General features: G+C 37.4%; 2 protein-coding genes, 4 long non-coding RNA genes and 1 other non-coding gene across 21 annotated transcripts, besides 4 other annotated features; 3 read left to right on the forward strand and 4 right to left on the reverse strand.

Annotated features, from left to right (window-relative positions):
* Positions 1-22,568: 22,568 nt before the first annotated feature.
* On the forward strand, positions 22,569-65,409 carry LOC102724572 (uncharacterized). Of its 2 annotated transcripts, XR_001737665.2 has the most exons (5): positions 24,020-24,046; positions 40,410-40,552; positions 48,894-48,969; positions 49,058-49,165; positions 65,133-65,409. It is a non-coding gene; the product is annotated as an uncharacterized LOC102724572 (long non-coding RNA). The 2 variants fall into 2 exon arrangements; XR_426711.4 differs by lacking the exons at positions 24,020-24,046; positions 40,410-40,552 and adding an exon at positions 22,569-22,805.
* On the reverse strand, positions 62,453-257,911 carry PTGER3 (prostaglandin E receptor 3). 12 transcript variants are annotated; one of them, NR_028294.2, is made up of 6 exons: positions 256,776-257,911; positions 222,400-222,579; positions 163,858-163,884; positions 75,784-75,928; positions 72,400-72,492; positions 62,453-62,954 (listed from the first exon to the last, which is right to left on the reverse strand). NR_028294.2 is itself a non-coding variant. In NM_198714.2 (5 exons), the coding sequence occupies exons 1-4, from the start codon at positions 257,670-257,672 to the stop codon at positions 163,881-163,883; spliced, it is 1,173 nt and encodes a 390-aa protein (NP_942007.1). In that variant the 5' UTR covers positions 257,673-257,911; the 3' UTR covers positions 62,453-62,954; positions 163,858-163,880. The 12 variants fall into 12 exon arrangements, 8 of the variants coding, with proteins under 8 accessions (NP_942007.1, NP_942009.1, XP_011540112.1 ...); NR_028292.2 differs by lacking the exon at positions 75,784-75,928 and adding an exon at positions 79,339-79,414; NR_028293.2 differs by lacking the exons at positions 75,784-75,928; positions 163,858-163,884 and adding an exon at positions 79,339-79,414.
* Positions 173,661-174,160: an enhancer, noted in NCBI's record as "H3K4me1 hESC enhancer chr1:71429249-71429748 (GRCh37/hg19 assembly coordinates)". NCBI's record gives its function as "activates a minimal SCP1, AML or CMV promoter by ChIP-STARR-seq in primed H9 embryonic stem cells {active_cell/tissue: H9 hESC(primed)}" and the evidence as "EXISTENCE:reporter gene assay evidence [ECO:0000049][PMID:30033119]".
* ZRANB2-AS1 (ZRANB2 antisense RNA 1) lies at positions 256,601-277,279 on the forward strand. Its single transcript, NR_038420.1, has 3 exons — positions 256,601-257,684; positions 258,909-259,083; positions 276,861-277,279. It is a non-coding gene; the product is annotated as a ZRANB2 antisense RNA 1 (long non-coding RNA).
* Positions 257,325-257,908: an enhancer, noted in NCBI's record as "H3K27ac-H3K4me1 hESC enhancer chr1:71512913-71513496 (GRCh37/hg19 assembly coordinates)". NCBI's record gives its function as "activates a minimal SCP1, AML or CMV promoter by ChIP-STARR-seq in naive H9 embryonic stem cells {active_cell/tissue: H9 hESC(naive)}" and the evidence as "EXISTENCE:reporter gene assay evidence [ECO:0000049][PMID:30033119]".
* ZRANB2 (zinc finger RANBP2-type containing 2) lies at positions 273,386-291,130 on the reverse strand. 3 transcript variants are annotated; one of them, NM_005455.5, is made up of 11 exons: positions 291,035-291,130; positions 288,751-288,803; positions 288,552-288,660; positions 286,890-286,972; positions 282,567-282,643; positions 282,216-282,350; positions 280,922-281,091; positions 279,371-279,457; positions 276,871-277,029; positions 275,773-275,847; positions 273,386-275,232 (listed from the first exon to the last, which is right to left on the reverse strand). In NM_005455.5, exons 1-10 carry the CDS (start codon positions 291,088-291,090, stop codon positions 275,814-275,816), a joined length of 963 nt encoding a protein of 320 aa, NP_005446.2. In that variant the 5' UTR covers positions 291,091-291,130; the 3' UTR covers positions 273,386-275,232; positions 275,773-275,813. The 3 variants fall into 3 exon arrangements, with proteins under 3 accessions (NP_005446.2, NP_976225.1, XP_047290689.1); NM_203350.3 differs by lacking the exon at positions 275,773-275,847; XM_047434733.1 differs by having other exon boundaries at positions 273,386-275,847.
* Positions 277,726-277,811, reverse strand: MIR186 (microRNA 186). Its single transcript, NR_029707.1, has one exon. It is a non-coding gene; the product is annotated as a microRNA 186 (primary transcript).
* Positions 278,598-278,647: a silencer, noted in NCBI's record as "silent region_991". NCBI's record gives its function as "represses an Ori minimal core promoter by ATAC-STARR-seq in GM12878 lymphoblastoid cells {active_cell/tissue: GM12878}" and the evidence as "EXISTENCE:reporter gene assay evidence [ECO:0000049][PMID:35858748]".
* Positions 291,080-291,369: an enhancer, noted in NCBI's record as "active region_1198". NCBI's record gives its function as "activates an Ori minimal core promoter by ATAC-STARR-seq in GM12878 lymphoblastoid cells {active_cell/tissue: GM12878}" and the evidence as "EXISTENCE:reporter gene assay evidence [ECO:0000049][PMID:35858748]".
* On the forward strand, positions 291,419-447,818 carry ZRANB2-DT (ZRANB2 divergent transcript). Its single transcript, NR_046217.1, has 4 exons — positions 291,419-291,508; positions 301,759-301,799; positions 433,152-433,209; positions 447,225-447,818. It is a non-coding gene; the product is annotated as a ZRANB2 divergent transcript (long non-coding RNA).
* On the reverse strand, positions 296,419-299,051 carry LOC105378795 (uncharacterized). Its single transcript, XR_001737669.2, has 3 exons — positions 298,903-299,051; positions 297,039-297,179; positions 296,419-296,493 (listed from the first exon to the last, which is right to left on the reverse strand). It is a non-coding gene; the product is annotated as an uncharacterized LOC105378795 (long non-coding RNA).
* Positions 447,819-576,716: the final 128,898 nt, after the last annotated feature.

Consider the following 576,716-nt stretch of genomic DNA (forward strand, 5'->3'; position numbering starts at 1 on the left):
TTATATCATCTGAATCTATGTATGTTGGAAATAATAAGATCATAATATTTCCTTTTTGTAAATTATTTGTAGCTGCTTAGTAACTAAGTCTTTCATCACTTTCTTCATTTATTCACTCATCAACACATTTCTTCAATGCCTACAATATGTCACTGTTCTAGGCAGTAGAGATACATTCTTTAAATTCACGGCTTCTTGGTTCTTATATTCTTGTGGGAAGAAGAGAGAGAGAATTAATATGGGGAAAATATGATTTCAGATGTCAAAATTAGAGAACTTCTCCAGGTATAGTTAAAAATAGATACTAAGACTAAGAGGACAAGTGGCGTTTGAAATCAGTATTTTTGTGAGGGAAGTGGACAAAAGCAGGGAGGCTGCACATCTAACAGAATGATGCATCACCGTGCCTTATTTCCAGTCAGTATTCAGCACTCGGATGGGCATTGCAGCTCAGATGGGAGGTGAAAAGGGAGTGTTCCTTGTACCCTGTGGGCATTTTGTGGTATTTCTCAATTTCTTATCTACAGCATTCTCTTTTTAGGCTTTACACACAAGGCACTCTTAATTTTCCTGCCTTCAGATCTTGTTGCTCAACCTCTCTTGTACATTTTTTTCTGGCTGTTAAAAGTAACAAAAAATATTTGCCCAATTATCACCTAAGAAAGCCTCCCAGCAACATGACTTGCAGCTCCTGGGGCATTTTCTGTGTGACACATCTCTATTTTAGAAGCTTCTGTGGGACAACCTGCAGAGTGGCCTAGTTGTTCATCTGTGACTGGGTAATGTGGCCCAGTGATGTGGTAGAGGTTCTAACCCACTTCCCTTAAGGCAAAGGTTTTTCACCGTGTTCACTCTAGGTGTGTGGATAATGATAACTGCAGTCTGTATAGCGTGTGACAGTTTACAAGGGCTCTAGGTGTGTGGATAATAACTGCTGTTTGTATAGTGTGTGACAGTTTGCAAGGGTGTTCATCACACTGTCTAATATTGTTATTTATATATTACAGCTAAGAAAATGGGTATACAAAGACAGTAAGCATCCTTCCCCAAAATCTCTGTGCCCAGGAAGCAAGTGCCATGTCTTCTGATTTCCAACCCGTCTGTTCTTCCCACTCTTCCAATGCTGATACTCCATCATAGTGAGTCCCTCTTCCTCTCCTTCTGCTGGCTTTTTCCTCTCCTTGTTATAGTTTGGAATTTTTTAAGGCTAAAGGAAAAGAAAAGAAAAATCAAAGAAAAGATTAAAAGCCATCCTTAATTAACTGCTGACATTATCTTACCTTACCTTTCATTTTCAGTGCCTTGTTTATAGGCATGAAATGCTTAGCATTCTTCTATCACCATTTTAAAAAATAAAAGTAGCATTATTAGAACCTCCCTTCACAAATTGTAGACAACATTGCTAGTCCTATTGGCACTAAATAGGACTAGTTTTTGACTTTAGATCTCAAAATAAACTAGGTCTTGTTTTTTTTTTTAACTTGTCATTGTTGTTATATACTAGTGTTATTTGTTAAGGCCATAATTAGGAGATAATGTTTGGCTTTGAGAGGGAATCTAACCACACATATCTCTCTGAGCACAAAAGCTTCAGTAAAACTTACTTTAAATTTTATGCATTCTTACACTTAATTTTCCCGAATTCAGGTCCCTTTGCTCAACCCCTCTTGTAGATTTTTTTTTTCTTCTGGATGCTAACAACAACAAAAAAGCATGCCATCGATATCTGCGCAATTATCACCTAATAAAGCCTCCTAGAAACATGACTTGCTGCCCATGGGGCATTTTCTGTGTGACACAGCTCTCTATTTAAGAAGCTTTAGCTCCAGAGCTGTGGCTCACTCCTAGAATCTCAGCATTTTGGGAGGCTGAGGAGGGCAGATCACCTGAGGTTAAGTGTTCAAGGCCAGCCTGGCCAACATGGTGAAACCTCATCTCTACTAAAAATACAAAAATTAGCCAAAGCGTGGTGGCATGTACCTGTAATCCCAGCTACTTGGTGTCTGAGGCAAAAGAATTGCTTGAACCCAGAAAGCAGAGGTTGCAGTGAGCCAAGATTGCACCACTGCATTCCAGCCCAGGCAACAGAGTGAGACTGTCTAAAAAAAAAGAAAGAAAGAAAGAAAGAAAGAAAGAAAGAAAGAAAGAAAGAAAGAAAGAAAGAAAAAGAAGCTTCAAGCTTTAGTGAGACTTGACTTCCAGAGTGACCTGGTTCTTCATCTGTGATGGGTGCTCTCCTGAAAAAAAGGTCATTCAAGAAGAAATTTCTTCCTCCTCAGGAAAGTTTTCTTTGATAGCTAAAGTATTGATTGTTTAGCCAATTGCTGAAACTTGAGAAAAACTTCCATGAAATAAATCTAATAAAGTAGTCCACAAAAACAAACTGTGGTAAGGATGAATAAAATATGATTAGTAATCTTTTAGAGATGTTAAAGAAAACCTTTATAAGAGTGTCATTATTCTTCTTTTTAGTACCAGTGTATTATTAATGAGAGCAAATATTTGACTTCTCTGCAGTTGCTTCGACTTAATTTGAAAACACATTTAGTTTGGACGTTGAAAGTAAATTTAGTAATGTCTTAATACTGAATTTTTACACCGATGCTCAAGTATATTCAGTGTATAAATCATCTTTATCTGCCTCCTTAAAGTATTTAGAAAAAATTGAGGCAATAATATTGATACCTAAATGATAAGCACGTGGATCTGCTTATTTATGTTTTTTTTTCTTAACCATCTCATCAAGATGGAGTGCAAAGGCATGTAGCAAAGTTCTAGAAAAGAAGGTCTACATTCAAGAAAGGTTCCAGCAAATATCCTTAAAGCCATTTGAATGGAATATTTACCCTGAATAGATTACCTTCAAAAATTGTATCTTGTTTCTGTAACTGTAATAAATAGTACAACAGAGTGAAATTACCCACGAATGAAGGAAGAAACTCTGTTTTATTTATCCTTGTGTGTATAAACCTAAGTAGTGCCTGGCTTAGATGAGGTATTTAATATATATATATCAGACTGAATGGATATATACTGATATATTGAGCTTTATTCTTTCCAACATATCCAGGAACTACTAATTATGGAAAGAGGAGTTTTCCCTACATGTGTACACACACATCCCTGACAATCCCTTAATTTTCTAGTCCTACCCTTGCATTCTGTGGCCAAACACGAGCTTCACCAGCTACTGTGCTGCCAGAATCCAACGAAGATGAAGTCGAGATGGAGGTATTGCCAATATTTGAAAAGCAGATCCCCTTTGCTCTTGCTTCCTTCCACACCTTTCTCAGACCCTATAAAATCACCCCAAGATTAAACTCACATGTTCACTTATATCTTTCCTATCTGATCATTTTTTGCAATTTTTAAAAATTATGACAGAATACACAAAACATAAAATTTATATCAATTTTTAATATTTTTCCCATTACCTTTGATGTTTTGCCATGCTACTTTGATAGTACTGGGTGATTTTTTTTAAAATTCTGCCCCACATGTAGGGAGATTTTTCAATTTGATAGCTGCAATATTTCTTCTAGAAATTGTTAACATTTGCTTAAATAACAGCAATTTATTGTCTCAGAGTTCTGGGGTCTAGAAATCAGAGATCAAGGTGTCAGCACGGTCCATTCCTTCTACGGTCTATGAGGGAGAATCCATCCCATGACTCTCTTCTAGCTTCTAGTGGTTTGCTGGCAATCTTCGGCATTCCTTGGCTTCTCTTGTATTACCTTGACATCTGCCTTCATCTTCACATGGTACTTTCCTTGTATGTGTGTCTATACCCAAAATATCCCCTTATTTCTTTGCCAGAGCAATCAGGCAAGAGAAATAAATAAAAGGCATCCAAATAGAAAAAGAAATTGTCGAACTATCTCTCTTTACTAACAATATTACTCTATTACTCCACCAAGAGCCTCCTGGAACTCATAAATAACTTCAGTAAAGTTTCAGGATACAAAATCAATGTTATTGGCATACAAAAATCAATAGCATTTTTGTATGCCAATAACATTCAAGCTGAGAGCCAAATCAAGAATGCAGTTCCATTTACAATAGCCCTCCCCAAAATAATATACCTAGGAATACATTAAACCAAGGAGGAGAAAGACCTCTACAAGGAGAACTACAAAACACAGCTAAAAGAAATCAAGATGACACAAACAAATAAAAAACATTCCATGCTCGTGGATTAGAAGAATTAATATTATTAAAATGGCCATACTTACCAAAGCAATCTACAGATTCAACACTATTCCTATTAAGCTACCAATGTTATTGTTTACAGAGTAAAAAAAATTCCCACTATTCTAAAATTCATATAGAACTGAAAAAGAGACTGCATAACCAAAGCAATCTAAGCAAAAACAAACAAACAAACAACAACAACAACAACAAAAACAAAGCTGTAAGCATCACATTACATTCCTTGACTACAAACTATATTATAAGGCTAAGTAGTCCAAACAGCATGGTACTAGTATAAAAACAGACAAATAAACCAATGGAACAGAATAGAGAGCCTGGAAGTAAAGCTGCACACCTACAGCCATCTGATCTTTGACAAAGTTGATGAAAATATGCAATGGGGAAAGGACTCCCTATTCAATAATTGGTGCTGGGATTGCTGTCTAGACATATGCAAAAGAATGAAACTGGACCTCTCTTACCATATATAAAAATTAACTCAAGACAGATTAAATATTTAAATATAAGACCTCAAACTGTAAGAATCCTAGAAGAAGCTAGGCATGGTGGCTTACATCTGTAATCCCAGCACTTTGGGAGGCTGAGGTGGGTGGATCACCTGAGGTCAGGAGTTCGGCACCCACCTGGCCAACATGGTGAAACCCCATCTCTACTAGAAATAAAAAAATTAGCTGGGCATGGTGTCTTATGCCTGTAATCCCACTACTTGGGAGGATGAGGCAGGAGAATCACTTGAACCTGGGAGGTGGAGGTTGCAGTGAATCGAGATTGTGCCACTGCCCTCCAGCCTGGGTGACAGAGTAACACTCCATCTCAAAAATAAAAAAAAAATAAAAAGAAAGAAAGAAAATTCTAGAAGAAAACCTAGGAAACACCCTTGTGGACATTGGCCTTAAAACAATTTCAACAAAAACAAAAATTGACAAGTGGGATCTAAGTAAACCAAAGAGCTTCTGCACAGCAACAGAAACTAACAACAGAGTAAACAGACAACCTATAGAATGGGAGAAAATATTCACAAACTATGCATCTGACAAAGGTCTAATATCCAGAATCTATAAGGAACTTAAATCAACAAGCAAAAAACAACCCCATTAAAAAGTGGGCAAAAAGGATGAACAGACACTTCTCAAAACAAGGACATACAAGTGGCCATCAAACATATGAAAACGTGCTCAGCATCACTAATGGTCAGATAAATGCAAATCAAAACCACAATGAGATACCATCTCATACCAGTCATTATAGCTATTATTATTATCTTTTTTATTATACTTTAAGTTCTGGGATACATGTGCAGAATGTGCAAGTTTGTTACAGAGGTATACATGTGCCATAGTAGTTTGCTGCACCCATCAACCCTCATCTAGGTTTTAAGCCCAACACGCATTAGGTATTTGTCCTAGTGCTCTCCCTCCCCTTGCCCCCTACCCCCAACAAGACCCAGTGTGTGATGTTCCCCTCCCTGTGTCCATGTGTTATTATTGTTCAACTCCCACTTGTGAGTGAGAACATGCCGTGTTTGGTTTTCTGTTCTTTATTTTTTTTTTTCTTGAGATGGAGTCTCACTGTTTCACCCACGCCAGACTGCAGTGGTGCAATCTCTATCTCAGCTCACTGCAAGCTTCTCCTCCCAGGTTCACGCCATTCTCCTACCTCAGCCTCCCAAGTAGCTGGGACTACAGGTGCCTGCCACCGCGCCCGGCTAATTTTTTGTATTTTTAGAAGAGACAGGGTTTCACCATGTTAGCCAGGATGGTCTCGATCTCCTGACCTCGTGATCCGCCCGCCTCAGCCTCCCAAAGTGCTGGGATTACAGGCGTGAGCCACTGCCCCCGGCCCAGTTTTCTGTTCTTGTATTAGTTTGCTGAGACTGATGGTTTCCAGCTTCATTCATGTCCCTGTAAAGGACATGAACTCATTCTTTTTTATGGAGGCATAATATTCCATGGTATATATGTGCCACATTGTCTTTACACAGTTTATCATTGATGGACATTTGGGTTGCTTCCAAGTCTTTGCTATTGTGAACAGTGCCGCAATAAACATACACGTGCATGTGTCTTTATAGCAGAATGATGTATAATCCTTTGGGTATATACCCAGTAGTGGGATTGCTGGGTCAAACGCTGTTTCTGATGCTAGATCCTTGAGGAATCACCACTGTCTTACTCAATGGTTGAACTAATTTACACTCCCACCAACAGTGTAAAAGCATTCCTATTTCCCCACATCCTCCCTATCTATTGTTTCCTGACTTTTTAATGATCACCATTCTAACTGACGTGAGATGATACCTCATTGTGGTTTTGATTTGTATTTCTCTAATGACCAGCAATGATGAGCTTTTTTTCATATGTTTGTTGGCTGCATAAATGTCTTCTTTTGAGAACTGTCTGTTCATATCCTTTGCCCACTTTTTGATAGGGTTGTCTTTTTCTTGTAAATTTAACTTCCTTGTAGATTCTGGATATTAGCCCTTTGTCAGATGGATAGATTGCAAAAATTTTCTCCCATTCTGTAGGTTCCCTGTTCATTCTGATGATAGTTTCTTTTGCTGTGCAGAAGCTCTTTAGTTTAATTAGATCCCATTTGTCAATTCTGGCTTTTGTTAACATTGCTTTTGGTGTTTTAGTCATGAAGTTTTTGCCCATGGCTAGGTCCTGAATGGTATTGCCTAGTTTTCTTCTAGGGTTTTTATGTTTCAAGTTTTATGTTTAAATCTTTAATCCATCTTGAGTCAATTTTTGTATAAGGTATAAGGATGGGGTCCAGTTTCAGTTTTCTGCATATGGCTAGCCAGTTTTCCAAGCACCATTTATTAAATAGGTTGTCCTTTCCCCACTGCTTGTCTTTGTCAGGTTTGCTGAAGATCAGGTGGTTGTAGATGTGTGGTATTATTTCTGAGGCCTCTGTTCTGTTCCATTGGTCTATATATCTGTTTTGGTATCACTACCATGCTGTTTTGGTTACTCTAGCCTTGTAGTATAGTTTGAAGTCAGGTAGCATGATGCCTCCAGTTTTGTTCTTTTTGCCTAGGACTGTGTTTGTTATATGGGCTCTTTTTTGGTTCCATATGAAAAACCAAACACCGCATGTTCTCACTCATAGGTGGGAATTGAACAATGAGAACACATGGACACAGGAAGGGGAACATCACACACCAGGGCCTGTTGGGGGGTGGGGGAGGGGGGAGGGATAGCATTAGGAGATATACCTAATGTTAAATGATGAGTTAATGGGTGCAGCACACCAACATGGCACATGTACACATATGTAACAAACCTGCACGTTGTGCATATGTACCCTAAAACTTAAAGTATAATTAAAAAGAAAAAAAGAAATTTATAGTAGATTTTTCTAGCTCTGTGAAGAAAGTCAATGGTGGCTTGATGGGAATAGCATTGAATCTATAAATTGCTTTGGTCAGTATGGCCATTTTCATGATATTGATTCTTCCTATCCATGAACATGGAAAGTTTTTCATTTGTTTGTATTCTCTCTTATTTCCTTGAGCAGTGGTTTGTAATTCTCCTTGAAGAGGGCTTTCACGTCCCTTGTAAGTTGTATTTCTAGGTGTTTTATTCTCTTTGTAGCAATTGTGAATGGGAGTTCACTCATGATTTAGCTCTCTGTCTATTATTGGTGTATAGGAATGCTTGTGATTTTTGCACATTGATTTTGTATCCTGAGACTGCTGAAGTTGCTTATCAGCTTAGGGAGATTTTGGGATGAGACAATGGGGTTTTAGAAATATACAATCATGTCATCTGCAAACAGAGACAATTTGACTTCCTCTCTTCCTATTTGAATACCTTCATTTCTTTCTCTTGCCTGATTGCCCCGGCCAGAACTTCCAATGCTATGTTGAACAAGAATGGTGAGAGAGGGCATCCTTGTCTTGTGCTGGTTATCAAAACGAATGTTTCCAGCTTTTGCCCATTCAGTATGATATTGGCTGTGGGTTTCTCATAAATAGCTCTTATTTTGAGATATGTTCCATCAATACCTAGTTTATTGAGTGTTTTTAGCATAAAGAGGTGTTGAATTTTATCGAAGGCCTTTTCTGCATCTATTGAGATAATCATGTGGTTTTTGTCATTGGTTCTGTTTATGTGATGGATTACATTTATTGATTTGTGTAAGTTGAACTAGCCTTGCATCCCAGGGATGAAGTCAACTTGATTGTGGTGAATAAGTTTTTTGATGTGCTGTTGGATTCAGTTTGCTAGTATTTTACTGAAGATTTTTTCATCGATACTCATTAGAGATTTTGCCCTGAAATTTTCTTTGTTTCTGTGTCTCTGCCAGGTTTTGGTATCAGGATGAGGCTGGCTTCATAAAGTGAGTTAGGGAGGAGTCCCTCTTTTTCTATTGTTTGGAATAGTTTCAGAAGGAATAGTACCATCTCCTCTTTGTACCTCTGGTAAAATTTGGCTGTGAAGCTGTCTGGTCCTGGGCTTTTTTTTGGTTGATAGGCTATTAATTACTGCCTTAATTTCAGAACTTGTTATTGGTCTATTCAGGGATTTGACTTCTTCCTGGTTTAGTCTTGGAAGGATGTATGTGTCCCAGACTTTATCCATTTCTTCTATATTTTCTAGTTCATTTGCATAGAAGTGTTTATAGTATTCTCTGATGGTAGTTTGCATTTCTGTGGGATCAGTGGTGATATCCCCTTTATCATTTTTTATTGTGTCTATTTGATTCTTCTCTCTTTTCTTCTTTATTAGTCTGGCTAGTGGTCTATCTATTTTGTTAATCTTTTCAAAAAACCAGCTCCTGGATTCATTGATTTTTTTGAAGGGTTTTTCGTGTCTCTATCTTCCTCAATTCTGTTCTGATTTTAGTTATTTCTTGTCTTCTGCTTGCTTTTGAATTTGTTTGCTCTTGCTTCTCTAGTTCATTTAATTGTCATGTTAGCGTGTCGATTTTAGATCTTTCCAGTTTTCTGATGTGGGCATTTAGTGCTATAAATTTCCCTCTTAACACTGCTTTAGCTGTATGCTAGAGATTTTGGTACATTGTGTCATTGTTCTCATTGGTTTCAAAGATCTTATTTATTTCTGCCTTAATTTCATTGTTTACCCAGTAGTCATTCAGGAGCAGGTTGTTCAGTTTCCATGTAGTTGAGTGGTTTTGAGTGAATTTCTTAATCCTGAGTTCTAATTTGATTGCACTGTGGTCTGAGAGACTGTTCATTGTGATTTCCATTCTTTTGCATTTGCTGAGGGGTGTTTTACTTCATTATAGCTATAATTAAAAAGTCAAAAAATAACAGATACTAGAGAAGCTGCAGAGAAAAGGGAACACTTATCCATGTTGGTGGGAGTAAAAATTAGTTCAGCTACTGTGGAAAGCAGTTTGGAGATTTCCTCAACAACTTGAAACAGAGCCACCATTCAACCCAACAATCCCATTACTGGGTATATATCCAAAGAAAATAAATCATCCTACCAACACGACACATACTCAAATGTTTATCACAGTACTATTCACAATAGCAAAGACATGGAATCAACTTAGGTGCCCATCAGTGGTAGACTGGAAAAAGAAAATGAACATATACACCATGGAATACATATGCAGTCATAAAAAAGATTGAAAGTATGTCATTTGCAGCAAAATTGATGCAGCTGGAGGCCATTATCCTAAGCAAAATAACAGAGGAACAGAAATTCCAACACTGCACATTCCCACTTACAAGTGGGAGTTAAACATTGGGAACTTTGGTATTTATTTATTTTTTGTTATTATTATTCTTTTTTGATGGAGACTTGCTCTGTCACCAGGCTGGAGTGCAGTGGCATGATCTCAGCTCACCACAACCTCCGCCTCCTGGGTTCAAGCAATTCTCCTGCCTCTGCCTCCCCAGTACCTGGGACTACAGGTGTGTGCCACCATGCCCAGCTAATTTTTGTATTTTTAGTAGAGACGGGGTTTCACTATGTTGGCCAGGCTGGTCTCGAACTCCTGACCTCATGATCCACTCGCCTCGGCTTCCCAAAGTGCTGGGATTACAGGTGTGAGCCACCGTGCCTGGCCAACATTGGGAACTTACGGATATAAACAAGGCAATAATAGACACTGGAGACTAATGGGGGGACAGAGGTTAAAAAAACTAACTGCTGAGTACCATGCTCACTATCTGGGTGACAGGATTATTCATGTCCCAAACTTTAGCATAATGCAATATACCCATGTAACAAACCTGCACATGTACCCTCTGAATCTAAAATAAAAGTTGAGATTATAAAAATAGAAATAAACAAAAAAAAATGAAAAAAAAATCTCCTTCTTATAAGGACACCAGTCACATTGGATTAGGGGCCTGCTCAATCCAAATCACATCTGCAATGAACCTATTTCCAAATGAAGTCACATTCTGAGTTACTAGGGTTAAGATTTCAATATATGAACCTAAGGGGTGGGGACAGGGACACAATTCAACCCACATCAGAAACCAACAGTGTCTTCTGTCTGATCCATAGTCTGGTGCCTATGTTTCCAAGCTCTGGTCTGTCCAGTCTTCATATTACAAAACCTACATCATGTACCTGCACCCTCACTGTAATGAAGTCTGGAAATCTAGTTTCTGGAGTTCACCTTAGGAAAATGAGACTCACAGTGTGGGATCCTAGCAGAATGTAGAGAGGGTGTTCAAAAATATGAGGATCTACAGTTCATACATACACATTATAGCTAGATCTCAATTCCAGCCCTGCTCCTTCTGAATCTTCAGTTAGTTACTTAAACTCCCTGGTCTTCAATTTCCTCATTTTCAAAATGGGATTTTATGTGGCTTAAATGTTAAGGACTTAACATTATGTGTGTACATAAACAGATACTCCACGAATGCTGGATCCTTTTACTTCTGTTCAGTCCTCAGAACGCTTAGAACTCTTCATTTCTTAAATGGTCTTCATCACATTCTCCTTTGTGTTGTCTTGTGACAACATGTTTCTTTCTGCATTGGTATCAGAAAAGAATACATGTCAAGCTAAAAAGGCAAATGTAAGCATTCTTTATTAAGGATGCATCATAAGCTGTTTTCTTTCGGTGAATGGAGTGTTTGTTTGATGGAGAAACACACCTTTGTAAGCAAACCTTAAGATTATATTGTGGCTACATGTTTCTTTCTGCATTGGTACCTTTGATGCTTGTCATAGTTCTCCCATTGTATTGTAAGTTTCATGAGCCAGGGGCATTGTCCTAGACTCATGCTTCTTACATCATTTGTGGTGAAGGACTAGTTTTATATATATATGACTAATCCTTCAACACAAATGATTTCATTCTTTTTTATGACTGCATAGTATTCTATGGTATATATGTATTAACACATTTTTGAAGGACTACTATATACATATGGTACATATATATACATATAGGACTGCTATACACATATAGTAGTCCTTCACCACAAAGGTTACTAGTTTTATATATATTTTATAAAATGAGTTTTATATATGTTATATATAATATATATTAATTTATAAAAGTAGTTATGTATGTTATATATAAACTAGTTATATGTGTTCTATATAATATGTTAATTATATATAGCTAGCTATATTAAATGTATTATATATTTATGTTACATATTATATATAATTATATCTAAAACCAGCTGTATATAATTATATACATAGCAAGTTATATATATAACTAGCTATATAAAATTAATTGATTATATATAACTAATATATAATATATAGTAATATATTATATATGTAATAAATACTCATATTATAAATAATTAATTATATATAACTAGTTATATATATCATCTTCCACCTATCACAGACCAATATTTTTATAAAATATGATAAAAATAATTACTGGAAAGATGAAATTTTTAAAAAAGTCATATGAAATAGAAGCAAGCCCCAATTTTTTTATTTTATTAAGTTTAACAAACATAAAATTACTCCACAAAGTGCTAAAATTGTCTAAATGCTCACCCTCAGTCTCTACCATAAACTCATTGCAGATAAGGAACCAACAGTTTCCTGACTAGCACTGGTCTTTGGACCATAGTTTAATGCGTATATCCTGGACCCCTACTCCTCAGAGTGTGATGCCAGGACCAGCAGTTTTAGCCTCACCTGTGAGCTTGCTATAAATGCAGCATTTTAGGCCTTACCTCAGATCTACTGAGTAAGAACTTGCTCAATGAATTTTAGGCACTATTCTCAATCATTCTGAATCCTGAGTTCAGAGTCTCCTATAAAGCAAGTGCACAACCAAAATCTATTAAAGCTATTTGAAAGTGGAGATCCCCCAAAAGGAAACAATATGTGACTTTCAGTACATCAGACAAGGATTTTATTGGGATCCTATAAATATACATTTCTTAATAATTGAAGAGTTTTTACAGATCTACTCCTATTGCCCCAAAATTAATTTTTATATGAAAAGATGATTTTATATTTTCAAAGTATATTATTAAAAGTTATATTCTTAACATGTTGATATGGTTTGGTTCTGTCCCCACTCAAATCTCATCTTGAATTGTAACTCCCACAATTCCCAAATGTCATGGGAAGAAACTGGTGGAAGGTGATTAAAATATGGGGGCAGGTCTTTCCTGTGCTGTTCTCATGATAGTGAATGAGTCTTACGAGATCTGATAGTTTTAAAAATGGGAGTTTCCCTACAAAAGCTCTCTCTTTGCCTGCTGCCATCCATGTAAGATGTGACTTGCTTCTCCTTGCCTTCCACCATGATTGTGAGATCTCCCCAGCCATGTGGAAGTGTAAGTTCACTAAACCTCTTTCTTTTGTAAATTGCCCAGTCTTGGGTATGTCTTTATCAGCAGCATGAAAACAGACTAATACAGTAAATTGGTACCAATAAAGTGGGTGCTGCTGTAGATACCTGAAAATGTGGAAGCGACTTTGGAAGTGGGTAACAGGCAGAGGCTGGAACAGTTTGGAGGGCTCAGAAGAAGACAGGCAAATGTGAGAAAGTTTGGAACTCCCTAGAGACTTGTTGAATGGCTTTGACCAAAATACTGATAATGATATAGACAATAAGGTCCAGGCTGAGGTGGTCTCAGATGGAGATGAGGAACTTGTTGGGAACTGGAGCAAAGGTGGCTCTTGTTATGTTGTAGCAAAGAGATTGGTTGCATTTTGCCCCTGCTCTAGAGATCTGTGGAACTTTGAGCTTGAGAAAGATGATTTAGGGTATCTGTCAGAAGAAATTTCTAAACAGCAAAGCAGTCAAGAGGTGACTTGGGTGCTGTTAAAAGTATTCAGTTTTAAAAGGGAAACAACATAAAAATTTGGAAAATTTGCAGCCTTACAACACGATAGAAAAGACAATCTCATTTCTGAGGAGAAATTCTAGCAGGCTGCAGAAATTTGTGTAAGTAATGAGGAGCTGAATATTAATCCCCAAGACAATGGGGAAAATGTCTCCAGGGCATGCCAAAGGTCTTCATGGCAGCCCTTCCCATCACTGGCCTGGAAAATGTCTCCAGGGCATGCCAAAGGTCTTCATGGCAGCCCTTCCCATCACTGGCTATGAGGAAAAAATGGTTTCATGGGCCTGGCCCAGGTCCCCTCTGCTGTGTGCAGTCTAGTGATTTGGTGCCCTGCATCCCAGCCACTCCAGCTGTGACTAAAAGGGGCCAAGGTACAACTTGAGCCATAGCTTCAGAGGGTGCAAGCCCCAAGCCTTGGGAGCTTCTATGTGGTGTTGACCCTGCAGATGCACAAAAGTCAAGAATTGAGATTTGGGAACCTCTGCCTAGATTTCAGAGGATATATGGAAACACCTAGATGTCCAGGCAGAAGTTTGCTGCAGGGGCAGGGTGCTCATGGAGTACCTCTGCTAAGGCAGTGTGGAAGGGAAATGTGGGGTTGGAGCCCCCATACAGAGTCCCTACTGGGGCACTGCCTAGTGGAGCTGTGAGAAGAAGGCCACCTTCCTCCAGACCCCAGAATGGCAGATCCACTGACAGCTTGCACCATATGCCTGGAAAAGCTGCAGACACTCAATGCCAGCCCATGAAGGCAGCCAGGAGGGAGGCTGTACCCTGCAAAGCCACAGGGGCCAAGCTACCCAAGACCATGGGAACCTACTTCCATAAATGTGACCTGGATCCAGGACATGGAGTCAAAGGAGATAATTTTGGAGCTTTAAAATTTGACTGCCCTGCTGGATTTCAGACTTGCTTGGGGCCTGTAGCCCCTTTGTTTTGGCCAATTTCTCACATTTGGAACTGCTGTTATTTACCCAATGTCTATACCCCCATTGTGTCTAGAAAGTAACTAACTTGCTTTTGATTTTACAGGCTCATAGGTGCAAGGGACATGCCTTGTCTCAGATGAGACTTTGGACTATGGACTTTTGAAATGAGTTAAGACTTTTGGGGACTGTTGGGAAGGCATGATTGGTTTTGAAATGTGAGAACATGAAATTTGGGAGGGGCCAGGGTAGAATGATATGGTTTGGCTGTGTCTCCACCCAAATCTCATTTTGAATTGTAACTCCCACAATTCCTACATGTTGTGGAAGGAAGCCAGTGGGAGGTGATTGAATTATGGGGGTGGGTCTTTCTGGTGCTGTTCTTGTGATAGTGAATGGGTCTCATGACATCTGATGGTTTTAAAAATGGAAGTTTCCCTGAACAAGCTCTCTCTTTGCTTGCTGCCATCCATATAAAATGTGACTTGCTCCTCTTTGCCTTCCACCAGGATTGTGAAGCCTCTCCAGCCATGTGGAACTCTAAGTCCATTAAACCTCTTTCTTTTGTAAATTGCCCAGTCTCAGGTATGTCTTTATTAGCAGCATAAAAAGGCACTAATACACATATGTATAGGTATATGTATGTGATTATCAATCTGTCAGTCTGTGAAGTAAATAGAGGAAGAACATTAGTCTAACAGTGGATAATTTTCTATATTTGTTTTATTAACTCAATACAAAGATTAATGGAGATAGATTCCAAAACTGAAATATATGGCAGTGAAAAGGGATTGGCTTTTAAGTCAGGAATGCCTCCATTTTAATGCTGGGTTATTGTCTATTATTTACTTTTTTTCTTTGGCCAAAATGTTCTCATCTGTAAAATTGGGCGATTATTCCAGTTTTGTGGGGTTGATGTAAGTTTAAAATAGTTTATATAAAGCACAAGTGGAATACCCCTTATATTATTAGTACCCAATAAACTGTTTTCCTGGAAAGAGAGAAATAAATTTAGATTAAAGTGTTTATATATTATTTGATGAGGCAATTGGAAGAAGTAAAATGCATACCATGAAATTAATGGCTGTAAAGTATATAAAAATTGAGTGTGGAAAAGAAATTTAATTTGGCAGAGAAATATATAGTAGTCATTTCTTGAATACTTGTAAGCTCTGAGAAATTTAAAATGTCTGTCACTATGTGTCACAAGTTGTAGGTCAATGTTTTCCTTCTCCAAGGTAAAACTGAAAATTCTGTTTAATACAAATCTGCCTTATGTCCATAGTATCTATTACAGTGCCTTCCTCATACAAAATGCAGTCACAGGGTCCTTTGGGTGTCACTTCTCCAGCTGGAAACCTCTGTGGCCAGCAGCAACTCTGCTTGAGATTTGCTTGTGCCCGCTGGGCTTGTTCCACATGCTTGACCTGGGAGTCTGTGCTTGGCTCACACCACAGGCAGCAACCTGAGATGCTGCATTTCTACACCTCTCAAGGGCAAGCCAGGTATGGTGCAGCAAAGTGTGTGTGAGTGCGGGGTCTGGCCACTGTGGACAGCCAGGCATGCTGGCTGCTGCAGCAGGGCAGGCAGCTCCAGGCGCTGGCACAGGCACCAGCTTTGTATGAGGTTACAGCTGGGCCAGACGTATTGTAAGTGGTTTCCACTGAGGGTACCACTGACTGGTGAGGGGAACATGGTAGCGATCAAAAGCTTGGAGACACGAGGAACCGCAGAGCCCTCAAAAGGGTGTTACAGCATGTCACAGCCCTGGCTCAGGGAGCCTGAAGTCTGGACTCCCAGAAGGGCCACAGCTCTTCTCTCCTTCTCGTCACCCTCAGCGCGGCAAATGGAAGGGGGGGTATGTTTCAGCCTGTTTGTGTTACCACTCTTTCAGTCCCACTGCCCCTCTCCAGCCCATGGCTCCTAGCCCTGCTGCTGCTTCCCGTTGCATGGGATGGCTGCCTGGCTCTGGTGGAGGGCAGGATGACTATAGTGTTACAGCAGCTCTGGCTGGGGAAATCCTGAGGTCTGAGCCCCCAGAAGGGTCACCCCTCTTCACTACCACAGTCCGAGAGCATGTTATCCCTGCAGCTCAGCAAGCCAGCCAGGAATGTGTTACAGCTCCTTTAACTCCCTCTGTTCAGCAGGTCTTGAGTTCTTGTCCAGCATCCAGGAAGAATGAAATTACATGGACAACTGGAGGGTCAGCAAGTTGAAGAGCAGCTTTATTGAGTGACAGAACAGCTCTCAGCGGAGAGGAGACCTAAAGTGGTTAGCTCCTATCCACAGGCACATAGTCCCAACGAGTGTAGAGGAAACCTGAAGTGGTTACTCCTATCCACAGGCACGTAGTCCCAACGAGTGCAGAGGAGACCTAAAGTGGGAAGCTCCTATCCACAGGCAGGTAGTCCCAATAAGTGTGTGAGTCTGGCTGTGTGTGGGGTTTTTATGGGCTCAGAATGAAGGATGTGCATGCTGACTAGTTCTTTGGTGGAAGCGCATGCTGATTGATCCATGAGCGGCCATGGGCAGGCCTGGAAAAAGCACCATCTGATTGGCCGAAAGGCATCAAGGAAGTTCTCACTCAGGGTCTCGTACTTTACCTGGAACTGGAAGCCCAGCCCCCAGACTTTAGGCCATCCCTGGCTTGAAGGTGGGGTTTCAGTGGGGACCCACCCCTTGCTGCCTAGGAACCTTTCTGCCTTTTGCCACCATCAACATGCCATCCATGGTGCCCAGGCTGTCTGCATCAAGGGGCAACTGCAGGCCTGCCTTGAGCCACCCTCAGTCCCCCAACCTCCCTCCTGTGCTCATTGGCACCCAAAGTTTCAGCCTTAGAGGTTATTTTTTGGGGGGGTCGAGGAAGCAGGGGGCTGGCATGTCAGCACCATCCTGAGTGTGCACACACCCAGCCGGGTCACAACAGTGCCTGGGCTTGGCTGTTGAGACACATCCATAGTGGGTGCTGGCAGCAGGGAGAGGCCAGGGAGTGGGAGAAGCACTTCTGAGCCTGCAGGGGCAGGGAGCTTCCTGGGTCCCTGGGAGCTTCCTGGGTTCCCTGAGAGCACAGGGATGCCCAGGTCCAGAGCCACAGCTGAGTGACTGCAGCTTCACCCAGGAGTGTGGGCTTCCACTCTGCCAACTCTGTAGGGTGTGGGACTCCCACTGGGATCACCTGTGCCCTGCCCCTGCCAGCTCCATGGAGCATGCAGCCCTGGCTATGACTCCCCTGCTACAGCCGGTGTCCTCACAGTGGCTGCTCCAGACAGGCCACTGCCACTATCAATGCTTTGTACATTTTTTTCTGGAAGAAAGAATTAATTCTTTGTTGTCAGGGGCTATGTTTTTTTCTTCTTATTCCATGGTCCTCTCAGCAGTTTCCTACAGCAGAGCTTCCCACCAATGTGGTGCTGTAGCCTAGTGAGCTACAAGTGATCTGCAAGTTTCCAGAGATATTGATCCCCAGACTCTGGCAGCCACTCAGGAACTCTTAGCCTCTAAGGAAGTTCTTACAGCTACCGCAGCCTCTTTATGTTTATTCCAGTATTACAGTGTTCTCTCACAGAAGAGATTGGGAAACATGGGCTCATCCTATCTTTGTTCCTAACTGGAATCCTAACTTGATATACATGTTTCTCTCCTATAAAGAAGCTCTTTGAAATGAGACCTGAATCAGCTATATGTTGTCTCCACTTCCTTCCTCCTAGACAATTGCAGTGAATTTTTGGGTGAGTTTGGGTGACATTCTCAACAATCACTTCTATGATAAACTTGATGCTCTTCGCTAACTAAATGTGTTTTACTTCCGTTACTTTTTCAAATATGCCATGCCACAATTTATGCTGAAAGTCACATATTGATTTCCTTTTGGGGGGGTCTCCACTTTCAAACAGTTTTAAAAGATTTTGGTTGATCACCTGCTTTATGGGAGACTTGGAACTCATTGAGGCAAGGGATTCAGAATGATTGAAGACAGTGCTCAAAATTCAATGAGCAAGCATGGGTAGATATTAAAAGGATTATACGTAGTGTATTGTTAAAGTTATTCCTTATTCAATTTCCTTTCAGTTCTTAAAGAGGAAGCCACAGTTTGGTATTGGTATGACTTTAACAACTTCTCAACCTCATGCTATTTTCCCCCTAAGTTTTTGTTTTTGTTTTTTTAGTAGGCAACAGTTTCCAACTAGAATTAAATAGCTTTATTTGATACAGCAAATTCGAGCACATGGATATGGCAAATAATATGGAAATACCTTAAATACACAAAACACCAGTATAACAGAAAGGGGCTAAGTTGTTAATCTGAAGACCCATAATTGGAAAACAGCCTGTTGATTACTCAAACAAGTTAATTAACCTCCCATTGCCTCATTTCTTTTTCTCATTTGTAAAATAGGCATAAGAGGTAACTATCTGAAAGAGCATTTGTTGGGGATTAAATGAAATAATGTCTATGAAAGGACTTTTTAAACTGAAAATAGTTACAAATATGTTAGCTTATCACTTATTGATACATCATAACTGATATTTTATGTTATGATTTATATCACAGTAGTTCTAAGAAAGTCCTACAAATTGCAAGATGCATGATATGAATATGTTAAATTTTAAGAACTTGTGCATAGCAGCAATAATGATGATTTTATAAGATTTAAGAAAATTTATAAATATTGATAACATTGGTATCAGACTTATTTTCAAGGTTTATTATATGCCTAACTAACTGCAGAGTTAGCTGAATATTACTAATGGAGACTATTTGGAATGAGCTTCACAAATTAACAAGGTCACTAGGAACTGCAGGCTGTTAAAGATCTCCTTGGGCCAAGGATGAAAGAAAATCAAATGGGACGGAAGAAAGCAGGTGGGTACTCTGAGGAGAGGTAATCAAAGAACTGTGTTCTGCAGCCATCTGGACTACTTGGAGCTTCACCAATGTAACCATGGAAACTATAAGGAATATGCTCAGAAGCAGGAAAGCATAAGTGCCCAGAGATTCTGTGGGCCTGTTACAATGCAAGAGAACCAGGCTATGTGTGCTGAAGTGGTCCGCTAAAGGACACAGTGGAAAAAAGGGGGAGATGTGGACTCCCTCAGAACCTGTGGAAAAGAAAGCCAACTGGGCCACCACAGACTTGTTTACACACCAGATGCCTGCTGGATCCTTTGAAGATGGGTACCTCACTGTCCAGTAAATACTCTTGGAAGGAATATATATTTGAATCTCACAACCAGTCTTTTAAGTGACTTTTGACACCAGTCAGATCACACTCTAAGTGAACAAAGATCATAGGAAAGAAATACTATTATTTCTGACATCTGCAAAAGCTATAATGACAAAGGTCCCAGACCTTCCCACTACTTGTGTAAAAGTTTTGGAACTCACAAATTCAAACCTTGTGTTACTAAATAGTCTACTTTTTAAAGCTTGAATGATTTTAGTCATGAATATTATTGAACTATCAATCAAACCAACTGCATCAGTAGGACATTCCTTATGGCATCAAGTTTATTTCTAGCTATATCAAGTATACTTCTAGCTAGTGGTTCTCAAAATGTCGGGTAGAGACTCTTGTATGTCCCCAAGATCTTTCCAGGGATTCTGTAAGTTCAAAACTATCTTAATCATCATTCTAAAATGTTATATTTTCTTTCCTTCTTATTCCCTCATGAGTGAAGAATGACATTTTCCAGAATCTACAGGAAGTGTAATACTGTGACAGATTGAATGCAGAAGCAGATGTAAAAATCCAGTTATCTTTTATTAAGCCATAAAGGAGATTTGCAAAAATGTTTAACAACGCCATACTCCTCACTAATTTTTTTTGTTTTGAAAAATATATTTTTTATTTAAAGGTGTTTATGTTAACATTAATTTATACTAACATGTAATGGGTTTATTATTGTTATTTCAAATAAAAGTATCAGTTTTAATTTTTAATATGGAGCCCAGTAATACATAATTAACACACATAACTACTTTTGGATCTTCAATGCTTTTTACAAGCACTTTTTCTGAGACCACAAAGATTGAGATCCTCAGGGATAAGCTATTATTAAGCTGCCAGTACCTGCAGGACTAATTTTGTCTCTGGTTTGAATTTTCTGGTATTGGCTTGAAGAAAGGTAATCTGTTATAACTCTATTAGCAATTTCAAACAGGTAGCAGCTGGATTAACATTTGTGAATATAAGTGTAACCTGCAGGACACCTGGAGAAGAGCCCATTTTATACCAGCTGCTGAGTTGCTCTGCCTACCCTGAGCCCCAGAACCTTCACTGCAGCTAGCCTTTGGGAATTACCTGTTAGATATCAAATTAGAGCAATGCTTGAGGAGATTTTTAGATGTGTGATTTTAAAACAATAACCCACGATTGGATGTGAAATGGCTGTATCTGTAGTATGGTATGAAAACTGGAGACAGGTGATATGGTTTGGCTGTGCCCCACCCAAAATCTCATCTTGAATTATAATCCTTAAAAACCCCACAGGTCAAGGGCAGAAACAGGTGGAGGCAATTGGATCCTGGGGGTGGTTCCCCCCATGCTGTTCTCGTGATAGTGAGTCTCATGAGATCTGATGATTTTATAAGCACCTGACATTTTCCCTACTTGCTCTCATTCTCTCTTCTGCAGCCCTGTGAAGAGGTGCCTTCTGCTATGATTGTAAGTTTCCTGAGGCCTCCCCAGCCATAAGGAACTGTGAGTCAATTAGACCACTTTTCTTTATAAATTACCCAGTCTTGGGTACTTCTTCATAGCAGTGTGGGAATGGACTAATACAACAGGTTTCTATACAATAAGGCTAGACCAAATTACAAATATCACAAATACAAGAATTGATTATATAGCAGAGCTCTGACGGTGACTTAAATCCTTCCTTGTTAGAAACTAGTGAAGTACCTAGGGAGGAGTCTCATGAGTGATAAGGAGTTCAGGCCCTAGAGTCAGGCAGAGCTGGGTTTGAATACCATGTCCACTACTAGTTAACAGAGTGACCTTGGGAAATTTAATGAACAAATCTGTTGAATGAGAAATAATAATAGTTTCACTTCATGGAGTGGTTTGAGAATTAAAGAGGCAATGTACAATGTGCTTCATGTACATTATTTCATGTACAGAAACTTTGAGACCTCAATGCTATTATGTTTCCATGTTACAGAGAGGGAACTGGCATTTAGAACAGTCAAATAATTTTCCAAAGGTCCTGCTGTTATGTGGCGAAGCACAGATTTGCTTTTGACAACCCTAACTATAAAATACCATATTATTGTGTCTTCTCAACAACAAAAATTAGAAAGTAGCAAGTTTCTTCTTCTGTTTTCCACAAACACCTAGCAGTGTTTTAAATACACAAAAGGTAGAGTTTCCTATAAAGAAGGCAAGAAAATGGCAGTAAATTCAGCATAGGGGAGAAGAGAAAAGTGCTTCTACTATTCCCCCAAGGTATGGGAAATGGCAACTTGTCTTTTATAGAGGTTTTGTAGACAACCTCTTTTTGTATACACATAACACATAAATATTCCACAAGTTTCCCTTAATATGCTCTGGGATAGGGTTGAGCATTTGTGACAGATGTAAATATCAGTTTATACAACTAAATGATAAATGATCTTAAGAAAGAGGGGGAAATGATTTCCCCATAAAAACTCACTGAAGCATTCTAGATGAAAGGACTTGAAGCAGTGAAGGCTCATCCTTGATTTACTGCCAGGCATCATGCTGGGGACTAGACACCCTTTAGCTGACATGTTCTGCACCCTTACTATTGTAACAGAGATGCAGAGTAGTTATGAACGTTTCCCGGATCTTACTTTTAAAGAAACAATTCTACTTAGAGCAATGTTGTTCCATTTATATACCAGACACATCTAAACAACAGCAAAAATATAACTTGATGCTTTTGGAAAAAAATGTTTATTGTAAATTATTGTAGTTTATTGCAGTGAACTAGGTACTATGCAGTTAATAATCTATGCAGTAAATTACATTATGTGGATGTATGCAGCCAGGAATTGTCTCCATTTCTGGATTGACCTACAATTACAAATAACAAATAGCAATTACAAATTGTAACCTATAATTACAAATATGTGTCTTACATTTAATCTCTTTGGTTACCTATCACTTTTCTATTAACTAGATAACAGATAATCATCTGATAACTAGATAAGTAGATAATCATCTGATATTTCCTAGAGCTACTTCCCCCTCACCTCCCCTCCCCTCCACCTTCACCCCACCTTGAACCCCCACCCTTGCATTTCAGTTGTAAATGTGGCTGCTACATGAATTAGTAGTGAACCTGACTGGGTCATGCTTCAGCTTTGAAGGAAGAGCAATGGCTTAGGAATGAATCACAGCGATTAACCGTGAGTCGGTGTCTTCTTAAGCACGGTAAAGTATAAATTTGATTTTATTTTTCCACTAGGATGGAGATAACAAATCACATCTGTCCATGTAAAAGTTGGTAGTTTTATGTTCACCTGCATGGATTGATAGGTGGAGCTATCATGTGCCTCTTTCTTATTGAGGGTTATTTCTGCTATTTGAGTTGAATGGAAATTATTCATGAATCAGAGGAAGTCAGTTGCAATAGCCTCCAACTGCAATTTTCTGTTTTGTATTCTGAGGACAGCACAGTTCAAGGCTGTGTAAATGATAGGCCGATACTCTGCATTTCTATAATACCTTTTGCCAAAGAATAGAAAATGATCCTGCATCTCTCTTTGACTTCAATTTTAGAAGTCAGAGAAATGACACATCATGGTATTCCTAAGATTAGGTCCAAAATTATGACTTCACTCTTGCTAGTTCCTACACATATACTCCCTCTAGGGGGAAAATAACTGTCAATATATTTTCTTTATGAGTAGGTCAAATATTTTTCAAAGTCAAAACAACAACAAAGAAAGGCTCAATATGTTATAAGTAGAATTCATCCATAAGAAGCTTTTTGATGCACAAGATATTTGACAAAATACAAAATAAATACCCAGTCCTATAAAATTTCTTTGCATAATCACCTACACTGCATACCAAATGCCACATAAAAATTAGAGCATCAGCACTCTCTTCTTTCCAGAACTTTAGCTTGTCCTGACTTATTCCTGTAACATTCATTGTCTTACTCTTGATATTCCCAGAGCTTTTCATCCTCCTATTTTCATCCTCACCTCACTTTTCAGAATTGACCATCCACATCAACTTCCCAGGTTCATGGGAATGTGCCCTCTTAAACACTGCTTTGATTTTGATTCTACCTTTAGCAATGCTTTCCTTGTCATCTTGGTTAAAAAAGTCTTCCACTTCAACAGAGTCCCAGCAGTCTCTCTTTTAAGACTGGCTTCATGAAGGGTAGTCTTTTTCTATTTGATTCTGCCTCTGAAACTGGCAAAACTTACAGGAAGGAAGAGAGGAAAGAAAGAACAGAAGGGAAGTAAAGATCACATACAAATGTATCAAATAAGTGTTTTCTGAGCTAAAATTTCTTAGGAGTTACCAAGCAGCAAAAGAAAGAGAGAGAGAGAGAGAGGAGAAGAAAAGGAAGAAAAAGAAAAAAAAGAAGAGAAGAAGAGGAAGAAGAAGAAGGAGAAGAAGAAGAAGAAGGAGGAGGATATTAGCCCTTTGTCAGATGAGTAGGTTGCAAAAATTTTCTCCCATTTTGTAGGTTGCCTGTTCACTCTGTTGGTAGTTTCTTTTGCTGTGCAGAAGCTCTTTAGTTTAATTAGATCCCATTTGTCAATTTTGTCTTTTGTTGCCATTGCTTTTGGTGTTTTAGACATGAAGTCCTTGCCCATGCCTATGTCCTGAATGGTAATGCCTAGGTTTTCTTCTAGGGTTTTTATGGTTTTAGGTCTAACGTTTAAGTCTTTAATCCATCTTGAATTGATTTTTGTATAAGGTGTAAGGAATGAATCCAGTTTCAGCTTTCTACATATGGCTAGCCAGTTTTCCCAGCACCATTTATTAAATAGGGAATCCTTTCCCCATTGCTTGTTTTTCTCAGGTTTGTCAAAGATCAGATAGTTGTAGATATGCGGCATTATTTCTGAGGGCTCTGTTCTGTTCCATTGATCTATATCTCTGTTTTGGTAATAGTACCATGCTGTTTTGGTTACTGTAGCCTTGTAGTATAGTTTGAAGTCAGGTAGTGTGATGCCTCCAGCTTTGTTCTTTTGGCTTAGGATTGACTTGGCGATGCGGGCTCTTTTTTGGTTCCATATGAACTTTAAAGTAGTTTTTTCCAATTCTGTGAAGAAAGGCATTGGTAGCTTGATGGGGATGGCATTGAATCTATAAATTACCTTGGGCAGTATGGCCATTTTCACGATATTGATTCTTCCTACCCATGAGCATGGAATGTTCTTCCATTTGTTTGTATCCTCCTTTATTTCTTTGAGCAGTGGTTTGTAGTTCTCCTTGAAGAGGTCCTTCACATCCCTTGTAAGTTGGATTCCTAGGTATTTTATTCTCTTTGAAGCAATTGTGAATGGGAGTTCACTCATGATTTGGCTCTCTGTTTGTATGTTGTTGGTGTATAAGAATGCTTGTGATTTTTGTACATTGATTTTGTATCCTGAGACTTTGCTGAAGTTGCTTATCAGCTTAAGGAGATTTTGGGCTGAGACAATGGGGTTTTCTAGATATACAATGATGTCGTCTGCAAACAGGGACAATTTGACTTCCTCTTTTCCTAATTGAATACCCTTTATTTCCTTCTCCTGACTAATTGTCCTGGCCAGAACTTCCAACACTATGTTGAATAGGAGTGGTGAGAGAGGGCATCCCTGTCTTGTGCCAGTTTTCAAAGGGAATGCTTCCAGCTTTTGCCCATTCAGTATGATATTGGCTGTGGGTTTGTCATAGATAGCTCTTATTATTTTGAGATGCATCCCATTAATACCTAATTTATTGAGAGTTTTTAACATGAAGCGTTGTTGAATTTTGTCAAAGGCCTTTTCTGCATCTATTGAGATAACCATGTGGTTTTTGTCTTTGGTTCTGTTTATATGCTGGATTACATTTATTGATTTGTGTATATTGAACCATCCTTGCATCTCAGGGATGAAGCCCACTTGATCGTAGTGGATAAGCTTTTTGATGTGCTTCTGGATTCAGTTTGCCAGTATTTTATTGGGGATTTTTGCATCAATGTTCATCAAGGATATTGGTCTAAAATTCTCTTTTTTGGTTTTGTCTCTGCCCAGCTTTGGTATCAGAATGATGCTGGCCTCATAAAATGAGTTAGGGAGGATTCCTTCTTTTTCTATTGATTGGAATAGTTTCAGAAGGAATGGTACCAGTTCCTCCTTGTACCTCTGGTAGAATTCGGCTGTGAATCCATCTGGTCCTGGACTCTTTTTGGTTGGCAAGCTATTGATTATTGCCACAATTTCAGATGCTGTTATTAGTCTATTCAGAGATTCAACTTCTTCCTGGTTTAGTCTTGGGAGAGTGTATTTGTCAAGGAATTTCTCCATTTCTTCTAGATTTTCTAGTTTATTTGCATAGAGGTGTTTGTAGTATTCTCTGATGGTAGTTTGTATTTCTGTGGGATCGGTGGTGATATCCCCTTTATCATTTTTTATTGTGTCTATTTGATTCTTCTCTCTTTTTTTCTTTATTAGTCTTGCTAGTGGTCTATCTATTTTGTTGATCCTTTCAAAAAACCAGTTCCTGGATTCATTAATTTTTTGAAGGGTTTTTTGTGTCTCTATTTCCTTCAGTTCTGCTCTGATTTTAGTTATTTCTTGCCTTCTGCTAGCTTTTGAATGTGTTTGCTCTTGCTTTTCTGGTTCTTTTAATTGTGATGTTAGGGTGTCAATTTTGGATCTTTCCTGCTTTCTCTTGTGGGCATTTAGGGCTATAAATTTCCCTCTACACACTGCTTTGAATGTGTCCCAGAGATTCTGGTATGTTGTGTCTTTGTTCTTGTTGGTTTCAAAGAACATCTTTATTTCTGCCTTCATTTCGTTATGTACCCAGTAGTCATTCAGGAGCAGGTTGTTCAGTTTCCATGTAGTTGAGCGGTTTTGAAATCTACAATGAAATCAAAAAAATTTACAAGAAAAAAACAAAGAACCCCATCAAAAAGTGGGCAAAGGACATGAACAAACACTTCTCAAAATAAGACATTTATGCAGCCAAAAAACACATGAAAAAATGCTCATCATCACTGGCCATCAGAGAAATGCAAATCAAAACCACAATGAGATACCATCTCACACCAGTTAGAATAGTAATCATTAAAAAGTCAGGAAACAACGGGTGCTGGAGAGGATGTGGAGAAATAGGAACACTTTTACACTGTTGGTGGGACTGTAAACTAGTTCAACCATTGTGGAAGTCATTGTGGCGATTCCTCAGGGATCTAGAACTAGAAATACCATTTGTCCCAGCCATCCCATTACTGGGTATATACCCAAAGGACTATAAATCATGCTGCTATAAAGACACATGCACACATATGTTTATTGCGGCATTATTCACGATAGCAAAGACTTGGAACCAACCCAAATGTCCAACAATGATAGACTGCATTAAGAAAATGTGGCACATATACAACATGGAATACTATGCAGCCATAAAAAATGAAGAGTTCATGTCCTTTGTAGGGACATGGATGAAATTGGAAATCATCATTCTGAGTAAACTATCGCAAGAACAAGAAACCAAACACCGCATATTCTCACTCGTAGGTGGGAATTGAACAATGAGAACACATGGACACAGGAAGGGGAACATCACACTCTGGGGACTGTTGTGGGGTGGGGGGAGTGGGGAGGGATAGCATTGGGAGATATACCTAATGCTAGATGACGAGTTAGTGGGTGCAGCGCACCAGCATGGCACATGTATACATATGTAACTAACCTGCACAATGTGCACATGTACCCTAAAACTTAAAGTATAATTAAAAAAAAAAAAAAGGAGGAGGAAGGGAGGGAGGGAAGGAAGGAAGGGACTGAGGGAGGGAGGGAGGGAAATGGGTGGGTGGGAGGGACAGGGAGAGAGGGACGGAAAGAAAAAAATAATCAAGGACTTAATTTCAAAAATTCAGAGGTGTGAGGGTAACCTCCATCTGGTTTTGTTAATGAAATTCCAACTCCACCATCATCGCTAGTATTTAATTCTAACCCACATTCTGTCAGGTACTGTTTCCTGATATGTGTGGAAATGTGGGGTCAGCTGGGAATGTTTCTCAAGTCCTCTCACTTCCCACAGATCTAGGGAGATCACAGTAGTAACTCTAGGCTTTCCTCTGAGCCTCAGTGTTCTGCTGAGCCATGGCTCTTTTTACCTCAAACAAAGAGAATTCTTTCCCAGTGTTCACCGTAAGTGGCTGTTAGGGACCACACTCTCAAGCATCATGCTTTATCGCTGTTTGTTAATAGAAGATAGCTTAGAAAAGTACAGACCTGTATTCAAATTCTAGGCCTGATCCTTACTATGTGATATGAGGAACATTTCTTTATCTGTAAAAATAATAACGATAATACTTTCAAGTCTGTTATGAGGTTAAAATAAGAAAAGTGTGTGAATGTACCTTTCAAAGTGTTTGGCATTTATTATGTCCTAAATATGTACAACACACTTTTTCTCTCAGTAACTAAAGGACAGAGATGCCAAGTTTACCATCATTATACTATTGATGTCTTTGGCATTCAGCTTTTATTAAACCAGTGCATTATCTTTCCCTAGAAACAGAATAATCACTTCATTTTGGAGGAGGCTGAACACTTTCAAAGATGATAAGATACGGTGTATCACAGTTTCCATTCAAACATTATAAAGGGACCCCCTTAAGTCAAAATGCTTGCACCTTTCATCAGCAGATGTCTTATGCCTGTTACTCTTTTGTTAAATCAGAGAAGCATCATTTTTATCTGCTCTATGCCCAGGATGAAAAGTTTAGCAATCCCATCAGAATGACTCCAGGATGTGTTTCTTGCATTTCAAGCTCATTCTTTATGGGTTTAACTGATCTGAGTTCAAGAGCTTAATATAAATATATAACTTTTTCAATGCTAAGTAACCTAGAGAACATTTTTTTTCTAAATATATGATTAATCTGACCATAATGCTGCCTCCCTTGAATCAGGCTGAGGGTGAACTAGATTGCACAAAGGGAAGTAACATAAGTAAACCTTAATATATCTCTGTCTTCCCTTTTGGGAAACTGCCAATAAATGAGATAAATAAGTCAGAGTCTTAGCAGTACAGCTCTCATTTCCATCTGTAATGACTAAACTCTTTATATCTGACAATCTCTTATTCAATAAGATTTGTCAGGAAAAGAAAGCTATTTGTGCAAGATGCCTTATTTTATTCTTGCAAGTCATGAACTATAAATAGAATGATGACAACAAATGTTTCCGGAATTAGGTATTCATATGTGTTTGGGTTAAATAAGTAATTTCACTTCAAAGGACAAGTCATCCGCTTTCATTAATCATCTTTAAATTTTAGCCCTACATTTCACCATCCATGCTGTAAGCATTTGTTGCATCTGCTTGAAATGTCTCTGCTACCCTTAACATCTTTTTTTCTTACCATCATGATTTTTGCATAGAATACTACATATGACTTGCCTGTACTCTCTCCATCCTGCCATGTATCCTGTACAACATTTCCAGCTTCTTATTCCCAAAGCACAAGTTTGGCAAGCCTCTACCCTATAACCACACTTTTTAAAAAAGTCTTTCAATCTACAGCATTTTTCCCTCAATACCCCATTACACAAGCTCTTCAGTTCAACCTAACTGGTCTTCTACCCAGTCATTCATAAGCATGCATTATGATTCGTGCCACTGTCAATCCTCAGACTTGTAATACTTTTTCTCCTCATTCTATTCTTTTCTAATAAAAGTTTTTGAGGATTGGAAGAAAGTTTATTTTGATGTTTTTCCTCAGTTATGCTGATTTGGGATTAATACTCCTAAGAAATGATGACTGATATCCAGCAAAACAATCAAGGATACTGCACGGAGGAGGGCAGTACTAGTCGTAGCTTCCATTTCTGAGATTGGTTAGCCTATTGTTTGAGTACATAACATCCAGCATAGTGATCCTGGTCAGGGCAAACCTGACAGCTTAAAACAAATCAACTTGTTGAGAGAGTGTAAGTGTCTTACTTCACTAGATAAAAAAGAGCATACATAGATAGTGCCTTCTATTTATGTGGCTGTCTGTACCTTATGGTGAAGGTCATCATGTTATGTGTGTTTTCCATTTGTGTGTATGGTAACTTTCCTCTCAATAAATGCTGTTCTTCAATCTGATACACAGGTGCTGTCTAGTCTTTCTCCTGCTAAGAAACAATATATTACAATTTTCTTCATAGTTCACAAACTTCTGATTTCCATTCTTACACCTTGCTCCATAAATCAGTCTCCTTATTCCTTAATCTGTCTGGCTACTAGATGAGACAAGTTTAAAAATGAAATTGTTTTGAAGAGAAGTCTTTACAGCTAGCTGCCTCTGGACATTAATCCATAAATTAATATAACAATAAAGAGGTTAAGTGATCAACCTAAGTCTCTCAGCTGTGGGTACACTTAGTTGCTTTTTTTTTTTAAGAGAACTTGGGTATCTTATTCTGGGAGGGAAGCCAGGTATCATGGCTAAATGACTGTAGTTCCTGTTGTTAAATCACAGGAGTTATCTTGTTGCTGAGCACACATTTTATGGTTATTAACTTTAGCTCTCATAAAGAGATGATACCCAGGGAGACATATGCTGGGGAGGAATAGATGTAGTCATCTATTTCCCATCAGCACATTTCCTCTAAGAAGATGTTTCCTGCTTGGAATTTAATGACCAGCTATGCTGGTGTTCAAAAAGATATTATTTCTTCTCTTTCAACATCTCTCATTCATTCATTCATTCATTCATTCAATACTATTGTGACTCTGTGAGACAGACACTGTGCTAAACTCCAGAAATATAGCATTCGACAGACAGACAAAATCTTCTGTCAAAGGCCATATATTCTTAATTGGAACACTATTTATTCACAAAAAAAGGTGACATATACAATTATAGGAAAGTAAAGGGAATACTGGGAGCACCTAGGAGGAAACCTTAATCTGAATCTGGGGGAAGGCAGGACATCAAAGAGGGCTTCCTGGAAGAAGTAACACCTTAGTTAAGTTCTGAAACCTAAAATGTGATAATCTGAGTGAATTGAGAATCTGAGGGTGTGGGCATATGGAGAAAGAGGAAGGACAAAGGTTCAGGGCCAAGAAAGAGCATGTCATTCAAGGAGTGAAAAGTTTTCATTGTGAGTAGAATGTGGGGTGGATGGGAAGACTGTGGGCAGAGATTGCAACAGACCCCACATAATGAAGAATTTTGAGGCTATTTTAAGGAGTGTGAACCTTATCTTGAGGACAAGAATGAGGTATTGAAGGTCCTTAAACTTGGTCTGACATGATCATATTTGCATTTCAGAAAGATTTTGCTCTTTATTCTTTTTTTCTTTCCTAACATAGGCAAGATATGTGATATGGAATATATCAAGATAGACTGAATTTTTTAATTTGATTATGCTGTGGAAAAGTTTGGAAACAGCACAATAAGCTCTAATGAAAGGTACAAAAATCACAAATCATGAATTGGGCACATGGCATCTAAGGCACAGTAAATATGACAGTGGCCTCCTAATAACTTTGTTCAGAAAACATTGCTGATTTATTTCCCTTCACAATGATATCATGTACATCATATCTGTGAGATTTGTTGTTGGATTAAGCAAGGAAAGGGGTCACTCTGCATCACCCTGATGAATTATATCTTTTGATTGCAAGTGACAGAAATCAAAGTCAATTTAGCTTAGGTATAAAAGGGAATTTATCATTCCATCTGTTGGAAAGGCTGGAGTGATCGGAAGCAGATTCAATTTATCTCTCTGCTTGTTGGCTTTATTTTCTCAAGCATTGTTATCCACGGGGAAGTAGGGATAACTTCTGGCTTCTCTGGTATGTTAGATTAAATTATTTAGAAGCAGACCTTGAAAGGAATTTATTAGGAAGTGTTTCTGGGAAAATCTGGTGAGGGAGTAGAGATGGGGCCAGAGAAGGAAAGGCAGACAAACTAAGGTGCACAGGTGTGAAATCAAGTGAATCCCCTTGGCTCAATTCCCCAGGAGGACTCCAAAATGGAGATTTCCCCTCAGCCTTGTCCTGATAACCAAATATTAGTCATTAGTTAAGAGCTGCTTCCAGGGAATCATAAATTTCTAAGATCTTTCAGCTAAATATGTGCACGTACAAAGTGAATCTGACATCCTGAGGGCAATCCTCCAACCAAGACATGCAGGTGTATGAAAATGGTAAAGAGATTTATAAGGAAGTGGGTGAGGTATGAACACCATCTACTACATCTTCTCTTCCTTCCTACCACTCTTTCTTACCCTTACCTATCTCTCTCAACAAAGCAATTCTAGACTCAAGTCTGATTGTCAAGCCTTAGGTTACACTCGCCCTGTAAGTGTATATCATTTTATATCACTATGACACAAAGTAATGATAAAATATTTTGTCTGATCAAGTTTAGGTCATGTGTCTTTATGAAAACCAGAGTAAGAGTGTACCTTAGTAGAAACACAGGGAAAGAAATGCTAGGCAAACAGATACCATAGATATTTACTAAGCTTCCCATCCCACAAGTCTTATATGTTATTCTAAAACACTATAGAACTAGCTCCCTGAAGGCAAATTGCCAGGAAGACTAAGTCTGAAGTAGTGCTGTACTAGTTTGGGCCCTTTGTTGCACCAAAAAAAAAAGTCTATAATTAGATCTGGTTAACTTAGGTAGAGAAAGCATTCATAGCTCACAGAAATCTAGGAAGCATGGAGGATTAGGATTGGCAGGAATTGAGAGAGATCTTAACAGCCAATTTGCTGAAACAAGAATGATCAGATGGTGCAGTCACCACCACATACCTATGTACCTACCATCACCAATGACAGAACCTCCATTGCAGGGCACTTGCTAACATGCCAGGGCCCCCACAGCACCTGGACACTTGTCTTCATGCCACCAGATATTCTCCTTCTCTGTAGCTCTAACTGACCTATGTTCACAATAAATATATCTTGAATATATTTTATTTACATTCTCCTATGAGTTGGACAGAGGGACATGTGATCTAGAAGACAGCACTAAATCTGTCTACCAGTTCACAATCTGGCGTTCTCAAATTGAGAAAAACATTTTAGAACTCATGACAAATGCATTTTTTTAATTCTAGCTACCCTTTTTCCTGGCTTATAGAATTATGACTCTAGGGTCAGTGCAGTGTATGAAGAGGCAATGTATTATAATTGGTGCTTGATGTACCCAAATCATGTAGGAAACAATACATTATGTGTTTTCTTTCTTGGGCATTTGTTTTACAGACCAGTGAACCTATCTAGAGTTCTAAGCCAAAGAAAATGACAAGTGTATATTGCCTACCTTTAGTACACATCACAGAACTTTCTTGAAACACAAAACCCTTTGTCTTCCTGGCGGGAATGAGAAAAGCAGAGCTTGCTCAACTAGTCTGGCCCTTGGCACAATTGTGGAAGTGAAATTGGGTTCACGAGCCATAGTCTCCCCTTTGTGTATTATTCTCTCTCTTCTCTGGTGCCTTCATTGACTACTTTTCTTTTGACTGCCTCTTAAATGTAAGACTTCCTACGATTTTCTTCTTGGATCCCCTTAATTCTACTCTGCCCATGTCATCACATCCCCAGTGATGCTTTCACTAACATTTTCAGCCATTCAACTCACAAATCTCTATGCCCAGACCTGGGCTTCTATATTTCCACCTCATGTCACAGCACTGCTATTCACCTATTTTCCCAGGCCAGAGACCTGCATGTCATCTTTGATAGCATCAGCCCTCTTACCAAATTCTTGAACAGTCTGAAATTGAAGGGGCATACACCTAAAATGGTTTTAGGTTTTTTTCAGAATCTCTGCCTTCAGTGGTGCTAAATTAAATCTCCTTTTCTTCCCCTGAAGACCACCTTGGGAAGGTTCTGTACCTCTTGGTTGTTTGTAAACCATAGTACTGTACAATTTAAAACTCCACATCTGAAATACTGTCTGTTGGTTTTCACTCTTCCTCTGACACTGTTCTTAGAAGCACATGTGAATTCTTCAGAGTTCGGTTGCCTGATATGAGAGCTATGGCTTAGCTTAGTCTTTTGTTTGTTTCTTTCTTGAAATAATTAATTGACAAATAAAAATTGTACATATTCAAAGTGTGCAACATGACGATTTGATATATGTAAACCCTGTGTGAGTGTTAATTACCATAGTCAAATTAACACATCTATCACTAACCATAGTTACCATTGTTTGTGTTTTTTTTCGGAGGGAGGGTGAAGACACTTAAAATCTGCCTTCTTAACAAATTTCAAGTAAACAATAGAGTATTATTAACTATGGTCACCATGTTATATATTAGATCCTCAGAACTTACTGTATTTATAACTGCAAATTTGTAGCCTTTGACCAAAAACTCATTTTCTCTTCCCCTCAAATCCTTGTCAACCACTCTGCTTCTATAAGTCTGAGTTTTAAATTCCACATACAAGTGAGATCATACAGTTTTTGTCTTTCTGTGTCTGACTTATTTTGCCCAGTCTTTCTTTTGGCCCCTACCTCTTATGCTTCATCCCAGCCTTTAATTTCCTGTGCCTGCACAGTCTCTTGCTGCTTGTTCAGGTGACACTGGAGGTAAGAAGACTTGTTGGAAAGTTACTATAATAGTCCAGAAAAAGAGAGGACCTGAACTCATGAACAATAGGGGACATAATAATGGCAAAAGTAACAGTAATAGCTATTACTTTGGCCTCTCTACTGTATGCCAGGCACTTTATTACATCCCTTCTTCTTCCCATAGTAGTTCTGCAAAGTAGAGGTCATTTTCCACTTTTCAAAGGTGAAACTCAAGGAGGTTATGTGTTTTTCTAAGGATCTTATATTTAATAGGTGGCAAAATTAAAATTAAAATTTATTTCTAAAATTTTTCCTTCTTTCCGTTCCTACATTTCATTACAATACAGATTCCTGGGGGCAATACTTAATCCTATACTTAAGTCAGGATCTTTAGAGAAAGGTCCTGAAAATGTATATTTTTAACAAATGTTTTATGTGATTCTTTTGATCAGGTCAACTTGGGAAAATTAGCCTCAAATTAATATTGAAACTCAGCCTAAGCCTGCAGAACCTGGCCCCGACTATGTCTCCAGAACCTTTCCTTCCAGTTCCTAACACCAGTGGAATGTTCCAGCAATTCCAGTCCTCTGACTCTTCCCTGGAAACACTATGCATTTCAATGCCTCCAGCTCTTGGATGTACTGGTCCCTCTTTGGTGAATACTTTCTTTGGCACTCCACCTTTAAGGTCCTGTTCCATCATAGTAGTCCCCATGAAGCCTCTGGCCAATGTTGGGCTTCTTTTCCTAACTATTCTAGCAGAGTTGCTCACTCCCTCCTCTCTGCTTCTCCCATATCCATACCCACATCACCTATTACACTTGCACATTGTATTATAATGTATTCATTTAAATATTTGCTTCTCCCAATAGGTTGCAATAGAATCTTAGACTCCAAAGAGCCTACTACAGTTAGTGCAGTTTTTAAGAAATGTGCCAGACTTTTGCCTTCTCTACTGCTGTTGGTGGGGATAGTCTGCTGCTGTCATTTTGCTTTTGTTTATATTTATCTCTGCATTTATGCGTATATCTTTTCATATAACTTCTAAGCACGTAGGCAGGAAACAGAAATTTGAACAAAAAGAGGTAAAGGTGGAAAAGAATGTAAATAGGTATTTAGAAAGAAAATACCAAAGAAAATATCCTTGTTTTTCATGACTGGTTTCAGTTTTCTTCAGTTTTCTGAAATAGGTGAGGTTACCTGCTGAGATATAATAGAAGGAGATTGGAGGAGGGGATAAAGAAGAGTGGTAAAGAACTGACATAGATGTTTACGAAAATTAGAGAAAAAAGCTATCCCAAACTAGGTGGAGAACATAGATTTTTCCTGAGATGGTGACATTTTCTTCAGAAGTTCTTGGAATTCCAGGTGTAGGAATGGAGAAGACGGGTACAAGGACTGACCCCAGAGTTGGTGTCTGCTGAGTGGGTGTGAGGAGAGGGGGGTGATGCTTGGGAAATGATGATGTTGATGGGAGGCGTGTTCAGGTGAGCCTGCAGATAGAGATGGAATAAGGACAACAGCACATGGCTAGGGGAAAGTGAAAGCACCAGTGAGCATTTCTGAGTTACTGAAAGTATGGGGAGCTTTAAAAGAGAGGACATTTGTGTCATGTTCCTAGCGCCGCTTTAGCAAATTACTACAAACTTAGTGGGTTAAAACAACAGAAATTTATTCTCTTACAGTTTGGGAGACTAGAAGTTTGAAGAGTTTACGGGGCTAAAATCAAGGTGTCTCCATGGCTAGTTCCTTCTGGGGGATCCAGGGAGAATCTGTCTTTTATCTTCTAACTTCTGGTGTCTACATCGCTCCAATGTGCTTCCATCATCACATTGCTGTTTCCTCTTCTGCAGTAGTAGCTATCTTATAAGGATGCCTGTCATTATGTTACTGGTCCCACCTGGATAATCCACGATGACTTCCCTATCTCAACATCCTTAACTTAATTATATCTTCAACTTTTTTTTTTTTTTTTTTTTTTTGCTGTATAAGGTAATATAGGTTCCAGGGTTTAGGATGTGAACATTTTGGGGGACGGGGGTTCTTTATTCAACCTACCACAACATTGTATGCCGATTGTGGGTTATTTTTGTTAGACTTTCAATAGTGGAGCGGTTCCCAGTGAAAACAAGGTCCAAAGTGTAGTCATGAGTGGGAGTGAATGAAGGTCATTGAGTCAATCAAGAAAGCAAATAACTAGAGTATCAGATGAGCCATTTTTTAGGACACTGAAGCCACCAGGATATGGAGCATGCTTGGGATGCATTGAGACAGTGGCTAGTAACTTGCCCCAGGTCACACAGTTTGTGGGTGGGGGGAGGTAGAACTGATTACCTTTATTATTTTTATCAAATATTCTACTCTAATTTCTGGGATATCTGTAAAAGAAAAGAAGACAAAGAGAAGAAGGAAGTCTATTTGCTGTCTGTGCCAGAGCAAGCTTGATTATATTCTCCATTTGTATCCCTTCCACCCACTTTCCCACCTCCAGATCTATTCTCAGTCCTTCTCTGCCCTCTCAGTGCCCAGCAGGCCAATCTCTACCACTTAGATCTCCTAGAGTCTCCTGTCCTCTGGCTTCTAATTGGGCTTACTCATGGGAGGCCTCCTGCAGGAGTCAGAAGGGATAAGTATTGGTGTAGTTACGTACCTACCCCCTTCTCCAGCCCTGACTACTGTGGTCTGCCGGAGACTAAGTATTTCTACATACAAAACTCCCTTGTGGTAAAGCCGCTTTCACAAATCCAGGTGTTTCTGGCCTCTGGTAACTCTTTTCCCTTGTTAGCTTTATCAGGCCCAGCTTCCTGCTCATTGCTTGATTCTTGGTGTTTCACCATCCATTGTTAGTTTCCTTGACCCTGTCAATCCCTCTATAAATGATCTTATTTACACTGTCTTCCGTTAAGCCTTCTGAATGTTTGATCTATTCTCTGCTGAGATTCTGACTAGTATAGTGTGGTATAATTCTAGCCCTTCACAATATTTTCCTTTACAAATTATCATTATAATTTGGTATTGCTTCAGAAGTCCCTTAGGTCTCCATTCTTTTGGTTAGGAAGTTAATTTAAAAAAGAAATCTCAATTTGTTTATCACTCTTGATAATGTTTTTTGTTGCTTGTATAATTTCAGCTTGTCTTCAATTACAACTAACAGAAAACATTACCAAGAGTGAATAAGCAAACTGTAGTTTATTTTTAATGACGTAATAAGGACAAGTTATACCGTTAGGTGCTGACATTGGTTCATTGCCTCTATATTATCAAGGCTTCGGCTATGACTGCTATGATTCTTTGGTTTTCCTTCATGGATACAAAATGGCTACTAGAACTCCAGGCTTCATATCTGTATTCCAGACAGGAAACAAAGGAAAATATGGCACCACCCACATTTATCCTATTATGTTTTCAGAAAAGCAATTGCTTTCCCAGAAGTATTCTCTCTTCAAAAGACATCTACTTGTGCCATATGTATCAGAACTGGCATGAACAGCCACCACTAGATGCAAGAGACTGGGAAAGAATCAAATTTAACTTTTCCTATAAAGGATATGGGCAAGGGAAAAGAAGTTTGGAAACAGATGTTAATTAAGCAGGGATGTCATCGACACTATCTTTCCACATAACCTTAGCAAAGCATTTAAGAGCATGCATTCTTTTTTTTTTTTTTTTGAGACGGAGTCTCGCTCTGTCGCCCAGGCTGGAGTGCAGTGGCGCGATCTCGGCTCACTGCAAGCTCCGCGTCCCGGGTTCAAGCCATTCTCCTGCCTCAGCCTCCCAAGTAGCTAGGACTACAGGCGCCCTCCACCATGCCTGGCTAATATTTTGCATTTTTAGTAGAGACGGGGTTTCACGGTGTTAGCCAGGATGGTCTTAAAGGAGCATGCATTCTAAAGTCAGAGTGCTGAGTTCCAACCCTAGGTCTACAATATTCTATCTGTGTGAATTTGGGAAATTACTTACCCTCTCAACGCTTCAGTTTCCTCAACTGCAAATGGAGATAACAAAGTTATTTTTCTATAAGGGCTACTATTATGACCAAATGAGTTAATATGTGCAGCATTTAGAACAGTGCTTGGCACCTGGCGAGCACTACATAAGTTTTTATATAATTTTAGCATTGTTCCTACCAAAACACACAAAGAGGAGGCCGCAAGAAATAGAAAAAGTGGGGGCCAATAAGAAATAGCATGAACAAAGTTTAGGCAAATTGTGAAGTTGAAAATATTCTCTCCTTTTCTCTTCTCTTTCCCTTCCATTCCTAATCATGACCTTCCAAGGCTTACACAACCACCCAGATTTCTATCCCTGTCTTGCCATGCAGAACTTGCTGCCAAGCTTACTGCATGCATTTGCATTGCACCCAACAGTCAGTCCATAGATATTTTTAGGTTATTACTTTGTTTCAGGGGCTGGGAAAGAATCATGAGTAAAACAGCTGTGGCTCTGTCATGGTGTTTCTTACAGTGCAGTTGGAAAGATGATATTAAAACATAATTAGATAGAGAATTAATTGGTGTTTGATATAGGCAAAACCAGAGATTTTAAGTACCCTTTGAGAGCATCCTAATCTTAGGAGCCAGAGAACCCTTGCCTGAGGAAATGATAATTATACTAAGACCCAAAGGTGAGGGAATTAGCCAGGTAGAGAGGTGGGGTTGGGACAGAGGAGTAGAGAGTTTCAGTAGAGGAGAAGGTGTAAAAACCTAGAGGTTAGTGTGTGTGAGAAGCTATGGACCTATCTCTCCCTCTTCTACTTCATCAAGAATGTCTTTCCAGTCTGTCTCACTCCCTCTGAACTGCTACTAGTTAACAGTTGATTGTGAGTTATTTGGTGAAACTCTAACTGCTCAGGACACTTATGAACCTCAGAATTTTCTCTTCCCAGTTTCTTGGAAGAAAAAAAAGACACTGATGAGCTATCCACACTAAAGTGTTAAAGATTTCTAAGTCTTGATATACTCGGCTTTCAGTCTATTGATATTTGAACAAGAAACTTCTAGGTACATCAATGTTTGCTTCATAAAGAGAGACTTTGATAAGTGGGAATTTCAGCTTTTTAGGAATTTATTTTGTTGTAGGGAGTTGGTGGGGATGAGACCAGATTATTTATGTGATGCAATAAAAACCACATTGTCTGAAGGTAAACTTGTAATTATCTCAAGTATGTTGGCACTAATAATGACATGAAAAACTTGATGATTTAGTGTTAATTGGAATATAATCATTCATTATTCATTAATACAATTAAAGATTTATAATATTTCCTTTTTATGAGAATCAAAACTTTGAAATACTATTTAGAAAATAAGAATGGAAATGGGTTTTAATTTTCAGGACTAGACAACAGTGAATACAAAAACATAATTTTTATTCTTTTTCTCATTGCTGAGCTGTGCCTTAACCTATAGTCAGCTCTTTCAGCAAAGCAATTGCTTTCTGAGTTGTGTTGTCCCTTCTTTACTCCAGAGCTCCCATGTGGCTGGCAAGTGTAGGGAATGCTGATATCTGTGACTTCTATTTCTTTCTGAGGGAGAAAGATAAATTTTAAATTTGTAATGTTACATCTAATCGTAAATAAGCAGAGGATGCAAAAGCCACATTTATGAGGATCTAAGGATTAAGGGGAATCTTGAGTGTTGTAAATAGTGCAGATTCTTCAAGATGACTTTATTAAATTAACATAGAATGCAGAAGCACTTGTCAATATCACACAAGGTATCAGACTGGATTAATGAAAAAATAATTTGTTCTCCACTTCACATCAGCTTCGCAAATTTGAAACTCCTTCAAATGATTGTCTTCTTTGTGTTATTTACAGCTAAGCATTCATAGTTATTCTAGCTCCCCTCCAGGCTGATAACTCTGACTTCTCATTCATGAGTTATATCCAATTGTTTCTGCTGTACCACAGTTATCTGCCTTTCTCATGGTATATGTATACATTTATGTGTACCTTGACTTAGTCCAGAATAAATGACACACTTCAATATATTGGACACATTACATGCTAGATTTTATGATAACTTTTGTTTGCTCAGAGGCTGTTAAAAACTTTCAATATTTTCACTTGAAAAAGGTAAATATTCAGATTTTTAAAAAAGTTTTTGATTCTTCAAACTATATCACCTATTTAATAAGCTGGTATATCTGCTGCAGAGGTGTAAGTCTGGTTCAATTTCAAAAGTCTACAGCTATTACTAGGGAAACCACGGTCTCTTTTATCAATTAGCTGTTGGGGTAAAAGCTTCCTGAGAAACCTCTAATTGGTAACTCCTTGTCCTAGAAGGTCTGTCAGAGATGTGAATGTATATCCAATGGCCATTACCTCTCTTGTGGCAGTCGATGCTAGCTACATGCAACAGAAATTCATTTCTCCAAGTGCGAATAACAGAAAATGTTGAGACTTTCAAGCCCTTTTGGGAGTAACAGGTATTCCATAGATACGATTTAAATTGGTTTAATTTTAAAAGCAAATAGAGAAAAATTGCAAGGGGCATTTTAACTGCTAGTGACCGAAAGCTGCATAAAAACTTCAGCTTTCAAATATTAAATGATGATAGTCCAACATTTTATTAAAGCAGAATAAGAAAATTCAAAATTAAAACATTACTAAATCATAACTCAGTGTTTGTATTTAAAATCATTATAGTGTATGTGTCAATTAGTAGTAAGTACCACATAAATGGCAATACCCAAATTGTATACTATTATTTCCATCTCCTCATTATCCACATCAGAGAAAAGTGTTATTGATACTATTTGTTCATCTTTTACATAAAAAATGTATTGAGCTTCTAACATGGCCAGAAACTATCTGAGGCATTGTTGGTACAGAACATAGTCTCTGTCCTGAAGAATTTACTGAAGTCCAGTGGTATAATCAGCCAAAAAACTCAGAATTTACATAATCAGAAAAGAAAAGTTACTAAATAAACAAAGAGAAAAAACAGCAACCACAGCAATCATAACCAAAATAGCATTTAACCAAAACAACAAACACTGGAAAGAAGGTTAATATAATTTCAAAAGTTACTCAATAATATTTAAAATGTTGAGTTGACACCCAAAAAAAGAGACATGCAACAAAGAAAGTATGGCTCATATATAGAAAAAAAAATGTCAGTAGAAACTGTTCTTGAATAAGTCCAGATTTGGACTTACTAGAAAAAGACTTCAAATAATCTATTGTAAATATGCTCAAAGAACTAAAAGAAGCCATGTATTTTTAAAAAAGAAAAGTATGATATAAGAATATCTCACTAAATAGAGAATATCAATAAAGAGACAGAAATTATATATACAATACTACATATTATATATATATCTATAAAGTTTTAAACTACAGTAATTAAAAGAAAATACTCAGTAGAGAAGCTCAAAAACAGATTTAAGATAGCACCCTCCCCTCCAAAAAAAAGGAAACCGTAAAATTGAAGATAGATCAATTGAGATGGCCCAGTCTGGGGTACAGGGAAAAGATAATCAAGAATAATTAACAAAGACCTGTGCACACCATCAAGCTTACCAACATACATTCAAAGGGAGTTTCTGAAGAAGAAGGAGAGAGAAAGGGGTAGAAAGAATATTTGAAAAATTAATGGCTGAAATCTTCATCCAATTGGGTGAAAAACATTGATCCAGGAAGCTTAAAAATTCAAAGGTGAGAACCTTAATTAGATCTGTTTCTAGACATGTTATAATCAAACTATTGAAAGACAAAGAATCCTGAAAACAGCAGAGGGAAATATCACATACAAGGGATCCTCAATAAGATTAAAACTGATTTCCATCAGAAACCATAATGATCAGAGGACAGTGGGATGATATATTTAAACTGCTAAAGGAAAAAGACTATCACCCAAGAATTCTATATTCAAATATCCTTCAATAAATTAAAACATTATCAGAGAAATGAAAACTAAGATATGTTGTTGTTAGCAGACTTGTCCTACAAGAAATACTAAGGGAAGTCCTTTAGGCTGAAATAAAATGATAGTAGACATTAACTTGAATCCACATGAGGAAAGAAATAGTACTCATAAAGGAAACAATATGGTAGTGAAAAAGACAACTGTATAACACAATAATTATAAAACATGTTTAAAGGCATATTATATATAAAGATATAATTTGCATAACAATAACACAGAGAACAAAAACAAATGGATGCATATTGGACCAAAGTTTTCATATACTATTGCAATTAAGTTGGTACTAATCCAAATGATGTTGTTTTAAATTAAGATGCTAATTGCAGTCCCCAGGCAACCACTGAGAAAATAACACAAAAATATATAATAATTAAAGAAACAATGATAGAATTAAAATAGTACTGATATGGTTTGGCTGTGTCCTCAACCAAATCTCATCTTGAATTCCCACATGTTGTGTGAGGGACTTGGTGGGAGGTAGTTGAATCATGGAGGCAGGTCTTTCCCATGCTGTTCTCATAAAAGTGAGTAAGTCTCAAGAGATCTGATGGTTATTATAAGAGGGAGTTTTCCTGCACAAGTTCTCTTTGCTTGCTGCCATCCACGTAAGACATAACTTCCTCCTCCTTGCCTTCCACCATGATTCTGAGGCTTCCCCAGCCATGTGGAACATAAATCCAATTAAACCTCTTTCTTTTGTAAGTTGCCCAGTCTTGGGTATGTCTTTATCAGCAGCATAAAAACAGACTAATACAGAAAATTGCTACCAGTAGTGTGGGAAGCTGGTGAAAAGACACCTGAAAATGTGGAAGCAACTTTGGAACTGGGTAACAGGCAGAAGTTGGAACAGTTTGGAGGGTTCAGAAAAACGCAGGAAAATATGGGAAAGTTTGGAACTCCTTAGAAACTTATTGAATGGCTTTGACTAAAAGCCTGATAGCCATATGGACAATAAAGTCCAGGCTGAAGTGGTCTCAGATGAAGATGAGTGACTTGTTGGGAACTGGAGCAAAGGTGACCCTTGTTATGTTTTAGCAAAGAGACTGGCAGCATTTTGCCCCTGCCTTAGAGATTTGGGGAACTTTGAACTTGAGAGATGGTTTAGGGTATCTGATGGAAGAAATTTCTAAGCAGCAAAGCATTCTAAAGGTGACTTGGGTACTGTTAAAGGCATTCAGTTTTATAAGGGAAGCAGAGCATAAAAGTTCAGAAAATTTGCAGCCTGACAATGTAATAGAAAGGAAAATGCATTTTCTGAGGAGAAATTCAAGCTGCTTGCAGAAATTTGCATAAGTAATAAGGAGCCAAATGTTAATCACCAAGACAATGGGGAAATCCATTTTCTGAGGAGAAATTCAAGCTGCTTGCAGAAATTTGCATAAGTAATAAGGAGCCAAATGTTAATCCCCAAGACAATGGGAAAATGTATCCAGGGCATGTCAGAGGTTTTCACAGCAGCCCCTTCAAAGCACAGGCATGAGTGTGGTGACCTAAGAGAAAATGATTTCGTGCGCCCAAGGTCCCTGTGCTGTGTGCAGTCTAGGAACTTGGTGCCCTGGGTCCCAGCCACTCCAGCCATGATTAAAAGGGGGCAAGGTACAGCTTGGACTATTGCTTCAGAGGGTAGACACCCTTAGTTTTGGATGCTTACATGTGACATTGAGCCTGCAGGTGCACAGAAGTCAAGAATTGAGGTTTGGGAACCTAGATATCAGATGTATGGAAATGCCTTGATGCCCAGACAAAGTTTGCTGCTGGGGCACGGCCCTCATGGATCTCTGCTAGGACAGTGCAAAAGGGTAATGTGGGGTTGGAGCCCCCACACAGAGTCCCTACTGGGGCACTGCCTAATGGAGCTGTGAGAAGAGGACCACCATCCTCCAGACCCTAGAATGGTAGGTCCACTGACGGCTTGCACCATGCACCTAGAAAAGCCACAGACACTCAATGTCAGCCCATGAAAGCAGCCAGGAGTGGAGGTATACCCAGCAAAGCCACAGGGCAGAGCTGCCCAAGACCATGGGAACCCACCTCTTGCATCAGTGTGATCTGGATGTAAGGCATGGAGTCAAAGGAAATCATTTAGGAGCTTTAAGATTTGACTGCCCTGCTGGATTTTGGACTTGCATGGTACCTGTAGCCCCCTTTTTTTGGCCAATATCTCCCATTTGCAATAGCTGTATTTATCCAATGCCTGTACCCGCATTGTATCTAGGAAGTAACTAACTTGCTTTTGATTTTACAGGCTCATAGATGGAAGGGACTTGCCTTGTCTCAGATGAGACTTTGGACTGTGGACTTTTGAGTTAATTCTGAAATGAGTTAAGACTTTGGGGGACTGTTGGGAAGGCATGATTGGTTTTGAGAGGACATGAGATTTGAGAGGGGCCAGGGCCAAATGATATGGTTTGGCTCTGTGTCCCCACCCAAATCTCATCTTTAATTCCCATATGTTGTAGGAGGTACCTGGTGGGAGGTAATTGAATCATGGGGGCAGGTCTTTCTCATGCTGTTCTTGTGATAGTGAATAAGTCTCATGAGATCTGATGGTTATTAAAAGGGGGAGTTTTCCTGCACACCTCTCTTTGCTTGCTGCCATCCATGTAAGATGTGACTTGCTCCTCCTTGCCTTATGCCATGATTGTGAACCTTCCCCAGCCACGTATAACTGAAAGCCCAATTAAACCTCTTTCTTTTGTAAATTGCCCAGTCTTGAGTATGTCTTTATCAGCAGTGTGAAAACGGACTAATACAGGTAAAGTGGAAAATATCTATTTAACACAAAAGAAGGGCAGAACAGAAGATTAGAAGAACAAGAAAGGTATAAGATATATAGAAAAAAAGTAAAATGGCAGATATAAATCCTACCTTATCAGTAATTATATTAAATGTAAAGGAATTAAACACTCTAGTCAAAAGCAGAAGTTGGCAAAATGAATTAATAAAACATGGTCTTACTACATATTGTCTAGAAAAGACACATAATCAGACTCAACAAAAGCATAGAGCAATATCACTTTTGAAAGAGATGGAAATATATTAAAATATCAGCAAAACAAATTCTACAATATACAAAAATGTAATACCTTATCACTAGTAAAGATAGTTATATATTAGGGAAGTCACCAGTTCAAAACAATAGCAATTATTGGACAAAAACTCATACAATTATATCAGTATATAAAGAATAAATTACAAAATTCAACAGTAGTTCATGATTTTTAAAACACAACTGGCAAAAGAAGAAAACTTGATTACAAAGTTAAAAGATTTCTACCAAAAAAACCTGCATCATATCTTTATTTATTCAGATTATAAATATTTATTTTATATCCACATTTATCAGATACTTGTCTTAAGCATTGTGATATAGCAATAAAAAGAATCAAGACCTTGTTGTCATGGAGCTTGCAGTCTACTGGTTAAACATTTTTTAATATTTGTTACTATTTAGAAAAATTCTCATTGAAGTCAAAAACAAGGATGCCTACTCCTGCTCTTCGACCAATTAGAAAACATACGAGAAAAAATATCCTACTAAAAAGTGTCCAAAATTATGAATTTCATTGGAATTGATCAATATAACAATTGCATGAATTTTGTGGGGGCAATTAAAAAATATTATTAAAGGTCATATAAAAATATGAATAAATGGAGATTTATGCCATGTATATGGAAGACTCAATATCATAAAAAAGGCAATTATTTTTCATGGAACATGAGAAGAGAATTCTAAAATTAATATGGACGACTGAATGAGTAAGAAAAGTCAAGACTCATTTGAGTGAGGGCTGGGCTGCTAGATACCAAGATTTATTACAATGTTATAAAAGTTAAAATAGTTATATATTAGTATAGGAATAGAGATATGTAATGGAGTAGAGAATCCCATAATACGTACATAAATATATAAAGATTTGACAGAAATGATGTTATAAAACAGTAAAAAAAAATGGTGCTGGTGAAAAAAAAATAACTAGCTTGTCTCAGTTGAACAAAATAAGAAAGTAAGAAAATGGTGTTGGAATTAATGGATTTCCATTAAAACAGTGAAATTGGCCCTAATTTCACCCAAAACACAAAAATTAACATCAGAGAAATAAAAAACTTAACTACAAAAAAATTATTAGTAGAAAATGTGGGAGAATATATGCTACTATATGGTTGGAAAGGTATTTTTAAATAAGGCACAAAAGCACAGGCCATGTAAGAAAGATTGATAAATATGTCAAAATTAAAATGTAAAAATCTGTATTTCAAAAGATAAGATAAAGGTAAAAAAACAGTTACAGGTCTGGGAGTAGATATTTGCAATATATATATAACAAATAATTATTACCCAGAATGTGTAATAAACTGCAAATCAATTTTTTAAAAGAGACACTTATGTTTACCAAACAATATTACTTTTTTCCCCTTCACCCAGGGTTTCTCTAAACACCTGAATTAGAAGAAATCATTCTTAGACTCTTAAATTCAGGTTTTTAAACATGTTTCTTAAACATCAGTCATTGACTGTTTATCCTACTGCTTGGAATATGGAAACTGTGTATCTTTTTATTATGTGCAAATGCAAGAAAAATGCTTATTTTAATTAAGGTAGATCTAGATCCTTCCTGTCAGAAGATTTATCGGGTACATAAATATATCTTACATATGTTGTAGTTAACTTAATTGTCTGCATCTTGGTACTGTTATCCTCCTGCCACTGGGTTTAATTACATTGCATTATGACTTGTAATTAAACAGAACAAAAAATCATTACATGATTAGTTGGTTTTATAAGGCCTTGAAACCTTTTGCTAAGAGCTCTTGTTTGTATTACAGCTATTTCCACTATGATCAATGTTCATAAAATTATTTCTAATCTGTGAATTGTCAGGTATACAGTTGCAAATTGCTTGAAATTTGAGCTCAAAATCCACTAATGTGCTTTGATCTGGTTGGGCAAAAACCTTCTATTCATGCAAATGAACACCATTTTGTATCAATCTTATTTTAAAATTTGTTCTGTTCCAAATGGGAGTACTGAAAGTCTTAAAGTAACAACTGATAAACTCATTTTGACTAAATAGTCTTTATTATACAATTAACATAAAAAGAAGTTGCCATTTAGAGGCAGCTGAGTTGTGTCTTTCAATGACTCTTGATACTGCCAGGGCATGCATCTTGTACACCTTTCTATGATGCCATGAGCAGTGGCATGAGGGTGAAAATAGATTGAAAGGTGCTTAAGCTATACCTGTGACCATAATCCAACATTTATATAATTGTGAAGTACTGTACATATCTTTCGGTAAAACCACCACGCAGTTGTATGCCTAGACTTCTTGCACTGACATTTTCTTCCTCCCTCCAAATTTTTTTTTTTTTTTTTTTTGAGACAGAGTCTTGCTCTGTCGCCCAGGCTGGGGTGTAGTGGCCTGATCTCGGCTCACGGCAAGCTCCCGCCTCCCGGGTTCGTGCCATTCTCCTGCCTCAGCCTCCCGAGTAGCTGGGTCTACAGGCGCCCACCACCGCGCCCGGCTAATTTTTTGTATTTTTGGTAGAGACGGGGTTTCACCGTGTTAGCCAGGATGATCTCGATCTCCTGACCTCGTGATCCGCCCTCCTCGGCCTCCCAAAGTGCTGGGATTACAGGCGTGAGCCACCGCGCCCGGCCCCTCCCTCCAACTTGACGGTCACACTTTCAAGCTATCCTACAATCAAACGCTGCTTTTTTCAGAGAATGTAGAACCAATATATTGAGATACACTACTTAATCCCAGGAACTATTTTACATATGCTGTGTCATTTAAATCTCACAACAACCTTGTAGGTAGGCTATTACAGTCTTACAGACAAACAAACTGACTCAGAATCTGATAAATTTTTTGGCTTAATAGAAGCTGGCTAGAAAGTGACACATCTGCTATTTAAATCTAGTTGTTTCTAATTCCAAAGCTAGTAACCATTTTTTTCCCTTCTGTGTTGACTTTTACGAGGTTGTTTGCTGTTGAAATTAAGTGACAAACTCATATCTATTACATGAACACTGAGGTTAATTGCAGGGTGGCTTCATCCAGCCAGGGTAACTCCATATGTCTATAGAACCCCCTTCAAGGAATGGTGAGGAAGAAACTTTTAAGATCCCCCCTTCATCTAGGAGTTGAGAAGGGTAGATAAGATTCTTGGATACTAGGTATTTAAGAACTTTCTCAGATGAAAGGAAGCTGAGAACAAAGTAAGAAAGAATACCTTTTAGGATTCACAAAATTATGAGAAGTCAGCCGCATACGGTAGGTCAGCTTTTTAATGTATTTGCTCCTTTTCTTATTCATTGACCTGTGAAAGGAAAATATCTTGGACCTCCAAAATCACTAAGGAAAACTCGAGCTGGATATTGCTTAGGGCAAACCTGCCTCCCATTCTATTCAAAGTCACAGAGCATTACAAGAAGCGTATTATTATTATGCTTAAATTAGAATATTAAAAGAGGAGCCCCAAAATATCTCTTTAGGTTCATCCCACCTAATTCACTTTGCCTTTAGGCAGGCTTTGCCATGAATTTTCTACTCACAAGATAAATTTCTAATGATTGTGCTCCCCATCCTGTAAAACAAAATATTTTTCTTTTAAACTTTTGTTTTGAAATAATTTTAGATTTACAGAAGAGTTGCAAAAGTAGTACAGAGTTTTTACATACCCTTCATCCAGTGTCCCCAAATGTTAACATTTTATATAAGCATGGTATATTTATCAAAACTAAGAAATTAACATCAGTACATTCCTATCAACTAAGCTTCGGACTTTGTTAAAATTTTGTCTGTTTTTCTACTCGTGTTCTTTTTCTGTTTCAGTATCCAATTGAGAACACCACATACACCTAGTCATCATGTCTCTTCAGTCAGAGGACACAGCATTTAATGTTGAATGGTAATAATGGCAAAGATGTGGAAGACTCATACAAGGTTGTTGCGGGTGGAAGAGAAAGCATATTAATCAACTTCTTAAAATTTCATAGCTAAAAAAGAATTTCTGAGTCTTTCCAAGAGGAAACAATGTTGGAAGAACCCCAGGAGTCTGTCTTCCCAATTGCCCTGTTTTCTACTTCTCCTAAGGATGAGATGAGGTGAGTATCATTGTGGTGCAAGACAGCAGACTCTTGCTCCCTCTCCAACATGTCCTAAAGCAGTGCCTGCTTTCCTCTGCTTACTCCTCTGTGCAGTAAACTCACTAGAGAAGAGCATTTTTAGCTCTGCAAAGGGAAGCCCACAGTCCTCCAGCGGCTCTCCCTGTAAGTAGAAGGATGAGTCAGTTCATATTAGGTAGTACAGAGGTTTAGGGTGAAAAGCTAATATTTTGAGACTCACAATTCCACATATTTTTCGTATTTATTTTCATACTAGTTAAAATGTAAAAAGATCAAGGGGTATAATTAGCACCTGCAGAACCTTTAGCAGAGATTGCCATCTAGGCTATGGTTTGCTTGCGTTTTGGTATAATGTTATAAAAGGTAACCTAAATTGTTGAAAACTGTTTTCTTTTAAAGACATAATTAAGAAACGTTTCTGTAAAATAAAGCACTAATATATTATCAGAATTCTTTATGCAACAATTTAGTAACCATATTATATATACATGTGCATGTATGCACATGTATATACATGCATATTCTGACTAATAAACTTTTATATGTATTTATGTGTCTATGTACATACACATAGATAAACTTATGTGTGTATATATGTACTATGTATGCATATACACATGCATATACATATATGTACATATATACACATACACATAGATGCTTATATACAAATATACACACATATGCAAATATATACATATATATTTTTTATCCCATGAGTCATATATATTGTGTAGGGTAAGTTGTACTATGATAACCAACTGAAAATCTCAGCAGCTTAACACAATATAACCTTATTTTCTACTCAAATTGTGTAACTATTTTTGGTTGACATGGGACTCAACTCTAGAGTCACTCAGAAACCCAGGCCAACAGGGGCTTTACTATGTGGTAGCTGCAACATTTAGAACATGAAACTGTCTCGATCACCAAAAGAAAGCCTGGATAATTGAACACACGATATCCACAATCACAGCCACACATATTAAAAGTAATGGAAAAAAACCACAATTACTTTTGCACCAACCTAATAATTTTCATTTACAATTTATTGGCTAGATCTAGTCACAATACTTTATTCAGTTTCATGGAAGACAATAATCACATCCTCTAGGTATACAGAAGAGGAGAATAAAATATTGGTAAAAAATATGTATAGCTATTTGGGAAAAAACTACCTATTTGAAATGAAACTATTTTCCTTTGTGCATAAGTCAGGGTAAGTAACACCAGTAGCTATAACAAACAACTTTTAAATTCCAGTGACTTGAAAAATGCTTGCTATGTTAATTATGTTTATTATGTTTGCTCATTTGATGACATAATGCAGTTGGCAGGAGATCCCTGCTCTAAACAGTCAGATTGGGACTTCAAAGCCTAACATTTTATGACATAATAAACACTGGAAAATGACAACAATAAAGAAGTGACAGTATTTTTCCTGTAGATTCAGCAAGTAAGATGATTCAACTACTTTGTCCTTTAACAAATTAAGTGAGCAGCACTCTGAAGGAGATTGCTCAGCCACTAATCCCCTCAGTGCTGAAGTACTGTGATTTTTTTTTTTTTTTTTTTTTTTTGGGTAGAAAATAGCAGACTGATTCATAAACAGTTTTCTGGAAGAATAACGTAGTCATTCTGGCTTATCTAAGTTCTGGCAAGACCTGTTATAAAAAGAATACTTTAGAGGAGTTTTGTAAGAAAAATTTATTTCCTTAGCTTTCCTTCCTTATCTTCTATCTCTCTTGCCTTGTACTTAGTGCTAAACCTTTCAGCTTGTCGAACACATTTGCTGCCGACTGTAGCTGAGGAATTCTCATACCTCTTGTGTCCTTAATATATAATGTCCAATTCCTCAGCATGAACAGCTTGAAGTTTCGGGCTATTTGTCCTCCCTTTTCTTAAATAAACAAAGAAAAGAAAACCTAACTCAGTAGTTTTAAAACTTGTAAATAACTTGTAGATTGAAAAAAACCAAGATCCACGAAACTTCAACCAGAATTTATTTGAAATTATGTGGGACCATTTAAATATTCCACAGAACTAAGAAAAATATGTACAAATTTCTTTCGAAGTTACATTATCCTCAAGGTAAGAGTTGTTTGGAGAGATTCCTGGTCTCGTGTGAGAAATTCTTGGTATCCATTCTGGTCCAGCCATCAGTTATCTTTCTGACCTTGAGTGAGAATTGTCTACTAGATCATTCTCAGCACTTTCAGCTGTAATGGTTTGTAAGGCGTTGACTAAACTGGCTGCAGCAACCTCTATAGTGTCCTTAAGGCTCCTAAGTTTTCACTGTGTAACCAGAACCATGCATCTGAAATAGTTGACTAGCAATCTGGATCTGTATTTTTATTAACTCTACAGTTGGTTGAGTTTAATTGCTGTGCCAATGTTCAATGTTTAAAATCACCTGATGGCAGGCCCTTGGTTTGCCTCATTCTCAGTGCTATGTATTCACCTCTTTGTAGTTAATTGCAAGATAGAAAGTAGAATAACTGAATAGGAACAAAACCTGGGAACTCCATTTTATAGAGTATTTATACAAATAATCTATGTCTAGGCAGAAGAAAAGATATCCGGAAACATTAATCCTCTAGCTGAAGTAAATAGGGCATTATAATTACTATGATAACAAACAAAGGCAATGGCAGAATGGAATAACAACCATCTATCAATTCTGGGAACAAAAAGTGCAACACCTGACCAGTTCAAGCATTTGGTATCACATGACCTGATGTCTGACTATATTAGTTAAACCTAATAAGACAGATACACTTTAATGGCAAAGATGGTTTGTTCTGTTTTTCTGGTATATTCACCAGTATCAACTAATTATGGATTGAGAGCACATTATTCAACTTCTCCAAATCTATTTAAAGCCTCTGTAAAATTACTGGGTTTGCATTAGATGTCCTTAAAAGTTCCTTTTAGCACTAATCATCCAGTCCATTTCTCATTCTTTGATACTTATGTCATCAGAGTCTTGGGAGCCGACAGCTTTTCACGTCTTCCATTCAATACAGTATCTCTACATAGAACCAACAATCTTTGTTCATTCATGTTTTAACAGCATACTACTGGGATTATGATCTTATGTTTTGATTTCTTCTTCCTGACTTCTGCATGCATTTATGTAATTTTTTTAGCTGAATAATTTATAGTGGTAGATTCTGGATCAGCTTTCTTATTCCTTGACTATGGTTCCTAGTTCCAGTTTTATGTAAAAAGATTAGAATGAATCATGAGCAAGTTGGTGCTTTTGTTTGCCACTTGGGAGCTCTGACTGTAAAGTAAGATGTCTGGGTTTGGAGCACTTAAAGACAGTTGCACACATTAAAACATGTTTTTGATGGCATGAATTGTTTACCAGAATGCTTGATTTATTCTCCTCTCTTCACATGGTTTCAGAAAAGTGTTGCATATCTCCTTTACCCTGTGTGATCAAATAAGTGAATGACTGTGTTCTTGATGAGGTGGAATATAAACAGGTCCAGTGCTTTCCTGGGGTATCATTCTTAGGTGCAACTTGTGAAATCTTTAGCTGTCTTAATTCCAGGAGAAAAGACAAAGGCACATTTAAGTGATAAATGCGTTGTTATAAGGCAAGATCACATACTAGCATCACATAAAGCCTTTGTATGATGTCTGGTTGTTCAGGCATATATGACACATTGAGTACAGATGACTGAGCACAGCAATTGTGTGAAATCAGATTAATATGTCCCAAAGTATCCATTATAGAACTATCTCAGGAGAAAGACCATCATTTTAATGACTGGGAGTAGAGGTAAATAAAGGTCAAGTGAGAATGGAGCATATCTGAATTGCAGCTCTCTTGACAGAAATTTACTATGATTACCATAAACTTTCTATCTTGTTTTCATAACATTTACCCCTCCTTATTTTATGTCTTATTGCCACCACTCCTCCCAATAACACAACTATAAAGTAATTTTTCACTTTGGATTTGACTCTATACAAATCCTCTGAGCATTTTCATCTTGAGTGTTGAGAGGGTGTGTTTTCTTAAGGTTGTACTAGATAATGCCATCTTGCTACTATGTAGAGCAGAAACTTTCAAGAACAAAGAATAGCTTTTTAGGAAAGGCCTAATCAGTTGTGTTTCTTCAACTGGGTGATGTACATAGGATCACTCCATGAGATTAGAAGCCAGTCTCCTGCTCAGCAAAGCTCAAAATGACACGGGAGCAATGTAGTACTATCCACTGGTAAGGTACAACTGACCTTTCTATTGCTCTTGTGTTACAAAAATGAGGGACATTATTTTAATTTAAATGTCAACATTCAAACTTGAAATGACATAGTAAGCATAAATATTCACCACGATATACATCAGAGTCCTTGACTCAAGGGCAGTAGATAATATTTTCCACATTATCTTGACCTTCTGGGTATATAATATCAATCAAATATATTTAACAGAAAAAATTCCTAAGCCATTATGTTTGGTTGTCAGGTTCATAAAGAGGAGAATGATAGTAATGAATTTTGCCTGAGTCTGGGTAATTCCCTAGCCTCATAGGAAGCTGTGTTGTGCCTGAATCCATTATTTTTTATTCATTCTACTATACATGTCGTACTTACTACACTCCAGGATCTGGGGATGTGAGGTGAACAAAGCATATTAATTCAGGTCATAGTCAATTCCTAAACACTGTAGATTGATGTATTCTGAAGTGCCTCAGTGCATTCATTCATGAAAAAATATTTATTCTGCCCTATCTACAAGGAAACAGGTGCATGATATACATCAGTGAAGTGAATAAAGATTTTAAACCCTTATGGAGTATACAGTTGATACGGTTTGGCTCTGTGTCACCACCTAAATCTCATCTTGAATTGTACTCCCATAATTCCCATGTGTTGTGGGAAGGACCCAGTGGTAGATAATTTGAGTCATGGGGGTTGTTTCCCCCACACTGTTCTCATGTTAGTGAATAAATCTCGCGAGATCTGATGGTTTTATCAGAGGTTTCTGCTTTTGTATCCTCCTAATTTTTTTCTTGCTGCTGCCATGTAAGAAGTGCCTTTCACATCCTGCTATGATTCTGAGGCCTCCCCAGACATGTGGAACTACAAGTCCAATTGAACCTCTTTTTCTTCCTAGTCTTGCATATGTCTTCATCAGCAGCATGAAAACAGACTAATACAGTAAATTGGTACCAGTAGAATGGGGCATTGCTGAAAAGATACCCAAAAATGTGGAAGCAACTTTGGAACTGGGTATCAGGCAGAGGTTGAAACAATTTGGAGGGCTCAGAAGAAGACAGGAAAAAGTGGGAAAGTTTGGAACTTCCTAGAGACTTGTTGAATGACTTTGACAAAAATGCTGATAGTGATATGAATGATAAGGTCTAGGCTGAGGTGATCTCAGATGGAGATGAGGAACTTGTTGGGAACTGGAGCAAAGATGACTCTTGTTATGTTTTAGCAAAGAGACTGGCAGCATTTTGCCCCTGCCTTAGAGATCAGTGGAACTTTGAACTAGAGAGAGATGATTTAAGGTATCTGTTGGAAGAAATTTCTAAGCAGCAAAGAATTTAGGAAGTGACCTGGGTGCTGTTAAAAGCTTTCCACTTTAAAAGGAAACAGAGCATAAAACTTCAGAAAATTTGCAGTCTGATGATACAGTAGAAAAGAAAAACCCATTTCTTTGAGGAGAAATTAAACCTGTCTGCAGAAATTTACATAAGTAACAAGGAGCTGAATGTTAATCCCTATGACAATGTGGAAAATATCTCCAGGGCATGTCATAGGTCTTCACAGCAGCCCCTCCCATCACAGATCCAGAAGCCTGGGAGGTAAAAATGGTTTTGTGAGCCAAGCCCAGGGTCCCTGTGCTGTGTGCAGCCTAGGGACTTGGTGCCCTGCATCCAAGACACTCTAGCCATTGCTAAAAGGGGCCAGGGTATAGCTTGGCCCATGGTTTCAGAGGGTGCGAGCCCCCAAACCTTGGCAGCTTCCATCTGATGTTGAGCCTGCAGGTGCACAGAAGTCAAGAACTGAGGTTTGGGAACGTCCACCTAGATTTCAGAAGATATATGGAAATGCCTGGATGCCCAGGCAAAAGTTTGCTGCAGGGGTGGGGCCCTCATGGAGAACTTCTGCTAGGGCAGGGCAGAAGGGAAATGTGGTGTCAGAGCCCCCACACAGAGTCCCTACTGGGGCACTGCCTAGTGAGGCTGTGAGAAGAGGGCCACTGTCCTCCAGACCCCAGAATGGTAGATCCAATGACAGCTTGCACTGTGTGCCTGGAAAAACCACAGACACTCAACTCCAGCTGCCCGTGAAAAAAGCCAGAAGAGGGTCTATACCCTGCAAAGCCACTGAGGCAGAGCTGGCCAAGACTATAAGAATCTACTTCTTGCATCAGCATGACCTAGATGTGAGACATGGAGTCAAAGGAGATCATTTTGGAGCTTTAGAATTTGACTGCCCCACTGGATTTTGGACTTGCATGGGCCCTGTAACACCTTTGTTTTGGCCAATTTCTCCCATTTAGAATGACTGTATTTACCCAATACCTGTACCTCTATTGTATCTAGGAAGTAACTAGCTTGTTTTTGATTTTACAGGCTTGTAGGCGGAAGGGACTTGCCTTGTCTCAGATGAGACTTTGGACTGTGGACTTTTGGGTTAATGCTGAAATGAGTTAAGAGTTTGGCGGACTGTTGGGAAGGCATGATTGGTTTTGAAACTTGAGGACATAAGATTTGGAGGGGCCAGGGAGAGAATGATATTGTTTCGCTCTCTGTCCCCACCCAAATCTCATCTTGAATTTTACTTGCATAATTCCCATGTTTTGTGGTAGGTACCCGGTGAGAGATCATTTGAATTTTGGGGGTGTTTTCCCTCATACTGTTCTCATGGCAGTGAGTAGGTCTCACAGGATCTGACGGTTTTATCAGGGGTTTCTGCTTTTGCATCCTTCTCATCTTTTTCTCGCCACCTACATGTAATAAGTGCCTTTCACCTCCTGCCATGATTCTGAGGCCTCCCCAGCCATGTGGAACTGTATATCCAATTGAACCTCTTTTTCTTCCCAGCCTTGGGTATGTCTTTATCAGCAGCATGAAAATGGACTAATACAACAGTCTACTGGGGAAAAACAAAGAATAAACAGTAAATATAATTTTAAAATTTTACTAAGTGCTAGAAGGCAATAAATGTATTTAAAAAAAAAAAAACAAAGGAGCATGGTAAGGGGACTCAGGAGTATGGCACTGAGGGAGCAGTGAAGAGGGCCATGTACAGTTTACAGTATTAAGTGGGGTTGTCAGGGTAAACCTTGATGAGAAGAATACATTTAAGTGAAGAGTTGAAGGAAGTGAGTCAGTTTGTATGCATACTTGGGAGAAGGTCCAGAGGAGGGAATAGCCAGATCCATTGCCCTAAGGTAGAAGAATGCCTACCATGTTTAAGGAGCAACAAGGATGGCCAATGTGGATGGAGTGAATTGATTCCTAGCATAAACATGTGAATGTCTTCTAATACCCAACTCAGTCTCTGAGGGTTGAAAGATTGGGTTCAATTAGCCTACAACATGATGAAAAAGGAACCATAAATATTGAGCATCTAATATATGCCAGGCACCTTACATGTTTCCTCATTTCATCTTTATATTAATGTATTGAGGCAGTTATTATAATCACCATTTTACAAACTGGGATAATAACATGTAGGTAAGTTATATGATGAAACCAGTGTCACAAAGCTGTGAAGTAGTGAAGATGGATTCATAGGATTCCTTCAAATCCTAAGCTTTTTGGCTGCAACATCCAACCTCACTAGTGTTCATTGTGTTGAAGTTCAATTTCTAAACAAAGTAAACTGAAAATATCTAAGGATTACTAAAACTCAGCTCCAGGGATAGCAAACAGTGTCACATTGGCTACTAGGTCCAGAAGTGACTGGGGCTCCCTGTTGTTTTCCTCTCTTACCCATTTTTCAGCATTCCTTTTCCTGTTTACAGGAAGAGAAGTTATTGAAGGTGACCTCTGTACAGATCACAGACATCATTAGTTGCAGACAAGTCTTTAAAATCACCCTCCAAAGAAAGTCACATGACAAGTCTCCTGTATGCTAAATAGTGTTCCCTTTAGGGCACATTCCTGAGGAGTCATCTGATAGCACCTGCCTCCTTCTCCTCCCAGCATGTAACTGCTATGGGTATTCTGGGAGCAGTCAGCTGGGGCACCCAAATAACAGCTGTTGCCAGCAGCCCCCTCAGCCAGCTGCAACCAAAGGTTGAAATCTACCTATAATAATATCATATTTTAACCCTACATGCAGATTTTAGCATAAACTGCAGATGTTTATTCTATGAAATTTCAATTTTGACCAGCGTGAAATTTGTAATCCTTTCTTCCCTAAAGACATACGTTATCAGTTTTCTGTTAAACCCTTTTGTTACCTGTGCTTGACCATCTCTCTAATTGCACTAGATAATAATAATAAATTGAGATTACATTTTTCTGCACACACATGTGCATCATACACACACACTTATTTACTTACTCATGCTCTATCTTGTTTCACGTAAAACATGTAAAAATGTCTGTGTACATATAAGGTGACAAGATTAAAGCTGAATCCACTGACTAAATAGTTGAGGTTTGAAGAGGAAAGCAATGGCAAGTATATTGGTAGGAAAGGTAAAAAGAATTAAAATCAGTTTTTTGGAGATCATGGTATAGACAAGCTCTCATGCCCACACAGTTAACTTCCTAGCATGAATTTATGCTACTGTGGAAAAGAGGTGAAAAAGCTAGTGACATGGAAAAAATTGGACCTCCTTGTGTTCAGTCTTAGCAGAGTGTTACAAACAAAAGCAACACAAATCCAACTCTGATTAGACCTTTGTATTGTCCGCTTTCACGCTGCTGTTAAAGACATCCCCGAGACTGGGCAATTTACAAAATAAAGAGGTTTACTGGACTTACAGTTCCACGTGGCTGGGGAAGCCTTACAATCATGGCAGAAGGTAAGGAGGAACAAGTCACATTTTACATGGATGGCAGCAGGCAAAGAGAGCTTGTGCAGGGAACTCTTGTTTTTAAAACCATCAGATCTCATGAGACTTACTATCATGAGAACAGCATAGGAAAGACTTGCCCCCATGATTCAATTGCCTCCCACTGGGTTCCTCCTACAACATGTAGGAGTTGGAGAGGAGATTTGGGTGAGGACACAGTCAGACCATACAAACCTTCAAAAAGAATGAATTCAACTTCCATCCCCTATTGTGTGATGAACTAGACACTGAGCAGCTCTCCAGTGGTAGCACAATTAGACTGTGGCTAATGTATTACAAATATACCTTTTCAATGTATTTCTGGCTGTCATGAAAATAAGAAAATAAGCAGCTCTTGACAGACAATAGTCTTTGTTCTTGGAACTACTTTATGTCTGAGTATCTACTGTAGTGTCACAGATTATTATCCTTCAGGGATCTTGGAGGAGTTACTACTCTTTCTTATGGAGAGTCCATAAGATTTTTCCCCTGATAGGTAAGGTGTCATTTATTTCTTGGTGCTTTCACAATTTTTTATTTTGTCTTTAGTTATCTTCTTATTTTGATGTGTAAACTTTATAGTTTTAATAGTATGATCATGTAAGAGAAAAAATGGCATTTATGAATTTCAATCATTCCTTTAGTTCAGGCTTGTTTGTTTAAAAAACAAATAATTGAAATATTTGAAGATTAAAACAGAAACTCAAAATTTTATTAATTTAAGGAGGAAAGAATTCAAAATTTAAGTCCCAAATAAATCATTGTGTATACAAAGATTTAATACGAAGCTTTAATTATAAGGCTTTATTAACTAGCTAGTTAAATGATATTAGGGTTGTGGCTGGTAAATTAAAAGCAAATAAGAATCAATTTTACTTGAAAATAAAAGCTTTTGGAAAAAGGTATGAAGCAAGAAGTTTATCTACTCCCTCTTATATTGGACATGTGCAAGAATGGTTTTAATTATTTAGTAATCCAGACATCAAGAATTTGTAGTAAAGTGTACACACTGAAGCTGTGGGTATTCTGGGAGCAGTCAGCTGAGGCACCCAAATAACAGCTGTTGCCAGCTAATAGAAATATACTTAATATTAAAACAAGCAAACAAACAAAGAAACTTGGGAAAAATCAGGCACAAACCGCCAAAATGATTTATTTCTTTTAATTGTGATGTAGGCTGACAGAATGAAAATTAATAATCATAAAATTTTTAAGTAAAATTATTAGCCTTTTGCAATTTTTGTTGCACAGAACCCTAATCCAAGGGCATTTACTTTTCAAGCCAGATAGGATTTTGCCAGTTTCCCAAGCTAACTCCCTGATGATACAAAAATAAACTAATGAATGGCTCAGAGTTTATGAGCCATTCTCCAAGACAATTTGTCTTATTGAAATAATTGGGTGGCCCAGAACTCTGAAGAATGCTTGTCATTTTTCAAATAAAATTACTCATATTTTTGGACAGTTTTAAACTGTTCATTTGCACTATTTTTCTCTCTAATATGACATACCATTTGGAATCTAAATTTTGTTTTTATATTGTAATTCTGCTTTAGAGAAAAAATATATGTTGGATACAAATATGGACTGGGTATGTTTATCGCAAGCTATTTTTTCTTCCATATTTGTTATTATGAGTAAAAACTTCTATGATTCTTAATATAATGCATTTTCCTGTAAAAAATTTATTCTTCGACATGTAATACTTACAATTGGATGTTACCATCCTTCTTGGGCTATTATTATCAAATATTAAAGTATTACTTTCATTTCAAGAACTTCAGTAAGAAGAGAATGAATTCAGGGCTTTGCACATGAAGCCAAGCAGATGCCTGTGTTTACAAATAATAAACATAATGAAAAATTTCAATTGAAATCTAAATAAATAAATCTATGCATTTGCATGTGCCTTTATTTCTCTAGTCTATGTAAAGAGAAAAGCCAAATAGAAAGATAGGAAAACAAAACAAACAAAAAACCCTCTGACCTATATATTACAATTTGAAAAGGTGCATTCACTAGATCTCAATATTTAAGGAGGCATTGCTTCTTAAACGTCCAGAGGAATTTGTATGTTAACACCAATTTTGTGTGTGGCGGTGATGTATTAATATGATCTGGTATGTCTTAGAAATGTTTCTCTTTTTTTCAAACTGATTATGACACCCACCCATTTCAATAAATTAGCATTATCATCTCAACCAAATCGTCTTGCAGTGACATCAGATTCTCTTATTATTGCATGAGCTATGTTTGAAAAGTAATTAGAATTAATATTTCTGTTTCCTATCATCCAAATTAGCATTAATTGCACACATAACATTTTGTTTACAGCACTCACCAGACATGTAATAATCCTAGTAAAGACATGGATAGGAAAGGTCCAGAGGAAGGGAAGAGATAATATGCATGCTGAAAGGAGGGAAACCCCAGTTGAACTTAAAACTAATTTATGGAATGTGATCATATTTGACAAACAGGTTGTCCATAAAGGCAGGAAACCTTTACTATTTTTTTTTTTTTGAGTTGGACTCTTGCTCTGTCATCCAGGCTGGAGTGCAGTTGTGCGATCACGGCTCACTGCAACCTCTGCCTCCTGGGTTCAAGCGATTCTCCTGCCTCAGCCTCCCGAGCAGCTGGGACTATAGGTGCTTACCACCGCGCCTGGCTAATTTTTTGTATTTTTAGTAGAGAGAGGGTTTCACCGTGTTAGCCAGCATGGTCTTGATCTCCTGACCTTGTGATCCATATCCCAAAGTGCTTGGAATTACAGGCGTGAGCCACCGTGCCCTGCCAGACACTTACTTTTAATACCTTTTTGCATAAGTGTCAATGCTTCACAAACAAGGGATGTTCCACGAAGAAATCTGTGTGGTGGTAGCAGGGGTGAGGTGTGGTTAGAGATGGAGATTTGGGAAAATAGAAAGTATAGTAAACTGCCTGTTTCCCAGGCTGTTTCCAAGAACAAAATCTGAACTGTAGGGAGAGAAAGCGTTATGGAAATAGAGATAGAGATCGAGATAGATATAGAGATCGAGATAGAGATAGAAATAGGTAGAGATAGAGCTAGAGCTAGATGTAGAGGTAGAGCTAGAACTAGAGCTAGAGATAGAGATGAGGTGGAGATATAAGTATAGCTAGAGCTAGAGGTAGAACTAGAGGTAGAACTAGAGATAGAGATGAAGTAGAGGTAGAGACAGAAGTAGAGCTAGAGCTGGTATCAGTACTAGAGGTGGAGGTAGGGATAGAGCTAGACATAGAGGTAGAGGTAGAGGTGGAGCTAGAGGTAGAGATAGGGTTAGGGATAGGGACAGGGATAGAGCTAGAGCTATAACTAGAAATAGAGCTAGAGGTAGAGGTAGAGGTAGATGTAGAGATAGAGACGAAGGCAGAGGAAAGGGAATGGAGAGGAGGATAGGAGGAAGAATTCATAGATGATTTTATGAGAACACATTGTATTTAATAAATATCAAGAAGAATCATTATCTAGAATATTTTTTAAACCCTCACAAATCATTAAGAAATTGACATAAAACCCAAGAGATTATCAATGTTATAAACAGACCATACACAGAAAAAGAAAAAGAAGACAAAATGATTAATAGGGCTTGTAAAAGTTCTCAACCTCACATTTCATTCAATAAAATATATAATAGAGTAACAATAAAGTACTATTTCACATTGACAATGATATGGTTTGGCTCTGTGTCCCCACCCAAATCTCACCTTTAATTTTAGTTCCCATAATTCCTATTTATCATAGGAGGACTTGGTGGGAGGTAATTTAATCATGGGGGCAGTTACACTCATGATCTTCTCATGATGGTGAGTTCATTCTCACAAGATCTGATGGTTTTATAAGGGGCTTTTCCTCCTTTTGCTTGGCATTTCTCTCTCCTGCCACCATGTGCAGAAGGACGTGTTTCCTTCCCCTTCCACCATGATTGTAAGTTTTATGAAACCTTCCCAGCCATGCAGAACTGTGAGCCAATTAATCTTCTTGTCTTTATAAACTACCCAGTTTTGGGTATTTCTTCATAGCAGCATGAAAACAAATGAATACAGAGAAGGATGTAGAAAATTAAAACATCATAGACGTTGATGTAGATATACTTGGGGAAAACTCTCATATATGTGGGCATAAGAAGATGCACATGCTCTTTGACCTGGCACTTTCACTCCTAGATATTTATTTTAGAGAAAATCAGGCAGATGGGTGCAGGCAAACATGTATGAATGTAATTTTTATTTTTATTTTTGCAGTGCTCCTTGTCATGATGAGTGTGGAAATAATTTTCCCTTGGCGGGAGATTGTACAAACAAATTATGCTTTATTCAAATTATGGAATACTCTATAGCGGTTAAAATTAACGATTTAGAGCTCCATGTTTCAATGTGGATAAATCTCAAGAAACATAATTTTCAATAAAAAAATGCAAATTTTACATATGATAATGTATACGCAAATATAAATTCACAAAACAATAGGACATAAGTTTAATTGATGTATGTAGATATAGTAAAAGTACAAAAACATGTATGGAAACAGGACATAACAGCTTCTGGATAACAGTTATATTTGGGGGTGGGCTTGGGGGAAGAAGTAAAAGAGAATAGTTTGGGAGGTGGGTGTTTCTGTGATTTTTTTTTCTTTTACAAAAAGAGAGTCATGGAGCTTCCAGTGATGTGATCCTGGCAGAAAGGCAGGTTTTAATTTCCCCAAAATTCCTCCTGGAAAACAAACAAATCAATTAGGATAGCCAATAATAAATGCACTGTTAATATCTTAAATAAAAATCAAAGGCAATAAATTCTCATAAATTTCAGATTATGAACAGGAATGGTAAATCACTTACAGCAGTATAACAAGAACAAGAACAAGAACGAAGTTGTGTGACAGTAATAGTGAAAAATGAATAGGGACAACCTATGTATGCCACAAACTCGGGGTGTAAAAAATTTTTCTACAAACATCTACTAAAAGAAGAAGATCCTATATTCCTTGGGTGGAAACATGGTAAGACATGTGAGAATGCCCAGTGAAACTGGGAAAAGTCCTCAGAATCTTCCATTTGCAGATAAGATTAAAAAACTGCTTGCAGACATAAAAACATTATGGTTCTAGGCTAATTTCAATTTATAGTTAAATGACCACAGAGTTAAGCCACTAGCTAATTTCCATTTAGTGTTAAAAGACATAATAAAGAATTAGAGAAATCCAGAATGGGAGGCATTCTATAGAACAACTAAACTAATTTCTATAAGTGAATGGCTGAAGGAAAAGGGAGCAGAGGAAGAACTATTCTAAATTACGAGTGACCTAAAAAACAAACATATTAAAATGTGGACCTTGTTTAGATTTTAATTCAAGTAAGCCAGAAAACACATTTTTGAGAAAATCCATACATTTGATTAAGACCAGGTATGAGATTATGCCAAAGAAACATTATGAGTGATAATAATATTGTGGTTTTGTAGTGGGCCATAATTTTTAGAGTTATACTGAATTATGAAGGGGTAAAATAATACCATCTGATATTTGCTGAAAAATACTTCAAATAAGAAAAAGAAAAAACGTGTTTTAAATAGGTTAAGTGATCCCAAGTTACAGTAATCTAAACGGTGTGGTACTGACATAAGGACAGACATATGGATCAATAGAATAGAATAGAGGTCCCAGATAAACCCTTGTGCACGCACTCAATCAATCTTTGACAAGAGTGCCAAAACCATACAATGGGCTTAAAGGGTAGTCCTGTCAATAAATGGTGTTGAGAAAACTGGATATCCACATGCAAAAGAATGAAGTCGGATCCTTACTTTACACAATATACAAAAATAAACTCAAAATGAATTAAAGACCTAGGCATAAGACCTTAAAATATAAAACTATAAGAAGAACACAGGAGAAAAATTTTATAACAGTGGATTTGGCAATGTTTTCTTGGAGATGACACCAAAACCACAGGCAATAAAAGCAAAAATAGACAAATGAGAGTACATCAAACTTAAAGCCTTTTGCACATGAAAGGAAGCAATCCTTAGAGTGAAAAATTAACCTACGAGATGGGAGAAAATATTTCCAAATCATATATCTGGTAAGGAGTTAGATTCAGAATATATAAAGAATGCCTATAATTTAACAACAAGCAAATAGCCTAGTTAAAAAAATGGGTAAAATCCTCAAAGTGGTATTTCTCCGAAGAGTTATAAATGGCTAACAAGTGACAAGATATTCAATGTCACTAACCATTAGAGAAATGCAAATCAGAACTATAATGAGATATCACCCATTAAGATGGTGATATGGTTTGGCTCTGGGTCCCCACCCAAATCTCATGTCAAAATGTAATCTCCACATGTCAGAGGAGGGGCCTGGTGGGAGATGATTGCTCATGGGGACAGATTTCCCCCTTGCTGTTAGTGTGTTCTCATGAGATCTGATGGTTTAAAGTTGTGTGGCACACTTCCCCCTTCTCTCGGTCTCTATCCTGCTGCACCATGGTAAAATGTGCTTGCTTCCCCTTTGCATTCTGCCATAATTGTAAATTTCCTGAGGCCTCCAAAACATGCTTCTGTACAGCCTAGGGAACTGTGAGTCAAACCTCTTTTCTTCAATTACCCAGTCTCAGGTAGTTCTTTATAGCAGTGTGAGAATGGACTAATACACATGGCCACTGTCATAAAAACAGAAAATAGCAAGTGGTATTGGAATGTGGAGAAATTGCAATTCTTGTGCACTGTCAATGGGAATTGACAATGCAGCCAGTAAGAAAAACAGTATAGAGTTTCCTCAGGAAACTAAAAATGCGATTACCATATGATCCAGAAATCCCACTCTGGGTACATATCCAGAAGAATTGAAGACAGACTCTTGATGACGTATTTTCATATCCATGTTCATTACAGCATTATTCTCAATACCAAGAGGTGAAAGCAACCCAAATGTCCACTGACATATAAATGGATACAGAGAATGGAGTATATACATACAGTGGAATATTACTTAGCTTAAAAAGAGAAGGAAATTCTGTCATGTGCTATAACATTGATGAACCCTGAAGACATTATGGTAAGTAAAATAAGCCCAGTCGCAAAGAGACCAACACTGTATGATTCCACCTGTATAAGGCATCTAAATTGGTCCAACTCATAGAAAGCAGAATTGTGGATGTCAGGGGCTGTGAGGAAGGGGAAATAGAGAGTTGTTTTTCGATGGGTATAGAGTTTCAGTTTTGCAAAATGAAAAACTTTTAGAGATCTATTGCACAACAATGTGACTATTGTTAACACTATTGAACTATACACTTAGAAATGGTCAAGATGCTAATTTTTATGTTAAACATGTTATGTTAAAATGTGTTTTCTACCATAATTTTAAAAATAAATAAATAAATTAGTTCTGTGAACGCGACAAAATATCGATTATTGTTTTATCTTGGTGATTGGTATATCTAGTACTACTTTAATTTTGTGTCTATATCAAAATTTTTTTAATTTTTAGGGAAAAAGAAATTTGAAAGAATTATGACAGAGTATTAATATCTGTTCATTCAGGGAAGGGAGCAAATGGGTGTTTTCTGTGTGTTTGGAATATCTCATCATTGATAAAATCCAAAAGTAATAGCAGTAGCCAACTGGCAACATAGAACCTTAAGTTTACCCAGTTTGAATCTATGGGTCATAATTCTCAATTATCTGGAGAGACAATCATATTAACTAGTCCAGTGAGACCAGTGGAGATTATATAATCCAAATAGAGTTGTACTGGGGAAGTGGGGTCAGTTCTGAGAGGAGCGATATGGGCTTTTAGAGTTTCCAGAAAAATGTTTGCTACAGATTAAAAGGACAAGGATTTTCACGGTAGATTAAAAAGTTTGGTAATATGGCCTGGATGTTTCATAGCTTGATGCCACTATCTAGTTGTGCCACTAAGACATCCAGAGACTCTTATGCTAGTTTTTTCACTTCTCTGAAAGAGAAAAAAATGCTTGTAGACTTCCAAGGTGTCTATCACTATACTCTGATAGCTGAAGATTATAAATAATATTTTTATTTAGGAACTGTTAACAAAGTTGTCAGTTATCTTTATGACCTAGCCAAGATAACTCATTAGCTTTTATACAATGTGATTATTGAAGACATAAAAAAGCTACAAAAAATTAGCTGGGTGTGGTGGCAGGGGCCTGTAATCCCAGCTACTTGGGAGGCTGAGGCAAGAGAATCATTTGAGCCGCTGAGGTGGAAGTTGCAGTGAGTCGATATTGCACCATTGCACTCCAGCCTGGGCAGCAAAAGTGAAACTTCATCTCAAAAAAAAAAAAAAAAAAAGCAGACATTGATAGTAACATCAGCATCAAAACAGAGTTGCATTTCCCCAATTCAAGTAGGTCACAAATGATGATCAAAAACCTAACTAAAGCAAAACAATCAATTACTGAAGAAATTTGCTCTGTAATTTTATACCAACTCTTTATTATGGGCTTTTTCCCATTTTTTTAAGGTTAGAAGGTGTTTCAGAATGTGACTTAATAAGAATTTTTTAAAAGCTTACATTTTTTACTTTTTATTTTGAAATAGTTGTGGATTCATAATTTGGAAAATGGATAGTTCTTGGGTACCCTTCACTCACTTTCTCCCAATGGTTACATCTTGTATTAACAATAGTACAATGTCAAAACTGGGAAACTGACATTGGTACAATGTGGTGTATAGTTCTATGCCATCTTTTCATATGTATGCATTCCTGTAACAACCGCTAGAAGCAAGATACAGAATTCTTCCACCACCACAAAGATTTGTTGGTGTTAATATTTTACCAATTTATGTCAAACATAGAAAACTTGCCTTCTTTTAAGTCTCTGTACCTATCTTCCCAACCCATTTATAATATAGTTCTCTTAAATGTTTTTGCTACATACATTTAGATTCATATTGGAAAATATTGTACTTTTAGCTTTGACTACTAAACTAAATGTAGAACACACAAGAGGAGAAGGAACGTCTTTTGTAGTTACTTATATTTGTTGTTCTTGATGTTTTAAGATTCCTTCTCTAAGGGGTTTCTTTAGCCATTGTTTTAATGTATGTGGCTTGTGACAAATTCTCTTAATTTTCATTAATCTGAAAATGCATTTATTTTCTTTTCATTTCTGAAGGAAAATGTTGCCACATACAAAATTTGGGTTTGACAGTTCTTTTCTTTCAGGACTTGAATTTGTTGTACCATTTCCTTCTGATCATTATGATTTCTGATGAGAAATCCACTGTCATTCAAATTTTTTTTTCCCCTGATAGTTCAGGTGTCATTTATTTCTTGGTGCTTTCAAGATTTTTTTGTTCTTAGTTTTCTTTTTATTTTGATGTGGATTAGCATGGATTTCTTGTGTTTGGATTTCACTCTTATTTATTTATTTATTTATTTAGAGACAGAGTCTCACTCTGTCGCCCAGGCTGGAGTGCAGTGGCATGATCTCGGCTCCCTGCAAGCTCCGCCTCCCAGCTTCACGCCATTCTCCTGCCTCAGCCTCCCGGGTAGCTGGGACTACAGGCACCGCCACCACGCCCGGCTAATTTTTTGTATTTTTAGTAGAGACGGGGTTTCACTGTGTTAGCCAGGATGGTCTCGATTTCCCGAACTTGTGATCCACCCACCTCAGCCTCCCAGAGGAAAATATTTTCTTAACTGCAATTTTAATATAACCTAAACTATGTATTCTTGGCCCTTGTTCGCAAATAATTCATGACTACAGTTGCAATAGTAGTAGAAACATACTCATCACTCACAACACATAAATTCAGGCCAGTTTACTGGGAATAATTTCTGCTTATGTATTCTCTTCGTTGCTTTATTAAACAAAATTTTATATTTTTACTACAATATGCTTACAGAAAAGATAGTCATAAAATACAGTGAATGTCTCAAGAACCACTGATATATTTGCTCAGCCGATTTGGAACTCTGTGACCCTAGAAAGTTCACTTAATCTCTATAGTTCACATCTCAATTGGTAAAATGGGATGATAGAGGCAATGATCTACTGAGCTCAGGGATTAATACAAAACACAGATTCTTTTTTTTTTTTTTTTTGGTACAACATAGCTTTTGCTTATTTCATTGCTCTTTAGTATCACCTATAGGAAGTACACAGAAAAAGGAAACAACGTTGAAACAAATGCATCACTTTTAAACTTCAGTTCCTAAATGTACCAGTAATTATAATTGAGGTATGAACTGCAGTCACTTTTTCTAAGACAAACTTTCTAAATTTCTATTATTCTCTGAAAACCTCGTTTCTGTTGGTATAGTTTTCCTATTATTAATAAAGACATTTGATTCTGAGTTTTAGCAAACAACCTGACATAGTGAAAGGGGAGAGTGTCCTGGAGAAAGCAGGGATCATGGAATTAGGAAACTGATATTTACCACTGACTCTGGGCCAGTTTATTGAATCTCTTCAATCCTCAGATTTCTTATCTTTCAGAAAATTGGGACCAACAAAATATACCCTAAAAAGATTATAATGAGAATTTGAACTACATTACTGGTCAGATGAAAATGACATAAAACATTTTTATCAATATGCCCTGGGGTCCAGGACCTGTGTTCTTTCTCTGAGTACCTGAGTAAGCTCCTACCAACATTTGGTTTTTCAGTAGTAAAATAGAGGTAATATCTGTTTCAACTACCTCACAGAGTTATTCGTTGAACAAAAAGCAGTAAAATTACTTTTATTTATTGCAAAATGCTATAGAAATAATTAGTGTTCACTAAGGTTTTATGGAAGTTTAAACATTATTAGTTTTTTAATATTTGAATAGACTTGCTTAGGTTGAAACTTCAATAAGGTGTTAGGTATCAGACACACAGAGTTCAATGATCCGCCTTGTGTTTTTGTCCACTGCTTTCTCATTTTGCTGCTAAGGGTAAGCACCAGAGTTGGCCTGTGTCAGAATTGAGAATGAGGAGTGGGCTGCCTTTGCTGCTTCTCACTGTCCCCCACTTTCTCTGCAGTGCCCACTGTGAGATGCTCCTATTCTCATGCTGAATTTCATCCTCTTGCTCATTACTTCCATAAATTATTCCTTAGAAAGAGCAAAGAATGAATTAAATAATTAATTTTGAGCATTTGCATAACAATACAAAACTATCCTTTTTAAAGATTTGCCACATGATTTTAGTTTTGTGAAAAATGTTAGAGTCATGTATCTATTTAATCAGCATTTTCCATTTAGTGTCTTTATGGTGCCTAGTCTGTCATATTCTCATTAGTTTTCTTTTTTTCAATTTGTCAATGGCTTCACCTGTGTTCCTTACAATTATTTAGCTCTGTGTTTATCAACTTCATGAAGATTTGCATATATTGCAAGATTTACAATTTTAGTTGGCACTATATGTAGTTGGCACTGTAATTTTATTGTAATATTAGGTATTTACAGTATCTGGCAATCAGCAAGAAACAGATAAAAATGCTTTGACATAACGGGCGAAAACACAGGCTAGTGATTAATTCATCAGTGAACGTATCTGTGTTATTAAGACCTTGCATTCTTACACGACTGCCAATTGCAGGAACTCGTAAGAAATGCAGAAGGAGGCTAGCTATGACTCTATTTAAAAAGTACTACTATTATTATTCCCATTTTACACATGAGAAACTGAGCCTTATCCATGTTGAGGAAGTTGACAAGAAAGATGTTTCGTATGGCAGAATCAGGACTTAAATCTGTATCGGTTTGACTTTCTGAGTTCTTCAGACATCATAGAACTTACTATTTGGTTATGTGTTTTTGAGGAAGAGCAAAGAAAGAAGTAATGAGACAAGATAATAAAACTGTTAATTAAGTGTACTATTATGTGACCTAGACTATGCGTTTTTCATGAATTCAGAAAGAGTATGGGACCGTAATATTAGAGTGGGTGGGGGGGAGTGGGCGCTGGATTTGCAGATCATTTGGTAATGTCCTCGTTATTTGGATGAGGAAACTGAAGTCAAGACAAGTAAAGTGATTGTCCCAAACTGACAAAAATGGCTCTTAAACTAGAACTCCTACTTTTTTCTAAGATAAATTTGTAACTAATTAAAAATAATATATATTCTAATGGTCAAATTAGAACTTTTTAGTAATGTACAACAGGCACTCAAATAATATTTTATTCAATGCCATTTTATTCAACTTCATTTCATTATAACATTGATGAGAAAAAAATGTGATTCCCCATCGGGGCTACTGTCTGTGTGGAGTTTGCACATTGTTCTGTCCAGGATGGGTTTCTGCTTGGCTACCTGAGCTGTCAGGAAGGACTTTGGCCACCTGTGACCATGAACTGAAATAATAGGGTAAATAATTATCTTACTTGTTTGTATTAATCTTTCTTAAATGGATGTATAGCTTACATTTATCTCAAGGTTTAAGATTAGAAGGGTTTTGTTTTTTAGTTAGAAGTTTGGTGACATTTTTGTGAGCAGAAATACACTCTAAGAATTTATCTCTTTTTTATATTAGTTAGCCTATGGTAAAATTGACTTCAATAGTCATCATTTCACTTAAAGTTGCAGTTTTCAAGAACCTACCAATAATGTTATGTGAGACCTTATTGTACATCATAAAGTTTTTCAAACTGGAGAAGAAAAGACCATGAAAGAGAACAGAGACTTAGTACTATGGTGACACAGAAGAGGCAAAGAAAAAAGTAGAATGATTCACCCATTAAACCTGCCTTTATGGAAATTTATATAAGGCACTGTTGGGTCCTGTAGCTAAGGAATTATGGAATTATTAAGTAGCTTACACAGTCTGTTAGGGAACAGAGACAATTCTACAAAGAATACTATAATGGAGTAAGGACAATTTAAAAGGAAAGTCATAGAGTGGTATGGCCACTAGGAGTGGGAAGTTATTAATTCAGCCTAAGGGATTCCCACTGATCTTGTAAGGCTTCACAGAAGTGACAATTAAGTTTACTGGGCACCTGAGGGGCAGGGAGCTATTCCAACCAGAAAGAACTGCAAAGGGATAACGTATTATAAAGCAAATATGTTACAGGAATAGCAAGAAATTCAAAGAGGTCCTAAATACTTATGCAAAAGCCTCAGAGATGCATTTTGAATAATTTTTGGCTTGTGAAAATTGTAGAATCATTCTGACCAGAAAGGTTTTGCTCATTTCTAATTTTACTTAAGTCAAAAATCCTTCAGAATACATTTCTAACTTTCTAGTGTTAGCATTAGCAGCCTCCACATTAACATTCAAAGTTTAATAATCAGCACAACCTGTAAATGTTGACCACCCATCAACACCTGCAACACCTGCAACAACCTGCAACACCTGCTGCATCACCTTGGCTATATTTTGCTTTTATGCCTTTGAAGAAATTTGTAGACTTTGCTAGGCTACTTGCTTTTCAGTTATAAAGGGAAACATTCACATTTTACTCCATAAATTTGCACAATCATTGTGTGTCAATCAAACATAAATAAAACTTAAAGAGAAAAGAATCCATTAGAATTAACTAAAATAGCACTGACTAAATGTGAGTGGATGCAATGGGAATCTTCATGGTTCCATTAGCAAAAAAAAAAACAAAAACTTCTCTGTATGGTATCTGCAGCTTGCTGTGTGTTTCTCTCTCAGAATATTTATCATTCATAAAACTTACTTGGTGTTTTCTTTTTTTGTACGGAAAGCAAACTCTCATTTCTTAACATTTTTATGCTTCTGTGGAACTCTTTGGCTGTTAAAGTTTATGTAAGAACTTCTATTTCATAATAGCTTACTGTTTGGTCCCTTCCCTCCTTGGAGCTCAGGATAGACTAGGTCTTGAGGGGAGGGATGACATCTTAACCATCTAGTATTTCCAGTATCTAGCACTTAGTAGTTGTTTAATCAATGAAAAGTGGATGATTGAGAATAATTGAATAAAACTGTTGTGAAAGCCCCATTAATCTGAGGATCTATATATTGGCCAGGGTGGGCCTGGTAAGAAGTAAAATTTAGTGTCTAAGAGAGATTACCTGAAATATTGGAATTTCAGGGAACCAAAATTAGCACCTCTTTTTTTCACCCACTCCTGAATTTATGAAATGAGATACATAAAACAAATGGAGATTTAAACATACTAAGTAAAAAAAAATATTAATAGTAACTGGTAAGTTCTTTGGAGATCATGACTTACATCTGCTGTCAAAATAGTTCACAGATACTTCATCCCAGGGTTAGGCAGATTTATCTTCAAGTCATCAGCTTAGCTGGACACTGCAGGGTTCTCCTATTATGTGATAGGCAATAGAAATATTGTGCTGAAAAAGTCCTGCTTTCACACTGTTGAAGTGAAGTGAATGGATAATTTGGATATGGTGTAATGGTGAACTATAGGGAATTAAGGGAGGACAGGGGAGAGTCTCATGGCTTTGACTTAGAAAGCTCAAGGAATGAAATATCCAAGATGTGTTTTGAAGGAAGGATAAGAGCTGTCTAATAAAGAAGGGAATGCTCTAGACCAGAAAACCAAACCAAAGAAAACAAACATGAAGTGTTTGAGGAACAAAGCTTTTTGTTTTTAATGATCAGAGGGTAGAAGATGAATGGCGGAAGAGAAGACAAGGAGGAGGAAAAGAAGAAAGAAGGGAGTAAGAATGAGACAGGAAAGCTTACTGAGGATGGATCAGGAAGGGCTTTGCAAGCAATTTTATGTAGTATCCACTGGACCCTCTCCTAAGGGAACAAACAGCGGATAACTGAATGGTTCTTAGCAGGAGGATGGCACAATAGATCTTTCACTGTGTGAAACACTAAGAAAGATTGCAAAATAAACATTTAGGAGGCTTGAGCTCCAGGCAAGGCAGGAAAGTTGGAGAGAGGTCAACAGATCGGAGACACTTGTAGGATGTAAAGTCAAGAGGATTGGTGGTAGGTTATTTAAAGAAGGGGGCGGCCGATGCCCAGGTTCTCTGTCTTAGAGAAAGAGATGATGGGCCATAACATGAGCTACAGTTGCATCTAGTTGCTATGGATTTATTTGCTAAAAGAGGATTTTTTTTTTCTCAGTCTCAGCTGGAACAAATGCTCTCCCATGTTCGTCTTTGCCCAAGATGTGATCCGGAACAGTTCAATACAATTAGCAACTTCAGTTCAGATCATTGGCAGGATTGAAATAGCAAAGTGTGATATCACCTACAAATCAAGATGTATTACTAAGCATCCTTAGGGTGCTTTGGATCTGTATGATTAGCTTCCCCATTGATCATGTGTTCAGGCTGAATTTCACTGTCCTGTCTTCAGAGAATACAGATGACTAATAATCCAGATGTAGCTGGTTAGAGGATTCTACTGCAAGAAGAAAATTTTGACTCTAGTAAAGCCAACCCTCTTCAAAATCATAGATCATGAAAAAATCTTTAAAGCTATTTAGGACAATGTTTTCAACCCTGGGTCAAGATCCATTCATGAGTTACGAAATCACTTATGTGGCTTACATCTTGCTTGTTTGTCTTAAAAACTGAACTAGAATGTAATAGACTAGAATAGAAAATATCAAAGCACATCACATATATAGCAAATGGATTTTTTTTTTTTGTGAAACAAGCATGGATAGGAACAGAGAAGAAAGGCATTTTGGTAGCAATAACAACCTGAACGAAGGTAGAAAGGTAGGAAAACATAAAGAATGTGTGGAGAATATCAAGTAGTTCATGATGGCTATGGTGAGTATATGGTAGATGATTTGTGGAAGATAAAATTGGATAATCACTGAAACCCATATTATATTGGGACATGAAAAACAACTCAGGAATTAGCATGTCATTCAGTAGGCAATAGAGAATCATGGAAGGTTCTTGAGCAGGGAATCTACATGATGGAAAGTTTAATATGAGAGCAGTGGGGACGATCATTCTTTACAGAAATCGGGTAGCAGTTGTAGCAATAATCCAGACACAGGGAACTAAAAATCTACATGTTAAATTTCTTCCTACCTCAGAGCTTTACACATGCCATTCCCTTTGCCTGGGTCACTCTCCACCACAGCTTTTACCACCTTATTCTAGCTATTTACTTCTAGTTTTTTTTTATATTAGTCAAATTTTTTATCTAAGAGAAATTTTCTGACCTCCCCAAGACTCCTATTATATATATCACTCTTGATCAGGTAATTAATGTGCTGTTATTTCATGTCTGTGTCCTCTGCTAGAATGCAATGTCCATAAGCAGAAGGAATCTGTCTTGTTTACAGCAGTTATCTCTAGCAATTAGGGTGCCTTGCACACTGTTGACTAATAACTTTTTGCTGAATAAATGAAGGAGCTGTGATAGTTACCATAGAAAAAAATTAAACACGGAGGACATTGGAAAGGAAAATCAGCATGACTCAGGGATTTACTGGGTCTTACACCAAGGGAAAGGAAAAGCCAGAGATTCAGTCATTCCTCTGTAAACAAACATTTGTTCCACATACCCTGTGTGTAAGACACTGGTGCTGGGCCCTGGGAACATGGAGATGAACAAGACATAGTTCCCTCAAATCGAGATGCTCACAGTTGGCAATCATCAAATTCTTATATAATCCTTACTATAAGCCCAGTACTTTTTTGTTTAAAGCACTTTATATACATTAACTGGACAACAATTTTATGAGGCAGATACTATTATCAGTCCCATTTTATAGCTAAGTTTTGTAGAAATTAAGCCAAGGAGAAATTAAATAACTTGCCTAAGTTCACACTGGTAAGTGTCAGAGCTGGGATTTGGTTGCTTTTTCCTAACTCCTAAGCTATATTGCTTCTTTGATTTTCACAAAGTGGCATAATAATAGATAGTTCAGAATACCTGGTCCAGAAGTAGCCCAGAAAAGAAAGTGGCCATCTATCCAGAAGGCAGAGTCAAGGAAGGGGACGTGACAGTGTCATGTGGAAAGAGTGATAGGGAAAACATTACAGGTGATAGCATTTCAAGGCAAGAAAATATGAAAAAAAATGATATTTTGGGAGATCTACAATCCGTTTAGAATTTCTGGTGAATTCCTGAAGGGAGAGGACAACAGATAAAGCTACTGATGAGGTCAGCAGGAGAGGTTTGTCTACCACCCTAAGGCATTGAGACCTAATTCCAAAGGTTGTCAGGAACATGGGACTATCAAAAGCAGTAGGGGTGTGGTGAAGTGGGATATGATCCAAAATCAGACTTGCTGATTGGGAATACCACCCCAGCAGTAGTGAGGAAGGATAGGTTTAGAGTGTGAGCTGGAAATAGAGAGACAGATTAGGAAGTGACTGCAATCAGACAGGCAAGAGATTATGAGGGACCCCTTTAAGGAATTAACAGTGGACACAGAAAGGATTTAAGAGCACTGCAGAACTTGGAGAGTCACTGGATGTTGGGAATAGAAAGGAAGCAAGCTAAGGATCTCTTCAGGGTTCTTGACTTATAAAATCAGGCCACAAAAAGATAGGTGGGACAACAGAGATGAAAGATGGTAAGTTATTTTTGGAGCATGTTTCATTAGAGATAGGCTGACTTCCTGGGTAAAAAGTCCTGTACTTGGCAATGTGGAGTCTTTACTTACTAAGAAGTTTGAAGCTCGCAAGTGTTAGTGGAAGTTGTGGATGTGATGAAGACATGGCGGGAAAGGACAAATCCAAGAACCAACGGAAGGGCTGAGCACAGAACCTTGAAGGATCAATCACAGTAGAGGTGGGAAGAAGAGGAGCCTGAAGAGAAGAGCAGAGATGACATGACTAGAGAGGCAGGAAGACACTCATCTAGAGCCACATCACAGAAACAAAATTGCCACACCTTTCCTGGACTGTCATCCGGGAAATTCCTACTCATTTCTTCTTCAAAGTTCAACTCAAGCACTTCCTTCTCTGGGAAGCTTTCCTTGACTGCCCCCTTCCATGTAAAAGCCTGTTTCCCTTTGCTGCCAACTGCTACTTGTGTACAACTTGAACTTTAAAGAAAGTACCCCTTCATATCTTTCTGTCTGAACGCCCGTCTTAATGCTTCGCTGTAAGCACCTTGGGGGTCCCATATCACATTGCTCACCAGAGGGCTTGGCCTGTAGAAGATGCCTAATACATATTTGCTGAGTGAAGCCCTGTAGGAAACATTGAGTATCATTAAGACTTCCTCAGAAGAGCCACTGCAAAATCTGTGCCAACTGTTGATGCTTCTAGAACACAGACTTACTTTCAGTTTTCCAAATAACCCATGTTGGTCTCAATGAAAGCCTTCCTATTAATTACCTTCTGAAGTCCTAATCTTATTTCAGAGGCCAATTACATCTTCCATGGGTATATTTTCACTACCAACCCAGAGATCAAACCACCATCAAAGCCCCCGAGTCCTGAGTTAATCATCCTTCTATACAAACTTTCTTATGCATATTTTTTTATTGCATAGACCAATGATATGCTCATCTCTGTGTCTTACATCAGGATGACCAGACTATGAGCTTTTCGATTGAAAGACCAATGTCTTGAAGATCTGTGGCTCCAGCAGTTATCACAGCAGCCAAGCATTTGGTAAAACCTTGGGAAATGGAAGAGGAATTAGATGGTGCCTTGATTTCTGGCCATCAAACAGGCCACCATCAGAGGGCACTGGCGGCTCTATCAGGCTGAGATTGCTTGAGGTGTTCCCACAGCCTGAATCATAGGCCATTTGTGATGGAACTGTAACTCCAATCTGGACTTCTGCATTTTTTCCAGGCAGCGGGATAGGGGGTGCATGCTCTTACTTCTGGATCAGCTTCTCTGCTCCGAATGCCTTACTGGATTTTAAACTACTCTCTCTGTCTCCATGCTAAGTTACAGCCTGTTCTCCTTACCACATCAGAGGTGTGTCTAAGAAACAGCTCTGCTCAAAGCATGTTATACAAGGTTTTTCACAATTGCCTCAACCTGCCTTTACAGTTGTATATCTGCCACCAGTCCTGGTTTACCACCACACTGTCAATACAAAATTCTCTGCTGTTTCCTGAATAGACCACAGATGCCCCCACACTAGTGCTCTTAGCTTAGGCTGTTTCCTCTTCTGCAAATTCCCTTCTCCACCTCTAAGAGTTCTAACTTGTCATGCAAGGCTTTTGTATTATCTACTTGATAAAGAGTTCTCTAATCATCCAGGTAGAGTTTTTCTCTCTGCATTATGTTGCAGGCTTTTAAGAATGTACCTTTATTATGGCACTTATCACACTATTCATATTTATTTGTTTGCTTATTCCTCTTCCATAGTTTAATATTCTCACTTTGAGGGCAAATATTAAAACCTTCAAAGAAATCTACAGGCTGTTTACTTGCAATTAAAAATGTCTGGGCCAGTTGCGGTGGCTCACACCTGTAATCCCAGCATGTTGGGAGGCCGAGGCGGGCAGATCACTTGAGGTCAGGAATTCGAGACCAGCCTGGCCAACATGGTGAAGCCCCATCTCTACTAAAAATACAAAAACAAATTAGCCAGGTGTGGTGGCAGGCGCCTGTAGTCCCAGCTACTTGGGAGGGTGAGGTGGGAGAATTGCTTGAACCTGGGAGGCAGAGGTTGCAGTGAGCCAAGATGGTGCCATTGCACTCCAGCCTGGGTGACAGAGTAAGACTTCATCTAAAAAGAAAAAAAAAAGTCTGGAAAGATAAAAATCCTGACATGGTCAGTAAATACATCCACAAGGCCAGGCTAGATCTTAAGGAAGCTCTCCTACTTGGAGTCACAAGACAGAAACTTGCAGGTACATTATTTACAGATTAATAAAATCCTTCAGTGGCTCAAGTTTATCTATGCTTAGATTGCAAACAGACAGCATTTGATTCACAGTCCTGTCTTCCTCATCCACAATAGACATTACTAAATACCATGAGAGGCAGGAGTCTGTAGGCCCTCCAGATTAATTTTATTTGCTGTTTTGGCCTATAAGATAAAAGTCAAACTCCTAAGCAAAACATACAGGGTTATTATACCTTAGATATACCATGCTGTTGTATATCCCAGGCTTTTGCATACACTGTCCCCACTACCTCCAATCTGTGTACCTTCACCCAGTCCCGTTTTTCCTATCAACCATTTAGTTCATCTAGTATACTCCTATGTCACCTTTACAATTCCACTCAAACCTCACCTCCTCTGTGATGCCCACCTTCACTTTCATGAGAAGACTTGGGCTTTTCCTCTCTATGCCCATGGTGTTTCTGAATACTTCTGCTACTTATAGTTATAAATCACTTATAATTGTCTATTGCCTTATTGTTTTCCCTTTGAGACTGTAGTTGTTGATTGTAGGTTCTGTGTCTTATCTCCATAGCTTTAGAATATGACACAGTGTCTGTTTATTATTTACAAGCTCACACTGAGTTCTCCTGGAGGTGGGCACAAAGTAATGTACAAATAGAACATAGAAATCCAAACAGATGTCATTAGGGAAGCTTGTGTGCAGGTAGAAAGATCACAGCCACTAAGATTTTGCTCTGGATAATAAAGCCTTATCTCCAGAGAGGCAGGACTGTCTGAGTGAAACGAAACTCTTCGTAGGAAGGATCTAGAAAATCATGAAGACTTCTAGAACAAGAATGAAAATGGAAGCCAAAATAAAAATGGAAGCCCTTTTCTATAAAATGGAACATTAGTGGAAACTCATGCATGAGTTCCAATCATCATCAGAAGAATGAACCTCAAAAGTTCATAAATCTTGAATTATAGCTGCTCTGTAACTGTACAAGAAAGAAAAATACAATGCCATAGTGGGAGGTTGTGGGAGCCACAGGAAGTGGCTCAAGAGATTGGGTGGTAGACAAGAATGAATGGGCCCAGCTATAAGAAGCTGGGTGTATTAGGCCGTTCATGGTTCCCAGAAGCTGGTTCCCCAGAAGCCAAGCAGATGCCAGTGCCATGTTTTAAAGCCTGCCGAACCATGAGCCAATTAAACCTCTTTTTTTAAATAAATGAGCCAGTCTCACGTATTACAGCCTGCAGTACATTCCAGTGCCATGCTTGTACATGCTTTACTCATAACGGAAGGCAAAACAGAAGGCACTTCATATGGCAAAAGCAAGAGCAAGAGAGACTGTATGTGTGTCGGGGCAGGGGTGGTATCACACTTTACAACAACCAAATTTTGCAAGAACTCACTCACTATCATGAGAACTGCACCAAGTCCTGGGGACCTGCCTCCATGCATGACAAAAACACCTTCCATCAGGCCCCATCTCCTACATTGGGGAATACAATTCAACATGAGATTTGGGCATGGACAAATATCCAAACTATATCATTCCACCCCTCTTCTCCACCCCTAAATCTCACATCCTTCTCATGCTGCGAAATACAGTCATGACTTCTCAATAGTACCCCCAAATCTTAACTTGCTCTGGCATTAATTCAAAAGTTCCAAGTCTAAAGTCTAAGTCCAAAGTTTCATCTGGAGATAAGTTCCTTCCACCTATAAGCCTGTAAAGTCAAAATAATTTATTTACTTCCAAGATACAATGTGAGTACAAGCATTGGGTAAACATTCCCATTCCAAAGGGGGAAAATTGGCCAAAAGAAAAAGGCTACAGGCTCTATGCAAGTTTGAAACCCAGCAGGGCAGTCAATAAATCTTATAGCTCCAAAATAGTCTCATTTGACTCCATGCCCCATATGCTGGACACAGTGGTGCAAGGTGTGAGCTCCCAAGGCCTTTGGCAGCTCTGGCCTGTAGCTTCGCAGGGTTCGGTCCCTGTGGTTGCTGTCATGGGTTGGAGTTGCATGTCTGTGGCTCTTCTACACTGAGGGTGCAAAGTGCCAGTGGTTCTTCCATTCTTGGGTCTGGAGGATGGTGGCCCTCTTCCCACAGCTGCACTAGGCAATGCCCTGGTGGGGATTCTGTGTGGGGACTCCTATGCCACATTTCCTCTCTGCACTACTTGAATAGAGGTTCTCTGTGAGGGCTCACTCTGATAAGCAGCTTGGACATCCAGGCTTTTCTACATGTTCCCTGAAATTTAGGTGGAGGGTGCCAAGCCTCCACCACTCTTGCACTCTGTATACCTGCAGGCTTAACACCATGTGGAAGCCACCAACACTTATGGCTTGCACCCTCTGGAGCTGCTTCCTGAGCTACTCCTGGGCCCCTTTGAGCCATGGCTAGTGCTGGAGCAGCCAGGATGCAAGGAGCATTGTCCTGAGGTTGTGCAGGGCAGCAGAGCCCTGGGCCTGGCCCACAAAATCATTCTTCCTTCCTAGGTCTTTGATCCTGTGATGGGCTGTCTCAAAAGTCTCTGAAATGCTTTCAAAATTGTTTTCCTATTGTCTCGGCTATTAGCACTTGGCTCCCTTTTATTTATGCAAATTTCTCTAGCAAGTGGTTTCTCTGCAGGCTGCTTGGATTCCTCTCCAGAAAAATGCTTTTTCTTTCCCTGCCACATGGCTAGGCTGAGAAATCTTCTAAACATTTATGCTCTGCTTTCCTTTTAAATATAAATTCAATTTTAAGTCATTTCTTTGCTCTGGTATCTGAACATAGGCTGTTAGAAGAACTCAGACCACATCTTGAACAATTTGCTGCTTAGAAATGTCTTCCTTCAATCTAGATACCTTAGGTTGTCACTCTCAAGTTCAAACTTCCACAGATTCCTAAGGCATGGATACAATACAGCCAAATTCTTTGCTAAGGAATAACAAGGGTGACCTTTGCTCCAGGTCCCAATAATTCCTCATTTCAGTCTGAAATCTCCTCAGCCTGGATTTTATTGTCCATATCACTATCGGCATTTTGGTTACAACCATTTAATGGGTTTCTAAAAATTTGCGAAGTTTACCTCATCTTCCTGTCGTCTTCTTCTGAGATGTCGAAACTCTTCTAACATCTTCTTGTCACCTAGTTCCAAAGCTGCTTCCACATTTTTGGGTATCTATCTTTATAGCAATGCCTCACTTCTAAATATCAATTTTCTGTATTAGGCCATTGTTGCATTACTCTAAAGAAATACCTGAGACTGGGTAATTTATTTTAAAAAAAGGTTCAGTTGGTCCATGGTTCTGCAGGTCACACAAGCATGGTTCTGGCATCTGTTTGGCTTTTGGGGAGGCCTCAGGGAGCTTTTACTCATGGTGGAAGATGAAGTGGGAGAAGGCACTTCACATAACAAAAGCAAGAGCAAGAGAGACAGTAGGGGGTGGGTAGGTGCCACACTTCGCAGCAACCAGATCTCATGAGAACTTGCTCACCATCATGAGGACACCACCAAGCCATGATGGATCTGCCTGGATGAACCAAATACCTCACATCAGGCCCCATCTCCAACACTGGAGATTACAATTCAACATCAGATTTGAGCAGGGACAAATATCCAAACTATATAACTGGAGAAGCCTCTGCCAGAGTTTTGAGATAGGGCTGACAGCAGAGACTATGTCCATGTCGGTATTCCTGGTATTGAGTTCATAACAAATGCTCAAGAAATGCTTGTTGAATTGTTAAGTCATGATTTTTTCACCATGGGCCCCTTGGTGAGAGAACTGAAACCAATGATTAGTCCCAAATCATTTGAGAAGGGTAGAGGAAAGCAAAAATGAGGAGAGCCTGAAGTCACACTAAGAATTTTAATGTGAATGCAAACCTTATTACCTAATGAGCTAGAGGCATACATTAGATGCAGAAATATCAACCTTCCTCTATCCTGAGCTGGACTTGCAATTTTTTTTTAATCTTAGGGCTTTTATAACCTGAAATGGGTACAACTACTAAATCCATATCTAGGGTCATTCAATTTTCAAGGTGCTATTTTAGCTTACCAAAAGTTAAAGTATGCTCTCCCCTCCCACATTCCATTTGAGAAGTCTATCTGTCAGATTAAGATACTTTCATCAAGGTCACTAGACTGCTTGTCAAAAGTCTTTTAACGTCAGTCACTCCAAGAATTATAAATAGCTTTGGCCTCAAACACGATTGTGTTGAGGGAAGGGAGGGAAGAAAAGGAGAAGAAGTGTGACAGTTGACTTTTTAAAAGCCATTGACATATTAAAGCTTTGAATTGCTTTTAAAATTTTTCTTTCCCATGAGTTTGAGGTTTATTGGACACGTTGATCTGAATGGGCACGGGCCTCTGCTGAGAAAGTTGTGGGAGATGGTCGGTGTTTTTCTTGGTTTGTATGTTCATATTGTCCTTCCTGAAATGGTTAGGGGCATTTCTCTTGAAGAACTATTAATAGTCTACATTTTTAAATCTTGTAAACAGTTGTGCATAACTGATGGTGTTTCCCTCTGTAATAGTTACGTATAAGCTTTGTGTCAAAATTTTGCTTGACTTCTTACTAGAGTGAGACATTTTTCAAACTGAATAAAAATAATGACCATTACTGAACACTGACTATGTTCCAGGTACTGGACTAAGCACTGAGCATACAGCTATTGCTCGCAACTTATAATAACAAATGAATAAAATTCTACCTTTGGTCTCCATTTACAGATGACAGAAGTAAGACTTGGAGAAATTAAGTAAGATGACCAAAAGTTAAGTCAGACCTCATTCTATTTGACGCCAAGGTTTGTGTAGCATATATGACATCTAGACCACAAACTCCAATGTATATGAAATAGCTCATTTTTTATAAAATTAACAAAAATTGTTCTCATAGTCTATTTTGCTAGAGTGGTAGAGAATTCAGTTGAAGTCACTACTGGGACTTGCCACACCATAGAGTTGTGCTGAATTCCTAAAGTTAGTTATAGGGAGTGCCACATCATCTGAGATGTAGTCATTGGTCCTTTGTCCACTGGGTACCATTAAGAATCTCTCTGTTCCAGACTGTGTGATCCTTTCCACTAACACATAACACCTCCCTGGGGTGGTATTTTGCTACTGAGAAATGCCTGGGCCCTTGACTTTGACCCTCTTTTTGGTTCAGGAGGCATAGCTCCCTCTTTCCAAGCTTCTGAAAGTATTCTCTCTATCCTGCATCCTCAGGATAATAGTAGCATAGTCTTTTCAAGAAGTTCTAATATGACAAAAAAAAAATCTCTTTTAAGTGTCTTTTGGTTTTCCACCCTGTAAAAATCCTAGAGGCAGAGCAGTTCTAAAATTCCAGTTGTGAGGTAGGAAAATATAGGAAGAATAAATAAGCTAATATTCCACAAATTATTCTGCTATGTGCCTTCTTTCTTTAGGTTTACCAGGTATAGTTTGGTCTGAATAGGTATGGTCCATTGATGGAACATAATGAGCTTTGATTATTGTGTCTTTTCTTTGCAAATCTATTTTCTAGCACCCACTGCCAGAAATGGTTGTATTTCTTAGAAACCATGGTTTATTTTTATTTCATGGGCACGGTGAGTCATATAATAGACTACATTTCCCTTTCTGCAGGTTTTTTGGAGACATTTTGATCAGATATGTGTCTGTGTACTCTGACATTCTTACAACGTATTTTCTAGACTAAATTGTATAAAATTTAGAGAGATTTGTTTTGTTTATTTTATTTTAATTTTCATAGGTTTTTTGGGGGAACAGGTGGTGTTTGGTTACATGAGTAAGTTCTTTAGTGGCGATATGTGAGGTGCTTTTTTTTTTTTTTTGAGACAGAGTCTTGCCCTGTCACCCAGGCTGGAGTGCAATGGCACTATCTCGGCTCACTGCAACCTCTGCCTCCCGAGTTCAAGAGATTCTCCTGCTTCAGCCTCCTGAGTAGCTGGGATTACAGGCACGCACCAGCATGCCTGGCTAATTTTTTGTATCTTTAGCAGAGACAGGGTTTCACCATGTTGGCCAGGAGGGGGTTTTGGTGCTTTTAAAATACTATGTATTATTATATATGTCAGGACCTGGGAGGGAAGATACGTAATGAAAGTGGTCTCTTGTTTGGTCTCTTCTTAAAATTTTAACCTTTCTGTTTTGAAAACATCTAGCTTCCAGATTTTTATGTTTCATAAAGAAATATAGCATTATTACTAATAATAGTACTTGTTTTAGACCTGATGTTACAAATACCAAAAAACAAACATACAAACAAACAAACAAACAAAACTTTGTGTCTCTTTAAGTATTTGTTTTTCTTCAATGGAATTTGGGGAAGAAGGTTGCAGGTCAGACCAAGGAAGTGGAGCTGGGGCCAAACTGCAGCAAGCAGAGCTCAGTGCAGAACTGCATGTACTCACACTTCCTCAGCCCCTAGGCAGAATGGCAGACCTGAGCTTCCCCACCCTTCAGGACCGGAGAGAATTGAATTTATTTCTACTTAAGTTCCAGTAGGTTGCCATGCTGTCTGTGGGCACTCAATAAATATTGACTCAATTGCGTGTTGCCATGGGTTATCTTCCTTTCTCTCTTTTCCCTCCCCAGCTCCTCTGGCTGGTTCCTTGGGTTTTTAAAAGTTATATACATTTTTTCAGTGTTTCATTTGTTTTTATGTCATTGGTTTTCAGTGTTAGGCCTCTCTGTGTTCTAAATATTACTTCTTTGTGTTTGTTTTCTCTGTCTGGTTCTTGCCTCACAACTTGTCTCTGAATCTGCCCTTCTTTGTTTTCTTTCTTTGAGACTCTGTTTCTGTATTTCTCCTTTCTATCTCTTTATGTCTCTCCTTCTGTCTCTGTCTCTCTCTCTGAAACTTCCCCATACCCCTTTCTATACTTCTGTTTGTTCCCTTCCAGAACTGTCATCAAATCATTGCATTTTCCCAGGAGAAATTGAACACACTAACAGATTTGTATAAGTGTTCAGAATAATTCATTTTATGTTTTTTTTTTATTTGAAACAGCAGTTTCAGTCCCTAAATATAGGAACTTGGGAAAAGTAGATCAGTGTCTATGTTGACCATAATACATTCTAAATCATACAGAGTGATTGAATCAGCTCTCCTTTGGGTTTTCTATTTGCCTTCTGCCCAGACAGGATTGCATTCCTCTGCGCATTCTGACACAAATGCAGTGACATTTCACCAGGCAACTATTAGCCTAGGGGGAATATTCAGCTTCTCCCTTCCCCTAGTGTTTTAAACCTCATTCCAATAATTTGGCCTAAGATGTTGGCACAGAAATACTGGTTGCAAAAAGTCCTTGGAGACTGATGCTGACTTTCTGCCTTCTATGTCTCAATTTTAGGGACAAAAATGAGACATGGGTTTGCAATGGCTTTCCTTCAGCCACTTTCTGGTTAAGATCTGAAGGGTGTGATCAACCTCCCTGGGGTTTGACAGGTTACTGTCCTGCTGTTGACATTAAAATTAATTCTCTAAACATCATTTGTGCCTAGAAAGGTAACAAACTAATCAGTACTTAAGCAAGTATATGGAGGATTGAACTTTTAAAGTGGCATGGACAGACTGTAAAAAAGGCCTGTGTCCTTGTTTTAGGAGAAGAATACAATTTCTTTTTTCTTCTTTTTATTTTTTAAATTTATTTTAGGTTTAGAGGTACATGTGTAGGTTTGTTATACAGGTAAATTGCACATCACAGAGGTTTGGTGTACAGATTATTTCATCATCCAGATAATCAACAGAGTACCTGATAAGGAATTTTTCAAATCTCTCCTTCCTCCCACCCTCCAGCCTCAAGTAGGACACAGTGCCTGATATTCCTTTCTTTATGGTCATGTGTACCCAGTGTTTAGCTCCCACTTATAAGTTAGGATGTGGCATTTGGGTTTCTTTTTCTGCATTAGTTTGCTTAGGATTATGGCCTCCAGCTTTATCCATATTGCTGTAAAGGACATGATCTAGTTCTTTTTATGGCTGTGTAATATGTTGTATATCCATCCATGGGCATTTAGGTTGATTCCATGTCTTTGCTACTGAATATAGTGCTGCAATAGACATACGCACCCATGAGTCTTTATGGTAGAATGATTTATATTCCTTTGGGCACATACTCAATAATGGGATTGCTGGGTTGATTGATAATTCTGTTTTAAGTTCTTTGGGGAATCACTGCAGTGCTTTCCACAATGGCTGAACTAATTTACATTCCCGCCAGCAGTGTATAAACGTTTCCTTTTCTCCACAACCTTGCCAGCACCTGTTGTTTTTTGACATTTTAGTAAGAGCCATTCTGACTGGTATAGATGGTATTTCATTGTGGTCTTGATTTGCCTTTCTCTGCTGGTTAGTGATGTTGAACATTTTATAATATGCTTGTTGGCCATGTGTATGTCTTCTTTTGGACACAGTCTGTTCATGTCCATGCCTACTTTTTAATGGGTTTTTTTTTTTTTTGCTTATTAATGTGTTTAAGTTCCCTGTAGATTCTGGATATTAGACCTTTGTTAGATGTGTAGTTTGCAAACATTTTCTCCCATTCTCTAGGTTGTCTGTTTAGTCAATTGATAGTTTCTTTTGCTGTGAGAAACTATCAATTGAATAAACAGATAAACTAGAGAATGGGAGAAAATATTTGTCCAGTTTTGTTTTTGTTGCAATTGTTTTTGGTGTCTTCATAAACTATCTGCCAGAGCCTATGTCCAGAATGATGTTTCCTAGGTTATCTTCCAGGGTTTTCATGTTGTGGGTTTTACATTTAAGCCTTTAATCCATCTTGAGTTGATTTTTGTATATGGTATAAAGAAGGGGTCCACATTCAATCATCTGCGTATGGCCAGCAAGTTATCCCAGCACCATTTATTGAATAGGGAGTCCTTTCCCCATTACTTGTTTTTGTCAACTTTGTCAAAAACAAGATGCCTGTAGGTCTGTGGCTTTACTTCCGGGCTTTCTATTCTGTTCTATTGGTCTATGTGTCTGTTTTTGTATCAGCACCCTGCCCTTTTGATTACTGTAGCCTTGTAGTATAGTTTGAAGTTGGGTAACGTGATGCCTCCAGCTTTGTACTTTTTGCTTAGAATGGCCTTGGCCATTCAAGCTCTTTTTTGGCTCCATATGAATTTTGAAACAATTTTTTCCAATTCTGTGAAGAATTTCATTGGTAGTTTGATAGAAATTGCATTGAAACTGTAAATTGCTTTGGGAAGTGTGGTCATTTTAACAATATTGATTCTCCCTATCCACAAGCATGGAATGTTTTTACATTTGTTTGTGTCTTCTCTGATTTCTTTGAGCAGTGTTTTGTAATTCTCATTATGGAGATTTTTCACTCCCTGGTTAGCTGTATTCCTAGATATTTTATTCTTTTTGTGGTGTTGTGAATGGGATTGCATTCTTGATTTGGCTCTCAGCTTGGACATTGTTGGTGTATAGAAATGCTACTGATTTCTGTACATTGACTTTGTATCCTGAAACTTTGCTGAAGTTTTTTATCAGATCTAAGAGCTCTTGGGAAGAGACTATGGGTTTTTTCAGGTATAGAATCATATCGTCTACAAACTGATATAGTTTGACTTCTTCTCTTCCTATTTGGATGCCTTGTATTTCTTTATCTTGCCTGACTGCTCTGTCTAGGACTTCCAGTACTATCTTAAATAGGGGTGGTGAGAGTAGATATCTTTGTCTTGTTCCGGTTCTCAAGGGAAATGCTTCCAGCTTTTGCCCCTTGAATATGGTGTTGGCTATGCGTTTGTCATAGATGGCTTTTATTTTGAAATATGTTCCTCCAATGCCAAGTTTGTTGAGGGTTTTTAGCATGAAGGGATGCTGACTTTTATTGGAGAGCTTTTTTGTACCTATTAAGATGATCATGTTATTTTTGGTTTTAGCTCTGTTTATGTGGTAAATCACGTTTTAATTTGTGTATGTTTAACTAACCTTGCATCCCAGGGATAAAGCCTACTACATCATAGTGGATTAGGTTTTGTTGTGCTGCTGGATTTGGTTTGCTAGTATTTCATTGAAGATTTTTTATCTATGTTCATCAAGGACACTGGCCTGAAGTTTTCTTTTTTTGTTGTGTGTCTGCCAGGTTTTGGTATTAGGATCATGTTGGCCTCATAGAATGAGTTAGGGAGGAGTCCCTCCCCCTCAGTTTTTTGGAATAGTTCAATAGAATTGGTACCAGTTCTTCATTACAAACCTATGGATGTCATAGGTTTGTAAGTCTGGTAGAATTCGGCTGTGAATCCGTCTGGTTCTGGGCTTCTTCTGGTTGGTAGGCTTTTTATTACTGATTCAATTTCCAAACATGTTATTGGTCTGTTCAGGGATTCAGTTTCTTCCTAGTTCAATCTTGGGAGGTTATATATTTCCAGGAATTCATCCATTTCTTCTAGATTTTCTAGTTTGTATGCATAGAGGTGTTCATCATAATCTTTGAGGTGTTTTTGTGTTTCCGTGGGATCAGTGGTAAAGTACCCCTGGTCATTTCTGATTGTGTTTATTTGAATCTTCTTTCCTTTTTTCTTTATTAGTCTAGCTCATGGTCTGTCTTAATAATTTTTTCAAAAGACCAACTCCTGGAGTCATTGATCTTTTGTGTATTTTATTTTGCATCTCAATTTCCTTTCATTTTGCTCTAATTTTGGTTATTTCTTGTCCTTTGCTGGCTTTGGGGTTGGTTTGCTCTTGTTTCTCTAGTTTCTCTAATTGTGATGGTAGTTATTAATATGAGTTCTTTCTAACATTTTTATATGAGCGTTTAATGCCATAAACTTCCCCCTTAACACTTCCTTAGCTATGTCCCAGAGATTCTGGTATATTGTATCTTTTTTCTTATTACTTTAAAAGAATTTCTTCATCTCTGCCTTCCTTTCATTATTTACACAAAAGTCATTCAGAAGCAGGTTGTTTAATTTCCATACAATTGTATTGTTTTGAGTGATTTTCTTAGTATTGATTTATATTTTTATTGTGCTGTAGTCCGTGAATGTAGTTGGTATGATTTCTGTTTGTTTTTTGGTTTGCTGAGAATTGCTTTATGTCCTATTGAGTGGTTGATTTTAGAGTATGTGCTATGTGCAGATAGGAAAAATGTATATTCTGTTTTGGGGTATAGTGTTCTGTAGATGTCTGTTCAGTCCATTTGGTCAAATGTTGTGTCCACATCTTGAATATCTTTGTTAGTATTTTTGCCTCAATGATATGGTTAATATGGTCATGGAGTGTTAAAATCTCCTAGTATTGTTGTGTGGTTATCTAAATCTCTTCATAGGTCTGTAAGTATTTGCTTTATGAATTTGGGTGCACCTGTGTTGGGTGGATATATATGTAGGATAGTAAGGTCTTCTTGTTGGATTGAACTCTTTGTAATTATGTAATGCCCTTCTGTCCTTCTTTTTGTTTTTTGTTTGTTTTGTTTTGAGACAGAGTCTCACTCTGTCACCCAGGCTGGAGTGCAGTGGCATGGTCTCAGCTCACTGCAACCTCTGCCTCCCAGGTTCAAGCTATTCTTGTGCCTCAGCTTCCTGAGTAGCTGGGATTACAAGTGTGAGCCACAGCATCTGGCTAATTTTTGTATTTTTAGTAGAGATGGAGTTTTCCCATGTTGGCCAGGCTGATGGTCGAACTCCCAAACTCTAATGATCATCCCACCTTGGCCTCCTAAAGTGCTGGGATTATAGGGGTGAGCCACAACGTCTAGCCTCCCTCTTTCTTTTTTGATCATTATTGGTTTAGTGTCTATTTTGTCTGAAATTAAAATAGTTACCCCTGCTATTTTCTGTTTTCCATTTGCTTGGTAAATTTTTCTCTGTTCCTTTACTTTGAATCTATGGGTGTCATTGTCTGTGAGATGGATCTCTTGAAGACAGCATACAGTTGGATCTTGCTTTCTTCTTCACCTTGTCACTCTGTGCCTTTTAATTGAGGTATTTATTCTGTTTGCATTTAAGGTTGATATTGATATGTGTGGCCAGGTGCAGTAGCTCACACTTGCAATCCCAGCACTTTGGGAGGCCGAGTGGGTGGATCATGAGGTCAAGAGATTGAGACCATCCTGGCCAACATGGTGGAACCTTGTCTCTACTAAAAATATAAAAATTAGCTGGGCGTGGTGGTGCGTACCTGCAGTCCCAGCTACTTGGGAGGCTGAGGCAGGAGAATACTTGAACCTGGGAGGCAGAAGTTGAAGTGAGCCAAGATTGTACCACTGCACTTCAGCCTGGTGACAGTGAGATTCCCTCTCAAAAAAAAAAAATTGATATGTGTAGGTTTTATCCTGTAATCATATTGTTAGCTGGTTATTATGCAGACTTGATTGTGTGGTTGCTTTATAGTGTCAACGACCTATATGCTCAAGTGTGCTTTTGTGGTGGCTGGTAACAGTCTTTCCTTTCCATATTTAGCACTCCCTTAATGACTGTGCAAGGCAGTAACAAATTCCCTTAGCATTTGCTTGTCTGAAAATGATATTATTTCTCCTTTGCTTATGAAACTAGTTTGGCTGGATATGAAATTCTTGGTTGGAATTTCTTTTTTCTTTTTTTTTTTTTTAAGAATGCTGAGGCTGGGCGAGGCAGCTCAGGCCTGTAACCCTAGCACTTTAGGAGGCCGAGGTGGGTGAATCACCTGAGGTCAGGAGTTCGAGACCAGCCTGGCCAACATGGTGAAACCCCATCTCTACTAAAAATAAAAAAATTAGCCAGGCATGATGGCGGGCACCTGTAATCCCAGCTATTCAGGAGGCTGATGCAGGAGAATCTTTTGAACCCAGGAGGCGGAGGTTGCAGTGAGCTGAGATTGTGCCACTTCACTCCAGCCTGAGTGAAAGAGCAAGACTCTGTCAAAAAAAAAAGAAAAAAAAAAAAAAGAATGGTGAATATAGGCCCCTAAGTCTCTTCTGGCTTGTAGAGTTTCTGCTGAAAGTTCCACTGTTAGCTTGATAGGGTTCCCTTTGTAGGTGACCTTCCCCTTCTCTCTAGCTGCCTTTAACATTTTTTCCTGCATTTCAACGTTGGAGAATCTGACGACTATGTGTCTTGGGGATGGTTGTCTTATATAGTGTCTTGTAGGGGTTCTCTGCATTTCCTGGATTTAAATGTTGGCCTCTCTAGTGAGATTGGGAAAATTTTTATGGATCATAACCTCAAATATGTTTTCCAAGTTGCTTGCTTTCTCTCCCTTTCCTTGGGATGCCAATGAATTATAGATTTGGTCTCTTGGTCTCTTTACATAATCCCATATTTCTCAGAGGTTTTATCCATTCTTTATTGTTTTTGCTTTATTTTTGTCTGACGGAGTTATTTCAGAGAAGCAATCTCTCAAGCTCTGAGATTCTTTCCTCAGCTTGGTTGATGGAGCTGTTAATACTGGTTGTATTATGAAATTCTTAAAGTGAGTTTTTCACCTCTGTTAGTTCAGTTTGATTCTTTCTTAAAATGGCCATTTTATCTTTCATCTCCTGTATTGTTTTATTACATTCTTTAGATTCCATGGATTAGGATTCAACTTTATCCTGAATATCAATGATCTTCATTTCTATCCGTATTCTGAATGCTAGTTCTGACATTTTGGTCATTGCAGCCAGGTTAACAACCTTTGCTGGGGAACTAGTGTGGTCATTTGGAGGTAAGAAGACATTTTTGCCTTTTTTGTTGTTGTTGTTGTTGCCAGAGTTCCTGCACTGTTTTTGTCTCATCAATGTGGGCTCATGTTTCTTCAGCCTTTGAAGTTGCAGTCCTTTGGATGGGCTTTTTGCTTTTATCTTTTTTGGTGCCCTTGAGGGTTTGATTGTGATTCTCAGTGGGATTAGACAACTGGCTTCAATTATAGTCTGCTCCTGGGTCTTGGAGGAGACCCCTCCAATTACTGTCTCCATGACTGTGTTTCTTTTGTTGGGTGTTCTGGTCCACAGGACTTCCTTAGGCAGAGGTTGCAGTTAGCAGACAAGCCATTTCCTTGCTGGGTTGGCCCTAATATGTTGTTTGAGTGCTTCTCAGGGAAACATAAGGTTGCACCTGTCTACAGAGTTTAGGCAAAAGCAGAACCACTGAGCTGGAAGCTCTAGCAGATGTGGCCCATCTTGCTATGAGAGGCAGGGGTAGGTGGAATTGCCCACCCTGCCATCTGGGTGTTTCCAGGGCAACAGGAAGCTGCACCTCCAACAAATTTAGACAGAGGTGGAACCTGTGAATTGGAAACTCTGGCAAGCATTACCCACTTGGCTTCCAGTGGTAGGGGTTGGTAGGGTCACCCTTCTTGCCATCTCAGTGTTTCTCAGGAAAAAGGCAGGCTTTGCCTGCTAGCTGAGTTCAGGCAGAAGAGGGTTTTCTGGGCTTGAAGATCTAGCAGGCATTGTCCCCCTTGGCTACCATTGGCATGGGTGTGTGGTGTCACCCACCCTACCATCTGGGTATTTCTCAGGACAACAGAATGCTGCACTCTTGGCTGAGTTTATGTAGAAGTGGGACTGTTCGGCTGGAAGCTCTAACAGGCATTGTCCACCTGGTTATCAGTGGTGGGGATGGGTGAGATCACTTGTTCTGCCATCTGGGTGCTTCCTGGGACAGCAGGAGGCTATGGCTGCTGGCCAAGTTCAGGCAGAAGCAGCACCACTGGGCTGGAAGCTGGTAGTGAGCCCTGTCCAATGAAATGAGGATAGATCAATCTTATTTCTCCCAGACACTGCAAATGTGGCCTCTATTGGAGCTATGGTGACAGTGCTGGTCTGCTTTGGGGCCAAAGGCTTGCAGAGGCCCTCTTGGACTCAAAAGTTGCCTCCACAAAATGACCAGGTGGCTCTCTACCTCAGTTTATTATCACAGATGGGAGCGTGGGGGGCCAGAGGGATTTTTCCATTCCCAGTCTTGCATAGGTCCCTGTGGAGAGTGCGAATCTTCTAGGGGGCTCTCACTCGCTCACCCTTTACCATGTGGGAGAGGTTCTCCTGGTTTCACACTAAGCCAAGATAGGCTGGTGTCCAGCTTTGCTTCTCTCTGCTCTGTGTCCCCTGCTGCCTTGATGGATCCCAATGTGGTTTCTCAGATGTTTGGCCTGCAGGGTCAGTGTTCACTAGCCCTTTTGTTTCCTTTCTGAGAGCAGCACACGTGAGCTGCTTCTAGTCTATCATCTTGGACCCTCTAATCTCTTTTTCTTTGAGCTGACATTATTGAGGGCCTTACATGTTCCAACAACTTTATGCAAAATATCTCAATCCTTACAGCAACCCTAAAAGTTAATATGATGATACCCATTTTGTAGGTGAGGAAACTGAAGCTAAGAGAAGTTAAGTAACTTGACAGAGGTCATACAAAATAGCACAGTTGAAACTTGTTGAACATGAGTATTTTTATGTTCCTGAGGGCAGTTTTTATGCCTAGAAAAAAACCTATTTAACGTAATTTTGGTACAAAATTAGTATTCAATTTATTTAAACTCTTGTTCTTCTTAAGCTTTTAGGTTAGTTTATAAATCTTATTAACACATTCATAAACATAGCAAATTTTATAATTACTTTGAAGGAAGATTTCACAACTTAATTAAATTCCTTAAATATTTAAGCACATTTATTAATGTAACATATTTCTGTTTTCTTTTGAAGTATACCAATTAGGTGACTTAAGAAACTTCCCAAGAACTTAAGTCACTCTTATAAGCCTAATAAATTAAATTTATAGGTATGATGAACCTGAAGTTCTCTTAAATGTTACAAGTAAGATTTTAATCTGAAATTACAAGCCTAAAGCAATTACTCACCCATTTTAGCTTGGAATTACAATGTTGACCTGTTATTATAAAACGTCCAATTTTCTTAAATAATTCTAGTAACTAAAATTCTAATAGGCACATATTTCTAAATAAAAACATTTTAGAGTTGCGACTTTGACATTTTCATGCTCTATAATACTAAATGTTGCTATCATTAAACGATCAGAACATGGCCAGGCACGTTGGCTCATGCCTGTAATCCCAGCTCTTTGGGAGGCCAAGGTGGGTGGGTTACTTGAGGTCAGGTGTTCAAGACCAGCCTGGCAAACATGGTGAAACCTCATCTCTACTAAAAATGCAAAAATTAGCCAGGCTTGTGGCGCATGCCTGCAATTCCAGCTACTTGGGAGGCTGAGGCAGGAGAATCACTTGAACCCAGGAGGCGAAGATTGCAGTGAGTGGAGGAGGTGAAGGTTGCAGTGAGCGGAAATCACTCCACTGCACTCCAGTCTGGGTGAGAGAGCAAGACTCCATCTCAAAACAAACAAACAAACAAAAAAGGATCAGAACACAATTATATCATCCTCAGTAATTTTACCATCCTAAGTAATTCTGAGACACTTATGTGTAATGCTGTTGTGTGGGACACCCTGATTCTTATTTATCTGTCTCAGTGCCCTCTGAATTAGACAAAATTCTGATAGCCTCCAAGATATCCACCCCCTGGTATACACATGCTGTATAATCATCTCCCCTTGAGTGTGAGCAGAAGCTGGGAATATCATGGGTAATAACTCCCATGATTATGTTACATTATATTGCCAAAGGTATTTTCCAGATGCAATTAAGTTTCCTAGTCAACTGATTTTGAGTTAATTGAAAAGGAAAAGTTCCTGGGTGGGTTTGATTTAATCTGGCAAAACCTTAAAAGAGATAAGCAGGAGCAAGAGCAGCAGCAGCATCACCACTTTCCTGCTGACCTTAGAAGATGATCTCAAGCCTCAAATGAGACCACAGCCTAGGCTGACACTTTGATTTCAGCCTAGTGAGACCCTGAGCTGAAGACCAAGCTAATGCATACCCAGATTCATGCACAGAAATTGTGAGATAGTAAAACTGTGTTGCTTTAAATCACTAAATTTATGGTGATTTGTTAGGAAGCAATAGAAAATTAATACACTCTCTAACTGGGGTGGTCTTATCATGTGTGTCCCTTAAATTCAGTGTATACATGTGTAATTCTGTTCACTTACAGAGATTGGAAACCCTATACAGTCTGCTATAGAATTTTGCATCATTTTCTGGCTGAGATATTTAGGTGTCTTTCTATGTAAAGGAACTCCATCACGTTCCTAGATTATTGTAAATAGGAACATGAGGGGAATCCTCTATATTTGTTGTATGCTTCCTTTATTTGGGACACAACTCTTCTAGATGTTAAAATCACATCCCACTGAATTCTGTAAATTTTTGGCACTTTGTCTAACTATTCCAAGATCATTTTCCTGAAAATGCAAGAGCCAAAATTTGTCTGTTTCTAAAGAATTAGACTCTTTTTACTTCTTTTAGTGACCAGGAATAAGTTTTTGAGTTTTGAAATAATATTGAGATGTTTATTGTTCCACTTCATTCTGAGAGCATTCTAAAGCTTCTCTGAGTTGGACTTCTGAGGTTCTCTGTGGTTGCTCTGAAGCAATAGTAGTTATATTCTAACATCATTACTCACTCCATCCATAAAAAATGTGTTATACTCCATCAAATGGTTTTTAAGTCCATCTGTGCATTTATTCATTAAGCTTTTCTTTTAACAGTACAATGATAATTAACCCATGTATGTACATAACACTCTAAGAAAGATACAAAGAATATAATATACCATTTCTGTTCCATAAGACTTTATGATCTAGTTGGAAACAAGATATAGATGCAAAAAATTTTGCATACAAAACAATATGGGTTAAGTGGTACATATATTATGTAATATGACTGATACAAAATATAAGTGGAGATAGAGATGAGAATAAGTTTAAAAACTTCATGGAACAAGAAGTATTTAAGCTCATTCATTCATTCAGCAAGGATGAATTTAGAAACTTTAATGTGTCAGGCACTGTGCTAGGCTCTGAGGGCCCAAGAATAAGGTGCAGTCACTCCCTTCACCAAGCTCACAGTCTAGCTGAGGAAACAAAAAAAAGGGAAAATAAAAGAATAAAGATATACAATATGATAAATGCTATTACAGTTGTGTACAACATGCAATGCAAACCAAATGGAGAGAGGAATAATGCCGGCAATGAGGATGGGAGGAAGCATATGGCAAAGGAGCTTTCAAAGGGGATATTCTTGCTGAACCTGATAGAAAAAATAATACTGTCCTTTTGTGACCATTTCTTATGCTTCAGGAATGACCCTAAGTACTTTTATACTAATAAACCTCATATGATCCTCACAACAACTTCATGTGATCAGAGATTGCTAAAGACTGCATATTTGTCTCCCCCATACCTACCCACCAAATTCATATGTTGAAACCCTAATCCCCAGTGTGCTGACATTTGGAGATAGAGCTTTGGGAGATAACTGGGTCATGAAGGTGAGACCCACATAATGGGATTAATGCCCTTTTAAGAAGAGACAAGAGAGAGCTTGCTTCCCTTCTCTGTTTTCTCCACCATTTGAGGATACAATGAGAAGACTGACATGTGCAAACCAAAAAGAGGGCACTCACCAGACACCGAATCTGCTGGCACCCTGATCCTGAACTTGCCGGCCTCCAGAACTGTGAGAAACAAATTTCTGTTGTTTAAGCCACCTAGTCTGTGGTATCTTGTTATAGCTTCCCAAACTGACCAAAACAGGGATACAATACCAATGGAGAGTAGTTCCTAAAGAAGAGACTGAAATCATCAGACCACAAACTCATCATCCCTCTGCCTGGGACACTATCTCCCAGATACCACAAGGCTCACTTTCTCATTCATTCAGGTTTCCATCTAAATGTCATCTTATCAGAAAAGCCTTCCTTGATCAATCTGTCGAAAGCACAACCACTTTCCTCTCTCTCTTCTCTTCACTCCCACATCACTCTCTGCATCTTTACTCTGCTTTAGTTTTCATCATGGCAATTATTAGACATTTTCTGTCTCCCCTAACTAGAATAAGCGTCTCATGAGGACAGGAATTTTTGTACTGTTCTTTATCTCCAGGGCTAAGCACAGATCCTGGCACACACTGGATGCTCAATAAATATGGTTGAATTCATGAATGAATGAATGAAGTGACTTGCCAAGGTCATACTTTTGGTATATGGCAGAGCTGGTCCTTGGATCAAGGTTTGTTTGACCCCATTGACCCAGTTCTTAAATACTTCTCCTCACTGCTTAGAAGGAAGAATAAGTTAACACTAGAGACAGAATAAGTTGCAACATAGGGGATGTGAGAAGGAGGGTCCTGAAGATGAAACCAGGGAAATAGTTTGGGATCAATAATGAAACATCTAGAAGTCTTGGAAGAGAAGTCTATAATTTTTCCTTTGGGCATGAAGAAAAAGCTTACTGAGTGGGGTTACGAGCCCCTCAAAGTACTAATGGTGAGGGCTTGAGAACAGCTGAGAGGGGAAAGGACATTTATATGGACTCTAATAACACTTTGGATCTTGTTGCATTTCCATTGAAATTCTACAGAATACTGCTATCTCAAGGGGACTAAGTGGATAATTTAGTAAATACATTCCTTCCTGGCACTTTTCATGCATGACTTGGTATAGTCTGTTAAAGGCTTTAGCTTTAGGTTATGGTCTGCTTTGATCTCCAAGCTCTTCTGCTGATTTTCTGCATGTTGCTGGTTATGCTTATTACAGTTCTTTCTCTTCTTTCAACCCAAATGTGTGTAATTTGTCCTGTTGGTAACATTCCTGCCTCCCCCATTTTTGGTGGAATGAGGAAGGCTCAGGTTTCTAAATCTATAGTTTTTGATATTTTTTTTATGGCATGGGAAATAACTGAAATCTGCTTCCTTTTAGTGCAATTCTAGGTTCTAATATGATAGATTTGTTTATTGCTCCTATATATACTTATTTTTCAACAAAGTCTCTAAATAATTTTTCTCTGTATATAAATTTCAAATTCTTGCTATTTTCTCTGTGGTGCATTAGAGAATATAAAGCAGATTTTAAAAATCTGTTTTGCTTGTGAGCTGGCTGATTTATATTAGCTATTATGTTCTAGCTGGGTGGTTATGCTGTTTCATAATATTCCAAAACTCATATTAAGACCCAAACTGCAGACCACTATGTAAACAAGAGCAAAGAGTAGAAACATATTTTCTTTCTTCCATTATGTTTGGATATAAGATTCTATTTAGATCTTTCTGAGTAACTCAAAATAGGTATGGGTAAAGGCAGCTTCATATGTGTTTGTTCCTGACCAGAAAGCAATGAAGCAATAACACTGTTTCTGTCTTTCATTTTGGTGTTAAAGCATGCAAAGCTGTGGGAGTTGACTATTTGAAAATCAGCATAAGAGTACCATGTACACTAGCAAGCTTTCTCCTGGCTTTTCTCCAAGCTGAGTTTCCAGGAGCAGAGAACAGACTCAAAAAGCCCTCTTAGCAGACGTAGCAGTCATGGTTGTGTTGCAATAGGCACCTCACAATCGTGAAGGGGCATCAAAGTGATGGCCTTTTATGAATTCGGGCAGATCCAAAGACTCTGAAAAACCACCATTTAAAAGGATAAATAATAGGCTTCTGGAGACAATTAAAGAGAGGGTTAGGGAAGTTCAGGAACATCAAAATGTATCTATGTAGATCCTATTTTTTTCAGCCTCCCAGGTATTTTAAAAATTGCATATATTTAAGTTATACAACATGATGTTTTGATACACATTTGCATAGTAAAATAATTACTACATTCAAGCAAATTAATGTATCTATCATTTCACATAGTTACCTTTGTGTGTGTGTGTTTGTTAAGAGCCCATAAAATCTGTCTTAGCAAATTTCCAGTACACAATATCATTAACCATAGTCCCCATGCTATAATTTAGATCTCTAGACTTATTTATCCTACATAACAGCAACTATGTTTCCTTTAACCTGCTTTCTCCCTGTTCTGCCTCCCATCTCAGGCTTTTAAATTCATCCGAGATGTGAAAAAAAGCACAATCTGTGCTAAGAAACTAGGCTTTGGTTTGTGAATTTGGGGATTTTTTTTTTCTGATGGAAAAGACTGTGGGGCATAAGATGTAGTTGTGCTGTTGTTTAGCCATAGATTTGTGCAAATTAGAAAAAGATGCCTGTTTCTTTGGGATTCGCCTTCCCTCTCCTCTGCCTGGCACCCTCGTGGTATGAATAATGTGCATAACAATTTGCAGCAGCCCTGAGATAGGGTGGGCCATAGTGCACAGCAGGAGTGTAGTAGGTTTTTTAGAAAAGAAAGCACGTAAGAACAGCTGAATTTATGTGGTGTTAAATATTTCCTCCCTTTTCATGCCCCATTGGCTTAGATTTACCTACTATGCCTAGATATATGCTAACTTGCTCTTTAGCGACAGGCAAATTAACCCCTCAAATCTAAATCAGCACCAGTACCTCAATCGGATTTCCACTTAAGATTGTGCTCTGTTGGGAGGCCGAGGTGGGTGGATCACGAGTTCAGGAGATCAAGACCATCCTGGCTAACACGGTGAAACCCCGTCTCTACTAAAAATACAAAAAATTAGCCAGGCGTGGTGGCGGGTGCCTGTAGTCCCAGCTACTCGGGAGGCTGAGGCAGGAGAATGGCATGAACCCAGGAGGCAGAGCTTGCAGTGAGCCGAGATCACGCCACTGCACTCCAGCCTGGGCGACAGAGCGAGACTCCATCTCAAAAAAAAAAAAAAAAAAAAAGATTGTTCTCTGTTTTTGTTGGCTTATGTTTTATTTATTTTATGTTAATGATAAATATAATTTTGATTTCTCTGTTGGACAAATTTAGTATAAAATGCAAAGGCAACCTAAAATTACATATAAATATTACCATGGCTCACATTCAGAGAAAATTAAATGACCAAAAGAAAAATAAAATAAGAATCATGATGACAATTGGACAATACATCAATGTTCAGATTAGGTTTCTACACTAGGCTAGTGTTTAATTCTTTTCATATGGCTTATGATCTATAGTTTTCTTCTTGCAGTGGTCAATATGTTAGATAATTGCTGATATGACATCTAGGTAAAACCTTGAGCTGAGGAGAACCATCAGATCACTGACTTCTCTTGAAAGCCCCACATGTCTGTGAGGACTTGTTCTTAGGCTTCTTCCCTTGGGACAGTTTACTTTTTTTTTTTTTGCTGTTAGGAGCCACTTCCGATCTTGCTTAATTAATATCATTGCTCTTTTCCTGTCCTTCATCTCCAAATGTTACTCTTGACCCTTTCTGAGTGACTTATTTAACTGAAGTACATTAAACATGCATAAACACTTCATGTCTTTCAGAAACTTCATTTGGCATTTCCATGTTGTACCACTTCAATTCAGCTCAATTCAATGATTACGGCTTAGTCTTTTATACACAGACCACTAGACAAGGTCCTGCAGAAACACAGAGTGAAGGAAGCATAGACCCTCCACTCAGTGAGCATTCAACAGACAGCAACAAAAGTAATAATAACAACTGCCATTTATTTAACAACACTTATTTTGTTTCAGGACTCTATATCATTTTCTCTTTTAACCCTTATTTCTGACACCCCTGTACCATAAGTATTCTTATCATTTTACCACTGAAAACACTGAGGCTTATAGAATTAAGTGATCCTCTTAAGATCAGAAAGCCAATAAGTGATGTGAAATTTGAAATGACCCCCAAATCTATCTTCTAACCTCTGTAAACTGGTGGAGGATGATAGAAAAAAAAGTGGACATCAAAACAACTATAATACAAAATACTGGTCCATTAACTTATGCTACAATCTACTTTAAGTATCACCCCTTCCAAATTCTTTCTTGTGTATGTTATCTTGGTAAACGGCACAATCATCCACTCAGCTGCATGGTTCGTCTAACCTTATCCTAACCAGTTACTTTGTCTTATCAGTTTTAGCACTTAAATATTTATCTCCACAGACACCATGTTTTCTTACTGTAACAGCCTGTTCTCACACACAGCCCTCCCTGACCTATCCTTCATGGTGCTATAAGGGAAATTGGTTTTTATCATGTTTATATTAAAAATCTTTTAATCACTCTTCTTAGGACAAAGTCCAAACTCCTAAGGCTGGCATAAAAAGTCCTTCAAGATATGGCTATGGTTTTTCCCTCTGGTTTTATCTCTAGAGTTACCTGCAGGAGAACCCAGTTATATATTTATAGGAATTTTTGTTTGTTTTGTTCCTTAAGTACCTTAAACATAATAAGCCCTCTTACTTTCTTCATACCTATTGACATGCTGTCCTCTCTGGAACCTGATTCTTGAGTGCAGTTGCTTTTACTCAACGTGCAAAACTCAGCTTCAGCTTCTCCAGGCTGGGTTTTCCTAAATCACTCACTACCTGGCTGTATTAAGTGGCACTCCTTTGGATTTCAACTATAACCTTCAATTCCACTGTCATAAAACTCACCCCATTCTGTGTCAACCAGCAGTGCCTTTGTTGTCTCTGGCCTTAGACCATGAGCTTCCAGCAGCAGGGACTATCAGTCATCACACAGGCACTCAATTAAGGATTGTTTAATGAAAAAATAAAGACACAATAATTTCCAAGTTATTTCTATTTGATTTTGGAATGCATTTCCTGAATTCCCATTTGGTGTAAACACACCCACTCACAAACTACAGATGCCATCCTCAGACCTACAGTTGGATATTAATGAAGCAGCTAGAAACATTTCAATGAACTTTAAAGGCTCAACACTCCTAGCACTGCTCTGTTTCTCAGTTCTTGCTATTCTATTCTTCCCCTCTTTCACTATAATTGGTAAAAGTCTATCTTAAGAAAAAAAAAAAGAAAAATTTGTCCATTTTTAAAATAGGAGGACATCAAATGATCTTTACTGCTGCCCCAAGGGTATGGAAATGGTCAGTGTCATATAATACACCCATTTGTGGTTTTAGATCAGATACCCTCCAGGGCAGGAGCTGTGTTCTTGATACAGTCTGCTTGTTTTAGAGCTTGCAGGCTTGCATAGCATTCTTCTTCTCTAACAACAATTATAAAAATAGCATGGACTTTCTTGTAATCTTAGTCATAAGCTAAGGAAGGAAGGATTACAAAATTCTGCCAATTTAAGATCATTGATGGAGACCTTAAAAGGTCCTAATAAATGCTTTATATAATATGGAAAACCATGTATGAGAGACATGTGCCATGAGTCTTAGGAAAAGACCTTTGAAATTGCACTTAGAGGTAGTAATGTTATACGGAAACAAAATCTTTACTATGAAATCTCACTCAGCTGAAAGGGGAAATCCACAACAGGGCTGAGTTAATGTTGAAAGGGCTTCCTAGACCAGCTACTTACCTCTTTATAATTATCTAGGAATAAATACTTTGGAGCACCTACTATGTAACCTCTTGTGAAAAATACACAGAGGTGAGGTTGTAAAATATGGAGTTTCAGGGGGAAAGAAAGCTTTGGAGGAAGACAGACCTGCATTTCAAACCCAATTCTATCACTTATGAGCTGTTGCTTTGGGGCATATTCATTAACCTCTCTGAGCTTGAGTTTCCGCATGTAAAATGTTGACGATAACCCTACCTCACATGTTCCTTCTAAGGTTTAAACAAGATAAGGTGTTCAAAGTGCTCAGCACAGTGCTTGGCACAGAATGAATAGTAAATGGTGACTGCCATCTGTTGACATGTATTTAACACAGCTGGCACCAGGTATGACTAGTGTCAAATGAGAAGCATATACAGAAAAACTGTTAGGAATGAAAGTGTGCTTATAGTGTTCATAGATAGATTGTACTAGCTATTCAAGGAGTAACATATCCTCATCCCCTGTCTTCTTCCTCTACATATTGTAACCTCCTTAGGAGGTGGCTCACACCTGTAATCCCAGCACTTTGGGAGGCTGAGGTGGGTGGATCATTTGAGGTCAGGAGTTTGAGACCAGCCTGGCCAACATGGTGAAACCCCGTCTCTACTAAAAATACAAAAATTAGCTGGGTGTGGTGGGCCATGCCTGTAGTCCCAGCTACTCAGGAGGCTGAGGCAGGAGAATTGCTTGAACCCAGGAGGCAGAAGTTGCAGTGAGCCAAGATTGTGCCACTGCACTCCAGCCTGGGTGACAGAGCAAGACTCCTCAAAAAAAAAAAAAAAAAAGAAAGAAAAAAAAGAGTAGGAACATTTCTTACTTCACCTTCATATCTTCCTAGCACGTAAAATAATACTGCATCTACAGCAGATCCTGTAATACATATTAAATAATATCTGATCTATGTGCTTTCTGTGAGTAGGTGATTGCCTCTTGGAAAGCAGAAACAATGTCCAACTAAAAAAAAAACGTTTCCTTACTATTGAGTACAAACTAGAACTAAACAAGGAACAAATGGAATCTAGTTTACCAGCTTTTCTCAGATCCTCATTCTCCTCATGCAATATGCCATAACTGTGTGGTTTGAGGTTAGAAGCTGATAATTTACCCATTATGTGCCAGGCACCTTGTACCATCTAGCCTAATTTTCTAATAATCCATGTGGGGTAGATACTGGTATCTCCATGGTACAGATGAGAAGCTGATGCTTAAAGAGTCTGAGACACTTGCCTAAAGTCATGCAGCTAAGTGCCAATGCTTAGATTTAATTCTAGAACAGCCTGCTGCCTCCTCCCACAGGACACCGCCTCTTGTTTCAGCTATAGGACTGTGGCGTGGAGAAAGACATCAGGACAAGGCCAATGTCCTGGGAATGGTAGTAGGGTCTTTTTTCTGCATGTCTTTCCTTGTGATTCCTGAGGAGCTGAGGAGGCTACATCACCAGGACTTTCCCCAGCATCTGCCTTATCCAACTAGGTGACAAGAGCACAGACAAACCATTGTTTAAGTTAAATTCTAGCTTTTAAGTTCATATGTCAGTGTTCATGCAGAAATGTGAAATGCCTTTTACATGAGTAAGAACTCTTCCCTGAATAGTCAGGACTTTTCTGCGAATTTATAGGATTTTATTACACAAAGTGTTAAAATAAGTCAGGAAAAAATTCCTTTGAAAACTACTGCCAAGATGAACGTATGCAAATGTTCCAAAGTCTATTGCTGCTAGGAATAAGAGCAACAGAGAAAATTCATTTGTTTGTTGCTTCCTTGATATTTTAATTACATCTTCTATATCCTCCATACCCCATTCAACATTTTCTTAAATCCAACAATATTTATTAAAAATAAAATAAAAAATTTAATCTACACATAACAGCCTTATTACAAAATAATTATTAAATGTTAAGAACCACAATTTGGTTTTGGTCAGAATGAAAAATAATCTTTTAAAGTGCCTGATAGGTGGGACATGGTGGCTCACGCCAGTAATCCCAGCTCTTTGGGAGGCCAAGGTGGGTGGATCACCTAAATTCAGGATTTCTAGACCAGCCTGGCCAACGTGGTGAAACTACATCTCTACTAAAAATACAAAAAATTAGCCGGGCGTGGTGGTGGGCACCTGTAATCCCAGCTACTTGGGAGGCTGAGGCAGGAGAATCACTTGAACCTGGTGGGCGGAGGTTGCAGTGAGCCGAGATCATGCCATTGCACTCCAGTCTGGGAAACAAGAACAAAACTCCATCTCAAAAAAAAAAAAAAAAAAAAAAAAGAGTGCCTGATAAATTTGTTTTCTTATGAAGTTTTGTGACAATCATCATTTTAACTCTGTTTACCAAATAGCATTTTGAGCCTGCAAGTCTGCCAGAAAACTACATTGAATGCCTAGTTTTCTACATGACCTTGGATAGTTTATTATATTTCAGAACACTTTGGTTGTCTGGTATGAAGCGTATTTGGTTTTCTTCTACTCTTGCTGGAGGCAAACTCATTTTTTTTCCCAAAAAGTATGTTACATAATTATTGAACTCCTGGAAGAAAATTAGAATATTTTTAATGAAGTGCTATTATGGATAACAATTCCTGTGGAATTTGATCAAGCCTCACCTTTAGGCAAAAGTATATTTAGTTTACTGTTTGCTTCTTGAAAGTCCTCTCCCCACTCATCCCACCCTATCTCCAGTAGAGGTATGTGAATCCTTATAACAGTCTTAAGGAGTAGACGTTAATTCCATTGTATAGGAGATAAAACTAATACCCAGGGAGTTTAAGTATTGTGCCTGAAATCACACAAAGCTGAATGGCAAAGTTGGGGGGTTAAACCACCTATATCTGACACCAAAATCCAATCTCTTCACCTACAGCATGACTTTCTTAGCATTCCCTTAGTTTTCTCTCAAAGGTTTTCTCTTGACATCTCACTGAGTGGTGGGCTGTTTGATGATTCAAATATAATGGAGTTCTAAGGATATCAATCCCTGCTGTCACCAAATGACTCTCAATTGATTATTGATTTCAATTGATTATTGACATCTCAATACTGAGTTCCCCCCAGCACCAGGAGCAAGAGCATAGCATTTAACAAAAGAAATGACAAATAGGAGAAATTACAAATAATATTTAAGCCACAATTTTTACTCATTCTTTTCTTATTTTCTCAAAATATTTGACAAGTGATAGTCCACACTCTTTGTGTATCAGGATCTCTGGACATTTATAAGGCAAAGTCAGTTGCTGGTCATGAATAGCAACTCAAACAATCCAAGCTTCATGTGGTTAGTATTCTGCCAGCTTGAGGAAACTTGTCTTTGGCTACAAATAAAAGAAAAGTAGTCCCAAAATTTAAGTGGCTGCCTATGATTACTCATTGCCTTTGAATAGTGGTTACTTTTCATGGTATACAACTACAAAATCATTTACATAAAATCCAGTGTAAGAGCTGATTAAATCAGCATCACTTTGTAAACCAAGTGAACAGACACAGAGCTGAAATTCAGACTCCAGATGCTGCAAAAAATAAAAATAAATAAAGATGCTTTAGAATGCCTGGCTCAGTCCCTGATGTGAGATTTCACAAAAACAAGTTTCTGTTTCACAGAAACAACCCATAGCATACTTGCTGAAGAAATTTCAGAGAACAGGAAAGGAATTTGGTCTGACATAATTTTAGGTACAGAAGTGTGATGTTAAGGTAACAGCATAAGCTCTTGTTTTGATTGTGTCTGTTATCACATGTAAGAACTATAGTTTCAAAGCTCAGGCTAAGGTGGTTGCAAAAGAGGTTTAAGCAGTGGACAAACAGTTGTACTAGACCAGGAGAACCAAATAAAACTTTTTCACAGATCCCTAGTGGTTGGTGGCAATGTCTCTGACAACCTGGAGTAAGATTAGGAAGAAGAGTGCTGCAGTGCATATGTGCATGTTGTCTGGTGTAAGATTCCAGCTACTCTTTCTGGGAAAGACTGCCCTTTGCAGTGAAATGATAACATTCCTAAAATTTTAGGAGTTAAAATCTCTTTTCTTCAAAATGATGAAGATAGTAGGATGCATGTATTTTCTCTTTTTTTCAAATGTCCTTACTTAATTAAATTACTAGTTGGCTACTGTTAAGAGTTAACTTGTGTCCCCACAACAGATATTGAAGTCCTAATCCGTAGTATCTATGAATGTGGCCTTATTTGGAAATAGTGGTTTTGCAAATGATCAAGTTTCGAGGAGGACATTAGGGTGGGCCTTAATTCAAGACTGGTGTCCTTATCAAAGGGGGGAAATTTGGACACAGAGACAGATGTATACAAAGAGGAAGATGATGTGAACACACAGGGATAATGCCATCTACAGGTCAAGAAATGCCTAGGAATGCCAGAAAACTACCAGAAGCTAAGAGAAGCATTGGAACAGATTATCCCTCCCAGTCCTCAGTAGAGACCAGCCATGCTGACTCCTTGATCTCAAACTTACAGCCTCTGGAGCTGTGAGACAGTAAATTTCCATTCAGCCTCCCAGCTTGTGGTAAATTGTTACAGCAGCCCTAGGAAGCTAATACAGCCTTCTTAGGTCAAATTCTTATTTTTGTTTTTATTTGTTTTGCTTTTTGAAATTCTACTAGTTCTTAAAATCACAGAGTCTGAAAACCCTTATCAGGGGTGGCTGCAAGGTCCCATCCAACCCTAAGATTTTATGATATTTTACACTGCAACAGCTCTTTTCTAATTTTTTGACTAGGCGTTAGTGTTCCTCCAGGACTGGAGCTTTTCAGACTCTCCTTGACATAGCAGAGTACAAACAAGCACAACATTTAGGTGTTTCAGACCCAAACCTCAGAAAATATCCCACAATATGGCTTGATACTCTAAATGCGGACGCTGGATTTCTTTCCCTGTAGTTTGAGTAGGAGTAAAACTCTAGGCACTCCTTGTATAGGATGTAAAAGTAAGTTAGATGTGCCTCCACCCATGGATCCGATGAGGAACGGTGTTTCTCAGAAGCTTAGGGATAAGTGCCTGAGGTCTGTGGAATGCCTCTTCCTTTTTATATTTGTATTATCAAACAGCCCACCACTCAGCGATCTTGAGACCCCGTTCCCCTTTCCTTTGTCCTCCCAGGCAAGCTACATAAGAGGAGGTTAGGGACAGTGAGGTATGTTTTATCTGATTATGCTAGAATGCACTGGTGTCACATTTCCATTGCTTGAAGGGGTTGAAGTGTTCTTTAGCTTGAAGAAAATCTAACCGGCAATCCATTCACTCATTTATTCATTTGTGAATTCATTCAATGAATAGTAAAAAAGAGGAGTTCTAAGGATATCAATCCCTGCTGTCACCAAATGACTCTGTAACTACAATAACCACTAAGTGATGAGAACCTCTACCCTCGTTGAATAGAGGAGAACACATGGGATCAAATAATTGAACCACAGCTGATGGTCCTGTAGCTGATGAATGTCAGCAACTTGACCTCAGTTCTTTATGACTCCCACGTGTCTGCTGTTTCCATTCTATCAAGCTGCCTGCCGGTACAACCCACCAAACTGGCATATATCATAGTATCATAAGACATGTCTCCCCTTCAGGAGCTCATTTCTTCCAGTCCTCTTTGCCTCCAGCCAAGGTCCATCACTTCACAAAAACCTGGTTAAAAGCTCACCTGCTCCAGGAATGTTTCCTGGTTTCCACCTTTACTCAGTCAACCCTTCAGCACCTAGAACTTAAATTGTGAAATAAGTTTGTTTGTTTGTTTTGCATTTATTGAGATGCTGTGCTGTTATTGACTTCAACATGTTTTTGTTTGATTTGTATCTCCCTAAAATATCATCAGTTCTTCAAAGAAAAAGGCTGCATTTCCTTGTTTCTAGTCCCAACCTTTCTGCCAAGGAGCTATACTACTTAATCTATTTGAACATATCACTTAATGTATTTGAACATGTGGTCCTCACTGATTTAAAAAAAAAAGTGAGGGTTGGGGAGTGGGTAATTGGAAAGAAGGTCTCTATGGATATTTTTTACCTTAATAGTGTGTATTTAGTGTCTCCTATGCATCCCAGTCCTTTGCTGGCTCTGGGAATTGTCCATTTGAGCCTTGTTGCCCAGCATCCTCATGTGAGGGGAACTGTGGTCTTATCAAGAAGGACTTCTCCTACATCCCTGCTGGGCAACCCAGGCCAATTCTACTGAGTATGAACTTGAGCAACACACACTGATGTCCATCTTGGTCTTCCTGTTTTTCTCCTTTCCCCTTTTCTTTGGTATTCAGCCATAACTACAACTCCAGATCAAGGTGGTAGATTCTTCTCCACAGCCTGCTCATCTCTACAGACATCACTCCTTCTTCCTAAAATGCTCATATACTCCCTGCCCTTTGGTTAATTCCTGCTCCTCTAAGACTTCATTATTCCTCATCTCCTCTCGAATGCCTTCCTTGACCACCAGTCTTCCATCAGTGCTGCTGCTACAACTTGTTAAAATATTTACCCCTCTGCACTGTAACTGCATCATGCAGAAAGAACATAGTGTAGTGGTCATGAGCACAGTCTCTTGGTTTCAGACTGCTCAGGCTGATAATCATCACTGGGCCACTTACTAGCTATGTACCTTGGAAAAGTTAGTTCTTTCTCTGTTCCTCAGTTTTCTCCTCTGTGAAATGAGGGTAATAATAGTATTTATATTCTGGAGTTTTTTGAGGCTTAAGTAAGTTAATGCATAAAAGCATATAAAATAGTGAACATATTACCTAGTTAATAATATACAGTGATATAATCTCATGTTCCTTTTTCCCTCTAAAATCTCAAAAAAGGAGATACAATTTTCTTATAACATCAAAGTTGTAATGTCTTAAGATCTCTGTTTTATGTTCCTCTTTCTTAACTATTGCCTCTTTCATCACTCACCTCCCATCTGAGCATCCTCTCTTTCCTTCAATTGCCTGGTGTAATAATACTCACCTACCTTAGCCTGATGCTTGAAGAATGCTCCAAGAAATGGACTATTCTCATATAAAAGGAAAGGATTGGATTTGTTGCTGAAAGATTAAAAGGCATAATATATGCCAAAATGCTCCAGGTAGAATCTGTCTCAGGAACAGCTTGTGAATTCATTAGAGGAATGTTTATTAAACATCTGTTCTGTTCCTAGCATTATGTTACTGGGTGCTGGAGATTCAGTCCATGATTTCCTACTGTTTACTGTCTAGTGGGGAATAGAGACAATTACACATACAGTTGTGATACAATGTAAGGAGTAGTGTTGGAGGGAGAAAAAAACACTATGGTAACTTGTGGTGCATATATATAATTCACTCCAGGAAAAGGAGAAGGCTTCCCAAAGGAAATGGCACCCAGACTGAGTCTCAAAGCATGAATGAAAATTGATCAGCCTTAGAAGAGGAGAAGAGTATCCCAGGCTAACAGGAAATCTCATGAGAGAAGACATAGAAGCATGAATCACTAATGTGTTTTGAAGCAATTGCAAGGAGTTCTGAGAGAGTGAGGGGTTAGAGGAAATCGGCATGAGCCAGATTATATGGTGCTTTTATGCTTCTGCTTGGATTTTACTCTGCAGGATTTTACTCTTAAGGAGCTTTTCAAGAGTTTTAGGGAGGGAACAAACTATATTTGGGTTTTATGCTAGTAGTTGTGTGAAGGGTAAGTTGCAGGGGACTAGAGTAGAAACAGAAATCAGTTTGTAAGTTTGTTACAATAACCCCCATAAAAATCCTAAGTACTGGAACTAAGGGAGATAAGCAAATAAAAAGCCTGGTGAAGAGATTAGGAGAGAAAATAGATAAAAGTTCACACCAATTGTCATAGGGTGTAATTGTACTATATCCTTCAATGACTCAGTATTAGACTCTTCAATACTTCACTAGACTTTCTGGATGCAATGACTGTAATGGTAGGAATTTTGAATATGTCAGAAGCAACCTGTGAGTTATAAGGATTCTGAAAACACCTCAGCCACACTTCAGTGACACTAGCCTTTCCCACAGAGGTGCAAGCTTGAACTAAAAAACCTAAAGCTACCAATTTTCTTCCTTATTTTCTTCAGCATGTTGTTGTTGTTGTTTTGATACAAAGCTTGTTTCAGATTGCCTTTACTTTTATCTTTATTTTTGTCTTATTTTACTAAATGATTTAACTTTAATTTATTATCTTAAAGACGACTGCCCCTATTTCTTTGCTGGGTGACTGCAAAGCCCCCAGCTCCTATCATGACCGTGTTTCCTACTCTGTCAGTGGTCAGGTTGTTGGAGTTGGGGGGAAGGGGTGTTCTTACTATGTATACAATAGGGCTGGACCTTGAAGGACAGCTGCTTTGTATTCTCATTCTGAGTGTCAGCCTCTTTTACATGCAGGAACAAATGATTGAGTGCTTCTGGCTCTGAGTGATGGGAAATGTAGATTGAACTCCTAGAGACTATTTCAGTATGCTTTTATATCTCTTTTGTTGGCAATTTTATATCATAGTTATATTAATATACAAATGATGAATTTAGAGCGGAAAGAGGTTGTAAACACAGTGTGTTGAGCATTTCTTTAAAGATCCTATTTCTTTCTTGTCCAAGGTGAGATACAAAATGTAATGTATGCAGCTTGGCACGTCATTAAGACAGGTATGGCCTTTCAGCTCTATATTTCATTTTGAAGGCAGAAGAGGAATGAGAGAGGAAAGCACAGCCTTCTGTAGAGCACCCCCATTATACAGAACTTAGTGTACTCTATGAAGAATGTCACACATGCCCTGGGAGGTGATCATAATGCATGAACCAATTTATCTTGGATAAACCTCTCCAAGCCCAAGTTACAAAGCAGTGAGGGTCGGGACTTGATTGTCCTGCTATTTGATTATTTATTGCAAGTATGTATGATGGACCAGTAGGAGGAAACAGATAGGAGTGTCTTAGACATACTGCAAGGGTATGGCCCAGAAATTATTGTTTAGTGAGGTTCAAATGGACTTCTCCTGGGAGAAACCATGCCGTATGTGGTAAGACTGATGTCCAAGCCCATAGGAAAAACAGGAAGAGAAAACCCCTTAGTCTCCTGGCTGATCCCCAGAGATCTCATTCTGAGTTTAGAGGTTTAAGTGGTAGGCCTGAAACTTGGGACACTGTTGTATGTGGACTAAAGTTAACTGCTTTTGGAGTGGGGCAGGCTTCTGTCTTGTTCCGCAAATGCTCACAAATCTAAGCTGTCCCTAAATTCGCAGAGTGGGACTAAAGGAGCTGTAAGACAACATGTCATCATCAGCTGTTATGTGGAGGTTGGATATGAAGAACAGGAATTGTGAAATATGTTGGTTTCAACCAAGAGTTTATTTGGGCTTCCCTGGATATTGTGTTGGTAAAAAGAGAGATTATGTCCATTAACATACTACCACGAAATTAAGTTGTATTATAGTAGAAATAAGAAATCAGAGGAATCCATTGTCAATTGATGTTGTGCCAACTCCCAGAATAGTTATTTGTATTAACTGATTTATCCACCTTTTTGGAATACCAATTATGTGCCAGATGCTGCACTGGCACCATGATTATTGTGAAGAGCAAAGGCAGTACCTACCTTCAAAGAATTTACAGTTTAAGGAATATGTGAGTATAACTATTTAATCTAGGAGATTCTGAGACAGGTGTTCGCTTCAAAAGGAAAAGCTTTTGAAAAATCATGAAGGCAACTGTGTACCTACCACATACAGCATTGGTAATGTTTAGAAAATGAGACAAAATTCAATCTTCTGTTTACTTTATCCCAAACATAGTTTTGGATTTTAAACATAAGATGGAGTAAGGATTTCACTACAAAAAGGATACGGGAAAGTAAAGAGAAAAACCAGTTTATTAAACTTCAAAAATATCAGCCTAAATCAAAGCTCAGGGCAGAGATTTGAGGAGAGAATAGAGACTCAAACAGCTTCTCTGTACCTTCGCCTACCTCAACCAAGAGTTAAGCAAAGTAAGATGATATCCGAAATATCAGTTATTACTGACAGTGAAGGTATAGACTCTCCACCCGAAAAAAATATATTTTCACAGAAGAAAACCTTCCTTAAAAAAGGAAGAAAAGATACCTATAAGTCAATTTTTAAAAATAACAATAATTACTGCCACCACAATAATAATAATAAAGAAATGTCCAAATAGGGAGAATAAGACAAAGTTATCAGTAGAATTTACACCACTGAAAAGGCAATAAGACTCTACAGCTTTTATTTCAGCTGCCTCCACAGGGTAGTAGACCAGGTAAACCTGAGGGAGGAGGTTGTCAGGTGCCATGCAGTTCTACACGGTTCCATGAGGTTCACCAACCTCTGCTGAAAAGGTACCACATGTCTGGCAACTGGCCATAGGCAGTAGGTGGTATAAAGATGAATGAGTCACTATCTGTATCTTGAAGACATGAGAAAAACAACACTCAGTTTCATGGAGAAGCAGACAGGTGCTCAGCTACAACAGTAAAGGTCACACTGTGATAAGTGCTGGAATCAAGACAGAAAGCCCAAAAATCTAACAGATTTGGAGAGAAAAGAGAGAGCAGTCTTTCTTAATGATTAGAAATACTTCACAGAAGAGGGTGGAAAACAGTGTTGAGTTCCAGAAAGAGAGGAAAGGCATCAAAGGAATTGCACAGGGTAGGAAAGTACAACGGATATTCAGAAAACACCAGAAAGTTCTGTGTAGTTGGTTAGGGCAGGAGGCAGAGCTGACTTATGTACTGGACAACTTATTTACCAAATCAAAGATTTGGAACTGAAATCCACTAGCAAGTGGCAGTTAGTGAATCAGAGAGGGGGATATTGAGCCTAAGAAAAGAGAAACACTCATAATACCTGTAGCGGGTTGAATGCTGGCCCCCCAAAAGATATGCCTCATGTCCTAATTCCCAGAACCTGTAAAAGTTAGCTTATTTGGAAAAAGAAACTTTGCATATATAATAGTTAAGATCTTGAGATGAAAAGATCATCTAGGATTATTCAGCTGGGTCCAAAATCCAGTAACAAGTGCCCTCATAAAGAAAGCAGCAGGAGATTTGAGACAGACACAGAGGGGAAGGTGTTGGGAAGACGAAGGCAGAGATTGAAGTAATGTGACTACAAGCCAAGGAACACCAAGGAATGCCAACAGCCAACAGAAGCTGGAAGAGGCAAGGAATGAATTCTCTTCTAGAGCCTTCAGAAGGGATGTGACCCCCACTGTCACCTTAATTTTAGGCTTCTGGTCTCCAGAACTGGAAGAAAATAGTTTTGGGTAGTTTTAAGTCATCAAAGTTATGGTAATTTATTACAACAGCCCTGGAAAAGCAACATAACACCTCAAAACTAATCATTATAAGTGAGATAGTAATGACTAACATAGATATAATGCCTTTCGATTTACAAATCTTTGTACAGATAATTTTATTTTATTCTCATGACAAAACAATAGGTAGCTATTATGGTTTCTTTTTCCATTTATTGTTGAGGAAACTGGGCTTCAAAGAAATAAAATCACCTTCTTAAGTTAATTCAAACTTCTATCTCTATCTCCCTGTTTTCACTACGAACCCATGCTTCTTTGGTAATGAATCAGTCCTCAGAGCTACCACTTTTCCCACTCATACATGGTTGACAGCTTTAAATGGCATCCAAGAGTCTTTTGCAGGCCCAGACTGGGGAATAAACCAGAGGAGGAGGGAAAAAGAGAGAGGGAACCAAAAGGGATCACAATTACGGTATTCTAAATAAGGATAAAAACAGCCCTTTTCCAATTATCCTGGGTTTCAGCTACTTACTCTTGTAATACTGGGTAAGATTTCAAACTCCTTGAATCTCAGTTTTCTCTTCTGTAAAATGAGCATAAAAATTCTTCCCTCGGTTGGTTTAAAGATTAGATGAGTGATGTGGTTTTGCTGTGTTCCCAGCCAAAACTCATCTTGAATTGTAACTCCCACAATTCCCATGTGTTGTGGAAAGAACCCAGTGGGAGGTGATTGAATTATGAGGGTGGATCTTTCCTTCATTGTTCCTGTGATAGTGAATGAGTCTCATGAGATCTGATGGTTTTAAAACTGGAGTTTCCCTGAACACATGCTCTCTTTGCCTGCCCGCCATCAATGTAAGATGTGACTTGCTCCTCCTTGCCTTCTGCCATGATTCTGAGGCCTCCCCAGCCACATGGAACTGTGAGACCAATTAAATCTCTTTATTTTGTAAATTTCCCAGTCTCTATGTCTTTATCAGCAGTATGTCTTTATCAGTAGTGTGAAAACAGACTAATACAGTAATTGGTACCAGTAGAGTTGCTGAAAAGATACCTGAAAATGTGGAAGTGACTTTGCAACTGGGTAACAGGTGGAGAGGTTGGAACAGTTTGGAGGGCTCTGAAGAAGACAGAAAATGTGGAATAGTGTGGAACTTCCTAGAGACTTGTTAAATGGCTTTGAGAAAAACACTGATAGTGATATGAACGATAAAGTCCAGGCTGAGGTGGTCTCAGATGGAGATGAGGAACTTTTTGGGAACTGGAGCAAATGTGACTCTTGTTATGTTTTAGCAAAGAGACTGGCTACATTTTTCCCCTGCCCTAGAGATTTGTGGAACTTTGAACTTGAGGAGGATGATTTAGGGTATCTGGTGGAAGAAATTTCTAAGCAGCAAAGCATTCAAGATGTGACTTGGGTGCTGTTAAAGGCATTCAGTTTTGTAAGGGAAGCAGAGCATAAAAGTTCAGAAAAGTTGCAGCCTGACAATACAGTAGAAAAGAAAATCCCATTTTCTGAGGAGAAATTCAAGTTGGCTGCAGAAATTTGTATAAGTAGTGAGGAGTGAATGTTAATCCCCAACATGATGGGGAAAATGTCTCCAAAGCATCTCAGAGGTCTTCACAGCAGCCCCTCTCATCACAGGCCTGGAGGCCTAGGAGGAAAACATGGTTTCCTGGGTTGGGCCTAAGGTCCCTGTGCTGTGTGCAACCTAGGGACTTGGTGCCCTGTGTCTCAGCTGCTCCAGTTGTGGCTTAAAAGGGCTAACATGGAGCTCAGGCTGTGGTTTCAGAGGGTACAAGCTCCAAGCCTTAGCAGCTTCCACATGGTGTTGAGTCTGGGAGTGCACAGAGGTCAAGAATTGGGGTTTGTGAACCTCTGCCTAGATTTCAGAAGATGTATGGAAACACCTGGATGCCCAGGCAGAAGTTTGCTGCAGGGGTGGGGCATTCATGGACAACCTTCTGCAGTGCAGAAGGGAAACGTGGGGTCAGAGCACCCACACAGTGTCCCTACTGGGACACTGCCTAGTGGAGCTGTAAGAAGATGACCACCATCCTCCACACCCCAGAAAAATAACTCCACTGACAGCCTGCACCATGCACCTGGAAAAGCCTCAGACACTCAACACCAGCCCATGAAAGCAGCTGGGAGGGAGGCTGTACCCTGCAGATCCACAGGGGCAAAGCTGCCCAAGTCTATGGGAACCCACCCCTTGCATCACAGAGACCTGAATGTGAGACATGGAGTCAAAGGATATCACTTTGGAGCTTTAAGATTTGACTGCCCTGCTGGATTTCGGACTTGTATGGGGCCTGTAACCTCTTTGTTTGGCCAATTTGTTTCATTGGGAGTGGCTGTATCTACCCAACGCCTGTACCCTCATTGTATCTAGGAAGCAACTAACTTGCTTTTGATTTTACAGCCTCATAGGATCATTATCTCATTGTCTCAGATGAGACATTGGACTGTGGACTTTTCAGTTAATGCTGAAATGAGTTAAGACTTTGGGGGACTGTTGGGAAGGCATGATTGGTTTTGAAATGTGAGAACAAGAGATTTGGGAGGGGCCAGGAGTGGAATGACATGATTTGACTGTGTCCCCACTCAAATCTCATCTTGAACTGTAACTCTCACAATTGCCACATGTCATGGGAAGAACCTGGTGGGAGGTGATTGAATTATGGGGGTGGCTCTTTCCTGTGCTGTTCTCATGATAGTGGATGAATCTCATAGGATCTGATGGGTTTAAAAATAGAAGTTCCCTGTACAAGCTCTCTCTTTGCCTGCCACCATCGATGTAAGATGTCACTTGCTCCTCCTTGCCTTCCACCATGATTCTGAGGCCTCCGCAGCCATGTGGAACTGTGAGTTCCATTAAGCCTCTTTCTTTTGTAAATTTCCCAGTCTCAGTTAGGTGTTTATCAGCAGCGTGAAAGCAGACTAATACAATGAGCTATGTATTTTTTCAAAACTTTGAAAACTGTAAGGACAATGCAAAATGTGAATTATAATTATGAGAGTAAAGGGAAATGGTGCAGAAGAGTGGTACAGATGTAACAGTATATTAGTATCACCTGGGGAACTTGAAAAAGTCATGGATGCCTACATTCTACCACAGAATTATTAAATCAGAATCTCTAGGAGTAGGCCTCAAGCATCATTATTTTTAAAAAGCATCCCAAATCAGTCATATAACTGCAGCCAGTTTTTGAGAACTCCTGCAGGAGTGGAAAAAATGAGCTCTGGCATCAATTGATCTAGGCATAAATTCCATATAGTAATTTTATAATTTGTATGTTGTAAATTGTGTGATCTTGGGCAAATTACTTTAAAATAGGAATAATAATACTTGACTCATAATGCTGTTGTAAGGATTGAATTAAATATGTATAAAAGTGGGATAGTAAGTTCAAGTTAGTTTGGTTTTCCCCATTCTGTTCATATCTAGAAGCCATTGGAAAGACAAAAGGAAAGAAGGGAGAGGGAGAGAGTTAGCATTTGACATATACATGCATTTCCACAAATTGGCTCCAAATTGCATTTTCTTAATTTGAGGTAAGTTCATATACAAATGTAGCTTTTGCATTATGAATGCAGATGTTAACAAATGCAATCATCATATAAAGCTATCTTCTCATAAAATTAATAGGTTCCCAGGGGTTGCATAATTCAGATTAACTGTAAAACCAAGTGTTTCCTCATTAATCAGTGCCTCAGGGAAGTGCCAAGTGTTTCCTGTCTTAGCAAGTTGTATTAGATTAGAGTCACAAGACATCAGTTCACTAAATGTGAGGTGCCTATAATGACCAAATGTCACTCACCAAATGGTAGAAAAGTTCAAATATTGGTAACAATATGGTAACAGCTTTTGCTGTTGTTTCTGTTTTAGCTATGGAAAATCACCTCTACATTGCAAGGCATTTCAGGGTCCAAACTAGCATTTTCATCTTCATTCCTTAGTCTGAAATGGGTTGGGTTACAGGATGAAGGGCATACACTAGCTTATGCAATATCTTCAGAATATTAGAGATTAGGGGATAATGAGAATTACAAGGACAGTGGCATCAGCTGGTAGCTGTTAGTGTCATAGGTAACAGAGAAAAAGAATGGACAAGCTCTACTATCAATCAGGACATGATGCGAAAGCCAGAAGCCTTCAAAGAACCATTTGCCATTCAAAAAGCAGCTTTTGGTATGCTACTGGACTAGTGGAAATTGAGCCTGCTCATGGCACATCAAGTAATTGTGTGACTGGGTTGCTCATCATGAGCTCTTTACTGTCAGATCTTCCAAGTCAGTAGTTTGGGCAGGCACATCAGTAACACATCATGAAATGAATGGTACTTTTGCGATCAGGCATGAGCATGTCCGGGGGAGCAACTAAATTACACAAATTGGCAGCTAAGTCCCACATATTACTTAACTTGTTAAACCAATGTGTCTCCCTCAGTTCACACCTGAGACCTCACAGAGAGTTCCCATAACCAGCTGTCAGGGGATTAAAAACCCAGGTCTGTTTCAGAGATGGGTGGCTCAATATTTCATGTGAGCTGAAAGCGGACTGCTTGGGCAACACAGCTCCACCCAGGGTGGCCAGGAAAGAGAGTAGTGAGGGGAAATTCTCACTACTGCGGGCAGAGCTTCAAGAAGTACATCCATCAGGCCATCAGCTTGTGTAGACAGTGTGAGTGGAGCAGGTTCACTGTTGATTCTCTGACCATATTGTCTCTCCCTTCAGTTCATGCAAGACAGGCTTCCAATAGTCGGCACTTGCATTCCTTTCATCCTCTGATTAATTATACCCACTTTGTCTGCTTGTGCAATAGGCCGAAAGTGTTGGAAATGAGTACCTCCCAGGGTGTGGAATACATAGAGGCAAGGTGTCCCCGAGGAGACAATTATTTTATAACAAAGATTGTAGAGAATTCCCAGCGTATCATGACAATAAGCATCTGAATGATTTTTTGGTCAATTTTTCTGCTCTTTTAAAATCATCTACACAATCCCATTATTGCCAGAACCTGAGGCAGAGATTTCCCAGTGCTCTAATCTGGATGCCACTGCTCTTAGGAGCAGCTCTCAGCCAATGACTGACCCACCAGGACAGGAGGCGGTGTACTGATACCTCAGCTCCTTCTCCCCTGGAGCAGGATAACTCTGATGCTTGCATCTGTACTGGCTCCCAGAGTTTCCTCAGTAGGATTGAGCTCCAAGTACACTAAGTGATAACTGACTCAATAATGCACCCATTATTGGCTATTTTCCCTTCCTGTTTCACTTTCCCATTCCCCTGTTGGACTTTCCTCCACCATCTAAATAACCTATTTGTATTCAGATCCTTGTCTCAAGATCTGCTTCAATGTGAACCCAATTAAGCCAGGGGTCTATAAGAATAGTAAATGCACATGTCTTTTGCCCCAAGATTTCCACTTCCAGGAATTTATCCTGAAGTCATACTCACAAATGCCCCCAAAGGCATGATCTTTGTAACAATAGTAGTAAAACATCATTAAGTCCTTACTATATACTAGGCATTAAAGCTCTTTTTCATGTCATATCTCCCTTAATACTCAGAAAGCCCTATGCAATTACAATTACATATCCATTTTTACATAAGAGAAAAGTGAGGCATACAGAGGTTGACCAGCTTAAGAGTATAGGAGCTAGTAGTGCAGAGCTAGGATTCAAAACCTGGAAATCTGCTTTCAAGGCCCATCCACTCACTCTCTGTATAAGCATGCAAATGAGGATGCTTATTTCTGCATTGTTTATTACAGCTGGAAACAATCCAAATGTCAATAGGAGGATGGTTACATAAATTATGGGATGTCATATAATAAAATATTTAGAGCTACTATAAATAAAGCTTATGTACTAATATAGAAAGAAGTCCAAGATATTAAGTGAAAAATGCAAGGTGCAAAACACCAAATTACACAGGCTTCCAATCTTGCAAAGCCCAGAGAGCTATGTGTACGTGTTTATTTCTGTGCGTGTTAACCATCACAGGTAATAGTTGTTCCCTTAAGAGAAGCCTGTGCTTTAAGCATGAGAGGGAGACATACTTTACACTGAAAGCCATTTTTTATTGTGTTAATGTAAGTATATATTACTCTTTCAAAAAGCCATATGAAAAATATTGTGTAATCAAGCTATATATGAATTTACATGGAAGGAGTAATTCATTCTTCCTGGAAGAGTCTCAGAAGGCCCCATAAAAGGACATACTGTGTGAGTAAATGCAGAAGATCTCTCCCAGCAGCAGTATTTTTGAAGCTCCTCAAGTGTTAGAGTTCACAAGATGTTGGGTAACTGTACAGTTTGTTGTGTGGAGTGGGCAGGAAATGAGGCTAGGAAGGTTGAGATAAGATAATTTGTAGATACAGTGTCTCCCAACTGAAGTGAAATACCCAGGCCTGTCAATAGTTACTTGAAAAAATATTTTTCTGCAGAGTCTTTATAATATCTTTGAAGGCCACGTGTGCCACATGGGATATTACAAGAAAGGAAAAGAAAAATGTTTCAAGAAGGCTTCCTATAAAGAGTATTAGCTTTCTTCACTCTCGCTCACCTCAGAGGGTTAAGAATCAGAAAGAACTGATTTGAAATGCTTACTTAATCACTTACCCACTATGGGTTCAATGTATTCATCTGTAAAACACATAAGAATACAACCTTCATAAAATTAATGTAAGGATCAATTGAGATAATTCATGCAAAGCAGTTACTATAATACATTGCTTGGGATTAGCAGGCACTCAGTAATCATTGCATGTTACTATTGCTAATAAGTGCTGACAAATAGCAACTGCAACATGATCACAACCTTAATGATATCATAAGGAACTGAAAACAGTGAACGGAAAGTACTTCTCTAGGAAAATGAAGGTCTACAGTTTTACTCCAAAAGAAAACCCCACACTCAAAATGATCTCATTGGCTTTCTCTGAAGCAAAACCCCAAGTGACACCCAGTTTCTGCCTAAAGCCACAAGGCTGCCTGACAGTGGTGGAATCTGTCAACCTCAACATATGTGCCATAATCTCTGGTCCACCAATTACACCCAGGTTGGTGAACCATGGCTGATGGTGTTTGTGACTTTATTTTTTATTTTATTTTATTTTTCTAGAAATGGAGTCTCACTCTGTCAGTCATCCAGACTGGAGTGCAGTGGCATGATGATGGCTCACTGCAGCCTCAAATATCTGGTCTCAAGTGATTCTCTCACCTCAGTCTCCCAAGTGACTGGGATTACAGGTATGAGCCACTGACTGTAGCTTTGAATGAATACCTTAAAAAATTCAGAATATTAATTTTGCCTAGGGAAACACAATGATCTAAAAACTGTTCAACCTAACTTTATGTTAAAAAATTATCTCAACCATCCTTTCTGCTGAAGACGCTTGCAAAGAGGCAACATTTACAAAACAGAAGAAACAAATTAAGCGAGCATTGGTTAGAAAAAATGTCAATGAGCCACGTTCTGGTTGTAAAATTCTAATTAACCGGCCGGGGCCATGGCTCACGCCTGTAATCCCAGCACTTTGGGAGGCCGAGGCAGGCGGATCACGAGGTCAGGAATTTGAGACCAGCCTGACCAACATGGTGAAACCCCATCTCTACTAAAAAATACAAAAATTATCCAGGCATGGTGGTGTGCCTGTAATCCCAGCTACTCAGGAGGCTGAGGGAGGAGAATCGCTTGAACCCGGGAGGCAGAGGTTGCAGTAAGCTGAGATTGCGCCACTGCACTCCAGCCTGGGCGACAGAGCGAGACTCCATTTAAAAAAAAAAAAAAAATTCTAATTAACCATAACAAATACCACACATACACATGAATGATGTTATGGGTGTCAAATTTATCATTCTAGATTGAGAACCAAAAGTGCTTAATCTGAACAAAGTATCACACTGGTAGACCCGCAGAGAGACAAGCAAACATACTAGATTGGAGACCCTTTTCTTCATACCTCACTGTCAGACTTTTTTTTGTACTCAGTCATACTAATGCATGAAATGTCTCCCCCCACAGTTACAGTGACATTTTTGTTTTCCAATCCAAAAACTGGAGCACATGTTTTGATAAGATCAAATATTCTTACGGGAACAACAGAACACATTTTCTTAAAGAAATGTTTTCTCCCCAAGTTTTAGAAATCTGGTAGTACCCAGGTGACAGTTATAGATAGGTTTTTTGTCTGTTCATACTGATCTTGTCCCTCTAAAAATGGCAAGTATTAACCTTTAAATTAAAAGTACTCAGAAAGTGTGAGTTCTCTGAAGACAGGGAAAAAAGTGGGAGAAGACAAAAAATGTAGGATGGCAGAAAGTGACGACATTTTTTTAAGAGGAGGGGAACTAGGAAGATAGGAACTTATAAAATGAAGGTTTTTAGCCAATTCTATTAAAAGCTTAGACAAGGTTAGATTTCATGAGACTGAAAAACTCAGAGGAAATCGTGTTACAACGTAACTCGAAATAAAAATTTTATTTGTTTGTTTTGAACTCCACAATGAACAAAATGCCCCAGATGATAAATGTTTATAATCATTTTTCACTTTCAGCACATTGCCTTCATCTTTTATTAAAAATTTCAGGGAGAAAAAGAGATCCACATTTTGTTGCAGACCTGTAAAATTTTTTGTACTTTCGTGATCCCAAATATTCACCATTATGATCAAAGAAAAAAATCACTCCCCAGAAAATAGCTGATAATGACATCAAAAATTACTCTCATGTTTCATTGAGATCTAAGCATTTTGTGCTGACTCATAGAAATATTGGTGGACCTGCATGGCCATGGATCAAAGAACTCGAAGTTATGGTAACTCGGTGTTCTTAAGTAGATAACATCATTACAAAATGTTACAAAATTATGTGAAATTTTCCCATCTTCTCAAAGTCTACACAGCTTTGAACTCTGATTGCAGGATCTAGGATACCATTCATTTTCTCCTCAATCTAAAGCCTAACTCTTCCCATCTTACATATGAAAAGCAAAATAGAGAATGTTTCTGGTCTATGATCTTTGAAAAAAACTGTAACATAATCAACAGCTCATTTATTGAACTGGTTCAAGTGAAATTTCATATATGTTTATATTTGTTATGGCTCAGTTCAGTGGGATGATAACAGAAGTGATGTGTTCAATGTCCAGTTTATGTTAAATTAAAGAGTTTGTTTTTCATTGCTTTTCTTTCTTTCCTACTGACTATCATATACACATAACAGAAGGGGTTGGAACCACTATTTTAAATCTCAAAATGAAAGGTACATGTACAGAATTTCAGAGCTGCAAGATTGAAAAAGGCCACGTCCTCAACATCATGGAACCAACATATAAGCCCTGTACTACTTACACTCAGTCTGAAACATGCAAAAACCCTTCTATTTTGTCATGTTTTTGTTTTTATTTTCTAGCCTTTATAGATTTATGTTCCAGCATCTTTGTTAAAGAGATGATCTTTCACCATTGAATTGCTTTGGCACTTTTATTGAAAATCAGTTGACCATATAAATGTGAGACTATTTCTTAATTCCTATTCAGTTTCATTGATCTATATGTCTATCTTTATATCAGTATTACAATGCTTTTTATTTAACTTTAGCTTTATAATAAATTTTGGAGTCAAGTAGTATAAGTCCTTCAATTTGGCCTCTTTTTCGAAAAATTATCTTGGCTACTCTAGCTTTTTGACATTTTCTTATGAATTTTATAATCAGCTTATAGAAAATGCCTGCTGGGATTTTGTTTTAAATTGCCTTGAATTATAGATAAGTTTTGAGAGGATTTCCATCTTAGCAATATTTAATTTTTCATTTTGTGAACACAGTATATGTCTCCACTTATTTAGGCCTCCTTTAAATGTTTCTCAGCAATGTTTTGTAGCTTTCAGTGTACCATTTTTTTGTGAATCTTTTACGAAATTTATTCCTATTAATATTTCATATTTTTGATGCTATTATAAATGGTATTGTCCTCTAAATCTAAATTTTTAGTAGTTCATTGCTAGTATACAGAAATGAAATTGACTTGTAAATTTTAACCATGTATTCTACAGCCTTGCTACGTTGACTGGTTAGTTCTAGCAGGTTTTTAAAAATTCTTGAGGACTTTTTACATAGATGATGAAGTTGTCTGTGAATAGAAAGTTCGTTTTTAAATGCCTGATCTGTATTCCTTTTATTTCTTATTCTTGCCTCATTATCCTGACTGGAATCTCCAGTAAATGCAGACTGAAGGAGACAGCTTTGCCTCATTCTCAGTCTTGAGAAGAACACATTCAGCTTTTTACCATTGTGTATGATATTAAGCCACAGAATATTATTCAAGCCTTTTATTAGGAAAAAGAAGTTCCCTTTAATTCCCAGTTTGCCGAGAGATTTTATCAGGAATAAATATAGATTTTTTTTCGATGTTTTTTCTTCATGTATTCAAAAATTATGTGGTTTTTCTTCTTGAGTCTGTTAATATGATGAAGTACCTTGATTTTTGAATGTTAAACAACCTTATTTTTCTGGGATAACTCCACTCAGTCATGATTTGTTATGCTTTATATATATTATTGGATTTGGTTAACTAATTTAACAAAAATGTTTGTGTCTATCTTCATGAAAGATAATGTTATGTAGTTTGCACTCTTGTAACGTCTTTTTTGAGTTTTGGTATCAGAGTAATGCCAGCTTTATAGAAGCCAGCTTTATAGAATGAGTTGGAAAGTATTCTATGGTCTTCAATATTTTGTTTACTTGACTGCCAGTTTGGCCTTTCTTATAGCATATATAAGTATATATAGTATACATATATAGTACATATAATATACATAATATCTGTATTCTAATATTATGTGTGTGTGAGGGAAATGGATGAATGTGGCTATAAGGAAACAAGAACAGTACATCTGTTTGGGGATGAATCATGTGAAGGATGAGTTGTGTTTGTTGAATATTCGGAGTTAATGGAAGCCATTGTGCCTCTGTTACCTATAAACTGCAGTTGATATCTAGTCATGAAATTGCTAGGATTTGATTGAGATAACATGTGTAAATCATTTGGCACATTGCTGGAACAGAGTTGGATCTCAGTAAATGGTTGTCATATTTTCTTATAATTATCAACCTCATTCCTGCTATCAATGACATCATCATAACTATTTTCATAATTTCAACCATTTAATAATAAAAATATAAGCATTTCAAAAACAAATTTATAGCTGTTTGTCATTAAAAAATTCACATCTCAGACCCCTTACTCTTCTCATAAAACTTGTCACAGGACTCCCAAGGCTGGGATTCTACAAAAGAGCAATATGTGATTATATCTCTGATAGGATTTGATGGGCCTCCTGATCCAAATTATCTACTCAACTGAGGTGCAATACCTAGAGAATCAATCATCCTCTGCTTCAGCTGAGACTGTTTTTAAGTTTGTTAATATATTGAATAATAGCTTCCCAATCATTAGTTAACTGGGATGATTTATATCAAGTAGATGGGACTTGAAGAAAATGAGAGAGGTGGCTCTGAGGAGTAAAGTAAGGTAATGATCACAGGGGGCACAGAAAATGGATGCAATTGAATAAATACTGGAATCAAGATTAGGAGACCTGTGTTTAAGGCCTAGTTTAGACATTTATTAGCTGTGTTCAGTCATTCAGTCAAAAATTTATTAAGTGCCAAGTATATGCCGGGAACCTATGCTAGGTACAAGTCACAAGTGGTAAACAGGACACATACAGTTCCTGGGACTTACTGACCTTGCTTTAACCTCTTTGGGACTTCTTTTTATTCTATCATCTCATAAGCTTGGCATGAGGAGCATTTACATAAAAGTACATTGTAATCTGCTTTATTAGAAAAAAATCAAGAACTGCATAGATTATTGCCATTGGTATGTGAGCTTCAAACTTAGATTTTTTTAAATTGTCATTTTCTGTTACAATCAATGTCCCCCTCACTAGGCTATGAATTCTGAGGAGAGTTGTCTTATATATCTCTTTCATGGAATGTGTTAAATTATCTATGCCTATTGAATAAATGAATGAATGAACACATTAATGCATGGAGAGTTTGGAAAGGAAAGATACTGGCTAAGAATCACAAAGACCTTAAAAAAGATCATGAAAATGAAAATGATGATGATGAAACAACTGAGAAAGAAGAGACGAGGTTGCAAACAGAGCATACTGGTTAAGGTCACTGAATTTGAAGTCAGATTGTTGTCTGTTTAGATAGTTTGGAGAGCCTGACTGTCTTCTGCCAATTGGATAACAATCTTAAAGTCACAATAAACTTTACTTGACTGTTGAGGAATTCCCAAATGTGTTAGCAGTCATTAAGTGTCTCAAATATAATTGTCCATTTGGCCAATTTCAACCAAAATTTAAAGCTATCTCAAAACCATTTTCTGAATAGGGTGTCCTTTCCCCACTGCTTGTTTTTCTTGTCAGAGATTAGATGATTGTAGATGTGCAGCTTTTTTTCTGAGTTTTCTGTTTCATTGGTCTATGTGTCTGTTTCTCAGAATTGGCCTTGGCAAAAAATTTTTGGCTAAATCCCCAGAAGCAATTGCAACGAAAACAAAAACTGACAAGTGAGACCTAATTAAACTAAAGTTTCTATGCAGCAAAACAAACTATCAACTGAGTAAACAGACAACTAGAAAATGGGAGAAAATATTTGCAAACTGTACATCTAACTAAGGTCTAATATTCAGAATCTATAAGGAACTTAACTCAACAAGCAAAAAACAGATAACCCAATTTAAAAAAATGAGTAAAGACCATGAACAGAACTTCTCAAAAGAAGACATACAAGCAACGAACAAACATATGAAAAAATGCTTACCACCACTAATCATCAGATAAATGCAAATCAAAACCACAATGAGATACAATCTCACACCAGTCAGAATGGCTATTAAAAAGTCAAAAAACAACAGTTGCTCCTGAGACTGCAGAGAAAAGGGGAACAATTATACACTGTGAGTGGGAATGTAAGTTAGTTCAACCACCATGGAAATCAGTTGGGAGATTTCTCAAAGAACTTTAAACAGCTACAATTCGACCCAGCAATCCCATTACTGGGTACATACTCAAAGGAAAATAAATCATTCTACCAAAAAGACATATGCACTCATATGTTCATCCCCATGCTATTCACAACAGCAAAGACATAGAATCAACCTAGGTGCCCATCAGTGGTGGACTGGATTAAGAAAATGTGATACATATATACCATAAGATACGACACAGCCATAAAAAAGAACAAAAATCATTTCCTTTGCAGCAACTGTTTGCAGCTTGAGGTCACAATCCTAAGAGAATTAACACAGGAACAGAAAACCAAATACTATATGTTCTCACTTGTAAGTGGGGCATTGAGTACACACGGACATAAATGTGGGAACAATAGATACTGCAGACAACTGGGCGTGGGGGAGGAGGAGAATGTGGGTTGGAAAACTACCTATTGGGCACTATGCTTACTACCTGGTTGCAATATACCCATATAAAAAATCTGCATATATAATCTAAAGTAAAAGTTGAAAATTTTTTTTAAAAAGCTAACTTAATTTGTTTGGATATTAATATGACTTTTAAATTCACAATTGACACGTAATTGTATATATTTATGGGATACAATATGATGTTTCAACACATGTATACATGATATAACGGTCAAATTGTGGTAATTACCTTACCCATCACTATAAACATTTATCATTTCTTTGTGACAACATTTAAAATCTTCTCTCTTCTAGTTATCTTGAAATATACACTACATTGTTATTTGCTAGAGTCACTCTACTGTGTAATAGAACACCAAAACTTATTCTTCCTGTCTAATTGTAACTTTGTACACATTGACCAATCTTTCCTGGTCCCCCTGCAACCCCCGCTTTCCCCCTCTCTCCTCAGTCTCTGGTTACTAGTATTTCAGATTCTGCTTTCAGAGTCAGCTTTTTTAGATTCCACATACAAGAGATCATGTGCTGTTTGTCTTTTTGTGCCTGTTTAATTTCACTTAATATAATGTCCTTCAGGTTCATCTGTGTTGCTTCAAATGACAGGATTTCATTCTGTTTTATGGCTAAATAGTATTTTATTTTGTGTGTGTGTGTGTGTGTGTGTGTGTGTGTGTGTGTGTATACAATCAATTCCATAGAATGGCATTTATGCTGATTCCATATCTTGGCTATTGTGAATAGCACTGCAATAAACATGAGTGTACATGTCTCTCTGACATACTGATTTCACTTTCTTTGGATATATACCCAGTAAAGAGATTGCTGGATTATATGATAGATCTATTTTTATTTTTTTTGAGGAACCCCCAAATTGTTTTCCATAATGGCTGTACTAATTTACATTTCCACCAACCACGTATAAGAGTTCTTTTTTCTCTGCCAGCATTTGTTATTTTTTGCCTTTTTGATAATAGCCATTCTAACTGGAGTGTGGTGACATCTCATTGTAGTTTAATTTGCAATTTCCTGATAATTAGTAAAGTTGAATATTTTTACATACATCTGTCAGCCATTTGGATTTTCTTCCAATAACTATCTACTTCGTTCTTTTGCCAATTTTAAAAATGGAATTATTTGAGTTCTTTTGCTATTGAGTTATTTGAGTTCCTTATATAATCTGGATATTAATGCCTTGTCAGGTGTATAGTTTGCAAGTCAGGTGTATAGTTTGCAAATGCTTCTCCCATAGTAACTAAACAGCTTGGTACTGGCATAAAACCACACATAGACCAATGGAACAGAATAGAGAATCCCAAAATAAATCCATGCATTTACAGCCAACTGATTTTCAACAAAGGTACCAACAACACAAGACATACTGGGGAAAGGATAGTCTGTTCAATAAATTGTTCCGGAAAAACTGAATATCCACATGTGGAACAATGAAACTAGACCTCTATCTCTCCACCATATACAAAAATCAATTCTAGATAGATTAAATACTTAAATGTAAAATCTGAAGATATGAAACTACTAGAAGAAAACAGGAGAAATGCTTCATGAAATTGGGCAGGGCAATAATTTTTTTGAATAAGATCTAAAAAAGCACAGGCGAGCAACAAAATAAAAAATACACAAATGAGATTACATCAAACCAAAAAGCTTCTTCACAGTCAAGGAAACAATCAATAAAGTGGAGACTACCTACAAAGTCAATCTAATTTGGAAGCTGTTCACTTTTTTCCCAAACAAGAATCTACCTTTTCTCTAGAGCATCTTAATCAAGGCAATGATCATTCCGGACTTGAGTCACAGAAAATAGGGTTCAGAATTCTCACATCCAGACCTGGTTATCCTTCTAACTTGCTGTATGATCTTGAGCAAGCCTCTTCACAATCTGGGCCTTACTCTCCTCACCAAAACCCAGAAAACATTAGAATAGGTGATCCTCTAGCTCCTGACAGCACCAATGTGTTGATTCTACAGTTGAATTTTGAACATGAACAAATAGCTTTCCAATTTGTGATGTACTTCTATTGAAGTTCTTGAAGCAAATGATGATTGCTAATATATAGGTAGCTCTCCCTATATACTAGATACATGGTATATAAATACCTAAGAAAAATGAAGCAGAGAATTAGGACAATTTGCTATTACATTAAGCCTGCAATATCCATTTCAATGAAATAGTTATAGTTTCTTGGACACGTATTCAGAGATACAAATAGAGGTTCCAGTTTGTAGTAAGAAGTAGAGCCATGAATGACAGAGCCTGGGACTCCTGCCTGGGCTTATTTGAAATGACACTACATTCTGTTCAAGTAGGCCATTTGTAAAGCATGGGCTCTATATTTCTTTTATCCCTCTGCCCCTGCCAGGCCCATTGCAATTTATTTCTCTAAAAATGTAAACCACCACCCAACTTTGTCCAGCAATTTAGTCTGTTGGGATCTAACCCAATCCAAATAGACCCTGAGTTTTGAAATGATGAAAAAGTAATAATTTTGCCAGTTCTTTCCTTTCTTAAAAGGAAATTTCTCTCTGTATATTTAGATGGAGGTGTTTTGGATTATGCCACAAAGAGTCTGTTCCCTGATATTTTCTAGTTCTCAGAACCCATCATGAAATATCTTTCCTTTCCAGTGAGCTGAGAGGAGCTGAGAAATCTGGGAACACAGCTGGTCAGAAAATACAGAATAGAAAGCATATCTTACAAAGCATATTTACCTAAAGAAAACTCCATTTAGATTTTAATCACCAATCTAATACATCTACTTGTATGTATTTAAATGTATTGAATGTTATTTCAATTCAGGTAGCAAACATTGTGATGATAACCCACAGTGACTAAAATTCAGTCTGTTAAGTGGGCATTTGTAATCTCTGCTTCTCCCGAAGAAAAATCTCTTTTTCACTTTGAGTTTTACTACAACTGGGGGATAAAAGAGGATTAATATAAGATATGGCCATTGCTTACTGAATCTGTATTTAATGGAATTACTATTCTATACTCTGTGTAGTAGAGAGGAAAATCATTAGAAGCCAGAATAGTTTCAGGGAGAGTTCCATTTGTATTGCCCTAGGCTTTCATAAGAAAAATAATTACAGAGAATTGAGGTGAGCACCCAGTTATTACAGTTGTAAAGAAATCATTAAACATCTTACCAAAAGTATTGAGTTCCGCTAGCCTAAGGTAAGATATCTTGCCAATTATAAATGAGCTCTGGGTTTTACTGGGGCAAGCCTGGCTCACAGTCATTTTCTTGTCTTTTGCAAATACTCTGTTGATTCTGATATTTCATGGGGCTGAGTTTGAGGCCCAATTAATGCTGACAGTTGTCTCAATTTGTCTGATATATGTAGAAACTGTCACAAACTTTTCAGAAGAATATGGGTGACAAGGTGAAATGAAGAATATGAGTGACAAGGTGAAATGAATGTTCAAGAAACAAATTAAGTGTCTCTAAAGAAACTTGAGGTTGGAGATTCATTCTCTACTCCAGACTAAGCTCATCTTTCATGCCCTTCCAGACTTGTGGTTACTTTCTTGTTAAAATGGCACCCTTTCAATAGGCTGGAGAAATGAAGAACTGGAGAGATTTCTAGCCCTTGTGTAACTCAGCTGTTCAGGACTTCACTTCAAGGTCCTACTGCGATTGAGCAGGGTTCCAATATAATTTTGACAAGGTTTCACTTTTTTAGGGTTCTGCTTACTAAAAGAAATCTCAGAAACCAATTTGAATAAAGTTATTAATGATTAATTAAGGTTTTTACTTTGTTTCCTCTCTAGATTATGTTTGCATGTTGACACATGGTATCAGTGTCTATAGCCCAAAGTATAGGTAATATGGGAACTTTAGATATAGCTACAAAGCTGGAGATTGAGATTATTTGATTAAGAAAGCCATTTCAACAACACTAGTCAAGATGGGCAGACACTTGTGAAAGAGCATAGCATGTCCTAAGAACAAGGTAAATGTTTCTGTTTTCCCTTCTGAAACAGGATCCTGAATTTGACATCAGTTGTTCATATTTTATTAGTGACTGTGAAATGTGGTTAAATGAAGAAGGGCAAGAAGCACTAAAGAGGAAATCAAGAATCCTGACAATTTTTGTATGTTGTTGTATGTTGTTGTCTCTATGCATATTCTATACAAGACTAACTCTTACTCTTACAAATAAACTAATTACAGACAAGACTGCTCAAGAAGCTGGTAATGTTTAGATACATGCAGTGCTATCACTGTTAAAATCCTTCATGTCCTTTATACTTGTTCACACATATCATCATTTACATTATAAATAAGCATAATAGGTGCTCAATATGATTTTCGAAAAATGAGTAAAAAAGAGCAACTTTGCTAAGAATCTATTATGTTGTACATACTATTCTGAGTACCAGCAATTAAAAAAATTAGGAAAGTCTTCCCCCTCAAGGAGCTTACAATCTAGTAGCAGAGGTAGATATGTACTCAGAGAAACACAAGTGTATATCACTTAATGTAAAAGGAGAAAACCGACAAGTGGCCGCCCGAACTTTTCAGTGTCACTGCAAAGGGTGGGTCTTCCTGGCCTCCCTGAGTGCCTCGCTTTCCCCATCTTGCCTCAGGCAATGCTTTTCTTTCTCTCTCTCTGCAAACCTGTCGAATGAATGGTAAAAATCACTGTTTATCTTCTCTGTAAAGTTTTAATTAATGGAAAAAAGGATTTGTGAGGCTAGTCATAGGCTGTAGCAAATCTGCTGTGCTTTGTGGGTCTTTCTGTATTGTTCTGTCATAATAAGGCATACCTCAGAACAGAACATGGGCTTAGGACACCCCTAAACCTGCTTTTCAAGATGGCCCAGCAAACTGGTCAGTTATAAACTTTGCTGCAGGTCCCTAAAAAAAAATAAATAAATAAAAATAAAAATAACTGGATGAAGTTTCCCTCTTGTCTCTTGTATGTCCTTGGGAGCTTGACCTTGTAACCAGGTGGCAGTACTTTCTCTTGGTCTCTGCCATCACAATGGCAGCCCGGATTCAAGGTTTAATTCCTGGCTTGGAAAATTGGTCCTTTATCTTCTGTCTATGTATTTATATGTATTATTTGTGTGATATTTATATATGAAAGAGCTTTGATTGATTGGCTTAAAAATAAGTTCTAAATCAAATATTTTGTCAGAAAAGTAAAATGTGTAATGCCTTTTAGTTCATGTGACTTAAGTAATCTTTGGGAAATAAAGACAGTTTTAAAATAAGGACAATTTTGTTGGTAAAATTAAAATGTTTTCAAAAATGTAAACATTAGGTCTAAATTATACAGGTCAGATATTAAGTTTGCTAAATGCTTTAAGGTCATAAACTGCTTCTTTGGCTTTTAAAAACTGTTCATTTTAATCTTCCTTGGAGATATCAGATTCTAGATAATGCCTGGGGACATGTGAAATAAGCATAGCTTCTAGCTATGCAAAGAAGGTTATAAAGAAAGAGATTTTATATAAGAAACGATCTTCTATGGTAAATTCTTGTCCTAAAGCAAAATGACTGGTTGTTTAACAAGAGGAAGGTTTATGACAAGTCAGAAAGTCCAAGCATGTTGTAGATGGTCTGTGTGAGTCATGAAAAAATTTATGAAAACGAATTTATGCAAGAAACATTGTACAATTTAAAGGTGATGGGCCTCCTAAATGCTTCATAAAATGCCACTATGGCTCTTACTATACAATTTCCTTGCTTTACAGCTAGGTAAGGCCTGGGACATGTGGAGTTAGCCATGCCCACTAGCTGTGCTGGAAAAAGCCAGCCCTTATCTGCACTTCTGTCTGGGTCCTAGGCTCCACACTAGTACATAATTAAAAAATCCCTTACTTACCAAGGCTTTCACCAAAAAAAAAAGTTGCTAAGAGTTAACACCATAACATGTATCTGAGACTACTAAAAAAAAACCAGTTCTATACACAAGGGATGTAAAGAAAGTAAAATGTGTTTTTTGTAAAAAAATTATAAGAAGTCTTGGGAATATGAATTTTTCTGCCTAGATTAAAGGGTTAAAAGATTGTTTTAAGTTAGAATAAAGCTGAAGTGTTATGCAAGTTGTGGAAGGTTTGTGAAAAATTAATTGTAAAAGAAATTCTGTGTGTGAACACACTGGCTAAAGTTAAAGGGGTATTATTCCATTTTTTCTGTAAATTGAGCATTAGAATAAAAGCATAACAAGATTTTCTTAGAGCAAAAACCTGCTTATGATCTGACCTGTAAGAAAAATTGTAAAGGCTTATAAAAGGTTTATTAAAATCTTACCTATGGTCAAACTGATTAAGATTGAATATATTTGTCTATAAGGTTTTATTGAATATATTTGTCTATTGGGTGTAACATCAATAATGCACTAACACAACAGTGACATTTGGCTTACTTGGTATAAAAATCATACAAGAAGCATTGCCAAATACAAAATGGTGCTTGGTTTTTTTTTTTGGCTCTATTTGTATAAATGTGTTATTGGTATATGTTCCAAAATTATGGGAAACTCCTCTAATTCTGATATGGCTTAATGTATGTTATTAATAGTTATAATTGTTATGTGAAATTGCTATATGCCACAGAAGTGACCAAATTTCCATATCAATTGTGGCCTTAATAGTGGCTGTCCTAAGACTTTTTATCATCCACAGACAATTTTTGTCCTGTTTTAATCCTCTTTGGAAGATGATTTTATAGTCAACTGTACAATTCTAACAGGTGTTCTTAAATGGAGGTTTCTGATAACTTTGGAGATTATTACGTTAGAATAGAGAAAAATCTTTGAGAACACTCTTGGAAAGCTGAAATGTTCATGAATATTAAACAGAAGTTAACTGCATGGACTAAACTAATAGAAGTCTAAAGTAATCTTTTAAATTTTTCTTAAAACATTACTGATCCTTTGTTTTGTTTTTCAGAGTTAGGAAAACTTTTCCTTTAAGCTATTTGTAGCTTGTAGCAATAGAGTAAAGTATACTCCTATGAACAAAATTTGGAGCATATTTGTTTCTCTCTACCAGTTTTATCCAGAATTTGGAAACTATCTGTGAATATTCTTAATTTATGGCAACATAGTTATTTGCATGACTGCAATAAGAATCTGTTTTCTTTTGCAACGGGACACAATTGGAGAAACTGGTTATTTTACCAAGGCTTTTACCTGAATGGCATGCTTTTCTTTAAGAAATCAAATTTGACTTGTAGAGCCAATAAAAGTCCCTTGGGGAACTGGCCTCACACCTTGACTACACCATCCCTGTATGAGCTTCCTGACCTGTGGTAAGTAAAGAACATCACAGGCCCAGGAGCCCCAAGTTATCTTGGGACCTCAAAAAGAGAGGAATTTACCCAACTTGTAGGTATCTGAGTGTGGATACACATGGTAGGGCTTGGCTTAAAAAAAAAGTCTTATTTATCTAAGATTTTTTCTATGGAACAGAGTTCCATTGAAGCCATTTTTTAAAAAGCTTATGGCAAATATTTATTCTTGCTATACTTTATACAAATAATCAGGCCAAATATAATAAAGCAAATCAATCTTACCATGATTTGTCTTTAGTAAAAATGGGAGACTGGAAAGAGAAATTATGTTCCAAGAACTATGGTATACTTGTTATTAAATTTTAGTCTCATCAGTTGTTTTTAAATGTGTTTCTGTAATTTAGGCTAACCCTGCTTATTCTTGTGAGCCAACCAGTGATCTCTGACTGCTGGTCAGAACAACCAAGAGGGATGGGTAATGTAAAAATCTGTATGAGTATTCTAATTGTGGGCACATTAGAATCAGCTAACAGTCCCATATTAGCTTAGTTCCAACAGTTGCCCCATTCATGGAAAGCCTTCTAATTTTGTTTACTTGAGAAAATTCTACTTCTTTTGCTTTATTCTTGTGGAATATATTGCTATTGTACTCTTTTTGTAGGAATTCAGGAGAAACTTACTAAACATTCTCTTAAATTAAACTGCTCTAAATTAAATGGCTGCTCTGTCTATGGAGTAGCCATTCTTTTTTTCCTTTACTTTCCTAATAAACTTGCTTTCACTTTAATCCATGAACTCACCCTGAATTATTTCTTGCGTGAGATCCAAGAACCCTCTCTTGGGGTCTGAATCCTGTCCTCTTTCCTGTAACAATATGGCTAGCCAAAGATGAACTGAGACAAATCTGGTATAATTCCTAGTTCAGTTATCTGTCTGTTTTAACCTAACCTTATTGTGATGGTTAATATTGAGTGTTAACATGATTGGATTGAAGGATGCAAAGTATTGTTTCTGTCACCCAGTCTGGAGTGCAGTGGCATGATTTCCACTCACTGCAACCTCCACCTCTTAGATTCAAGCGATTCTCCTTCCTCAGCCTCCCGAGTAACTGGGATTACATGTGACTGCCACCATGCTTGGCTAATTTTTGTATTTTTAGTAGAGATGGAGTTTCGCCATTCTGGCCAGTCTGGTCTTGAACTCCTGACCTCAGTTGATCCACCTGCCTCAGCCTACCAAGGTGCTGGAATTAAAGGCATGAGCCACCATGCTCAGCTACGCACTCACTCTTAATATAACTTTAATACATTTTAAAATAAGCTATGTATATGTGTCACTACTAATATCTTATACTTTGAACATTTGTCTATCCTGTAATACAATAAATGCACTGCTGGATATATTCTTGAAAATCATACAAGTGTAACAAGATGATATACAATATTATCCATTGTAGCATTGTACATAATAGCTAAACTTATAAAGAAGCTAATGTCCATCAAAAAGAGAGTAGACAAATCATTTTTGATGTAGTCACTTAATGGAATAAAATTTAATTCTGCAAAAAAATTAATGAACCACAGCTTCATGCAAAAATAAGAGTAAATCTTCAAATGTTCAAGAACAAACTAAACAACATAATATTTATAAATAAATACATATGTTGTAAATACATGAAAAATAAGGAAAGTATAACAAATGAAATTTATCTTAAGTGGGGTTTTGTTAGTGGAAGCAAGAGGAAGAGAGAGGTAAAAGTGAAGGTAGATGAAACAGTTCTGGCAATGTTCTAGGATGTAAGTCGGTAGTGGCTTCATAGGCATTCATTTCATTATTGAACTTTATAAAATATATGTTACATTCTTTAGTGAATATTAAATATTGCACTAAAAAAGAGTGAATGTAAGTAGAAATCTCAATATTGCATTTTTGAACCACAATGTATCCCCTGGGGCTACACAGAGACTACCAAATTAGGCAAAGGATGTCACTGATACTTTTCTAGTAGTGAAATAAAATGCTCATATTTCTGTTTTAAAAAGAAAATATTGTTATCAACATTGTAGAGGAGAGACAATCCATGTGAGAGATGTTGAGCTTCTGACCCAACATAGTGGTTGTAGGGACAAATTATATGAGGTGGAGTATTTAAGAACTATTTAAGAGTAGTTTTTTCCAATTCTGTGAAGCAAGTCATTGGTAGCTTGATGGGGATGCCATTGAATCTATAAATTACCTTGGGCAGTATGGCCATTTTCACGATATTGATTCTTGCTACCCATGAGCATGGAATGTTCTTTCATTTGTTTGTATCCTCTTTTATTTCATTGAGCAGTGGTTTATAGTTCTCCTTGAAGAGGTCCTTCACGTCCCTTGTAAGTTGGATTCCTAAGTATTTTATTCTCTTTGAAGCAATTGTGAATGGGAGTTCACTCATGATTTGGCTCTCTGTTTGTCTGTTATTGGTGTATAAGAATGCTTGTGATTTTTGTACATTGATTTTGTATCCTGAGACTTTGCTGAAGTTGCTTATCAGCTTAAGGAGATTTTGGGCTGAGGCAATGGGGTTTTCTAGATATACAATGATGTCGTCTGCAAACAGGGACAATTTGACTTCCTCTTTTCCTAATTGAATACGCTTTATTTCCTTCTCCTGACTAATTGTCCTGGCCAGAACTTCCAACACTATGTTGAATAGGAGTGGTGAGAGAGGGCATCCCTGTCTTGTGCCAGTTTTCAAAGGGAATGCTTCCAGCTTTTGCCCATTCAGTATGATATTGGCTGTGGGTTTGTCATAGATAGCTCTTATTATTTTGAGATGCATCCCATTAATACCTAATTTATTGAGAGTTTTTAACATGAAGCGTTGTTGAATTTTGTCAAAGGCCTTTTCTGCATCTATTGAGATAACCATGTGGTTTTTGTCTTTGGTTCTGTTTATATGCTGGATTACATTTATTGATTTGTGTATATTGAACCATCCTTGCATCTCAGGGATGAAGCCCACTTGATCGTGGTGGATAAGCTTTTTGATGTGCTTCTGGATTCAGTTTGCCAGTATTTTATTGGGGATTTTTGCATCAATGTTCATCAAGGATATTGGTCTAAAATTCTCTTTTTTGGTTTTGTCTCTGCCCAGCTTTGGTATCAGGATGATGCTGGCCTCATAAAATGAGTTAAGGAGGATTCCCTCTTTTTCTATTGATTGGAATAGTTTTAGAAGGAATGGTACCAGTTCTTCCTTGTACCTCTGGTAGAATTCGGCTGTGAATCCATCTGGTCCTGGACTCTTTTTGGTTGGAACCTACAGATAGAACCTACAGGAGTTGATGATATGTAAGAGAAGTGACAATTGTTTAAGATGACTTTTAATTTTCTAGCTTGAACAACCAATGCCATTATCCAAGATAGAGAAGACAGTAAAAAAGAAAGCATAGCTATGGAATACCGTGATAGAGAGGATAGCATTATATATTGGAGAGTTTGAAGCAACTACATAACATAAAAATGAGCTTGTTCAGCCACATTTAGAAATATTTCCTGGATCTCAGGAGAATGGCAGGCTCTGGAAATATAGATCTAAATATCATCAACACATCAGTAACTAAGGCCACAGAAGTAGATGACATCATTCAAAAAAGAGCATATCAAGTAAAAAAGGAGAAGAGAGCTATGCTGGATTCCCAGAGGTCATTTACCATAAAGGAGACTCTGGAGAAACTCTCAGGGGGATAGAAGAGAACAGGAAAATATGAAACAGCCAAGTGGCCAATGATGTTATCTGTCTCCAGATACATCAAGTAAAATAGAAATTGTAACTGACACACAGAGGGGCTATGCAAAACCCAAACCTCTAAACCAAGTGCCTTAGCTTCTTGTATTTACCCTATACACTGATCTAATGATTTTTAAGTTGTGCCTTGGAGTGTGCTAGAGCTAATTCTAATGGTTAGATGGATATCATTTTTCATTCCACAAATACTGAGCAACGTTTATCTACTAGGTACTATGTAAATAAAGTACTGTTTAAAGATTATGGCTTTAAAAATAAATTATGAAACATTTCTGTTAACAATGAAGAAATCCATTCATCATATATATATATTTATATATATATATTTATAGACATATATATTTTTATAGACATATATATTTATAGACATATATTTATATATATGTCTACATAAATGTGTGTAAGAGATATCAGTAGGGCTGAAAACTACTGCCTTGTATAGAAATTCCAAATTATAAATCATGTTAATGAGGTTAAAATACCTTTGATTACAAAAAAAAAAAGTGGGTTAGGGGGAAGAAATGAAGAGGAAGCTGGGCAAAGTGGCTCATGCTTACAATCCCAACTCTTTGGGAGCCAAGGGGGAAAGATCACTTCAGCCCAGGAGTTTGAGACCAGCATGGGCAATATAGTGAGACCCCCATCTATACAAAAAATAAAAAATTAGCCAGGCATGGTGGCATGTGCTTATAGTCACAGCTACTCAGGGGACTAAGGTTGGAGGATCACTTGAGCCTGAGAGATTGAGGCTGCATTGAGCCATGACAGTGCCACTACACTTTAGCCTGGGTGACAGAATGAAACCCCGTCTGAAAACAAAACAAAACAAAAAACGAAGGATATGCGCAAGAGACTTTCTATTCTTGGGAAAAGGAATTGGAAACCGGAGAAACTTAAATATTTTTCTTCAAATGCTCTGTATTGTTTGACTTGCTACAATTAGCATTCATTACTGATAATTATAATTTAAAAACAAGTACACAATAGAAAATTTCAGAAATTCACATTGCTTCATTAGCCTGTTTTTCCACCCTAGGAATTTACAGATACACACACACACACACACACACACACACTATATATATACACACATACATATATATAAACACATATATTCACAACCCAGGAACTAGGGAACCCAAATCTAACACTTGACTTAAACAAAATTTCTGCTTGTTATTTTGAACTAAGTCCTCCAGATCAGAGATTTTTCAGAACTCCGTTTCTCAGGACAGCTGCAAACTAGAGTTTTGTAAATTGACCTTGTGTGTATTATTATCTTCTGTCATAGAAAACATATGACTTCTGTGGCATTTTTAAATGACTAATCCAAAGTTATGAAATAAAATAGCTCTAAAGACGAATAAATACAGCTGTGTTTTGATTCCGCACTTTTCCTATGACATTAACCTTCAAAAGGGTTTTCCCCATTTACCTTCAAACTGTAAAAACTGTGGAGTTCTTGTCTATCATTCAGCAGTAACATCTTGGTTACTGGGCTAATCTTAAAATCTTGTGGCTAGCTTTTGCAGTTGATTTCATAATTTAAATACATTCATGTAAAACATCAGATGTGTAGATGGAGAGAATAGAAAAATAAAGTACTTAAAAATTAAATGGGTAATGACTGAAACACTTAGTAAAATATTGACTAAATAATTAACTTTGTTACTGGTCAACCTGGTTAATCAAATACTTTGTAATACACAGCACTCTGTGTACAAAATAACATTGCTTTTACCCTAAAACAGGTCTCTCTGAGCAGTGTTTATATTCATGAACTGGAAAACAGGTGAAAAGATAATCCCCTACCAAATTCCCAGAAGTTCCCAAGGAATAGCTCTTATCTCTGTTACCCTTTAAGTTACTGACGAACGATGGAGAAATAAACAATAGTTTTAACTTGCAAATTTATCTCCAATGTTTTATTTATTCCCAAAGCCTCCAGTGGAGAAAAAGTATTTGTAGGGAAACCTCTGCAGTGAGAGAGATAAATGAGTTAAACGGAAATGAAATATGGACAAATATTCTGTTTCAAGAAAAAAGGAAATTAACTATTCTGAGTAACTCAAGGTAGAAGAAACCATTCTGAACTATATTACTCAAAAAATATAAGATCTCTTATCAGCTTAGAAATGCTTCCTCTTATATTGCTCTGTTTTATGTCTCTTGATTTTCAGACCTAAATTACATTTATATCAAAAGATGAAGCTAACAGGCAAATTACATTCATATCAAAAGGTGAAGCTTACTTAGTTCCAAACTAAGTAAAGTGTTATTTCATGTTCCCAAAGTATTTCAAACAATAACAATAGATTTTGGCTTCATGGCTCCTAAAATTGAGGTCATATATTTGCAACACAGCTGTGTGGGACTGGGAACAAGAGGTGACTGAAGTTGGGGCATGGGTAAAGCAGACTCCGTCCTACTGACCCAGACTCCCCAGTGGCAGGGCTGTCACCCTGTGGCTAACCACAACCACCTCAAAAATTCCCTGCTGTTTTGTACAAAGCCTCTTATTATCTTGTCCTTACCTGAGTTTTAGTTTCTTCTCCCTCATATCTAAATCATAATTGACATTATAATTCCCACTCCCAGGTCTCACTCTCCATCTCCTTACACTGTACTCATACACTCACATTCTTTCCAGTTTCCTGAGAAAATTTGTTTTCCTCTTGTATTAGTCCACTTATGTGCTGCTGATAAAGACATACCTGAGTCTGGGAAGAAAAAGAGGTTTAATTGGACTTACAGTTTCACATGGCTAGGGGGGCCTCAGAATCACAATGGGAGGCAAAAGGCACTTCTTACATGGCAGTGGCAAGAGAAAATGAGGAAGGTACAAAAGCAGAAACCACTGATAAACCCATCAGATCTCATGATACTTATTCACTACCATGAGAACAGCATGAGGGAAACCGCCCCATGGTTCAAATTTTCTCACCTGGTCCCTCCCACAGAACACGGGAATTATGGGAGTACAATTAAAGATGAGATTTGGGTGGGGACAGAGCCAAACCATATCATTCCTCCCCTGGCCCCTCCAAATCTCATGTTCTCACATTTCAAAACCAATCATGCCTTCCCAACAGTTCCCCTAAGTCTTAACCCATTTCAGCATTAACCCAAAAGTCCACAGTCCAAAGTCTCATCTAAGACAAGGCAAGCACCTTCAGCCTACAAGCCTGTAAAATCAAAGGCAAGCTAGTTACTTCCTAGATACAATGGGGATATAGGTATTGGGTAAATACAGCCATTCCAAATGGGAGAAATTAGCAAAAACAAAGGGGTTTCAGGGCCCATGCAAGTCTGAAATCAGCAGGGCAGTCAAATTTTAAAGCTCCAAAATGATCTCCTTTGACTCTATGTCTCGCATCCAGGTCACCCTGATGCAAGAGGTGGGTTCCCATGGTCTTGGGCAGCTCTGCCCCTGTGGCTTTGCAGGGTACAGCCCCCCTTCTGGCTGCTGTCACAGGCTGGCATTGAATGTCTGCAGCTTTTCCAGGTGCACAGTCCAAGCTGTCAGTGGCTTTACCATTCTGGGGTCTGGAGGACGTCTGCCCTCTTCTCACAACTCCACTCGGCAGTGCCCCAGTAGGGACTCTGTGTGGGGGCTCAGACTCCACATTTCACTTCTGCACTGCCCTAACAAAGGCTCTCCATGAGGGTCCTGCCCCTGCAGCAAACTTTCTCCTGGGCATCCAGGCATTTCTATGTATCCTCTGAAATCTAGGTGGAGGTTCTCAAACCTCAATTCCTGACTTCTGTGCACCTGCAGGCTCAGCACCACGTGGAAGCTGCCAAGGTTTGGGGCTTGCACCAACTGAAACCATGGGCCAAGCTGTATGTTGGCCCCTTTTAGCAATGGCTGGAACAGCTTGGATGCAGAGCACCAAGTTCCTGGGCTGCCCACAGCATGGGAACCCTGACCCTGGTCCACAAAACTGTTTTTTCCTCCTAGGCTTCCTGGTCTGTGATGGGAGGGGCTGCCACAAAGACCTATGACATGCCCTGGGTACATTTTCCCCATTGTCTTGGGGATTAACATTCAGCTCCTTGCTACTTATACAAATTTCTGCAGCCAGCTTGAGTTTCTCCTCAAAAACTGGGTTTTTCTTTTCTACTGCATTGTCAGGCTACAACTTTTCTGAACTTTTATGCTCTGTTTCCCTTTTAAAACAGAATGCTTTAAACAGCACCCAAGTCATGTCTTGAATGCTTTGCTGCTTAGAAATTTCTTCCACCAGATACCTTTAATCATCTCTCTCAAGTTCAAAGTTCCACAAATCTCTAGGGCAGGGGAAAAATCCCACCAGTTTCTTTGCTAAAACATAACAAGGATCACCTTTACTGCGGTTCCCAACAAGTTCCTCATCTCCATCTGAGACCACATCAGCCAGGACCTTATCATTCATATCACTATCAGCATTTTTGTCAAAGCCATTCATCAAGTCTCTAGGTGGTTCCAAACTTTCCCACATTTTCCTGTCTTCTGAGCCCCCCAAACTGTTCCAACCTTTGCCTGTTACCCAGTTCCAAAGTCGCTTCCACATTTTTGGGTATCTTTTCAGCAATACCACACTCTACTGGTACCAATTTACTGTATTAGTCCATTTTCATGCTGCTGATAAAGACATATCTGAGACTGGGAAGAAAAAGAGGCTTAATTGGATTTACAGTGCTACATGGCTGAGGAGGCCTCAGAATCATGACAGGAGGTGAAATGTGCTTCTTACATGGTGGCGGCAAGAGAAAATGAGGAAGATGAGAAAGCAAAAACCCCTGATAAAACCATCAGATCTTATGAGACTTATTCACTGCCAGGAGAGCAGTATGGGGGAAATTGCACCCATGATTTATATTATCTCCCACCTGGTCCCTCCCACAACACGTGGGAATTATGGGAGTACAAGTCAAGATGAGATTTGGGTGGGGACACAGAGCCAAACTATATCACCTCCCTCTTTCAACTATGCCCCCAATTCTCAGGGAAGCTTGCTGAATTCTACCCTTCCTCAAGACTTAGTTCAAATGTCTCCTCTGGAAAGACTTTCTAAATTTCCCTTCTGTACACATATACACATAGAGATACAAAAACATACACACGAACACACACATACACACAACTGTAGACTGAAGGCAGAGTCAGGGGTTCTCTCAGTAACTATACTAAATTATATCAGTATCATATGTTATATTTTAATATTATATCTATTGTGTTATAATTATTTAATTATATACCTGTCTCTTCTATAACTAGACCATGAGCTCCTAAAGGACAAAGCTGTGTCTTCTCTGTATCTTACTTATTTGTGTAAAGTAATACCTGGTATTTAGTAATGGCTTAATAATTGCTTGATTGAAGAGTGAATGATGTTACTATTCTTTAAGACTTATAGCAGTTTCCCTTGCCTCTCTGAAGTCTTGCAGATTCATCTAAGACAGGAATAAACTCTGTCCTCTCTGAGTTCTCATAACACTTTATTTCTTGCTTGTGACTGACTGCTATCACTGAGTTTCCTAGATTTAATTCCATTTCCTCCACCCTATCATAAAAAGATCATAAAAAAGATCATACCTTCTTTTATTATCTTTTCCCTCAAAGTCACTGTGCTTTGTAAAAAGTAAGTTCTCCTTAATATTTGCCGATATCATTTAATATATTTCCCAAATATTTTCCCCAAATAAACATCATTAAACAATGCAAAGTTTTTATGCAGCACAGAGATGATCTCAGATTCATTTTTATTTGCCTAGGCTCAGCGCATAGGAGGTACCAAATAAACAGTTGCTGGGAACATGAAGGGAGAAAGTGACTACTTCAGAAGCAGAAGACCCTTTTCTTTGTTCATCTGTTGGCAACAATTTGTCCTCTGGCAAACACTGGGAGTGAAAGCGGTTATAATCACCTAGTTTTAATAGCTAGAGTCACTCTATACTTTTTCTTCCAATGCCTAGCTATCCTTAGAAATAATGACTTTGGAAGGGGTAATGGAAGTTTTTTTTAACTCAGAAATTGGAGAAACATTAACTTTTTAATTTACTACCCTGTCCCCCAAATGGTGACAGTACTGCCAGGCATTGGAAATAGGTGAGGCAGACTCTTTCATGGAAATTAATTGAAAAGTTGAAGTATGCTCTAAGTGCTGAAGTAAGTATGCACATGGAAGAATAGGATGGCTCCTGTCCCTGAGAATAAAATCTTCAAATATCTCATTTTTCTCACAATTATAATAACAGCTCCATTTACTGGCAATGTATATATGCCAGCCTTGTGCTAATCTCTTCACAATATATTCTTATTTAATTATCTTGACAATATTGTAAACCAAAAATTAGAAAACTAAACTCGTAATTACCTGGAAAAGGGAACAAATTAGAGCACACACTAAACTACCCACAAAGCAAAATAATCTCAACCAACAACTCCAACCAAGACTTTGACAAGTCACCCAACAACATTAGGCTACCGCATATTGTTCCTTTTTTTTCTTCACAGTCATGTGTCTCTGAGTATACACAGGAGTAATATGCATCATCACGAAGATGCCTCAGCGTAAATAAAACACATGTCTCAAAGTGACTGGCTCCCTTTCAGGAATTCAGCTACTTCTGCTAAGGAAATTTAGTTTGGCAACACTAGCTTATTTTAATCTTCTATATCCTCTGACTCTGTAGTTTCTCATTAACTCTGTGCTTGGGAAACTCAGTTTCTCACTGCATAGTTTCCATATCAGTGAAAGTGGCCTGTCCATCACTAACATAGATTTAAAAATACTAAACTATAAATATGCTCATGGATCAACTGTGGGGAAAATTAGGATGTCTCCATTGATACATAAATACAGGCCACACACACAACATTACTTTCCAGAGATTTGCCTACCTCAATGTGAAGATATAAGTGAGTGTGATAGTTACATAAGATGATTTATCATTTCAATTATGAAAAGCATGCTTTCTAAAACACTGTCCAGATCACCTTCCCTGACAGAAGCAGCCATAACAACAGAAACAATAAAATTTCCACAAAAAACAGTTGGCCAAGTTTATTACAAGACATAATGTCAGCCGTCGAAATGATTGCTTCCTCAAATTGACCTTGTTTAACCTAGCAGTTCTAAACTTTCCCTTTTGGCCCTTCAAGGTAAATGTTGATCACCAGCTCTAAACAGATCCATCTTGTACAAAGCATTGTTGAAGTTACATGTGGTTTATATTCTGGAGATAGAAAAAGAGAAATAAGTCCATAGTGAGCCCACCAAGATGCCTCGATCCTAAAGTCAAGTGCAAGAAAGTATCTACAGGATTTGAGGCAAAGAATCAAATCTGTGTTTGGGAAGAAGCACATTAAATTCAGAAATAATTCATAAGAGGTCATAGGAGCTATTTTCAGAAAGTTCTCATTGTCAATGACATCAGCAATGCTTTTTTCCTACACATTTATAATATACAAGAATCTAAATATTCTTTAACCTCCTCTAATTATCATCTAGTCAGTATTATTTAGACTAAGCAGAGGTATTTCTTCCTTCCTTCTGCCTACTCTTTCTTCTCAGTTTTTATTTATATACATAAATAGCAATAAATATATCAATATACTATCTGGCATGTTTTAGCCATGAATAGAAGCTGAGGTTGTGCCTTATTGGGAGAGTCTACCTAAATTGCTCTGATTTTCAATATTCTGCATGACAACTCAGTATGTAAGTTCACATTCCTTTTTGCAATATTTTGGTTTGCTTTTATTGTTTATTTTTGCTTTTACTTAACAAATATTTTACAAATAATTGGGATACTTTGAAAATACTTCTATTGAGACATTGTGTTGGTACTAAGGATACAAATATAAATATATATATATATATATATATGTTCTGCTTTCTGCCTTTTAAGCATTCAGAATGTGCATGCAAAGATATTCTCAGTGGTCTTGACAAGTACAGAGATCCATGGGATCAAAGATATTGGGATGGGTGGAGATTTCCAAGAAATTTGAAGGAGTCTTGGTAAAAGAGAGGACAGTAGAACTAGGTCTTAGATTTTACCAAGATGAAACGAATGGGAAGTAAGCTGGGAAAAGGGAATAGCAGGAAATTACAAAAATGCATGGTCTTTTCACAGGGAGTTAAAAAGTTCAGCATGGTTAGGACTAACGCTGTGAGAGCACCAAGTTTTTGGAGAATGCACCAATACGTAACAAGTTTCTAGAAGTATGAAAAACATCTAGTATGAGAAAAGGACATCACAAAAATTCATGTGAAATAATACAAAGTGGATCTCAGAACTCTAGATAATATGAGCTCTAAACTGTGTTTTCAAAGTGTGGTCCTTGGATCAGCATCATTAACATCTGTTGGGAACTTGCTTGAGTGCAAACCCTTGGGCTCTGGGCTAGGATGAGACCAAGCACTGTGTGCTTTGCCAAGCCCTCTAGGTGATTTTAGTGCACACTACAGCCATAGCTGCAGAGGTAGAAAGTGCACTTTCCAGGTATGAGTAATAGCACACACAAAAGTGTAGAGGCTGGTGTGAGAGTAGTAGTGGCATGCAGAGAGCAGGCACAGCAATGTTTTATTCATTAATTATTTCAGTTATTAATTCATCATTTAATGAAACAATTTTACTAACAAGTATAGAATGGGGATTTTAATCCTGTAGTACAATTCCAAAAAGTGTAAAGTCTGGATACTTTACATAGTGAAGAAAAAAAATGACTGTAAAGGGAAGATCAGACTGAGGATCTGACAGACATTTTAAATTGCAATGGCCTACAAAATGGAAGAGGCTTTGTATGTTCTTCAATTGGACAGCAACATAAATAAAATAGGATTTTAGGAAGTTTGTGGTAAGACTATGTAACACAAGAGAACAAAGGTGGCTTAGACAAATTTTAGGTGTTCTTCACTGTAAATTCATACTTCTCTGTAGTGGAATCTGTATTATTTGGAAGGTATCAGGAAAGACCTCACTCCCCAAGTATATCTACTTTATCCTTAGCATAATGCTTAAAATTTCATTATTGCAGAGTCATTCTTTTGAGTTTTTTTCATCAGTTTCCTAGGAAAGTAAATACTGTATCAATTAAAATCCAGTAAAGAAGGAAATTGACAACTGGCTGAAAGCAATATTTCAGTAGGAGGGGAAGAGAATGAAGGGACAAGAGCAGAAAAACACAGCATCTAAAAGGGGAAGAAGTTCCTGCCCAAAATATATTTTTCCCAACTTGTACACTTGAATAGGGCTCCTTTGGCCCAAAACAAGGTTGGCGCCATTTAAAGACACGAGGAAATTAGGATCAGATCTAGAAATTTGTCTCAGAGTAAGATAGAGGGGAATGTTATGATTATAAGCATAGTGAATTTTGGGTGAGGGAGGGATAACAGGTGGAAATTACTTATGGCAGTTGAAAATTTGGGATGAAAATTGCTGTAAGCTGATGTGGTTTTTATTTTGTGTTGCCAAACATGTTTATAATCCAGTGTTTTTGTAAAGCATTTAACATTCCCAATAAACCATTTAATGGACATCATTTATTTGGCGGGCACTAGGTGTGGGGTTAAATTGAATATGATGTCCAGCCAGCTGTTGGATGTGCAGGTGGGAGGTCTGAACAGGACAGAGACTTGGGAATCATCAGCATATGGACATAAATTTAAGCCACATAATCCATAAAGTACACTATGCAAAGTGGACCAAGATGAATCCCTGAGAAAATCAAAAGGAATAGTTAGGTGAAGAAGATCCTGAGAATTTGGAATTTGGATGTACTTGAAACTGCCTTTTAGGTATCATTAGTCCCAAGGAAACTTGTGAGTTAGTCATTTGAAGTGGTCACTCTCACATAGAAAATCTATTTACATAGTGCTGTGACTCTCTATATCCCTTTTAAAAACATACTGTTTCTTTATCATCTTACAACCATTTATTTAATGGTTAATTAAATATAAAACATGAAAATAGAATACCCTTTTAAAGAAATAAAAGTTAATCATTGTTTATTATGTTTATGCATCATCTGAAGCAATTGTCTCATTTTGCTTTTAAGCATATTTCACTTTTATTAAAAAAAAATAGAAAGGTGGTTTTATAGTTTGATTCCCACCAAATGGGTAAGAGTTAGTTCTTATTTAGAGTATTGGCCTTTATTTTGAGATGAAATATGACATTTTGGAGTCAAACTCAAATTGTATAACTGAAAGACTTTACAGTCCAAATTAAAAGATGTCTATTTTGAAATACTGTTTACACTCTCCTCTTTAAAGAACAGAGTGTGTGTTTTGGTGGGGGGTGGGAGGTGTCAATGTCAATTTTAGCAAAAGTCTTATTTTAAAAGCTTCATGCTATAGAAATAAAAATAGAAAATCAGAACTTAGAAGAGCATCAGAAGCTAATACATCAAATTCAGTGCCCAAGGGTCAATACCAAAACATCATACTTGAGCCTGAGTACCAGACTAGACAGGGAAAGTCAAATCACCATGGAGTTGTTCAGTACAATGAACTCAAATATAATTTGTAAGTTACCTTTACTAAAATTACAATGATTTATAAAATGTACTATAATGGTTCTCACTGAAAAAGAATTTAAATATTTTGGAAAATACTCAATGATAATGCTGTGTCTTAAAAAAAAACATTTTCCATTTTCATTTCCTGAATTCATTAATATTATCTAAGAAATTTCAAATATTTTCAAACATCTGGTCTATTAGTCTGTTTTCAGGCTGCCGATAAAGACATACCTGAGACTGGGAAGAAAAGGTGGTCTAATTGGACTACGGTGGCACATGGCTGGGGAGGCTTCAGAATCATGGCAGGAGGTGAAAGGCACTTCTTACATGGTGGCGGCAAGAGAAAAATGAGGAAGAAACAAAAGTGGAAACCCCTGATAAACCCATCAGATCTCATGAGATTTATTCACTGTCACCAGAATAGCTCAGGAAAGACCAGCCCCCATGATTCAATTATCTCACATTAGGCTCCTTCCACAACAGGTGGGAATTCTGGGAGATACAAGTCTAGATTTGGGTAGGGACATGGCCAAACCATATGGAAAATTCCACGCCGGCCCCTCCAAATCTCATGTCCTCACGTTTCAAAACCAGTCATGCCTTCCCAACTGTCCCCCAAAGTCTTAACTCATTTCAGCATTAACCCAAAAGTCCACAATTGAAAGTCTCATCTGAGACAAGACAAATCCCTTCCCCCTGTGAGCCTGTAAAACCAAAGGCAACTAGTTACTTCCTAGATACAATAGGGGTACAAGTATTAGATAAATACAGCCATTCCAAATGGGAGACATTGGCCAAAACAAAGGAGTTTCGGGAACCGTGCAAGTCCAAAATCCAGTGGGGCAGTCACATTTAAAAGCTCCAAAATGATCTCCTTTGTCTCCATGTCCCACATCCAGGTCAGGCTGACGCAAGAGGTAAGTTCCCATGGTCTTGGGCAGCTCCACTTCTGTGGCTTTACAGGGTACAGCCTCCCTCCCAGCTGCTTTCATGAGCTAGTGTTGAGTGTCTGCAGCTTTTCCAGGACCATGGTGCAAGCTGTCAGTGGATCTACAGTTCTGGGGTCTGGAGGAAGGTGGCCCTCTTCTTACAGCTCCACTAGGCAGTGCCCCAGTAGGGCCCCTGTGTGGGGGCTCTGACCCCACATTTCCCTTCTGCACTTCCCTAGTAGAGGTTCTCCATCAGGGCTCCGCCCCTGCAGCAAACTTTTGCCTGGGCATCCGGGATTTCTGTACATCCTCTGAAATCTAGGTGGAGGTTCCCAAACCTCAATTCTTGCCTTCTGTGCACCCACAGGCTCAACACCACATGGAAGCTGCCAAGGCTTAGGGCTTCCACCCTCTGAAGCCACAGACTGAGCTGTACATTGGCCCCTTTTATCCATAGCTGGAGTGGCTGGGACACAGGACACCAAGTCCCTAGGCTGCACACAACACAGGGACTGTGGGCCCAGCTGATGAAATCAGTTTCCTCCTGGGCCTCTGGGCCTGTGATAGGAGGGGCTGCCATGAAGATCTCTCACATAGCCTGGAGACATTTTCTCCATTGTCTCGGGGATTAACATTCGGCTCCTTGCTACTTATGCAAATTTCTCTAGCTGGCTTGAATTTCTATCCAGAAGATGGATTTTTCTTTTCTATCACATAGTCAGGCTGCAAATTTTCCAAACTTTTAAGCTCTGCTTCTCTTATATAACTGAATGGCTTTTAACAGTATCCAAGTCACCTCTTGAATGCTTTGATGCTTAGAAATTTCTTCTGCCAGATACCCTAAGTCAACTTTCTCAAGTTCAAAGTTTCACAAATCCCTAGGGCAGGGGCAAAATGCCACCAGTTTCTTTGCTAAAACATAACAAGAGTCACCTTTACTCCATTTCCCAACAACTTCCTCACCTCCACCTGAGACCACCTCAGCCTCGACCTTATTTTCCATATTGCTATCAGCATTTGGGGCAAAGCCATCCAACAAGTCTCTAGGAAGTTCCAAACTTTCCCACATTTTTCTGACTTCTTCTGAGTCCTCCAAACTGTTCCAATCTCCGCCTATTACCTAGTTCCAAAGTTGCTTCCACATTTTCAAGTATCTTTTCATAAATGCCCCACTCTACTGGTACCACTTTACTGTATTAGTCTGTTTTTATGCTGCTGATAAAGACATACCCGAGACTGGGAAGAAAAAGAGGTTTAATTTGACTTACAGTTCCACATGGCTGGGGAGGCCTTGGAATCATGGCAGGAGGTGGAAGACACTTCTTACATGGTGGCAGGAAGAGAAAAATGAGGAAGAAGCAAAAGCAGAAGCCACTGATAAACCCATCAGATCTTGTGAGACTTTTTTACCATCATGAGAATAGCATGGGAAAAACTTGCCCCATGATTCAATTACCTCCCCCTGGGCCCCTCCCACAACACGTGGGAATTCTGGGAGATACAATTCAAGTTGATATTTGAGTGGGGACACAGACAAACCATATCACCTGGGTATTCCTTAGTTGTTTGTCATTTTCTTAACAGTCATGTTATAGGATCTTGCATTTGGGTCTTAGATTCATGTTTCTAACTCATGGTCACATGATCATCTTTAATTTAGTAGTAACTATCTTGAGCCTATCCTACAAAATGAGCAGGTTAACAAAAATGTAAAGATAAATGATTCAGCATTTCCAGAAGGGAGCGAGTTATTTGCCAGCAAGATAGTTGGAAGAATAAAATTGGTTGCTTCTTGTTTTTTCAATATACTTGATAGATACTTGCAACAGCATAGGGTTATTAATTAAATGTCTACTTCAATGACAGTGCATATCTAATGCAATACTCATATATAAAGAGTTGTCAAGTCTAAAAACTCCTCTAACTTGTAATGATTTTCTGTTTTATGAATATCTTTCTATAGAATTTGAAACTCTGAATTTTAAGGGGAAATTTTTGTGTTTTTTACCATTGAATACTTATAAAATGGCTAAACCACTGCTTTCATAATTTGGTAGTATCTAAACTCTTCTGTTTTGCCTAAGACCTTTTTTGTTTGGGCATAAAATGAAAATTGGAAATCACCATTCTTATGTCATTATATAAATCTATGATTACTATAGTTGACCTCATCTCCATGTGATTCCAATTACATTTTGTCACTATTATAATAACCATGAAATGTATTTTTTCAGCCCCTGAAAATATGTCTTATGTGTATGACTTACTGGCACCTCTGCTTTGATATTCCACAGATATCTCAAACCTCAGTATGTTTTTAACTGAGCCTTTCCCAAGCCCTCTCCTCCTCATTTAATGTTACCAAAATCTCATCATTCATCCAAGCCAGGAATTAAGAGTTACTAGAATTTTCCTCTTCTTCCCCTCTCAAAAGAAATCAGTCAGGAGTCATGATGAGTCTATTTCTAAAATATCACTGGAATCTGTTTTGTCTTCTCCACTCCTACTAGCACTGCCTTAATTCAGAATCACTTGCCAGAATTACTGAAATAGCTTCCTCAATATTATATCTGTGCTTCTGACATTGCCTCACAAATTCTTTCTTTATAATGCTACTAGCATTACATTTTAAAATTAAAATTTAATCACGACCGTCCTCCTTAAAAATCCTCAAATTTATAAGAACCCAAACTCCTTACTATGACTTACAAGACTGTGATGACGACAGCTCCTATGTACAAAATGCCTGTCTTTTCATAATAATAGAATTACAGCTGGGAAGGGGTTATCCAGCCAACCCCCTTATGTTACAATCCCCATAACCCAGCAACCAGGAGAGGTCATGTGAATAGTTCTCAGCAATGGCAGGACAGCAGGAGTGAAGTGTGCCACTTACTGGTTCAGACCTTAAAGTGAAAGTCTTGAGCACAGCCACCCAGGCATGATCACACAGATGAGAGCCTTGAGATGAATGGAGTCTGATCCAGGAATCACTTTGTGGAAGAGAGTTGCTGGTGGACCTGTAGCACCAACCCTGAACTATTCCTTGAAGGAGAAATAAACTTGTGTTGTGTTTGTGCTATTATATCTTGAGGCATTTTTTAACCATAATTTAGCCCATCTCAGTACAAAACCTTTTATAATTCAATCCTTAATTACCTTTCCAACTTCATGTTTTACCAATTTTCAATTCCTCATTTGCATCCTAAGCTCCAGCATTACCAGACTATTTAAAATTCCATAGATAAGCAATGCTCACTCTTGCATTTATACCTTTGTTCCTGCTGTTCTATCCACAGGGTTATACCCTCTTCTTTAAGACTGGGTCAAGCAACACTACTCTCGAAAATTTCTCTTGTTTTGGGTGGATTGTGCACAGCGCCCTCACCCCACCATTTGTGTGTTGAAGGCCTAACTCTCAGTGTCATAGAATGTGACTGTACTTGCAGACAGGGCCTTTAAATAAGTAATTAGGTTAAATTAGGTCTTCAGGGTGGGCCTTAATCCAATTTGACTGGTATCCTTATAAGAAAAGGAAAGTTGAACATGCAGAGAGAGACAAGGGATGTGCAGGCACAGGACACAAAGAGAAGGTGTTCACCTGCAAGCCAAAAAGAAAAGCCACAAACAAAACTAAACCTGCCAACATGTTGATTTTAGACTTTTCACCTCCAAGACTGTGGGAATATACATTTCGATTAAGTCACCCAGTCTGTGGGTATTTTGTTACGGCAGCCCTAGTAAACTAATATACCCCTTGAAGCAGGATATTTTCTTCTCTGAAATGTCATAGCATCCTGAGCATACCCCATTTATCAAATATCTTTGCTATTTTTCAATCAGTGATTTACTTGTCTGTCTCCTCAACTAGTCTGTCAGTCTTTCAGGGAAAGTGACTCTGTCTACAAATCTGCTGCCTTAACTCCTGACAATATGTTTGGAAATTCATAAGAAATGGATAAATGTTCATTAGAATGGATTAATTTCTTCTCCACAACTTGCAACTTACCAGCAAGCAAATAATCAAGTAGTTTGAGTTTTTATTTGTTGTCTACTTTCTTTACATATATGGCCAGGGTGACAATCATGTAGCCTGATTTTGATACACGATTTCATCATTGGAGATTGACTTGCCATTTTTCATATTGTTTTGTGGACATTTTTAAAGGTATAGTTTCTATACCTTTGCAGATTTACTAAAGTCCAGAAGATAAAGATGAATTTTATAGCAGGAACAAGATCTTCTGTCAGTAAAGTTGGTTGTGATGTTGCAGTGGACTGCTGTTGCTATTTTGTCAACATTACAATAGCCTTCTTTTTCCAAGAATTACCCTCAAACCAAGCAGTTGGTTTAACCCAGTCTCTATGTCATACTTGGTTGGACAAGAGTGGTCACTAGATACAAGTTTAACTAATAATATTTTTTTCCACAAATTTTGAATTGAGAGTGAGGGAAACTAGTTTTGATCTCTTCTGAGTGGCTGAAACTGAGAATTGTTGGGTAATCATGCGCATTGAGATGGAGAGATATTTGAATGAAGACAAAGACATATCCTAAATACAGATGTGAAAAGGGAGAGAGAGGGAGAGAGAGAGAGAGAGAGAGAGAGAGAGAGCAGTAATACCAGTTAATTTTCATTTTCTCATTTCGGTTCCTTATGAGGCCTATGGCACTCCTTGCTCTTGGGTTCCATGACATTTTTATATCAAATTTCATTTGGTTTAATCTGGAATGAATTTCTGTCATTTGCAATAAAAAAGAGTACTTACTTAAATCAATTAGATAGTATAGTTGACATATGTAATTTTTAAATTAGTATAGTTGACATATGTAATTTTTAATCACTCAAGTCATTCTTCCTTGATGCTAGTAATAATTATTCAATCATCTTTTTTGGAGCCACTTTCCTCTATTCTAGTCTATAAAGCTCATTAGGGTCAAGCCTAGTACAAGGTAATTAGCTCAAGAAGGGACATAGAGATATATGACCTAAACTAGGTCAATAACTCTATCAGCAATATTTGCTAGAACTTCTGAGAAATTGTGAGAAGTCAAAGCAATTTTTTTACCACTGAAATTTCTCAAATAGTAAAGACAACAGCTTGAAGCTCCTGGTTGCCCTGTTACCACCATGAAAAGAGTACCTTTGAGAATGAAACCAGTATAGAAGAAGTCAGGGCAAAAGACAGAAAAACCCAGATTCTTCACACATCATTTGAGCACCAAGGTCCATGCATTTCTGAGGTCCTAGACTTTTCAGTTATTTCATCAATAAATGTCATTTTTTAAATCTGAATTTTGGTGTTGTTTGAAACAAAAAAGTCCAGATAAACATGGATAGCATATCTTTATATGTCTTTGAGCTGGTGAAGTTTTATTATGTATACCTAACACCAAATTGAATGCCTAACCCTGTATCTGAAATAAGTGGATGCTCAAGAACTTTCTGCTGAGACTGAATGAAGATGAAAAATGCTACCTATTGTGCCATTTGTGGATATGTCTTTTTATAGCCTTACCTCTTCATCAGAAGTACTAAATCTGTGCTCTATAATCAGTGGATTTTCATCAGAGAAATTAGGTAAAAAGGGTTTTGGGTCCTTGTCACCAGAGCCAATCAGAATATTTGCCTCCCAAAGGCCAAATCATAAGTAGATTTTCCCTCTTCATTGTAGTATCTCCATTCTAAAGAGAACTTCTCATCCGTACCAGTGCAGTAGCCTCCTGAGAGGTCTCCAAGTCTCCAGATTGTTTCTACTGTAATCTGTTGGGGAGCTTAAATAACTTGATTAAAGTCCTATAGTTAGCTAGTGGCTGAGGAACTATTCGAACCCACAGGGGCTTGATTGACTTCAAAATCTTTGCTTAATTTCCCTACTGTTATACATATTGCATCACTTCATGATATAATTCTTATATTTTCTGGGTTGAAAAACAAACTAAACATGGCCTCTTCAAACTTGGAGAGACTAGTAACAGTGAGACAAAAGCTGATCCAAGAAAATGCAACAAAACACACCCGTGTTGTTCTTACAGCTTTGCAGTTTTGTGAAAAGGAACACAGGAGATTTTGCTCTCATTTAGAACTGTCATTCATGGCTTTTGCTTGAAAATACCTGCTTTCAAATTCACACTGTGTCTCTGTCTACCAAGCGTATGTCTATGCATATGAAGTCCAGAGAAAGTAACTCTGCTAGACTGAACTGGGATGCATTCCAAGGACTCGGAGTCATGGGATAACAGATCTTATACAACCTAATAGGACTTGATTTGGCACAGGTAAAGTTTTTTTTATGAAAATTTACTTTCTCATATATTGGTGAGACTGAACAGATCTAGCTATATATTGCTTAAATTTGCTTCATGTCAAGTTAAGAAGAAAACACTCATAAAACAGCCATTCCTTCTTAACAGAGAAAAGCTGTTTTTATCTTTTGAAATACTAGTTTAAGGAAGTGCATCAATAAAACCTTTAACTTTTTAAAAAATCTCATTTTATGATGTAAATTGAAAGCATATTTCTTATTTTGGAGAAGGCATTACTGATGTGCATAAACTCAATAGGGTTCTTCATACTCTAACCTAAAATTTTTGCCTAGGGCTCATTTTTGTGATTTCCTCAGAAACCAGAGAATGCAAAATAGTATTGAAGTAAGATGGAGGTGGATTTGGTATTGCAAAGTTAAATATTTTAAGTGCACAGCTAACATTGGAAAGGGCCTTATGCAAAGGAGATTCTGAAATTACTTTTAGTAATTTCATGACTTCCATCGAAACGGTAGCCAATATAGGATGAGAGAGAAAATAAGAGGACTCTTGGGATTGTGTTGATATCTGCTTTCCCTAGTCCCCTCAGAGGTGAAGTCCCTGAGGTCCCTCACTTGCAGAGTCAGATATCTCTGGATTTAAGTCCCAGCCCCACCACATATCACTTTTATGAATTTACCCAAGTTACTTAGTTTTCTCCTTTATTTATCATACACTTGCCTAGCAATTTCCTGAGCCAGGCCCCATTTGAAGCCTTTATACTCTTGGAAAGCTGAAAACTTGAGCACTATCTCACTCCCAGTTTACAAATGAAGTGGGTCACAGACAGAGTTAAGCAAATTTCCCCAAATAGATGATAACAGAATTGGTAAGAACCAGAAGACAGACCCAGGAAACTTGGTTCTACAGTGCGTGCTCTTTACCACTACTTAACCTGCCATGTTAAACTATGGCAAGTAATAAAACAATCTTGCTTCTTCCTGCTGTGGTGAGGTTTCATTGAGATAATCTGCATAAAACATCTTACACAATTTAACAGGCAGGCATATAGTAAGCCAGTCTGCAGAGTCTGGAATTAGTTAGTCCGTTGCTGTAAAGCTGGTGTATCTGGTAGGTCCTGGGTGTTCATGGACCCACCACACCAAAATGATCTCCAATAGTCCACTCAACTGGCACAGTTTGCCTACCGGAACTTCTGCTATAGGTTTTCTATTTGACACTTCTATTTCCAATTGGACTGTGGCCCAGAACTAACCTTCAGTTCATTTGGCTGGGGTCCTGACCATTTGCATTCCAGGAATCAGATATGCATGCTCACAGGTCTTATGTTCCCGGTTCTGCTATACTTTATTTTCACTGGTTGATTTGCCCCTGCTTGTCCTTGAGCAGACTTATATAATTCCAGGTGCAGTAACTCCATAAGTAGGTTTTCAGTGACCTGGGATAGCACGGTACATTAGAAAAGGAATAAACTCAAGAGTTCCAGGACTAGGTTTGTATCTCAGCCTCAGCACTGTGTTCTTGGGGAAGTCAATGATCTGCTCTATGCCTTAGTTTTCCTCATCAGTAAAAATAGGGATAAAAATTCTTACTCTCAGGGTCATTGTTAAAATTAAACATGGTAACTTCTGTGGATATATCTAACACCATGCTTAAGCTAAAGTAGGTGATACAGTTTGGCTGTGTCCCCACCCAAATTTCAACTTGAATTGTATCTCCCAGAATTCCCACATGTTGTGGGAGGGACCCAGTGGGAGGTAAATGAATCATGGGGGCCGGTCTTTCCCATGCTAGTCTCATGATAGTGAATAAGCCTCACAAGATAAGATGGGTTTATCAGGGGTTTCTGCTTTTGCTTCCTCCTCATCTTCTCTTGCTACCACCATGTAAGAAGTGCCTTTCAGCTCCCACCATAATTCTGACATCTCCTCAGCCATGTGGAACTGTAAGTCCAATTAAACCTCTTTTTCTTCTCAGTCTTGATTGGGTATGTCTTTTTCAGCAGTGTAAAAATGGACTAATACAGTAGGTGTGCAACAACTTTTTCTTTCTTTCTTTTTCTGAAAGTAAAGGAGAACTCCATATGTCTGGAAAAATAATTCGAATTAACCTTCACATCGGACAATGCACAAACCCAGGCTTTCCCACTACTGTAGATTTGGGTTGCTGAGTTTCAGGTTACATTGCTGAGACATTAATGCTGTTGGGGTCTGAATTTCTTGAATCATTGTTGAGTACTGGTGACTAAAATAAACAATGTGATATGGTTTAGAAACTTTGTTACGTTCTATACACTTGTTTATCTACGTGTACATGTTCTAAAAATGTTTACATATATGTGCTATGGTTTGTTCTGTTTTGATAGGATGAATGGGTGTTTGTGGCTGGGAATTCTAAGAAGCAAAATGTAAAAAAATAAATTATTTGTAGTAATCAAAACATAATTAAGTGCTAGAGAGCACAGTCATGGATTTCATCATGGCTTTTAGCATAGTGAGTGTGATGAAATGGTAGAGGTTTCCTGTAATGCCTTAGAAAAAGCCTGTATCACACTTCACTGCATAGGGACAGTAACTGCTATCATATAAAACCAATGCTCTGCAAAACTAGACATGAGCCTTTGAGATTTATACGTTGCCACTGATATGCTTTGGCTGTATCCCCACCCAAATCTCTGCTTGAATTATACATGGTAGGGACCCAGTGGGAGGTAATTGAATCATGGGGGTGGTTACCTCCATGCTGGTCTTGTGATAGTGAGTGAGGTCTCATGAGATCTGATGGTTTTATAACGGACTTTTCCCCACCCTGCTTTGCTCTACAATTCTCCTTCCTGCTGCCATGTGAATAAGGATGTGTTTGCTTCCCCTTCCACCATTAACTGTAAGTTTCCTGAGGTTTCCCCAGCTCTGTGGAACTGTGAGTCAATTAAACCTCTTTCCTTTATAATTTACCCAGTCTCAAGAAGACCTTTACAGCAGGCTGTGAACTAACTAATACAGTCGCTAATTTGAAAATGGCTGCATACCAATTTGCAGTCATAATGGAAGGGGAGAGGCATAATCTAATCACTGAGACTTGAGTCTCACGTGCATAATAACTCCATATGCCATTAGTTTAGCAAGTGTGTTTGATTTCATGTACTTCGTTACTTGTACAAGATTTTTTTTAATTATACAGAAACAGATAAGCATGTTTCACTGAAGCAGATTTTGCAATAACTGAAAAGAAAAATGACAAGAGTCATTTCATCTGAATTGTGAAATGCTGCCTTACAGGAAGGACCACAGCCTATCTGCAGAAGCCTATCTGCATTGCTTCTGCCAACCCTACTCTCTCTGTGGATGAGTCTCTTCCACAAATGTTCCCTTTAGACAGATGTCATAAAGAAAAAGAAAGGACGAATTAGAGCACGCTTCTCAAAAGTTCTGGCTAGTATTAAAATTTTTTCTTTGAGTTAAATATTGGACTGGATTCAAATAGAGTTTGCATTTTATTCACAGAGCTCCTCCATTCTCTCCTCCATTGTCTCTTCAGGCGTGGGGTAAAGGAGTGTTGGGAAAAGTTTATGCGGCGGAAGGGAGTTACATACACAAACACACATCTACGGATAAATATACGAAAGATTTGTTTCTTATAAAACAATAGGAACAATCTAAGTTTCTGAGGTTAATGGCTCCTCCCTTAAGAAGTTTAGTATTTCATAATTTTCTGTGTACAAAATGCAGTTTCACATTGCCTGTGCCCTAAATTGCTTTCTGATGTTGAATGATAGAAATCATCAAGCGACATTAAATTAATTCCACATCTCTAAGTTGTCCAAAGGGATTAAGCTCCTCCTCTTAAAGTGTCCCATAGCACCAGAGAATACTTGAGACACTGAACAGGAAAGGAAGAATATTCCAGACAGAAGGAGTAGCAAGTTTAGCCTTGGAGTCAAGGAATGTAAAATAGTTCAAAAGAGTACAGTTCAAGGGAAAGAGAAATAATGAAGTTAGACAAATGGTAAAGGTCATGATGGATTTTGTAAGCCTTGTGAAAGAGTTTGGAAAGCAATGAAATGCATCATTAACTACAAAGAAAAAAACATCAAGGACATTTTTACTGAGACTTAACTTGCCAAATGATTTTATGGACACTTGAGACATTCTAGTTTTCTAGATACTGACGCTGGCACAGGTAGGTGAAGGTCTAGATATTCTAGGGTAGCACTGTTCAATACAACTTTCTATCCTGTCCAATATGATTACCAGTAGTTACATGTGGCTACCAAGAACTTGAAATGTAGCTAGCATAATGGTAATTTAATGTAAGGCAGTGGATAGTGGAGGAAAATAGAGAGAGGCTTGCTGGGGATTAGACACTGGGAATATGGGCAGAACTCCAAAACCACCTCTGCAAATCCAGATCAACATTAAGAATATGGCAAAGTTCAGTTAATGTGGGACATAACAAATCTAAAAGAGTAAATGTGTCAAAGTCCAGAGGCAAATTCCCAGCACGTACTGGCAGGAGTTAAGGAGTGAAGGAAGACACGAAGAAGGGTCAGGAAAATTTTAACTTGATTTGTTAGAGTTATTTCAGAAGGTACAGAGTGTGAGCTCCATGGATTAACTTTCAGTGGTCTTAAATGAGAAACAGATTGAAGTAAACAACCTATTGCATATGGAGGGATTAACCAACCAAGAGGAAAACAAAGTTAAGGACATCCTGAGTGCCTTACTTCTTGCACATCTAGAACAATCAGCTGTCTAATAGTTAATATTTTCTACCTCAAACTCAAAGCCATTTATAAATAAATTTTTGCCAGAACTATGAAAGATTCCTTTAAAATAAACAGACTCTAAAATAATTCAGGCAACTGATTACAAAGAATGGAGGCATTCCAGTAGGACTAATTCCTTCACCTCACTGGGTCACAAGTTCCTCATAAGTAAATGACAGGGTGGGTTTGCTCACCTTTCACGGGAAAAAGGAGCAAGCGTATTGGCAATCCACTACTTTCAAACAAAATCAGACTAAAAACATATAAGAAAGTCAAATATGCAAGAGATAATGTATTTTAGAGTGGGGATTCTGTTCTACAGAGAGCTAAAACTGATTTAAATTTCATAAATATGCCTCTCCTTTTAGATATAATACCCAATAAATTCCAGCATTTCATGCTATTCTTCTTCTTCTTCTTTTTATTTTATTTTTTTTAGATGAAGTCTTGCTCTGTCGCCCAGGACGATCTTGGCTCACTGCAACCTCCACCTTCCAGGTTCAAGCGATTCTCTCACCTCAGCCTCCTGAGTAGCTGGGACTACAGGAGCCTACCACCACGCCTGGCTAATTTTCATTTTTTTTGTTGTTGTTTTTATTTTGTAGAGATGGGGTTTCACCATGTTGACCAGGCTGGCCTAAAACCCCTGATCTCAAGTAATCTGCCTGCCTCGGCCTCCAAAGTGCTGGAATTACAGGCGTAAGCCACTGTGCCAGGCCCATTTCATGCTATTCTTTAAATTTGCTTCCTTTGTAAATGAAGACACTATTAATCAGTTTAATTTTAATGTGTCCAATAGAAACTAAATGCTAACTATCGATTGCATGCTTAATTACTTTTACCTTTGTCTTAACTCTACTGTTCCTTACCTAACTTTTTATAACTACTTTCTGCATTTTTGCATCTTCATTTTCCACCCATTTTTGAATAATAAAAGAAAATAACAATAAAGCATTAAAATTATTTTTAACACCATTGTTCAAGAAAACTTAGAGATACTGTATAACCTATAGAAAGAAATCATAAGAAACAAACACTTGTTTGCTGATTACAAACCTCTAAATTTGGTGTAGGAAAGGTCATGTAAGAGTTTCAGTGCATAATTCACAAAAACACAGATGTATTAAAAGAGCAATGTATCAAAGTCAGGAGCAATTTCTTCTGTTCCCTGTATTTCAATATCTTTGCCTTTTACTTTGGATTTGTAGGATATTTGCATATGATGGGGAAACATGCTAGTATACCTTCAGCAGGGAAATATACGGAGTAGAAGAAGGAGATTGATTGGGCAGCACTGGTAAAGAAAAGGAAAAGAATAACAATATTAACTGAGCACTACCCAGGTACCTAAAGATGCACTTAATTAACTCACATATTCCTCACAGCAATTCCTTCACTCTTTACACTAATATTTCCTTAGCACCTCCAATGTGCCAGGCACTGTGCTTGGTAGATTCAAGGACAGACAAGACAAAGCCTGTCTCTGCCCTTGGGAAACTCATATTCTAATATAGAAAACAAAAAGGTAGACAGACAAACAGAAACAAATTACTAAATAGGACAGGCACCATGAAGGAAACAAATGAGCTGAGATAGTAAATAATAGAGAAACCTACTGTAGATAGGAATATCAAGAAAAAATGCTTCGAGAAAGTACTTAAGCTGTTAACCAAAGGAAGAAACAGAGCTGTAGCATGCAGGAGGTAGGGAAAAAAGTGGGATAGCATGTGCAAAGAACCTGGGGCAGGAAAGATCCTTATGTCTGCTGAGTAATGAGTGGGCTGGTGGGGGCAAGTGGAGAAGTATTAGGAGCAGGTGTGGTGGTCTAGCTGAGAAATTAGTTTTGCCTGAATTAGGAGTTTTAGAGATGGAGAGAAATGAATAGTAGAAGATATATTTTGAAGGTAGAGTCAACAGTACTTGCCACATTTACTTATTAATATTCTCACATAACAGATGAGAAATGGCCTGAAAGATTCAGAATTAAAGTTCTTGTAGTAAGTAACTTCGTGATGGGGTTATGAACCCTGCCTTCCTTAAAGCCCCTTCTACTACATCACACTTCCTAGTTTTGTTAATTCAAGGTTAATGTAGGTTTTATAGAGTCCTAAAAGTGGAAGTTTTTTGCCAGTCTAATGATGTTGAATTAGAATGTGTTTTAATAACCTGAACAAATAACAGATTTTCCATTCACAAACCCATAACCTTATGTCACTGAAGAGGGCATCAAATTCTACAAACACCCTTTACATATTTCTTCTGGACCAAATGTTAAAATACTCTTGCATTTCTTCCAGAGATGCACTGCATTACCAGCATGCATATGAAAAAATTTCTGTTGACTAAAGCAGCAGTCTTGGCAATTCTGAACCATGTGCTATTCTTACTATAAGTCTAAATTGGGTAGTTCGAGTGACCAACCAGTTTGTTCAGCTTTGCTAAAAATATGCCCATGTTTGCCCAAATGACCTGGCTTGCTGGTAATCTCCCACCTTTCCGAGTCAATCAACACATGGAAAGTGCTCAAAATAAGCAGGGATTAGAGTCACAAACTCAGCTGGAGGAGCTTGCTTTTTTAAAACACAGCACTCCTGTAGTTATTTTCTTCATGTTATTCTGTCTTTACTGTTGAGATTCTGGTGTACACATTAATGCTGCTCACGAGTACCTCCATTTCTTCTCTGTTCAGCACACGATAGGTTTGTACTTGCCCACAATGTGCAGTTGCCCTCTGTATCTGAGAGTTCTGCAAACTGCAGATTAACTAACCACAGATCAAAATATTGAGAAAAGAAAATAATAAAAAATAACAATATGAAAATAAAAATAATACAAATAAAAAGGTGATACAGTATAATCACTATTTATACAACATTTACATTGTATTAGGCATTATAAATAATCCAGAGATTATTTAAAATGTTCAGGAGGATGTGCATAGGTTATATGCAAATACTACTCTAATTTATATAAGGGATTTGAGCATCCTGGGATTTTGGTAGGGGGAAGGTGGTCATGTAACTAATCCCCAGTGGATACCGAGGAACAACCATACTTCTTTAGGTTGGCATCACATACTTGGTCTGGCAGTATTTAAGAGCTGCCATACAGTTCTTCCCTTCTGTGTGCAGTGGAGTCTAGTGATGCTTGAAGCCTCCAATAGCCTGAGTCTCTGATGAGGACAATGTGCTGCCAAGTCCCCACAGCTGATCCCCAACAGACATGTTATATGGGGGCAAAGACCTTTTGTCATTTTTAAATGCTAAGACTTGGGGATTTGTTGTTGTTGTTGCTGCTGCTACTATATATCCTAATCTTTGTGACTGGGATAGGTTCCTTCACATTCTTGATAGGAAGGAAAACACGAACTTTCAATTTAAGGAAATATGACAAACAGTACAGTTGGCAGAAAGTGAAGAGGTTTGGATTCAAATGCAACTAGTTTTAATACTATCTTTGCAACTTACTTGCTCTCTGAGTCTTCTTTTTCTCATCTGAAAAAGAGTAATAACAGTATAAGCTTGCTATAATTTAATATGCAAAGTTCCTAGAAGGATGCTAAACCACAGATGATGTTCAATGAAAATAGCTATTTCTGTGAGGGGTAATGGTAAATAGACTAAAAGTATAGCAAAAGATAAACAACATGGGCATGGCTGAATCTGAAGAGACTACAGAAATGGGGAACACTGTCATTCATCCCCTCGGTTCTGCCTACCAAGCATCTCCTAGTCATAGGCATGCTTTTCTGTCTCTTCTGTGTTCAACTCATGCTTTCCCTGTCCCGTCCCCACTCCTCTGTCACACGCTGCTCCCAGGAAAGTATATAGAAATCACTCACTAAGATAGCTGCATTTTAACAGGAATTAAGTTAAAGGGCTAAAGCTCCAACTTAGTATTTTAGGCCTTAGGTGGAAAAGGGCAGTGGATATCTCTCACCTGAACCCAGGCTGGCCAAGAGGATCCATCTAGCTTAATTATGTCCACTTTTTGGGTCCACTAACCTAGGAAGGTCTATTGGACCAGTCTTTATAAAAGACTTTTATGAGGCTTCATTTTGTGAAGCTGTCCAGATCTGCTGGAAAGACTACCATTATAGTTTGGCAGGATCTTCTGTGGGGTCAGGAGTGGGGACTGGCAGTACTAGTGCTGTATGTCGACATTACTCTTAAAAATGTTCAGACAGTCTTAACATAGTCTCCTCATATTAATCCTCACAGCAATCCTGCAAATGGGCATTAAGATCTTTGTCATAGATGATGGAACTGAAGCTTAAAGCTTTTAAATCATTTACCCAAATTCACGTATATGATAGGTGGAAGAGTCTATATTCCAAAACCAGTACCTCTGATTTCAAGTTTAATATCCTTTTTTCCCCTTTCACTATTACAGTTTTCTCTGTGTGAGAAAGTAAATTCAATAGGGTCTCTTGATGGCATTTTGCTATCATGTAATACAAATATTTCTTTTTTGTTGTTACATAGTTGGGAATTTGAAATTCTGTTTTCTACATTCAACACTAAAAGGAAGAAAAAACACATGACCGTTAAAAAAAAGAAACTACAAATATACTACTGAAAATGAAATTAAAGTAAGGTATTCTATATTGTCATGTTTTCTGGCTAAAATAATACCCACAGTTTCAGAGAATTTTAATCTCTACCTATATGAAAAAAGAGAGAAGCGAATAGGGAAGGAAGCTAAGATTTTAGTCTCATCATTTCTTTAAGAAACTATAATTATTTTCTTATGGCTAACATAATTTCTAACATCAATCTATTTGCAGTCAGTTGTAAACATTGAAAATGTTTTGAAACTTACAGTGGAAATACAGAATTTGTAGCCAGACAAACTTGAGTTTGAATTCTAATAACACCACATAAATCTATAGGCCTTGAGGAAGTAAGTTAATTAAGCCATAAATTAGAGATGAGCCTCAAGCTTCTTATCTCTGAAATGAAAGTTTATAATAATAATCTCATAGAAAGGTGGTGGCTATCACATGACATAGTAGATATAAAGCACTTATAGATTATAAACTTTTTTAAAGTTTACTTCCCTTTTCTCTTTGCATCAGATAGATTCTCATCATTCTAGAAATAACCTGATTCTTATTCCCAAGTAGTGCACAATCAAGTGGATTTTATTCACTTAGTAAGTATTCAAAGAGAGAAAGCGAGAAACAGAGAAGAAAGATGGAGGAAAGGAAGAAGGGAAGGAAGATAAGGAGGAAGGGAGAGAGGGGAAAAGTCCTACTAAGAAAAACAATACTAAAATCAGATGGAGACATGTTCCTTCTCTGCATGATCTAATATTGTTCTGTTAGTAGAGATTGGAAGTACTTGGAGTTATCCATCCTGCCCTTGTCCTCTTTCCCCAGTAGAAATACAGGAAATAAAAAAAGTTTTATAACACTTCTGATAATATCACTAGAAATTGGTCATTAGTTCTCAAAGCAGAACTTCTTGCTTGATATATATTTGGCCCTATTTGATTTTATCATTCATTCAAGGGTGGAATTGTTACAGAAATATATTCTAGGGTCACTAATCCCATCACTATGCACAATTATACATTTATTTTTTGGACAACTGTCCAGATTCCAAATGTAAACCTGAAAGACCTAAAGAAATTTTTCAACACCCAGTCTAGGATTGATCTTAACTGGACTTTGGCTGTCTATGGCATCTCAAGTAGCTATTTCCAACTTCACTGTAGAGGACAGCCATTACAGGTTTGGGCAGCTATCTCCACCATGAGAAAGAGTTAATTTTTTGTATAATTTTGAAGTCTGAGTGAAGTTGAAGTGTGAATTCATTACAGGATATCGTGAATGTTGTTAAGTGGATCATACGAATGCAGTTCCCTCTATATTTCCTATAATGATTTGTATATACTCTAAGTAATTACAGGCATTTATATTTATAATTAGCCTTTTGGGGGAACCATTTTAAGAAAATGATTTGTCCAGCTGTGTACCAGATTAGTATCAGCCAGGTGTTTGTCAAATACCACCGTAACTGGGAAAACACAGCAAGAAGTGTTGATACAAAAAGAACTTTGGAAATATGCTTAAAGTTTCATTTTTTTTTTTTCCAAAAATAGTTGCATCACTTCTTAGAACACAAGTACATGTCTTTCAAACATGACTTTTTTCTTTAAAAAGTGGGGCATGAGTACACAAATACAGTGATGAAATGAAAAAATATAATCAATGGAATTTTACTGGCACAACGTAAAGGTCAGGATAAGACTAACAATACAAGCATTAGAAACAACACTGAGCAATGTTCTGAATGATCATGAACTGCCTTTAGAGGCTTCTAAAGCACCAAGATGAATTGGTGCCAACAACTGGACTATGGAGTCAAGATACCAGCAGAGGCAGTTGACCCAAACTCAAGATGAAACTTTTATAAATAAATATAGGCTGTGTGGTGGCTCACAGCTGTAATCCTGACACTTTGGGAAGCGGAAGTGGGCAGATCACTTGAGGCCAGGGGTTCGAGAACAGCCTGGCCAACATGGTGAAACCCCATCTCGACAAAAATTAGCCAGGTGAGGTGGCCCATGCCTGTAATCCCAGCTACTTGGGAGGTTGAGGCAGGAGAATCGCTTGAGCCAGGGAGTCGGAGGTTCCTGTGAGGCGAGATTTTGTCACTGCACTCCAGCCTAGGTGACAGAACAAGACTCTGTCTTAATAATAGTAACAATAGAAGTAAAGCTGTTTGTTATATTCTTGTGAAGATTTGTCTGTGTACAGGACAGAATCGTAAATTAAAATCCCCAAATAAGAAAGTCTGAGTCAAGAAGGCAACAGTGAGACAACTATTAACCTCTGTTTTCGGTAATAACATCATACATCTATTCGAATGTCCCCTTGTCCAAAGAATTATGTAAACCTTAATCATCTTTTAAATGGGCATCATCTGATTTCCTTTCAAACTTCAACCCCTAAATGAGTATATTGTTCTGATTTGGAAACTACCAGGGAGAAATCTGACTATTCAAAGCAGTGAAGTCAACCTGAGTTGATAACGTAACTGCAGGCATTCCTACAACATTTCATCCTCTCCAATATAAATAGAGCAATTTGACCTTCATTTAACTTGATCATTTAAAATCCATTATGAACAACATAAATATCTTTCCCACCATGTGCTTTAAAAACTTTGTACTATTTATTTTTTTGCAGGGAAAACTTCCAGATAATACAGGGTCAGAAATCTGACCACTTTTGAATTTTCTTCCTTTTTAAAATTTATTTTTAAATTTATAATTGACACAATAATATTACATATTTCTGGGGTACAATGTGATGTTTTGAGGCACATGTACATAGTGTAATGATCAAATTGGAGTAGTTATCATATCCATCATTTTAGACATTTCTTTGTGGTGACAACCTTCAAAATCTTCTCTTCTAGCTATCTTGAATATGTAGTACAATGTTATTTTTCTATAGTCACTGTATTGTGTAATACAACACCAAAACTTATTCTTCCTGTATAATTTAACGTTGCAGCAATTGACCAACCTTTTGTTGTCCCCCCTTCCAGCCTTTGGTAGCCACTATTTTACTCTCTATTTCTATGAAATCAATGTTTTTAGATTTCACATGAGTGAGATTATGCAGTTTGTCTTTCTGTGTCTAGCTTATTTCACATAATATAATGTCCTCCAGGTTCATCTACGTTGCTTCAACTGACATGATTTCATTCTGTGTTATGGTTAAATGGTATTCTATTGTGTGTCTGCATGTGTGTGTGTTTGTGTGTATAACAATTTTTAATCCATTCATCTGTAGATGGTCATCTAGGTTCATTCCATATCTTGACTACTGTGAATAGCACTATAATAAACATGGGTGTGCAGATGTATCATCAACATACCGATTTCATTTTCTTTGATATATGCCCAGTAATGAGCTTGCTAGATCAAATGGTAGTCTATTTCTAGTTTTTAAAGGAAACTTTATACTGTTTTCCATAATGGCTGTATTACCTTATATTTCCACCAATCGTGTGTAAGAGTTCCCTTTCCTTTGCCAGCATGTTTGTCTTTTTGAAAAAAGCTGTTTTAACTGCAGTGAGGTGATACCATTGTGGTTTTGATGAGCATTCCTCAGGTGATTAGTGAAGTTTTGCATTTTTAATCTATCTGTTGGTTATTTGTATGTACTCTTGTGAAAAAATGTCTATTCAGGTCTTTTGCCATTTTTTATCTGATTTTTTGGGTTTTGGCCATTGAGTTGTTGAGTTTTTTATATAATCAGGGTATTAACTTATTATCAGATGCATAGTTTGCAAATATTTCTCTCATTCTGTAGATTTTCTTTTCACTTCATTGATCATTTCCTTTGCTGTACAGAAGCTTTTTAGTTTTATGTAATCTCATTTGTCTATTTTAGCTTTTGTTGCCAGGGCTTTTGAAGTTTTATTCAAAAAACCTTTTCCCAGTTCAATTTCATGAAGCATTTCCTCTATCTTTTGCTGTAGTAGTTTCATAGTTTGGATCTTATGTTTGAGTCTTTAATCCAGTTAGAGTTGATTTTTGTATACTGTGAGAGATGGGGGTCTAGTTTCATGCTTCTGCATGTGGCTATCCATTTTTTTCAGCACCATTTATTGAAGAGATTGTCCTTTCTCCAATGTGTGTTCTTGGCATCTTCGTCAAAAATCAGTTGGCTGTAAATGCATGAATTTATTTCTTGGTTCTCTATTCCATTGATCTATGTGTCTATTTTTATGCCAGTATTATTCTGTGTTGGTTACTAGAGCTTTGTAGTATATTTCGAAGTCAGATAGTGTGATGCATCTAGCTTTGTCTTTTTTGCTCAGAATTGCTGTGGCTATCTGGGTCTTCCGTGGTTCCACATAAATTTTAAAATTGTTTTTTCTATTTCTGTGAGGAATGTCACTAGTATTTTGATAAGAATTGCATTGAATCTGTAGATTGCATTGAATCTGTAGATTGGGGTAATATGGAAATTTTAATGATTGTTTTCTCCAATCCATGAACATAGGATATCTTTCAATTTATTTGTGTCCTCTTCAATTTTTTTTTTTTTTTTGAGATGGAGTCTCACTCTGTTGCCCAGGCTGCTGGAGTGCAGTGGCAAGATCTCAGCTCACTGCAACCTCCACCTCCCTGCTCAAATGATTCTATGATTCTCCTGCCTCAGCTTTCCGAGTAGCTAGGATTACAGGCAACTGCCACCATGCTTGACTAATTTTTGTACTTTTAGTAGATATGGGGTTTCACCATATTGGCGAGGCTGGTTTTGAACTCCTGACCTCGAATGATCCGTCTGCCACAGCTTCCCAAACTGCTGAGATTACAGGCATGAGCCACTGTGCCCGGCCCCTCTTCAATTTTTTTCATCTATGTTTTATAGATTTCTTAATTGTAGCCAGGGCTGACGTGTCATTGAGATTTTTATTCAATTTTTTAAACACTTTAAGTCCCACAGACAACATCATGTCAGGTCTTTATGATTTTGGAGTTTAGATTTGGTTTCCTCCCTCTATGAACCCTCCTTGTTATAAATTGATTTTGTCACCCCCTTTCAAATTCATATATTGAAGTCCTAATTCCTGGTACCTAATGCGACCTTATTTGAAAATAAGGTCATTGTAGATAGAATTAGTTAAGATGAGGTAGGATGGGCCCCTAAATCAATATAACTGGTGTTCTTTAAAAAGTGGGAACACACACATTCAGGGAGAACACTATGTGAACCTAAAGGCATAGATTGGTATGCATCTACAAACCAAGAAACTCCAAAGCTTGCTGGCAGAAGCTATAAGAAAGGGGTGGAGCAGGTTTTTCCCTCACAGCTCATGGAAGAAACCAACAGTGCCAACAACTTGATCCTGGACTTCCAGCCTCCAGAACTGTGAGGTAATAAATTTCTGTTGCTTAAACCACTCAGCATGTGGTATTTCATGATGTCAACCCTAAGAAACTAACACTAATACACTTTCTTCACAGTTGTGCCAGAAAATTGTCTCATTAGCTGATTAGTGACTCCCTTATTATTTCTGCTTTTGTACATTGAGTGGGAATATTTGCATATCATTGATGCCAGAATCTATCCTTCAAAATGATGGCCATTTTAAAAATGGATAATATCTTTAAGCATTGCCTTGCCCTTCCAAAAGGTGAAAAAAAAGTGAGGCTTGGTAAGGAGGACAAGATCTGCTAAAACTTGCCATTAAAAAATATTATAGCAGATCTCTGGATACGTTCCAGTATTAAAACACATTTGACAGAAATATGAGAAATGAGAGACCATACTACCAATGTCATTCTATCAATGTCTTTAAGATGAGAGCAAAGAAGCAAGAGGATCAAGGAGGAAAATAATAAAGAATCCTTGCTATCAAGCAGAAAGGGGATTGGCCTTGATCAGTGGGAAAGTTAAAAAGGGCCACAAAATTAAACTGCTCCTTAAAAAATAGAAAAGGAGATAATGAAGTCAAGGGAAAAGCAACATTAGTATCTGGATTTAATTCATGACCTTCTTAGTCCTAGGAGAATTTGGGCCAGGAGAATTTCCTAATCAGCAGCTGCACTCCCCACTTCTAGTTCTCTGGGCCACATTTGACAAATGTAGATCTGAAACTTTAATATGGATGAGAATCACCAGAGGTCTTCTAAAACAGATTGCTGTCTCTCTTCCCACTGCACCCCATAGTTGCCATTTCATAGGTCTGGAGTGGGGTCCCAATAACTTGCATTTTTAATGAGTTCCCAGGTAATGCTGATGCTGCTGATCTGGGGGCAATACTTTAAGAACCACTGGACTGTAACAATGTCAAACCTGCCTGATGAGAAGAATCACCTGGAAGGTTTAAAAAAATGCAAAATCCTCGGCCCCATGCCAGACTTTCTGACTCAACCTCCAGGGAAGAGCCTAAAATTTTCTATTTCAACAATCCTGCCTGATTAATATGATTAGGTGAGTTTGGAAAATGCTACACCAAATCTCTATAAATTCCCTTTTTTAGCATCTGTTGTTTTTCCACTTGGTTTCAGTGAATTTTGCAATATGGCAGTAGCTATGTGATGAGCTAAGAGTAGCACAAGTACTAGGTTCTGTACCTTGAATTTCCTGATCCCATTGGCTGACCACAGTACCCTGCTTTTTCTTTTTATGAACATGTGCCTTGGGAGAGAGTCTTCCTTAATCCCAACTGGCCCTGGTATCATGATGTCATCCAGAGGCCACTCTGAAACCAACTCAGATGATGTAGCCTTCACTGGTAATTCTCTGCTTATCTTTCACTCTTTCTTATCATACAACATGCATATTTTGCTCTGAATATTAATGGTGGCTCTAGCCTCAGGCTGTTTCCTCTTAACTTTGAAAGTATTTACGTGTGAGTTATGCTCTACAAGTTTTATTTCAAAAGCACTTTCTCTTTATTTGGCAGGAATATTCTTGCTGGCACTTGCAGAGGAAATCCCATTGGTTCAGCAGATGGCTAATGATAATTGAAGTTAACTCTTTAGAGAACAATTAGAGATTTCCAAAAGGATTGTAGTAAAATTGCTTAGGGCCCTATCATGCCCATCTGCTGCTTTTGAGAACATATAATTCCTATCTCTTAGATCCAAATTCCAGCCACAAACTCAAAGTTGAGGCACCCTGTAAATGGCTTTCTTTGGACCTTCTTTGCCTTTTGGGGATTTGTAATGATTCTAAATATAGTGACCTGATATAGTTTAGCTCTAATTTTTGCAGCAGCACTGCAAGTAGATGTTACTCTATTTTACAAATAAGAAAACTGAGGCTAAACAAGATCAGATATAGAGTCTTGAAGATTATACAACTGCCTAGTATCAGTCAGGATTCAAACCCACAGCTATCCAACTTACAAGCCTAAGCTGCTCCTCTAAGACGACTCTATTCTACTTTTGAAGAAATGTGGGGTCAGGTTTGAGAGCAACATTTTAATTTGTTATTTTTCCTGGAGTTTCCAAGATTGTGTTTAAATTCTACCAAGTGAGAAAAGGTTACAACAATCATCCTTAGTTTTGTTTGCTATCTCAACAGGACTCTGCGTGCTTTGATTCTAAATGTAAAATTAGCTCTGTCTGTTACAGGAAAGCCATCAACTGGGCAGTGTATTAGTCTGTTCCCTCACTGCCAACAAAGACATACCTGAGACTGGGCAATCTATAAAAAAAAAAGACGTTCAATTGACTCACAGTTCCATATGTCTGGGGAAGCCTCACACTTCATGGTGGAAGGTGAATGAGGAGCAAAGTCATGTCTTACATGGCGGCAGGCCAAGAGAGTGTGTGCAAGGGAACTCGTCTTTATAAAACCATCAGATCCCATGAGACTTATTCACCATGATGAGAACAGAACAGGAAAGACCTGACCCCATGATTCAATTACCTCCCCTCAGGTCCCTCCCACAACATGTGGGAATTCTGGGAGCTACACTTCAAGATGAGATTTGGGTGGGGACACAGCCAGATCATATCATTCCACTCTTGACCCCTCCCAAATCTATGTCCTCACATTTCAAAACCAATCATGCCTTCCCAACACTCCCCCAAAGTCTTAACTCATTTCAGCATTAACTCAAAAGTCTGCAGTCCAAAGTCTCATCTGAGACAAGGCAAGTCCCTTGCCTGTAAAATCAAAACCAAGTTAGTTACTGCCTAGATACAATGGGGGTACAGGCATTTGGTAAATACAGCTATTCCACATGGTAGCAATTGGCCAAAATGAAGGGGATGCAGGCCCCACCCAATTATGAATTTCAGTGAGGCAGTCAAAGCTTAAAGCTCCAAAATGATCTCCTTTGACTCCATGTCTCACATCCAGGTCACGCCAATGCAAAAGGTGGGTTCTCATAATCTGAGACAGCTCTGTCCCTCTGGCTTTGCAGGGTACATCCCCTCTCCTGACTGATTTCATGGGCTGGCATTGAGTATCTAAGGCTTTTCCAGGCACACCGCACAAGCCTTTGGGAGATCCACATTCTGGGGTCTGCAGGATGGGAGCCCTCCTCTGATGGCTCTACTAGGCAGTGTCTCAGTGGGGACTCTGCATGGGGGTTCCAACCTCACATCTCCCCTCCGTACTGCCCTAGCAGAGGCTCTCCATGAGGGCCCTGACCCTGTAGCCAATCTCTGGATATCCAGGCATCTGCACACATCCTCTGAAATCCAGGAAGAGGGGCCCAAACTTCAATTCCTGGCCTTTGTGTACCTGCAGGCCCAACACCGTGTGGAAGCTGCCAAGGCCCAGGGCCTGCGCCCTCCGAAGCCACTGCCTGAACGGTACCTTGGCTCCCTCTAGCCATGGCTGGAGCAGCTGCAGGGTGCCAAGCCCCTGGCCTGCACACAGCAGGGGGACCCAGGAATCCACTTTTTCTCTCCTAAGCCTCCAAGCCTGCGATGGAGGGGCTACCAGGAAGGTCTCCAACATGCCCTGGAGACATTTTTTCCATTTTCTTGGTGATTCACATTGGGCTCCTGGTTACTTATGCAAATTTCTGATGCAGGCTTGAATTTCTCCCCAGAAAATGGGTTTTTCTTTTCTATTGCATGGTCAGGCTGCAAATTTTCCAAACTTTAATGTTTCACTTCCTCTTGAACATTTTGCTACCTAGAAATTTCTTCCACCAGATATCCCAAAGCATCTCTCTCAAGTTCAAAGTTCCACATATATCTAGGGCAGAGGCTAAAAGCCGTCAGTCTCTTTGCTAAAGCACAGCAAAAGTCACCTTTGTTCCAGTTCCCAACAAGTTCCTTATCTCCATCTGAGACCATGTCAGCCTGGATTTCATTGTCCACATCACTATCAGCATTTTGCTCCAAGCCATTCAACAAGTCTCTAGGAAGTTCCATACTTTCCCGCATCTTTCTGTCCTCTGAGCCCTCCAATTCTCTAGGAAGTTCCAAACTTTCCCACATTTTCCTATCTTCTGAGCCCTGCACACTATTTCAACCTCTACCTATCACCCAGTTCCAAACTTGTTTCCACATTCTCAGGTGCCCTTTATAGCAACACTCAATTTACTGTATCAGTCTGTTTCCATGCTGCCAACAAAAACATAGCTAAAACGGGCAATCTATAAAGGAAAGAGGTTCAATTGACTCACAGCTCCACATAGCTGAGGAGGCCTCACAATCATGGCAGGAGGTGAATGAGGAGCAAAGTCATGTCTTACATGGCAGCAGGAAAGACAGCATGTGCAGGGGAACTCCCCTTTATAAAACCATCATCTCTTGTGAGATGTATTCACTATCATGAGAACAGACAGGAAAGACCCGCCCCATGATTCAATTACTTCCCAGTGGGTCCCTCCCATGACAGGTGGGAATTATGGGAGCTACAATTCAAGATGAGATTTGGGCAGGGACAGAGCCAAACCATATCAAGCGGTTATTCAGAAAATGTGACTAACTATTGGTTTTAAGTAACAAAAGGATGGTTTCAGTCTTGAATTATCTTGAATTATTATGTTTGCTCAAACTTTCATAGTTGATTGTTGCATATCTTCTTTCCGTTCTTTCTTTCTCCAGCAAGAATTTGTTTGTACCAGCTCTATGCCATACACCGTGATAGACACACCAGACGTGGAAGTGAGAAATATGGTTCCCATCTTGGATAGCAAAGAAGATGGACAAATAAACCAACAAATTAAACACAGAAAAACGTTTTCTAAAGGAAGGAGGTTTCTTGAAGGAAGTGGTACTTCTGTTGAAATATGAAAGATGAGTGAGGGTTAGTCACATACAGAAAGGGAGAAGGGAGTATCCAATGTAGATAGAACAGCATATGAAAAGCACAGAGATGTGAGAGAGCAGGTAGGCATTGCTGTAAATCCAGGTGGATGTAAAAAAAATCAGAGCCTTGCAGGAACTAGGTTGTAGAAAGCTCTGTGGACTAAGTTTAGTTGGTTTAACTTTATCCTAAAAGTCACAGGAAAATATTAAAGATGTTTAAAAAAGAAAAAAAAGCAGATTTTCATTTTATTAACAAAACATAACTCTGGCAGCAGGTGTGGAAAATGGATGGAGGGGCCAGGACCAGAAGAAAGACACCTGTTACTGAAGCAATGCAGATGGGAAATGATGGAGACCTAGATGTAGACCATGCCAGCAAAGACGGAGGGGCAGAATTGAGTAATACTTGTAGAACTAATGTAACTTACAGGATGATTAGATACATAGAAAGGAGACTAACTCAATCCTTTATTTTTCTTCCTTTTTCAAAAGTTTTTTTAAGACTATATTACTATCTTTTCCCCATTCCCTCCATACTTAATATGACAGTTAGCTAATTTTACTTGAATACCTATGTCTTATTCTTTACCAACACCATCAAGCAGCAGCATCTCCCTACCACCACCACAACAAGCAGCAAGTGTTTATGGAGCACCTCTTAATAAATTATCCTTTGTCTTGTTTTGTGACAAATTTACATTCCTCTCTGCTTTACTTTTGCTTTATCCTGTATTTTTCATTGTTCTGTGGTTTAGCGTGTATTTTCTTCTGCTCTTCCAGGACCATAGGATTTCAGAGCTTGTTACTTAAGTTCTCAGGTTTTTGATATGTACTTGGAATTTTATTTTTTACTACTTTCTCAAAGTAATGCTCCACAAATATTTCTTATGTAATTCCAATGCATCTAAAGAGATTTAGCATTTGAGTTTTATGTTAAACCAATAAACTGATTAAAGCCATAATTAGCAATCACCAACTTTTATCTGGAAATAAACTGAAAACTATTATTCACTTACTAAGGCTCTGGTGTACTTATTTCTGTAAAGAGAACACTATACTTTGCTCAAAGAAGTAATACAATTTATATTTTCTCCTGTTCTCATGTGTGCAAATTATGTTCATTTTATTGTACAGGCTATATATCTTCTGCAATACCTTCATCTGCCTGTAGGTGTAAAGTTAAAATTCAGCTCTTCTGTCAAGGTAAGAAATTAGATAGCTGGCTAAAACAAGTTATTTCAGTGTATACTGCTCAGGTGATGGGTTCACCAAAATCTCACAAATCACCACTAAAGAACTTACTCATGTAACCAAATAACACTTGTTCCCCCAAAACCTATAGAAATAAAAAATTTTAAAAAATGAATATAAAAAAAGAAGTTATTTAATATGCAGGCTTATATTTATCTAGTTTTTCATTGTTTACATTTTTTCTTTATTCTAAAAAAAACAGGATGCATGCACAAAACGTGCAGGTTTGTTACATAAGTGTACATGTGCTATGGTGGTTTGCTGCACCTATTGACCCATCCTCTAAGTTCCCTCCCCTCACCCCCGACCCCCCAACAGGCCCTGGTGTGTGTTGTTTCCTTCTCTGTGTCCATGTGTTCTCAATGTTCAGCTCCCACTTATGAATGAGAACATGTGGTGTTTGGTTTTCTGTTCCTGTGTTAGTTTGCTGAGGATGGTGGCTTCCAGCTTCATTCATGTCCCTGCAAAGGACATGATCTCATTCCCTTTTATGACTGCATAGTATTCCATGGTGTATATGAACCACATTTTCTTTATCCAGTCTATCACTGATGGGCATTTGTGTTGGTTCCATGTCTTTGCTATTTTAAATAGTGCTGCAATAAACATACATGTTCATGTGTCTTTATAGTAGAATGATTTCTATTTTGGGGGTATATACCCAGTAATAGGATTACTGGGTCAAATGGTATTTCTGGTTCTAGATCCTTGAGGAATCTCTATACTGTCTTCCACAATGATTGAACTAATTTACATTTTTTCTTAACAGCAGTCATGTCATGCCATGTTAAAAAAAATACAGATGTTTTCTTCAAGAAGTCTAAGGAAAGACTTCCTTGTACTACTTAAATAAGACTGCCAAAATGGCATAATATCAAAAAAGAAATGTAAATAGAGAATCAACTGCCAACTAAATGCCACCATTACTCACAGTGTGATATCACCTACTTGTCTTAGGCATCATTCATTTATATTATAGTCTGGTCCACCGAGACTATTCATCACATTTTTATTGAGCAATTTCTATGTGCTTAGTACTGACTCTGCTAGGCTCTATAGGTTCTCTGTAGGTGCTTTAAGTCCTGCCCACAATAGCTTACAATGTGGTTGAGATTTAAATAAAAATACAGAAGTTTTTAAAAATATATCTTGTACAAATTACCTTAAAGTAAAAAAAATTCAGATAATGAAAATAAAGCTGTCGAAAATCTAGGATGAGCCTAGAAATATTTTGTATTAATAAAATAGTCAGTAAAAGCCTGGATTAATGAAAAATATGAGGACAGATATTTTTAGTATGGCAATTAAACACTTCTGTAGTCATAACTAAAAATATAATGATAAGCGTATATTTTATACAGATCCTTAAGATACCTGCATAATGACAATTATCTTAAGAACAGTTTTCTTTGAAATGTGCTTCCAATTACAAAGGATGTTGAAAAACTTTTTCTCTTAGTTTATCTGATTTCCTTATAGCTTTTATTTCATTATTTATTTAATTTTTGAAAATTGTTCTTTTAGATACTAAAAACACAGACCCAAGTCAACTCTGTCTGAATTTTCATATATTCTGTGGATATATTTTATTATGTAAAAGATAATGACTCTACTTTTCTCTTCCCTCCTTGGGAGAACTTAGATAAATATACCTTCTGACGGAAGCCAAAGCTTCTAAACACAATATTCTCTGTTCTCTTACGTATCCCTGGCTAACAGATCTCGGCATGGCTTGGCATGCTTGTTCACATTACCCTGGTCCAACCTCTCTTGGGAACAGCACAGCTGAGTTTTTTGTTTATTTGTTTGTTTATTTTCTTTTACATTGGGTTGCACTGATGCTGAATGAAAGCACTAATGCTGCAATACAATGGGGGCTGGAGTAGGCAGCAGTTCATTTCTTCCAATGCAAAAGCTGTAAGTTTAAAAGTACGTGGAATATATTATATGTATAGTCAGGACTCATGTCCATACAGCCCACTTAAAGCATATTAATGTTATATGTTTGTTTCACATATGTATCCCACAGAACTTTACAGTAGTTACTATAATTAAAATAAAACTGTAGATCAAACATCAGTTCTTCACAAGTAACTTTTTTTTGGCAAAGTTCTTAAGGATCTTACTTTATTTTGAGGGTTAGTTCTATCTTTATTATAACCTTGTTGCATAATGACAAGAATTTGTGTTTATTGAAAATAACAAAAATGAAGATGAAGCTACTTGTTAAAAACCAGTGTTTTGCTGAATTACAACCCAGAGTATTTGAGTACACATATAACATAATATAACATTATTTTCAATGAATTTGTACACAATGGATACATTTGTCTAGATTGTAAACAAAAATGTTCTCTGTACCTGCTCAATTTTTCTGTGAAACTAAAACTACTCTAAAAACTAAAGTAGTTTTTTAAGTATCATATATATATATACTGATATGTATATATAGATATACAGTTTCTCTACATCAGATTTTAAACTAATTGGACAAAGATATTTCTCATTGTATGAGAAGTATCTTTGCCAAATAGTCATTATTTTTCTAACTTTTCTAATTATTTTGTTACTTATTACTTTAACAAAAAAACCTTTAATAAACATGCTATGTAAAACTTCATGTGGGCTGAGCATGGTGGCTCACACCTGTAATCCCAGCACTTTGGGGGGTTGAGGCGAGTGGATCACTTAAGGTTAGGAGTTCAAGACCAGCCTGGCCAACATGGTGAAACTCCGTCTCTACTAAAAGTACAAAAATTAGCTGGGAGTGGTGGTGGGTGCCTGTAATCCCAGCTACTCAGGACGCTGAAGCAGGAGAATTGCTTGAACTGGGGAGGCCAAAGTTGCAGTGACCCGAGATCGCACCATTGCACTCCAGCCTGGGCAACAGAGTGAGACTCTGTCTTAAAAACAAACAAATAAACAAACAAAAAGCACTTCTTGTGATTATTCTCCCTGGATGTAGACATTTTTAAACAAGGAAAGTTTAACGTGAAATGACAACAACCACTAACATGAACAACAACATAAAAACAAAAAGCTATCATGTTCACTTATGTTAATCTTGTACATAAATGTTACCTTCGCTGATAATTTACTTAATTAGTAACATCTTTCTAGGTGTCAAACACTACACTAGTGCCAAGAGACCTGTGGAAAAAAATTAAGAAACGAGTCCTCTCCACCATGAATTACAGTTTTGTCACATGGGAAGAGACATATACAATGAAAATATTCAAGGAATAGTACAATACAATAGTCAAAATGAGTACTATGTAACTTCAAAGTTGCAGACAGAGGTAAGGAAAAAACAAAAATACTTAAAGTATTCAAGGCCTAAGGACAAGGTGAGATCTGAACATGTGGGAGGTGGGTAGGTTTTGCATGGACAAAAATTATCGTGAGGTCTTAAAAACAAGAATAGCATCCAAAGGATGGTTGGGGTTGATTCCGTTCATGACATTTAAACCCACAGAGTCAAGAAGCCGGTTTATAGTTGAAATTGAGATTCACATTAAATAGGTAGAAATAAGTCTGGGTAAAGAATCAATCATAGTAAATACTTTCTGAGGATCTATCGTGTAACACTCATTTTATGTACGTTATTACAATTACCCTACAGGTAAGTACTATTATCTTCAATTTATAGATTAATTTATTGAGATGCAATTAACTTTCTCAGAGTCACAGAGCTTGTGAGTGGCACAGCCAGATTTAAATCCAAGTTTGATTCCAAACTCATGCTTCTGTTACCACATCACTTTGTCTTGTAAACAGAATATCACTGCAGCAAATCTTTCATCCCATTGTGCTGTAAGAAGGAACAGTACACCTGGAATTTTAAAAACTTGAACCTGAATTTGAATTCTTACTTATGTTAGGTATGAAAAATCGGTTAAGCCCTTTATAAACTGTACCATCTTTTGTAAAAATAAAATAGTGAATAGATGACAGCTAGTCACACAGGTGAATGAGGAACAGATAGAAGTAACAGAAGAATGGACATTCTTCTGATGTTGGCAAATACTATGTACTCAATAAAATTCACTGAATTTAAACCTAAGTAAAGGGATTGTGTACAGCATCAGCTTTGTGCTAGTTAAGACCATTTTAAATATAGATTTGGAAGAAAATAGTTATAGTTTATAGCTAATTCACAACTGCTTCTGCTATTTAAGAAGGACTCTACTATTGAGTCATTATAGTTGGCAGAAACGATATGTAGTCACAGCATATGATCCTACAGCAAAACTTCTGATACCATATTTTCATCGCTTCCCAAGATGTCCTATAGGTGACAGCATGGCCTTTAGCATGGTACCTAAAGAGGAGACACTCAGTAAATATGTGGTGAATTAAGCAAATGAGGGGACAGAAGAAAGGGAGGAAGAGAAAAAAAAGGACAAGAAGAAGAAAAGCTGATTGAATTTAAAAGCAGGTAACGGCATATCCGTTGAAAACTATTAGATGACTCAAGTATATCTTTTAGAAGTCCACAAAGTTTTTTATTTTAATACAGACAAAATAGATTCTTTTATTTTATAAAAACGTAATAAAGTTTGTTATTCAACAACTGTTATTTATTAATTTTGCCTTTGTATATGCTGCCAGAAAAGAAATATTAAGAAATCCTGACTTGGTCATGGTGAATCAGAAGGCCTACCTGGATTTTTTTATCACTCTAACTGCGCAGCTAATCATTCAACCTCAAATTTGTTTTTTATGACACTCCAAGGATGCCCTTAGCTGCATCACTCCTTTGTCATCAAAAGCTTAGAAATAACAATTAAGCAGATTCCTGAGTTACTAAATGACACATAACTAGAATTGAGACTTAGGAACTTTTAGTTCCATGCTAAGCCCACAGGGACACAACATCTCTAAAACATTAATCATAATTGGGCACAAATATTTTTTGTCACGATTCCCTCCTGCCCTCATTTGCTTTTATATGTCGTTAAGTTCATATCCTATTAATTGAATTATCACTCTCAATATGTTGACTTTTCACCATCATAAGCTTATACTGATTTTTCAAACTCATATTGCAAAAGCAAGCTATCATGAAATGTAAAGATGTCCACTTTGGTTAAGATTCACGTAAAGGTTTGAAGTTGGAGAAAACTCCTGGAACACAGGTCTTTCTTTTCATCACTTTTCCTCCAATCATCATCTGTGAAATTCTTCCCAACTTCTTAAATGCATATTCAAAATCCCATCCAAGAAACCAATCTAATATTCAGAGGCATGGATTATAATAATAAAGTTGATCTCCATGGGTATTACTGACAAAACAATCATTAAAATAAAAAGATAAAAATGAAGAAATAATCCAAATTAAAATATATAATTATCCTTCTCAGGTGGGAAGAAATATGCAAATTCAGGGAAGCAGGAATTGCAATAAAATGTCCAACTCCGTTCTTTCATTATCTGTTAGAATAGAGAGAGAAAGATGCAATAAGCATGGATGGGGATTATTTTTTTTAAATTTTGTGTATGGTGTGAGGAGTAAAATATAAGTAATAAATTTGTTTGCTTTAAACGTTTAAAACATTCTCTTTTGAAGTAATTACATGTGTTTTAGATTTAAAAAAGCAATTGTAGGCACAATAAATGGTCAAATAATCTTGTTGTAAAAACAAGTTTCAATTAGTATATAACTCTAGTCTAAAAAGAAATAAGGAAGAATAGAAGCTGAAATAGCCAGGAAATAGAATATTTTCCTATCAAAACATCAAAGTAGGCCAGACGCGGTGGTTCATGCCTGTAATCCCAGCATTTTGGGAGGCCGAGGCGAGTGGATCATGAGGTCAAGAGATCAAGACCATCCTGGTCAACATGGTGAAACCCCATCTCTACTAATACAAAAATTAGCTGGGTGTGGTGGTGTGCACCTGTAGTCCCAGCTACTTGGGAGGCTGAGGCAGGAGAATCGCTTGAATCTGGGAGGTGGAGGTTGCAGTGAGCCGAGATCATGCCACTGCACTCCAGCCTGTTGACAGAGCGAGACTCCATCTCAAAAAAACATAATTAATTCATTAATTAAAGTATTCTGTTTATTTTTTTAAGATAGTACACAGTGCCAATTAGTATAAAGCAAATTTTTTCACACACGGTTGATGAAATTTTAAATCTAATTATTTTCGCAAACAGTCTGTCTACATGTATCTTTAAAGAACATTAAATATTACACATTACTTATTCCATAAATTCTCCTTATGGTAAAATATATATATATATAAACAGTTTTTTCAAACCTCTGCCTTTCAGTACTTGGGTAATGATACAGTAATATTTTCATCAATGTGGCAAATTTGACCACAAAATTGACCATATGGTTAAGTAAGCTACAGTGTATTATTTAGATAACCTATTACATAAATATTAAAATGGCTTCACAAAGAATTTGCAAATGGTCTGAGAAATGCTTATTTTATGCTAAATAAAATGAGAACAAGATTAAAAAATGTATATCATAATATTAACATAAGTATGTAAAACAAAATTAAAAAACTGCAGGAAAAAAAGAATAGAAAAACATACACTAACATGATACTGAATTTTTACTGACTGGTGAGACTAAAGTTTAGTAAGCTATTTTTCTTTCTAATTTTCATCATTTTCCAAAGTTTCCATAGAGAACAGGGCTTATTTTTGTAACTGAGCAAAAGTATAATAAGATTTACTTTAAAAAATTAAAAATGGAGTTAGAGTGAACCTACCAAAAAAGAGATGGAAACAAGTTATCTCTCTTCGTTTCCCTTCATTGGTTTTCTAGGGAAATCTGTATTAACAGCAAAACAGTACCCAGTGTGCACGTGTGTGTGTGTGTGTGTGTGTGTGTGTGTGTGTTATAGACATAGATAGATAGACAGATAGATACATAGATATAGATAGATGATAGATAGATAGATAGATGATAGATAGATAGATAGATAGATAGATAGATAGATAGATAGATAGATGATAGATACGTAGACAGATAGATGTGGGGAAGGATATAGGATTATAAATGTGAGTTGAGTAAAAATTGTATTGGCCTCATGATTTTTAAGCTGTTTTCCAGAATCAACCAGCTTGTTCTTATCCTGTAAGTGGCACACTATATATCTCTATTGAAAAAACACATTCATCTCTTCCTCTGAAAAACAGGAAAAATTCTCTCAGTTCCCTCAACCATGAGGATAAATGTCTAAAGAAATTGAGCTGCTTGAATGTTCATATCAGTTATAACAACTTGTACCGAGCAGAGGGGTTACTGTACCTGACATTACCCAGAGAATAAAATAAAATGAGCATGCTTTTTCGCTAAAATGAAGAGTTCAACTCATTTGATAAGTCAACTGTGTTATCTCTGAAAAAATAAACCTTTTCACAGTCCTTCTTAAAAAGAAAAAAATCACACAATGCTATAATTCCCAGCAGACTTTCCATTCAATTAGCCATTAATAGAAATACTAAAAAGAGGTGCTTGAGGGAAGAAACTAAAGCTCAAAATTTGATATGGCCAATCATACATGACATTTGGGATTAAGTTCTGCCTTTTAGAGTACTCATTCATTGAAGTACATGTTTTATTCAAAATAGATCTAATCAAAAATGCGACTGAGAGTGTGCTAGCCATATGAGCCATATGGCGAACACGCTGGATTCTGATACCTAATTAAAATAGGAGTGGCCTAGCCTTAACATACTACTGGAAACTGTCCTTACTATGAAAAAATCAGTGACTTACAGATTCTTTCATGGCAAGAGACTTGATCAGTCACAAGATCAGACTCAAGCCAGTTTCAAAAAACTCTTGGTTGGAGGAAACTTAAGTAAAGTTAAAAACAACAACTCCTCTAAGGAATCTAGCACTCTTAATCAGATGTATATGTTTAATTTGCATTTTAATTCTCAGAGATGGTCTGCCTTTGTAGCATCAACTCCGATTAGAACAGAGAGACGGGGGAAGGCTATGCTATAAATCCCGGCAGTTTCTAAATCTCACCTTTCCAAATGGTCGCTCCACATCAAGGTTGAGGAACACTGGCAGGGTAAGGAGGTGGAGCTGGATGCATAGTTGTTTGTGTGGTACCTGATCTGTGAACAGACAGAGGATTTCACAGGACACTTCCTTGAGTATTTTTAAAGAAAAGCAAAACCAAAACCTGCATATCAAAGTCACATTGGCTATGATCAATATGGATGTTTTAGATATTACCTTCCTAGGACCATCTCATTTCTACTTCCATGCTTTGACTCACACTTATTTCCTCCTACACTTACGCATCAAATACGACTTGCAGGCAGAGACCATGTCTGATATGACTGGGGAAGTTATCACAGCACTTGTTAAAGGCTGAATAAGAACTCATTGACCTCAAGTGATTGGTGAAGGGAAATCTAATTCAACCACCCTCCAGCTGATTATTTTTCGTGATTTCCCATTGCTCTGGGATAAAGAATAGAATTCCTAACATGACATCAAAGGCTGTTTTATCTGGCCTCGGGATGCAATTTCAAACTCTTTTCAAACTTTTTGCCTTTTTGATCTTAAATGCTCAGGCTACACTAGCCATCTTCGAACATTATGAACAGTGTCATCCTTCTTCATACCTCAGGGCCTTTGTACTTGCACTTTCTTCTGCCTGCAGTATGCTTCCATTTCTTCATCACCTGGCTAACTTCTACTCATCTGATAGATCTCAACTTGGAGAATCACTTTCTTGGAGAACATCCTGTTCACTAGGACTGGTGCCTCACTATATGACATCTACTATTTTTTCTTTCAGGAACTCATGGCATATGAAACGTATAGTTATGTGTGTGATTATTTATTGATGTGTCATTGTACCTAAGCTATAAGCTTCACAAGAGCAGGAACTGTGCCTGGTTTTGCTTACCACTGAGTCTCCAGCAGCTACCACGGTGCCTGGCACAGAAATCATAGTGGATAAGCATTTGTGGCCTGAGTGGACAATGCTGCACAGCCAGTCCTGAGGCCCATCCCTCAACAGTATTCTCCATATTACACATCTCCTAAATTCATTGGATGTCACAGCAGAAAAACGATTCCTTTTTTTTATAAATTTCTCAGTAATTGTCTTATAAGAAAAAGACACAATAAAATGAATTCCTCATAAAAATTTGTTACAAGAGAAAGGAGAAAGAAATAAAATCCAGTGTTTCTTCAGTCTTTTTTAATTGGCTTTCTAAAGTTTTTTTTTCCTTAAAAATTTAATTAAGATTATCTTAAACAGCACGGCCATTTTAAGTGGCATGGCATTATACAAGCAGTCCAGACAGACATATAGTTTTCCAATCTTTAACTGTGTTAAGCAAATGGATGATTTCTGTTTTAGGTAGGCAGTGCTGTGTGAAGAATCATAAAATGCCATGTTTTCTTTGCAGCAAAAATTACACTTTGACCAATACCTATTCCACAGCAAACAGAAAAAGTTTAGTGGCAATTTGCACAGAAATTTTATGGTTCTGGAAGAGTGGTCAGACTTGGAGGAGAAAGGAGAACAGGTTTTTGGGGTCTTTTTAAATTTTTTGTCTGCAAGACTTTCAAAGCCCCCTTTGTACTCCTATGTGAGAAGATTCTCCATCTGCTAAAGAACGATCTGGTTAGGATAAGTTCTTACCTTAGCTGACAACTAGGTTCCTCTTCCTGCTATTATGCTGCTTGGTTCTTATTTAGAGGCCTGCTTTAACTAAGGAAATGCCCTTGGGCTTGCATTATTTGTTGGCTAAACTTTAGAAGCAGACTACAGCTGTAGGAATTTCGATATCACATACCTGTACAATGTCAAATAGCAGGAGATTAAAAAAAAAAAACCTAAAGTAAGAGGCACTGCAAGGTAGTTTGTCAAGAGCCAAGAGTTCTGCAGCATATGTTTCCCTAGTGGCACTGTCTGTGGAGCACAGAGGATTTTTAGGGCTGTGAAACTAATCTATGATTCCATAATAGTGGACGCGTCATTATACATTTTTCCAAACCCATGGAATGTACAACAGCAAGAGTGAACCCTAATGTAAACTATGGACTTTGGGTAATAATGCGGTGTCCTTGTAGATTCATCAATTGCAATAAACATACCACTCTGGTAGGGGACATTGATAATGGAGGAGGCTATGCATATGTGGGGCCAGGGGAGTCTGTGAAAAATCTCTGCACTTCTCAATTCTGCTATGGACTGCTCCAAAAAATAAATTCCATTTTAAAAAATTGCTGTATATTGGGGATTATATATGATTTGATCTACTAATAGCCTTGTTACTACTGTTTCTGACCAAAGTTTTCCTTCTCTTTAACATATCCTGCATATTGTTTCCAAGGCAAATCTTGGCAAATCATAAATATCTTTGAAAGTTTCCCATTTCTAAAAGATAAAGACTACCATATGTCAGGTGATGCCAAGCTCCTTTGCCTTTAATTTCATTTCATGCTTAAACCCTTTAATACACTGATCTTCATTCACATCAAATATGACCTGTCCTGAAAGTATAAGGATAAGCAGGTACTAACGAGCCTCTCTTAGACATATCAGCTCTTGCAGCCATAAAGATTTTCCTTTATGCTGCCTAGGATCTTCCCGTCTGAAATAAATCTTGTTCTTGTTTCAACTAAACTTGCAGCTCTGCTGTGTTCTTCCCAAATTGCCAAGTATATAAGATATCCAATCTGCCAGCAAACTTTATCCTCCCTTTGGATGTGAGACCCCAAAGATTTCAATTTAGACAGCTTTATTTACTAAGCTGTGTTACAGGATATTTTAAAATAATTCAGTTAAGGTGGTTCAGGCTATTTAACTGCGTATTTGGAGGGAGGGTCGGTGTTGATCTTCCAATTTGAATTTAACTCTTGGGCCAAATTATTTTCCTATGGCAATTCTGAAAGAAGATTGATGTGTAAATGGGCACGTCACAGACACCAAATGGAGACTCCAGAAACATAGCTCATTTGTTTGGCCTTCTGCTATGGCTCATTTGTGGATCCTGTGCCATTTATGGTTTAGCTGAGGATGCCTGATGCCTGTATTCACAGAGCCATGCTGCCTCTGTGGGCTGAACACTATGCTAGTTTGTCTACGAGATTCCTTCCAGAATGACCCAGCTGTACCACAGGGTTATAGCTACTTTCCATCATGTCATTAATAGTTCTTTCTGCTCACCTACACTAGCTCACTAATTTATCCCCATCCACTGCTTGATCCTGAATAACTGAGGACTATGATGGTCTGTGCTGTCACCTTCAGAATTTCAAGGCCAGAAGTGTAACTTGGCATAAATCTAGCTAGATTTTGAAGGAAAAAGAGAAAACCATCCTAGAATTCCCTCTCTTCACCTCTGATTACTTGAGTCCTTGTTACAGGTCATCCCGCTCCCATAGCTATCCCCTCCCTCTTCCAACTTCCTGACCACCGGCTCCTTTCCATCCACTTTCAGATATGTGGAAGTTTCCCTTGTCTTGGGAAACCAATACACACAAACACCTGTGCTTGACTGTTTGTCTCTACTCCTTCCTCCAAGTGCAGTCGAATGTTTTGCCTCCCTTTAACACCAGCTTCTTTAAGTGACATGCAGTCTCAGGTGCTCCTAATTCCTCTCCTTTTAGCTCCCTCCTAAACAACTGACCAGAATTAGAAGGTCCTCTCCCTTTGTCAGAAACTGTTCAAACACTTTACAAATAATAATTCATTTAATTATTTGTAATCGGTACTCTTATCATCTTCACTTGAGATATGCAGAAACTGAAGCATAGATAGGTAAAGTAACTTGCCTAAGGTCACCTCCAGATGAGTGGCAGAGTTTGAATTCAAATGCCAGCAGTCTAGTTCCAAAACACATGTCCTAACCACACTCTACTGCCTCGCTCCCTCCAAATTCTATAATTGGTTTTCATTCCTGTGCTAATAAAACTAGTCTCTTAGAAACTTTTGGTATATGCTCTCATCTTTGATTGTAGTACTCAGGCTAGATATACCTGTATTGCATATTAAGTTCTAGTATTTACAAACCTCCCCCCACTTTTTATGCAAGTATAATGAAACTTCATTAAGCTGGAATGAACACATTATTCTAATAAGGGTAGAACTAAATTTTATATTGTTCGTGACATAAAATAGTCTTAATTGGTCAAATTAATAAGCAAAACAAAAAATTAATAAGGTAATAGGAGCAGCATTTGACCTACTCAAGGGGGAAAATATAGATAATTTTAGAAACACAAATCCAGGCTTCTGATATCAGAGGAGTCTTTCCTGATCCGGATAATAATATGTATAATGCACTTATTGATTCCTGCCTTGCAGGAGTGTGTGCTCTAGTTGGGAAGCAATTGAAATAACAAGAAATAGTAGAAAATGGCACATAGTCACTCTCCAGAGCATAGGATGGTGATATTCACCATCATCTACTTTGTTAGAATTTGCAGGGTATATTCTGAGCACTGGCAAGTTCTTCTTAGGCACCATGCCAGCTGCCACCAAGAGGGTAGTGATCCCTGTGGGCATAAAGAAAACTGCACATTTTAAAGCTAAAAGGAGCCTTGGAGATGATGTAATCCAACTCTTTTATTTACAGATGAGGATATGAAGCCACTTTCTTTTACAGTCACAAAGCTAGCTTGCAGCAAAGTCCTATCTGGAATCTAGCTTTCTCTTTCTGCTCTATCACTAGGCCCAATAATAGATTTGTAGATTTAATCCACGCATAAATACCCTAGAACATACCTTATTCATCAAATGCTTGTTTCTTAAAGAAATGAAAGTATAGATAACTGAGCAGGGTTAAAAGACTAAAACATGTGAGCTAGCCAATTATACTACTCAGTGAGCCCCACAAGAGCAGAGATTTTCACGTTTCTGTTTGTTGATGGACCCTCAGTGAGTAAACCAGAGTCAGCCACAACGTGGTTTAATTACTATGTGGTGTTTGAATGAATGATTTCTTCTACATTTTTTATATGCAATGTCTATAAGTGAGTAGATATTATTTCTATTTTATAGGTGAAAAAAAAAAAAGCTGAGTGAAGTTGACTTGCTCAAATCTAGACCTAGAACCAGAACTAGAAACCAGGCTTCTGGTGCCTAATTCATTATTTAGCTGTAAAAAGATTGCTTTCATAAAAAAATTAATTGTTATTCTGTACAGAGAATACAGACAGATTTGTCACTTCAGCAAAATTCTGAGGAAATGGGTACAGCTGCACGTTATCTACTGTCATTATTTACTTGCTGGTCTTTTGGGTGTGAGCCATCATTTCTAGTCCGGGGCCTGCTATATCACACTAACAACAAAAATAAACGGTTTCCCCTTCTTACTTTCCAAAGTTTCCTTCCTTTCTTATCTTTCCTCTCAGAATTCAAACTGCCTGGAGAAACAAAGTGGGCAGGCTGGGGACCGTCCTTCCATTGAGCGTTCTCACACCACTTCGTGAGACTCTGATCAACTCAAACTATATTAAAGACTCCAATGCCTTACAACTGTCTCCTCAATTTAATTTCATCTTTTGGAGTTTTTACAGCCTCACTATCTAAAGAGATTATACAGTTACTAGGCTTTGTAACTTCTAGCACTGCTTCTTGAATCTTCATCTTTTAAGGGGGTTCTGTGTTTTTCTCTTTCTACAACATCAAAATATATTCTTAAGATAATAGACCTTAAATGCAGTTATACTGGTCTCTTCACAATAGCACAGATTGTAGAAGCCTTAAGAATTCACAGAAAGGGGAAATATTAAAGTAATTGAGGGGAGTTGAGGTTTCATAAGGAAGTGCAGAGCATGAAAAGAAGAACTGGAAGGGAGGCGGGGAAGTCTTGAACAAAGACAGGACTGAATGAGCAAGAGTGGAAGGCAGAGAGCAAATACAGCTAGTTATTGTGGATGTTTCACTTTTGGACTAAGATTGGATAGGGGTGGATGGGAATTGGAGAAATAGAACTGTTACCACTTTCAAATAAGTGGGGACTTCGACATAGTTTGGGGGGATTGATAGCCAAAAACCTTAGGCAGGAAGAAGGGTAAACTCTAGAAATATTGCCCAGCTGGAATCCTGGTTCCACCAGTTATTAGCTGCGTGACCTTGGGCAAGTTACTGCAACTTGCTGGCCCTCAGTTTCCTTCTTGGTGGAATGGGAATAAAGGTTGTAACTACCCCTATAAGATTGTTGGTGGAATTAAAGGATTAATGCAGGCTGCCCATTATGTCTGTAATCCCAGTGCTTTGGGAGACCTAGGCAGGAGGATTCCTGGAGCCTAGGAATTTGAGGGATCCCAGGAATCTGAGCCATGATGGCACCAATGCACTCCAGCCTGGGTGACAGATCAAGACCCTGACTCTTAAATTTTTAAAAAAGGGGTTAATGTATATAAAACACTTAGAACAGAATCTGATGCAATGACACAAAGTAAGCACTCAGAAAATATTAGCTATTCCTATTTCAGCCATAACAAACAGGCCATTTATTATGCTAGCCTCACCTAGAGGTTCTTGTAAGGGAAATTCCCTGGCCCACAACTTCTGAAGGGGCAACTACAGGTCGCCTATTTTGTGCAAAGATTCTGTACATTTTAGGCATACCTGATTGGACAAGGTGTGCAAGCTCAAGCAATAGGTTAGCCACTGATCTATGACTTTGCCAGTCAAGGAACAGTGACCTTATAAGAGACTTCCTTTTTTGAGAATGTCAAGAAAATAAGGAAGATTAGTATCAGGAACAGAGCCATGAGGAAGAAGATGATTAAGCTAAGGAATTATATTGACAATACAGAGAAAGAATAGGCAACTGTTAATAGAAACAAAATTATGACAAGTAGAAAATAACTGGGTCCAATAATGGTGGACAATAGGCAAGAGATTCCATTTACTCCAGTTGTTGATTTTCAGGATCTTAATCTACTCTCCAACTCCAGCCTACACACTCCAAGCCATACTATTGTTTCTTTTTCTTTCTCCTTTTTTTTCTTTTCTTTTTCCTTTTCTTTTCTCTCTCTCTCTTCCTTCCTTCCTTCCTTCCTTCCTTTCTTCTTTCTTTCTTTCTTTCTTTCTTTCTTTCTTTCTTTCTTTCTTTCTTTCTTTCTTTCTTTCTTTCTTTCTTTCCTTCCTTCCTTCCTTCCTTCCTTCTTTCTTTTCTTTCAGACAGAGTCTGTCTCTGTCACCTAGGCTGGAGCGCAGTGGCACAATCACAGCTCATTACAACCTGACATCCTGGGCTCAAGCCTCCCACCTCAGCCTTCCAAGTAGCTGGGACTACAGGCATGCATCACCACACCCTGCTAATGTTTTTATTTTTTGTAGAGATAGGATCTCACTATGTTGTTTAGGCTGGTCTCTAACTCCTGAGCTCAAGTGATCCTCCCACCTCAACCTCCCAAAGTGTTGGGATTACAGGCATGAGCCACTGTGCATGGCCCATAATGCTGTTTCTATTACAATAAACCTCCTCTTGCTTAAGCTAACATAAGTTTTGATCTATTTCCTATGGTCCAAGGAACGTAAATAACCAACCAATGCAAACACCTTAGATGATGAGTTTGGGTATCCAACACTTGCTTTAGTGATCCCTGGTACCCATCAATCAATTGACTCATGGCCCTCCAGTGCACCCTCCATGCTGCCCCCACAGTTATCCTCACTCAGAATGGGCTCCCATTCTTTTTGACATATGCACAGACTAATTTTCTTTCAAGGGCAAGTTCAAATTCCACTTTCTCCATGAATACCTGGGGACTATACTGGACAGAGGTGGATCCAGGTTTTGTGGCATCTGAAGAGTACAAAACTTTCTTTAATAAAATGAATATAAAGCTAGGTGCCTAGGAAAAGGCCTGTGAAATTGAGAGACTTTGAAACTTCAACTTCATTCACTTCCCTGTACATCTACTTCTGATACCAGGTTAAGAGGGACTTTTTCTCCATGAAATTATTCTACCAGGTATATTTTACAATACTGTGTGTAATCACACAGACCTGCTATATAAATAAGCTCAGTCTTACACCTGCTGCCTCTCACTTTGGGAATATCATTTGTGATTGGACTGCAGTATTCCACCCCCCAGGCTGTTGGGAAGAAATTCCTGATGTCTGACAGATCTACTGTCAGATTTGGGAGGGAAAACATCGATCAGTATATGACACTGCTCCTGCTCATCCAGCATCTAGTGTATGCCACCTAATATTGGTAGCTAAGCCATTCTCCACACAATTGTTTCTAAAGAGAGCCTGCTCATTACACACATACATACTCAGACATCCCAACATACATGTTTTGTAAAATTGCTTCTTATTTTTCTATTAGCCTTAAAATAAAGACAAACATTTATTTCATGGGCCACAAGTCTCCTGTCATGTTTCCACCATCATTCCTCTCTGTCTCCCACTCCATATTTGCAGAGCTAAAAAATTTACTGTCCATTTGTGGACATCTATGCAAGGGAGCAGTCAATAAACATTAGGAGTAGTTATCTCTGCTTTTTAAATTTCACTGTTTTTTCATTTTCTCCTTCCTCATTCACCCTTGGCTCAGTTGAAGTTCTCGGTAAAGACTCATAAATAGGTGATAGAGTTGTTAATTGGCTTAATTTAATCATTGCACAGTGTAAACATATATCAACACATCACAACATACCCCATAAATACAGAACATATACAGTGATTATTTGTCAATTAAAAATAAGGTAAATCACAAATTTCTAAAAAGAGGCTAAACAACTAAGTGAATAAGGAGCTTTATGAGGGTGAAGCTTTGAAGAATAAAAAAAGGAGGCTCCCCAGACTGATTAGAAGCACAGTAGAGAGAGGACAGCCACCTAGAGAAACAGATCAGAGAGAGCCTGAAGGGAACTGTGGAAATGCAAAACCATAGCCCAGAGAGAGACCTGTCAGGTGACAGCCAGAACCTAATGACTCCCTGGAATCATCAGAGTGCTCGAGAGGGACTGCATTTCATGAAGTCACCCAGGATGTGCTTGAGTTTTTTAATTAATCTGAAAAAAAAAACAACGGAACTTTCTATGGCTAGAATTGGGGATATTTGGAAACATCCAGAGTCAGTTATTGAATATCAGTACCACTTGATTATCAGTTCCATTGAGGCAGGGTTCAAATCTACCTTGTTTCTGCTCTATGCCCACATATCACAGTGCCTCTCCTATAGTATGAACTCATTAAATATTTAGCGAATGAATGGATAATATTTTCAACAAGACTCAAGCTCTTTGAAATCACAGACTGTATCATAAATGTTCTGTAACTCTAAAGAACCCAGCACAATGCCTGACACTGAGTGACACTAGTTATGATTTGCTGTCTGATTTAGAAGCTCTTTATATGTCAAAGGGAGATATTTTTTTCTTTAAGCCTGGTGATAACCACGCACACCTGGTCAAATTCACATCCTGCCTTATCTTTTATGTGCTCCCAGCTCTATAAAGGTAAAATAAGCAAAAGGAAGAACAATTATTGGTATCAAAAATACAGTAATCTAGAGACTAATCCTTCCCTGAACTATCTTTGTCACTTCCTGATTCATTGAATTTGGTCAGTTTGTTCCACACGTAGAGCCTCCTGGCTCTCAGAACCATGAGGAAACAGCCATATCCCTGGAAGTAGACTTTAACCAGAGGCTGCTTCCTGAAAGGTCCTAGTCCCCAGGGATTTATTGCCATGGAAAGCCTGAACTGGCCGGAAGACGAACGGTACACACAACCTTTGGGTTGAGTATAGAAAATGTTCTGTATGGTTTAGCTGTTGTGACTATCTGCTATGTTGCTAATCGACACAAATAGTAACATTATTAAAGTTCATTAAGGCTGGGTGTGGTGGCTCATGCCTGTAATCCCAGCACCTTTGGAGGCCAATATGTGTGGATTACCTGAGGTCAGGGGTTTGAGACCAGCCTGACCAACGTGGTGAAACCCTGTCTCTACTAAAAATACAAAAATTACCCAAGTGTGGTGGCACACACCTGTAATCCCAGCTACTTGGAAGGCTGAGGCACAAGAATCGCTTGAACCAGAGAGATGGAGATTGCAGTGAGCCAAGATCATACCACTGCACTCCAGCCTGGGCAGTAGACTGAGACTCTGCCTCAAAAAAAAAAAAAAAATTCATTAAATTAACAAAATTATTCTAACTATTCAAAATTGCTCTACTAATAAAACAATAAGGGTAACTCTGCAAGGCCAAGGTGGGAGGATCACTTGAGGCCAGGAATTTGAGACCAGCCTGGGCAACACAGCAAGATCTGTCCCTACCAAAAAAGAAAGTTTTAAATTAGTCAGGTGTGCTGGTGTGAGCCTATAGTCCCAGCTACTCAGGAGGCTGAGGTGGGAGGATGAGAGGATCCCTTGTGCCCAGGAGTTAGAAGATGCAGTGAACTATGATTGTACCACTGCACTCCAGCCTGAACAACACAGTGAGACCCTGTCTCTAGAAATAAAATTAAAAAAAAATTTTAAGTCAATAAGCAAAGCCCAAGAACTCACATCTTAGTTGATAATTTAAAGGAAAAAAATAAGAAAAAGATGTATTTTCCAAAAACAGTTAAGAATAAAGTTACACAATTTAGAAAAATTAAAGAGATATTTTAGTGAAACAACAAAAATGTACTCTAAATCTTCAAAAACTTCCAAATACATTTTCTTGAATTGGTGATAATATTGTCTTCCATCCCCTCCCCACTCTCATGGAAACCCTTCCATCACGACAGCCCTAGGGAAATGGGAGAGCTAATGCCAACTTCAGCAGCAGGAGGAAACCTTTGCAAGGAAGGGCCTTTGCCGACAAAATCCTTCTAGTGCTAGAAGAGGAGACAGCATAGAAAGAGGAGTAGGAGATAACATCCTTACTTCTCCATTACGATGGCCTCAGAGTCAAAATCCAGAAGCGGGAGAAAGAACAGAAACACACAGAGAATGAAGAAATGGTCACAAGCTCTTTAGTACACAGGCTCATGAGGTGTCACCGCATGCGTGTGTGGACATGAAGGAGAAAGCCAATTATGATTCCCTGACTCTCCTCCAGCCTCCCTGAAGTCTCCCTGGGGCTTATGGAAGGCAGTGGAAAGCTGAACACCATAGAGACTGCCATGGAGTTGCTATTGTTGGAGGCCAAAAGAGTAAGAGTCATGATCAACTCAGTGTACCACTGGAGGCTATATGAGTAAACAGCAAACTGTTTCTCATAAATGCAGAATGTTGGCGAACTGACAAACTGTGTATGCCACCCAGAAGGACTACAGGAGGGCAGTCACAATCCAGGCACAAGTGTTTCTTGTGATTAGGCAAATCTGAAGCCTGTTAGTAATAATGTGAACCTGTGATCAATTAAGCAGCTGACCAGTCGTTACCTCCTCCTCCCTGCTCTTTCTACCCAATAAATACAAAGGGCTGCCTTTGCTCGCTAGAAGCAGGGAGCTCTCTTCTTCCCCTGGACCCTTCCTTAAAATAGTTACTTTTGTCTTAAGTTTTCATTTCTATGTTCGTCACTTTGTTCAGTCTTTTAATGACGGTCTCAGGCAGTAACAGTAGTGACGGTCTCAAGTAGTAGCAGTGGCAGTCTGTCACAGCTATGATTAGGGCTAAGATGACATTGTCAGAGGCATTTGAACCAGAGCAACTCTGAAATCTACTGGGCTGCATTCCCAGATGGTTAGGCATTCTAAGTCACAGGATGAGATAGGAGATCAGTGCAGGACACAGGTCATAAAGATCTTGCTGTTAAAACAGCTTACAGTAAAGAAGCTGGCCAAAACCCACCAAAACCAAGATGGCGACAAGAGTGATCTCAGGTCATCCTCACTGCTACACTCCCACCAGCACCATGACAGTTTACAAATGCCACGGCAACAACAGGAAGTTACCCTATATGGTCTAAAAAGGGGAGGCATGAATACTCAGCCCTTTGTTTAGCATATCATCAAGAGATAACCATAAAAATGGGCCACAATCGACTCTCGGGGCTGCTTTTTCTATGGATTAGCCATTTTTTATTCCTTTACTTTCTTAATAAACTTGCTTTCACTTTACTCTGTAGACTCACCCTGAAGTCTTTCTTGCCTGAGATCCAAGAACTGTCTTTTGGGATCTGGATTGGGACCCCTTTCCTGTAACGCCATGGCAGAGACAGCAGTTCCTATGAGGGGACGAGCCTAAGGCAATGGACTGGAGGAAGGAAGTGGCTGTGCCTCAAGGGTCTTCTGTGTCACTGAGATGACAGTGGGGTCAAGGAAGCAGGACCACAAGGCTAGAACATGTTGAGGAAACTGTTCCCAGATTTCACCAGCACTGAAATCAATGGTGGATGCCAGTGGCTGTCTAGCAACCAGGCAAGACAACAATTGATTCTGGGGATTTCAGGGAGGACCCAAAGGGCAGGATCAGGACCTGCTTTTGACAAGCTGCCTCCCTTCAATTACCTGCATTATCACAAGGGTATGTGAGCTTTCTCCTTCACACAGATGCCATCTTGGCTAAGGAAAGGGCGTGCTGGGAGAAACCATGAAAGACAACATTTGCCTCAAAGAGACTGAATTAACCCAAAATGAGAAAATAATGGATTGATAAAATATCTTCAACCGCAAGATCAAGAACCCATCTCCTACTCTTCTACCTCCTAGCTCCTGCTCCAGCCAGCAGAGACCAAACATCTGTAAGAGTTTTGTTCTTTCTAGAAAAATTTTAAGCAGATATCTTTAAGCACCTAAAATTGTATTAATTTTACAATTAGTATTTACTATAATTGTATTACAGCCTAGTTGTACACTGTATAATTTTCACCCTGGCCATTAGCAAAAACAGAGACTCTAAGAGCCAAACAGATATCAATGGCCCTAAACAAATATGGTTATGGTTCTCCCCTTTATAAATCTGTGAATGTGAGCCTTTTCTTTTCCAGTTTGATGTATTATAAAGGTGACCAGGAAGGAAATGGAAACAATGTCAAATAAGAACAGCCATTCTAATTCCAAACAAGTTAAGAATATATGTCTAAAGACAAATTAAGTCTGACAAAACGTATAAGTTATGTTTTGTTGTATAATCAGTAATAGGAGTCAATCAAGGGTCTCATTGCAATTTTATCTACAGTTTTTTACAAGGTAAATTACAAGAAATATAGCTCAGATAAAAAGAAAATATTAAATGCACTCTTCTAGTATATTACCACATCAGTAATTGAGAAGGATTAAATAAAAGACTATAATAAATATGGTAATTGCACTAAGTAGTTCCATGATAAATCGATTCTTATTCTCCAAGTAAGAGCTGATTTGATTGATCTCTATGCACTTCAGTGTTCTGGAGGATTTCCTAGTCCCTGAAGCTGCAGGTGTGGTCACTGTCAGGGGCAAAACACTTAACACAGCTGAGAAGTGATTTGTTCCCTGTGGTCCCAGCTATGCATAGGCATAACCACAACCACCCAATATAATCAAATTAAATCCCAGCTAGTGTGACACTGCCATAAGAATAATGATTGGATACTAGCAGAAGCTGTCAAGGGTCTTTTATACATCCGATAAATAAATCCAACTGACTAGTGAAGGTCAATTCAATTTAGCACTCATTGATTACATATCTTTCATGTGTAAGACACTGTGCTAGGCATTAAAAGAAAACTTTGACTCCTCACCAATAAAAATGTTTTATTGTTAAACAGCTCTCATTACGTAGTGTAAATTGTATGTAGTTTGTGGTTATGAAGCGTCTAAATTCACAATGCATTCTCATTTCTCTCAGTGACAGGAGTATCAAAATAAAAATGACTAAAGCCCCATTAGTCACAATATGACCATTTGGAATCTGGATCTTACATAAAAGTGTTTAAAAACTCAGTTGTTTAATTTTAAATATGAAGTAATACAGCAAATTACTTATCATTCAGCTTCTCTTATTCTTAATAACATAGTAACTGTGATCTTCAGGCAAAACCTTGATAAATTCTTTCCCATAAAATAACCCATAGGAAGTTTTAAAAGTCATGCAATATGGGTACATAAAATAAGGAACCATTCTCAGACTATGGCAGAGCCTTCCAATTGCTTCCTAGCATCCACTCTCCTCTCTTTCTACCAGAGCCCTGATTATGAGGTGGATACCGACTAAAACACTGCATTTCCAGACTCTCTCCCAGTTAGCTGTGGCAACGTGACCAAATTCCAGCCGATTATTTGTGAGCAGAAGTGATGAGACTTCTAAAATTCTCCTTAAAGGAAAGAGGCACACCCTTCTTTATTCCTTCCTCCTTCCTACTGACCAGAAGGCAAAATAATGGCTGGAGCTCGAGCAGCTATATTGGATTATGAGGATGTAAACTAAGAATGACAGCTAGAAATAGCTCCAATCTCTGATAACCAGGAAGTAGCCAGATCAGCCCTGGACTATCTACATCCAGAATTTACATAAATAGGAAAGAGATACCCATCTGTGTTCTTTTAATCATTGTTTTATTTATTTTTTGTTTTTTTCTGAAGCTGACCAAAACCTAACATAGTGATAAAGTCATCCCATCAGCCAGAATAAATTCTGAGCAGTTATCAAGAGAAAACTTAAAGTAATGTGAAGAGAAGCCACACTTATAAAGGAAACCAAGAGCTTTCATTATAGCTAGCCTAAAATGAAGTTAATTACCTAAATTGTTCAGTCACCAAGGCTTTGGGAGTTAACATGAGGAGGCTGGTTTTATTGTGTATCATGCCCAGAAGTTCCATGATAATTTCAAATTGTTTGCATGTAATTCCCCCCCCAAAACTTGTACAATATTTTGACATTCTTAAAGAGGAGAGGTGACACAGTATCATACTACTGTGTAATAAAAATCTGCTCTGCCCTCCTACCGGGTTTACAATACAGATAGTGGCACAGGAAAGCGCTCAGAACAGAAATCAGAATGCTTGAAGCTTACTTAACTCACTACAGACCTGGAAAGTTGCTTAAATTTTATAAAGCTTGGTTATAAGGATAATGATAACAGCAGCTCCATTTTCTACGCAGGGAAGTTGGGATAATCAAATAAAATAAATGTATGTCAAAGTGTTATTGTTGTTACTAAAATCATTTTGGTGCTCACTTATGTTTCACTGGGAGAAGCACTCTGTTTTCAGTTTTCTGGAATAATTACCTTTTAAAAGGGACTCTTTTTTGCCTGCATTAACTTATTTTCTCTACCTTCTCACTTTCATGGTTCTGCAGGATAATTTTATTTTTATGATGTCTGAGTTTTCATGAGCTACATGTATGCAAATATTTTTAGCTAAAACAATATTATTGAGAATGTGTATTTGGCTAACTCATAACTGCTTATTTTGAAACTAGCTGAGAAGCACTTGGACTGAGACTGAAAATAAAAATAAATTTATTAACAAATTATAGAAGGCTGTGCAGTTAGAATATGTCACTTGCTGATTGAAATCCAAGTGCTATATGCAGTAAAATTTCTTCAACCCAGAATCAAGCATCCAGACATTTCACATAGCAGCATTTACTTTGATAGTATTGGCCAGTTATCAATGGTAGTAAAAATGCCCCTGGACTTACAAAATATTGAAGTGCCTTCTGAATTATCAAAAACATATTACCAGTCAATGGAACCTACACACACACACGCACACACACACATGCATATATATTTTCACATATATACATGTATTTGTAAAAATATATATGTGAAAATATATACATACATGTATGGATGTGTGTATATACACATCAAGCTTCTGGGCATGATATACAATACATGTATGTATGTGTACATATGTGAAAATATATATACACATACAGCTGGGTGTGGTGGCTCACGGCTGTAATGCCAGCACTTTGGGAGGCCGAGTTGGGCGGATCACGAGGTCAGGAGATCGAGACCAACCTGGCTAACACGGTGAAACCCCCTCTCTACTAAAAAATACAAAAAAAAATTAGCCAGGCGTGGTGGCGGGCACCTGTAGTCCCAGCTACTCGGGAGGCTGAGGCAGGAGAATCACTTGAACCCGGGAGACGGAGCTTGCAGTGAGCTGAGATTGCGCCACTGCACTCCAGCCTGGGCGACAGAACGAGACTGTCTCACACACACACACACACACACACACACACACACATATATATATATATAAAATACATATTATATCTATTATACATATGTATCAATGTATAATATATATATACATATATTATACATATATATACACATATATGCATTTTATATACATGTATGTATGTACACATATAAATACATGTATGTACATGTATATATATTTGAGACAGGGTCTTGTTCTGTTTCCCAGGCTGGAGGGCAGTGGCATAACCACAGCCTCCCAAGTACCTGGTACTACAAGTACACACTACTACACCTGGCTAATTTTTATGTTTGTAGAGATCGGGTTTCACAGTGTTGCTCAGGCTGTGCTTGAATTTCTGGGCTCAAGCAATTCTCCCACCTCAGCTTCCCAAAGTGCTGAGATTATACAGGTATGAGCAACTGCACCTGGCTGGAACTAAAATATTTAACTAACTGATATGTACCACTCCACAATCATATAATATGGAGATTAATATTAATGGCAATAAAAACACTAGATTATCTGTGTTTACCTGGAGCAGAATGAAAAATGCTACAATTCCGTTTCACAAATAGTGAAGGTAACATTTAATTTCTTGCTCAAAAGAAAGCAGGTTATTTGAATTTATTGTTGAGAACTGCCTTCTGAACGTCATTCACTTCATAGGCTTCCTTCCAATGTGCTTCTCATTGACCTTGGGCTTCCATTTGATTAATAATAAAAGTCACCTAACCTTAAACTTCACTCAATTCTTCTCTCTCAGACACTCACACACATACCATTAGAACTCCCACTCTCCAATACAATCTAGAAAAACAAGACACTCTGCAAGGATATATACTCAGGGCTTGGCCCTACCCTCACACTTTTGACAGTCCAAGGAAACATGGAGAAAGAGGAGCTGGCCTGTGCACATTACACTTTGGTTTTACTGCTCCTTTCTTGGAAACCCTACTCACTCTCTGCCCACTATCCCCGAGGCTGACTGGTGAGACATTTCCTCTCTTATCCTCTCCTCTCCAAACCCTCAGTCTTCCCTTATGAGCCTGCTTTCTTTCTTTAATTTTCCACTGCTACTTTCATTACACTCTCTGAGCCAGAATACTAGGGTATAGAGAATATATGTGGAGTGAGACAGGGAGGGAAGGTTTCTAGGGAGTGAGCACAAGGAGACCCTGACACCAGTCCTTTCTGGGAACTGCAGGGAGATGCATTCCGTGCCTCAGTCTCTGAGGTGGGCCCAGAAGAGAATTTTGAAATGGGCTACAATAGCTTCAGGTGTCTGTCTTCTCTTGAGATTCGTTCCCTCCCAGCCCTTCGTGTCTTTCCCAGGTTTTTCCAAAGAAATCCTAACTCTAACTCATCATTAAGGCTTAACTGTTCTATGTCCCATTCCTCTATGGCCTTACTAAGTGGCTAGAGGTAATGGAAATAATTATTTATGAGATATGAGAGAGTGACAGTGATTTACTGTGTTATTACTCAGATAATGCATTTACTTTCTAAGAAGGGCCTTTTGTGTCCTTGCTCAAAGAAATGAAAATTCTTAGATTATAGGTCTTATGGTGGATCCTATAAGGTTAGGAAAGCTTTTGGAAACCCTTTAAACAATAATAATAGGCTATATTTAATTGGTTATACTAAATATCAAGCACTTTTCTAAAAGCTTTACACATTTTAGCTCATTTGATGTTCATAGTAATCCCAGAGGAAAGTACTAATACCTTTACAAATGAAAATACTGAGCCCTGAGGAGGGTGAGTAATTTACCCTCAGTCACACAGCTAGTAAGTAAATGAACTGGGGTTTGAACCCAAGTAGTCTGGCTCCAGAATCCCTGCTCTTTATTCATCCAGATAGCTGTCAAACACAGCATCAAGGCTGAAGTTAGTCTGGGAGTCAGAAGGCCCGAGTTCTAGAGCTGGCTCTGCCTCTAAGGAGCTATGCAACTTTGAACAAGCCACTTAAACTCTCTCAGTTGAACTGAATTTGTGGTTGATATCCTTGTTTTTTTGGAAGCAGAGCGATTTCTTTAAATGAAATCCTAATTAAAAGCCTGATATACACAACAGATAAAAGGGAGATATTGAGCCTAGGCTGCTGTTATAGCGACCCACATGTTGTTCAAAATTGAACCCTTCACCCCTTACTAAAGATAGCGCTCTGTTGAACCAGTTGAACTCCTTTTGACTCAATGATCTCTACTGTTTCTTTCAGCTACAGGACCCTATGTAACCAATTGTGTAGACACACCTAGCAGCTTCATGTCTCAAAATGTGCTCTTTTCTCTACCATGCACTCAGGTGGAAACAGCCTAGTGTTACAGAGAGAAAAGAGGCAACACTTGAGCAACCAAGGACATCGATTTCATCATTTTACTTGATTTCCTTTAGGGCTCAACCAAATAAAAGATACTAATTAAAGCCTCACCCTACACTATATATTTCCCTCTGAGAAGCAGAGATGAGAAATGCAGCTTCTAAGCACTTAGCACAGTGACTACCATCTTCGAAGCATTTGATTAATGATCATCCATGCTAATTTGAATACTATAGCAACAGTATAACTAAGACCCAAAACATTTATAACAACATTGCCCTGGGTAGAACTTTTTGAGATTAATTTCATTAGATACTTGAAAATAAATTCAATTAACCTTGTTTTTCTTCTTCAATAAAATTAGATATGAGGTCCCTCAATGTTAAATTCCCCCCTCTTCTAACAAGTATATCTAGATATAGATCTGGATATACTTACTTTCTTCCCACTTCCAGATATTCTCTTATGAACCTCACTTCTCTTTTTCTGCATAGTGGAACACATTCATCTTTAAACCATTTGTTTTTCAGTATTACTGTCCTACGTTTGTTACATATCCCCCACTAAGAAAGCAGATGTATCACAGATGGTGTCCTTGTTAAAGGGAAAACTTCTAGAGAGACAGCGCAAGACTCCTGGGTCTTTGGTTTGCTTTATAAAGCGCATGTGTATACATGGGACATGGGTGAATATGTCTGTGCGATAGAGCTTATGACACCCTAAAAGCTAGAGGAATCATGCTATACTCATTTTCTGAGAAATTCACCAAGTATTGAAAAGTGAACTGGTCTTGGGCAGAAGTCTACATTTTGTACAGTTAGGCTAAAATGTCTAACCATGTTAGGCTCTCCTTTTGCAGCAGCCCATTAACAAAACTGAGGTGTAGGTGAAGAGGGTTAATAACAAAAAGCTCTGTAGTCTCTGGAGAGCTCAGAAGAAAGATTTTCAGGAATGACTGGGAGGCTGCTCAGGTGTGCTTTGGAGTTTTCCAGTCTTTGAGATGTGTTACTTGCATTCTTTGCTCCTCGAGGGCATTTGCATCCCCACTGTGGTTAAGTATAGTAATAAGCAGAAATTAGAAGCTGAATGCAAACCGAGTGAGTGAAAGAATAAGGGATGCAGTGAACAATAAGAAGAATTGATGGAGAAACTGCAGTCTAGTGATATGAACACATGGCAGGAAGCAAAAAGAATTTCTAAATGTGAACAGATCAAAACCCTGTTCAACTTCCTTGTGCCCCAAAAGGAGGTGGTCAGAAGTTTTCTTCAAAGGCTCTTCGTTCTTGGAAGGAAAGTGTTTTTTCACTCTTTATCAGCCTCTGACTTCATAGCTGTGTTACCAAAAGGGCTGGGAGCAAGGATGTGGGTTTAGACCCTGCGGCCAAAGGCTGCTCTGCTCTTTGCCAGTTGCTCTGTTCCTGCCAACCACAGCTACCCTTCTCTCTTCTAGCCTGGCCGCTCACCTCTCAGCCTGGCCATTCTCCAGCTAGGGCCATTGCAGACATCTGAATTAATCAAAAACTGTCTTCCCTTCATATCACCTCAGAAACTTAATATAAGAACGTAAGAAGTGTTGCACCCACTAAGACTAGTAGTTCATTCAATTTAATATTCTCTCCAATGGTGACACCAAGGGACCTTTACCGGGATGGAAAAAGAGGCATTGTGAATAGCAAGCATGCCAAAAGTTTGGATGCCATTATCTCTAATTTCAGTCCCTAATTATAGTTAACTATTTACGGAAACATGTAGTGTATGCTGTATCTATCAATGTGGTAAGTCTGTAAACCTTAATTTTTTTTTTTTTGAGACAGAGTTTCACTCTTGTCGCCCAGGCTGCAGTGCAGTAGTGCGATCTTGGCCCGCTGCAACCTCCGCCTCCTGGGTTCAAGTGATTCTCCTGCCTCAGCCTCCGGAGTAGCTGGGAGTACAAGTGTGCACCACCACGCCCGGCTAATTTTTGTATTTTTAGTAGAGACAGGGTTTCCCCATGTTGGCCAACATATTCTTGATCTCCTGACCTTGCGATCCACCCCCCTCAGCCTCCTAAAGTGCTGGGATTACAGGCGTGAGCCATTGCGACCAGCCAAAACTTAATTTTTATAAACTAAAACCTCTTCTGGGACATCATTGCCTTTTTTTTATTTGTACTATTTTTTTTGGTCATTTAAATCAATTTAATAAGTATTTCTATGTCTACTGTGTATCTATAATTCAAAGCCTTCACATTCTTGGAAGCTGAAGGTCTGGGGAGGAGAGGAAGTGGGAGGGACTGGGACACTAAGATTAAAATGATGTGTCTTTCATTCAAGAAGGTAACCATCCAGTGGGGGAGCTAGAATCACCCACAGCTCACTGTAATATAAGTAGAGCAGTGAGAAGTAATCACCGAGGCATAAATGAGGTGTTTATGGATGTACAAAAGAGGGAATCAGTAATTCTGAATCAGGCATAAGGAAACAACTCTTAGGGTAGGTGTCATTTGAGCTGGGCTTTAATGAATGAGCAGAATTTTCTTCATTGAAATTAACATTTAAGCAAAGTAAACACTAGAAACAGAATTGTGAATGTGCATAATGTGTTTGGGGAGAGGATTCAAAAAAGGCTGGTATCAGTGTTGCCAGAAAAAAATTGGAATGGTAGATTGGGATTGGTTTACTGAGAGCTTTGAACAAGTTAAAGCTTTTGGGCTTTGTACAGTGGGCAGTGGGGAAGTAGTAAAGGACACTCTAAGTCTCTGCTCTTGAAATAGATAGTCTAGGACACTCTACTATCTCCACTATTCAAATGAGAAAAATGAGATTAGAAGGAGTAAGAAACTCACTCTAAAGAAAGTATGAAAGTGATATTTGAGCTGAAGTTTCACTCTAGCGTCCAAATACTACACCTAGTCTTAGTCTTTCTTTAAAAAAATTTTAGAATTATTTTAATTGACAAGTAAAAATTATAGTAATAACATGATGTTTTGATATATGTCTTAATCTCAATTTAATTATTTATAAAATAGGAATAATAACAACACTCCCTAGCTAACTAAAAATTTGATCAAATAAAACTACAGATGGTAAAATGCCTTAGAAAGTACAAAATACTTTTATAAGTGTTCACTATTAATATTATTTTACATTTATCACTATTCAACTAATATAACTCCTAAATATAGTTCTGGAAAGGAAATTAGTGTTATTTGATGTTAATATTGTCTATAAATGATTGCATTCCTACTGGGCTTTATATATACGTATTATCTCATTTCCTTGCTATCTTGTGAAATAGGTGTTGTTATCTCCAATTTATAGATGAGTAAACAGAGGCTGAAAGAGATTAAAACCTACTCAGTCACACAGCTGGTAAGTCAAGAACCATACTTCAAATTTATGTCTTTAAATCCCCAAATCCCTTCCATAAGGCTACTCATTGCCTTCCTTATTGATGATGCTATAAACCTTGGAGTTTACAGTGGCACACTGAAATGACGTCTTCAGGGAACAATTAATGATGCCAGAAATTTCAGCATTTCCAACAAAGATGTGAGTGTCTGGTTTTTTGTGCTTTAAAAGAGATGTAACTCTTTCTAATCCTGTTAAGAATTAGGTTGAATAGTTAAGTAGTAATTAGGCTTGACTTACCTAAAAAAAAAATACCCATTCTATCCTACTCTCTGAGACAAAATAATGTCTTTAAGAATAATTTTACTGTTGATTTAAAAAAACTTCCCTGTTTAAGTAATGGTATTGGTTCCTTATAATTATTTTAAACTTTAAAATCTTCCCTAAACATTTACTGAATCATTTGTATCTATTTTGTTTTTGTTTTTGAGAAGGAGTCTCCCTCTGTCACCCAGGCTGAAGTGCAGTGGCGCGGCTCACTGCAAGCTCCGCCTCGTGGGTTCATGCCATTCTCCTGCCTCAGCCTCCCGAGTAGCTGGGACTACAGGCGCCCGCCACCATGCCCGGCTAATTTTTTTGTATTTTTATTTATTTATTTATTTATTTATTTATTTATTTATTTATTGAGACGGAGTCTCGCTCTGTCGCGCAGGCTGGAGTGCAGTGGCGAGATCTCGGCTCACTGCAAGCTCCGCCTCCCAGGTTCACGCCATTCTCCTGCCTCAGCCTCCGGAGTAGGTGGGACTACAGGCGCCCGCCACCGCGCCCAGCCTTTTTTTGTGTTTTTAGTAGAGACGGGGTTTCACCATGTTAGCCAGGATGGTCTCGATCTCCTGACCTCGTGATCCGCCCGCCTTGGCCTCCAAAAGTGCTGGGATTGCAGGCATGAGCCACTGCGCCTGGCCTGTTTCTATGTTTTGAAGTATATTTCTTGGCTGGGCGTGGTAGCTCATGCGTGTAATCCCAGCACTTTGGGAAGCCGAGGAGGACAGATCAATTGAGGTTGGGAGTTCGAGTCCAGACTGGCAAACATGATAAAACCCTGTCTCTACTAAAAATACAAAAATTAGCTGAGCTTGGTGGTGCATGCCTGTAATCCCAGCTACTTGGGAGGCTGAGGCAGGAGAATAGCTTGAACCTGGGAGGTGAAAGATGCAGTGAGCAGAGATTGCACTACTGCACTCCAGCCTGGGTGACAGAGGGAGACTGTCTCCCAAAAAATAAAAATAAAATAAGTAAATAAATAAAGTATACGTCTCTTCTCTTGGTTATGAAACTTAAAAATATATACATAACAGGTTAGATAATATTGTACAAAAATTTGGTGATTGTTATTCATGATAGATTTATTCTTCTGAAATATGTGTATATTTTACACATAGCAAAAAATGATCAGAATAGATAATAAGCAGAGTTTGATCAAATTCATATTGTTGGCAGACTTTCATATTCGATGAAGTCAATCCAATAATCCAATTATAATTGTTATTAATGACCACCAGATATTCTGATTTAATTATTGGAAAGTAATTGCTGTAGCTCTTTTTAAAAAAACATTTTTGCTGTTTTATGAGTAGTTTTCCAAAAATGTTGTAAACTGATAAAGTGAACATAGAAATCATGAAATTCTAGCTTTGAGATTAGGGTCAACAACAATGCATTTAGTGACACATAAAGCAGAATATAAGCCACATCTGAAGAGGTTGAAAGCAGAACACTAAGCTCAGCAGCTATATTCAGACAAATCTTTGTCTTTTACACCAATTCCAATATTGTAGCCATAGTATGACTGTTTTGAGACATAGAATCATAAAATCCTGAGTTGGAAGAAGACTTAAAGAAGATATTTGTATTCCATCCATCTACAGCAAACTCCCTAGTGGTTTTCTGGTATGTGCTTGAATATTTGAAGTGACAGGGAACTCATTATTGCTTAAGGTCAGCCCTGCCACCTTAGGGCACATTGGTTTAGCACCTTTCTAGATTAAGTCAGACTCTTTCTCTCTGTAGCTTCTTAGTCCGCCCTTCAGGGCATATGAAATAAATCTCTATTTAATGTGACACTCCTTCATGCATTTGAGAGAATCTCACCATGGTTCTTAGATGCAGTCAGGTTTGAAGGGAAATTTACAAAGACAAATATTTGAAAGAATATTAATCAAAACCATAACAATGATTAAGTTTGAGTGGTGAAGTATAGGGAATTTTTCTTTGGTCCTCGTGCTTTCCTGTATTGCTTAAATTTTATACATGAATATATATTCTAATTACAATGAAAGAAAATGTAGAGCGATTTACACTTTGGGAAAGCTATTTAAGTCCTAAATGCAATCAGTGAAAACTGAGACTTCGCTCTGAAGAATGAGAGAATCTGAAATCTGAAATCTGCAAGTGATAAACCTCAATGTCCCCACAACCTAGACCCACATGATAGAAGCTCATTAAAAATGTGAATATGACTAAATAAATCAACAAATCATTCATTTAATTGGTGGTCAAAATCTACTTGGAGACACAGTCATCACTTGGGAAGTAACAGCTCCACTAAGAACCAAGTTGTTACTGCTGTGAATCCAAGTACTAAGAGGAAAAGAATCACTTCCATCCTAATTCAAATTGATTTAATGCCCCTTTTAATTGTGTATTTCTCAAATACATCACAGTCCGGAAATTCTCTGGTAGTTCTGTTTGTGACTTTACAGCTAGAGATGAACTGAGGTACTCAGAAATAAATTACTGTTTTGCTTGAATCTCGATACATCTATGAAAATTTTGCACAGGGAACGACGATGGTGCTTATTATGATGACGGTGGATAAGTACCATATTTAAAATCTGGCGTGTGGCTGGGCACGGTGGCTCACGCCTGTAATCCCAGCACTTCAGGAGGCCGAGGAGGGCGGATCACGAGGTCAGGAGATCGAGACCATCGTGGCTAACACGGTGAAACCCCTTCTCTACCAAAAAACAAAAAATTAGCCGGGCGTGGTGGCGGGCGCCTGTAGTCCCAGCTACTCGGGTTGAATTCATTCAAATAAATGTCAATTGACCCCAGAGATGCCTGAGAACTGTTGACTATTGTCACACTTACATTGAAATATTCAAAAGACAATGTACAAAATAAGACTAAAGATAAACATCAAGATGTACAAATTTTTCCACTTTATATATCTATGGATAAGTTGCATTCTGAATTCATTTAGTGATAATAATAGAATTAGAGTTTGGAGACGCTGAGATTTTGTTTCCTTGAACAAAATGTTTTGCACAGTTCTAATCAGTCTGATCAGTTCTGTGGAAATCAGAGAGCAGTCAGTTGAAGAGAAAACTGGTGAATGAATAAAATATCAAATGCATCAAATAGATTTCACCTGTTAGCAGAAAGGGATGGAAAACTCAGAAACAGGGGGCAAGAATTTTTCTTTCTGAAAGACAAAATGTGCTCCACTCAAACTGCATTGTATTTTACCAGAAGAAGCTAAAGCAAATTTCAAAATTAAGCAGGGAGAGATGATAATCAGAATAGTTTCACTGATGACAAATGGTCTGCCCTAGGTCCTGAATTTTCTACAGTCTCTTAGGAGTTCCTCTGTAACTAGGAAGCACAAGTATCTTCTGCTTTTCAGTAAGCATTCTCCCAAATTACAAGTCCGAGAGGACGGGTAAAAGGAAAAATAAAAAAAGAGACAAAAGCCAATAGGGCCAAAAGAGATGTATTCTTAGTAACCCAAATTGTGATAAACTCTTGGCTTTAGCAAAAACCACAGGCCTGTGTGGAAGTAGAAGTGCAGTTTTTCTGTACAACCATCTGCTGCCAGGAAACCAATAGTTTCTCCACTGCAGAAGTGGTCCTGGATCAAACAAGGAAGGATCTAAATGTTTGCAGTCATGTGCACACACCTAGATTGGACATATGGACCTTCACATTTTTTGCTGAGAATCTTGTTTGCTTAATCTAATCAGCACTCTTAGAAAAGCTGCCTCACCACTGCTCCCCAAAATTATTTCTGGTGGTTTGAAAATGTCCAGACATTGATAATAGAGTCAAAGCCTTTCTTCCATGGGGTTTTAAACAAACCCTCGAAGATAAACTTGAAGCTTCTGAAACTAATCACAGTAGTAATTATTTGCTCATGGATAACACATGATTATATTCTAAACCCAAGTCAGGTGTGAACCCCAGCTTTATTTCTCATTAACTGTTGTGTATTTGGTCAAGTGACTTTTCTTCCACAAACCCCAGTTTCCTTATCTGGAAAGTGCTGATAACACCTACCTGCTGTCATTGACATGAGAATTTGATAACATACGAAAAGTGTAGGTGCTCATAAAATGGTATCTGCCACTATGGTCATTATCACCAGTTCAAATTTCTTTAAAACGTTGTTAGTGTTCATGTGTCCCTGAAAGCATTCTCTTTCCATTTCTGGGAGTTTGGTTACTTAACATCCTTTACTATTAAGAAGCTCATTTTAAAGCAGATGTGGTCAAAATGAGTGAATAATTCAAGAAGGATGAAGACATGGGATCTAGACAAAGGACTATCAATATAAATAAAAGAGGCAAAAGGATGAATAGCAGAGAAAACCAGAAAAATGTTAGACTCCCAAAGTGGGTAAAGATTATCAGATAGGTTTGGGCACTTGGAAGACTATTAAGATTTAGCCACTGTTCCAAAGCAAACTTAAGCAAATTCAAAACTTGATGAGTTCGTAACTCTAGAAAAAAAGAGAAATGTATTCAAGAAAAGAAACATAATTACAGTACTACTGATTCCTCAGTGAAGGATATTTTCATTATCATGAAAATGCAAACATTGAATGTTGATTTAATGAAAGTCAGTTATAACTATAATGGGAGAATGGGTGAGGAGAGAGCTAAATCCAGCAAAATAGAAAATCAGCATATAATGTCTATAAAGTTGATTGAGTGTGAGATAACAATATATTATTTAAAATTATGGTGTCATATGCTAGAAAAAACATTGAAAAAATAAGCTGAAAGGAGTAGCCACTGGAAAGCAGGTGGTCTAGGGGTAGGGTTAGAATGGGGACTGTGGGTTTCATGCATGATAAGCCTTTCAGCACTATTTGACTTTTTAAAGAGATGCACATAGTATTTTAATAAAAATTTATGAAAAAACTTAAGAAAAGAAATACACATTTGAGGTATAACAGATATCTCTCTTGCTCCTTCACACACACACAAATAAGCACAAGTGTATAAAAATCTATGTAACTTACTCTTTGTTACAAGAGTTCCTTAGCCACAAATAAATGAATATCCATCATTTAACAATTAAAGGCATAGGATTTAGCAGTTAGGATGAAGAGTAAAGCAAAAGGAGGCAGAAAATCTTAACAAATGGAAGACATGGTACCTGTATTCAAGGATTTTGCAATTTGGTTGAGAAAAGAAATCCATCTCATTCAGGAGAAAGAGTGGGAACCTGAAATTTCTTTTTGGAGAAAAAAAGAATCTATACTTTTGAGTCTTGCTATTTTTGTCTCCTAGAGTTTTCCTGTGAGCTGTTTTCCAGGACTCAGAAGAGAAAAGCTTATCTGTGTTTAGCTGACAAGACCACCTTCATGACATTTCCAGAGAGAAAGGAGAATCATGGCTTTTCAGTGAGAAGATACCACATAGAAATATCATCCCCTTATTTTACAGATGAGGTACTAAGCCTAAAAGAAGCTGTGTATTTTTCCCAAGTTCACACATCCTGTCTGTGACAAGAACCAGCTTTCTAACGTCACTTGTGTGTTCTGGTGAATGTGCGATTGCCCAATACTAAACTGGGAAGTCTGTAGTAAACATGAGATGAGAACAATCATAATTAATTTTCTAATATTGTTCAATTAATGAAATGAATATAACAAAGTAACACTAACCACTTGTATAGCACTTTCAAGTGTCTTTACTGGGTGCAAAGCCTCATACCTGTAATCCCAGCACTTTGGGAGGCTAAGACAGGAGGAATGCTTGAGGCCAGGAGTTTAAGACCAGCCTGGGCAACACAGTGAGACCTGTTTCTAAAAACAATAAAAAATAAAAAAAATAAGCCTAGTGAGGTGTCGCATGCCTGTAGTCCCAGCCACTGGGGAGGCTGAGGTGGGAGGATCACTTAAGCCAGGAGGCTGAGGCTGCAACGAGTTATGATCACACCATGGCACTCTAGCCTTCGGGACAGAGTAAGACCCTATCTCTTAAAAAAAAAGTCTGTATTTTCATTATCTCATTTAATTGTAACAATCTTATGCTGATAAGAAAATTCAAGTTGATTCAGAGACATTTAATGGATTGTCAAGGGCAAATAACCAGTAAATAACAAATCAAATAATTCGACCAAGGTGTTCTGGCTCCTTGTCCAATGTAGAACATTTTCTCTTTCATTATGACACACAAAACTTTAGAGAGCATTTTTGTAAAATGACTGTATTTAAAATATACTTTAAAATATTTTAAATTACATATGGCCAAAATAAATGAATTAGTTCAGCTTTGGATTATTAATAGTCTGAATGAATAGTCACAGGGATATTCAAAACGGTCATGGTGTGAGAAAATCTCGGACAGGGATAAGAGTCATGCATATCTAATTAGAGCTGCCCAACATTTAAGGCAGTGATTACACTTCATGATATGCCAATATTATTTCTCCAAAATATTTCAAGTAAAAACCCGTTTTGTCCCGTTAATTCTTAAAATAAAAGGGTTGGGCAAAAAATTTAAATGGTCAAGAAATGTTGAAACTAACAAAGGACAATTGCTTTTCCTCTAAAAACAGCTCCTCCTGGATCTCCTAAGAAGAAGACTCCAACTCACAGACCACTGCTGACTCATTAAAATCAACTTGTAATGTCATGCACATACTGTGTATCTGTCCAATTCATGCACATACATCCAGAATGTAGGATGCTTTGGTATCAAAGAGCTGTTTATGATTGACAAATACTTCAATGCTCTAAGATTCCATTTTCATCTTCTTTAATAAGGAAAGACAAATGCAAAAATACATGTCATTAATTGCTCTGCATTTTTCCCTCCAGAGAAATGCAAACCATAAACATCAGTAAGATTCTACTAATAGCTTTAAAAGTTGGCTTAAACCATTATTAATTATACATTTGTAAGACGGTCTGTGACTGCATGCCTTGCTTTCTTATTCAAAGGTTCAATCAATAAGGTCATCCCTGCCACTTGCACTCTGAATGGCAATGCACAAATTTAGTGCCTATAGAAGTATAAATAGATATGTGTCTACATATATATCCTAGTATCATGAAGTTACATTTTAACCATGTAGCTTGCTTGTGTATAGGAGATTACATTTTTCCAGGGAGGTGGGTAGATGACATTTTTATTGATTTTTTAAATAGCTACATTATAAATCTCTCTTGTTGGGCCAGCACAAGGCAAAACTAAAACAACATCTTTATTGTAAGGCAAATGCATCTTTGGATAACTTGTAATATTTTTTTTAAATGGGTCTTTCACTTTTCAACCTGTTTTGGGGTGAGTAACCTATATTGCTCCTCTCAGATCAAATTGTGTTATTTCTTATCATCACATGATTGCAACTTTTAGAGAAAAATGATTGCAGTTCCTTATAATAATTCTACCTCCAGTTACATTGATTTACTGTTATGGACATATCGTTAGATAGATGTCAAGGAATTTTGGCATTCACTGGGAAGTAATTACATTGACTTAGTTCCAGTTTTAGGTTTGAGTTTCCTAACCAAACGTGGAAAGCTTTGCAGTTCCTTAAATCATAGAGGCTCTCACAGAAGGATTTCTTAACCTATGGGCATAAATGCCGAAGAGGTCTATAGATAGACTTCGGCAGGTCTGTACAATTTCTGACACTGTGCAAAAATCCTCTGCACCTTTTGTGGGAGTACCACATACCTATCATCAATTTCTCAGAAGGGTCGTTGATCCTAAAATAATTAAGAACCAATGTTCTTTCTAATTAAATATCACTTAAAACAGCCTCAATTGTGGATTTCAGAATTATTTTCTCTCAATGTTCTTTGCAAAATCAGATTCAAACAACCTTGTATGTTATATTCAAAGCCTTCTTTTTAAAAATTGCATAAGAATATTATGCATAAACACTGATTATCCATAGTCTTTTGTAACTTGGCCTCAGAAACTTATGGTTAACAGATTAGGTCCCTCATTCTAATTGTATTTTTTTATCAGACTTTGATTTTCAGTGTGGTAGGTAAACCCATCTTCCCATTTTATACAAACAATAGGTTTCAGTAGTGTCAGTTATAGAGATCATGACTTGAACTCTGTTATCAAAATGTATGATAATAACTCTAGACCTGAGGAATTGAAGACTGGCATGAACTCAGAAAGTCACAGGCTCATCAAGAGACATTGCCCAATATTTGTTCTTTGATAAAAATCATCTTTCAGATAAAATGAAGCTTCTGCAGCTTTGTTATACAGACTAAATATGCAAACATCTAATTTAAGGAAATAGTTTGATAAATTAGTTTTCTCCTTCGGAGAGAATTGTCTGGAAATGTGTACTTAAAGATGTAGAATTATAACAGATTTTTTAAAGGTCTTTGGAGACAAAGACTCACTTTAGGTATCACTTTGAGAGACATACAAACCCTAATTCCTTTTATCAAAAAGAGAATAGAGATTGGAGGCATCAATAGAAAGATGATACTTTCTAAGAAATTGTGCCTAATCATCTGTGAATAGGTTTATGTGATTATGGAAGCTGATCAGGGCCTGTGGTGATCCAGGCATTGTTGTAGTGGCAGCACCACATTTTTGTGCAGTCAGACACAAACTGGCATTCTAGTACCTGCTGCTTCAGGAAATGCCAGAACAGTGCCTATGTGGACCAAGGCCCCACAGATGGCCTCACCCCTCAAACCCTTGGGTACATAGCACCTGTTTAGTGGCCCTGGCCCTTGCTTTTAAGGAGTGGTTCCAACTGAGGGCAATTATGTCCCCCATAGTACATTTGGCAATGTCTGTGAATATTTTTGATTGTCACATCAGAGAGGTATTGCTGGCATCTCATGAGTAGAAGTCAGGGACATTGGGAAATAACCTACAATGCATAGGACAGCCCTCACAACAAAGAATTACCTGTCCCATGTGTCAATAGTGCCAAGGTTGAGAAACCCTGCCCTAAAGCCATGCCACTTTGATGACCCTGAGAGGTTATATAGAAAGGATCTATGTAGAGCCACACTACCCACAGGACCACTAAAGTTTAGTCCATTTGACAGATTTGGAAACTGTAATGCTTTGGACAGAGTGAAGTGAAAAAATATCCTACAATGTCCTTCCTTTACAGGTTAACACCTATTCCTTTCCCCAAAATGAGGATTAAATGCCACCTTCTACAGGAATACCTCCCATGTTAGCATCACGTTTCCATGTATTCTCATGATACCATGTGCTTACTCTAATTGCAGCTCTGATTATTTCCTGTTCCCCTACCAGGTTATAAATTCACTGAGAGCTTGCTGTTTTTATTAATTCTTGGGTCTTAGTACCTACCAGAGCTTGGCACTTAATAGGTATGCAATAAATATATGTTGAAGGAAAGAGCAAGCCTGCAGAAGTGACTTAAATTCTCCATGACAAACATCCATCCAGAATGGATTTACTCAAGGCTAGTACTAGCAAGCACACTGGCCCCAAGGACATTTGGCCCCATGCCCTCTGAGGACATGAAACTGGGGAATGTCTCACCCCATGGCCTGTAGGTTTACCAGCATGATGGTGGAAATTTCGGGTGAGCCATAGCCATAGTAGTCATAATGACTTTTAAATTTTATTTATGTATTTATTTTAATAATCACAATTGTACATATTCGCAGGGCACAGAGCGATGTTTCGATACATATAATGTATACTGGTCAGATGAGGGTAATTAGCACATCATCATCTCAAACATTTATCATTTCTTTGTGTTGGGAACATTCAATAGCCTCCTTCTAGCTATTTGTAACTGTATATTAGCATTAACTGTAGTCATCCTACAGGAGTATAGAACACTGGAACTTATTTCTGTTATCTCTCTTATCTAGCTATGATTTTTGTATACTTTAACAAAACTCTGCCTATCCTGAAATACTAAAGAATCAAGATTGTAGAGACAATAAGATCTGGTCCTAGGCCTAGAACCCCCACATGGGAGGAACCAGGGACAGAATTCTCCTTGGATATCTTTTCTCACGAAGAAAGAGGGATACTTTTAATGAGCTTGACTTTGCAGTCTACATTTGACAGAGCTTCTCCCTTCATTGAAGAAGGAAGACCAATAGTGACCTCAATAAGTACATGAACAAATAGCTGGGGATCCCAGTATTCATAACCACCAATACTCAGCTCACACCAAAACTCAGGCACAAGTCAATTAAAGGGTTGTACTATGAGCAAGGACAATTCTTATTTTGGCTGCCTGTAAATTACACCAAAATCCACAAGAAAGGGAAATAACTAAGCTTACAATAATTTATAAATGCACTCTGTGTTAAGAACAATAATCTTGAGATAATAAAACAAAGAAACATCATGTTGAAAATCGGAAAAGAGCAACTCTCATATTTATATTAAATCAACAATAATTTGTTATGCACATGATTATGGAATATAAAACAAAATGATCTAATTTTTCCAGATAGCATGGGGCTGTTGCATTACATTGTGCTATTATTTGACAAAGCACATCAAATGGGATTTCAGCAAAATACTTAACATAGTTATAGGTAAAGTATTCCTGACGTGAGTTGACATCAGGAAGAAAACACAGCGACATTTCAGAATATTCAACTTTATTTTCCATTGACAAACACGACATAAATAACACACATTTATTAAATACACAGACTAGCCATGACTTGAATGCCAGCAAAAGTCTAACGTACTTTTCATACGCTCTTTTATTTTTTGTCTCCACAGTATTGAAGACCAGCCTTTAAAACATACTAGAAGATATATTTAAATACACTGACGATAACTACCCATAAAACTTTACATAGAGGTGATAAAAGAGACTTTTCCATTTAATCAAGTATATAGAGATGGATGCTGAGGAGGAGAGGTGAAGAACACTATGCTTTTGATACTGATCTTTACAATATGGATTAAAGTGCCAATGATTTCAGCTCCTCCTAGGCACACCATGTAAATAGTACTTACATTCATTTGTTACAAACAGATCAAAATAATCAGTGCCTATTTTAATTGGTTTGCTTAAACAGGCTTACACTATTTGTACAAAAACATTTGATAAGGAGAGCAAGAAGGCAAAGTATTTTTTTCTCTTTCAAGGAAGAGTTGGGAAGGAAGAGAGTTCAGCAGTCAATAATGGCCTGAGTGAACTTATCATTTGCTTTGACAGACAAGACCCCTGGCCACTCAGTAGTACTACTGATGCTCAAGTGTTCAAAGATAAATGCAGTCGGTCCCTTCCTCTCTTTGCTTCCAGGGCCTGGCACAAAATGATGAAGGTTAACAGGTAGAAAATGGACAGGTTTTCCATCATATCTTTTTCTATGTTCTCTGCCCCACCCACATGAGTATCCTTTCAAAAGTAGAACGTTGAAGTGTATTAGTAAATCACACGCATTTCCCTCTGCTTAACATTACAACTTTGATTTCTACAGACATGGAAAACTGTATGAGAAATCTATATTTGAATTACTATTAAAGTTTAATGATTGGCTGTTTTTGCCTAGACGTTTGGCTTACTTTAATTAAAGGATCAAAATATTCTAATTCTAAAGCATTTAACAATAGCATTGAAGAGATGCACAAATGATAATAACTTGAGAAGTGGAATCATCTCCAAAAATGCTCAAAAAAGCATGAAAAGGCTGACTTGTTTCTGATGGTGATCTCTTTCCTTCTTATCTTTACTCCCATAATAAATTCTTCAACAAAGCAGACTTACTACACAACAGATTCTGATCTGTTTCACATATTAGGCTACTGGCACTTTAAAAATATGAAGTTATTATCTCTCCTCTTAAAAACAATCCCAGCCTCATCAACAGGAATTATGTCTGTTACTTTCTTTCTGTGAAAGAATGGATAAGCACAGTAGAGTCAAGGGGACTAGGAGAAAACAGTGTAGTTTCAAATGAAGAAATACATAATCTAGTAGATATCTGGGTTGCTTATTACATGAAACTGATTGATACAAAGCTTCTGAAAATAAGATAATTTTTATTCTCAGTAAAGAAAATGTGTGACATAAATAAATATAATACATATCTGATTGAATTATATTTCTAGAGAATCATAATGCACTCTGCTTATGGTATCATAATGTAATGGTATATGACTAAACTTATATAAATTATAACCCTTAAATAGAATCTTCATTTTAGGAATTATAAAAGGGAATATATCAAATAAAATATTTTCCCTAATTCTTTTATCATCATCACCACCTAGTTAGTTTCCTTACAATACTGAACTGATGTCAGCTTCTTAACAAATATGTATGTGAGTTTAGGTTGGTTATTAAATTTTGTAAATTGGCTCGATCATAACCTATGTCATGAAACATCACAGACATCTGTCACTTTGTCAGCACTTTGTTGCAACTCAGAAAAGTCTTATGGACTAGGCCACAGTTGCACAATTCTGCACATTTTTTAGACCTCAGTTTTAACAGATTTTGAGATATGTAAACATATAAAACAAGCAATAAACAAGCAGCTGTGAAAATTTGTCATTGTTGATGGTTTGTACTTGTTATACAGATAAAAAATAGAAATTTTAATTCTTCAAGTTAGGCTTTTTATGTGTTTGTAATAATAAATACTCTGTAGTCTCCCTGTGTCATTCAGCTCCTAGAATCCTGTGTATTGCAGGAGAAGCTTTTGGGGTTAAATTATGAAAATAAATAGATATTATGCATGTCTAAAATTTCAAAGAACAAAAGTTTTCTATTTTCTTTTTCTGAGTTGATCTCAACCAAAAGAACTATTAGTGATTGCTGATGTGGAGAAGGTTGAAAGCTGACCAATAATTTGGAGTCAAAAAGAACAAAATTATAAAAAGCGTTGAATAAATAAAAAGCCTAATCTACTTGAAAATCCAATATTAGAATACTGCCACAGAGTGACCCCCTTATTAAAATACTGTTTGCCAGTTTTTAGTTTGTCTGTCACTCAATGCCAATGTGCTCACAGGATCTTTCATAGTTAACTTACATGAGGTTTTGCATTATTTTCTGCAACATGGTCGGATATTTCATAAAATAAAGAAATGTAAGTAGAAATATATGTATACCCTATATTTCAGACTAGTTTAAATCTGGCATGATTAAACACTTACATTTACCTAAAATATCTTGGGATATATACAGCACTAGGTTAACTTGGTAAATATTGAGATAACTCATTTTTGTTTCTTCAACTTCAAGATATTTTTAAGACATTCATCATACCTATTTTATTTGAAAAGTAAACTGCTCTCATTAAGTAACATGTGATCATTCTTCTCTGTGACTCAGCATAGTATATAAATTCATTGTTTGGAAAATCAACACTACTTGGTAAAATTGACACTTGCTAATTTTACATATATTTCTACATTTCATTCGCTTACTTCTTCCACCATGGTTTTCTTGGCCTTTAATTGTCTTTTAACCAATACTTCAAAATTCAGGAATTGTCATAATCTATACATGCATTTTTCCTGATTAGACATATGTATGGACAAACTAAGTATACATGAGTGAACTTGAAAGCCAATAAAATTAAACTTAGACACGTCTTTCTGCTGTGACTACATATATCCTCTTTCTAACCACCGCTCTAGTCTCTGTACATCTCTGAAATCTAACCTCAACCATCATGAAAAGGCTGAAATCATTTGGGATTTTCATTTCTTATCAGGTTTCCCCATACTAACGAATGCCTAGATAATAAAACTCATATGCCATTTACATAATTTCTTTGTTTTCCACCTCCCTTTCAAGCTTGTTAAAAAAAACACAAAAGCTGCCATTCATCCCCTCCTAAAATATATCCCCTGGGCAGGAATTTAATTTGCAGTTAAGAATAAGTGTCAGGTTTTTTGCCTTTCTGTATTTTTGCAGTTTGATGAAAAGTGATATTCTTGTGATAGTAATGTCCACTATCATTTGGAAGTATCAGTCTCCTAAATTATTAGTATAAATAAAGCACTGTGTTGTACAGCAGTATGACACTACACCCTTGAAGATAAATTCATATTTCTGTAATTAAATAATCAGAAATAATTCACTTTATCAGCCTGATGGACTGTAATGGCATGAAGCACTTCAATCATATGGTATGTGCCTTGCCAATGTGTACTGTCCTGGCAAACTTCTGCTCATTGATTCACTGAATAAATATGTATTAGACAGTTTCTATATTCCAGGTGCTATACTAGATGCTGGAAGGAATAACCTAATCATGCTCATGCCACTCAAATTCACATTGCCTCTGTGTCTATCTGACTAGAACTTAGGGTCACAGGACCAACCAAGAGGTAAAGCCTCTTTATTATGTGATTTCAGTGCACTTTTGAAAAAAAGTAGGTAGTTTTGTCTTATACCCAATGAGATGACCTACAGGATAATCCAATTCTATGGCATAGAGAGATTTTAGTATAGTCTATTTATCACCTTTTCCAAAATTTAGATTAGTAGAACCATCATTAATTACATAAGCACTCTCAACAGATTTTGTCTCCAAATTCAATTTGACATGGTCATTTAAAATAATTAGCCCCAATTGACATAGGCTGGTGTATATATCAATCTGATAGACATATTGTACCTATCAAAATTAATTCTTTACCACTAAACACACACAGAAATATGCAGTTACTACAAGAAGTATAAATAAATCTCAAGCTTTTAAAAAACTAGAAAAGCAGTGCAAGAAACTGCAAATGAAAATCTTCACAATAAAAAGTTAATGGGTTTACAAAATGAATGCACCAAAGAATATGGCAAGCTTTGTGTAGGCATAACTACAGGATTACTATGTTTGGTGGGGAGACATTTTTAAGAAGTGCAATTCCCAAAACTTAATGTAGTGATCTACTTGTGCACAAATACGTCAAGCTTAGCTATTGAGGTTTGTATTCATGTAGACTGTAGGAAAAACATTTTAGTAATAAATATTTAGATAGAGCCACTTTGAGGAGCAGGCAGAAGAGCTGTGAAGGGTCAATGTTATTAACTTTCTTATATAAATAGGCCAAAATATGGAAAGTATTCATTGAGTCTTCAAAATATTTATTTGTTTTGGAATCAGTATTGGAATTTAAAGAGTCAAAGACTGGGGAACACTTTTGGTGAATAATCAAGGGAAATATATATTCAGAGTACCTATAGTTAGTGCTCAAATCGGTCCTTACATAGCATTCTGAAAAACCACTTCACGACTCTCATAGGTCAGTTTCATGAATCTTCCTTAGGCTCATAGAAATGTAAAATATATTCAAAAGAAAGAATAATTAGCAATTTGGGTAGTCACAAACTCCATATTTCAAACAAATGGAATTGGTTCTTATTCAGATAAAGAGTAAACCTAATTATCAATCCAAGTAAACTTAAACTTTGTTAGGTTAGGAGCTAATTTGCTGTATTGAGCAATATTTGAATAATGGTATCGATGAATATTATAAATACATTATACATTTTTAACTGTAATTAAACTTTTCTTTAATGTAAGGAGGAAAAAAGTGACAGAAAGCGAGAGAGGCAATGAAAGAGAACACAGCAATGTCTTTGAATAAAAACAAACTGCTATCCCTTGTCTTCAATGATGTATGTGGTTAAATTCCTCATGTATTCAGTGTACTGGAATATTAACTATCCCCGCTCCCCAATAGACCAAGATCATTTATAAAAAATGTTTTCATCACATAATTAATCACATATTCAGCTACGAATGGCAGACTCAACAAAAACACTAGACTGTTATTAATATATTTTCCTTTGTTTGTGTTTCACTACTTTTGGCACATAGGGATTTTCTATGCTTCTAAGACCATTTAGCTTTATACCAAAAATTCCACTTCAATGCATAAACAGTGGCATGCCAGAGATGCCTAAATTCACAGTAAGGTTTAGCGATATTTGTTACCAAAAGCTGTGCACATGCAAGTTAAGTGTTTTCTTTCATGCTTCTGTCTGTATTATTTCATTAGATAATGAGATAGGCTGCCCTTTCTGTCCATCATTAGAGCAGCTGGAGACAGCATTTGCTACCTGGCAAAACTTTCGAAGAAGGATCTTTCTTAACAGCAGGTAAACCCAAGGATCCAAGATCTGGTTCAGTGAAGCCAGGCGAACAGCTATTAAGAAGAAGTTGCATTCTTTCTGCTTCTCCGTGTGTGTCTTGCAGTGCTCAACTGATGTCTGATTGAAGATCATTTTCAACATCATTATCTAAGAAAAGGGGACAAATAATTGTTTCAAAGATTAGTAAGGTCATATGCATCTCCTCTACACTGTACTTTGCACATAGTTGGTTTTCAATAAATTGGTTGTTGGATTGAAATGATTAATTCAAGCAACATTTATACTTGGATAACACAGTCCTGAATTATACAAGACATTCCTAGGTATTTTCCCACATTTGTGGCTATTTATCATGATGTAGCTTTTAAAACATGCATGTCTTCAGGCTCTTGATTCTTGGAATTTAAGAAGCTTGAAAATAACACATCTCAAAATGAGCCAAAGTCATGTTTGTTGCAGAAAACACCACAAGTTCACCCAAATGAGAGCCAACACTTCAACAATAACAAAAACATCTTAATCTTAAATTTCCAGTAGTTCTAATTTTAAAAATTACTGCAGAAAAAGTAGACGCAAGAAAGGAGGAAATATTATTATTATTATTATTATTATTGCCACTAGCATTTTCAGAATCCTTACTATTTAGCAGACATGGTGCCGAGTTCTTCATATGCATTTAATAAACAGCATAACACAGGTAGTATTACCACTTCCTTCTGGATGAGCCAGACTAATACCATATGATGTACAATATTATACTTTTCTTTGCCCCCACCCAATATACACTGCAATGTAAACTCCATGATAGCAGGAATTTGGGACTATTTTTTCCCCAAGTGCCTAGATCAATAGGTAGCAGATAGCAGATGTTCAGTAAGTATTTGTGAGAGAACAAATTTTTATATTTGAAGGAATATATTATACAACATAAAAATGACAGTATATGAGTTATATGTATTTGTGCGAGAACAAATTTTTATATTTGAAGGAATATATTATACAACACACAAATGACAGTATGTTATATAATATGTATTTATATTTGAATTAAAAAGATGTTCTTATGCATATTAAAAATGTTCAGGCCAGGTGTGGTGGCTCACGCCTGTAATCCCGGCACTTTGGGAGGCCGAGGCAGGCGGATCACTTGAGGTCAGGAGTTCGAGACCAGCCTGACCAACATAGAGAAACCCTGTCTCTACTAAAAATACAAAATTGGCTGGGTGTGATGGTGCATGCCTGTAATCCCAGCTACTCAGGAGGCTGAGGCAGGAGAATCCCTTGAACCCGGGAGGTGGAGGTTGCAGTGAGCCAGGATCATGCCATTGCACTCCAGCCTGGGCAACAAGAGCAAAACTCTGTCTCAAAAAAAAAAAAAAAAGAAAACAAATTGGAACTATTTCACCTGCTGTTTCCCAGCTATGCAACTCCTAGGAATATACTGTCCAGAATTCCTGCACCAAGAGTACTGTATATGACTGTTTCATAACAGCATTGTTCATAATAGCAAAAAAAGCAGGAACAACTCAAACATGGGTTCACAATCCCAAGCAAAGAAATGAGCTGAGTTTGTAACTGGCTCCTAAGTTTCCCATTCTAGACCTATACAGCTATTGAGTACTTGACATGTAGCCAAAGCACACTGAAATGTTAGAATATGTTGATTCCATAATGGAATAATAATATTTCTATATATTGTGTTAAATAAACATATATTATTCAAATTAATGTCACTTGTTTCTTTTGACTTTTTAAAAATGCAGCTACTAGAAAACTTTAAATTATATGTGGCTTGTGGTTTTTTTTTGCTCACAGTACATTTCTATTGAACCTAATCTCTCTCTCTTGAGGCTTACACTTATCTGTATGTTCTGCCCTCAGGTCACATAACTTAAATTGAATTCAACATCCCTGAGCATCCAAAACATCCCTAACCACTTAACCACAATTCCAGTGATGGCACTTTGATACACTCACCCTGGATCAACATTTCAGAGTCTGTGAACTCTTCTTTTCCTCATCCTCTGCAATGCCTTTTGCTCTTGCTTCACTCTCATTCTTGTTCAGATCTTCCTCTCATTTGAATTATGGTAATAACAGACACCCAGATGGTACATGTACGGACTGAATGTTTGTGCCTCCCTTCAATTTATATGTGGGAGCCCCAACCCTTTATGTGATGGTATTAGGAAGTGAGGCCTTTGGGAGGTAATTAGGTTTAGATGAGGTCATGAGGGTGGAGCTCCTATAATGGGATTATTATCCTTATAAGAAGAGGGAGAAGAACCCACAGGTCTCTCCTTCAGCCATGTGGGGCACAGCAAGAAGACAGCAGTCTACAAGCCAGGAAAAGGGCCTTCACCAGAAACTGAATCTGGGGGCACCTTGATCTTAGAATCTTCAGCTTCCTGAATGGTGAGAAATAAATGTCTGCTGTTTAAGCCATCAAGTTTACACCTTTGTTATGGCAGCCCAAGCAGACTAAGACAGTGTTTACAGATATCTGCCCATCACAGGTGCAGCTTCCAATCCCAGCTGTGATCAAATCCTCTCCAACTAGAAAATCATCAATGTCTTCCCATTGTCCATCGAACAGAAATTTAACTCTGGTATTCAAAGCCCTCTACAGTACTGTCCAAACTATTCTTTCCAGTTTTGTCTCCCACTAATTGCCTATACAGACTCCAAACTCTAGCTATAGTCCATTGGTTTTATTCTTTCCTCCCTCTTGGCCTTTATTCTTTCTTTTTTCTACCCCTGCAACACTTTTAATCCTCATCATTTCTACTTCTGAGACTTCCAAGTCTTTCAGGACTATCTCAGTTGTTCCTGATTATTCCAAACCACTGGCCTCTGAAGGCCTACAATTGTGTGTGTGTGTGTGTGATATAACCACATATTTGTAGTAGATAGACAGATAGACAATACTAGCAGGCATCCACATGTCCCTCAAAAACTTGGACGTATGGGGGAAGAAAATGTGGGTCTCTAAGATTTAAAGTGGACATAACATCAACACGTAGGAACCCAGCTCCAAGGTTACTGAACTTGACTGCAAGCAATTGAACAAAGTATCGACATATCTGAAATCGATTTGCTTTGGGAAAAAGGATACTTAACCATCAGGTTTGAGTATTTTCTATTCTTGTTGGCAAAATTGACTACTATTGTGAGATAAAAGATGTAATTGTCTATATTAGTTTGAAGTAAGTAAATATTTGATTCTTTTAATTCCCCATCTTCTGTGTCTTTTTCCACTAAGCTGATAATGACTGGTCCCAGTGTTGATAAGTCAACAGGAAAAGAGAGCTGAGTCATAGGATTTCTGGTATTGCCAATTCTGCTCATGTATACTCAATTTTATTTCAAAAATACAATTATATAACAAAAAAGCAGGTAGAGCAGGTTAAGCAGACAGACAAGAGAGAGAGGAAATAATACACGAAAATTCTTACAAGACTGTGTGACACTGGTATCCAGCCATTTTCCCTTTTGTCTTATTTAGTCACAGTTTTTATTCTTAAACGAATCCCTGGCAAAGGGGATGGGAATTTCCAGTTTTGGCTTATAAGGCAAACTCATGCTCTGGGGCTTGACTCATATTTTGTTTTTTGAGACAGTGTCTCACTCCGTCACCAAGGCTTGGGTGCAGTGGCACAATCATAGCTCACTGTAGTCCTGAACTCCTGGGCTCAAATGATCCTCCTGCCTCAGCCTCCCGAGATGCTGGGATTACAGGTATATGCCACCACACTCAATTAATATTTTTATTTTTTGTAGTGACGGGGTCTCACTATGTTAACTAGGCTGATCTCAAACTTCTGGCTTCAAGCAATCCTCTTGTGTAATTTCTTTCACAGGAATTTTTCCAAATGATTTATCCAATAAAAGCAAATAGTAGCTATACAATAAATAAATGTTCAGAGGAGCATTATATATGCCAGCAAGAAATTGCAGACACATACATCTCTAACATCAGGTGTAAAGCTTAATAAAACAATAATTCACAAATAGTATATATAAGTATTAAGTGAAAAAACAGAATATAAGATACTTTATATATAAAGTTTTGTTGTTATATTATTTAAAATAGGCAGACTTGTGGAAGGCAATGGAATTACTGCTATTTAACAATAATTTACTTTTAAACAATATAATTTAATTTTAAAATTGTATGTACACAGGCCAGGTGTGGTGGCTCATGCCTGTAATCCCAGCACTTTGGGAGGTCGAGGCAGATGGATCCCCTGAACCCAGCAGTTCGAGACCAGCCTGGGCAACATGGTGAAACCCTGTCTCTATTAAAAACACAAAAATTAGCCGGGCATGATGGTGTGTGCCTGTAATCCTAGCTACTTGGGAGGCTGAAGCAGGAGAATCACTTGAACCTAGGAGGCAGATGTTGCAGTGAGCCAAGATAGCACCACTGCACTCCAGCCTGGATGACAGAGTGAGACTTGGGCTCAAAAAAAAAAAAATTGTATGTATATAAAAACATTTCAAATGATGTTAATGAAAGTCTTTTATTTAAAGAAAGCAGATGGTTATTATTCCCTTCTTTGGTAAATATGGACAATTATACACCGAATTTACTTAAAATAAATATATTTACATCAATATATTCTGATGCTGGCTGGCTTATCATCCTATGAGCTGAATGCTACCCCCCATCATAGAAGGCAGAATAATGCCCCTCCTGCCACACACAAAGATATCCATTTCTCGGTCCCTGGAATCTGTGAATACGTTACCACACAAGACAAAAAGGACTCTGCAGATGTGATTAAGGTAAAGGACCCAGACGTGAGGAGATAATCCTAGATTACCTGCGTGGACCCAATGTAAAAACAAGTGTCCTAAAAAATCAGAGAACTTTTCCCAGCTGTGGCCAGAGGGAGAGATGACTATAGAAGAATGGTCAGAGATACACAGTATCTCTGGCTTTGAAGGTGGAGGAAGGGATCCAGGAGGTAAGGAATGAGGATGACCTCCTCTAAAAACTGAAAAAGGCAAAGAAACACTTTTCTCTCAGAGACTTAAAAAGTAATGCAGCCCTGTAGCACCTTTACTTTAGCCCAGTGAGATCCATCAGACTTCTAACCTACAGAACAGAGAAATGTGTGTTGCTCTTAAGCCACTGATATGGTCTAGCTCTGTGTCCCCGCCCAAATCTCATGTCAAATTCTAATCCTCAGTGTTGGAGAAGGGGCTTGGTGGGAGGTGACTGGATCATGGGGGCAGACTTCCCCCTTGCTGTTCTTATAATAGTGAGTGACTTCTCATGAGATATGCTTGTTTAAAAGTGTGTAACACTTTCCTCTCTGCTCTCTTTCCTGCTCCACCATGTGAAGATGTGTCTGCTTCCCCTTCACCTTCCACCATGATCACAAGTTTCTTGAGGCCTCCCCAGCCATGCTTCCTGTACAGCCAGCAGAACCTGTGCTTTTGAGACAGTCTTGCTCTGTTCCCCAGGCTGGAATGCAGTGGTGCAATCTTGGCTCACTGCAACCTTCACTTCCTGTGTTCAAGCCATTCTTGTGCCTCAGACTCCCAAGTAGCTGGGATCACAGGCACGTGCCACCAGGCCTGGCTAATTTATGTATTTTTAGTAGAGATGGGGTTTCACCATATTGGCCAGGCTGGTCTCAAACTCCTGGGCTCAGGGAATCCACCCGTCTCGACCTTCCAAAGTGCTGGGATTACAGGCGTGAGTCACCACCACCTGGCCCCAGGTAGTTCTTTACAGCAAGTCTCAGGTGGACTAATACAGCCACCAAGATTACAATAATTTGCTACAGCAGCAGTAGAAAACAAATATGCCCACACACTGAGCTCTCAACCAATGTTAAGAGGAATAGAAGGAATGAGCTTGAAAACGATTTTTTCATTCTCATAGATAAAATAGCCTAGGAAGCTTCTTTAAATTTTTTTACTTTCCTAGGAAACTTAAAAATAAATGAATAAAGTAAAAGTAAACTTCATTCTAACTCCTGTCCCAATTATCTCAATTTCTAAATTTACAACATGCAAAACCGAATGCCTGTTATTCTAGTGGCATCAGTCAATGTGTTTGACTAAAAGTTATAAAATTAATATTTTCAACTCAGTTGGCTTTATGAAAAAAAGCTTATTAATCCCTTTCCCCTCTTTTTATAAACTATTAGAAAAGTTTTGCTTATCTTTTTCAGTCCTTTACCCCACCCAATAGTTAAATATATTTGACCACTTACTATCCTCCAGAAAGTGTTCTGGGCCTCGTCTAGAATTATCTAAAAACTCACTTAAATTATGTTTTTATTTTCTCTATAAAATAAAGAATTGGATTTCTCTAACTTTTTGTGATCAGGAAAATTCACAAAATTACTTATTAAAATGATACGTCAGTCATTTTACACAGTCCTCCTTGATTATTTGAAAATTAATTTTTGTGAGGCTAATAATTTAAAATTATTGTTATGAGGCAAATATAGGTTTCATATGCCTTACATTGTTTAGTACACTGTAATTTCCTATTGAGAATGCAATGATTCTGAAATTATAAAATCAGCCAGTAGCTGGCACATGAGGAGAGACATTAGCTTTCCCCAGAAATCATGAGATGTGCAATATAGAGATAATTGGAATTAGAAGCAGTGAGCATGCTACTGCCATTTCCAAATGGCAGCAGAGATGAAACTGGGGCTCCAAATTCTTCATCCAATTTTGAACATAAATTCAAATTAGCATCCATCTGTTGAGTCTTTATATTTAAGCCATAATTATAATTTCTGTGTATGTGTTTGCAAATATCTTTCAGACTGTTTAGACTTTGAGAGAAAACCTTAGGCATGAATATGGTAGAATTAATTATTCCTATTAGTCCAATTCTGTGTCATACAAGGGAGAGGGACCAAAGAAAAAGCAGGATGCTCAGCTAACAGAGAGGCTGTTTACTGGTTTTAGCAAACACACATATACCCTGCACTATTTCTCCTTTCAAACAGCCTCATATAACAAATGATCTGGTCAAGGGAGTCGTGAGACCAATTCTAGCTGAACGGAGCTGCAGCTGTTCTGTCAGCCCCTTCCCTGGGTTCCACGTGACTCTCCCAGGCCCTCTAGCAGAGCTCTCCCTTGGTTATCAGCAGTAATAGAGAGCTTCTTTATGCACTTGAGATAACTGGGAACACAACTACATCAGTGACCTCTAAATTCGCCATCCCTGTCTACTGTCAAGTACAATTACCTTGTTCCATCCTAAAGGAAAAAAATGATTTACCCTTTCCCCAGTGATAACGTTCTTTTAAGTGTTCAAAGCATTAATCAGGGAGGCTGTCTTTAATATTCTATCCTTGGATTTTATTCTATTGCAGCAGGATTTATAATCACACACTTAAAAATCTTTAGTACTTCACTTCTTAATTTAAAAATGCCTTGGGTTGTAGGCCACACATATCTATTAAAGATGATAAATGAGGAAACCCAGAAAAATTAATTTATGGGGGAGGAAATAAATTGGTTAGCTGCCCTTAGGCTCAATTCTGGGGTGTTTCTGCATTTCCAGTTTATTCCTAATGCAAGTGTTTAAGAGAAGTTTCCTCACAAGCCAATTTTTATCTGCGATGTTTTGTTTTCCGTAATTCTCTGTTGTTAGGTTATGGGAGAATAACCTGCTCTACTGGAAATTCCCCCCTATAATTTGATAAGTGTATTTCATCATAATACACTAAAACCAGTCTGGGCCCTTTAAACTAGTTAATTATGTAATTTGAAGGATTTGCATGGGAAGAAGCTTCACTGTGGATTAAGAAACAATTGTAGTCTCTCCAATCTGGTTACAACAGTTCTCCAGTTGTCAAATCATCTCTGGATCCTAGACTACTGTTTCAAAAGCTTTCCCTGCCTTATTTAAACTGAAAACATTACAAATAAACAGCTCATAAACATTAAAAAAATTAGTAGAATTTGTGCCATTTCGTCATTACTACTACGTAATTTTATAAGATTTTTTAAAACAACAATGGATTAAGAATCAAGTAAATTATATTGCTAGTTTTGCCATCATTTACAACTTTAGAAAAGTCATTTATCTCTGAACTTTATTAAATTTATTAGTAAGCAGTGGGGCTGGACTGGATGGCCTCTGCATACACCTCTACAGTTTTTTTTTGATGATTTTTGGGGCAAAGCTGGAAAATGAAAGGATTTCATTTGGCAAATAATTAAAACCTACAGGAAATAGGTGTGAAACAAAAGTCAAAATTCCTCTTCAAAAAAAAACTCCAAGGGGCAAATGGAGGAAAGAGAAAAATTACAAAGTTAGAAGACAGTGTATGAGAACAAGGGACTAGATTCATGAAGCTTTGGTGTATGTTAGCAGAGTGTGTGTGTGTGTGTGTGTGTGTGTGTGTGTGTGTAGTGGGGTGGGGGTATTTTTATTAAAAGAAATAGCAGATTCTGGCAAACATACTGACCAAGAGTTAAAGAACTTCCATAAGTCTGACTCAATTCTGCTTCTAGTTTGGAGACTAGTTACCTAATTTTGGTTCTTAACTTCTTCCTTCTCTAAAACATGATTCACACACACTTACTGTGTATCGTCTCCAACTAGCAGAGCAGTTGCAAAAATTAAAATGTGATAAGAATAATTAATACCTTCAATTTATATAGCATACCTCTTCCCATGCCTCAGGCACTCACACTATTGCAGATGCTTCCAAAAAAAAATGTCTTGACATTCACAAACAGAACAAAAAAATGCTTAGGGGAATACGACAAAGAAATAAATGAATTGTGTCTATATTGCTTGAATTTCTTGCTAATAAAGTAGTTTTAGAAAACTCACCTCAAATTTGCACTTTAAAAATGTTTAGTAATGCAGAATCATTATTCAGTTACTGGATATGGAAAATCAAAATTATAAAGAAGCCAGCAGCCCGCTACCACATTATTTGCTACATAAAAATTTCCCTTTCAAGTAGTATAAATTGTAAATTCTGTATGACTTGGCTCAGAATAGCTCAAGACGTATGTCTAGATAAATGTTTATCTTTCTATTAGAACAGTCACACAATGTCAATATCTAAGTAAGTATTCAAATTCTGGCTGAAAGGGGGAAGGCAAAATCTATTCTATCAAAGGATTCATTTCTTGGATTATGGATGATGGATTAGCTGGGTGACACACAAGTTAGAAGAGTTATCTTTACTATATTTCAAACACCTATATTTCAGATGTCAAAAGAAAGTCTAGATAATATGTCATTGTCAAGGCTTAAAGTACATTAATCCTTAAAAATGCTTAGATTTCAGAGTTTTTTCCTCCCAAAATATAGTTTCATTTAAACCCCAAATGTTCAATTTTACTCTCATCCATTCAGAAAATCGGAGTGTTCGTGACAATTAAAAACAACTAAACACTTAAAGGAAAAAAATCAGAGATGTGAATTAATTGTGTGTGCAGAGATAGTCACCTCAATATAAAAATAGAAAGTTAGAAAAACCTAGATGACTGACAATAGAGCACTGCTTAAACTATGGACCATCCTTCATATGCATAATTTATATCTATTCTAATGCTGACATTTAAAATCATGCTGTTGAATATTAGTAACATGAAGAATATTTAGTAACATGAAGAAATGTTCAGAATGTGAAAAGTGAAAATAAATGTTGCACAGTATAATCCAAATTTTAAAAAATAACTGTGCTTATTTATAGTAAAATATGCTAGAAGTAGTTTTCTCTGGGTGAGAATTATGGCAATATCTATTTTCTTCTCTGTATGTTTTCCCCAAATTCTTTACAATACACATGCTATTTTTTACACTTTAAAAAGCATTACATTTAGAGTAGCTGGTGACTTAGCTATAAACAATCATCTATCCATGTATTGGTAAAGTGTTAGTGTTGCAATCCTAGAACTATAATGTGGTCATTTTAGGATGAATTCTTAAGAGGTCAATGTGTGCATAATTTAACAAGAGGTAAGCAGTCTGACACTCTGTATGTTCAAAACATTTAGCTTGATCAACAAATTAATTATGGCTTACTAAATTTAGTGATAAATTAAGTGGCCTCAGTGATGGACTTGATGGACAATACAGACATGACATACAAAAGAATCCCTTCCTGTGACATAGTGGGTACACAATGCAGGGTGATGAATATGGTTCTAATCTGATATGATACATTCTTATTAAACTTTGCAGTATGTCAAAATGACACTGCCTTTTAAATCTATTAAGACTTCATCTCACAGGAGAATCCAAAATAGATGCATCTTATATTCAGGATGGACACTGGGTGAATATGAGCAGATTGAGGTGTCCTTAAATGTATGCTCACCAATCCTAATTCATTCTCTAGTCAGTGCTCTCTCTCTCTCTTACACACACACACAAACACACATATACACAGGCACACACACACACATACACACACAAATGAACAGAATCTGTTTAGGGGGCTTCCCACCTTCTTGCCACCAACTTCAGCATCTGCAGCCATCCATTCTTTCCTTCCTCTTATTTGACTGGAAGAGGTGTCCTGTCTATCTAAGGCACACCCTCTGTCTAGCCCCTGGATCTTATCCATCCTGAATTTCAGAGACCATATACTCTCAATTGTTCCTGTCCTCTTTTATAGTTAACTTCTCCCACTTTTGGCAGTTTCCCAGTCACATTTTAACATGTCCAAATTTTTGCCACCTTGAGAAAATAAAACCTGTGTGGAATTCTCACCTACCTACATATAGACTGCTCCAGAAGTTACAGCCAAATTTCCCAAAAGAGGTGTCTACCCTCCTTACCTTTAAACTTATTCCAAAACCTGCTGCAGCCTGACCTCTGTGTTCACAAATCCTCAGACAAGGCTGTTCCCAAGGCCACCAACAAGGTTGCAGAATCAACGCCACAGTCTTACTTGTCTGTAACATCAGACCTAATTGAATGTAGCTGTCTCTTGAAACATTCTCTTCCCTAATATTCGAGTCACCATTTGTTCTGATTTTATTACTAATTTTCCTGCTACCTTTCTGGGTATTCCTCTGCAGTCCCCTTTATATGCTCCTGTTTCTCGCTGTCTCAAAATATGTTAGCATTTCTGAATTGTATCTTAGAGAGCCTCCTCTTCTTACTGTGAATAAACTGACTATGTGTGGTCTTTCATCTCAATGGCTTCAAACCCCATTTATGTGCTATAGGCCATACCTTTTCTCTGAGCTCCAAATGGATTAGTTTAGCTGCTATTGCACGGCTTTGTTTGAATGTCTTACATCAAATTCAACATTTTCAAAATGAAAATTCTTATCTTTTTCCTCAAAGGTGTTTCTACATTAATCTTCCCTATCACAGTAAATCCCCATCTCTAAAACAGAAACCTGGGAGTTACCCTTGATTCATTTCTCTGTGTGTCTTTCTCTACGTCTCTCTGTCTCTCTCCACATTCCACCACATTCACCATATTCCTCACATCCAATCAATCACGGAGTCTCCAACTAACCTCTTATGGTTTTTTTTTTAATCTATCACTTCTCTCATTTACACCCCCAATTGACCATAAACTGAGGTCTCCATCGTCTCTTGTCTGAACTATCACAATCATCAATGACATGATTTGTTGGCCTCCATCTGGCCTGGCCCATGCTGCTGCTTAAAAAAGATGCTTGTAAAATGAAATTTTAATCTTGTTATTCCACTTTGCAAAGTCCTTCATTTATACACATTGCCCTGAGTATAAAGTCCAAACACTTAAATTCAAAGCTCCTCTTTACTTGGTGAGTACCTGTTGTGTTCTCTAGCCTAAGTTCTCACCATTTTTTACCCTCATGCATCAGTATTCCAATTATCTTGAACTTCTTGCAGGTCTTTAAAAGTGACAGTTCTTTCTTGCTTTTGAGGCATTACAAATGTGGATCTTTAAGTCTTAAAACTCTCATCCTCTTTTTCTTTACTTGAAAAATTCTGACTTATTTCGTGCGTGGTCTTGAAACATCAATTTATTTGATATTTCTCTTGACAAAAGCAAGCCTTAATACAATCTTCATATGGATTCCCATAATTCTCTACTTCTCTACATTTTATCTTGCTGCTTGTTTTTAATTGTTGGTCTCTCTCAATAATCGAAAATTGTTACAAGAGTAGGGATCAATTCTATCCTATATTCTAGGTATATCACAGCAAGGGCCAAGCCCAGTAGATTAATAAAGTTTTTGAATTAACAAATAAGTGAATGAGAGCAAGGGTATAGTGCATCCTGCCCATTTGGGGGTACAGATTCTAGAGTTTTCATGTAATGGACAAATCTACCGACATTCTATCCTTTTCTTTCTTTTTTTTTTTTTTTTTTTTTGCCTCAGCCTCTCGAGTAGCTGGGATTACAGGTGCCCGCCACCGTGCATAGCTAATTTTTGTATTTTTAGTAGAGATGGGGTTTCACCGTGTTGACCAGGCTGGTCTTGAACTACTGATCTCAGGTGATCCACCTGCCTCAACCTCCCAGTGTGCTGGGATTCCAGTCATGAGCCACCGTGCCCGGCTGAAAAAAATACTTGATTCTTTTATTTATTTATTTATTTATTTATTTATTTATTTATTTATTTATTTTTATTATACTTTAAGTTTTAGGGTGCATATGCACAACGTGCAGGTTTGTTACGTGTATACATGTGCCATGTTGGTGTGCTGCACCCATTAACTCGTCATTTAACATTAGGCATATCTCCTAATGCTATCCCTCCCCCCTCCCCCACCCCACAATGAGAACACATGGCCACAGGAAGGGGAACATCATTCAATCCTTTTCAAGATTCCAGGCCCTTCCTTCCTTCCTTCCTTCCTTCCTTCCTTCTTTCCTTCCTTTTTTTCCTTCCTTCCTTCCTTCTTATTATAATTAGCCAGGATAACAGCTTCAAACTAGGTGCTAATGGACTATAAGCACATCTTCTTATCATTCATGATTTTAAGTGGAACGTTCTGGTGTTCAGATGACAGCCAGTAGTAACCCTGAGGCTGGTAAGTTGGGGTTATAGAATGAAAGGAGAACCAAGTATTTAAAATAAAATATATTGAATCTATAAGAGGATATTCTATTAACTGTATATCTAATAACATTTATTTAAAATATAGCCCAAGGAAAAAAAGAAGATATTATGCATATCAACACAGTCTTTAATGAGGATATCATCAAATTTCTAATACTTAGTGTCAAAAGTCCTTTTATTACTGTAAGTGTTATATATGATTCTAGCACTCCTTGCTTATAGAAGTTTTGCCCAAAAATATAACACCATATCTTATGCTTAACAACTGAAGACGAATAATAACAAAACAGCAACTAATGCTTATATAATACTTACTATAAGAGACTATGCTTGCCTGTGAGGTGAGTGAGTTGCAGGAATGTCTTCAATGCTGCTACTGGGTAGCCCCAAGAGGAGAGAAAGTCACCAGAAATATTTGGTTGCAACTTTTTCCCTTCACAAGAGCCAAGCAGTAAAATTGTGGGTTAAACCCAGTTAACATGGCTCTCTTTGGAAAGGTTGAGGCATTGAAGGCCAAACTTCCTGTCATGATTAGGAAATCACAGACTGTTCTTAATGTTAAAGCGAAAGCAATGCTATTGTGTGATACTTTCAGCTCCTCAAGTTGTGAATCTGGCATTGTGTGATTACTCCCCCCTTGCTTATACTGTAATAAATATTTAAAATACCCCCCAGAATCTGAGATAACACATCAGTAACAGTTTAATTTAGCACTTGCAAAATTCCCTCCCCAGGTTAGGCTTGTACTCAGTATTGGCATCAGGAACTTCCTAACATTATATTCATTCATTTTCCTTTTCCCAACACAAAACACACCCCTGGCTAAATTTACCAGCTTTCTTTACAGCTAACTCTTGTCCTGTTGACTGTAAATAGGAACTGAGTAATACTCACAGTCCCTGACCTATATAAGTGCTATGTAAGTACTACTTGCTGTTTTGTTATTATTTGAATGTTATGTATTACAAACGGAAGCAACACATAGGTGGCAGCTGAAAACCAGCAAGTGCCATGCGATATTTATATTACTCATTGTAAACTTTAGTTTCCGAAACTTCTGAAAAAAATGTTTCTTTTGTTTTTCAGGAAATCGGACTTTAAAAACTCACTTAAATAATGGTTAGTACTTACAATTTTATACCAGGTTTGAAGGAAGTTTGAATAAGACACAACTTGTATGCAATGCAGGAAAATGGAAAATTATAATGTGTTCATCTTCCGTGTTTACCCCCTTAGGCTGCTTTTGTCTCTTCTATTGATTTATTTGGATTAATACTATATTATTACTAATATTATATTATTTAGATTAATACTATATTATTATTTACTTTGCTGTGGGACTTTGGTCATGGACATGGCTGTTGGACATGGCTTCAAAAATATGTTACTATTATAATGTTTCTAAGAATAAATTAGATAGACGGTAAAAATGGACCCCCATCTTTTATTATTAATATCCCAATTTTGGATAACTTTTTCTCTGTATTCTGGGTTGGTCCAACAGCAAAGTAAATAATAAGAACAAGAAGGAAGCAAACATGAGGAAGAAACCTGTTCCTACCATGACTCAAATGCCTAACTCCTATGAGGATCACAGGCTCCCAGGCTCCTGTAAAAAGATAAACAGATCCCAACACCATTGACTCCCTCTCTCCTTAACGTGTGAACCCAGTGAGAGCAATTCTTACTGTACTACTTACCTTCTAGGGAGGACCTTAAACAAGTAATAATAAAACAGTTCCTACAACTATCATAGGGAAAATGCTTTTGGTGAATTCATCTAAAATCCTATATTTGATGTAAGTTTCTTTTGTTATTTTTTTTAAGAGACGGGGTTTCTCTGTCACCGAGGCTGGAGTGCAGTAATGCCATCATAATTTACTCACTGTAGCCTCAAATTCCTGGGTTCAAGGGTTCCTCCCTAGTAGCTAGTACTACAGGCATGTGCCACCATGCCGGGTTAATTTTTTTCTTTTTAAATTTTTGTAGAGACAGGCATCTCCCTACATTGCTCAGGCTAGTCTTGAACTCCTAGCCTCAAGTGATTCTCCTGCTTTGGCCTCTCAAAGCACTGAAATTAAAAACAAAAGATTTTATGCAACCTCACCAAGGCGAAGTAGATATTTTCAGGAATGGTTTTGCAGGAATTGGCAAATAGATCTATTGAGACTTGGAACTATCCGGTTCCCCAACCCATTTAACCAGAACAGGTCTGTTTTCATCTATTTCTCTAAAGAGATGTATTGACATAGTCCCCCCGGTTAAAACAATTGGAAAATCATCAGTCTAATGCAGTACTATCCAAGAGAAATGTAATTCAAGCCACAAATCTGCAGCACATGTATGCTTTTGCATTTTCTAGTAGCCAGATTTTTTTTAAAAAAGTAAAAAGAAACATTTTGAATTTTAATTCACCCAATATATCTGAAATGTTACATCAGCATGTAGTGAACATAAAAATTATTAATGCAATATTTTACTTTTTACCTTTTTGTATTTAATCTTAAAACTCTGCTGTGTAGTTTACATTTAAAGTATCTCAATTTGGATTAATCACATTTCAAGAGGCAAATAACCATATGTGGCTAGTGGCTACTATGCTACTATGCTGTATAGATGAAAGTTTAGTGCTTTATTCTTTTTGAGGGTTTTCCACCTTTATTCTGTCAATTAAACTGTGTAGGTATCATCACTGCAGTGTCCACTATTGGTCACCTACCCAGGGTCCATTCATCCATCTCCCCTGCTCATGGACATAGTTATTTTCACTGGATCCTATGTGCTTCAGGGCTGACCCCATCCCTAGCTACAGGAATGTGCCGGGGTTAGGGATGATCATGTGACCCCATACTAGCTAATGAGATCCAACAGTTTCCTCGTTTTTAAGAGAAAGTCATAGAAAAACACAGCTTCTCTCTCCTGCTAGAAGTTAACCAGGAAGCACGTACTACAGCTACCACTTGCGGGGAACAAGCCGTAGGATGAAGCCAAGACTGTACTGCGAAAGAGAGATGCGGCAAACTTTGGTCCTAGATGACGATGCTGAGCTTTCGGATTAACCAACTCTGAAGGCTGCCCTAATTTTGGATTTCAGTTATGTTTTTTATTCCCAAACCACTACATTACATCATCTCTAATAATGACTGAGGGCAACATAAATATAGTGACACTCTGGAGCAACTTTTGAAGCATTATGTTTTTTCCTTTGTTTTTTATTTTTTACTATGTTTCCCTATTGTCGCCGAAATTCCTCATGTTTAATTGTTATCCCCAGGGCACCTTTCCAAACATCCCTTTCATTTTTTCCGTCTTTAAACACCAGGCATTAGAGCAACTGTTTTCTTGTGCTCCTTCCCATTGCTTCCAATTAACTTCTCTCTTCCATTATAAAAACAATGTTGTCTCTCTTACAGTTGTCTACCCTAAAGGTATGTTTAAATCTTCTCTAGAATTTTTATTACTAACAACAAAGTGGAGACAATAAAAGTAAAGAATAAAGAAAAATATGCACTATTATCTTAAATACTAACAACTTTTACTGTATTAATAATACCCATGATTCATTAGATTCAAGTTGGATTAGTGGCTTTAGAATGAAAAAGATTTGAGTTTGATTCACTCAACACTATTTATCATCTGTGGCCTTAAAGCAAGTTGCTTACTCAACAAGTGAAAAAGTAAAATAAAATAAAACAAAAAACAGGAACTGATGTCACCTACATTTCAAGATTTATGTGAAGATTAAAAAACCATCTAATGTATGCAAAACTCTTAAAGCTAGGATTTATACCTTGATCTTCTTATTCCTATTCTAGTGTCCTTTTCACTTAATTACACTTCCCTTCTTCATTCATTTCACAATCATTTATTGCGTGATTTCTTTGGGCCAGGAAGATTTATTGAAAAACAAGGCAAGATCTCTGCTTTTAAGCAGTTTATAATTTAAACTGAATCAGACAAATAGAGGGAGACCATAAAGCTTAGTGGTTAATTACATAGGCAATAAAATCAGACAAATCTGGATTTGACCCCAAGAAAGTTACTTTACATCTCAAAACCAGTTTCCTCTTCTGAAAACGAAGATGACAGTATCCCCTCAAGTTGTCATCAATAGAACAAAATGAAATTATATCTGTGAAATGCAATGTGCATAAATTATAAAATAAGCATTTGTCTATTGTGGCCAATCATCCTCATTGCCATAATTATAACTGTGCATAATTAAGTATAAAGGTATGCACAGGCACTATGGAGTAAAGAGGAGGGGCACTTAAATCAGTTTCTATGGCCGGGCGTGATGGCTCACACCTGTAATCCCAGTACTTTGGCAGGCCTAGGCAGGAGGATCACTTGAGGTCAGGAATTCGAGACTAGCCTGGCCAACATGGTGAAACCCCATCTGTACTAAACATACAAAAATTAGCTGGGTGTGTTGGTGCACACCTGTAATCCCAGTTGCTCCGGAGGCTGAGGCAGGAGAATCACTTGAACCTGGGAGGTGGAGGTTGCACTGAGCCGAGATCACGCTACTGCACTCCAGCCTGGGTGACAGAGTGAGACTCCATCTCAAATAATAATAATAATAATAATAATAATAATAATAACAAAATAAGTAAATAAATAAATAAGTTTCTAGGTTCAGAGAAACCCCTGTCTGCCAAAACAGCAGATGCTTTGTAGGTATTTGAGACAAAGTCCACATTTCTGAGTGTGAAATTGTGTGAATCATTATAAGAGCTGCAAACTGATTTTTATCACTGAAGGTAAGGATGCTGGGGTAGGGATGGAAAAAAATGGTACAGTGGTAAATGTGGCCAAATCCAAGATCTTGAGGATTAAACTAAGGAATCTGAAGCCTTTTAATCTGGGTGAGAGGCTACTATAGTAACATGCCTGAATTCCATGTTAGAGAGTCACCGTGGTCACACTGAGGTTCTCTAAGGCTCTTTCTCTTTTCCCTAATTATAAGAAAAAAGATGAAAGCAGGTTTGCAAGAATCCCAATTGCACTGTATCATACTGGAGGCTTTAGAACTGTCAAAACAAAGTTTCTAATTTTGACTGTAGTCAAACACTTTCCCACCAAGCAAAAAGAATTCAATATACAGTTTTATTTGTTTTATAAATAGTTTAGTGAAAAGAATAATATATGTGACTTGTACTAGCTGAAAAATGTTTGCCTAGTAAAACTTTATCACTGGATGTGAATGTTCTAAGCCTAAAAGACACACAGAAGTAAATAAAATTGATGCCACACCTTTACAAAAAACACTTCCTAAATTGCCGGTATCGTGGTGAATGGAATCATTTAACAAGTTACTGTCAGACAAGTGAAAACTCCTGTCACCTTCTACGGGATTTTTCAGAATATGCTCCCTAGATACTCAAGCTCCTACAAAGGTCAATCAGTTGATGAATCAATAGCTATTCTACAGGAAATCTCCATCACCATAATTATCTGACCCAGACAATTTCAGTGATTTTTTTTTTACTATTCTCAATCAATTTGTTCTTTTTTGTACAATATTTTCAACGAAGTGATTTGAAAATATTTTTATAAACTAATAAGAGAGAAAAACGTGACACATAGCATTATAGTGTACAAAAGCCTAAGATCTACTAATTACTAGGAATATGATTAGAGAAAGTTATAAAATCTTTTCTGTCTTATTATTTGCAACTGAAACATGGGAATGAAAGGTAACAAACTCAAAAATTGTTGTGAAGATTAAATTAGGTAATATATGGAAAGGGTAATTGTCAAGTATGTACCTGCACATAACAGGCATTCAGTAAATAGAAGTCCTTTTATTTTTTGTGGCTCTCTTCAGTTTGCGCTCCACCAGTCTCACTGCTACCCCAATTTCCCAACAGATAGGTGGCAGGAAAACACACACACACACACACACACACACACACACACACACAAACGTGCACACACGCACATGTGCACAAGGCTTCAAAAGTATGTTACTATTATAATGTTTCTACGAATAAATTGGATAGATGGTAAAAATGAACCCCCACCTTTTATTATTAATATCCCAATTCTGGATAACCGTTTCTCTGTATTCTGGGTGGGAGAGAAATCCCAGCACATATGTCATAAACCAAGTGCTGGAGGTGCCTGAGCCTTCATCCTTTGTTATAGCATAGGGGTAAATAACCCAAGCTACAGCAGTCAGGCTGGCAACAGAAGTTTGAATTTTACAAGCATAACACAAAGAAGAAGGGGGTTTTTAGACATTGGATTCATCACAGAGGCATGCAGCAAACATTTTTCCAGCAGGACTTTGGCTGTGCAGCCTGAAGTTCATCATCAAGAACATCCTGGGTCTTGCCTGTTTTCCAAACCTGACCTGCCAGATTTCTCTGGACTCTGTGAGCTCCTGAAATCCTTCTACATATGCTCTTTGCACTTGGAGTCACAGTTGGTTGTTTGCAACCCAGAACCATGTCTAAGGAGGAGGGTAGAATTCTGAAGTCAGAAGATATTCCATGCTTCCTGATATTGATCTGTAGCAAAATTTAATTAGAAATAGATGCTAGAGAAAAGAATTTTAAAATGTTCCCTAATGTCTTTTATAGAGCAAAAGCTAATATTAAGAAATTTGCTTTTGGATCCAGGCAAATCCCTAGTCTATTCTTGGAGAAAATTACTACCATTAAATAAATTCAAAAGTCTGCCACCCAGCATGTTGGCCGTTAGCACAGCTACTGATTTATAAAGAAAAAGCTGGTTGCCAGAATAACATAAAACCCAGACTACAACTCATCCTTTATGGAAAAATCAAGAAAGAACTTCTTTTTTCTTCTCTAGTCATCTCACTATGGTGTTAATGGAGTATTCGTGAGATTTTCGTCTTATAAGGCCACCTCTCATTATACTCTTACTTCTGGAAAATTCTCTGAGCCTGAATCTGGAAAATTCTCTGAGCCTGAATCTTTCCTCATAGCCTAGAAAACTCATACTAGTCTTTGAAAATGCAACTTTGTCATCTATGACTGTTTCTTGTGTTTATAAAACAAAACAATAGAAAAAATCTATGATGTCTAAACAGTGCTTCAAGATGATGTATTCAGTAAAATATTGTATTATTATAAAAGCAAAATTAAAACCTCACATGTAGACCACAAATATAAACTTATTAACTTGAAGCTTTGAAAAAAGAACACAAGACCTAGCCAAAGAGCTGCAAAGCTATGGCTTAGGCTGGTTCCTTAGGAGCAGAGCCTGAAGTGGGGATTCTGATACATAGCAAGAAGCTGAAGTTAGAGTCTCAGAAAGAGACAGTGCTGGCTTCCATCTTCTATAAGGCCACCTCCACTCTTCACACTCCTGCAATTTATGTGAATCAAGCAACTCCCCCTACCTTTTTATATTTATTTATTTGCTTAAGCTAGTTTGCATTAGTTTTCGATCATTTGCAGCCAAACAATCCTGATTTTAAAAGTAGGGAGTATTAATTTGAGAACTGCTCTCCTTTTAGGAGAAAAAGAGGCCAACAGTAACCAGAACCCGTTTAGAAAGAACAATGACAACAAAAAGTTTCTTCTGAGACCTAGCCTGGAAATCAGCATGCTCCAGATCTTCTGGGGATCACGAATCTTATGACATTCTATTATTTTATAAGCAAATTTTGGTAACTTCTGTGTCTCTGTGTGACTGTTCTGATTCATGTCTCAGAAAAAAGGAAATAACATCTATTAGATCAAATTTACCTCCTAATTCTCTCTTCCTAGTTGTGTAAGCTTAGAGCAGTCACTTCCTTCTTGGGGAGCCAAATGGAAAGCCATATGTAGATAGCTGGCCACCTCAAAACCAAAGGCCTGGAGAGGAAGAGAGAGGTCCTATTTCTTGTCAGAGTCATAGGACAGGGATTAGAGAAATTTCAAAATGTCTGGCAAACTGTCTCCAAAACACTATGTCAATATGGGTACTTCACTCCAATCCCAGTTGTCACCGCCTCTTACCTGGATGACTTCAACAGCCTTCTACCTGGTGTCCCTGTTCCCACACATACCTTTCTGCAATCCAGCTCCACATAGCTGCCAGAAGGATGCTTCAGGCTTTATTCTGGCACACTGCTTCATTTTCTTAATGGTATTTATCACAATCACTAGACTTCTAGTTTATTTATTGCCTCTCTCCTTCCACTAGAATGCTAATTCCCTGAGAGCATGAAACTAGCCTAATTCACTGCCATATTTCCAGCACCTAGAACTGTGCCTGACACATTGTATGGACTCAATAAACAAATACTGATTGCATGCATGGATAAATGAATTCTGAATGGTTCTCAGCTTTGTTTCTTTTTTTGAAAATTAAAGATGGAAAATGCTGCTGCTTTTTTTTTTGAGTCAATTTCAAGTTTCTCCAGGAAATCGTCTTAAAGACAACACATTCCTTGAGGACAAGGGTCACGTCATTGTAGCACTACCTTACACACAATCAGTATTCAATAAGTGTCTGCTAAATAAATTATAAATCATGGCTCCTCCTTCTGCCGTGGTCAAGGTAATTTTTTGTTATTTTTCTGCTTAAAAACTTAGTAGAACTCCTCATTACCTAATAATATAATGCTGCATTAGTAATACTACTCTGTATAGTTATTGGTATAGTATTTTTATCTTTAAAAATTAAAAAAACCTTTAAAAATAAAAGATGTCTTTAAGTAAATTTAGTATTGTTATGATGTGTCTGTATCTGGATTCTTTATCTGGCCAGCATTTTGATAGGATTTCTTTGTAATTTGGTGGAGGTAATATTAGTTTTATCTTATTTTATTTTGAGTGAGAAGAATCTTATTTTAAAACTCATTTATGTGAGTTATATTAATAACTACAAAACAATGATTTATACTAGCAGGGAAAAACTGTTAAAGTTTTTAAACCTAATATTTTAATCTAACATTTTTATCGCTAAATTTTCTTTTAATGTGTTCCTTTTGTCATTTATTGATTTTCCTGGATTTGACATAACAGGTATTTTATAAGATGATATATATGCTACCTTTTGTTCACATAAATTGAAATAGCTAAGTCCCTTTATGTTTGCCATATTTACCAAAGTACCTGGCACAAAATGCACCAGAATCTAGGGCAGTCATTTTATGTAAATGCACATGAGTTTACATTGCTAATATAATTGTTGATCCACTTATAACTTGTGCAATAAAGTATGTATGCAGTGACTGAGTTGTCAGTAAAAAATGTAACCTCTTTGTGATAAAACATAATAGTAAAATAAAAATAAATGTAGTATTGCTCTAACTAATCCAAGAGCTAGTATTAGCACCGAAGGGTGGAAGCAAAAGGGAGGACAGATTCTGACTCAGTCAATATAAGGGAAATGAATTTTTCTAATACAAAGAACAGCTCAAGATGAATTGGGGTATTCTAAGGCATCATGGCATGGAGGAAACATGGACAAATGAATTCTAAATGGTTCTCAGCTTTGTTTCTTTATTGAAAATTTATTGGCCTTTCAATCCCAGCCTGTCTACTTAATAGCTTTGCTACCTTGAACAAATCACTCAACTCCTCTCAGCTTTAGTTTTCTCATCATAATAACTTTGGCGACAAAAATGCCTATCTCATAGGGTTATTGCAAGAAATTTTAAAAAAAGTATGTGTGAGAAAGAGCCTGGCACAATCTTGGCTCTAAGAAAATTCCTAGAGTTCTTGAAAGGTAAAAAATTTCCTATTATTAAGGGTGTTCAACAAAGTGTAAACAAAGCTGGAACAATTTCACTAAGAATATTCTAGAAAGATATCAAATATTAGATGAGTTGTTTTCCTAAACGAGGTTTGTGAATTCAGGTTTTATAATGCACACTCTCTTATTTTACAAATATAGAACAGTATAGAAAATCAATACAAATTGCCCAAAATGAAATACAAATTCTCATTCCTAATCTTAAGCAATCTACTTATGTGTTTCTCCCTTTCCCTTCAGTCTCTATTTGACTATATCTATAGTTTTTGACATTCTCAAATGTACTTCTACAAAAACAGATCTGCTTACCATTCCCAGCACATCTGGTTCAATATTTTCCGTGGTGCATCTGCACAGATCCACTGCTGCTTCCCCTCTCTCACCGATTCTAGGCCAAGCTACTTCCCACTCCTCTTTTAAAGCAACATTTAAGGAAGAAGGCTTTTCTTTATATTAATGTCTCTACATCTCCATCTGTCCTCAGTACTCGAGGGCTCTGATGCTCTACCCATCTAATCCATTAGGCAACCTTAAGTGGTCTTAAAACATGAAGCAGATCAAATCATTCCCCTACAGCTTTCAGTTGTTTTTCATTGTACTTGTGGTAGAAATCTAAACTCCCAAACAAAAATGACAAGGTTGTGAATTATCTGGCCCTGCCTCCCTCCCTAGCTGGCCTTGCAGGCAATCTCTTTTTTACTCACTCTAATCCATCCATCTGGCCTTCTTTCAGTTCCTCCAATGCTTCCAGTGTATTCCTGCACTGACACCTTCACATACTGCTCTTTCTTCCTTGAGGTCTTATCTTGTAAGACTCGTCATAAATGACCTTTTTCCCAGAGATGCCCTCCCTAATCCCAATGCATCAGTAGGAGATCTTCCTTGACACTCTCTCAAATTACCTTTCTCTTGCCTTCATAAAGTGCTCGTTTTTGATGTATAAAAAGGTATGCCAGCATCCATCTGCACTTCTCTGGTCAAGTGGGCAGAACAAATTACATTGGAGCAGAAGTTTCAGAAGAATTACTTATTCTGGTAAATTTGGAATCATTAGCTTTACACAGGGGAAATTGTGTGGTATACCAAAGGAAAACCCACACAACACTCTGTGGTCACTTGGGAAGAGGTAGATGGTGCTTAAGGGGCCCAGGGACTTCTGGTCAAAGAGGAGATCAAGAAACTGAACCTCTTCTCTCAAGATTTGAAGCCAAAAAACTTGGAGCAGAGTGGATTTGGCCACATTCACTACAGGGAAAAGACATACAAGCCTTAAAAGAAAACTTAGAGAAAGGGAAAAACTGGGTATGGTGGTGCACAACTAATAGTACAACTATGCAGAGGCTGAGGCTGGAGGATCACTTGAGCCCAATAGTTCAAGGCTGCAGTGAGCTATGATCACACCACTGTACTATAGCCTGGGTGACAGAGCAAGACCCTATCTCAAAATAAAATAAATTAATTAAAAATAAAAAATAAAAGAAAGGGGCCCGGCACAGTGGCTCACACCTGTAATCCCAGCCCTTTGGGAGGCCGAGGTGGGCGGATCACAAGGTCAGGAGATCGAGACCATCCTGGCTAACACGGTGAAACCCCGTCTCTACCAAAAATACAAAAACTAGCCGGGTGTGGTGGTGGGCTCCTGTAGTCCCAGCTATTGGGGAGGCTGAGGCAGGAGAATGGCATGAACCCAGGAGGCGGAGCTTGCAGTGAGCCGAGATCGTGCTACTGTACTCCAGCCTGGGTGACAGAACGAGACTTTGTCTCAAAAAAAAAAAAGAAAGGGAAAGACACATTTCTCAGGAGATAATCTGAGTACCACCCAGAGCCTAATGATCCCAGAAGTAAGGCTGATTCTAGAGCAGCATGTGGCCTGAGGTCAGCAGCCCTTTGAGTCCATGTACTCACTCTGGCAGTGTTTGTGCTCGGAGAATTGCAGCTGAGCATTACAGCTGGAGTCACAGGTGTGAATTAATGTGCTCCCTAATTATGGAGTCCAAGCACAGACCCAGTACAGTTGGGGCCAAGCGTGTTCCATTAGGGCCATCATGCTGCACTGGACCAGCCGTGTCCTGCCCACATGAGGCCAATCTCATGTGTGATAGTAAGGGCAACCACAGTAAGACCTATCCGACTAGTTACATTGGCTTATTGGAACGACTGATTATCTACTGTCTGTCTACCTTAGTAGACTGAAAGCTATGTGAAGGAAGATAGCATTCCATTTGGCTTACCATCGAGGCTACCACGTAGAGCTGCACAGATTGCATACTGCTCAACTCCAAAGATTGTCATTGTCTTACAATATAATGTGAATAGCACTCTCTCGAGCAACGTAACTGCTCAACCTTTATAGCTAAATGAATCCGTGCTGACCACCACTGTATTACCAGAGTGATGAGAGTGGCAGGCACATAACAAGCTCTCAATAAATATTTATAGAATCGCTGGATAAAAGAATGTGTGATCTATTTTGTCCATTTGCATACATTTCTATGCTTTTTCCTAATAAGTTTTTACGTATTTTCCCCCATATATCTGAAATAGTATGTCCAATAGGGACGATTTAATCTATTTAGAGCTACAGGAAGTGAGAACTGAAAGGAGGATTAGAGTCGTTAATCGTTTTATCTTACCGGTTAGAAAAGGAAAGTCCGGCAAGATAAAGTGACTTAGATCACATGGCAAGGCCGTGACCAGATCCAGGTCTCTTGCCATCCAGTGCCTTGTTCTCTCTGTGGCACTCACTTGCTTCTTTAATAACTTTCTTCTGTTCTTCTTATGAAGCAGAGAGGAGTCCTCACAAGTCGGGGGTCACTTAATCACTGATGCTACTCTGTGGCTGAGGAGCTGGCTGTTGAGGCATTCTTCTATTTGGGGAAATATGAAAGTGTGTGATCTGCCAGGAGCTCTGACCCAAATAAGGTTGTTGGTAGCAAGATGTTACCAGTGAAATTTCATACATCAAACAGCAATTAGTGCTCCACTTTACTGTCTTGTGAATTTCTCAGAATGAATCTTATCTTTTACAATCACTCTTTCATCATTTTCAACATTAATCACACACTTCTTTTTTCCAAATTTTTATGAATCACAACAGCAGCATATTCTCAACCATAGAAAATGACATTTATTATGTGTTCAGAAAGAGAGACAAAAAGATATACAAATCAAATTTACTCTCAGGATATAACAAAAAATTAGTGGAAAGTATATGTTTTAAATTACACTTAATATTTGGGGACCAATTATTGCTTGAAATAAACAGGCTTCCAGTTCCAACATGGCCTTTTGTTTTTGTATTACCAAGAGTTTTTAAACAGTAATGGTATCTGGTGGAGAATTTATCTTGTATCTATATTGCACAACTTTTGCCTAAATTAGTAGGCATTTTCTTTTTTCTAAAAATAAAGTGTGAATACTCAAGCCTCCTCTTCCATTTCTGCTACCATTTTTCATTTTAGATCGATGATCCTTCAAATATCTATCATAAAATTAGTTCACTAAAATAATATTTGGATTTTAAGTAAGCACCCACATAAGTCACTGAAATGTCCTCCCTATAAATGTGGTCCCAGAGAATATCTGGAAAGGCCACTGGATAGAAAAATAACACATTGTGCTATTTGCAGGCCACAAATAATATTAATGTGTTGTCAGGACCTGGTCAAACTGTATGAAGCAGTTTACAACTCTATGATTCACACACTTTGGTCTGACTTAAGGCTTGTGTAAATTCAATTCTGGGCTGTCAGTCAGCAGCACAGGTTCTGTTCAGTCCCAACATTTCTAATTGCCTGTGAAAAGATGAAGACAACTGAGGGAGAGACTCTCTCAAGAAGTTTGCAGAATGACTTGATCCTAGACAACAGTTAGATGCACAATTAGTTCAACTCAAGATTCCATTGAGAATAGGTTTGTGCACATATAGGATAACAGGAAGACGACCCTGACTGGAAAGAGCTCACATGAGAGGCTGTGGGTGCTAGCAAGACCCACATTTAACTCCAACACAGAGGAATGACTGTTCAGGTGGGGAGGGGAACTGTTCACTGCAGATAAGTCCTCCCCTTCTCAGGGCCATCGAGCAGAAAAGAGCATTCCAGACCTGTGACAGAGGTCTTCAGGACACAAGGTACTAGCTCTTCCCTCAGGTGTAAGGGAAAGGGGAAATGGGATCAGTGTGTTTTGGAGTTAGAGAGCTAACTAGAAGCTGTAAAAGGGAACAGATTACAGGGCTGAGAGAATGCAGAGGAGGGATGGTGGCAGGGGGAGGGAAGGAGGGATGAATTACAATACCTTATAAAAATTTAGGCACCCTGTAATCCCAGCACTTTGGGAGGCTGAGGTGGATGGATCATGAGGTCAGGAGATAGAGACCATACTGGCTAATGCAGTGAAACCCTGTCTCTACTAAAAATAGAAAAAATTAGCCGGGTGTGGTGGTGGGCGCCTGTAGTCCCAGCTACTCGGGAGGCTGAGGCAGGAGAATGGCATGAACCCGGGAGGCAGAGCTTGCAGTGAGCGGAGATTGCGCCACTGCACTCCAGCCTGGGTGACAGAGCGAGACTCTGTCTCAAAAAAAAAAAAAAAAAAAAAGAAAAAAAGAAAGAAAAATTAGGCACAGTTGGTTTACCATTTTTCTTTCTGTTTCTGAAAGTTGCATTCTCCACCACATTTTTTCCCCAATGAACTATAACTAATCAAGCTGTGAAACACTACTTGCCTCCTTTCTCCAGTTTGCTAGGAGAAAGGTCTATCTCAACACAAGAGTCAACACTACTATCCAGTAAAACATCACAGTGGTATTCCTCATATGGAAGGAATGTTCCCAGCTTGCTAAAAGGACTCAGTAATAAAGTATTTTCATAGTACTGTATACTACCCCATTATTTTCACATATGTTAATCTTGTTGGTTTTCATTATAACACTGTGAAATGAGCTGGGTAGGCATTTTTGTTTCAGAAAGAAAGAGAGAGAGAGAAAGAAAGAAAGAGAGGGAGGGAGGGAAGAAAGAAAGAAAGAAGGAAAGAAAGAAAGAAAGAAAAAAAAGAAAGAGAAAGAGAGAAAGAAAAAAAGAAAGAAAAGAGAGAGGAGGAGAGGGAAGGGAAGGGAAGGGAAAGGAAAGGAAAGGAAGGGAAGGGTTCATAAAGTTATCAAGTGAATTGTCTAAGGCCAAAAGTAATTGCTTATTTACATGGGGCCAGACCCTGTCTTCTGATTTGGTTGCTCAAGTATTCAGTCAAGGCCAGCGCGGTGGCTCGTGCCTGTAATGCCACAGCACTTTGGGAGGCAGAGGCGAGAGGATCACAGGAGGACAGGAGTTTGAGACCAAACTGCCCAACATGGTGAAATCCCGTCTCTAGTAAAAAAAAAATACAAAAATTAGCAGGGCATGTGGTGGTGCATGCCTGTAACCCCAGCTACTCGGGAGGCTGAGGCACGAGAATCACTTGAACCCAGGAGGCAGAAGTTGCAGTGAGCCCGAGATCATGCCAATGCACTCCAGCCTAGGCAACAGCGAGACTTTGTCTCAAAAGAAAAAAAAAAGTATTCAGTCAATAAACACGTATTGGGCAGACCTTATGTGGCAAGCAATTATGATAGTTCCTAGGAAAAAATAATGTGCAAGACACACACTGTACTTGACCTTAGCAGAACTAAAAGAACAGAAAGACAATAAACCAATGTCTCCAATGAAGTGTGACTCAGACTGTGAAAGGGAAATGCGGGGTATCATGAGATCAGGGCACCCAATCACGGCCTAGAGAGGATGAAGGAAGGCTTCGCTAGAAAATGGCTTCTAACTTGAGATCTTAGCCAATCCAAGAGAGGTGGGTGCTTGGCAGATATTGCTGAATGGCTGAGGGGTAAAGTGGCAATGAAAAATGGAGAAAGAAGTGCTCTGTGTAAAGAGAGCAGGGTGCAGGAATTCACAGAGAGTTCCCATGTTGTATGTATCTCAGTCATATGCTGCCCAACTGTCATTTCTGTATAAGAATCAATTACAGATGTTCCTCAACTTAAAACAGGGTTACGTCTGGGTAAACTCACTGTCAGTTGAAAATATTGTTAAGTTGAATATATTGTAAGATCAAAGATGCGTTTAATACGTTTAATACACCTAACATACTGAACATCATAGCTTAGCCTTGCCTATCTTAAACATGCTCAGAACACTTACATTAGCCTACAGGTGGGCAAAATCATCTGGCAACACAGTCCACTGTGGAGTATTGGTTGCTTACCTTGTGTTTGCGTGGCTGACTGGGAGCTGTGCATGCATCACCAAAGAGTATCATACTGCATATCACTAGCCCAATAGAAGATCGCCATTCCAAATTCCAAGTACAGTTTCTACTGAATGTGCATTCCTTTCACACCATCATGAAGTTGAAAAAGCATAGGTCAGAGACTGTCTTTACTATGTTTACAGTAAAATGTTGCCATATACTTAGGGGACAAGATATAAGAGGAACCCCCCCAAAATGAGGCTCCTTCATTGGTTACCATCTTTATGAAAGTTGGAAGTTTCTAGGGAAAAGGAGGACTAGAGAGATTGTCTAATGATTCTCAAGAAGCACAGCTGGCAGGAGTTGAAATACAAACTTCCTTCCTGTCTTTTTGTAAAGCAATTGGAAAAAATGGGAGAGTAAGAATTTGACATGTTACAGTTGTAGATCTTAGTGTTGTGAGGCATGAATGAGATAAATGTGGAACACTGGCAGGTTGCAAAAATGTTACGCAGATGTACAGCGTTTTAGGGGGGACTTCCCTGCATTTCTGTCCTGCAATGCAAGGGCAGAACCAAAAACTGAAACTTAGCACCCAGTATCCCTCACCTACCACCCCTCTGCACCCTCAGATGAATCATAGTCTGTTACAGATGCCTGTGGTGCATATTCCTGAGTGTTAGTCCCAGAAAACTAAACCTATGGAAACTTTTATAATTTAGTTGTTGACCTTCACAGCTTGTTCAAAAGAGAAGGGCCAGTGACTCACAATTATATTACAACTTCAGACCATGTGAATTTCTTCAAAGATGATGGCTTAAGAAGTGTTTAATTCTTGGCTCTTTCTGATAAACTCAAAAGAGTGAAGTCCTCATCTTGTCATTCAGGGACTAACCATCTAAATTTGTTTTCTTGAACATTTTTAAAACATCATTCCCATTGATCTAGTGTGCACCCTTTGTTCTCATTGGGCTGGGTTTTGGGACACACTTGCTCTCAGTCATGAAGTCATGAAATGAGGTTATGCCAATTCATCTTCCTGGAAATCTCCTCTGGCAAATTCAGACTGACTTTTTTCTGAGAGCCAAAGGCATTAATTACATCCTATCTTGTATTATAATTCTTTAAATATTTCACTCATAAATGTGGAAATTCTGCTTTTCTGAACAGATTATAACATTAATCAGTTTTATAATCATAGAATATTTTGTTGACCTTCACACCTTTTTCAAAAGAGAAAAATTATAGAATATTTTTCCTACAATGTGGATTCATATGTTTAATCACTTTCTCTGAAGCAACATCCTGAATATGGCAGAAAGTTGAGGCAGAAGAGATTAGCAATTGAATAATACTTTTATATGCTATAAAACAACATTATTTCTGAAAATAATTCATCATACATATCTACCACATGTGGCATATTAAAGGCAAATTTCGCTTGTCAAAATACATCAGTGACTCCTTAACTAAAATGAAAAAAAATCACAACTACATTGTGAAATATCTTCTTGAACTGAAACATCTCTGTATTTGTGGATACTGAGCAGGGAATTCAGTGGTTCAAGATTAAAGGCAAAAGTTTCTAAGGCTGCTTTTATCCAGTTCCAAGATTGATGATGAGAAACTGTTTGTTGCTCATACCTCACTTTTCATGATGTTCATAGCTGGCTTTGTATTTACTGTTTTTGAGATAGCTTACAGTATTAGCCACATTCTACCTGTTTGGGAGTGCCAAGTTATAAAAGTACAAAATGTACTCATAGCTTCCTTTGAACAAAATCCTAAGGTTATTCCCATTTCTGGAAATTTAGCTATCAGGTCAAACAACTGAGCTATGGTGAGCATCATTCATAAAATATAAAACATAAAATAATGATAAAAATCAAATAGATTGCATTGCTGGATGAACTGGCTGATTGCAACAGAATGACAATGTGATGCCTTACATAAGCAGTAACTAAAAACTGTAGGTCATCTATCATGGTGACATAATTTCCCACTGTACTCTCTTAATTTCACATTTTATATTGTATTTTGCAAAATTTCTGAGAAAAAGAAAAAGGAAACAAAGCTTTTGTTTAAGGATACATAAACCTCTATTTAAGTATTTATGTAGTGTGAACTTGTAGCTGTTGGGACATTTTCTTATTATGGTGTTTCTGTACTACCAAGTTTTCCTGCAGTAACAACTGAATATTTATTATAGTCATGATAGTCTTCCAGGATATACTCAGGGTCCTTTCAAGTAAGAAGTTTGGACAATTAGAATAGTATCCTACACCCAACTTAACGAATGCTAGCAGGAAACCTATATTACACTCATAGTTAGAAAAAACAGCGTTAATCTCTCATTTTAACACTAATATGCTGAAAATTCAATTCACTAAATTCTAGTGTTTTTATTCTTATAATTCTCTATTAAGAAAGCAGCTTTGCCAGTTTCTTTTCTTTGTAGTAATTCCAACTTTGTACAGTAAATCTTTTTGAAGATATTTGGAGTTTTTTTTTTGTTTTTTGTTTTTTTTTTAGAGGGAGTCCTGCTCTGTCACCCGTGCTGGAGTGCAGTGGCGTGATCTCGGCTCACAGCAACCTCTGTCTCCCTAGCCTAAGTAATTCTCCTGCATCAGCCTCCCGAGTAACTGAGATTACAGGCGCATGCCACCATGCCCCGCTAATTTTTGTATTTTTAGTAGAGGCGGGGTTTGGCCATGTTGGAATGCTGGTCTCGAACTGCTGACCTCAAATGATCCACTCACCTCGGCCTCCCAAAGTGCTGGGATTACAGGCGTGAGCCACTGCGCCCAGCCGATGGAACCATTTTCTTTAAAAAGTTCTCATTTCTCCTAGGCCGGGCACGGTGGCTCATGCCTGTAATCCCAGCACTTTGGGTGGCCGAGGTGGGCGGATCACCTCAGGTCAGGAGTTCGAGACCAGCCTGGCCAACATGGTGAAACCCCATCTCTACTAAAAATACAAAAATTAGCCAGGTGTGGTGGCGGGCGCCTGTAATCCTAGTGACTCCAAAGGCTGAGGCAGTAGAATCACTTGCACCTGGGAGGTGGAGGCTGCAGAGAGCTGAGATCTCACCACTGCACTCCAGCCTGGAGTTTTTTTTTTTGAGACAGAGTCTCAAAAAAAAAAAAAATTCTCCTTTTTGATATGATCACATGTTTAATTTATTTTGTTTAATGTTTTTATAATTGAATTAATAAAGTACCCAGTAAAATGCTATAAATCAATAAGTATTATCCAAATGAAAATAAATTGAAATTAAGTAAGACTAGTTTCAAATGCAGTCTTTCTTGAAAGAGTGAGTTTGGCCATCCTAAATTACAGTTTTCAAGATTGATCTACTTTCTTTCTGAGGCCACCATACTTTTGGTACTAGAATTAAAGTGTCTAAATCAAAAACACACTACATGGCTTCGCTTTGACTTAAAAACAAAATGCACAAACAATAAATTATAAGTCTGATTAACTGTATGGGTATTTTGTTCAATTGATTTAACTGCATTTTTTTTCCCTAGGATATAAATCATGTGATACAGCAAACTCAAAGATGTGGGACTCAAATGACACTTGTGAAAAACTGATACCCTGTTTGCCTTTAAAGTTATATTAATTACCACACTTTAGTAAAGTGTTTACTATTTAGAACTCTTTCTTCCTTCCTAGTTGGCCACCTGTACACTCCATTCCTCAGCCATAAAAGTAAATACTGTATATCTAAAACTGGTGCTGGTTTTGATAAGCCATAGTGATGACATCAGCCTGAGTTCCAACTCCTGGAATAAAGAACTGTGACCATACAGCGACTTGTGGGCAGTTAGGTCTCAGCATAACACTCCTTGTCCCCTCATGTCACTGATTTGGAGCCAAGGTTTGTGCTCCAATCTACCAAACCAGGTTAAAGAAATTACATTTCTATTTTCAAATGCAAGGGATTTAAAAGTATACATGGCGCACAAAAAACTCAACGTACTTAATGCCTAATGCCACTGAACTGTACACATAATAATGGTTAAAATACTGAATTGTATGTAATATATTTTACCATAATTAGGAAAGAAAAAAAACTGCGTTCACGTGTTTCAAAGGTTTTCCACAACTGTATAATACATATAGTTGGTTATACCTTTGTAACAGTGACCATATCGCTCTTTCTGCAACATCTATTAACCCAGACACCCCAGGGCCTAAGTAAGCATCCATTCTTCAGGAATTAGTAAACAGCACTTACACACGGACATTTCTAGCTAAAAGTAACACAGACAAAAAAACCTCAAAAATATCACGTAAGGGCAGGTGTTAGGCAAAGAGCCTCTGCAAACATCCCTTGCTCCTCTGCATTGCTCTGGTGTGAGGAGCTAGGACATGGAGAAACCTCTACCTCCTATCTCAGGATTAGCGAACCCTGCTTGAGTGCTACAAGGGTAAGTAAATGCTGGCCTGAAGAAGCTGCTGAGCTTCCGGATCCCACTGACTGTCGTTCGGGCACTTCCTAGAGGGTCAAGCACCATGGCGAAAGGCTGAGGAGGCAACTCGTATCTTTCATTCTCCTGCCTCATCAAGAATGAACCTTGAAGGCACCCATAGGTCGCGCAGTCTTTCAGAAGCTGCAGGAGGGCTGTGACTGTATGGGGTTGCAGACTGAAAATCTTATTAACGTGAAAGAGGAATTTGAAATTAAAAAAAAAAAACCCGGCCGGGCGCGGTGGCTCACGCTTGTAATCCCAGCACTTTGGGAGGCCGAGGCGGGTGGATCACGAGGTCAGGAGATCGAGACCACGGTGAAACCCCGTCTCTACTAAAAATAAAAAAAAAAAATTAGCCGGGCGTGGTGGCGGGCGCCTGTAGTCCCAGCTACTCGGAGAGGCTGAGGCAGGAGAATGGCGTGAACCCGGGAGGCGGAGCTTGCAGTGAGCCGAGGCTGCGCCACTGTACTCCAGCCTGGGTGACAGAGCGAGACTCCGTCTCAAAAAAAAAAAAAAAAAAAAACCCCACAATATCAGGCTACAGTTATCATAGCAATTCTGCTTTTAATGCACTCAGGACAAACTTCTAGCTCTGCATATATGTCATTTCAATGACACATCCTGTCTCCTACCCGACTAGAATGTGAGCAGCCCTGTGATCTCTATGTGCTCATAAACAGTGCCTAATGCGAATCCTGGCTCTTGGAAGGCGCTCAGCTAGTAAGTGAGGAGCTCAGCTCTGAAGCTGTAACCAAGACCGCGCGGGCAGGAGGAAAGGACACTTCAGCGCTCTGCGGTTGCAAACACACCCCTGCGGGTGCTGCCACTTAGCAAAGTCTTAGGTTCCCGCTTACTCGCACACGCATCCTGACTTCCCCCAACCCTGGAACTACCTACCAGGAGCGGAGACCAGCAGACCGACAGCACGCACATGATCCCCATAAGCTGAATGGCCGTCTCGGTCGTGATGCGGCCCCACTGGGCACTGGACTGAGATGCCGTGGCCTTGGCCCGGCAGCGGGACACCAGGGCCTTAATGGTGGCCAGGTTGCAGGAAAAGGTGACTGTCAGCGCCAAGAGCCCCAGGAAGGCAAAGGCAGAGGCGAAGAAAAGGTTGCCCCAGTTATGCGAAGAGCTAGTCCCGTTGCCCCCTCGCCCGGTGCTGATGAAGCACCACGTCCCGGGCCACTGGACGGTGTACTGGCCCACGCCCAGCACCGGCAGCAGGGCGAAGGCGAGCACGGCCAGCCACACGCCGAGCAGCACAGCGCGGGTGGCACGCGTCTTCATGTGGCTCGCATACCAGTGCGGCGCCCTGATGGCCAGCGCCCGCTCGACGGCCATGGCGCTGGCGATGAACAACGAGGAGAGCCCGAAAACAGTCATGGTCAGCCCGAAAAAGGTGCAGAGCCGCCCCGACGGGTCGATGTGCTCCCAACGCTGCTTGGACAGGTACACGACGATGACGACCGGGGTGGTGAGAAGCTGCCCGACCAGGTCGGTGAGCGCCAGCCAGCCGATGCACAGCAGGAAGGACTTCTTGCGCTTGCTCTCCCGGCGCCGGTAGCTGCGCGACACGAGCAGCATGGCCAGTGCGTTGCCCACGAAACCAGTGAGCAGCATGGTGATCGGGAAGGCCACGGACACCGATCCGCAATCCTCGCCAGACCCTGGAGGGCGCGTGAGGTTGCCCCGCGCCTCGGCGGAACGCTCGGGCGCCCACATGCCTGTGTAGGAGTGGTTGAGGCGGGTGCAGAAGGGGGCATCCCCTCCGTAGCCCCGGGTCTCCTTCATGTTGGCTTCGAGGTGAGGAGGGGATGGCGTCCAGAGAGCCGCAGCGGGAGGGGGCAGACGCGGCGCGGGCGGCGGCGGAGGTCGGCGTTTACCGCGGCTGGGGCTGGGCTGCCCCCCATGGTGCGGGGCGCAGCCGCCGCCCTACTCCGCTGCTGGGACCGCGGCCGCGGCGGCGCCAGGGCTCACTGGCCCGGGAGGGAGCCACGCCTTCCTCTCTGGGAAACCTCTGGTGGCGAGGCGCGCGGAGGTGCCGAGTCCCCTTTATAAGGCCGAGGGGGCGGGGCGCCCGTGGGTGTGGACAGAACCGAGGTGGGAGGAGGGTGCAAAGCAACTGAGCGCCTCTCTTGGCTGTTGCCTATCCTGATCGCCTGGGTTGGGAAGCCCCAGACGGTCTCCTCTGAAACGCCCTGCTCCTGGCCGGACCGGGAGCCCACTGGGGTCTCCTCCAGTTCTCCGCTAAAGTGTCGGTGGACGGCAAGCAGCTAATAAGTAGCACTGGACTTGCGGACCCCAGGCAAACTGCCGAGGCGCACCTGAGCGCTCGTCCTCCTGCTTCTTCAACCACAAACGCTCCTACAGGGACGGGATCCTTCTCCTGAAGTCCTTTAGTAACTCTGGTAAAGTGAAAATCGCCTGTCCTTAAGCAATCCACACAAGCCTTTGCATAGCTGATCGTTAACTTTTTTCCTTTCTGCTTTGTGACTCTAGAGTGATTATAAAAAGGCCAAGGTGTCCTGTCCCCTGGGGTGCCGCTGAAAACTATAAAATTACTAGACAGTGCCTGTAGACTTAAGGGAATAGACACAGGGAAACAAATACATCGGATGGTTGAATTCCAAGACCAAGAAATCCCAACTACTACCCCTCGCCTAATCCTGCCCGCTCCCCTCCCCACCACCCAACAAAAAGGTCAGCTATGGCAAAAGTGGCTACAGGAAGGTGGCATCAATTTGCATATCTGAGGTAGTGAAATCAACTGCTCCCAGCCTATGGGAGTGAGAGGGGAGCAGAAGAGAAAGGTATTCCTTACAAAGCCTCCAACCATCCTTCTTATCTTCATACAATAAGAACTAGAAAAGGTATTCAGATGTTATGAAGGCCTTAATCTATATGGAAACTTTGCCTTTGAAATAATAAACATTGAATGAAAATAGGCATACTTGCTTGCCTCGTAACATCTTTCAGTAAGCCAATATTTTATGTACTTCTCACAAGCATTTTCTCATTTTATCACAGAAATCCTCCAAGGTACTATTGCTATTATTATTTCCCTTAAAGGTGGGGTAACTGAGGCCCCATGAAGTTAAAGAATGTTCCTGAAGTCTCTCAGCAATTCTCAAGTCCCATCTTATTTGAAGCATGTATTCCTGACATGGGTCCCATAACTGCTCTCAGCAGATGAATATTAACGGTGAGATCATCTTCCCCTAATCTTGGGAAAGTCTTGTGTTTTTTGCTTTTTGCCTTTTTACACTGTCTAAGAGATGAAAAGATTTTTAAAAATAATTGCAAAGTTCATTTTTCCTCATATTTAAGAAATTAGACTTAATCATATAGCACTCTAAAGACCATTATTTTGATTGACACAGATCAACTTTCAGAACAAGCCCAATCAGTTTTGCCTTTCCTAGCTTAGCTGATGTTCTGTATGGGTGTTCTTAACTTTTAAATTACTGTTAAGAGGTAAGAATGGGATATGTCCCTCTGCATACTTTATGTGCTGTTGTCTTGATTCTGTATGAGAGTTTGAAAAAATATCACTATAACATTATATGTTTTTTAAAGAAGGAAAAGCAAGAATGCAACTTAAACTCCATTTTAATAAGATGCATTAATCACAACATGAATTTCATTTTGTGTTTTGCTGTCATTTAAAAATGTTTTGCACTTTTGCGTTTTACTGACTAAAATGTCACGTTTACAATGGGAACAACAGCTAGGAAGGGTGAAATGGTTTGATTCTAAAATCTTCCGTAAACTTTTGTCTTATTATTTTGAATTAATCTCAAACCTGTATTTGGGATAGTATTTTTCTAGCCTAATATCATTTGAAAATAAAATAATATTTGAGGTTATTCTTAGACAAAGCTTTATCCAAAGCATTTGGATGAAAGTGGCTATCAAGTTTATACCATCTATAGTTAGTAAAATTCTAGTGTAATTCAATATTTAAAATTTAAGACCATATCACCATTCACACAGCAAAGGAAGCAAGGCTTATCTTTTTCCAGTTACATCAAAAACTATTCTCATTTTTATTCACAAATATTTGACTTCTTTGAAACTTTTACTTCTCCCACTGAAGTGCTTGCTGTAGCCAATTGGACTTGATAAGCATGGTAAGCGTCGGGGCATGTATTAGTAAAGAATTGTTAGCCTCTCACTAACCTCTATGCCAATGAACAAAATGTGTTGCATTTCAGATAATTTGGGTATTTCTCTTCTTTCAGCACTTTGCTTCATCCTATATTGTCTGCCTTTAGCTATTCACCTTGTAAACAAGTGACTGTGAGGTTTTGTGGAGTAACAGTGTGAAGCTGGCAGTTGGATTCTGGTTGGTACTTTCTGGTCAGTTACTACGGATATAGTGTGAATTGTGTTGGTCTGAAACAACACCACCCTCTAGTGACCAAAAGGCTAATAACATGCTTTATGCTGTTTTAAAGAGAATTTCCATAGGGCCAATGGATGCTTTGCTTAGGGAATCTCTGATTTCTTTCCTAGAGATCTACTTATCAGTACATAATTGTGGTCACTTTGTTTTCCTTTGAGGTTACAAATTGGCAACTTTGTTTAACAGTCAATAAACCAGTAGAGGATTAAACTGAAAGACCAGATATTCATTTTTTTTTAATTTAAAGTATATATTCACCTATTATGTTTTCAATGAAATTCTAACCTGGACATGTTTTAAATTCACAGATTACTTAATTGTACCCTACAGCTTAAAATGTATAATGTATGTCAATATTTAGCTAGTGATGATGAATTTATTTTGCTATTTACTTCTATTAAACATCTATTTAAAAATCTTAAATATGGATACAAAATAAGATTAATAATGAGTCACATGATCAGCCTTTGATTGCCTCACTATGGATGGAAAATATCTGAAAGTCTTTCTTCATGGAGCCAACCAGTAATTTTAGTTTATATTTTAGTCATTCATTCATTCAATAACCATTCATTGAGCACCCAATCTATGTCAGACACTGTTTCAGTCATTAGGGATACAAAAGCAATACATAACAGTGCCTATATTCATGGGGTTTATATTTTAGTGCAAAATTACTGATTCTAAGTGCCAAATAACAGGAGAAACACTGATCCCATGGCTTTTGTCTTCTCAGAATGATTGTCATGGAAGTACAGTGCAATGTAGACTTAACATTTAAACATCAATCAATGTAATTACTGTATCAAAATAAAAGCAATGCCTAGAAGTCTTTGCTAGATCAAAGAGTCCCTTTCTATGAATGCCTTTTCTGCTGTCTTTTCTTCCTATTCTTTACATGCCTGTTTTTTTTAATTGAAAACTGGACATTGTAATATATTGTAATGACTCTGGAGTCTACCGGGTTTTTTTCCCTGAGTATTATCTATTTTATGTTTGTTTGCTCTGTTTGACAGTTAACTTGTCCGGATTCAAACTGCCAATATTGCCTCCCATGGGGCATGCTGCTCTTGGTATCTCTGCTTCATTCTCATGGTTTTCCATGCTCTTTTAGCTTGGCTTCCTAGAGATTGATTTCCCTATGCCTGTGTAATTTGCTGGTCAGTTAGCAATGGAGATCACCTTCTGTGTGGGTTCCTTGATTCTAGGGATTCTCCTCTTATTTGCAGCTACTCTGCCAGCTTAGGGCTATTCCCTGACATTTAAAGTTTCTGAAGCTTCAGCTTTCTCCCACCCAAAGTACACACAGCACAGGGAGGAATACATCCCCTTAAGTAAAGCATCAAAGTAATCAAAGTAGATGTATTCTTGAATAATGGTTTTTGTGTGTGTTTTGTTTTTTTTTTTTTTTTTTTTTTTTTTTAGACGGAGTCTCACTCTGTCATCCAGGTTGGATGCAGTGGTGCAATCTTGGCTCACTGCAAGCGCCGCTTCCCAGATTCTCGCCATTCTCCTGCCTCAGCCTCCCAAGTAGCTGGGACTACAGGCGCCCACCACCACGCCTGGCTAATTTTTTGTATTTTTAGTAGAGACAGGGTTTCACCATGTTAGCCAGGATGGTCTCGATTTCCTAACATCATGATCCTCCCACTTTGACCTCCCAAAGTGCTGGGACTAGATTTCTATCTGGTCTTTGCTTGCTTTTTCCTCAGGCTTCATGTGGTCTCCTTCACTCATGCAGAGTTTGCTGTGAGACATGAATTTGGGTAGTTCTATCTCATTTCTTCTCTGGTTCTCATTACCAAGATTTCCTACTTAAATTTGCAGTGGCTTTTCAAGCCTTAACTCCAGTCTCTGGAACTTTTTGCCAGTAAGGCTATGATTTTTTTTTTTCTACCAGTATTTCCCATAGCCATAGTCATGAAGAATGGGCAGGATCCTCGATCCCAAAAACCAGTAAGTCATAATTTTTACTCCTTTCATTTGCAGGTCTTTTTTTCTCTTCTATGATTTCTGTATGCTTTTGAATGCCTTCCAATGCAATAGTTTAATAAAATTCAAATACTTGTTTTTACAAATTTAACTATATTTTACTATTGTTATATGCAGGGCAGCGTGATACTGGCATAAAGATAGGCATGCTATGGTTTGAATGTGTCTTCTCCAAAATTCGTGTTGAAACTTAATGGCTACTATGATGGTATTAAGAGGTGACGCCTTTAAGAGGTGGTTGGGCTATGAGGACATCTCTTGAGGGAATGGGATTAGCTGCTCTTACAAAAGGGCTTGACAGAGGGAGTTTGGTCCCTTTCTTGTCATCCTGACATGTGAGGACAGGGCAAGAAGGCCTTCACCAGAGACCAGATGATGGCGCCTTGCTTTTGAACATCCCCAACATCCAAAACATTGAGAAATAAATTTATATTCTTTATAAATTACCCAGATGTAGTACTGTTATAGTAGCACAAAACAAACTAAGACACTGATCTATAGATCAATGAAAGAGAGTATTATAGAGAGCATCATATATACACATATAGAGATATAGATATGTGTACACATATGCAGACATTCAACAGATTTTTGTCAAAAGTGTTAAGGTGATTCAGGAGAACAGTCTTTTTAACAAGTGGTGCTGGAAAAACTAGATAGCTGTATGGATATAAAAATGAACATAGACCTTACACCACAAAACAAAATAGATAATAGACTTAAATGTACCTGTTAAAACTATAAACCTCTGAGATTAAAAGAGGATTTTTCCTTGTGACATCTTTTCTCCTCTATCATTACTGCAAGTACTCCTACAGCTTTGTTGTTGCTGTTGTTGTATTGAACAACGTGTGATTATCTCTTTTAGTTAGTAGGCACAGAAATTCTATTGTTTTATTTGTTTTAAAGAGACAGTCTCACTCTGTCACCCACGCTAACGTGGCCTAACAGTGATGGACGGAGTGGGGAAACCCAACAAGGTTGCTTTGTACAATTCCCCTTCCCCTGGGTATGGGGCAGGACCCCTCGGGAATGAGGGGTTTTCCAGGGAGAAGGGACAGAGTGACCTTGCTAGGTTTTATGGCTATGTTTGGGAGAGAGGAGTTCTAGTTTCTATGACCTGCCTTGGGGAAAACAAATTCTGGTTTCTGTGACTCACTTTGTGGGAGAAAAGGGCACAGGAACCAGGAGGGAAGGACAAAGGCTAGGCTTCTGAGATCTTCCAGTCTCCTCTGGGTCAGAGTAGTCCACATGCCAAAGGGGCCATACTTTGGGGTTTAATGAGCCCTGACAGCAGGTCCTTGCAGATTTCACAGGCAACCTGTGATCTAAGTAATTGGCTTTCAGTCCCCCAATTTCAGAGGACTTTAGCAAAGCCTGGTTGAAATGGCCAAGTGTTAGAAGAATCTCTTCAAAGTTGAAATTCATCAAGTTCTTCAGCTGAGGGTGGAAGAATCCCAGATGTAAGGTTAGCAAGAGTTAGGACTTCTGGAGTCTTCCCCGCATGCCCTGGCTCTTGAGTATCAACAGGCCAGAAGCTCACAGTATCTGATCCTCCTGTGGCTCAGCAGGGATGCTTTAGAGCAGCATGTTTGGAATGAAACTGGCACACTTAATCAAGCCTCAAGGGCCGTTTGAAGTCATGTGTGGCCCACACTGGCCTCATGGGAACACAGGTGCTCCATGACCCAATAGGTTCAGGACTAGGTGGGGGGAAACTCCAACCCTGAAAACATCCCCCTGCTGTCTAGACCAGCCTGCCCCATGGCCAAGGGCAGTGAGAACCCCGGCCACCCCTTGGGTTGCACCCCTGCCAGTGCTAGAATTTTGCCCATCCTGGGCAGAAAAGCTCCGCATTTGGCTAAGGACATAACTGGAAAGAAATGCCCACGTTTTTCACTGTGGGGCATGAAAATACAGGGAGGCCGGAGCCTGATGTGTCTGCGGCCACCCAGCTGGAGGCGGATGGGCTGCGCTTCTCAAATTGCTTTGAGGAACGTTCTTTTAGTGGGGAGGGAGTGCCTTTCCTGAAGAAGTCCTTGGGATGGACATGCTGATCCTGAATGAGTCTTAAGAAGTACAGGTTTCCCAAGACCCGGAGAAGACAGCAAGCCTGTGTTCCCAGCCAGCGCTAGTGGCAGCTGGGTTCCGGGCAGGTGGAGCCGACGTGGTCTGGAGCCCGCAGCCACACTCTGGCACCTCCTCAGGCGGTTTTCAAGGGTGGGTTCCAGCCAGGCAAGTCCTACGCACTCCTGCCTAGGTGGCATGGCCACGGGAAGGACAGCCTCAGGAGGTAGATGGACAAGGACCCTCCTTGCCTGCTCCCTACAGGCTGTGTGCTGCAGGCCACTTTCAATGACCTACGTTCCCAAAACCATCAGGTCCCAACTTTGCTGGCACACGGTGTCAACTGGGGTGTCCCGCGGGGTGGGTGAGGGGTGCCAGGGACTCCTCCGGCCTTGTCACCCAGACCCCCACCCCTGTCCTTAGGGTCCCTGCACTCAGCGGCTGTTCTGGGGCCAGGCACTCTGGACCCCACGTGGTGCACATGCCGGAGCCCAATTCACTCGAGTCTGCGGGAACTGATGCTGCTGAAGACACCACTGTTCTCACAAACATCTCTGCTTGTGGATTCTTCTCAGTGCAAATGTAGCACCTGCTATGATTTTTTTTTTTTCTTTTCTGCTTTAGAGATGGGGGTCTTGCTCTGTTACAGCCCAGGCTGGAGTGCAGTGGCACAATAACGGCTCACTTGACTGCTCGGGTTTGAGCCATCCTCCCATTTCAGCCTCCTGAGTAGCTGGGTCCACAGGCACGGCGCCACCACGGCTGGCCTGAATTTTCTTTAATGGTTTGGAGTTCCCATCAAACTAAACGCTAATCAAAGGATAGCATTATAGAGTATGTGAAATTATAACATTAATACATGTGAGATAGGGCTGGCTGCTGTGAGAAAATCTGGCCAGTCTGGGAAGCATTAATAGGACTCACCTTGTTTTCCTTTCTCAGGTACTTCTCCACAGCCTTACATTCAATGTACTGAAAAATGCTGCTTGATACATTTTGTCTAGTTTGTTACAGGTTGAAGGGTAAATCTTGGCCTGAAGCAGAAGTCCTCTGCTCTTTTTTTCTCTGAATTACGTTTGATCTGCCAGTATTTTCCTGTATTCTTGAAAGTTTAATTGACTTAATTTTCTCTAATGTAGGCTTTCAAAGTTACACAACTCCAAGCACTGCTTTAGCTCAATCTCACAGGTGTTGACAAATTGTATTTTCTTTTTTCTTTCTTTTTTTATTTTTTGAGGCAGAGTCTCGCTCTGTCACAGAGGCTGGAGTGCAATGGTGCGACCTCGGCTCACTGAAATCTCCGCCTCCCGGGTTCAAGGGATTCTCTTGCCTCAGCCTCCCGAGCAGCTGGGACTACAGCGCGTGCCACCACGCCTGGCTTTTTTGTGTTTTTAGTAGAGACGGGGTTTCACCGTGTTAGCCACGATGGTCTTCATCTCCTGACCTCGTGATCCATCCGCCTCGCCTCTCAAAGTGCTGGGATTACAGGCGTGAGCCACAGCACCCGGCCTGATAAATTGTATTTTCATTCAAAAAAAAATCCCACTATTTGCTGACCCATGGGGATGTTTAATTCCAAACTTTTACTTTCCCCATTCTCTTATTTCCAAACTGAAAATACATATTACAAATACACAATTGGCTTTGTCAATTTATCTTAACCCTGTCTGATACTCTGGATTAATTGGTGTATAATCCACCTCTAGGTACGAGAGTTTAACTGGCTTGCTGTTTTGTCATTCTTTACCTCTTAAAAAACTAATTTGTATTAATCATTTTCATTACTCCCTTTTTCCCCACTACTTGTTATACCTTTATTATTCTTAGTGGTTATGGAGATTAAAATATGGTTCCATGATTTATTAGAGTCTACTTAAATAGTACTTTTACCATTTACTGAGGAATGAATCTCACAACAGCTCAAATTACCTACTTCCACTTTTGAATTTCCACATTTTAAACTTCTTAAAACACTATTGGTCTGTCATGTAGTTACCCTAAAATTTAGTGTTTTGATCATATAAATTTGTAATAACTTTAATTTGCTTAAGTAAGACTTCTTACTATTCCCTTCCCATCCAGTAGGGTTCTTTCTGATCTATTCTCCAAGCAGTGGCCAATTTGTATTAAAACTAGGTCACTTCAAACTGTTTACTATTTTCCAACTGTTCTTCGCATACCATGTAAATTCCCTTCTATGGCTTACAAGGTTTGTATGACAGGTCCTCTAACTCTACAACTCTGTCTTAGACCATTTTTTTCCCAAGCCATTTACTGGCTTCTCATCATATCCAGGAGCAGACTTAGCCCCGCGGCACTGAACTCTTAAAAATTCAGTTACCAAGTACAATTTGCCTGACCCCAAGGTCTTATACTTACTGTCCTAAGAGTAGTTTTATACACCAACCCCTTTTATATCCTTCACAGTAGCAATCGGAATTGTTCTCCTTGCTTCAATCAAGGTATCTCACGTTAGTTCACTACCTAGCATGCAGTAACGTAATTCATTAGTATGTTTAAATGTTCATACTGTGAATACTCTAATTTTTCAGATACTCTCAAATTACCCTCTAAAAGGCCCGTGCTAACTTATCCTCTAATTAAAAAAATTAAGGATTTTACAAAAATAGATCATACTGATTCAAATAGCCCCAGCAAATATAATCAAAAGGGCACTAAGCAATGATACCAGAATGCAGTGGTGCTTAAAATGCAGGTTCAATGTTTAATATTGTGTTAAATATGTCTTTGGAGTCCTTGAATAAGACTTTCTTTTGCATCTACATTAACAGATGAATAGTCTCCAAATGTAGAGAAAACATAGTGTAGGTTTGCTAATTTCCAATGGCTTCACCAAAATTACAGGTTAAACATTTTGTGTCTCTCTTATCAGTCATCAGTGCTTCAAAATGTAGTTTTTCACGGTCAGGTACCTGCCTTAGACTTTATGATACGCAATACTTTATGGGAGGCCTGAATTTAAACACATTTTCATTATCACTAATATGAGGAAAAAACACAAAACATTATTTTTATTATTCTTTCTTCCTTCTTAGCACTCTTCTATCCTAAGATTTTAGTGCCACAGGTACTATGGGTGCAGCCTGAGAATACTGAGGTAGTTTCTTCTGGTAGAATTAACTACATTCTCCTTAACCTTTCCCTTTTTGTGATTCTAAGGAATCAATAATAAGGAACAGGAGACATAATTGTGAGTGTGATATAGGGCAACACAATCTTGTGTCACAGTTGCTGATACCACATTAAAATTCTTAGGCTCTAATACATTATTCAAATTATAAGAATACAGATAACTTGTTTTCCCTGATCAGAATTTTGATACATGGAAATAATTGCTGAAAAAGCAACATTTTTGACAGGTTCACAGTCAACAGCTAGATTAGAGGTAACAGTGTCACTAAGAGTTAATACGAGGATAGACCATAATTAACTGGATTTGCTTCATCCAAACTGAACACTTCCATTTTAGTTTTGACTTTTAGGTGTTTTCACAGAAATAGCTCATTTACAGTTAGTGTTATGTATATAAGCCAAAATAAATGTCCAAACAATTTATCAGTAAAAATCTACTGGTCTAGTTATCAAGCAATAATGTATTTTATATTTTCTTGTTTGAAAGCTTTTTAACTATACTTATAAAATTCGGTTCTACCTAGTACATGATATGCCTGTTCGTAGTATTTTAACCTAACAAAGCATTTTGAACTCTATCATCTGCTCCTCCAAGTTAGGTAAATTACTTTTTGATTTGTTGCTTATTTTGCCAATGATGCACCCCAATGCACTTACTTCAGGATCATACATTTATAGGGAACTCAATTTACCAATCCATAGTGAAGTCCCTTAGGTTAATATTTTTGCAGAGGATCACACAGCATGTTAGGAAGAAAGCCAATAGTTGACCCCAAGTCTTACTTCCAGCATAGTAATTTTTTGTGCTTCTGTCCTTGGTGATATACAAATAATCTAATTTCAAAATGTATGCCAGTGAGGCTGCTCTTTCTCAACCTATCTTAGTTGTGTGTAATAAAATATAAGTTGGCATACTTTAAGTAGAAAATTGAGGACAATAAGGTTTATTTACATGTTCTACCCTCTCCTGAAGGATGGCTGGACAGATAACTTCAAAGTTTTTTCAGCTTATGAAGAAATGGCCTCCTTGGACTTAAGAAACAGAAAAAAGCTGGGCATGGTGGTTCATGCCTATAATCCCCGCACTTTGGGAGGCTGGAGGAGGATCACTTAAGGTTAGGAGTTTAAGACCAGCCTGGCCAACATAGTGAGACCTGTCTCTAAAATAAATATTTAAAAAGAAAAAAGAAAAGTTTCTCCTACAATGGTCTTACAAAGCTTTAATTTCAGAATAAAAACTCCTTTCACAATCAAAGAATGCTTTCCAGCGAAGAACATTTATTCTATCAGTAATGAGGAAAAAATACAACTGATCAAAACCTCTTTGAGAAAGGTAACAGATATTGACCCTCATCAAACATTTGAGTGCTTGCTATAATGACAAACACTATGCTAAGGGAGAGGGATACTGGGGAAGGAGAAACTTTTAGGAGTTTCACCCAATTCCCATTGAAAGGGAAGAGGCATCAGGGATGGCATCCTAGTGTTCTGAATTGAGTCATGAAAGCTAAATGAAAAAAGAAATGGTAGTGGGGTATGTGTAGGGTATCCCAGGTATAAGAAACTTGTACTAAGATGAAAGCCTATTAGTAGTTCAGCATAGTTAACGTAGCTAGTGTATAGGTTCTGTGCACCTAAGTAGGTTAGAATTGGGAGGTGGGGGTAGTGTGAGTCCTGGAAAAAACCCCTGAACTTTTTACTATATGCATAAGGATTGTAGTTGAATTCTGAAAGCCATGAAAAGGCACTGAAAGGGTTTAAACAAAGAAATAACATGAAATGAAATGCTCGTTAGTTAAGAGCATTCTAGCATCAGTGATGAAGTGATCAATGCTTGGTGAAAAAAATTCATTTAGCAAATATTACTGAAATCCTACTAAATGCCAAATGACCATTTAGGAAGAAACTACAATATCCTAGCCCACAAATCAAAGCAGTGGTAGTGTTCACAAAAAGGAAATCTAAGAGGATTATCAAGTACTGATAATGATGTTTATCAATATGAAATACAACATGAGATACAGGTTTGGTGAATAGAGGATTTAGGAAGAATTTAAATACAGTAAAATTGGCTGTCTGACATGTGAAGGGAGATACAGGCCAGGCGTAGTGGCTCACACCTATAATCCTAGCACTTTGGGAGGCCAAGACAGGAAGACTGCTTGAGTCCAGGAATTCGAGACCAGCCTGTGCAACACCGCAAGACTCATCGTGACAAAAAGAAAAAAAATAAAGGGAGATACACAGGAGGCAGCTAGATACATGGATCTGGTGCTCTAGAAAGAGTAAGTGGGAAATAGGCATCTGAGAATATATACACACACATGCATATATATATACATATATATTATTATATATATAATGTATATATAAACATATATATGTATAAACAAATATATGTATATATAAACATATATATGTATAAACAAATATATGTATATATAAACATATATACACATATATATGTGCATGTGTGTGTATATATGAGAAATATCTGTAAACATGGAGAAGGGATAAAAACTGCCAATATTTGCTGCATACATATATGCTACATTATTTATAATAATTCCCACAAGGTAGAAACGGTCATTTTCATTTTATAGGTGTTAACAACTTAGGCATAAAGAATGTCTCGAGTCACTCAGTTACCATTAACTAAATTGAAGTCAGTGGAAGAACCAGATAGTAACCAAATATCAGTCACAACTCTACCACTGCATCACACCCATTAAAGTAAACTTTAGTTCCTATTACTTTTAGGTTGGAGGTACTTAGCCTTTGTGATAACCTCACCAATAACAGGTCACAGATGTTTCATTTTAGGGTAGGTGCAAAATCCCACTGTTCTGTGTTCAACACTTAGCTATTCAAATTATCAATATTCTGTAGTCAGTATTCACTGTGGTCCAGTTTAATTCCAACAGCATTATTACGAAGTTCCCTGTCCTTCTCCGAGGTTTCCCACAGCCATGGTATTTTTAGTTCCCTAAAAACGTCAAATCTTCAGTGTTGCAAAGAGAATAACCTTAGCTTGCCTTATTCATCTATAAATTTGTCCTTCAAGACTGCAAGTCAACTCATTAAGAGTTTGCCTCTTTATTCGGGCAAAACTGTTCCTATTTTATTGGAGGCTTTATCTCTAACCTGAAGAACAGGCCCTCTATATTCATGAGTTCTGTATCCAGCATCCATGGATTCAACAACTGCAAATTAAAAATATTCAGGGGAAAAGAAAACCCTATAAAGTCCCAAAGACAATACTTGAATTTGCCACATGGTGTTATGCTGAATCTACGTGAAGTAATGTATGGCACTGTATTAGGGTTACTCTAGAGATGATTTAAAGTATATGAGAGGATATACATAGGTTACATGCAAATACCATGCTGTTTTACATAAGGAACGCGAGCACCCTTGAAATTTTGTTATCTGTGGGTGATCCTGGAACCAATTCCCCACAGACACTTAAGTACAACTGTATTTTATAAGAGCTTTTCTCGCACTAAATTGAGGTTAAGGGGAGGAGTTGTCCTATGCATTTTTAGCTTCAAATTTAGGTATTTTTCTTTGAAAAAAATTGTGTAGCTTTCCTCAAAATCTTTTTAGATACCTTTTAATCTGCATTGAAGTATTTCAAATTTACCAAGTTAATGTTAACATTTTTCTTATCCCAGCACCTTTTATTTTGCTAAACAAATATTTAAGAACTATTACTACATGTTTATTATTTATATCTGTGTGTAATATTACAACACCCTTATTCAAGCAGCCAGGTAGTTCGATGTGGCTGAGGGGAAAAAAAAAAACCATTAAATGTTTACTGCTCACTCTCAATGACTACAAATTTGGCTGTAATGCAATCTGGACCCATCCCTCCTCATACTGTAATTAACTGTGGAGGCTCTCATTTAATATTGAAGGCACCCCCCACCGCCTTGTCATGGCTCTAGACCCCATGTTTTCTCCTATTTGATACCTCTCCAAAAATTCTTCCCTCCCTCTCTCCATCTACTTTCCCCTCTAACAGAGAATAAAGGCTTGTCAAAGGTCACAAAAGCCAATATGAAAAATAAGTAACAAGTATAAAATAAATATAACTGAGTATATATATAAAAGAAATGGAGACAAATCTTTCTTATAGAAAAATTCCAAATACTGTGTAGATACCTAACCCCAAAAGGATATGGAACTTAATTCCCCCGTCTTATCATGATGATGGACTACACTTAGTATAACCTGATTTGAAAGAGTAACAGTAGGTAAAAGGAGAAACAGTAACTGCAATGGTGAATCAGGGCAAACCCTACCTTAACCAAATGACGAATGTTAACATTCCCAGTGAAGTCACAGGGTTATGATGTACCCTGCACAGGAAGTGACAAGAAAGACACTTTTCCTCTGTGTAGGAAGTGACAAGAAAGACACTTTTCCTCTGTGGTATTCTCTGCAAAACCCCATAATCCCAGTCTAATCGTGAGAAAAACCAGTCAAATACAGAATGCAGTGGTGGATATTCTAGAGGATACCTGGCTAGTACTCTCTTAAGATTGTCAAAATCATCAAAAATGAGGAAAGAATGAAAAACTGTCATAGAGGAGAAGAGAGCAGGAAGGTATTAGTAGTACAAGATGGTACTCTAGATTATGGAATATCTTAAGGGGAAAAATGATAACATTCTAGTAAAATCTGTAATGTAATTAATAGTAACATACCAACGCTGGTTTTGGTTTTGAGAAATATACACACATGGCAATTTAAGATGCTAATGACTGTAGAAAATTAGTGGGGATATATGAGAACTGTCTGCACAATCTTTGCAACTTTTCTTTAAATCTAAAGTTATCCAAAATAGTGTTTGTCTAACCTCCCTGACTATAATTGGCTGAAATTATATATTCTCTACCAAATTACCAGACTAAAAAATATCTGACTATCGGGCTTAACAATTTCACATTTATTTTCTCAAAAGAGTTTTGGCTTTTATTACACATAATACTGAAATTTCCCATCATGTTTGGGGGTGAATCCCTACTTTGCTATTCCTGTGGCTTCCTTGGGCAAGTTTTTAATTTCCCCGTGCTTTAACCCTCCTTTTCGCAAAACACAAGATATGCAAGAGTATATACTCTCACAAGATCATAGGGAGAATTAGATAATGCCTGCAAATCTCTCTCTCTCTCTCACACACACACACACACACACACACACACACGAAACTGTCTTTTAGTTAAACCTGTCTACTCAATTTCCCCAGAAATAGAAATACCATTTCCAGGTCAGGAAAGCCATGAGGGTATTTCTATTTAAAAAACATTTAAACCTTATGTCAAAAACAGGGGGCAAAGTGGAGAAATTCCCTACCTTCTTACCAACATCCACAACACTGGCTATGTACACAAGATAGCAAGAAGGGGAGATGACATGGTTTCAGAGATCTAATTTAGCTTGGTAATTGTGCCTAGAGATGATCTTCTATTTAGATCTAGTTCTGAACTTGGACATTTATTACCAGATATCATTCAATATTGTTTAGATGAAAGGACTCCAAATAGAAACTTAAGAAAACTTAGCTGTTAAGCTGACAGTTGAGTGCTTTATATAAGGTGACAGTTTAAGAGTAATTCAGGAAGCACACTACGATATGGTATTTTACCACATGGAATGAGGGATGTAATGTTCTGGCAAGAAGTGTGCAACTAATTTAGGAGCTCTCTATTTAAAACGAAAAAAAGGTTAAATTAAAAATTCTGAGGTTGCAGTGATAATGGCTTTGGAATTTAAAATACCAAGCACTCATATATAAAAGGTAGGTGAATATAAAGAGTGTAAAAAATTAACAAATCAAAGGTAACAGAAAACTGTAATTAGTTTAAAAATGAACATTAGATCAGAGTTTAAAAATCTCTAGTTTATTTCTAACAAACACCACTTGATGCTTGACTCACAGGCTTTATTTACATTTGTCTACAGTATCATTTCCTTATGAAATGAACTAGTACAGCTTAGTTAAACCAAATGAAATCATAATCATCAGAATTGTCTGTAAACTACTATTAGCTAAATTATAACCTTGCATTTGCTTAGTACAGCCAAAGTTTTAAATACAGAAAGCACAAGAATAAACCAATGGTAACATGTAGAATCTAGATCGTCGGGGCAATTTAGAAGGTAGACTTTCAAAAAGTCTGAGGCACAATTACAAGTGAGTAAAAGTTCTTGTGCAACCTACATAAACGCAGCAAAGAAACTTAAGACATAAAAACATGGGAAAGCTCACTGTAAAAATATTATCAAAATATTTCTACATAAGATATCTTGCTTTCATTTTTAGATCAGCTGAAGAGAAAAACATTCACTTTAAAGTAAAAACATATATTTTTGTTTGGTTTGTCTATGAAATATCTTAAAATGTCGTAATTTTTATTTAAATTGCAGCAGACAATGTTACGGAAAAAAAACAAGAAATCAATATCCCATAACAAAAAGCCCCCAAGCACAACTGTTGATTTCCTTTGATATACTTACCTTGCATTGTCACTGGAAATACTGTTAAGAGAAACCTTTTTATTTTTTAAACCAGAAAACAAACTAAAGCTCATGTGACCAGATTTTAATTTTGAGAAATAAACTCCAAAAGCATTTTAAGCCATAACTTATTTCAAATGAATAGGAAAAATAATGACTTTTGCTTACATCATGCAGCAATAAGCATTCATTTGTTATTCAGAAGAAAATTGTATGCAGTGTGTTTATAGTTAACATCTTGAGGCAAATGTTCACTTAAATTCACAATGTCTCCATTGGCCTTTCACCAAAAGAGAAATATACTTTAAAAGCTTACTTCAATTTGCTCATTAAGTATGATTTAGCCTTTTCTACCATATTATATTTGGTAACTACATTTGGAAGAATATCACACAAAGCTTCTTAAAACATTGGTAAACATTTTGAGATGTCTTTATCAAGCAACCGTATCAGCAGAGAAAAGATAAACTCTTAAGACTTTCTTTTTTGCCCCAAATTATGTGTCAGAAAGGAAAATATATCCCACTTCTCTCCTTGTAGACATCACAAGATTCTTTTGCATTAAATGTGGAGCAAAAAAGTAAAGCTGGATAAAAGAGACACAATGATTCTAAGGCACCCTTAGCATAGGGAATTTCAAAATAGACATTTACAGTTGGCTGCTTACAACATAGTTTAACTTTTTTTGGTGAGAATCACTCTGACATCTGTTAACAGCATAAAAAGGCTGACTTTCTTTTCCATAAGTATGTTGTTTCCAACTAGTTTCCAGTCTTTCTTCCATGCCCAAAGTTCAGGCAAGCCTAGGTAATCCTGTCTTAGCCAATGGACAGGATGTATTTGGAAATGACAAAAATGGGTTTAAATTAGGAAGCAAAGTACTTTGTTATAGCTGAAATGGTTTTAAATGAAGCAAATGGTTGTAAATAATGAATGACAGAACATCTATTTTGGGACATTATGGCTTAAAATGCTATTTACTTTTAACTTCACAAATAAACACAGCTGTATTGTTTTGAAAAGCAATGAAAGGCATGCACCTCTACTAGCAGATTTAGCACTTCTGACCAAGTAAGACACCAACTTCTTTAAAAATATGCTTCATGCACTGTACTGGATTTTTTTAAGATGTAAATTTTAATACATTATTTCTTTTTTGAACTTGAACGGGAACCAGAATGGGATGATCCAGATGATGACCTGTGGCGTCTGTAAGACATAATGGAGAGAGTAGGCATTCTAGTAAGCTAGAGCTAAATCTCAGCATTCATTCTTAAGACTGTGAAAGTATACAAAATTCAGTACCATGATGCTAGCAAAAAAATTAAAAATTGAGATAGGAACTTACACACATAAAATTATCTGATGTTTAGACTTTGGATATGAGCCCAGTTATCATATAAATACAATAAAAAATTCTCTACAATTTCAAAAGAATCTCATTTCAAAATATAGCCACCTCTCAATTATTTAAGATATCAAAGAAAAGCCTTGCAAAAATGTGTAAAATTACAGAAAATGTACAACAAAAGCATATAAACTTGGTAATGGAAGTGTGACTAAACCAATCCCTGTGACACGGTGTAGAAAGTGTAAGAAGTCTATTATGTAAAAAAGATACAGCAAGGCTTCTGTGTATGAGAAAATATACTCATAAATAAGTTTTGGAAATCTAGGTCACACAAGATGATTGTACAATTTGCTATAGGGTTATATTCATGCAGCTAGTATGAATAAGTCAATATCAACCTGGGTAAAGTAGTGGTGTTCCGTAGGGGTTGGCCCTGGGCTCAGGGTTGTTTAGTGTTTTCACCAATCACCTGGCTTATGGAATAGAGAACATGTTCATTAAGTTTAGATGACAACAAACTAGGGGGATTATATGTGGCTAAGATAAAAATTTGCAGAAGTGGTAAGAAAGCAACAGAATGAATTCCACTCAAAAACAGAGTAATTTTTTTTACAAAGAAACAAATGCAGAGAAACAAGACTGTGTGAAATCTTAACATCTAAACTCCAAAATGTGAAGAAGCAAAACTAATCATTCTGTACAAGTAGGAATCATGAGATAATCCTACCACTGAACCCAGCAATTAATAGACTTTACATAATCTTTATTTTCACAAGCTAATAAAATATGAAAAATTTGCAAAGACTACAAATAAAGCCATTAAAATGACTATATAATTGGGAACAAAGAGAAAATTAATGAAACTGAGTAATTAGCCTGTTGCAGAAAAGGCTGACAGATGACAGTTGCATTCTTCCAATATTAAAAGTGTCAGTACAGATAAAGTAACCTAATATAGGCCTTTCTCAAAAAAGATTTGGACTGCAAAATGAAAAATGTATTAGCTACAAGGAATAATTTCCTTATAGACAAAGGGCATGAAGCAATTTGCTGTGGAAATGCATTTACACATATTTAAATGAGGACAGATTCCCAATGATCTGAAAGTTAATTTTTTATTAGATGCTCTAGAATTCTTGACTATTAGTATTTAAAGAAGCCTAAGTATAAAAGTCAACTCATAAATTACTTCGACATACAGCTTCTGAATTGCAATCTCAAAAGACAGAAATAACCGAGAGTTGGCTATAAAAATTATAAATGGAACTAAAAATTTAAACAATAAAATGATCAAAGAATGGTTTGATCTACAATTCTAAACAACCTGATCAAAGTACAAAGGATAAGCAAAGTAATGTTTTTTTGAAGTTCAAAGTTGAAAAGTAGAAAGTCGGAACACAAGAGATAATAAAAATCTAACCCTTGACTAGGAAAGTTTACTTTATCTATTAAACACACTTAAGAACACCCATTCTTATTTCTACAGAAACCCAAACCTTTCGGGTGACCGTGATCTTGTTCGTCTTTTTTTGCGATCACCAGATGAAGAAGATCTAGAACGACTTCTCTTTCTGTTCCTCTCAGGAGAAGATGATGAACTTGAATAAGATCTTTTTCGTGGGGAAGAAGAGCCCCTGTGGGACCTGGAGCTGGATCTTCATTGATTGAGAAACAAATCAAACATTTCATTAAAAGAAGAAATAAGGAAGATTATTTAGTTATCAGATAGCTCCAAAAATAAACAGGATTTATAACAACTATGAAAATTTTATAAGGAAGAATACTTACTGCTTATTCAACAGAAGACTTCTGGATCAACCATGAAAACATTCTACTTAAACATTTTAATTTTGTCTCTTTAAAATTCTATCATGTGTAATTAAAACCCTGCTTACTATATCAAAATAGAATTTAAACTTTTTTTAAGGCTTTTCAAAGTATACACAAATATTATAGTATTATAAAATCAGCAGATAACTGCATTAACAGGACTTTACGTTTAGGAACTACATCCTTCCATTTGAGGATTAAAATATGTATCTTATATACCACTTCCTGAGGAAAATAAACATAATTCCATGTGGAATTATTCAACTCATTAAACTGTTATGGAAAAACCAGGTATATGGCACAGCAACAAAAGACTAGTAACTGTACTTAACTGCTAAATATTCAAGAAGAAATAAAAACTAACTTTAAGATGATTTATATTTACAATACTATTTTTATGAAAACCCACTACTTATGAAATATGAAGTGTTGACATTCACATGCTTCAGGTAGAAGTAAATGTGCAAATGTTTAAATACAAATTTTTTTTCTTCACTTGTATATTTTGGTTGAAGGAATTTAGCTCAAACTTCCCAAAAAATTCACCTTTGGGCTTAAAATAAAACCAGAAAGCCCAAAAGGAGAATTCTTTGGAAAGTTACAAGCAATGAAAAAATGTTTGGGAAGAATATGATGGGTGTTCTGTAAACCTTAATTATAATGGTTCCCAAAGGGAATACCAGAACTTAAGGATTTTTACCTATAAAGCGCTTAAATATTGTTACTAAATAATGGTAACAATAAAAAATAATTTGCTCTCTACTTCTATTTTTTTTTTTTTTTTTGAGACAGGATCTTGCTCTGTTCCCCAGGCTGTGGTGCAGTAGCATAAGCATGGCTCACTGCACCCTTAATCTCCAGGGCTCCAGTGATCCTTCCACCTCAGCCTATAAGAACACACCACCATGCCTGGCTGGTTGTTTTAATTTTTATTTTTAGTAGACGAGGTCTCACTATATTGCCCAGGCTGGTCTTGAACTCCTGGGCTCAAGCAGCCCGCCCACCTTGGCCTCCCAAGGTATTGGGATTACAGGCGTGAGCCACTGAGCCTGGCCTTGTTATCTATTTCTTATTGGCTTATAATGCAAGTGTGCACAACATTCTTTTCTCCTTAACATGATTATACTGTGGCAGCCCTTTAATGCTAAATTTGATTCAAAGCAGCAAATACTTTTACCAAAACAGCCACAGTTAGACTTCAATATGAATTTCCACAAATATGGAATTTCATTTTCTTATTTATTTTTTAGATGCCTTTAGGTCATAATAAATTAACTTAAAAACAAAGAGAGCATATTTTGACTAAACAAAGAAAAATTTCCTGCAAGAGCATCTTTCAAATTATGTTTCCCTCTACAGATGTGACTACATGCAACCTGAAACTTTAGAACACTGTTTACTACTTAAGACCACATCCTATCTCAACTAACCGACTATACTTCCTGATTTAGTTTTGAGTGTTTTGTGCTCTATAAATAATAGCGTGTGTAAAATTAGAAAGGAAAATGTATATACAGTACTCTAGTAACTTTATCTGATATAAATGGCAAATTTGTTTCTGAAAATATTGAAACAACTGCCGTGCAAAACAGGACCTGTTTTGAGGCAGGGTTATTTTTCTTCCTTTTAATAATGAAGAAAATTTTTCTTTTTATTTACATATGTAATTTTATTTGAACTACTATTAATTTTTTTTTTTTTTGAGACACTCCTCTGTCACCCAGGCTGGATTACAGTGCTGTGATCAAGGTTCACTACAACCTTGAACTCCTGGCCTCAAGTGATCCTCCCACCTCAGCTTCCCAAAGTGCTGGGATTATAGGCATGAATCACTGTGCCTGGCCATATATAATCTTAATATACTAGAGATGTGGCGATAAGACTTGGCTTCATCTTCCTACTTCATAACATCTTAGTGCCAAAATAATAAACGCTGCATATTGCAAAATAGCCACCTGATTTCAATCATGGGAATGTCTTGGCACACTGCTGGCAATGGAAACATTTCATGGTGAGAAAATTAAGCTGAGGCAAGTGCATTAGTTTTCTAATGCTAAAATAAAATCGACAAGTAGAAGCAAAATAAGGGGAAAAAAAGCAGCAACACCTTCTGCAGCCTTTAAATATTTTTCTCTCTGCTTTACAGAGAGATGCTACCTCATTCACCTTGATTTCGACCCACGAGATCTCGAACGTTCTCTGGAACTGGAACGAGATCTTGACTGCGAACTGGAAGAACTTCTTGAACGGGACCTGGAACAACATGGAACGATTTTTTTTTTCCAGGACCATTTAATTGAGCTTTGTGATATGAACACTGAAAGAAAGATATGTATTAGAGTTCATTTTCATATAAAAAGATAACTATACAAGATATATACTTTCAAAACATAGTATTTTAAATTAGATAAGATTTAGTAACAAAAGGTAATTAAAAAAATATCACTTTCCAGGTGATTAAATTACCCTAAAGCCACTCAACTATAAAACAAAACATTATCACTTTATTACAAAAACAATGAATACTTTGTTTACAAGTAACTAGAAGCTACCCAGAATACATCCAAGAAAACAGAATGTTGCGATTTATACTTAATTTCTCTAAAATGTCTCCATCATTTTCCTTTATAAATCCCCTTCTATTTTTGTTTCTAGTTAGTACAAAGTTTTGAATGTTGGCATGTGTGTATTTCATCCCTATATTTTTCTGTTTACTCAATGCTTAGAGAATTAAAGGGAAAATGTATAATTCTGTCATTGTTAGGTAATTATATTATTGGAAAATATGACACAAGGGAGACATGGTTCGTACAAATTTTAAAACTCACAAAATTCATTAATCTAATTTACAACTATAATTTGTCCCTTATAATAATACCCTGTAGAAAAAGATCACTATATTTTTACCAAAAAATTACTAGTTATAGCCCCACTTTGTTAAGCTTTCAGGCTTTGTAGTGCTCAATTAACATATATCTAATTGTTATACACTAATATCTAGTATTTTATTCCTAAATATGATTAAAATTCATTGCCCATGCCATCACTTAACTGTGATTAAGGTTTTTCAAGAGGACACTGTTAAATTTAAATCACTGCTTTCACTCACCTAAAATTTTATTTTTATTGTTAACTATAAAATCAGAGATTACATATTTTACATCAACAAACAATATTCAAGTACACCAAAAGAGTTTTAGTTTACGCCTGGACTTCTCAAAATTATGAGCATGAAGTCAACAGAACTAATATGGCTGAATTTGCTCCGTTATTCACAATACTGATATCAAAGCAAACTATTAAAAACATTATGTAATAAGCAATGATTTAATGCCTAGAAAATTTCTGTGCTAGCCTTTAACATCTTGAATGAAAATACAGATCTCCCCTTTACTTAATTTCTATATGTAAGCTATCTCTTTAGATTAATTAAATATAAGTGTATATAAAAATTTAATTCAGTTTTTAAGTCTATTTTAGTCAAAAGCATGAGGCTAAAATAGGTTAAGGAAGTTTCATGCTAAGACTTTACTTTTCTAAAAATACTGGACAACAACTGTATGGTACTAAGCTGAAAAATTATTTTAAAAGTTGATTTGAATTAAATTTTTAAAATAAAAAGGAAAGTTTATTTCGTCAAGAAAAACAAAATTTATAAATAAAAAAGTTAGATACTGACATTTTGACTGGTGTTACCCTTGACCTGTACCCGTTTACCTGGACCTAGACCTTGAACTTGAGGGGGAGGATGAGCGTGATGAAGATCGTGAATGTGAAGATCGAGACTTTGAGCGACTTCGTCTATTAGATTTCTTTTTATTACTATCTTCTTCTTCACTGGCATCAAGATTATATTTTGAGAGATCAGCGTCATCTTCATCCTCATCCTAACAAAAATTCAATTATAATTAGACATTTAGATATTAGTGTTACCTACCAGGAAAGATAAAACAGTTAGGTGTACTGAGCACCTCCATATGCATATATCACAGGTATCTCAGCAAATTAATTCTGAATTCTAAAATTCACCTACTAAACTCATCTCAAATAGAGACTTGACAACTTTGTCTCAGGTATTGCACAGACATAAACCTGGAGGCCATACACACTTTTTCTGTCACACTTATGCATCACCCAAGAATTTTCAAGTCCACCTCCTTAAAAGTCCTTGAAATCACCATTTTTAGTCTTAGACACTCTGTTCCTTATTCTCTAGCATATTATAGTAACCTCTTAGCTGGTCTCCTCAAATCTGAAGATCCATTCTGCCTCTCTAGTATCTCAATATACTGACAGTCATCACTCTGAAACACAGGACAGATAAACACATCTCACTTTTTTCTTAAAAACTTCAAAACTGGCTTATTATTTCTTTAGTTGCATTCCAAGACCTCTTATGATCAGGCTCTAAGGTACCCTTAACATGGCATAAAACTTACACTCTGGCCTGACAGAACAAGTATCACCAGACCTGAAATGTGTGCTGTCCCCCTCATCTCATTCTCCCCTCTGCTCTAACTATACTGGCCTATGTATGGTATTTTTGAAGGCTGCTGGCTTATCTCCTATTTAGGGAACCCGTATTTGCTGTTCTCTGCCTAAATGTGCTCTCACCTCGGCTCTTATTGCTGGCTCCTTCCTATCATTCAAGTTTCAGCTCAAACTTCACCTCCTTAGACATTATCCATCGGCAAAACCAAAGTTGCTTTTAAACTGTTATCACATCATGTGTCTTCATAACGTTACTGCTATCAAAATTACCTATTTATATATTTCCTCCTCTAGAACTGTGTAAGAGAAAACTGGTTCTGTTTCGGTCACCACTGTATCTCCAGAACAGTAGTGTTCCAAGTACAAATAGTACTTGGCAGAGTGGAAATCCAAAACCTTTGTGAGAACAAATGAAAACACAGAATATATTTTCACCAAGTGTCTGAGGCTGTCAAAAGCATTCATGTTATGGTATAACTCCAATAAGACAAAAGGGAAATAGGACAAGAAAATTGTTCACCTCATCTAACTTATATTTAGAAAGATCTTCATCCTCATCCTCTTCTTCTCCCTCTGATTCTTTATCTTCAACTTCCTTTAATATAGATGCAGGACCAACTGCTTTCCCTCTGTATTTTTTCTTTTTACGTCCAAACTAGAGAAAAACAATTTCAAAATGCTTGTCAGCTGATAATGCATTAAACTTAATACATTTTCTAAAAAATTATTTTAGATATTTATGATTTCCTGAAAATGATCAGTTGCTGAAGACTCAAATTGCACTTAAAAAAAAGTTTGTTTTCCTTTGCATTTAAGAATTTTTTCTGTTTTTCTAATTTATATTCAACCTGAACACCAAAATATAGCTTACCTCATCATATTCACCATCAGATTCTTCTCTTTCTATATATTCAACATTTTCTCTTTCATTAAAACCACCACCATATCCTTAAAAAAGAGGGCACAAATTGTTACCCTATGACAATTGATTTAAATAATAAACACATCATGCCCAAATCTCCAGACAACAAAAAACATCTAATCAACAATGGCTGCCTACCCATCTAATAAATTACTAGTCTTTAGAAAGCATATTAGAAATCACCACAGAAAATACAGAGAACTTAGTTGTAACGTCATATGGCTGTACTTCTAGCTCTTTTCAATTCCAAATTGCCCTACATGACTTATTTAATTCATAGAAAGTATTGGTGGAAAACATCTCAAACTTCTGCTATAACCAAGTTTTAAAGGACTTTCCTCTACAGTTAATCGTAATTCTTCTGGGAAGGGTGGGCTCAGTAACAACCAAGCATTAAATTCCACTGTTTACCAACTGCAAATAGTCTGAAATCTTCTGATATTCTGAAATTTTGCTACTTTAAAATGTAGCAGGCCTTATTAGAGCTTGGAAAATTCCTAATTACACAGACAAACACAATAACACAATAAAGGCCATCCTTTGGCCCTGGTTTAATTGGTTTTAACACATAGGTAAAAGTCACACAGGTTCTCTGAAGTAGCCAGTAAATTTTGAAATTAAATGATTCTATTAAAAAGTAGTTGAGATTAGCAAACCACTATTCTCTCATGTCACAACCAATGTATACAATTCAATTGGCAGGTCTCTGACATAAGCTTAAAGGAGAGACTGGAATTAAAGAAAATGAGCTAGTTTTAGGAAAAGTGAGTTGACATATTTTGAAAAAGTCTCCCATTGAAAATTAAAGAGGTATGTGTTGATCAAGAGTAATACAATCTAACTGGTCACATACTCCAGAGCAGTATCAGTACAATAAGGCCGGTGATTTCCAGACTTAGGGACTTCATTCATCAGCAAAATATTAAATAGATTTATAATAAAAATATTTTATAAAAATTAGGACTTGTAACTTAAAATTTGCCTATCATATTTAAAAAAATATTTTTAAAATTTCACTTTCTGAAAAAAACCCACACTAATATAGCATCTTTTCTTCATTATACTTTGTACTAGTGAAAACTTCAAAATACTTGGAAGTTAATAAAAATATTTTTAAACATACGTGGGATCTAAATTGGAAATAATTTACATAGGAAAAAACTGAAAAGTAATATGACAAATATGGAAAGCTCAAAAATATAGTAAAATTAGAAAGTGAACTATAACTCTAGTAGTTAATTTTTCAAAAGTATGTAAATAAAATTATTTTAAGAGGCAGCAAAATAGTCTGCTGACAACAAAGACATTGGTATGTTCTATGAACCCATACAATATAAATCTAGCTCATTAACTCTGTATAAATGGAAAATACACTAGCTCCCTATCGTGAAAAAACTGAAGCATACCATTTTCACTGAATACCTGAGATAGTGGAATCAATGGAATGATATGTATGTTTCCGTCATTCTACTAATTTCAAGCACTTCAGATAATGCTGTATAAATTGGTTTTATTTCCACTCTTGCCGCCACCTCTCCTAATTACTTCTCCACAAACAGAAAGAAGAGTGTTTAATCCATTACTCAGGTAACTCATCTTTCACTTCTTAGCTTAAGCATAGCTTTCCTAAAGAGGACTTCATTAATCTTTGGTGCTGTAAGACTCTTTTGCTCACCTAGGTATCCCCAGCACCTTGCACAGTGGCCTATAAATGTCTTCAAGGAATGAATACAGAAAACACAATTCTGGAATCATCTAATGAATTTGAATTTCTATGGAAAGCTTTAGAAAGCAACCAAGAATTTCCGTAGATTTTAGTAAGTCTTACAATGAATATATTTTCAAATTTGTCTCACAGTATAATGTAAAAAGCTGAGCAAGGGCCAAGAAAGAATCAAACACAGGTTTAAAATGAATGTTTGGATCAAGATTGTGACAATGGAAAAAAAGCGGGAAAGGGGGATGAATATAACATGTACTTCAAAGGAAGAACTAAGGCACTAACAGGAAAACTCTGTGATTCTACACCCTGAACAATTAATTCAACTCCTGAGAACATATTCTAAGGAAAGAATCCAAAAGAATAAAAATCACAATGTACTAAGTTTGTTTTTATGCCATTATCTTTAATGGTTTTTTTTTTAAAAAAAAGCTGACAAAAACAAAAATAATCCTAAATCCTGAAACAGAGAAGTAAATTACTGAACAATTTGATGGAATTATGCAGGATAAGCCAGCAGCAATCTTTCAGAGGTAGTGAATCACATTCTCTTTTATTCATATCCTGTCTCATGCTTAGGAAATGCTCCCCAAACCCTGCACTGCTTTATTACAAATAGCCAAAAGAAAGCGGAAAGCAACAGAGTAAGTTATTTCACACCTTCAACTGTTACCAGCAAAGACAAATACTTGTAGCAAGGGAAGTGAGAAAGGTTCAAGACACCAGAATGACTGAAAAATGACAATAAGAAAAGTGAGAAGTTATCAAATAAAATTTGCTTACTTCTCTGTTAAACTATAGTTCTTGTGATAATGAAACTATAAAGGAGTCAGGAAATAGGTCAAAGTTTTTTTAAGTTTTGAAACTGTTAAAAAGATTTTAGACTTTATCCTAAAAGCAATCAAAATGGGTTTTTTAAAAAAGGATTTTAAATTTGGAAATAAAAACATGTAGAAACCAGCTAGGTGGCTATTTTTCCACAAAACATAGTAATTCTTTGCCTAGGGTGGTAATGGAAAAGAATTTTTGGGGTATGGGAGATATCAAGAAAGGGCTATTTAGGCTAAGAAGGACATCTAGATTTCCAGCTTATGTAATAAATGTATGGTGAGTGGTACTAATCATGAGAAAGAGATCATTGGAAGAGGGTCAGGTCCCAGGGGTAAAATCACAAATTCAGTTTGAATATAATGAGTTTGACATTTGCATGGCAATGTTGAATAGGCAGCTGGATATATGGGTCAAAGAAGTCTGAGCTGGAGACATAAACTTGGGTTATCATGGCAAAGTTACTTAAACTTTGGGCTTAGAAGAAAACACCATGAAAATAGAGGAAAGAAAGAGGGCCAGGGATGGCTGCGAAGAATCCCAACATCAGTGGCCAAAAGAAGAGAAACCTGCAAAGGAGACAGAATAAACAATCAATCAAACGGGGGTTGGTGGGGGCGGTGAAGGAGGTACGGTGCATACCTTAGGTGAGGGAAGAAAAAAACGAGATCCTTGTCAGAAGGCCTTAACTTACCCAATCGGTGGAAAGGCAAAATCACTTCCTAAGAATAAGGCAGGATTTGAGGGTTGAAAGTGGCGGTTGGGCTGGGGAAGGGGGGATCAAGGACATTATGTTATAATGTTCTCACATATGAGAATGTAAGTTTTAAAAAAGGGGTGGGGGGGGATAAAAGTAGAATTTCTGTTGAAGTCTGGAAGAGCTAGGTCGAAAAGATTGAACAGTGGCCCTCTGATCCCTAGAAACTAAACAGACAATGAAAACGGCCTAAAGTTAGAGAGGCAAAGAAAACAGGGAAGCAGTTCACCAAGCCTAAGTCTGACAGGGTGACTAGATATAGAAGGAATCCTTTGATCATGTGACATATAAGCAGTTGAAAGACAAAATCAGATTTTAAGTAAACAGATAATGTGGTTGGGCTAATTGGTGATAATGGAAAAACTATATGCTATTAGGTAAACATTTTCATTTCACCAGTAACATACAAAGCCAATGATCAACTATTATTTAGGCCAATGATTATCAAACACCATCCAAAAAACCTGCAGATGTTGGAAACCCACCGCCAAATAACTTTAACAGTTCTGCATTTTGCAATCGATATTTGAAAAAGTTTTTCAGATAATCTAGCACATAGCTTAAGTTTCAGAATTACTGCCAAAGCTTTAGAAGAACACTTTAAATGGTGTGGCTTTGCCCTTTAAGTCACAGCAGGCTATCAAAAGAATTTAAAAATGGTATCATTATATCATTACTAATAACAAACATGCAAACCAGTGAAAGGGAGAGGAGGAGAATATTTCTGAAAGTATTCTTATGTCCCTCCTTGTTAGGATAAAGGTCCCTAACACTGTTATTTTATAAATTGTGAAACAAAAGATTTGTATGTGTGTATGGGGGGAAAAAAATCCCAGTAACAAACATTCAGGGCAGAATAAACAGAATCCTCACTTACTGTGGCTCTTACTCGAAGGTGATACAATTATCGTTTCAATATTTAGTGCTTTAAAAAAAATCATTTAGTTACAATGTGGTTTTATCATACCTGTTCTTTCTTCTAATTTAGCATACTTTGGAGTATTACACATATTACACTCTGATCTTCTGGCCCAATTCACATTGCTGCAACTTTAGAAGTGAAAAATACTAAATTAGTAGGCTATAATATAGATGAATATCAAATTTTTAGATATTTTACAATTTTAAAATAAAAACTAGGATGAAACCACTGTCAAAGAAATGTTTATTAAGTGGTAATGTAAACAAAGAAAATGTACAGTGGCCTGAAGAGTAAATGTGGGTTCCAACAACGGACTGAACCATTTAAGCAGAGAAGCAAAATTTATATAGTATGAAAAGTGCCTCTGTCATTTTGAGAAGTAAATGACAAATTATAACCACAGGTCGAGTATCACTAATCCACAAATCCAAAATCCAAAAACGTTCCAAAATCTAAAACTTTTTGAGAGAGGACATGACACTCAACAGAAACGCTCACAGGAGCATTTCAGATTTTCAGATTAGGGATGCTGAACCCACAAACATTTCAGGTAAGTGATACTGAACCTGTATAGAAATTCTGATGTCTTATGAAAAAATATAACTTTAAATTAACAGCTCCACTAATTTCTCAGTCTCTGAATATACCTTAAAGAGTATGGTTATACCCTATAAATAATATTAATTTATTTTTTTGAGGTCTCAGTTCAAGCACTGAATTCCAAAGCATACCAAATCCAGTGACCAAATCTGTAGCTGGAAACTTTTCCAATACAAATTTATAATCCTGAGGATCAGAAATTTATTTAAGACTCTAGGGTCAGGAATAGTGGCCCATGCCTCGCCTGTAATCCCAGCACTTTGGGAGGCCAAGGCAGGCAGAATGCTTGAGCTCAGGTGTTCGAGGCCATCCTGGGCAACATGGTAAAACCCTGTCTCTACCAAAAATATAAAAAAATGAGCCAGGCATGGTGGCATGGGCCTGTGGTCCCAGTTACTAAGGAGGCTGAAGTGAGAGGATTGCTTGAGCCTGGGAGGTAGAGGTTACAGTGAACTGAGATCGCCCCACTGCACTCCAGCCTGGGTGACTGAGTGGGACCTCATCTCAAAAACAAAAAATACAAACAAACAAAAAGAGAAATTTATTTAATACTTTTTTGATTTAGACCTCTTTCATACACATAGGATTCATCTGCATAGAGAAAAGATGGAAGTTGGAAAAATCAATGAAGAATTAAATCTAAGCCTGAAAATAAAAATCATTAAGAAACCTACCTATAATTAGACTTAATTACTTACGGCACACAACTTATGAATCTAACATTATTTTGTAAACAGGCAAAATGAGTTTTGTGGTGTATTTCACACTAACTATACAGTCTAAAAATTGGGATTTTTCAATAAAGGAAGTAATAGGCCTTAGTACTTTTAAGTACCACCACCCCCCGATTGGTTTTGAGCTTACCATAAGCATTTGTTTACTGGTATACATAATCCATCATAGTGACAACTATTACCATTAAAAAATGCAAAGAATAATTTAAAACTTCTTTATACTATACTTAAAGATGAGACTGAATAACAATACCTTGGATTTAAAAGGTTACCCTGGCTTGTCAATGTCACTAATAAGAGCTGTAATATAAACAAGTAGTGGCCAGATCTATTATTTTGGAAGAAAGAGCAGACAATAATTTAAAAAACATACGTTTTACATTGCCAGTCATTAGCACTAAATAGGCCTCGGCTCTTTTCTGCAAGTGTCTTTCCTATTTCAGTGCCCCCAGCTTTCATCATCTTGGCCTCAGTTGTTTTCTCTGAAAACAGAAAAATCATGCAATATGAACCTGGAGAAATAAATAAATGATACATATACAGTATAAATAGAATCTTCTTTAAATACTTACCCCGACCACATCGATTACAGCTGGTTCTTCTAGCAAAGTTTACATTTCCACATCTAAAAACAGATTAAAAAGCATTTATAAAAATTTAAATTTGTAAAATTTTACATTTTAACTTGTCCTCACTACATATCTGGAATTCATAACTTCTAATCCATCTTAGTCATGTTAATGTCAATGTTACCAACAAAAAACTCCACACAATTTACTGGGGGAAAAATACTTGATTGGAGCCACAAATTCAGAATAAGATATCCCAATCCTCCATTTACCAGTCATGTGATCTTGATTAAGTTACTTAGGATCTCTGCCTCAAGTCCTCACATTAGCACATATCATTAGTTATAATCCCTTTACAAAGTTGAAAGTGAGAGTTAACTCCACTTCACTAATTACTTACAAGCTACCAGGGAGTTTTAAACCCTAGCGGTGGACCAATGAGGAAAAAAACTTATAAATCAAGGAGGGCTTCATGGATCTTAATGAAATTATCTTTTTACATGCAGTAGGTAGGATGCTAAGGAACCAAATATGATAGGTTGTACTGACTAAAAATACAAAAAGATTCAATAATTGTAAGAAAACTGAGTTTTACAGGGCATTTCTCAAACCTCTGAGACTTCGCTGAAAAAAATGACACAACCACCAAAACCAATAATCTCAACACATGTAGTACAGTAAGACTTTATGCTTATACTCAACAAACTCAAACCTAAAGAATTACTGGTTCACTCACATGACCTTAGAAGTGTACGTGTATATTGGTAAAAGTATGTTAAATGCTCTGGATAACATGGAATGCTTAAACTTTAAAAAGCTGATTTTTAAGGCATTATACTAGAATACAATACAGATGTGAAGTATGGGATGACACTAAAGTGAAACACTCTAAATAATATTTAGGTTAAGTTTTTCCCCTAAAAATATTCCTTTTAACTCCATTAAGCATGGAAAATATACTCTGAAAATTTATCCTGCATTTAAACATATTGTACAAACAACATTCTATTCATATATTTGTAAATGAGTTGAAATGAACTCTCATTGAGAGTCCTACCTCTGGGTGTGCTGTCATTAAAGACACTGACAAAAGCACATTATTTTACAGGTAACAACAAAGTCAGAAGTTGTTGTTCTAAATCTTTTGAACGTTTTCAATAATGTCTTACCACTCAGAGCAATACTATCCATAACATATAACTTTGGTTCTATTCAGTATCATTTGTTAGGCTTGAACTACTCCTTCAGGTCATCTTAATATCAAATTACTATCAATAGCCACCAATTAGAATTTGCTACACGTCACTGTTTACACACCCTATCCATGTTATTTCATGTTTTCATTAAAAAAAAAATTCTATTCCTTTTTTAGCAGTTAAATAAGTAATAGAATTTTAACTAAACCCAGGTTTATTTCAAAGTTTTTGCTTTTTACAATCAAAACCTATTTGTGGCTAACTTAGGTACAACAAATAAAAGGCTTTTATGTGAACATGAGTTGTACATTAAATTATTTTCCATGTTATTTCCGAATAGATACACCTATTTGTGCACCCTTCAAAAAAAATCTGATTAACTATCTAGTCGAGTACTGGCTTTGGCAACAATGTCAAAAAGCAGAGCCACTAACACACGTGCTTCTCTGCTGCAGGCATCTTAAGGGCTGAGTAGGCAAAAACACAGGCCTCTTCCCTCCTTTTCGGCTCTAAGGAGGCGAAAAGCCCAATTCTTGTGGAGAAATGATCCACAAAGAAAATGTCAGAATTTCCCAAACCGAAGAGGGTAGAGCTTCCGGAAAAGGGGAAAATAGTATGGAGGAAAAGTTTGAGTAAAAATACAAAACAAGGTGAACTATAAGAGGCAAAAGGACGAGTGCGAGAAAGCAATATTTTCCGTGAACAAGAGTAAAGTTCTGCAGAGAAAAGTCACGTGGGGGAGATCCAACACCAAGCTGGCCTGACTGGAGAGGTTTCCTATCGCTAAAACCTGGCCGGGGCGGGGGAGGGGGGTGGGGGCAAAAAGGTAGGCCATCTCGCACTCTAAAAAGAGAGGCTACCTTGCGGAGGTAATGTCGAGGAAACGCTGAAGACATATCTAGAACAAAGGCTCCCGGAAAGACCTCTCTCGTGAGGAGATTGGGAGCCTTCTTCCCGCCAGGGAACTGGCGGTTCGCCGCCTCAACCCGTCTTAAGGCACAGAAAATCATAAAAAAGGAAAATGCCGGACGGACCTCGGAAAGCTTCCACTAACAAACTCCGTCCCAATTCAGGACCCTTCTTGAACTCACTTTTTGTCAGGGCAAATCCAGTCCCCGTCACTGACTCGGAAATTCTTGGTCGACATCTTGAACGCCACCAGCACAGCCACCCGCAGCTATGTCTTCACAGGAGGAAAACGGGCCGGGGACTTTCGGCAACTCGGGGCTGTCCCCACACTGCCTGACTCGCGCCTACTACTGTGTCAGGGTTTGATAATGAGGGAACTAGCCAGGAATTCAGCTTGTACGTTGTTGTCCAGACTAAGATGCCTGTGCTACTGTTTGTTAGATGGAAAAGTTAAAATACAAATATCTTTTCTAGAACTAAACTCACAGGCGCCATAAGGACAACCCAGGCAGGAGGCCTTCGTGGCACTAGAAGCCTCGGAGAGCCCCCTACAGGTGGGAGGACCCAAGAGTAAAGTACTTCCGCTTCCTTAGGTGGAGCTGGAAAGGTGGAGGCGGAAGTGACTGATCAATTCAGGGGCGTGGGGTTCGTTTAGGGTAAGAGGCGGCTCGGGCTCTTCAAGTGTTTAGAGAAATTATTTTAATAAGGCATAAAAATTCTGTTATTTCATACACATGGGATGTCGTTTGGAAACCTATTTTTATATATACATAAATAGGTGTAACAGATAAGTAAGCAACTTATACATGGGAACCAGCTGGTAATTTTAAAACTGAGACATTGTCAACACTGTTTAAATTACCAGTGTCTTTTCTGATACCATCCCATTACTTTCTTCCACAGATAACACTTTCCCATATTTGGGATTTATTCTTTTGCTTTTTAAAAATTTATGTACGTTGTTAGTCCAAACTGCACCATTTTTGTAAGCCCCCCTGCCATTTTGCAGACCTTAGTCAAAGTGAAACATTCCACGGGGTTCGGGCGTGAGAAACAGGCTGCCTCTTATACTCTGCTGGGAGAAAGTACCACATTCCACTGGAACAAGGGCCAGAGCCGCCTCGTCCTGGGAACACCTTATCAACATGTTCCCAGGAAGCAGGCCATGGCCCCCCAGACCACTCCCACCCAGGCCTATAAATCACCCCAGCCTGTAAGAAGCAACGGGCACTGGCATTAAGCTGGTCTCCCACCTCTGTAGGTCTTATGCTGGACATAAATCCTGTATTTGTTGTTAAGCCACCCTCTCTTTCTTTAATCCTTGCCTTCCCTTCAAAACCTAACATACATGTATGTTTAATTTTATGAGCTGTGTAAGCATAGTTGATTCTGTACTCTTTTTTTGTTCATTATGCTTCTAAATTAATCCTAGGTAGTTGCATGTAGAAGTGTATAGGTGTAATTCTTTTATTTGCACTGATGTATACTGATACTATTCCGTTTTGTGGTTTTGTGACAGTTTATTCCTTCTGTTTCTCAGGCTTGGTATTACAAACAACACCAGTATGAGCATTCTTATGCATAGATTCTGGTATATAAATGCATTAATTTTTTTTAGAATACAGCATATACAGTCATGCCTCACTTAATGATAGGGATATGTTCTGAGAAATGCCACTTTCGGCAATTGTGCTGTTGTGTGAACATCATAGAATGTGCTTACACAGGCCTAGCAGGTATAGCCTACTACACACCTAGGCTATATGGTATAGCCTATTGCTCCTAGACTACAAACCTGCATTTAGTACATCTTATTGTACTAAATACTGTAGGCAGTTGTAACGCAGTGGTATTTGTGTATCTAAATATAAAGGTACAGTAAAAATATGGTATTGTAATCTTATGGGACCACCTTTGTATATGTGGTTCATCATTGACTGAAATGTCTTTATGCAAGTATGATTATGTTTAGGAGAGAAATTGTTCAACTACTCTCTAGTTATGATTGTTGCTTTAAAATCTGTATTATAACATTTTGGTCATCTAGGAGTTAGCAGGTGTTGATTATATTTTCCCTTGCAAGTTGGTCACATTTTTCCAGTTCTTTTATACTGTGTAATTGTGGATTTTATCTAGGACATTTTGAACATTATGTTGCATAGACTGAGTCCTGTTAAAAGCCTTTAGGGAATGTTGATTTTTTTTTGTTTTAGAAGGCAATCGATCCAATTTGGTTCAGGTCAAAAGTTCGGTCTCATCTTCTATGAGTACTGGTTCCATGTCAGCTGGGTTTTCAAAGGCTTTGCTGTGTCCTATACCTACAATACTCAGGGATTATTTGGGGATGTTAGCAGTAGTTTAAATTGAAATTCAGTTTTGCTATGCTATTTTGTGTTTGTTCTGCACGTGTTCAGTTTAGGTGTGAACACAGAACTTGTATAGGTTCATACATAGAATTAGGGGATCCTCTTCTCTAGCTCTCTCCTCTTACATTCTTCTCCTTTTGTCTCGCAAGGTCCTCTCACCAGAAATATGAGGTTCCTCTTGGAGTTTTAGCAGCCTGGCATAGCAGCTGACTAGGGCAGATTCTGAGACAAAGCAGTGACAGAAAAGAGAGAGAAAAAATGTGGATTCCCTCTACACTCTTCAGACCACAAAGGCCTCCTTTTCTACTTCCTTTGTCCATAAAAACAGAGCTTCTGTTAGTATTGTAGATACCCAAGCCTAGGGCCTCACTCTTGGGCCAATGCCCAGAGAGAGAGAGAGAGAGAGAGAGAGAGAGAGAAATTAAAAAAAAGAAAGAAAAACCAGAAGAGGGGGAGCTAAGTATTCCCCCGACTAACTTTTGGCTCACAAAAGCCCCCTATCCCCATTCTGGCAAGACATACAGGTTTCTGTCGGTTTTTCCTGTCACCACAGTTTCACTAGGTGTTGGGCCTTAGGTCAAAAGCTGTGAGAAAAGAGGAAAAGCAAACATACAGAACATTTCTCCAGGTTTTCATTCTCCACTCCAATTTACCTGTTTTTGTTTTTGTTTTTCCAGAGTCTTCAGGCAGTTGCTTTTGGTATTTTGTCTTGAGTTTCTCACTGTAATCATTAGGAAAGATAGGTTATTGTGGGCTTTCTATGTCTTGGTTGGTACTGCAAGTCAGGGGAATGCAAATTAAAACCATATGATACCATTATGCATTCATCAAACTGACTAAAATGAAAAATCAGAGAATACTAAGTGTTGGAAAGCATGTAGAGCAACTGTAATTCTCATACATTGCAAAAAGTAATTGATACATCTACTTTGGAAAATGTCGGAATATATTAAATCTGAACATTTTCGTACACTATGACCCTGAAATTCCATTTTTAGGTATATTACCAACAGGAATGCACATAATGTTCACTGAAGATGTATATAGTAATGTTCAGAGCTGTACTATTCAAAATAGCCCAAACTGGAAGCTTCCCAATTGCTTATCAGTGGTAGCCTAGATAAATAAATTGTCATATGTTTACACAGTTGGAATGTGTAATACAGTAGCAAGAATAACAAATTACACTCAGATTATTGAACAGTATTTCACTCACAAATACAGTCTTGAATTGAAAAAAGCAAGACACAAAATGGCATATGCTATATGACTCCATTTACATGAAGTTCAAAAGCAGCCAAACTAATCTTGGATAGTGATCACCCTTGGGAGTAGAGAGGAGATAGTGACTTCATGGGGTCAATAGGAATAATAGATGCCAAAGCTGGTAGATGACATGCAGTTAATGCAACAACAGTTAATCAACTGTACTAACTGTAATTAGCAAAATTTTTCTGGGAGAATTATGTGTCAAGAGAAAAATCCTCTATAGTAAGTCTAGGATAATGAACAAAATGCGTGAATACATCTGATAATGACCAGAAGAGGTTATTTGAGTTCAAGGACTTTAGCTGATTTTTCAAAGAGAAATATTCCTACAAAAGAAATTCATTTCAGCTATCCTAATTTGAAAGAAAAATTCTACCCATTCTCTTTATTCTTATTATATGCTCACCAAACAGCCCTCTGATAATTTGTCTTCTCTCCTGAGCACACTTAACCTACTGTGGTGAAATTCCCAGAGTGAATTTATCCACACAAGTTGTTCATCTGGATTAAGCTCTCTTTATAGATTGAGAAATTGGCACTCTGAAATGCATATCAGTTGTTTATGGGTCCTCTTAATATGTTGGTCCCCAGGAGATTAGCTCTGGTGGAAATGGTAAAGTTGAGTTTCTGAACCTACAAAGCTAAGAATCTGGCTCTAAATATTGCATTAGGGCTCACTCTGCTTGCAAGTAACAAAAATAAAAATAAAATGACTTAAACAACAAAAAGGGGGAGCATATTATAAAGAGAAGGTGGTGTTTGATGGAATGCCAGAGCAGGAATGCAGTTTCAGAAATATCCTAAAAGAAACTATCCTCTATTCAAGCAGCACCCTTTCTCTGTCTCTTTGCTGAATTTGTTCTGCATATGCGTTATTCTTTCCTCAGACTAGCTTTTCTGTTACCTAGTTCAGAAGACTGAAAAAAAAAAAAAAAGCAATACTGCCCTTAGACCTGGGCAACCAGGGCTCCTAGCCTGGTCCTGCACCTGGCCTTCCTTGAGGTGCCCTAATTCCCCTCGAGTGTCTTGGACCATTCAGCAGGATGGAGCCAAAATGTAGTACTATGTGGGTCCTGGACAGTGGAAGTCCTGAGATGTTCTATTGCTTTTGGTGGTGGGGACCAGCCAGGTCAGCAGGACCTGTTGGGTGGGACAGTCCTAAGCCTAAAGAAAATGTTATTGGCTTCTTTGTTTCTTCCCTTCAGGCCCTCCTGACCATATTGCCCTCTTAACATGCTCAGGGTCCACCAGTGCAGCAGGATCTCTGGTACTAGCACCTGTAGGGTGGCTTAGGGCCAGATGGCCCTGCCAGTTCCTGGAGAGCAACTTGGAGGGCCAAAGCTCCCACTGGCTGGGGCATTATTTCTTTCATGGCATTATTTCTTTCATCGCACAAGTTTGGGCCACCAGAATGATGCTTTTTCAGTGGTTTGAGGGTGATTTTCACTAATATCAGACACAGGATGAGTTCAGTGCTCTGGGCTACCACTGTCCCCCCATGCATCCTTGGTCTGGAGCTGACTGTGTGAGCCAGTATGTGGGCTCTTCCCTGACTGGTCAGACCAAGGAACCACCTCTAGTGGAGAGCACTTGAAAAAGGTATGTGTGTCTGCAGACATCCTTTATCCTGGGGTCTCCTGCCGTCACCCTGCTGCTGGCATTAGGGCAGTCACACCACCCCTCTGCAAGCTCCGTGTCACATATCAGACACTACTTATCATGGCAATGCTTGCCTCCTTTCAGGGCTTTTGAGACTGTAGCAACACAAAGCCAATGGGCCATTTCAATCAATGTCTTTTTTACCTCTAATAAACATGGTGACATTCTCTTCTGGGTTGGTTGTAAGCCTTGATGAACAAGTGATGGACACTGGTTGCCCAAATGGGATGGCTCTTTTCATCTATCCAGGGCCTCTCATCTATCTTCACCACTGATAACTATATATGGAAAGCAGGGCTGCAGCCAACCTTAAAAGAGTCACATTCTAGGGATGCAGTGATTAAGGTCTAGACAATTCAAGAGAGGACATGGTTGAGAGATATGCCATTCTATGTTAATGCAGTAAGTTCTATAAATAAATGCTATTAATACATTCCAAACAATAAATTTAACATGACCACAGTATGAATAATTGTTTGCATTTTCCTGCATTCTCTGTGTGAGACCTGTGTTTGTGGTCATCATGAACAAATACACTAACACCATTTGAGTCATTAGTATCCAGTGTTCACAGGCAGTACAATGGATGTTGAAGCAATATGAGTAATGCTGTAATCAGCATTAAATAAATGGCATTATGGAACTGCAGAGGCAAAAAGATCTATACGGTTCCAATTATAATAGGACCTGAAGAGCCATTGCATTGTGAATGATAATAGTGTTACTACCTTTTCCTTGCAGTGGTAGATATGAAATTGAACAGGAATGGTTTCTTTAGTAATAATTAATACAAATAGGTGACTCCAAGAAACTAGAAAAAATTTTTATGTTCACCGATTGGACAATAAGTAGCTATGTTTCCTTACCTTGACTCTCTTCAGCTTTTCCTTACCTTGACTCTTTAACAGCAAATCACTCCATCTCACATGGGTCCATGACTTTTATAATTATTTTTGTAATCAGATGATTGCTATAGATAGATTCTCTCTCTCCTCGAACATTTCCTCAGGGCTTTTAATATCTACAGGCAACCCTGGACAGAAGATAGTGTTGCTAAAGTGTTCAAGTTTCTATCTCTCTTCCATTCAAGAAATTCCCACCTGGAGCCTCTTAGCCCTGTCTTCAAATTTCCAGACTCTAGTTGCTCTGGCTTGAGTCAGGTGTGCACCTCTATCCAATCAGCTATGTCAGTTTTTCAGGATCATGGTGTAATGTATAGACCTGACTGCTAGGAGGCACTCCTGTGGGACAAGGGGAGTAAAGGGTAGTGCCCACAGAAAAGAAAAAGCAGTTGGTTCTTGTATTGGTTTTCTAGTGCCAAGTAACAAATTACCACAACCTTAGAAGCTTAAAGTAACATGTATTTGTTATCTCTCAGTTTCTGTGGATGAGAAGTCTGGGCATAGCTTAATTGGATTATCTGCTTAGGGTTTCACTAGGCAGCAATCAAGGTGCCAAGTGGAGCTGCAATTTCATCTGAAGCTTTTAGGCATATTCAGGTTGTTAGTGGAATTTAGTTCCCTGAAACTTTACATCAGAGGTCCCTATTTTCTTGGGAGATGTTGGCCAGGGGGTTCTCTCAGCTTCTAGAGACTGCCCTCAGGTCCTAATTACATGGCCATCTCAAAACGGAGTTTACTTCTCCAAAGCCAGCAGGAGAATTTCTCTCCAGTTGGCTGCTGCTGCTGCCACTACCATTACTACTATATACTACTACTATAACTATTACTGCTATAAAGTCTTATATAATATAATGTAATCAGAGGAGAAATGGTTCCGTCCCCTTTGCCATATAACATAAACTAATCAAAGGAGTGCCATCTCATTGTATTCACAGGTCCTGCCCACACTCACAGAGAGGGTATAATACAGGGCATGTACACCAGGACACAGAAATCTTGGGAGCCATCTTGAAATTCTGCCAACCATGGCTTCTGAATAGGCAAATACTCCAAAGGCCACTACAGTTGTTGCTTTCTCAAATCATTGAGACATCCTTCTTAAACTGATGGTCTATATTTTTCTCTTTAACTTTATTTTAAGAATGGCATAGTTTATGGGATGTGTGTGAGTATTCATGGACACTCAAGTCTCACATACCCCAAATATACATCTCTAAGAATATTTTGTCACACAGATTTCTTTCAAATTTAAAATAAATGTGCTGAAAGAAATGACAAGACGTTATTAAACATTGTTTACTTAGTACGTGTTATGATTTGACATTCTTAGAAATTCACTACATTAAAAAATGTGAATACATGTGCGCACACACACACACACACACACACAACAACAACTCTCCTACAACTTAAATGCTCTTTTCATTCTGTAGAAACCATTAATAGGGAATTTTTGCCAGTTGGTGTTTCAGAGTCCTTTATAAATTAATTATAGTATTTACCAGCCATGTGGGAGTGAGAAGTCTAATTAGGTCAAGGAGGCTGGCCCTGCTGGAGACTGAGGGCAAAAGCATATATACGGTGTCAGTCACAAATCTACTGCAGTTCTTTCTTGAGCACGTATGTTTAAATAAAAAACTGGAACAATTCAAATGCTACATACAAAGTTATGAGAAAAATCATATCACAATTAGAATAAAAGCAGGTTGAAGTTTGCCATCTATCTATAGCAAAAATAAAATGTTTTTACTGACGAAGGATTTCACACACCTGTGCCATGCCACAGCAGGTATGGCATGTTCAATTCTGACAACACACTCATTTATTTATTTGTCCATTCATTCATTGACTTACCCACTCAACAGGTACAGGACTAGATATTGCAGCTATAAAGAAGATTATGTCACAGTCTCTTTGTTTAAGGAGCGCACAGAGTGCCGATGCATATGGATGTGTAAATAGTGAGAAAACTGTGTTGTAAGTATAGTATAGGTATAATCAGAGGATATTATGGGTGTTCCCAGGAAGAATGACTCCCTCAGTTCATGGGTGGGGAAGGGAAATGCATTAAGGATACTTCATCACAAGTAACAGAAACCAAAGCTGGTTAAACTTTATCCTTAAAGGACTGGGATAAGAGCGAGGCAAATAACACAAACAGGGCATGACATTTAAGGAGGCAGTCTCAGGTGCTGAGCCTGGAGTTATCACTTGAGAATGAGCGCCTCCTTAAATGTTGAACCCTAGGCATCTGGCTCACCCTAGTCCCCATCCTGTTATTCCTTCAGTCTTACCTTCTTCAAAAACTCTCATCCCCCACAGTGAAAAACAGTTGAAAAACTGTTTACATCCTAGTGTAAATAACTAAAAACAGTTTAAAGTGTCCTTTTTTTTTTTTTTTTTTGAGACGGAGTCTGGCTGGAGTGCAATGGCACGATCTCGGCTCACTGCAACCTCCACCTCTCCACCTCCTGGGGTCAAGCGATTCTTCTGCTTCAGCCTCCCGAGTAACTGGGGTTATAGGCATGCACCGCTACTCCCAGCTAATTTTTGTATTTTTAGTAGAGATGGGGTTTCACCACGTTGGCCAAGCTTGTCTGGAACTCCTGATCTCAAGCGATGCACTCATCTTGGCCTCCCAAAGTGCTAGGATTACAGGCGTGAGCCACCGCACCCTGCCTAAAGTTTACATTCTTATAAAGGGATTTTCAGTTAAATCAAGTATTAAACCATGAAAGAAAAACTCAAATGTTTACAGGGTTCAGGCAGTAACATAAATCAATGATGCAGGCCTGTGTAAAACACTAGGGAATGAGGGAAAATGTGATGAGCTGTTCAAAGCCTTTCAAATTCAACCTAAACATAAATGTTGTCTTGGCCAAATAAAAAGTTCTTTTGGATTATCAGGTCAGTAGGATAGTTGTTTGTGTACCCTGCCTGTTAAAGAAATTCATTTGCTATGTTAGAACTTTAGATTTCTGTAAGAAAATGGTTATGAGGACATAAGCCTAGATGGAAAACCCTTGGGATATTCTTTCTCCTCTTAAGGGTTCATTGTGAGGCCCTACTCAGCATTCTTTTGCATTTCTTTCCTGCGGGCTCCAAGATTTGGCATAGTTGTTTCCATTCTTTGCTGTCACTATTTGTTCTTTTGCTGTGATCTGTGAGTCACAGAACATAGCTGAAGAGTTTTTCACAGTTAGAAACCAGAGAGAAATAGACAAAGTTTAGGAACAGGAAAGTTATAGCATCATTAGAACTCTTAAAAGTCTCTTGTCTGGACGGGAACAGTATGATAAACAAGAGCACTCGCAGTTTATATCTACTCAACGTGCTTTTCTATCGCCATCTCACAGTCCAGGTGCTTCTGGGGGCCTGTCAATCATGGTTCTTCCTTTACCCCCGAGCACAGTTTGAGATTCTTGTCTCAAGATGTTCAGTCAGAATGTCCAGTCTCCTGATGGGGGGAAGGAGTAAAGCAGCTAGCCCTGTGGACCATTAACTTCCTTTCCTATGGGGGCACCACTAGGAAAAAGAAAGGAAGGCAGGTAATCTATTCTAATCTCCTTTCTGACTAGACACCCTAATAAATAGAATAATGATTTTAGACAGAAGGAGATCTTTCTACAGAAAGCCCTTAGCAGGATCTCCCTGGATAAGGATTACTTCTAGTAAATAAATCTGGAATCTATTGATTTATGGGGACATGGATGGCTTCTCTGAAGAATGTCTTGTAATGGCATGCCATTTTATAACATTCTGAGGTATAAAATGGAGATGTATTATAAATTACACGCCTCTACTCTGTAAGGTAATAATCAGCAAAACTACGTACAGAGACCTAGTCAATCACTGGGGGTCAGTGGATAGGAAGCATCTGGCAAAGCCACACAGAATGTCCCAGACTTTCTCTGCTCTGTCTTTGCCTCTTGATTGCCTGTACTCCTGAAATTATTAGGAAAGCTTGATGCTATTTCTGATTTTTGTGAGTCCTTTTCGAGCATCAAATTCTGTGTGTTAGCTCACCTAATCATGGTGATTGTCTGAAAACTGAATATATGAACCAGGCAAGGCCAATCAGAATATTCCCGAGGATTCATTTAGGATTATTGGGAAAGAGAAGTTTTTTCTTCATTAGAGTTGCTGATCTGGTATATGTGAATGTGAGACCCACCTATATAGAGAAAGTTTACCCACAAAAGGAAGTCAAGTAGATACAATAAGAGCTGATAGATGGAGAGAATTAAAGAGAAAGAAGTGGGACGAGGGAAAAAAGTGAACTCTGAATATAGCATTTGTATCCCTGAATATAGCTCTATCTGAGGCATGCTTATCTCTTGGACTTCCCAGTCACCTAAGTCATGTCAGCACACTTTCTTTTGGCTTAAGCTACATTGCACTGGGGTTCTGTCACCTGCAACTAAAAATTCTGATTAATATGATAGCTTGAATTTGGCATGAGCCAGACTGGGAGGACCTGGGAACTCAGGACCAGGCAAACCCACTAGGAAGGAGTAGTACTCAAAGAAAAATATCAGATGTGAAACAAGGAATACATATATCATAAAGCTATTTTGAACTTCCACTTGTGATTCAGACATAAACGTTAACAGAATTTAAAATAAAATTGCAACTATTATAACAATTTTAAGCACCTTATTTTATGTATTTATGAAAGAATGTTCTTCTGTCTTTTTATTCTTTTCCTAGTTTTGCCCTGTGTATGACCTCGTTTGGAGCCATGAAACCAGGTAACATAAAGTGTTTTGTAGCTTTGGCTTTGATTTAGGAAGCAAAACTTCTTCTTAGCAATTATCCTTTTATGTTGCAATTACCTATTTGTTTTTATGTATCTCCAATTCTTCGCAGAATAAAATAAACATTATTCTCACTACCCAAGCACCTGGAACAAGGTTAATGCTCGATGTTTGTAGGATAAATGAAGAGAGGAATTTTATTTTTACCATTATTGAAACTATGCATAAGCCTGACCAATGTGAAACTGTACAGGCTTGATTCCTTCTTACTCTTTACCAAATGTGCATAATTATTTTACTTGGTATGCAACAAAATGTTTGATTGTGATGAATGCTATTATAGTTAAGGCGTGTTGCAAACATTTGCTGCAATAAACAAGGAATGACTATTCTAAATTGTTTCAAAGTCTAGAGTAGTGGATAAAATCATGAGTCTGGAACTAGATTTCTTGCACTGCTTTCTGCTAGCCTTGCGACTTTGGTCAAGGTGCTACCTTTCTTTTTCCTCACCTGTATAATAGTGATAACAGTGCATTATATTGTTGTTGTCAGTATTAAATATGTACTATGTTTAAAACTCTTCTCATGAAGAGTATCTAGCATGTGATATGTGTAATGTGTTTACTGTGATTATTCTTATTATTGTTATTCTCCAAAATTCAGTTTTATCAAAGTAAGATGGGGAAAATATTACATATATGTGTGTATTTCTAATGGATAATACATGTAAAATGCCTGACAATAAATACACAATTACCAATTTTCAGAAACAAAACAATAATATAGCCCATCTAATACTGAAGTATACACACACACACACACACACACACACACACACACACTCATAAACAGCATAATGTTGAAGTTGACAGGTACAGGCATTGAAACCAGTTTGCTCGGGTCAAATCCAGACTCCATTGCATATTATTTGTGTAATGTTGGGCAGGTTACTTAGCTTCTTGGAGTCACCTCTAATAAAATGAGGACAGTGGTAACATGTATTCCATAATGTGGTCTTGAGAATTAATTGTGTCAATTTTTCTAAAGTAATAAAGGCAATGCCAGGAAAATATTAAGTAGTCAATAAGTGTTAGCTCTTATTATCACTTTGAGCTTCAGTCACATTCAGTGATGACAATGAGGACAACGGTATTTACCTTACCAGGCTGCTGTGTAGATAAAGTGTGATAGCGCCCATGAAAATGTCTAGTAAATATGGGCAGCTGAAGCAGGAGAATCGCTTGAACCTGGGAGACGGAGGTTGCAGTGAGTCGAGATCTTGTCACTGCCCTCCAGCCTGGGTGACAGAGTAAGACTCTGTCTCAAAAAAAAAAAAAAAAAAAGTCTAGTAAATAGTACTCAATAAATGCCAATTTTCTCCATTTTTTATTTTATTATTATTATTTTTATTTTTTGAGACAGAGTTTCGCTCTTTTTGACCAAGCTGGAGTGCAATGGCGTGATCTCGGCTCGCTGCAATCTCTGCCTTCCAGGTTCAAGTGATTCTCCTGCCTCAGCCTTCTGAGTAGTTGGGATTACAGGTGCGCACCACCACGCCCGTCTAATTTTTTGTATTTTTAGTAGAAATGGTTTCACCATGTTAGCCAGGCTGGTCTCGAACTCCTGACCTCAGGTAATCTGCCCGCCTTGGTCTCCCAAAGTGCTGGGATTACAGGTGTGAGCCACTGCACCCAGCCAAATATCAATTGCATTTCCATGTGTGAATATAGGACAGAGAAGATAGATTAGGTGGAATTTTATCAGTGACACATATTATACATTGTTATCAAGTAAATATTATCAGTCGGCGTATTAGCTGTTCTTTTCTTATAAAAGTAGATTGTGCCACAGATACCTTATTTTGTTAATTCTTTTGATTCTGGTCATAGATAAATGGTGATTTACTCTATTCAAAGAAGGATAGAAAAGTGGGCTTGCATTTTAGGTTTCTTGTGGCATACACTGGTGTGCAATCTGCTAGAACTGAAGGAGGATGTTATTAATCAAAAGGTGCACAAGGAGGGAAAGGACTTCATTATGCTGTTTTGCTTCCACAACTTGCACCTGGAGCTTCTTAATGAATGTGCCCTTTGGAGACAGGTGGCACTCTGAAAAGTGTAAGCCTCTTTAAACCTCTTCTTGTCTCAAATTGACACGTCCTCGTCTCAAATTGACACGTCCTCATGACACTATGAATAATCAATCTAATTCTTAAATGATGTGAATGACTTTGGTTGGACTATAATTAGTTGAAGCAATTTTTTCTCCTGGTCATTAGAAGCACACATTGCTAGAATTAGGGAAAGAAAGAAAGTCAGGAAATGGCTGGGAAAAAAAGTCATGTATTCCTTGAAAAATACAAATTTATAGATGATATTGTGTACTGGGTGAACAAATCCAGTAGATGGCAGTTTAGTAACATACAATATCCTTCTATCATGGGGAATTCATGTTTAGCAGTCATCTTTTCTTAGAATATATATGAAAATATATATCTTAAATGTTATCTGTTTATTGCGATATTTTGTGGAAAAGTTATCATCTACCACCTCTATGGGTGCTCTCTGCTGGCTAAGAGAAGCAAAGTTGTTATAAACTTGTCAAATAACAAACAATATAAGGTGTGTTGGAATTTTCCAGGATTTTTCCATCATATTTTATTACCTCCCATTCATTTGAAGCACATATAGATATCTATGATATTTGAAGAAATAAAGGATTTGGCAATGTTTTTTAAGAAAAATAGCACTATAACCAACAATTGATTCCTCTGAAAAGCTGGCTATAATTTTTAGCATTTCATGCATAATTTCTTTAATTGTTAGCTAAGATATTTAGTAAGCTAAGAGAATTATGGAAAGGGAGCAGAGTATATATAGATTATCAGAATGAGAAGGTAATATATCTGAGAATTTTTGAATGTTAAAAGGAGAAAAAAAGAGCCCAACCTTCCCTGAGATATAAACTCAAAGACTGCATCACTTCTTACATGGGATTCAACAAAAAGTCCAGGCATTAGGAAAATTCTGATTCCAGAACAGAAAGCTAGCAGTACGTTCTAAGATAGAAGTAAACCATTACACACATTGCATTGGTTTAATTGAGCATACATTATATCCTTCAGTAAGAAATTTCTGCCATGGTGCACTATTTTCTTGGGCACCAGGGCCTGACAGCTTTCTCACACAAGTCAGCAGTTGAAAGTGATACAATTTTGATGTGAAATGTGCTTATACTTTGAAAGCAATTAAACAAGCCTTGTTTGCTTATAATTTTCTAATAAAATAAAAGACCTTATGTGGAAAGCAATTTTAAAAACACATCATAACATTTTAAGTATGTAGGTCTTGCGACGTTTGTTCCCATTTTCTAGTGACAGACACAGAGTAATAAGATTTCCCTAACAGATGCTTAGTGCTGGGTACTCACATGTCACTCAAGCTGACAAGGTTTCAGAAAAAAACACTTTCTTCACCATGTTACCATTTTGAAAGATCAGCTATTGCATATAATTTAATTTTGTTTAATTGAAAGGTATAAAATTCACAAAATACAGTTTATAAAAGTTAATGTAATGAATAAATTGGGAATATACCTTAAACAACCCACTAGATCCTATCTACAAATTTAGTCTGTCTCAGACAAGACTTTAATCCTATATGCCTGGAGAAGAGTTTTAGCTCAGTTCACGATAAGATTATAGAATTTTAAAGCTGGGAAAAATACGTGTAGATAATCTACTTCTTTCAATGCCCAGTTTTAATGATTTACTTTTTATATATACCTGAAAAATTGGACTTATACCTGAAAAATTTGAACTTAATTAATATACAGCAGGCACCATTAAAGTTACATAGATTATTTATTCAATCTTTCAACCAACATTTATCAAGCATCTTACATATACTGACTAGTATTTCCGAGGAACTGTATTATGGACTTTTAATGCAAGAATAAATAGTTCACTATCCTTGCCTCTGAGGAAGTGCTCAGAGTCTAGCTGGGAAGATAGACAAGTAAATTAATAACTATACTATAGTGTGATAAAGCCTAGACAGGTTTGTATACAGCCCTGTGGGAAAACAGATGAGGGTGCAACCTATGTCACCTGGGGGTTTTGGGAAGATAACAGAAAGGAAATCACATTCGAGCTGGGTCTTGGAGTTTGAGCAGGAATTCTCGGGGAAAAGTAGGGGTGAGGATTTAGTAAAGGAAATAGACATGAAGGCAGAAGAATATGTTCACAGAATGACATTTTTAAATACAAGGAATGGTGGGAAATGATGTAGAGTGGCCCTGGAAACGTAGTTCAGAGAAAGACTGCAAAAATCAGATGCTAGAGAGTTTGGCTAGAGAGTTAGGAAACAGGGAGCTACTAAAAAAAATTGAAAATGAAGAAAAAGGATATGATCAGATTTATATTTTTAAAAACATTATCTCTGGCAATGGTGTGAAAGATGGGTTAGACAAAGTCAAGAATAGTCTGATTGAAATATGTTCAGGTCTATACTAGCACAGTGGAAGTGACAATGGACAAACGCACGTATTAAGGTACACTTTAGAAATGGAAGTAACAATTTGGCGATCAGTTGCTTGGAAGAGGTGCGTGCTAAGGTAAAGGGAGAAGGTAAGAATGGCTTCAAGAGATCTAGTTGGTATGATTAGTTTTGAGGGTTTGGATAAGCATTTATTTAATCCTCTTCACAAGCTTTTGAAGATTCTAACAGGTGAGAAAAATGAATCTCTGAAAAGTTAAGTAATTTGCCAAGGTTACTGCTTTGGACTGAATTGTGTGCCCCCAAAATTCATATGTTGAAACCCTAACTCTCAATGTAATGACATTTGGAGATGGGGCTTTTAAGAGGTAAATAGGTTTAGATAAGTTCATAAAGGTACTCATGATGGCACTAGTACCCTTATAAGAAGAGACCAGAGAAGTAGCTCTGTGTGAGAACACAGCAAGAAGGCAGCTTCTGCAAGCCACAAAGAAGGCCCTCACCAGAAACTGAATGTGGTGGAACTCTGATCTTGGACTTCTTAGCCTCCAGAACTGAGAGAAATCAATGTCTGTTGTTTAAGTGACCCAACTTCTGGTATTTTGTTACAGTAGCCTGAACAGTCTAGAATTACCATACAGTTAGTAATTTATGAAGGCCAGATTTGAGCACATTCTGTTTCATTAATTCCAGAATCCAAGCTCTTAACCAGTGTGCTGGCTGTTTCTTTCTATACTCATGGAGTGGCCAGTATGCCATTTACTGGACTAGGAAATATGGGAGGAAAAAAACATGTTTTGAATATCAGATAATCAGTTCGTTTCTTAACATCTTGAGTTTTACATAAGTGGTAGGCAAAACACTGGAGACATTCAGAAGAGAATTGTAAATAATAGTTCTGACGCTCATAAAAGAAATGGAGTCAGAAAGTTCAGCAGTAGGAGATACCAGTAATGATCGAAGCCGTGGGAGTGGCTCACATGGCCCAGAGAAGAGATGTAGAGTGAGAATGGCAGAGGACTGTGTAGAAAGCTTTCAGTGGCAGTGGAACGAAAGGGGTCGCTGGAGGAGACTGAAAAGGTGCACTCAGATGACTTAAAGGAAAACTTCCTTTAGTTAAAGTACAACTTCCACGTAAGTCTGTGAAATGGAGACTGACTTTTTCTCCCTTGAACATGCATTGGGGAGAAGGTTGAAACTGCATATTCTTAATGGTTTACTATTACTTTAAGAGCCTTTTCTTCACTGGAAAGCTGTCATTCACAGCTTCTCTTTTTCTGAAGTTCACAATCTCTTCCCATTGGATATCACCATATTCCATTCCACACAAATTTTGTAATTGTAGTAGGCCACAAGTCCACCTCCTTGATGATTCTACCACCCCACCTGAATTCCTAGACTATCCTTAAGCCAACTTCACTTCCAACATGTTTCCGTGTGAATCAGGGAACTGCTCCTTTTATGAAATAAGCCATAAAATTCTTATGACTGAACCTCATAGCTCTCTCTTTCTACCTTCCTCTAACTCAATCCATATTTAATGTAGTTCAAGTCAATTATTAAATACTTATTGTATGTTGTGTGCTAGGACTTAGAATACAGACTCACACAACAGACACATATATGCGCACACATAGTGTAAACATACCCTAGCACTGAAACATTGTTTCATCTCACAGAATAGGAAGGGAGCAGGTATGTAAAAACAATTTTGCAATCCTAGTGTGATAAGTAAAATAATACAGGTATATTATAGATGCAGTAGTATGATACAGTGGAAAGTTTGAACAGTTACACTTAAGTTGAAAATGGGAGAGATATCATTTATCTAGAAATGAATAACTAAACCCTAAAACATAGTGGCTTAAAATGGAAATGATTCCTTATTTCCCATAATTCTGTGGGTTGACTGGGCTCCACCTCCATTCATCTGGTGGTTGGGATGAACAGGAATGGCCAAGAAGATCTCACTCATATGTCTGAGGTATAGTTGCTATATGCAATCTCTCCTCTCTATGATTTTCTGTCTGCATGGTATCTCATACTCCAGGCAAGATAGCCTGAACTTCTTCGCAATATGGCAGTTGGGTTAGGCTGGAACTGGAATAGTGTCAGTTCTACAGCATTCTGTTTGTTTGCCCAGAATCAAGGGGTTTTTTGGTGGGAGTAATGGCATGACTGTATAAGGGTGGAAGGAAATTTTGGCGGCCATTTTTTTTCATACTAAGTACTACACGTGACTTTAATAAGAAAGATGCTTGAAGTGGGTCTTGAAAACTGAGAAGTTCATTAGTGAATAGAGGACAGGAAGTTTAGGAGAAGAAGAGGAGCCCTTTGAAAGAACAGCAGTAACATGAAGACAGAAAGCATCATATTTGGTCTGCCTGACAGGACATACAGAATGCCTGGAGGCATTTGGGAAAAGGAATTAGAAATGAGCTTGAGAGGCAGGCAAGATTATAAACAGTCTTGTATGTTTTAAGAAGTAATGGCACTTTATCATCCAGGCTGCAGAATACCCAGAGGGGTTTCATTCAGGGGAATGACTGCTCTTCACTCTCATTGATTCTTCTGTACTTTGTCAGTTTCGTATGTTCTTGATCAATAAGACTTCTCTGGCTTCATTTCCTTATTCACTCCAGCTGACAATCCATGGTCATTCAGTTAAACCTCTCTCTCACTGACGCTCTTATTTCCCAACACTCTCACGACCTTCTTCTCATTCCATTATTCCTAATCCTCGATTCTAGAATAACCCAACCATCTGTTTGTTCTGATCCTGAAACCAGGCACTGAATAATCCTGGAGCAAATCACATAACCATATTGATTGTCTGTCTGCCTTACACATTTATGATTTCTGACATCTGTTGGACTCTTAATCTTTTTCTAGGAAATCTTTACAGATACTTACCTATTTCCTATGACGCTTTCTTTTTAAAATTTTTACAGCTTTTTATACTTTGTACTTAATGCTGCACTCTTTATTCTTTGCAGATTACCTTCCCTACTTCACAGAGGAAATAGTTGTTACAGTCAGGAAAATTTTCCTTTATAACTTCTTCCTGGAGTTCATCTATTCTTTTCATTCTGGATGATCCTCTATCTTTCCTTCCAGATTCCTATCATTCTGGACTTATTCTACTTCTCCTGCAACTCTAAATTGATTTACAGTTCTTATCCATCCTTATTTTCTTTCCTCCTTCAACATAGTCATTCTTCCTTTTTTACCCCTTTCCTCTTGCCTTTGACCTCAAACCTTCTCCCTCTTGCAAGTTCTTGCTTTAATAATGATCTCCTTTTTTACTTGCTTTTCCATTCTCTTTCTACAACTTCCTCCTCAGCCATGCTTCTACCACAATCAGTATTCTCTCATTGTACCCCCTGCTTATTGTTTATTTTATATTTATTCCTTGGTAACCTGAAGCTAGGCTTGTCTCGATTGAACACCAGGCAAAGTTTTTGACATATAGTATGAAAGTAATAAATATGTATTAATGATCAATTTCTAATTTCCAATATTATAACCTCTTTTAAGTTCTCATATTATAGTGAGAAGATGGGGAAAAGGTCCCAGTTTAAGGTCCTGTCTTTGGATCAGTGGGAGCTTGCTAAACCATAGTTGCAACTGGACATAATGGCTGAGATTCTGTATTCTATAGATCTTTTCCAAAATCAATCTTATTCCATTTGCATTTAGGTTTGTTGGAACCTGTACTGTAGCAGTTGGTAAATATATTGAATATTACCATTATCTCTCTCTCTTTCCATACATATATGTATGCGTGTGTGCACTCTGGAAATTGTATCATTATATAAAAATGATTATTATTCCTGGTTGAAGTGTGGTGCCCATTTAACACATGATAATCACAGATTTTTAGAGCAAAAACTCTTTCTCATATGCTAGACAGATTTACAAAGGCAGAAATCATGGTTTCCTGGCATATAGAAGGTAACAAATATGTTTTTGTGGAATGAATGGATGAATGTTCTTTATGTGTAACACAGGAAAAAATTTCTAGATGAGCATAGAACATATTTATGAAATTTTAAATCAAATATAATATCTATAGTTAGGGCTTAGAATGTTCAGACATTGTAAGTGACTATTGTACTACTGTTATTGAAAGAAAAAAACACTCATCAGTATAGCAATTCACAGAGCTTGTTTTTTCTTGTAAATTTCATTTGTTAAGAGCGTTGTTTTAGATGCAGTCTCTCTATAGAAACATGTATAAACTCATGAGGAGTTTGAACATAAAGTACTGCTATAAAACTAGGTACTTATTTTCCTTCAATGTATCTAACTTTTATCTTACAGACTGTGAGCTCATTTAATAGCATCAAGTGAAGGAGACTGGTATAGCATCCCCTCTGCTGCATACCTTTGGGACTTTCCTGTATAATGTTGATGCTCAGTCTCAGCCAACCTGACAATAAAATGATCCACTTATCCAACACAAGCAGGCAGAGGAGGAGATACTACATCTTTTCACGCTGCGTCCCACTCCCAGAGCCAGTCCAATGCTTCCTTTGGGCTGAGCACACACACACAGAAACCCCTTCATCAACAATTTTTCATGTTTTCTGTTAAATTGGGTTTACTCTTCTTACGTGAATTTTCCCCTAGATACTTTTACCAAATAACACAGAAAGTATTTGAGGTGAACTAAAACTTTTTAATAATAAACTTTGTGGTTATAAAACCCAAGGAAGACAAGACTACTGAGGCAGTTAGAAGAAATTGCTGAAGTCAAGAATAAAAAAAGATATATGTTAGTCTAAATCTTAAAATGAAACTTTTCAAAGAACCAATATTGTCTAATTGGAAACTTTTATACATTCCTTGGGAGTCTACTTCATAAAGTAATTTTTTTAGCCACTAACACATTTTTTACCATTGTGTAAAGTTTTTACTTTCTTAATTCCTCTACTCTTTGGCACTTCTGTTTTTAAAAATAACACAGAAAGCAATTGTCTTTTGCATTAGATATCTTACTTTTAACTGAAACTCATGTAAACCCTATTAAAGTTGCTTACTTAGGTATTTTTATTTTTTACTGAAAATAAATGCTTTCTTTTGGGACCATGTTTTGTTGTCAAGGTGCAATCCTAGAATTACCAGGCAGATTTGAGAGCAATCCTAATTGAATTAAAAATTCTAACTATGTTTTGTTATTATAGATTATAGCTTAATTATTTGAAGGAAACCAAAGTGCCTGTTGTCCTAAGATATTCTATTAACTTTTAAAAATACCTAACTCTATCAATCTTCTGTTTTAAAGCCTTCATTTTCTATAATTCTATTATTAAAATAAAAATATGTTGTTGACAGGCTTTTAACGTATATATCAAAGACAATATGTAGAATTCTAACTAAAAAAAACAGGACCAGGGCAGAAAGATTTTGAGGGAAAATAGTGGCAGAAAGACTCAGAAAAGAATATTCAACGAAAAACTCTGCTTTGCTCTAGGTGGTATGAGGACTGGGCCTTTTGTCAGTTAACAGTCTTTCTGTACAATATTCAGAAAATCCAGCTGAAAAGATCTAAAACCAAAAGGGAATTTATTGGCTCTCATAACTGATACTCATAGCCTATATGCCAGTTATCAAGTTATTGCCTCTTGGCTCCAAATTCACCCTTCAATATATATTCTATGATAATAGACAATTCCTTTTAGTATTTCTCCTTTAAAGTGAGACCTATGTTAACCTTTCTCAGCAGAGGATGCTGATTTCAGGAAAAAGGTGTCAGGCTGCCTGCCATCCCTTAAGGCAGTAGTGTGGGTATAAGGACATCTGGTGAAGCTTTGCCTCAGTCATGTGCCAAGAACATAGGCCTTTGGCAACCTTGCAGAGTAGATCCTGCAATAACCTTCTTGCTTTGCCCTTGACATGGAAATTTGCATACGCATATCCTCTTGGCTCTGTTTCTTTAGAGAACTTGAATACAGCAATCAACAGATGTCACTATTGACCTCTGAAAATAAAGGAGGAAGAGGAGAAAGACAGTGTGGAGGTGGGATTGGACAAAGGCATGATCCTTGGAGGAAAGGTAGAGAAGGATCAACTTCTCATTTCACAATTTTGTCTTGGGCAGGTAGTATATTTACTGATTCTAGACTTTCAGTCTATTTCTCTCTCACTTTTGGGGTGTAGTAAGGTACAACATATTGTATAACTTTCCACCACTCATCTACTGATTTGTTGGCCAGAACCAAGAGGACACTGGAGGACTTACCAACACTTATTCATGGGCTGGGATGAAACTTGATCCAAGGGCCCCTCAGAGGTGTATAATAATTATAGATGTTTATAAATAATTGACTCAGTGGCTTATTTGCTTATTTATTCACAGACTCATTCAATTATCCACTTAGCACCAGGTACAGCTAATCTGTGAAGTAAGGAAAAGAATTTCAAGATATGTAGTATATAGTTCCCAGCTCTCCAATAATTTATATACCTGTTACATAATAAAACAAATGAACTTATTTTTAATTCAGGGGTAATTAAAATCAAATTGATGAGAGAGGTTCAAATGATCGTTGCAACTCAGAAAATGGAGAAAGAACATTTGCTGAAATGAGGGAAGGCTACATAAAAGACGTATAGTTGAGCTCTGAAAAATGGTTGGGATTTTGATATGAAGAGACAGAAGATGACTTCTAGTTAGAAACAGCAAAAGCAAAAGAACAGGGTTAAAAAATAATACAACCTTGTTTGAGATGCATGAATAAAGCAACATAGTTGGAATAAAATATTTAGGGAGGCAACTTGAGGGTGAGGTTGGAGTAACACATTGGGAAATAATCATGGTCAACCTTAAAGGCCAAACTAAGAACTTACATAATTTTTTAAAGTGCAGAAAAGTGCATAAAAGATAAGTGTCCATTTCATAGATTATTACAAAGTTAATGCTCCTATGAAATCACTACCCAGATCACAAAATAAAACATTTCCAACATATCAGAAAGCCCATTCAGCCCTTTCAAAGAACATACCTTTTTTTCTCTCTCAAGGAAACTCCACTGACCTCTAACACCGTAGACCAGGAGTGACTATTTTTTAATTCTATATACCTGTCATTACATAAAATATATTATTTTATGTCTAACTTCTTTCACCTAACAATGTTGATGAGACTCATACATGCTGTTGAATGTATCTGTGGCTCACTTATTTTCATTGTTTGATGATATTCTAGTATATAAATATACCACAATTTATCCAAGTGACTGTTATTTTGTAGAATTTAAAGATTATAATAAGGGTGATCAAATATACTTGAGCTTAAGTAACTGCCAAGAATGGTAGAGTCTTAACCAACTAAAGGAGGCTTAGAAGAAAATTCTGGTTTGGAGTATATGGTTTTCAATTCTAAAATTATATCGCTTACCTTATTAAACTATTTTACCAATCCTTTAGTTTGAATTTGTGACAATCTTTTTCTTCAACTCTCATTTTTCATCATTGCTATGGAAGGTCATTCTCGGAAGACATTGCAGCTGTCAGGGAAGAAAAAACCGGGACTATGGAGGGATAGTTAAATTGCCTCCCTCTCAGTGAGCTCGGTATCCAGAGCTTTTCTATTATTCAAACCTGACGGCTTTGGTGTAAGGAGTGATAGTAGCTAGGAGAATGACAGGTCTGGGACTTCTGGGAAGCCTAAGTCCACATAGCTTTTAAAGTGGTAGCTATTCCATGTGCTCAACTTATCACTAATTCTTTCCTTATTTCTAGACATTTTTTTTTCTATCACTGACATAAGCAATGGCTTTTTCCATTTTTGCAGCCTATTATTTATTTAACTGGATATTAACAGGTATCTAGCAGACATGTAGATACCCCAGGAACAGCATGCCACTACCTTCACCTGTGTTGGTGTTGTGATAGTAATTCCAATTGATTAATTTTTTTATCAATTGATTAATTTTTGAGACAGTTTGCTTGGATAACAGTTCAGACATTGCTAGGCTTGACTGTATGAATTCCTATGGAATGGATCTCTTAGGCTCTGTGTGCATTTTAGCACAGCCTTTTTAATAGAAGCTTTTATTTAATATCTGTGGTAATATTTTACTTACCATTGTATCCGGAAACATAGGAAAGACTGTTCATTAAACTTGTTTATATTGCTTCTTCCAATCAGGTTTCTTTGACAAATGTTTTGCCTTAAATTTGTGCTTTCCAGGATTATTACTATGCCTTGATAGCTTACGGGATGGCACTAACAAGAAACAGAAGAGATAGTATCTTATATTTCTAGACCACTTTAGAATTTACAAAGCATTTCTACATCTATTATTTCCCATTACTGTCTCCACCACCCTGTAAAAGAGGTGTTTTTGCTTTCATTTTAAAGATCAAGAAATGTGGGCTCAAAGACATATGTAGTATCACAGTCACTGGTTTGTGTAAGATCAAATCTGATCTTCTAATCCTAGGTTCAGCGCTATTAGCTAGTGCCTCCATCCTGCTTATCTGTATCTGGTGTAGATTTTCCTGTTATCCCTTTGGTATCTGGTGTAGAATTTCCTGTTATCCCTCAAATGTTAATTAGGAGCTATATTCTTGCCACGTAAGAATTATATGTCTATCGAGTTCATATACCTTAGCATTAGACAACAACTGAAATTCTCAAAATTATCAGGTTAATGTATCACCTAGAACTAGTCAATTTTCTGGAATTAATTTTATGTCATAAGGCTTACTTTTTATCTTTTCATGTGCTTTAATAATACTTGAACCAATATTACCTCCTATGTGAACAGAGTTCAGGTGAATAGCCAGTGAGCTTCTATTACAGATCTATTTTAGAATTGACTTCTTTGTGGCACCAATAAAATCTTCAACTACAGCATGATTATGTTGTCAAAAAGTTGATTTTCATCATAGTCTGAATATTGATTCATTGAATATGTAACTTTTTTCTTGAGAGAAATAAAATTATTTCCCTGGATACGTTACATAGATCATCAGTATGTATGAAGTTTTGAAGAGGTTGGTCATTGGTAAATATACTAAAGAAAATAATCCGAAACAAACCATACAGATAAAAGACAATTCTTACATTAGTTTAACATTAAATGTCCCTTAGTACATAGATGAAAGACTAAAATGCAGGACAATATAAGCATAATATGTGTTGATTTATGAGCAGCATGCAGCTCAATAATCCATTGGTGTCTACTGACTAAGATCAGTGTAAGGGCAAACACGGCTCTCTTTTGAGTGCTGTTCTAGGCTCTTCTGGTGAAAAGATATTTTTAGGCAACACTGTGCAATTCAGAGAACGTGAAAGGTAATGAGGTATTCCTCTCAGCGCAATGTACCATGTCCATTCTATCATTGAAAGAGTAATGACATGAATCAGAAAAGCCAAACACATATACATTTAAATCCCTGAAAAATGATGTGACTATGAAGTTACTGAATTACTTGGATGTTTTGTCAAAGTTTACTTCCTGGCTAAATAGTGGGCCTCTCCATATTCAACCATGTCACATACTTATTTAAATATGTCACATATTTAATTAAACTTTCTTGCTTAAATGGGAGTTGGAGAATGATCTGGCCAACATGAACCAAGTTGAGAAGGGGTTATTAATTAGGTTCCAGGATGGTGAAGAGTATGCAGTTCTTACCCAGGACCATGGGAATGCAGTGAGCCAAAGGGATTGGCAAATCTGTCAGAAGAAAGAAAGAAGAAATCTGTCAGAGGAAAGAAAGAACATTAGATTTTCTGGGCCAAAAATTAAGCCAAAAAACTTTTAGCAAAGAAATAAGATATGAAAAGAGCAAAAGCCTTTCGGGAGTGAATAGGTGGTTCTTTGACAATGTCCTAATTTGACAATGGTAGAGGATCAGATAACTGAGGTTTTTCTTTAGGGAACAGTGGGCATATGAGTGAAAGGAGTTGGTTGGCTAGAAGGGCCAAGAGCTGAGCAGATTACGATTCATTATTCTTTCCTACGATAAACATTACCTAGTATTCTATCATTAGACACAATTAAAATGTGTAAAAGCAAAAAAGTCACCATCATAATCAATTATTTAGTTTTTCTAAAGGATTTCAAACAATGTTTGATTGATTTTTAAATGCTGAATTGGATGATTTTGGGATTCAATTAGTAATACAGAGGAACAGACTCTCAATGGGAGACAAATTTCAAGGTTATCCAATGGCACTTGAGGCAGGAATTCTTTCTATATTGTTCAAGTTGAGCGAAAGTCTGGTATTAAGTTCTGTGTTGACAGTACACATGCTGCTTTATGAGGCACTCCATTTCATTGTGTATAGCCTTATGTCTGTAATTTTTATTTTTGGCTTCCTAGAAAACATTCCTAATTTCTACCAGCATTTTGGTTTATGTTTGTAGAAAAATGTCTTCTTAATCTGATACAGTCTAGTGAAACTATTAATGATGGCCCTTACCTCACCCTAAACAAAGGTACCAACCTGACCCCGGGTAGTCCTGTAGTCAGTCCTTTTCTCAAATTTGAATCTTGAACACGGTGAAACAAACGTTCAGCATTGTTTCATTTCCAGCAGTGGTTGGTGCCCTGACCAGACTATTTTCCCCCTGAGCCTCTGACCGTCTTTCCTGTTTTCTCATTCTCTGAATGAATCTGCCCTAGTTTTTGTTGTTTCCAAACTGATTCTCCAGCTTCCTGTCAATACTGTGCATGCCAGTCAACTGGGGAGACTGTTAGAAATGAAGATTCTTAGACCTCATGTTGCTTAAAGTATTTAGCAGTAGTAGTATGAGGTGGGGTACAGGAAGTTAAATTTACAACACACTCCGAGTAACACTGATGCAGTCAAAAATATGAGCTGACTTTTGGGAACACTGTACAATGTACATTTGTACTTTAATAGAACATTTCTGAAAGTGGAAAAGTCTTCCTGACTGACTCACTAACTGGATAAATTCCAGTTCTTTCATTCATTCAATAATTCAACAAACAGACATTGAGCATCTACCCTGTGACAGGCATCAACGATGAGCCTTGGAGTAAATAATATCATTAAGATTATTTGAGGCTGGGCGTACCAGCTTGCTTTTGGCGGGGCACTGAGTCATTCAAAAGAGCAAGGAATACATATCTAGATATCGATGTCTTATATTCAGTAAATATCACTAATAATCTTTAAAAGAAATGGACAAGCATTTATCTCTATATTTCCATATCCCTCATATTCCTCAAAAGTGTCATAATAAAGAGATTTCTAATTACACTCTAGGCATGTTCCTTTGTGTATGTAAAAATAGTTCTAGGCAATACCAGAAATCTCAGTTCTAATTAATTAGTCTTAGGCATGATAATAAAATTCAGCCATACCAATTTTCTGCCAGGTTTAATGAAACAAGGTTTTCTTCTTTCATTTTGCTACTCAATTGCCTCACAATTACATGTACAATGTACAATAAAAATAACTGTATAGGTGAACAGGATATGAAAATGTTCAGAAATTCTTCCTTTCAACTAACAAAAATAACTTTTTATTTTTTTTTTTGAGACGGGCTCTCGCTCTGTCGCCCAGGCTGGAGTGCAGTGGCGCGATCTCGGCTCACTGCAAGCTCCGCCTCCCAGGTTCACACCATTCTCCTGCCTCAGCCTCCCAAGTAGCTGGGGCTACAGGCGCCCGCCACCACACCTGGCTAATTTTTTGTATTTTTAGTTGAGATGAGGTTTCACCGTGTTAGCCAGGATGGTCTCGATCTCCTGACTTCGTGATCTGCCTGCCTTGGCCTGTAAATGCTGGGATTACAGGCGTGAGCCACTGCTCCTGGCCTCAACTAACAAAAATAACTCTGAAGTAAAATACTGTTAAATAAGGTTCAAATTTTATGTTGTTTCGTTGATTATTTTAAGATTATAAATCAGTGATCTTAAGTACATCTTAAAAACTTATATCCCTCTAAAATTGACTCTAAGTAAATTGACCTCTAAAATTTCTCAATTTAAGCTTAGATCATTGTAAAATATATAGTTTACTGTAAATTGTAAATATTGACATAAAAGTTGTATCTTCTTGAGATATAGCCATTTCGATTCTCATGAAAAATCGATATTAAAGTACTTAAACTAATTCATCTGTAACAGTCACAAGTTACCCTGAACTTCTATTTCTATACCACTTTTTCAATAGGATTTAGCCTAGTTTAATGCATTCTTTCTGCCTCAAAGTCTTTTAGTAATTACCCTTTTCCTACCACAACAATATGGATGTACATTGAAAAAGTAATTAAAAATTTGGTGATGTAGACTCCAGGTGTTAAGAATTCTTCTGAATTCAATTTTCATTATTCATATTAATATATAATTAACCTAAACATCATGAATAATTTTTAGATAATATACATAAAAACTAAAATATATTAGAATTATATTCATTATTCTCATGATTGAGCAATTTCTTGTTTAATAAATGTATGTATCTGTGGCTGAATATTACTTATTGCTAGAATGAGTCAAAGCTTAGCATCAATCTATTCTATTTGATTGAGTTTCTTAATCCTGAGTTCTAGTTTGATTGCACTGTGGTCTGAGAGACAGTTTGTTATAATTTCTGTTCTTTTACATTTGCTGAGGAGAGCTTTACTTCCAACTATGTGGTCAATTTTGGAATAGGTGTGGTGTGGTGCTGAAAAAAATGTATATTCTGTTGATTTGGGGTGGAGAGTTCTGTAGATGTCTATTAGGTCCACTTGGTGCAGAGGTGAGTTCAATTCCTGGGTATCCTTGTTAACTTTCTGTCTTGTTGATCTGTCTAATGTTGACAGTGGGGTGTTAAAGTCTCCCATTATTATTGTCTGGGAGTCTAAGAAACTCACTCAAAACCACTCAACTACATGGAAACTGAACAACCTGCTCCTGAATGACTACTGGGTACATAACGAAATGAAGGCAGAAATAAAGATGTTCTTTGAAACCAATGAGAACAAAGACACAACATACCAGAATCTCTGGGACACATTCAAAGCAGTGTGTAGAGGGAAATTTATAGCACTAAATGCCCACAGGAGAAAGCAGGAAAGATCCAAAATTGACACCCGAACATCACAATTAAAAGAACTAGAAAAGCAAGAGCAAACACATTCAAAAGCTAGCAGAAGGCAAGAAATAACTAAAATCAGAGCAGAACTGAAGGAAATAGAGACCAAAAAAACCCTTCAAAAAATTAATGAATCCAGGAGCTGGTTTTTTGAAAGGATCAACAAAATTGATAGACTGCTAGCAAGACTAATAAAGAAGAAAATGGAGAAGAATCAAATAGATGCAATAAAAAATGATAAAGGGGATATCACCACCGATCCCACACGAATACAAACTACCATCAGAGAATACTACAAACACCTCTATGCAAATAAACTAGAAAATCTAGAAGAAATGGATAAATTCCTCGACACATACACTCTCCCAAGACTAAACCAGGAAGAAGTTGAATCTCTGAATAGACCAATAACAGGATCTGAAATTGTGGCAATAATCAATAGCTTACCAACCAAAAAGAGCCCAGGACCAGATGGATTCACAGCCGAATTCTACCAGAGGTACAAGGAGGAACTGGTACCATTCCTTCTGAAACTATTCCAATCAATAGAAAAAGAGGGAATCATCCCTAACTCATTTTATGAGGCCAGCATCATCCTGATACCAAAGCCGGGCAGAGACACAACAAAAAAAGAGAATTTAGACCAATATCCTTGATGAACATTGATGCAAAAATCCTCAATAAAGTACTGGCAAACCGAATCCAGCAGCACATCAAAAAGCTTATCCACCATGATCAAGTGGGCTTCATCCCTGGGATGCAAGGCTGGTTCAATATACGCAAATCAATAAATGTAATCCAGCATATAAACAGAACCAAAGACAAAAACCACATGGTTATCTCAATAGATGTAGAAAAGGCCTTTGACAAAATTCAACAACCTTCATGCTAAAAACTCTCAATAAATTAGGTATTGATGGGACATATCTCAAAATAATAAGAGCTATCTATGACAAACCCACAACCAATATCATACTGAATGGGCAAAAACTGGAAGCATTCCCTTTGAAAATTGGCACAAGGCAGGGATGCCCTCTCTCACTACTCCTATTCAACATAGTGTTGGAAGTTCTGGCCAGGGCAATTAGGCAAGAGAAAGAAATAAAGGGTATTCAATTAGGAAAAGAGGAAGTCAAATTGTCCCTGTTTGCAGACGACATGATTGTATATCTAGAAAACCCCATTGTCTCAGCCCAAAATCTCCTTAAGCTGATAAGCAACTTCAGCAAAGTCTCAGGATACAAAATCAACATACAAAAATCACAAGCATTCTTACACACCAATAACAGACAGAGAGCCAAATCATGAGTGAACTCCCATTCACAATTGCTTCAAAGAGAATAAAATACCTAGGAATCCAGCTTACAAGGGACGTGAAGGACCTCTTCAAGGAGAACTACAAACCACTGCTGAAGGAAATAAAAGAGGATACAAACAAATGGAAGAACATTCCATGCTCATGGGTAGGAAGAATCAATATCGTGAAAGTGGCCATACTGCCCAAGGTAATTTATAGATTCAATGCCATCCCCATCAAGCTACCAATGACTTTGTTCACAGAATTGGAAAAAACTACTTTAAAGTTCATACGGAACCAAAAAAGAGCCTGCATCGCCAAGTCAATCCTAAGCCAAAAGAACAAAGCTGGAGGCATCACCCTACCTGTCTTCAAATTATACTACAAGGCTACAGTAACCAAAACAGCATGATACTGGTACCAAAACAGAGATATAGATCAATGGAACAGAACAGAGCCCTCAGAAATAATGCCGCATATCTACAACTATCTGATCTTTGGCAAACCTGACAAAAACAAGACATGGGGAAAGGATTCCCTATTTAATAAATGGTGCTGGGAAAACTGGCTAGCCATATGTAGAAAGCTGAAACTGGATCCCTTCCTTACACCTTATACAAAAATTAATTCAAGATGGATTAAAGACTTAAACGTTAGACCTAAAACCATAAAAACCCTAGAAGAAAACCTAAGCATTACCATTCAGGACATAGGCATGGGCAAGGACTTAATGTCTAAACCACCAAAAGCAATGGCAACAAAAGCCAAAATTGACAAATGAGATCTAATTAAACTAAAGAGCCTCTGCACAGCAAAAGAAACTACCATCAGAGTGAACAGGCAACCTACAAAATGGGAGAAAATTTTCGCAACCTACTCATCTGACAAAGGGCTAATATCCAGAATCTACAATGAACTCAAACAAATTTACAAGAAAAAAACAACCCCATCAAAAAGTGGGCAAAGGATATGAACAGACACTTCTCAAAAGAAGACATTTATGCAGCCAACAGACACATGAAAAAATGCTCATCATCACTGGCCATCAGAGAAATGCAAATCAAAACCACAATGACATACCATCTCACACCAGTTAGAATGGCAATCATTAAAAAGTCAGGAAACAACAGGTGCTGGAGAGGATATGGAGAAATAGGAACACTTTTACACTGTTCTTGGGACTGTAAACTAGTTCAACCATTGTGGAAGTCAGTGTGGCGATTCCTCAGGGATCTAGAACTAGAAATACCATTTGACCCAGCCATCCCATTACTGGGTATATACCCAAAGGATTATAAATCATGCTGCTATAAAGACACATGCACACGTATGTTTATTGCGGCACTATTCACAATAGCAAAGACTTGGAACCAAGCCAAATGTCCAACAATGATAGACGGGATTAAGAAAATGTGGCACATATACACCATGGAATACTATGCAGCCATAAAAAATGATGAGTTCATGTCCTTTTTAGGGACATGGATGAAACTGGAAATCATCATTTTCAGTAAACTATCACAAGGACAAAAAACCAAACCCTGCATGTTCTCACTCATAGATGGGAATTGAACAATGAGAACACATGGACACAGGAAGGGGAACATCACACTCTGGGGACTGTTGTGGGGTGGGGCGAGGGGGGGAGTGGGGAGGGATAGCATTAGGAGATATACCTAATGCTAAATGACGAGTTAATGGGTGCAGCGCACCAGCATGGCACATGTATACATATGCAACTAACCTGCACATTGTGCACATGTACCTTAAAACTTAAAGTATAATAATAAAAAAAACTATTCTATTTTTGTTTTTATAGATACGAGATCTGAGAAAATGTATTCTCATAAATAAGTAGGTGGGAATGGAAAGAGTTGTGTTTTAGCAGTGTCATTCAAATATTTGAACTCCTTCCAAGTTATATGCCAAAAATCACATAGTTATCTATCATCAAAAATTATTTTTAATGATGTACCAGCTGTCATCTCAATTAGGTCTTCTTTCAATTTTGTTAAAGGCAAAGAATTGAAACTAATTCTAGGTTTTATTATTCAGTTATTAGGGTCATTTACTTTCTGAACACTAATAGCAATATTTTGAATCGTCCTAGAACTCTGGAGATTTTTGCACTCAGGGTCAATGTGCCATGGTAAAATGGATGACAAGCATCCCTCTTTTTGAAAGTGTAACAAGGATAACAAGGATAAGAAAAACCAGAATAAGTATTCTGACAGTCAAATTTTAGGAAAGAGTACATGTTAAGTTCAGGATGTAGCAATTATTTCCTTGAAATTATTCATGCCACCAAAGTATACATATCCCAGTTTGAACTCGGCTGGTCTGATCATGTGAGGAAGCCTTTGGGATTACGCCACGACAGTCATCTGAATACAACTGCATGAAAGACCTCGAACCAGAACCTCAAAATTAAGAGAGATAATAATAAAATGATTTAAGCCACTGTGTTTTGGAATGATTCATTATGTAGCAATAATAATCAAAAAGGGACCTAAGAGAATACCTTAGTAATCAAAATAATTTGATGTTCATACAATCCAGAATTTATAGAAGTTTTAACTGATTTGATCTAAAATTAATCTTTTCATATTATGAAAATTGCAGTGTGCATTAGTACATAAAGACTGCAAGAAATATATTAAACAGCTAATGTTTAATTTCATTAAAGAAAATATGACTAGACTTATGCTACAATTTGTTATTGGTTAGGGTTCTATAAGTATATGAAATTTTCCAAAGTTCTTATCTTTTATTTACTTTTAAAAATGTTAATTTTTATTCTCAAAGTAATATTTGTGCTTAATTTTAAAAGTACTACAACAGTACATAAAGAAATAAATAGAAGCAAACCCCTCTCCTCTTCCCTTTCTCTGGAAACATTTATTTTCAATCTGTTTTAGCTGTTTGTTCTGATATTTACCTTTCAATTTCTCTTACCATACTTTATTACTAGTTCTATGGCTTTTTGCTTTTTTCAATTTTAGGCTTTATTAGCTCCCTTCTAAAGAAGATTATCTCTTTCACACTCCTTCTTCAACCCATTTTAATGCATACGCTTATTTTTTCTCCTCCTGTTCTCCTAATATAGTTATATCATGCTTTTATAAGGTATTAGTACTCACAGTTTAAATTTGCATTGTACTGTGATTATATATCTCCTCTCCCTTTTTACTACAGTTTTTATTATATCAATTGGTTTTTTTAATCCAGGTCCCTAAGACTATTTTAGCCCTGAACTTTCTCACGGAACTGTAAAACAGGTTTCACTACAGTCCATGTTATTGAACACATAATTCTAGGTTTTTATTCTTTCTTTCTGTTTTTTTTTTTTCCATTTTTAATTTTCTTTAGGTCTGTCCTTCTGGAGTCCATTGTCCTCCTGTGAAAATCTGGACTCATGGATCTCTAGACTAAGTATACTAACTGACACTATAGGTTGTCATTACCAGGAATTATTCTTTGTTTTTCATTTATCTTTTTTCTCTCTGTATTGAATTCCCTGATTTTTTTGGATTTTATGTCATCCTCTTTCTTGGTCTCTTTCTTTGTTTTGATGAAGCACATCATCTAGTATTTCTGACAAAGGCTGCATACAAGATAAAATTTTTTGGAGATGCTGAAAAGGTTTTTTATTCTACCTTTACATTTGATTAAATTATAGCTGATGATAAAGTTTTAGATTAGAAATAACTTTCTCTTAGAATTAGGAAGCATTACTTTGTTGATTTCTGTTGATTTGTTCCTGCAATTGTTAAGTCTAATACTACTCAGATACCAGGTTTTTTTTTTTTTTTTTTGTATAAGACTGGCTTTTTTATCTCTGAAGTTGTTTAGAATATTTTATTATCCTTGATATTTTGAAATTTCACTATGAATTTTTATATAGGTCTTTTTAAAATTCACTATGCTAGACTCCAATTGCAAACTTTCAATATGGAAAATTGAATTCTTTATTTTTGTAAACTTTCTTTTGTTGTTAAGTTCTTCAACTCATTTTTTTGTCTTTTTTTTCCTGCTCTCTCTGAAACTTCTATTTGGATTTTGGACTTCCAGGAATGATTACCTAATTTGAATAAATGTTATTCTTCTGTTTTCCATCCTTTTGTCTTTTATATTTTTGAGAAACATTCTCAGCTTTATTTCCAATTCTTCTACTGAATTTCTGCAATTATATTTTTAATTTCCCATAGCTCTTTTCGTAAATGTTTCTTTCTTTCATTTTTTTAAGCATTATTTTTTAAAGTATTCCGGTCTTATTTCATGGGTATAATATCTTCTCCCTGGGAATATTCATACTATATTTAGACTTTTGTTTCAATATTGCCTTTGTTTTACTCAGTTTTTCTTCTCTGTTCTTTTATTTTGGTTTCTGTTTTTAATGTTAGAGAGTTCCTTCCCGTATCTAGTCATTCTTGACCATTTTCTCCTATTTAAATTGAGTCAGAAAAATTTGAATTGGAAGTTCTAAGCACATGGATAGAACTTCTTACATGTAAGAAGTTGTAAGGCAATTTCCTTGGGGGATGCCAAAATATTAGTCTCTGTAGATCTTTTCTTTTATTCCGGCAAATTTCCCTAGAGGGTAGTCCTCCAATTTTCTTCTTGGAGGGAAAAACCCAGCTGACCTACTGTGCAGAAAATGGTTGGCCAGTGGGGGTGGTGATGTCAATGTTCAGTATAAAAACTTTCATTTTATAACCACATTTAGACTAAGGCCTCATTCGTAATGTCAGTTATGCTATTTTCCTTGAGTCTAGACACTTTGGTCCATCTTTTCTAAAGAATGAAAAGATAAGTGGGGTGGGACAGTAGCATAATTGCAAGGGCTGGGGTGGGGGCTCTAAGGAGAAAACTATGCCTGACATAAATTTTCAATCTGTCTTCCTGTTTCAGCCCTACTCTATCCCATACTCCTGCCTTCAGAACTACCTGGTTCCTATACAGAGCTTTTTTTGAGGGTTTGCTACTTGAATCTTCAGCTTCAGTTTTCTGAGTTCTGCTAATCAATTTCAATTAATCCCTGTTTTGGCAGGCCACAGGACAGTGGCTCATGCTTGTCAGTGTCTCATGCTTGTCAGTGGCTCATGCTTGTCAGTGGCTCATGCCTGTAATCCCAACACTTTGGGAGGCTGAAGTGGGAGGATCACTTGAGGCCAGGAATTTGAAACCAGCCTGAGAGACAGAGTGAGACCCCATCTCTACAAAAATTACAAAAATCAGCTGCTCTTGGTGGTGTGTTCCTGTAGTCCCAGCTAGTCAGGAGGCTGAGGTGGGAAGATTGCTTGAACTCAGGAGTTTGAAGTTACAGTGAGCTATGGTCACGTCACTGCATTCTATCCTAGGCCCAGAATAAGACCTTGTCTAAAAAAGAAAAAAAAAAAAAAGAAACAACAACAAAAAACGAATCCATGCCCTTTTCATCTTACAAAATTGTGTTGATTTCTCTTGTCTACCATCCCTGATGTCTCCTTCTCTCTTCCATTTTCTTTGTCTTTGTGGTTTTACACATTCTTACTTCCTTTACTGTAATTTTAGTGCCATTTCAAGATTAAATGTATGTGTTTAATCCATTATGTTTAACCTGCATTCTGTAACTTTTTAATGTTTTGCACTTAAGGGATTTACTAATTCTGCCTCTGTAGGTTATTTTTACATTAGAAGATTTCACAGCTTTCAGCAAGTATGTACATGCCTATATGAAAAATTAACAAAATTATCTATCTTTATTATTTTCTCTTGATTTTTTATAATTAAGAAAGATAGGGTGGCATATTAGTAAGTGTTCATTCAGGAAAACTGCTAAAGCATTTAAGGAATTGGTTAGGAAATTGTTGGAAGACTGAGGAAGTGAAGAGGGGAAGGTGAGGTTACTCCTACCTACCACCTGTCTGGCAATAGAAGCAGCAAAGGAAATGGAGTTACCCAGAGACCAGGATTGTTGTGATGAAGAGGCTGTTGAGGTTCTACTTCTGCTGCTGCTGCAACTATCACCATTTTTTGCAGGCAGCTGAAAGCCCATGCCCCTGCTGGGCTGCACAACCGAGGTCTACAGTCTCTTTTTATAGAGGCTGCAGTTGCTGCTGCTAGAGCCAGAGCTCATAAGCACCATGCAGGAGCACCAGGTCTGCCACTGCTGTGGAATTGCACTTCTTGAGCAGGACCTAGAGCATGCACTTGCCCTGCCCCTTCTCTAACGCTTTCATGCATCTCCAGAAACAAAACACACACACACACATACACACACACACACACGCACACACAAACAAACAGATTTCTCCCTTCCTTTGCCTTTCAGTCCCCCAACAGTGCCTCCCATTGGCAGAACCTTACTGGAAAGCAGCTGGTGAGAAAGTCTGTGAGATATAGTTTGCAGGCTCCCAGCCATCTTGTGATACAGAGGAGATTCCAGAAGGCTGGGAAGGTTGTTGTGAGCCAAATGACATATAGCCAGCCCAGAGAGTTTGAAGGGAAATTCAGCAACTGACTTGTGAATATTATCATTTTTCCTAGTAGGCATATCTATCTGGCACATCCTTTGAGTATGATACACATCTATAAATATATTGCATATACATATATTTAACAGTTAGGGAGACTTTGAGAATAAAATTAGAACTGCTCGTGGCAAAGAGGTTTGATAATTTCTCCAACTGTGAAGAAAACTTTAATAATTATGATATTTCATTGATTATTTTGACATTTCCAGAGTTTATATTATACATTGCTGTTTTTGCTGACATTTTACCAAATTTGGAGCAAGAATATAAATTTAATAGGTTAAGTAGGACTTTCTCATTGTTTCAGATTTTTAGTTAAGGCCAAAAACTGAGCAGAAGAGGGGCTAAATTCCTCAGATTCTAAAGATTGCTGCTAAGGAAGCCAAAATTAGGTTCAGAAACTTACCCCAGGGCCAACCAAGAGAGAGCAGGTCTGGGCCCACTGCCATCAATCTGCTGGGCCATTGTTTTTCTTTTTAAAACTTGTTTATTAAAGTGAATGTGATCTTTCAGGTGAATCTGGCTATTTTTGTTGCTAAAATTGAAGATGAAGAAAATCCTGTTTGGCCAATATGTAATCATAGAAAATAAAAGGGAATATCTTTCAGGTTCTTGGGCTCCTTCTGTCAGAGAAATTAGGAGTCAACTCTGATCCTCAACTAGTTGCTCATGTTTTGAAAAGGCAAAGGGAGGACACATTCATGACAGACTAGATTGTTCCTATTTACTTGTTCTTATGCCTTCTATACAGAGTTATTCAAAATAAAGAAACAGTAGCTGTTGAGTTGATATCAATATGATACTTGGATGGCATTTGGCCAGAGGACTCATGAATATCCAAATACTGCCCTGCCTTGGCTATCCTCTGAGAAATACCCAAAATAAGGATCCATGCAGGGTACACTGACCAACAGAGGACAGTGACATCATGTTAAACAGCTGCTTGGACTTGACTCTCAAACTCCAAAGCAGAATAAAAGGGAACTAATCAAGACTTCATGAAACATTCTAAACTATATTGAAGTATATATTGAAGTATATACTGAACTATACAGTATATACAGGCTTGAATATCCTGGAAGCAAAGAAGACCAAAAGGCCCTTCAGACCATTTTTACCTCAATATTCAATCCACATTTAGGTCTTAGCATTCCCATGTGGTGACTACTCCACTCACAGGTCCCAGTGTGTGAGACATAAGGACAGATGGAGAGGGAGAGAGCCCTCCATGGACTCTCTTGGGCTGCGTTGGTAAGCCAACTGATTCAGCTTCCTTGTGGACGAGTAAGAGACCAGCTGAAGAGAAAAAAGAAAGAGAAGGGAGAGAAGAGAAAGAAAAAGGGAGAGGAGAGAAAGAAACAGGAGCAGGCTTTCTCCCAAGGAGAACAGATCCCAAGCTTAGCCTTTCTTCACTACACTCCTGGAAGTCAGAGTCCAGAAAAGCAAAGATAAAGGAGAGATTTAGGCTTTTTCTTCTCTTATTGCTATTAAAATATCTTAGAAGGGGAGACATCACACAAATATGTGGCCTTGACCTCTTTGAACACTCCGCTGTGATACAGTTAAGATGCTAGAGTATAACATCCAGGTCAGCAGTGGGATGAGGGAAGCTTGGAGTAGACAGCAGAAGTGAATGAAATCTGGAACTCCTCTCTGGGAGGCCAGAAAAAACCACTGTGCTGATGTCAGCCTTTGAAAAAGTCTGATGTTTTATGACTTCATGTTTTAGTGAACAACAAACCTTAATTGTAACTTCTGTGTAAAACGTTTACTGATGGTCCTGGAATTGATTGATCTTTTCATTTGCTGAGGTACTGTGGCACTTTTTTTTTGTCAGTCTTGTAGCATCTTTTTTCTTTTTTTTTTTTTGAGACAGTCTTGCTTTGTCGCCCAGGCTGGAGTGCAGTGGCATGAGCTTGGCTCCTCTGCCTCCCAGGTTCAACCGATTCTCCTGCCTCAGCCTCCCAAGTAGCTGGGATACAGGTGCATGCCACTACACCTGTTAAATTTTTTTTTCTTTTTTTGTATTTTTGGTAGAGATGGGCTTTCACCATGCTGGCCAGGCTGAGCTTGAACTCCTGACTTCAAGTGATCTCCCTGCCTCAGCCTCCCAAAGACCTGGAATTACAGGCAGGAACCACCATGCCTGGCCAGTCTTGTAGTGTCTTTTCATGTTTCGCTCTATGTTTGTAACTGCACAGTGCACTTTTCTGAGGCAGATAACTTGTCATTTACCTCTTTGTATTTCTAGGATCCAACATAGTATTTGGCATTAAGTAGGCACTTAATAAAGTTTGAGGATAAAATTGCGTAGTTTACAGATGATACTATTGAGGTAGGACTTTTTTTCTTAATGAAAACTGTCTCCAAAACTTTGTTTTGAAAATGTTTCTCAATAGTTACCTCTCCTAAAAATTGACTTAGTATTTTCATTCAGTGTTATTATTGAGACGAAGGACTTACTGCTGCCATTTTGTTGCTTATTTTCTGGTTGTTTTGTAACTCCTCTCTTCCTTTCTCACTGTCTTCCTTTGTGGTTTAGTGATTTTCTCTCATAGTATGTTTTAATTAGTTGCTTTTATTTTTAATGAATCTATTACAGGCTTTTGCCTTGTGGTTATCATGAGGCTTACTAAAAATCTTATAGATATAACAAGTTATTTTAAAGACACAGCAACTTATCTTACACCACAAGGAAAAGAATAGAAACAAGCCTCGATTTCAGAGCCTATTATTGGTCTATTCAGGGACTCATCTTCTTCCTGGTTTAGTTTTGGCAGGGTGTATGTGTCCAGGAATTTATCCATTTCTTCTAGATTTTCTAGTTTATTTGCATAGAGGTGTTTATAGTATTCTCTGATGGTAGTTTGTATTTCTGTGGGATCAGTGGTGATATCCCCTTTATCATTTTTTATTGCATCTATTTGATTCTTCTCTCTTTTTTTCATTAGTCCTGCTAGCAGTCTATCAATTTTGTTGATCTTTTCAAAAAAAAACCAGCACCTGGATTCATTGATTTTTTGAAGGGTTTTTTGTGTCTCTATCTCCTTCAGTTCTGCTCTGATCTTAGTTATTTCTTGCCTTCTGCTAGCTTTTGAATGTGTTTGCTCTTGCTTCTCTAGTTCTATTAATTGTGATGTTAGGGTGTCAATTTTAGATCTTTCCTGCTTTCTCTTGTGGGTATTTAGTGCTATAAATTTCCCTCTACACACTGCTTTAAATGTGTTGCAGAGATTCTGGTATGTTGTGTGTTTGTTCTCATTAGTTTCAAAGAACATCTTTATTTCTGCCTTCATTTCGTTATGTACCCAGTAGTCATTCAGGAGCAGGTTGTTCAGTTTCCATGTAGTTGAGCGGTTTTGAGTGAGTTTCTTAATCCTGAGCTCTAGTTTGATTGCACTGTGGTCTGAGAGATAGTTTGTTATAATTTCTGCTGTTTTACATTTGCTGAGGAATGCTTTACTTCCAACTATGTGGTCAATTTTGGAATAAGTGCGATGTGGTGCTGAGAAGAATGTATATTCTGTTGATTTGGGGTAGAAAGTTCTGTAGATGTCTATTAGGTCTGCTTGGTGCAGAGCTGAGTTCAATTCCTGGATATCCTTGTTAACTTTCTGTCTCGTTGATCTGTCTAATGTTGACAGTGGGGTGTTAAAGTCTCCCATTATTATTGTGTGGGAATCTAAGTCTCTTTCTATGTCTCTAAGGACTTGCTTTATGAATCTGGGTGCTCCTGTATTGGGTGCATATATATTTAGGATAGTTATCTCTTCTTGTCAAATTAATCCCTTTACCATTATGTAATGGCCTTCTTTTGATCTTTATTGGTTTAAAATCTGTTTTATCAGAGACTAGGATTGCAACCCCTGCTTTTTTTTTTGTTTTCCATTTGCTTGGTAGATCTTCCTCCATCTCTTTATTTTGGGGCTGTATTTGTCTCTGCATGTGAGATGGGTCTCCTGAATACAGCACACTGATGGGTCTTGACTCTTTATCCAGTTTGCCAGTCTGTGTCTTTTGGTTGGAGCATTTAACCCATTTACATTTAAGGTTAATATTATTATGTGTTAATTTGATCCTGTCATTATGATGTTAGCTGGTTATTTTGCTGGTTAGTTGCTGCAGTTTATTCCTAGCATCAATGGTCTTTACAATTTGGCATGTTTTTGCAGTGGCTGGTACCGGTTGTTCCCTTCCATGTTTAGTGCTTCCTTCAGGAGCTCTTCTATGGCAGGCCAGTGGTGACAAAATCTCTCAGCATTTGCTTGTCTGTAAAGTATTTTGTTTCTCCTTCACTTATGAAGCTTAGTTTGGCTGGATATGAAATTCTGGGTTGAAAATTCTTCTCTTTAAGAATGTTGAATATTGGCCCCACTCTCTTCTGGCTTGTAGAGTTTCTGCCGAGAGATTCACTGTTAGTCTGATGGGCTTCCCTTTGTGGGTAACCCAACCTTTCTCTCTGGCTGCCCTTAACATTTTTTCCTTCATTTCAACTTTGGTGAATCTGACATGTGTCTTGGAGTTGCTGTTCTCGAGGAGTATCTTTGTGGTGCTCTCCGTATTTCCTGAATTGAATGTTGGCCTGCCTTGCTAGGTTGGGGAAGTTCTCCTGGATAATATCCTGCAGAGTGTTTTCCAACTTGGTTTCATTCTCCCCATCACTTTCAGGTACACCAATCAGATGTAGCTTTGGTCTTTTCACATAGTCCCATATTTCTTGGAGGCTTTGTTCATTTCTTTTTACTCTTTTTCCTCTAAACTTCTCTTCTCGCTTCATTTCATTCATTTGATCTTCAGTCACTAATACCCCTTCTTCCACTTGATTGAATTGGCTACTGAAGCTTGTGCATGCATCACGTAGTTCTTGTGCCATGGTTTTCAGCTCCATCAGGTCATTTAACGTCTTCTCTACACTGTTCCTTCTAGTTAGCCATTTGCTAATCTTTTTCCAAGGTTTCTATCTTCTTTGCAATGGGTTCGAACATCCTCCTTCAGCTTGGAGAAGTTTGTTATTACTGATCATCTGAAGCCTTCCCTCAACTCATCAAAGTCATTCTCCGTCCAGCTTTGTTCTGTTGCAGGCAGGGAACTGGGTTCTTTTGGAGGAGAAGAGGTGCGTAATTTTTAGAATTTTCAACTCTTCTGCTCTGGTTTCTCCCCATCTTTGTGGTTTTATCTACCTTTGGTCTTTGATGATGGTGAAGTATAGATGGAGTTTTGGTTTGGATGTCCTTTCTGTTTGTTAGTTTTCCTTCTCTGAAATTGAGGCAATAATTAATAGCTTACCAACGAAAAAAAGTCAAGGACCAGATGGATTCACAGCCAAATTCTACCAGAGGTACAAGGAGGAGCTGGTACCATTCCTTCTGAAACTATTCCAATCAATAGAAAAAGAGGGAATCCTCCCTAACTCATTGTATGAGGCCAGCATTATCCAGATACCAAATCCTGGCAGAGACACAACAAAAAAAGAGAATTTTAGACCAATATTCCTGATGAACATCAGTGCAGAAATCCTCAATAAAATACTGGCAAACGGAATCCAGCAGCACATCAAAAAGCTTATACACCACGATCAAGTTGGCTTCATCCCTAGGATGCAAGACTGGTTCAACATATGCAAATCAATAAATGTAATCCATCATATAAACAGAACCAAGGACAAAAACCACAGGATTATCTCAATAGATGCGGAAAAGGCCTTTGACAAAATTCAACAGCCCTTCATGCTAAAAACTCTCAATAAATTAGGTATTCATGGGACGTATCTCAAAATAATAAGAGCTATTTATGACAAACCCACAGGCAATATCATACTGAATGGGCAAAAACTGGAAGCATTCTCTTTGAAAACTGGCAGAAGACAGGGATGCCCTCTCTCACCACTCCTATCCAACATAGTGTTGGAAGTTCTGGCCAGGGCAATCAGGCAGGAGAAAGAAATAAAGGGTGTTCAATTAGGAAAAGAGGAAGTCAAATTGTCCCTATTTGCAGATGACATGATTGTATATTTAGAAAACCCCATCGTCTCAGCCCCAAATCTCCTTAAGCTGATAAGCAACTTCAGCAAATTCTCAGGATACAAAACCAATGTGCAAAAATCACAAGCATCCCTATACACCAATAACAGACAAACAGAGAGCCAAATCATGTGTGAACTCCCATTCACAATTGCATCAAAGAGAATAAAATACCTAGGAATCCAACTTACAATGGATGTGAAGGACCTCTTCAAGGAGAACTACAAACCACTGCTGAACGAAATAAAAGAGGACACAAATAAGTGGAAGAATATTCCATGCTCATGAATAGGAAGAATCAATATCGTGAAAATGGCCATACTGCCCAACGTAATTTATGGATTCAATGCCATCCCCATCAAGCTACCAATGACTTTCTTTGCAGAATTGGAAAAAACTACTTTAAAGTTCATATGGAACCAAAAAAGAGCCCGCATTGCCAAGTCAATCCTAGGCCAAAAGAACAAAGCTGGAGGCATCACGCTACCTGACTTCAAACTATATTACAAGGCTACAGTAATCAAAACAGTATGGTACTGGTACCAAAACAGAGATATAGATCAATGGAACAGAACAGAGCCATCAGAAATAATGCCGCATATCTACAACTATCTGATCTTTGACAAACCTGACAAAAACAAGACATGGGGAAAGGATTCCTTATTTAATAAATGGTGCTGGGAAAACTGGCTAGCCTTATGTAGAAAGCTGAAACTGGATCCCTTCCTTACACCTTATACAAAAATTAATTCAAGATGGATTAAAGACTTAAATGTTAGACCTAAAACCATAAAAACCCTAGAAGAAAACCTAGGCAATACCGTTCAGAACATAGGCATGGGCAAGGACTTCATGTCTAAAACACCAAAAGCTATGGCAACAAAAGCCAAAATTGACAAATGAGATCTAATTAAACTAAAGAGCTTCTGCATAGCAAAAGAAACTACCATGAGAGTGAACAGGCAACCTACAGAATGGGAAAAAATTTTTACAATCTACCCATCTGACAAAGGGCTAATATCCGGAATCTACAAAGAACTTAAACAAATTTACAAGAAAAAAACAAACAACCCCATCAAAAAGTGGGCAAAGGATATGAACAGACACTTCTCAAAAGAAGACATTTATGCAGCCAACAGACACATGAAAAAATGCTCATCATCACTGGCCATCAGAGAAATGCAAATTAAAACGACAATGAGATACCATCTCATGCTAGTTAGAATGGTGATCACTAAAAAGTCAGGAAACAACAGGTGCTGGAGAGGATGTGGAGAAATAGGAACGCTTTTACATTGTTGGTGAGACTATAAACTCTTTCAACCATTTTGGAAAACAGTGTGGCAATTCTTCAAGGATCTAGAACTAGAAATACCATTTGACCCAGCCATCCCATTACTGGGTATATACCCAAAGGATTACAAATCATGCTGGTATAAAGACACATGCACATGTATGTTTATTGCAACACTATTCACAGTAGCAAAGACTTGGAACCAACCCAAATGTCCATCAATGACAGACTGGATTAAGAAAATGTGGTGCATATACACTGTAAAATACTATGCAGCCATAAAAAAAGATGAGTTCATGTCCTTTGTAGAGGCATGGATAAAGCTGGAAACCATCATTCTGAGCAAACTATCACAAGTACAGAAAACCAAACACTGCATGTTCTTACTGATAAGTGGGAAATGAACAATGAGAACACTTGGACACAGGGTCGGGAACATCATACACCGGGGTCTGTTGTGGGATGGAGGGAGAGGGGAGGGATAGCATTAAGAGATATACCTAATGTAAAAGATGAGCTAATGGGTGCAGCACACCAACATGGCACATGTATACATATGTAACAAACTTGCACGTTGTGCACATGTACCCTAGAACTTAAAGTATAAAAAAAAGAATAGAAACAAGCAAAGAAAAAAATGAAAAAAAAAAGACTTCTACACTTTAACTTTATCCCTCCCGCATTTTGCAATTTTGTTGTCTCAGTTTACATATTTTTCTATTGCATATGTCTTAACAGGTTGCTGTAGCTGTTACTGTTTTTGATTGATTTGCTTTGGGCTTCATACTAGACTTACGAGTGGCTTGCACAGCAGTTACACCAATAGAGTATTCTGGGTTTGTCAATGTGCTTACTTTTACCCATGGGTTTTATACCTTCAAATGTTTCTTCTTCTTCTTCTTCTTCTTTTTTTTATGTAAGTGTGTGTGTGTGTGTGTGTGTGTGTGTGTAGGGGGCGGTTTCTCTTCAGATTGAAGAACTCCCTTTAGCATTTCTTGTAAGATGGATCTGGTGGTGGTGAATTATCTTTGTCTGGATAAGACCCTCTCTCTCTCTTTTATATCGAAGGACAGCTTTTCTGGATACATTATTCTTGGATGAACTTTTTTTTTCTTTCAATACTTTGAACATGTCATAATATTCCCTCCTGGTCCATATGGTTTCTTTTGAGAAGTCTGTTGCCAGACAAATTGAGCTTCTTTATATGTTATTTGTTTGTTTTCTCTATTGCTTTTAAGATCCTCTTGTTGTCCTTGACCTTTAAGAGATTGATTATTATATGTTTTGTGGTGGTCTTATTTGGGTAAGATCTGTTTGGTGTTCTCTAACCTTCCTGTACCTAGATATTTAGATCTCAGGTTTTTGAAAGTTTTCTGTTATTATTTTTTTGAATGGGCTTTTTAGCCTTTTCTCTTGCTCAGCTCCCTCTTGAACACCAGTTATTCTTAAATTTGGTCTTTTGAGGTAATTTTTTATATCTTGTAGGTGCTCTTCATTCATTCCTTTTCATTCATTCCTTCTCTTCTAACTGTGTACATTCAAATAGGCTGTCTTCCAATTCACTGATTCTTGTCTCTGCTTGATTCAGTCTGCTGTTGAGAGTATCTAATAAATTTTTCATTTTGGCAAATGTATTTTTCAGTTCTAAAATTTCTATTTAAAATATTTAAATCTCTTTGTTAAATTTCTCTGACAAATTTCTGCATTGCTTTTCTGTGCTATCTTGGGGATAACCGAGTTTCCTTAAAACTGATATCTCGATTTCTTGGCCAGAGAGCTCACATATTGGCATCTCATTAGAGTCACTCACTGGTTCCTTACTTTGTCTGTTTGAAGTCATGGTTCCCTGTTTGCTGTTGTTTCTTATGGCTAAATATTTATGTCTTTGCATTGAAGCATTATTTGTTTATTTCTTCTCTGTTCATCTTGTTTTGATTTTTGTTGGATAAATTTGTTTAGAGATACTTTGTAATTTACCTGTTGAATTTCTTTCTTTTTTCCCCACTACATCACTGTCTCCTTTTTGACATTGCTTGTTGCCTTAAGCCTCAGTTTGCCTCAGGTCTAGTAAATGATCAGAGCACTACCCATCCTGAATAGGGAAGGTCCAAAAAAGGTTATCCTAGCTGTGTGAGAAGGCTGGCTAGGGGTTTATGCCAAGAGGACCTGTGGAATGAACCTTCTACAATGTGGTGCTTCTGAACAGTCACTCTGATTTGACATCTCCATTGGCCAATCTGTGAAGATATAGAGCAGATTTTCCAGGGCTGGGGATGGTAGTCTTGCCCCCCTTGCTCAGTCTGTCCTCAGGGATGTTTCTCCCATCATGCATTCTTGGTGTTTCTCATGTGTTAAGGCAAGGACAGATCTTCTGCCAGGTAACCTAAGATGGTGAAGAAGCTGGTTGTCCATCTCAATCTCGCCTTTTCCATTGTAGGCACTGTGAGTCGGGGAAATTTTCCACACACTTAGTGCTGGGCAGATTGTGGGGAGGGGATATAGATACGTAAGCTTGATTCTTTTGTCATCTGCTTGGAGTTTTTTCACTTCTCTATGGCCCCGGGAACTGTTTTCCCTCATATTTGAGTTCTTAGTTATTGCTGGTGAGACTCTTGGCACTGTATACTTGGTTTTGGTTTTCTGTGAGGGAAGGAGTGAGGCTAGCTTGCTTCTATGCTGCCCTTTTGGAACTGGAAGTTTGGTTTAGCATTTTTAACGCAACTTGATGAGCTAAATTTATTTTTCACCTTTGTACTTGTTCTTTTGGAAAAACGTGTATGAAGAAAAGATATATTTGGAATAAGATATACATAAAAAACTGCAGAGACAAAGTGTGTCTCATAAAATGTCTTTTTAAAAACTAAAGTAGTGTGCAAGGTAAGAATGATAGAAAGCTCTTGCTTTGGAGTGCCTCAGCCCAGGTGGTTAGGATAGAAAACTAGGGTCAATTCTATAAGAACAGGTTGATTTGCTTTTCCATTTTTATTAGGTCATTTTGTAAGCTCTTTCACAGAATAAAATGACAATTTTAATGTGAAAATATAAGCAGGAAAGCATAATTCAAAGTGATTATACTTTTTTGCCAGTCAAGGTGCTAAATTATGTATATCAGCTAACTTAATCTGTTCAACTACTTTACAAAGAACATCATAATTTATAAAATAACTTATAAATTTAAAAACTAAAAAATTGAGGGTCACAGAGTTTGATCAATTTTCCTAGTTACCACCAGTCATGGCAGAGCTGTAATATAAACACACTTGCATGTGACTTTCTAGTTCAGCTCATGACTTGTACCACCACAATCCACTGAATCCTGAAGGCTAAGAAGTGTCTTTGGGAACAAAAGAGGAGAGTGCATTGGGATACAGGGCAGTCTATTTTTTAGACAACTTTTGAGAATTTACCCGAACCATCAGAAGTCTCAGCTTCACATTTTACAAAAACAGCAGTCAGGCCATTTGAGAGTTCACATAAATTTTGGACTGACACCTTTACCATAATTTAGAAATAATGAGGAGACATTTTAGGTTGAGCTTTGAGACTGACATGTTTTGCTTACTGTTTTGCACAATAGTCATCTTCTCCTGAAAATAATAATTCACTTATAGAAAAGAAGAACCTGTGATTGACTTGTTGTTGCAAGCAAATGAAAAAAGTTGTAATAATCAAGACAGGTTACTTTGAAAACGGTGAAAACCTGGGATCATGTGGGTATCAGCTTTTTTATATTTGTGTATAAATTCATTTACCTTGTCTAGAGCATCAAACATTTTTTTGGAATAATAAATGGAGATGTTTTACCTGAATACTAATGTGCTGAGTGCCAGGTGAAAAATTAAATTGATATACTGTCACAATACTTTTTTTCGTTTTACTGACAAGAGATGTCATGTTTTCTTGATTCCTGATATATGGAGTGTGAACTGATAAATAGTATGGAGATGAAATTGTCAGCTACCATTATCACACTCAAGCAATTATCTTTTCTGGTGGCTTGCAATGCCATGAAATTCAGATTCTGAAGTGTGGAAGCAGAGAGAAGGGGAAAAAAATGAATGTGACCGCAAATTGGAAAAGTGCTTGGGTTAGAAAAATAAGATTCCAAAGGGGCTCAGATAATTTATTGCTTCTTCTGAGATTGAAAAGGGAAGAAAACCAGGAAGAGGGGGCAGATTGAAGGTGGATCTACCTTGAAGCTAATACAGCTTGAACTTTAGGGCCCATTACATATAAGAATGCCTCAAGAGGGACCCTAGCAATATGTTAACATGACCGTACCAATTTTAAATTTTTTTGCAAGATATTTAACGGCAAAAAATTGGGTCTGTCTTGTTCTCTCTGACTTTTCTTCCAGTACATTTCTGTGGTTTTGGAGTGACCCCATACATTGTGTCTCTAAGGAAATTTGGGTGGAACATATATTTTACTTTGGTTTAGTGGAATATATTTAAATGTTTCAGACAATTACTTCACATATATTCAAGTTACTACTTCCTCATTCTAGCATACAGATATTTTCCAGATGTACTTCTGTTGACTACTCTGCCAACTTGATTAATGTCGTGACACACTAGTATGTAACCAAAGTAATATGAATATGTGATATGAATATATCTTAAGTTGGTCAGCATTTAAACTATGTGTCTAGTGGAACAAAAACAATGTTTGAACTGTATGGAGCCAGAAATTAGTCTGTGGAGAATTTTTCTAATAATCACATGTATAAACTATAATTGGAGAATTTGGTTTCTATCAATATTCTCAGAAATAGTCTTAATAATGCAGTATGTAATAATGCAGTATGTAATTTTATAACATGTTTTGAAATTTTTTTCTGGTGGAAATTGTGTGAAATAGAATTTGTCAGGGTATATGTAGCATTCAGGTGGCTGTATACCATCTTGCTACTGGCCTGAGGTTGAAGTTTTCAGTTAGATCAGAAGTGACAGAGCTTTGGAGATGCATTACTGGGAACTGAATGTACCTTTATAGAAACCTGTATACACTATGAACTTATGATGAGCCAACCACCATGTGACAGCAGCAAGATGGCAAAATAGGAATTTTAGTGCTTATCCTCTTGGAGAAACATCAATTTGAATAAGTATTTATAAATAAAAATAACTTCACAATGAATTCAGTTAATTAATACCACCTGAGTGGAACACAGAAATAAGAAAAAACACACTAAAGAGGGTAGAAAGGACAGTTTCCCATTATCTGTGTCACTCCTCAAATCCTGCACAGAGCAGCACAAGGAGAGGTACCCTCACCATAGGGGAAGGAGAGTGAAATGAGCACCCCCAGCACTGGACCCATCTCAGTGCCAGGCTGGTCCTCACGGTCCCAGGTTACAAGTTCGTCCCTACAAATCCAGGATCCAGACCTGCCACAGCATCAGCCTGGCCCTTGAAGCCCCAAGCTCCAGGTACACCTCTGCAAACTCAAGCTCCAGGCATACCTCAGAGCCAGGCTGGCCTTCACAGCCTTCACAGGCTGGCTTCAAGCCTGCCCTAATGTCAGGCAAGTCCCTGTGGACCCAGGCTCCACACTGGCTCCTGTGATACTAGGCTCCAGTGGACCCAGGGTTGAAGCCCGCTTCAGTAGGCTTAGGGGCCATGCGTACCCTATGAGATCTGAGTGCTGGCCTGTCCCTGTGGACTTAGGCTCCAGGCCCACCATGAACTGACTCACACACCAGGCAAGCCTGCTTGCTAGCTCACCTAGCTGGTTTGCTCAGACTCTCTTGATGGGATGAGTGATGAAGAGCTTTCCCTGCCAGGCCAGTCTGCAAAGACTGGAAAAGATGCCTACTTCTTCAAATATTCAGACACTAATTGTAGAACACAGAGATCATGCCACAACCAAAGGGACAAAATAAAATGCCAGTAACCAACCTTAAGAAATGGAGATATATGAATTGCCTGACAAAGATTTCAATATAATCTCTTTAAGAAGTTCAGTGAACTACAAGGGAACACAGATAGACAACTAAATGAAATCGGGAAAACAATACATGAATAAAATAAGAAATTAAACAAAGATATAGAAACCATCATAAGTAACCAGATATTCTGGAGATAAACAAAATGACTAAACTGAAATATGACACAGAGAGCTTCAGCAGCATATTTGAATAAGCAGAAGAAAGGAACAGTGAGCTCAAAGACAGGTGGTTTAAAATTGTCCAGTCAGAGAAACAAGAAGAAAAAATAATGAAAAAGTGTGAAGAAAGCCTATGAGACTTATGGGAAACCATCAAGTGAGTCAATTTACACATTGTGTCTTCTCAGAATCCCAGAAGAAGTAGAGAAAAAGAAAGACAGAAGAAAGCTTATTTTAAAAAATAGTGACAAAAAACTCCCCAAATCCAGAGAGAGAGATAAACAGCGAGATCTATGATTTCCAAAGAACCCTAAATAGATTAAATGTAAAGAGATCTCTATTGAGATACATTATAATCAAATTCTGAAGATTCAATGACAGATAAATAATTTTGAAAGCATCAAAAGAATATTGAACCATCACATACAAGGAAGCCTCATAAGACTTTCTCAGCAGAAACCCTGCTGGTCAGGAAAGGGTGGGATAATATAGTCAAACTGTGGAAAGAATAAAAAATGCCAACCAAGAATACTATGCCAGGAAAATCAGTTCTTAAGAAATGAAGAGTTGCTCAGATAAAAGCTGAGGGCATTTATTACTACTTGTGAGAAATGCTTTACCTGAAATGCTAAAGGGATTTCTTCATATAAGATGAAAGGATGCTAATTAACAAAATGAAAATATATGAGGGTATAAAAATCACTATAAAGGTAAGAAATAGTCAAATTCAGAGTATTCTAATACTGTAAAGGCAGTGTATATATCACTTTTAATTCTAGTATATAAGTTAAAAGACAAGAGTATTAAAATAACTAAAACTACAATAATTTGTCAATGGAGACATAATATATAAAAGATGTAAATTGTGACAGTCATAAAATCTTGAAGGAAGAGAAATTAAAAAGTAGTTTCTTTATGCCATTGAAGTTAAGTGGTTATCAGCTTAAAATAGACTGCTATAACTATTAAGATGTTTTATGTAAGCCTCATGGTAATTATAGAGAAAAAACTTGTAGAAGATACACAAAAGATAAAGGAATTAATGCATTCTACTACATGAAACCATCAATTCACAGTCAAGAAGAAAGGAAAAAGGAACAAAGGAGGTACAAAACAGGAAACAATGAACAAATTACTTTAAATGTAAATGAATTAAATTCACCAATTAATAGACATAGAGTTGTTGAACTGATTTTTAAAAACTACACAATATTCCCTATCTACAGCCTATAAGTGACTAATTTTAGCTTTGAGGACACATAGGTTAAAAGTGAAGGGATGGAAAAAGATATTTCATGCAAATGGTAACAAGAGAGCAGGAATGCTTATAATTATATCAGACAAAATACACTTTAATGACAAAAATAAACAAAAATGTCATTTTATAGTGATAAAAGGATCAGTCCATCAGGAAGACATAATGCTTATAAATATATATGCTACCAATATCAGAACACCTAAAGATCTAAAGCAAATATTACCAAAATTGAAGGGAGAGACAGACAGAAATACAATCATGTTACAGGACTTCAGTAAACAACTTTAAACAATGGATAGCTCACCCAGACTGAAAATAAGAAAACAGTGTATTTGAATGACACTATAAAGGAAATGACCTATCAGGCATACAGAGAACATTCTATCCAACAGCAATCGAATACACATTCTTCTCAAGTGCAGACAAAACATTCTCCAGGATGGATCATGTGTTAGGCCATAAAACAAATCCTAACAAGTTTTAAATGATTAAAATTATATGAAGTATTCTTTCAATCACAATATTATGAAGCTAGAAATAAATAACTGGAAAATTCACAAATACATGAAAATTAACATGTAGCTGAACATTGACGGAATCAAAGAAGGAATCAAAAGAGAAATAAAAAAACTTCAGACTAATGAAAATGGAAACACAATATGCCAAATCTTATGAAATGCAGCAAAAGCAGTTTTAAGAAGGAAGTTTATTGCAATAAATGCCTACATTAAGAAAAATTAAGGATCTCAATAAATAGCCTAACTTTATACCTCAGGAAACTTGAAAAAGAAGAACAAACTAAGTTCAAACTTAGCTGAAAAAGAAAACAATAAAGACCATAGCAGGAATAAATGAAATAGTGACTAGAAAAATAGTAGAAAAGATCAATAGAGCTGAGTTGATTTGAAAAAATAAACAAAATTGGCATACCTTTAGATAGACTAAAAATAGGAGATGGTTTAAATAAAATTAAAAATGAAAGAGGAGACATTATAGCTGATGTCACAGAAACACAAAGGATCATAAGAGATTACTACAAATAATTTTATACTAAAAAACTGGATAACCCAAAAGACGTGGATAAATCCCTGCGTCATAAAGAAATAGAATATCTGAACTAATCAAAAATGGATAAGAAGATAGTATCAATAATAAAAAAGTCTTTCATCAAAGAAAAGCCTTGCACCTGATGGTTTCACTGCTAAATTCTACCAATTATTTAAAGAATTAACACCAATTATTCTCAAACTCTTCCAAAAAATTTAAGAGAGAATTACTTCCAAACTCCTTTTACAAACCCAGCATTATCCTGATACCAAAGCCAGGCAAGGATACTGTAAGAAAGAAAATTACAGGCCAAAATCCCTGGTGAACATAGAAGCAAAAATCTTCAACACAATAATAGGAAACTGAATTGAAAAGTATAAAAAGGATCATATACCATCATCAAGTGGGATTTATCCCTGGGATGTAAAGATGGTTCAATATATGCAAGCTCATAAATGTGATACATTACATTAATAGAATAAAGGATAAAAAATTGTATGATTATGTCAGTAGATGCAGAAAAAGCATTTGACAAAATTCATCATCTTTTCATGATAAAAACTCAACAAATTGGATATAGAGATAATGTAACTAAACATAATAAAGGCCATATATGACAAGATCATATATGGTAATATCACATGGAATGATGAAAAGCTGAAAGCCTTTCCTCTAAGATCAGGAACAAGACAAAAGTGTTTATTATTTACTCTTCTCTTCAACATAGTACTGGAAATCCTAGCCAGAGTAATTAGGCAGGAAAAAGAAAAACAACCAAATGAGACAGGAAGAAGTAAAATTGTCTTTTGGAGACAACATGATCTTACATATACAAAACTAAAGATACCACCAATAGGTGGTTAGAACTAATAAAATAATTCAGTAAAGTTCAGGATACTTAAGTCAACATATAAATTACATTTCTATACACTAACAGCGAGTTATTGGAAAAAGAAATTAAGAAAACAATCCCATTTATGTTAGCATAAAATAATAAAATTAACCAAAGTGGAAAAAGATCTGTAGACTAAAAACTATAAAACACTGGTAAAAAAAAATTGAAGAAAACAAAATACCTGGAAAGTTATTCCATGTTCTTGAATTGGAAGAATATTGTTAAAATGCCTTTTCTACCCAAAATGATCTACAGATTCCATGCAATCCCTATCAAGATTCCAATGGCATTTTTCACAGAAATAGAAACAAATCATAAAGTTCATATGGAACCACAAATGACCCTGAAAGCAATCTTAAGCAAAAAGAACAAAGCTGGAGGCATCGCACTTCCTGATTTCAAAATATACTGCAAAGCTGTAATCAAAACTGTATGGTACTGGTATTGGGGGAACCCGCACCCAATATTTCAACGTAGGTTCTTTCTATTTTCCCTAAGTGTTGGCTCGTCTGAGAAATAAAGAGAAAGAGTACAAAGAGAGGAATTTTACAGCTGGGCTGCTGGGGGTGACATCACATACCGGTAGGTCCGTGATACCCACCTGAGCCGCAAAACCAGCAGGTTTTTATTAAGGACTTCAAAAGGGGAGGGGGTGTAGGAACAGGGAGTAGGTCACAAAGATCACATGCTTCTGAGGCCAATAAAGATCACAAGGCAAAGGGCAAAGGAAAGATCACAAGGCAAAGGGCAAAATTAGAATTACCGATGAGGGTCTATGTTCAGCTGTGCACATATTGGCTTGATAAACATTTTAAACAACAGAAAACAGGGTTCGAGAGCAGAGAACTGGTCTGACCTCAAATTCACTAGGGTGGGGTTTTCCCCACCCTAGTGAGCCTGAGGGTGCTGCAGGAGACCAGGGTGTATTTCAGTCCTTATCTCAATCACATAAGACAGACACTCCCAGAGCGGCCATTTATAGACCTCCCCCAAGGAAGGCAATTATTTTCCTAGGGTCTTAATATTATATTCCTTGCTAGGAAAAGAATTTAGCGATATCTCTCCTACTTGCACATCCGTTTATAGGCTCTCTGCAAGACGAAAAATATGGCTCTATTCTGCCTGACCCCGCAGGCAGTCAGACCTTATGGTTTTCTTCCCTTGTTCCCTAAAATCACTGTTATTCTGTTCTTTTTCAAGGTGCACTGATTTCATATTGTTCAAACACACATGTTTTACAATCAATTTGTACAATAGTGGTCCTGTGGTGACATACATCCTCAGTTTATGAAGATAACAGGATTAAGAGATTAAAGTAAGACAGGCATAAGAAATTATAAGAGTATTATTAGGGAAGTGATAAAGGTCCATGAAATCTTCACAATTTATGTTCCTCTGCCATGGCTCTAGCTGGTCCCTCCGTTCGGGGTCCCTGACTTCCTGCAACATACTGGCATAAAAACAGACATATAAAACAGAATAGAGATTCCAGAAATAAATCCACACATATGGCCAATTGATCTTTGACATAGGTGCCAAGAACATATAATGGGATGAGGACAATCTCTTCAATAAATAGTGTTAGGAAAACTATATCCACATGCAGAAGAGTCAAACTGGCCCCTTATTTTACACCATGTACAAAAGTCAACTCAAAATGGATTGAAGACTTAAATGTAATATCTGAAACTATAAAACTACTAGAAGAAAACATAGAGAAAAAGCTTCTTGACGTTGGACTTGGCAGTGATTTTTGAACCCAAAAGCACTGGCAACAAAAGTAAAAATAGACAAGTGGGATTGTATCAAACTAAAAAGCTTCTGCACACTAAAGGAAACTATCAGTAGAGTGAAGAGCCAACCCTGGGAATGAGAGAAAATATTTGCCAACCATACATCTGATACAGGGTTAATCTCCAAAATATATAAGGAAATCAAACAACTCAATGGCAAGAAAATGACCCAATTAAAAAATGTACAAGGAACATGACTAGACATTTCTCAAATGAAAACGTCCAAATAGCCAACAGGAATCTAAAGAAATGTTCAACATCACTAATCATCAGGGAAATCCAAATCCAAACCACAGTGATTCACCTCACATCTGTTAGGATGGCTTTTACAAAAAATACAAGGGAAAAAATGTGTTGGCAAGGATGTAAAGTAAAGGGAGCTCTTGTACACTGTAAATGAGAATGTAAATTGGTACAAAAATTATAGAAAATAGTTTGGCGTTTCCTCAAAACTTAAAACTAGCACTACCATATGATTCACCAATCCTATCACTGGGTGTACATCAAAAGAAAATGATTTTGGTATCTTGAAGAAATATCTACACCCCATGTTCATTGCAGTACTATTCACAATAGGCAAGATATGAAATCAACTTAAGTGTCCACTAACGAATGAATGGATAAAAAATGTGGGGAGTATATATGTGATATATGACACACATATATATGACATATGTTATATATATATATATATATATATATCACAATAGAATACTGGCCTTAAAAAAGAAGAAAATTCTGTCATTTGTGACAACATGGATGAACATGAAGAACATTATGCCAAGTGAAATAAGCTAGACAGAAAGACAAATACTGCTTTGCTTTTACTTCTATACAAATTCTAATAAGGCCAAATGTAAGGAAGCAGAGGGTACAATAATGGTTTCCAAGAGTTGGAGTTAGAGGAAATGAGGGAATGCAAATCAAAGGGTAAGGAGTTTCAGTGATGCAAGATGCATAAATTCTGGAGACCTAATGTACAGTGTGGTGACCATAATTGATAATATGGAATTGCATACTTGAAATTTGCTATGAGAGTAATTTTAAATGTTCTTACTACAAATACACAAATTGTAACTATGTGAGATATTGGATATGGTGATTAGCTTCATTGTGGTAATGATTTCACAACATATACAAATACATCAAATATCACATTATATATCGTAAACATATACAATTTTTATTTGTGAATTATGACTCAATAAAGCTGGGGAAAAAGAATTTTTCACAATTCCTGAGTAAATATGTAGTATTTTTCAAATATTATACTTATAGTAGCTATATATGAAAGAAACTTTAGAGAGAATGTGTAAGTTATTTACTGTTGCAAAACAAATCTGCCTAAAACCTGTTGGCTTAAAACAAAAATCATTATTCCATTGTCAGTAGTTTGGCCTAGGCTCTTCTAAGATGGCTCATCTTGCTTCACATGGTGCTTGCTGAGGCTCGCACATTAAGTCTAGGGTCTCGGCTGGGGTGGCTGGTGCTTTTTCTTCTCCCTCCATGGTCTTGAGTCCTTCATGATGCTGCACAGAGTGGTTTATATTTACAGGATGAAAGCATAAGCAAGGTCTCTTGAAGAGTAGGCTCATAGCTCACACAATGTCACTTCTGCATTTTACTGCTCAAAGAAAGTCACAAGGCCAATACAGATTCAAGGAGCAAAGAACTACAGACACCTCTGCTTGATGGGAGTTACTTCAAAGAATTTGTGGTCTTTTTTTGCACTCTTATCATATGGAATTTCCCAATTTGACCAAAACTTAAACATATATGAAAAAATACTAAGTTGTCAATATCAAAGAAATCAATTATCAATAATAAAAAATTTAAGTCAATGGTACTAGAGATAAGCCTAAAGTACCATTATATTCTCTCTTTATAAAATGATATTAGAATATTGTTGTCATTGGAAAAGGAATCAGAGTATGAAGCCATAAATATGTAGGAAAACAATTCCTACCTGGTGTGTTTGGAAAGAAGGATCAACGAAATCTGTCTTTGAGATACAGTTGAGATGAGTTCTTGTTATATTGCCCAGACTGGAGTGCAGTGGCTGTTCATAGACACAAACATAGCAAACTGCAGCTCTTGAACTTCTGGTCTCAATTGATCCTCCCACATCTGCCTCCTGAGTAGCCGGGACCACAGGTGAGTGCCATGTTTGTTTGTTTATATAACCCAGATGTCAGGACCATGTTTGGGAGTTCATAAAGCCTGGATTTGGATAAATCAACATTACTTAACAGATGAGAGATTTGGGGAAAGTACCTTTTTCTTTGAGAATCAGTTTTTCATCTGAAAAAAGGAATATCTATTTTCATGTTTTTATAGATATTAGTTTATTAATAATGCATTAAAGTTACTAATACACTGCTGGTATATACCAAGCAGAGAGGATACATTTTTGTTGAATATGTCTACTGTGTTCCATATTTTTTTCTAGATACTGGAGTTATAGGGGTAAACAAGAAAAAATTTACAAAGTTGCTACCCTCAAGAAGCTTACATTCCATAATAGTAAGGAGCTTATGTATAGTGGGAAGCTGACACACTGTTGAGGAGCTTATATGATAGTGGGGAGCTTACATTTTAGGCCTCAACAAATTGTAGTTCACTTTTTTAGTATAAAGACATGAATAAAATGATGAAGAAAAATAACCAGTATAATAGTCTGTAGAGATTTTGTACATTTCTTACTTAGAAGTGTGTATTAATTGATCAAAACGAGTTTAAGGTAAGAAGATGCTAGAAGTGTACATATAATGAACTTGCCCAAACTGTAAATGGAGGCTAAATTATTTAGGATTACTCTAATCCAGTTAGCTAGGAAAATTGGAGCTCTGTCTCATTTAAAAGATAGATTCTTATCAAAGGCAAGCTGTTCCCTTGTTTCTTTAGTATCCTGAAGAATTAAAAGAAATCCTAATTTAGGAATGCATTTCTATCTTAAAAAAAAAACAACTCTCAGTATGTTGAAAAAGTGTCTTTAAAAATGCATTCCCTATCTGTATCACAATTATATTGAAAGTATCAAATAATTATTTTGTATAACATTTTCTTTTACCATCTACTCTTTCTATAGAAATAATATTACAATATGCATTAAACCTATTGATTTTTTTCCTAGAGATGAATAAATTATTCTTATGCAGTTGCCTAGCTAAGGGGGAACAATAACACATTTTTTAATTGAAGTTTCAATTTTGAGGCAGAGCGCATTTTAAATGTTGTCTATCTTTAAACTTTGGCAATTGGTTTTGTGCTTGTGATTGAATAGGGTGTTTCTGCAAATGCAAGGAATACTAGGAAAACAGATAAGCTTCTCGTTTTATTTTTAATTCAGCTGTAAAGCCTACTAATGTTTTAAGGTTTTAAAAATTATATTTTCTTGGGTTTTACAACATGAATTAAAAGCGATGAAAGGCATAGTTGCCTTGTCTACACGTATTTTGAGAGGATAAGAAATATTACCTCATTGACTGATATGGGATATTAAAAATACAACTCATAATTAGAAAAGTCCATTCTCAAAAGGCTCCTTCCTCTAACAGTACTTAGGTGATTTGGTTGTTTCACATGAAGTCCTAACTAGGTGGTGTTCTAGAATTGAATTTATGTTTTGATGTTAATATTATATCCTTTTCTGTCTTTCCTGACTAGAATATGGCTTAATATTTTGGCTAAGTCATTTTCCATAGTCTTCTTTCTATTATTTTTCCTACTATTTTCTTTATAAAAAAGAACTTTTCTCTCTTGACTCTTCTTAATTTATTAGAGCTGATTCCCTCTAATAGAGTCTTTATTTTGAAGGAGGATTTGAGCAAAGGTAGGCATTGTTTGGCTTTACTTTTCAGTGTAGTCTTAAGACAGTAACTTCTATATAGAATTGATGTTTTTATTTTCTCTTCTACCTTAAACCAAATACTTTATTATTCATGCATTGTAATCAAGGTTGTGCAACCTACTTCATCTTCATACTGCTATACCTCCGAACAGCCCACTATAGTCTTGCAAATAGTTTAAATCTCTGGATTTAGATCACCTCAGAGTGATAAAAATTCTGCCTCTTTACCCTTTTAGTCATTATCAGCTCCTTTTTATACAACATGTTTTTTTCTATCAGGGTAACATTTTATGAAAAGCACAGACCAAAAGGGAAAAAAAATCAAAATGAAAAGCTTTTGCTTCTTGAAAGACATCATTAAGGAGATGAAAACACAAGTCACATGTCTGATAAATATACATATATCTTGATACGAGTATATAAAGAGCTCTTACAACTGAACTATAGGAAACTAAACAACCCAATAAAAATGTAGCCAAAATATGTTATCAGATGCTTCACTAAAAAGGTACACAAATGACACCAATAGCCACGAGGATGATGCAAATTAAATCACGATGAGATACTACTATATAAAATGAAAATGACCAATAATACTAAGTGTTGACAAGAAGGTGGAGTAACTGGAGCTCTCATACATTGCTGGTAGAAATACAAAATGTTATAGCCATTTTGGAAGACAGCTTGACAATTTCTTATAACATTAAATATATAATTACCGCAAAGCTGAGAAATTCTACTGCTAGTTATCTGTCCAAAAGAAAGAGAAATGTATTCAAATGCTCCTAGAAGCTTTATTCACCATATCAAAGGAAGGAAAAGAAAAAAGAGAACAACCCAAATGTCCATTAGCTACTGAATAGATAAATTACGCTACATTTTTACAATGGAATCCTACTTAGCAATAGAAAGGAAAGAACTACTGATACAAGCAACAACATGATGTTAAAAACATCATACTAAGTGAAAGAAGCCAGACACAAAAACTTCCTACTGTATGATTTCATTTATACAGAATTTTATTTATTTATTTATTTATTTTCTGACATTCTTTTATTAGAGATACATTAATTCATTAGAAGATTTGAGGATATTTTCTCCCTCAAAAGGCATTTGATAAGATGTGAACATGTCTAAAGTAGCAGTGACATAAGCTTTTAATTTTGGCTGTTCCCTTAGGGCCACACACCCAAAGGGTAAACTGGATACGTATCTTAGAGCTCAGAAAATCATAGCATTTCAGATTCTGAAGCACTGAACCCATTGTTTTCAACATACAGATGAGGAGGCTGAGTCCTGGAGTGGTAAAATTGTAGCAACAGAAAGCAGATCAGAGATCAGACTGGAGTGGGCCAGGGGAATGCATGCAAAAGGGCACTAGGGAATTTTCAAGAGATGGACGTGCTCTATACCTTGAGTGCGGTGGTAGTTACACAGTTTTATACATTTGCAAGACTTCATTAAACTGTACCCTTAAAATGAGTTGATTTTTTTCTATGTAAGTTATGTTTCAATAAAGCTCCTAAAAACAGAATACTTATCATAAATAATTAGAAAGTACAGGAAAATACAATGAATCAAAGGAAAATTTATTTCTCATCATCTAACTACTATTAATATTTTTGGTAAACTCTTAATTGAAGAATAGAGTACTATAGAAAGTTAAAAATCATAGTTCTGAAACTCATTGATTTTTAAAGTGAACACCCATATCATGAAACAGAACACTGCTGTCACTCCAGAAGGTTATTTCATGCCTCCTTCTAGGCAGTAAGCCTTGTAACCAGTAACACCAGAGCTTAGTTTTGTCTATTTTGAACTCTCTCTATATATAATATATAAATAAATATAAATGTATTTATATATGTATGTGAAATCACATGGAATGGTTTATCTTATGTATGGTTTCTTTAGCTCAAAAATACTTTTTCAAGATTTATTCATATTGCATGTAGTTGTAGTTCACTCATTATCATTTTGTAGTTTTTCATTGCATGTACATGGCACAATTTATTTATCCATTCTATGCTGAATGATCATTGAGTTATTTACATCCCTTACAGGGATATTAAGCATAAGATTTCTGTAAACATTACTGTGTATATCTTTTGCTGAACAGAATGTATGCCTGTTAGGTATATACCTAGGATTGGTGTTGCTACATTTTGTGGTATGCATATATGTAAACTTTATAGATATTTTCAAACAGTTTATCAATGTGGCTATACCAATTACACTCTCACCAGCAACATATGAGCATTCCAGTTGATTCACATACTGATGTTTTAATATATTTTTCACAGAATATCTCCAAGTTGATGTTTACAATTTTTGTAACTCAATAAAATTGGGTTCATATGGTATACAGAGATTTGAATATTGCTCTTTAAATTTTTTATTTAACATTATAACATCCCTATATTATTGTTATTCAGAAAGATGATTGATTGTTAATTGGGCTGGATAATATTTTATCATAAGGTTATTTCCATCACTTGCAGCTCTTTTCTGAGCTTTACTTTCCTCAACTATACAATAGAGATAGTTATATTGCTTTTTAGAATTTTTGCAATTTTGTAAAGATATCTAGGTGGGGTTTTCATAATATATGGAATACAATAGATGCTCAACTATTAGGTTGATACAAAAGTAATTGCAGGTTTTACCATTACTTTTAATGAAAAAGCCACATTTATTTTTGTACCAACGTAATAATTTGTTTCTTTCACATTCTGGCACTATATTCATTTCCTTAATGGAGAATAGTTTAAATACAGTAATTCGATCTTCCTTAATTTCTTTCATTAGAGTTTTATGGTTTTCTGCAAATAGATCCCCACATATTTTGTTAGATTTATACTTAAATATATAATTTTGGGGGGTGCTATAAATGATATTGTGGTTTTAATTTCAAATTTCAATTTTTCATTGTTGATATGTAGGAAATAGTTGACTTTTGTATATTAATCTTATACTCTTCAACCTTGCTTATTAGTTCCTGGAGGTTTTTGTTGTGATTGTTGTAGATCATGTGTAATTTTATAAATAGACAATCATGCCATTTATGAACAATTTTACTTTTTCCTTCCCAATCTGTATACCTTTTATTCTCCTGTCTTGTTTGCACTACCTGGGTCTTCCAGTATGATGTTGAATAAAAATGGTGAGAAGGAACATGCTTACATTTTCCCCAATCTTAGGGGTGGAAGCATCCAGGTTCTCATCATTAAGTGTGATATGTTTGCTGAAGATTATTTGTAGATATTCTTTATCGAGTTAAGGAGATTCCCCACTATTCCTACTGTGCTGAGACCTTTTATGTGGTGTTGGATTGAATGAATGTTGGATTTTGTCAAATGCTTTTTCTGCATCAATTGATATGATTACATGTTTTTTCCTCCATAGACTGTTGATGTAGACTAACTTAACTGATTTTTGAATGTTGAACCAGCCTTTGCACAAATGTAATAAATCTCATTTAGTCTTGGTTTATCATTCTTCTTATTTATCATTGGATTATATATAAAATATTGTATCTAATATTTTAAAATATAATCTGTAATTTCCCCTTCCTGTAATATATTTATCTGATTTTGTTCTTAAGGAAATGGTGGCCTCATAGAATGATTTAGAAAGTGTTCCTTCTGCTTTTGTTTTTTGAAGAGATTATAGAGAATTACTTCGTTAAATGTTTGGTAGAATTCACCAGTGAAACCATTTGGCACTAGTGCTTTCCTTCTTTTTCTGCCTTCTCTGGTTTTAAGTAAACATTTTATATAATTCTATTTTGTCTCTTCTCTTAGCATATCAATCATATATCTTTTAACAATTTTTCAGTGCTTGCTCTAGAGTTTTCAATACACATATATAATTTATATAAGTCAACTTTCAAATAACACTACGTTGCTTCATGGGCGGTGAAGATACCTCCCCCTAGAGTATTCTCAATTCCCCTTCCCTGTCTTATAACATATCTGTCATGCATTCTACTTATCCATATATTATAACAGCTCAATACATTCTTAGTATTATTACTTGCACAGATATGCATTTGATGATTTCCTTTCTTCTAGGTGTATAACTAGCTGTGGAATTGCTGGATCATATGGTAGTTCTAGTTTTAGTTTTTTGAGGAATCTTCAAACCGTTCTTTATAGTGGTTGTACTAATTTACGTTGTCAAATGAGGTTTCCTTTTCTCCACATTCTCACTAGCATTTGTTATTGCCTGTCTTTTGGATAAAAGTCATTTTAACTGGAGCGAGATGACATCTCATTGTAGTTTTATTTGCTATCATATAGATAATATCTCATTTGTAGTTCTGATAATCAGTGATGTTGAGCACCTTTTCATGTACATATTTGCCAATTGTATTTCTTCTTTTGAGGAATGTCACTCAGATCTTTTGCCTATTTTAAAATTGGATTATTAGGTTTTTTCCTGTAGAGTTGCTTGAGCTCCTTATATATGGCAAATATTTTCTCCCATTCAGTTGGTTATCTCTTCACTTTGTTGATTGCTTCCTTTGCTGTGCAGAAGCTTTTTAACTTGATGTGATCCCATTTGTCTGTTTTTGCTTTGGTTGCCTGTGCTTGTTGGGTATTACTCAAGAAATCTTTGCCCACTCCAATGTCCTGGAGAGTTTCTTAAATGTTTTCTTGTAGTAGTTTCATAGTTTGAGGTCTTTGGTTTAATTCTTTAATCCATTTTGATTTCATCTTTGTATATGGCAAGAGATACAGGTCTATTCTTCTGCATATGAATATCCAGTTTCTCCAGCACCATTTATTAAAGAGACTGTCTTTTACCCAACATATGTTCCTGGCACTTTTGAGGTCACTGTAGATGTATGGATTTATCTCTGGGTTCTCTATTCTGTTCCATCAGTCTATGTGTCTGTTTTTATGCCAGTACTATGCTGTTGTGGTTGCTATAGCACTGAAGTATAATTTGAAGTCAAGTAATGTAATTCCTCCAGCTTGTTCTTTTTGTTCAGAATAGCTTTGTCTATTCTGGGTCTTTTGTGGTTCCATATTCCATATAAACTTTAGGATTGTTTTCTCTATTTCTGTGAGTAACATCATTGGCATTTTGATAAAGACTGCATTGAATCTGTAGATTGCTTTGGGCAGTATGGACATTTTAACAATATTGATTCTTCCAATCCACTGACATGGAATATCTTTCCAGTTTTTGCTGTCCTCTTCAATTTCTTGAATCAACGTTTTATAGTTTTCATTGCACATATCTTTCACTCCTTTGGTTAAGTTAATATCTAGGTATTTTATTTTATTTGTAGCTATTGTAAATAGGATTACTTTCTTGACTTCTGTATCATATTGTTTGCTCTTGGCATATAGAAATGCTGCTGATTTTTGTATGTTGATTTTGTGTCCTGCAGCTTTGCTAAATTTGTTGATCAGTTGTAATAGTTTTTTGATGGAGTCTTCAGGTTTTTCCAAATATAGGATTATATCATCTGCAGACAAAGACAATTTTACTTCTTTTCCTTTTGGATGTCCTTTTCCTGGTCTGATTGATCTAGCTGGCATTTCCAGTACTATGTTGAATGAGAATAGTAAAGGTGGGCTTCCTTGTCATCTTCCAGATATTGCAGAAAGGCTTTCAGTTTTTCCCCACTCAGTATGATTATAGCTGTGAGTCTATCATATATGAGTTTTATTGTGTTGAATATTTTTTGTGCCTGGTTTTTTGAGGGTTTTATCAGGAAGGGATGCTGAGTTTTATCAAATGCTTTTTCAGCATCAGTTGAAATGATCATATGGTTTTTGTCCTTTGTTCTGTTGATATATCACATTGATTGATTTGTGTATGTTGAACCACCCTTGCATACCTGGGATAAATCTCACTTGGTCATGAAGGATGACTTTTTAATGTGTTGTTGCTTTAGTTTGCTAGTATTTTGGTAGGAATTGTTGCATCAATCTTCATCAGGGATACTGGCCTGTAGTTTTCTTTTAATCTGTGTCTTTGTCTGGTTTTGGTATCAGGATAATACTGGCCCTGTAAAATGAATTTGGAAGTATTTTATCCTCCTTTATTTTTCAGAATAGATTGAAAAGTATTGGTACTAGCTCTCCTTTAAATGTTTGGTAAAATTCTTTAGTGAAGCCATCAGGTCCTGGGCTTTTCTTTGCTGAGAGACTTTATTATGGCTTTCATCTCATTACTTGTTATTGGTCTGTTTGGGCTTCAGATTTATTCATGATACAATCTTGGTAAGTTGTATGTGTCTAGGAATTTATTCATTTCTTCTAAGTTTTCCAAATTTTGGCATATAGTTGCTCCTACTAGCCTCTAGTGATCCTTTGAATTTCTGTGGTATCAGTTGTAATATGGTCTGCCTCTCTATTCCACCCAAATGTCATCTTGAATTGTAATCCAAATTGTAATCCACGTGTGTTTGGAGAGGGACTTTGTAGGAGGTGATTAGATCATGGGGGCAGTTCCCCATGCTGTTCGCATGATATTGAGTGAGTTCTCACAAGATCTAGTGGTTTTATAAGCGTCTGGCATTTCACCTGCTTTCGCTAATTCTCTCTCCTGTTGCCCTGTGAAGAGGTGCCTTCCACCATGATTGTAAGTTTCCTGAGGCCTCCCAAACCATGCGCAACTGTGAGTCAATTAAACCTCTTTTCCTTACAAATTACCCAGTCTTAGGTATTTCTTCATAACAGCATGAGAATGGACTAATACAGTAAATTGGTACCACAGAGAATGAGGTACTGCTATAAAGATACCCAAAAATGTGGAAGCAACTTTACAACTGGATAATAGGCAGAGGCTGGAACAGTATAGAGGGTTCAGAAGAAGACAGAAAAATGTGGTCAAGTTTGGAACTTCCTAGAAACTTGGAGGGCTCAGAAGACAGAAAGACGTGGGAAAGTTTGGAACTTCCTAGAGATTTGCTGAACAGTTTTGACCAAAATGCTGATAGTGATATGGACAATGAAGTACAGGCTGAAGTGGTCTCAGATAGAGATTAGAAACTTGTTGGGAACTGGAGTAAAGGTCGCTCTTGCTATGCTTTAGCAAAGAGACTGGAGGTTGTTTGCCCCTGACCTAGAGATCTGTGGAACTTTGAACTTGAGAGAGATGATTTAGGGTATCTGGTGGAAGAAATTTCTAAGCAGCAAAGCATTCAAGTGGTGACAGAGCATAAAAGTTTGGAAAATTTTCAGCCTAATGATACAGTCGGAAAGAAAAACCCATTTTCTGGGGCAAAATTCAAGCTGGCTGCAGAAATTTGTATGAGTAATGAGGAGCCAAATGTTAATCACTAAGACAATGGGGAAAATATCTCCAGGTCATGTCAGAGACCTTCATGGCAGCCCTTCCCATTACATGCCTGTAGAATTAGGAGGCAAAAATTGTTTTGTGGGCCTGACCTGGGACCCACTGCTCCATGCAGCCTCAGGACATGGTGCCCTGCAACCTAGCTGCTTCAGCTACAGCTGTGGCTAAAATGGGCCAGTGTACAGGTTGGCCTGTTTCTTCAGAGGGTGCAAGCCCCACGCCTTGGTGGCTTACACATGGTTTTGGGCCTGCAGGTGCACAGAAGTCAAGAATTGAGTTTTGGGAACCTCCACCTAGATTTCAGAGGATGTACGGAAATGCCTGGATGTTCAGTTAGAAGTCTGCTGCAGGGGTGAGCCCCCATGGAGGACCTCTGCTAGGGCAATGTGGAAGGGAAATGTGGCATTGGCACCCTCACACAGAGTCCCCACTGGGGCACTACCTGGTGGAACTGTGAGAAGAGAGCCACTGTCCTCCAGACCCCAGAATGACAGATCCACTGACAGCTTTTACTGTGTGCGTGGAAAAACTGCAGGCACTCAATGCCACCAATGAAAGCAGCCAAAGAGTGGTGCTTTACCCTGCAAAGCCACAAGGGCAGAGCTTCCCAAGGCTGTGGGAGCCCACCTCTTGCATCAGTATGTCCTGGATGTGAGACATGGAGTCAAAGGATCATTTGGGAACTTTAAGGTTTAATGACTATCCTGTTGGATTTCAGACTTGCATGGGGCCTGTAGCCCCTTTGTTTTGGCCAATTTCTCCCATTTGGAATGGGTGCATTTATCCAATGCCTGTACCCCCATTATATCTTGGAAGTAACTAACTTGCTTTTGATTTTACAGGCTCATAAGTGGAAGGGAATTGTCTTGTCTTAGATAAAACTATAGACTTAGTCTTTTGGGTTAATGCTGAAATGAATTAAGACTTTGAAGAACTGTTGAAAAGGCATAATTATGTTTTAAAATGTGAGAAAGATGAGATTTGGGAGAGGCCAGAGGCAGAATAATATGGCCTGGCTCTATGTCCCCACCCAAATCTCATCTTAAATTGTAATCTGAATTATAATCCCCATGTGTTGGGGAAGGAAACTTGTAGGAGGTGATTAGATCATGTGGGCGGTTCCCTCATGCTGTTCTCATTATAGTGAGTGAGTTCTCATGATATCTGGTGGTTTTATAAGCATCTGACCTTTCCCCCGGCTTGCACTGATTCTCTCTCCTGCCACCCTGTAAAGAGATGCCTTCTGACATGATTATAAGTTTCCTGAGGCCTCCCTAGTCACGTAGAACTGTGAGTCAATTAAACCTCTTTTCTTTATAAATTATCCAGTTTTGGGTATTTCTTCATAGCAGCATAAGAATGGACTAATACAAGTTGTAATGTCTCCATTTTCATCTCTGATTTTATTTATTTTAATTTTTACTCTTTCTTAGTCTAGCTAAAATTTTGCCAATTTTGTTTATCTGTTCAAAAATAGCAACATTTTGCTGATCTTTCATATTTTTTGTTTCAATTTCATTTATTTCTGTTTCAATCTTTATTATTTCTTTTCTTCTACTAACGTTGGGTTTTGTTTGCTCTTGCTTTTCTAGTTCTTTAAGATTCATCATTAGGTTGCTTATTTGAATGAAGTTTTTTTACTTTTTTGATGTAGGTGCTTTTTGCTGTAAACTTTCCTCTTAGTATTGCTTTTGCTGTATCTCATAGGTTTTGCTATGTTGTATCCCCATTTTCATTTGTTTCAAGAAATATTTAATTTCCTTCTGAATCTCTTCATTGACCTACTGGTCATTTAGGAGCATATTATTTAATTTTAATGTTTTTATAGTTTCCAAATTCCTCTTTTTATTAATTTCTAGTTTTATTCCTTTGTGTTCAGAGAAGATAATTGACATAATTTCAAGTTTTTGGAATTTTTTAAAGACCTTTTTTTTTTGGCCTAACAGATGGTCTATCCTTGAGAATGATCCATGTGCTGAGGAGAAGAGTGTGTATTCTGATGCTATTGGTTGAAATGTACTGTGAACACTTATGGGATCCATTTGGATATACTGCAGATTAAATCAGTGTTTCTTTGCTCATATTCTGTCTGGATGATCTGTCCAATGCTTCATGTGGGGTATTGAAGTCTCCAACTATTATTGTATTGGGGTCTGTATCTCTCTTTAGCTCTAAATAATGTTTGCTTTATATCTGTGTGCACCAGTGTTGGGTACATGTGTATTTACAATTATGATATTCTTTTGCTGAATTGACCCCTTTATTATTGTATAATGACTTTGTCAACTTTTATAGTTTTTGTCTTGAAATCCATTTTGTTTGATATGAGTATAGCTACTCCTGCTCTTTTTTGTTCTTTATTTACATGGAATATCTTTTTCCATTATTTTATTTTCAGTTCATGTCTCTTAATGGTGAAGTGTGTTTCCTTTAGGCACTAGATCATTGGGCCTAATTTTCAAAATTCATTCAGCCACTCTATGTCTTTTTATTGGAGAATTTAGTTCACTATTTACTTTCGATGTTACTATTGATAAACAAGTATATCTCTGACATTTTGTTATTTGTTTTCTGTTGTTTTGTGGCATTCTCTTCCTTCTTTCCTGCCTTCCTTTTAGTGAAGGTGATTTCCTTGGGTGGTATGTTTTAATTTCTTGCTTTTTAAATTTCTTGCTTTTGTATATGTGTATCCATTGTATTTTTTGATTTGAGGTTATTATGACACTTGCAAATAATATTTTTAAACCATTATTTTAAACTGATGACAAATTAACAACTGATTACACAAACAAACAAACAAAAAGAAAAAACTAATTAAAGCTCTATGGTTTAACTTCATCCTACCACTTTTTAACTTTTTGTTCTTTCTACTTATATTTTATTGTACTGTGTCTTGAAAAGCTGTAATTATTATTTTGATTGGTTCATACATGAGTAGTTTGATGACACATTTACACTGATTCCATAAACAAGTAAAAAGAAAAAACTAATAAAAACTTTATGATTTAACTTCATCCTCCCACTCTTTAACTTTTCGTTCTACACCCTCCCAAGACTAAACCAGGAAGAAGTTGAATCTCTGAATAGACCAATAACAGGCTCTGAAATTGAGGCAATAATTAATAGCTTACCAACCAAAAAAAGTCCAGGACCAGACGGATTCACAGCCAAATTCTGCCAGAGGTACAAGGAGGAGCTGGTACCATTCCTTCTGAAACTATTCCAATCAATAGGAAAAGAGGGAATCCTCCCTAACTCATTTTATGAGGCCAGCATCATCCTGATACCAAAGCCTGGCAGAGACACAACAAAAAAAGAGAATTTTAGATCAATATTCCTGATGAACATCAGTGCAGAAATCCTCAATAAAATACTGGCAAACCAAATCCAGCAGCACATCAAAAAGCTTATCCATCATGATCAAGTGGGCTTCATCCCTGGGATGCAAGGCTGGTTCAACATATGCAAATCAATAAATGTAATCCAGCATGTAAATAGAACCAAAGACGAAAACCATATGATTATCTCAATAGAAGCGGAAAAGGCCTTTGACAAAATTCAACAGCCCTTCATGCTAAAGACTCTCAATAAATTAGGTATTCATGGGACGTATCTCAAAATAATAAGAGCTATTTATGACAAACCCACAGCCAATATCATACTAAATGGGTAAAAACTGGAAGCATTCCCTTTGAAAACTGGCACAAGACAGGGATGCCCTCTCTCACCACTCCTATCCAATGTAGTGCTGGAGGTTCTGGCCAGGGCAATCAGGCAGGAGAAGGAAATAAAGGGTATTCAATTAGGAAAAGAGGAAGTCAAATTGTCCCTGTTTGCAGATGACATGACTGTATATTTAGAAAACCCCATCGTCTCAGCCCCAAATCTCCTTAAGCTGATAAGCAACTTCAGCAAAGTCTCAGGATACAAAATCAATGTGCAGAAATCACAAGCATTCTTATACACCAATAACGGACAAACAGGGAGCTAAATCATGAGTGAACTCCCATTCACAATTGCTTCAAAGAGAATAAAATACCTAGGAATCCAACTTACAAGGGATGTGAAGGACATCTTCAAGGAGAACTACAAACCACTGCTCAGTGAAATAAAAGAGGACACAAACAAATGGAAGAACATTCCATGCTCACGGATAGGAAGAATCAATAACGTGAAAATGGCCATACTGCCCAAGGTAATTTATAGATTCAGTGCCATCCCCATCAAGCTACCAATGACTTTCTTCACAGAATTGGAGAAAACTACTTTAAACTTCATATGGAACCAAAAAAGAGCCCGCATTGCCAAGTCAATCCTAAGTCAAAAGAACAAAGCTGGAGGCATCACGCTACCTGACTTCAAACTATGCTACAAGGCTGTAGTAACCAAAACAGTATGGTACTGGTACCAAAACAGAGATATAGAGCAATGGAACAGAACAGAGGCCTCAGAAATAATACCACACATCTACAACCATCTGGTCTTTGACAAATCTGACAAAAACAAGAAATGGGGAAAGGATTCCTTATTTAATAAATGGTGCTGGGAAAACTGGCTAGCCATATGTAGAAAGCTGAAACTGGATCCCTTCCTTACACCTTATACAAAAATTAATTCAAGATGGATTAAAGACTTAAGTGTTAGACCTAAAACCATAAAAACCCTAGAAGAAAACCTAGGCATTACCATTCAGGACATAGGCATGGGCAAGGACTTCATGTCTAAAACACCAAAAGCAATGGTAACAGAAGCCAAAATTGACAAATGAGATCTAATTAAACTAAAGAGCTTCTGCACAGCAAAAGAAACTACCATGAGAGTGAACAGGCAACCTACAGAATGGGAGAACATCTTTGCAATCTACTCATCTGACAAAGGGCTAATATCAAGAATCTACAAAGAACTCAAACAAATTTACAAGAAAAAAACAACCCCATCAAAAAGTGGGCAAAGGATATGAACAGACACTTCTCAAAAGAAGACATTTATGCAGCCAACAGACACATGAAAAAATGCTCATCATCACTGGCCATCAGAGCAATGCAAATCAAAACCACAATGAAATACCATCTCACACCAGTTAGAATAGCGATCATTAAAAAGTCAGGAAACAACAGGTGCTGGAGAGGATGTGGAGAGATAGGAACACTTTTACACTGTTCTTGGGACTGTAAACTAGTTCAACCATTGTGGAAGTCAGTGTGGCGATTCCTCAGGGATCTAGAACTAGAAATACCATTTGACCCAGCCATCCCGTTACTGGGTATATACCCAAAGGATTATAAATCATGCTGCTATAAAGACACATGCACACGTATGTTCGTTGCGGCAGTATTCACAATAGCAAAGACTTGGAACCAACCCAAATGTCCATCAATGATAGACTGGATTAAGAAAATGTGGCACCATGGACATATACACCATGGAATACTATGCAGCCATAAAAAAGGATGAGTTCATGTCCTTTGTAGGGACATGGATGAAGCTGGGAACCATCATTCTCAGTAAACTATCGCAAGGACAAAAAAACCAAACCCTGCATGTTCTCACTCATAGGTGGGAATTGAACAATGAGAGCACTTGGACACAGGAAGGGGAATATTACACACCGGGGCCTGTCGTGGGGTTGGGGGAGAGGGGAGGGATAGCCTTAGGAGATATACCTAATGTAAATGACGAGTTAATGGGTGCAACAACTGACATGACACATGTATACATATGTAGCAAACCTGCACACGTTGTGCACATGTACCCTAGAACTTAAAGTATAATAAAAAAAAAAACCTTTTTGTTCTTGTTACTTATATTTTATTGTACTGTGTCTTGAAAAGTTGTAATTATTATTTTTGATTGGTTCATACATGAATAGTTTACATACCACAATTACATGTTATAGTATTCTGTGTTTTTCTGTGTACTTACTACTGTTAGTTAGTTTTGTACTTCTTGTCTGATAGGTCTGGTGTTGATGACATCCCTCAGCTTTTGTTTGTCTTGGAAAGTCTTTATTTCTCAGTCTGTTAAGGATATTTCCACTGAATATACAACTATAGGATAAAAGTATTTTTTTTCCTTCAGCACTTTATGTCAAATATGTCATGCTACTCTCTCCTGGCCTATAAGGTTTCCACTGAGAAGTCTGCTGCTAGGTGTATTGGAGCTCCATTGAGTGTTATTTGTTTTTTTCTGTTGCTGCCTTCAGGATCCTTTCTTTATTCTTGACTTTTGGGAGTTTAATTATTAAATATCTTGAGGTAGTCTTCTTTGCATTAAGTCTGCTTGTTGTTTTAAAACCTTCCTGTACTTGAAAATTGATATCTTTCCCTAGGTTTGGGTAGTTCTCTGTTACTATCCCTTTGAATAAACTTTCCATCCCTATCTCTCTTCCTACTTCCTCTTTAAGGCCAATAACTCTTAGTTTTCTCACTTTTGAGGCTATTTCTAGATCTTGTAGGTGTGCTTCATTGTTTTCTATTCTTTTTCCTCCTCTGACTATTTTCAAGTAGCCTGGCTTTAAGCTCACTAATTCTTCCTTCTGCTTTATCAGTTCTACTGTTTTGACACTAATGCATTTTTCAATATGTCAATTGCATTTTTCAGCTCCAGAATTTCTGCTTGATTTTTTAAATTATTTCAATCTCTTTCTTAAGTTGATTTGATAAGATTCTGAATTCCTTCTCTGTTATCTTGAATTTTGCTGAGTTTCCTCAAAACAGCTAGTTTTAATTCTCTGTCGGAAACATCACATATCTCTATCTCTCCAGGATTGGTCCCTGGGGACTTACTTAGTTTGTTTATTGAGGTAGTGTTTTCCTGGATAGTCTAGATGCTATCCAATTCATTGTTGCCTGGGCATTGAAGAGTTAGGTATTTATTGTGGTCCTTTGAGTCTGGGCTTCTTTGTACCCATCCTTCTTGTAAGGTTTCCCAGGTATTCAAAAGGACTTGGGTGTTGTGATAGAAGTTTTTTGTCACTGCACTTGTATCTGCATCAGGGTGTTACAGTAGGTAGCTAGTCAGACATGAGCAGAGCAGAAGAGGGCTCCCCCAACCACCCCATACACACACACACCCGGAATGTCAGGCAACCATCAGGTGATGGTCAGGTGGTTGTTAACTGTCTCTCTAAAATAATAATTGGTAACAACCAGCACCAGAGAAAGGCAGTCTTCTAATAATCTGAAACACCTGAAACTGGTGATCAGCAGCTTCCCAATAAGATCCCAGGAGTTGGCCAAGTAGGCTCAAGCACGTACATTAAGAGGCAAAATGGCAGAGTTTAACTGGTATATGACCTTCTAGGAATATTCAGCTGGTAAGGGAAGGATGACTCAAGTGAGAATGCATATAACTCCAGTAAACACATTGTGCATGCATACCTAACAAGTGCTAGCAGACCACTGCATATGCAGACAGCTCATCCCAAGAGAAGAATCAAGGGAGAAGAGATGCAGACCCCGTAAGTATGCCAACATATAAAACCCCAAGTCAAAAGGTCAAATGGTGCACTTGTCCTCAAGTTGCCCTCTTGGCCCTCTTCCAAGTGTACTTTACTTTCTTTTCATTCCTGTTCTAAAGCTTTTTAATAAACCTTCACTCCTGCTCTAAAACTTGCCTCAGTCTATTCTTCTGCCTTATGCTCCTCAGTCAAATTCTTTCTTCTGAGGAGGCAAGAATTGAGGTTGCTGCAGATCCATACAAATGTGCCACTAGTAACAAAGTGGTACCCCAAGCTTAGTAATGCTGTGGGTCTTGCAGACTCACAGAGGTTCCACATTGGTAGTCTTTTATATGATTCACAAGAATTCTCTGGATTACTAAGCAGAGACTCTTATTCTTTTCCCTTTCTTTCTCCCAAACATATGGAGTCTCTCTCTGTGCTAAGCTGCCTTAAGCTGGGGGAGTGTGCCGCATGCGGTGTGGCCTGTGTTGGGTCATATCTGAAGCTAGCACAGCACTGGGTCTCACCCATAGCCATGGCAACCATTGCCTGGCTATTGCCTATGTTTACTCAAGGTCACAGGGCTCTACAATCAGCAGGTGGTGAAGCTAGCTAGGTTTGTGTCCTTCCCCTCAGCAAGTTCCCATGAATGCCTGTCAGGTTCAGAAATGCTGTCTGGGAGGTAGGGCCTGTCATTGGACACCCTAGGAATCTAACCGGTGCCCTATTCTACTGTGGCTGAGCTGGCACCCATACTGTCTTGTGGCACCCAAGCAACAAGGCAAAGTCCTTCCCACATTTTTCTCCCCTTTCCGCAAGCACAGCAATCTCTATCCATGGCCACCACCACACCAGACTGGTGTTGTGTACTACCTGGCTACTGCTCAAGGCCCAAAGGCTCTTCAGTGAGCTTGTGGTGAATGTTGCCAGGCCTGGGACTCTTCCTTTAGGGCAGCGGTAATCCCTCTGGCCCAGGGCAGGTCCAGAAATACCATCCAAGAGCCAAGGTCTGGAATCAGAGACCCCAAGAGCCCACTTTGTGCTCTACCCCACTGTGTACAAGCTGGTGCCTAAGCTGCAAGACAGGGTCTCATTTACTCTTCCTTCTCCTTTTCTCAAGCATAAAGAGTCCCTTCCAATAGGTACCATAGTTGGGAATGTGCTGGGTCACACCTGAAGCTAGCATGTTTCTAAGTCTCCCCCAAGGCTCACAGCAAGAACTGCCTATGTATCACTGCTGATTATCCAGGGCCAAGGGCTCTTTAGTCAGCAGTCGTACAATCAACTGCCAGACTGTATTCTTCTCAAGACAGCATGTTCCCTTCTGGTCCAGGGTATGTCTAGAAATGTTGTCCAAGAAGAAGAGCCTGGAATGAGGGCCTTAGGACTCTGCCTGGTACCCTATCCTACTGTGGGTGAGCTGGTATCCAAGTTGCCAGACAAAATCCTCTTTACTCTTGCCTCTCCTCTCCTGACGTGGAGGGATGGAGACTCTCCTGGAACTGCAAGCTACATTGTCTGGAGTTGGGGGAAGGGCAGTGCAAGCACTCCCTCGGCTGCCTGCACTGGTGTCTCACTAGATATTGTGCCCCCCAAGTTTACTGGCTCCAAGCCCAGCACAGCACCAAGATTTGCCCAGGAATGGCAGTCCTTGTGGCCTAGGCTGCCTTCACGTTTATTTAGGACCTCATATCTGTTTAGCCTGTGGAGGTGAGGCTTGCAAGAACTCAGGTTCCAACCACTGGGATGGGTAATTCTCCTTTTACTAGGGTTGGTCTAAATATTGTCTCCATGGGTGCCAACTAACTTCTACCTGATATTGCTTTCTGCTGTGATAAGGCAGCACTGAGTTTCAATGCAAAGTTCCACCGCCACTGTGCTCTCACTCTCCCAAGTGCACAGATCCTCTCTGTGTGCCATGCAGTCACTGGTGGGGATGGAGGAGGGGTGACATTGGCAATTCAAGACTGTCTTTTAGCTGGGCACAGTGGCTGGTGCCTGTAATCCCAGCACTTTGGGAGGCCAAGGTGGGAGGATTGTTTGAGCCCAGGAGTTTGAGACTAGCCTGGGCAACACAGTGAGACCCCTATCTCTACAAAAAATTAAAAAAAAAAAATGAGCCAGCCATTATAGCACGCACCTATGGTCCCAGCTACTCAGGAAGCTGAGGCGGGAGGGTCACTTGAGCCTGGGAAGTTGAGGCTACAGTGTGATTGTGCCACTGCACTCCAGCCTGGGTAACAAAGTGAGCTTCTATCCCCAAAAAAAGACCATTTTTTCTACCCACTTTAATGCCTCTTTCAGGGATATGAAGTTAAAATAAAGTACTATGATTGCTCATCTGATTTTTGGTTCTTATGACGGTGATTTTTAGGGTAGATAGTTGTTCAATTTGGTGTTTCTGCAGGGAGGATGATTGGCAGAGGCTCCTATTTGGCCATCTTGCTCTGCTTCCACTTCAGATATTTTGCTTTACAGTCTTTTTGCATTTCACTTTGGGAAGTTTCTATGAACATATCTACAAGCTTGCTGATTCTTTCTCAAGCCTGTCTAATCTACTGATGAGCCCATTGAAGGCATTTTTTGTTTCTATTTTTGAATTTCAGCATTTCTTTTGGATACTTTCTTAGTTTCCATCTCTTTGTTTATGTTACCCATCTGGTTCTGTGTGCTGTTTACTTTTGCCACAAGAGCCCTTAACATATTAACAATAGTTATTTTAAATTCCCTGCCTGATAATTGCAAAATCTGTGCTGCCTCTGAGTCTTATTCTGATACTTACTTTATCTCTTCAGACTGTTTTTTTTCTTACTTCATAGCATGCTTCGTAATTTTGTTGAAAGTTAGATATAACGTATCAGGTAATAGAAACTGAAGTAAACATCTCTTCATTGTGAGGGTTTATGTTAATCTTACTAGGAGTTAGGTCATGTTTAATGTTTGCTATAGCTATAGGTATGAAAGCCTTTAATTTCCTCTAATGTACTTATGTTTGTCTTCCTTATTGTCTTTAGGTTTTCTTAACAACTCTGTCTTAAACTGAGTCTGCATCTCACAGTCCTTTCAGCTATTTTTCACGGTTATTATGCTACAGTCCTGTTGAGGAGTGGTAAAATGTAGGTGAGGGGACACATTCAGTAATCCTATGATTCAGTGTTAGTCTTTTAGTGGGCCTGTGTCCCTGGTCTATAAGCATTGTAAGTGTTTATTAGCTTCTCCTCTTGCCCGCCCTGTCCCACTGAGTCATTAATTAGGTGAGCCAGAGAAGGCTGGAGTTATGTAATTGCCCTAAGTGCTCTTCTCTCAGTTCAGATAAGGCTCTATTCAAGTCTTTTTCCTATACTTTTGCTTATTTTGAAGTATGCCCAGAACGTTCTCCACAGCAACTGAGAGCCTATACTGAATAGGCTTCAGTCGTGGAGGACGTTCTGGGCATATTTCAAAATATGAGAAGAGTTATCTCCTCTTCTTGACATTGCCATGTGTAGATTTGTTGTTGTTAGCATCTTACCATGAGAACCTGATGTAGTTCCTGGAGTTAATACCAATGATGTGGGGCCCCTAGGACTGTGAACCCCTGGAATTTCTCACTTTCACGCTAGACAAAACTTAGCCTCCAGCAATTCATCCAAGTTACTGGTTAACCGTTTCTACTAGCCTGCTCCTCCAGGTAAGGTGAGGCCAGCTGTGATTTTCTTTATTCCCCTGCTTCTGCAGATTTTACTATGGTAGTTTGCCCTGAGATCTCAATTCTCTGATGAGTTCAAGAAAAGTTGTTGAGTTTTCATTTGTTCAGCTTTTTCCTTATTGCAAGGATGGGAGTGGTAACTTCCAAGCTCCTTACATGTCAGAGCTGAAACTAGAGTCCACACAGTAATTACATTTATTGTTTCTTTTAAATTTTATAGTAGAGCTTGCTATTTTAGGCTTTAACTTGGATTACCGCAGGTTTGCCTGGGTCCTGGTTGTACCAGTTGTAAATATGTTAAAGCCTATAACTTATTTTAACACCTGCTTTCAATCTCGAAGTTTCTCAATTTTAGTGGAAATCATATGGTTACCTTTGCAATTGAAACGGAGAGTTCCCTGATTCCCCTCTCAACTCCTCTTTTCTCTTTCTCTGCCATGCGTTCTGCTGTCCATCTGTTTGCCTCTTCATCTCCTCACCTGCTGGTCTGTGGGTCTGCCAGTCTGCCTGGTCTGCTCTGGAGCTTGGGGTTTGGGGTTTATATGGGGCAGGATAGGGGGTGTGGTGGACAAGAAGACAACTTTTTGGGTTTGGAAAAAGAAATGCCTGTTCTCATTTAGGGCTGCAGGTATCCAGGCTTGAGGGTGGGGCCTTTGTGGGGAACTGCCCTCTTTTACCCAATATTTCCCTGTCTTCTGTCCATATCACAATGATACCCTTGGGAATAATTAAAGACTTACGTGACAAAGGCGGTTGCTTTTGACTCTTGCACTTGACTGGTTTTGTTACTGGAAAATCATATACCACTTTTTCCTTTCTTTCTTTAGTATCTCTCCCTACTCACCATTTGTTTTCATTTTCACTTGTTCTTTTCACAGATACCCCCAATGTGGTAACTGGAATATGTTCTCTATGACAGTTAAGGCCCTTTGTGGTCATATAATTTAACCATCAGGACTGAGATTTGAGAATGACTGTTTTAACATGACTTAACTGTTTGTTCCAGGAATATTTTTATCTAGAAATATATGACTTGTAAACTAGTAAGTAATTTCACTGTTTGCTTCAGGAAATTCCTAATTTGTTTAGGAAAATTATTATCTCACTTGGTCACAGTGCTTGCTTATCCAAAAGAGCTTACTTATGAAGACTCAAGACTGTTTTCTTGATATGTCTGTTACATATTATCATTAATTAATTTGCTTAATCCTAACAAGTTGTCCTCCTTGAAAAGATTTGAAAGGTGTCCTCCTTGAAAGATTTGCTTGTTTGAGCACAGACCTCAAAACCCTATGTGTATATATCCTTTTATGCAGATATGCATATATATATATACATATATTCTTTTATGCCCTATGTCTTCTGAGAACTATGAAGATTCACTTTAGATTATTTTTTATCTTGTTGCAGTAGGTTTAATCAACTTAGTTTTGCATGATCACAGGTCATTTGCATGGTCTTGAACTCTTAATAGTATTAGAATTTCTGGAGGAAGTACATTGATTATACTCCATTATAATCCTGAAAACACTGGATTGTCCTGAAAAAAATAAATTGGATAGAAAAGACAGGCAAATTTTTTCTTTGCTTTTCATTACCTGCGTGTACATGGCCCAGATTCTTATTCCACCAAGTCCCATAACAAGCCATTAATTCTAACACTATTCCTATGGATTAAGAATATTCTTATCTCAACTCCACAGGTGGAGAACTAGGAACAGAGGCTAATAGACTTGTTTAAGGTCACTGAGTGAACCAGTATCCTGGCTGGCTGGGATACAGACCAGGTCGCTTGACTGTCAGCCCCATGCTCTGTGTACCAGATGTGACACCATTCTGCTCTGCCATCAGTGAGCTATTGACCTTGTCTCCTTCTTAGCTGGCAGAGGTCTACTCTGTGTGCTAATGTCAGTTCTGCAGTTTATACCTTGAATTTCTTTTCTGCATGGCCAACTTTGTAGTGTTGCAATATTTTCAGGGTATGGCAAAACATGGTGTAAAATAATCTTTTAAAAATTGACATAAGATAGGGAGGTAGGAGAATTCTTAAAACATGCTGAAACTTACAATGTAATAGAAGAAAAAATCAAATGGATTTCAAAACTGAGCTTTTTTAAATGGCTAAGATCTACATAGCCAAGCACACATTGCATATTTTAAAAGAAAAATAGCTAAACTAAGTTTTCTTCATATCCTGGGGTAGCTAATAAGTCTTAAGTTATACTGTAAATACAATGTCCTTCATGTAAACTCATTTCATTTAGGCAGGATATCCTTGAATTACAACTTCTATCCATCTCCATTTTGGCAATGTGTCTCCAAAAATGTTGTGAATTGAAATAGTTTTCCTTTCAGTGGGTTCTACTTTCTTTTGCTTTATATCTCCTTTCTTCATTCATTACAATAGTATTTACTACAAAACTGCCATCATGATTTATTTCTCTGTAGGCCAAATCTGATTAAATAGAGTGTTATTAAAGTCTACTGATGACTTAATCATTCCTATTTACCTCAAAAAGTATAAAGAGGTTATAAATGTCACTTTCCAAAAGTTTCTGAAAATTTTGTGAGGGGTCATTAGAAAAAGATCTCAGAGATCCATAAGTGAGTTACTCACTGAAAAAGAGAAGATCCAACGAATCCTGGGTAACTGCTTGCCACCTGAAAAAAGCATATGGTAACCCCTTTACACAGAACTCAATTAGGACATAATCATATAACTTGTTACAGAATTCCTGGACCCTGAAATGGTTGACACTTAGTATTTTAAAGGGAATCACCAATTTTTCCTCAGTCTCTTTGCTTAACACTTCATGAAGAACTTTTAAAAAATGTTTTACTGCTTACTTACGGAAGACATGAAATTCTTGGACAGTATATATGTGAATCAGAGATAATCTCTGGATAAAGGGATTTGGAAAGTGGCTATCGGAATGGGAGATAGAAAAGAATTTGTCTTGAATAAATCCACAGGAAGGATAGCAATATTAGGCACCAAGTTAAAAAAGTAAACAAAGTGTCTGGGTTGAGCCAGGCACCTGTATTAGTTAGGGTTCTTCAGAGAAATAGAACCAATAAAATACACACACACACACACACACACACACACACACACACACACATAGATATGTATGTATGTATGTATCTATGTTTATATATAGGCAAAATTTTTCTTTAGTTTTTATTGCCTGCTTGTACCTGGCCCTCTATATACATAGAGAGAGAGAGAGATGTATGAGATGTATTATGAAGACCTGGTTCATGCAATTGTGGATGACAAGTACCACAGTCTGCTATCTGCAAGGTGGATATCCAGGAAATCCAGTGATGTAATTCAGTCTGGGTCTGAAAGCCTTAGAACCAGAGAAGCCAGTGATGTAAATCCTAGTCCAAGGGAAGGAGAACATAAAATGAGATGTCCCAGCTTAAGTGATGAGACAGGAAAAAAAGGAATAAATCTCTCCTTCCTTTGCCTTTTGTTCTATTCAGGACTTCAGTGGATTAGATGGTGCCATTCGCGTTGGGGAGGGCAATCACTTTACTGAATCCCCTGATTCAACTGCTAATCTTATCCAGAAACACCCTCATAGACACACTCAGAAACGTGTTTACTCTGGGGACCTTGTGGCCCACTCAAGTTGACACCTAAAATTAACCACAAGTCTCCTCCTTGTCAACTGAGCACCCACACACATCTTCTTAAACCATATTCAATCTCCAAATGAAGACAATAATAAGGTCATAATTCCACCTAACATAATACAACTATCCTGTGTACAACTAAAAACACACTAACCCTTTCCCCAGAAGAGGAGGTAAATGTCTTTTCTTTTCTTTTCTTTTTTTTGTGAGACTGAGTTTTGCTCTTGTCACCCAGGCTGGAGTGCAATGGTATGATCATGGCTCACTGCAACCTCCACCTCCCAGGTTCAAGCAATTTTCCTGCCTCAGCCTCTTGAGTAGCTGGGATTACAGGCGCCCACAACCACACCTGGCTAATTTTTGTATTTTTAGTAGAGATGGGGTTTCACCATGTTGACCAGGCTGGTCTCGAACTCCTGACCTCAAATGATTTGCCACCTCAGCCTCCCAAAGTGCTGGGATTACAGGCATGAGCAACCGTGCCTGGCTGCAGGTAAATTTCTTGAGTGATGTTTTATATTCCTTTTAATATCCTGTAATGTAAATACTGTAATATAAAATCAACAATTTTAAATTATGTGATATAAAATAAATACATGTTATGTGAAAAGAGAATTAGAAAGAAAACAAACATACTGATTTGATTGGCTCTGTGTCCGCGCCCAAATCTCATCTCCAGTTGTAATCCCCACATGTCAGGGGAGGGACCTGGTGGGAGGTGATTGGATCATGGGGGCAGATTTTCCCTGTGGTGTTCTCATGACAGTGAGGGAGTTTTCCTGAGAGCTGATGGTTTTAAGTGGCAATTCCTCACTCTTTCTCTCTCTCTCCTGCTGCCATGTTAGACGTGCCTTGCTTCCTCTTCACCTTCTGCCATGATTGTAAGTTTCCTGAGGCCTCCTCAGCCATGTGGAACTGTGAGTCAATTAAACTTCTTTCCTTTATAAATTACTCAGTCTCAAGTATTTCTTTATAGTAGTGTGAAAACAAATTGGTACAGATACAGACATACACACACACACACACACACACACACACACACACACAAATGGAAATGTATTATGAGGAATAGGCTCACATGATTCTTAGTCAGTTTGGGCTGCTATAACAAAGAATTATAAACTATTTATTAGAAATTTGTTTTCATAGAAATTTATTTCTCACAGCTCTGGAGGCTAGAAATCCAAGATCAGGTTGTCAGCAGGTTTGGTGCCCACCAAGGCCTCTCTCCTTGGCTTGCAGCCCTTGGCTGATTTTTTTTTTGCTGTGTCCTCACATGGTCTTTTCTCTGTATGTGCATCCCTGGTGTCTCTCTGTGCGTCCAAATTTTCTGTTCTTATAAGGACCCCAGTCAGATTGCATTAGGGCTCACCCATGTGATATCATTTAAACTTAATTACCTCTTTAAAAGTCCTGTCTCCAAAAACTGCCTCATTCTGAGGTAGCGGGGGATAGAGCTTCAACATATGAATTTGCAGGGAACACAATTTACTACATAACAAAATATGACAGATCTCTGAAAGGTAACATGGACTCTTACTTTTTATCTTATGTATTTTTATTTCCTCCTTATTCTAGAGGCAGTGTAGCACAACTAAATGCATGGCTCTGGAGCCAGCCTACCTGCATTCATTCTTTGCCATGCTACTTACTAGATTTGCAACCAAAGGCAAATTGCTTGACTTCTCTGTATCTCAGTTTCCTTGCATGTGAAATGGAAATGGAATTGTCAGTAATAACTACCTCATTGGATTGGTGTGAAGTTTAAATGGATGAATACATATAACATACTTAGTAGTTGCTGGCACACAATAAACATTCAATAAGTGTTAAGTATGAAGAATAACAATAATTTCTGGCCATAAAATATATAATAAGATACTTATACATATTAGTGCTATAGATAAATATTTGTATTCTGTAGAGATGTATCAATTTTTCCATTAAATGGCATAATCAGAAAGAAAGATGTATAAATTTAAGGTGACTATCCCAGCTATAATTTGCATCACTTACTTTTCACATATTCACATACAGCATATATCTGTCTGACCATCTGTGTTTCTAAAATAACTCCAGTGAGATTTCAGACACCTAATATTGTTAATAACAAAAACGCCATGTGTCTTTTACATTTGTGTGGGTGATAATTCTGTACTTTAGTTTACCGTATTAAATTCACCCTTAATCTAGTTTTTGGTATATTTTGAAACATGGGTTAGCCCTTTTATTTTTTCTTTATAAATACATTACCATCGTTTTCTCTCTCATCTTCACAAATTCTAAATAATAAGCAAAAAGGAAAAAAATTTTAAATGATAAATATTTTATGCGTGTGCTTTTATATACAGTACCTTTCACCCATAACAATGACCTGCTAATAGTCAAATCCAATGAACTGTGTTCGGGCATTAACTAATTTATTGAAAGCAATGTCTCTGCATCACTTTTTTTTCTTTTTACTAACACACATAGCATTTGCTCTTTGCCTAGCCCTGCTATAAGCAATTTCCATTTATTAAATTATTTAGTTTTCAGAACAGCCCTATAGAGTAGGTGTTATTATTCCCATTTTACAAATGAGGAAATTTAGGCACAAAGAGATTAAGCTACTTGCCCTTCAGTGAGTACATAGTCGGGCCATCATTAGGCCTAGGCAGTCATGTTGCATTTTCATTCTGGACACTTTTTCTTTTATTGGCTTACAGAATACCACTCATTTCTAACCTTTCTGGCCACTCAAATAAAATCCTTTATTAAATCTCTCTCTTTCCATGAAATGCAGCTTAAATATTGTAGCTTCTCACAGTTCTATTCTTAGAATGTTTGTTTTCTCTCTTTAAACTCCTACTCATTCTAGGACTGAGGTACAATCTAAACAGTGATAATCTTACATTTATACTCTAGAGCCATCTTTTCCCTGAAGTGAACATGTATTTCCAACCACCTACTCAGCACCTCCAACTTGAATGCTGAGCATGCGCAAAAGTGAACTCTCCATTTGCCTCACTCTTCCCATATTGCTCCTCCTCCTTCAGTTCCAATTCCTAAGCCTCCTAGTGGACTCTTCCATCTCCCTCATTTCATGTGTGCAATCTGCAACCAAGTTCTATTGATTCTGGCCCCAAGTAGCTCCTTAATCTTGCCCCTTATCTCAAATCTAGTAGGTGGGTGCTGATAGATTTTCTGTTATCTTTTCATCCATTAATGACTTTTACTTACTAAAAATTATCATTTGACCATTGTATAGTCAACATATGTTAGTATTCTCTGCAGTTTGAAACATTTCAATCATTCCTTTACCTTAATTTTCCCAATATCCCAAACCTGAGCCAGGATTTTATTTCATTACGTAGTTTTCTGTTTTTTATTTGCTAGAAAGGAATTGAGTTTCTTTTTCATCACAAGTAAGTATCTTGATCTTCCTCAAGATCAAGATACTTTGAAGATCAAGACTTTTGCAGAGTTTTAAAAAATAGATGAGATTTTTGTTTCCTCCCTCAGCAGTAACCACTACACAAATAGAATGCAAAGAGATAAGGAACTTTTAAGAATGGCCTAGTATATTTTCCTTTGGGCTAGTTCCTTGATCTACAAATTCTTTGGGAAGAATGTTAATTTCATTGTCTATTATCTCTCACCTCAACTTTTGCAACAATCTTCAAACCTGTTTCTCTCTTTCTCCACTCTATATAATCTTCCTAAAAATTAAAAACAAACAAACAAACAAACAAAAAACGCTCTATTGGCCACTGGATTAGGTGAAAATCTTTCAGAATGGCTTGCAGGGTCTTGGACAAGTCAGCTGAAAAATGACCTCTTCAGCTTCCTCTTCCTCTGCCTCTCTTCACCTTCCTCTTCCTCTCCCTCTCTTCATCATATCCCTTAAATTCAAGCCACAATAAATTCTAGCTCCATGCACAGCTTTTCTTTCTCTAATGCCATATACTCCAGTTGTATCTGAAAACACATACATTTCATTAAGGCTTGACCCTGACCTGACATCTGGATGCTCCTCCTTGATGTCTGTCACCACCCACCCATCATGTTTCCCAGGACAACCCTGCCCTGCCTTGCTCTGCCCCTGATGAACGGGCAGGTCTCATGCGTAATTTCATCATCTGGCTCCTTGTCTCTGACACTTTTCTTATAATTGCTGAACTCCCAACCTCTTGTTTCTAAAAATGGATTTAGATTTTTTGACTTGAACTTCACTGCTAATTTTTAGATAGGGTTTGACTTCTGACTTTGTCCCCAGGCATGTGAGATAATCACCCCACAGGATGGAGCCTTGAACCCAGACTCAGTCACCTTTCCAGACCCTCCTGTAAATCCAAAGGCCCCTTACGGGAGGGATCATACAGTCTGTTAAACATCTTCTTGTTTCCCTCAGAAAGAACTGGTCACTGCCTCCTTGGCGCTTCCATGATTGTCCTCTGTTTATATATCTGATATTTCTATCTTGTGGTTATATTGCAATAATAATACTTGAGAGCACATTCTCAGGTGTGAGGAGTGTAACTTGGCACTTCTGTGCCTCCAGTTCAATGCTCCTCCTGTAGCCCCTTGTATCGCTTTTACTACTTTGTGCCCTCTTCCCCTGACTTGAGTATGCCTCTGCTTTCCTCAACTTGCACCTGTGATTCTTCTTCAGAGTATGCCCTTGGACTACTATCCCTTTGCCCAGAAGCCCAGAGAACTGGTGGTGCCTGGGAAGTACATTCATCCCAGGTGGCTGTTAACCAATGACTGAATGGTGAGAGAGTCTCAATCAAGGGACAGGACCACTCTGAGGCATAGGCTAAAGCTATTCTGTATAGGACTTTGCCTAAAGCCTTACTTGGCTTCTTTCTCCTCCATGCCATGCTTCCCCCTCTCCCTATTGATTTTTCTCAGGAGTACTTCCCTAATGATTCATTTGCATGGAGCTTGGTGCATGGTCTACTTCTAGAGAGCTTGATCTAAGAATACCACTTAATCTCCCTTTCATGTCCATTTTGTTTGGTTACAGAAAAAGTATTCCAAGTAGATTCTAAGTAAATGTAGTCACTTCAGATTAAATTTCAATCAATTCAGAATTTTCACAGAATCTCTTCTCCTTTCTCCATAAATTATGGTAGGGCCGTCGTGGTGGTGATGTTTTTATAGTTTCATGAGGAATTATGTCCATCTGGCCCCAGTTGTCAGAATCTATCCTGTGGCATATCATATTACACCCAATTATCTATTTCTATGTTTGTTCTCATTACTATGGTTAAAGCTTTAAAGTGCCCAGATCTTTTTCTCCTTCTCCTGCTCCTCCTCCTTCTTTGTTCTAAGCACTTAGAATAGGGACACTAAGGGTTCAGTGAAAGCACTGAATACCTTTGTAAGCTAGTCATTATCATCCTAGTTTTACAGATGTAAATGAGGCTCAGAGAGATGAAATAATTGAGGCAAAGGAAGATAATTGATTAATAGCAGAACTTGAATGCGATCTTCTGACTTGGTATGAATTTTTCCACACCACCCTTCCTCACCTTCCTCTATACCATCCTCCGAATCCTATGACTGTGTCATTATGCCTTATTTTCAAGGGAAAGTCCTGTGTATAGTGACCTCAGCCACAGAAAGTTAGTCACAAACATCTTCTTGTAGGCTTTTTGGAGAAGGGAAGAATCATTGCAAAGCCTTTGTCACTACTGGAAATAAAAACAGAATCTTCCTGATCAGGCTTCCTCCTCAAATATGAACATTAATTAACAGTTTTCTTTCCTTCTTGGAGAAACTGTGCACAACTTTAAGCTTTCATTGAAAACATACCTATAATAAGATCAAGCATCAGTTTTTATATCATTTTTATCTGTTTGGTAAGCAATCTACAATCTACTGGGAGGGAGGGGTCCAGCCATGCTAGAAGGAAAGTATTGTGTCTTTAGGGAAGGTGTGTGTTTGAATCAGAAAGAAGACCAATTAATAATGGAAATATCCCATGATGCAATGGAAGAAATGTACTCTAGGGAGGTTTGATGTAAGGACAATGCTTTTAAATTATTGATATTACAATGAGCAAGAAAGTCTGAGCACAATACTCTTTTTTATTCCCACCAATTCTCACTCTTGGGAATTCAAGACCTTAGATCAGGTGGTATGTTACAGGGATCAAAAGGCATCTCTCATATCTCAGAGGACCAGAGGTGGCATGACCCCTTATTCCTATGCATGTGTGCAGGCGTCTGGACTGTCCTATTGTAATATGTATCTGTGCTGAGCTGTGTGAGCATAGAAGCTGCACAGATCCTGCTTGGATATGCTACCTAGCAGGAGGGAAGAACAGTGAAGTTTGAAAGGCGTGATTTAGTTAATATGCTACACTCTGCCTCTCAGGCACTTGGGGGCACATCTTTTGTTACTCTGGCTTATTTCTTCTGACAAGGGCATGATTTAGCAGTTTGTTAGGGAACAACATTACCATTTAGTGGAAGAGCACTTTCCGTTTTAAAACTTTTAACTTAAATTAATGTCATCTAGAGTATATTTGTTTTAACCTATTGACTCTTAGCACTTAAACACCTTAGGCAAGATCCATCTGTATGTACAGAACCTGAAATCATTTGCAATTTGGTAATGTGTCTCATTGTAGCATGCTTGAATGCCATTATGAATTAAATACAGGAGTACCATCTTATATTCCATTTTGAGATCTTAAAGTTGACATTTACTTGTTGCAAGCAAATTCCAAGCAAAAATTGGCATAGTATACTCTCTAGCTTACACATTTATGATATTTTAATTTTTTCATTTAGAACTCTGTATAGTAACTTGAGGGCTTGTTTTTTCTAAATATATATTGGGGATGAAGAAATGTCTATAATGGGAGGTACATGACAAGGTAAATAATAATTGGTACCTTCAGAACTGCTTCTAAATAAAATTTCAAGCTTAATGAAATTTGACCTCAGCTAAAGCTTTCTCTGTGTTTTTTTTTCCCTCTAGTATCCACTGTCCTCAGAATGGCCCTTTTTCTTGCCTCTCTTGTATGTGTCTTCTATGCTCCCAGGAGTATGGTTCTCTTCTGTGCCACCAAAAGCTATAATGATTCCTTCTTCTGAAAGGGCCAAAGAGGCCTTTCTACTGAAGTCCAAGAGGGGCTGAAAGCAGTTATAACCCTGGGTCCTCTAATTCTAGCTCAGCCTTCTCACTCATGAAAACTTCAGGCTGTTGGTGGGCTTGCCAAAAAAAAAAGAAAAATAAAAGAATCCCATTACTTTTACTTTGATACAATGTACTTTAAACTCATTGTGGAGGAAAATTTATTGCCTTATTAACATGTCTCTGGTTTTCTTTTTGGAAATAATGGATTTTTTTTCTGGCTTGTTGGATTGACAGTGAAGTTTAGTTTTTATAGGCTATTCTCTGTGTTGCTTAGGAAATGGATTTGGGGACCAGATTCAGAGTTCCAGGTTCAGAGACCAATCTTGAGTTATTAATCTAATAAATTTAGTTGAGTGCCTACTATGTGATAAGAATTGTTTGAGGTACTGAGAAAACAATAATGAGCAAGGCAGACAAAGTCTAAACTCTCATAAAGCTTATGTTGTGATGAAGTAGGGAAATGTATTAGTCTGTTCTCACACTGCTGTAAAGAACTACCTGAGACTGGGTAATTTATAAAGAAAAGAGGTTTAATTGACTCACAGTTCCACATGGCTAGGGAGGCCTCAGGAAAATTACAATCATGGTGGAAGGCAAAGGAGAAGCACACAGTGGCAGGAATGAGAGCGAGGGGGAATATGCCAAACTTTTAGAACCATCATATGTCGCGAGAACTCACTCACTGTCACGAGAACAGCCTGGGGGAAATCCACCCCCATGATTCAATCACCTCCCACCAGATCCCTCCCCTGACACATGGGGATTACAATTCAAAATGAGATTTGGGTGGAGACACAGAGCCCAACCATATCAGGAAACAAACAAAACTTTGTAAGTAAAGAAGAAAACTATCAAGCCAAGTGTTACATGCAGTGAAGTGGAGTGGTATGATAGAGAGTGGTTGGAGCTGTTTAAATGAACAGGGAAGGCTTCTTTGAGGAGGTGTTTTTTAGGCTACCAGTTAAATAGCAAATCATGTTATTCATTTGATGAGCCCTGTGTATTTTTATTTTAGGAGGATGAGATTCCTGGTAGGGCAAAGGCCCTAAGGCTAGACTAAATACAGGTTGTCAGACCAGAGGACATAAGATAGCCAGTATTGCTGAAGCGTTCTAGGCAGGAGGAAGATTGGTAAGAGATGAGATGAGAGAGGCAGACAGGGGACACATCTTCTAAGGCTTTGTAGGGCATATTAAAGAGTTTAGATTTTATTGTAAATCTGTGGGAAGTCATTGGAGGTTTTAAGCAGGGTACTACTATTTTAAAATGATCACAGTTGCTGCTACATGGAAAGTCAAAAAATGCTAAAAATTCACAAGAAGAAGACAGAGGAAGAGTGATGGTTATTTAGCAGATGCTTTCCTTTGGACGTCTCCCTTCTCCTCTGTTTTAATCTTGTGAGTTCTTAGCATCTTTTGACTTTTTATATCCTCTTCTGATTGCTAATGCTTCCCTTGAAATCTTCGGACAAAAGTATTGCTGGTGCCTAGCATCAATAGATTAGGCAAATATCAGCCTAGCACGATGGCTCATGCCTGTATTCCCAGCATAATGGAAGGCCAAGAAGGGAGGATTGTTTAAGCCCAGGAATTTGAGACCAGCCTTGGCAAGATAGCAAGACCTCTGTCTCTACAAAAATAAAAAAATTTAGCTGTGCACGGGTCCTAGTTCCTTGAGAGACTGATGTGGGAGGATCCCTTAAGCCCTGGAAATTGAGGCTGCAGTGAGCTGTGATAGTGCCACTGCACTCCCACCTGGGTGACAGATCAAGACCCTGTCTCAAAAAAATAAATAAATAAATAAAAATAAAAATTTGTATCAATTCAGATAGCCATGATGACAAACCATTTTAAGATACAGGAATTACTGGGCATGACCAGGTATATGTGTTTGATACATAGAAGAAATTGGAGCCAATAGAGGTTTGTGACATTGCTTAGTCCTGGAAGAAAATGGGTTATAAAAAATTTTAACTGCAGCCACTTGGATGCTAAAACCTTGTTGCTTAAGTAAGAAGTTCTAACTATATTTTTCATTGACCATTTTAATTTAAGTCACTCTTAAAGCTGTTTATGAGGATCATTAAATCATTATATGTAATGCTTTGATTTCATGTTTCAATTTCAATTCTCTTCTTTCTACTGTATGTTACTGTGCTAGAATGAGATACTGCTGAGAACAAGAAAATCAGGGTCCCAGGCCTCATGAGACTTATAGTCTAGAAAGAAAGAAAGCAATTAGGCATTTAATTGACTTTGAGCATAGTGAGTTCTTGTTCCATGTTAGTTTTCTAATCCTTTATCTACATTTGAAAAAGGATGGATGCCTAGACTCTAAAGCCAACTAGACTTTCTGGGTAAGACCACAGGTACAATATTTCTAAAAGCTCTCTAGGTGACTTATTGTGCATACAGGATTGAAAGTCAGTGTCCTCTATCAGGGTTTCTCAATCTAAGCACTACTGACATTTTCAGTGGGATAATTCTTTGCTATGGGTTGGCTGTTCTGTGCCTTGTAGGATGTTTAGCAGCATCTCTGGCCTCTGCCCACTAGATGTCAACAGAACTCCCTGCAAGTTGTAACAACAAAAAATGTCTCTACCCACTGCCAAACACCGTTTGGAGGGGTGAACTGCTTCCTTCCCACTTGTTGAGTACCACTACTTATAGGAAGTAGGCTCTGGCTATCTTTGTGACCTACTCTCCTCCTACTGTCTCCCTTACTGATTCAGTGTCAGTCATGACAGCTCCTGAATGTTCCTCAAACCTGATACCACCACTTTAGCCTTTCATTATCTCTGCCCATGATGGCTTCCAAATAGCCGCTTGTCTAACTCCCCAACTTCTTTCAAGTCTGCTTACATGTTACCTCAGGGAAACATTCCATAATTATCCAGTCCGTAACAAATATTCCACCACCTTTATTTATATCCTTACCCTGTGTATTAGTCCATTCTCACACTGCTAATAAAGACATACCTGAGATTGGGCAATTTATAAAGGAAAGAGATTTAATTGACTCACAGTTCTACAGGCCTGGGAGGCCTAAGGAACCTTACAATCATGACAGAAGGGGAAGCAAACATGTCCTTCTTCACATGGTGGTGGGAAGGAGAAGTGCCCAGCAAAAGGGGAAAAGTCCCTTATAAAACCATCTTGTGATAACTCATTTATTTTCATGAGAACAGCATGGAGGTAACTGTCCCCATGATTTAATTACTTCCCCTGGGTCCCTGCCATAACACGTGGGGATTATGGGTACTACAGTTCAAGATGAGATTGAGTGGGGACACAGCCAAACCATATCATTCTGTCCCTGGCCCCTCCAAATATCATGTTTTCATATTTTAAAACACAATCTTACTTTCCAACAGTCCCCCAAAGCCTTAGCTTATTCCTGCTTTAACCCAAAAGTCCAAGTCCAAAATCTCATTTGATACAGGGCAAGTCCCTTCCACCTACGAGCCTGTAAAATTGAAAGCAGGTTAATTGCTTCCTAGATACAATGGGGGTAGAGGCGCTGGATAAATATAACCATTGCAAATGGGAGAAATTGGCCAAAACGAAAGGGCTACAGGCCCCATGCAAGTCTGAAATCCAGCAGAGCAGTCAAACCTTATAGCTTTGAAATGATCTCCTTTGACTTCATGTCTGGCATCCAGGTCACACTGATGCAAGAGGTGGCCTCCCATGGCCTTGGGAAGCTCCACCCCTGTGGCTTTGCAGGGTACAGCCTGCCTCCCAGCTGATTTCACAGGCTGGTGTTGAGTGTCTGCAGTTTTTCCAGGTGCACAGTGTAAGCTGTCAGTGGATCTTCCATTTTAGGGTGTGGAGGATGGTGGCCCTCTAGTCACAACTACACTAGGCAGTGCCCCAGAGGGGACTCTGTATGGGGGCTCCAACCCCACATTTCCCTTCTGCACTGACCTAGTCGAGGTTCTCCATGAGGGCTTTGCTTCTGTAGCAGACACCTCCCTGGACGTCCAGGAGTTTCCATACGTCCTCTGAAATCTAGGTAGAGGTTCCCAAACCTCAGTTATTTACTTCTGTAAATCTGCAGGCTCAACTCCAAGTGGAAATTGCCAAGGCTTGGGGCTTGCACCCTCTGAAGCAATGGCTTGAGCTGTACCTTGGCCACCTATTTTGGTCATGGCTGGAGCAGCTGGGACACAGGGCACCAAGCCACCAAGTCCTGAGGTTGCACAAAGCAGGGAGGCCCTGAACCTGGCTTAGGAAACCATTTTCCCCTCCTAGGACTCCAGGCCTGTGATGGGAGGGACTGCCATTACATGCCTTGGAAGCATTTTCCCCATTGTATTGTATTGGTGAGTAGCATTTGGCTCCTCGTTACTGCAGCAGGCTTGAATTTCTCCCCAGGAAATGGGTTTTTCTTTTCTACTGCATCATCAGGCTGCAAATTTTCCAAACTTTTATGCTCTGTCACCTCTTGAATGCTTTGCTGATTAGAAATTTCTTTCACCAGATACCCTAAATCATCTCTCTCAAGTTCGAAGTTCCACAGATCTCTAGGGCAGGGGCAAAAAGCCTCCAAGTCTCCTTGCTAAAGCATAGCAAGAGTGACCTTTACTCCAGCTCCCAAGAAGTTCCTCATCTCCATCTGAGACCACCTCAGCCTGTACTTCATTGTCCATATCACTATCAGCATTTGGTCAAAAATCATTCAACAAGTCTCAAGGAAGTTCTAAACTTTCCCACATTTTCCTGTCTTCTTCTGAATCCTCCAAACTGTTCCAGTCTCTGCCTGTTACCCAGTTCCAATGTTGCTTCTACATTTTTGGGTATCTTTATAGCAGCACTCCACTGTCTGTGGTACCAATTTACCGTATTAGTCTGTTCTCATGCTGCTAATAAAGACATACCTGAGACTGGGTAATTTATAAAGTAAAGAGATTTAATTGATTCATAACTCTGCATGGCTGGGAGGCCTCAAAAAACTTATAATCGTGTTAGAAGGAGAAGCAAACACATCCTTCTTCACATGGCACCAGGAAGAAGTGCCAAGCAAAAGAAGAAAAGCCCCTTATAAACCACCAAATCTCATGAGAACTTACTCACTATTATGAAAACAGCATGGAGGTAACCACTCCCATGATTCAATTACCTCCCACCAGGTTCCTGCCATGACATGTGGGGATTATGAGAACTACAATTCAAGATGAGATTTGGGTGGGGACACAGCCAAACCATATCACCCTGCTTTATTTTTCTTCACAGAACATATTACTATTTGACATTATATCATGTCTTTCCTTTAAATCTCCCATCCCCATAAACCACTGTGAAGTCTATTTAAGTGTCTGATACATAATAGTGAGATAAGAGAGTTCCCTGATCCACCTTGCAGGATGTGTGACAGGGGTGTGGCTCTCTGTTTGGCCACCATGAGCTCAAACCCGTTACAGGAAGGGGAGCATGCAGATGGGCAGCTGCAGGAACTGGGTTGAGTGTTTTTTGGCTCTTGCCCCATGGCAGTGTCTAGGGTTGGGTGCCTGCGACGTTTGAAGCCCCAGTGTTACAATGCTCTTTTAGCTCTGCTGTCCTCAGATGGCTTAAGTGTTAACCAGCTCAGTGCCCACTTGGTACCCAGGCCTTTGTCTAGCATCCTGGAAGAATCAGGTAACCCATGGACTTGAAGGGTGGTGAATGTGGGGGCTTTACTGAGTGGTGGACGTGGCTTTCAGTTGGCAGGGTGGGGAGCTGGAAGGAGGATGGAGTGGGAAGATAATCTTCCCTTGGAGTTCAGCTGTCCCGTGACCAAACTCCTCTCTGTCCCCAGCTGGACTCCTCTAGATGCTCAGATGCTCCTTCTCTTCTTTCCTTCTCTGTCACACCATTCTTCTGTTCCTTGGCTCTTCTGCTCATCTCCTTGTGGAGCCATAGGTTTGGGGTTTATATGAGTACAGGATAGGTGACATGGTGGATCAAAAGGCAACATTTTGTGTGCAAAAACAGGAATGCCTGTTCCCATTTAGGGTCATGGGTTTCCAGGGTTGAGGGTGGGGCCTTTGCTAGGGAACCACCCTCTTCTACCCAGTATTTTCCTGTCTCCTGTCTGTATCAATAGGTACACAATATTTATTAAATTAATGAATGACTATACATTATGAAATGGGAAATGCAAGGTATAAAGGAGAATTGCTGTCCTTGAAAAGAAATTTAGTTTGTTTTTTTTGTTGAGATGGAGTCTTGCTCTAGGCTAGAGTGCAGTAGTGTAATCATGACTCACTGCAGCCTCGAGCTCCTGGGCTAAAAAGTGATCCTCCTATATCAACCTCCCAAGCAGCTGGGACTGCAGGCAAGTACCACCATGCCTAGCTAATTTTTGTATTTTTTTTTTTTTAGAGACGGGGTCTTGCTATGTTGCCCAGGCTAGTCTCGAACTTCTGGGCTCAAGCAATCAGCCTGCCTCGGCCTCTCAAAGTGCTGAGATTATAGGCATGAGCCATCATGCCCAGCCAATCTAAAATTAAGTTTCATCATCCTCCACAATGTTTAATTTTGTTTTTGAACTCTACCTGGATTAAAAGCAGCTTTTAATTAAAGATCATATGTGTGTGTACACACACATATGCAGATGTTTAATCACTGATGAGCAAATGAGTATATTAAACTTTTACCCAGTTGGTAGGAAAAATCATGCTTTTTTCCACTTTTTTTTTTTTAACCAGTGCAAAATGTTCATTTATCTCCAAAGGGCTACAACTGCAACCAAGTTAGCTATATGCTGAACATTTTAGCTTTGGCCAAAATGTTTAACTATATACATAGTGTCAATATACAACAAAATTTGGCCAAAGTTTGTGAATAAAAGTCTATATTTTTAAAATATGACAAACATTTTTCATAGGATAAAGGAAAGTTTTGCCCTGTAAACTTTCAGAAAGACCCCATCTGAGTTCCGGTGGAATTTGAAGTTGGAACAATTTTCCATTCATTTTGCCAGCATATTTACATTAATTTTCAGGCCATCTTTCTTAAATAGTCCAAAACACTTTTTCTGTGAGATTTCATATAAATGACCATAGGTTTGAGAGATTTCTTATGAGGTGTTATCAAGTACAGCTTCCTCTAGGGAGGACTAAACTTTTTTTTGTTTTGTTTTTTGAGAAGGAGTTTTGCTCTTGTTGCCCAGGCTGGAGTGCAATGGCACAATCTCGGCTCACCGCAACCTCTGCCTCCTGGGTTCAATCAATTCTCCTGCCTCAGCCTCCTGAGTACCTGGGATTACAGACATGTGCCACCACACCCAGCTAATTTTGTAGTTTTAATAGAGACGGGGTTTCACCATGTTGGTCAGGCTGGTCTCGAACTCCCGACCTCAGGTGATCCACCCGCCTTGGCCTCCCAAAGTGCTGGGATTACAGGTGTGAGCCACCATGCCCGGCCTGGGAGGACTAAACTTTAATCACTAGACATGCACATTTTATTTATTCTGGAAGCAGTCCATGTAAAGCAATATGATAATGTCCATTGGTATATGTTTCTTTTCTCTGGCCAATCTAAGTGTAGGGTACCAAATTGCCAATATAAAAATTGCTGTGGTCTCTACAAATTTTTTTAAAGGTAAGTTTTACTGCTCATGTTAATCAAATAAATAATTAACTCCTCCCATCCCTAACAAAAGTTGTCCCTTCTTTCCCTGACTCCACACCTCATCATTAATGTACAAGTTTATCATTTTCTTTCATATTCTGTATAAAACTGTTAATTGAATGCTCACCTTTCTTTTTATAACTATGTTTTTGTTTCCTCCTTCTCTATTTTGTCTTTCATTCTTTATTCCTTTCCTCCCCATCATTTTTATTCTTCTTCCTTCTTTCTTTTCTCCTTTTTTTGATATTTATTCCTTTTTTCTTTGCCTCCACAAACATTTATTGGGCACTATTCTAGATATTAGTTATATGGAACTGAAGATTCTAGACCTTGAGAAATTTATTATTTAAATATCTAATAGTAGACGTTTACTTATGGAGTTAATATACCAAGTCACAGAAAGGATAAGACACTTATTTAAACTAATTCAGCTTATTCAACAAATGGAGGAGCTGATTTATTCATTTATTCTTTTATTCATATATTAACATATTTGTGGAGTAGCTACTATGTGCCAAGAACTGATCTAGTTGCTACAGATACAGAAGACAAAAGCAATTAGAGCAAATCAGTTTTATTAAAAAAACACATTTATTTGGTTTGTTATTTTCCCATCTCCTATCAATGGAAGTAGAGTTATTTGAGTTATTTTTAAAAATCTGATTTTTTTTTTTTTAAATCGGGTCACCCTCTGTCACCCAGGCTGAAGTGGAATGGTGATCATAGCTCACTGAAGCCTCAAACTCTTGGGCTCAAGTCATCCTCCCTACTCAGCCTCCCAAGTAGCTGGGATGAAAATTGTGCACCACCACATGATTAATTTTTGTATGTTTTGTAGAGACAGGGTCTCACTATATTGCACAGGCTGGTCTCAAACTCCTGGCCTCAAGTGATCCTCCCCCTTCAGCCTCCCAAAGTGCCAAGATTACAGGCGTGAACCACCATGCCCAGCCAAAACTTTCAGTTCTATAACTCACTCATATACTGTATCTTTAAGTAGCTCACCAAAATTTACCATGAACTAACCCATAGAATTATTAATAATATTTATGCCATTGCCCTACACTTGGAATTTGAAGCAGTTTAGATTTGATTGGTTAAAATATATATAAATGCAGAAGCAATTTTCCATTGGCTAGGAATATTCTCATCTTCAGAAAAAAATTACAGTTTTCTGGGCTTAAATTTTCAAATTTGTTATTCAAAACAAGAAATCTATTTCAGAAAATAGTTCGTTAAATATCGGATGTAAGGCTAAAATTAACATCTATGCTGCTGGAGCAATTAGGCTTATATAGATTAAGAAGAAAATGCAATATTCATCTCTGTTTGTTAATGTGCTCACGAAGGACTATAAGGCCAATGGAAAGTTGGATACCAACAAGAATGTGATCCATTCCGCTGACCATGGGGTGAGATATAGTGGAACCCACAGTAACATTGTCTCCCATCCTTATTAGAAGAAAAGTGTCAAATAAATGCCAAAGCTAAGATGGGAGGAAAGAATAGAGTGAAAGTGAAGCTAAAATCGTTTACCAAGTATCAAGTTTCTAAGAGTCAAATGAAACAAAATGTGAAGTAGAGAAATAAATGAGAGCTAAGATTAAGCATTTGATAAAGAGATTTAAATAGCAAAACCCACTTCTCATTGACTGGGTCTGGCAGAAACTCCTTTAAAGCACCCAGAGTATAACTTAAGGAATGTAGGCTACTGTTTTCCTGGGGGTGGGAGGGAAATATAGTATTGGAACCAAAACAGGAAATGCCATTCTATCTTGCTTTGCATTTTAATTACTTCAGGTAATCTTAGTCAACACCTCACGCCAGTTATAAGAGAACTACGTAAGTTTTGGACATGGACACTTAAAATCAAGGAATAAAGACCTGCATTATGATAGAGCAAAAATTTAGAAAATTAAGTGGAGTGATAAAGTATAACTAGAAATTTCAATGGCAGAATAAAAGATATCATAAAAATTCAGAAAATCATAAACAATATGAATAAAAGGAAGACTGACCTCTGTAACACTGTAAGAGTTAAATAACACGTAAAATTTTAAGGAAGCTGAGGAAAAAAATAAAACATAAAGGTAACTACCTTTTAGGTTAAATATTTTTTACCTAAGGTAGTTGCTGAGGTTTAAACCTCCCGATCTCAGTGGCATAAAACAATAACAGTTTTGCTCATCAAGGACTAAACAGGAATTCTGTTTTATGTCATTATCTTAGTTACTCTGGGACCCACGCTGATGACACAATCACTATCTGGAACATTGTTGGGAGACAGAAAAGGCACATGGTAAAGCATGAACTTCCTATTAAATCTTCTTCCAGGTAGTGACACACTTGACTTTACTTGCATTTTGTTGGCCAAAGCAAGCCACAGGACTATGCCTGAGTTCAAAGGGTGGGGAAATGCAATTCTGTCATATGTAGGAAAGAAAAAGGGATCCAAATGTTTGGAACAGATGCAATGATTGGTACAGTAGTAAACTTTAAATACTCATTGTTTTTAAGAGTGGAATAGGCTAAATATATAACTGATTTTGAAAGAGATTCAGCTGCATTAAAGGATACATTTATAAATGGAATTTTTTAAGAAGCTCAAGGATGTTTTATAGAATACCCTAATGGCTTCTTCTCTGATGTCAAAGAGAAAAGTCATGAACTTTAAAAATCTTCTTGCATGTAAAATAGAATAAGAGACTTGTTTATGAATCAAACCTCCTGCTCAAGATGATCTGTTCTCATATAATTCTTCTTTCTTACAGGCTAGAGATGCTAATTGATTTTCCAATTTGAATGTCTATATCTCCCCATGGTTATGTACTCCAAATGATAGGGTGTCTGAATTGGCAACTGAGTTTTATATGGAATAATAGTTTAAAAAATACTAGAAGGGCTGGGATCTGAGTTAGATCCAGATATAAAGCAGGGATAGCATTATCTCCAGATATAATCATCAGTCTCCAACAATGGTTCTCAACATTTGCTATATATCAGAACCACCTATGAATTGAAAAAACATAGCAATGCCCAAGCTCTACCCAAGATGGATTAATTCAGAATCTCAGTGGGTGGGAAGCGTGCACGTGCATTTCGAGAAGGTGGTGCGGCAACTGTGATAAAGAGTATAGTTTGAGAAACGTTGGTCTGCAAAACAATGTTTGACTCAAGGAAGACTAAAGGACCAGAATAGTCCCAAGTAGTTACTCTCTACAAGTTTTCCGTCCCCAAACTCAAGGGAATGGATACTGGCACATTGGCTGCAGCAAGTTCACTTTAACGTGATTGGGTTGGGAAAAGGAACTAGGAGTACTTGGGATCCCAGATAGTCCATTGGGTGAAAGGTCAATGCCAAATATTCATTATTTGTTGCTACGGCTTTTGACAAAAAGATCCAGACCATGTTATTCTGAATTGCAAGATTTACCTGGTTAACCCAGGTAATCACTAATCAGTGGTGAAACCAGACCTTGCTCCTAGCTTAGGTCGAAACCTGGCTAACCTCTAAACTAACCTTTTATTCCTGCCATTGTCATGAACAACACAGAATTCCCAAGAGAATCAAATGCTATAAATTGCTTTGGAAGAATGGAATATATAGCTAGAAATGTGAGTATGGACTTGTCTGAAGCCAAGATAGCACATCAATGGGCACTGGGTAGCCAGGAGGACTCTGCTTGGACATGGAAGGCCAGAGGCCATTGGCAGAGTAAAGTAGGAAGAATATTAACTCATATGCACTGCTTGCCTCTTATTTGCCAAGGACTTTTCATGAACTATGCAGTCTTCACAATTACCATTATAGGAAGATGTTATTAACTCTATTTTACAGAAAAAAATGAAGCTGCAGGAGTTAATGATGATCACCCACAAATATGTGGATTTGGTATATCAATTATTTTAAGCTGAAAGCACTTGAGAAGCTGTGTTTGCAGAAAGGGCTATCAGACCTGTCCTTTCCTACATGTAGTAAGCCATAAAAATTCCTTTGAGAATAGTGCCTTCCTTGTACCAGTGTTACAAAATAACCCATATCACCAGAGACTGGGAATTACTGCTGCAATGGACCCATACAAATGAACTTACTGAAGAAACCATTATCTTCCACTAGCTTTACACACCCCCACCATAGGCCTCCTAATGATTTCCCTAGAATTTACTGCCTCTAGCCAGATCCTTTTGTCCTGTCATTTCTTCACAAATCTCTCATTCTTTGTCTAAAATGTATAAAAGGTCTCTGCTTTGACCATTTCTTCAGGTTTTTACTCTCTTAATGATCCCCGTGCACATGTAAAAATAATGACACTTACATGCTGTTCTCTTCTTAACTTGTCTTGTGTCCATTTGATTCCTAGACCCAGCTGAAGATCCCATTTAAGAATTAGGATGGGTAGGCCAGGCGCAGTGGCTCACGCCTGTAATCCCAGCACTCTGGGAGGCTGAAGCGGGTGGATCACGAGGACAGGAGATGGAGACCATCCTGGCTAACACGGTGAAACCCCATCTATACTACAAATACAAAAAATTAGCCAGCCATGGTGGTGGGCGCCTGTAGTCCCAGCTACTCAGGAGGCTGAGGCAGGAGAATGAGGCAGGAGAATGGCGGAACCCGGGAGGCAGAGCTTGCAGTGAGCCGAGATCGCACCACTACACTCCAGACTGGGCGACAGAGCGAGACTCTGTCTCAAAAAAAAAAAAAAAAAAAAAAAAAGAATTAGGATGGGTAGAGGTGATCTTTAAACTCCCCAGCAAATCTAGGAGATTAAGTAACTTGTTAGTGTTTCACAGTTAATAAATCATGAAGGCAAAATTTGAATCCTTTTCTTAGAGACTCAAAAGCCCTGCTTTTACTAGATATTATATGGCCTAGAAGGGAAAAAGAGGTGATACAAACAAACTTTGACACCATCACAATTTTATGTCACAAATACTTGCCCACCATTACACAATTTTATTAGACTGGAAATCAGGAGCAATGCTGGAATATAATGTAAAATAAGACGTATTTTTGATTTGACAAGCCCCAGAGGAATAGGGTGGGAGTGTACAAATTTTCATAAAAGCCAAAAGTGCTTTTTGGGAGAGAAAATATTGCAAATTTCCAAGCCAGGTTTCAGCACCAGACACATGTGGATGTGTAAGTGTTATTTACTACACTGGCAAAACAAGAGGGATGGAGGCTGAAAATCATGAGTAAACCCTGGGGAGGTGACTCGGGGGAGTTTTAGAACATTCTCACAGTGGGAAGCTGGAGGTTCACAGTTACATTTATTTGATTATTATAAAAATACCTAAGATATACCCACAATGGTGGTAAGTGGGACATAGCTACAAACATGTCATCACCTGGAATGTCCCGTAAATTTCCCTTTCTCCTCTAAGATGTTATAGTTTCCCTTAAGGATATTGTTTCCTCTCTAGTCTACTCTTGAAAGCATTTCAAAGCCCCTTGTCTCTGAATTCAATATGTTGTAGCCAGTGCCACCCAAATCCCTCAGGGACTCCTTAACACTTTGGGGGCCTCCTTTGAAACTTTTAATTCTTCCTCCCAATACTGGGACTGGCCAGCGTTGCAGTGCCATTAGGGAGGAGTGCCCTGTTACTGAATCAGTACCTGCCTCTGACCTGGTCCCATTTTATCCCATTTGCAGTGCCCTCCTATTCTCTTCTCTGACCTGATGACATGGCCACCCAGATTCCCAGAGGAGTTCTGGGATGTATGCCTCTGAGATCATCTTAGAATCCTGGACTGGGACTCAGAGCCAAAAAAGTGGCATGGCCTGCTGGCCAGCATGGTATTTCTTTTGCAGGATCAAGTGAGATTTTGGATGATTCTCATTCACAAATGAGATAGGATGAGCTCAGGGCTCTGGCTATGGAAAGAGTTGGGGTTCAACTCCAGTCCTTGGCCTTGTGCTGCATGAATGGGCCCATGCATCCACTCAGGCCCAACTGTGTTCTAATTGTGGTGCCACCTGTGGTCCATGGCACTAAAGGGCTGTGATGATGGCAGCAGATATCTTTAAACCAGTAAGCATAGTCTACCACTGACAACCAGGGCACCATCCCAACTTTTCTGCAGGTTCTATGCCAGATATCAGGCACTTCTCATGGGATGGCCTCACCTAACTCCCTAGCCATCTTATCTGAGAACTTTGGAAATCATTGTTCTGCAACACTAAGGGGCCGTCCTAATCAAGGGCTTTTCCCGCTTCAGACAAATATGGCAATGGCTTGCTCTTCCTGGATGATCTTAAATTGTGCCTTTTGAGTGGCCATTCCTTCAATGAATGGGACCATTTTTTTTTTTTACCATGCCATTGGGCCCTTCATGTGTTCTCCTTGCTGGTGGTGGTGGTATGCAGAAAGCAGGGATGGTCAACATAAAAAGAGATCACACTTCAGGAATGCAGTGAAAATGGCTTCATGAGTTCAAGAGAAGACATAGTTGGAAGAAGTATTTTCCTGTGTTCAGGCTGTTAAAATTCTAAACAGTAAATTCAATAATCAGAAAATGAATTGTGATTCACATTTTCCTCAATAATCTGGATAAGACCTTCATTTCTGATCATCATTAATGAAACAGCAACAACCTTTGAAAGAATCATTGGAAGCCAGTATTCATGGATGGCACAATGAATGATTACATTATTACATGAGTAATAATGTAACAAGCATTAAATAAATGGTATTAGAGAACTGCAGAGGCAAGAAAATTTATCGTGTTTCAACACAAAAGTTACCAAAGAGCTATGGCATTGTGAGTAATAACAGCATTGCTGCATTTTTCTTTTAGTAGGAGATATGAAATCAGCCAGGAATGGAACATTTGACAATAAAGAACACAAAGAGATTGTTCTTGGACCTGAACAGGAAGAGGTTTGGGGTGTACACTATGAATTATCTTTACATGCAGTGATTGGACCATAAACAAATAAATAAATATTTCTTCTCTATCCACTATTTTGAAACTTTATTCAGATAACTAATTATACCTAACACAGGCTTGTGAATTTCTAAATACGTTTAAGGTTAAATTGCTTATATTATAATGTATGTAAAAGGTACTTTCTCAGGGTCCTGCATGTCCCAGAGGTGCCCTGATATTAGCAGACAGTCCCAGAGGAAACAGAAGGTATTATAGGATGTCTCTATTATAAAGGGACCTGAATGTATCCATCACGTTATGGAAACACAAACGCTTTCAGAGAAAATCAATATGTATTCCTAATTGGTAGGCTGAGGGCATAGTCTGAAGGAGAAGAAACTCCAAAACATTAATCAGGGAAAAAACGAATAGACAACTTTTTGTGCCAGTAAGAAAAGGGTAGCGTCAACATGAGCATTAGATACCTCTGAGTGCTAAGCTTTAATAACAGGGAGGGACATAGTTTAACAGTAGGCCCAGATCTTGATTACTTTTCCTAATGAGAGTGAAGCACAGCATGGAAAAGTGACAACTTGAGATAATTCAAAATGTCACCTTAGCTTTGAGTTTCAATCTCTTCCACAACCAGTCTTCATAAAAACTGCTAATGAGTAGTAAATTGGACTGATTTGAGTTTTACTTTGATTTGCTTCTTGTGCTAATCTTTAGAGAAAGGGTTTAAGGCAGTAGGATGTCATGGATAGCAAATGAGAGCAGAAGTCAAGCGACCTGAGTTAGAGCCTGTGCTCTGCAGTGAACAATCTGTGTGGCCCAGGGCAAGAAAACAAAGAAATTAGCTGTTTATGAACATCTGTCAGGTTCCATGCACTGTGCTAGGTCCAGAGGAGATAGGTGAACAAGACTGGGATCCTGCCCCCGACAACTGCTTACGGACTAGTAGTGTAGAATGAGATGTAAAACGATAATTAGAATATATTGTGATAAGTATCTTACAGAGTTACGAGCAAAGGACTATGGGACTCCAGAATATAGTGTGATTAAACAAACAACGAGAAGATCAATAAGTATACATGTTAGTCAGCGCTGTAAATAATGAAAGCTGCATATGTAATTTTAACATTTCTAGGAAATATATTGAAAAGAGTAAAAAGGCACAGGTGAAATTAACCCTAATAATATATTTAACCCAATAGATTCAAAATATAATTTCAACATAAATAGATATAAAAAGTATTAATTAATGAGATATTTTACATTTCTTCACTAGGTCTGTGAAATTTAGTGTCTATTTTCTACCATAACACATGTTAATTTGGACTAACCACATTTCGAGTGCTCAGTAGCCACATGTGGCTAGCGACTACTATCTTGAGCAATGCAACGATAAGTCTGCACTTACGTTCAAAAAGACTTAAAGCAGGGATCGACAACCCCCAGGCCACAGACTGGTATGGATCCATGGCCTGTTAAGAACTGTGCCACACAGCAGGAGGTGAGTGGTGGGCCAGAGAACAAAGTTTCATCTGTATTTACAGCCACTCCCCATTGCTCGCATTACCACCTGAGCCCCGCCTCCTGTCAGATCAATGAAGGCATTAGATTCTCATAGGAGTGCAAACTCAGTTGTCAACCTCACATGTGAGAGATCTAGGTTGTGCACTCCTTATGATAATCTGATGCCTGATGACCTGTCACTGTCTCCCATCACCTCCATGTGGGACTCTCTAGTTGCAGGTAAACAAGTTCAGGAATCCCTCTAATTCTATATTATGGTGAGTGGTATAATTATTTTGTTATATGTTACAATGTAATAATAACAGAAATAAAGTGCACAATAAATGTAATATGTTTGAATCATCCCCAAACCATCCCCTGCTCCCCCAACAGTTGGTGGAAAAATTGTCTTCCACGAAACCAGTCCTTGGTGCCAAAAAGGTTGGGGGCTGCAACTTAAAGTATTTGTGCACCATTTAATGAGGAATTCCTAGCTTAACCCAAGAACATTGGAAAAACACTTAGAGATTTTTAATGTTCTGCAATGTTTCCAATACAAGATTTCACAAACTGATAATGATATTGATAAGAATCCCTTGGAAAATGTGAAAAGACATACTCTCAGATTCCTGAGACTCTGAATCATTGAGTCTTGAGCAGATCTTAGGAATCTATATTTCTATATAAAAAACATTGATTAGTCCTAAATTTGTCCAGGTTGGGGACTACTGGCCAATAAGCTTCATAGAAGTCACCTGTGGAAATCAAAAGGGCAATTTGATTTCAGGTAGCATTAGCAGAATGATCTTCCTCTGTGTGAATGGCCGTAAGTGAAGTGTTTCTGGAGAAACAACATCACTTCTCTTCCTAGAGAGGTGTGGTATCTGGAGCCAGCCCTGCCTTTCCTTCAGCTCTTATCATCTTATCACTTCCTCAGCCTGGAGTGGATGGCATCTCTTCACTAGGCTTCAGGAAGGTGTGAGGTTTTATTTTTCCCTTTGGGTCACATTATTTTTTGTCTGATGTTTTTCAGATAAGTTGTCCCAAAGTTGGCTATGCATTACAATCATCTAGATGACATTAAAAATATCTTTCATGGATTCCTTTTCAAGTGTAGGAAGTGGTGCCTAGAACTCTGTATTTTTACAAACTCCTCAGCAAGCACTTGGTGTGTGGAAAAATGTCTGGGGAGGCAGTGACCTAGAGAATCATTTGGAAATGTGTTGCTAGGGTTGCTGCTTCCATTGATAGATTTCAGCTTTGTTTACCACCATACACAGTGTGATTTAATGGCCTAAGGCAGTCTTTGTTTGACATTTGGCTCTGCAGTTTACTAACTGTATGATCTTGTTAAGATATTTACCATGTCTGAGATTCTGTTTCCTCATCAGTACAATGGAGATAATAATATTCAATTTGAGGGCTGTTGTTTGTGTCCTAGGGCTCAGGTCTTGGTTCTTCTCCACGTTTAATCTGTGATCTCATCTAGTCTTGTGGCTTTAAATAGCACCTACAGCTGATGACTCCCAAATTAACATCTCTAATCTGTCCTCTTTAATCCAGACCAATTTATATGAATAGCTGACAGGCAGCTCAAATCTAACATGCCTAAAGCATAACTCTATAATCAATTTCCAAAATCAGTTTTTTTTCTTTTTTATTATACTTTAAGCTCTAGGGTACATGTGCACAAAATGTGTAGGTTTGTTACATATGTATACATGTGCCATGTTGGTGTGCTGCACCCATTAACTCGTCATTTACATTAGGTATTCCCTTCCCCCTCCCCCCACCCCATGACAGGCCCCGGTGTGTGATGTTCCCCACCCTGTGTCCAAGTGTTCTCATTGTTCAATTCCCACCTATGAGCGAGAACATGCAGTGTTTGGTTTTCTGTCCTTGCAATAGTTTGCTCAGAATGATCGTTTACAGCTTCATCCATATCCCTACAAAGGACATGAACTCATCCTTTTTTATGGCTGCATAGTATTCCATGGTGTGTATGTCCATGGTGCCACATTTTCTTAATCCAGTCTATCATTGGTGGACATTTGGGTTGGTTCCAAGTCTTCACTATTGAGAAAAGTGCCACAGTAAACATACATGTGCATGTGTCTTTATAGCAGCATGATTTATAATCCTTTGGGTATATACCAAGTAACGGGATGGCTGGGTCAAATGGTATTTCTAGTTCTAGATCCTTGAGGAATCACCACACTGTCTTGCACAATGGTTGAACTAGTTTACAGTCCCATCAACAGTGTAAAAGTGTTCCTATTTCTCCACATCCTCTCCAGCACCTGTTGTTTCCTGACTTTTTAATGATCGCCATTCTAACTGGTGTGAGATGGTATCTCATTGTGGTTTTGATGTGCATTTCTCTGATGGCCAGTGATGATGAGCATTTTTTCATGTGTCTTTTGGCTGCATAAATGTCTTCTTTTGAGAAGTGTCTGTTCATATCCTTTGTCCACTTTTTGATGGGGTTGTTTTATTTTTTTCTTGTAAATTTGTTTAAGTTCTTTGTAGATTCTGGATATTAGCCCTTTGTCAGATGGGTAGATTGCAATAATTTTCTCCCATTCTGTAGGTTGCCTGTTCACTCTGATGGTAGTTTCTTTTGCTGTGCAGAAGCTCTTTAGTTTAGTTAGATCCATTTATCTATTTTGGCTTTTGTTGCCATTGCTTTTGGTGTTTTAGTCATGAAGTCCTTGCCCATGCCTATGTCCTGAATGGCATTGCCTAGGTTTTCTTCTAGGGTTTTTATGGTTTTAGGTCTAACATTTAAGTCTTTAATCCATCTTGAATTAATTTTTATGTAAGGTGTAAGGAAGGGATCCATTTTTGGCTTTCTACATATGGCTAGCCAGTTTTCCCAGCACCATTTATTAAATAGGGAAAATCAGTTTTTAACTCATCTCAGTAAATGGCAACTCTGAAGTTCCAGTTGTATAGGTTAAAAACCATAGTATCATCCCTGACTCCTTTCTTTCTCCTATACTTCACATTGGTAAATCTTACCAGCTCTGCTTTTAAAATATCCAGAATTTCATAATATGTCACGAACTCTACCATTGCCACCATGGTTATTTCTAGCCTAGATTATTTCAATGGCTTTTCTTTTTCTTTTTTTTTTTTTGAGACGGAGTCTTGCTCTGTCATCCAGGCTGGAGTGCAGTGGCACGATCCCGGCTCACTGCAAGCTCCGCCTCCCGGGTTCATGCCATTCTCCTGCCTCAGCCTCCCGAGTAGCTGGGACTACAGGCGCCCGCCACCACGCCCGGCTATTTTTTGTTTTTTTTTAGTAGACACGGGGTTTCACCGTGTTAGCCAGGATGGTCTCGATCTCCTGACCTCGTGATCCGCCCACCTTGGCCTCCCAAAGTGCTGGAATTACAGGTGTGAGCCACCGCGCCCGGCCGGCTTTTCAACCATTTCCTTGCTTTTGTCCCTCTGTTCCTCCACTGTCTGTCCTCAATAGAGTAGCCAGGGTGACACTTTAGAAACATAAGTCGAAATTACATTACTGCTCTGCTCTACTTGATATGGTTTCTCTTCTTAGAGTAAAACTCTTAAGTCTTTAAAACCACCTACAAAGCAACTTTTGAACCTGGAATTCTGTTTCTTCTCCAATCTCAATTTCTCCTTATTTTCTCCTAGCTTATTCTTCAGCTACATTCTTGCAAATATTTTAAAACAACAAACATAGCCTTGTTTCTGAGTCTTTGCACATGTTTTTTCTTTCCCGTCATATTCTTCTTCCCCCAATGTTTTACTTCCTCACTTCCTTCAGATTTCTGCTTAAATGTCACCTCCTCTGTAAAGCCTACTCTGACATTCATATTCAAGCAATCTATCTCCCTTCCTTGCTGATATTCCTTTTATGCCTTTTCCCTTTTGCTTATTGTCTACTTCTCTTTACTAGAATGTAATCTACCCAGTGGCCAGGATAACAGTCTGTTTTGCTGATGCATATACTCATTGCCTAACACAGTAAATGGCACATATGAGGCACTCAACAAATATTTGTTGAATAAATAAATATATGTCAATACCAGGCATATAGTAGACGCTCATGCAAAGAGCCTTCTCTCCTTTGACTGAGAGGTAGGCTTTAATTAGCCAGAAATTTAGCACTTTAAAATTTTTGGTCGAGAATATCAGAGATTTAAAAAAATAACTAGGAAGCTGATTAGGTTGGTGAGACTTTCATGAGAATTAGAGTATTAGTTCAGCAAACATTATGAGACAGACTCTTTGGCTGAGACATTGGGTCTCTATTTTCATAGGACTTGTGCTAACTCACAAATTTATGCTAAAATTCCCATTTCTTTCTCTTCCTTCTAGTGGACATCTATAGCTTTTCTGCCTGTTTCTCCATTTCTAGGAATTTTCCCACTGACTGTTCACATGGTTGTAGCAAGAGTTACTATGTTAGAAAAGTGTGAATGTATCTCCTTTAAATTTTATTGAATAATGGGTGAGCATTTACACTATAACCAATGAGTTCCTCCCTAAGCAATTTGGACATCAAACTAGAGTTGAGCCAGTACCTTTAAAGATGCATATGGTGGATTCGATTGTGTTCCTCAAAAAAATATGTTTTAAGTCCTAACCTCTGGTTCCAGGGAATGTGATATTATTTGGAAATAGGGCCTTTGCAAATATAATCAAGTTGTGGTGAGGTCCAAGGAAAAGAGGAAACTGCAAGAGAAAAGAATGATACTGGTATGCGAAGAAGAGTGGGGAGCAAACCTTGATGACATTTGAGATTTGAGTTTTTGTCTAGTTTTCCTTGAGTCACAACTGAGTTCCTTGTCCTAACTTTACATAAAATTCTCAAGTTGTCTTACACTAAATTTCCAAATTAATTTGAGCTGGTTTCTGCCACTTGCAACCCAAAGAATCCTAATCCGTACATGTCTCCTTCAGAGGGATTTATTTTGTGTATCTTCTTTTCCTTCAATATTTCCCATATTTAAAAACGCAACTAACCCTTCCCTACTGTTTTAATTAACCGCATTTAAACCAAGCATTCCTGTTTATCTCTTAGGACTCAAAGAGACCATTTGCGTGAAACTTTAATGCCTTTGGATTTGAAAATGACTCCCTCATAAAGACAGTTAGATTCTCTACCATCTGTAAAAATGAAAAAAACTATTATCACTAGAAAATCTTTCTAGCTCTATGACTTCTTAAGAGACCATTACACTGGAGTGATTTCTGAACTCTATTTCTGTGAACTTGCTATGTGTAAAGTACTGTTCTCCGCACAGAAGGAATGCAGAGATAAATGAAACAATGTTGCTTTCCTCAGAGAGTTTAGAGATTAGCGAGAGATGAGACCCAGAAACAATACATTAAAAACTAGGATGACATGAACCAAGTGTTGCAATAGAAGTACCATCAGTGGGTTCAAAGGAGAGCACAACTATTTCCAGCTGGGGTTGTTATTGCAGACTTGATGGATGAGTAGTATTTTGATAGATGGAGCTAGATGGTCTCTCCTCCCCTAAGAAAAGCTACATTAGATGTCCCTGTTAAATACTCTCATATGTTTCCGTATATCCCCCTATTCATGGTGTGTTTTAACTACTGTACTGCAAGCTCCCTAAGAACAGTAATCACATTTGTTATGGCCAGCGTTGTAGCTTCAGAGCTTACCATGATGTGTAGTACATAGCAGTTTTCAATAAATGCTTTTTGCATGAATGCATAAACTTAGCTATAGGTCCATGCCACATAGAGAATGGAGCAGCAGGGTGACTCTCTGTTTGAGTGATTTTAAGGACGCCAGTAGGAAGAGCTCATATAGTTTTATTCTAGTGCCTTTACATTAATGTGACTAGCTATGCCTCTGATGTTTCCTCCTTTCTGTTTCAACTAGCAAATTCTCTCTATTGCTCTGTTCAGGTTCCTGAGAGGGGAAAAAGTTCGACTGATTTTTCCATCTTTTCCAGTTAGGCCATACATGTCATTGGCCAGATAATATAGTGACTACCTTTGGGTCATGTGTCTACCTCTAGACCAATCATCCATAGCTATAAGGTGGTTCTGTAGTTTAAAACTTGAATGTCTAGACAGTGTGATCTAGTTGTGGAATTGATTTGTTTAGATGGGGATTTGGACTGGGAAGACAATAACTTATCTATGTAGAATATTCTTTTTCATAATAGCCTAATACATACGTGAGCAATGTATAACAAAAATGTATAATAAAAAGAAGTCTTATCCACATTAATGATAGCTACATTAGAGTTTAGTGGAGAATACAAGTAAGTCATCAGATGAGCTGGTTAAAATAGAAATACTGGAAACTGAGACAAGGTAGATCTTTTCATAAGTTAAAGTGAAGATGAACGGTGGGGGCGAGAGCACAACCAAAAGCCACTATTAATAAACAGGAATTCTTTAATGGTATCCAATTTTACTGGGTATGTATACACAACGCTGTTGGAGATACTTCTTGGCAGCTGAGATGTGATGAAAGAGGGAGGAAGTTGAAATTACTGCCTGGCATGAATGTTTGAGATGTACTTGAGATTCATTTAAGTATATTTTTCTGCCTCCTAGTTCTTAACCTGAGTAATTTTTATAAATCGCTTTACAGGACCACCGTCAATAAGAAAAGCCCATTTCCTTAACCCTGCTCTGAGGCAGGATACACACATTTGGTAGAGCTGTATTTGGCTGATTTTTCCTCATTCTGTCTGACTGCACTGGAAGATGGTTCCTTGCTATTTCTTACTGTGTGTGGACTCAGGTTGAGAGACGTGACCAGCAATCTTCATTGTATCTATTTTCATTGACCAGGAATATAAAGGCAAAACTGACAAATAAGTGAAGCCTGAGTATAGCAGTAGGTAACAGTAGCAGTAACCATTCAGCAGGCTGAAGTTGAGAATTTCTTCAAGATAATTTGAATTTCTTCAAGATAACTTGTACTCTGTTTGCTATGGTCTACCACTATAGGCAGCCCACAAGAACAATATTACTAATAATTTCAGCTATCAAAAGGACTCTATTTGAATCACAGCTCTCCCCCTTGCCCTCAGCATGTATAATCCTGTAGCTGAGACTATTGGTTTCTACCTCATAATCATATTTCCCCCTACTTCCTTGCTGGAAGAGCCCTTGGACAGCACCATGCCTGGTTCCAGTGTCTGGAACCATGACAGCTCTCTTGTAACCATAAGAGGAACTGGCTTGAGGACAAAGTGTACGCATTGAGAGTTGCATACTAAAAAGATATAAAGGACTCTGGTTGGTCCTTAAAGAAGTCACTAGGCTGCTGAATTAACAGAGGAATATTTGGAGTCTTAGTCTATAATTTATTATTATTTTGAGTTGTTTTCTTCTAGTTGCTGTTGAAAGCTTCCTGAATGACCCTATGAATACTTTTTCCTCTCTTCTGCCACTCTGTTTCCTTATTTACATCTCCCTCTCTCCTGCACCAGACTTAAGCTGAGCAATACTTACTATTGTCAAGAGACAATAATGAATATTCATGGTCCCCAAATTAAAATGATTCAGTTTAGGATTTTTTGACCTTATGATGGTGAAAAAGCCATACATATTTAATAGAAACTGTGGAAGTCTTCTCTTGGCTCAGTATTGACTGTGTTGCCCCCATGTATGGCCATGTCTTGAGGAGGAAACAAAAAAAGATTGACAGTCATGAAAAGACTTCTCACTTCTCCTCTGGCTCATCCACTGGGGAGCTTTTTACAGAACTGTAAGCCCTACCTTCCCCACCTAATGTCATTCACTTGTCTGTTCTTCACTTGTATATCAGACCACTCAATTTTCCGTCTAATTATAACTGGATAGTCAAATATTAAAAGCCCCAATCTTACTGAGGGGTAGAATCTAAAATTAATCATTGTGTTGGTCCACTGGCCATTTGAGAGGGTACAGGGGTTTGAACTCTAGGGCCTCTAACAATTTCAGTTCAGAGTATTAGAAAAGTCTGAATATGGGTATGGTTAATTTAAACTTTTGACAAAGATGGAATCTTATTCAGGGATATCTTCCTAGAATAATTAACTAGGTATACTTTTCTGCCATTTCCTTCTGAATGGGGGTACAGGCTGGGTTGAATTTTCAAGGAATTTAGTCTTAATCCTTGTGTCCTGTCTGTTTTTAAGTTATATCATTTTTTTTTTCCTGGACTGTGTAGATAAAAGTTTCATTTAATGACTAAAATCAAAGTAACCATCTCAATTCCCTCTAAGAGAAAAAGTTTTCCTTAGGCATGGGCATATCATATGAAAAAATCCTTCCTTTTGTGTTCTTCCTCCTCAGGACAATGGCTTCTTCTAGTATAGACTTTCAGTCTTTCTTTGGAAGAGGACTAGGAAAGGATGTATGATGTAGAGGAATTCTCTGTGACAGGAATGGGAAGAAAACACAGGTCTTTCAGTTCCAGAGGAAGAGAGCAGTAGATGGAATATAATAGGGACAAGGTCATATGTTAGTGATTTCTCTCCATGTGCCACACCTGCCCCATCAAGGTCATCCTTGAAAAGTGGGAGCAGAGTACATAAACACAACAGATAGAATTTTTACAGAAAGCTGAAATAAAAAGAGCTTGTGCTCTACTTTTCCATTTGGGTTTCTGGGAGGATACTAAATGAAATCACTCACATTAGCACTGGTGTGTGTATGGGTGCTGAGAACAGGAATGGTGGTGTAGAGAGCAGGCTGGACACCAGGCATCTCCCTTGGCTTCATATGGTATTAAAAAAGATGCAAAATGTCCTTGAATAATCAGAAGAGATGACGCAGAGGGAGCTAAGAGTAGAGAGCCAGAAGGCTGCTTTGGACAGTGGCCATATGGAGAATGTAGCTGAGATTTTAGATACTCTGTAATATGAGTGGGAGCCAGGATGGGCCAAGTCATTAGAGTAGGCATGGAGGTTTTCAAGCATTCTGAGAAAAATAGCCCAAGTTTTACCAGTCATGAATTTTAGCAACAGATTCCAAGGGCTTTAAATAATCATAAGGGGCCAGGAACATTTTTATGGATGCTGCCAAGGTTCTAGAAGAAAGAACAAAAGACAATTTTCTAATTTTGGGTTTCTTCTTTCCTCTATCATTAGGGCACTGAAGATATTATTTATATTCAGAGGCTATGTTGGTTTGGAGAAGGAAAGGTGAGAGAAACCTTAACCAGTACCAGAAGAGATTATGTTAATCTGACCATTTAAAGTAAACATGTCTGAGCTAGGGGCATGTCTCGTTTTATTATACTTGGCCTTGTTGTGCTTCACAGATACTATGTTGTTTACAAATTGAAGTTTGCTGCAATGCTGTTTGATAGTATTTTACCAGCAGTAGAACTTCTTTCATAATTAAAGTCTATTTTCTCAAACTTTGCTGCTGCATTATCAACTATGTTTATATAATACTTTAAATTCTTTGTTGTTATTTCAACAATGTTCACAGCATCTTCACCAGAAGTAGTTTCCATTTAAAGAAACTACTTTCTTTACTCATCCAAAAGAAGCAACTCTACATCCATTTAAGCTTTATCATGAGATTGTAGCAATTCAGTCATACCTTCAGGCTCCACTTCTTTTTTTTTTTTTTAAGACGGAGTCTCACTCTGTCGCCCAGGCTGGAGTGCAGTGGCACAGTCTCGGCTCACTGCAACCTCCACCTCCTGAGCTCAAGTGATTATCCTGCCTCAGCTTCCCAAGTAGCTGGGATTACAGGCACGCACCACCACGCCTGGCTAATTTTTGTATTTTTAGTAGAGACAGGGTTTCACCATGTTGGCCAGGCTGGTCTGAAACTCCTGACTTCAGGTGATCCGCTCACCTTGGTCTCCCAAAGTGCTGGAATTACAGACATAAGTCACCGTGCCCGGTAGGCTCCAATTCTAATTCTGTGTCTTTGATTATTTCTACCCCATCCGCAATTACTTCCTGTAGTGAAGTCTTGAACCCCTTAAAGTTATCTATGAGGGTTGGAATCAACTCCTTCCAAATTCCTTTCCAAAAGGTTACAATTTACTTTGCCCAGATCCATCTGAAAAATTTCTATCTAGGGCAACTATGGCCTTCCTTATAGTGTATTTTTTAAATAATAAGATTTGAAATTCAAAATTACTCATTGATCCATGGGCTGCCAAATGGATACTGTGTTAGCAGACATAAAAACAACATTCATCTCCTTTTATATCTCCATCAGAGCTCTTGGGTAACTAGGTGCATTGTCAATGAACAATAATGTTTTGAAAGGAATCTTTTTTTTCCCCAAGCAGTCATCTCAACAGTGGGCTTAAAATATTCAATAAACTATGCTGTAAGCAGATGTTCTGTCATCCAGGTCTTGTGGTTCCATTTCTAGGACACAGGCAGAATAGACTTAGCATAATTCTTAGGGGCCCTGGAATTTTTGGAATGATAAGTGAGCACTGGCTTTAACTTAAAGTCACTAGCTACATTAACCCCTAACAAGAGAGTTCAGTTTCTTTGGAGCGTTGGAGCCAGGCATTGACTTCTCCTCTGTAGCTATGAAAGTCCTAGATGGCATCTTCTTCCAATAGAAAGCTGTTTTTTCTACCGTAAAAATCCCTTGTTTGGTGTAGCTGCCTTCATCCATTATCTTAGCTAGATCTCCTGGATAACTTGCTGCAACTTCTACATCAGCACTTGCTGCTTCACCTTGCACTTTTATGTTATGGAGATGGCTTCTTTTCTTTAACCTTGTGAAACAACTTCTCCTGTTTTAAAATTTTCTTTTGCAGCTTCTTCAGCTCTCTCAGGCTTTATAGAATTGAAGAGAGTTGGAGTTTTGTTCTGGATTAGGGTTTCATTTAAGGGAATGTTGTGGTTGGATTGATCTTCTATCCAAACCACTAAAATTTTCTCTATATCAGCAATAAGACTGTTTTGCTTTCTTATCATTTGTGTGTTCACTGGAGTAGCACTTTTAATCTCCTTCAAGAACTTTTCCTTTGCATTAATGGCTGGGCTAACCAGCACAAAAGGCCTAGCTTTCAGCCTGTCTTGGCTTTCAAAATGCCTTCTTCACTAAGCTTAATCATTTCTAGCTTTTGATCATCTAAAATGAGTGAGTACAGCTCTTCCTTTCACTGGAACACTTAGAGATCATTGTAGAGTTATTAATTGGCCAAATTTCAATATTGTAGTGTCTCAGGGAATAAAGAGGCCCATTGCGAGGGAGAACGATGGGCGAATGGCCAGTTGGTGGAGCAGTCAGAACATACACAACACTTATCAATAAAGTCCGCAATCTTAAATGGGTGAGAATCATGATGCCCCAATTGAATTACAATAGTAACATCAAAGATCACTGACCACAAATCCCCATAACAGATAGAATAGTAATGCAAACATTTGAAATATTGTGAGAATTACCAAAATAGGACACAGAGAGATGAAGTGAGAACGTGCTGTTGGAGAAACGAATGGCACCAATAGACTTGCTCAACACAGGGTTGGCACAAATTTTCCATTTTTAAAAGCTCAATATCTGTGAAGTGGAATTGGTGAAGCACAAGAAGCAGAGTGTGCCTATATAAAGTTTCAGTTATGCAAGATGACTAAATTTTACAAGTCTGTACAACATTGTGTTTATAGTTAATAATACTGTAATGTGTACTTAAAAATGTTTGAGGGTATATCCTAAGTGTACTTGCCATAAAATTTTGTAGTTAGTTAGCTAATTCAATAACTTCCCTAATTCACTCAGACATATATGTAAGAGGCTGAGCCAGAATTTGAACCCAAGTCTGTCTGACTTTCCTATTATAGCAACTTATATAGTAATTGAATATACCTTGACAAAATAAATGTGTAATTCCTAATAGGGCCAAAGAAGCCAAGAAAAATCTGCCAAAGAAACCATAGTGGTGTAAAAAAGATCAGTTAGAATAGGACTTGCATAATTTCCCAAGACCAGATGAGGAGGGGGGTGGGAGCTACATTTTCTATTTATGCAGAAAAGGACCATTTACTGCAGAGGTGGATTAGCAGCTCAAGGATGTTACCAGTGGCTAAGGTGCATTATTCCTGAGCTCCTCCCCATCCAGAGCATAATAGCTTATTTCCCCTTCCTCTTAGATTCTGAGTCCAGTACTGTCTAACCTCCCAACATTAGCCATTTTGAAATACAGTGGCATCTTTGGTTTAGATATAAAATATGAATTTATACATAACCAGTAGAAATGTTTATTAAGTATTACATAGTAACTTTTGCTTTGTTTCTTACACCTTTACAGTGTAAAGTAGAATATAGGCATTCTTTTGATAGTAAATTTGTCCAGTTGTATATCCAGTAGATGTCAGCATTGGGCTGTTTCTGACCATTTAGTGTCTCTCCATATTATTTTGAAAGGACCATAAATATTCAGTATAAAATATACTGAGATGTAAAATAGCAGGTGCAGCAAATCTGTGGTGAGGATACATTTAATGGGTGAAGGATTCAATATTCCATCTATGTAGCAAACAACTGTATATAAAACCCCATCTGCAGCTTTTTTATCCATGTCCATTTTAAAAAATCAATTTATTTCAAAATATCAGAGTACTATTTTGTAGAAGATAGCTTTATACAATTAAGTGACAAAACGGATTAAAGCCATTGAAAGAAATATAAATATTTAAGTAATTTTAGGTTGCATCTGCTTAAATTCAGAAAGGGACACTAAAGAATTTTTTACAATCTCATTAAGAGATAATTTCAACATTAAAGATTTGGCAGAATGGTCCTTGAGTTACTCTCTTTTCTCTCTTTCCTCCTCAATATTAAGATTTTAGCTCCTTTACAACACATTAAAACCGTTTCTGGTAATGTGCACCTCAGTGAAGCCAAATGGATGATTGATCAACATTAGGTGGAAGATAATATGTGTAATTCATGCCTCCAGTAGATTCTAGAGTTGACCCAAATATTTTAGACTCTTGGCACGTAGAACAAAAGTTTCCTATGATATTGCTCAGTTCTGTGGTTGGACTAAGCAGATCCGGCCTGTGTCAAACAAAAATTGATTAAGAAGAAGTGAAAACATCCTTATTTCCTTAAGAGTAGAATCCAAGCTTAGTCAATTCATTACAATTCCCACAGCAGCAGAGTGATGGAAGCCAGAAAAAGCTAGAGAAATCATTTAGTACAGCATCTTCATATGGAAATTGAAGACCAAAGAGACAAAAAGACCTGCTTGAGGTGTCAGAGCTAGTGTGTAAAAAAGAGTCTTCTCAGCATTCTAGTTCATTTCAGAACAAAAAAGATATGCTGAGAACATGCGCATATTCTATAGTAGACTTTAAGAGGAATTAAAAATTGTCCTTTTCTCAAGGTTCTTGGAAGATAGGAGAATTCAGGAAATAGAAGCATTGATAGAACATCAAAATATATTTAGCAATTTTAATGACAGATGTATGCTCAGGGTACACATAAGGAACACTTAGCCTAGTCAGGAAGGTTCTTCATAATTTCTAGAAAAATAGCTATGTGTTGCTTGAAAACTCTTTCAGGAGCTTTGTTACCAAACTAGGAAAAAGAGAGCATCACTCTTTGATGGGGAAGCAAATGAGGGCTGAAGCTGTCTTGACTGATCCACTACATTTTGTCCTTTTGGGGATTTTCCCCCAGCTTGAAGATCAGTGCAGTCCAATATTTTCCAAGTGCTGGTAATGTCTGTATCAGAATCATCTCAGAGATTAGGATTTAGAAGATTGAGTGGCCTAAAGAAAAGAAAAGCAAAAATGGAAATAACAAGAATTTTGAGGCACAGACAAATAAAGGAACCACGGATCTAGCCTACACTGAGCCACCCACACGAGTTCATCTTGAGATCAATAGCATGAAATTTGTTACTTTAAGAAATGTAGTCTTTGGGCCGGGCGCGGTGGCTCACGCCTGTAATCCCAGCACTTTGGGAGGCTGAAGAGGGCAGATCACCTGAGGTCAGGAGTTCGAGACCAGTCTGGCCAACATGGTGAAACCCCATCTCTTCTTAAAATACAAAAGATTATCTGGGTGTGGTGGTATGCACTTGTAATCGCAGCTACTCAGGAGGCTGAGGCAAGAGAATCACTTGAACCCGGGAGGCGGAGGTTTCAGTGAACTGAGATCACGCCATTGCACTCCAGCCTGGGCAACAAGAGCGAAACTCTATCTCAAAAAAAAAAAAAAAGAAATGTAGTCTTTGGTTCTGTAAGAGAACCAAGTTAGATAGTTCAGTTAGATAGTTCATACAGAAATCAATACCATAACTGTGACCTCATTAATACTTTATTCTCACCCATAAAATTCTTAGGTCACCATGTGTGATGACTACATCCAAAGAGAGTGAGTGGCTTGAGACATTGGTAGTATGTGTATCTGATCATATCAATATGTTAAAATGACGTTCAAAGTATGATCTACCTCAGAATAATCTAGGTGAGTTTCAATGATCTTGCAATAGACTGCTATCTGGAAATGATGGTTTAGCAAATCTTTTCCTTGCTTTTTTCTGAATGATGGGAAAGAACACCTCTTTTATGGGCACTATATAGTATTTCCAACCATATTCTTTCATCTTTTTGGGACACTTCAGGGAAACACATTAGGTCATAACTCAGCACTAGAGGAAAATTCTGATGATGAACCTAGCTTTTTCAAGCCTCTTTGACATTAATCTGCCATATGCAATTACTGTGTGTAAGATTGAAGATCATATTTCAGTTCTGTATACCAGAACACAAAACCCTATCATATAATTCATCCAAATCATTGGAGAGATATTCCTTTGCAGATAACCAGCATAGTACTAGGAATAGGGACAGATTCTAGGGAATATAATTACTCAGTTTCTCGGTTAGTGGTGTCAGGATCAGTGACAAAAATTATTGTGCATTTTCTGTGGACTAAAATTATTCACTCAGTGGCAAAAAGAAAATGTACTTTAATACCCAAGCTGCTTTTCATTTGAATTAACTAACAAACATTCTAGATAATATTTTGGTGTACTTTCAACACTCTCTGTTTCTCCCCATTTTATTAAAATATAAATGAGTTCACAGTTATGGTTTGATTTGTGTATGAACTATCTAACTTGGTTGTCTTACAGGTCCAAAGAATACATTTCTTAAAGTGACAAATTTCATTCTATTGATCTCTGTTTCTGTGTGTTTTAGGTGGTTTTATTTGAAATTTATTCATCATGCAGATGAGAATTGTGAGAGAAGTAAATGGGGTTGTAAATAGGGATGGGGAGATGGTTGTGGGGATGCCGTTCCTCAGTTTGGACATAGTAGTTCTTACCCTCCATTTGCATGGCTTTTTAGAAATAAAGTCAAGTTTGCATAGGAATGCTGTACTTGAGTAGAAATTTAATACTTTTCCAGATTAATTCATAGGTCTTACTCATATAAAGAATAGGTTTTCTTTATAAAGTCCTTCATTTATCCCTTTCCAAGATGAATTATTTTAGCACGTTCATTAATCTAGTTTCATTACTCTGGATATTTTAACCTATTTTATTAATCGGTTACCATTTGCCTATTTTCCTTTTTGCTATGTAGGGAAGGCATTTTCTTTTGGGTTGGAGACCCAAGAAATAGGCAGGATATCAGAGAGTTTTTGTTTCTTCCCCATAAGTAGCCTACAAATCAAATCTTTTCTTAATTGAGGCCATGTATTTTGGTTTCAGTGGCCAGACTTCGAACACTGCACCCAATACTATCTCACTGATGGATATTGATTCTGAAGTTGATTAAAATGATCAGCTTTAATGGACACAATCTCATGAGGAGGATGCACATTTAGGGTTCAGTTGATTCTTTGTCCCTCAGAGAGACAAATATCTTAGGGTCATACAGCTGCTGTATGATCTCTGGAATCAGTCTGTTTATTTTTGCCAGTGTACCAAACTAGTCTCAGAGGGGTTTAGCATATTTAGTGTATTTTTGCTGATATTAACTGAGAAATACATGTGTGTATGTGTGGGGTGTGTGTGTTTGTGTGTGTGTGTGTTTTCTAGGTAGCTTTATTTGAAATTTATTCATCATGAAAATGAGGGTTATCTGCATACCTTTTAATTCAGAGTTAGTCTTTTTACTTGATTTTCCCTAAAGACTGCCTGTCAGTGCTTCAAAAACATCAATGACTGATAGATTTCTATTCTATACAGCTGCCTGGGCAGCTGTGGTAATGAAATGTGAATATGCTTTCACAGTATCTGAAGATTTCTGCTTGGGATTATGAGCAGAAAGAACAGATTTTTAAGAGAATGTTAGCATATTCTTCAAATGTTGTTTTGAAACTGATGAAACAAAATAATCTATCATTCTAGGGCTGCTTTAGCTTTATTGGTTCTAACAAGAAGATATCCTCCCATTAAAATCCTCTGCCTCTGTCTTTCTCTCTCTCTCTCTTCTCTCTCTTTCTCTTTAGACCTCATTATAATAGAAGTCAGGAGATCTGCTCTCAAAGACAGCACAGTAATAAGCACTAAAGGGTTGTTTTCAAAGAAATGAGATACAATCCTGCATGGGTGAAATGTTAAAGAAAAGAAAAACGCCTTTTAAATGTCCTTTCTATGCGTATACCCTTATGATTTAAAGTGATTTAGAAACTATTTTCTGCCATTTGAATGAAACAGGTCATGTTTCCCCTGAGTATGAATATTTCCGATTATTTTTACATTATTTTTATCTGAGCATAAAATAATTATTCCTTAAAAAAAGGTGTAGAGTCTACATAAAATCAATGTGGTCAGACTCTGTTTTTATTATTTTCCTGAAACACACAAAGCAGATTATTTTATTTTATTTTTTAAACTGAAAATTAACAATTACAGGTCATCTAAAGAGAATCAAATGATAAATAATGTTTAGAGGTACAAACTCAACAGACTACCTCAAGCCTAAGGCAGCCCTGTGTGTGGATCTATCTCAGACCCCAGCCAGGGAACAAGCTAGAGGCACAAATGTCACTGCGAGATCAATACAATATATTCCAGAGCCAGTCATTTCAGGTCTTGAGGGTGCCAAGAACACTGCACATCAGTTGGTACACAGAATGTTTCAGCATGGAGGAGGCATAAACAAAGAGCACTCACACTCCTCCAGGAACAAGAGGAGATGGCTTTTAGTAAATACAGTATACAGATTTTCGAGACTGTAACTAGGGTGTCCAGTTAATGAAATATTTTTTAAGAACTATAATAAGAGGCAATATTACTTAGCCTAAAATCACTACAACCCTTTGAGGTGAAGGTCTACATGCAATCTTAATATCTTAAATTTCCACAGGAAAATCTTCAATAAAATGCACCCTTAGAGGAAAATGGCCAAAAGCACCACTGAGAAATATACCTCTTAAATCTCTTTTTCCTTTACGATAAAAATCCACAGTCTCTGAGATGACATTTAATAATATTATAGGACAGTATTATATTTCTGTTTGCCCTAAAAATGCAATGGTTTCTTATGTCTTTCAGCCTCAAGCTTTATTCTAGGAAGGTAATTCTGAAGATACCTATCTTCTTGAGAGTGAAATTTTATGGAATCCTAGATTTCTCATACCTAGGAATAACAGTAATGACTTTCTTCATATAATATGGGATTTTACTATTTTGTCTATTTTGGTTTGTGTGAATGTACGCGTCAAATTTAAAGGTGTCTAACCCCAGGGAAAGTTCTAAGCATATAATTTAAAATAAATTAGTTCATGCAAGTGAATTCTACCAGCAGTTGTTTGAAAGAAATACCTGTGGACCAACACACTGGAAACACGAATTTTTAAACTTTCAGATACAAGGGACAGAATAGTTAGCAGTGTTCCTGTTGAAAGGTCCAAGTATCTCCCTAGGCACAGAAAACACCCAAGTAAGTTCCAGACTTTTCCTATGGGAAAATGGTATCAGGTATCAAATTAGAATTGATTTTATTTAGTTAGGTTCAAATTTTATACACCTACAGCAGGTTTTTTTTTTCTAGGCATAGGTGTTAGGAAATGTTATACAGATTATATAAACCAAAGGTTATATAAAACCATAGTCTTATTTGCTCTAGCTATGTGAAGAAAAAGCCATGATGAAGGGACTGAACCCATTTCACCCAATTTTGATATTTTTTTTTTGTTTTTAGTCTGATGCTTGGGGCAAGGACTCTGTGTGTTGTAGTTTGCATTCCTCCAGAAGTAATCTTCCTCTTGAGACAAAGATTCAAGGGAAATTTTCTTAGTTGGGATCCCAGAAAATACTAGGAAAGGGAAAGGGGAGGAAAGAAAGCCAATACATGGTTTCATCAAGCAACTTATCACTCTGGGAAACTCTACCTTCATCCCGATAGGGAACTCTGGGGTACACTGTGAAATATGCACCTGAGAGTTAGCCTGTCATCTGCCGTCTTCCTGTCAGTCATTGTTATGGGCTGTTTCTAGTATTCACTAATTTCTCAGCATTTCTGGCCTGCCCCACAGATGAGCAAAGCAGACCTTGGTGGCCAGAGGGGAGCCCTCAGGTAGAGCTGCAGATGCTGGCAGTTTGTGTTAGAAGGTATGTACAGTAGTGGTGAATGCAGAGAGCATATGGGAGGATGCTGACAGCATCTGTACAGGTCAGAGAGATAAGCTTCAAAGATCTTGGACCAATCTCAGTTTGGTAGCAGAATGAAATAATATTTTACGCTGAGGTTAAGTCTTAAAGACAGATTATAAGGCAAATGTTACATAAAGCAAAATTACCTTTGGAAATACATTAAAAAGATGTCATTTTGGAGGCTGACATACAGTTTCTCAATAGATCCAACTTCCAGGTTTATTTTCAGCCCGGGAATAGAGCACTGTTTCTGCAGTTGGGCATCAGATGAAGTAGGCTTGCATATGGGGGCAATGTTGTACGAAAAAAATGCTATCTTTAAACATTGGAATCGCACTCATTTTTTTGAGAGACACATGAGACCTGAGACTGAGGCAACACCATAACTCTTGTTTTCACATTCAGAGTAGGGCTTGTGCTCCATGAGTGGAATGACGAGTGGAATTTTCTGTACTGTTTAACTCTTTCTCTTTCTCCATGGGACTGAAGTTAATTATGTGCAACTTAAATATGCATATGATGTGACCCCATTTATATATAATGACTAAACTTAATAGAATCATCAGTGAGTCCACTCTTTGTGTGTAACTGGGGTGGGTGATATGCTTGGGAAATAAAATGGATTCCAACCACTTTTTATAGCAATAAGTTAAAGCTCTTTTAATGATTGACACAGGTTCCGGGGCTAAACAGATGCCTAGAATTAGCCACCAAAAGGTAAATTGTAGACTCCACTCTTCAAGAAGCAGCAGAAGGATTAGGAATTCAAACAGTGCTATTTTACGGTAAGATGTGGAAATCATCACAGATCTTAATCCAAATCTTATTTTCATGAATGGGAATTAGGTAAAAACAAACAAGTTGAAAGGAAGGAATAGAGAAAAGAAGGAGAGAAGAACAATTTTTAATACACGAATCCACATGCTCGTATCTCATTGGCAATGTTATTTAGACATTTGTCCTAAATGGTGGCTCTCCAGTAAGTAGATCTTTCTTTCAAAACCTTCTAATAACTCCCACAGCTCTTAACATTGTATTTCTATTATACCATTTAAAAAATATGATTTCCAACTGGATCATAGGACTGGAGCTGAGGTGCTGAGACATTGGCCTGTATGCACCATAAAAAATGGAGATATTTGTTATGCTCATTGTATCCCTGGTGCCTACAGCAATGTCTACCATGCAGTGTGTGACTAATAAATCACTCTTGATAAAAATAAATGGTGATCAGTGTATTAAGGTGATTTTCTTCCTGTTATCTAGCTGAATTTCCTAATTTCCAAGTTTTAGGAACTCCACAGGAAAGACCTTGAAACCCGTCCTTAGGAAATGGGCTTTGGAGATATTTAACAGGGTGAAATAACAGGGTGACGGAAAGCCCAATGGAAGCTAGATGGAGGGCCATGGAGAGAAAAGTTTCCATGAGTGAAGAGGAATGTGATTTATTGGGCCAAATTTAGCAATAATACTGAGTAAGAAAAGGAACACTGGTTCTGCAAGAGTGTGAAATAATACCTGAAGGCATCCCTGGTTCCCCAGGCATCCCTAAAGACCTCTTTTCTCTATGCCACCAGTTTTCGCATATATTTCCATTTTAACATGTATCACATTGTATGTCATTATTTTTTGTAGGCCTGGCTTTGTATGTTCAGACTCTAAGATAACTCCTCCAGATCCTAGGCTCAAGGGAGAGAGGTAACAGGGCCCTTCAGTTGCTTTCTAAATTGCACATAAATACTGCTCATGAATAGGCTATGGTAATACTTTTCCAAATAGATTCGGTTTTCTCATGTGCTATGCCTTTGCACCTGTTGCCTTTGCTTGAAATGCCTTAGATCTGCTTGGCCAAACTCCTACTCATCTTTAAATCTCAGCAGATATTCTGTGTCCTCCATGAAGCCTCCCACTTGAGGACTCTCTTCTTATGTTCCCATGGCATAGCACTTACTGTATTGTATTCTGACACCATGCTTGGTGCTTGTTTGCCCTCAAGGCTATTGATGCGAGCCCTTTCAGCCCTGCCTCAGTAGTCTCCACCATCCCTGAAGATTCTGCCCTGACTCTAATGATCATCTAAAATGAATTTCCTAGAAAGTTCGTGAGCAGTCAGTTATCTGTGTCTTACAACAGTATACAGGAAAAAGAGAGAGCTTGCAGAACTTTGGAGCCTCAGCCCTGGGTTTAGAGAATTGAAAGTATATGCTGTCTTTTTTTTCCTGCTCAGAATCCTGCTCCTGCCTACCCACCCCATTCTCTCTGGGTGTGGTTTTTTTGATAATTATATTTTTCCTCTTCTTTTGTCTCATCAATGGGGATGGAGAATAAATAGGATATTGCACATTAGCATCTGGAAACCCATGAAACTGAGATAATTAATTTCATGACTTGTGGTATTTAGGCTTGTTCTCAGAGATGTATGGTAGCCCTCACAGTCTTTAACCCCACAGCTGAAAGTCCCTGAAAACTGGCACTTAGCAGATTTGTTAACTGAATGAGTGTTTGAGATTACGTACTTGCCTGGAGATTTCCTTACTACCCTGAACCCCTAGAATCAGAATGTGAACCACCTCATGCTGAAGGATAATAAACCTTAACAGTTAGCATCAGTGTTCGGTTTCTGACCCAGTTAACACCTAGAAGACAGGAAACATTAATTCTATTTCTTCTAAGCCAATATTTGGATTTATGGCCAGAAAAGGAGTACTTTAGTTCCTTGAAGCATTTACCTCATCTATAAAATAAGAACTATGGCTTCCTATCACTTAAAATTGGAGCAATTTACTGACCTTAACCAAATGGTTATTTAGAATTAGCCATGTATATTACAATTTGCATTCTGAGGATGTTTTATTCTTTTTGAAACATGATCACTTATTATATGTTATTGGATCCTTTGAGTAATACAATGAAGAAAGGAATCAAGCTATTACAAACTTGACTGGTAGGTAAAAACAAAAGGACACAAGGTGATCCTATGACTTATCACAATCTTACAGATAATTAGTGACAGAGCCAGGGACATCCCATAAGGCAATTTTTTAATATACAGGTAGAATATCCAGAACATTTTTCACCTCTCAATAGTGCTAGTCTCTGTTTTGTGTGATACATGTATTAACTTATTACATTCCCACAACAACTCTCAGAGACAGGGTAGTAGGCTGAAATTTTGGCCCAGTTCTTAATTCCTTCCTGTCTGGTTTTTCACCACTTCCTTGCCACAGTCTCACTGTGGAAGGAGCATATTTCTCCACCTCTTTACATGGCCGTGTCACCTACTTTGCCCAATTACATGTGGGTGGAAAGGCCAGAGTGCCAGCCCCAAACATAGGCCTTAAGAAGCTTATATGGGCCAGGTGCGGTGGCTCACGCCTGTAATCCCAGCACGTTGGGAGGTCGAGGTGGGCAGATCACTTGAGGTCAGGAGTTCAAGACCAGTCTGGCCAACATGGCAAAACCCCGTCTCTACTAAAAATGCAAAAATTAGCCGGGCGTGGTGGCATGCACTTGTAATCCCAGCTACTCAGGAGGCTGAAACAGGAGAATCGCTTGAACCCGGGAGGCAGAGGTTGCAGTAAGCTGAGATCTCCCCACTGCACTCCAGCCTGGGTGGCAGAGAGAAAACTGTCCTGAAAGAAGGAAGGATATTCAATGCATAGCTGCCTTGATTGGCTACAGGCTTGCAGTAGAAACAAGAGATGCTCCAGCTGCTGCATCTGGAAGCAGAAGATGGCTCCCACCTCCAAGTCAAGCCTAATGTGGATCAGTTGGACCCTAGCCTATTTGCAGATCCACGAGAATGATTACTCTTTAAGCTAATACATTAGAGTGGCTTGTTTGGCAGCATTATTGTGGGAATAGCTTACTGATATACATAGGTAATACTTGTGGATAAGGGAACACATTGAAACATTGGGAAGAGAGGTAATTAGTTTAGAGTTGTTCTATAAGCAGAGGATCTAGGATTTGAACCCAAGCAATCTGCCTCTAGAGCCAAATTTTTTAAATCCCATTCACTGCCTTTCTCATATTCTAGTGGAATTAATTCTAGAACTAAACTGGATTACTCAGAAATTTTGTTTGAAAGGGGAAGCAGAAGGGAAGTGATATAAAAAAAATCTGTGGGAATTTCGGAGTCAGCCACTCCCAATTACAAAACTCAACTCTACCACTTACTATGTGGCTTTATATCAAATATTTGATGACCCTGAACTTTAGATTCCTCACAAAAATGGTAATGATGTTGACTATATTATGGGCATTAAATATCTAATTAATCCCATTCATTTAGCACCCTTATGTGCTAGATACTGTTCTAGGCACTAACAATACTAAAATAAGTAAGACTCACTCAAATAGCTTACAGTCGAGGAGAAAAAATAGTACACAGCAAGATAAAGGAGATGGTAATTATGTGGCACGCAGCAGAGAAAGACAACAGATAAGCACTAAACTACGTATTAGTCGGGGTAAAATAAGGAATTGGCTCATGAGATTATGGAGGCTGAGAAGTCCCAAGATTTGCAGTTGGGAAACTGGAGACCCAGGAGAGCCCATGGTATAGTTCCAATTCAAATCCAAAGGCCTAAGGACCAGGAGAGCTGATGAGTTCCAGGCTGAGTCCAAGTCCAGCGTGCCAGCATTGAACATTCCTACTTCAAGACTGGCAGAGAAAGAAAAATGCTTTCTTGCTCAGCCATTTTGTTCTATTTAGTCCTTCAATAGATTGGATGAGGCCCGTCCACATTGGAGAGGACAATCTACATTATTTAGTCTACAATTCAAATGTTAATCTGATTTAGAAATACCCTCATTGACACATCCAGAATGTTGTCTAACCAAACAACTGAGCACCTCATAGCCCAGTTAACTTAGCACAGAAAATTATCCATCACCCTTTGATTTGGGAGGTGGCCTGGGAAGGCTTCCCAGAGAAGGCAGTACTTATTCCGGTCTTATAAAAAAATGTGTGAAGCATTAGCATAACATATATGAGGTGCTCTTTACATGTTAGTTTTTTTTTTGTATCTATCTCTTCAAAGGTCATAAGAACAGACAGTATTTTTTTGGCGCAGCAAGAACTTCTTAGGCCATAAAGCATGACAGACCTCTTTTCCTTATGCGCTGAATTGAAGAAGTGCTGACTCTTTTGCTGATGGTAAGGGTCACTGGCATGGTTCATTTGCAATTGCAGAACGTAATTCCACCTCCAGATTGAATGTTTTTGGATAGTGTTTTAAAATCTCCAATTGGTTTTTACTTATGAGGTGAATTTACAGTGAGTTATGTTACAAGGTAATTTAACCTGACAAGACAGACCATACTACACATTCACAGACAAAGTTTTGTTTCTCCCTGGAGAAGAAGCTGTTAGAATAGAGTGGTAATCGCTGTAACATGATCAGCATGGGGGAGATTGATCACACCTAGGAAAGTGACCTCTTGGAGGGTCTTTGCAAAATGCACACCTTTCCTGTTGATTGACTACACATCAGGGTGACCATCCCTGGATGAGAAAACCCAGTGTGGTCCTCACCTTCTGCCAGCACATGCACTTTTTTGGTTAGTGCTCATGCAAGATTGATGTGCAGCAGCTGGAGTGTAGGGTCCCAAATATTCATGCCGTAAAAACCCAGCTAGTTTTGAAAAGAGAGAGAAAAGGATTTATTGTCTACAAACATAATTACAATAAGCCCAGTTCAAAATGGTGATTAAATTTTAATAAAGCCCATGGAGGGTGGTCTTCTTGCTGAGAAGGGGAGTGAGATGTATTTATAGAAGAAAGGGCTATTTCCCTCTACATCCTGACCCTGACATGTCACAGGATTAGTGTTGCACACGTAGTTTTCATGCCTCAATTTTTATTCCAGACAATTCTTCTTTCACTTTCATACCAAATCTCCATTTCTAAAGGCTCACTGCATCCTTCCTCCCAAATTGTCAGTATCATCATCTGATGCTGGTGACTTCCCTTCATTCTTTGAATAAAATGTTGGTGGCTTAATGGTCTTTTTCTTCACCTCAGTTTTCTCCCCTTCCTGAATCATTTCAATGTACACAAGGACAGTATGTCTATTGCAGTCTGTCTGTGCCTGCACTCCCTCACCTTCAGGGATCTTTACCTTTATTAACATACTCCTTAGAGCATGTCATCACCTGCTTATCATCATCTTGAACTTCCAACTGTTTCTGAGGCATTAATTTAAAACATTCTAGTCTCTGACTGCATTTTTCCTCTTTTCTTTTCCTATCTTTGCATCTCCCTCTATGATTGTCGCTAGATTCGTCCCTCATGTTCTTGGTATCTCTAATCCTTTGATCCTTTTATTTTCCCGTCAGCCTCCTCTGGTTGTCATTTCCTGCTTTACTCAGCCAAAACCCCACTGTCTTCAAACATTTTTGGTGTTGTCCTTGTCATCCTCAAATCCCTTGTCCTGTTTTCTTATGTCTTGGCTACCTGGAAAACCTTCAACTTTAGATCAATTTGGTTTTATTTATTTATTTATTTATTTATTTATTTATTGCCTCCTTCCTACCTAGGAAACTGAGCATTACTTTAAAAAAATCACACAACTCTGACAATTAATGTCATTTAATTGCCATTAATGCTAATTAATTTTATGAACTCATGTTTTAAAAGGATCAGTACTGCCTAACATCTCTTCTGTAAGTTTCTCATCACTTTTTATTCCATTCTGAAAATCAGCTTTTTCAAAATTTATCTATTCTCTTTAAACCTCCATACTTCCTGTCTCTGCTTCTCAGCAGACAACTTTGGCTCTGACATTCTAAAGGAGAGAGAAATCATTAGACTGAAATTAACTCAACCTACAAGCTTGTTGCCACTATACCTACAAACTTCTTGCATTTAATCAGTTCTTCCTTGTTCTCTTATCTCTCGGTTCAAGTGGAACTGCAAATCTCATTTTCAAGCTATTTATCCATAATTCATACCCTTTCCCTCCCATCATTGTTTACTTATCTGATATATTCAACTTTTTATGTCAGAAACTTGATTCTCATCTTTGACTCTTCAGTCTTTCTCATTTCCTACCTAAAACAATCATCACTAAGTCCTGTCAAAAGTACTTCCTAAGTATTTTTCAAATTCATCTCCTTTTCTTCATTCTACTGCCCCTGGGTTGCTGCAATAGGCTTTTCATTACCCATAATTTGGCCTTACCTTGATTCAGGCTTATCTCAATTCAACCCATTCTTCATATCTTTAGCTTAGCCAGAGTGATTTTTCCAAAATGCTAATATGATCCTGTGACTTCCCTACTTAAATCCTTCCATGTTGACTTTAAAATAAAATTTGAAGTCTGTAAGGCAGTTTGCAAGTCTTTCACTTCCTTGTAAACTTAGCTTTCCTGCTTTATTTTCCACAATGCCTCTCACTTTACCTTGAAAACCAAGCTGTAAGTTAATCAAATTACCTGAATTTCCACCAATTTGACATACCTGGTCTTACTTCCCAATCATTGCACTTCCTGTTGCCATTTTCTTTCTTTGATCCTGTTCTCTACTTTAGGTTTCAACTTAAACATTACTTCCTTTGTGAACTTTTAACTTGTCTCTCCCTTTAAGACTAAGTTAGATATCCCTCTGGTGTGTTTCTGTTGCACCTCATATTGTCACTATCGTAGCTCTTATTGCACTGGATTGCAAGTATTTGCTTCCTTGGGCTCTCCTCCACTAGATTGTGAGTTCCTGAAGGGCTGAAGTTTTATTTTCACTGGGCCATCCTTAGTGAATTTGTCACAAAGAAGAGGCTCAATAAATATTTGTTGACAGAAGGAATTCCAGAAGCACAGTGACACATGTTGTGGTATTTCTTTTTGCTGGTTATTTGGAGAGATAATGGTTGGAACAGCCGGTAGCTAGGCAGTCAGCATGCAAAAATACAGAAAAAAATGTGGAAAATCTATTCCTTATAGCATAGAAGATGATTTAAAAAAATGTAATCATGACAAATTTTGAGCTCATCTTTATTTTTTTGGAATTTCAAAGGCTTCTGATATTCCATTGTGTTCATCTTCACACATCTATCTTTGTTCTGAATGAGGTTATCTTTAATAGATTTTGTTCGGGGGGCTGGGGAGTAGCAAAGACAGTCTGTTGTTTTCTGAACCACTTTATGCCAGAAAAATCTGCAAATATCATGCTAAGATATAATAGTTTGTTTTCTTGCCAGGTGGTTAGGTTTCATTCAACAGTGGCATTTTATTAGAAATGTACTATCACAGATAATTTCCAGAAGGGCATTTGAAATGGATTATTATATGGAAAGGGAATTTTTAAATACCCAGCTCTGTACCTAAAACTCCTGGATAAAATAGCAAGAGCGTAGTTGGTCTAATGGGACCACTTAAAATTCTGTGTTGCAAAGTGCTCCTAAAGACAACTTTAAGTTCTCTCATAATTCTGGGTTGCACCCACTCAGTCTGCTAGTTTTAATCATGTTGCAGGGAGGCTATTTGACAATTGAGTAGTAATGAGGTTTAGTGTACATTTTATTTAACCTTCTACCAGGTAGGCCAATTAAAATGTTACATCTGAAAAAGCACATATTCCAATTTCTGCCTAGGGATATAATACATTAACTTGCATTTGGACATACTTTTGCTTTATACCCTTCATTAATGACATCTACCAATTTATTCTTTGCGCTGTTTGCTCTCCTCCTCAAGGCCCAGTGATAGATAATAAACCTCAAACCATAGATTTAATCCCACAAAAGATAGTTGGTATTCACTACACAGAACATTAAAGACATACCTTGCCCGTGCTCATGCTTTGGCTAGCCATTTTTCAATTATGGCCAAAAAAGAAAAAGTGAGATTGGATGGATTTTTTTCTAAAGCACCCTTTTCTTTCTGAAGAAAAGACATCAAACAGCCTGATCAAGAGGTAAATATTACGGTTACCAGAACCCTTTCTTAGTAACTATGGTTTTCCTATAATCCCAGAGTAAGGTAAAGAAAAATGAACCAATCTGGATCACAGAATCTTAGGAAAGTCTAGTGTCTTCATAATGTCACCAGCATTATAAAAACAAACAACAAATTAAGCCCAATTCTAAAGTACCTAATTTTTTTCCATTACATATTTCTTTTCCATAACATATGACTTTTTTAAACAGAAAAAAATATAGAATTAAACAATTTTAAGTAAAAGTTTAGACAGAACAATCATGTGACTGGTTAGGGACACAAAGAAAGGGATGGAGGAAGCTGAATATGATATGACTTCGCTATATCACGCATTGTTACTAGAATTCCACTGTGCCATGTACAAAATCATGTCAGTTTGAGAACTATCAATCACGTGGTCTATTTGGCAAATTTTGGATCTGCCCTTCAATTTTGGGCAGTCAGCTCAGGCTGCCATAATAAAACATCACAGACTTCGTGGCTTAAATTATAGAAATTTGTTTTCTCCTAGTTCTAAAGCCTGGAAAGTCCATGATCAAGGTTCTGGGCAGGGTTTGAACTCTGGTGAAGGCTTTCTTTCCAGCTTGCACACAGCCACTTTTGTCCCCATGCGGCCTTTTCTCTGAGTGTGCATCTCTCTCTTCCTCTTTCTATAAAGACATCAGTCCTATTGGATTAGGGTTCCATCCTATGACCTTCTAATGACACCATCTTCCTAATTACCTTCTAATGACACTATCTCCAAATATAGTTACATTGGTTGTTAGGGCTTCAACATATAAATTTTAGGGGGACAGTATTCCATCCATAGCTGGCACTAAGAAAGATGAAGAAAGATTAATAGAATTTAAGAACTGATGTACAGCCATGTGTAGCAGCAGGGCTATGAATGTAGAAGATAGAGCTTATGTAAACCTATTCATTTTCTTACTGAGCAGTTGAAATTAGAATCCCAAATTCAACTAAACATTTTTTAAAGGAATATGTTACTGCTGAATCAAAAGAAAATAAATTACATATGAAGATGAAGATGCACCATCCAGACCCTCCTTCAAGAAAGTACTTGTTGCTGAGCTGCTGGGAATGCCATCTGAAGACAGACTTTGGGGTCAGCTCCTGCAAGAATTGCTTTAGTTGTAGACAGCCCCTCTCCCAAGGCTACATTCTTCTTAGGACAGCCGGTATCCAAAGACAGATTGAGGCAAGAGTATTACGAGATTGTTATTTCGACACAGTGTGTGACAGCTCTAAGGAGCCATTTTAACTCGAGTTCCTATTATGGTTGTCTGGACCCGTCATTGGGCCCACAACCCTACCACTTCACCCTCCATTCTGAGGTTGTTAATCCCATAGCACACTTTAACAAACATCCTGCACACTATACCTCATCTCAACCTGTAATAGCTTAGGATCCAGTTTCATATTATTTAAAAACATTACAAAAGATGATCAAAAGCAAAAGAATGATACTGTTTTTAAGTATATTGACAACTAATCTTGCATCCTGATTCATTTGACCCATCACTGTTTCCAATAATTTCTATTTTCTAAAGTACAAATATGTGTGTGTATAATTTTTTCAAAAATTGTTTATCTGTTTTTTGACTAAATCATAGTCTTTTTTCCATGTCAGCACATAGTTTTACAGTACATAGACAGTTTCAACCTTCTTTTTGCCCCATTTTTTTTCACCCTAATTGAGGTAAAATTAGCAAACAAAAATTGTGTATATTCAAGGTGTACAAAATGATGTTTTGCTATGCATATACATTATGTAATGATTACCACACAAGCTAATTTACATATCCATCACTTCACATAGTTACCTGTGTGTGTGATCTACTCTCTTAGCACATTTTGAGCATAAAATATATTACTATTAACTGTGGTCATCATGCTGTAAATTAGGTATCCAGAACTTATTCATGTTAGAACTGCAAGTTTGTACTTTCACTAAAATCTCCTCTTCCCCTCCTCACTCCAGCTACTGCTGGTAACTACTCTTCTACTCTCTGTTTCTATGAGTTCGACTTTTTTAGATTCCATATATAAGCGAGATTATACAGCATTTGTCTTCCTGTGTCTGGCTCATTTCACCTAGCATAATGTCCTCCAGGTTCATCTACATTGTCACAAATGTTAGAATTTACTTCATATTTAAGGCTGAATACTGTTCTTGTGTGTGTGTGTGTGTGCATATACATATATTTGTATGTACATGCCTACATATATACATACCAAATTTTCCTTATTCATTCATTTACTTATAAATATTTAGGCTGTCTCCATATCTTGACTATTGGTGAATAATGCAGCAGTGAACATGTGAGTGCAGCTATTTAAAAAAAATTTTTTTATTTCAATAGCTTTTGGGGAGCCAGTGGTTTTTGGTTACATGGATAAGTTATTTAGTGGTGATTTCTGAAATTTTATTGCACTTATCACCTGAGCAGTGTACACTGTACCCAAAATGTAGTCTTAATCCTCACCCTCCACTTCCCACTTTTCCCCCTGAGTCCCCAAAGTCCAGTCTATAATTCTCATGCCTTTGCATCCTCGGAGCTTAACTTCCACTTATAAGTGAGAACATACAATATTTGATTCTCCATTCCTAAGTTACTTCACTTAGAATAATGGTCTCCAATTCCATCCAAGTTGCTGCAAAGGCCATTATTTAGTTCCATTTTATGGCGAAGTAGTATTCCATGGTGTATATATACCATATTTTCTTTATCCACTCGTTGGTTGATGGGCACTTAGGTTGGTTCCATATTTTTGCAATTGTGGATTATGCTGCTATAAACATGCATGTGCCTGAGTTTTTTCACATAATGGCTTCTTTTCCTTTGGGTATTTGGGTAGCTATTTTGTTGAGATAGTGATTTTATTTCCTTTGGCTATATACCCAGAAGTGAGATTACTGTATCATATGGTATTTCTATTTTTAATTTTTTGGAAGAACCTCTCTACTGAAATAATGTACTGATTATAGCTGCATGTCTCTTTTAGTCTTTAGTATATTTTAATTCAGTCCTCTGCCCTTTTAGGAGGGTGGAGGGTGCTTTCATGACATTATGATTTTTGAAGAGTCAAAACCAGTTTTTCTATAGAATGACCTTCAATTCAGATTTGGTTGATTGTTTCTTCATAATTAGTTAATATTACATCGATGACATTACATCCTTCAATGTATATTATATCAAGAGCCATGGATTATGTCAGTTTTCCCCATTGATAATGTTACTGTTCACTAGACATCACCATTTTAAAGGCCCCTTTCAAGAAGAAAATGTTGATGAAGATTTATATAGGTTAAAACTCCTCCTTTCTCACTGAAACAATTTCTTTGTTTTTACACATCAGCTTATTTCCCAAAACCATACTAATCCACATCACATGACAAATGATGGGGACAGTATCAAAAGATCTGGGGAAAGTAATTTGAAAACGTGACATACAGTCTCAGCTTGAAAATGTTTGTCTTTAAAAAATACCAACCAGTAATCTTATCTTCTTATTGTGGCCTTTTGTCATTTTATGCCATATAGTGTCTACTCAAAAATACTTGGAAAACTTTGCTCAAGGATCTGAAGTCTCTCCTCACCTCTTGTCTTCTAAGATACTGCTTCTATCTCTGTGTGTCCTCTTTAATATCTAATAAAACTAAAGTGGATCAGATGATCAACAGCATTACATAAATTCTATATATCAGATGAGGAAAAGTGAAGGTAAACCCAAAAAGCTAAGAAACAATGTAAGGGAGGAGCTAAGATGGCCGAAAAGGAACAGCTCCGGTCTACAGCTCCCAGCGTGAGCGACGCAGAAGATGGGTGATTTCTGCATTTCCATCTGAGCTTTGAAGAGAGCAGTGGTTCTCCCAGCACGCAGCTGGAGATCTGAGAATGGGCAGACTGCCTCCTCAAGTGGGTCCCTGACCCCTGACCCCCGAGCAGCCTAACTGGGAGGCACCCCCCAGCAGGGGCAGACTGACACCTCACATGGCTGGGTACTCCAACACACCTGCAGCTGAGGGTCCTGTCTGTTAGAAGGAAAACTAACTAACAGAAAGGACATCCACACCAAAAACCCATCTGTACATCACCATCATCAAAGACCAAAAGTAGATAAAACCACAAAGATGGGGAAAAAACAGAGCAGAAAAACTGGAAACTCTAAAAAGCAGAGCGCCTCTCCTCCTCCAAAGGAACGCAGTTCCTCACCAGCAACGGAACAAAGCTGGACGGAGAATGACTTTGACGAGCTGAGAGAAGAAGGCTTCAGACGATCAAATTACTCTGAGCTACGGGAGGAAATTCAAACCAAAGGCAAAGAAGTTGAAAACTTTGAAAAAAGTTTAGAAGAATGTATAACTAGAATAACCAATACAGAGAAGTGCTTAAAGGAGCTGATGGAGCTGAAAACCAAGGCTCGAGAACTACCTGAAGAATGCAGAAGCCTCAGGAGCCGATGCGATCAACTGGAAGAAAGGGTATCAGCGATGGAAGATGAAGTGAATGAAATGAAGTGAGAAGGGAAGTTTAGAGAAAAAAGAATAAAAAGAAATGAGCAAAGCCTTCAAGAAATATGGGACTAGTGAAAAGACCAAATCTACGTCTGATTGGTGTACCTGAAAGTGACGGGGAGAATGGAACCAAGTTGGAAAACACTCTGCAGGATATCATCCAGGAGAACTTCCCCAATCTAGCAAGGCAGGCCAACATTCAGATTCAGGAAATACAGAGAACTCCACAAAGATACTCCTCGAGAAGAGCAACTCCAAGACACATAATTGTCAGATTCACCAAAGTTGAAATGAAGGAAAAAATGTTAAGGGCAGCCAGAGAGAAAGGTCGGGTTACCCACAAAGGGAAGCCCATCAGACTAACAGCGGATCTCTCGGCAGAAACTCTACAAGCCAGAAGAGAGTGGGGGCCAATATTCAACATTCTTACAGAAAAGAATTTTCAACCCAGAATTTCATATCCAGCCAAACTAAGCTTCATAAGTGAAGGAGAAATAAAATCCTTTACAGACAAGCAAATGCTGAGAGATTTTGTCACCACCAGGCCTGCCCTAAAAGAGCTCCTGAAGGAAGCACTAAACATGGAAAGGAAAAACCGGTACCAGCCGCTGCAAAATCATGCCAAAATGTAAAGACCATCGAGACTAGGAAGAAACTGCATGAACTAACGAGCAAAATAACCAGCTAACATCATAATGACAGGATCAAATTCACACATAACAATATTAACTTTAAATGTAAACAGACTAAATGCTCCAATTAAAAGACACAGACTGGCAAATTGGATAAAGAGTCAAGACCCATCAGTGTGCTGTATTCAGGAAAGCCATCTCACGTGCAGAGACACACATAGGCTCAAAATAAAAGGATGGAGGAAGATCTACCAAGCAAATGGAAAACAAAAAAAGGCAGGGGTTGCAATCCTAGTCTCTGATAAAAGAGACTTTAAACCAACAAAGATCAAAAGAGACAAAGAAGGCCATTACATAATGGTAAAGGGATCAATTCAAGAAGAAGAGATAACTATCCTAAATATATATGCACCCAATACAGGAGCACCCAGATTCATAAAGCAAGTCCTGAGCGACCTACAAAGAGACTTAGACTCCCACACATTAATAATGGGAGACTTTAACACCCCACTGTCAACATTAGACAGATCAACGAGACAGAAAGTCAACAAGGATACCCAGGAATTGAACTCAGCTCTGCACCAAGCAGACCTAATAGACATCTACAGAACTCTTCACCCCAAATAAACAGAATATACATTTTTTTCAGCACCACACCACACCTATTCCAAAATTGACCACATACTTGGAAGTAAAGCTCTCCTCAGCAAATGTAAAAGAACAGAAATTATAACAAACTATCTCTCAGACCACAGTGCAATCAAACTAGAACTCAGGATTAAGAATCTCACTCAAAACCGCTCAACTACATGGAAACTGAACAACCTGCTCCTGAATGACTACTGAGTACATAACGAAATGAAGGCAGAAATAAAGATGTTCTTTAAAACCAATGAGAACAAAGACACAACATACCAGAATCTCTGGGACACATTCAAAGCAGTGTGTAGAGGGAAATTTATAGCACTAAATGCCCACAAGAGAAGGCAGAAAAGATCCAAAATTGACACCCTAACATCACAATTAAAAGAACTAGAAAAGCAAGAGCAAACACATTCAAAAGCTAGCAGAAGGCAAGAAATAACTAAAATCAGAGCAGAACTGAAGGAAATAGAGACACAAAAAACCCTTCAAAAAATTAATGAATCCAGGAGCTGGTTTTTTGAAAGGATCGACAAAATTGATAGACCGCTAGCAAGACTAATAAAGAAAAAAAGAGAGAAGAATCAGATAGACGCAATAAAAAATGATAAAGGGGATATCACCACCGATCCCACAGAAATACAAACTACCATCAGAGAATACTACAAACACCTCTATGCAAATAAACTAGAAAATCTAGAAGAAATGGATAAATTCCTGGACACATACACCCTGCCAAGACTAAACCAGGAAGAAGTTGAATCTCTGAATAGACCAATAACAGGATCTGAAATTGTGGCAATAATCAATAGCTTACCAACCAAAAAGAGCCCAGGACCAGATGGATTCACAGCCGAATTCTACGAGAGGCACAAGGAGGAACTGGTACCATTCCTTCTGAAACTATTCCAATCAATAGAAAAAGAGGGAATCATCCCTAACTCATTTTATGAGGCCAGCATCATCCTGATACCAAAGCCGGGCAGAGACACAACAAAAAAAGAGAATTTAGACCAATATCCTTGATGAACATTGATGCAAAAATCCTCAATAAAGTACTGGCAAACCGAATCCAGCAGCACATCAAAAAGCTTATCCACCATGATCAAGTGGGCTTCATCCCTGGGATGCAAGGCTGGTTCAATATATGCAAATCAATAAATGTAATCCAGCATATAAACAGAACCAAAAACAAAAACCACATGATTATCTCAATAGATGCAGAAAAGGCCTTTGACAAAATTCAACAACCCTTCATGCTAAAAACTCTCAAGAAATTACGTATTGATGGGACGTATCTCAAAATAATAAGAGCTATCTATGACAAACCCACAGCCAATATCATACTGAATGGGCAAAAACTGGAAGCATTCCCTTTGAAAACTGGCACAAGACAGGGATGCCCTCTCTCACCACTCCTATTCAACATAGTGTTGGAAGTTCTGGCCAGGGCAGTTAGGCAGGAGAAGGAAATAAATGGTATTCAATTAGGAAAAGAGGAAGTCAAATTGTCCCTGTTTGCAGACGACATGATTGTATATCTAGAAAACCCCATTGTCTCAGCCCAAAATCTCCTTAAGCTGATAAGCAACTTCAGCAAAGTCTCAGGATACAAAATCAATGCAGAAAAATCACAAGCCTTCTTATACACCAACAACAGACAAACAGAGAGCCAAATCATGAGTGAACTCCCATTCACAATTGCTTCAAAGAGAATAAAATACCTAGGAATCCAACTTACAGGGGATGTGATGGACCTCTTCAAGGAGAACTACAAACCACTGCTGAAGGAAATAAAAGAGGATACAAACAAATGGAAGAACATTCCATGCTCATGGGTAGGAAGAATCAATATCGTGAAAATGGCCATACTGTCCAAGTAACTTATAGATTCAATGCCATCCCCATCAAGCTACCAATGACTTTCTTCACATAATTGGAAAAAACTACTTTAAAGTTCATATGGAACCAAAAAAGAGCCTGCATCGCCAAGTCAATCCTAAGCCAAAAGAACGAAGCTGGAGGCATCACGCTACCTGACTTCAAACTATACTACAAGGCTACAGTAACCAAAACAGCATGTTACTGGTACCAAAACAGAGTTATAGATCAATGGAACAGAACAGAGCCCTCAGAAATAACGCCACATATCACAACTATCTGATCTTTGACAAACCTGAGAAAAACAAGCAATGGGAAAGGATTCCCTATTTAATAAATGGTGCTGGGAAAACTGGCTAGCCATATGTAGAAAGCTGAAACTGGATCCCTTCCTTACACCTTATACAAAAATCAATTCAAGATGGATTAAAGATTTAAACGTTAGACCTAAAACCATAAAAACCCTAGAAGAAAACCTAGGCATTACCATTCAGGACATAGGCATGGGCAAGGACTTAATGTCTAAACCACCAAAAGCAATGGCAACAAAAGCCAAAATTGACAAATGGGATCTAATTAAACTAAAGAGCCTCTGCACAGCAAAAGAAACTACCATCAGAGTGAACAGGCAACCTACAAAATGGGAGAAAATTTTCGCAACCTACTCATCTGACAAAGGGCTAATATCCAGCATCTACAATGAACTCAAACAAATTTACAAGAAAAAAACAAACAACGCCATCAAAAAGTGGGCGAAGGACATGAACAGACACTTCTCAAAAGAAGACATTTATGCAGCCAAAAACCACATGAAAAAATGCTCACCATCACTGGCCATCAGGGAAATGCAAATCAAAACCACAATGACATACCATCTCACACCAGTTAGAATGGCAATCATTAAAAAGTCAGGAAACAACAGGTGCTGGAGAGGATGTGGAGAAATAGGAACACTTTTACACTGTTGGTGGGACTGTAAACTAGTTCAATCATTGTGGAAGTCAGTGTGGCGATTCCTCAGGGATCTGGAACTAGAAATACCATTTGACCCAGCCATCCCATTACTGGGTATATACCCAAAGGACTATAAATCATGCTGCTATAAAGACACATGCACACATATGTTTATTGCGGCATTATTCACAATAGCAAAGACTTGGAACCAAGCCAAATGTCCAACAATGATAGACTGGATTAAGAAAATATGGCACATATACACCATGGAATACTATGCAGCCATAAAAAATGATGAGTTCACATCCTTTGTAGGGACATGGATGAAATTGGAAATCATCATTCTCAGTAAACTATCACAAGAACAAAAAACCAAACACCACATATTCTCACTCATAGGTGGGAATTGAACAATGAGAACACGTGGACACAGGAAGGGGAACATCACACTCTGGGGACTGTTGTGGGGTGGTGGGAGGGGGGAGGGATAGCATTGGGAGATATACCTAATGCTAGATGACGAGTTAGTGGGTGCAGTGCACCAGCATGGCACATGTATACATATGTAACTAACCTGCACATTGTGCACATGTACCCTAAAACTTAAAGTATAATAATAATAAATTAAAAAAATAAAAAAAAAGAAAGAAACAATGTAATGCAGATTAGCACCAGATGGGCCCTCCAAAGTTAGAAAAATGAAGGGTGTTAGAAGGTACATTGAAAAGGGAAATGAAAAAAGGAGAGAGGCACAAATGAAAGCAAACTAACTCCAAGTTTCTGTGAATAGCTCATCCCAAATCCAGTAGCATATTTCTCTTTTAATACTAGAATCAGCCAATTTTGGTTTGAAATTCTGGCTCTTTTCTTTCATCACTGTTTGATCCCAGGTAAGTTACCTAATTAATCTCCCTAAGCCTTATTTTCCTCATCCAGTAAATGAGAATAATAACACCTATACTGCATAATCATTGTAAGGATTAATTATATTGAGTGCTCAATTCCTAATTTTCCATAGCTATTAAACAAATGGTATCTGTTGTTATAACTATCACTATGAACCTTTTTATGGTGCTTTGCAGTGTATAGACAATATTCCTATCAGACATTATCTGATTCAATTATTGCAAAAAACATTTACAGATAAGAAATGGAGGGTCAGTAAGATAAGCAAAATTAGTAAATTTTCAAGTCACATGTTGAAAAACATTTGGTTTTGGGAACCAAAACCCAAGTCTATTGATTTTTAACTAACATTTTCTTCACTATACCATGATAAGTTAAGAGTGAAGCAATAGTGCTATCTTCCTGCAAGAAAAAAGTATAATTATTCTTAAGTCTCTAAAGTAGATGAATAAATAGAAGTTGCATAGTTTATATAATGGTAATATTAATTAATGGAAAATGTGTACTCCAAATCAAAGAAAAGAAACCACTAAATGGAATTGTAAGAAACAGTATTTCTTAGAAACAAAATGACTATCAACTTTTCCTCATAGAAGACATTATTCTCAAATATATGTCTGAAGGCTAAACCATTGTTCCTTTGTCTTTTTTAAGAGCTACAACAAAATAGATTTTATAAACATGATTATCAGATGTTCTAGCACTATTTGGCATGACTTCATGCTTGTTATAGAATTAATTGTTCTTTCTAGTTGGCTTGGTGGGCACTTGTTTATACTCAGATGAATTAATTAATTATGCAAATGATCAATTGTACAACTATTTTAATATATAAACTCTGTGCTAGTCTGTGCCTGTATGAAATGACTTGTGTCTATGTGATGTTTAATCTATTGAAATATGTGAATAAAAACATATAAATAAATCATATAAATATTAATTGAGTTCTACTGTATGCCTTATACTGTGCTTGGCTGCAGATTAACAACAACATGTAGTTGCCCTCAAAGAGATTGCAGTTTGCTGGAAGAAAAAAATGAAGAGACAAAAAATATCATGTAATGTACACCAATGAAATTTAATAAAGTCTAGTTTGTGATATAGGTCACAAAAATAACAAAAACACGTATTTCAGGGTTCTGTTTCTTTTTCTGAAAATAGCTGAGGGGAGACAGTGAGGATTAGGCATCTTCAGAACAGCTCTCTAGCTCTGTGGATCAACCACTGTGCTGAGTCATGGGCCTCTGGGTACTCCCCTGCCTGTGGTCTTGTTCCTTGGAGTTGGTTTCCTGTAGAGTCAGCAGAAATGACTTCTAATCCAAGGCCACCTTGCTCTTAGTCAAGGGGCTTTTGAAAGAGTTGTGTCAAAGTATATGCCATGGGCCTTGTAGGGTAAACTGATAAATATATATATCGTTTTTTTAAACCAAGTTTTTCCTCTTAATTAGGTGGCTTTTCTACAATATAAAGATGGAAATGGGAAGAAGATGTTCATTGCAAATTAAGGTAATGTTCAGAGGCTATAAAAATGTGATCGGATACTTGGACAAAGGCAGTCCCTTTTGTGTGACTTTTTGTCTCTGATCATTTGCTATTTTAAGCCATCATAATCATCGGATTCCTATATTACACTTATTTATGGTTTATAAAGTATTTTCATGCATTACTTTTTCTAATACGACACTGTGAAATAGAATGAGTATTCTATTCTCCTTTGACAAATGGGGAAACTGAGACATCACAAATTTATTTAATTTAATATCACATAGCGTATAAAGGCTGATCTGAGCATAAAACTCTATTATTCAGGCTCTAAAATTATTGCTTCTTTGACTCCAAAACACCAGTTTTATGCTGTGCCATCCCAAGTATTATGGTGCCTTTTCCTCTGCTCTTTTTTTTCTTCTTCTACTCTCCTCTCCTTCTCTCTATTTCTTTTATTTCTGTCTCTTCCTTTTTTCTCACTACATTCTCCATGCCCCATTCTTTGTCTTTCATTTCCTTTCAAGCCTATGAGGGGCAGGAGTCTGGCAGCCAAAGCAACAAAGAACCACTTCCACGGAAAAAGAGTAATGAGAAGTAACATGGGCTTTTATATATTAACAGTTCTTGCAAACAGTAACCAATTTCCAATGTTATTTTCTGTCTGCTCCCGCCCATTTTTGAGTGAGTCCAAAACAAGGCCAACTAGGAACATCTGTGTATAAAGCATAACAAAAATAACATGTGTCACGTATGTGACGATGATACAAGAATGACTTTATTGCTTGTGCTTTTATAACTACAGTCTAAGAAGGATAACTGGGAAGTGGGAGATGGAACAGAAAAGTCATCTTAAGCACAGTATTTCCATTCCTCTTTTCTAGACTGAGGTAATACGCCTTCTACTTCCACTAACTTTTTGTTTCTGCCTCTTTAAAACATTTGTTGAGATTTGTATTTGAAACTCTTTTTGGAAATAACTGGAACATGCACTTACTTCAGTAACATGCAGAACATTCAGTCCCCAACTCTCCAGAGTTCCAGAATGGCCCCTTTTGGAGTTTACAACTCATCCACCCATCTGTGCATTTGTTCCCCAGAGACCAGAGCGAAGCCAACAAAGATGAAAGTCTTTGCGAGTCTGTGCTTTTGAACATTAAACTACTGGATCTGGAGTCAGAAAAATTCTGCATTACAGATTTAAGATCTCCCTTTAGTATTTTGTGACCTTGATAAAAAAAAAAAAAGCCACTTAATTTCTCTGCAATTTCCTTACCTGCAAAATGAAGAGACTGGACTAGAACAGACCCCTATGATTTTAAGATATTGTAGGAATAGCTTGTGTTTCCAATGCCCTGAAATGCTGAAAAAAAAATGCAGAAGGCCACTTGGGTAGATGGAAATCACTTTCCAGTTTATTTTTCACTGATTTTTACAATAACATTATAATAGAACAGATGTTTTTAAGGATTAATGAGTGATAGATATAAATTGCCATAATAATATTGCTTTACTGTTTTCATCCTGGTTCATTAACTGTCATTAGAGCTACCATGTGACTTGTATTTTGCATGTTCTGTGATGTAATCATCTAGTAGCTGTATTCCTTCCTCCACCAAAGGGTCCCCAAGCCTACCATTTGAATCAATGGAGGTGTGAAATTCATTTCCAGATAATCTCTTTAGGAGATCACAAGGTCATTGGTTCTCATCAAGAATATGGATGAGGAAAACAAGATACTAGAATAGAGCAAGAAAAAGAGAAGCCAATTCCCACTGCTCCCTGAAGTTTAAATAGTTCCCCTGTGATTTCAACCTCAGTTCTGTTCTGCTTTTAATTTAAAACCATTCTCTACCAGGCAACTGATTTTTGCTAGTCTCTTGGGTGATTTTCTAAGACAGATTTCACTGTATTCTACCCTTGTGTGTGCACTTAGCTCCCATTAGCAGTAATGGGTGTTATGCATGTATAGCTCCCATTAACAATAATGGAAATTATGCATGTGCATCCAGAGGAAAGGATGCTCCCCAATGTTGGAATTTTTTCCGAAGGAAAAGTACTCCTTATGCAGCATTTGGCTTTTGTTTTAGGCTCTTTATTGTGGTGACGATTTGTGCTGCAGAGAATGAACATGGTGTGAAAGACTGCCAGCTTCCCCGTGTGCAATCTGTACAGTATTTTTTAAAATCTTGTCTTATAATTTTTTGCGTGACTAAAACAACAGTCAGGCAACAGTCAGGAAAAACTTGTTAAAGAGGTAAAATAGATCCAGATCAATTAATAAAGGGTCATGAATGGGGGCTAAATAAGTCTCTTACAGCTAGGAATTCTGGTAGGTAATGTCACCTGTTTCAAGATAACAAAGAGTAGATTTGTACAGATGGAAAAAATAATCCTTTAAAAATAACCAAGTGCTATTTATGCAGACCATAATAACATTCCTCCAGATGAATGTGTCTTAACCCGAAGAGACAATTTTTATCATAACACATTGATAAAAAATGGTAGGCCAAAGGTGATATTATAAGGGGCTGTGAATCATTGGCATATTAATTTTAGAACAAATTGTGCAAAAAAGAATCTTTAATATGAAGTCAAGAATATGATTCATCTTCATCTTTATGAGTGGTAGAATACATTTAATACTTGAAATGTTTTTGAATTGTCAAAGTGAGGGTCTAAGTAATTTATCTCTTCTGAGAGTGCCTTTTGCTGAATATCCAGTATTATTGTTCATTTGTAAGATAAACTTGTCTGTGTCTAGTCTTGGACAACCCCTGACAATGCTTGGTGATGAATAAAGTCAGACTCTGTGTAAGAGTTGGGTTTTGATAGTAAGAGTGAGGCATATAAAAAGCCCTGGAGTGTTTAAGAGCACAAGCTTTGGGGAGAGATCCACCTGCATTTAAATGCTGACCCTGTCACCTGGGAATTTATTTTACTTCTCTGAGCCCAAGTTACCTCGTATGTAAAATGAGAATCATAATTCTTATCTTGTAGTTGTGAGGATTAAACAAGATCTAAAATTGCATTACCAGAACTATTATTAACAATTATTAATCTATTTAGGGAAATAAAATTTGACAGTACTAGATGTCAAAACATTTCTCTAGCCATATCATGTGGACCAGTATCAAATTATCTCAAATCTGTTGTGTAATTTAAATACGATCTATTTTTTATTATTTAACAATAAACATGCCTGTCATAACCTGTACTTCTATTTTTAGGGGAAGAATAAACATAACAATATTCTCAGGAAAAGAACCCCAAATACACAGGTTGACATCTACTTTATTTTTCATACTAACCAAACTTAAATCATTATAAACTTTAAATTTTTTTAAAAACATACAGCTACACAATTTTTCTGAAAGTGATGAGAACTCATATTTTCTTTTTCTTGTTTCCTTAGCATTATGATATTTAATGTGCAAAAATTTATAAGCAAGGAACTTCTTTGCAAAGTTTATACATACATTCTTACTGTTGCTGTCTTGATAATGCAACATCATGTAAAAATATAGATTTTACCCATTAATTTCATAGATTAGCTAGTCACTTAGCATATTGCTTTGGAGGGACAGACTATCTGTGTGATTAGGGCATACCTAATCAATCTCCCTACACCTTGATTCTTCATCTGCAAAATTAGAAAAGTAGTGTTAACTTCATCAGGTTGTTTTCAGAGTAAATACATTAACATATAACATATGTGGTGTTGACAAGTTGATTCTCCCAGGAAGGTCTTGAGAATGGAGAGAGCAGCCTTAAGAAGGAACCACAGCTGTAGGCTATGGGAAGCCAGCACTGCAGAGAGGTACTTTGCTCCTGAGGAAACACTGGGGTGGGAAACTAAGTGATGATGAGAATGCGGAGGATTCTATGAGGCGATAAAGGATGTATATTTTGCTGATTGCTCAGATTTTCCTGGGAACAGTGATATGGATTGGCTTTGTGTCCCCATCAAAATCTCATCTCCAATTGTAATTCCCACATGTCAAGAGAGGGACCTGGTGGGAGGTGATTGGATCATGGAAGTGGCTTCCCCTATGCTGTTCTCATGATAGTGAGGCAGTGCTCATGAGATCTGATGGTTTAGTTCCTACTCACTGTCTCTCTTCTGCCACTATGAAGAGGGTACTTTGCTTCCCCTTCACCTTCCGCCATGATTGTAAGTTTCCTGAGGCCTCCCCAGCCATGCAGAACTGTGAGTCAATTAAACCTCCTTTCTTTGTAAATTACCCAGTCTCAGGTAGTATCTTTATAGCAATGTGAGAAGAGAGTAATACAGATAGCATAGCCAGCTGTAATTAGTACGTGCCTTGGTTCTTTTCAGAGAGATTTGCCCTGATGCTAACAGGTGAAGCTTATTTCCAAAAGATATCCTCTGTTTTGTCCTAGGATAGATGTTGAATTACAATTTTATCATGGCCAATGACTACATTAAACAATTCCCCCTTTAATGCCTGATTTTTGGAAAGATTCATTTTTTTAAAACAGAAAAATTGCATTAATGATTGGGGTCCTCATTTTTGTGACATGTGTATCTGTTAATCAGGATTTGTGATTATGTCTAGATAGAGTTTCCACAGAGTTGATATAATTTGTCTTAATTTTTTTAAAAAAGGAATTATCTAGAGTTTTTTTTTACTAAATATTTAATTTAGATTTTATTATTTATTTTTGAAACAGTGAACATAGCTCGTGGACCCCTTGAGGATCTATGAACTTGAACTTGTTACTATTGCTTATATATCACTACGTATAAAATCTGTGCATGCTGATTTGCTGAGGTTCCGATAGAGCCATTGGGTAACTAATAATCAGTATCCCAAAGACTCTCTATCCTCTTATTACTTTCTTTTTCTTTTATAGCACTTATTACCACCTGCACCTATATGTTTTGCTTTTGTTCCTTGTCTGTCACTGTGAGAGCAGTGACTTTGTCTATTGTTCTTACTGCTGTATCTCTGTGACCTAGATCATTGTCTGGCATACAGTAGGTCCTCAATACCTGCTTGTTGAATGAAGTAGTTGATAATTGCTTCTTTTCAATAGCTACATTCTCCTGTATCAATGCAATGGGAGAAACAGGAGGTTTCTGTGTGGTTCTGTCTGCAAGATAGGCAGCATGGTACTGCGTACCAACTCCATCTCTTCGGCAAAAGATGTAGGTGTGAGCCCAACCTTTTCCATGAGCTATTTTGGCACGTCAGTTAATCTCTCTGAGCCTTGGATTTTGGATCTGTGTGAAGGGGATAATAATACTACTCTCACAGGTTGCAGTAAAGATGAAGCATGATAATATATATCCTACTGTTTCGTGGACTGCAAATCTTAGCTGTTACTAGCATATGGCATCACTGGAAAAAATGAGACATTTGGGACATCGTCCAAATAGTTGTGCTCTGCCTCTAAAAGCTATATGAGCTTGGGGCAAATCTCTTAACTTTTCTAGGTCTCAATTTCTTCACCTGCAAGAGAGTTGTTATTAATGATCCCAAATGTGCATCCAGCTATGAAAATCCATGTCACTAAAGACTACATTTTTCTTTTCACATTCCTTCCTGTGGTTAGGGATCATATAGGTGTTCCTACAATTTCTATGAAAATGCCATAAAAGAGATTTAACATCAGGTGTTTGCTTCATTTTCTTATCACCATTAGGCATTGTCCTACTTAGCGTGACAAATTCACTGCCTAACAGTGCTCATGTTTTCAGTATCTTTTACTACAGCCGCCCCAAGTAGCTACAAGGAGCACCTTTCCCCGCATAATTACTACTGTTGACGTGAGACAGCACATTTGACAGAGGCGGCTTGCTGTGTTGGCAGGAAGGGTGCCGAGTTATCCTGGAATCTGGCCTTTCACATTCACATTATTCTGCCTTTGGAAGAAGGTGCCCTCCACCCCTCACTAAATGTGAGAAAGAAAACTGCTTTGCCTGTACAGAACACTCTATTTACAGAGACTTTCTGAGGGGATTATGACAGCCATGGGCTGGATTTATGGGTGAGCTGTGCTTACCAGGTCACATCTTACATCGCAGGCTGATGAAACTCACTGTTCATGTTAACCGTCTGTGCTCTCTACACGGAGTGGAGCCCGTGCCTTCCCCTAGGAATCAGGAACGGAGGGCTGGGGAAGCTTCTGCTTTGCATTGAGGAGCTTGATAGCATGCAGCGGGATGCTGTTCTTAGGAAAGGAAACTTCCTTTAGGGCAACTTTTTTCCCCCCACATAGCAGATGTAGAATTCCTCTGTACCTGTTTAAAATCCTTGTTGGGGTTGCTAAACAGCAGATATACATGAAGCTATTGGGAACTAGGAGTGAATGTGGGCAGAACAATGCCTGGGTGGGTAGCTACACATTGGATTTTGGTGTGATAGGCGGAGTGACAGAGACTGCAAAGATCAACTGGTCTTCAAGTACCTTATATTTCAATTTAATAAAATGTTTTAAGGCTTGCCATAATCTCATTCCAATTTGTAGGTCTACTCTTTCCCACTTTTCCCCAGAATATGTACTTAATTCCAATCAGGCAAATCTTACAGTCTTTAATAAGTCACATTCAAGTTCACCTGGTGTTACTTTGCTCATGTTATGCCTTTGGTCTAGAGAAATTCATCAAATTCTACTACTTCTTTTAAGTTACAGATCAAATGCTGCCTGTATCATTTGACCACAAAAAGCTATATAAATGTTTCCTTTCTCTGAACTATTACTATATTTTATGCTTACTTGTCAGATTTAACTCCCTCATAAATTATATAGCCCTTGATGTCAGAACAAAGGTATATACTTTTTCCAATTTCTCATGATCCTATGTGAATGTTGGAAATCTAGTCAGTTCACACAATTTTCTTGTTTTTTGTTTGCAAAATTCTAAATGGTTTTTAACAATTTTTTCTCCCGTATTAAAATGACAGTAGTTTTGATCTACAATACTGTGTCTTTTATTTTGAATTCTTCTTTTTCAATTTGTAAAGAGCCATGCACAGAGTCTAGCACAGGCTCTGGCATATACACGTGCTCAAGAAATGTTAGCTTTACCAACTCCACTTTCACTGGCTTTGTTTCTTGTGGCAGGTTGCTATGTCAACATAGAACATGTTTTATGCTTACTTCTTCCAAAACAGTTGCCCCCACATCCTTCTCCAAGGTCTTCAGAAAGAAGGGCAACCATAATTCATTTTCTTTCAGTCACTGTCTTCTTTCTTTGCCCCCTCACGATAATTCTTTCTGCTAGTCAGTATTATTTCCGGCATCTTCTAAATTTATTTTTCCCTTTAACCAATGTGCCAGCTTCTTTCCCCTGGAAATCTTCCATAATTAATGGACTGTTTATGCATAACCATAATATTATAAATGCCTTAAGAAAAACTATTATCAGTGATCATATAGTTGGGCATTTTTTGTGCATTTCTTTCCAAAATGGTGGCAAGATCTTTCAGTTATTGGGTTTCGTATATATAGAATGCATTCAAAGTCATTTGCTTAGATTTTCCTAATGCTTCCTAATCATTCTTAATTAATTTCAGATATAAATAGAATGTGACATTTTTCTGTTTAAAAAAATTTTATTTAGCACAAAAGTACGGCATGCAACAGCTGTTTGAAAAGAACCCAAAATGAAGAATTATAGCATCATGAACTGAAAGATTAATTATGTTTCTTATTAATTTGTTTTTGTTTTTGAAACTAGTTTGAATTTCTTCTAAAACTTGATATTTTTGGGAAAAGGACACAAGCTCTCTTAAAAAGTATTGTATTGTGGAATTAGATCCATGTGAGTTTCTGGCTCTGCCATTCCCTAATCAGATGACTTTAGACAATTTATTTAACTTCCCCGGGCCTCGCTTTTCTTGTATGTAGAATGGGTATAGAAGAGTTGCACCTACCTTTAAGATTTTTGAGTTTATTAAATTAAATAGTGTTTGTAGGAGACAACACAATGCTTGCCATATAGTAGACACTTGTTACAACTCTGGAGTGATTGTTTCAAACTTTTCTTATTTTATGGCATACCAATAATTTCCCAGGCACCTAACTTAGTCTGACATTATTTGTAGCTTTGTATTCACTGGAGCCTGCCAGCTGTAGCCCTTAGGAAGTTGCAGAACTGAGGCTCCATTAATTGAATTGTTTGCCAATGACTTAAGGGCTCCCCATGAAAACTAGACAGAAATGTGAGGAGGTTTAGCCATAAACAAAATATATAAAGGAGAAAATTAATTCATGGTGTCTATTGCCTTAGCATTTACTTTTTCTATCTCATTGTTTACAACTGTCATGTGCCTGGGTATGTGTGACAGCAGCTGTAATGGGATATGGCATTAATTCAGTTCACAGACATAAGTTTCAAGCATAATATGGTTACAGGTGGCCATGGTGATAAATAACAAGGGGCAGTTCAAGCAAAGAGTCAGAGAGCTCTAACATGGAGTACTTTTTACTCCATTTTATTTATTCATTCATTTATTCATTTTTATTCATCAAATATTTATTAAGGAACTTCTATGTTTCAGGCACCGGTCTAGGTGCCTGGGATATTTAAGCAAACAGAGGCAGAATTTCCTGTGGCAGAAGCTTAAAGTCTAGAAGAACAGAACAAAACAGAGTAAATATATAATCAAGTAGAACAGATACACAATCAAATAGAGCAAATATACAATAAATAGGACAGATACACAATATAATGATAGGAGAAGTATAGAAAGATAGAAGAGTATAGAGAGGAACCTACCTGATATATAAATGATGGAAGGTCTCCTTAAAGGAGTGCTATTTAAGCTGAATAGGCAATAGCAAGAGGGAAATGTATCTTGTTTCATGGAGAGGAAAGTATGTATGAAAAACCACAGGGGCTTGCGTGAGCATGCTGAGAATGAGGGCCTGCAAGGCAAGCTAACATTTTGTCACCCCTTAAAAAGGATATTTAAACAACTATTTATTCAATATTTATTTCTTGGGGCCAGGGAGAAATTGATTTTTCTATTAAGAAAAATTGTATGCAAAACACATTCACCTAGTAATTCACTTCAGCTGGGTCAAAGCAGAGTTTATTTTGTGGAATTATTTAGCAAAACGTTCCCCATTTTCTTCTCTTTCTTCAGTTTACGTGTGTTTTGAGCCAGAGAACTTCTTGGGAGGTGTACTAAAAAAGCAAAATTTAGATAATAAAATAAATGACTCATCCCTGATAAACAACACTATGCCACATATTATTTGGGTTTAGAAATTTAGCTTGCTGCCAACTTTCAGCTGTTACTCTAAATATATTTTGCAGAACTACTTAAGAAATCAATTTGTGTAGGGGATGGGAGAATATTTTTATTTACATTTGATAATGCTGACTCCCTTTCCAGGAGCAACATCAGTGTACATTTTGCATTAAACAAGGAGTTGGGCCGGGCGCAGTGGCTTGTCCCTGTAATCCCAGCACTTTGGGAGGCCGAGACGGGCAGATCATGAGGTCAGGAATTCAAGACCAGCCCAGCCAACATGATGAAACCACGTCTCTACTAAAAATACAAAAATTAGCTGAGCGTGGTGGCAGGCGCCTGTAATCCCAGCTACTGCAGAGGCTGATGCAAGAGAATCGCTTGAACCCAGGAGACAGAGGTTGCAGTGAGCTAAGATCGTGCCATTGCACTCTAGCCTGGGCGACAGGCAAGATTCAGTTTCAAAAACAAACAAACAAACAACAACAACAACAACAACCGAGGAGTTGGAGAGCCAAGTTAGTGAGCCTGATATTTCTAATGTGCTCTAATAAGGTGAGCACCCCAGCTGGTGCAACACCCAATCAGGTCCTTAAATAAATGACTGGAGCATAAAGTACGAAGGAAGAGTATGTGAGACGAGACTGAAAAGGTGAATGGGGGCCAGGCACAATGACTCATACCTGTAGTCTCAGCTACCCCAGGAGGCTGATGTGAGAGGATCACCAGAGCCCAGGAGTTCCAGGCTGCAGTGAGCCATGATCACGCCACTGCGTTACAGCCTGGGTGACAGAATGAGACTCTTGTCTGAAAAAAAAAAAAAAAGTAAATGGGGTTTAATTATGAGGGGCCTTGTATGATATATGAGGAGTTTTCAGTTTGTCTGTTAAAAAACGTGAGACCATGGAAGAGTCTTAAGCAAGAGAATGACAAGGCAAAATTTTTCGTCTAGAAAGATCTTTCTTGCCTCAGTGTGGACCAAAGCCTGGGAGAAAGACTTCAAAAAGGAAAATGCATTAATAGAATGTTGAAACGATTGAGGTGAGAAATGATAGTAGCTTGAATGATAGTGGCTTGAATTCCATCAGTAAGGATGCAAAAAAGTAGAGTTTAGGGAGTGTGTCAACACTCCCTAATACCAGAAATATTAGGGTAGGCATTATCAGGTGAACCTATTGTCAGGTAACGAAGCTCCATCCCCTAGAATGGAGTTCAAGGGCAGGACTACTCCAGTCCACGGTCACAAGGCATGAATGGTAATGGTGAGATAAGCTTTAATATCCAATATGTGAGGAATTATAGACCTCCAGGTAATTACAGTGGGGATCCTGGTGATGGAACTGACATGCCAGGTAGAGACCTTTTTAAGTAAAAGAGTATGAGAACAGGAGTGTGCGGGTGGGGGTGATAGTGAATGCTACAATTCAGTGAGGATGTGGATCTGTGAGAGAACTGTCTGAGGGTTTTCATGACACAGTCTTGTATCAACAGCTAGTTGGAAAGAATTTAAGAGACTAGAATGCTAATAGCTGATAATGGCATAATGTTTTACATATTCAGTTTTTGCCTTCCTCTGCACAGCAGTCAGAATTGTTAAATAGAAACCTGATCATGTATTCCTCTGCTTAAGACATTTGGGGGTTAGGGGTTGGATCAAGACCAAAACCTTCCTTATGGTTTACACAGCCCTGAGTATTCTAGCTCCTGGGTCACCTTTTGACCTCATCTTAAGGCATTCTCCTCTATCCCTAGGTTTCAGCCATCTGAGTCTTCGTCATTGTTTTAGTTTGTTTTGTTTAAAAATGTTAAACAATATTCTTCTTATTCCAAGACCTCCAGACATTCTGTTTTCTCTGCTTTAAAACTCTCTTCTCTTCCTTTCCATGTACTTTTAGATTTTAGCTTTAATGCTGCTTTCTCAGGAAAGTTCCCCTTGTTATATATTCTCATGCTAACCTTCACTTCTTTTTCATGACACTTATAATTATAATTAATCATTTCAGGAATAAGTACTCACATGTCTGTCTCCACAAATAAACTATAAACTTCAAGAGACGGAGAACTATGTATGCTTATTTGTTGTGCTATATCTTGTGGCTAGCACAGTGCCTGACATATATACACACACACACACACACACACACACACACACACACACACACACACACACACACATGATTAATAAATGTTTGTTAAATGAGTAGTTGAATCCATGGATTATTTTTATGTACGCTGTAGGTATGCCTTAATCCAAAGCATCAGTTTTCTAGTGGTAGCATTAAAGTCACCTAATAACAGAGAAACAAGCATCTTTGAATGGAAATGAGCCTTTCTAGTATCCTTTAAGTTATATTAATTAGGCAGTTACCTACTTTATTTAAGCAGAATGTTATCTTTGTTGAGCAAAAACCTAGTAGATAGAAAGAACAGAAATATACCTAAGCTAGTATGCTGAGGGAGGTAATCAGAGGGTAGGAGAGCTTGACCACTTAGTTTGAAGGAATGAGATCCATAAATACAGATCTTCCTAAGCAGAAGGAAGATATTTGAAAGACAGTTTTTTAAAATATTAATTGAAATTGTGAGTTGTTAATTTTTCTTCTTGAATTTTCCACCTCCTCTGTCCTTCATTCGAGCACATAACAAGTTCCCTACTTCCTTACCAGATGAAAGGTTTTTGGCAGGATTTTCTGGCTTCTGTTTGCCCACTGAGGATGATAGAATTTGAAGAGAGAGGAAATTGGTATCCCTGTGTGAAACCAAGAAAGACAGAAGGTTTCAAAAGAGAAAAAGAGCTTTCTCCAGGTTGGGGGTAAGGGACAGGTCTGCCTGTCCTTGAACAGAAGGGACTTTTACTTCTTCCCTGGAAGCACTCAAAAGTGTGGCAGGACATCAGGGAGCATATTCACATAGTTAACTAGGTAGGTTAGATGCCAAGCTTAGGTTCTCAGGCTTGTTCAAGATCCTCTTGAAGCACAAAGCATGGCATGGAAATGGCACACCAGTGAATCTGATGATATCACATGGCTGCAGCAAAATTCAGCTTTTACCAGTGTGGACAGATACCTCTAGTGATTAATGTCCTAATGCTTAGATATGGCGTAAAACCCAGAACCTCAGCACAAACCTGAAGGTGGGAAAAAGCCTAGAAATAACTGAGGTTGAATTTCTCACTAAGTTGATAGGAATAGCTACTCAGAATTGAAATTAAATGATTTACAGACAATAATGAAATGTAATTTTGCTTCAGATTTATACCTGCTACATTAAGCAAGTGAACAATAACAAAAAAGTTATATTAGTCTTCGCTTTCTAAGAGTATAGCTTATTTCTACTTAACAATTTTTAGAATTTTAAGTTGAGTTAAACTTGCAAAATATTTTCAGGAACTTAGCACTGAACTGTCTGCACTGAATCAACTGATCTCATCAATAATAGACAGCTCTTAACAGTACCTTAATGATAAGAGTAATAAAACCAAATTCATGGCCAAGTGCAGTAGTGTGTGCTTGTAGCCCCAGGTAGTTGGGAGGCTGAGGCAGGAGGATCACTTGACACTAAAAGTTCAAGTGCAACCTGGACAACACATTGAGACTCCCCCTCTTACACACACACACACACGGGCACACACACATCCTAATTCTAATTCACCATGCTGAACATGTCTATGGGGGCTACCCTTTTTATCTGGAAGAAAAAAAATTACACTGAGCACGAGTCTTCCAACAAAGAATGGATCTATTATCAGCTAAGAGTGACTATCTCAGTGAAACACAAAGGTATTACCTTAAGGCAGTCAGATCTATGTTCTCTGCTATAGGAATGTGCAAAGGCGATAAGCCTACTGTTAGGAGGAAGCTCATGAAAGGCTGGCAATATCAACTTATCTTTCCTTGGTGGAGAACTGATGGCAAACAAGTTAAATCTGGAAATCAGTATGTTGATTACTTATTTATTTGGCTTGATATTGAAATAAGCTTTTTCTATGTAATCATTCTTACTTGTGAATTCTTTTACTCTACTTTTTAAATTCTATTTTTTCAACAAATATTTATCGAGGCTCATTATATAAGCTAGACATTTAGTTAGGTGCTGTGGGAGACATAGAAATATATGAGCTACAGATTAAATACCCAAAGCATTTTTAACATCTAGAAAAATGATAACCCATGTACAAAAATGACTGTAACGCAAGGCAAGTAGTAAGTTTGTAAAAGACAGGAGAGAATGATATTGCTTCCTTTCCTTTTCCTTTCCTTTTCTCTCATCCTGTCTCCCTTTCCTTTCTCTTCTTTCCTCTTCTCTTCTATTTCATTTTCTTTCCATCAACACTGGTAAAGATGATGTATGAAACTGTCCTGAAAAAGTAGAAAATGCCAGGTTGGCAATTTCAGCCTCAGCTACCAACACTGGGTGTGCACACTGACAGTAGAATTTAGGGAGTGGCAAAGAGAGTGGGTTCTGTCAATTTATATGGAATAATGTTTCCCAAGGCAACCAGATGTGATTTTTTTTTGGCAAGTAAAAAGCCACACAGAAAGGCTGAGATGAGTTAAAATGAAGAAAGCAGGACCATTGGTACGTTGAAGCCAGCTCACATTATCAGAGATGCTTGTTGATTAATTAGGAATTTTGAAGCCAGTTGTAAAACTGTCGGTAGCTTGCAGTCAGCCTAATGGGAGTATGTACACCACAGAAATAGGTAACTACAATAAATTATGATTGTTTTAAGAACAGAAAGCTGTTTTACCAGTTCAACAATGGAAATAACACCAAGAGTTTTTTACCTTCTGATTTTCTTTTTATAAACAGGAAGCTCTTCCACGAGTTCACGAATGGAAATAACATCAAGAGTTTTTCATCTTCTTAGTGTGCAAGGTATGGATATTCTGTGTGTGAACTTCAAGAGTATCTAAGGGAGGCAATAACATGGTTGATAATATACCAGAGACTACAAACTGTCTGTGCATCCCAGAGGAACAGGAAGCTTGTGCAGGTGAAAAGACTGGAGGAGGAAGTATGTTGATGATACCCAGGAAGCCCACCTTCCACTTCTTTGGTCATCAGAAGTAAGAAAAAGGACAATTAAATAAGTGGTTAATAGTTGTTTAGAGAAAGAGAATTTTCACTTTATATGCCAGTCATTGATAATATTTGCCATAGTGGTTGCTGTTAAGTAAGTTTCTTCCTGCAGGCCTGTGAGAAGGCATAGTACATGAAAGTAGCAGTGCTTTCAACCTGATTATTATTATACAGTATGGACTTTTATTATATAACAAGCAATACTTACATTTTGTTATTTACTTATTTATTACTATACACTTACACATATGCAGACACAGTAATAAACATCTAAGTGGTACAAATAGGTACAAAACCAAAAATAAAAGTCTGCCTTCTAACTTCAGTAAGATGTTTCAGTCTCATCCTGGGTTCTACTGCCTTTAATATGCAATCAGCCACACTTCCCAAGGGGCTTTAGTCCCTTTTGTTAAAAAATAGTAATAAAGATCAAATCTAGGGGATAGAAGTAGAGATTTTAGTATTTTATATGAGAATTGGGGATGCAGCATGCTAATGAAGCCACCTGAGTTACAGGGCAGACTATTACTTTTCTTTTTAAATAACAGGTAACAATTCTATATTGTTATTTTCAATTTAACCAAGTTTTTATTTTAGCACTGAGAGTTTTTAATCTGATTTCTCCTTCCTCTGGTAGATTTGAGGTTATTTATTGTCACACCAAATAGCATTTTGTCTCCTATATTTAGAAGTCTTTTGTTTTTTTTTTTTTTTTTGAGATGGACTTTTGCTCTTGTTGCCCAGGCTGGAGTACAATGGCACGATTTCGGCTCACCACAACCTCCGCCTCCTGGGTTCAAGTGATTCTCTTGCCTCAGCCTCCTGAGTAGCTTGGATTACAGGCATGTGCCACCATGCCTGGCTAATTTTGTATTTTTAGTAGTGACGGGGTTTCTCCATGTTGGTCAGGCTGGTCTCGGACTCCCGACCTCAGGTGATCCACCTGCCTCAGCCTCCCAAAATGCTAGGATAGAAGTCTTTTCTTACTCTATTTTTGTCCCTTGCCTCAAGTACCCTAGAAGTGACTACCTACACAACTCCCCTTATCAGCATTTTAGAGGAAAGACTATCTGAAAAGTAAAATAAATTCTATCTTTTCTCACAGAATTATAAAGAATATACAGGCAAAAGACACCTAATATTTCATATGGAATGATAAACAATTTGAAGAAAAAAAGGACAAATCTTTGAGATTTAGCCTAAAACTATTTTTTAACTTTGAATTTCCATGGACATTTGTCAACATTTATCTTTTATTTCCAGTAACATTGGTATTAAATTACAGTGAATATATACAAATATTTATTAGCTCAATATTATTTTATTAGTCCAATTTTTCAATTAGAGTCAGATAAAACTCTAAATAAAGGTCAAAAATCATCAGAATATTTTGTAACCCCCAAATTCAGGTAGAAAAAATTTCTGTATATTATATTGTCCCATTCTACAAGACTCAACTCACAGTAGATTATAGCACATTGGAATATAACATATTTCATATTAAATATTATATTTAATCTACATTTAAATATTCTGAAACCTCCCTACTAATAATTATAGAATTTTTCTGTTTATTCCTAATGCTTTTCATGTTCACATAAGCCAAAATCAGAAAATTCATCAAGTTTTACCAATAGAAATTTTCACCTTTTATGCGAACACATGTATTTGCCTAGATCAAGGCATCATATGCCTACACTTCCAAAGTTAATTTGTATTACCTGCATAATCCCCCTAAAATAAAACCCCAATTATTTTATTCTTATAATTTGGTAAATTGAGCCTCAAAAGCTCCATTCATTTAGAATATGCATTTTCCAAAATCTTGACAGGCCAACCAGGCAAGATTTGTTGAAATCTTGACAGGCTGATTTTGACAATAATAAAAAATTTGTTCTTAAAATTCTGTGTTGAATTTTAAGCACCTCTCTATCACAGGGATAATAACTTAAATGCTTCAGATTATCTGTTAGAGACCCTATAAAACAATAATCTCTTTTTTTATGTGTCCAATTAACATCAGAATCCATTTAGGGAACATGCTTCTCTTTGAGGGTCTTGTGAGGCCCTACACCCAGTTTATTCAAATGTCACTGCTACAAAGGCGCTGGCCTTACCTTCAGTCTTCTGGGGCAAGGCCTGGCTGCAGACTCAGGACAGCCTGCTTTATTCTGTTGTACCAGTTCTCCCTGTTGCCCTGCTTGTTCCTTTCCCACATTTCTGATGCTAGATTTCCTAATATTGTACTAACTTTGATCCAGCTTTTTAACTCCTTTTTATGTTTTCACTCTGCTCAATATTATCCATTTAACAACACCTCCTATTCCGTCTACGTAGAAAACTGTTTATACAGAGAGTATCTGAAAAGTTGATATCTGTAAGTTTATTTCCAGAATGACACATGGTTCCTAATGATATGGAATTGTAATGTTGTCAACATAATTCATCCAAAGAGGATATATAATTTATTATCCCAGGCATAATTTTGTTTAGAGGAGATGACTCTTGGATTGGGCCCACCTGAGTTTAGGAAAAGACTGGCACTGCACTTGTTTCCTCTATATCTATTAATCTTGGAGAATTAAGTTTCCTTTATCTTTTTATTCATTTTTATAGGTAATTTAGATGTCAGTGCGAGGCTGCTATTTCTTAATAAGAAAGGAATGGATGTTTATCCCTTCAATAGAAAGTGAAAGAATGTTTATGGCAGAGGTTGGGCAAACTATAACCAGTGGCCCAAATTCTGCCTTCAGTCTGTTTTTGTGTGGCCTGTGAGCTAAGGATTTTCTTAAAATATATTTTAAAGAGTTGTAAACACACACACACACATAAAACAGGGACTGTATTTGACCTGTGAAGTGCAGAATATTTAAAGAAAATGTTGCAGACCCCTGTCTTAATATAACTATCATAAAACGATCATTTAAAACATTTTTTATATGACAAGTACATGGGATTTTGTATATGTTAGCTCATTGAAATCTTATAAGAATCTTAAGTGTATTAAGAGTTGAAGTATTCTCCTCATTTTGGAGATGATAAAACTGAGATGTGAGAGGTTAATATCACATACTTTCTAAATGCCAGAGAGAAGATTTACACTAAGACAGTTGGGAACTGGAGCTGGTACTTATAGCTACCATATTATACTGCATCTGAATGTGACCTGACAGTTGTTTGTTTGAGTCTATCCCACTCCTCATACTAATCTGCAAGCAGTCCAAACAGAATAATAATGAGATTGGCAAGATACTGCTCATACACAAAGCAAAGAGTATACAAGATTCTTTAAGCATATAAAGGGAACCATGACTGTGCACAAGCTGGCTATATACTGCAGCAAACACAGCAACACTACCAGTTAGATGAGTAAGACACTCTTGCTCTCAAATTCTCATGAAGTTCCCTGACTTCCAGTAATACTACTTGCTCAGGGTGATGACTCTTCAGGGTACTATCCTTGATAGTCTCAGAGGATTCATACCTTGTTGGTCCCTCATGACTTCTCTCTCTAGAGATTTGCGCTATGTGCCTGACTGCTTCACATTTGACATTACTGTACTTGGTAACACTCTCAAAGTATTTATCAGTACTATGAAAAGACTGAGGATATTACATGTAAATTCTAGGCCTGTCACCCTTTTGGCAGATTTGGGCCTCCAGGCCTACTGAAGGCATATTCCTGGAATAGCCAGATTGCTGTGCTTTCTTCTCTCAGTATTGGTCTCTGTGCCTATCATTTCCATCAGAGGTTTTGGTCTGTTACGAAAGGAGTTCCTGTCTCTGTTGTAATTTTCTCCTGCACATATCCTGAGTTCTAGATTCTTCCATTATGATTTCTTTATTAATCTGATTTTACTTCCCTTGGTTTTGCAGCTGTCTGTTAAACTCTTTAACTTGTCATTGTACTCTATGTCTTTATAAGTTTATTCATAATATAATTTTATAGTGTTATTTCAAGGACACTTTTGGAAGGAAAAGAGAGATAAACATATGTACCAGATCTATCATTCTGAAGTAGAAGCTATCAAACTTTATGTGACGAGAAAATGCATTTGGGTATATACTGATAGGTTTCCTATCACTTCATGCTTTATTGCATTTCTTCTCCCATGTTTTTGAAGCTTTCTAATCAACTGTGGAATGATGGAAATAAAAGAATCCAAGAAGCAATTCTTGATTTTAAATTCAAAAAACCATGGTCCAGGTGTAAAACGGAAAATATTTGGACATATATATATTTACCAAGACTAGATAGGATTCCACGCAATGGGAAAGGAGAGCAAATAGGGTGTTTGAGGACAGGAGTGATATCCCCGTCAAGAGATCACCAAGCTCTGTCCAAAGCCAGAATCCTCTGAGTCTATTTCCTGGGAGATACAGGGAACTGAGATTATATCTAGACATCATCCAGTCTCTAGTCAAATGAATGCCATACATTGGCTGGATTGAGTAGCTGTTAGGAGTCCTATTTGTTCCCATCCACGAAGATCATCCATTGACAGTAGTCAATAAGTGCTTGCTGATCTTCCAAAGTGTTTGAAGGCTTGATATCTCATTTGGCCATTAAATGATTCATCCAGAGTGGATATACTCAGGTTCATGGCCTGAGGTGGTTTTAAGTTCCAAAAGTATTTTTAAGCTCTCTTTGTAAACCAAGAGAGGAAATGATGGAGGAGCAGTGATTAATCAGAGGCTTCCAGGTAATAGTGGAAACTAACTAGCAAATTTTAGAAGAGTTTTAATTATATTTATGAAGGCTTGGACAGGTATAGGAGAAACAAGGGTAGTATTGTACCCCATGGCTAGTAGCAGCAGAGCTTTACCATCCTGACACCTCAAAGGTCAAGGGAAGAGATTGGTTCCCAGAACTTTGAGAGGGTACCCAGAACCTTGAGAGGGAACCATGAATAGGGATGACTGACAAGAGCTGTGTCTTCAGCATCCTGACCTCATTCTTCTCTCACTCTCAGACTCTCCTACAGTTGCCTCTCATTAGGATTGCTGTCAAAACTTGTACTAGTTCATATGTTTATTTTAGAAAAGAGTCATCATACAACTACAAAATACATTCTTCCTCATGAAATTTGATCTTAGAACAGTCCTTCTCAAACTTTGGTAAGAGAACAGCTGTTAAATTTCAAATTTCCTGAGAAATGATACTTTCGTAAAGTAGAATAAAAGTTAATAACTCAAAAATAAAATAAAAATAAAGAAGCATGCAAAATGCAAAATGCCTCAATTATTCCAATATTTAATTATTCAATTCATAGACATAAAATTACTCTGCCAAAATGCCACAAAACTTCTGTACTTACATTGTTTGGAAACAAGCAGGCCACAGACTGGCACTGTCTTGCATGTCACCTCTTTATTAACATAATCCAGACCACTCAATAATGGTGCCAAATGTGATATATAGCTGAAAATATTAAACAAAATAAAACAAAACAACAAAAATGGGGACAGAAGCAGCTTCACCAAAAGATAATTATGGATTTTTTGGAAACTATTAAAAAATGACAGAGTCTATTGGTTTAATATGGCATAAATTAGTATTTTCCAGACTGGTGGAATATTGATCCCTACAGGTGCTCCATGACTTAAGAATTGCAAGGTCAAATACCACTGGGAAATATCCCCAATGTTCACAGTACACATTTGCATATTAAAGATTCTGAGCCATCTAGTAGTTAATAAACATTTTTTAAAATCCAGCATTTCTCAAGTGTATTTGACTAATCCATTTTTTTTCATGTAATACTTACTAACATCTTTTGTAACTTTACAAAATGCTGGTATACATGTATTTCTGCCTAATGAGGTAAACTAAATGATTTCTCTTGACAGTATTCCTAATTTTATGATTCTAAGAAACGTTCCGAATTGGACTTGCCATTCAATAAGGCCAATTTAAAAAACTGCCTTGGGTAAACTTTCAGTTTCGAAGTTGTTATTCTATGCTTTGTTGCTGCTCTATATTAGAGAGTGAGGAACTGTGTCAAAAGTCATTCTTAATGAAGCCATTTTCTAATTTTAAGTTATCTTTTGCTTTTCATATTTACCTATGGTATTCTGGAAACTTGTGATTTAGAGGAAAACTTAGCATACATTACTAAATACTTGGCTGCTGCAGTGCCTCATATATGTCAAGTTCTAAAAATTTATAATTTTACAAATATCTGTAAACAACAGTATTGTAGCATTAATAGAGAAGAATAATTCATTTTGATTTCACTGGGCATGTATCAACACATGACTTAACTATGAAAAATAATTGTATTTAGCTCAAGTGGGAATTGAGGGTAAAGATTTTAGCTCTTCTGACCTTTGTGACAATATTACAAATGAAATACACAATCAATGGGGGAAAAATCAGAGGCTACTTGGCCCAAATTCTGCTAGTTATTTATTATTTAATACCCGAATTTTTTGAGGGCAGAGAGCTAATTTGAAATCCTTCAATATGTCTCTCTCTTAGTCCATTTTGTGCTACAATAACAGAATACCTGAGACTATATAATTTGTAAAGAACAGAAATTTATTTATTATGCTTCTGGAGGCTGGGGAGTCTAAGATCAAGGTGCCAACAGGTTTGGTGTCTGGTAAAGGCCTGGTTTTCACTTACAAGGGGACGTATTGAACACTGCATCCTCTGGAGGGGAAGAACAGTGTTCCTCACATGGCAGAAAAGCAGAAAAGCAAAGAGAGACAATCTACTCCAAAAAAAACCCTTTTTAATTATTTACTTGAGATGAGTCTGACTCTGTCACCCAGGCTGGAGTGCAGTGGTATGATAGTAGCTCACTATAGCCTCACACTCCTGTGTTCAAGGGGTCCTCCTGCCTCAGCCTTTCAAGTAGCTGGGACTACAGGCATATACTACCAATACTAGCTAATTTTTTTAAATTAAAACGTTTTATTTTTAGGGACAAAATCTCTCTATGTTGCTCAGGCTGGTTTTGAACTCCTAGCCTCAAGTGATCCTCCTGCCTCAGCCTCCCCAGTAGTTGGAATTATAGATACAAAACACTGCACCCAGTTCAAAGCCCTTTGTGAAAGGTATTCAACCCACTCATAAGTGCAGAACTCTCATGACCTAATCACCTCTTAAATATCATTACCTTGGCGATTAAATTTTGATGTTTTGGAGGGGACAAACATTTAAAGCATAGCAGTCTCTTTTGCTATCTATAGTCTAAACAAGAAGTTCTCTCTTTAGTATTTTTCATTTTGTTTTCTAAATATTAAATTTCTCCCTTGTTCAGAAAAGTCATTTAAGAGGAATAAAAATCTATCACTTCATTGATACTTAAGTAATACATCTGATGCATTAGGCATCTGGAAACATGAAGAGAATGGATTTTCTTCTTTTCCTATTACCATAGGAAGCAATAGTAAGTTAACTTACCTACCAAAGTTCTCAATATGTGAAATATCTATGGATATGTGAAACCTTTAGTCGAAAAGGGTGCAGAATCACATGGCAATGATGAGACCAGTTCTATGACACATGAATGGTAACATTTTATAGGGAGAAATGATCACTCTTAAAGGGTAAGACAGTGTAATGGTTAAAAGAAGTAGTATAATGGTGAATGTTTAATAACTAGCCTGGGGGGTGGAGGTGGAAGGTACTTAGTAGAATGTTTGCTAATTTCCATGGTATAAGTACTTTCATCATGGTCACTTTCAAGTTATAAACATGATGTCACCAAACACAGAGTTAGGAAAAGATGTGCCCACCATTATATAATGTTTCCACCATACAGATAAAATAGACACAGATGAACTCAAAAGCATTAATAATAGTACAGTAAAGTTAGATACTTAGGCAGTAATGTGTTTTGAATATTTATTGTAAGCTTACATAATTTAACTTTTGCCAATGGCTTTTGCTATGGTTTGAATGTGCCCTCTAAAAATTGTGCTGAAAATTAATCCCCAGTGTGGTAGTATTGAGAACTAAGGCCATTAACCCATTAACCTATTAATCCATTAATGGGTTATCATGAAAGTGGAACTAGTGGCTTTTTAAGAAGAGGAAGAGAGACTGAGCTGGTACATTACCACGCTCAGCATGCTCACCATGTAATATTTCGCACTCTCTCCGGACTCTACAGAGTCCCTACCACAAGAAGGTTCTCACCAGATGTGGCCCCTTCCCCTTGGACTTCTCAGCCTCTTTAACTATTAAGAGATAATACAAAAAAGTACCCGGTTTCAGTTATTCTGTTATAAACAGCAGAAAACAGTCTAATACAGCTATGTTTAACAATCAGCTGAAAAATACTCTGAACATTTAATAATTGTCTCTTGTAAGCTGATACAAGTTGTCTCCCACACATCACTGGGTAAGAATATAAGGTTTAAAGTTAGATCTGAATTTGATTCCTTGCTCTGCCACTTAAAACTGTTGACCATGTGAAGTTTATGTTTATTCTCTATGCCTTAGTATTTTCGGATGAATGATAAGGGTAAAAATTATATCTACTTCGAATAGTTGTTGTGAGGATTAAATAAGATTGATAGCCTCCTCTTCCCCCAGGGAGGAAGGCCTCCATGGCTAAAAATTTCATAAGGACCCTGTTAGAACTGTGATTACAAAGCATCTTTCTTTTTTTTAACTAAAGGAGAAGCTATTAAGAGGAATATGCTCTGTTCTACATAATGATGTAATTTGCATAATTTAAGGGAGAACAGGCAGGTTTCTTTAAAGGGTTCAGACACTACTATCATTGAAACTGTATTAGCCCATTCTCACACTACTATGAAGAAATACCCAAGAATGGACAATGTATCAAGAAAAGAAGTTTAATTGACTTACATTTCATATGGCTGGAGAGGCCTCAGAAAACTTACAGTCATGGCAGGAGGCACCTCTTCACAGGGCGGCAAAAGAGAGAATGAATGCCAAGTCAAAGGGAAAGCCCCTTATAAAACAGTCAGATCTTGTGAGAACTCACTCATTATAATGAGAACAGCATGGAAGAAATTGCCCTCATGATTTAATTATCTTCACCTGGTCACCCTTGACACATGGGGATTATTACAATTCAAAGTGAGATTTAGGTGGGGACACAGAGCAAAACCATATCAATTTCCTTTGGATATGTGCAGTTTAGTTCCAACAAGCATTCCTCCTTCCTTTAGTGGTAAATTTGCAAACAAGATCCTATTTCTTGGAGAGCTTTTACATACCCTAGAATATCTTATGGGACTTGTAGGCCAAAACCTCTTCCTTGTTTTCTCCTTTATGGACTCCATGGAAGACAATAAAAATGGGTGGAGACATCACAGGTCACCTTAAAAAAAGGGAGTAATTTAGAAGACAGGCATAAATATAAGGACAGGGAACAAGAATAGGAACTTGGAATCCATACACAAAGAATCCCCATATGAAGGATTTGGACTTTGTGACAGGTTCTACTGGTTTATAGCATTACATTCTCCATCTACTTTGTAACCTAGCCATGCAGTGTTTAAATGAATATTTTTTGTATACCTACTACGTGTTATGCACTGTGAATGGTACTAGGGATACTATGGTGAACAAAAATGTATAGTCTTTATCTTCATTGAGCTCTTATATTAGTGAAGACAAATTATCAACAACTAATTAAAGTGACAGAGTAACAATTCCAAACAAGGATAAGTGCTGTGAAGAAAATGAAACGTTATAATAGAAAAAAACCAGTTGACTGGGTGAGGGAATGGAAATTAAGAAAATGTCAATGAGAGAAGTTCTCATGAAAATGTAGATTTATTTATTTTTTCTAAGAGCAACAGAAAATATTGAAGAATTTTTATAGGAAAAGGACATAACCCTGGGAATTGTATGAAGAATGTATTAGAGGGGACTGTACTGGAGGCAGAGAGAGTGGATAGAAAACAACTACAATAATCTAAGCAAAAGATTGTGGTAGGTCATACTAGTGTGGTGTCAGTAGGGATAAAAAGTACAGAGAGTCTAGTTCTATTTTGCTGTTAGGATCAACAAAATCAGCTGTTATGTTGGAATCAGACACTGGGGAGAGGGAAGATGACTCCATTGTTCTTCAGCCTTTAAGTAAACAATATGAAACACAATGTAGGGGCCAAGGGAAAGCTTTCCCATCACTCTCTAAAGGTTCTTTGCAAGTGAACTAACAATTGACATATTAATAGGAGAAAAGGCTTACAAATTTATTTAAGTGTGTAAGTATTGTATAAGTATGAAGAATTCCATCATGGAATGATTACCCAATAACCCAGTGGGGTTCAGATGTTTACCCATTCCCTTTGTCATAGTGAGTAACGTGATAATTTTGAAGGTTAGTAAATAATTTTAAGGGAGAGTGAATGGATCTCAGAGGTAGACATCATCTTGTATAATTCTCTTTGGGTATTGAATGGGACTGGAGAGAAAACAATAATTTGAGACAAAGTTCACCAGGACTCTAGGTATGGTGTTTTAATTTTCAATTTCTTTCTCTGTGATATGAATTTTAATCTTCTCTGGTTAATTAAATTTCAGGGAACGGATTGAAGGCAGTCCGTTTGGGAGTCTAGTTTATAAGCAGACAAGGGAACTTCAGAGATCAGCCTCATCCTGTGCTTTGGGAGAGAAAGAGAATTGAGAGACAGGAGTGGTATGGAGGAATCAGAGAGAACTTAAGGCTGCTTCCTTGGTTCAGCATGTCAAAATTCCATATTGTGGGGGTAATATGGTTTAGCTCTGTGTCCCCACCCAAATCTCATGTTGAATTGTAATTCCTAATGTTGGAGGAGGGACCTGGTGGGAGGTGATTGAATCATGGGGGCAGATTTCTGCCTTGCTGTTCTCATGATATTGAGTAAGTTCTCATGAAATCTGATGGTTTAAAAGTGTCTGGCATTTCCCTCTTCACTCTGTCTCCTGCTTTGCCATGGTAAGACATGCTTGCTTCCTCTTCACCTTCTGCCATGATTGTAAGTTTCCTAAGGCCTCCCAGCCATGCTTCCTGTAAAGCCTGCAGAACTGTGAGTCAATTAAACCTTTTTTCTTCAAAAATTATCCAGTCTCATGTAGTTCTTTACAGCAATGTGAGAACAGACTAATACAGGGTGTACCATTTTCTGAATTCCAACAGAACTATATAACTTGATATGCAGAAGTATATTTAAGTGCATGGTCACCTTCCAAAGCTTTGGGAAAGCATCTAGGAAAATCTTACATGGTCATATATTTGTGTTAATTTGTGAAAATGAGACATATGTTTACAGTAATCTCTTCCTCTTTCCATTCTAACTTTTCTTCCATCATACTTCTCATTTGTTGTGTGGCTATTGGATTAGCTGAAGGCACTTTTAGGATCCAAGCAGGAAGAATTTGAAAGGAACATGCACTTAATTTGGGTTGAGTGCCTTGCAGTTGTATCCATGTATAATCAAGTTATTGTGAGGTGTCCTTGTCTTCCAGGAATACTTCCACCTCCCACGGTGCCAACATACTCCATATTGGTATAGGGCAAGAAGTTATGACACAATATGAAAGTGTTCCATACTATTCAGCTCTGGAAGTACTGCTACAGAAGCAAGATTTTAAAAGTGGTGCAGGAAGCTATCTTTGAAAACTCCTTCTAGCTCTCAGATATGTGAAATTATTTCAGTGACAGAGCTCCCACAAATATTTATTAATAATAGAATATTTATAAACTTTTTTTCATAAAATTTTTAAGCTCAATGCAAGTAAGTAGTATTTAAAAATGCAATTCTAATATAATGGCAGGGAAACGTCTTAACAGAAGCCAAAAGTATAAACTGAGATGAAGAAAAATGATAGAAATACTAACATTCCAAAATTCTTATGTTACAACACAAGCAAACTATTCTAATATCAAAATTATGAACATAGAGAAAAGAATCATAATAGTGAAAATACAGATGACAAAATGACATCTCATTTAAAAGATTGTAAAAATCAGGAAACTATCTCCCAAACAAGAAATCAAAAAGGAGAAGAAAACTTAATTTTTATGATTATAAAGGTCAGCAGTTATTTTATATCAACAAAGTTATTGAGTTCAATAAGTACTGTGATTTTTGATTATGGTCTTCTTCACTGGGAAATAATTTTGTTCAACACTGTTTAATAAAAAAAAATTTTGAAATTGTTTCCAATAATTTTTACAGAAAATCACACATAACATAAAAATGATACTTGAGCAGACATTTTGAAAATAAAATGATCAAACTATTATGATACTCTGGCTTGGCTATTCCAAGACTAAAAGGATGTATCTATTGTTTTATTTAAGCTGTTTTTTAACAAGAAAGTCATTACTTACAACAGATGAGCTTCCAGACCAGATGTGTATAATGAGAACCATTGAAAGTCATCAAGACTCCACAGAGCACAAGAAATCTATATTTGTACTTGGATTACAAGTAAATCAATTACAAATGCCTCTACACTAATGTCTTCAATACCAGATAAGAAACAAAGAACATTCAGTGTTGTTTTGAAGAGCTTAACAAAATATAATGAGGATTAATAAATTTTTAAGTGAAAGACTTTTGTACTTCAGAGGTAACAGTGAAGATTGGCTTTCTTCAAATTTCCAAATTTGCTCAATTTTTACAACAACAGTTGGGAAAACATCAAAATTAAAAAGGAGTAAGTGTGACATACCTAAAACAGTTTAGGAATTCTAATAAAAGTAAAATGTCTACAAAATGAAGTGATAAACAGACAAACAAAAAGGACACCAAATATTAATCCCTTGTTCTACCTTCTAAACTGGATACAAAACACTAATTAATTAGCAACTATTGTACTCTCCTGTTTTAACAAAAAAACCTGATGAGTATTTTTTTTTTCTGTTGAAAACCACCTAATTATCTGTGACTTCAAATTCAAGAAAATGAAAGAAGTTCTGGAAAATGGTAACTTAGTGCTGAAAAACTTTAGCAATGCACTGTATGACAATGCAGTTGTTACGAAAGGTGAAGACAAAGAAGTGCAAGTGCTCTAAAATTTTAATAAGTGACCAGAAGATGTGCCTTGCCAGCTCATTTCCTTAATCTTGTCAGAGAAAAAGCTGCTGTGACAGTAGCCAAAATTGTTGACTGCTTTAGTATTTTGCAACAGTTATGTTGTCTTTCAAGATTCATCGCATAGATAGTGTTTTAAACAATAGGACATTTTAAACACATATACAACTTAAATTTTCATTAAAAAATCTCAATGTAACAAGAGGATCTGCCTATTCCAGTGTTGCTTGAGGTTTGCATAATGGATATAATTATATTTTAAGGATCTAACATATTCTTTTTCCTAAAAGTTGGATATATAAAATGTTTATCTAAAACGTTGAAGCTTGAGTGTGCCATTTTAACTGTTCTTCTGAAGACATTTTGGAATGTTTCGATAAAACAAAGGAGAAATTACAACTCCTGATTTGGAAGTATATACAAAGTACCACATTTAATCATCTTTAAGTTTCCATTAGGAATTGATAGAAAATTCTGAAAAAAAGGTAATAGATTGTGACATAAAAGTAGTAGGGTTGAAGGGATGACATTGCATTAACAAAAATTATTCAGACATTGCAAAGTAAATAGAAACATTTTTTTTCCAGGTAGTTCCAAAATGTCTTAAAAGGAAGAGATAAAGTTAAATTAAAAGTACTGTATTGGGTAAGTTATTTGATTGTTTGATAATCCAATTATTAAAGAAGATTGAATTCTTTTAACACCCTGGGAAAAATGCTTGAGAGGAAATGCTGGTATAAGAGACCAGAATGTGCCAGCCCCAATTATGCCTCTTTGGCATAAGGACTAATTTGAATTGATTATTTTGAGAAACAGCAGACACAGGAGAAGCTCTGAAAACAAGATTAGAAGTTATACTTTCGTAAATAAAACATAAATTTATAAACAAAATCTTCATTTGTAAGGGTATCTCCCTCCCTATATCAAGAAGAGAAGGATGACTCTAAATCACAGTGGAATCTTCTCAATGACGAGGACACTGACTTAACTCTGCAAAGCAAACCTTACCCTTGTCTACCACGCTTTTTCTGGTTGCCTCCTCATAACTGGCCTCTCCCCCACCTGTCTTTCTTTTATTTCAGCTGAAGATAGCAGTGTTTAAGCCTGAATTCTAAGCCACTTCTTTGAAATTTCCTCATTTTTTTGTGGGGGGAGGCATTTCCCATGTATATATTGGAATATATGTGCTAATAAACTTGTTTGCTTTCCTCTTTCCTCTTGTTAATTGTAATTATCTTTTGTTACTAGGGCCCCAGGCAATGAATAAAATGAGTAGAAGGAAAAATATTTTTTGTTCCCTACACTGGATTGGCATACATGAAGATAGCAGAGCACTCATAATACTCCACTACAGTGAGGACACCATTAATAGCAAAATGGGAATGATGCTGTTGATTCAAAGAAAACTGAAAGTCCCTTGAAATCCTACAGCTTGTCTAGAATAGAAACTAGATAGAACAGAAACTAGATAATTTCCAAATTTTACAATAATCTCTAAAATTTATATAACATAACTGACTTTATTAATAATTTAGAAAAGTTTCTTTATATGTGAAAGTGAAAAACATTTTTTAACATAAAAACAATGCTGTATTTTAGGCAGGTAATTAATTATTTATGTTAATTTCATAAGCTTTGTAGCATTTGCCAGGCTTAAAAATTTTAATTTATTTTGATTTATTTTTCTAAATACATATTAACCTTCATGCTTAATAATGTATCTGTAATTTTGTACTACTTATCTTGAAGAGAGCCCCTCAAATTGCATGAGGCCCACGCCTAGAACCCAGCAAAACTCTCTCTGCCTATTCTTATATGATGAGACTATCAAAGGAATGGGAAAGCAGAAAAGTGGCCTGTTTTACATAGACCTCTTTGCTGGTGCTGAAAAACAGGGAAGGTGTCCTCTTTTTTAGTACCACTTTCAGGGTACTAAATTCATATATTCTTTGTGAGGGCTTTCAACAATTCTCTATGCTAAGAACTCAGCTTTTGGAATTAGACTGCCTGGGTTTGTGGCTCTACCACTTAATGGCTACGCAATCTTGAAAAACTCTAAGTTTTGTCTTTTCTCCAAATGAAGATGGAAATATAACTATCTCATTCAGTTGTTGTGAGGGTTAAATACACTGAGGAGCTGAATATATATTTATTCAATGAGGGAAAGACAATAATTACAAACACCAGGGTCATGATATAGTGAAAATTCAGGAAGGCTGAATAGGAGAGAGATTTAGGAAGGAGGGATCTGTGCCAAAGAAAATGTCACAATACGAGGCAATGAGATAAAGAAGGGGGAAGAATTGTCCTCAAATGGAAGCCCATGTTTATGAGATTCCTTATTTCAAACTATGCCTAAGGACATTGACCACTAAGTAGTAGACTCTGACAAAACCTCAAAGACTGGGAGACAGTGGTTAGTTCAGGGTGGTTGTGAATATTGTAATTTACAAATTTTCTAAATCTGTTGATTCTTGAGTTCTACACAACATAGCTGCAGTCTCCATACCAATTTTCTCCTTTGGTTGCCAAATGACTACATTGTGATAAACCTCCTTCACTCTCAGAGAAAAGGCAGCCCTTCCTTCACATTCCCTCAGGTGCGGGAGAGAACACTGGCCATCAGCCAGCAGTCTGGAGTCTTCCCTGGGCTGAGGGATACCTTACACATACTATTGTGCAACTATTTCCGGGGGATACAATTGATCCAAAACACCAGGGGAGCATATTAAGGAGGACACGTGACTGGTCCCTTTCCTGTCCAAAGCCCACATCATGGTTTTTTTTTTTGCAGCCCTTTTGCTAGGAGAGCAGCCCTTCACAAGGAATAGCCTGTCATCAAGTCATTCCCACCAATAATAATAACAAAAATGACATCCAATGTGATTGAACTATGATTATGTGCCAGTCCCAGGTTTAACTGTTTTAGATGCACATATTGTTCTCTCCTTCTCTCAGGCACCCTCCTTTGGCTTATAGTGAAAAAGTGGAAGATTATATTTGACATCTTCCTGAATTGTTCACTTGTAAGTTCTCAGCAGTGTGCGCTCCTCCCTAAAGCCTCTATTGCTCATGAGCCACCAGAACTACTTTTGTTGTCATTAAACTTTTTAAACACTTAGTATGTGCAAGGTACTGTTCTAGGAGCTCGAGACACATTGATATACAAAACAAAATATGGCAAATGAAATTTTGATTAGGTGCACATTTGGTAGATGCTTTCAAAGTATTATTTTTAAATCTAATTCTCTGTCAAATTCATAACTCCCCACATTCACATTAATACTAGTTGGTATTAAATTATGCATTTATGTTAATTTTCATATTCCCTTTTACTTGAAACAGTTCTAATCTGATAAATATAGTTATAATTAACAGTAACTTCTGTGTATAAGAAATTAGTTTTCAGGTATGGATAAGCTTTAAGTTTTTCTTCCATTTCATAACCATGTCACACAGACATTCCAGATGGAACCACTAAAAACTTGCTCTACTTAGGAGTCAACTAATGTGACTTGGAAGAAGGCAATGATTCTGGATATTCCATTTTGTAAACTGCTCTATTCCTTATAACTGACCATTACTTTCAGGTTTGTGGACTATCAGCCTGCAGGCCAAACTTTAAAAAAGAAATTGCTGGTTGATACATTCTTCCAGCCCATACCAGAGAAATGTGGAAAATTGCAATTTGCTTAATCAGGTTGGAAAAATATATACAAGCAGAAATAGCATGGTTAGAATTGATTGTAAACTTTTATTGCTGTTAAAACTAGTTTTCTTCAGATTTTTAGAAAGCAGGGCACATATCTGAGAGAAGGAAAAAATGAAGACTGCCATGGAGTTAACACGATGAACCTAATTTTCCAACCCAGATAATCGTGCTAAATTCCTTGTAACATAGCTATACTTGGGTGTAAGAAGAAATTAGGATTATATATGAAAAGTTAAAACTTCGGCAGATTCTTGGAATCCACATGGGAGGCTGGCTGCAAAGTTATTGATCAGTGGAAATATGTACACATACCTTGAATTCAGCAAATAATTTGATAAAGTGGGTCCATATTGTCACTAAGCTGGAGAAATGTGAGTAGAGTGAGGTGTGAGTTAAGTGAACCTGCCTAACCATAGTCTGATAGTCTATTTGACTTATAGATGATGAGTAAATAAATGTTTTCAACTACATTGAAATGAATTGGTCTGTGTTAATCCATATGAAGTGCCGTAGTAATGCACATGGCATCGTTGTATACCCTATTTTATTTAGTATGCTGATTGAAGGTCTGTGAAGATTTCTAGGACCAGCTTGTCAAGCCACATGCCTTCAGTCAAGTTGTTTTACCAAGTGTTCGCTAATAGTTAAATATAATAAGACTCTTGCAACCCTATCCTATTTGCTGCCTCTGTGGCATTGAATCCTGACTGACCTATTTTTAGAAAATCCATCTTCCTTTGGATTCCAAGATACTATTTTTGCAGTTTTCCACTTCGCACTGTGAGTATTCCCTCTCATTCACCTCTAATTTTACTCCTATTTACCCCTTAAATCTTCATCTTCCATCTTCTTCACAGTTTTACTACTCTGAGTGATTTTATTCATGCTCATGGCTTTGTATATGGTTATAATATGAAACCCTAAAGCTGTATCTTGAAAAAGTGGCCTAGACCACTTTTCTGGGCCACGAGAACCATATGTCCCATCCCACTCTTGGCATATAGACTCCTCTTTTAATGTAATTAGTATTCTGAACTTATTCAACGTGAGTTATCTTAACTTCATTTTCCCAATCTTGAAGTTTCTGATAATTAAAAAATATATTGGCAATGGACACAGACTTGTTTGATGTTTTTATAATCATCACACACTAGTTATACAACCCAAAGCAAATTATTTAACCTACTTTTATTAGTTTTCTACTGCTGCATAACAGATTACCACAAGCAAGCGTGCCTTGCTCACCCTTCACTTTCTGCCATGATTGTAAATTTCCTGAGGCCTTCCCAGAAGCCAAGCAAAAGCCATTACGCTTCCTGTATAGCCTGTGGAACTGTGAGCCAATTAAACCTCTTTTCTTTATAAATTACCCAGTCTCAGGTATTCCTTTCTAGCAATGGAAGAACAGACTAATACAGCTGTATTGAAGGTTTCAGCCAGGAATGAGTTTTCATCAGCTTCCCACCTGGGGAAAGATCTACTTCCAGGTTCCCTCAAGTTGTAATAAAATATTGCATAACTTGTTTGCATTTATTTATACAATGAGATTAGATACAAGACTCAGGTAATTATAAACAGGTACTTTGCCTGCATGCATATTTGGTGTGATATTCAGAAGTCCTGGCATGCGGGCCAATTCTGTATTATACAAGATTGTTCCAGGCATCTTTTGTCTCCCCACACATTAAATATCATTAGTGTCTTCTATTCATTATGATAACTAGAAATGTTTCCAGAAATTTTAAGAACACCCCTTGTAATATTGCCCTCTTAATAGTCCCCACATGAGGGGTTTAAAATATCATTCCTACCAAATATGAATTTTGTGCAGAAATTGATAGAAACATTGAACTATTCATCCACTTATTCATTCAATATATTATTATTGAGTACTTCCATGTGGAAGACACTGTTCTAGGTGTTGCCTTATTCACAGTCATGAACACAGAGGTGAAAAAGACAGCATCGAATTTTCTCTCATGGAGTTAATATAAAATAATAGAAGAGATCTCGAGAGTGGATATTGATCAGTTACTACTCTTCTTTGCTTCAAAAACAAACCTGTTTAAAACTGTAGAACTTAGTTACCTGAACTGTCTTATTCTTTAACTCCCATTACCTAAACCATTTTTTTTTACTCCTCATTCAAAGTTCAGTTGATCAGGCAATATTCTATGGAAAATAAGCATGTCTACTATGCAATATATTTCTCAAAAATATTGTCACAAACTTCCTTTTTAAGATTCCAATCCTTTCTTTTTTTTAATTGACAAATAATAATTGTACGTATTCATGGAATACATAGTGAGGTTTTGAAATATATAATGTATGGTGATCAGGCCAGGGTAATTTGTATTTCCAATCAAGCTAGATTACTGACTATTCCATGAACCATTCTTAAACTTTTCCACCTCTATGCCTTTTACACTGCCATCATGATCTAGAGAGCTCCTTCTCAGTCTCTCACATTTTTATTTAAATTCTATCCCTCTTTTAAAACTCTTCCATAAAGATATTTTGATTTATCAAAACAGAGGTGATGTTTGATGCATTCTACTTTTAAGGAGATTAAATGAAGTAATGCCTAGTGCTTTACAGAAAATAAGTAATGAATTAATGTTAGTTACTATTATTATTACTAATGATACTAAGTTAGAAATGGTTTCTGTTTTTGTAAAGTTTGCAACCTAGAGAAGAAGATGTTCGTGTGTAACAAGCCAACTCTAGCAATGATAAATGTTCGAACGGGATTTTTGTGATATGGGAATATGTAGATGTGTTCAGAAAATATTTGCTGAACTATTATGGTTACTTGAATGTTCTTAAAGAGCATTACCTAGAAAAAAGCACAGGATAAGAACAGAGGGTGGAATCTATGCCAATTCTTCTGAATAGATTTAACATTTTGTTACCTTTAGAGGTAAAGATCTATTACCTAAGGCAGAGTAATTCAGTGTAGGCAATGGCAGTTAGATATCTGTTGACTTTATCATCTGCTCCATCACAGCTACTGAGTGTACAACATACACTGATGTAAATCATGTTTATGTTTTTATTACTTTTTCCACTCCTCTCTAGTACTGGCATCAAAAAGGGATTTACAAGGTTTAGCCCTCCCATAGTCTCCCTAAGGCCTCTCCAAAACTGCCTCAAATTAAATTCAATCTAAGTGAAGGCATGTCCTGCTATTCAATTGCGGTTCCCAGACCAGTCCTCCAGCCTCACCCTTCCAACCTATTTGCTGCCCTAATTCTCTCTTATGCAGACATTTTGGGGTTGCCACCTACCTCTTTACTCCTCCCTCTCTGCCCATGCCCTATAATCACTCTCCCGATTTCTACAGATTATATGCATATCCTTATGGAATGTTTCATATATTTGCATATCTTCTGCCCCCATCAACTTTAGTAATTACAGTTTTATGCTTAGGAGATGCATTTCTTCCTATTAGAGAATCTTCAGAGCACAGGTGTGGAGATAACACTGACCTCTTGAATTTTATGATTAAAACCGTAATGTTTTCATGTTGATAAATTACAGATATAGCAAGGCATTTTCCTTTCCCATCAGGATTTCTGTTTGGGCATAGTAAAACTGCAAAACAGGAAGAAACAGTCAGCATAATAATTTTTTCTTGTTGGTTGATTTTCCACATCAGGGATATGCACTAGCAGGAATTGAAATAAAAACATTAACTTTATTTTAAAATAAGGGAATAGATAAAGCAAGATCTTAGTGTTATGTAAAAAAATGCATTAATGCCAGGGATGGTTCTATTGTGTCATCTCTAAGTATTTATAGTTTGTTGATTTTGTTGACACACAAGTTCAAAGATTATATAATGCCTAAGTTTGATGAGACATTAATGATGGTCACCCTTCTGGCAATACTATCATTGAACTTGTTAAGAGTAGCAAAGGATTTGTCATTAAATCTCTCAGAAGGTACAAAGGACCCCTGATAGGAAAACAGGGAGAGGAGGGGCTGTGTCTGGGAGAATGGGTAATGATTACAATTGACTAAAATTTGGAAGAAACAAGAACAACCACAACACTTTGCTCCTTCAGATTACCAAGCAATAGATTTCTTGTAACATTTTCAGAGAATCTCTCTGGCCCAGAATTTTAAGAAAAAGCTTAAAAAGAAAGTTCCACAAAAATGAATGTGTGCTGCTAGAACAAGAGATTTTGGGGTGGTAGTCATTATAATAAATAATTATAATAATAACAATTACAATAGTATATGGGGCAGACAACATACACATACGGCAATATAAAAACAGACTATCAGAGAAGGTAAATGGCTAATGATGGTAGCTAAGAATTATTTAGCACCTAGTGAATGCTTTTATGTTCACTGCTTATCCATACAACAAACTAAAAAGATAATAAACAATCAGCAGAGGCAAAGTTTAAAACAAAAGCAGTCTGGCTCTGGCCCATGCTCTTCCTCACTATGTATCGCTGCCTCTCCTGCATATTGTATTGTAGTTGTCTGTGGATCTTTCTTATGTATCTATATCTTTCATCAGTTTACAAGCTTCATAAAAGCAGGTACTCAGTCTGTCTAGTTTATCACTGAGTCCCTAATACATAGCCCAGTGCTAGACAGAACCTAGCTCAGTGCTAGATGGGTATCCAGAAAATACTTATGGAATGCCCAGTGTCAATCAGCAAAACTAAATCAAATTAGGCATTTTGGGATTTAAAGACTGAAGGAGGAAAAGGACATAATGTCCTTGTTCATTCTTTCCTTTGAAAAACTTATTTCCTTCATGTTTTGCTATTGTATACTAATAGTAAGAAGTAAAATCAATTGAAGAATGCAAAGTCAACAAAAGCATTGCCAATGGCAAGCAGAAGGCAGTGGACTCAGATGAGAAAAAAGAGAGAAAAGTTTTCTCAAAAGCTTTTACTATATGACTATTAGCTTCTTAAAAGGTTCAGGGATATGTCTATGTATGGTAGAAGTTAAATTTGAAAAGAAGCTTCCCGAATTCTGAATATTTGTTCCATTTCAATTACAATGTTGTTTGTAAGAATAAGAGTAAATAAACTGTATTGAAACATGAAGTGCAAATTCCTCTTGGACTTTAGTCTCCCATATTCTTCTCTAAAAGAAAAAGTTGTACAAACTGGATTAGAACAATCAACCCTAATTATTTATGTGCAGGATTTGTTTCTAGGACACCCCTGTGAGGGATCCAGAAACAGCACATCTCACCCAAACATTTTAAAATTGTACCAATCTACAGGTATGAATGGGGTCAGTTCATATTAATACTTCAGCTTTCCTATTCTAATCCCATGTAGGAATTTTAATACCTTTAAAGATTTCACTGTCCCACAAATGTTTTTGAAAATAATGAAGAGTTTCTTACAAATTTTATAAATTAATGGAGGTTGCTACTATGTCATTTCATTTGCGTTTCTGATGCAGTTCCTCAGCCTCTTCAGTTTCTAAATGCTCTTAAACTTCATAGTGCTATAAAATTTGGCAGTAGTCTGTGAGGGCAAAAGATATACATATATAATTCATATATATGTATATTATATATAATATATATAATATATATTATATACATATGTAAATATATATGTGTATATATAATATATAATATACATATAAATATATGTGTATATATAATATATAATATACATATAAATATATGTGTATATATAATATATACATATAAATATATGTTTATATATTTATATATTATATATATTTTATTGGTATATATATTATATATAAATGTATATATATATATTATATATATATATAATGTTTAGTTGTATGGTTTGGGGTTGTTTGGGCCCTAAAATATTAAGCCATTTAGGAAGGGGTCACTTTCTGTTTATACCTATGATGTTTTGTCTCTTTGGGGTATACATTGTCACTAGGGTAGCCACACTGGGATGAGATTTCATGCTGGCCTCTGGGTAGCACAGATATTTGCCACCTCACTATATCTTTGCTGTCATGCAACCCTCAAATCCTGTTGTAAAATTGCCATTCTAGATTCCTTCTTTGCTTGGTATGAATTCTTTTTCAGGGGCTTTGCCATCTTTTTGTGCCATCTGGCAAATTTACTTTTTCCTTCTCCCAATCTAGTCCAAAAAATATGTATGAAAATCTGAGTTCCTCTCACCATATTGCAAGTCACCTCCCATGTAAATCAGTGAATACAAATAATGTACAGAATGCCATGTAACTCTATGTGACAGACATAGCTGACTCTAAGTCTTGGCTCAAATGTGACCTCATCATGTAAGACACTATAATCAATTTTGTTACTAAGTCCTAAGATATGTCTATCAATACTCAAGACTTTCCTGGAGATTATAAATCTTCATTTACACAATGGAATTCTCCTTCTCTTTGAATGTGGGGAGAAGTATTTGGAGACTATAATTGGTCAGGGCTTTCCAGAGAAATAGAATGAGTAGGATATATGTATAGATATATAGATATATGAATACCTTGATAATATGGTGGGTTTCATTCAGACCACCACAATAAAATGAATATTGCAATAAAGTGAGTCATTATATGCATTTTTTATTGCCAGTGCATATGAAAAGTATGTTTATACCGTACTGTAGCATTTAAGTGTGCAATAGCATTATTTCTAAAAGAAAATGTACATCCCTTAATAAAAATTTTTATTGCTAAAAATGCTAATGATCATCTGAACCTTTAGCGAGTCATCGTCTTTTTAGCTGGTGGAGGGTCTTGCCTTGATGCTGATAACTGCTGATTGATCAGGGTGGTGGTTGCTGAAGGTTGGGGTAGCTGTGGCAATTTTTAAAAATAGGCAACAGTGAAGTTTGCCTCACTGATTAACTCCTTTACAAAAGATTTCTCTGTAGCATGTAATGCTGCTTGATAACATTTTCACAGTAGATGTTTCAGAATGGAAATCAATCCTCTCAAACTATGCCACCACTTTATCAACTAAGTTTATGTAATATTTAAGTCTTTTGTTGTTTTTCCAACAATGTTCACAGCATCTTCATCGGGAGAAGATTCCATCTCAAAAGGACAGTTTCTTTACTCATCCATAAAAAGCAACTTCTTATCCATTCTTCTAAATCTAGAGAGAATAAAATTAGAAGCATATACTTATATTTTTCTTTCTCAAACTAATTGCTTGACATTTACCCTAAAAATCAATAAGTGCTGCCTTTCTCCGAAAGGTGTTGTATTATTTAGGTCAAAATTAGGCTACAAATGACAGAAAATTCTAACTAGTTGCTAAACAAGGTATGCACATATTTATTTCTTACATAAATATAGGTGACACTGGGTTGGTATGGTGTGGTGCATTTGGATGACCAAAGACTTCTTTTTTCATGGTGCTCCATCATTTATTGTCTTGATCACATGTATAAGAAGATAACATTCATATTTCAAGCAGTGGTTTGGAAGAAAGGATAAGCATGCTGTCTCTTAAGGAAGGTTCCTGAAAGCTTTCCCCTCTTTCTTTGCATCTCATCGGCCAGAACTTGATGACTACACTTAATTACAGAGGAGTTGTATGTAGAAATGTAGTCTACAAAATGTAAAATGTGGATTTATCCTGATCAGCAGTGAGCAAAGCTAAATACCAGAGGTTCTATTACTATAGAAAAAGAGAGTGAATATTGGAGAGCAGCAACCTATATTGATTTTAAGGACCAACCTGAAGTCTAAGAATATTCCCCAAGGAAATGGCACATTTTCCCACAGTTCTATGAGTTTAGCTCTGGTTCAGGGCATTTAACAAATTTTAGAAAAGCAGAACTCAGGGATTATAGACAAGACTGCAGATTAGTTCATTATTTCAACTGAGATTTTTTTACCTCACCCTTTCTGTCATGCCCTGAGGTTACAGAAAATGTGCATAGAACATAAAACACTGAGCCCTCATACTATAGACAATTTGTAAGAGAAGGCAAAGTGATTTCTGATACTAAATGAAGGAATCAGAAAGTCACAAACACTATATCAGAATAGATAAAATTAGAAAATTGGGATAAAACCACTCAATAATGAGCAAATGAAAGAAATGGCTTGGCACAGCTATCTACAAAACCTAAAAGTGCTTTTTTTTTTTTAAAATTTAGAGTACAAAAGACAAAACCCAACTTTGAAGAAACAAAAACCAAAGGAATAGAAAAAAATATTTTTTATAAGCAATTCATGCTATGAAATTTAGTAAACTGTAATTGAATAAAACAAGAAATCAGAGAGATGACAGAAGAGCAGAAGGAGATTAAAATGGAGATTGCATACCAAGGAAACAAAGTGACGATCAAAATAACATCACTTGAAATTACCAGTTGCCAAAGAGCCTGATCGGCTGATGCCCACTCACATTAGGGAGGACAAATGTATCTGTTATTAAACTTAGAAAGTAACCATTATTAATGATATGTTTGTATTACAATAAATGGATGCAAATCATTCAGGATTATACCTCTGATCATATTTACATCTCACACATGATAAAAACATTTTGGGGGTTGTGCATTACATAAATAATTTGACTGAAGAAATTGTTATGGTTACCCAAACAAAAACATTCATTTTTTCTTCAGTGGAGTAAATTTTTTACTTTTCTTTTAATTATCTAAGACTCAGGAGGCAAGTGTGGAGTGTGAAAATAGCATGTGGCATTTGACATTTTGAAATTTGTTTTCTACAAAGTTCCATGAAAACAATAGCCTGCTACAACGCTCAGCCTGCAGGTCCAAGTCTGAGATTTGGACCACGAACAAAAGCTCAGTGTGATGAGGTTAATGACCTGTACAGACTAGACAGTTGGCAATTTACTCAGTCTTCTCGGTAGCATTTGTTCCACCCACTCCCTTCCCTGTTGGTTTCTTTGAGATTGCTACAAAAGTCGGGGAAAGCGCACATGTATAGCTGTGAGAAATAGCTTAAATTTTTCTACTTGCAGAAACTATATTTATCTAAACTGAAACTTGGCTTGCAAAGGTATTTGTATTATGGCTCTGTCTGTTTGTCTACATTTCTTTAATTTATGCAGTATATGCTAATTACTTTTTTAACGTGAAAATATTTTGACACTGTTTTTCCGCGTTTCTTTGACTTCTTGAATAATTTCATGGTGAGGACGGCTCTGAGTCACATCTGCTCTTCGGGTTTCTAGGCTTTTATTTAGTGCATACATCCTTTAGTATTGGTGCTCAAGTTTCTTGCTTCTGGTTTTCTAAAACACTTTTAGTAAATTTAGATATTATAGAAGTTACTTTAGTTAATCTGATTTTTGTTAATTCTGGATAATCACCACATCTGGATATTCAAAAAAGTAAGGGTACATATTTAGACTGATCAAATTTAGACTTCTTTATGTTGCAAGAACAAAACAAGATACTCAGTTTCGAGCTGAGGCAGGTCATTCAACAAAATTGAATCTACCTGACCCTCTCAGAAGCTGTATAATGTGTTTTATCTGTCACCAAAGAATGATCAAAAAGATGCAAGTTTTCTTTATACAAAGGGAAGCACCATGTGAATTCAGAGATAACACTTCGTACCTGCTCATCACTTTTAAAATCTACCTAAGATTTTACATGGGGAAGAAGACGTGTGTTTGTGAACTTGGGAAATGGATTTTGGAAGGTTTCATCTCTTCAATCTAATACATTTACAAGCTTTCTAAAATCAAATGCCACAACCTAGATAGTGTTCACCCCTGCAGATGTGGCCCTTTCTTTGCCATTGCCCAGTATACATCATATCCCTTATCAACATCCTTTTCTGACAAAGCATCACTCTAAAGGGCCATTTAAGTGATTGACAAGAGAAGACGATCACATAATTCAGAAAGGGTCTTGTTGACTAATCACTTTTCTACACAGTTGATAAATACTTATGGTTTCTTGAGCTAGTATATCTGAAACATTTTATTTACCATTACTATTAGGAAATGTTCCCAGGTACAATGGGAGTATTATAGTTCTTGCTGCTACTAGCTTGATATCTGGCCTACCAGAAATTTAGAAAAAAAGTGGAAGAGCAGCGCCGATTTTTCTCAGGGTACACTGAAGCGGCCTTTGCTATAGCTGTGAGATTTTAGAAAGCATTTTCTAAGACATCTATCTTAAACAGACAAGACCATTTTAAATTAGACTCATTAAATCATTTGTTGTCACAGCCAACAGCCGTGTGGAGGCTAGTTAACAAATGAAAAATGAGCCTTTCTAACTTGTTTACTTTATATGGATGCTTCTTTTGTTTCGTTTTTTTTTTTTTTTTTACTTCTGGTAGCACATTGACACAGGGGATCTTGTTATGGTATTGCCTGACAAAAATTAAAAATGTGAAGGTTGAAAATACTATAGGTGTAATGCCCAAGTTTACATAAAATACCAGTGAAGTTCCTATTGATAGTGAATCTTGGGTCTGTCTTCTAATTCAAGGAAGGCAACCAATTAAAACCTCATTTACTTTGCCAAAAAGGTAACACAGAATCACTTCAGAAACATAAGATTCTTGGCACAGGTAAAAGAATATGATGATCTAAAATTCATTTCTAAATTTTTGCTTCTAGCCCCTGGCCTACCAGCTCAAGGTTGTTCCCAGCAACATAGACTAAAGTGTCTTTGTTCATTTATTTATTGGTTGGTTTGTTCATTCATTCAGTCACTCACCAGTCTGCTTTTAAAGTTTACAATGGATGAAAGTTACCTTTTCAAGTTCATTGACATGTTGTTTGTCTTTGCTATTTGTTATGAATTAATCTTAATTTCAGTTTACAAATATTCTCTTCTTATTGTAGGTTGGGATTTTGGGGCATTTTTCATACTATTGCTTTTTTAGCTATGGTCTAGAAAAAAATACATGCTGCCTTTGTTGTTTGTTTTATTGTTCATTTTAGGAATCTTGTTTAAAGTTTCTTTACTTTTATTTTCTAATAGCTTTTGCCTAATGTGTTGCTTAGTCATAAGTGAAATGGAATAGTACTTTTTGGTTAGCCTTGTGTAATTCTGTGTATCTCAGAGCTTGCAGCAGGGAAATGTTAATGATAAAAAGAACTTTGGAATTTGGTAGATAAAGGTTTGACTCACCTCCACCAGTTTTCTCATATGTAAAATGCAGATAATAAACCCTTTAGGAGTTAAATTGAAGACAAAATGAAACAAAGATAAAGTTCATGGAACCTAATAGACACTCAATAAATGTCCCATCTACTCAGGAAACTTAAACAAACAAACAAACCTATTCTGAATTATCAAATGGTGTCTAGGCAATAGTGCCTTGTATTTGCCATTAGTCCCTTTAAGTGTCTCAGCTTTCATTTGATTAATGATTCTAGCCAGCTGAATTGTATGTGAATGTTTGTATTTTAAAAAGAATTCAAATCAATTTTCAAGTTTTAAGAGACTTAGATTTTTACAATTTTTTATTTTTTAACTTTTGTTTTAGGTTCAGGGGTACATGTGCAAGATGTGCAAGTTTGTTACATAAACATGTTTCATGGGGGTTGGTTGTACAGATTATTTCATCACCCAATTATTAAACCTAGTACCCATTATTTATATTTCCTGCTTCTCTCCCTCATCCCACCTTCAATCCTCTCATAGGCCCCAGTGTGTGTTGTTCCCCTCTCTGTGTCCGTGTGTTCTCATTATTTAGCTCTCACTTAAGAGTAAGAACATGTGGTATTTGGTTTTTTGTTCCTGCATTAGTTTGCTAAGAATAAAGGCTTCCAGCTCCTAGATTTTTGACATAATCAATATTAATTGAGAATTGGGTTTTTACTGACACTTGTAATAAGATTCAGTTTGGAATTATCTACAGTTCCATAAATATAAGATGAATTTTCTTTATCAGGTTATTAGTAATGATGTTAAATAAGCACAAAGCTCACAACAACCCTGGAATTAGTACTTTAAACACGCCTGCAATTTAATTTATTCCTTTTCATCATTGATATATCTTGTAGTCTCGCTGTCAGTTTGCTTTGTAAGTGATGTTACAGAAAACAGATTTGAACTAATTCCTCAGATTATTGAACTTTCTTTAAATTTCTCATTAACTCATAAAATCTACATGCTATTTATTTAGTCATTCCCCCCATCTATCCAAGATTTTATCATTCTAAATTTCTTCCCAATTTTCTTGATTTTCCAGTTTGAGCTAGACATACCTCTACAAGTAGCAAGTCTTGTATTCACTTAGCCAATACGTATGTAGCAAATGCCTACCATGTATCAGGCATTCTTAGCACTGGAGAGAAAGCAATGAATAAAACATGGTCCCTAACTTCTTGAAAGTTACATTTTAGTGGGGAAAGTCCAATGCTTATTATATAAGTAAATAAGTAAACAATCTGATTTGAAACAGTGATAAGCACTGTAGAGAAAATGAAACATGGCAATGGGATAAGAATTTGGTGAGTGGTAGTTCAGGGTATCATTTTAGCTAAGATAGTCTGAAAAGGCTTGTCAGAAGAGGTGAGACCTAAATAATGAGAAAGGAAGAGTATTATAGTCAGAAGAGCTGCAAGTTCAAAGGACCCAAGATGGCAATGGGTTTGGCCTTTCTGAAGAATGAAAAGAAGGCTAGTGTGGCTGGGGTGAGGTTGATAAAGTAGAGCATGATGGAAACTGATGTTGATGCGGTAGGTGGGGGTCAGGTCGTGTGGAGCTAGCAGGGCATGGTAATATGTTTAGATTTTTTTTCTAAAGGCAATGAAAATATTTGGGATGGTTTTAAGCACCAGAATAGATGAATCTGATCTGTACTTTGAGAAGATTATATTGGCTGTCATGTGGAGAATAGACTGGGGATTGTGAAGTGGGCAAGAGTTGAGACAAGGAGACTGGTTAGGAGGCTACTGCAGTAGTAGAAGTGAGAAATAATGGTGGCTTGGACTAAAGATTTAAAGAATGGAGCTACAGAACTGAGAAAGATTTGGGGGACAGTGCCATTAGGACTTGCTGATAAGTTGGATGTGGGAGATAATGGAAAGAGTGGCACCAGGAGAGAATGAAAGCTACATGGCAAGTGCCATTCAGTACTTGGCTGTCCTTTTATATCACTTTATAATCTCCTAAAGAGCATGGAAGCTCCTTGAAAATAGCAACCTTTCCTATTTATCTTTGGATAGCCAATACCATTATATAGTTATTGCTTGGTAAGTATTTGTGGAATGAATAGAAGATATGGAGGTAAGCCTAAAATTATTCAACTTGACAGAATAATAGCTGCTGTGTTAAAAACCATTTACAGGGCATGTGATGTGATATAAGAATAAAGGGTACAACTTCTTGGCAACATACTTTATGGAATAGTATGATTCACCAGATTCACAGAAGGAAGTTTATAGTACAGAAAGAAACTAAAATTTTACAGGAGAAAAGCAAGTGTAAAACACAACTTCTTATCTGAATGTTTTAAAGTTCAAACTAGATAAGTTGCATGTCCTCTAATCTTATTTGTTTTAAAGAAAAATATAGTTACCTTATATCTTAAACTGCTATATGTGATATTGGAAAGTCAATCTCTATCAATCAGATGACTTTTCATTACAAGTGACCTAAGCCCACATCTAAGTTTAGAAAGTGAGAATGCTTACTGGCTCACATAACAGAAAAGTTCAGGATAAAATCTCACTTGAGAAAGGACTTACATAGAATTTAAATGATGTTACTAGGGCTTTCTTCTTATTTTATAGCTTTATTCTTTACTCTTGCTGTGTCTTTATTCTCAAATGGTTACAAAATGGCAGCATCAATTCAAGACCTCACATTCTCTGATTTTCAGGTTAAAATGAATAATGAAAGGAAAGGGAGAGCGTCTCTCTTTACAATGCTGGAACAGATGTCTTGAGTCTGCCTCCTGATGACTTAATTTATGTCATGTGCTCAGCCCTAAACCAATCCCTGTGGCAGAAGTGAAGTGGCTGTGAAAAGAACTGGGGGTAGTATTGAGAAGAAAAGTAGAAAATGACAGGTCAAAATATAACAAATGTCCGCTACCAAAAATAATGTTTTCCTGTCAATTTTTAAGCATGTGTGTATGGTTTCAATGTATTATTAAAAGTATGTGTGTGTATACATATACATATAAGAATCTAATGTATTCTATATACATATGTATACTCATACTGTATGCATTTATACATATTATAGATATTCATATATGTAATATCTATATTTTGAGTATATGAAATAAAGCTACAAGAACTCTCCACTTTTTCTATGTCCCTGGGGCTTAATTCTGTGCCTAATATAGATACTCAATAATACTTTTTGAATGAATAAGCAAACATGAGCTGTCCCTTAACCTTACAGTAATCTCTGCTGGACTTCTCTATCAAAGTGTTTGATGCAGCAAAGTAAGAATTTCTATGCATGTATATAAATAATTTGGAAAACTATTCATAGACTACCAAAATAATGTGAAGAAGATATTGTTAGATTCAATTACAGCATCCTGGGAAGGTTTTACAAGTTGAGATTTTGGCCTGAATCTTAAATTTTGGATTCTTTTTGATCTCTTTCACCTTTTAGGTATAAAATAAACACCATATTTCCTATGGCATTTCAGAGAACTGAACTTGATAATTCTGGCAATGCTATTTTGCTCTTTCAAGACATTCAACAGCAAGCACATATGTGTCTGACTAAATGTCACTGTGCTTGAGGTTCTATAATTTGGATTTGGAAGCTGGCAAAGGGAGAAGAGAGACAGAACTTTTTCAATTCTTGTTACCCTGTCCCATGATGTTTCTTTGTTCATTTGATTTTAATGATTCCAGCAGGAGTTGAAACAAAAGCTGGAAGATTGGCCTACCATGGGTTAATTACTTAGTGGAGGGGCTATTTCTTGAGTCTGATGGTGGAGAATGGGTCAGAAAAGACTAATTAGACAAGCTTCAAGTTATAGGGAAATGCTAGTGGAACAGGTGAAAATAAACTGGTGATAATTGAGGGGCTAATTATCCTCCACCCAGCAATTGGCCACCAGGTGTTCTGCAGCACATAAAAGAACTGGCAGAGCCACAGAGGCTGTTTTTGTTCAAAGAAACAAGGAGATTTTGGGGGAAAAAAATCAGAGGACTTGAAAAAAAACATAAAATGGTGTTCCTTATGTTTCTGACTTGTTCGTTCCTGTTGCATTGTGTAGAAAACTGAACCAAGGATATGCACTGGAGTTTTGTTTTGTTTTTAAAGAACTCGTAGGTCTTCTAGTATGGATAGTGCAGAGGAATTTCAGTGTTGAGTATACATCTACATATGTCCTTGTAATTGAATTTATGGTAACAATATGCATGGCACATTATTAGGTAGAAAGTTTACTGGCATTTAGAAATCCATGACTAAAAATAGAATGGGGAACAACCAATCTGAATTGCTACAAGCAACTGTTTTGTAATTAGCAATCTCTCTCTTATTTGGGCTAAATTGGAATATGGTGAGAGTTCTTAGAATATACTTAGTGGTGTCAGGGATATTACCAACATATCCCATAAAGGATCTTTCGAATCTTTTTTATTGTTCTAATTTGTCATTTTATTAAAAACCAGCATTCAGAATTCAGTAACTTAAACAGAACTATCTTTAAGATGGGACTTTGTAGGCAACGTAGATCAACTGAAAGAATGAATACCTGGGGTTAATGATTACCATTAAAATAATATAACATTTGATTCATATATGTCTACAAGTTGGAGAGAGCATGACAAAGGTAGAAAATATTTTTAAATGGCCAAAGGAGCTCCCTTTAGTGACACTGCTCTGGCCTAGGGCAGCTATGCTGCAGAATAAACATATGTTTTCAGGCCTAGAGAATTTTATTTTTTTGCCTGTCATTCCCTTGGCTCTGTCATTTCCCTTGGTAGGCAGAGCAATTTAAGTGTGATTTTGAAACTGGATGTGAATCATAGCTCTACTACTTACCAGTGCTATGACTTTGAGTAAAGATCTTAAATTTGCTGACTTTTGGGTTTTCTCATCTGTAAAAGAGGTAATGATTACTGCCTTGTAGGGAACTTGTAAGGACTAAATAAGATGTAAAGTGCTTTTTGTATCATTAGGATTTAAACCGAAAAATGAAACCACTGCATAGGGTATGAACACCACGAGTGTATTTTACAGGGAAATGAACACAGAGAATATATTACAAATGTGATGAAAAAGATGAGAAGCCAAAGAGGGAACAATTAGGTAAGTTGGTGGTTAGTAACAGCAGTATGCAAGGATAAGGAGAGGAGCCAATATTACCTAGAGCTCAGGATTACTTTGACCTAGGCAAACTGGAACCACAGCTAATATGTTTGGTGGTGAAGTAGAAAATTTTCCTTGACCCCTTCATGGGACTCATGAAGTGGGTGGCTCGTTTACTTAGCCCACAGCTCTCAGCCCCTCACAGGAGGGGGAGCACGCAGGTAATTGGGTGCAGCAGCTAGGACAAATGCTTCTTAGCGCTGTCAGGAGCAGAACTCTGTGCTGCCCCATGGTAGCATCTAATGGGGTACCCGCAACCCCCAGAGCCCCAGACGGTGTGTGTTACAGTGCACTCTTTTAGCTTTGCCATCTGCAGACGGCTTAAGTGTTTAATAACTCAGTGTGACAGCCTTCTGTATCCTGAGCTCTTGTTCGGTGTCCAGGAAGTATCAGGTCACATGAATGAACTGAAGATGGTAAATGTGGGAAATTTTATTGCTGATGAAAATGGCTCTCAGTGGGATGGAGAGCTGGAAAGGGGATGGACCGTGAAGATGGTCTTCTCCTGGAGTTTGCCTGTCCCTGGGCAAAATCTTCTCTGAGGTCTCGCTGTCAAGCCACCCCTCTGAAGTCAAGCTGCTTCTTCTCTTCTCTTCTCATCTATTATTCTGCTGCCAATGGAGCCCGGGGTTTTTATGGGTACAGGATGTGGGGCAGGGTGGCCAGGGTGGTTTTGGAAAAGGCAACATTTAAGCAGGAAAACAGGGATGTAAAGTTCTCACTTTGGGCCGCGGGTCCAGGCTGGAGGGTGGGGCCCTCTCTGGGGACCACCTTCTTTTATCCAGTATTTCCCTGCCTCCTGTCTGTATCAGTGGGAATCATGGAGGACACATTAACAGTGACACTCCAGGAAGGAAAGAGACACAAGGAGAAATATCCTGCTAACCCCCTTGTTTCACCCCCCAATCTCTATCCTGTGCCTCCCATCTGCTTTTCTCAGGCTCCTATGTCCAGTAGGACATGAGACACCGGCTCCAGTGCGACATGGGAGCCTGAGAAAAGCAGCAGCCTAATGGATACAACTCCCCTAAGACACAGAATGAACAGAGGAGAGGCAAAGAATGCCTCAGACAGTGATAGTTTAAAGGCTGGTACTCGTGACATGTTGCCTGCTATGTAGTTACTACCTCAGTGAGGTGTCTTTGAATCCGTGTCCTTTCCTTCCTTGGTCTTTTCCCTCCCCCATTTCCCTACCCTACCTTCCCCCACCTTTTAAAGGTGCCTGAGAGAGGTCAGAGAAGAAATTTCAGCTGCTGCCTGTAGCCTGTATTTTCTCTGATGCTTCCCCTTATGCTAATGACCTCCTTGGACCCCATCTCTTTTCTTCCATTTTTTTTTTCTGAGAGGAAATAATTTAGCTTTTAGATGAATGCAGAGAGTGAGGATTTTCTGAATGACCACTCACCTTTCTTCCTTCCCCTCAGGAGACCCTTCCAGGTTCCCAATTTTTCATCTTAAATCCAGGGAACTTGATTTACTTTAAAAGCACACATCCAAATTATTTAATCATGTTAGGTGCTAGAAAACCCTACCATAACTGGCTTTGATCAACTTAACTCTTCAGAATAGTGCCCATGCCTAATTAAAGCAAGACCATTTTTTAAATCACTGCTGAAAAATCAAGAAACTTTATTCTTGATCCCTGGCTGACATTTATTACAGAGTTCTTAACAGGCTTATGTATCTGGTTTCCTGCCCTCAGCAGGTCGTCAAAACTGAAAGCATTGTAGGGGATGAGGAGAATGAGAACAATACAAAAATAGACACATCCTTAAAGGTAAGCCTGGTTTTGCTGGAAAAACATCAAGAAAGGAAGATGGAGAGCCAAAATTAACCAAGCTGTATTCCCTTGATAGCCTGCATGTTGTGAATGACTGTTTTGAATAAAGAAATACTGAATTATTCTCAGCATCTTCTAGTTAAGGAAACAGTATACATCGTGAAAGATTTTGATCCCCAAAATGGTTAAAGATTTGACTTATTACGAAGTAAGCTTCAATTATGTGAGTAATTATCTACTCTGGGTGACTTTGGCCTTCTTTTATCCCATTTAAAATAAGGTATTATTGTATAGCAAAGACGGCTTTTCATTTTCTTTTTATAAAATGTTGCCCCACCTAGAATCATCAAAGGTTTATAACTTTCTAAAAGCTGAATGAAAGACCAGATAACATTTGTATTATAAAATAGATCAGTTTTTCATTTTTATGTATTTAATATGTATGTAGAAATTAGACATTCAAGATCAGAGAAAGACTACAATCGCCTTTCCCTTTTATTGTTGTTCAAGTACCCATCTAAGCAGTCCCCAGACTTAGAACTAGGCATTAGGAAAGGCATCTGTGGAGTGGGGAGTCATGGGGATGAAAGGTTAAAGATAAGAGAACTCTGAATGTGGATTTTAATCCACTGGGGAAGCTGTCAGCAGCATAATTAGAAGAATAAGCTGCACAGGAACCATGTAAAATCCAGCTGCTAAACCACAGCCTATGACAATTTAGAAAACTCATCTTCTTTAGCTTTAAAATAAAAGCTTTTCCCACATCAAGGACTGTTTGGAGAATATGTCTTCTGTAAGCTGTGCATAAAGACCAACATAAGATTACTGAAAGAAGAATACAGCATATCTCATTGCGGATACATTTCCAAATTACAATAGCTTTTTTTTTTTTTTTTCATTTTGCTTTGTTTTTTGATACAGACTCTCGCTCTGTCACCAAAGCTGGAGTGCAGTGGCTCGATCTCCGCTCATTGCAAGCTACGCCTCTGGGGTTCACACCATTCTCCTGCCTCAGCTTCCTGAGTAGCTGGGACTACAGGCGCCCGCCACCATGCCCAGCTAATTTTTGTGTATTTTTAGTAGAGATGGGGTTTCACTGTGTTAGCCAGGATGGTCTCAATCTCCTGACCTTGTGATCTGCCTGCCTCAGCCTCCCAAAGTGCTGGGATTACAGGCGTGAGCTGCCACGCACGGCGCCCCCCCCTTTTTTTTTTTTTTTTTTTTTACAGTGTTCTGTCTTGCTAACTCTTCAGTGGTTTGAATTTCCTGATTTTGTATGGCTCATGCATTCCTACTTTTTGAAAAGGTACTTAGCCAAAGTCTAAAATGTCTGGGAAGAAGAGTCAGCAGTGGTTTTATTTAGTCAGCTCCGATGGCCACCAATTCCCAAGAGAAAAGACAGGCAAATAAATCAGCTGAGTATTATACTAAAACATCTAGACAGGCCAAACAGTCGATTACTGGGAAAAGCAGCACATCTCGGGGTGGAGGGAATGGTGAGAAAAAGGAGATTATAGATTCTAAGCTGAAGTAGTAAATTTTCTAAACACTGTAAGCTTTTAGGAGAACATTTTATGTTTCTATTAGTTAAGTTTTATTATTGTTGTTTGCAAGTATCACAGTTTATGCAAGCTAGTGAGACAAATAAGTTTATTGATATACCAATTTTTGGTTGCTCTTCTTTAACATTTTTTTTTTTGCACTTCAAATAGATAGCTAAAGTCTTTATATTTTGTATCAAAGTCATGTCTAGGACTTAAATTAGAAGCTTCTTGAAGGCAACACCCCTTCCTATCTTTTGTGAAAGCCTAAACTCCTTGAAGAGATTATTCCACGGGAGGAGAGAGAAGAGAATGCCTCTGAGAGAATTTAGAAGAGAGAGAGGGACAGAGAGAGAGAGAAAGAGAAAGAGAGATTTTTTTTTCCCTTTTTCAATATAGTAAAAAAATAGACTTAGTGGGTCCCTGGTATTAGGGACATGCTGAATTACTGTGACAGTGACATCAGAAGGGGTATGACCTCAAATGAGATTGCATTATGGTCACTGCTGGAGCTTAGACCCAAGACATGAGACCATCCACTAAAGTTTCACAGACACCACACTTGGCAGGGAAGCAGCTGTGCCCCCAAATCCCAAGAAACCCTGAGGACTGAGAAAAGGTGTTTCAGCAGTAACCCATGTCAACCAGTGACCAATTACTAAAGGAGCCTTCCTAACCCAATAGCATTGCCAAATACTTTAGGACCTTTATAACACTAGGTGGTTGTGAGAGTGTGAGCAATAACAAATGAGATAAAATTCCAGGCAGTATAATGGGATAAGAGCTGGGAGATGGGTTTAGGTGAACTTAGCAAAATAAATAAGCTTTGATATTTCTTACAGTTTACTAAGCTTTAGACCTACTAAGGCAGAAATCAACAATTTATCAAAAGAAAGGAATGATATTCTAGCCTTATATCTCCAAACGTACCTCATTCTATAGCCCTCCTTCATTGCTGTACTCCAGCCACGCTGATTAGTCCCCAGTCTGCCCTGTTTCTTCATACCTAAGAATCTTTGTGCTAAACTTTCTTTTGCCCGAAAAATACTCCTCCAAATATTTGTATGAGTGGCTTCTTTTTATATTTCAGGTCTTACCTTACATGCCATTTCCTAGGAGAGATTATCCTTGATCACACTAAATAAAAGAAGCCCTCTCCTACCCCCACTTCTAGAGCAAATCACTTATTTCTGATTACCCTGCTTTGCATTGCTTTGTAGGAGTCACCATAAAGCATATAGATCAATAGATCAACCAACTGATCAACAGATAATATAGTAAGTTTGCTAGGGCTCCCATATTAAATACCACAGAATGAATGGCTTAAACAACATAAATGCATTTTCTGATAGTCTGACAGCTAGAAGTTTAAGATTAAGGTGTTAACATCTTTGATTTCTTCTGAGACCTCTCTCCTTCAGTTGCAGATGGCTCTTTCCTATGTCCTCACATGGTCTTTTCTCTGTGCCTATCTGTGTCATTATCTCCTCTTGTAATGACACTAGTCATATTGGATTAGGGGACACCCCTGTGACCTTATTTTACTTTAATTACTCCATTAAAGGCCTAAATCCTTATGGTGTTAGTGGTATGAATCAGCTTGCTTCTTTTGATTTTTGTACCCCAACTTCACTCCTTTCCTTTAATAGTCACTGAAACCACAGAAAACACAGATTATACTCAGTTACTAGCCATCTTGTTGCATCTTACCTTCTGAAATATTGTTGGCACGCTTATTGGCTGTTGTCTTTTTTTCTTAGTCATTTTATCTTTATTTTATAAAATTTTTTCTTCTTTTACAATCATTTAGTAGGATTTCCAGATAATATGGACATATATGTACAGATTTAATGTTCCATGTTTAACGTAAAGTCTGTTACATTACTTTATACTTTGTTTAATATGACTTTGAGGCCTTTAACCCTGATTTCTAAACTCTCTGGAGAGTTCCTTGTTCTTTTTTTTTTTTTTTTTTTTTTTTTTTTTTTTTTTTTTTTTTTTTTTGAGACGGAGTCTCGCTCTGTCGCCCAGGCCAGACTGCGGACTGCAGTGGCGCAATCTCGGCTCACTGCAAGCTCCGCTTCCCGGGTTCACACCATTCTCCTGCCTCAGCCTCCCGAGTAGCTGGGACTACAGGCGCCCGCCACCGCGCCCGGCTAATTTTTTGTATTTTTAGTAGAGACGGGGTTTCACCTTGTTAGCCAGGATGGTCTCGATCTCCTGACCTCATGATCCACCCGCCTCGGCCTCCCAAAGGTTCCTTGTTCTTAACTGAATAAAAGTTCTGTTCTTACTGGATCAATGCATTTATTTTTATAGAATTAATTACATAGAAGGGATGTTATTTAGGAAATTATAAATATTGTATCTAACATTGGCTGTAGTTACCAAGGATCTGGTGAAAACTTTATGTATAAACCTGAGTTAATACATGACAAAATAATATCATATCACATCATAACATTTAGATATTTTAAAAAGGTATTTTGTTCAATGTAGCTGATACAGTTTGGCTGTGTCCCCACCCAAATCTTATCTTGAATTGTCATTCCCATAATCCCCATGTGTCATAGGAGGGACCTGGTAAGAGGTAATGGAATCATGGGGGCAGTTACCCCCATGCTGCTGTTCTTCTGAAAGTGAGTGGGTTCTCAGGAGATTTGATGGTTTTATAAGAGGCTTTTCTCCCTTTTGCTTCACACTTCTCTTTCCTGCTGCCATGTGAAGAAGGAGGTGTTTGCATCCCCTTCTGTCATGATTGTAAGTTTCCTGTGGCCTCCCCAGCCATGCTGAACTGTGAGTCAATTAATCTGTTTTCTTTATAAATTACCTATGCTTGGATATGTCTTTATTAGCAGTGTGGAAACAGACTATTCTAGTAGATTTCAGTTTCAGTTCTTATTACTTGCCTATACAAACCAAATTATCAGCTTGCTGTTCTTCAAACATACCCAACACAGTTTAGTCATTGTACTTTTGTTTAGTGTATATCCACCTCCTAGCATGATTCATCCCCACTTGTTAAAATCCTTTCTATTTTTCAAAGCCTAGCTCAAGAGCCACCTTTCCCAAGGCTTTAAAGATGTTTTATCTCTCCTTTGAACATAGCATTTGTACTTCTCTTATGGGCACAGTCAAGCTGTGAATGAACTTGGCTTGTCTTTCTTACTAGACAATAAGCATTTTGAAAACAAAATTCTAAGCAATTTTTTGTTTTTGAGATAGAGTCTTGCTCTGTTGCCCAGGCTGGAGTGCAGTGGTGTGATCTCAGCTCACTGCACCTCTGCCTCCCAGGTTCAAGTAATTCTCGTGCCCGAGCCTCCCGAGTAGCTGGGACTACAGGCATGTACCACCATGCCACCTAATTTTTGTATTTTTGTATTTTTTCACCATATTGGCCAGACTGGTCTCAAACTCCTGACTTCAAGTGATCTGCCCGATTTGGCTTCCCAAAGTGCTGGGATTACAGGCATAAGCCACCGCACCAGCCTCTAGTCAATTCTTAATGAGTGCCTATGGCATTTAGTCAAAGTGTCTATGCATTTAACAGGAGCCCAGTAGTATCTGTTGATTTGAGTTGGACCCCCTAGTCACAGTAACTTTTAGTTAAGTGTTTGGAAATATAAATGTATTTAAATACTAATCTCAGCAAAATAATTAGAAAGTTAAATCTGTTGTTAACACTATTATACATCCTCCTGCCAAATTAAAACCCTAACCTAAGCATTGTAAATCCAAAAACATACCTAATTTTTATATTACATAGGTCATTTAGGGATTTTTTTAATTAAAAAAATTAGGACAGTGTCTTGAAAACCAATTACCTGGAATCATAAGCAGAGGTTTTAGAACAAAGTTAATATATGCTGAAAGACTTGTAAATCTGCTAAGTGCAAAAGACCCAATGAATGTCTTTGGTTATTATTAGAATAACAGAAAATGAAGAAGACATCTGTTTAAGAGATATTCCTGCTGAAGCAGAATTGGGAGCAGAGATCAGGTGCTGAAGAAGGGAAGAGAGCAGAACTAAGCAGATGATACATCTAACAGTTTTTCCCCAAGAGGTTTTGAGTAGAAGGAAGTGGCACTACCAATGCTAAAAGCCCTTCAGGGAATTACAAAGCTTCAGTGCATTGATCTATGCCACAGAATAGGATATTCAGAGGAGTGAGGATAGGTTGGGCTCAATAATTTCAGAAGAGTTTGATTTTTCGAAACCAGCACACATTTCAATATAACAAATAGTATAATTTTCAAACATTGCACAGCATTCCTAAATAACCAGTGATTTCTTCAATTTATTTGTTCCATGGCTGTGTCTTCAGGGTCAAAAATAAAGCATATTTTCTGCATACAGTAGATATGACCAAATAGCAGTAATGTCACAAGGAAAATGAAAATATAGGAGGACATCAAAATAGGCGTTTTAAAAGATTAAGCAAAATAGTAACTAAATAATAAGTATTGACAGTTGCAACAAGAACTAATTGAAATTTCTTTTTCTACATTGTGAAAGTTAGGAAATCATGCTTCCTACATAGACCCACAGCACGTTAGAACAGTTTATAACATCAAATAACTCATAGTTCAGCCTGTCCATTTTGCATAGGGGAGCCTGATGCATACATTGTTGAAGTCTTTCATCCAGTGCCCAAAGCTAAATATTGGAAAAACCAGGACTGGAATTCTTATTTCCTCTTTTGGTTCACTTACCATTCTTTTTATGCTCACCACACTGCCAAAAACAAGCAAGAGTTCTTGAGCAATAGAAGTATCAACTATTCTGATAATTTGCCATAATAAAAGCAGTTTGAAGCCAATAAAAGATTAGGAAAATATATATAATTCTTTAATTACCTTTATGCGTAGTGATATGCGTTTATTTCCAGCTAGAAGGAATATGACTTCATTCATTCACTTGGCCAACATTTACTATGTCTTGCTATGTGTAAGTCTCAGCTAAAATCTAGTTTCAGTTCACTGGAGATCTCCTTAACTATTTAAGGAGTTTTTGACACAAACAAGGGCATTCATATAGTTTAAGGGAGACAGATAAGCTTTATAGAGTACATGGCCCTGTTTTACTTAATATCTTTTTCTTTAGTGCCCAACCTGTTTTCTTCTATGGCTGCAAACAACTCCTTTAACTTTAGCCAGTCACTTGTAAAACAATGCCCTCAATTATAGAAAGTCTGAGAGAATGCATGAGAATATGGATGTATCACTCCTCATACAGCTTCATATATGGCAAGTACATAACAGAGTCATATTATTATGGACAGGGATACGGGGAAATAAGACTGGTCTATTATTACAGATGATATTGGTTTTTTATGTGTAATATTGCACTAAACATAATGTTATATAAAAGAGAATAATTTTAATAGCTGTTTAACTCTTTGGTGGGAACTCGGTCATTGGGTGGTAGTATGAAGATTTTTGGTGGAATTTCTAGTGGACTTCTTTTTATAGCTTTCATGATTATGAGGCAAAAGCATGTCATGAGAATAGTAAAGTCATGCCTTTTGCTTTCTGAGCAAGTTTCTGTAAGCAATTTAATATGGTTCACCAAGAGAGAGTATGGTAGCTAGTCCATGTTAAGCCTAAACAAACTGCAGCAGAAATTGAAATGGTTGTTCTTGGCTCAATTCATGCCCTTGGATTAAACTGAAATATTACCCATGTCATGTAGGGATATTGAAGAGAGTTGTAATTCTGTTGGTTTCAACTAGGTATTGCCAGTAGTAACTGCCATATGAAAAACAGTGAAAATACATTTCCTGAAGAATTATTAGCAAAGGGTGAAACTCCAACAAGGAGTGCAATCCAAAACAGTAATAAAATAAAGAATAAGGAAAATCTGGAAGAGTAAAATTATGAAAAGCTGTCATCAGTGAAATTACCCTCCTCATAGAATAACAGAATTGTTTAGATTTCCGTTACTGTTTTTGTTGAGTAAGGTGAGTTTACATTATTTCCAGAGATACACATATTATATTATTTACTTCTGTAGCTGGTAAAATTCCAGCATCATAGATAACTTTTCCCACAGCCTGTGTGGTTTTATTTAGTGTGTACATATTAATGCCTTAAATTACATTTCTATAGCACATTCAATGAGCATACTAATACAATTATAGCCGCTTCAATGACCTTCAGCCTGAACTTCAGTCCTTTACCTACAGAATTTTAAAAACACAGACATGGAAGAGGCACAGAGAAGATGCATATGTAATTGTGGATTTAAATTATATGTTTATCTCTGGGAGTATTTGCTCCTCAAATGTTGTTAATATTTAAATATATATTTTCTAAAAGCAGCCATAGTCTAAAAAGAAGAACTCTTACAATCAACCTAAAATTTTACAAGCTACCAATCTTGCAGTTAGACCACTCGACTGTGCTGGTATCTGTAATAGTAATTGGCAATTTGAAAACCCCTTTAATCTCTAAAGCACTTTGCAAATATTAATCAGGAAACCTCACATAATTCGTCTGAGATCTAGTTATCTCCCTTCTTAGAGAAGGGACAACTGAGCTTAAGTGACTTGTCCTAGAACTGCAAAGGTCAAGACTGGGATTAAAACTATGGGACCAGCAACTACTAAAATCAATAATCTGGTATTAGTAAAGCCCTTTTCAGATTTTGACTCTAATGAGTGGAGTATAGAGTTATGAAGATACTAAGACTGTTTAGTTAAGTGTTTTCATATTTCGTTTCTGCCATGTAGGTTTATATTTTTCTAATTCATCAAAGTGAGATTATAATAAAAAAATAAGGCTAACAAAAACTCCACAGTAATGACAGGCTTTTGTTATATTAATACAACCTCAGGTGATCTTAATGCTCATTGCTACTCAACTTCCAGAAAAATACTTGAAGATAATTTCTTCTTTCAGCATATTAACATAGAGGATATTTCAGGTACGGCAATATAGACCTTATAGTTTATTTTCTGCTTTCATATTATGAAATAAACTAAGTTATTATACATAGCTTCTCACTCCTTTTTAGCTCTAACATTACCATAGTACTTTAAAAAGTGAGCAGACAAAAAAATACTTTTGGATGGCTGGTTTTATACCATCTGCTGTTTTGAGAAAAAAAAAGAAAAGAAAAGTATATTTTTCCAGATTATTTATATTTAATTAAAATTAATATCATTTGACAGTATAAAAGCTGAAAATTAAAGTTATATTACAATTTACTTGAAGTAGAGAAAAGATGGAAATATAAAAAGAAACAAATTAACAGAAAATCTATTTATTAGGATGAGAAAGAGGAAGAAGATAAGAAAAAGAGAGGCATGACTGATTAACATTCTGGGCAATTATTAGTATGCTCTGCCTCCTAGAAAATTCTTAACCATAAGCTCACTGAATATTTTAGATTTAGAAGGATAGTGAAAGAAATTATTTTCTAATATGATGTATTCTTTTAATATTGTGCTTCCTTGATTTTAAGGCTCACTTTTTTTTTTTTTTGCAATTTAACGTCAGTGAAGTTGAGATGCATCTTACAATCAAAATCATCTTATTATTGCTGTTAATGTTTCCAGATTTCCAATAGATATTAATCTTTGGGATTCGTGAATGAAAAATTAGGATTCCTCGGACTTCTCAGGAATTGTCTTAATTATGTTGTTCTGCATTTTTCTTAACATAACTATGTATCTGTTTTAAATGATTCACCACAATAATAGTGAATCATTTTGCTGTGATAAAATTATACCAAGAGATTCAGAGACTATTTAAAAATTATTTGAAAATGCATGGTTTATTGGCATTATGAATCAATATACTTTAATAACCCATAAATCTCTACCTGATATGGACATTTTATAGGTCATATTTATGAAGCTGAATAAAAATTATTTAAAATATTAAAAGCTTTTATGAAATATTTAATAATTAAAAATTCTTCTTCTTCTTTATTTTTTTTTTTTTGAGATGGAGTCTCGCTCTGTCGCCCAGGCTGGAGTGCAGTGGCGCGATCTCGCCTCACTGCAAACTCCGCCTCCCGGGTTCACGCCATTCTCCTGCCTCAGCCTCCCCAGTAGCTGGCACTACAGGCGCCCGTCACCACACCCGGCTAATTTTTTGTATTTTTAGTAGAGACAGGGTTTTACCGTGTTAGCCAGGATGGTCTCCATCTCCTGACCTCGTGATCCGCCCACCTCGGCCTCCCAAAGTGCTGGGATTACAGGCGTGAGCCACCGTGCCCGGCCAAAAATTATTATTCTTAAAATGAAAATTTAAAACATGAAAGATTAATTGCTCCATCGGATAATCTTGATCTTTGTTTTGTGGCAGATATTTTAGATGTAGTAATAAAAGTTGTTTTCATTTTGCATTGATGTTGATTGCATTAAGAGTATGTCTAAAGCAACAGTTTGCCAATTTTGTTTTTAAGGCACACATGCTTTATATAAGCTCTTTTTTCTTTTTTTAAAAATAATTTTTTAAATATTGTCCTCATTTTGGTTTTCATATTGAAATCAAAATTGTGTTTGCTATTTTATATTTTAGATCAGTTTCTGATTTTATGCTGTAGTATTCCATAACAATATTAACACCTTTTTGTTGCATTTCTCCTGTTAAAGTATTGCAAATAACTTTAAATAAAGTGTACACAAATAACTTTGCTCATAGCAAATATTCAAATACTGCAAAATGCCAGTGATTATTTGTGGGTAGTGTTAGAATAACATAACATTTGCATCGCCTAGCAAGGTTAACATTACTATAAAGATTCACTTGTCAACATTGCTAATTTAAGGACTTATTTTGCTTTCAAATCTTGTTAATTCTTGGAATACCACTCATAGGATTTTTATAACTATACTATGCCTATGATGTTTGATAATTATATTATTTGCAAGAATGACTCACTGTTAACTGCAGAAAGAGACACAATCACACACATATAACATGGCAACTACAAGCAAGACTGATTAATTAGTAACATCTCTACACTGATTTTTAAGCTTTAATTTTCACAGGAAAGTAATCATGCTTTTCCTGTTTTCATTATTGATTTTTCTCCAGATTTTGGCTTCAGAGAAATATATAAATTTCTCCAAGTATTTCTGCATGGAAACTCTACTATCGCCCAGATATCAATTGTGATACAGTTGTCGCTGCCTGGGCATTTATAAACATCAAAACAACCAACATCACAAGTTTTTTTTATAATTTAACTTTTATTTTAGTTTCAGGCATACATGCGTAGGTTGGTTCTATAGATAAGTCACATGTCACAGGGGTTTGGTGTACAGATTATTTCATCACCCAGATAATAAGCATAGCATCTGATAAGTGGTTTTTGGATCCTCACCCTCTTCCCACCCTTCACCCTCAAGTAGGCTCCGGTATCTATTGTTCCCTTCTTTGTGTCCATGTGTACCCATTGTTTAGCTCCCAGTTATAAGTAAGAACATGAGATGTTTGGTTTTCTGTTCCTGCACTAGTTGCCTTAGGATTATGGCCTCCAGCTTCATCCACATTGCTGCAAAGGACATGATCTCGGGTTTTTTTTTGTTTTATGTTTTTTGTTTTATGACTGGATAGTATTCCATGGTGCATATGTACCGCATTTTCTTTATCCAATCTACCGTTAATGGGCATCTAGGTGGATTCCATGTCTTTGCTATTGTGAATAGTGCTGTCACGGACATGTATATGTATGTGTCTTTATAGTAGAACAATTTATATTCCTTTGAGTATATACCCAATAATGGAATTGCCAGGTCTGATGGTAATTCCATGTTAAGTTCTTTGAGAAATTGCCTGTTTTCCACAGTGGCTGAAGTAATTTACATTCCCACAGCCGTGAATAATTGTTCCCTTTTCTCCACAGCCTTGCCAGCATCTGTTATTTCACTTTTTGATAATATTATAGCCATTCTGACTGGTGTGAGATGGTATCTGTATTTCATTGTGCTTTTGATTTGCATTTCTCTAACAATTAGTGATGTTGAGCATTTTTTTATATGCTTATTGGCCATGTTGGTCTTCTTTTGAAAAATGTCTGTTCATGTCCTTTGCCCACTTTTTAATGGGGCTGTTTGTTTTTTTGCTTGTTAATTAGTTTAAGTACCTTACAGATTCTGCATATTAGACCTTTGTCAAATGCATATTGGCAAATAATCTCTTCGATTTAATAGGTTGTCTGTTTACTTTGTTGATTGTTTCTTTTGCTGTGCAGACGCTCCTTTGTTGAATTAAGTCCCATTTGTCAGTTTTTCTTCTTGTTACAATTGCTTTTGCCATCTTCATCATGAAATTTTGACAGGGTCTACATTTAGAATGGCATTTCCTAGATTTTTTTCAAGCTTTTTTATAGTTTTAGGTTTTATATGAAGACTTTAATCCATCTTGAGTTGATATTTGTATATGGTGTAAGGAAGGCATCCAGTTTCAGTCTTCTGCATATGGTTAGCCAGTTATCCTAGCACCATTTATTGAATAGGGAGTCCTTTCCCCATTGCTTGTCTTTGTTGACTTTGTTGCAGATCAGAGGGTTGTAGGTGTGAGGCTTTATTTCTGGGTTCTCTATTATGTTCCATTGGTCTATATGTCTATTTTTGTTCCAGTACCATGCTGTTTTGGTTACTGTAGCTTTGTAGTATACTTTGAAGTTGGGTAATGTTATGGTGCCTTCAGCTTTGTACTTTTTGCTCAGGATTGCTTTGGCTATTCAGCTCCTTTTTTGGTGGACATCAGAACTTACAGAATGAGTGTCAGCAGCTTGGAATGATAGTAGTAGAGCATTCTTTAACCATTACTCTAAACTAAATGGTTATGAGGAAAAGGTCGAGGGGGGATGTATCAGAATTGTTTAACCACATTCTTGGAGTGGGTCTCAAAAGGCAGTTCTACACAATTGCAAAGTCAGTTTAAAAGCACAGCACTAAAGACTTTAGTTCTTTTAGCATTTTTTCCTTTGAACTTCTACACCAACAGTAATTTTGATGACACAGAAGACGTTATAGAGTGGTGAAAAAATGGACATCAAAAGACTTTGAGTCAAAAAGTGCTTCAGAAGAATTGGAGCCTGAAAATGAAGATAGTTTAGCAGGACTTTAACCATTTATTTTGTTTAAACTATTCACTTTATAGAGACATATAATAACTAAAAACAGTTACATATAATTAAGTTTAGGAGAGCTCTTTAAATCCATTTTCGAAATGATAAGAACGTATTTTCTCATGGTTTATCTGGCAGTGTTTTTCTTCCTTATTGCTACATAAAATAATAATAAATACATTTTACAATCAATAATGACTGATTTGATAAAATATTATAGATGCAGAAATTGAAACTGAGAGATTAGGTGACTTCCCAAACATATATGACTTTTTGAAAAATATGCATACATGATATAATATCCTGTATATATATTTCTAAATTAAATCTAGTTTTTATGTCTATATATAGATACATACAAGTACATTAATTTTAACTCTTGAATAGTATTATAGCCTATGAACATCCCACAGTTTATCAAATCCCCTATTGATGGTATTAACTATTCTGCAGTATGCGTCTGCATTAGTTAAGGTAACATTAGCTACTCTGATAACAAACCCCCTCAAACATTTTGTAGCTCAAATATGAAAGAACTTCAGTTGTCATAAAGACCAAAATGCATATTCTTGATTGATGAGAGGCTCTCCTCCAAGTTCAAGGACCCAGGTCCTTCCACCTTATGGCTCCACCATCTACATCATATGACTTCCAAAGCCTTTGTGCTTCTTGGCTTCAAATTGATGGAGAAGAAAAAGCAATGGGATTATGTTCACGTGGTTTTGTGGCGGGGGCAGGCCTGTATGTGCTGCATATTATTTCCACTTGCCTATCATTTGCTGGAATTCAGTCGTAGGGCAACATGAAATGGTAAGGAGTTGAGAAAATTTAATCTAACTTTATGCCCAGGAAAAGGAGGAAATAGGTTTGGTAAAGTGCTAGTCAGTCTCTGCCATAATATCCTTCTACATGTTTTTATGTGCCCAAGTATGAAACTATATCTAGGACATGTAACAACATGTGGAAATGTTGGGCTTTAGTGAATCAATCTTAAACTTGATTAGACATTAGTCACTGTATAAATGTATTGCTATTCCCACATCCTTATAAACTCTTGAAGTTATCAGATTTTTAATTTTTTTAAAATTCTTCTGATTAATCTTTTAAAGCTAACCTTATGGTTGTAAAATAAAATCTGTAGCCTCAGTTTGCATTTCATTGATTGTAATATCAAGGATATTTTTATGACTTTTGTTCACTCAAATGGCTTTTCCTATAAACTCTGTCACTCACTTCTATAGAGGGTTTTTTTTTCTTATTGAGTAGTATGAGTTCTTTATATATTCTGGATACTAATCTCATAATCTGCATTACAAACATATTCTCCTAGTTTTTGCTTGTTTTGTGTATTCATTTTGTTTTGGATGTTTCTTGATAAACAAGTTAATTTTAATGTACTTAAACTTACCATTTCCTTTATATTTTGTGCTTTTGTACCTTTTCAAAAATTTTTACACCCAGTATTCTGAACATATTCACCTACATGTTCTTCTGAATATTTTCAAAATCTACTTTATATATATAACTTTTAAATCAATATATAATCTATTTTTAGTTAATTATAAGAGAATTATGTAATTTTCTTCCACATGTATAGTTGAATTGTTCCAGCATCATTTACTGAATTGTCTTTTCTTTCTCAACTCATTTGTAATTATATTTATATAACATATGATTTCCCATACATGTAAGAGTTTGGTTTTCAATTCTGTCCTATAGGTCTATTTGTTTATCCTTCAATACTGTTATGTTTTAATTGCCATAGCATTTTAGTAATTCATACCTTGCAAGTCTCATCGTGTTAATCTTTTTCAACATTGTCTTGGTTATTCTTCACCTACTCTTGACCTACTTTGCTTTTAGATTGAGATTTCTGGATTCCATTAAAAAATTTGTTGTGATTTTGATTGAAATCACATTTATTTTATGGATTTATTTAGAGATAGAATTAATATCTTTATGTAACTGCATACTCTTATCAAGGAGTGTGGTTTATTTTTCTATTTATTTAGGGCTGCTTCTTTAACAAAGCTTAAAACTTTTCACCATCAAATCCTGTATAAATATTTGTTAGAATTATTCCTAGTTACCATGTAATTTTATTTTTCATGAGATCATCAAAGATTAGGATTACATATTTCTGATGCATATGGAAATATGTTTTATTTTACATGTTGATCTTAAATTTTATAGCCTTTTTGAACTCCTAGTGCTAATAGTGTGTATGCTCCACCAGCATTAAACTACTTAAAAGCTGGGAACTTGTCTCTTGTTTACTACTGTATATCCAGAGACTAGATAGTATAGTTCCTGACTATATTGGGATTAAGTATTCAATAAATATTTACTGAATATGTGTAAATGACTAGGACTGATGCTTTATCTTTTTAGTCCTTTTTTTCTTTAGTTTAATTGCTAAAACATTATTTATATTTTCATATTTTCATTGTTATTCTTATTTTTAACAAATATACTAAGTATTTTATAACGGAATCCATAATTATTCAGTATATTTTCTTTATGAAGATAAAAAGTACATTAACTTGCTTTGAGAAACCACCAAACCTATTCCAATTGTCCATTCATTTTTATCGTAATTTTGCTTCATCTTTAAATATTAAATGTTAGTTACTATTAATTCCAATTGTTAATTACAACTCACCAATTTTAATTGCATCTTTGCTCCTAATTAATTTTTATCATTATTTTACTCTAGATTTAATTGTCTTCTCTCATATTTATTCTTCTTTTTCTTTCTGTTCCTCCTTTGTCTTTATCTTTCTTTTTATTTTTTTTCTCTTTCTTCATCACACATGTAAACTACTCTTTTTAGGTAACACAGACTGGGAACCTATGATGTAGTCCTAGTATTTTTCATGGAATCATGGCTGATGTGTATTTTTATGGTCATTTAAAACTCAAGAATGAAATAATAATGTAAATATTTTTGTCTTGCTCTTCTCCCTCTACAATCCCTTGTGGAAATTTCTCCAAATCAGCTAGTATAGTACTAATGAGTTCTCTCTGATGGCTACATAATCATTCCTGATGTGAATACAGCATATTTTACTAAATTATTGTTATGTTGATAGAAAATTATTTCAAAATGTTTAACCTCTAAAAATGATGCTGAATTAAACATTATTGTAGGTATGTATTAAGATTCCTCTTTCTCACAATTGAAGTGGCATTTCTGGATCCTATGGTAGCCAAATTGAAAATTTTAATAGAGTTATACAGATTACTCTTTAAATAAGCTGTTACAGCTCCAATTTCTACCGCTAGATATGACAGTTATTTTCCCTCCTCTTGTCCTTACTGTGCCAGCAATAGGTGTCATTGCTCTGTTGAATTTGGCAGTCAGGCAGAGCACAGTGGCTCATGCCTGTAATCCCAGGACTTTGGGAGGCTGAAGTGGGTGGATCACTTGATATCAGGAGTTCAAGACCAGCCTTGCCAACATGGTGAAACCCCATCTCTACTAAAAATACAAAAAAAAAAAAATTAGCTGCACATGGTGATGCATACCTGTAATTCCAGCTACTTGGGAGGCTGAGACAGGAGAATCTCTTGAACCTGGGAGACAGAGGTGGCAGTGAGCGAAGATGGCGCCACCACTCACTCCAGCCTGGGTGACAGAGTGAGACTCCATCTCAAAAAAAAAGAAAAAAGAATTTGGCATTCAGATGCATGTAAAATTGTTATGCTTTGCATTTCCCTGAGTATCTTGTAATATATTTTTGACTATTTGTAATATTAACTTATAACATTAACTTATAATATTAATTGTCATATTGTCTTTTAGATATTGTCATTTTAAACCTTTTTGTAGTATAGATATTACCCTTTCCCTATCATCCAAATCACAAGTTTTTTTCTAAAAGTAACATGATTCTTTTGACTTTAGTTATGGTGTCTTTTTCCAGATATATTTTAAATTTTAATATACTGTCTACTTTTTTATTAAAAAAAGACAAAATTATGTGTTATCTTACCTCCTCCAGAATGGCTACAATAAAAAAATAGAAACTAACAAATGTTGTTAAGGATGAGGAGAAATAGGAACTTTTGTACAGCCATTGTGGAAAACAGTTCGGTGGCTCCTTACAAGGTTAAAAATAGAATTACCATATTACCCAGGTTCTACTCTTACGTATATAGCTAAAGGATTGAAAATAAGCAATTATGCCAGTGTTCATAATAGCATTATTCACAAAGCCAATAAAACAACAGAGGTGTCTATCAACATGTAAATGGATAAAGAAAATGTGGCAAATATATAAAATGGAATATTAATCAGTCATAAAAAGGAATGAAGTTCTGATACATGCTGCAGCATACATGAATCATTAAATAAGCCAGACACAGAGGACAAATATTACAGTATATGATTCCACTAATATGAAATATTTCAGAATAGGCAAACTCATCGAGACATAAGGTAGATTAGAGATTAGTACTGGCTGAGGAGAATGGAAAGGTATTGTTTAATAGATAAAGAGTTTCTGTCTGGGATGATAAGAATGTTTTGGAAATAGTGGTGATGGTTGTGAGTATAATCAATGCCATGGAATTGTATATTTTAAAATGGTTAAAATGGCAAATTCTATGTTATATACATTTTACCACAATGAAAAGCTTCAAAAAATTATATATGTTGTTTCCAAGATTTTTTAATAAAATATTTCTTTTTTATATTCAAGTGTTTAATATGACTGAGCTTTTTTAAAAACATGCTTTAAGACAGGTTTCAGTTGCACCCGTTTCCCCATATGAATACAAATTCTGGCCTCATTTGTGAAACAATTCTTCATTTTCCACTGAATAGAAGAACTGTTTCTTATGTCCAGTCTATGAAGTCAGTAAAATATTCTCAAATGAAGATTGGGTCTAAAGGCAGAGATTATATTAAAGGTATTAGCATTAAGAATATCCCATTGATATGGTTTGGCTTTGCGTCCCCACCCAAATCTCATCTTGTAGCTCCCATAATTCCCATGTGTTGTGGGAGAGACCTGGAGAGAGATAATTGAATCTTGGAGGCAGGTCTTTCCCATGCTGTTCTCATGATAGTGAATAAGTCTCATGAGAACTGATGGTTTTAAAAACAGGAGTTTCCCTGCACAAGCTCTCTCTTTTTGCCTGCTGCCATCTATGTAAGACGTGTTGCTCCTCCTTGCCTTCTGCCATGATCGTGAGGCTTCCTCATTCATTGGAACTGTAAGTCCATTAAACCTCTTTCTTTTGTAAATTGCCCAGTCTTAAGTATGTCTTTATCAGCAGAATGAAAGTGGACTAATATAGTGAAATGGTACCAGTAGAGTGGGGTGCTGCTGAAAAGATACCTGAAAATGTGGAAGCAACTTTGGAACTGGGTAACAGGCAGAGATTGGAACAGTTTGGAGGGCTCAGAAGAAGACAGAAAAATATGGGAAAGTTTGGAACTTCCTAGAGACTTGTTGAATGGCTTTGACCAAAATGCTGATAAGAATGTGGACAATGAAATCCAGGCTGAGTTGGTCTCAGATGGAGATGAAGAACTTGTTGGGAACTGGAGCAAAGGTAATTCTTGTTATGTTTTAGCAAAGAGACAGGTGGCATTTTGACCCTGCCTTAGAGATTTATGGAGCTTTGATCTTGAGAGAGATGATTTAGGATATCTGGTGGAAGACATTTCTAAGCAGCAAAGCATTTAAGAGATGATTTGGGTACTGTTAAAGGCATTCAGTTTTAAAAGGGAAGCAGCATACAAGTTTGGAAAATTTGCAGCCTGACAATGTGATAAAAAAGAAAATTCCATTTTCTGAGGAGAAATTCAAGCCAGCTATAGAAATTTGCATAAGTAACAAGAAGCCAAATGTTAATCCCTGAGACAATGGGGAAAATGTCCCCAGGGCATGTCATAGGCCTTCATGGCAGCCCCTCCCATCACAGGCCCAGAAGCCTAGGAGAAAAACCTGGCTTTGTGGGCTGGGCCCATGGTCCCTCTGCTGTGTGCAGTCTAGGGACTTCGTGCCCTGTGTTGCAGCCACTCCAGCCATGGCTAAAAGGGGCCAATGTAGAGCTTGGGCTGTGGCTTCAGAGGGTGCAAGCCCCAAGCCTTGACAGCTTCCACATAGCGTTGAGCCTGTGAGTGCACAGAAGTCAAGAATCAGGGTTTGGGAACCTCTGCCTAGGTTTCAGCAGGTGTATGGAAATGCCTGGATGCCTAGGCAGAAGTTTGCTGCAGGGGCCAGGCCCGCATGGAGAACCTCTGCTAGGGTAGTGCAGAAGGAAAATAGGGCACGGGGGTCGAAGCCCCCACACAGAGTCCCTACTGGGGCACCACCTAGTGGAGCTGTGAGAAGAGGGCCACCATCCTCCAGACCCATCCTACCAGAATGGTAGATCCACCAACAGCTTGCTCCATGTGCCTGGAAAAGCTCAGACACTCAACGCCAGCCTGTGAAAGTAGCCAGGACAGAGACTGTACCCTGCAAAGCCACAGGGGTGGAGATGCCCAAGACCATGTGAACCCACCTCTTGCATCAGCATGACCTAGATGTGACACATGGAGTCAAAGGAAATCATTTTGGAGCTTTATGATTTGACTGCCCTGCTGCATTTTGGACTTGCATGAGGCCTGTAGCCCCTTTGTTTTGGCCAATTTCTCCCATTTGGAATGGCTGTATTTACCCAATGCCTGTACCCTCATTGTATCTAGGAACTAACTTGCTTTTGATTTTACAGGTTCATAGGTGAAAGGGACTTGCCTTGTCTCAGATGTGACTTTGTACTGTGGACTTTTGAGTTAATGCTGAAATGAGTTGAATTTGGGGGACTGTATGGAAGGCATGATTGGTTTTGAAATGTGAAGACATGAGATTTAGGAGAGGCCAAGGGCAGAACGATATGGTTTGACTCTGTGTCCCCCCCACAAATCTCATCTTGTAGCTTCTGTAATTCCCACTGTTGTGGGAGGGATCTGGAGGGAGATAATTGAATCATGGAGGTAGGTCTTTCCTGTGCTGTTCTCACAATACTGAGTAAGTCTCATGAGATCTGATGGTTTTAAAAACAGGAGTTTCCCTGCACAAGCTCTCTCTTTTTGCCTGCTGCCATTCATGTAAGATGTGACTTGCTCCTCCTTGCCTTCTGCCATGATCATGAGGCTTCCCCAGCCACATGGAACTGTAAGTCCATTAAACCTCTTGCTTTTGTAAATTGCCCCGTCTTGAGTATGTCTTTATCAGCAGTATGAAAACAGACCAATACACCCATGGTCACAGGTCAAACCAAGGAAGTAGAGTCAAAACCTTTGTTAAGATCTCTGAAATAATTAGGCTGACATGTAGTATATCTTTTCAGTTGGACAAGATTGTTTCTAGGAAGTGTAAACTTGTAGTCCCACAGAAATCTGATAGGCCCAAAGTATTTGTAATTAAATCTAGAGAGAAAGGCATGTCTAAAAGGGAACGATAAATGTGGTTTTTGACAAATAAAGTTGATGTGTATCAAATATATAGATGATCCATAAATTTTTGAAGAAAGAACCAAGCTGGGCTAAAAGAAATTGAAACTTGATGTGAAAAGTTCTTTAAATTTCTATATGTTGGAAGCAGGCTGAGAAAACTGTTCAGTCATCAAAAAAGGGCATATTTTTCAAAGCCTTAATCAGAAGTAGTCAATTAGGGTGATAAACAGGGAAGAACGTCATAAAAGATTGAATTAAGGTCTGTGGCTAACTTAGGACTGGGAATATACTCCCATGGATCAGAAACAGGACCTAATCAATACATATTTCCTATCACAGAGTAGGATGACCTGGCAGCATTTGATCAGCAGGATTTTCAGACTTGCTTATTGGAGCAATGACTGCTATATGATTATGGAATCACCCAAGACCAGCAGAACTGCCTCAGTCAACCCACAGCTTCACAAGAATAAATAGTTGTTTTAAGGGAGAAGTTGGCAAACTTTTTTTTTAAAGGGAGCAATAATAAATATTTTGGGCTTTGTGGGCCACATGATCTGCTTGCAACTATTCAACTCTGCTGTTGCAGTGCAAAAACAGCCATAGACATGCATACGTAAATGAGTATGGCTGTGTTCCAAAAAAACTATTTCTGGACATTAAACTTTTAATTTCATATAATTTTTCATATATAAAAGATATTATATTGATTGACATAGTTTGGCTATTTGTCTCTGACCAAATCTCGTTTTGAACTGTATTCCCTAATGCTGGAGGTGGGGCCTGATAGGAGGTGTTTGGTTCATGGGGGTGGATCCCCTCATGGCTTGGTGCTGTTTTGGCAATAGTGAGATCTCATGAAATCTGGTGATTTAAAAGTGTGTGGCACCTCTCTCCTCTCTCTCTTTTCCCCCACTTATTTCTCTCCCTTCTCTCTCTCCCTCCCTCCCTCTTCTTTCTCTCTCTTCTCTCTCTCTTTTTCCCTCTCACTCCTGTTCTCACCTTGTGATGTGCCTGTTCCCCCTTTGCTTTCCACCATGACTGGAAGTTTCCCGAGCCAATTAAATCTCTTTTCTCGCATCACAGTAGCTCATGTCTGTAATCCCAGCACTTTGGGAGGCCAAGGTGGGAAGATCACTTGAGGCCAGGAGTTTGAGACCAGCCTGGCCAACATGGTGAAACCCTGTCTCTCCAAAAACACAAAAATTTGCCAGGTGTGGTGGAGCATGCCTGTAGTCCCAGATACTTGGGAGGCTGAGGCAGGAGAATCACTTGAACCTGGGAGGCACAGGTCGCAATGAGCTGAGATCGTGCCACTGCACTCCAGCCTGGGCAAAAGGGCAAGACTCTGTCTCAAAAAAAAGAGAACATAAATCTTTTATCTTATAAATTACCCAGTCTCAGATATTTCTTTATAGTAATGCAAGAATGGCCTAATACATTTGTTTTTTTCATCTATTGAAAAATATAAATATCAGTCTTAGCCCACAGTGTCAATATATAGTCAAGTTGGATTTGGCCTCTGGGCCAATAGTATCCTGTTTTAAGTTACTGAGTTTTGTGGTCTTCCCTTAAGTTTTCTTCAGTATTACAAGATGGAGATTCTATAGCTCATTACAGTAATATTCCTAAAAATCCTTTTTAGAGTCCTGTCTTTTGCCAAAGTTTCATTTCTTATGGTAGCTATTCAAACTTCATCTTTCTTTCTTTCTCTCAATCTGCCAGATCCTAGACCTTTTATTCCTATCAATGTACCTGTAAGTTTTCTTATGTAACATGATTTGTTCTCTTAACATTTTTTTCATTTCATTTTATCTCTGATAAACAAAAATAAAATACTTTCCTTGGGACCTACCCTCTTAGAAGGCCAGAAACACAGGGAAATGTACGTATTTATTATTTACCCAGGCACACATAATATACTTATAGAAATAATATTACACTTGATGCTATAAGAAAATTACAAAAAAAGTTGTGTAATAAATCTAAACTCCTTTTTCTTAAAAAGTATTATTTCATACCGATAAGAATAAAAAGAAGGCTGATCTGAGTCATGCCTATGAGGGAGGCAAGAAGAAATGTTCACTAACTGATAGATCACAGTTAAATGCAACTACAAACCCAGCAATTTTTAAATTGTGATTCAGCACTGCAAGTATTTTCAACTCCATTTCAGCAGATACTGACATTTAAGTACTACAGCAAGGCACTATTAGGTTACACACGTCTGCACGTGTTCAGATAAACATACTCACTAAACTCCCTAATTCCCTTTAGAAGGATAAGGAAGCCCATTAACCGGATCTCATCACTGACCAGGATGAAATTGGTTGTCGTTTGTCAAGGACAGTTTATAACATATCCCTTCGTACTTTGAGCTATTTGAAGTGCTTGTGGCATTTCAGACTGTGGAATGTATTTTCTAGTCTAAAATCATCATAAAATGAAGAAGGAGGAAAATAGGCTTTCTTTTCATTATTTTCTTTTTCTCCTGACTTCTCTCATAGTATTTTAATCTAAAATTATTTTTACAGAATATTTTCTAGGACAAAGATCTGGATCAGAACATCAATTCCACTTTGATGACTTTTGACCAAAACTTCAGAGTGAGAGAGAAAAGAGGACAGCAGAAGGAGAAATGAGGAGAGGGGATATAGGAGATTAGGCCTGAGAGAGGGCAAGACAGGTGAGGGGAGGGAAGGAAACAAAGAAGAGAAACTGAGAAGAGAGACATAAGGAGCAAGGAGAGAATAGAATTTACATTAGAGAGAAAGAGTTAATTCTCATGAAATGTAGATAGAGAGGAAAGAAGCTGTTTCAGTTCCTGCCTAGTAGGAAAGACTTAATTAAAAAATTTAAAACTGCTGAAAATGCCATTTTATTATTGGCATAATAGCTGTTTCAATGTTAACAGCACTTTTGAAACACAGCCATTTTGTCCCTAGTTCAGAAAACTCTCGGAAAGGGACATGTTTTTGAGAGTTCAAGCAGGAAAATACCGCAAAGAATGGGGCCTAAAATTTTGAAGGCAGAGCTAGCATAATGATTTTATCTTACCCCTCAGCTTTCACCAATTGGTCTACTTAGAGTGCTATGAAGAGTAAAAGTCCAATGTCACGTCTGGGTGTGGTGGACAGAGAAGTGCCATCCAAATAACTCTTCAAGGAAGGATTTATTGCCCCAGCTCTGGGAGAGCAGTCAACAGACAGCCTCCAGCATTCAACTCCTTCCAGATCTGCTTCAGCTGCAGATAATCATTTCAACCAAGGTCCTGACCTTCCCAAGGTAGCCCACTCCAGTGATTAATCATGGTGAGAATGTGAAGATCCAGCCAGTTTGGGTCAGTAGCAGGTCAGCTTTGATGGGCGTATGCTCCAGAGCTCACTGGAGAGTTGCATGAGGGTTTGTCAGGCTTACCACACAGCCTCGCAATTCCATTTCTTCCTCTGCCTGATCCTGTTTTCCCTCTACCTGCCACAGTGTTGATCCCTAATCAATACCCTGTACTTGCACTCTTGTCTAAGTGTCTGCTTCCAGTGAACCCAAACTGCAACACAGTTAAAACGAGTGTTGTAATTGATTTGCAATATCTGCCATGGGCAGGGATGAGCATGCTTTTTCCTAGGTCTGTACCATTTCTATTAAGGAAAAAATTGCTTCCTTCAAATCTCAAACCACAATGGCAGAACAATTAGTTATTTTCCTGGTCTAAGAGTTAATATCAAAAGGAATATTGGGATCCTATGGAGAAAACACCAGAAAGTTTCAATTTTATTCATCAAGCATTGATATTAGCTCCACACCAGGTAGAATGTAATAGTATATGCAAACAATTAAAACATAATTTAAAAGATACTACCTAGAACTCCGCAATAGGGCTGTGGAAGTCTAGAAAACAGAGATCAACTTTGATAAGAGAAGTTGGGAAAGAGAAATGACAAGTATTTTCCTATCATAAAAAGAACATGGAAGGGTTCTTCAGGTATAGAGGGTGGAATGTACAGAAGCAATGAGTCCAGGAAACATGGAGTGCTTGGAGGAATGGCAGGTATTTTAGCATGATGAAGTGTAGGGTGAGCAAAGCTTGCAGAGGGGATCAGGTGGAGAGGCAGAATATGAGACTACAACATCTGGTGACTGCCAGTTGGGAAAGTATTTTTTGCCTTGCTCAGGAGTTTGGACTTTATCCAGTAGCAGTGGGTGCTTTTGGAAGGGGAAGCTGACATTCTATGTGTATGTTAATGTTTTGGACAGATGTTAGGCTTTTCTTGTTTTGGATTTTGCTATAGTTCTCATTTGGATTAGTTTACACCTCTGTGGGCCCTTCATTCCCTAAAGAGGGTGAGTATTTCAGGTGTTCATCGTTTGGGAAAGGCAAGCCTCAGAACAACTGGAGAAGGAATTCCTCTTTCTCTCTTGGCCTCTTGTGGTCTGGGGCCGGAATTTTAATGAGGCTCAATATGCAGTAGCTTTAACTGCAGAGTCCTGGGATATTAGGCAAGGCAGGGAGAGGGCTTCTCACATGTTGAAACAGGCCAAGGGATAGGAGAGGGAACCACAAAGCAAAATATAACCTGTGAATCAGAATTCTAAATCAACTTCCTTTTTGCTGTCCCTGAGCTTTAGGGAAATCATGTGTGTGCTGGACTGGAGGTATCTCCCTGGTGTGCCAGCAAGTGGAATTAGAAAACACCCTTATTGGAAGTCCTCCAACTGCTCTGGGCAGTTTCCTTAAGTGTAGTAGGATGCTCAGGGATACAGATGTCCAGCCACATTTCCTGATTTGTGTAAGTCTCAGGAGCCCTGTAAGAAAGTCTATAAACTCATCCACAATTAGGGTTTATTGCAGATACAGCTGATAGACCCAGTGAGGGGGTTGGAGTTCAGGGCAGTGGGAGGGACAGGGGATGGTTGATGGACTGGGGCAGGAGTAGGCTCTTAGGAAGTATAAATGCAGGAAGAATCAACAGGATCCTTGGCACAAACAACTCATAAGTGTAAAATGAGAGGAAGACTCCAGCAGCAGTGCCAAATGTGGCAGAGGAGCAGGAGTTTTAGTACTACAACAGGTTGTACTTGAAACTCTTCTCACAGCAGTGCTGCCTAGGGGCACATGTGCTCTCTGGGAAGGAGAGAGCTAGGGGGTAAGACTGATAGAATCATTGCTCAAGTAATTTTTCCACAAAACCTCATCAAAAAGATTTGCGCTGGAGAAGAGGTAGAGATCATCCCTAGCTAGAGAGACAGGTGTGGTCCAAAGACTGGGAGGCAGCAGATAATGGAACTTCACTGGTCTTATCAGAGAGATAAGTCTAATCTATGACAAGAATGTGACAATGAAAACTAAAGGAAATATAGGTGGTAACATGAATAGGACATTGTGGTATTAAATATGGGAGTGGTGAGAGAAATAGAGGATCTAACAATGCTACTGTGACAGCTTAGATAATAATATGACAATTTAGTGAAGGATGCAGGAAAAAGAACCAGAATGAAGAAAAATGGAGAAAAGAAAGGGTTTTATTTGGAGACAGTTTTCACATGTTGGAGCATGTTGCTTGATTGTCTGGTAGAGTATTTGGGTGAGAAAAACATCAAACAGTTGGGTAGCATGGATCTGGATCTTTTTAGAGAAGTGGCAGATGAAGTACTAATATTGGAGATGGTTAAGAATAGAAGACTGGAAATATTATATTTAAGGAACGATCAAAAGCCGTGGAATAAAGAGGATGCAGACTATTCAAGGCAAAGAAATATATAGAAAAAAAAAGTATTTTGTGGAAGTTAGGGGAATTACTCTATCCCAGATATATGCCACATTGAAAAGAGGAAATAGTAAAAGTGAGGTTACCGCTGACTGAGATCAGATGGTCAGCAACACCAAAAGATGAGGCCTTTCAAACTATTGATCTGTGGTTATATGGTTGAGTAAAATCCCTCAGAGCACCAGCAATATCACAGGTAAAGATACTACCCTATAGTCCTATGTCCTAATGTAATGTACCTTCAAGAAAAGATGGGAAGGGTCTGCTCTCAGGGATATGGACCAGAGAGAAAGTCCAACCCTAAGACGTAAAGGTGATTATTAACAAAAGGAAGGAGTCAAATTAGAACAACCCAGTTACTTACCCTGTTGTCTTTCCTTGATCATTCTCTACATGTGGCTCACAACTACATCCAAGGTAGATGCACCAGAATCTTGAAGGAGTAGGTGTTCAGTGACAAAACGTTTCCCAGGAAATTTGAGCATCTATCTCCATGGTTGAGAAACTTTTGCTTTAGACCTGCAATTTAATCATTTCTAAAGTTTCAGGTTTAAGGAATTTTACAGCAGTTGGTGAACCCAAGCAGCCATTTAGGGAAGACTGTAGTGCATAGGCAGGAACTACCTATAAATAGTCACTGCTTTTCCAGGATTATTCCTTTGATTCAGATGTTTTCTTAGTTGAAGAGAAAAATCAGCTACCTCACCTTTGTCATCCTTTCCAAGGCTTGCCTTGGATGTGCCATGATTTGGAGAAATTTTTGGAAGTCTTAGACCATGCTTGTGCTCCCTCCACCCCACCCCATGTCCTGTTCTGTTCCATTCCTTTTTTTCTGGCCGTGCTCCAGGAACTCCAGTTACTCTACAAAATGTCGTAACTGGGTGTGATGTAGCACTGAAGAATCACATTATGCCTGTCTCCAAAGAAGGGTGAAATTTCATTTTCCTCACAATTAAGGAAATAAACAAATGCCATATTTTTCTCATTTTATTATGCACATATTAAGAAAGGAAAAGGAACTCACTAAAGAACATTGAGATATTTGTTGTTTCTAATGTGGAAAACTGAAGTAAAGTAAAGCTACAAAAGCCTCAGAATAACATTCATTTTTCTTGCAAATGATGTTTAACTGAGGTCTCGTTCACAAATTGCATAAAAGCAGAATTTATTAATATTTTCTTCATTTTTAAAAAAGTAGGGCTTTGTTTTCAAGCACAAACAGGACATCTAAATCTATTAATAATTAAAAATCTAAATGTTATCATTATCAGAAACTAAGCAAAACTGAAACTCCTTTATAAAACATGCTACTTAAAGATGCAAGAGAGCTGCCTGATAAAAATCAATCAAAATAAGTCCAGAAGTGTTTTTTCTTCTTAAGAAAAAAAAATGATGTAATTGGTAATTACAAAGCCAGAATAGAACATAATAGCTACTCTTTAAATAGTTGATTAAGGTTCAATGAGTTTCTCTATAGTGTTCTGAAAAAAGGTGACTATTTAGTAAGCAAAGGAGAAGACCTTCTGAGATAAGCAAATAGAATTAGGTAAAGACATTTTCTAATTTATATCCAGGAGGGAAAAAAATCTCATCCTCTCGGCCACTCACTTTACAAATCAGTTTCATTAAAAAACTAAAATAAATTCAGTATTTGCAAAGATGTAATGGTTCAGATCCGTGCTTTCTTTCCCAAAGATCACATATGTTTTGTTTTCAAATCATTAATTGAAGGCACAATAAAATGAATTCTTGAAAATTCTTTGATATAATTTGTATGCTATTTTAACCCAACACTAAGTAAAATTTGCTTTCTTGGTATTTCTTTTAATTCTTTCATTTATTCTACAAATATTTACTGAATATACACAATGTTCTAGGCACTATGGTCAGAATTCTTTTAAAAAACACAATTTAATTTTGCTTTATACAAAAGGGTTAAGAGTGAAGACATTTTTCCTCTCATAATCATGGAAAGATATAACTTCTTTTTTATCTTTTTTATGCTGAATTTTTTTGGCATAAACATATTTTCACTTGTGACAAAAGAAAATAAGTTTAATTCTCACCACTGACAAAAAAATATAAAGACAGCTTTTTAAGTTCTTGTCTTACATTTGATTATCACTTGCTTTGCCTTGCAGGGTGCTCAGCACTAAAAGGGAATATATTTATTTTCATTTCTTCCCACTTTCCCTTACACTGTTCCTACTGCTCTCCTTTCTAGGACCTTTGCTAAGAATGCTTATCTGGCTAAATACAAGCAAACAACCATATTGGCAAACATGAAGCTAAGGTCTACTTAAATATGTTAATTTCTCCAGTCTATTTATTGGAAATCCACAATATCAATGGCAGAGATCACCCTAATTGTGATCTTCTTGGGCTACTGAAGAAGTCTTATTTTAGTTTTGCTTAACTGAGAGAAAACTAAATTTAAACAATTATATTTAGATGCCAAACCTACCAACTAAACCAACAAACCAACCACTATAGTTTGAATGTGTTCCCCAAATTTCATGTGTTAAAAACTTAGTCCCCAATTTCATATGTTGATTGGAGGTAGACCCTTTGGGGGTTAATTGGGATTAAATGAGGTCATAAGGTTAGGACCTCTATAATTGAACCAGTGGCTTTATAAGAAAAGAAAGAGGGACCTGAGCTAATACACATGCTCTTGCCCTCTCACTATGTGATGTCTTCCACCATGTTATCAGGTAGCAAGGAGGCCCTCACCAGATGCTGGCACCATACTTTTGGACTTCCCAGCCTTCAAAACTATAAGAAATAGGCCAGACACAGTTGCTCACGCATGTAATCTTGGCACTTTGAGGGGCTGAAGCAAGAGGATCACTTGAGCCCAGGAGTTCAAGACCAGCCTAGGAAACATAGTGAGACCTGGACTCTACCAAAAAATTAAAAAATTAGCCAGGAATGGTGGCACTCTCCTGTAGTCCCAACTACTCTACTCAGGAGGCTGATGTGGGAGGATCACTTGAGACTGGAAGATCGAGGCTGCGGTGAGCTGTGATCCACTGCACTCCAGCCTGGGCTACAAAGCAAGACCCTGTCTCAAAAAAGAAAGAAGGAATAAAATAAATGTATTGTCTTTATACATTTTCCAGTCTGCAGTATTCTGTTATAGAAATGCAAAGTGGACTAAGTCACCAACCAATTTAAAGGAGGCTGAAGATCCAACTGGATGGCATCATGATAGGTTGATGAGGGTGCTGAAAAGATGGTGAGTTGAAGAAGATACCAAGTTCCTTCTTATAATCGGATTTTGCAAATCAGTCATGGAGAATGTGTTGACAGTTTTTTTTTTAAGATGTTTGCAATTGGGTGGGGCTGAAATTTTATGTGATTGGTGTGTGTGGATATGTACTCCCAAGAGTCTTCATATTAAACTCTGAACTTCAACTTTCTTGTATCCATTTCCCTTCCTCTCTCCCTCCTTTGATCTCTCCCTTCCTTTCTTCCTGATTCTCATTTACTGACAAAAAATACTATTCCTGTTTTATAAAGATGAAAATATTTTTGGAGGGGATATCTCCAGGAATTAGAAAGATGTTAATAAACTTGTCCTTAAAGTGGTCAAAGGAGTAAGTTTAGTTGTTAAAAGCAAGAATTTGGAAGTCAGGCGGACCTAGGTTCGAGTCCCTATTCTATCACTTGGTATCTGTGTGGCCTTTAGCAATTGACTTATCCTCTCTAAATATCTGTTTCTTCCTCTGTAAAATACAGATAATAATGGTATTTACCTTGTAGGCTTGTTGTAAGAATTAAATGATACAAAGCATCACTGAGCTTGTTGTAAGAGCTAGATAAATATTTTCAAACACTTTTGAAGAGCTATGATACAAAGTACATGAGCGCTTGAAAAAGTACCTTGGAAATAGATGCCAGGCATGTGTACATGAAGTTTTTCTGCCATTTACTGTCTTCAGATGTCAGAGTACATGACGTATTCGTTGTTGTAGTTCCAGTATTAAGTACTGTTTCCAAAACCATAGTAGACATTCAGTAAGTCTTTGCTCAATGAATGAGTGAATGAATAAATAAATGATCTAGAATAGCAAATAAATCTCATCTTCAGTGCCAAGTCTTATTAATTAGTAGGGTTCAGGAAGAATTATTGGGTGCATATGTGCTAAGCTTGCACCAATCAATTTGACAGGTCTATCTAGCTAGGGCATAGGCACAGGGAGAGGCAGCATGAATACTACATATGCATTGATTGAGGCCTCAGCCCTTAATTTAAGAAAGGGAAGATACCAGAAAATTGGAATTAAGGAGATGGTATTTCCATTTGTGTCCACTTGCTTTTAATTAGAAGAGTGAAGTAATTTTCCACATTCACCTCCAAAAGACCTGTATCAGAAAAAGTTGTGTTGGTCACAATCTTAAGGTCTTTTGTGCAAACTATGAGCACTTCTTCTCTCCTCCTATGTCTTTTAGGTGCAGAGAAACAGATGTTCCCAACTCTTCCCATTATTTGTAGCTCCCATTTTATTCAGATATTGAAGCATCTTGCATACAATTTGCCACTTGACAAATCTTATTCTATTAAGCTAGATTAGAATTACCAGTTGAGATTTTAAACACTAAAAACATGCCATCATTGGAACTCTTATTCACAGTTCTTAGCATGGGTTCAGGTATTTCTATTTGGGGAATATTCACAGGTGAGACTGAAGGATAGCTATAGTTGAGAACTATTAGTATTCAAAATACTTTTCTTTGAATTCATTTGAATTATGGCTTCAAATATTCTTATTTGTGAATCCTTAATTTTCTTTTTTTTAAAATAAGAGTAACATTATCAAGTTACTATGAGAATCAGAGGCAATTTTAATTCTAGACACTTCATAAGTGCTCAATAAAATGCAAATTAATCTTTGTGCCACTAAATAGATGTTGTAAGGAAGATGTAATTCTAAATCTGAAGGGATTTGAGGCATTTGGAAAAATACAATGTTATTAACAAAATATACAGTCCTTTAAATCTATTAAATTCTAGTGGTTTACCCAAAATGATCATGGAATTAGATATTTTAATTAATTTACTTCCCTGGGCTAGTCAGAAAATAAATTTTGATTTAATTCTCATTGCTGAAAAGATTCCCAAAATCTAATAATCTTTTCTGTCTTAAAAAAGTCTCCTATAGTGTACATAACAGAATCAGTTTTGACAATTGCAATATCCCAGTGTTATCATTCAGAACAAAACATTTCCATTGTGCCAAAGTGTCACCATTGTTTACTGAAGATGACTAAGGTGAAATATTCAGACACTCAGGACCTATTTGAGAGGTTGTTTTATTGCTTTTTGTTTGGGTCTTTATTTCTAACATAAACCATTTTTCCATTCATATCTTGTAGTAACCTTGAAGAGTTCTTATGTGAAATAGTCTTGTGAAATAACATCTGATATCAGTCCTAAAGAACTCTCTCTTCTATTTGGACCTTTTAAGTTGTACCCCCAGCCAAAAAGTAAAATCAAATAGGACTGCTTCTTTAATAGATGTTATCACTTTGGGCTATGTTCTAGAGAGGACAGGAGTAGAGAGACTGAATCTCCTCTATTTTAAGCTGTGTGCTTTGGACACTATTGGTAGGCCATTGTTTATACTCCTTATAGTAAAATAGTCACCCTCTTTTAATAATACTTGCTTCACCACATTCTCATAAAGATGAAGTGTGCTAACATTGGTAAAACATGAAAGGGCTAGGTCCCTCACTACTTGTTTACTAATTTATCTCCAATGCCAAGAAGAGTCCTTGAGGAAATATTTGTGGTGTGAATGAATAAATATTATTCTTCCTTTCCTCACCATCTGAGTCACCATAGCGCTTTTACTGTTCCTTTATAATGGTATTTGTATTAGTCCGTTCTCTCAATGCTATAAAGAACTACCTGAAACTGGCTAATTTACAAAGAAAAGAGGTTTAATTGGCTCACCGGTCTGCAGGCTGTACAGGAAGCATGACTGGAGAGGCCTCAGGAAACTTAGAAAAGGCGAAGGGGAAGCAGGCACATCCCAAGTGGCTGGAGCAGGAAGGAGAGGGGGAAGAAGGAGATGCTACACACTTTTAAACAAACAGATCTCATGAGAACTCACTGTCATGAGAACAGCAAGGGAAAAGTCCACCCCCAGATCCAATCACTTCCCACCAGGCCCCTCCACGAACATTGGGGATTAAAATTTGACATGAGATTTGGGCGAGAACACAAATCCAAACCATATAAGTATTCATTATGTTCTCCACTATAAACTAGTTAGTTATGTAACTCTTGTATTATGCAATTAGCTCCCTTAGCACAGGCCTCACTAATGTCTCTCATAAATTTGTTCCTCCACAGAACACAGCATAGTATGTGACATAAAGGCTTGATGACTGTGTTGAATGAATGTATGTTGTAAGTAAACCCAACTACGTAAGTAGTGTATGTAATGAATGCTTATTATTTTTATAAATGATCTTGACTAATAATAGAAATTCTCCACTGCAAATCTTGCTGAATTTAGCAAAAAGATTATTACTGATAGTATCTTATATTTTTCTTTCAACCTTCTTGAATAGCACTGCATGTTTTTTAAATTCTAAACACGTATGGTGACTGTTTTAATGATATTTAAAGTCACACAAATATGTGAGACCTATTATAATAGAATTCTTTGAGAACCGAAAGGTATTCTAAGTAGTACAGTTTTTTCTTTTTGCAGAATGCCGCCAGCATTAGGCTCAATGGGAAAGATGGTGAAATTGGGTTGATTCCTTATTTTTAGCCTCTGTTAGATGATTGTAATTCATTATTTGCTAGGTTACCTGAGGGTATACTTCATCAACGCTCATGCATTTAGAATGCTGCTGCTTATGTCTCCTGGGATCCAGGCTTTCCCAGCCTATCACTCCTCCTGAAATCTCCCCACTGCCTCCCAAAGAAGTAGTGTGTCAATATTATGTTTTTATTGATAGCCACACAATTCACGTTCCACTTCTTTCCCTAAACTTTTTTCATTATGTGATTGTATCTGCTGGCTTAGGCCTTTTATGCTAGCCATTTATTTTGCCCCCAAGCATCTGGCCTTTAAAAATATAATGCATTTTACTGGCTTATTGAATAAGAGATATATGGCTTTGCTGGTAGTCAGGCATGCTGTGCTTACACACTCTGAATATTACTAAAGTATTTCGGCTTCCTTAATACTTTGTTAATTCTCATAATGGCCTGCCAAATTTCCTAGTTGTTGTGCAATTGTTATTCTTATACTGCATTAAAAAATAAGTTAGGCTGGGTATTGGTTCTTTTTTCTTTTCTTTTTTTTTTTTTTTTTTTTTTTTTGAGACAGAGTCTTGCTCTGTCACCCAGACTGGAGTGTAATGGCGTGATCTTGGCTCACTGCAACCTCTCCCTCCCAGATTCAAGCGATTCTCCTGCCTCAGCCTCCCGAGTAGCTGGGATTACAGGCACATGCTACCACGCCTGGCTAATTTTTGTATTTTTAGTAGAGACGAGGTTTTGCCATGTTGGTCAGGCTGGTCTTGAACTCCTGACCTCAGCTGATCTCCCAAAATGCTGGGATGGATATTGGTTCTAAGGCTGAAGACTCTGATACCTTAGGAAATGCTATAATACATAACTCACACCATCAATTTTCAGATGCAAAGTTCTTTTACATAATGGTAAAGTGATAATTCTAATAAAAAAGAAAGTTTTTAAAAAGATTTGACTCTGTCTCATATTCTCATCCATAAACTAAAGATTAATAACTTAGAAAGCATTATTCTAAAATGTGACTTCACAACAAGACAATTATAAATTAAGAGAAAGGAGTAATTATTTTCAGCTAATCTAGAGAACATGCTTTAAGTGTGGTCAATTGAGTAAAAAACTAATATTTGATACTTATCAATATATATCTGAAAATACTATTTTACCTGATTATTTGAGACACATTTTCAAATTATTAAAACTACAGGGAAAAGTTGCTCCACTTCAAAGGTATCAATAGAGTTCATAACTTTGATATTTTAAAAACACTCACTGGAAAGTGTTCATCCAAAATGATACATATCTAAAAATCAGTACCAGGCTCTATAGTTATAATATGAGGGAAATAGGCACCACTTTAAGAAATTTTAAAAAAGAACAAGAAGTCAGAGTCGGAGCACTAAAGGTGAATCAGCTATAAGTAGGATGTGATTCCCCAATTAGCTCTTTAGTGCCTTAATAACAGCGTTTTTAACACTTGTTACAATGTCTAGTAAAGGTTTTTGTGCTCATCTTCTCCCATTAAACTGTGAGCTTATCATGTGCACAAGACTTTTATTCATCATTATATCTGCAGCACCTAACCCAGTGTCTACCACAGGGTGGCTTTGTGTTAATTTATTATTAATAATAATTAGAATAACTAAGGTAAAATATAACAATAAAATTTAATTTAAGGATGTATTAACAGGGAAGTAAAAGCAAGAACTGAGAAATAATTAGTACACCACAGTTGGCATTTGATAGGATCTTCCAAACCTTATTTGCAGTTTCAGAATAGAATTTGTAAGAATAATATTGAGAAACTTGATAGGCTAGAAAGAAGACAACATAGCTCTTTGGAAAGAAGTGAAGCTTATATAGTGATTAACTCCTCCAAAATAATAGGGAAATTCCTATGGAATTTTGCTATAGGGATTTGTAAAAGGGCAAGACCCTTAATTCCCAGGTTTCAAATGTTTGTCTACTTAGCTGTTAAGATTAATTTTTAAGTAGACTTTAAATTAATGATACTACTTTCTATATCAGTTAGAATCAAGTTAGGCTGCCAGTAATAAAGAACCCAACCCCATTTGCCCCAAAAGTGGCTTAAACAAGATAAACATTTATTTCTCTATTAGGTAAACATGCCCACAGTTAGTTCCATGCTTAGCCTCACTTTCAGAAGAGATCTAGGTTCATTCTAGCTTGCCTACCATCTTTAGCATATTGACTATGATTTAAAGTGGCTGGTCAAATTGGTAATAATTATATTTACATTCCAACAAGTACAACCAATGAGGGGACCAAGAGGGGCCTCTCCTTTCCCTTAAGGAGACTTCTTGGAATTAGCACATAAAAGTCTTGCTTGTATCTCATTAGCTACGTTCTCTTTCTGTTAATGAGAAGGAAGATCAGCTACATATTGAGAGGCAACCAGCAATTTCTGTGACATGGTAAAACAAACAAACAAACAAAAAACATACACTCTTGGTTAAAAAAAAAAGCATAGAAATAGTGTAGAAGGATACAGGTACGAAGCTGAAATTTTCCTCTCACTTTAATAAACATCTGTCATAGTCTGCTTACAATTTTTTGAATAATCTTTTCTCCTAAGAGTTCCTGACTCTTGTTTTTATTTTGCTGAGAAAAAACGAACAAACCTGTAGTTTGTAGGCTTCCCTTTGGCCAGCGCTTAAATATATGATGGAAGCTTAATCAATTGAATGCATCTGTGTGAAGCTGTGATTCAGAACTGAGTTATATGGGGAAAGAGGTAGAGTTCAGGGCATCCATTTGCTAGAACAGATGTGGCAGAAGCTTCATGGTTCTGGAGTCAATGGCTGTAATGGCAACTTCCTGATTCAGTGCTTCCTGATTGTGGTGCTGTAAATACATGTAAATGTGTTTCACATGTGTTTCTGGCAGTGTGGCTCTGGAGCTGACAGCTGTGGAGGCAGCTTTATGACTCAGCAGCAACTTAATTGTGGCAGAGACAGCATCTCTGTTAAGTTGGCCAGTTCTGCAGTGTGTCTGGAAGTCTTTTAGGAATCTTCAGTCTAGGAGATCTATCTTCATCTTCTGCAGGGATTCCTTCAACCTAAGAAATTAAACCTACCAATAGAGTCACCGCCCCCTTGCAAACCTCCTGAATCTTTCCTCTCTACAACTCACTTCCTTTCCCACCAAGATAATTACTATCTTGAATTTGGTGTTTTCATTTCCATACATATACATTTTTAACCTATGTATATCTTAAGTATATAGTATGTATATAATATTCTTTTATCTGGCTTTACTCATATATGAATGACATCATTCTTCAAGTATTCTTCTGTAGTTTTTATCAATTTCACATTATGTTTATGAGATTTATCCATATTCATTCATGTAACTTTGGCTAATTGATTTTCACTGTGGCATAGCATTATATAAATTTAATATAATACATTATCTAGCTCATGTTAATGGAAAATTAGTTTCCAATATTTGCTATTATAAACAATTCTACTAAGAAGTCACCTTTTTAAAATATATGTGTCTGTTTGCTTACACAAATAAGAGTTTATTTATGGTGTACACCTAGGGATGGTTTGCTGGGCTAGGGTATTTACACCTTCAAATTTATTAGTTACCACAACATTTTTCTTCAAGGTGGTTGCATGAGTTTGTATTCCTATGAACAGTATATTAGTGTTGCCCTTTATCCACTTTTTTTGCCAACACATGATATTGTCAGAGTTCTTAAGTTTTGCCAAACAATAGGTGTGAAAGGTATTTCATTGTGCTTTTAATTGACATTTCTCTCATTATCACTGAGGTAAATCATCTTTTAATAGGTTTATTGGCCATTTGAGATTAAAAACCTTGGTAAATTTCTTATTTATATCCTTTTCTCATTTTTTCATTGAGTTGATTTGTAAGAAGGCTTTTTAGTATTCTGGATAATGATCTTTTTCTGTTTTATTTGTTGCAAGTATCTTTTCCCAAGTCTAGGACTTGCCTTTTATTTTAAAATTATATCTTTTCACTTACAAAAGTTTTAAAATGATAATGCTATTGAACTTGTCAATAACATTTTCTATGGCTTTGTGTCTTGTTTTAAAAAGTTTCTCTGTTGAAGTCACAAAAATATCCCCTATATTACCCTTTAAAAGTTTTATAGTTTTGCCTATAAAACATTAAGGCGATGCATTAGTCAGTATAATCAGAGAAGTAGAACCACCAGGAATAATGTAGATTTATTTATTTAGGAACTTGATCTTTTATCGCTGTAGAATCTGGTAAAATAGTCTTGGTTCTGTTTTCTTCTGCATCTGATACTTAGCATAAAGTCACAGGTCAGGCAGTAGGAAAAGGACAGATGTGAAATGGGGAGAGCTGGCAAAAACCAAAACTGTGAGGAACAAGCTGCAATCTGCCTTCCTTTCTTATTGAGTCAGCATTGGCCTTTTCTCATCTCCAAGCCACCAACCTTGAAGCTGAGGATGATCTATAGGACATGCTGGCTATCACTCTTGTTACAGAACTGCAATAGCACCTGACCCAAGTTGTGGAAAAGGTAATTTAAAAATATCCCATGGGAGGTGGAGGATTTATGGACTCAGGTGCTTCCTTTGCCAAAAAGATTGGCCAGTAGATGGCAAAAAAAATGTGCATGAGCCACAAGAAGGCCTAACCTACATTGAATTTCAGGGAGTACATATAGTCACTGTTCTCATCTTCCTTTCAAATCACAAGCAAGTTTCTTTGGTGGTCATAACAAACCACTAAAAACGTACAGAAAAGAAAATTCTAGAAAACATAATTCAAATTTGCCAAGCTGACTCTTTACGAAGCCATACACAGAATTTTTGTGCATTGTGTAGCATAGCAATTAAAATTTATTTCTTTTTTCATCCGGATAACCCCAGATCAATTATTGAATTTGCCATTCTACTACCCACTGATTTTCAATGCCACTTTGTCATACATTAAAATTCATTATATATTTTGTTCTTCTGTGACACAGTGTTTATTTTGTTCCACTACTATTTGTTAACGTCTGTGCTAGCTTTTTATAAAACATAGTATTTAGTAGCAAATAATATAGCATTTGCAAACTAGCGAAATATTGCTGATTCCAAATCTTTGTATTACTTCCAGTGGATATAGCAAAGGTGGACCGTATTGTAAGTTGTTTGTAAAATGTTCTATATCTTAAAAAGATATATAACATAAAATACATCAAAGAAAAAAGTATATTTATTGTGAGAGAAAATATATGTTGTAAACATAAAGTTTTATAGCTGCAAAAAATGGCACAGTTTTAATTGCTATTCTTTGTCCTTATATCTATGGTAAGATAAATCCCACCACCTTACTTATTTTCTTCAGGTATGTCTTTGCATAATCTGTTCCTTTGCTCTTACATATACATTTTAGAATATTCATGATGTTGAGCTATTGAACATATAAACATGATATAACTCTCCAAATATTTAGTCCTCCTTTAATGCTTTCAATAAAATGTCATAATATTCTTTCTTAAGGTCATATATATACTTACTCTTAAATACTTTTTAAATGTTGTTATTGAAATAATATGTTTAAAAATGATACTCTGTATTTTTAAATTAATTTCTGATCTAGTAACTTTTTAAAACTTTTTGTTAACTCTATTTGTCTATAGATTTTCTTGAATTTTATATATATGAAATGAACACTTCTACAAATAAAGGCTGTCTTGGTTTTTCGTTAAGTTATTATTCTTACAATAGTAAATTATAACAAATATAACATATTTATATTATGTGTTATATAATACATAATATAAATAAAAACAAATATTGTTTATTATCTTTCTACATAGCTCAAGACCTCCATAATGTTAAGTATAAGTTTTGATGTTTGCATCAAAGTTTGAGAACTGACCTTGTTTTACACCAGATTTACCTGTGTTCATTATTGAAAAATGTTACCCATAATCTATTTGCACAACTGCTTAATTATTTTTTTTTTTTGTTGAGACGGAATTTCACTCTTGTCACCCAGGCTGGAATGCAATGGCGTGATCTCGGCTCACTGCAACCTCCGCCTCTCTGGTTCAAGTGATTCTCCTGCCTCAGCCTCCCAAGTAGCTGGGATTACAGGCACCCGCCACAACACCCAGCTTTTTTTTTTTTTTTTTTTTTTTTGTATTTTTAGTACTTATGGGGTTTTGCCATGTTGGTCAGGGTGGTCACAAACCCTTGATCTCAAGTGATCCATCCGCCTTGGCCTCCCAAAGTGCTGGGATTACAGTTGTGAGCCACCGTGCCTGGCCACTTAGTGATTTTTAGAGAGTGATATTTTAATTCAGCAGAATCACATTTTTTTTTGTTTGTGAAAGATGGTGTTTTTTAAAAATCAGAGATGTGTATACAATTGAACAGTTGTCATTTTTTTGCAGCTATAAAACTTTACAAAAACATATTTTCTTTCATGATAATTACACCTTTTTATGTGATGTATTTTATATTATATATCTCTCTGGATAAGAAACATTTTACAAACAATTTATAATAGAGTCTATGTATACATAGAATTGGAAATCAGTAATATTTTGCTAGCTGGCAAATGTTATATTATTTGGTAGTAAGATACTACATGTTTCATAAAAAGCTATAGGTTGCTTGAAGTTTGGACTTGTTAAATTGTTCATAGTTCACACAGTACATCCTTTTAAGTGTTAAGCATCACTTTGAAAATATGGCATATTGACCCTCTTTGTATCTAGAGATGCAATTAAAAATAATGGCCTAAATATTCAAGTAGTAGAGAATGTTGGCAACATGACTCTGAGGCTATTCATTTGACCTTCTTTTGTGGCTTTCAGGCATGCAATTTGTTTCCAAATAGATGGCATGCTGAATATCTGCAGTCATGTAATTTTTTCCCTGACAATTAACAAGATATAGAAGGAGAAAACTTTTATTAAGAGAGATTCCAACTAGGCTACTATCCAAAGATCAATAACATCGAGTGTTTCTACAATGTAAATATGCTCTAAGCCCATCTCTAGGGACTGGGGAGAGATCAGCTTTATATAAACAGGTTTTTTTATTTGACGAGTAGAGAATAGATGAAAAAATGTGCTATAGTTCTTTACAGAGTGTTTCTGGGGTTTGGGAATGACGTGCAGATATAATCAATTAATAGACGGCTACTTTAGTTAAGTATTCTATAATCTTATAAACCTGGGAAAGATTCTGGCTAAATATTCTCCAGTGTCAACTGAAATGTCAGAAAAGTCTTTTCTGACCATTCATATTAAGTGCCCCATTTTATAATCTCATAATATCTTCTCCTTTGTAGAGTTTATCATGGTTTTAATTCAAAAAAGAAGTATTTTTTGTTTAATTTCAGATCACATAAATAATTGTTAACTCCAAAGAACACAAACATGTCTATTGTTCTGACTAATATAATTTGAGAAATTGACACAGTGGTTGCTTAATAAATATATAAATAAATGAACAAATGATGAATAAATAACCACGGTTATTTCTTGAGAAATAAATATGTAACTGCCTTTAATTACAACAACATAAGGTTTTGGACTTAACATAAGCACAAACAGAGATTTATTGGATGGACATGGCATCTCACACAATCAAAGGAAATTCTGAGGCAGCATTCAGGACAGCTTTAGGAGTCTAGGACGTGGAAACCAACAGTCTGCAAAAGACACTGCTATCAAAATGAATCAACCATGTTCAGTTTTCCTGTCACTGTGAATAAGATTAAAATTCCAAGGAGGAAAAAAATAATTCTCTCTGAAAAATTCAGAGACTCAAAAAGGAATTTAATTTTTTTTCTCTCTCTCCTCTCCTGTCTCCCTCCCTCCTTCCTTTCAGTTTTATATTTACTAGCATATTTACCATTTCCCTGCTTTTTATTTCTTTCAAATTTGAGTTACCATCTGCTGTAATTTCCTTTCAGCCTGAAGGACGTCTTTTATTTATTTATTTATTTATTTATTTATTTATTTATTTATTTATTTATTTTAGGTTAGGTTAGGTTAGGTTTGCCAGCAAGAACTTCTCACCAATTTGTTTGGCTGGGAAAGGCATCATTTTAGTTTCATTTTCTATCAATAGTTTTGCTGGTTATATAATTCTGGATCGGCAGTTTTGTTTTTTTTTCTTTCAGCACTCTATCAGCCCACTGCAGTCCATTCTCAATTGTCTCCAAGGATGAGCAAGCCTTTAATCATGTTGTTTCCCTGTATATGAGTTGTTTTCCTCTTTCTACTTTTGATTGTCTTCATCTTGGTGCAGATTGACTATGATGAGTGTAGGTGTAAATCTCTTTGTGTTTATCCTTCCTGAGGTTTGTTAAGGTTCTCAGATCTGTATATTAATGTTTTTCATCAAATTTGGGAAGTTTTTTGATACTAATTAATTTTTTCTTACATCTTTTTTCTCTTTGTTCTTCATATAATACAATTTCTATTAATTCTTTTTGTGGTCATGAATCCATTCTTCTGTCATCTCAAATTGGCTGTTGGGCCCACCTAGTCATTTTTTTAAAAAATTTATATTAGTATACTTTTCAAGTATTGAATGTCTGTTACAAATAATATATATTTCTGTCTTGAGATTTATGCTTTGTGAACTCATTGTTACCATATTTTCCTTTAATTCCTTAAACATAGTTTTCATTAATTCTCTTAAGATGTAATAACTTTTAAAATCTTTGTTTCTAAAATACAGTATAGAGTACACTTGGACCATTTCTATTGACAGATCTTTTTGTTTCTGAGAATGGGAATATTTTTCTGTTTCTTTTCATGTCTTATAACTTTGAGTTGAAAATTGGACATTTTAGATAATGAATCACAGTCAACAGCAACCCTGGATTTTTTTTAGATATGTTTTTCTTTTTCTTTTTCTTTTTTTATTTTTTTGAGATGGAGTCTCACTCTGTTGCCCAGACTGGAGTGCAGTGGTGCAATCTTGGCTCACTGCAACCTCCACCTCCCGAGTTCAAGCAATTCTCCCTGCCCCAGCCTCCCGAGTAGCTGGGGTTACAGATGTCTGCCACCACACCTGGCTAATTTTTTTTTTTTTTTGGGATTTTTAGTAGAGACAGGGTTTCACCATGTTGTCCAGGCTGGTCTCGAACTCCTGGACTCAAGTGATCCACCTGCTTTGGCCTTCCAGAGTGCTGGGATTACAGTTGTGAGCCACTGTGCCTGGCATCATTTTTGTGTTTTTAGTAGAGACAGGGTTTCACCATGTTGGCCAGGCTGGTCTCAAACTCCTGACCTTAGGTGATCTGCCCACCTTGGCCTCCCAAAGTTCTGGGATTCCAGGAGTGAGCCACCACACCCAGCCTGTTTTTCCTTTTTAAAAATATTATTCAGTAACTCATCTGGACTTAAACTGCAGAATTCGTCCATTTTTAATTTCAATTTTTTATCTTCGCTTTCTAAAGTTTCCTCCTGTGTCTGTTGCTTAAGGATCAGCCACTGATTTGAGTAGTGGTTATGCTCAATACCTTTGACAATTGCTCTGTGTGTGGATTGCAGAGTACATTGAAAAGTGCAGCTAGTTTTCACATCTACTTTGGCTTTTACTTTTTGCTGGGCTCTCTCAAGTGTCCGCCATGCATGCAAGTGGTTAGTCGCCAAGTCAAGAATGTGTCAAGAGTTTACCTTAGACCTTATATGGCTCTCTCATTTCCATGATCTACCCATTACATTTCTGGCAGGCTCACTTAATTCCCCAACTGGACTAAAATATTGGCCTATCAGAATCATAAGTTTTTTCATTTATTTTCTATGAAATTTGTCTCTTAAATGACAGAGCCAAGAGGTTTTGGTCCTATTCCAAATTTAGTCTGTCCCCCCTTTTTTTTCTTTTGCAGAAAGTCTCTCATTGGTAAAACTGTGGTCTTCATTGACCATTGACTGAGCTGAAGGAATGGGAATAGCCACACACAAGAAAGCCACAGTGTCCTGCTGTTTTTACCTAAAGCTGTAACAGTTTTCAATAATGTATATGAACTTATCATCTGAGTTTGATCAACCTCCAGTCTTAAAATGGTGTCTTGACAGTTAACCAAATTTGTTAGTTTATTTTGTGCAGGGAGCATCTGCCTACCTCTTTATGCTGCCACAAAAAGAAATCCTTTCTCCTCATTTTCCTATTGAATCAAATGTTCAAGTTTTTGTTCTCTTCAATCTGATTCTAACTAATCTAAAGATTGTTTCTAATTAATATATTCAACATATCTGTGGCAGTAATTTTTAAAAATACATAACTTCAGAATTTCTAACTGAATTATTTAGCTATATGTAGCCAGAATCTAAGTTGAAATTCTTTTATTTTTTTCTTGTTTATATATGGCAACTCCAAGAGGACAAGGAGTGTGTTTTTCTCTCTTCCTTTTTTTTTTTAAAAAAAAAATCAATCTACTCCCAGATATCTGACATATGGTAGATGCTAAATAAATATTTCCTAGTTGAATAGATGGTTCTTCTGAAAGAAAAGAGTGATTTACAGCATTCTTTAAGTTGTTATCTTATCTGATTCATAAATAAAAGTAATTCAAATTTATAATTGCTGAGACCAGCTCAGTCGGGAGACCCTAGTCCAGCAGCACTAGAGGAATTAAAGACACACACACAGAAATATAGAGGTGTGAAGTGGGAAATCACGGATCTCATAGCCTTCAGAGCTGAGATCCCTGAACAGAGATTTACCCATGTATTTATTAACAGCAAGTCAGTCATTAGCATTTTCTATAGATATTAAATTAACTAAAAGTATCCCTTATGGGAAATGAAGGGATGGGCTGAATTAAAGGAATAGGTTGGGCTAATTAACTGCAGCAGGAGCATGTCCTTAAGGCACAGATCACTCATGCTATTGTTTGTGGCTTAAGAATGCCTTTAAGCAGTTTTCCGCCCTGGGCAGACCAGGTGTTCCTTGCCCTCATTCCCGTAAACCCACAACCTTCCAGCTTGGGCATCAGGGCCATTATGAACATGTTACAGTGCTGCAGAGATTTAGTTTATGGCCAGTTTTGGGGCCAGTTTATGGCCAGATTTTGGGCGGCCTGCTCCCAACATATAATCACTGTAATTTTTTGTCTCCTGTTTACAACCTCAAGTTTGTGTTCAAATGTCATTCTTCTGGTTTTAGATATCATGTTGTCATGCTCACTTTGCTCAGGGGTGTTTTCAATTAATTATATGAAGACCGTGTGCAGACAGACCCCTTTTGACCCTTACTGTATGACTCCTGCCTCCTGGTGTTCATGCCTTTGTGTAATTCTCTCCTATGAGCATGGATGGGACCTGTGATTTGCTTCTAACCAATAGAACATAGCACAGGTGGTAGGATACCCCTCCCATGATTATGTTATGTTATATAATACTCTAGCTTGCTTGCTGACTCACTCTAGAGTCTCCTTGCTGGCTTAATGATGTAAGTGGCCATGTTGAAAAGTTTCATATGGCATGGTCCTGCAGATGTACTCTAGAAAATACAGATATCCTCTAGAAACTAAAAGCAACCTCTAGCCAATGACAGCAAGAAGTGAGGACCCAATGGTCTTATAATTTCAAGGAAATGATTTCTGTCAATAACCTGATTGAGTATGGAAGTAGATTCTTCCCTCATCAACCCTATAGATGAGAACTCAATCTGGCTGACACTGTGTATAGCCTCATGAGACTCTTAACAGATATTCTAGTTTAGCTACACCTGTACTTCTCACTCACAGAAAAAGTGAAATAATAAATTTATGCTATTTCAAGCTGCTGCATTTGTAGTGATTTTTTTAATATACAGCAGTAAGTAACTAATGCATCCTACTGCATTCACAATACTGTTGCCTAGAGGTCTCAGTTTCTTGCTTGCTGTTGGCAGAAGTCCTTGATTTCTTCTTATATACACCCCTTTAAAGGGTTGTTTGAGTGTCCTCATAACATGTGAGGTAGCTTCCCCCAGAGGAAGTAATCTAAGAGACAGAGGGAGCAAAGAGGAGCTACGATGTCTTTTATAACCTAGTCATTGAAGCCACACTCTGCCACTGCTGCCACATTGTGTTCATTAGAAGTGAGTCACTAAACCCAACCCACACTCAACAGGAAGGGAATTAAGCATTACCTCCCTGAATGAAAGAATATCAAAGAATCATGAACAAATTTTTTAAAAAAATCACTGTACTTGTGGAATAAATACATAATTATAGAAAAGTTGCAGGATACAAGGTTAATATAAAGAAATCAATTGTTTTCTTATATACCAGCTATGAACAAGTGGAATTTGAAATTAAAACTATAATACCATTTATATTAGTACCCAAAAATTGAAGTACTTAGGAATAAATTAAGCAAAATATGTGTAAAATCTATATGAGGCAAACTGTAGAGCTGATACAAATAAATGAAAGAAGAACTAAATAAATGGAGGGATTTTCCATGTTTGTGGACAGGAAGAATCAATAGTGTCAAGATGTAAGTTCTCCCCAGCTTGATCTATAGATTCAATGCAATCCCAATTAAAATATCAGCAAGTTATCTGTGGATATCTACAAACTGATTTTAAAGTTTTTATATGGGGAGTCAAAAGACCCAGACTAGTCTATGCAATATTAAATGAAAAGAGCAAAATAGGAGGACTGACACAACCCAACTTCATGACTTAGTATAAAAGTGCAGAATTCAAGAAAGTGTGATATTGGTGAGAGAATAGACAAATAAATCAATGGAAAAGAATAGAGAGGACAGAAATAGACCTACATGAATACCATCAACCAATCTTGACAAATGAGAAAAGGCAATACAATGGAGAAAAGACAGTCTCTTCAACAAACGCTGCTAGAACAACTGGACATCCACATGCAAAAAAATGAATCTAGACACAGACTTTATACCTTTTACAAAAATTAACTCAAAATGAATCATAGACCTAAATGTAAAAGGCAAAACTATAAAACTCCTAGGAGATGACATGAGAGAAAATCTTGATACCTTGGGCATAGTGATGACTTTTTAGATAGAACACAAATGGCGTGATAAGCTAGATTTCATTAAAATTAAGAACTTCTCTGTAAAAGACAGTACCAAGAGACTTAGAAGACCAGCCAAAGATTTGGAGAAAATATTTGCAAAAGACATATCTCATAAAGGTTTTTTAATCCAAAATATACAAAGAACTCTTAAAACTTAACAATAAGAAAGTGAGCCACCCAGTTAAAAGTGAGCAAAAGACCTAAACAGTCATCTCATAAGCATGTAAAAAGATGCTCCTCATTATATGTCATTATGGAAATGTAAATTAAAGCAACAATGAGATGCCACTACATGCCTATTAGAGTGGCCAAAAGTCCAGAATTCTGACAATATCAAAAATGCTGGTGAGCAAGGGGAACAGTAGGAGCTCTCATTCACTGCCAGGGGAAAAAGCAAAATGGTGCAACCATTTTGGAAAACAGTTTGGCCATTTCTTACAAAATTAAGAATATTCTTAACATGTAATCCACCAATTGCACTTTTTGTTGTTTACACAGATGAGTAAAAAAAATGTCCACACAAAAATTTGCACGTGTATGTCTTTATCAGCTTTATTTATAATTGCCAAAACTTGGAAGCAATTAAGATGCCCCTTAGTAAGTGAATGGATAAATAAACTGTGGTACATCCAGACAATGGAGTTTTGTTCAGTCCTAAAAAGAAATGAGCATCAAACCATGAAAATATATGGAAGACTCTTTAATGCATATCACTAGGTGAAAGAAGTCATTCTGAAAAGGCTACAAACTATTATTCCAACTATATGATATTCTAGAAAAGGCAAACCTAAGAAGACTGTAAAAACCATAGGGATTGGGAGTAGAAAGAAATAAATAGGCAAAGCACAGCGATATTTTAAGCTGGTAAAACTATTTTTGTATGGTACTATAATGGTGGGTATATGTCATCGTGCATCTGTCCAAGTCTATAGAAGGTACAACAGCAAGAGTGAACCTTAATGTAAACTACGGACTCTGTAAACTATGGACTCTTAATGTAAACTATAGAAGGTACAACAGCAAGAGTGAACCTTAATGTAAACTATGGACTCTGGGTGATAATAATGTGTCCAATAAGGTTCATGGATTATAGTAAATGTGAAAAGCAAATTTACACCACAGTACACCTGTATCCACAAATTATTTACATTCTTCCCACATTCAAAAACATCCAGCCTCTCCCAGGCTCCCTAAGTGTCTGATTCACATTATAACAGCATTTCAAGGTGCAGAATTTTACCATCTAATTTAAGTCCAGGGTCAAGTGAAGTTTCTTGGGTATTGTTTATTAAGTACAGCTCCTTGAGTATAGTTCCTCTAAATCTTAAGACTTGTGAGCTTATGTCCCATATCCAAATACTACCCAATATACAATTTTAGGAGAGACAAAAGGTAACTGCTATAAATTCATGTTTAAAAAAGGAGAAGATAGGAGGCACCAGGAAGTCCTGCTTGACACATATTAGAAGACCCTGGATTAGCTCTCAGTCCTGTTGCTGCCCAAGATTGATTCTCTATGTTTCTTGGCTTAAAAGTTTAGAATTTCACTTCTGCCTTCCAAGTACTAATTGGTAGCTGTGTTTGCAGCTGTATATTTTTCTGTCTGTTCACTGATGTAAAATTTGTGGAATCAAAAGTCTTCTTTAAATTTTGTACTATCTCTGGCCCTTTGGAGGTCAGTTGGTATTCTTTCTGCTAATATCACTCTTTTTTGTGACTATAGTTGAAAATAATTTATTGCGTATTTCAAAATAGCTAAGAGTAAATTTTACATGTTCTCATTGCAAAGTTAGGATAAATATTGGAGGTGACAGATACATTAAATAGACTGATTTAATAATTCCACGTGTATACATGTATTAAAGGTTCACACTGTACCCTGTAAATACATACTATTATTGTCAATTAAAAAATAGCACTAAATAAAAGAACAAAGTGGCTGTGCTGTTTTAGTTTCCCAGTGAATATGAATAAAAGAAGGATTATATTGCTCTGCATCCCCTGCTGTCCTTCATATTGAATCTTAGAGTCCATTAAAATAGATTCTCTCTCCATTTATTTAGATCTTCTTTGATTTCTTTATTTTATTTTATTTTTTGTAAGTTATTGGGGTACAGGTGGTATTTGGTTACATGAGTAAGTTCTTTAGTGGTTATTTTGGTGCACCCATCACCTGAGCAGTAGACAATGCAACGTATTTGCAGTCTTTTATATGTCGCCCCCCCCCAAGTCTTCCCCCATTGGTCCCCAAAGTCCATTGTATCATTCTTATGCCTTTGCATCCTCATAGCTTAGCTCCCACATATCAGTGAGAACATTTGCTGTTTGGTTTTTCATTCCTGAGTTACTTCGCTTAGAATAAGCCTCTGATCTCATCCAGGTCACTGTGAATGCTATTAATGCATCCCTTTTTATGGCTGAATAGTATTCCATTGTATACATATACCACAATTTCTTTATCCATTCGTTGATTGATGGGCATTTGGGTTGGTTCTATGATTTTGCCATTGCAAATTGTGCTGCTATAAATATGCGTGTGCAAGTATCTTTTTCATATGATGACTTCTTTTCCTCTGGGTAGGTACCCAGAAGTGGAATTGCTGGAACAAATGGTAGTTCTACTTTTAGTTCTTTAAGCAATCTCTAGAAGTGTTCCCTGTTCACCACATCCACGCCAACATCTACTGTTTTTTGATTTTTTTTTATTATGTCCATTCTTGCAGGAGTAAGGTGGTATCGCATTGTGGTTTTGATTTGCATTTCCCTGATCATTAGTGATGTTGAACATTTTTTCATATATTTGTTGGTCAGTTGTATATCTGTTTTTGAGAATTGTCTATTCATGTCTTTAGCCCACTTTTTGATGGGATTGTTAGTTTTATTCTTACTAATTCATTTGAGTTCATTGTAGATGCTGCATATTAGTCTTTTGTCAGACGTATAGATTATGAAGATTTTCTCCCACTCTGTGGGTTGTCTGTTTACTCTGCTGACTGTTCCTTTGGCTGTGCAAAAGCTCATTAGTTTAATTAAGTCCCAACTATTTATCTTTGTTTTTATTGCATTTGTTTTTAGGTTCTTGGTCATGAAATCCTTGCCTCAGCCAATGTCTAGAAGAGTTTTTTCAGTGTTATATTTTAGAATTTTTATAGTTTCAGGTCTTAGATTTAAGTCCTTAATCCATCTTGAGCTGATTTTTATATAAGGTGAGAGATGAGGATCCAGTTTGAAATTATATCAAGCACTCTCTCAGACCACAGTGGAATAAAATTGGAAATCAACTCCAAAAGGAACCTTCAGAACCATGCAAATATATGGAAATAAAATAACCTGCTCCTGAATGAGCATTGGGTCAAAAAAGAAATCAAGATGAAAATTTAAATATTCTTTGAACTGAACTACAATGATGACACAACCTATCAAAACCTCTGGTGTACAGCAAAGGCAGTACTAACAGAAAAGTTCATAGCTCTAAACACCTATATCAAAAAGACTTAAAGAGCGCAAACTGACATTCAAAGGCCACACCTCAAGGAACTAGAGAAACAAGAACAAACCAAAACCAAACAGAACAGAAGAAAGTAAATAACAAAGATCAGAAAAGAACTGAATGAAATTGAAACAAACAAACAAACAAAGATACAAAAGATAAATGAAACAAAAATCTGGTTCTTCGAAAAGATAAATAAAATTGATAGATCATTAGCAAGACTAACCGAGAAGAGAGAAAATCCAAGTAACCTCATTAAGAAATGAACAGGAGATATTACAACTGACACCACTGAAATACAAAAGAAAATTTGAGGCTACTATGAACACCTTTACACACAAAAACTAGAAAACCTAGAAGAGATGGATCAATTCCTGGAAAAATATAACCCTCCTAGCTTAAATCAGGAAGAATCAGACACCCTGAACAGAGCAATAACAACCAACAGGATTGAAATAATAATAAAATTACCAACAATAAAATGTCCAGGACCAGATGTATTCACAGCAGAATTCTACCAGACATCCAAAGAAGCATTGGTACCAATCCTTTTGACACTATTCCACAAGATAGAGAAATAAGGAACCCTCCCTAATTCATTCTATGAAGCCAGCATCACCCTAATAAAACCAGGAAAGAACATAACGAAAAGACAAAACTACAGACCGATATCCTTGATGAACATAGATGCTAAAATCCTTAACAAAATACTAGCTAACCGAATCCAACAACATATCAAAAAGATAATCCACCACGATCAAGTGGTTTCCATACCAGGGATGCAGGAATGGTTTAACATATGCGAGTCAATGAATGTGACACACCACATAAACAGAATTAAAAAAAAGAATGGCATGATCATCTCAATAGATGCAGAAAAAGCATTTGACAAAATCCTACATCCCTTTATGATTAAAACTCTCAGCAAAATCAGCACACAAGGGACATACCTCAATGTAATAAAAGCCATCTATGACAAACCCACAACCAACATAATACTGAATGGGGAAAAGTTTAAAGCATTCTCTCTGAGAACCGGAAAAATACATGGATGCCCACTCTCACCATTCCTCTTCAGTGTTGTACTGGAAGTCCTAGCCAGAGCAATCAGACAAGAGAAAGGAATAAAGGGGGCATCCAAATAGGTAAAGAGGAAGTCAAACTGTCACTGTTTGCTGACGATATAATCGTTTACCTTGAAAATCCCAAAGACTCCTTCAGAAAGCTCCTAGAACTGATAAAATAATTCAGCATAGTTTCTGGATACAAAATTAATGTACACAAATCAGTAGCTCTTCTATACTCCAACAGCGACCAAGGTGAGAATCAAATAAAGAACTCAACCTCTTTTACAATAGCTGCAAGAATAAAATACTTAGGAATATACCTAAACAAGGAGGCAAAAGACCTCTACAAGGAGAACTACAAAACACTGCTGAAAACACATTTCCAAGAAAAAACGAACAATCCCATCAAAAAGTTGGCGAAGGATATGAACAGACACTTCTCAAAAGAAGACATTTATGCAGCCAATAAACATATGAAAAAAAGGTCATCACCACTGGTCATTAGAGAAATGCAAATCAAAGCCACAATGAGATATCATCTCACGCCAGTTAGAATAGTGATATTAAAAAGTCAGGAAACAACAGATACTGGAGAGGATGTGGAAAAATCAGAATGCTTTTACACTGTTGGTGGGAGTGTAAATTAGTTCAACCATTGTGGAACAGAGTGTGGTGATTCCTCAAGGATCTAGAACCAGAAATACCATTTGACCCTGCAATTCCATTACTGGGTATATACCCAAAGGATTATAAATCATTCTACTATAAAGACACATGCACATGTCTGTTTACTGCAGCACTATTCACAATAGCAAAGGCTTGGAACCAACCCAAATGCCCATCAATGATAAACTGGATAAAGGAAATGTGGCGGCCAGGCACAGTGGCTCATGCCTGTAATCCCAGCACTTTGGGATGCCGAGGCAGGCAGATCATGAGGTCAAGAAATTGAGACCATCCTGGCCAACGTGGTGAAACCCTGTCTCTACTAAAAATACAAAAATTACCTGGGTGTGGTGGTGCATGCCTATAGTCACAGCTACTTGGGAGGCTGAGTCAGGAGAATCACTTGAACACGGGAGGCAGAGGTTGCAGTGAGCCAAGATTGTGCCACTGCACTCCAGCCTGGGTGACAGAGTGAGAGAGCAAGACTCTGTCAAAAAAAAAAAAAAAGGGAAATGTCACACATATACCATGGGATGCTATGAAGCCATACAAAAGGATGAGTTCACGTCCTTTGCAGGGACATGGATGAAGATGGAAACCATCATTCTCAGCAAAGTAACACAGGAACAGAAAACCAAACACCACATGTTCTCATTCATAAGTGGGAGTTGAACAGTGAGAACACATGGACACACAGAGGGGAACATCACACACCAGGGCCTGTCAGTGGGTGGGGGGCAAGGGGAGGGATAGCATTAGGAGAAATACCTAATTTAGATGATGGTTTGATGGGTGTAGCAAAACACCATGGCATATGTATACCTATGTAACAAACCTACACATTCTGCACATGTAACCCAGAACTTAAAGAATAATAATTTTAAAAAACTGGAAGAAAAAAGAAATCATAGACGATATAAACAAATGGAAACACATCCCATGCTCATGGATGGGTAGAATCAATATTGTGAAAATGTCCATACTGTCAAAAGCAATCTACAAATTCAATGCCATCCTCATCAAAATATCATCATAATTATTCACAGAATTAGAAAGAAAAACAATTCTAAAATTCATATGGAACCAAAAAAGAGCCCAAATAGCCAAAGCAAGACTATGCAAAAATAACAAATCTGGAGGCATCATACTACATGATTTCAAACTATACTATAAGGCCATGGTCACTAAAACAGCATGGTACTGGTATAAAAATAGGTGCGTAAGACCAATGGAACAGAATAGAGAACCCAGAAACAAACCCAAATACTTACAGCCAACTGTAAGTATTTTTTGTTTGCTTCAGCAAAGCAAACAAAAACATAAAATGGGGAAAGGACACCTTTTTCAACGAATGGTGCTGAGATAATTGGCTAGCCACATGTAGGAGAAAGAAACTGTTTCCTCATCTCTTACTTAATATCATTCTTTTAAAATCTTTGTAGACAACTCTTGAATCTTATTTAAGTTCCCATCACTACTCAATAGCTACACCCAAAAATTGATTTGAGATGAGCTTTTTCTACTCTGGGCTTCTACGAAGACTGCCAAGGGTAACAGTCCTTAAGCTTCTTAGACTCCCTATTGCTTAACTAAGTGGTTCTTGGCTGTAAATCTTAGGTCTTTCTGAGGCATTAACAGAGAATTTTACAGTAGCACCTTCTGCTACATCTTTAAGCTTTTCTTTTTTGATAGTGCCCAGGATTTGATCCCATGGTTCAGAAGCTGTTTTCTTAGTTGTAGTGCTGTTTGTCATCTGAAAAGACTGTAAAATTTCAAAACCATTAGGTCATGCATCCTTTTTGTTTGACAGTTCTTATCTCTTTCTTCTCACATTTTACTATCAGCAGCATGAAGAAACCAGGTACTTTCAACATTCTACCTTGAAATATTTTTAACTAGATCACCTAGCTCATTAGATACATTTTCTACTTCCTATGTTTGCACAGATATCAGCATTGCTAAACTGTCTGCTACTGCATAGTGGAATGCTTATCCTCTAATTTCCAGTAAAAGTTTCTTACAATTTTTTTAGCCTGCAGTATAAACTCCTCACGGCCTTCATGCTTCCACAAATGCTCTCCTCAAGGGGATTCACATTCCACTGATAATAATACTCTCCTCAAAGTTTCCCAGCTTCCTTCTCCTACTCAAGTACCAAAATTAGTATTGTCATCTAGTGCTGAATAACACCAATTGTTCCATAATTTAGCAGCTTAAAAACAACAGAAAATGTACTATCATTGTTGTATTTTTCAGCACACATGTACATAGAGATCCATGTTGAATTCCTGGAATAGTGTTAGCCTGGTGCTGGAAGATGATATTTAAATTGCTTCTGAGGTAGTTGGATTAATTTTAGTCATAACAATATGTGAGCTTTAGTGGATTATTTCCACATCTATTTTATTTAACTGTATCCACAGGAAACAAGACAGAGAAATGAAAAAAGTGTATGTTTTTTTTAAAAAAAAAAACACAGAACCTGTAGAGAGATGATGGATTATACATAAGTGCAATTCATTACTTCAAATGTTTTTTTTTAAGTGAGTTGTTCATTATGTTAATATGGATATCAGATTCTTTGTTGACTGAGTCCTACTTATATTTGTTGGAGACCTAAAAGAAAAGTAATAAGGACTATTTTATAAGAAATAACTTTGCTGTTTATTAAAAAGAATAATAGAGGTTCAACATAGATTGTGTAATTTTGAATTTGGGCATGATGGATGAGGGTAAGAACAGGACAGCCGAGGGAAGAAATCTCTTAGAAATTGCTTGAGTTTTTTTAGTAATATAAATGATGTGCAACTAATCTAATTTAATTAAATTTAGAATCATAACAGACTCCTTTGAAGAGTTAGTGAAATGGTTTTCTTTTGTATGTCTCCATACTGCTGAAATGCAGTACATTAAAATGAATAAGAACAATAGATTCAACTAATCTCATCTGCAACTCCATCTGATCAAATGAGAAGATTTTAATTAAACCTGGACTTCTTTCAAAAAGAGGAACTATTGTAACCATAATTAAGTTGATTTTTCCATAGTGCATAGGTCATGCATTCATTGTTTTGTTGTATTTGCTTCTCCTAGTGCTATATTTTTACCTTTAATATTTCTGTTTGTATATTGAAAGAAACTATGAATTTTCTATTTTTCTATAACAGGCATTATTCACTGGCCTCAGTGATGATCTCTCTAATGATATTTTGTTTTTAGAAACTCTGGGGGACGTTTTCTTCCCTAGTCACACTCATGTTTAATCATGCCAGTAAATAAGAAACCATCTCTTGCAAAAAGTCTCTTATAAAATTATACAAATAAATGTAAAGCAAATATTAATTCATTATGTTTTATTTTTATGCTATCAAAATTAAAAATAATTAATTATAGATGTTATGTATTACCTTTATTTACTTGAGAATGTACAGTAAACAAAACTAAAAACCTCATATGTTGCAATTATAGCTGTTTGAATGCCTAATGCATAAATACACAGGAAAATGTTTAATATATATGCATTCACTGGATTCATTTATTCCTTAAATGTCCTGGCACATTCTGGTTGGACAAATTATATGTTTTTTTAAGCTCATTAAGTCATTATTGTTTTCAACCAATACAATTAGTTGAAACAGTAATGACTGCTAATTAAGTCAGGTTTGTCCAAAGACACCTATCTATGAAATAAAAACTCCTAGCGATTGAAATGGTAGTGTTTGCTAGTCATAATTACTTGATTAGCTAGGGTTCGGTACTCAACAAGGCAATTGTTGTTTCTTTGCCCTTTTTAAAAAAATACTTTAAATTCTGGGGTACAAGTGCAGGACGTGCAGGTTTGTTACACAAGTATACATGTGTCATGGTGGTTTGCAGCAAACCACCACATTCATCATTTTCTTTTTTCTATTTTTTTATGCTCTTTTAAAAGGCCCCACATCCCCAACAATTCTTTATAATAAATTCTTATTTTAATAATTCTGGATTTTTAATTACTTAAATAAAATTCAGTCTATAAAATAATATTCATAAAATATATGTACAAAAGACAGTGCATGTGTACCCATCTCATAGCTTTAAGAACAGAATATTGCCTTTTACTTGGCAGTCTCCTATATGTTCACCCAAATTCTAATCTTTTATTTCTACCCCCATCCAAAATTCTGTCCTCGTAGTTCTCTTCCTTTCCTTTAGCTTTCTGATGTATTCATGTTTCTTTATTCTATACAATGATGTTTACTTTTGAAAGGCTTTCATGTTATGATAACTTAATCATACTTTCTAAATTTGTTTACAACTGGCTTTTTTCTATTCAGCCTTATGTTCTAGGATTTTTCTGTACTTTTTCATGTACCAATAATTTACTCATTTTCACTGCTATATAGTCTTCCAGCATATAAATATACCAAAATTTATTTACTTATTATGCTTTTAATGACAAATATATTTTTGTTTACAATTTTCTGCTACTACAAACTGTTGCTATGTATATTCTTGAACAGTTGCCCAGAGGTATATGTGCCTAAGTTTGTTTAGGATACATGTATAGGAGTGAATTGCTACATCATAGAATATATTAATATCAACTTTATAGAATGATACTAAATTGTTTTCCAAAGCAGTTGTACTTCTTAATTTTTGCCAGTATGCCAGTGTAAATCATTTTTAAAATTTTTATTTTATTTTTTATTTTTACAGGGTTTTTTTATTTTTATGGGTATATATTTATTTTTATGGGTATGTATTTAGTAGGTGTATATATTTAGGGGTTAGATGAAATATTTTGATATAGGCAGACAATGCATAATAATCACATTATGGCGAATAGGGTATCCATCACCTCAAGCATTTATCTTTTGCATTACAAGCAACCCAATTACATTCTTTTAGTTATTTTTAAATGTACAATTAAATTATTATGACTATAGTCACCCTGTTATGCTATCAAATGCTAGGTCTTATTCATCCTTTCCCTTGTTTTTTGGACCCATTAATCATCCCCACCTCCCTTCCATGCCCCCACTACTCATCCCAGCAATGATTAATTTTATCAAATGCATTTTTAGCATCAATTGAAAACATCATATGTTTTTTGTCCTTCATTCTGTCAATATGATGTATCACATTGGTTTGTGTGTGTTGAACCATCCTTGCATCCCTGGGATAAATCCCACTTGGTCATAATGAATAATCTTTTTAATGTGTTGTTGAATTGGGCTTGCTAGTATTTTGATGAAAACTTTTGTATTAATATTCATCAGTGATATTGGCCTATAATTTTCTGTTTTTGATGTATTTTTTCTGGTTTTCATATTAGGGTAATACTGGCCTTGTAGAATGAGTTTGGAGGTATTCCCTCCTCCTCTATTCTTCAGAATAGTTTCAGTAGGATTGGTATTAATCCCTCTTTAAATGTGTGGTAGAGTTCAGTAGTGAAGCCATCATGTCTCAGGCTTTTATTTGCTGGGAGACTTTTTATTACAACTTTGATCTCATTACTTGTTATTGGTCTGTTGAAGATTTGAATTTCTTCATAGTTCACTCTTGGTAGGTTTTGTGTATCTAGGAACTTATCCATTGCTTCTAGATTTTTCCAATTTATTGGCATATAATAGCTCATAGTAGCCACTAATGATCATTTGAATTTCTGCAGTATCAGTTGTATTGTCTTCTTTTTCATTTCTCATTTTATTTATTTGGGTCTTCTCTCTTTTTATCTTCATTAGCCTGGCTGAAGGTTTGTCAATTTTGTTGATATTTTAAAAAAACAACTTTTTTGTTTCATTGATCTTTTATATTGTTTTCTTCATTTCATTTATTTCTGCTCTGATCTTTATTATTTCTTTTCTTCTATTAATTTTGGATTTGGTTTGCTCTTGCTTCTCTAGTTCTTTATGATGCATTGCTAGGTTGTTTATTTGATGTTTTTCTTCTTTTTTGATGTAGTCACTTAATAGCTCTAAACTTCCCTTTTAGTACTGCTTTTGCTGTAATCCATAGGTTTTGGTATGTTTTGTTTCCATTATCATTTGTTTCAAGAAATTTTTCAATTTTCTTCTTAATTTCTTCATTGAACTACTGGTTATTCAAGAGGATATCTTTTAATTTACATGTGTTTATATTATTTTCAAATTCCTTTTGTTATTAATTTCTAGTTTTATTCCATTGTGGTCAAAGCAGATGCTTGAGGCTATTTCATCTTCTTTGAATGTTTTAAGATTTGTTTTGTTACCTAACACGTGGTCTATCCTTGAGAATGACCCATATGCTAAGGAAAAATTGCATATTCTGTAACCCTTAGACAAAATGTTCTGTAAATATCTATTGAGTTCATTTGGTCTATAGTGCTGATTACGTCAATGTTTTTTTGATTTTCTGTCGAAGATCTGTCCAATGCAGAAAGTGGAGTGTTGAAATCTCCAGCTATTATTGTATTATTGTATTGATGTGTGTTTCTTGTAGGCAACAGATCATTGGGTCCTATTCTTTTTATCCATTCAGCTACTTTATGTCTTCATTAAATGTTATTATTGACAACATTTAATTTGCTCATTTTGTTGTTTATTTTATGACTGTTTTGTGATCTTCTTTTCCTTCCTTTCTGTCTTTCTTTCAGTGAAGGTGACTTTCTCTGGTGATATGATTTAATTTCTTGCTTTTTTTGTGTGTGTATTCCTTGTATTATTGTTGTTATTATTATTATTATTATTATTATTATTATTATTATTATTATTTTGAGATGGAGTCTTGCTCTGTCTCCCAGACTGGAGTGCAGTGGCACGATCTCGGCTCACTCTCAAGCTCCGCCTCCTGGGATCACACCATCCTCCTGCCTCAGCCTCCAGAGTAGCTGGGACTACAGGTGCCCGCCACCATGCCCGGCTAATTTTTTGTATTTTGTTTAGTAGAGACGGGGTTTCACCCTGTTAGCCAGGATGGTCGCGATCTCCTGACCTTGTGATCCGCCCGCCTCAGCCTCCCAAAGTGCTGGGATTACAGGTGTGAACTGCCATGCCCAGCCCCTTGTATTATTTTTTATTTGAGATTACCATGAGGCTTGCAAATACTATCTTATAACACACTATTTTAAGCTGACAATGTTAAGTCAGGTTATCATTGTCAGCTTAACAATGTTAAGTTGCAGCTTAACATTTTTTGCAATGTTAAGCTGCAATTTAACATTGCAAAAACAAATAAGCAAGAAGAAAACTAATGAAAACTCTATAATTTTGTCCTCCCACATTTTACCTTTTTGTTGTTTCTATTTACATCTTATCATACTGTCTATGTCTTGAAAAGTTGTTGTTGTTTTTGTTTGTTTGTTTATTTTTTGAGACAGAGTCTCACTCTCTCACCCAGGCTGGAGTGCAGTGGTGCATATTGGCTCACTGCAACCTCGGCTCACTGCAACCTCCACCTCCTGGGTTCAAATGATTCTTTTGCCTCAGCCTCCCAAGTAGCTGGGAATACAGGCATGTGCCACTACGCCTGGCTAATTTTTTGTATTTTTAGTAGAAATGGGGTTTCATCATGTTAGCCAGGATGGTCTCGATCTCCTGACCTCCTGATCCACCCTCTTTGGCCTCCCAAAGTGCTGGGATTACAGGCATGTGCTACCACGTCCAGCCAGTTTTTTTTTTATTGTTTCATCATTTAGTCTTTCTTACTTAAAAGTAGTTTACACACCATAGTTACAGTGTTATAATATTCTATGCTTTTCTGTGAACTTACTATTACCAGTGAGTTTTGTGTCTTCAGGTGATTTCTTATTGCTCATTAAAGTTCTTTTCTTTCTGATCAAATTACTTCACTTAGCATTTCTTGTAGGACAGGTCTGATGTTGATGAAATCCTTCAGCTTTTGCTTGTCAGGGATAGTCTTGGGTATAAAGTATTAATTCATTGAAGGAAATTTGCATTTATCTGATTATTAGTATGGTTGAATATGTTCTTATGTATTTATTCAGTTTTCTTCTGCAGAGTTTCTGTCTTAGTCCATTCAGGCTGCTATAACAAAATACCATAAACTGGGTAGCTTATAAACAACAGAAATGTATTCTCACTGTTCTGGACCCTGGGAAGTCAAAGATGAAGGTGAAAGATGCCAGATGATCTGGTGTCTGGTGAGGGCCCATTTCCTGGTTTAAAGAACAGTGTCTTTCACTGTGTCCTCCTCACATGATAAAACAGGCATGACAGCTCTCTAAGGCCTCTTTATAAGAGCACTGATCTTATTTTTAAAGGCTCCACCCTCATGACCTAATTACTTCCCAAAGGTCCACCTCTTGACACTATGCATTTGTAATGACATTTCAACATATTAACTTTTTGAGAATACAAACATTTATATTATAGCATTTCACTCCTAATCTCCAAAAATTCAGGTTCTTCTCACATGCAAAATATATTTATTTTATCCCAATAGCTCCCAAAATCTTAACGTGTTCTAGCATCAACTTCAAAGCCTAACTCTAAAGTCTCATCTAAATGTATCTAAATTAGATATGAATAAGACTCAAGGTGGGATTTATCCTTAGGCAATTTGTTCTTTAGCTGTGAATCTGTGAAGTGAAAGGAGTTATATGCTCCCAAAACACAATAGTGGCACAGACATAGAACATAGGAAATAGGAAAGAAATAGGAAAGAAAAAAGGGGTAACAGGTCCCAAGTAAGTCCAAAGCCTTTTGAGAATAATCTTTGACTGAAAATCTGACCTCCAGGCTCACTGGCACAGAGGTCTTGCCTCTGCAACTCTGTTAGGCAGGGGTTGTTCACCTAAGGCCACGGGCAGCCCAGTTCCCACTGTTTTGGGTGGCCCCATTACTATGGCTTTTCTGGGCCCAGTGAGTACCACTGCTCTCACAGGTTGTATGCAGTCCCAGTGGTTTTACCAGGCTGGAATTGCAAGCCAATGTTTCTACTAGTCTGAGGTTGAAGGGATGTCCTGACCCCATTGTTCCACTAGGCATTGCCCTAGTGGAGGTTCTCTGCAGTGACCTGGCCCTCAAGGAAGCCTTCTTCCTGGATCACACTTTCAAAGTTCCACATGGCTGTATCTTTTGAAATCTGGGGTGGGGGTAGCCATGCCCCCATGGCTTGGGCATTTTGCACCCCAAAAGATGCTGCCAAGGTTTACCACATGTGCCTTTTAGAGGGGAAGTCACTGCTGCCCATGCTGTATTGGGGTCCACCGAAGCCACACCTAGGGTGGCTGAGGAGTGCTGCCCCAGAATTTGGAGAGTGGAGCCTTGAGCTGGACAGCAAGCATTAAGGTAGTGAAGGTGCCCTCAGCCTCTTTGAAATCCTTCTGTCCCCAAGACTCTTGCACTTTGGCTCTATGTTGAAAGGGGTAGCCCCAATGAATCCAAAATGACATTGAGTACCTTGTTGAAGAGTTTGACATTGTATATTTTCAGAAGTCAAATGAGTGCCTTGGTCACTACCAATAATGTCTAGAACTCCTAGGGGATAGAGTATCTTAGTGAGGGCTTGTACTGTGACCTTATCCTACATTTTGGGTATCTGTGAGGCAAGAGATTTCTAGAGATTTTTACTCCAAAGGGGAATCTTGGTTAAGAAATTGTTGCTGTAAAAATGTGTAGATGAGGCTGATTGTTAGCTAGGATATCTAATGTTAAATGGCTGAGTAAAGTTCAGTCAGTTTTGCTGACCCTTGGTTTTCATCTTTGATCAGGAACATGCAGTTGAAGGATGAAAAGCAATTTAAACAGCCCTCCAGTGAGCACGTAATGGTGGTGTGGCCATCCCTCTTACATGAACTTCTTTTACTGCTCACTTGGTTGATACCAAGGGGCTCTCCATGAAACTAAGGGGTACAGAAAAGGGCAACCTCCTCCATCACTGTGTCATTTGGCAGGGAAATGAGGGCAAGACAGCCCCTTCCCACTCCTGCAGTGGAAGACCAGGTTTAGCTCCACCGGATAGCAAGGAGACTTCAGTGGCCATGCTGAGCTCATGGGGTGCTGTTACCATACCCAAGGTGTAATGGGCAGCTGGGTATGGAGGGCCATAAGCTCAGGTCCTGTAACACCTCTGTTTCTAGGAGAGCTATCAATTCTAGCTAGCAGTTGTTACCCTAATGGCATATAATGTTGAGCCAAGGAAGGCAATTTCTTGCACTGGAAGCCCATGGGCAATATATAGCCATCATTTATATCTCCAAGACCCCAAGAGGAACAACAGGAGGTTGCTAAAGCTGCTAGAGTGAAGGAGCCTGATTGGGGAGCACTAATGTTCTACTGCAATTTGGACAGATGCTAGGGGCTTTTGTTATAGGAGGTTTAATTCAAAGTATGCCAATTTGTGAGTGACAGCATATATGGGCTTAAGTAAAATTTCTAAATAAAGAATATGTTGTCTCCAAAACCCAAAGCCTAAAAGAACTTTCACTAGTTTTAACATCATGGTTGCTGAGAAGGTCAGTAGCTGTTTCTTGACAGTATCAGGAATGGAGCAGCCCTCAGCTTACCAAACAATTTTCAGAAATTTAACTGAAGTGGTGTGGTCCTATACTATGTGTGAAACAGTGACCAACTTCTCTCTATGAACTCCTTTGGGAGTATTTGTGTGTCCTCAATAAATGTATCAAATGGATCTCCATGGAGGAGGATGTCATGAGTATGATGTCATACCTGTGCTTCTGAGTAAAGTTGGATGCAATTAAGATCTTACCTACAAAGATTGTGTATGATCACAAGAATGTTGATGTAGCCCATAGATAGCTAGGTAAGCACCTTCTTTTGTGTCACTTAAAAAGTGAAAGCAAACGACATCCAAGATTCTATTGAAATAAACACTAAATGGAATGTAATAGACAAATCTACAACTACAGAAGAGTCAAAGTATTTATCTGTTGCTGGTTGGATGGATTTGGTAATTTAAATAATCGTAGGTATGGGCACCTTAATTGGTATGACTAGAGCATTAGCCTTATAGCAATCCACTATGAGGTGCCATTTATTTTTTCAGGTTTAGAAGTAGGTCAAATTGGGCTGTTAATTAGAGAAGCAGTAGGGATAACCAACTCTTCTTTAAATGTCTTGTATAATAGGTTTTAATCCTTGAAGGTTCTGTTTTACTTTATATACAGCTTGATAACCTGTTTTATCTGCAGTAAGATCCATAGGGTGCCATTTTATCAAACCAATAGTTAAGTGCCAAAGACTTAATTTAATTTCAGTTTATTGCTTGTTGGGTCAACAGCAGTCATGACCACTATGAGATACTTTAGAAAAATGGACAGGGTGACTATGGTATTTTGTGAAGTCTTAGTAAGTAATTTGTTTTCATTTATGTGACCTCAGTATATCACATTGTAACTTCTCTTCCCCTATATGAGCTATCACCAAACGGGCCCATATATTGCACAAACTATCAGTCTTTCCTCAGAACACTCTATAGAATGGGGCCAATGCCTGGTAAGACACACACCAGCTGTCAGTGGTAAGAGATTTTCCCAACTCTAGTGTCAGTCATGGCTTGTGATGGAATCAAGACACAAACTACAATCTGAGGCACACAGATAGTAAATCTATTCTGGGACACACTCCCCATGCCATTTATAAAAGGAAGACTCCATTCCCACAGCACTGTCACTAGACACTAATGGTTGAAAACTTCCAACTTATGTTGGTTAATTCTAAACAGACGCTTGGTAAGACTTGTAAATGCAGAAAAATCAGCACAACTCAAAGCACAAGCTTGCCAGCAGGTAGCAATACATTTCAAAAAGCATGTTACCCAGTAAGCAGCAGAGCCAGTTAACCTCTCATTCATACCTTGTTTTCCTTTCATGCTCGACTGCGATATTTTACTTTTTAGAAGTTTATCTGAAAATTCTTTGAGTTGTGGAAGGAAAATGGATTCCTTTAGAGTATTAGATTTTGCTTCTTTCAGGAACCTGAGGTGGTAGCTTAGGCTACTAAATTATATTATTTATGTAAAGTTTCTTTGGACCACCCATGCAGTATACATTCTTATTCCAAAGCCACTTTGAGGAAGTATCTTGGTGTTAAAAATTCTTGAGGAAGATATTTTTCCCTTCAATATCAAATCAAATCAATTTCAATATCAAAATCATGACAAGCAACTTTTCTTGTAGTATTCTTAAGGAGGGGTTAGTACATTTTAAATTCACTTTTGTAAGGAGATTGTAACCCTTGGTGGCCTCTTTAAGTGTATGTCTCCTATCAGACTCCTAAGCATAGGTAAACCCATAGACTTTGTATATTGTCCTCAATATCTCTTAAAAATCAAAGTAAGTTCACCTGGTTCATCAAATGACCACAAACAAAAGTCAAATAAAGTACTCAGCAACTTGTCTTGGTTTGTTTCTTCACATAAACTTTTTGGTGGATTATAGTTCATGTTTTTGTAAGTTTATCAGTGCATTTAAGCTCATTTATAATTTATGTGGAGGTTTGATTATTTCTTCAGTGAAGTAGCCAATCACTAAACTTAGTTTTCTTTTTATTTTTATATGTATTTTAATTATTATTTGAAGTTCTCATGAACATCAAGAAGATACCTTTTAGAGTGAATGAGATTTTTTTTTAAACCTGACTATATAAATTTGGGCCTTCTTTTTGGGTAGAAACTATTCCTTAGAAAAGAAAAGATACTGTGTAATTTTATGTGTCTGAAAAAATGATTCTTACATAATGCACATATGGTAATTGGTTTTGTTATTTTTAAAAATGCAATTTAACATTTGATTTTAGACATATTTCCCTGGCTTTATTAGAAATGACAAACAATTGTTCCTTTAAAAATTAAATACTCATCACTTGCAATATTTCTTATTTATGAAACTGCTTTTGTTTGAGATGTTAAAAACAGGGAGGAGGATATAATTTTTTCTCCTTATCACAGAGTAATGTGGAAAAATGGAGATTCAATCTCATAGACTCTCATGTGAATATAAAAAGATTTCTCATGAGTAGTAGATTGTTATATTGGGGAGAAGCAAAGACTTTGGCTCCCAATACTTTTGTCATTTGTAGTGCCCTCACACAATAATGGTAGGCTTGATCATATCACAGTTTTGGTCAATGAGACATTAGCAAAAGTGATACAAGCAGGGGTTTGTCCTATGCTTCTATTACTGGTGGCAAATCTATATGGGTCTGCAGCAACCTCAATTCTTGCCTCCTCAGAAGAAAGAATTTGACTGAGGGGCAGAAGTTAGAAGGAGAGGCCCAGGCAAGTTTTAGAGCAGGAGTGAAAGTTTATTAAGAAGCTTTAGAGCAGAAATGAAAGGAAATAAAGTACAGTTGAAAGAGGGCCAAGCAGGTGACTTAAGAGATCAAGTGCCCTGTTTGACCTTTGACTTGGGGTTTTATATGCTGGCATACTTCCAGAGTCTTGCATCCCTTCTCCCTTGATTCTTCCCTTCAGGTGGGCTGTCTGCATGCACACTGGCCTGCTAGCATGTGGGAGGTAAGCATGCACAGTATGTTTAGTGGAGTTGTATGCATGCTCACTTGAGGCATTCTTCCCTTAGCAGTTGAATGTCCCTGGATGGTCATATACCAGTTAAACTCTGCTATTTTGCCTCTTAATGCACATGCTTGAGCCCACTTTCCTAATGCCTGAGATCTTATTGGGAAGCTGCTAATCACCAGTGTCAGGTTATTTCTATCTATTGGGAGACTGCCTCTCCCTGGTGCCAGCAGGGACCAAATATTATTTTAGAGAGACAATTAACAACTGCCTAACAATCACCTGATGGCTGCCTGACATTCCTGATGTATGCGAGGCAGCCCTCCCCTGCCCTGTTCATGCCTGACTAGCCACTGTAATATTCTCCCACCCAAGAGACCAAGATCACAATTATTTGAAGAAAATGCATGAACCTCAGTCTTCTGTAACTGCTTCCTGCTTCCAGCGGGGTGATGGTGGTGGTTGTTCTGTGGATCTTGGCCTCTTTGCTAGATGTCAGGGCAGGAGGGTGGCTCCATGGGTTGGTGAAAGCAGTATCCAGCCAGGTCCAAGGGAGACAGGGACAAGATTTTGCCTCTGTCATGTCTCACTAATGGGCAGTCTGGGGGTCTGTAGAAGGGTTACTCTTGAATATTGAGAGGAAGTTAACCCTCACTGAGGATCATCTGGAGCTTGATGGCCTGAAGGCTAGAGGAAGCATATCAGGTTATTAGATTTAGAAGAATGTCAGAGCAAAATAAGGGAGTGATGACAGCACCAAAAAATTCTGAGACTGCTGACACATCCAGGTAGCTGGTATTAATTACTATAGTCATACCTGCTAAGACTTTGCTCTGTGGGGTTGCTACCAATTCCAAAATGTGCCCAGAATTAGCATATTGATCCAAATTTTTACATTACTCATCCCTCTTGTTTCTTCTGAGCTGCAGCCAGAGACTACTGGTTGATTCACAGGAATAAGCAGGACTAGGCTAAACTGCAGACAAAAACTCCAAAACAACTGATAAGTCTAGAACCTAATAACAAGTGTGCCATATCTGTACCCTCTCCCCTCCCCTCTCTCTTTCCATCTCCCTTCCCTCTCCCCTTCCTTCTATTATTGAAACATAATTTCTCTCTCTCCAGTCCTAATTTTTATGAAAAACAAATTATAATAAGTCTGATTTATTTGCAAAATAAGCTTTAGTCTTATTAAACTTGTCCTGTTTATTTGTATAAAGCACAGCAAGAATAATTATTTGTCACATAGGCTCCTTTTTAATTGGCTTTGATGGAACTTCATTCCATAAAGAATCTCAGATAATACTTGAGATTCTTAAGTCTTGAGCCCAGCCATGGGTTTGTGCCATCAAACACCTGTATGAGTTGGGTAAATTCCTCTCCTCTTGAGGTCCCAAGATAATTTGGGGCTCCCAGGCCTGTCACAAAGTGACATTCTTTACTTGCCATAGGCCAGGAACCCTGTACAGGGAATGTGTGGACAAGGTATGAGGCCAGTTTTTCCAAGGGGTTTTTATTGGCTGTATATGTCAAATTTGATTCCTTAAAGGAAAGCCCACCATTCAAGTCAAAACCTTGGTAAAATAAACAGTTTCTCCAATGTGTCCTGTTGCAAAAGAAAACAAATTCTTATTGTACTTATGCAAATAAGTATATTGCCATAAGTTAAGAATATTCACAAGTAGTTTCCAGATTCTGTGGAAATCAAGTAGAGAGAAAGCAATAGGCTCCAAATTTTGTTAATAGGAGTATACTTTATGCAATTTTTTAAAAGCTGTAAATAGAAGGATTATTTCAGTTTTCTATTAGTTCAGTCCATGCAGTTAACTCCTGTTCTGCCTAATATTCATGAACATTTTAGCTGTCCATGAGAGTCCTCAACGTTTTTCCTTTATTCTAGTGTCACAAACTCCAAAGTTTTCAGAAACCTGCATGTAAGAGCACCTGTTAAAGTCTTATAGTTGATTATAAAACCACCTTTTAATTAGGATTAAAACAAGACAACAATTGTCTGTCAATAACAAAAAGTCTTAGGGCAGCCATAGTCAAAGACACAATTGACAAAGAAATTTGTTACCTCTGTGAAACACAATGATTTAACATAACAATTATAGTGACTACTGATAATGTATACTAAGTCACATTAGAATTACAGGAGTTTGGCACAAATTTGGAATACATGCCAATAACAAATTTATACAAATACAGACCAAAGAAAGCCAGATTTTACCTTTGCTTTAGTGTATTGTTGATCTTAAATCCAATTCTTAATAAAACTTTAAACACATATCTATTCAATCATAATGTGTTTGACTGTAAGATTTCCATAAACCTTTTCAAACTCTTTAAAGTTTTCTGTTGAAAAAGAAGAACAATGCACTAAGAAAACCACCTTGTGCTTTTATTCCAATATTCAATTTATGAATAAACTGGATAGTACTCTTTTAATTTTAGCCAATATGTTTACATAAAGAATTTCCTTTATAGGATTAATTTTTCACAAATCTTCCACAACTTGCTCAAACCTTTAGCTTTATCCTATCTAACTTAAAATAATCCTTTAACCCTCTAAACTTTGTCAGAAATCTGCATTACCATGCCTTCTTATAATCTTTTTTACCAAAAGTACATTCTACTTTCCTTACAAGCCTTGAATGTAAAACTGCTTTTGCAGTAGTCTCAAGTACATGTTACACTGATAACTCTTAGCAACTTTTACTTTTGTTGAAAAACCTGGTAAATAAGTGATTTTAATTATGTACTAGGTTTAGAGCCTAGGACACCAGACAGAAGAGTAGATAAGGTCTGACTCTTTCCAGCATAGCTAGGGGGCATGAATCTCTGTGTGTCCCCAGGCCTTACCTAGATTTAAAGCAGGCAAGTTGTACATTTAAGTCATAGCATTAGTTTATGAAACATTTAGTAGGCCTAATAACCTTTAAAATTCTTTAAATTTTTCCCTTTCATGAATATTTTTAATACTTACACAGATCATTTATGGCATGCTTGGACTTTCTCACTTGTCCTAAACATCCCTGTTTTTAAACAACCAGTTATTTTACTTTAGGGCAAGACTTTACCATACAAGATCCTTTGTCAGACAAAATATCTTTTTTTATAACCTTCATTGCCAGTAATACCTTTACTTTTACAACCTTCAAAATAGAGAAGTCATTTTTTTTCTATTAGAAAGTTAAGGTTTGTATGGCATATTGCTGTGTGAGTTCTGAGAAGGGGGAGCAAATGAGGAGGTTGTATTTACATACTGTAGAAATTATCCCCCATCAAGAGACTGCTCAGTTAGATTTTTGCTAAGGTTTGTGTGTGTAAGTGTGGGCTAGTTCTAAACCCCTGAGGTAGAACCATCCAAGTTGAAATTGTTGGTTAAAGATTTAGCTAGCTTTTCCAGAAGAAATAGAGCTATTAGAGAGAAAGATGAATTTAGAGGTCAGGTAATTATTAAGCAGGCACCCATCTTGGAAATTGTATTTTTTGCCCCAAAGGTGTGTGAATCTTTTCTTTGGAGGAAAGTGGTGCCATTTGCCCACATTATCCAACAGGATTTCAAGGAGAGTTGCTTAGAGAAAGAGATTATCACAGAGTAGGCAGCTCTTGAACCCAAAAGGGAAGTTTATAATTTTACTTGCCACCTCCAGACTTTCCCTTGGCTTTGTCCTATTGATGATGATGTCTGATTTGGAAGCAAGCCAGAGCAGAGAGCCTTTCAGCTCAAGGCCATCAGGGGTTGGGATTCTGTCCCAGGGGCCCTTTGGCCCTCAGGACTGTTCTATTCCAGTGGCCAAATTTGTGGTAGAGAAGGCAAGCCATTTGAGGCCTTCTCCCATTTGTCCCATTGGGGCAGTTTTCCTTCCAGTGGCCTGGATTCCCACATCAATGGCAATTCCTTAAAGGAGTTTCCTTAGGGCAACCTGGAGGGGGCTTGAGAGCTAGTAAAGCAGCCAACAGTTGAATCTGCCTCTTGTCTCTGCCTTTCTCCTTTTTCTCCCAGTTCATTTTTAGGCCAAACTGTATTACAAAGGAAAACTAGTTTTTTTGTTTTAAGGTTTGGGGGAATCGAACTATTTCCAGTTTTGGGGGATGCACCCGAGGGGTGTGTCCTATGGTATGGAGACATGATTACCCATCTGTGAAGACAGAGCAGAGAAGTAAAAAGAATTAAAAAGAAAAAAGGCATCCCCTTTTGCTCTCCTTTCATTCTGAGTGGGCCACCCCCCATTCATCCTTAGGGTTTTGGAATAAATCCATCTTTCCAAGTACCGTTAACCCTGGTCCCATCTCATCACAATTACCCACTTGAGAACAGAGGAGATACTGGAGTGAACAGTGGTCCCCCAGTTCATCCTTACGGTTCTAGAATGAAGTGGTCTTACCATGTACCCCTAACCTTGTCTTCATCTCTGCTCTAATTGTAATCTGTTAGCCTGGGACCAACCTTCCTCTCTGTCCTATGGGTCTCTTGTGCCCGCAGCCTTGGGCTATAGTGGCTCTCACTCAGAACATTTTAGCAACAAAATAATTATATCTTAGATTCCCGTTTCCCATGTTCTTCTTCTTCTTTTTTTTTTTTTACATGGAGTCTCTCTCTGTCTCCCAGGAGGAATGCGGTGACAGTGATCTCGGCTTACTGCAGCCTCTGCCTCCCAGTTCAAGCAATTCTCCTGCCTCAGCCTCCCAAGAAGCTGGGACTACAGGCATGTGCCACCATGCCCAGCTAATTTTTTGTATTTTTAGTAGAGACAGGGTTTCACCATGTTAGCCAGGATGGTCTTGATCTCCTAACCTCGTGATCCACCTGCCTCAGCCTCCCAAAGTGCTGGGATTGCAGGCATGAGCCACCGCACCCGGCCTTGCATGTTCTTTAAGTTGATGAGAAACCTGTATTTTTAGCTAACTGCTACAAGGGGGTTGGACTTCCCTCCCTTTGAATATGACCTTGAAGATCTTGAGGCCTGTTGAGAAAGGTGTAGAAGTGATTAGAGAAATGGAGGCTACAGGAAGAAGTGGGAGGAAGCTAGAGGAATACTCCTGTAATGCCTTCATGTGCTTGCAAAAATAGCAGCTCTTGGATTCGAGAGGGAAACATATATTTGCCCTCTTGACATAAAGTAATAACCTCCAGGGGACTTAGGCCTTGGGGTAAGAACTCTCAAATGGCAAAGGAAGAATTTTCCCTCCTCCAAAAGGGGGTGCTAATTAAAAAAAAAAACAAGTAGATGGCATCCTTAAAGAACCACAGAGTGAGGCCTTGTGCAGGTGAGACAAACTGCTTCAAAAACCACCAAAAAACTTAGCCCTGGAGTGTAACAGGAACAAAAAGCATTTGGTAAGTTATAAGAAGCTGGCAGAGCCAGGGCTCCAATTAGTGTCTGTCTCAGCAATGTGCCAACAGACAGGGTAAGGGTTTGAGGTCATCCAAGCTAATAAGGTAAAAACAAGTTTAAATCTCAGGAGATATCTGCAAGGAAGCCTGTGTCTTTGCTGCTGCACAAATGCAACAAGAGCCACAGGAACACAAATAACAGGGAAGGTGTGTTAAAGGAGTTACATGGTAAGCAAAGTGAAAGCAAAGAGGCAGACTTGGCCCCAAGGTGGATGGTCCAGTTGGTACACTAGGTCATTTCAGAATATACACAGAGAAAACAGGAGAATGGGTGGTATGGGTTTTTTTCTTATTATTTTTATTGAAAAGAGCTGATTTTATTTGAAAAAACATAGAAAACCTCAGCAATCTCACAGTTTTAGTTTTTAGCCCTACCACTCTAACGAGCCTCTTGTCCAGGAGGGCCATTAGTGCCTCAGATCTACTCAGTACAGACCCAAGGTCCTTCCCACCCCTGCAAGTCACCTTTCACGGTTAGCTGAGAGATCAGCCAAGGGGGAAAGAGCAACTTGTGGCCAAGAGGAATCATTCTGGGGCTTTGTTAGTAAGCAGGAGGGTGAAAGAGGAGAAGAAAACCATGTACAGTGGTTGACTGCCTCTTGCCAAAGATGAGCCGTAGAGGTGTCTTACCGCTTAGGGGCACCAAAGTATGTTACTAGTGGAAAATTCTTACAGATCTGCACCAACCTCAATTCTTGCCTCCTCAGAAGAATTTGACTGAGGGGCATAAGGTAGAAGAAAAGACCAAGGCAAGTTTTGGAGCAGGAGTGAAAGTTTATTAAAAAGTTTTAGAGCAGAAATGAAAGGAAGTACACTTGAAAGAGGTCCAAGCAGACCACTTGTGAGATCAAGTGCCCTGTTTGACCTTTGACTTGCGGTTTTATATGTTGGCATTCTTCCAGGGTCTTGCATCCCTTCTCCCCTGATTCTTCCCTTCAGATGGGTTGTCCCCATGCACATTGGCCTTCTAGCATATGGGAGGTGAACACGCACTGTGTATTTACTGGAGTTGTATGCATTCCCACTTGAGGTGTTCTTCTCTTAGCAGTCGAATGTCCCTGGGTGGTCATATAACAGTTAAACTCTGCCATTTTGCCTCTTAATGCACACGCTTGAGCTCACTTGCCCAATGCCTGAGATTGTATCAGGAAGCTGCTGATCACCAGTTTCAGATTATTTCTTTTGGGAGACCCTCTCCCTGGCACCACTATAACCAATTATTATTTTAGAGAGACAGTTAACAACCACCTGACAATTGCCTTACGGCTGCTTGACATTCCTGGTGTGTGCAGGGGAAGCCCTCTCCTGCCCTGCTCTTGCCTGACTAGCTACTTAATGGTAATACTTCTACAATAAGGTTTACCCTCTCAGAATGCTTTCTTTCAGAATGTAAGAGCTATGCTATAAGTTAGTCCTAACTCTCCTGCTGGAGAGAGGGGCCACATGGCAAGGCCCTGGAGGATGCAATATCATGTTTAAAGCCAGCAACAATGAGGATAACTGAGGCCCTCAGCCATCAGTCAATGCCAAGTCCCAGTAGGTGAGAGTAAACCCACTTTTGCAAAAATTATCAATGAGAAAATTATGACAGTGAAAGAAATCTGAGCTAAACCAGCCCCCATCTTGCTTTTTCCTTAATTATTCATGGGTTATTGGGTTGAGCTAACTTTGGAAGATATTCAGGCTATAGTTCAAATGGTAATGGGCCTTGCCCAAAACTCAACCACTTTTGTAAAGCTAACGAAAGGCCATTAGGCTATGGGGAGGAGAGGAGCCTGAGTTCTGCTAAGGCACAGGCACAAGTGACAGTCAGCCATTATTCCAGAGGTTATAAGATATGCAACTCCTCCAATTACTTCTGTAAATAATATCACTATTGTAAAACCTAAGATTGGCCTTTTGAAATATCTTTTAAGTTTTTTTTATGTCTGATACCCATAGCTCCACCTGAATCCACCTGGACCTGCCAAACTAGCTCCTGTGGCCCCACCCAGAAATGATTCAGCATGCAGGATAGTTTTGACTCCCTATGATTTCATCTCTGCCCCAACCAATCATTAGCAAGCCTAGCCACCCCACCCCTTTCCCCAAACTGCTTTTGAAAAACCCCTAACCTACAAACATTGGACAAGAATGATTTCAGAACTAGCTCCATGTCCCATGTGGCATGGCTGGCCTCGTGTCTATTAAACTGTTAATTTACTGCAATGCCATGGTCTGTCTTTAAGCAACAGACAGGAAGAACCTCTCAGGCTGTTATAAGAGAAGCCTTCTTGAACCTTCCAGCTCAGCCTATCCAGCTGAATTCAGGCCGAGAGTGCCCCCAGTGGACACCATATGGAGCACAAGAAAAGCCCAATCAACCTGCAGAATCATAAGAAACAATAAATCCTTGTATTTTTAAGCCATTAAGTTTTGAATACTTTGTTATAAGTAACACGTAAAAAGCACCATGCAAGATGTTCTATTCAGACCTGATATTAGAAAATTTTGCTTTCTCATATAAAAGGAGTATTACCTTAAAAGCTAAAATATGCATTCCCTTCCTTCTATATCTTCTTCATTTCCAATTAACTTGGAAATCTGTATTAAACTAAAAATTTGATGTTGTCAGTGTTGTTATAGTTTATTTTTCTCACCTGTAATATTTATATGATTTAGAAAAGAAACTCTATCTACATTCTAAAACAAAGAACAAGTGACTCAGTGGCATAGAATACAGATGCATGACCAGGTCAAAGTGTTGGAGTAATAATATCCTCCTTTTCCTACACAATTTTTCCTTTTCTACACAATTTTTCTCAACTATTTTGTTTTACTACTTCTGTGACTAGCAGGTTCAACCATGTGTATTTAACTGTCAGGAAATTTTGTTTAAAATTTTGTTAATTTTTTTCTTAGACATGCAATAACCCAAACAATGACTAGATCTGGATGAAATTATACTTCTCATATATATGGTCCTGTATGAGCCAGGGTTCTCTAGAGAAACAGAACTAATAGGATAGAGGTACATATAAAGAGGAGTTTATTAAGGACTATTGACTTACACGATCAAAAGGTGAAGTCCCACAATAGGCTGTCTGCAAGCTGAGGAGCAAGGAAGCCAGTCTGAGTCCCAAAACCTCAAAAGTAGGAAAGCCAACAGTGCAGCCTTCAGTCTGTGGTTGAAGGTCCAGGAGTCCAAAAGCTGAAGAACTTAGAGTTTGATGTTTGAGGGCATGTAACATCCAGCACAGGAGAAAGATGTAGGCTGGAAAACCAAGCCAGTCTAGTCTTTGCATATTCCCCTGCCTACTTTTATCCTAGCTGTGCTTACAGCTGATTAGATGGTGCCTACCCAGATTGTGAATGGGTCTGCCTCTCCAAGTCCATTGACTCAAATGTTAATCTCCTTTGGCAACACCCTCACACACACACACCCAAGAGCAATACTTTGAATCCTTCAATCCAGTCAGGTTGATACGCAATATTAACATTTACAGCACCTATTTCCTTGGGGAATATAGTACTTCATTGATTCTAGGACTCATTCTTGCTTTTATATTTTAATATCTCTTAAATTTAGATTCTTGAAATTATAAGAAGGCAGTGATATATTAATTAACTCGTTTATTATTGGTAATACACAAAATTATGCATTTTTAAATATTTCATATCTTAAATATAATGAAATTTAACATAACATATATTCCATGTTTGATAGGTTCTATCATGTTGAATGCCTTGTCTACTAAGTCATGATGCTGTGAACCATTCTGCCCTAAAGGCTTCTGTGATAATCAGTGGAACTGGCTCTGTGAATAAGCCATCCTAAGCATTTAAACACTGGTGCTAATGAAACAGCCTCATTGTCTGGGGTGCCACCCAAAGTTCGTTGTCTCATGGCTGAGGAAATCAATGATGTGGACACACAAAGGGTGAGGTTGGAGAAGTTTAATAAGGGAAAGAAAAAAAGCTCTCAGGCTGCAAAGAGGGGTCCTGAAAAAGGGTTGCCATTTCACAGTTGAATACTGAGGCTTTGTAAGTAACCAGTGAGGGCGGGGCATCTTATTTTCCATCCATGGAAAATAAGACATGGATGAAGCTGAAAACTATCATTCTCAGAAAACTATCACAAACACAGAAAACCAAACACCATATGTTCTCACTCATAGGTGGGAAATGAACAATGAGAACACTTGGACACAGGGCAGGGAACATCACACACTGGGGCCTGTTGAGGGGTGGGGGACTGGGGGAGGGATAGCATTAGGAGAAATACCTAATGTAAATGACGAGTTGATGGGTGCAGCAAACCAACATAGCACATGTATACCTATGTATCAAACATGCATGTTGTGCACGCGTACCCTAGAACTTGAAGTATAATAAAATAAATAAATAAATAAAAAATCTAAATAAAATTTGAAAGAATGGTACAATGAAAACCCATATACATTTGTTCTAGACTTACTACATATGCCTTTTGTGTGTGTGTATGCTTTATTTTGTGAAACCACTTGAAAGTAAGATGTAGACATCATGACCCTTCATCTCAAAGATTTCAACATGCATCTCCTACACGATCATAGACAATCATCACTTCTAAAAAACAAAAGAACTATAATTCTATACTATCTAATATACTACCCATATTCAAATCTATATAAGTGTGCCAAAAATGACATTCACACACACATATATATCTCACACACACAAATATATACCTACACACACACACACACGTTTCCAATTCAGAATTCAATAAACTTGTATGGGCTTTTTGTGGGTATGAATTTTCAGTTTCTTTAAATATAGAAGATTATCTTACCTGTTTAAAAAAATAAAGTAAAAATTTAAGGCCTTTTTCATGCCATCCCCCTTTCACCAAGATATCTTATTTGTAATGAAATCATCTGGCAGAAATCAAATAATTCTATTATTAATTTGATCTACATTAAGTGAAGTGTTATATAAATGTTTGCTTTAACTGCTAAGAACTGACACTAAAGGATTTATATTCTATACTGATGAATAATATCAGACTGTGTCTCATGCCCCTTAATGAAATTTTGACCTTATTTCACTCTTGAAAAATCTCTGCTCTCGAAAGCTGTAATTCTGCTGAATTATTTCTCAAATACTTAAGGAGTCATACTGTGTAATATTAGCCATACTTCACAGTGTGCAACATTATGTTGCATGTACATTTTACTATTGAGTAGTTTTATTTTGTAGTCTTGCTAGTGCCATCATATAATTAAACTGTGAACTCATGTGGTATAAAGGTCAGATACTTTGTACAAAAGTAAATGCTATGTGTATTTAGGGTTCTACTCATTGCACATTGAGATCAACACAAGGAAAGAATAAATCATGTAAGTTACAATGGAAATTTCTTGTCTTTGAAACAGGTTTTGTCGTATCTCACTATTGTAAAGAAATCTACAAAAAAATTTCAAAATATGCCTCTATTTTCTTGGGATACTCATGGAAGAAAAATATAAAATATACATTTTAGATATTTTCAGCCTAACCACAAATAAGACTGATGAGTTTCACTGGTGGCTGCATTTTTTCTTCTTAACAATTTCCCCTGTTAATCTACCTTGTTTTATTTTCTTGTGGTTGCTTTCACAGTAGAAATATACTATGGTTTTCTTTCTGATAACCAGAAATTTAGAAAATTGTAGCTGATCAATTTTTTGTTTTTCAGTTTTTAAAATGGACAAAATGTTTTCAAAGTATTTATTTTGAAATGTGTTTTCCTTCTTTCTTTCTTTTTTTTTTTTGAAATGGAGTCTCACTCTGTCACCCAGGCTGGAGTTCAGCGGTGCAATCTCGGCTCACTGCAACCTCTGCCTCCTGGGTTCAAGTGATTCTCCTGCCTCAGCCTCCCAAGTAGCTGGGACTACAGGCACACACCACCACACCAGGCTAATTTTTTGGATTTTTAATAGAGACGGTGTTTCATCATGTTAGCTAGGATGGCCTCAATCTTCTGACTTCGTGATCTGCCTGCCTCGGCCTCCCAAAGTGCTGGGATTACAGGCGTGAACCACCACATCAGGCCTGAAATGTGTTTCTTTAAAGTTCAAGAGAATATGTTTGCATATACTAACTATATTTATTCCATCTCACGCTAGTACATGGAGATTCCAGAGAATCCAAGGCTTATCCAGTCTTGGAAATTATTATTATTAGATGAGCCACCAAAATATTAACATCAATGGTTCTTAGTAAAACATATTCCAGTTGTTTCTTGAGAACATTCTTAAACTTAAATGGGCCAGGTGCTGATATGATAAAATAATCATAATTTTATCAGATTACTTTTCAACAATTTAGGAGATCATTTGAAAGTTGTTTATTCATTTATCTATAAGATGAAAATTATTTTAGGTTAGATAAATATCTTAAAGTTCCAATCCTTCGCTTGATGTTTGTTATCTTCTTTTTTTTTTATCTTGCTTGGTCGCCCAGGCTGGAGTACTGTGGCGCGATCTCAGCTCACTGCAACCTCTGCCTCCCAATTTAAGCAATTCTGCCTCCGTCTCCTGAGTAGCTGGGATTACAGGTGCGTGCCACCATGCCTGGCTAATTTTTGTATTTTTAGTACAAAATTTTGTATTTTGTATTTTGTATTTTTAGTAGGTTTCTCCATGTTGGCCAGGCTGGTCTTGAACTCCTGACCTCAGGTGATCCACCTGCCTCAGCCTCCCAAAGGGCTGGGATTACACGTGTGAGCCACAGTGCCTGACAGATGTTTGTTATCTTCTACCATATGCCTTCCTAAATAGAGAGTCCATGAAGAGGATTTCTGAAGTAAAATTCTAAGTAAATATCTATACCTGTATTTATCTGAGAAAAATATCCAGAACTTTTATAGGATTCCCAAAGTAGTTCTGTAAAATAGTTTATTCTTCCACTCAAAGGATATATACATTTTTTCATCTAGAATGGTTTCATTTGGTTAATTTCTGGATGTAGAAATTAATCAAATGAAAGCCAAGTAATTCAGCTTAGCATATTTAAGTAAAACAAAAGTCCATAATTAAGCATCCTTGAAATTGTCATAGTTGCCTTTGTTTGGGGATTATTCTGAAAATTTATAGATTGTGAGTTTCAGAAATACATTAATATCATTGGTTCACTACTGTTTCCCTCTTTTAGTTAGAGTTTGGGATTAGAAATACATGATTGAACTTTATCTTTCTAGTTGTTATATTTCACTGAATAAGTGATTTAGTGGACAATTTCATGGCTCAAGGAAAATTAAAAAATAGGTTTGCTTGTTTTATAAATGGCACAACATTTTAACTTCAGCTGTATCTTGATGTATATTATTTTCTAATATTAATGATAATCTTCATATTTTATTTGTGCTCTCCACTCTTCACTGATAAAGTTCTATTCATTCTCTAGGCATTTTCTTGAAGTCTCACTTCCCCAGGTAACCCCCACTCCCATGTTAAAGGTTACATTAATCTCTTTGTTGGGTACACTCCCCTAGTAACCTTCACTTTCACTTTATAATATACATTTCACTTGTACTTATTTGTTCAGTGTGAACTCTATTTCTGGACTTTTAACTTCCCAGGAACAGAGACTGTGGCTGTATTGCACATAAATTATATTTCAATATCTAGAGAGTCTTGGCTCACAGTAAATTCAATATGTATTTGTGGATTGGGTAGATTAAATGGGAAAAAGTTCTAAATATAGTAGGATTATCCTTACGTATTGTTTTCTGATTCCTGAAGATCTGTCAAATTTTAGTTCTTCTGGAGAATCTGGGAGAATTAGAGATTAATTTTACCAGTTTTTTAAAATCTCAGGAAGGCTTGGTGAGCTACCATTAGTTCAGAAATTTGGAGAGGCTGAAGATACACAAAAGTCCTTATCACTTATCTCATTCCTTAAAGATAATCCAAAACAGGGAACAAAATACCTTCCACAACCTTGATCCATAGAGTTTGGTCTGGGAAATCAAAAGGGTAAAGAAAAAACGGAAAGCAAATATCTCTGTTCATGTAAGTGGAAATTTTTAGAGAGAAGAATCCCAAACTCTTCCAAGAAGCCCAAAGTCTCCCTCTTGTAATGTTAAAGTCCTCATTTGAATGGAGATATTTGGAACCTTACTGTACATACGTATTACCCCTGAATAATTTAATTTTGAGCTACATTTTAAAATCCGATGATTAATATATGAAGTAAAAGGATACAGACAGATGCTAAACATTATTCAGAAAATTCAAGTTTATATTATTTTAAAATAGTATTAAAAACATAAAAACAATATTAGGATATCATATGCACTTATTATTCATTTCATTCTAGGAAATGTGAAGCCAGAATTATTCTTGTTTTGATGTATCTTCTTGGACATAAGTTTCCCCCAATTAGAATTACTAATGGAAATGTATTTGTGAACTGTGAAGCAGATGGCTTGGAAATACGGCTTTTTTTTTTTTTTTTTCAGCATAGCAATGTTTATGTCAAAATTCAAACTGCACCAATTTTAACATTAATGATCAGAATATTCTACAAGACCCGTTGTTATTTAAATGATTATTTAAAATATTTTATTTGTAAGATTGAGTATTTGTGAGTATTAGACAATGCAAAGAGGCATTTTAGAGTTAACCCATTAATAATTCAGTGTCAGCAAATTCTTGATTTATATGCAGTAATGAAAGAATATTTTGGCAGAGATGTTATAAAAGAAAAGCTATAAAAATTATAGCATGTTTGTTTTGAAGATAGACATAGTACTTACATTCTGAATATTGGTATATAAAATGATCTTTCAAAAAAGTAATTAGACAATATCTCAGGAAATATCTGAATAATCACTAGTATATGAAAAAAATTACAGATAATTTAATTTTTAAAAAGATTTGTCCAAAAATGTTGAAAGTGTGGAAACATAATCTGCAAAAACTTTATTTACATGTTGTGACATGCCTTTTTTTTCTCATTAGGTGCCTTAGCTTTTGCTATTAATTTTTGTTTCCTTTTCAAAAACAGATATTTGAAATTTTTGTATCTGAGCTGGGTGTACAGAGAAGACAAGAAAGTCTTTTCCACTCTTAGTCATCATTCTAACTGTATGTCCAAAATAGGAAACGTTGAACATATCAGCTGAGGATTGCATGGGATGTGTGGAAAAGGTCGACTGAAATTTTTGACTTATAAGGGCTATATTTCCTATGAAGTTGACTGCTAAGAATCAAGACCTATATTTAGAAATAATGCATTCAAAATTCTTTATATGACATTTTATAATTTATCACCTGACTAGAAGAAAGTTATATCCTGTTCCTGTACAACTGAAATATATTATTTCTGAGAAACAGAAAAAATCTTTTCCTTTGCATGATATTCTTATGGAATTATGCAAAACAGATATTTTCATTTTGTATTTGGCTAAGTGTAAAGAGGTTTGTTACATTATGAACATTAATTTTTACAGAAAAAAATTACTTTCACAGTTTGTCTTAAAAATGAAACATAATTGGACATGGCCAATTTGACTTTGGAAAAGTTGCATTTCGAGAGAAATAAAACTATTGAGTATGATGAAGTTCATCCTCTGATAATAACCTTGATTCTAACCATCCAACATCAACAGAATGTTACCTTAGGACTAGAATTTGCCTTACATGCAAAAAGGTGTCATTCACAGCTATAAAAAGTGTGGCTTTTTCATTTTCAAAATGCATGCCCAAAAGCTTAAAGAATTTCAAAATCCTCCTTCATTCTTCCTGTGAATGTGGAAGTCTGCCAGAAGTTTCTCATAGATTATCTTTAAACAAATCCCTGACTAATGCCAGAAAGTATGTTACTTTATGTACTTTGCAATACTTGACTCTAGATTTTTATTTGCATATCAAAAATTGTATCCAAAACTGCTTTTAAAACTACAGTTAAAACAAAAGCACGATGAAATAATATTCTAATAAATTGTTCCAAAATTAGCCTTTAAATAGAATTAGCTCCCACATACCCATCTCCCAGCCTCAACAATTTTGCCAATTTTGTTATATTTATTTTCCCATTTTTAAACTGATATAAAATAACTGGACATATTTATGAGGTACATGCTTACAATGTATAATGATTAAATCAGGGTAACTGAGACATCCATCACTCAAATATTTACCATTTCTTTGTGTCAAGAATATTCCAAATGTTCTCTTCTAGCTATTTTGAAATATACAATAAATTATTGGTAACTATTGGGTTATTGTGCTATTGGTTCTAGAATTTATTCTTTCTATCTAACTGTATTTCTGTGCCCTTTAACCAACCTCTCTTCATCCCCTCCTCTACTTCTTTTTAAATTAAAATATTTAAAAGAAAATTTCAGGCATTATGTTATTTTACCCATAAATGGTTCAGCAGGTAACATGGTTAGGCTTTTGCCCCCACCTAAATCTTTTCTTGAATTATAATCCCCATAATCCCTATAATCCTCGTGTGTCAAGGAAGATACCAGGTGGACATAATTGGATCATGGGGCCAGTTTTCCCCATGCTGTCCCTGTGATAGTAAGTGTGTTCTCAGGTGATCTGATGGTTTTATAAGTGTTTGGTAGTTCCTCCTGCATTCATTTGCCTTCCTGAGGCCTTGTGGAGAAGGTGCCTTGCTTCCCTTTCTCCTTCCCCCATGATTGTAAGTTTCCTGAGGCTTCCCCAGCCATGCTGAACTGTGAGTCAATTAAAGCTCTTTCCTTTAGAAATTATTCAGTCTCAGGCAGTTCTTCACAGCAGTGTGAAAACAAACTAATACAGTAGGCATCATTAATTAATAAAGACTTTCATTTTTAAAGTTGCTACCATTCAATTATCTCACTCCATATAATTAAAAATAATTATTTTCATCCACCACTGCTTAGATGTTTAAAAATATCAAATCATCAGAAAAATCGCAACTAGAGTACAAAAAATACCTGCATACCTTCTCTTCACTTAGATTTGGCATTTGTTAAAATTTGGCCAAATTTACCCTTTCTCTCTTTTTTTCTCTCTTGTTCAGGTCCATGTACTTGGACACATTCTCTCTCATGCTTGTTTTATTTTCAAAGCCATTTGACTATCAGATCTTTGACAACCCTGACAAAAACAAGCAATGGGGAGAGGATTACCTATTCAATAAATGGTGCTGGGAGAACTGACTAGCCATATGTGCAAGATGGAAACTGGACCCCTCCCTTACACCATATACAAAAATTAACTGAAGATGGATTAAAGACTTAAATGTAAAATCCAAAACTATAAAAACCCTGGAAGACAACGTAGGCAATACCATTCAAGACATAGGCACAGGCAAAGATTTCATGACAAAGATGCCAAAAGCAATTGCAACAAAACCAAAAATTGACAAATGGGATCTGATTAAATTAAAGTGTTCTGCACAACAAAATAAACCATCCACAAATTAAATAGGCAACCTACAGAATGGGAGAATATTTTTGCAAACTATGCATCTGACAAAGGTCTAATATCCAGCATCCATAAGGAACTTAAACAAATTTACAAGAAAAACAATCCCATTAAAAAGTGGGCAAAAGACATTAATGGACACTTTTCAAAAGAAGACATAAATGCAGTTAACAGTCTTAAGAAGAAAAGCACAGCATCACTGATCATCAGAGGAACGTGAATCAAAACTACAACATACCATCTGACACCATTCAGAATGGCTATTATTAAAAAGTCAAAAAATAACATATGGTGGTGAGGTTGTGGAGAAAAAGGAATGGGAGTTATACAAAGTTGGTGGGAGTGTAAATTAATTCAACCATCGTGGAAGACAGTGTAGCAATGCCTCAAAAACCTAAAAACAGAAATACTATTTGACCCAGAAATCCCATTACTGGGTATATACCCAAAGAAATATAAATTGTTCTATTATAAAGACACATGCACACATATCACATATGTTCATTGCAGCACTATTCACAATAGGAAAAACATGGAATCAACTTAAATACCCATCAATGATAGACTGGATAAAGAAAATGTGGTACATATACACCATGGAATACTATGCAGCCATAAAAAAAGAATGAGATTATGTCCTTTGCAGGGTCATGGATGGAGCTGGAGGTCATTATACTTTGCAAACTAACACAGGAACAGAAAGCCAAATACCACAGGTTCTCACTTACAAATGAGACCTAAATGATGAGAACACATGGACACATAGAGGGCAATAACACACACTGGGGTTCAATCTTGACGGCAGAGGGTGGGAGGACTGAAAGGATCAGGAAAAATAAATAATTGGTACTAGGCTTAATACCTGGGTGATTAAATAATCTGTACAACAAACCCCCATGACACAAGTTTACCTATGTAATAAATCTGCACATGTTTCCCTGACTTCAAAAGTTAAAAAAAAAATTGAGAATTAGTTTCAGATGTCATACGTCAGCCTGAATACTTAAGTCTGTATCTACAAAGAACCAGGCATTATCTTACATAATCATAATAAAATAATCACACTCAAAAAAATTAACACTAATATGATATAGGTGACTAACACACAGCCCATATTCAATGTCCCTCAATAGTCTCAACACTGTCCTTGATAGCTGTTTATTTTCTTCTCAATCCAGGAGCCAATCAAGGATCATACTTTGCATTTAGTGTCCTTTATTCTAGAATAATTTCCAAGCCTTTATTTACCCCCTCCCTCCCTCCCTTCCTTCTTCTTTCCTTCCTTCCTTCTTTCCTTCCTTCTTTCCTTCTGTCTTTCATGTTATTCATGTTTTAAAATAGTCCAGGCCAACCTGGACTTTTATTTTTTTTTGCATGGATCCAACGCATTAAGAGAAACATGATGTAAGTTTATTCCATTAGTGATAATATTATGTTTTCTCATCTGATGAAGTCCATGTCCAGCAGATTTTCCATTGTAAAGGCATCTTTTTTTTTCCGTTGTAGTTAATAAATTATTTGGAGTGAAACTTCAAGAATATGTAATTATCCTGTTCTCAAAACATTTTCCGTCAATGGTAACTATGTATTTTATCTTATATCCAATCTTTATTCAAAACTTTACATTTACCTCATAAATATCCTAAGTTGTTTGTTTGAATCATGATCCAGACCAAGTTGAAATATTTTATTTCATTAAAACATTTATTGGTACATATTTGTACATTTTTAGTGGGTATATGTGGTATTTCATTTCATGCATAGGATGTGTAATGATCAAGTAGGGTATTTAGAGTATCCATCACCTCAAGTGTTTATTGTTTTTATGTGTTGGAATATTTCCATGTGTTGGGAATCCTCCTTTTTTTTAGCAGTTTTGAAATATACAATACATTATTGTTAAATATAGTCAACTTACTCTGCTATCAAACATTATAACTTATTTCTTATAGATAACTGTATGTTTGTACCCACTGATCAAACTCTTCATCCTCACCACCCCCCACATGCCTTTATCCACTTCCCAGCCTCTGGTAACGATCATTCTACTCTTTACTTTCATGAGACCAATTGTTTTAGCTCCCATGTATGAATGAGAACATGTGATATTTATCTTTCTGTGCTTGGCTTTTTTCATTTAACATAATGGTCACCAGTTCCATCCATGTTCTTGAAAATGATAAAATTTCTTTTTTTCTTTTCTTTTTTTTCTTCAACTGTTATTTTAGATTCAGGGGGTACATGTGCAAGTTTGTTACATGGTTATATTGCATCATGTTGAGGTTTGGGGTACAACCCATCATCCAGGTAGTGAGCATAGTAGCCAATAGGTAGCTTTTCAACCTCTGCCCCCTCCCTCCCTCTATCTTTTTGTATCTCCAGTGTCCATTGCTCCCATCTTTATATCCATGGTACCCAATATTTTGCTCCCATTTATAAGTGAGAACATGCAGTATTCGGTTTTTTATTTCTCTGTTAATTTGCTTAGGATAATGACCTCCAGCTGCCTCCATGTTGCTGCAAAGGACACGGTTTCATTCTTTTTATGGCTACGCAGTATTCATGGTGTATATGTACCACATTTTCTTTAGCCAATTCACCATTGATGGACACCTGGGTTTATTGCATGTCTTTGCTATTGTGAATAGTGTCTCAATGAACATACATTGTCTTTCTGGTAGAATAATTTACTTTCCTTTGGGTGTATACCCAGTAATGAGATTGTTGGGTCAAATTATAGTTCTATTTTTAGTTATTTGAAAATCTTCAAACTGTTTTCCACAGTGGATAAAATAATTTAAATTCCCACCAACGGTGTATAAGTATTCCCTTTACTCCACAGCCTCACTAACATCTGGTGTTTTTTACTTTTTAATAATAGCACTTCTGAATGTTGTGAGATGGTATCTCATTGTGGTTTTGATCTGCATTTCTCTGATGATTAGTGATAATGAGCATTATTTCATGTTTGCTGGCCATTTGTATCTTCTTTTTGGAAGTGTTGGTTCATGTCCTTTGCCCACTTTTTGATGGGGTTATTTGTTTTTTGTTTGTTGAATTGTTTATGGTTCTTATAGATTCGGGATATTAGACCTTTGTTGGATACATAGTTTGCAGATATTTTCTCCCATTCTCAGGTTGTCTATTTACTCTGTTGTAGTTTCTTTGCTGTGCAGAAGCCCTCTAGTTTAAGTTTAGCTTGCTGTGCAGAAGCTCTCTAGGTCTGACTTAGTAATTTTTTTATTGCAATTGCTTTTGAGGACCACCCATACATTCTTTGCCAGACAGATGTTGAGATAGGTATTTCTCAGGTTTTCTTCTAGAATTTTTATAGTTTGAGGTCTTACATTTAAGTCCTTAATACATCTTCAGTTAATTGTTGTATATAGTGATAGGGCGGGATCCAGTTTCATTCTTCTGCTTATGACTATGGCATATGGCTAGCCAGCTATCCCAGCACCATTTATTAAATATGGAGTCCTTTCCCCATTTTTAATTTTTATTGATTTTGTCAAAGATCAGATGGTTGTGGATATGTGGCTTTACTTCTGGCTTTTCTGTTCTGTCTCACTGGCATATGTGTTGTTTTTGTACCGGTACCATACTGTTTTGGTTGCTGCAGCTTAGTAACAGTTTGAAGTCAGTAATGTGATGCCTCTGGGTTTGTTCTTCTTGCTTAGGATTGCTTTGGATATTTGGGCTCCTCTTTGGTCCCATATGAATTTTAGAATCATTTTTTCGAAATCTGTGAAAGATGATGCTGGTAGTTTGATAAGAATTGCTTTGGGCAGTATGGCCATTTTAATGATACTGATTTTTCCAGTCCATGGAAATGTAATGTTTACATCAACAAAAGACCCACAGCTCCCAGGGACCTACTAGTACTCGGAGCTTGGTGGAGTCCGAGTGGGTTGTGGCTTTTATCTGCAGATGTTTGGTGATGCAGTGGGTCAAGGGCCACAGATGTGCAGCTGGTGTGGTGCCCACAGCCTGGGTTTGTTTGTTTGTTTGTTTGTTTGTTTTTGTTTTTGCCCAGCAGACAGTTGTGGGCTCTATCCAGTTTGCACTCTCCTAACTGGGTCTCCCTCTGGTGTCTCCCCCAGGAACAGGCCCGGCCAACTAGTTTTGTCCCAACTCTTCTGTGGTCGGATGGCTGGGCTGTTCTAGGTGCTCCAGGCAGGGTGGTTGGAGGGTATAGGGGGAATGGGGGTATGTGGGAGGTGTGGTTTCATCAGGTAGAAGCTGAGGCTGGCCAACAGGCTACACTCATCCCAGATCAGTCTTTTGGAGGGAGGAACATCCAGCTCCTCTAAAGGCACATGAACCTGCAGTTCAATCTTAGTGAGGACTCCACTCTCACTCTCGGAAGAGCTCAGGCCTGCTTGAGCTCAGGCTACAGACCTCAGCTCAGTACCCCTGGGTGGTATGCTTAAACTCTGCGGCATTGGAACCAGGCCTGCAGCTTTGTTCATTGGTGCCGTGGGGCTGAACACCAGCTATGCTGGGGGAGACTCAAACTGTTACCAGACCACCAGCAAAACATGCAGGTCAGGGAGTGGAGGCCGTGCTGTGCGCGCCCTCTTGCGGGAGCCACCAGGCAAGCATCTTAAGAGGGGCAAGCGGAAAAGGGTGTCTGTGGATCTGCCCTGTTCTGGTGGTTTCAGGCAGCCCTGCTTTCTTCCCGCCTGGCAGTCAGCAGGGGGGGAGAGTCACTCAGAGCAAGATGGAGAGCCTTAGGAATGCGTGCTTATCCTGCAGCTGCCCCACTTGTGAAACCTTCTGGGCTCCACACAGGATTGAGTTCTGACTTCTGCCTACTCTCCAAGCAGTCCCCCTTACCAATTCAAATGTCTACCAGAGTGTGGGATCTCTTGTAGCTAAGATTCCAGATGTCTACAGTGGGAGTGTGGGGCCCCAGAGTTCCTTTGTTCACCCCCATTTTAGGACCTGTTCAGGACTTGGCACCTGTTCAGGACTTAGAACCAGTCCTGGTGCTTGGCAGCTCTGTGCAGACTTCCTAGCTTCCTTCCTCTTCAACTTTGATGTCTGCATCACCTCTCTATTGACTTTCAGTGTTTTTGTTGGTGTTGGTGTTGTTGTCGTTGTTTTTCAAAAGATCTGTTTAAAGTGTGATGGTGTACTGAATATTTTGGGTTCTCTCAGTGGGAAAGGCATTTCCCGGCTGTGTTGGCCAATCCCTCACCTCCAGGATTTTTTTTTTCTTTTTTCTTTTTTTTTTTTTTTCTTTTTTTCTTTTTGAGTCGGAATTTCGCTCTTGTTGCCTAGGCTGGAGTGGAGTACAATGACACAATCTCGGCTCACTTCAACCTCTGCCTCCCGGGTTCAAGCGATTCTCCTGCCTCAGCCACCTGAGTAGCTGGAATTACAGGCACGCACCACCACGCCCGGTTAATGTTTGTATTTGTAGTAGAGACGGGGTTTCACCATGTTGGCCAGGATGGTCTTGATCTCTTGACTTCATGATCTGTCCGCCTCGGCCTCCCAAAGTGCTGGGATTACAGGCGTGAGCCACTGCGCAAAGCCAGGATTTCTGTTTTCTATGGTTGAATAGTATTCCTTTGTATATATACCACATTTCCTTTATCTATTCATCTGTTGATGGACACTTAAGTTGATTTTATATCTTGACTACTGTGAATAGTCCTGTAGTAAATGTGAGAGTACAGGTATCTCCTTAATAGACCGATTTCTTTTTCTTTGGATAAATATCAGTGGTGGGATTGCTGGAGCATATGGCAGTTCTATTTTTAGTTTTTTTGAGAAATTTCCATACTGTTACCCATAATGGCTGTACTAACTTGCATTCCCAGCTACAGTGTATAAAAGTTTCCTTTTCTCTGTATGCTCACCAACATCTGTTGGTTTTTGTCTTTTTAACAATAGCCATTCTTACTGGGATAAGATTATATCTCATTGAGGTTTTGATTTGCGTTTCCCTGATGATTAGTGATGTTGAGCTTTGTTTTTAAACTTGTATTTTAGTTCATGGGTACATGTGCAGGTTTGTTATATAGGTACATTGCATGCCATAGGGGTTTGATGTACACCTTATTTTATTACCCAGGTAATAAGCATAGTACCCTGTAGGTAGTTTTTCTATCCTCTCCCTCCTCCCACCCTCCACCCTCAAGTAGGCCCCAGTATTTGATGTTCCCTTCTTTGTGTTCACATTTACTCAATATTTAGCTCCCACTTATACGTGTGAATATGCAATGTTTGATTTTCTTTTCCTGTATTAATACACTTAGGATAATGGCCTGCAGCTCCATCCATGTTGCTGCAAAGGATATGATCTCGTCTTTTTTATTTATGGCTGTGTAGTATTCCATGGTATATATGTACCATATTTTCTGTATCCCATCTACTCTTGATGGACATTTAGGTTGATTTCATGTCTTTGCTGTTGTGAATAGTGCTGCAATGAACATGTATGCATATGTCTTTATGGTAGAATGATTTATATTCCTTTAGGTATATACCCAATACTAGAATGACTTTGTTTTCTCTACCAGCGAGTTGGATACTTTTGTGTGCTTTCATGATAGTAAATATCCTTTTCCTTCCAGCCATAGAACTCCCTTAAGCATTCTTCCATAGGACCAAGCTTGTGGTGATGAATTCCCTCAGTTTCTGCTTGTCTGCAAAATATTTTCTTCATTATGAAGGTTAACGTTGTTGGGTGTAGTATTTTGGCTACCAGGTTTTATATATATATACATACTTTTTTTTTCAGTCCTTCGAATATATCATCTTTTTCTCTCCTGAAATGTATGGTTTCTGCTGAGAAATCCACTGTTAGTCTGATGGTGCTTCCCTTGTAAATGACTAGATGTCATCTCTTGCTGTTTTTAGAAATCTCTTTGACTTTTGACAGTTCAACTATAATGTGTTGTGGAAACCTTTTAAAATTGTACTTATTTGAGGATCTTTGAGTTTCCTGTATCTGGATATCTGAAACTCTTATTAGACCTGAGAAGTTTTTAGCTATAAGTTAATTAAATAGGTTTCCCATTCCTTTTTTTTGCTTAGAACTGAGACAACCAAAAACTTGAACATGTCACCAGTTTATGGTGGCCCATATATTAAGTAGGCTTTTTTCATTTTTTTCATTTAGTTTTTTTAATTTTTGTGTAACTAGGTTATTTCCAAAGACTTGTCTTCAAGTTCTGAAATTCTTTTATCTGCTTGATTTAGTCTGTTACTGAAGCTTCCAAAGGTGTTTTGTATTTTATTCAATGAATTCTTCTATTTTAGAATTTGTTTGGTTCCTCTTTATGATTATCTATCTCTTTGGTAAATTTCTCATTCATACCCTGACTTATTTTTCTAATTTCTTTATTTTGTTTATCTATGTTTATTTTTATCTCACTCAGTTTCTTTAATATCATGATTTTGAATTCTTTTTCTCTGGATATCATAATTTTCTTTTTCATTGGAATCTGTTGCTGGAGAATTATTGTTCCTCTGAAGGTGTCATGTATCCTTGTTTTAAAATTTTTTTCCTGTGTTCTTATATTTATATTTGCACATCTAGTATAACAGTTGCTTCTTCCAATTTTTTGGATTGCCTTTTGTAGGGAAAGGTTTTTTTTCCTGAAGATATATCTGTGGTTTTGTTTGGGTAGGGTACTTTCGCTTTGATTCTGGATGTGTGCAGAAGTGGAGTCTTCATATAATTTCTTCAATTGTAAATAGCATCAGTGGTGTTTGTGATTTTCCCAGTGGCTTAAGCTGCAATAGTTAGTGGTAACAACTTGAAAACTGTTATGGAGGCCTAGAGCTTGTGAAATTCCATTAAAAAATTGTAAAGGCACATATTCATAATGGTGCTGAGAACTTTCTGTCTTTTAAGTGAAGAATATTAAATTTTTTTACAATTATTTTTGACCAAAAACAACATAATTCTATCCAGTCCCTATGAGTTCACTGCCTTTGTAGAAAATGGCATTGCTTTTAGGCTTTATTCTTCACTAAGTAAGTAATGGGGCAAATTTTCTAGTCAATATTTTCTTACTCATAAGCATCTTACTATAGGTTATAAATATAAAATAAAGAAGAGATTAATGGAAAATGTACCTATGTATACAAATTTAAGATTAAAAATTGGAAAGTCTGAGCAATGACTATATATGTGCTATAAAAGTCCTATTTTCCCTGTCTACATGGCATCTGAAAGGTGGAGAGAACTTTAAAATCAACGCAAAAGGAATTTTCCAGTAACGCAGCAATATAACAACTAAAGTTATACTACTTTCATATATACAGATATAATTCAATGGCTTTTTTTTTCTTACAGAATCACTAATTTTCAGGGCTATGGTAGCAATTCTATTGACCACCCAGCTTTTGCCTGAATATCTCCAGTGAAAGAATGCATACTCCTGTCTGAAAAAATCTTCCCTATTGTTAAATACTTCTGTCTAAAAGCTATAATTTTTTTCTTATCTTCTCTTAAAACCCATAACCCTCTAAATTCTATACTTTTATGTTTTCTGTGAAAACTTACCATCTAGTTTCTCATCTATATAACAATCTGTAAATCATTGAAAAGTATGTTCATAGATCCCCTTGTCTTTCTAGACCATACATTTTCAGAGCCTTGCTCAGGGATTTGTAACACACTCACACATCTACGCAGTCTATATTGGGGCATGAATCTGTGCAGTTGGCTAGCATAAGATGTAATAGAGAGAGATAGGCCTGGGGCAAGATGGAGAATTCATGCCTTATCTGAACAGGGTATGCAGCAGCTCCCAGCTTCAGTCAATTGTTGCCAAGGGGAAAATGTTGGCCTCTGTTGACAGATCTTTCAATTCCACCCCCCACTTTAGAAGCTAGAAATCTCATTTGTATGAGAAATCTCCTGATTTCTAAATATTACCATCCATTGTAAAATTTGTTCAGTTCAGCACTGTGTAAGCCAAATAAAACACATTCAAATGGTCAGTTTCTGCTGTTCGGCTGCCAGTTGCGACTTCTGCTTTAATCAATCTGAAGGCCAAACTCATCCAGACCCTTAGGCTTCTTCCTTTGGAAGTCCTGTATTTTCTTACTTTCTTAAAATATACTCCATGGAGTTGACATCAGTTATGTTATGGTGCTAGTATCCTAAGATTGTCACTACTAATAATTTAGTCCAGATTTTATTCTTTCTGTCAACTAATTTTATCATGAGTACCTCATTTCAGTGTGGTTAACTAAAATATCCAAATTTTTTTTTGGATATTTGCTATGCTTAAAACATAGCAAATTTTTTTCCTGGTAGTATAAAATTTACTTGTTTTTGTTATTTTTAAACTTTTGCATGGCTTTTGCATATTTTTAAGTAAATATATTTACCTTTGAAGAAATAAGAGTTTTTAATGAGTGAACTCTAAACTATTTAATTTTTATGGGTATAACTTACAGAAGGAAGGTTGGGTGGATCACAGCAAAATGATAAATGTGTGTGTTACCCAAACATGTCATTGAGAAGAAGCAATGCTTTTCTTTTTCAGCTTTATAAGGAAGTGGAATGAACATTTTGGTTAGACAGAAACATGTTGTTTAATTTTGTATTTGGCAGGATAGACTGAATCTCAGTCTGATTATGTGATATAAGCTATTATAATATCCATTAAAAAGTCATTCTGCTAATGGCAACAAATGTGCGAATGCCGCTTCTTTTACAAATGATGAAATACTACTATAATAGTTCTTATTATCTCATTAGGTAGGATACCAAGAAGTTTTTGTTTTATGTATTTTAAGAAATGTGTTGCTAATTTAAGATCACTCTCCCCTGGATGTGAGTAAAAATTCCGAAAAATGAGTACTTTTATTTTCTTTTTGATCACAATTCATCAGTCTATTTAAGGTGTTTAATACAAATTTGATTTTTAAGATGAAATTAATAAAAAATAACATCATACCAAAACATGATTGGCTTCAATACCAATTTCTAATAGATATTTCAGTAGTGTTTACTTTTTAGTAACACCTACCAATGAGCCCTACATTCTCATTCCATGCTGAAAACTAATTTCATTTTAAATTGTATTTATTACATATTTGGTCATGGATATTATTGCAAAGTAAAAGAGTGATATTATTTCACACTCTTCCCCTTTCCCTTGTCTACTCTTAAAACTCATTGACATTTGATATTGGGACTACAGGGGATTAAAATCTGATGATCCGGAAAATGAAATGTATGATAATGAAATTGGACAATTGTAATTCCATTTAGGTTCTGAAATTTAAATTTTACTTTCATCTGTTGATATATTCTCCTACATATATGGAAACACAGCCAAAAAGAAAAGCACATTACTCTGAAAGCAGCATAATCATCAGCTCTAACAACGGTTTTTCAAAAAAAAAAAAGTCACATTGAGTGCTATTTCACTTTTGTCTAAGTGTTCCATGTTTTGGTGAACATAATGCTACGATTATTAAAGCATTTTTATGCAAATCTAAATTTCATGTCAATTAGCAGTCAGGTTTATAAAAGAAAACTGTGGGTCTCAAATTATGTATATAATGTTACAATTGATGTGGTATTTATTCATATCACCTTTTCATTAGGTTAGGGTTTTTTTTAAGTGCTAATAGAAAATCACACACAGAATGGACTTTGGGATCTGAGTGTTTGCATTGACAAAGAAGCATATATTACTTTCCTAAACAGCAATTACTGTCAGTCCTTTGCACAAATATGTTAAAGTACTATGTCGATGATTAGAAGTGAAAACTGTTAAAGGCATAATGAGGTCAAATGACAATTCCAAAGTAACAAGAGTATAGGATACATTTAACAATCTTGTTTTCTAAAGGTTAATTTTAAGACAAAAAAAATCATGTAATTGTTTCATTTAAAATTAAAAACATAGGGAGTAGATTATCTACTGCTCAAGTCAATCAAAAACATTTTTCCTGAAAAACAATGTAATGACCTGGAGAGGAGGAAGCATGAAAAACAGAATATGTTGGCCATTCCAAACATTTGGCTGTGCTGTGATAAAATGACTCAAAAGTTCTGAATGCTTCAGTTTACTTTTAATCAGCAGCATTTGTGCAAATTGCTGAGATTTCAGAAGTTTCCAAGCATAATGACCCAGAACTTGAGAAGCTCTGACATTTTTGTACTGCCTGAGTGTGCTTCTAGAAAGGAAAGTAACAAGTGATATGGCCTCCATCAAGTTCTCTGGATATGACCATCACAGTGAAGCCTTCTGACCTCAACTGGTCTGAGAATGGCTTGTCATGAGTCCACGATAAGAACAGAAGTCACGTGTGAGCATTTAGAAACTTTTACAGCACTTTGACATTGCCGCTATATCTGAGCATGTGATCAGTGTGATTGTTTGTCAAATCTAGTTATAAATAATTGAGTTCATTTTCTTTATATTTTGCTTTACTTTTTCACTTCCTTTTTGTAATGCTTTATTTTTATTGCATTCCACAAAGTGTGCAATGGATTGGAAATTAAAACAAACATAAAGGATAGCTCTTCATCACAAATAGAATGAGAAGTACTGATCTAAATGCCAACCACTTGGAGAGTTGTGTAGTCTGTTACCTTCTGTTCAGAATCCATCATGAACGTGTCACACTTTCAGTGACTACACCGAACTACTAGATGTTTGGCTTCACTAATGCCAACACTTGTTAAAATGCTGGTTATTAACTTTCTAATTCACCATTTCTTCCTGGTTTACCTCAGGTTATTTTAGGGCAATGATGGAAAGCACCAAGTGGAGTCTGGAGCTAGACTGATCTGTGTTCAATCCTGTCTTGGTTACTCATTGGGGGGCCTCGACTTTCATGTCTCTGTAATGTCCCTGACAGTATCTGCCTCACAGGGTTGCTGTGAGAGTCAAGCGAGGTAAGTTATGCCAAGTACCTGGCATATAGTGGGTGCTCAATAATGGAGAAGGTTTTGCCTTTTATTTTCCTTTCTCCTCTGAACACAGCACACAATGGTCAAGGGTTTTAAATACATTACTGAAACTAGCTCAGATAATCCTAACCAACAGTTTTTACAAATGTTTGCTGATCTCTTGGTAACATCTTTTAAGAGGAGTACTACATTTTCTTGCTTCTATAAAGCTTTTTATAAGTGCATATTGCTATGTACACACACCAAAGGAAAGATATAAACCTGTTCAAATTTTTTTTCTCTACCTGCTGAGCCCTACTGGAAAGTTATGACAATGGACAAGGGGATAATATCATAAGCCATTATTATTATCTCATCAATGAAATGATTTACAGTGATCATGGGGCAAGCTGTGTGCTAATAATGAAGTCATCCCTTACAATTTATAAAAGCCACATATGGTGATGCACCACTTCCTACTGTTTTACATCTATTTATAACTCAATTATCTGATGTTATTGTTAAAGAGGTTGTTTTCAGATTGAACAGTAACAGAGCTAAGCTGATGGCAAAAGAAACGAAATATGTGAAAATGTATTTAGTTTATTCTGTTAGGCAGCCCAGTGCCTAAATCTTTATGATTTGAACTAGTAGTATGTGTTTGGTTTACAGATTAAATACAGTATTTACTTTCATTTTCTACTTGCATGTGGAAGGGTTTTTAAATCTGGTGCCGTTAGTAACATGATTGTGTTGTTAGACCCAGTCGAGGAATAAATTAGGCTCATTTAATATCATTTCTTGTCTGCTGCTAAGATACTGTTTCTGAAATTATCATTATGGTGAGTAATGACCACAAAAGTGTTAATGCCCTCAGCAACGTACCTCGCTTACTTCCTCAGTGACTCATTGGAAATCTAGGTAGCCATATTTTCAATTGCTGTTTCTTATATTGCCTTCAGTTTGAGTACTATTATAAATGCTAGTTTTCCTTTAAACTATTGTATGTGTGTGTGTGTGTGTGTGTGTGTGTGTGTGTGTGTGCTTGAGCACATGCATACATGTGTGATGCAATTAGGTTACATACTTTTTAATAGTATTTTAATAATAATTACTTTGAGAGTTAGGGAATTTGTTTTTTTCTAATTTAACCCTTTTATTTTTTGTTACCCTATCAAATTATTTGGTTTGATGCAAAACAATTAACAATACAGTGGTTGAATGCCATGGGAATGTGCTAGATAAATATTTCCTCGAAGAACACTGTGGCATACTGAAAATAAACTAATCATTGGCATTCTACATTCATTCTACTGTTAGGAAATGACTCCTTGTAGTAATATATGGTGTAGGTTTGGCTTTAATGTAAGTTGACTTGAGGAAATACTACCAACTTTGTTATAAAGACATATCATTACAGGTACTACA

Source organism: Homo sapiens, chromosome 1 (assembly GCF_000001405.40).
Source record: "Homo sapiens chromosome 1, GRCh38.p14 Primary Assembly".
Lineage (NCBI taxonomy): Eukaryota > Metazoa > Chordata > Mammalia > Primates > Hominidae > Homo > Homo sapiens.

Coding starts and splice junctions, on each gene's coding strand:
- PTGER3 (NM_198718.2), bottom strand. CDS start 257,672: ATGAAGGAGACCCGGGGCTACGGAGGGGATGCCCCCTTCTGCACCCGC. Junction 222,580..256,775: donor TCTGCTGGTCTCCGCTCCTG/GTAGGTAGTTCC, acceptor CCCTTTTCTTAG/ATAATGATGTTGAAAATGAT. Junction 163,885..222,399: donor TTCTTCGAAAGTTTTGCCAG/GTAGCAAATGCT, acceptor ACTCTTTTTCAG/ATGAGAAAAAGAAGACTCAG.
- ZRANB2 (NM_203350.3), bottom strand. CDS start 291,090: ATGTCGACCAAGAATTTCCGAGTCAGTGACGGGGACTGGATTTGCCCT. Junction 286,973..288,551: donor AATGACTGGCAATGTAAAAC/GTATGTTTTTTA, acceptor TCACTTCTAAAG/TTGCAGCAATGTGAATTGGG. Junction 282,351..282,566: donor CTGATGGTGAATATGATGAG/GTAAGCTATATT, acceptor GTTTTTCTCTAG/TTTGGACGTAAAAAGAAAAA.